Source organism: Somniosus microcephalus, chromosome 31 (assembly GCF_052327205.1).
Source record: "Somniosus microcephalus isolate GS21.2 chromosome 31, FLI_Smic_1.0, whole genome shotgun sequence".
Lineage (NCBI taxonomy): Eukaryota > Metazoa > Chordata > Chondrichthyes > Squaliformes > Somniosidae > Somniosus > Somniosus microcephalus.
In genome coordinates, this window is record NC_141017.1 from 34958313 (window position 1) to 35525055 (window position 566743).

Below are 566743 nucleotides of genomic sequence, written 5' to 3' on the forward strand. Positions count from 1 at the left end.
CCCTGGAGATAGCAGATGCTCTAAGGATCATCTTCCGGAACTCCATTGACTCGGGAACAGTACCCGTGGATTGGAGGGTAGCTAATGTTACCCCAATATTTAAAAAGGGGGGTAGAGAGAAAGCAGGGAATTATAGACCAGTAAGCCTTACATCGGTTGTGGGCAAAATGCTAGAGTCCATTATTAAGGATAAAATAGCGGAGCACTTGACAAATGGGGAAAGGATCGGACAGAGTCAACATGGATTTACAAAGGGTAAATCGTGTTTGACTAATCTGCTGGAATTTTTTGAGGAAGTAACTGGTAAAATAGATGGGGGAGAGCCAGTGGATGTGGTGTACCTTGACTTCCAGAAAGCCTTCGATAAGGTTCCACACAAAAGATTATCATGCAAAATTAAGGCTCATGGGATTGGGGGCAAAGTATTAACGTGGATAGAGAACTGGCTGGCGGATAGAAAACAGAGAGTTGGAATAAACGGCTCGTTTTCGGAGTGGCAGGCAGTGACCAGCGGGGTGCCGCAAGGATCTGTCCTGGGACCCCAGCTGTTCACAATATATATAAATGATCTGGATCAGGGAATTGGATGCAATATTTCCAAATTCGCTGACGACACTAAACTAGGAGGAGGGGTGGGCTCTGATGAGGATGTCAGGAGGCTACAGTGCGATTTGGACAGGTTGGGAGAATGGGCGGATACGTGGCAGATGCACTATAATGTGGATAAATGCGAGGTTATCCACTTTGGGGGTAAAAACAGGAGGGTAGATTATTATCTAAATGGCAATAGATTGGGAGATGGGGAAGTGCAGAGGGACCTGGGTGTTCTTGTGCACCAGTCACTGAAGGAGAGCATGCAGGTGCAACAGGCGATTAAGAAGGCAAATGGTATGTTGGCCTTCATATCAAGGGGGTTCGAGTATAGGAATAGGGATACCTTACTACAGCTGTACAAGGTGCTGGTGAGACCGCATCTGGAGTATTGTGTACAGTTTTGGTCGCCCCATCTGCGGAAGGATGTTCTTGCCATGGAAAGAGTGCAGCGGCGATTCACCAGGCTGATACCTGGAATGGCGGGAATGACCTACGAGGAGAGATTGAATAGTTTGGGCTTGTACTCACTGGAGTTTAGAAGATTGAGAGGGGATCTCATCGAAACATATAAAATTATGGCAGGCCTGGACAGGCTGAATTCAGAGAGAATGTTTCCAATGGCAGGGGAGCACAGAACCAGGGGCCACAGTCTAAAAATAGCGGGCAAATCATTTAAAACAGAGATGAGGAAGAATTTCTTCACTCAAAGAGTGGTGAGCCTGTGGAATTCCCTGCCACAGAGGGCTGTGAAGGCTAATTCAATAAATATTTTCAAGAGAGAATTGGATATATTTCTGAAGGCTAAGGGGATTAAGGGTTACGGAGAAAAGGCGGGGACGGGGTACTGAACTGGTAAGATCAGCTAAGATCTCAGAGGAAGATCAGCCATGATCTCATTGAATGGCGGAGCAGGCTCGAAGGGCCGAATGGCCTACTCCTGTTCCTATCTCTATGTTTCTATGTTTCTATCACTGAAACAGATGATCTGGTCATTTATCACATTGCTGTTTGTGGGAGCTTGCTGTGCGCAAATTAGCTGCCGCATTTCCTACATTACAACAGTAACTACACTTCAAAAAGTACTTCATTGGCTGTAAAGCGCATTGGGACGTCCTGAGGTTGTGAAAGGCGCTATAGAAATGCAAGTCTTTCTTTCCCAACACCTGGTCTTGGCATGTCCCACCAGATTTGGCTTTGGCTGTGTGAGGCCTGCACTTGATGAACCCAATGGTCCTAGTTCGGGCCTCGAGCAATATGAAATCCCCTTAAGAATGGACAGCTGGGTGAAGTATACATTCACCAACCCTTCAGGAATATCCAGGAGGCTCCAGGAATTAAAGATTAATCTCCTGGATACCTCCTGGTAACCCAGGAGAATAAATAATTTTTTTTTCTTTGAACACTTTCATTTATTCGTTATAAAAATATAGGTGGTGGGGGAGAAAAGGCTGTTTGACTGACAGCCAAGAAGCATCCAATCGGGTAATGAAGAATCTGGTCGCTTTCTGATTGCCCGTGGGAAGGCGAGAGGCCATGAGGATGGACGTGTCTGGCGACTAATGGCGGGAGTGTGGGGCGGGGCAGTCGGAGGTCATGTGATAACACCTCCTGGAATAGGTCCAACAAGAATTGGCGACTCAAGTGAAGCACTTCAACCGCGGAACAAAACTCCATTAAGGAGTCACGTAACAGCCTCTGTGGTAGCGTGCTTACCTCTGAGTCATGAAGATTGAGGGTTCAACCCAGCACCAGAGACTTCAAATCCAACCTGACACTCCCAGTGCAGTACTGAGGGAGCGCCACACTGTCGGAGGAGCAGTACTGAGGGAGCGCCACACTGTCGGAAGAGTAGTACTGAGGGAGCGCTGCACTGTCAGAGGGGCAGTACTGAGGGAGCACTGCACTGTCAGAGGGGCAGTACTGAGGGAGCGCCGCACTGTCGGAGGGGCAGTACTGAGGGAGCACTGCACTGTCGGAGGGGCAGTACTGAGGGAGCGCCACACTGTTGGAGGGGCAGTACTGAGGGAGTGCCGCACTGTCGGATGGGCAGTACTGAGGGAGCACTGCACTGTCAGAGGGGCAGTACTGAGGGAGCGCCGCACTGTCGGAGGGGCAGTACTGAGGGAGCACTGCACTGTCGGAGGAGCAGTACTGAGGGAGCACCACACTGTCGGAAGAGTAGTACTGAGGGAGTGCCGCACTGTCGGAGGAGCAGTACTGAGGGAGCGCCGCACTGTCGGAGGGGCAGTACTGAGGGAGCGCCGCACTGTCGGAGGGGCAGTACTGAGGGAGCGCAACACTGTCGAAGGGGCAGTACTGGGAGTGCTGCACTGTCGGAGGCGCCGTCTTTCCGGTGAGATGTTAAACCGAGGCCCCGTGTGCTCTCTCAGGTGGACGTAAAAGATCCCATGCCACTATTTCGAAGATTATTATCCCCGGTGTCCTGGCCAATATTTATCCCTCAACCAACATCACTGAAACAGATGATCTGGTCATTATCACATTGCTGTTTGTGGGAGCTTGCCGTGCGCAAATTGGATGCCGTGTTTCCTACATTACAACAGTGACTACACTTCAAAAAAAGTACTTCATTGGCTGTACAGCGCTTTGGGACATCCAGTGGTCGTGAAAGACGCTGGAGAAATGCATGGTCTTTCTTTTCTTCTTTATCCAGAGCTATCACATAAGACTCATTATTTATTTGTAAACTGTTACCTTTGGTGTATTGCAGCCTTAGGAGATTCTCCTAAATCTGTTATCGTATATTTAGTTGTTTGGGTGAATTAGCCTTCCACTCAACAATGAGGATCTCTCTCTCCCTCTCCCTCTCTCAAACCCAAGTATTCTTTGTACAATCTACATCTGAGGCTTGCTGTGCTATGAAATATTCATTGCAGCTTTGTGGCTTTTCACACTGAAAATAGGTTTCGTGATGTACAAAAAAAAAACTAGTTTGCACAAGGCTCCTCAGAACTCAAAAGGTTCAACAAGGTCAGAACGGTTTCTCTCCATAGATTTATATGCCCTGCACAAATTAGATTACACTAATGCACAGCAGCAGACAGATATCACGCAGATAGATACACTGGTTCCTGGGTGTGAAGAGAATCCTAATCCTTTCATTATTGGACTTTGCCGGCACAGTTTCCAAGGTACCATATGTACCTATAATATAGTCGCCACTGCTTAAAGGCAACTCCGGCTGACGTGTCTTTTGAGAAACGGCGTTGAATGGCGAGGCTCACGATACACGACCACGCCAGAGCGAAAGAGAGGATGAAGTGAATCGACGGGTTACATAGAGTAAAGAAGTCTTACTCCAATTATACAGGACCTTGGTGAGACCACGCCTGGAGTACGGTGTACAATTTTGGTCTCCTTCCCTAAGGAAGAATATACTTGCCATAGAAGGAGTGCAACGAAGGTTCACGAGACTGATTCCTGGGATGGCGGGACTGTCGTATGAGAACAAATTGAGTAAACTAGGCCTGTATTCTCTTGAATTCAGAAGAATGAGAGGGGATCTCATTGAAGCATACAAAATTATTACAGGGCTTGATAGAGTGGATGCTGGGAGAATGTTTCCCTTGGCTGGGGAGTCTGGAACCAGGGGCCACAGCCTCAGGATAAAGGGTAGGCCATTCAGGACTGAGATGAGAAGAAATTTCTTCACACAGAGGGTGGTGAACCTTTGGAATTCTCTACCCCAGAGGGCTGTGGAGGCTCAGTCATTGGGTATATTCAAAACAGAAGTCGATAGATTTCTGACTAGTAAGGGCATCAAGGGATATGGCGATAGGGCCGGTGAATGGAGTTGAGGCAGAAGATCAGCCATGATCTCATTGAATGGGGGAGCAGGCTCGACGGGCCGAATGGCCGACTCCTGCTCCTATTTCTTATGTTCTTATGTTCTTAATTTACAGCACAGAAACAGGCTATTCGGCCCAACTGGTCCGTGCCGGTGTTAATGCTCCACACGAGCCTCCTCCCACCCCTCTTCCTCTCAAAAGGTTCACGAGGTTGATTCCGGAGATGAAGGGGTTGTCTTATGAGGAAAGGTTGAGCAGGTTGGGCCTATACTCACTGGAGTTTAGAAGAATGAGAGGGGATCTTATTGAAACGTATAAGATTCTGAGGGGGTTGGACAGGGTGGATGCTGAGAGGATGTTTCCCCTCGTGGGGGAATCTAGAACTAGGGGGCTGGTGAATGGAGTTGAGGCAGAAGATCAGCATAGTTTCAGAATAAGGGGTCGCCCATTTAAAACGGAGATGAGGAGGAATTTCTTCTCAAAGGGTCGTGAATCTGTGGAATTCTCTTCCCCAGAGAGCTGTGGAGGCGGAGTCAGTGAATATATTTAAGGCTGAGATAGACAGATATTTGAGCTACAGGGGAGTCGAGGGTTATGGGGAGCGGGCGGGAAAGTGGAGTTGAGGCCAAGATCAGATCAGCCATGATCTTATTGAATGACGGAGCAGGCTCGAGGGGCCGAATGGCCTCCTCCTGCTCCTATTTCTTATGTTCCTATGTTCACCCCATCAGCGTAACCTTCTATTCCTTTCTCCCTCATGTGTTTATCCAGCTTCCCCTTAAATGCATCTCTTCTTCTTCTTAGGCAGTCCTTCGGAACCGAGGATGACTTGCTTCCACATTAAAAATGAGTTCGCAGGTGACTGATGAGTCCAATGCGGGACCTACAGTCTCTGTCACAGCTGGGGCAGATGGTGGTTGAAGGGGCGGTTGGGTGGGGTGCTTGGGTTGACGTGCGCTCCTTGCGCTGCCTGCGCTTGGCTTCCGCTTGCTCCCGGCGAAGAGACTCGAGGTGTTCGGCGCCTTCGGATGCTTCTCTTCCACTTTGTGCGGTCTTGGGCCAGGGATTCCCAGGTGTCGGTGGGGATGTTACACTTTTTCAAGGAGGCTTTGAGGGTGTCCTTGAAGCGTTTCCTCTGCCCACCTGGGGCTCTCTTGCCGTGCCGGAGCTCCAAATAGAGCGCTTGTTTTGGGAGTCTCGTATCGGGCATGCGGACAATGTGACCCGTCCATCGGAGCTGATTGAGCATGGTCAGAGCTTCGATGCTGGGGATGTTGGCCTGAGCAAGAACACTGACGTTGGTGCGCCTATCCTACCAATGGATTTGCAGGATCTTGCAGAGGCAGCGTTGGTGGTACCTCTCCAGTGCTTTGAGGTGCCTGCTGTACATGGTCCATGTCTCTGAGGCATACAGCAGGGCGGGTATCACTGCTGCCCTGTAGACCATGAGCTTAGTGCCGGGTTTGAGGTCCTGGTCTTCTAACACTCTCTTCCTCAGGCGACCGAAGGCTGCACTGGCACACTGAAGGCGGTGTTGGACTTCGTCGTCGACGTCTGCCCTTGTTGACAGTAGGCTCCTGAGGTATGGAAAGTGGTGCACGTTGTCCAAGGACTTGTCGTGGATTTTGATAATCGGGGGGGCAGTACTGTGTGGCGGGGGCAGGTTGGTAGAGGACCTTTGTCTTACGGATGTTTAGTGTAAGGCCCATGCTCTCGTATGATTCGGTGATACTATTTGCCTCAACCACTCCCTGTGGTAGCGAGTTCCACATTCTCGCCACTCTCTGGGTAAAGAAGTTTCTCCTGAATTCCATATTGGATTTATTAGTGACTATCTCAAATTGATGGCCCTAGTTCTGGTCTCCCCCACAAGTGGAAACATTTTCTCTACGTCTACCCTATCAAACCCCTTCATAGCTTTAACGACTTCTATCAGGTCACCCCTCAGCCTTCTCTTTTCTAGAGGAAAGAGCCCCCAGTCTGTTCAATCACTCCTGATAGTTATAACCTATAACTAGTCGTGATGAGGTGGCGACCAAGGCTGTAATTTAAAAGCCCGAAAACTATAGGGGGAAGGAAAGATGGAGGGCAGGTCTGGGCAAGCATGAGTGAGATAAATCTTGATTACAACACCATAGGGGATCAGGGGAGAAGCGAAGGTGCAGAGGACATATTTGGAGGATAGAAAGAGCAGAGGAGAGCTAAGAGAGTCGCTGGCCATTGTAGTATTAATAAAATAGATATGTGCTCCTGGTAAGCTGGCATCCACATGTCTGAGCTTATTCTGGTGGACACCTCCATTCATTGAGTATTTTCCTGTATATTCAGCCAAGGACCACTTACCTCAGTCATGAATCTTACCGGTTCCAGCACCAGCTCTGATCATTCAGTGATCCATAAAAGTTAAGGATATTAAGATTTTAAGTGGGGTAGAGAAGCAACTACTCGTCATTATAGATGGCATCACAAATAGTTTCGACCTTAAAAGAGGAAAGCGCAATCCTTGGCCCTGCATCGATGGGCATAAAATACAAAAGCAGGGAAGTAATGTTCAACTTGTATAAGGCGTTGGTGTAAGTAGTCGGCTCAGACCCCATGGATTTTTAACCCCTATTAGAAACTGGACAGGCTGCTTGGGGGGGGGGGGGGGTGGGGGGGGGGCGGGAGCAGTGAAAAACTACTCAAGCTGGAGATGACTCATTCGTGTGGAAATGAACTGTCCTTGGGAACAATGTCCCGAGAGGCCCACTCCCAAGTCTGGATTAACAAGGCTGACGACTTATTGTTCTAGTCAAGATGAACTCGTTAAGTTAATCGGCAGGAAGATCGAAAAGAGATCAAAAACCCTTCAAGAGATCGAAAACCATTCCCTCAGGTCATGTGTCCATTAATACCACAGGCTGCAGTTTGTGTATTGGAGGGGTATAAAAGAGAGCGGTTTGGATAGCTCACTCTGTCTCTCCTGCCCTCCACACAATGGAACATCAAGGGGAGCAGAGCCTTGCTCTTCCAACCGAGACGGACTTCGACTGAGGCTGGGACTCGCATGCCGCAAGGCTGGTACGGAACCAGGTAGCCGAGACGTACGGGAGGAAGCTGCAAGCAAGATCAAAAGGGGCAATCTGGGTGAGCATTGCCAAGCCTACACACCCACAAGATCACTTAGCTGTGTGAGGGGGTGCCTGTATGTTCCTACCAAACCAGAGGGGGTTTAGCGTTGGAAGGGTCCTGTGATAGTTTAGTTCGCGGGAGGGTGTTTTTCGGCCATGGTGAGTCAGGGTTGTACTGTTTTAAACCGTACTGTTGTGTTCGCACCGCTCGTACTGTATGCGAGTGGAGTGGGTTTTTGTCAACCTTAATAAACACTGTACGGGTGAGCCCGAAAACGCTGTCCGTGATCCAACCTGTCCTCAGTAATCCCTATCGTCCAGAACTTGTAGTAAGGGGGTTTGCGCGCTCGCTACGGGCGGGTCGAAACCACTTACAATAATTGGTGATTGCGGCAGGGCCCATAGGAAATTGGCCAACCGCAAAAAACAGTTACATTGGTTAGGTTGCAATTGGAGTAATACATAGAATCTCCAGCACAAAACAAGCCATTCGGCCCTACTGGTCTATGCCGGTGTTTATACTCCACCAGCCCCCTCCCAGTCTAATTGCACCTTCCCACCCTGCTCCCATGTCCTTCCATTCCCTTCTCCCTGATGTAGGCATCAAGCTTCCTCTTAAATGCATCAATGCGATCTGCTGCAACCATTCCATGTGGCGTTTCACATTCTCTGTGTAAATTATTTATTTGTTCCTCACTTTCTCCAGTGCTTCGATATCCTTGTTGTAGTGTGGAGACTAGAACTGCACACAGTACTCCAAGTATTGCCTGCAGCTTTGGACAGCCCAGTGCTATAAAAGCAACAGGACAGTGGTTGCAGTTACGAAAAGAGACTTGAGAAGTTGGGGTTTTCTCACTAAAGTTAAGAGGTGACCTGATGGAGATCTTCAAGAGTTCCGATGAGGTGAACAGTGAGCCATTGTTTCCGCTGATCAGCGAGTTGGTAACGAGAGGGAACAACTTGGTAAGTAATACTGAACCGCCCAAAATAGTGCGATTTAATACTTTATTCACGGCGCCTTTGCACCTGACGCCTGTGGTACTGGCTTGTGGTCAACACCATTTGCCGATATAGGCATCTACCCATTATAAGCGTGGACCGTGTAAGTAGTGGGCACAACACACCTAATTCTGCAATCTGTATTCCCACCGAGTAAAACTCCACAGCCAAAGTGTAGTCTCGAGGATTGGGAGCTTCTCTGTCCGTATCAGTCGCACTCTGAACACTGGGAAACTCAGCATAGTGTTAAGGATTGGTTTGCCTGTCTTGCTGATCAATTCTATGTACCTATATTTTGATGTGAAAGAGAGCGTCTGTCATAATTCAAAATTTTGCATAAAATCAACCAGGAAAATCTCCTTGAGGGTGTCTTAAATCAAGGCCCACAAACAGGTCAATGGCTATCTGTTTTAGTGAAGATGGTCGAGGGATAAATATTGGCCAGGTTACCAGGGAGAACGCTCCTGATCTTTGACGCCCACCTGAGAGGACAGACGGGGCCTCGGTTTAACGTCTTATCCAAAAGACGGAACCTCCGACAGTGCAGCAGTCCCTCAGTACTGCCCGTCCGACAGTACGGCGCTCCCTCAATACTGCCCCTCCGACAGTGCGGCGCTCCCTCAGTACTGCCCCTCCGACAGTACGGCACTCCCTCAGTACTGCCCCTCCGACAGTGCGGAGCTCCCTCAGTACTGCCCCTCCGACAGTACGGCACTCCCTCAGTACTGCCCCTCCGACAGTGCGGCACTCCCTCAGTACTGCCCCTCCGACAGTGCGGAGCTCCCTCAGTACTGCCCCTCCGACAGTGCGGTGCTCCCTCAGTACTGCCCCTCCTACAGTGCGGCACTCCCTCAGTACTGCCCCTCCGACAGTGCGGAGCTCCCTCAGTACTGTCCCTCCGACACTGCTGCGCTCCCTCAGTACTGCCCCTCCGACAGTGCGGTGCTCCCTCAGTACTGCCCCTCCTACAGTGCGGCACTCCCTCAGTACTGACCCTCCGACAGTGCGGCACTCCCTCAGTACTGTCCCTCCGACAGTGCGGAGCTCCCTCAGTACTGCCCCTCCGACAGTGCGGCGCTCCCTCAGTACTGCCCCTCCGACAGTGCGGCGCTCCCTCAGTACTGCCCCGTGACAGTGCGGCGCTCCCTCAGTACTGCCCCTCCGACAGCGCAGCGCTCCCTCAGTACTGCCCCTCCGACAGTGCAGCGCTCCCTCAGTACTGACCCTCCAACAGTGCAGCGCTCCCTCATAACTGCCCCTCCGACAGTGTGGCACTCCCTCAGTACTGCCCCTCCGACAGTGCAGCGCTCCCTTAGTACTGCCCCTCCGACAGTGCGGCGCTCCCTCAGTACTGCCCCTCCGACAGTGCGGCGCTCCCTCAGTACTGCCCCTCCGACAGTGCGGCGCTCCCTCAGTACTGCCCCTCCGACAGTGAGGCGCTCCCTCAGTACTGCCCCTCTCACAGTGCGGCGCTCCCTCAGTACTGCCCCTCCGACAGTGCGGCACCCCCTCAGTACTGCCCCTCTCACAGTGCGGCGCTCCCTCAGTACTGACCCTCCGACAGTGCGGTGCTCCCTCAGTACTGCCCCTCCGACAGTGCGGCACCCCCTCAGTACTGCCCCTCTCACAGTGCGGCGCTCCCTCAGTACAGCCCCTCCGACAGTGTGGCGCTCCCTCAGTACTGCCCCTCTGACAGTGCGGCACTCCCTCAGTACAGCCCCTCCGACAGTGCGGCGCTCCCTCAGTACTGCCCCTCTGACAGTGCGGCGCTCCCTCAGTACTGCCCCTCCGAAAGTGCGGCGCTCCCTCAGTATTGCCCCTCCGACAGTGTGGCGCTCCCTCAGTACTGCACTGTGAGTGTCAGCCTAGATTTTTGTGCTCAAGTCTCTGGATCTGGGACTTGAACCCACAACCTTCTGACTCAGAGGTGAGAAGTGGTCGCAACTGAGCCAGGGTCAACACTGAGCAATAGAGCCTCCGTGAGCCCTTGAACCTGTGCACAGAGGAAAGTCTGCATCGGTATATGTTGACTATATTAAGTAGGGAAGACAGAGAGCTTTAACGATGAGTGAATGGCAATCCCCAATTACAGTTGAGCCAGCAGATAAGGACAAGATGGGCTGAATGGCCTCCTTCTGGTGCTGTAACTTTCTGTGATTCTATGAGACAGTGTGCTACCCAAAAGGAACATCCAATTATTGGACTGAGCTAAAAATATTAATGTAAGAGCGCGAAGAGATAGGTTTATATGACTGCTAACCATTAGGAAAAGAAATTGAATTTCATTTCACACAATGAATGATTTTTAATCTAAGGAACGTTTCTGCCCAGAGTGAATTATTGGAATAGATCAAAGGAGCTATTCAATCAGCACTACTTGAAGGTGATGTGGGCTCTAGTTTAACATAGCCACTCATATTTTTCCATTATTAACTCTGGTGTTATTTATTCTCTTCAGTTGTATCTTGTTTATAATATTTCACAGTAACCATCTTCTGTTTGCAAATGGGATAAATAGATCTAGTTTTAGCATTCGCTGCAATCCTCCAACGCCCTTGAAGGTACAAGCGACCTTCTGGGAGTCTATCAGCTTGCACGGCCACCATCTCCTCACTCAATCAGGATAAGACGACTGCGCGACAGAACTTCCCATCCTGTCGAGAGGATGGTGCAGCTCCCCAGACCCTAGTGAGGCAGCGAGTGACAGGGCGTCGCCATTGGCAGTTTCATCCAGAGAGGGCGCTAAGATTAATAAAGGGTTTGATAGGGTAGATGTAGAGAAGATGTCTCCACTTGTGGGGGAGACCAGAACTAGGGGCCATGAATATAAGAGAGTCACTAATAAATCCAATAGGGAATTCAGGAGAAACTTCTTTACCCAGAGAGTGGTGAGAATGTGGAACTCGCTACCACAGGGAGTGGTTGAGGCGAATAGCACTGATGCATTTAAGGGGAAGCTGGATAAACACATGAGGGAGAAAGGAATGGAAGGCGATGTTGATAGGGTGAGATGAAGAGGGGCGGGAGGAGGCTCGTGTGGAGCACAAACACCGGCACGGACCAGTTGGGCCGAATGGCCTGTTTCTGTGCTGTAAATTCTATATTATTCTATGTAATAACTCACTATGCCAACAATAATTTGCATTTATATAGTGCCTTTATCATAGTAAAATGTCCCACTGCGCACTGGAGCATAATTAGACCCAAACAATTGACACTTAACCAAAGAAGGGGATATTAGGACAGGTGACCAAAGGCTTGGTCAAAGAGGTCGGTTTTAAGGAGCGTCTTAAAGGAGGAGAGAGAGGTGGAGAGGTTCAGGGAGGGAATTCCAGAGCTTGGGGCACGGCCGCCAATGGTGGAGCGGTTAAAATCGGGGGATGCGCAAGAGGGCAGAATTGGAGGAGCGTGGAGAACCTCGGAGAGCCGTAGGGCTGGAGGAAATCCGGAAAGCTGGTTGGAGGCCCACCAACGTTGCCGCTAAGCCGGGCCGGCCGCACCGCGGGCTGGAGGTCCCGCCCAAGGGCCGCTCACCGGGCTTTTGTACGGGAGAAGCCGGGCGTGCACGGCAACGGGCGGTGCAGTCCGGCGAAAGCCACTGCGCACCAAAAAAAATAAAACAAGAGGGGACATGGAGACCCACCCCACGCTCTGCAGTGAGCATCCAAGTAAGCTCAAACCTGAACGTGTTGAATGGCACCTCGGCACAACTGTGCAATGATGTGTAGCCGGACAGCGAAACGTTGCAGGGGCCTGGAGAGGCGGGCGGTAGAAATGTCTTTTAATATTGCATGTCTGACGTCTAACGCAGCCACTGAATATTTACAGCTCTCCTGCAGGAGATTTGGATCCAGATTTTCTGATTGCAAAAAAAAATTCAATATCTCACTTCCTCCCCCTCCCCCCAAGGGTATTCGTGCCTCACATCACACTCCTTCTCCGCTCTGCTGTTAAATTTATGAGCGCCAGAGAAAAGAGATTTAAATGGAAAGCAAAAAAATTTATCATCACCTCTAGCGAGCTGAGAGTGCTGGAACCTCACGAGCCTTTGCAGCACCGATGTCTATTCATCAGCTCAAACGCAATAAACATAACTGAAAGGGACACTTCCAGGAAATGCACTTTGCCAGACTCTCAACTTCCTCCAGCAAAGTTGTCACCAAGTACAGCTGCCAGCCGTCTACTGGAATAAGTGATGTCAAGAAAAGTGCCGGCTGCCTCCTGCCTCCTGTTCCCCCCCCCCTCCCCCCCGCCCACCGCGTCTATCCTGCAACAGGGAATCAACACATCAGTCAGAATGGTCAGGGAAGGTAGTTCTGAGGGGCTTCGTGTTAACGCCTCACTCGTGGGATTGCTCAATGTGTTTCTCCAGCGCCTTTCATGACCTCAGGACGTCCCAAAGCGCTCTACATCCAGTGACGTGCTTTTATGAATGTTGCAATGTAGGAAGCGCGGCAGCCAATTTGCGCACAGCAAGCTCTCACCAATAGCAACGGGCGAACATACAAACATAGAAGATAGGAGCAGGAGTAAGCCATTCAGCCCCTCGAGCCTGCTCCGCCATTTCATGAGATCATGGCTGATCATTCAAATTCAGTACCCTGTCCCTGCTTTCTCCCCATATCCCTTGATCCCTTTAGCCTTAAGAAATATATCTAATTCCTTCTTGAATATATTTAATGAATTGGCCTCCACTGCCTTCTGTGGTAGAGAATTCCATAGGTTCACCACTCTCTGGGTGAAGAAATTCCTCCTCATCTCAGTCCTAAATGGCTTACCCCTTATCCTTAGACTGTGACCCCTGGTTCTGGACTCCCCGACCATCGGGAACATCCTTCCTGCATCTAGTCTGTCTAGTCCTGTTAGAGTTTTATAAGTTTCAATGAGTTCCCCTCTCATTCTTCTAAACTCTAGCGAATATAAGCCTAATCGACCCAATCTCTCTTTATACATCATTCCTGCCATCCCAGGTATCAGTCTGGTGAATCTTCGCTGCACTCCCTCCATGGCAAGAACATCCTTCCTCAGATAAGGTGACCAACTGTTTTTAGTGAGGTTGGTCGTGGGATAAATATTGGCCCCAGGACACCGGGGAGAACTCTCCTGCTCTTTCTTCGAAATAGTGCCACGAGATCTTTTACGTCCACCTGAGAGAGCAGACGGGGCCTCGGTTTAACGTCTCATCCAAAAGACGGCACCTCAGACAGTGCAGCGCTCCCTCAGTACTGCACTGGGAGTGTCAGCCTAGATTGTGATCTCAAGTCTCTGGAGTGGGACTGTGAACCCACAACCTTCTGACTCAGAGGCGAGAGAGTGCTGCTCACTGAACCACCTAAAAACAGCAACAACAGGCCTCAGGCTTGAGGGGCCTACAGCTATGCTCGAGTCCGCTGCCATCTGGGCTTTCCTACCAAAAGAGGGGGGAAGGGGGAATTTTAAAAAGATTTTAAAAACTCGCCCCTTCATCTCCGGCCTCCCCACCGGCCACCCCCCCCCACCACTCCTTATTAGAGATAGTGGAGCTAGCTGCCAGAATGATGAGTGGGTCAGAGATTGTGAGTGTCCTGAAATTCTGCAGTTTCCAGAGTGTTATTGTTCCCAGTAGAGTTCAATTTATCTGCAGATAGATCTCAGAAGAGCCAATTTGTCAAAATAAAACCTCCTCATATATCAGGAGAGATTCATTCCTCCCAAAAGCACAAACACTCCCCTCTTACCCTTGATAGCAGGCAAGGCAACGTAATGCTCTGAGAGAGCCGATAATAAGCTTGCCAGAAGGCTTAGCATGTCAGTCCACTGTACTCCTGGCCTGCACAGAAAGACTCCAGGCTTCACCCCCCGCCCCCCTCGCGGTCTGCGCTGCGTTAGTTGACCTCATCGCGAGCAGCGGTCGGCGGCGCTACAATTGGATTCAGCTCGCCAGGCGTGCATACATTAAAAACCCCGCCAGCGTTGCCCGCGGCCCTGACGGTCACCTGGCGGCTCCTAGCCTCCGTGCGGAAAGGACCCGGTTCGGCCGCGATGCTGTCCGTGGTCAAAGAGCTAGCCGAAATCCGCTGCGTCGGCTCGCGCATGAATATCTGTTCCCTCTTCAAAAACATTCAATGAGGTTGGTCAAGCAAGATGTTCCCTTTTGAAATTCATTATTATATTTTTGGTTTCTAGATTAGGGACCGCCTCCCCTTGACATTCAACGGCATTACCATTGCCGAATCCCCCACCATCGCTATCCTGGGGGGTCACCATTGACCAGAAACTTAACTGGACCAGTCACATAAATACTGTGGCAACAAGAGCAGGTCAGAGGCTGGGAATTCTGCGGCGAGTGTCTCACTTCCTGACTCCCCAAAGCCTTCCCACCATCTACAAGGCACAAGTCAGGAGTGTGATGGAATACTCTCTACTTGCCTGGATGAGTGCAGCTCCAACAACAGTCAAGAAGCTCGACACCATCCAGGACAAAGCAGCCCGCTTGATTGGCACCCCATCCACCACCTTAAACTTTCACTCCCTCCACCACCGGCGCACCGTGGCTGCAGTGTGTACCATCTACAAGATGCACAGCAGCGACTCGCCAAGGCTTCTTCGGCAGCACCTCCCAAACCCGCGACCTCTTCCACCTAGAAGGACAAGGGCAGCAGGCGCATGGGAACACCACCACCTCCAAGTTCCCCTCCAAGTCACACACCATCCTGACTTGGAAGTATATTGGTCGATCCTTCATCGTCGCTGGGTCAAATTTCTGGAACTCCCTCCCTAACAGCACTGTGGGAGCACCTTCACCACACGGACTGCAGCGGTTCAAGAAGGCGGCTCACCACCACCTTCTCGAGGGCAACTAGGGATGGGCAATAAATGCCGGCCTTGCCAGCGACGCCCACATCCCGTGAATGAATAAAAAAAATGTCCATGATCTCCACAAACATTGGCGGCTGGCTGGAAATCTGAGCAAACACTTAGCTTGATTACAGTGAAATGATCCCAATACCAAATGTCCCGCAATAGTCAATCTGTTTGGATCCCTATGTGTGCCACACCATTCAAATCAATCACTTCAAATGTTAAATTGCCGTGCAGGAGACCCAGAATAAAATTCTGTCACTTCACCTCTGTTTCATCCCAAAGCGGTTGATGTGATGAAATAATCATTTGTATGGAAATGTTACAGACATGAATGTTTTTTAAAAAAAAGTCAAAGAATTATAGTTGAGCTAAATAGCTGTTTGTGTTAAATTAATGAAAACATTCAATTGATTCTGGGTAAGTAATTCGAGCCTCATTTTCATGGAGAAATCTCTACCTCATTGGCTGTAAAGCACTTTGGGACGTCCTGAGGTTGGAGCTGTGGGGAGAATTATCGCAAGGTTAGGTCTATTGCTGTGGCTCAGTGCTGGCATTCTAGTTGGAGTGTCAACCTAGAATTTGTGTTGAAGTCTCGCTGGAGTGGGGTTTGAACCCACAATCTTCTGACTCTAAGGCAAGCATACCATACATGTCAGCTGTGGCTCAGTGGGTAGCACGCTCGCCTCAGAGTCAGAAGGTTGCAGGGTCGAGTCCCACTCCAGAAACTTAAGCCCATACTCCAGGCTGACACTCCCAGTGCTGCACTGAGGGAGCACCGCACTGTCGGAGAGCAGTACTGAGGGAGCACCGCACTGTCGGAGGGGCAGTACTGAGGGAGCCTCGCACAGTCGGAGGGACAGTACTGAGGGAGCGCCGCACTGTCGGAGGGGCAGTACTGAGGGAGCACCGCACTGTCGGAGGGGCAGTACTGAGGGAGCGCCGCACTGTCGGAGGACAGTACTGAGGGAGCGCCGCACTGTCGGAGGGGCAGTACTGAAGGAGCACCGCACTGTCGGAGGGCAGTACTGAGGGAGCGCTGCACTGTCGGAGGGGCAGTACTGAGGGAGCGCCGCACTGTTGGAGGGGCAGTACTGAGGGAGCGCCGCACTGTCGGAGGGCAGTACTGAGGGAGCGCCGCACTGTCGGAGGGGCAGTACTGAGGGAGCACCGCACTGTCGGAGGGCAGTACTGAGGGAGCGCCGCACTGTCGGAGGGGCAGTACTGAGGGAGCACCGCGCTGTCGGAGGGCAGTACTGAGGGAGCGCCGCACTGTCGGAGGGGCAGTACTGAGGGAGCACCGCACTGTCGGAGGGCAGTACTGAGGGAGCACTGCACTGTCGGAGGGGCAGTACTGAGGGAGTGCTGCACTGTCGGAGGGGCAGTACTGAGGGAGCGCCGCACTGTCGGAGGGCAGTACTGAGGGAGCGCCGCACTGTCGGAGGGGCAGTACTGAGGGAGCACCACACTGTCGGAGGACAGTACTGAGGGAGCGCGGCACTGTCGGAGGGGCAGTACTGAGGGAGCACCGCACTGTCGGAGGGCAGTACTGAGGGAGCGCTGCACTGTCGGAGGGGCAGTACTGAGGGAGCGCCGCACTGTCGGAGGGACAGTACTGAGGGAGCGCCGCACTGTCAGAGGGGCAGTACTGAGGGAGCGCCGCACTGGCGGAGGGGCAGTACTGAGGGAGCGCCACACTGTCGGAGGGGCAGTACTGAGGGAGCACCGCACTGTCGGAGGACAGTACTGAGGGAGCGCCGCACTGTCGGAGGGGCAGTACTGAGGGAGCACCGCACTGTCGGAGGGCAGTACTGAGGGAGCGCTGCACTGTCGGAGGGGCAGTACTGAGGGAGCGCCGCACTGTCGGAGGGACAGTACTGAGGGAGCGCCGCACTGTCAGAGGGGCAGTACTGAGGGAGCGCCGCACTGGCGGAGGGGCAGTACTGAGGGAGCGCCGCACTGTCGGAGGGCAGTACTGAGGGAGCGCCGCACTGTCGGAGGGGCAGTACTGAGGGAGCACCGCACTGTCGGAGGGCAGTACTGAGGGAGCGCCGCACTGTCGGAGGGGCAGTACTGAGGGAGCACTGCACTGTCGGAGGGGCAGTACTGAGGGACTGCTGCACTGTCGGAGGGGCAGTACTGAGGGAGCACCGCACTGTCGGAGGGCAGTACTGAGGGAGCACCGCACTGTCGGAGGGCAGTACTGAGGGAGCGCCGCACTGTCGGAGGGGCAGTACTGAGGGAGCACCGCGCTGTCGGAGGGCAGTACTGAGGGAGCGCCGCACTGTCGGAGGGGCAGTACTGAGGGAGCACCGCACTGTCGGAGGGCAGTACTGAGGGAGCGCTGCACTGTCGGAGGGGCAGTACTGAGGGAGCGCTGCACTGTCGGAGGGGCAGTACTGAGGGAGCACCGCACTGTCGGAGGGCAGTACTGAGGGAGTGCCGCACTGTCGGAGGGGCAGTACTGAGGGAGCGCCGCACTGTCGGAGGGGCAGTGCTGAGGGAGAGCCGCACTGTCGGAGGGGCAGTGCTGAGGGAGAGCCGCACTGTCGGAGGGGCAGTGCTGAGGGAGTGCCGCACTGTCGGAGGGGCAGTGCTGAGGGAGAGCCGCACTGTCGGAGGGGCAGTGCTGAGGGAGAGCCGCACTGTCGGAGGGGCAGTGCTGAGGGAGTGCTGCACTGTCGGAGGGCAGTGCTGAGGGAGTGCCACACTGTCGGAAGGGCAGTACTGAGGGAGTGTTGCACTGTCGGAGGGCAGTGCTGAGGGAGTGCCGCACTGTCGGAGGGGCAGTACTGAGGGAGAGCCGCACTGTCGGAGGGGCAGTACTGAGGGAGAGCCGCACTGTTGGAGGGGCAGTACTGAGGGAGAGCCGTACTGAGGGAGTGCCGCACTGTCGGAGGGGCAGTACTTAGGGAGCACGGCACTGTCAGAGGGGCAGTACTGAGGGAGCGCGGCACTGTCGGAGGGACAGTACTGAGGGAGAGCCGCACTGTTGGAAGGACAATACTGAGGGAGCGCTGCACTGTCGGAGGGGCAGTACTGAGGGAGAGCCGTACTGAGGAAGCGCCGCACTGTCGAAGGGGCAGTACTGAGGAAGCGCCGCACTGTCGGAGCGCCGCACTGTCGGAGGGACAGTACTGAGGGAGCGCGGCACTGTCAGAGGGACAGTACTGAGTGAGCGCCGCACTGTCGGCGGGGCAGTAATGAGGGAGAGCCGCACTGTCGGAGGGGCAGTACTGAGGGAGTGCCGCACTGTTGAAGGGGCAGTACTAAGGGAGCGCCGCACTGTCGGAGGGGCAGTACTGAGGGAGCGCCGCACTGTCGGAGGGGCAGTACTGAGGGAGCGCCACACTGTCGGAGGGGTAGTACTGAGGGAGCGCCACACTGTCGGAGGGGCAGTACTGAGGGAGTGCTACACTGTCGGAGGGGCAGTACTGAGGGAGCGCCGCACTGTCGGAGGGGCAGTACTGAGGGAGCACTGCACTGTCGGAGGGGCAGTACTGAGGGAGCGCCGCACTGTCGGAGGGGCAGTACTGAGGGAGTGCTACACTGTCGGAGGGGCAGTACTGAGGGAGCGCCGCACTGTCGGAGGGGCAGTACTGAGGGAGCGCCGCACTGTCGGAGGGGCAGTACTGAGGGAGCACTGCACTGTCGGAGGGGTAGTACTGAGGGAGCGCCGCACTGTCGGAGGGGCAGTACTGAGGGAGTGCTACACTGTCGGAGGGGCAGTACTGAGGGAGCGCTGCACTGTCGGAGGGGCAGTACTGAGGTAGCACCGCACTGTCGGGGGGGCAGTACTGAGGGAGCGCCACACTGTCGGAGGGGCAGTACTGAGGGAGTGCTACACTGTCGGAGGGGCAGTACTGAGGGAGCGCCGCACTGTCGGAGGGGCAGTACTGAGGGAGCACCACACTGTCGGAGGGCAGTACTGAGGGAGCACTGCACTGTCGGAGGGGCAGTACTGAGGGAGTGCTGCACTGTCGGAGGGGCAGTACTGAGGGAGCGCCGCACTGTCGGAGGGCAGTACTGAGGGAGCGCCGCACTGTCGGAGGGGCAGTACTGAGGGAGCACCGCACTGTCGGAGGACAGTACTGAGGGAGCGCCGCACTGTCGGAGGGGCAGTACTGAGGGAGCACCGCACTGTCGGAGGGCAGTACTGAGGGAGCGCTGCACTGTCGGAGGGGCAGTACTGAGGGAGCGCCGCACTGTCGGAGGGACAGTACTGAGGGAGCGCCGCACTGTCAGAGGGGCAGTACTGAGGGAGTGCCACACTGGCGGAGGGGCAGTACTGAGGGAGCGCCGCACTGTCGGAGGGCAGTACTGAGGGAGCGCCGCACTGTCGGAGGGGCAGTACTGAGGGAGCACCGCACTGTCGGAGGGCAGTACTGAGGGAGCGCCGCAATGTCGGAGGGGCAGTACTGAGGGAGCACCGCGCTGTCGGAGGGCAGTACTGAGGGAGCGCCGCACTGTCGGAGGGCAGTACTGAGGGAGCACTGCACTGTCGGAGGGGCAGTACTGAGGGACTGCTGCACTGTCGGAGGGGCAGTACTGAGGGAGCACCGCACTGTCGGAGGGCAGTACTGAGGGAGCACCGCACTGTCGGAGGGCAGTACTGAGGGAGCGCCGCACTGTCGGAGGGGCAGTACTGAGGGAGCACCGCGCTGTCGGAGGGCAGTACTGAGGGAGCGCCGCACTGTCGGAGGGGCAGTACTGAGGGAGCACCGCACTGTCGGAGGGCAGTACTGAGGGAGCGCTGCACTGTCGGAGGGGCAGTACTGAGGGAGCGCTGCACTGTCGGAGGGGCAGTACTGAGGGAGCACCGCACTGTCGGAGGGCAGTACTGAGGGAGTGCCGCACTGTCGGAGGGGCAGTACTGAGGGAGCGCCGCACTGTCGGAGGGGCAGTGCTGAGGGAGAGCCGCACTGTCGGAGGGGCAGTGCTGAGGGAGAGCCGCACTGTCGGAGGGGCAGTGCTGAGGGAGTGCCGCACTGTCGGAGGGGCAGTGCTGAGGGAGAGCCGCACTGTCGGAGGGGCAGTGCTGAGGGAGAGCCGCACTGTCGGAGGGGCAGTGCTGAGGGAGTGTTGCACTGTCGGAGGGCAGTGCTGAGGGAGTGCCGCACTGTCGGAGGGGCAGTACTGAGGGAGAGCCGCACTGTCGGAGGGGCAGTACTGAGGGAGAGCCGCACTGTTGGAGGGGCAGTACTGAGGGAGAGCCGTACTGAGGGAGTGCCGCACTGTCGGAGGGGCAGTACTTAGGGAGCACGGCACTGTCAGAGGGGCAGTACTGAGGGAGCGCGGCACTGTCGGAGGGACAGTACTGAGGGAGAGCCGCACTGTTGGAAGGACAATACTGAGGGAGCGCTGCACTGTCGGAGGGGCAGTACTGAGGGAGAGCCGTACTGAGGAAGCGCCGCACTGTCAAAGGGGCAGTACTGAGGAAGCGCCGCACTGTCGGAGCGCCGCACTGTCGGAGGGACAGTACTGAGGGAGCGCGGCACTGTCGGCGGGGCAGTAATGAGGGAGAGCCGCACTGTCGGAGGGGCAGTACTGAGGGAGTGCCGCACTGTTGAAGGGGCAGTACTAAGGGAGCGCCGCACTTTCGGAGGGGCAGTACTGAGGGAGCGCCGCACTGTCGGAGGGGCAGTACTGAGGGAGCGCCACACTGTCGGAGGGGTAGTACTGAGGGAGCGCCACACTGTCGGAGGGGCAGTACTGAGGGAGTGCTACACTGTCGGAGGGGCAGTACTGAGGGAGTGCCGCACTGTCGGAGGGGCAGTACTGAGGGAGCACTGCACTGTCGGAGGGGCAGTACTGAGGGAGCGCCGCACTGTCGGAGGGGCAGTACTGAGGGAGTGCTACACTGTCGGAGGGGCAGTACTGAGGGAGCGCCGCACTGTCGGAGGGGCAGTACTGAGGGAGCGCCGCACTGTCGGAGGGGCAGTACTGAGGGAGCACTGCACTGTCGGAGGGGTAGTACTGAGGGAGCGCCGCACTGTCGGAGGGGCAGTACTGAGGGAGTGCTACACTGTCGGAGGGGCAGTACTGAGGGAGCGCTGCACTGTCGGAGGGGCAGTACTGAGGTAGCACCGCACTGTCGGGGGGGCAGTACTGAGGGAGCGCCACACTGTCGGAGGGGCAGTACTGAGGGAGCACCGCGCTGTCGGAGGGCAGTACTGACGGAGCGCCGCACTGTCGGAGGGGCAGTACTGAGGGAGCACCGCACTGTCGGAGGGCAGTACTGAGGGAGCACTGCACTGTCGGAGGGGCAGTACTGAGGGAGTGCTGCACTGTCGGAGGGGCAGTACTGAGGGAGCGCCGCACTGTCGGAGGGCAGTACTGAGGGAGCGCCGCACTGTCAGAGGGGCAGTACTGAGGGAGCACCGCACTGTCGGAGGACAGTACTGAGGGAGCGCTGCACTGTCGGAGGGGCAGTACTGAGGGAGCACCGCACTGTCGGAGGGCAGTACTGAGGGAGCGCTGCACTGTCGGAGGGGCAGTACTGAGGGAGCGCCGCACTGTCGGAGGGACAGTACTGAGGGAGCGCCGCACTGTCAGAGGGGCAGTACTGAGGGAGCGCCGCACTGGCGGAGGGGCAGTACTGAGGGAGCGCCGAACTGTCGGAGGGCAGTACTGAGGGAGCGCCGCACTGTCGGAGGGGCAGTACTGAGGGAGCACCGCACTGTCGGAGGGCAGTACTGAGGGAGCGCCGCACTGTCGGAGGGGCAGTACTGAGGGAGCACCGCGCTGTCGGAGGGCAGTACTGAGGGAGCGCCGCACTGTCGGAGGGCAGTACTGAGGGAGCACTGCACTGTCGGAGGGGCAGTACTGAGGGACTGCTGCACTGTCGGAGGGGCAGTACTGAGGGAGCACCGCACTGTCGGAGGGCAGTACTGAGGGAGCACCGCACTGTCGGAGGGCAGTACTGAGGGAGCGCCGCACTGTCGGAGGGGCAGTACTGAGGGAGCACCGCGCTGTCGGAGGGCAGTACTGAGGGAGCGCCGCACTGTCGGAGGGGCAGTACTGAGGGAGCACTGCACTGTCGGAGGGGCAGTACTGAGGGAGCGCCGCACTGTCGGAGGGGCAGTACTGAGGGAGTGCTACACTGTCGGAGGGGCAGTACTGAGGGTGCGCCGCACTGTCGGAGGGGCAGTACTGAGGGAGCGCCGCACTGTCGGAGGGGCAGTACTGAGGGAGCACTGCACTGTCGGAAGGGTAGTACTGAGGGAGCGCCGCACTGTCGGAGGGGCAGTACTGAGGGAGTGCTACACTGTCGGAGGGGCAGTACTGAGGGAGCGCTGCACTGTCGGAGGGGCAGTACTGAGGTAGCACCACACTGTCGGAGGGGCAGTACTGAGGGAGCGCCGCACTGTCGGAGGGGCAGTACTGAGGGAGTGCTACACTGTCGGAGGGGCAGTACTGAGGGAGCGCTGCACTGTCGGAGGGGCAGTACTGCGGGAGCACCGCACTATCGCGGGGGCGGGAGATTGATGTGCGTAAATTGGCTGCCACGTTTCACACATTACAACAGTGACTACACTTCAAAAGTACTTCATTGGCTGTGAAGCGTTTTGGGATATCCTGAGGTTGTGAAAGGCACTGGAGAAATGCAAGTCTGTCTGTCTTTCAGTACAGCAGAGGAACGCCGGCTGAGTAAAAAATGGCTGTGGTTCCTCACCTACCTACCGACTGAGACACTGCTGCCACCTTGTATATAAAGAATGGGATTCTGAGTTTGTTGAATGTTGAAGAGTGAAGATGTCTTCTCCCACATATTTGCAAAGCGTACCTTATGTAAATCTTTAACCTACCTCCAGTTCCGTGATACAGTGCCTGTGCGCAGGACACATTACGGCAGGAACAAGCCTGCGGGACACAACAGCTTTGTTTAATCCCTGAAGCGGTCATTATCGATCTGAAGTAGTTTTCAAAATTGGAAGCCAGCCGATAAATTCCTGGATCCCTCATTTATTTCCGCAATCAGAGCCGCAAATATCGATGAAGGTGAAGAGTAAATAAATAAGCCGAATCGATAGGTTTATCCTAATTTATTCAAAGTGTAGTTGATTGTGGTTACAGATTGATCTATCAAGAACATTGATTGTGGTATTTGTAATTGAGGGAAGCCAATACGTTGGGTGGTGAGTGAGGACTGCATGTTTGCAGCAGGACTATGTAAGGTTAAAGAGTTACTGACAGCAGCGGGGCTGATACACAGGCAGAGGACAAAAGAGAATGTCATGGGACAGAGCAAGAGCAACTCCTCACAACAGGAGAGGGGCTGGAGATAGGAGCTGGGCTGGAGTCAGAGAGAGAGATTGAAGGAGAGCGGCAGGCGGAGAGATGGAGAAAAAGGGGGAGAGAGGAAGAGTCTGAGGGGGAGGAAAGGGGGGGAGAGGGGAAAGTGGGCGGGGGGAAAGTGGGCGGGGGGAAAGTGGGAGGGGAGAGGAGAGGAAGGGGAAAGTGGGAGGGGTGGGGGAAAGTGGGAGGGGTGGGGGAAAGTGGGAGGGGTGGGGGAAAGTGGGAGGGGGAAGGGGAGGGGAGAGGAGAGGAAGGGGAAAGTGGGAGGGGTGGGGGAAAGTGGGAGGGGTGGGGGAAAAGAGGACGTGGGGAAGGGAGGGTAGGGGGAAATGGAGGGTGAGGGGGGAAGGAGGAAAGGGGTGGGGGGAAAGAGGAATGGGAGAGGGTGGGGAGGGGGGAGGAGGATTTTCCTCCGACTATCAGAGACCCACACCGATTGCAGGCCGAGGCGATAAATTGAAATGGTTGCCAAATGCAAAGATGGAAGATGATTGCCTCTCAGCCAGGTCGCCCAGTATCGAGTTGTTGTGATCTGGAACGCGCTGCCTGAAAGGGCGGTGGGAGCAGATTCAATAGTAACTTTCAAAAGGGAATTGCAGAAATACTTGATAAGAAAAAAAATGTTCAGGGCTGCGGGGAAAGAGCGGGGGGAGCGGGACTAATTGGAGAGCTCTACCAGAGAACCGGCACAGGCATGATGGGCCAAATGGCCTGCTTCGGTGCTGCCCCATTCTCTGATTCTATTAGTAGACAATCTGCTAATCCCTAACAGTCCTGCCGTGCCAATGGCCCACGATCGCCCATTCTTCACAGCGATTCACTTACCCAAGGAATTGATTATAATTCAAATTGCAAAGCAGAGCAGACAAAAGCGCCAACAGAAGAGGGATGGTGATAGGGATCAGCCTAGTTCAAGCTGTGTAAAGAAAGGGAGGCATGTTTATCAATGGACCATTTTTTCTGCCTGAATTATTCATTTCGGCAGAACCTGACCAGAAGTTTATCCCTCAGCCCAAATGCTATCGATCGTGATCCAGCGAGCAATTATTGCCATAATTGTACCGTGCTCCATTTTAATGGTGTACGGCATCTTTCATTTCCGAGAAGACAGTAATTATGCAACATAGAAATAACAGCACTGAATCAGAGCCCACGTCCAAAGATGTGCGGGTTAGGTTGATTGGCTATGATAAATTGACCCTTAGTGTTAGGGGGATTAAATACGTGGGGTTACGGGGATAGGGTGGGATGTGTGTTGGTGTAGGGGTTACAGGGATCGGGTGGGATATGTGTCGGTGCAGGCTCGATGGGCCGAAATGGCCTCTATCTGCACTGTGGGGTTTCTGTGATTCTGTGAAGAGCGGGGGGGTGGGGGGGAGTTCTCCCCGGTGTCCTGGGCTAATATTTATCCCTCAACCAACCCCACTAAAAAATACTAATACAAAAAGAAAATACTGCAAATGCTGGAAATCTGAAGCTCAACGTACGCTCAAGGAACAGCACCTCATCTTCCGATTAGGCACTTTACAGCCTTTCGGACTCAACATCGAGTTCAACAATTTCAGATCATAACCTCGGCCCCTATCATATATATATATATATATTTCCACCCTTTTTTTTGTTTGTGTCTTTTCTTCTCCCCTACATTGCAGCTGTCTTTCATTCTGCCAGCGCAATTCACACTTCATCTAGAGCCGTCCTTATCAAGTGTTTATCCAATTCCCTTTCGAACGTTACTATTGAATCTGCTCCGACTGCCCTTTCAGAGGGGATCTCATTGAAACTTGTAAAATTCTAACAGGACTAGACAGACTAGATGCAGGAAGGATGTTCCCGATGGCAGGGGAGTCCAGAACCAGGGGTCACAGTCTAAGGATAAGGGGTCGGCCATTTAGGACTGAGATGAGGAGGAATTTCTTCACCCAGAGGGTTGTGAACCTGTGGAATTCTCTACCCCAGAGGGCTGTGGATGCTGAGTCGTTGAGTATATTCAAGGCTGAGATCGATAGATTTTTGGACTCTAGGGGAATCGAGGGATATGGAGATCGGGCGGGAAAGTGGAGTTGAAGTCGAAGATCAGCCATGATCTTATTGAATGGCGGAGCAGGCTCGAGGGGCCGAATGGTCTACTCCTGCTCCTAATTCTTCTGTTCTCCTATTAACCTTCGCAGCTCCAGTGGAAGTAGTCCCAATACATCAAGTTTCTCATCGTAACTATAGATTCCCATCCCCGGTACCATCCTGGCGAATTTACACTAATGTCCTATTTAATAGGACACACGGTATTCTAACTATGAGCTAACCATGACCTGTACAGCCCTACCATTACTTACTTATAAAACCCAAAATGCTGTTGGCTTTTCTTAAAGCTTCATCCACCTGCATTCCTGGGTATATGAACCCGAAGTTTCTCTAACAATCCTGATGCAATTGAACAATCAATAAACACACACCAAATCCTTTTATTTCCACCCACCCCACCACCCCACTTCCCCACCACCTTTGTGAATGGACTTAACAAACCAAACAAAAGCTGCCATCAAGCTCACTGATCCGGTCGTTATGGGATTAAAGTTCTTAAAATGCAAGAGGCTTCGGGTTCAAATATCAGACCTTACAACGCGTTTGCTGCTTTCTGTTCCAATTATAAATGAATAAATGTCACTCTCCCCTCGCCTCAGACCTGGGAGCTTGGGTTAAGTAAGTAATGTGATTAATTTTCACTTTGTTTCCGTGTCAGATTTACAGAGACCGCTATTTCCCATTGGCAGGAGGTGTCGTCTTTTGGATGAGACATTAAACCGAGGACCCCATCCACTCTCTCGAGTGGATGTAACAGATCCCAAGGCACTATTTCGAAGAAGAGCAGGGGGAGTTCTCCCCGGTGTCCTGGGCCCAATATTTATCCATCAATCAACATCACTAAAACAGATGATCTGGTCATTATCACATTGCTGTGTTTGTGGGAGCTTGCTGTGCACAAATTGGCTGCCGCATTTCCCACATTACAACAGTGACGACATTTCAAAAAGTACTTCATTGGTTGGAAAGCGCTTTGAGAGGTCCGGTGCTCATGAAAGACGCTGGAGAAATGCAAGTCTTTCCTTTTTTTCTTTGAGTCAAAAGGTTGTGGTATGAAGTGCCCAGAGACTTGAGCACAAAATCTAGGCTGACACTCCCAGTGTAGTACTGAGGGAGCGCTGCACTGTCAGAGGGGCAGTACTGAGGGAGCGCTGCACTGTCGGAGGGGCAGTACTGAGGGAGCGCTGCACTGTCGGAGGGCCAGTACTGAGGGAGCGCTGCACTGTCGGAGGGGCAGTACTGAGGGAGCGCCGCACTGTCGGAGGGCCAGTTCTGAGGGAGCGCTGCACTGTCGGAGGGGCAGTACTGAGGGAGCGCCGCACTGTCGGAGGGGCAGTACTGAGGGAGCGCCGCACTGTCAGAGGGGCAGTACTGAGGGAGCGCCGCACTGTCGGAGGGGCAGTACTGAGGGAGCGCCGCACTGTCGGAGGGGCAGTACTGAGGGAGCGCCGCACTGTCGGGGGGGCAGTACTGAGGGAGCGCCGCACTGTCGGAGGGGCAATACTGAGGGAGCGCCGCACTGTCGGGGGGGCAGTACTGAGGGAGCGCCGCACTGTCGGGGGGCAGTACTGAGGGAGGTGCCGTCTTTCAGATGAGACATTAAACCGAGGCCCTGTCTGCTCTCTCAGGCGGACATAAAAGATCCCATGGCACTATTTCGAAGAAGAGCAGCGGAGTTCTCCCCGGTGTCCTGGCCACATTTATCCCTCAACCAACATCACTAAAAAACAGATGATCTGGTAATTTACTACATTGCTGTTTGTGGGAGCTTGCTGTGCGCAAGTTGGCTGCCGCGTTTCCTGCATTACAACAGCGACTACACTTCAACAAAAAAAGGACTTCTGTAAAGCGTTTTGGGACGTCCTGTGGCCATGAAAGGTGCTGGAGAAATGCAAATCTTTCTCTCGGTGCCAAAATTTTAAAAAAGCAAACTCTCTGCCAAGGCGTTTAAATATTCAAGCGTTAATCTCCTTGGTCTGTCGGAGTGCGCATTCTGTGCCGGAGCAGATTTCAGAATCTCATTAGGCAATGGGTACGATGCAGATGTCAATCGGAATCGAATGTGAAATTAGAGACAAATCGGTTGGCAGCCGGGTTTATTTTCGGGATAATTATAACGTTGCCCAGTAACAATGAGTTGAGCAGATTTGCTGGAGCCAGCGGGGGAGGAGTGTCCAGTGTGAGCTATTAGCATCCAATGACCCTGCAGTGCTTATCACCATCAATTACCAGCTAATCCACCGCGGCCTGGAGTATCTGCATGCCACTGATGTATTCACAACAGCTGCGTTTGTTAAAGATGGAGACAAAGGGAAGCGCTTCTCAATTTTGTTCAAACTAAAGGATATTACGCAGGTTGAGTAATATTCCGTTCTGCTCATCGGCGCATAAAAAAACCTTTGCTAAAGGATCAGGCGCTGCCGTGAGCAGGAGAATGCAAAGCATAAACTCATACTGGTGCTCATACGCTCTACTAATAGGCCCGGCTTATGCAGGCTTATCGTCACTGGTTGGTATTTAACCGATGTTAATGTACAATAAGGTCACGCAGTTTGCATCATTCCAATAACTAGTTCAGAGGATTAAAAAGCAAACTGACTCTGCTCAAATATTTCCCGCGACGCAGGATTGCGCTTCACAGCTGTTAGATCCGTGTATCTTGATGTTGTGTGTCCTTCAAACTTAGACAAGAGACTGCAGGGAACAATCAACAGGTGTTTACTGGATGAGGGTTACTCTAAAACTAATTGTGCAGATCCCTACTCAGGGTTTATATACAGGTGTGGTCACTGCCGGTACTACAGTATACAGGAGCTGTAAAAAGTAGTTCTCCCCTTAAAGGTACATACACTACAATTCCTCCCCTTTTAGATTAACAGTACCATAACATTCATTTAACAATTAAATATCAACTAATTACAATTAACACTTTTAACATGCAACATTAACTGAAAATAGTCCATTTATAAATTCAGTCTTCGGGGCGGCTTCCTGATCCTTTCTGGATAGCGCCTTTCCTGAGTGTCTTGCTCTTGGTGCGGAGGCGATTCTGGCCCCCTGTCGTCGGTTGGTTCATCAGCTTCCGATGCTACTGTTTCTGGGGTAGATGCTACCTGTATGTCGGGTTCATCACCAGGTACGCGAGACCTGGGGTTGACTCGTTCCTGTGACTCTAGGATCTGGTCAACATGGCGTCTCACAATGTTCTCCCCAACATCTACTGTGTACATTAGTGGCCCCTGCCGTGTGCATATCGTTCCTGGTTGCCATTTCTCTGTTCGGTAGTCGCGGGCCAAGACTGGTTGCCCTACATTGAAGCTCCTTGTCGGCTTCTCATTGATGTGCTGGAATTGCTTATTCTCAACATCTCTTCGTACATTTGGTCTGAGCAAATCCAGACAAGATCTCAACCTTCGGTTAAAGAACATCATGGCCGGGGTCTGGTTGGTGACTGCATGTGTCGCATTTCTGTAGGCTAACAGGAAATTGTCCACCTTATGCTGCAGTGGAATGTCGTCATCGCACATGGCCCTTACTGCTTTTTTAAAGGTTTGTACGAACCTCTCAGCCAATCCATTTGTGGCTGGATGATACGGGGCGGATGTGTAATGCCTTACCCCATTCCTTTTCATAAATTTCCGAAACTCTTCGGACACAAACTGTGGTCCGTTATCAGAGCAAATCTGCTCTGGCAAGCCGTTCCTGGCAAATATGGTCCGTAGGACTGCAATAGTTTTCTCCGTGGTGGTGGAGGACATTTTGATCACCTCAGGCCATTTCGAGTGCGCATCCACGGCTATTAAAAACATTGAGTCCATGAATGGACCAGCAAAATCAATATGCACCCGTTGCCATGGAGAGGAGGGCCACTCCCATGGGTGTAGAGGGGCATGTGGTGGTGCATTTTGGACCTTCTGGCATCCTGAGCAGCTCTTTGTCAGGTCCTCGATTTACTGATCGATCCCCGGCCACCACACATAAGCCCTAGCAAGGCTTTTCATTTTCACCCCTCCCAGATGGCCTTCGTGAAGCTCATTGAGCACTCTCTCCCTTAACTTGGGTGGAATTACCACTCGGGATCAACACATCAAGGTCCCCTGGCATACTGACAGCTGTTCTCTTCTGGATGAGAATGCTGGCAACAGTGAGTCGCCATGTGGTGGTCAACCTTTCACCGTCAAATCATATACCCGAGACAGTGTTGGGTCATTTCGGGTCTCCTTCTCCATATGCGCATTAGTTACTGGCAAGCGTTCAATTATAGTCGATAAAATATTTCGACAGGGTCCACTGCTGGTGCTTCCTCCGCAGTAGGCAGTGGCAGGCATTATAGCCCATCAGCGTTTCCATGCTGTTTCATGCCCTTATACTCGATTTCATATTGGTTCGCCCCTAGAAAAAGGGACCATCTTTGTAGCCGTTGCGCAGTCATCACCGGAACACCCTTCTTTGGATTAAAGATGGAGACAAGTGGTTGGTGGTCAGTCAGCAAGGTGAACTTCTGCCCGTGCAGATAGTGGTTGAACTTTTTCACTCCCCACACTAGGCTGAGGGCCTCCCTGTCAATCTGGGCGTAGTTACGCTCGGCTGAGGTTAGAGACCGAGACGCAAAGGCTACTGGCCTCTCCGAGCCGTCTGGGAATTTGTGCGACAGCACCGCTCCAATACCATAGGGTGATGCATCACACGCCAACCGAATTGGTAGTGCTGGGTTGAAATGAGCCAACACCTCTTTTGATGTGATCAATTCTTTGCACTTCTGGAAAGCTCGTTTACATTCGTCATTCCACTTCCATGGTACCCCCGTTTGCAGTAGGGTGTTCAGTGGGTGTAGTACTGTAGACAAATTCGGCAAGAACTTATGGTAGTAGTTCACCAGCCCGAGGAACGACCTCAGTTGTGACACATTTTCCGGTGCTGGAGCCTTGACTACTGCCTCAATCTTTTCAGGGGACTTATGTAACCCCTCTTCATCAATAACGTGGCCACAATACGAGATCTGCTTCTGGAAAAACTCGCATTTGTGGCGATTAGCTCGGAGCCCATATTCCTTCAATCTAGTGAGCACCTGCTCCAGGTTGGCGAGGTGATCACTGTCATTTTCGCCCGTGACCAGGATGTCGTCCAAATAACACTGGGTCCCTGGAATCCCTTGCAGGACTTGATCCATTGCCCTTTGCCAAATAGCCGGAGCTGATGCTACCCCGAACACCAGCCGGTTGTATTGGCAGAGACCTTTATGAGTGTTGATCGTGAGGTACTGTTTCGAGGCTTCTTCTACCTCCATTTGCAGGTACGCCTGGGCCAGATCAATCTTAGTGAAGCGTTTCCCTCCAGATAGCGAGGCAAAAATATCTTCAATCCGCGGAAGCGGATATTGTACCGTGTGAAGGACTGGGTTCACTGTCACCTTAAAGTCCCCACAGATGCGAACCTTCTTTGGTTCCCCAGGCGTATTACTCAATGACCTCTTCATTACAGGAACGATGGGTGTAGCCCACTCGCTCCAGTCCACTTTGGACAGTACTCCTGAACGTTCCAAACCTTCCAGCTCTACTTCGACGGCTGGGCGGATCGCATAAGGCACCGGTCTGGCCTTAAAAAACTTTGGGCTTGCATTTTCCTCTATTTTGATCGTCGCTGTTATGCCTTTTAGTGTTCCGAGTCCCTCCTGGAACACTTCTTGTGCATCAGTTAGCATTTTTGACAGTCGTCCAGGTGTGACGTCGTCATCCTTTTTGGCATCTACAGTCAGTGCTTGTATGGAATGCCAATCTAGCTGTATCTTCCGGATCCATTCACGTCCTAGTAGTGGTGGTCTTCCATCTGGCAATACATATAGGTCCATTTTTGGTGTTTCCTTGCCGTTATATATAACGTTCACCCTTATTTTTCCTTTGGGGTAGACTTTTTGCCCCATGTACGTCTTCAAGACAATCTCTGTATCTCTCAAGGGTATATGTGAGAATAGCCACTTGTAGTCCCTTCGGTTTATGACTGTTAGGGCTGATCCTGTGTCCAATTCCATTTTCACTTGGACTCCGGCTATCTTGAGCGTGACCCAGATAGTTTGGTGATCCTCTGTTTTGATCACATTATGTAGTTTCAGACAACCCAGCTCCTTGCTTCCGGAGTCTGTATCACTTTTCTGTTCATCTGAACTACTCTCCGTCACCTTATGTACCTTCTTGTACTTCTCCTGTGGAGATTTCTTGCTGCTGGTTTTCTTTCCCGACCTGCAGACTCTTGCTATGTGTCCTACTTTTCCACACTGTCTGCACACTTTGTCCTTGAACCAGCAATCATTATGGTCGTGTGTTGCTCTGCCGCAGCGATAGCACTTCACTGTTCCGTATGACATTTCATTTGTGCCATATTCTTGCGGTCTCCGTTGTATCTCTGCAGCGCCCCATGCGGCTGCTTCATGTGATATTGCAATGCTGAAAGCCTTGTCCAGCGTAAGATCCTTTTCTGATAGAAGCCGTTTCTGGGTTCCTTCACTTTGAAGCCCACACACAAACTTGTCCCTTAAAGTATCTGCTAGTCCCGTTCCAAACTGGCAGTGTTTCGATAGCTTGTGCAGTTCCGTTAAATACTCAGCATTACTTTCATCTTTATGCTGGTTCCTTTTGTGAAACTTAAATCTTTCTGCTATCAGCAGCGGTGTGGGGTTTAAGTGGTCCTGTAGGATTGACACTATGTTTTCAAAATCCTTTTCCACTGGCTTCTCTGGGGTTACCAGGTTTCGCAGTAAGCCATACGTTTTTGCACCCATGGAATTCAACAATACCAGCGCTTTCCTGTCATCTGGCACTTCATTCGCCTTGCAGTACACTTCTATGTGTTCGACATATGTCGCCCAATCTTCGACTTCATTGTCAAATGCTGTGACACTGCCACTCTTCGGCATCCCTGGGTGTGGTTAGACTGGCTCAAATTGGCATATCCCGCGCTCTCCCTTCTTCTCCGCTGTGGCTCAAAATGGCGTTCCCGCGCTTTCCTTTCTTCCCACGCTCTCCCTTCTTCTCCGCTGCGGCTCAAAATGGTGTCTCCCGCGCTCTCCCTTCTTCTCCGCTGCGGCTCAAATGGCGTCTCCCACGCTTTCCTTTCTTCCCTGCTGACGCTGCTCGGCCCTTGAACACCGGCTGCGCTCTGTGCGTTTTCCTGCACGCCTCTCTCTCTCGTTGACGCTGCTCAGCCCTTGAACACCGGCCACGCTCCGCTCTCTCTCGTTGACGCCGCTCGGTCTTGAACACCGGCTGTGCCCTGTGCGCTCTACCCTCTCTCTTCTCCTGTTGACGCTGCTCGGCCTTTTTCTGTGCCGTCGGTCGGCTCTAGCCACCGCTGTCCAGGAAGGGTCTGCGCCGTACCTGTTGCCAGCCTGTTTTGCTGGACCACCGTGACTGAAGAACCAAGCCCAGCTCTCAACAGCCTCCCCTGCGATGCTGAAGTCTCCGCTGGATGGTCGACGCCCGTACTTCTGGACTCGGCCTTCTTCTTTCACTGTTCTCCAGGAGCGAATCCCTGGCAGGTGATGCAGAGTTGCAGGTAGGTTTGAATCTTCTCGTCGCCAATGTTAGATCCGTGTATCTTGATGTTGTGTGTCCTTCAAACTTAGACAAGAGACTGCAGGGCACAATCAACAGGTGTTTACTGGATGAGGGTTACTCTAAAACTAACTATACAGATCCCTACTCAGGGTTTACATACGGGTGTGGTCACTGCCGGTACTACAGTATACAGGAGCTGTAAAAAGTAGTTCTCCCCTTAAAGGTACATACACTACAACAGCCAATGAAGCACTTTTTTTTGATGTGTAGTCACTGTTGTAATGTAGGAAAGGCAGCAGCCAATTTGCGCACATCAAGCTCCCACAAGCAGCAATGTGATAATAACCAGATCATCTGTTTATTAGCGATGTTAATTGAGGAATAAATATTGGCCAGGGTACCGGGGATAACTCCCCTTGCTCTTCTTCGAAATAGTGCCATGGGATCTTTTATGTACACCTGAGAGGGCAGACGGAGCCTCGGTTTAATGTCTCATCCGAAACACGGCACCTCCGACAGTGCGGCGCTCCCTCAGTACTGCCCCTCCGACAGTGCAGCGCTCCCTCAGTACTGCCCCTCCGACAGTGAAGCACTCCCTCAGTACTGCCCCTCCGACAGTGAAGCACTCCCTCAGTACTGCCCCTCCGACAGTGAAGCACTCCCTCAGTACTGCCCCTCCGACAGTGAAGCATTCCCTCAGTACTGCCCCTCCGACAGTGCAGAACTCCCTCAGTACTGCCCCTCCGACAGTGCGGCGCTCCCTCAGTACTGCCCCTCTGACAGTGCGGCGCTCCCTCAGTACTGCCCCTCCGACAGTGCGGCGCTCCCTCAGTACTGCCCCTCCAACAGTGCAGCGCTGCCTCAGTACTGCCCCTCCGACAGTGCGGCGCTCCCTCAGTACTGCCCCTCCGACAGTGCGGCGCTCCCTCAGTACTGCCCCTCCGACAGTGCGGCGCTCCCTCAGTACTGCCCCTCCGACAGTGAAGCACTCCCTCAGTACTGCCCCTCCGACAGTGAAGCACTCCCTCAGTACTGCCCCTCCGACAGTGAAGCATTCCCTCAGTACTGCCCCTCCGACAGTGCAGAACTCCCTCAGTACTGCCCCTCCGACAGTGCGGCGCTCCCTCAGTACTGCCCCTCCGACAGTGCGGCGCTCCCTCAGTACTGCCCCTCCAACAGTGCAGCGCTGCCTCAGTACTGCCCCTCCAACAGTGCGGCGCTCCCTCAGTACTGCCCCTCCGACAGTGCGGTGCTCCCTCAGTACTGCCTCTCCGACAGTGCGGCGCTCCCTCAGTACTGCCCCTCCGACAGTGAAGCACTCCTTCAGTACTGCCTATCCCACAGTGCGGCGCTCCCTCAGTACTGCCCCTCCGACAGTGCAGAACTCCCTCAGTACTGCCCCTCCGACAGTGTGGCGCTCCCTCAGCACTGCCCCTCCGACAGTGCGGCGCTCCCTCAGTACTGCCCATCCCACAGTGCAGCGCTCCCTCAGTACTGCCCCTCCGACAGTGCGGCGCTCCCTCAGTACTGCCCCTCCGACAGTGCGGCGCTCCCTCAGTACTGCCCCATCAACAGTGAAGCACTCCCTCAGTACTGCCCCTCCGACAGTGCGGCGCTCCCTCAGCACTGCCCCTCCGACAGTACGGCACTCCCTCAGTACTGCACTGGGAGTGTCAGCCTGGATTTTGTGCTCGAGTCCCTGGAGTGGGGTTGAACCCACAACTTTGTGGCTCAGAGGCGAGAGTGCGACCCACCGAGACAAGGCCGATACCAATCTATAATTTGCAATATACTTTTTGGTGAAGTACGTCAGTGATTAAAAGAAATGAAATGTTAGAAATCTGAAACAAAAACAGAACTATAGTCTATAAGCATGATGAAGGCTGTAACCCAATGTTAATCTATCTCCCTTTCTCAGATGTTGGCTCTTGCTGCGTATTTCCAGCACTATCTGTTTTTATTTGAGAGCTAGTCAGTGAAGCGGAATAGCTGATTGTCTATTATTATATACAATGCCAGCCTTAATCGCTCTCAGGTCAGGTATATTACGGGTTGCGTGCAGAATAAAGCTTCCCGTGCATAGATCAGCAATGAATCTTAACCCCAATCTCATTAAAAGCACGGTTTGACATGAGTTCAGTCAGACCTGGGTTCAAGATCACTAAACAGTTCGGAGCCTTATAAGCAGCAGGGCAAGTCAAAAAGGGAGCAAGATAGCGAGGGGAAGAAACGTGAGAGAGAGATAGAGATAGAGATGGGGTGGGGGGAGAGAAAGAGAGAGAGACACGCACACAGGGAGACAAAGATAAAACTAGAGATGAAGATACCCTAGTCGTGTACACATGTACACGTAGGATTAGGATTTGGTTTAATCTCATACGATTAGAGTTTTTGGTTTCTTTTTACTTAATGAAATGGTTAAAAGTTGTTCATTCCCAGGATGCTTTCGGGTTTGACGTGTCAGGGCACAACGTCGCCGGCGCTGTGCTTTCATTTGGCTAGAATGGCAGCTGTCGATCATTCAGCCGTTGCCATTTACACCTCCTCTAGACCCATCTTTTGTCTCTTAACTTGTCCCATTACCATCTCCTTTCGCCTCGCACCATCATCCCTTTTGTCTCTTAATCTCTCCTGCCTTCCAGCCTATCACAGACCTTCCCTTTTGTTCTTTCCTCCCTATTATGTCCATGTGTAATTGAGACACGGACTGCAGAAGTTGGTTATAGCAGGTGTTTACTGAGTGGAGACAAAACTGGAACTACTATGCAAAGTTACTGCACAGGCTTATATACAGGGGTGGTCACTACTTGTGCTGCAGTATACAGGGGCTGCAGAATATAGTTCCTTCTTCAAGGTACATACATTACAATTCCTCCCCTTTTAGCTAAACAGTACATAACATTCGATTAATAATTAAATAACATATTTACAATTACAGTTGCTAGATACATTAGCTGAAGTTAAGCAATTATAAGTTCAGTCTTTGAGGAGGCTTCCTGATTCTGCCTGGATAACGCCTCTTTGGGGTATCCGGTTCTTCTGGCAAAGTTGATTCGGGATCAACGTCGTTGTTTGGTTCGTCTGCTTCCAATATCACCGATTCTGAGGTAGATGCAATTGGTACTTTGGTTTCATCACCAGGTGTATCGGATCGTGGTGTGGAATTGACGTTTTCCAGTGACTCTAGAATCTGGTCAGCATGGCGTCTTACAATGCTCTCTCCAACGTCCACGGTATACATTAGAGGTCCTTGCCGTGTGCAGATCGTTCCTGGCTGCCATTTCTCTGTGCGGTAGTCCCGGGCCAAAACTGGTTGACCTATCTTGAAACTCCTGGTTGGCCTTTCATTCATATTCTGAAACTGCCTGTTCTCCACATCTCTTCTGATGTTTGGCTTAACCAAATCCAAGCGACATCTTAGTCTTCGATTGAAGAACATCATGGCTGGAGTTTGGTTGGTAACCACATGTGTCGCATTCTGGTAGGCAAACAAGAAGTTATCCACCTTGTGTTGTAGGGGTATATCTTCATTACACATTGCCTTGATAGCCTTCTTGAATGTTTGAGCGAACCTCTCAGCCAATCCATTGGTGGCTGGATGATATGGGGCGGATGTGTAATGCTTAACACCATTGTTCTTTAAGAACCTCCGGAACTCTTCAGACACAAACTGTGGTCCATTGTCAGAGCAAATCTGTTCAGGCAGCCCATTTCTGGCGAATATGGTTCGTAAGACTGTGATAGTTTTTTCGGTGGTGGTTGAGGACATTTTTATTACCTCTGGCCACTTTGAATGTGCATCCACCGCAATTAAAAACATCGAGTCCATAAATGGACCAGCAAAATCAATGTGCACCCTTTGCCATGGAGATGAGGGTCACTCCCATGGATGTAGAGGGGCTTGTGGTGGGGCGTTTTGGACCTTCTGGCATCCTGTACAGCTCTTGGTCATCTCTTCGATTTCTCTATCGATTCCCGGCCACCACACAAACGCTCTGGCTAAGTTCTTCATTTTTACCCCTCCCAGATGACCCTCATGAAGCTCATTGAGCACTCTATCCTTCAATTTGGTTGGAATTACTACTCTGGATCCACACATCAAGGTTCCTCTGCACACTGACAGCTGTTCTCTTCTCGGCGAGAATGCTGGCAGCAGTGGTTCGCCATGTGCTGGCCATCCCTTCACCGTTAAATCATAGACCCTGGAGAGTGTCGGGTCATTTCTTGTTTCCTTTTCTATGTTTGCATTCGTCACAGGTAGACATTCGACTATGGTCGAGTGGAATATCTCCACAGGATCCACTGCAGGTGCTTCTTCCACCGTCGGCAACGGTAGGCGCGACAATCCATCAGCATTCCCATGCTGTTTAGTTCCTTTGTACTCGATGTCATATTGGTGTGCCCCTAGGAAAAGGGACCACCTCTGTAGCCGTTGTGCTGTCATTATCGGGACGCCCTTCTGAGGGTTGAAAATGGAGACAAGAGGTTGATGATCAGTTAGTAGAGTAAATTTCTGACCATGCAGGTAGTGATTGAACTTCTTCACCCCCCACACCAGGCTGAGGGCCTCTCTGTCAATCTGGGCGTAGTTACGCTCGGCTGAAGTTAACGAGCATGACGCAAAAGCTATCGGCCTCTCTGAACCATCAAGGAGTTTATGTGACAGTACCGCTCCAATGCCGTAGGGAGACGCATCACATGCCAGTCTTATCGGTAGTGATGGATTGTAGTGAGCCAATACTTCTCTTGAAGTGATTAGGTCTTTACTCTTCTGAAAGGCCCGCTTACATTCATCACTCCATTTCCAAGCTACTCCAGTTTGTAGTAGGGCGTTCAGTGGGTGCAGAATTGTGGACAAATTCGGCAAAAACTTATGGTAGTAATTCACCAATCCTAGGAATGACCTCAGTTGCGACACATTTTCAGGCACTGGAGCCTTAACTACCGCTTGAATTTTGTCAGGGGACTTATGCAACCCCTCTTCATCAATCACGTGGCCACAATACGATATCTGTTTCTTTAAAAACTCGCACTTGGGGCGATTGGCTCATAGCCCGTGTTCTCTTAGTCTAGTGAGCACCTGCTCTAGGTTGGCAAGGTGTTCACTGTCATTTTCACCTGTCACTAGGATGTCGTCCAAGTAACACTGGGTCCCCGGAATCCCTTGCAGGACTTGTTCCATCGCTCTTTGCCATATCGCCGGAGCTGATGCTACTCCGAATACCAGTCGATTATACTGGTAAAGACCTTTGTGAGTGTTTATCGTGAGATACTTCCTAGAGGATTCTTCAACCTCCATCTGCAAATATGCTTGTGCTAGGTCAATTTTTGTAAAACGCTTCCCTCCAGATAGTGAGGCGAAAATATCTTCTATCCTCGGAAGAGGATACTGTACTGTGTGAAGGACTGGGTTCACCGTCACCTTGAAGTCCCCACAGATGCGAACCTTCCTTGGCTCCTCAGACTTATTGTTTAATGTTTTTTTCATGACAGGAACGATGGGTGTCGCCCACTCGCTCCAGTCTACCTTAGATAACACGCCTGCATTCTCCAGATTCTCCAGCTCTGCCTCGACAGCTGGGCGAATTGCATACGGTACCGGTCTTGCTTTGAAAAACTTGGGGATTGCATTCTCTTCTATTTTTATCGAGGCGGTTACGCCTTTAAGAGTTCCCAGTTCTTGATGAAATACCTCTTTAGCGTTAGGTAAGATTTCTGACAATCGTCCAGGTGTGACGTCGTCATCCTTTTTACCAGCCACAGTCAGTGCCTGAATGGAGTGCCAGTCTAAACTTATCCTTCTGATCCATTCACGTCCCAATAACGGTGGTCTACCATCTTGCTGTATGTACAGATACAATTTCTGTATTTCTTTGCCATTGTATTCGACAGGCACCCTTATTTTCCCTCTGGGGTATACTTTCTGCCCCGTATATGTCTTCAAGACAATGGATGTCTCTTTCAAGGGTATGTGTGAGAATAGCTGCTCGTAGTCTCATCGATTCATGACGGTCAGGGCTGATCCTGTATCCAATTCCATTTTGACTTGGGACCCTGCTATCGTGAGGGTGACCCAAATGGTTCGGTGATCCTCTTTCACGATTACGTTGTGAAGTTTGAGACAGCTTAGTCTCTTGTTCCCGGATTCACTATCGCTCTTCTGGTCTTTGGAACTACTGTCCGTCGTCTTTTGTACTTTCCTGTACTGTTCCTTAGTAGCCTTTTTGTTGTCGTTAGTCTTCTTTCCAGACCTGCAAACTCGTGCAATGTGTCCCATCTTTCCGCATTGCCTGCATATTTTGTCCTTGGACCAACAGTCCTTCTGGTCATGGGTTGTTCTGCCGCAGCGATAACATTTTTCAAATCCCCGTGTCATTTCATGGGTGCCGTATTCCTGTGGCTTTTGCTGTATTTCCGCAGCTCCCCTTGCTGCTGCTTCGTACGATACTGCCAAGCTGAAAGCCTTATCCAGCGTCAGCTCTTTCTCTGAGAGTAACCTCTTCTGGGTTCCTTCACTCAGGAGTCCACAGACAAATTGGTCCCGTAGAGTGTCTGTCAGTCCTGCTCTGAACTGACAGTGCTTTGATAGCTTGCGTAGTTCCGTGAGGTAATCAGCATTGCTCTCATCTTTATGCTGATTTCTCCTGTGGAATTTAAATCTTTCTGCTATCAGCAGCGGTGTAGGATTTAGGTGTTCCTGTAGGATATCAACAATTTCGTTAAAACTCTTCGCCATCGGTTTGGCTGGAGTGATCAGGTTCCGCAATAGGCCATACATTCTTGCGCCCATTAAGTTTAGTAGTACCGATGCCTTTTTCTCATCGGCTACTTCATTTGCCTTGCAATATACTTCGACTCTTTCCACATACGTGGTCCAGTCTTCTATTGCATTATCGAAGGCAGTGATATTGCCAGTCTTCGGCATCTTGGAAATCTAAGATGGTGCCTCCCGCGCTTTGCCTTCTTCCCCGATTTAACAAAATGGCGCCTCCCGTGCTTTGCCTTCTTCCCCGCTGGATTAAGATGGCGCCTCCCGTGCTTTCTGTCTTCCCCGCTGCTGCTCGCGCTGTTGCTGGCATTTTTATGCCTTGATGGCGACGCCCTATGGTCTTCGCGCACTTCCCCCCGCGCTGCTGCTAACGCCGCTCTCCGCGGTCCCCGTGGCAAACTGCAGCTCCTCGCGGCTTCCTGCGCTTCTAATTTCTTTTATTTTCCCGTCGTCAGAGCAAACCCTACGGGACACTTTCCTCCCTCTTCTCGGGTCTGTATGCTGCCCGGCTTCGTAGCACCGGCCACGCCCTGTGTGCTCCACCCTCTCTCTCTCTCTCTTCTTCCCGACAACACTGCTCGGCCCCGTTGAAAAGCCACCCGATCGAGCTCTAGCCCGCCGCAGCCCAGGAAGGATCAGTGTACTGCCTGCCACCAGCCCGATTAGCTGGAACACCATAGACAGGATAACCAAGCCCCGCTCTCGACAGCCTCTCCTGCAATCTTCAAATCCGATGAATCAGAGGCGGTTGCCCACGGTCGACGCTCGTTTCTGCTGTTTGTTTGTTTTTTTCTTTCGTTCCTTCTTCCTTCTGGCCTCGACCTCTGACAACTTCGCTTCAGGGATGGATTCCCGTGATGTGGTGCAGACTGTAGGTAAGTTCGGATCTGCTCGTCGCCAGTATTATGTCCGTCTGTAATTGAGAAACGGACTGCAGGAGCTGGTTATAACAGGTGTTTATTGAGTGGAGACAAAACTGGAACTACTATGCAAAGTTACTGCACAGGCTTATATACAGGGGTGGTCACTGCTGGTACTGAAGTATACAGGGGCTGCAGAATATAGTTCCTTCTGCAAAGTACATACACTACACTCCCCTCCCCACTATACCCTACCCCTGCACTTGCTTAAAAACCTGTTCCATCTCCAACTTTTTCCAGTTCTGACGAAGGGTCATCAACCTGAAACGTTAACTCTGTTTCTCTCTCCACAGATGCTGCCTGACCTGCTGAGTGTTTCCAGCATTTTCTGTTTTTATTTCAGATTTCCAGCATCCGCAGTATTTTGCTTTTGCACTGAGCTTTAATTGTTTGCTGAAACGAGAGGATGTGTAAGACTTGTGTCTCCTGACTTGTTTCATGGCCACATTGGGAAACATTGATTAGCCAAGGCAGTTTTGAGATAAGGAATGGAACAATGGAAGAAGAAGAAGAACAACAACAACAACAACAACTTGTATTTATATAGCGCCTTTAACGTAGCAAAACGTCCCAAGGCGCTGCACAGGAGTATTTTCAGACAAAAAATATGACACCGAGCCTCATAAGGATAAGTTAGGGCAGGTGCTTGGTCAAAGAGGTTGGTTTTAAGGAGCCTCTTAAAGGAGGGAAGAGAGGTAGCGAGGCGGAGAGGTTTAGGGAGGGAATTCCAGAGCTTAGGGCCCAGGCAACAGAAGGCACGGCCGCCAATGGTGGAGTGATTATAATCAGGGATGCTCAAGAGGGCAGAATTAGAGGAGCGCAGATATCTTGGGGCGGGGCGGGGCAGGGTTGTGAAGCTGAAAGAGATTACAGAGATAGGAATTAATTATCAACGACAGAGTTCGTGAGAGGCTGCAAAGATCTCAAGCTTTTCTTATCAAGTTGTGAGAGAGAGTTGGTTCGGTGTGGAACAACGAAGGTTAGGCTTCTACCCGGAGAAATTGGGGTAATACCATTTATTTCTCTTTATGTCTACTACTTAAAGATTCGGGTCCCCATGCGTGAGTACGCACGGGGTACTCACCCGTAGGCCCAATGGAAGTGCCGGTTTCCTGCATGCACTGCGCATGCGCGGGAAACCGAAACTTCCGTTCCCCTGAAAGAAGGGGTTCAGAGGTCGAACGCGTGCGCCGGAGAGGCAGCGCGTGCGCATCAAACTTACATTTTTTTTGCAGGTTTCTCCGGGAGGGCAAGTCTCCAGGAGCTACACATATAAAAAGCAGTCACAATGCCTGCTTTTAACAAGGTAAGTGGTGAATTAATTAAAATTAAAACATTTTTTCCACAGGTTTATTATTTTTAAATACTTTAAAGAAAGGTAAGTTTATTTTTAGCCCCGTTAGAAAATGTAATTAATTTTTTCAAAAATTTTAATTATTGTTTAAAATAGTTATTTTATATAATTTATAGTTATTTTAAAAATGTGATGTTTTTAAAAAAAATTATTTGAAGTTTTAGGGATTTTTGGGGCTTATAGTATTTATGGTTTTGACAGCTCTTCCTGTCAATTTTATGAATGGGCATTCCCTGCTACCATTGGTTCTCCGTGGCCCACGTGATCCCAGGGGACGCTTCGAACTAACTGCGCCCCTGGGATACGCAAACACTGCGCGCCGGCAGTTGGAGCAGGCCCAGGATCGGAATTCCACGCGGGCCCACAGCTCAACGGCCGGCGCGCTAGGTAAGTGCAGGTCGGAGGCTTGTACCCACGGGAAGCCACCGACCCGAATTTCTGGGCCAATGTGTGTATCTGGACTTGATCTAATACAATAACCATATTCTGGTGTCAGAACTGAGGAAGAAAACTAGAGCACCTCCACTGGCAGGAGGGTGTAACTACAGCGTGATCTGTTTACATAGGAAGTTTCATTATAAATGTGAATATAGAAATTTATAATAGGAATATAAAAATAAGGACTGAATGTATGACTTTACAAAAGAGACTGAATAATATTTACACTCCCTGGTCCAATTATCCCCCATCTTTTAACCGAATTGCCTCTGATTATCCATGCACAATGCCACAGAAGATTAGTATATAGATGATATCTCCATGAAACAGCCTACCAAACGGATTGATCTGCCATGGAATGTGAGATTAGAGCAACTTTGATCCATTCAAGTAAGCAAAGAACAAACCACCGGTTATACAGAGCTTTAGGGCATCTCAAAGGACTTCACTTCACAGCCAGAGAATCACTTTTGAAGTGTAGTCCCTGTTGTTTTTTAGGCAAATGCGATGGCTAATTGTCACTCAGCACGATCCCACAGAAAGCAATAAGCTGAACAACCGGTCAATCTATTTAGATGGAGTTGGTTAAGTGAGGAATGCTAATAGATTTTTGTTAACCAAAGATATTAAGGGATATGGGGAAAAGGCGGGTTACATGGAGTTAGGTTACAGGTCAGCCATGATCTCACTGAATGGCGGAGCAGGCTCGAGGGGCTGAATGGCCTCCTCCTGCTTCTATGTTCCGATGACCAGGATACCAGGAGAATTCCCCTCCTCTTCTCTGAAATAGTAATGTAGAATCTTTTGGGAACAGAGAAAGGAACATAAGGAAAGGAGGAGGCCATTCAGCCCCTCGAGCCTGTTCCACCATTCAATTAGATCACGGATGACCTGTATCTTAACTCCATCTACCCGACAGGGTTCCGTAACCCTTAATACCCTTGTCTAGCAAAATTCTATCAATCTCAGTTTTTAAATTTTCAATTGATCCCCAGCCTCACAGCTTTTTGGGGGAGAGAGTTCCAGATTTCCACCACCCTTTGTGTGAAGAAGTGCTTCCTGACATCACCCCTGAACGGCCTGGCTCTAATTTTAAGGTTCTGCCCCCTTGTTCTGGACTCCCCCCACCAGAGGAAATAGTTTCTCGCTCTGCCCGATCAACTCCTTTAATCATTTTAAACACTCAAGAAGCTCAACACAATCCAGGACAAAGCAGCCCACTTGATTGGCACCCCATCCACCGCTTTAAACATTCACTCCCTCCACCACCGGCGCACCGTGGCTGCAGTGTGTACCATCTACAAGATGCACTGCAGCAACTCGCCAAGGCTTCTTCGGCAGCACCTCCCAAACCCGCGACCGCTTCCACCTAGAAGGACAAGGGCAGCAGGCGCATGGGAGCACCTCCACCACCAAGTCACACACCATCCTGACTTGGAAATATATCGGCCGATCCTTCATCGTCATTGGGTCAAAATCCTGGAACTCCCTCCCTAACAGCACTGTGGGAGCACCTTCACCACACGGACTGCAGCGGTTCAAGAAAGCGGCTCACCACCACCTTCTCAAGGGCAATTAGGGATGGGCAATAAGTGCAGACCTTGCCAGCGATGCCCACATCCCATAAACGAATAATAAAAAAATTAGTTCACTGCTTAATCTTCTATACTCAAGGGGATACAAACCTAGTCTGTGCAACCTGTCCTCGTAATTTAACCCTTTCAGCCCCGGTCTCATTCAGGTGGATCTGTGCTGCACCCCCTCCAAGGCCAATCTATCCTTCCTGAGGTGCGGGGCCCAGAACTGAACCCTGTGACTCCGGGTCAAACCAGAGCTTTATACAACCATACGCTCCCTTGTTCCGGACTCCTCCGACCCGAGGAACTAGTCTCTCTCTCTACCCTATCAACTCCTTTAATCCTTTGAAACACCTCAATGAGATCACCCCTTAATCCACCTTAATCCCCTATTACCTCCACCCGCACAGACAGGCGGGTCCTCGGGTTTAAAAGCTCATCTAAAAGGCAACACCTCCAACTGTGCCACCCTCCCTCAGTACTGCACTGAAGTTGTAGCTTTTAAAAGCTCTTTATAATAATTTGTCCGTGACTACACAACCCACTCTGGGTACAGGTATATTGTGTATCAGTAAAACAGGTTTAAACATCCCATACAAAGAAGTAATACTTAACAAGGAGATATTCGTAGTCTGTTCGTCGAACCCCGGTATTCCTTCCGAGTGACTGCGGCGTGGTGTCTTTATTCTCTTGCTGTGTTCTGTTGACTGAAGCTTCTCATCCTCTGGTTTCATGCTGCTTTCAGTGTTCAATAGCTGTTCCTTTATACCTTTATTTTCCCTTCAAAATACATAGCAACTTGCAGCTGCTTGGGCTGTCTCACCACTCTGACCTTCACAAGTAAGGCCTATGATTCCCTCCCCTTTCCTTGTCAATCATCTTACGACCTCGCTAGTTCCGCTAAGCCTATTTCTGTGCATAACAAAATGCCCTTGTCTAAGAACTTCACTTTACAGAACATCCTTGAGGTGTTTTCTAAACAGTTTGTCTATTCTGCTGTTTCTAAAATGAAGGCTCCAACTCCAATCTCTTTTCCATAACATTACCGAACTCCATGTCCCCGACAGTCTCCGTATTTAGTTAGCACCACGTTCCATTACTTCAGTAATTTAAAAGGGAGGTTTTTAGTCAGATTGGCATCATTTTCCCATCCTGCTTTGGTCTCAGCCATTCTGCCATTTTATACAGGCTTTTTAGGTTTTTAGCATACAATTTCACATAGAACATAGAACATAGAAGATAGGAGCAGGAATCGGCCATTCGGCCCCTCGAGCCTGCTCCGCCATTCAATGAGATCATGGCTGATCATCCTAATTCAGTACCCTGTCCCTGCCTTCTCCCCATATCCCTTGATCCCTTTAGCCTTAAGAAATATATCTAACTCCTTCTTGAATATATTTAATGAATTGGCCTCAACTGCCTTCTGTGGTAGAGAATTCCACAGGTTCACCACTCTCTGGGTGAAGAACTTCCTCCTCATCTCTGTCCTAAATGGCTTACCCCTTATCCTTAGACTGTGACCCCTGGTTCTGGACTCCCCGACCATCAGGAACATCTTTCCTGCATCTAGTCTGTCTAGTCCTGTTAGAATTTTATAAGTTTCAATGAGATCCCCTCTCATTCTCCTAAACTCCAGCGAGTACAAGCCCAATCGACTCAATCTCTCCTCATACGTCATTCCTGCCATCCCAGGTATCAGTCTGGTGAATCTTCGCTGCACTCCCTTCACGGCAAGAACATCCTTCCTCAGATAACATATTATAGTTATGTAAAAATGGTTATGGAATCTTAATAATGTTTACTAAATCCTACAGGTACACTCTATCCTACAAAGTGTCAGCGCGGATCACGTACTGGAGCGAGCTTTGAACCCCCGACCTGCTGGCTGAGTGGCGGCAAGCCTGAAGCCAGGGGCAACCATCGGAATTTTCTTTACCAAAGGGGGAACAGAAACGTATTTTCACCAGCCAAGCGACAATGCTATTCCTGCTATTTGAACAATCCACATTCTTGTGGTTACCGGCAAGTAGATTAAAGAGGAAAAAAATGCCTTGGGTTTGAGTCAGATCCTGCTGTGTTTCCCTGCCCACTGGCATTAGAGAAGCAATAGTTCTATTGTGGGAGTGATAAATGGTTTCTTTATGTATTCACTAACAAGTCACCTGGGAGTCCCAGCAAACCATATGCGTTCGCTCTGTATCAGCATTTCACTGCTTTAGAAATTAATTCCAATGCGTGGGAGTTCAGCTACATTTCAACTCCCTCAAATTGCCTTTGATCATTTAATGAGCCATTGAAGTGGAAGGGGGGGGGGCGGAGTGGGGGGGGGGGTGGTGGGGGGAAGGAATGGAGTCGGAAAGTAATGTCTACTTGGCAGAAGTGTAGAGCTCACAACTGCCCCGAGTCCAGCCGTATCTCAATGTCACTCACACAACATTTTCTGTTGCCTGTTTTCCCCGCTGTTCCTGACGAGGGAGAGGCCCCTCCGAGTGTCACTCTTCCTGTATTTTCAGTCGGGGCCCAGTCGCACTGTGCTCTGAAGACTCACGCAGAGACCCGACTGGTTCAGAGAGCCTACCCATCCCTGGACCAACTCCCCATGTTGGCTTTATTGAGACTGGCTCCCATAGCCCAATAGCCCATTTTCATGAGTTTACAATTCTGTCAGATTCCACAGCAATGGGACGTCAATACAATGGAGTTCAGCTGAAGCAGGGAGACCCATGTATATCTCATCGATTGCAATCTCTAACGTGGCCACAAGGATAACTGGTGTGGGGAGCATCACAGAAATTCTCTTCTGAGACTGCGATCAGCAATTTATTGTACTGTAACTTCACTTACCCATTATGTATTTAATATAGTCCTGTTAAGTAACACTGCCTTTCAGATGTGGCATTAAACTAAGGCACCGTCTGCCCTCTCAGGGGTGGGCATAAAAGATGCAAGATAGACTTTGTCTTTCATATTTCAAATGGGTTTTGATCTGCCATAGAGTCTAGTTATCTTGTCTAAGAATCCTACATTGAGCCATCTCCCTGGATAATTTGTTCACATTTGATAGCAAAAATACAATACAGTAATCAGATTTCCTGATTTTTTTTTTCTTCCCAGTGCAAAGTCACGAGAGGTTCCCATGCCTTTCTCAACAGGCAATAATAACGACAACACGCATCGATACAGAACCTTTAACAGAACGAAACCCGGGACGTGTTACTGAGTTAAAGGCGCTATATTAAGGCAAGTTGTTGATGAAACATCCGGCGGCACCTACCAGGAACTCACCAGTTAAAGGATGTTGGCTGCAAATCTGAGCCCTGGCCCTTTGTGTCACAGTGTGCCTATTCCCCAAAACACTGGCTTCGCTGGAGCCTCCCCCGGTGACACTGAAAAGGGGCAAAAATTGGGTCACGCCCCCTTTGGGGCGAAAACTTCGCCAGTAGCGCCCCGAAAAAGTTAGCACCCCTGCGCCCGAAATTCAATGGTAGTGCCCCAAGCAGGAGGCGGGGCGCTACTGGAAGCGCTCCTCCTCCCAGGGAATATCGCAGCACTACGTGCTGCAGCGCCACCCACGTCGGCTGGTAGCGCCGCGGTACTGCAGGCCTCCCTCCCCTGATTAAAGGGGAGGGGCCTAGTGCAGCGCGACCCAGGGCCCAGCTGGGCCACCAGGGAGTGGGGTGCCGGTAAAAGAGCCAGGCACTCAAGGATGTTGCCCGATCGCGGCCGGCACCGGGGACAGCAGAGGGGGCAGGTGCTGGCAGGTGGCCAGCAAACAAAATGGCCGCCCGGCACCTCCCCTTTAAATATCGCCGCCCCGGCCGCACGTACGCCCTGCTGACCCTGTCGGACATAGCGGCCGGCGGTCAGTCAGGGGGCGCGAAACAAGTTTGCAGCCGGGGGCGTGAGTGGGGCTCTGAGCACGGCGATGACTTCATCGCCAAAGGCGCTACCGGCTACCGCCACCACTAACTCCCGCTGGATTTTGCGGGAAGCGTTAGCGGAGCCGCGCCCGGGCGCTAGTTGCTTTGCGCCCCGTTAGCACCGTCTTAGGCGCAAAGCAACTGAATTTTGCCCCCTTACACTCCCGTTAAGAAAGAAAGAACTTGGCTCAAGATATCCCAAAGTGCTTCATAAATAGTAAAAGCACGTTCTGAATTGCGGTCACGGCTCTTTTGTAGGCTAACGTGCAGCCGGTTCGTGCACAACAAGGTCCCACAAACAGCAAATGAGATAAATAACCATTATGGGACATTTTCAGTCCCTTCTCCATAAACCTGCCTCACTTGAGCGTGTGCCAGAGAGTGACTCAGTCACAGGGGGAATAAATAATTACAACTTTAATGCCAATTTTATTGGTGCGTTTACAATCCTGGGCTGTAATGTTTAATGGTGGTATTTTCAGTTTGTTGGCCTTTGCTCGGTTTCCATGTCTCGACTTTGAATTGCTACTCACTAACCCTTTGGAGAAGGGTTAGTGTGTAGCAAACAGTGCTGCCCCCCGATTATCAAAATCCATGACAAGGCCTTGGACAACGTGGACCACTTTTCATACCTCGGGAGCCTACTGTCAACAAGGGCAGACGTCGATGACGAAGTCCAACACCGCCTTCAGTGTGCCAGTGCAGCCTTCGGTCGCCTGAGGAAGAGAGTGTTTGAAGACCAGGACCTCAAACCTGGCACTAAGCTCATGGTCTACAGAGCAGCAGTGATAGCCGCCCTGCTGTATGCCTCAGAGACATGGACCATGTACAGCAGGCACCTCAAAGCACTGGAGAGGTACCACCAACGCTGCCTCCGCAAGATCCTGCAAATCCATTGGCAGAATAGGCGCACCAACGTCAGTGTTCTCGCTCAGGCCAACATCCCCAGCATCGAAGCTTTGACCACGCTCGATCAGCTCCGATGGACGGGTCACATTGTCCGCATGCCCGATACGAGACTCCCAAAACAAGCGCTCTACTCGGAGCTCCGGCACGGCAAGAGAGCCCCAGGTGGCCAGAGGAAACACTTCAAGGACACGCTCAAAGCCTCCTTGAAAAAGTGTAACATCCCCACCAACACCTGGGAATCCCTGGCCCAAGACCGCACAAAGTGGAGGAGAAGCATCCGGGAAGGCGCCGAACACCTCGAGCCTCTTCGCCGGGAGCAAGCGGAAGCCAAGCGCAAACGGCGGAAGGAGCGCACGTCAACCCAAGCACCCCACTCACCCACCCGCCCCCTCAACCACCGTTTGCCCCGCCTGTGACAGAGACTGTAGGTCCCGCATTGGACTCATCAGTCACCTGCGAACTCATTTTTAATGTGGAAGCAAGTCATCCTCGGTTCCGAGGGACTGCCTAAGAAGGAGAAGACTAACCCTTTGGAGAATGGACCCGGTGATTACATCAAATAACAAATACCATTCTTTCAAATTTCCTAACGGAACAGACTGTAAAAAGGCGAATCACCTTTATTGTTAACGGCCTAGAAATTGGGTCGGGGCGCAAAAGTGGCGCAAAAGTCGCCTGAGCGCAGGATTTAGCGCAGCGTTCGAGGCTTTAGCGATCGTCAGATATTCAGTTTCATTGCTCCTCGAGGGACACGGGGCGAGGCTCGAGGCGCTCCGCGTCCCTCTTAGGGCGCTGAAACTGAATATCGCAGCGCAACGTGCTGCAGCGCCACACGCTGCGGCATGGCACGCTGCGGTACTGCAGGCCTTCCTCCCACTGTTAAGGGGGAGGTGCCTGCAACAGCGCGATTCCCGCTCGCGAGTGCCGGCAAATGAGCCCGGCACCAAGGAGAAGTGCCGGGCTCTCGGGAAACAGCCGGCAATGCTGCGGGGGGGTGGGTAGGAGGCCGGGGACGGAGATGCTGGCAGGCGGCCGCCGAAAAAGGCAGCCGCCCCGCACTTCCACCTTAACTTGCGCTGCTGCCGGCACAGTAAGGCCCCGTGAACCGGGCGCGGGTAGCGAACGGCGCAACTGCGGCATTCGCTACCAAATATCGCGAACGGGGCGCAAATGGGGCGCTGCGCACACTGATGACGTCATCGGTGGCGGCGCAGTGCAAATGCCTAACGCCACCATTAGCGTCCCTGCTGAATATCGCGGGAGGCGCAGCCAGTGGCGCTACAGCCACTGACTGCCTCTTTAGGCGCTAACAGGTGGCGCTACTCACCCAATTTCTCCCCCAACTTGTTTTGAAATGCATCCTTGCGTTGAAAAAGTATCGGCGAGGGGAAAAAAAAATGACACACGGTTTGGGGGGGGGGGGGGCGGGAGAGGGAAATTCGACACTATATAGGGCGGGTTCACCAAACCCGCAATCAAGTCGGAGGCCACCTTCGAAGGGAGTGTGGAAACAGGGCTGCAATATTGTCACGGCGATTCTCCGACCTCTGCTGCATCCCAGTGCTGCTCCCCTGCTGGGGGCGGGGGGGTTGCGCGATCAGTGAATTTATGTGTAATGAACTTGTAGAAAGAGAAGTGACAATGCTTAATTGGCTGTAAAGCGCTTTGGGTCGTCCTGAGGTCGTGAAAGGTGCTACAGAAATGCAAGTTATTTGCTTCTTTGCCAATACCCATTGGGTGTGTAGAAGTTTGCCATTTGTTTTCCTTGAAGGTGTAGCATTATTTTATTGTAATTGTTATTCCCTGAAGGTAGCAGGCCAGATAGATAAGGTGGTTAAGAAGGCCTACGGGATACTTGCCTTTATTAGCCGAGGCGTAGAATATAAGAGCAGGGAGGTTATGCTTGAACTGTATAAAACACTAGTTAGGCCACAGCTAGAATACTGCGTGCAGTTCTGGTCACCACATTACAGGAAGGATGTGATCGCACTAGAGAGGGTACAGAGGAGATTTACGAGGGTGTTGCCGGGAGTGGGGAATTTTAGCTATGAGGAAAGATTGGAGAGGCTGGGGTTGTTTTCTTTGGAACAGAGGAGGCTGAGGGGAGATTTAATTGAGGTGTATAAAATTATTCGGGGCCTAGATAGAGTGGATAGGAAGGACCGATTTCCCTTAGCAGAGAGGTCAATAACCAGGGGGCATAGATTTAAAGTAATTGGTCAGAGGTTTAGAGGGGAGTTGAGAATTTTCTTCACCCAGAGGGTGGTGGGGGTCTGGAACTCACTGCCTGAAAGGGTGGTAGAGGCAGAAACCCTCACCACATTTAAAAAGTACTTGGATCTGCGCTTGAAGTGCCATAACCTGCAGGGCTACGGACCGAGAGCTGGAAAGTGGGATTAGGCTGGGATAGCTCTTTGTCGGCCGGCACAGACACGATGGGCCGAATGGTCACCTTCCGTGCCGTAAATTTCTATGATTCTAAATGATTATGAACAAATAATTTGGAACACTTAAACGTCTGGCTTGTGCCTGCGATCTCCTCCCTCCCTCTCCTGGAGGCTCTCACTGCGGTACAGTTGTATCTTCAGTCCTGGGGCCAATATTTATCCCTCAATCAACATCACTAGAAAACAGATTATCTGGCCATGATCACATTGCTGTTTGTGGGAGCTTGCTGTGCGCAAATTGGCTGCCACATTTCCTACATTACAACAGCGACTACACTTCTCAATGCTTTGGGGCATCCTGAGTTAGTTAGTTAGTTAGTTCTTTCTTTCTTTCTGTCTCTCTCTTTCTTTCTGTCTCTCTCTCTCTCTTTCTGTCTCTCTTTCTTTCTTTCTCTCTTTCTTTCTTTCTGTCTCTCTCTTTCTCTCTCTCTCGCTCGCCAGGGATAGGAATCTGCCGCGTTCCCATCTCATAATGACACCAACGACAGGCTTCTGTACAAAATGCCTGCCCTTAGGCCGCAACCGAGCCGCGCAGGAGGAAGGGGGAGCCGAGCAACCATGCCAGATAATCCCGTGTCATCCAATAATGTGAATGAAAGCATATCTCCTTTAGTGCTTCTTACTTAAAAAAATAGCACTGAGTTTCCCTGCAGTGATCAAATTAAAACCGCACAAAATCCTATTAAGAATGAACTTTGCTAACGCCGCTGGCTGATTGCTGTAGAGGGGGGGGCAGTTAAAGGTTGCTCGAGTCCTGGTGCCAGTTCTTGCGAGCAGATGTACTGTGAACACTGCCAGTGGTGAGTCTAATTGCAAAGCCTGATGATTGCCGCGATCTTGCAGTTATCAGCTCGAGCGCTTCGCTCCCGCTGTGGGCAGGATTGTACCGACGCTGGTTGCTGGAGAACACCTGTGCCTGTTTGGAGGCCAAAGCCATCCGATTGCTTCCTATGCTCGTTAAGGACACTAATCTAGTCTGCTGACAGGCAGCCGATGTAGAGAAGTCGTTTCCACTTGTGGGGAAGACCAGAACTCGGGGCCATCAATATAAGATAGTCACTAATAAATCCAATAGGGAATTCAGGAGAAACTTCTTCACCCAGAGAGTGGGGAGAATGTGGAACTCGCTACCACAGGGAGTGGTTGAGGTGAATAGTATAGATGCATTTAAGGGGAGGCTGGATAAACACATGAGAGGGAAAGGAATAGAGGGTTATGTTGATGGGGTGAGATGAAGAGGGGAGGGAGGAGGCTCGTGTGGAGCATAAACACAGGCATGGACCAGATGGGCCAACTGGCCTGTTTCTGTGCTGTACATTCTGTGTCATTCTACGTAAAGGCCAGAGGAAGGCAAGAATGTCATAATACAGAATCCTGAGTGGTACCTAATTAATGAGGTCGTAATTGGCCATTCTATGTTGCTGAGCACATGATGTCAGAACAACCCCAGCTTCGGATTGGCTTTGGACAGCTGCACTAATGACATCATCACAGAGTTCAAAATGGCGTTAAGCGTGCAAGAGGAATGTAATATTCTATATTTTTCCCCTTCCCTCCTCGTCTGGAAGTGGCGGCTGGTAGGGTGGGGTGGGGTGCGCGGCGGAGGGGGGGATGCTTCCATGGGCACTGACTGCCTTGAGGTATCTTGACCAAGTGGCCTTTTATCATGTTGCAGCCGAGATGGCAAGGACTCTGCCAGAACAGTGCGGCCTGCGCGATAGTGCGAGGCCCCCAGCCAGCCTGAGGCAGGTGTCCCTGCCGTCTGCAGGTTAAAATTGCAGCCGGTCAGATCAGGGCGGGAAGGGTGTGGGTTAGGCCCCACCACCCGTTCTATTTTAACTGCTTCCCCTCCCCCATGTGATGTCCACCAGGCCGCAGGTTGGGGTGGGGGTGGGGGGGGGGAAGTGGTGGGTTAGTTAAGATTCCCCCCTACATGCCAGCTGTGGCTCAGTGGGCAGCACCCTCGCCTCGGAGTCAGAAGGTTGTGGGTTCAAGTCCCACTCCAGGAACACAAAAATCTGGGCTGACACTCCCAGTGCAGTACTGAGGGAACGCCGCACTGTCGGAGGGGCAGTACTGAGGGAGTGCCGCAATGTCGGAGGGGCAGTACTGAGGGAGTGCTGCACTGTCGGAGGGGCAGTACTGAGGGAGCGCCGCACTGTTGGAGGGGCAGTGTTGAGGGAGCGCCACATTGTCGGAGGGGCAGTACTGAGGGAGTGCTGCACTGTCGGAGGGGTAGTGCTGAGGGAGCGCCACACTGTCGGAGGGGCAGTACTGAGGGAGCGCCGCACTGTCAGATGGGCAGTACTGAGGGAGTGCCGCACTGTTGAAGGTGCTGTCTTTCAGATGAGATGTTAAACCAGGGTCCCAACTGCCCTCTCGTAAAACATAGAAACATAGAAGATAGGAGCAGGAGTAGGCCATTCGGCCCCTCGAGCCTACTCCGCCATTCAATGAGATCATGGCTGATCATCCTAATTCAGTACCCTGTCCCTGCTTTCTCTCTATATCCCTTGATCCCTTTAGCCTTAAGAAATATATCTAACTCCTTCTTGAATATATTTAATGAATTGGCCTCCACTGCCTTCTGTGGTAGAGAATTCCACAGGTTCACCACTCTCTGGGTGAAGAAATTCCTCCTCATCTCTGTCCTAAATGGCTTACCCCTTATCCTTAGACTGTGACCCCTGGTTCTGGACTCCCCGACCATTGGGAACATCCTTCCTGCATCTAGTCTGTCTAGTCCTGTTAGAATTTTATAAGTTTCAATGAGATCCCCTCTCATTCTTCTAAACTCCAGCGAGTATAAGCCCAATCGACCCAATCTCTCCTCATACGTCATTCCTGCCATCCCAGATCACACAGCACTATTTCGAAGAAGAGCAGGGGGAGTTCTCCCCAGTGTCCTGGGCCAATATTTATCCCTCAACCAACATCACTGAAACAAAAAGAAATCTGAAATAAAAACAGAAAATGCTGGAAATACTCAGCAGGTCAGGCAGCACCTGTGAAGAGAGAAACAGAGTTAACGTTTCAGGTCGATGACCTTTCGTCAGAACTGGAAAAAAGCAGGAAATGGAACAGATTAAAAAGCAAGTTTGGGGGCTGGGAAAGGGGGGAGGGGATGAAAGAACAAAAGGGGAAGGTCTGTGATTGGATGGAAGGCTGGAGAGGTGAAGAGACATTAAGAGATATTCAAGGCGAGAGGAGATGGTAATGGGACAGGTAAAGAAACAAAGGATGGCTCTAGATGAGGTGTGAATGGCCCTGGCAGAGTGAAAGACAGCTGCCCTGTGGGAGAGAAGAAAAGAAAACACAAACAAACAAAAAAAGTGTGGAAACAAAATATATATGATAGGGGCCGAGGTTATGGTCTGAAATTGTTGAACTCGATGTTGAGTCCAGAAGGCTGTAAAGTGCCGAGTCGAAAGATGAGGCGCTGTTCCTCGAGCTGAAACAGATGATCTGGTCATTGCCACGTTGCTGTTGTGGGAGCTTGCTGTGCGCATCTTGGCTGCCACTTTTCCTGCATTACAACAATGACTACAAAAGCACTTTGGGATATCCTGAGGTTGTGAAAGGCGCTATATAGATGCAAGTTCTTCCTTTCTATTTATAGATTTGTACTGTGTAATTTGGGAAAATGCATTACCTGTCTTTTTTTTCCATTTTGGATAGATGTTCCCTTAGTCTGGTAGCTATATGTCCGAATCTGACTTTTGTGCAAAGTTATGGTTCTGCCCTCCCTCCGTCCGCCAACTTGTTACGAGTAGTGTTGACCTTGAGTTGGAGGGTGAACTGGCAGAAGCTCCTTGTTGTGTGCACGACCCTGGATTGATTGAGCACCAGCATGGCCCACCACGAGTGGGTGGCACCCTCACTGTTAGAGGCAAAGTCAAAACATTTAGGGCTGGATTTTGTCAATGGGGACGTGATGGAGGCGGGACTCCCACTTTTTGGGTTGTAGTCCCGCCTCCATCGATTTGTGGCCAATCCACGCGATTTTCCCTTGATTGACCTTGTTAAACCCGCCCAGTGGGCTCAGCAGGCCAATTAAGGGCCACCCGGCAACAGGTGACGTCACAGATTGACATTTCATGTGTCAAGAGCTTTTGACAGATGAAATATCAGCATTTGACAGCTCTTTGAAGCTGTCAAACACCGACAATCTGACTTCTAACTTGAGTCCTTCTCCACAGACTCAATTAGAGATCTCCCCGGAACAGAAAGCAGAGGCTGCAACTTTTGACAGCTCGCAGCCATTCTGCTTTCTGTGCCGGTGAGATGAGGGACTCCCGAGACCTGAAGGAAGGAAGCCTGCATTAGTAAGTAAAGGTAAGTAAAACTTATTTAAACACTTTACACACACCAAACACACTTACCTCTGCACTCATGCACCCATCACTCACCTGAACACTGGACATCTCGAACCCTCCAAGCCCTTCAGCCCGACGGTCCGCCTCGCTAACTTGGCGTGGTTTGGAGCCGTCGGGCAGCCCACACTTCAGGGCTAAAAATAGGGATTAGGCTAAAAACTACCTGTTAACAGGCAGTTAATTGGCACTGATCCCCTTCCCGCCTCGGGGAGGCGGGTCCCAGTGCGGGTCGAGTACCCGCCTCCTTTGAAACTGGCATGGAGGTGGGTTGGGGGCGGGATGGGTTCGTGCCCCCGATTTCTGGATTTTAAGCCCCCACACGCCTCCACGGCCCAATGAAAATCCTGCCCTTATTGTATTTTTCTATTCACTTGTTCATTTTCTCTAAAGACACTTTAATTACAGCTTTTGAGCTGACAGGTTACTGGGGTCCACAACACGGAGGGCTGATCTAATCAAAGGATTCGAAAGGGTCGATAAAGGGAAACTATTGCCTCTGTGGGAGAGACCAGAACAAGGCGACGTAATCGTAAAATTACAGCTGGACCGTTCCGGAGTGAAATCAAGAAGCAACTTTTCATACAAAGGGAGCTGGAACTCTGCATCTCTCTCCCCCCAAAAGGCTGTGGATGCTGGGGGTCAGTTGGAGCTTTCAAGGATGAGATCGCTAGATTTTTCGTTAGGTAAGGGCATCAAGGGATATGGCACAAAGGTGGGTAAATAGGGTTAAGATACAGAGCAGCCATGATTTAATTGTAAGAAGTCGCACAACGCCAGGTTATAGTCCGAGTCGTCGTTGGCTTGTTCTCTCTACACAGATGCGGCCGAACCTGCTGCGATTTCCAGCAAAAAAAATGCTTTTTGTCTGTTTTTTTGTTTTTCATACAGACCCCAGCATCTGCAACATTTGACCCCTTGTGACCCCAGCATCTGCAACATTTGACCCCTTGTGACCCCACCTCATTGTTCTTTGATGTAATGTTTTCCTGACTGACCTGTTTGGACACCATTCACACCTTTGATTGCTGTGATTATCTCTCTGCCGAGGTGTGATAAATGGCAGTTAGAAAGATCACCTGTAAACATCTGACATTATTCTCTGACTATATAAGCTGTGTCTTTATGCATCTCTCCACTTCACCTGACGAAGGAGCAGTGCTCTGAAAGCTTGTGACTTCAAATAAAGCTGTTGGACTATAACCTGGTGTTGTGCGACTTCTTACATTTGTCCACCCCAGTCCAACTCCGGCATCTCCACACCATGATCTAATTGAATGGCCGAACAGGCTCGAGGGGCTGGACGGTCTACTCCTGATCCAACTGGACCTAGTGTGTTGGCTGCCCCTGAGTGAATTACTCAGTCGGGTTGAGTTGATGACCAGGTAACCACCCACCTCCCCCCTGGGACCTTACTTCCACCGTGTATCCTATCTTCCGATCCCCTCAATTGGATCCTCTTCCCTGTAAATCATGGGGAGACTTATTCAGCTGGTCAAAGCAGAGAAGTACCATGCCACTTACAAAATAGACAGCAATAAAAATAACACTTGCAAATGGGAAATAGCGGTCTCTGTAAAACTGTCACGGATCTAATTGAATGGCCGAGCAGGCTCAAGGGGCTGAATGGCCTCTTCCTGTTCCTATATTTACAGGGTACCATCACCCCAGAGTGCCCCACCTATCACCTCATAGTGTCCATCCTATCACCCCAATAGAGAATCATAGAATAGTACAGCACAGAAGGAGGCTATTCGGCCCATTGAGTCTGCGCTGGCTCTTTCGAAGAGCGATCCAGTCAGTCCCACTACCCCGCTCTTTCCCCATATCCCTGCAATTTTTCACCTTCAAGTATTTATCCAATTCCCCTTTTGAAGGCTGCTATTGAATCTGTATCCAGCGCCCTATCAGGCAGCGCGTTCCAGATCCTAACCACTCGCTGCGTAAAAATGTTTTTCCTCATGTCGCCTCTGGTTCTTTTGCCAATCACCTTAAATCTGGGCCCTCTGGTTCTTGACCCTTCAGCCATTGGAAACAGTTTCTCTTTATTTACTCTATCTAAACTCTTCATGATTTTAAACGCCTCTATCAAATCTCCTCTTAGCCTTCCCTGCACTAAAGAGAACAACCCCAGCGTCTGCAGTCTATCCACGCAAGTGTAATCCCTCATCCCTGGAACCATCCTAGTAAATCTCTGTGCACCCTCTCCAAAGCCTTCACGTCCTTCCTAAAGTGTGGTGCCCAGAATGGTGCCCGTCTTATTACCCCATAGTGTCCAGCCCACCACCTACTACACGCCAGGAGCTCCTGAAATTCATAATTTCACTTCATTCACTGAGCGAGCTGTTTACTGCTCATTGAAGTGCAAAAATACTGCTGTGAACTTCAGAGGGTTAATACTGAATTACAACTTTCAAACTTCACCTAACGTGGAGAAACAGAGTGACTAAGTGTAAAAGTTGGTTGGGAGACTGTTTGTTTCCACCCCCCCCCCCTTCCCTGGGGCCTAGATTGCATTAAAGCCGACACAGATGTTTCGAAAAGCCTCTCCTTTTTTTACCTTCTCTCCTGTGGCCAATAAGAGTCTTGCCTCCTTAGTCAAATGAGCTTGGGCTGGTCTCAACACAGCCCATGATTTGGCATTAATTAGCACTAATTAGACAATTGCTTCTCCACAAAGCCATAAGGATGCCTCTGGTGTGAGCAACGGAAAATATCACACTTGCCCTTTAGATGGAGGCATCGGCGAGGCAGTGTGAACGGCGTCCAAAGGTCGGACTCTGTAAACGGGTCACCCGTTCCCTCATCCAAGCTGTGATCTGCCTTCCAATTGGTGAGCAAAACAATTCAACCTCCTCCTGGAAATAAAGGTAAAAAAATTGTCTTTTGTGAGCTTGCGTTATTGAATATCGCTCAACAGCCGCCCAGAGGTGAATGCTTTATTAAAAAGACGCTGGATTCAGGGATTCGACCTGGAGAGCAATACCGCAGCACTCCGAGGATTAATTAGACATCTGAATGTCTGCTAAACCGCCTATTCTTGGATTTAAAATAGCTAGACAGATTGCACTGAGTTGAGCATTTTCTCCGACCTATTGTTTGAACTCTTCACTCCCAGATAGACTTAAACTCCAACTAAAGCAGATGGCCAAATCAGTTAGCCTGACAATTTATTTCTGAGGTAATTCATCTCTGCTCCAGCTCCGAGAGTGTGTCTCAAATTTTCCCTCCCCGATTCCGCCTGCCTCTTCTTTGCCTCCCTTGCATCAACAGCTCAGCAGGCAGGTGGGAGATTGATGCGTAGTGGGCGGGGTTAATTGTGATCTTCTTCTCTTCTTCTTAGGCAGTTCCTCGGAACCGAGGATGACTTGCTTCCACACTAAAAATGAGTTCTCAGGTGACTGATGAGTCCAATGCGGGACCGGCAGTCTCTGTCACAGGTGGGGCAGACGGTGGTTGAAGGGGCGGGTGGGTGGGGTGCTTGGGTTGACGTGCGCTCCTTGCGCTGCCTGCGCTTGGCTTCTGCTTGCTCCCGGCAAAGAGACTCGAGGTGTTCGGCTCCTTCCCGGACGCTTCTCCTCCACTTTGTGCGGTCTTGGGCCAGGGATTCCCAGGTGTCGGTGGGGATGTTACACTTTTTTCAAGGAGGCTTTGAGGGTGTCCTTGAAGCGTTTCCTCTGTCCACCTGGGGCTCTCTTGTCGTGTCGGAGCTCCGAGTAGAGCGCTTGTTTTGGGAGTCTCGTATCGGGCATGCGGACAATGTGACCCGTCCATCGGAGCTGATCGAGCGTGGTCAAATCTTCGATGCTGGGGATGTTGGCCTGAGCGAGAACACTGACGTTGGTGCGCCTATCCTGCCAATGGATTTGCAGGATCTTTCAAAGGCAGCGTTGGTGGTACCTCTCCAGTGCTTTGAGGTGCCTGCTGTACATAGTCCATGTCTCTGAGGCATACAGGAGGGCGGGTATCACTGCTGCTCTGTAGACCATGAGCCTGGTGCCGGGTTTGAGGTCCTGGTCTTCAAACACTCTCTATTTGGGCCCTGACAGTTACAGTCCCCATTCTCCAGTGCTGCACAGCTTGAAGTCTCAGCAAATGCAACTCGGCCCCACAAAAGTTAGATAAGAAATATATTCCAACCAACCTGAAGGGTGAGGAAAATGCAATCAAACCGCAGGGCTGTGTGTGGCACCAGGTTGGTAAAAAAGAGCAACTTCTTAACCCTGACATTTAATCCATGTTCGTAAATTATTTCTCCGCCTTATTGTACTGGAGAGTGGGTGATAGATGATCTTATCGGACCTGGGATGAGCTAGAAGGCAGTAAATCGTGGAAATGTCACATCTGGAACTAGACTAAGGGTCGCAGTCAATCAAAGCACAAGTGGCCAAGATGGCAAGAGGCTCCCACGGATACGCTCGATGCCCAGAGAAATGGTGCGCCTGAAAAAAAATGGCCAAATCTGTCACCAAGGATAATTTGGCTCATAATTTCTGACAGGAGGCTTCCTGTGTGCAGATGCCTCCTATCAGAAAAAAAATCTACGAACTTACCTGAGGGCTCCTTGGACTTTGGGCAATGGTGTAAAGTGGATGATATCGGATCGCACGCCCTTTGGCTTTAATGGGAATGAAAATTGGGAGATGTGTAGCGGGTATCTGCATCGATAGCGCCTGCTTTACACTATCGCCCGATGTCAAAATGACCCCTGACATGAATCAGTCATTCATGAAAGAAAGACTTATGAAATAATACTGAGCGGCCTGCGGGTGGCACTGTCCAGGGAGAGTATAAATACTCGGGCACGGGCCCAGCTTGCGCAGGACACTGTTATCAGGAACTAGTGAAGGACACAACTAGACCTCCATGTTGTAAAACAGTTGATTAAAGCTTTGTTTAATGCTCAGACCAAGTGCCTAGTAGTTCTCTTACATCAGTACCCCCCCACTTGTTCCAAACCTTTGTGCCCAAGGAGCTAGGGCCTAGATAGAGAGGATAGGAAGGACCTATTTCCCTCAGCAGAGGGGGCAACAACCAGGGGGCACAGATTTAAAGTAATTGGTCGGAGGTTTAGAGGGGATTTGAGGGGAAATTTCTTCACCCAGAGGGTGGTGGGGGTCTGGAACTCACTGCCTGAAAGGGTGGTAGAGGGAGAAACCCTCATCACATTTAAAAAGTACTTGGATATGCGCTTGAAGTGCCGTAACCTACAGGGCTACGGACCAAGAGCTGGGAAGTGGGATTAGGCTTTTTGTCGGCCGGTGCGGACACGATGGGCCGAAATGGCCTCCTTCTGTGCCGTAAATTTCTATGATCCTTAAAGGTCCCTTGCAGTCAGAATCAGGGGAATTTATAATGGGGAACAAAGAAATGGCAGACCAATTAAATAAATACTTTGGTTCTGTCTTCACAAAGGAGGACACAAATAACCTCCCAGAGATGCCGGGGAACATAGGGTCTAATGAGAGGGAGGAACTGAAAGAAATCAGTATTTGTAGGGAAATGGTGTTAGGAAAATTGATGGGATTGAAGGCCGATAAATCCCCAGGGCCTGATAATCTACATCCTAGGGTACTTAAGGAAGTGGCCCTAGAAATAGTGGATGCATTGCTGGTCATCTTCCAACATTCGATAGACTTTGGAACAGTACCCATGGATTGGAGGCTAACTAATGTTACCCCACTGTTCAAAAAAGGTGGTAGCGAGAAAATGGGGAATTACAGACCGGTAAGCCTGACATCGCTAGTGGGGAAAATGCTAGAGCCCATTATAAAAGATGTAATAGCAGAGCACTTGGAAAACAGTGAACGGATCGGACAAAGTCAACATGGATTTACAAAAGGTAAATCGTGCTTGACTAATCTACTGGAATTTTTTGAGGATGTAACTGGTAAAATAGATAAGAGAGTACCAGTGGATGTGGTGTATTTGGACTTTCTGAAGGCTTTCGATAAGGTCCTGCATAAGAGATTAGCGTGTAAAGTTAAGGCACATGGGATTGGGGGCAAGGTATTGACTTGGATAGAGAACTGGTTGGCAGACAGAAAGCAAAGAGTTGGAATAAACGGGTCTTCTTCCGAAAGCCAGGCAGTGACTAGTGGGGTACCGCAGGGATCGATCCTAGGACCCCAGCTATTATATTAATGATCTGGACGAGGGAACTAGATGTAATATCTCCAAGTTTGCAGATGACACAAAGCTGGATGGGCGTGTGTGCTGTGAGGAGGATGCCGAGAAACTCCAGTATGATTTGGACAGGTTGGGTGATTGGGCAGAAGCATGTGAGATGCAATATAACGTGGATAAATGCGAGGTTATCCACTTTGGTGTCAAAAACAAGAAGGCAGATTATTATCTGAATGGCGATAGATTGGGAGAAGGGGAAGTGCAACGAGACCTGGGCGTCCTTGTGCACCAGTCACTGAAGGTAAGCATGCAGGTGCAGCAGGTGGTTAAGAAGGCAAATGGTATGTTGGCCTTCGTAGCGAGAGGATTTGAGTACAGGAACAAGGATGTCTTGCTACAGTTGTACAGGACCTTCGTGAGACCACGTCTTGAGTATTATGTGCAGTTTTGGTCGCCTTATCTGAGGAAGGATGTTCTTGCCATGGAAGGAGTGCAGCGAAGATTCACCAGGCTGATACCTGGGATGGCAGGAATGACGTATGAGGAGAGATTGGGTCGATTGGGCTTGTACTTGCTGGAGTTTAGAAGAATGAGAGGGGATCTCATTGAAACTTATAAAATTCTAACAGAACTAGACAGACTAGATGCAGGAAGGATGTTCCCGATGGTCGGGGCGTCCAGAACCAGGGGTCACAGTCTAAGGGTAAGGGGTAAGCCATTTAGGACAGAGATGAGGAGGAATTCCTTCACCCAGAGAGTGGTGAACCTGTGGAATTCTCTACCACAGAAGGCAGTAGAGGCCAATTCATTAAATATATTCAAGAAGGAGTTGGATATATTTCTTAAGGCTAAAGGGATCAAGGGATATGGGGAGAAAGCAGGGACAGGGTACTGAATTTGGATGATCAGCCATGATCGCATAGAATGGCGGAGCAGGCTCGAGGGGCCGAATGGCCTACTCCTGCTCCTATCTTCTATGTTTCTATGTCAGGAAAACCATCCATCTTTGGGGGCCGGTGGGGTGTGCGGGGGGTGGGGGGGAATTGCAGCCGAGCCCGATCCCAACCTTACCTGATGCCTCCACACAGATCCTTCACCGCGGGGGTCGCTGGATGGTGATGAGGAGCTGGGGGCGGGCGGGGGGGGGGTGGACTCGGGGATTGAATCTGGCCTGAATGGCCCAGTGCCACACTGGACAGACCAGTCACTACTAAGCTCTTTTTTATTAGGTTGGAGTTTCTCAAAGAGAAATTGTACAAATATGCCCGGTTGGCCCAATCAGTGATTCATCCCATCGGTGATTGCGTAACCTTAGTGACATGTATGTCTTGCGTGATATTTTGTCAAACAACAGCGCCCTGAAAGCACTTCTTCTGACTAACTGCATCCTTTTCAATGTTTAACTGCTAATGGGCTCCAGAGTAAAACTCAGAAGTTCAAATACCCTGTCTCCACACCGTAAATATAGTGGGAAGAATAAATGATGTTTGCTCGCCGTTGTCACGAGTTGAATATTAATGATCAAAGAAGAATAGGAGCATAATAACAGACACTCCAGCCTGGCTGATCTGTGTCTTAACTCTTTCTACCCGCCTTGGTTACGTAACCCTTAATAGCCTTGCCTAACAAAAATCTATCGCAGTTTTGAAATGTTCAATTGACCCCCCCCCCGCAGCCTCAACAGCTTTTGAATGTTCCAGATTTCCACTAACCCTTTGTGTGAAGAAGTGCTTCCTGACATCACCCCTGAACGGCCTGGCTCTGATTCTAAGGTGATGCCCCCTTGTTCTGGACTCCCCCCACCAGAGGAAATAGTTTCTCTCTCTCCACCCTATCAAATCTTTTAATCATTTTAAACACCTCAATCACATCATCCCTGAATCTTCTAAACTCGAGGGAATACAGGCCTAGTCAGGGGGACATGCCTGAGTATCAACCAATAGCATTGTCCGTTTATCTTTGGTCATTTTGATTGGGGATTAACCATTTTCTAATCTTTTTGGTAAATTTTGTGCTCATTAAAGTAAAAGATATTAGCGCTAAGCCCTGCAGCGTCAGCCGTGGCTCAGTGGGTAGCACTCCCGGTGCAGTACTGAGGGAGCGTCGCACTGTCGGAGGGGCAGTACTGAGGGAGCGCCGCACTGTCGGAGGGGCAGTACTGAGGGAGCGCCGCACTGTCGGAGGGGCAGTACTGAGGGAGCGCCGCACTGTCGGAGGGGCAGTACTGAGGGAGCGCCGCACTGTCGGAGGGGCAGTACTGAGAGAGTGCTGCACTGTCGGAGGGGCAGTACTGAGAGAGCACCGCACTGTCGGAGGGGCAGTACTGAGGGAACGCTGCACTGTCGGAGGTGCCATCTTTCGGATGAGATGTTAAACCGAGGCCCCGTTTGCTCTCTCAGGTGGACATAAAATATCCCACGGCCACTGTTTCAAAGAAGAGCAGGGGAGTTCTCCCCGGTGTCCTGGGGCCAATATTTATCCCTCCACCAACATCACTAAAACAGATGACCTGGTCATTATCACATTGCTGCTTGTGGGAGCTTGCTGTGCACAAATTGGCTACATTAGTACTGAGGGAGTGCCATAATTCGGTGAGATTTAAGGTGGTCATGGAAAAAGACAAAGACGGCCAGGAAATAAGGGTTCTAAATTGGGAGAAGGCCGATTTTAATATGATAAGGCAGGATCTGGCCAAAGTGGACTGGGAGCAGCTACTTATAGGAAAATCCACATCAAAACAGTGGGAGACTTTCAGAAGGGAAATAGAGTACAACGCCAACATGTTCCTGTAAAGGTCAAGGGTGGGACCAACAAGCAAAGGGAACCTTGGATGACAAGGGATATACAAAAATGCATTAGAAATAAAAGGGGGGCTTTTGTCAGTTACAAAAGACTAAAGACGGAAGAAGCCCTAGAGGAGTATAAAAAGTGCAGGGGCATACTTAAAAAAGAAATTAGGAGGGCGAGGAGGGGCCATGAAATAACACTGGCGAGCAAAATAAAGGAAAATCCTAAGATGTTTTATAAGTATATTAAGGGCAAGAGGATAACCAGGGAAAGGGTAGGGCCCATTAGGGACCAAAGTGGCAATCTGTGTGTAGAGCCAGATGATGTAGGCGAGGTTTTAAATGAGTTTTTTGCATCTGTGTTCACTATGGAGAAAGACGATGCATAGAAATCGGGCAAGGGGACTGTGACATACTTGAACATATTAGCATCGAGAGGGAGGAGGTGCTAGCGGTTTTAGCAGGCCAAAAAGTGGATAAATCCCCAGGCCCGGACGAGATGTATCCCAGGCTGCTGTGGGAGGCAAAGGAGGAGATTGCAGGGGCTCTGACACAAATTTTCAGAACCTCTCTGGCCACAGGGGATGTACCAGAGGACTGGAGAACAGCTAACGTAGTACCATTATTCAAGAAGGGTAGCAGGGATAAACCAGGGAATTACAGGCCAGTGAGCCTAACATCTGTGGTAGGGAAATTATTGGAAAAAATTCTGAGGGACAAAATTAGTCTCCACTTGGAGAGGCAAGGATTAATCGGGGATAGTCAGCATGGCTTTGTCAAGGGTAAATCATGTCTGACAAATCTGATTGAATTTTTCGAGGGGGTGACTAGGGGGGTGGATGAGGGAAATGCTGTGGATGTGGTTTACATGGACTTCAGTAAAGCTTTTGACAAAGTCCCGCATAGGAGACTGGTCAAGAAGGTAAGAGCCCATGGGATCCAGGGTGCCTTGGCGCGTTGGATCCTAAACTGGCTGAGTGGCAGGAGGCAGAGGGTGATGGTCGAAGGTTGCTTTTGTGACTGGAAGCCTGTGTCCAGTGGGGTACCTCAGGGATCGGTGCTGGGTCCCTTGTTGTTTGTGATCTACATAAATGATTTGGATGAGAATGTAAAAGGTATGATCAGTAAGTTCGCAGATGACACGAAAATTGGTGGGGTGGTAAATTGCGAGGAGGAAAGCCTCAGGCTACAGGACGATATAAACGGGTTGGTCAGATGGGCAGAAAAGTGGCAAATGGAATTTAACCCTGAAAAGTGCGAGGTGATGCATTTTGGACGGACAAATAAGGTAAGGGAATACACAATGAGTGGTAGGACCCTAGGAAGTACAGAGGGTCAGAGGGACCTTGGTGTACATGTACATAGATCCCTGAAGGCAGCGGAACAGGTAGATAAGGTAGTTAAAAAGGCATATGGGATACTTGCCTTCATTAGCCGAGGCATGGAATATAAGAGCAGGGAGGTTATGATGGAGCTGTACAAAACGCTGGTGAGGCCACAGCTGGAGTACTGTGTGCAGTTCTGGTCGCCTCACTATAGGAAGGATGTGATTGCTTTGGAGAGGGTGCAGAGAAGATTCACCAGGATGTTACCTGGGATGGAGCGCCTCAGCTATGAAGAGAGGCTGGACAGGCTGGGGTTGTTTTCCTTGGAGCAAAGAAGGCTGAGGGGGGACCTGATTGAGGTGTACAAAATGATGAGGGGCATAGATAGGGTAGATAAAGAGGAACTTTTCCCCTTAGTAGGGGGGTCAATAACAAGGGGGCATAGATTCAGGGTAAGGGGCAGGAGATTTAGAGGGGATTTGAGGAGGAACTTTTTCACCCAGAGGGTGGTTGGAATGTGGAACTCAATGCCTGAAAGGGTGGTAGAGGCAGGAACCCTCACAACATTCAAGAAGCATTTGGATGAGCACTTGAAATGCCATTGCATACAAGGCTATGGACCAAATGCTGGAAAATGGGATTAGACTGGACAGGGATGGATGGGCGGCGCGGACACGATGGGCCGAAGGGCCTCTTTCTGTGCTGTAAAACTCTATGACTCTATTAGAACAGTGACTACACTTCAGAAGTACTTCATTGGCTGTAAAGTGCTTTTGTGACGTCCGGTGGTGTAAGGTGCTGTATAGGAAGTTCCTTCTTCCTTAATACTTTCCATTTCAGACACCTGGTTTGGGAATCGGGTAACCGGGGGGGGGGCAGGGGGGAGGGGGAAAACAAAGGCAGGAGCTGATCCATCCAGCCCCACCCACTGGAGAGTGAGGCCCGGGTGATTTTAGGCCTGGGCCTCAATTAATGTCTACACCCTTGACTCCCGCTCGACGCCCGCGGAGATGAGGTGGAGGCTGCCGGGCAGGCAAGTGCAGTCGTGCAGTCGTGCAGGCCACCATTGGGGACCCAGAAAAATGGTCTCCCCAGGTGGGGGGGGGGGGGGATGAGGGGTAAGGGGGGGATCCAGGACCCGAGGGGCGGGTGTAAGGCCGGGGCAGAGCAGGCCCCAAGATTTCCTTGTTTGGCGTGGAGGAGGTGATGTAAGAAAGCTACTAGGCACTTGGTCTAAGCGTTAAACAAAGCTTTAATCAACTGCTTTACAACATGGAGGTCTAGCTGTGTCCTTCACTAGTTCCTGTTAAGAATGTCCTGCGCAAGCTGGGCCCGTGCCCGAGTATTTATACTCTCCCTGGACAGCGCCACCAGCAGGCCGCTCAGTTGATTCATGTCAGGAGGCCTCGTCGTACAAACCGCAGACACGGTGTTCTGTCGCGTCTCCAGAGCTGCACGTTACGTCCAGCTGATCGGCAGCTGGCCAAGATCCAGGGGGTTAACCTTCCCTGTCCTGCCCAAGAGTTGCTCCAAAGAAGAAATAACGAGAACCCCGAGAGCCTGAAAAGATTGGCCAGTTACAGGCGTCAGAACGTTCCTCATAAGTAACTGTGTAAATGGCAGAGTTTAATCCTTTGTAAGGAGCGGTTTGGGAAAGCATTAACCCCGAGTTAGTGGCAGAAAAATCCCACAGCAATAAATCAGCGTGTACCGTGTGGAGCTGTACTGGAAGCCAAGTCTCGGGCTGGATAGAGACCATCAATAATGCAAGTTACTGTACATACACAAGCAGCTACATTTATCACTTCCACTCTTACTGATTACAGTTAAAATGGAAAAGACGGCGTCAGGATATCGAGGTGTGCGGGTGCTCAGCTCACATAGAATCATGCCCAGCACAGAGGGAGGCCATTCGGCCCATTGAGCCTGTGTCAGCTCTTTGAGTCATAGTCATAGAGTTATACAGCACAGAAAGAGGCCCTTTGGCCCATCGTGTCTGCGCCGCCCATCAAGCCCTGTCTATTCTAATCCCATTTTCCAGCACTTGGTCCGTAGCCTGGTATGCTATGGTGTCTCAAGTGCTCATCTAAATGCTTCTTGAATGTTGTGAGGGTTCCTGCCTCTACCACCCTTTTAGGCAGTGAGTTCCAGATTCCAACCACCCTCTGGGTGAAAAAGTTTTTCCTCAAATTCCCTCTAAACCTCCTGCCCCTTACCTTGAAACTATGCCCCCTGGTTATTGACCCCTCTACTAAGGGGAAAAGTTCCTTTCTATCTACCCCATCTATGCCCCTCATAATTTTGTACACCTCAATCAGGTCCCCCCTCAGCCTTCTCTGCTCTAAGGAAAACAAACCCAGCCTGTCCAGTCTCTCTTCATAGCTGAAGCGCTCCAGCCCAGGTAACATCCTGGTGAATCTCCTCTGCACCCTCTCCAATGCAAACACATCCTTCCTGTAGTGTGACGACCAGAACTGCACATAGTATTCCAGCTGTGGCCTAACTAGCATTTTGTACAGCTCCATCATAACCTCCCTGCTCTTATATTCTATGCCTCGGCTAATGAATGCAAGTATCCCATATGCCTTTTTAACCACCTTATCTACCTGTCCTGCTGCCTTCAGGGATCTATGTACATGCACACCAAGGTCTCTCTGATCCTCTGTCCTTCCTAGGGTCCTACCATTCATTGTCTATTCCCTTGCCTTGTTAGTCCTCCCAAAATGCATCACCTCACACTTTTCAGGGTTAAATTCCATTTGCCACTGTTCTGCCCATCTGACCAACCCGTCTATATTGTCCTGTAGCCTGAGGCTTCCCTCCTCGCTATTTACCACTCCACCAATTTTCGTGTCATCTGCAAACTTACTGATCATACCTCCTACATTCATATCTAAATCATTAATGTAGACTACAAACAGCAAAGGACCCAGCACCGATCCCTGCGGTACACCACTGGGCACCGGCTTTGATAGAGCTGTCTGCTTGGTTCTAGCCCCTGGCTGGCGATTATACCCCTGATGACCTGGACTAGTCAGGTGCAATTAGATACAGAAAAATGCACCTCATTTGTCGGGCAACGCTTAACTATATCTGACCGACTCATAGAATCAGAGAATCATACAGCACAGAAAGAGGCCATTCGGCCCATCATGCCTGCGCCGGCTCTTTGAAAGAGCTCTCCAATTAGTCCCGCTCTTTCCCCATAGCCCCTGCAAATTTTTCCCTTTCAAGTATTTATCCAATGTAACCTTGGTTGATGGGAATCCACTCAATGAGAAATGGGAAACAGCCTTCTTACTTATCCACGTGTCTCCCCCAACCCATAGTCAACAGTTGCTCCAGCAACAGGCTCCATGGGGCTCTTAGTGGCCCATCTCCAGACGCATGTTCCAATGCACACCAGTACAATCAGTATTTTACGCTGGTTTATGCGTTTTCCTCTCATCAACAACAACAGCTTGCATTTATCTAGCGTCTTTAACATAGTAAAACATCCCAAGGCGTTTCACAGGAGCGATTATCAAACAAAATCTGACACTGATCCACATAAGGAGATATTAGGACAGGTGACGAAAAGCTTGGTCAAAGAGGTCGGTTTTAGGCAGCATCTTAAAGGAGGAGAGAGAGCGAGAGATAATCGGAGAGATTTACAGAGGGAATTCCAGAGCTCAGGGCCCAGGTAGCTGAAGGCATGGCCGCCAATGGTGGAGCGATGGAAATCGGGGATGCTCAAGAGGCCAGATTTGGAGGAGCACAGAGATCTCGGAGGGTGTAGGGCTGTAGAAGCTTACAGAGATAGGGAGGTGGCGAGGCCACGGAGGGATTTGGACACGAGGATGAAGAATTATAAAATCAAGGTGTTGCCAGCCTCGGAGCCAATGTCGGTCAGCGAGTGCTGAGGGGGGTGATGGGTGAACGGGACTTGGTGCGAGTTAGGACACGGAGCAGCAGAGTCTTGGATGAGCTGAAGTTTGCGGAGCTTTCTATTATATCTCTGCTGCCTTTCTGACGCCGTCTTTCAAACAGGGTGGAATGGTCTGGGCTGTGGGCATCTGTACAGCTGCTACCAACCTAGCTGTTCACCAAGCAACAGGAGCTCATGGTCTTGTGCTCTCGGTCGAATGTTCCGCCTCCCGGTCGAATATTCCATCTCCACCCAGCCGGCGGTGCAGTGTGCTCCCTCTAGTAGCCCCGGCAGAAACTGCAGCGACTCTCCCCTGGCCAATCCAGCAATCCAGTAACCTGCAACTAGTGCTAATGGGATCAACTTGACTGGATGTCAATTCCCCTTGAAAAATTCCATTTAGTTGAGAAAGCCGATAAGATGAGTGCCAATAATTCGGATTCTGCTGCAGGCAGCCGCAACATAACAAGCTACTTCACCTTGTCTGGGACAGTAGAACCAGAGGACACACAGCCTGCGCCTGAAGGGAAGGGATATTCAAAAACTGATAGGAATATCGCAAGAGGAGTAGGCCATTCAGCCCCTTGAGCCAGTTCCGCCATAGTGGCCCCGATTTTAACACCCTTCCCCCCTACTCCCCTTCGCCTAGCAGAAACCGGACAGGAGAGGGGCAGTTAAAATTAGGGGACAGAATTAGCCCCTCCGATCTCGCTGCCTTCCCGCCGTGCCCCGATGTCAACCTACCTGAGCAGGTGAGTGGGACACCTGCAGGAAGTAAGTGTGGTCCTGCTTGAAATTCGTAGATCAGGTCCGAGTACATCATTAGGCCCCGATCTACTAATTTAGTCGGAGGGCTGAGCGGGGGAGGGGGAGGGGGGGAGTCCTGGGCCAGAAGAGGTCCAGGCAGCTAGGTGTATTTTATTTAAGGTTCCCTTGTGGTCCAGGACAGGCAGGAGTGCGCCCCCGGGTCTCACAAGGAAGCCTTGGGCCTCACTTACCCCGGGCCTCACCTCCGCCCACCCCACCTCCCCCTGCCCCCCGCAGCTCTTTCCCCCGATCGCCTTCTCCTCTCGGCCGGTCCCACGGGACCCCAGCCACTGCCTCCCGCCTGCAATTTTCTGAGTCAGAAGGTTGTCTGTTCAAGACCCGCTCCAGACACTCGAGCACAAATATCTAGGCTGAAACTCCCAGTGCAGTACTGAGGGAGCGCCGCACTGTCGGAGGGGCAGTACTGAGGGAGCGCCGCACTGTCAGAGGGGCAGTACTGAGGGAGCGCCGCACTGTCAGAGGGGCAGTACTAAGGGAGCGCCGCACTGTCGGAGGGGCAGTACTGAGGGAGTGCCGCACTGTCGGAGGGGCAGTACTGAGGCAGCGCCGCACTGTCGGAGGGGTGGTACTGAGGGAGGGCTGAACTGTCGGAGGGGCAGTACTGAGGGAGCGCCGCTCTGTTGGAGGGGCAGTACTGAGGGAGCGCCGCACTGTCGGAGGGGCAGTACTGAGGCAGTGCCGCACTGTCGGAGGGGTGGTACTGAGGGAGGGCTGAACTGTCGGAGGGGCAGTACTGAGGGAGCGCCGCTCTGTTGGAGGGGCAGTACTGAGGGAGCGCCGCACTGTCGGAGGGGCAGTACTGAGGGAGCGCCGCACTGTCGGAGGGGCAGTACTGAGGGAGCGCTGCACTGTCGGAGGTGCCGTCTTTCGGATGAGACATTAAACTGAGGCCCCGTCTGCTCTCTCAGGTGGACGTAAAAGATCCCACAGCCACTATTTTGAAGAAGAGCAGGGGCGTTATCCATTGGTGTCCTGGGGCCAATATTTATCCCTCAACCAACATCACTAAAACAGATGACCTGGTCATTATCACACTGCTGTTTGTGGGAGCTTGCTGTGCGCAAATTGGCTGCCGCGTTTCCCACATTACAACAGTGACTACACTTCAAAAAGTACTTCATTGGCTGTAAAGCGCTTTGAGATGTCCTGAGGTTGTGAAAAGCGCTGGAGAAATACGAGCCATTCTTTTCTTTCCCCCCCTCCCCCCGAGAGGCCCCTTTATCACAATCAACTCCAAGCTGGGCAGCAAAACAGGGCCAAGGCTTTGCTTTCTGCGCCACTGATGAACACATAAACAATGGCAGCTCACACCGACAGTTGTGGCGTGGGAGGCGGGGAGCCAGAGGGAGGGGGAAGGGCCCGAGAACCCCACTGCGAAACGCAGCCGCACTCGACCCAAAGCACCTCCCTGGAAGGGGTGAATTTCATCAGCGGAAGATTTAAAAGGAATCCGTTTGAAAAGGCGGCACAGCAGCGAGCTGCAGCTTTAGCTCGGGACTGAGGTGACAGCAGGAAACCTCAGCCACTTCACAGTAACAGATTGTAGCTTTAAATCAGTTCCCCTTTAAAGTCAATGAAGTCCCAAATTCCCATGCTGGTGCCAAGATTTTCATTAAATGCTACTCAGTTCCTGAGATCTCATCTGTTATTGATTTTACTCTCACTGTTTCCTTCACACCAGTCGGAGATTGACTAATACGCAAAATATTATTGCGATGCTGCTCTTTTTACTCTTAATTAATCCGTGCTGCTCCATTTGTTTCCGTCAGACCTCATGTTGTTTTACCCTTGACTCGCAGGGTGAGCTGCGTTTACTCTTCTCGGCTCTTCCACATCAGGAGCAAGAAAGTCAGTGGATTACAGCCAGGGGGAAGATCTCGCGCCGCAGACTGGTCGATGTCGTAAGTGCCGACAGTAGCGGCTTGGGCAAAGGGAGCGCCAGGGTCCGTGCGCAGATCCATCGAGGCCAAGTCCAAAGAGGTAACAGTGGCATTTGTCGTACTGTGCCCATGGTTAGTCAAAGGCAGGGGCATTGGGGAGGGAGGGAAGTGTTTTGATTTCTTTTTGGGTTCAATAAAGACTCATTTCTGAAAGAGAATGTTGTTTAATCTAAAGTCTTGTTCAAGACTTTCTACAGCTTTTTACAGAACACACTATGCTGTGATGCAGCTAGAATCAAACTGAAAGTAAAACTCCTCTGAACTGCTTGTCTCTCACATGACCTCTGCTGGTCAGGCACAAGTAATCAAAAACACAGACAAATATGCTGTAAGGCATAAGTAATCAAACACAGACAAATATCATCACTATTTGCTGATATCCTTACATCTCCCTTTCTTAAAACAAAAGTATTTTACTTTTAACTAACAACATTTAATGAACTTACATCATCATTATCATGATCAAGGTTTTTTACCCTTGCTTTGTGTGTTCACATGAAATATGTCAATACACTAGAACTTGAAGAAAGAATAAGATAACATTACTTCCTTCTTTAACAATAGTCCTTAAATTTGCTCAATGAGTCTCTCAGGAGGCTTCACGTGTCTTGAGGATTTTCTGATTGATTGTCCTTGAATCTGAGTTGTTGCCTCAGATGATTGGTTCTCAGCTGTGTGATCAGGTTGTTCACCAGTATCAGTCTCTTGACCTGCTGTGGCTGGTCCCATGAGAAGATCTCGACGATTTCTTCTCAGAACAGCACCCTCATCTGTCTGAATGGTGTATGATCTTGGTTGAACTTCACTCAGGACAGTTCCCTTCTGAGTCCATGTGTTTGTTTTGTCTTTGAACCTTACTTGGTCACCAGTGTGGAGTTCAGGTAGGTTTTGTGTTCCTCTGTCATAGTAGTACTTTTGCTTTTCTTTCTGTTGCTCTTTGAACTTCCTCACTTTCTCCCCCTCTTGTTTTCAGGAGGTTCTCCGGGATGGGTAGGTTTGACCTTAGCCAACGTCCCATCAGGAGTTGGGCTGGTGACATACCACACTCGAGCGGCGTTGTGCGGTATACAAGCATGCTTTGGTAGAAGTCAGTTCCACTGTCTTTTGCCTTGTACATCAGTCTTTTCACTGTCTGGACCGATTTTTCCACTAGTCCATTGGACTGTGGATAGTGAGGACTTGACGTTGTGTGGACAAAGTCCCACTCTTTGGCAAAGTGTCGGAAATTTGCATTGTTAAACTGGGGTCCGTTGTCTGTGAAGACCTCGCTTGCCACGCCATGTCTGGAGAATATGGCTTTCATACTTCTTATCACAGCTTCTGCAGTGGTGGTGTACAGTCTACAAACCTTTGGATACAGGGAGTAATAGTCTGTGACGACAAGATAGTCCTTCCCTTGACATACGAATAGGTCAGCGCCTACCTTCTGGTAAGGTCTGTCTGGTGCTGGGTGTGGCTTTAGTGGTTCTACCGGATTGCTTGCTCGATATTTCAGGCATATTGTGCAGTTTGACACCTCATTTGTCACATCTTGGTTGATTCGTGGCCAGTACATCACCTCTCGTGCTCTTTTCTTACATTTTTCGATTCCCAGATGTCCTCCATGGATCTTTTTTAGCATCTCTCTTCTCAGACTCTTTGGGATAACTATTTTACTTCCTTTGTAGATGATGTCTTCGACCACTGATAGTTCCGCCCTGCAGTTCCAGTACTCTGCTATATCAGGTGAGCAGTCTTGCTTCATGTTGGGCCATCCATCCAAGATGCTTTTTCTCAGTCGTCTCATTGTTTCATCTTTGTTTGTCTCAGTCTTTATGAGCTCCATTTTTGCATCTGCTATGGGCAGTGCACTTGTGATCATGTCCACGTAGGCGTTCACTTTTTCATCCATTGTGGTGTTTGCGGGCTCACTTGGGTCAACAGCTCTGGACAACGTGTCTGCTGTATACATCAGCTTACCCGGTGTGTACGCAACATTCAGTTCATCATAGACTGTCTCTCTTTCACTTTCCACAACGAGGACTCTCTTTACCAGGTTCAGCCTCTCACAGGCTTTTAAACCTAGTATGGCTTGCACATCCTTTGGCACCACGATTAATGCTAGCGTGTGCTCTCTGTCCTTGTGTGTTACTTTGACAATGCATTTTCCTTTCACTGGTATATCAGTACCTGAGTATCCGGTCACTTTCACTTGTATTCCATATAACTTTGGTTTGGGTCTAATTCTCTTAAAATCGGTCTCTGATATCACATTAACTTGTGCTCCGGTATCCAATTTAAATGGAATGTGTATGTCGTTCACTTTTAGTGTCAACATCCAGTCTCTTTCTTCTCTTTTGTTTTCAGACACAACATCTACATAGAATTCCTCTATGTCGCTTGCATCTACAGCATGGACCTTGCTTTGTTGCAATTGGTTCTTGCAGCAACGGGCATAATGGTTGTTCTTGTTGCAACTATAGCAAGATTTACCAAAAGCTGGACACTTTCTTGGTGGGTGCTGTGTACCGCATCGACTACATGACTTCCGATTGTCCCTTTCATTTTCGTTTGCTGGCCACGTCTCTTTGGTAAACGGTTTGTATCCGTGCTTTCTCACTGCATCCACGTTGCAGCTACTGTCACTGAACAGCTCCTTTGCCTGCAACTTCACAGTCTCTGTAACCCTACACAATGCTATGGCTTTTCCCAGGTCTAGATCTTGCTCTCTTAGCAGCCTTTCCCTTAGATCATTATCTGGAATACCACACACCAGTCTGTCTTTTATCAGCGAGTCTGTGAGTCCCCCAAATTCACACGATTTGCTCCGGTTTCTCAGTTCAGTCACATACTGATCAATAGTCTCGCCGATTTTCTGTGCACATGTGAAAAATTTGTGCCTCTCAAAGGTCACGTTGCGTTTAGGTATGCAGTAGGCCTCAAACTGTTCCATTATTTTATCTAGCTTCATTTTGTCTCCATCAACGGCAAATATGAAATTATTATATACCTCCAGCGCTGCATCACCCACTACATGTAAAAACACAGACGATTTCTGTTTATCACTTTTATCGTCAGCTCCGATTGCTGATAAATACAACCCTACACGTTGTTTGAATCTCCTCCAATTTTCAGCCACATTACCGGTCAATTGAAGCGTCGCCGGTGGGTGTAAACCTTCCATTTTTTCACTTCGTTAGCTATTCTCTAATGGTAAGCAACGATGTTCTCTTCTGGCTTGCTAATATGTGGAGAGCTGATTTCGCTTACTTGCCACAATTGCTTTCACTGTCCCATCAAGTTGCTAACTTCAGATTTTTTCTCTTTCAGCCACTTCTGACATCATGTTTTGATTTCTTTTTGGGTTCAATAAAGACTCATTTCTGAAAGAGAATGTTGTTTAATCTAAAGTCTTGTTCAAGACTTTCTACAGCTTTTTACAGAACACACTATGCTGTGATGCAGCTAGAATCAAACTGAAAGTAAAACTCCTCTGGACTCTTTGTCTCTCACATGACCTCTGCTGGTCAGGCACAAGTAATCAAAAACACAGACAAATATGCTGTAAGGCATAAGTAATCAAACACAGACAAATATCATCACTATTTGCTGATATCCTTACAGGAAGGGATGGGAAGGATGGAAGGTAGGGAGGGAGGGAAGGGTGGGATGGAAGGAAAGAAAGGAAGGAAGAAAAGGAAGGAATGATAGGAAGGGAAGGGAGGAATGAACATAAGAACATAAGAAATAGGAGCAGGAGTTGGCCATACGGCCCCTCGAGCCTGCTCCGCCATTCAATAAGATCACGGCTGATCTTCTGCCTCAACTCCACTCTCCCGCCCGATCCCCATATCCCTTGATTCCCTTAATATTCAAAAATCTATCGATCTCTGTCTTGAATATACTCATCGACTAAGCCTCCACAGCCCTCTGGGGTAGAGAATTCCAAAGATTCACCACCCTCTGTGAAGAAATTTCTCCTCATCTCAATCCTAAATGGCCGACCCCTTATTCTGAGACTGTGACCCCTGGTTCTAGACTCCCCAGCCAGGGGAAACATCCTCCCTGCATCTACCGTCAAGCCCTGTCAGAATTTTTGTATGCTTGGAAGGGAGGAAGGAAAGGAAGCGAGGGAGGGAGAAAAGGACTTTCATTTATGTAGCACCATTCACATCTTCAGGACGTCCCAAAGTCCTTCACAGCCAACAAATTACTTTCGAAGTGCAGCCTATTTACAAAGCTGTGCGAGGAGAGGCTGAGGAAGCTTCTCCATTGTAGAAAAAGGAGATGGAGGTTTGGGATGAAAAGCATTCAAGCTTTGAAAATATTGAAGGGATCGAATGGCTGAGGGGAATTTCTTTGCTCCGTTGCACCAGAGAACCAGGGGCCATGATTTAAAGTTGAGGAAGCTTCAAGCTGAGAATCGTTTATCTACTTTACTCTCTCTCTCTCTCACGCACAGCGATTCAGTTAGCTCTCCGTATTTCCATTAATGTGTGACTTCAACCGCGACCCCCCTTCACCACTGTCCCATCATCTACCCATTATTTGTGATAACCAAATTTTCAATTCAGGTGCATATGTGTTAATACAAATGAGCGATCTATTGCATCTTGTTTCTATTGGCAGTTGGAGATCTATGTATCTTCATCGCTTTGACCTCAAATGGCCAATATAACCGTGACACTGAGTCAAAGGTTGCCACCCACCTCTGGATGGGTTTCATTCCTGGGCCTGCTGTAGGGCCTGAGCAGGTTCACACGAGATAGCACAAAAGAAGATAATAAGCCATTAGTACGATAGCAAAATACTGCGGATGCTGGAAATCCGAAACAACAACAGAAAATGCTGGAAAAACTCAGCAGGCCAGGCAGCATCCGTGGAGAGAGAAACGGAGTCAACGTTTCAGGTTGAAGACCCGTCGTCAGAACTGAGAAAAAAATGCAGGAAGAGGGATAGATTTTAAAGCAAGTGGGGGGCTGGGAAAAGGGGGAGGGGATGAAAGAACAAAAGGGAAGGTCAGAGATAGGATAGAAAGCAGGAGAGATTGAGAGACATTGAGAGATACTCGCTGTCCTATTTGACCCTGAGCTGAGCTTAGGACCGCAAATCCTCTTCATCACAAAGACCGCCTACTTCCACCTCCGTAACATTGCCTGTCCCCACCCTTGTCTCAGCTCATCTGCTGCTGAAACCCTCATCCATACCTTTGTCACCTCCAGACTCAACTATTCCAACGCTCTTTTGGCCGTCCTCCCATCCTCACCCATAACCCCTGTGCTCGCTGATCTACATTGACTTCCGGTCCGGCAACGCCTCAATTTTAAAATTCTCATCCTCGTGTCCAAATCCTTCTGTTCCTCTCTCCCTACCTCTCTAACCTCATCCAGCCCTACAACCCTCCAATTCTGGCCTCTTGCGCATCCCCGATTTTAATCGCCCCACCGTTGGCGGCCGTGCCTTCAGCTGCCGAGGAGCTCCCTAAAGCTCTCCGCCTCTCTACCTCTCGCTCCTCCTTTCAGACACGCCTTAAAACCTACTGACATGAATCTTGCCATTCATGTGGAAATGACTTATGAAATGATACTGGGCGGCCTGCTGGTGGCGCTGTCCAGGGAGAGTATAAATACTCGGGCACGGGCCCAGCTTGCTCAGGACATTCTTTAACAGGAACTAGTGAAGGACACAACTAGATCTCCATGTTGAAAAACAGTTGATTAAAACTTTGTTTAATATTCAGACCGAGTGCCTCGTAGTTTTCTTACGTCACGTACTGTTTCACCTGTCCTAATGTGTCATTTTTCTGCTCCTGGGAAGCGCCTTGGGACATTTTTCTACGTTAAAGGTTCTATACAATTGGCAGTTGTTGTTAATTATGAACTATAATGAATAATATCAAAGTATTATAAAATAGGGACAAATGTACCATATTAAAATGGGGACATGAATTACTTCGGCAAATGCTCGCTAACCTCATCAACTTGCCCTTGACTCCCCGGGTGCATGGCCACGCAAGATTAACCAGTGCAATTTAAAAGCTCCCAGGCAAGTCACTGGACCGCAAGCCAGGGCTATCTTCTGGAGATCGTTTCATACCGCTTTGGCCATAGTCTGTTCAGCAGTCATAAATCTGAAGTTATATTACTAGTTTTGCATCCATGCTGATCCAAGACCATTCTAAAGTGGGTACATGAACAGAGAGACCTGGGGGTATATGTGCACAAATCGTTGAAGGTGACCGGGCAGGTTGAGAAAGCGGTTAAAAAAGCTTATGGGATCCTGAGCTTCATAAATAGGGGCATAGAGTACAAAAGCAAGGAAGTTATGATGAACCTTTATAAAACACTGTTCCAACCTCAAATGGATTATTGTGTCCAATTCTGGGCACCGCACTGTAGGAAGGATGTGAAGGCTTTAGAGAGGGTGCAGAGATTTATTAGAATGGTTCCAGGGATGAGGGACTTCAGTTACATGGATAGACTGGAGAGGCTGGGGTTGTTCTCCTTAGAGCAGAGAAGGTTGAGAGGAGATTTGATGGAGGTGCTCAAAATCATGAGGGGCCTAGGCAGAATAGATAGAGAGAAACTGTTCCCATTGGCGGAAGGGTCGAGAACCAGAGGACACAGATTTAAGGCGATTGGCAAAAGAACCAAAGGCGACATGAGGACAAACTTGTTTATGCAGCGAGTGGTTAGGATCTGGAATGCACTGCCTGAGAGGGTGCTGGAGGCAGACTCAATCGTGGCTTTCAAAAGGGAATTGGATAAGCACCTGAAGGAAAAAAATTTGCAGGGCTACGGGGAAAGGGCGGGGGAGTGGGACTAGCTGAAGTGCTCTTGCAGAGAGCCGGCACAGGCTCGACGGGCCGAATGGCCTCCTTCTGTGCTGTAATAATTCTATGGATCTATGATTTCACATCAGTGCAAAATGGTAGGATAAGTGGCCCAGGAAGATGAACACAATCTAGCTGCGGCAAAATAAAGAATGTCCTTTTTCAAGAAGCAAAAAGTACTTTGTGCTCGCTAAGGTAATAGTGTTACAGTGATGATGTACTAAACTTGGCTGTGTGTAAATTTATGGCCACAGTGTAAAAGGCAGCGGCTGTTACTTTTACTCGCTAATAATTCATCAATGTGAGTGTCTTCGCCTGGCATTCAAAGTGAAACGAGAGGCCCCTCAACCGCCTGCTAATCCCCACTGCCAAATTAAGCCATTCTTCTTACAACAAATAAACTCGCAGCCGGAAAGATTTAGGTCAGAGTGTCTCAAACAGACCATCACAATTCTTCTTCATTATCTGGGGAGCCATCGATTCGTGGTAATGCACCTCATGGCACAGCCAGTCAGTCACTCAAACTGCCAGATGACTTATAAAAATTGCAAACAAATGGCGTGCTTTCGCAGCACAGTTAGTGGATTCTCATTAAACACTCAGGAACTACCTAAAGCCTCCTAAATTGACCCATTCCCAAGTGTCGCACATAATCCCCTTTCAGGGCCAAAAAACCCTGCGCGAGTTGAGCCTGGTAGTAAAAGCAAAAACACTTAGTGCTTGATAAATTGGTTCTAGCGATAAGAAGCAGAGTGTTCGGGGCGGGGGGGGTGTGGTTAACAGCATTGTACAGATATGAAAACTGAACAGTGGGATAAGTGAACGATTGGAAGGTGTTTGAGTTTGGTTGCTGCAGGCACGTGTTGAAAATGCATCGGACATGAAGAAAGAATACGGAGCGAAAGAAGGGCTTGCGTTTCGATAGGGCCTTTCGCGATCTCCGGATGTCCCGAAGCACTGTACAGCCAATGACGTGCTTGTTGAAGTGTAGTCACTGTTGTAATGTGGGAAACGCGGCAGCCAGATTGCGCACAGCAAGCTCCCACAAATAGCAATGTGATAATGACCGGATAATCTGATTTTTAGTGATGTTGGTTGAGGGATAAATATTAGCCCCAGGACACCTCTGCTCTTTTTCGAAATAGTGCGATGGGATCTTTCACATCCACCTGAGAGGCCAGACGGGGCCTTGGTTTAACGTCTCATCTGACAGACGGGTCACAGGACAGCTGGTGTGGTAAATGGAAAGACGTCACGCTCCGAGGGGTGAATTTTGAGGTTGGAGCTGAGGCAGGTTTTTCCAGGCAGAGTAGAGGGAGCTTTACCCTGCGTCTGAGGGGGATTGACAGGGTCGATGCTGAGAGATTGTTTCCCCTGGCTGGAGAGTCTAGAACGAGGGGGTCACAGTCTCAGGATAAGGGGTCGGCCATTTAGGACTGAGATGGGGAGGAATTTCTTCACTCAGAGGGTGGTGAAGCTTTGGAATTCTCTGCCCCAGAGGGCTGTGGATGCTGAGTCGTTGAGTATATTCAAGGCTGAGATCGATAGATTTTTGGACTCTAGGGGAATCAAGGGATATGGGGATCGGGCGGGAAAGTGGAGTTGAGGTCAAAGATCAGCCATGATCTTATTGAATGGCGAAACAGGCTCAAGGGGCCAAATGGCCGACTCTTGCTTTTAATTCTTATGTTCTTATAACCTGCTGTCATTATTTGTCCAAAATATTTCTATTCTCCTGCACTAACAAACTCACTGATAAAGGCAAAACTCATAGACACAAATAAATCCCCCTTCCTCCGGTGAGAAAGTAAAAGAATGAAAAGGATTAATTAGCTCTTCATTCCAAACAATAACTTGTCTGGAAAAAATATATTGCACTGTATCGCTCAATGACACAGTCAAACTTCAGAATTCAAAGACATCGATTCCGAATAACATTCTCTCTGTGACACCGTGAGTAACTTGTAGAACTGTTCTCAATCCACTCGACTGAGATACAGCGGATATGGAAAGAGAGAGAGAGAGAGAAACAGATAGAGAGAGCAAGAGAAAGAGAGAGAATGAGAGAAAGAGAGAAAAACAGATAGAGAGAGAAAGAGAAAGAGAGGGAGTGAGAGAAAGAGAGAAAAACAGATAGAGAGAGCAAGAGAAAGAGAGAGAGTGAGAGAGAAAAAAACAGATAAAGAGAGAGAGCAAGAGAAAGAGAGAAGGAGGCAGAGAGAAAGTGAGAGAGGGAGAGAAAAAGAGAGAATGAGAAAGAGACAATGAGAGAAAGAGAAAGAATGAGAAAGCGAGAGAGAAAAATTACAGAGAAAAAGAGAAACAGAAAGAGAAAGCGAGAGAGAAAGAGAGAAAGAAGGTAAAGAAGTTTCTCCTGATTTCCCTATTGGGTTTATTAGAGACTATCTTATATTGATGGCCCCTAGTTCTGGTCTTGCCCGCATGTGGAAACATCTTCTCTACGTCTCCCCTTTCATAATCTTAAAAACCTCCATCAGGTCACCCCTCAGTCTTCTCCTTTCTAGAGAAAAGAGCCTCAGCCTGTTCAATCGTTCATGATAGTTGTGCCCTCTCAGTTCTGGTATCATTCTAGTAAATCTTTTTTGCACCTTCTCCAGTGCCTCTATATCCTTTTCCTAAAATGGAGATCAGAACTGTTCACGGTACACCGTGTGGTTTAACCAAGGTTCTATACCAGTTTAACATAATTTCTCTGCTTTTCAATTCTATCCCTCTAGAAATAAACCCCAGTGCTTTGTCTGCTTTTTTTAATGGTCTTATTAACCTGGTCACTACTTTTGCCGATTTGTGTATCTGTACCCCAGATCCCTCTGTTCCTCTACCACATTCAGACACTTGTTTTCCAAGCAGTATGTGGCCTCCTTATTCTTCCTACCAAAATGAACCACCTCACATTTATTTATACTAAAGCTCATTTGCCAATTACACGCCCATTCTGCAAGTTTATTAATGTCTTCCTGTGAAGAGGCTTCAAGGGGATCTCGACAGGCTGTGAGTGGGCGAGATCATGGCAGATGGAATATAATGTGGATAAATGTGAAGTTATCCACTTTGGTAGAAAAAACAGAAAGGCAGAGTATTTCCTAGATTGGGGAATGCAGATGCTCAAAGGGACCTGGGTGTCCTTGTTGTATTGATTTCTTTGTGGGTTCAATGACGAGACATTTATGAAAGAGAATGTCTTTTAATCTAAAGTATGTTCAACTCTTTATAACAGCATTTACAGGAACATCATGCTAGTGATGCATCCAGAACGAAACTGAAACTAAACTGAACTGCCTTGCTTGTCTCGGTCACATGCCCTCTGCTGGTCAGGCACAAGCAATCAATACATGCAATCATGCTGGTAAGGCATCATAATCGAACAGGCAAATACCATCTCTATTTGCTGATATCATTACACTTGTACATGAGACACTGAAAGTGAATGTGCAGGTGCAGTAAGCCATTAGGAAGGCAAATGGTATGCTGGCCTTCATTACAAGAGGATTTGAGTACAGGAGTAAAGAAGTCTTACTCCAATTATATAGGGCCTTGGTGAGACCACACCTGGAGTACTGTGTACAATTTTGGTCTCCTTACCTAAGGAAGGATATACTTGCCATAGAGGGAGTGCAACGAAGGTTCACAAGATTGATTCCTGGGATGGCGGGACTGTCGTATGAGAAGAGATTGAGTAAACTAGGCCTGTATTCTCTTGAATTCAGAAGAATGAGAGGGGAATCTCATTGAAGCATACAAAATTATTGCAGGGCTTGATAGGGTGGATGCTGGGAGAATGTTTCCCTTGGCTGGGGCGTCTAGAACCAGGGGCCACAGCCTCAGGATAAAGGGTAGGACATTCAGGACTGAGATGAAAAGAAATTGCTTCACACAGAGGGTGGTGAATCTTTGGAATTCTCTACCCCAGAGGGCTGTGGAGGCTCAGTCATTGGGTATATTCAAAACAGAAGTCGATAGATTTCTGACTAGTGATGGCATCAAGGGGTATGGCGATAGGGCCGGTGAATGGAGTTGAAGCAGAAGATCAGCCATGATCTCATTGAATGGCGGAGCAGGCTCCTATTTCTTATGTTCTTATGTTCCTGTATTTTAGCGCAGTCCTCCTCTGTAATAACTATTCCCCCAATTTGGTGTCATCCACACATTTTGAAATTGTGCTTCCGATTCCTGAGTCCAAATCGCTTATGTGAATGGTGAACAGCAGAGGTCCCAGCACCGATCCTTGTGGAACACTGCTTCCCACCTTTGGCCAGTCCTTATCACTAGCAGAGAGAGGAGACCGTCGGCCGTGGCTCAGTGGGTAGCACTCTCGCCTCTGATCCAGAAGGTTGTGGGTTTAAATCCCACCCCATATAAATGCAAGTCTTTCTTTTTATGATTTTGGAGCTAGATTGAGGCTGAGCTCTCGGATGCACTAGTCCACTGGCAACCCAGTCCTCCATCTCCATTGTCTCAATCAAGCAGTTAACTTAATTTCTTACAACAACAACAACTAGTAAAATGTCCCAAGGCGCTTCACAGGAGTAATGTAAGGCAAAAAAATTGACACTGAGCCACATAAGGAGAAATTAGGGCAGATGACCACAAGTTCGGTCAAAGAGGTAGGTTTTAAGGAGCGTCTTAAAGGAGGAGAGAGAGGCGAACAGGTTTAGGGAGGGAATTCCAGAGCTTAGGGCCTAGGCAAAAGAAGGCACAGCTGCCAATGGTGGAGCGATTATAATCAGGGGTGCTCAAGAGAGCAGGTTTATAGACCTCCAAACAGTAAGGCGGAGGTTGGGGATGGCATTAAAAGAGAAATTAAAGAAGCGTGCAATAAGGGCACAGCAGTCATCATGGGTGACTTTAATCTACATATAGATTGGGCCAACCAAATGAGTAACAATACTGTGGAGGAGGAATTCCTGGAGTGTTTACGGGATGGTTTCCTGGACCAATATGTTGAGGAACCAACCAGAGATCAGGCCATCTTAGACTGGGTATTATGTAACGAGAAAGGATTAATTAGCAATCTTGTTGTACGAGGCCCCTTGGGTCGGAGCGATCATAATATGATCGAATTCTTCATTAAGATGGAGAATGAAGTAGTTGACTCGGAGACTAGGGTCCTCAATTTAAATAAAGGAAACTATGATGGTCTGAGGAGCGAGTTGGGTAGGATTGATTGGAGAATGGCACTCAAAGGGTTGACGGTGGATAGGCAATGGCAAACATTCAAAGACCGAATGGATGAGCTACAGAATTTGTTCATCCCAGTTTGGCATAAAAATAAAACAAAAAAGGTGACCCAACCGTGGCTAACAAGAGAAATTAGGGATAGCATAAGGTCCAAGGAGAGGGCATATAAATTGGCCAGAGAAAGCAATAATCCTGAGGATTGGGAGCAGTTTAGGATTCAACAAAGGAGGACAAAGGGATTAATTAAGAAAGGGAAAATAGAATATGAGAGTAAGCTTGCAGAGAACATAAAAACTGACTGTAAAAGCTTTTATAGATATGTGAAGAGAAAAAGATTGGTGAAGTCAAGCGTAGGTCCCTTGCAGTCAGAATCGGGGGAATTTATAATGGGGAACAAAGAAATGGCAGACCAACTAAATACATATTTTGGTTCTGTCGTCACAAAGGAGGACACAAATAACCTCCCAGAGATGCCGGGGAACATAGGGTCTGATGAAAGGGTGGAACTGAAATAAATCAGTATTTGTAGGGAAATGGTGTTAGGAAAATTGATGGGACTGAAGGCCGATAAATCCCCAGGGCCTGATAATCTACATCCCAGGGTACTTAAGGAAGTGGTCCTAGAAATAATAGATGCATTGCTGGTCATCTTCCAGAACTCGATAGACTCTGGAACGGTACCCATGGATTGGCGGGTAGCTAATGTTACCCCACTATTCAAAAAAGGTGGTAGAGAAAAGGCGGGGAATTATAGACCGGTAAGCTTGACATCGGTAGTGGGGAAAATGCTAGAGTCCATTATGAAAGATGTAATAGCAGAGCACTTGGAAAGCAGTGACTGGATCGGACAAAGTCAACATGGATCTACAAAAGGTAAATCATGCTTGACTAATCTACTGGAATTTTTTGAGGATGTAACTGGTAAAATAGATAAGGGAGAACCAGTGGATGTGGTGTATTTGGACTTTCAGAAGGCTTTTGATAAGGTCCCGCATAAGAGATTAGCGTGCAAAATTAAGGCACATGGGATTGGGGGCAAGGTATTGACTTGGATAGAGAACTGGTTGGCGGACAGAAAGCAAAGAGTTGGAATAAACGGGTCGTTTTCCGAGTGGCAGGCAGTGACTAGTGGGGTACCGCAAGGATCGGTCCTAGGACCCCAGCTGTTCACAATATATATTAATGATCTGGACGAGGGAATTGGATGTAATATCTCCAAATTTGCAGACGACACAAAGCTGGGTGGGAGGGTATGCTGTGAGGAGGATGTTGTGAAACTCCAGCACGATTTGGACAGGTTGGGTGATTGGGCAGAAACATGGCAAATGCATTATAATGTGGATAAATGTGAGGTTATCCACTTTGGTGGCAAAAACAGGAAGGCAGATTATTATTTGAATGGTAATAGATTGGGAGAAGGGGAAGTGCAAAGAGACCTGGGTGTTCTTGTACACCAGTCGCTGAAGGTAAGCATGCAGGTGCAGCAGGCGGTTAAGAAGGCAAATGGTATGTTGGCCTTCGTAGCAAGAGGGTTCGAGTACAAGAACAAGGATGTCTTGCTGCAGTTGTACAGGGCCTTGGTGAGACCACACCTTGAGTATTGTGTGCAGTTTTGGTCGCCTTACCTGAGGAAGGATGTTCTTGCCATGGAAGGAGTGCAGCGAAGATTCACCAGGCTGATACCTGGGATGGCAAGAATGACGTATGAGGAGAGATTGTGTCGATTGGGCTTATACTCACTGGAGTTTAGAAGATTGAGAGGGGATCTCATCGAAACCTATAAAATTCTGTCAGGCCTGGACAGACTAGATGCAGGAAGGATGTTTCTGATGGCCGGGGAGTCCAGAACCAGGGGTCATAGTCTAAGGATAAGGGGTAAGCCATTTAGGACTGAAATGAGGAGGAATTTCTTCACCCAGAGAGTGGTGAACCTGTGGAATTCTCTGCCACAGAGGGTGGTGGAGGCCAGTTCATTAAGTATATTCAAGAAAGAGTTGGATATATTTCTTAAGGCTAAAGGGATCAAGGGATATGGGGAGAAGGCAGGGACCGGGTACTGAATTTGGATGATCAGCCATGATCTCATTGAATGGCGGAGCAGGCTCGAAGGGCCGAATGACCTACTCCTGCTCCTATCTTCTATGTTTCTATGTTTCTATTAGAGGAGCGCAGATATCTCGGGGGGGGTGGGGGGTGTTGTGGGGCTGGAGGAGATTACAGAGATAGGGAGAGGGCGAGGCCATGGAGGGATTTGAAAACAAGGATGAGAATTTTGAAATCGAGGCGCTGCTTAACCGGGAGCCAATGTAGGTCAGCGAGCACAGGGGTGATGGGCGAACAGGACTTGGTGCGAGTTCGGACACGGGCAGCAGAGTTTTGGATGACCTCAAGTTTACGTAGGGTGAAATGTGGGAGGCCAGCCAGGAGTGTGTTGTAATAGTCAAGTCTAGAGGTAACAAAGGCATGGATGAGGGTTTCAGCAGCGGATGAGCTGAGGCAAGGGGCGGAGACGGGCGATGTTACGGAGGCAGAAATAGGCGGTCTTAGTTATGCCGCGGATATGTGGTCGGAAGCTCATTTCAGGGTCAAGTAGGGCACCAAGGTTGCCAACAGTGCGGCTCAGCCTCAGACAGACGAATTGGTGGTAAGATATTGTTCTGAATTCTCTCTGACTTTGTTATAAAGAAGTATAGAGAGAAATACCCACGCAGGAACAAAATTGGACCCAATCTTTCCAGGGAGAGCGAATGCTGACGCTCACAGTCACTGACTTATGCAATGCCCTTAGTGACAGTGACTTCAAGTGAATCCAAGGTGGACCGAGTTATTTTCAGAGTGAGCCCAGCGTGAAGCAGTTTCTACCAATCAAAGGCTCCCCACATTAGCCAGGCGAGAGGCTTAACTTCTGACTCCCCATCCAAAATGCAGTGAATGAGATAAATAGGTTAATTATAAACCACATCACAACTATTAACCTTTGTGACTTCGGCCACTTTAAGATTCATGAAGTGTTAAATAATTTAATTTATACATTCCATTTCAGTCATTATTAGCCCATTTCAAATTCTTTGACTTTCCCAGCTATTATCTTGCACATAAATCACCATTCCTTCACAGCAGATTTCTGAGCGTTTTTTTTTACAATTATTATTAAAAATAGCATCTGCATTTTATATCGAAAATTTCTCATAAAGTTTTCTTTTCCCCACGAGCTGTTGGTGTAAGCGGTTTTTGATCCTAGCCCAATTTTCTTTTTTTTATATTCATTGATGGAATGTGGGCATCACTGGCTAGGCCCGCATTTAGTGCCTATCCCTAATTGCCCTTGAGAAGATGGTGGTGAGCCACCTTCTTGAACCGCTGCAGTCCATATGGTGTAGGTACACCCACAATGCTGTTAGGAAGGGAGTTCCAGGATTTTGGCCCAGCGACAGAGAAGGAACGGTGATACAGGTCCAAGTCAGGATGGTGTGTGGCTTGGAGGGGAACTTGTAGGTGGTGATGTTCCCATGTGTCTGCTGCCCTTGTCCTTCTAAGTGGTAGAGGTCGCGGGTTTGGAAGGTGCTGCCGAAGAATCCTTGGCGAGTTGCTGCAGTGCATCTTGTAGATGGTACACACTGCAGCCACAGTGCGCCGGTGGTGGAGGGAGTGAATGTTGAAGGTGGCGGATGGAGTGCCAATCAAGCGGGCTGCTTTATCCTGAATGGTGTCGAGCTTCTTGAGTGTTGTTGGAGCTGCACTCATCCAGGCAAGTGGAGAGTATTCCATCACACTCCTGACTTGTGCCTTGTAGATGGTGGAAAGGCTTTGGGGAGTCAGGAGGTGAGACACTCGCCGCAGAATACCCAGCCTCTGGCCTGCTCTTGTAGCCACAGTATTTATATGGCTGGTCCAGTTCAGTTTCTGATCAATGGTAACCCCCAGGATGTTGATAGTGGGGGATTCAGCGATGGTAATGCCATTGAATGTCAAGGGGAGATGGTTAGAGTCTCGCTTGTTGCTAGACGGACAGTTCGAATCGCCCCCACCTTACGAAAGTTCTATACCCGGGAATTATTATTCAGAGTGTAAATGAAATAAGTCACGGACAGGAATGCTTCGGTGAAAAATCAAACTGATATTTATTTGGTCTAACATACACTGGCTTAAACATGCACTACTAAACGAAATCACTATCCCTGTGGAGAATAAAATCCAGGTTACAATCAATATACTTACAGTACAAAACTGGGGACTATAACAAGCAGTAATTCCCTTGTTGCTATGGTGGACTATAATTCCACCCCTGTCAACAAATTACCCAGTCGCATAAACCCCTTCGCCTGGCTGAACCAAACGAAGCTCCCACCCTCGGAATAGCCCAAAAACGTCACTTCTGAGGAAACGCTGAGCCCTTACAGCTCATGGGTTACCCGCTTGGGACACTCGAGACAATGCTTACCCCCACACGCGGTCGGTTTCAATTGCTCCGCTCGTCGGCTTCTCTGGTACTTCTTGTTAGTTCGATCTTGTAGGAGCAGGGAGCGAGAGAGAGAGAGAGAGAGAGAGAATGGTGGAAAAGAGTCTACCTTTATAATGGTCTGCCTGCCCCTATCTTTTCCTGCCAATCTTTGAAATCCTTTTGCTGCTGAGCACTCCGGTGCTTAATCAGTGATGAGTCATCCTCGGACCCATGCGTAGTCCGTGATTGGATTAATGGCCCTAAGTCTGGGACGTATCTTTGGTCTTTGTGTTGGGAAAAACTGGCTCCCCTTCGGCTGGGCAAAGCTAGTGGGTCCATTGTTCTGCTTCTCTTCTGAGATCGAGGTGAGAAGTGCTTTGCATATTAGAGCGGTTTTTCTAATCAAGTTCAATGGCCCCCCCCTTCCTTTTCCCAGGACTGTCGGGCGAACCCATGCATTCTGGATGACTGACAGTCCTTTTGTCACAGCCAACTGCCATGTATTCTCTGGAATTTTAACAACACCAGTCTTTCACGTATCTGCACAGGACGATCCCATAACAGGGGAAATACCCTCAGAAAAATCCCATAAAGTCCACAAAAATATTCTTGACTGAGTCCATTCTTCAGAGACTTTGCGATCTCTTCAGTTGGTTCAACGTGAAGAATGACACAGAACGTACAGGGCAGAAACAGGCCATTTGGCCCAACTGGCTTGTGCGCCACGTGAGCCTCCTTCATCTCACCCGATCAGTGTATCCCTCGATTCCTTTCTCCCTCATGTTCCTATCTAGCTTCCCCTTAAATGTGTCTCATTAATGCAAAACAGGGAAAATCTTCTGTAGTGGGCACCCTACTTTAGGAAGGATGTGAGGACTTTGGAGAGGGTATGGAAGAGATTCACTAGAATGGTTCCAGGGATGAGGGGTTACACTTGCGTGGATGGACCGGAGCAGCTGGGGCTGTTCTCCTTGGAGCAGAGAAGGCTAAGAGGAGATTTGATAGAGGCGTTCAAAATCATGAGGGGTTTAGATAGAGTAAATAAAGAGAAACTGTTCCCATTGGCTGAAGGGTCGAGAACCAGCGGACACAGACTTAAGGCGATTGGCAAAAGAACCAGAGGCGACATGAGGAAAACCTTTTTATTTTCGCAACGAGTGGTTAGGATTTGGAACGCGCTGCCTGATAGGGGGGTGGATACAGATTCAATCGTATCCTTCAAAAGGGAAATTGGATAAATACTTGAAGGCGAAGAAATTGCAGGGATATGGGGAAAGAGCGAGGGAGTGGGACTAATTGGATTGCTCTTCGAAAGACTCGATGGGCCGAATGGCCTCCTTCTGTGCTGTCCTATTCTACGATTCTGTATTATTTTTACTGAGGACCATTTCAATCCATTGGTTCTGGACTGGGTTTTCTTTCCCCTCAGGTAAACCCTGAACAATGGAGACAGCACATTGGTGCATTCAGACTCCTTTCTAAAGTTGGGCATGTTTACAGCTCCTCCTTCCTTTGCAAGCAAGTGACTCGAATGGAAAATTCTGCAAATGCACAGCTCTGAAAGGTTCTGAAAGAGATAGGCAGGTAAAGGATGCAGGTACAGACCCTTCACCTGAAACACTAACCCACCTTCTCTCTGTCACAAGCTGACAGTACTGCGGTGCGTTTGCTTTTGACCAATTTTCCATTTTTTATTCAAATCTCCCGCATTTCTGTTGGCAAAACAATCGGAAGTGAGGCTATTCATGCCGTGCCATGCCTAACATACCCAAATGCCTGAGCCTTGTGTTGTCATCGTACTGAGCTTGTAAATCCTGGAGCGAAAAGAAAGACTTGCATTTCTATAGCGCCTTTCACGACCTCAGGACATCCCAACGCGCTTTACAGCCAATGAAGTACTTTTTGAAGTGTAGTCACTGTTGTAATGGGGGGAACGCGGCAACCAATTTGTGCACAGCAAGCTCCCACAAACAGCAATGTGATAATGACCAGATAATCTGTTTTAGTGATGTTGATTGAGGGATAAATATTGGCCCGGGACACCGGGGAGAACTCCCCTGCTCTTCTTCAAATAGTGCCACGGGATCTTTTACATCTACTTGAGAGAGCAGATGGGGCCTCAGTTTAATGTCTCATTGGAAAGACGTCACCTCCGACAGTGCAGCACTCCCTCAGAACTGCCCCTCTGACAGTGCGGCGCTCCCTCAGTACTGCCCCTCCAACAGTGCGGCGCTCCCTCAGTACTGCCCCTCCGACAGTGCGGCGCTCCCTCAGTGCTGCCCCTCTGACAGTGCGGCGCTCCCTCAGTACTGCCCCTCCGACAATGCGGCGCTCCCTCAGTACTGCCCCTCCGACAGTGCGGCACTCCCTCAGTACTGCCCCTCCGACAGTGCGGCGCTCCCTCAGTACTGCCCCTCCGACAGTGCGGCGCTCCCTCAGTACTGCCCCTCCGACAGTGCGGCGCTCCCTCAGTACTGCCCCTCCGACACTGCGGCGCTCCCTCAGTACTGACCCTCCGACAGTGCGGCGCTCCCTCAGTACTGCCCCTCCGACAGTGCGGCGCTCCCTCAGTACTGCCCCTCCGACACTGCGGCGCTCCCTCAGTACTGACCCTCCGACAGTGCGGCGCTCCCTCAGTACTGCCCCTCCGACACTGCGGCGCTCCCTCAGTACTGACCCTCCGACAGTGCGGCGCTCCCTCAGTACTGACCCTCCGACAGTGCGGTGCTCCCTCAGTACTGACCCTCCAACAGTGCCAGCCTAGATTTTGTGCTCAAGTCTCTGGAGTGGGACTTGAACCCACAACCTTCCGACTCAGAGGCGAGGGTGCTGCCCACTGAGCCACGGCTGAAGAGAAAAGCCTAACTGGCAGTCACATAATCAAAGATGTCTGAAGGCAAAATAATTAACTGTATTACAGAATTCCATCTGCTCTTGTGTGCCTGAAGGTGTTTGCATTCCTCTTCCAATCAGCAACGAGAGGGAGTGCACACCAGCTATCCATCCTGACCGCTCGGAGAATTCCGTGGAGGCATTCCATTTCATCGATTGCACAAATACCCCAAACAGCCAATGGCTGAATCAAAGCTTTCAAAGTGATATTATTTTGTGAGTTTAAGCTCACACGGCCACTGCCTGGGTGAGTGACTGGAAACTATTCCTCAACAGCAACAACTGGCATTTATAAAGCTCTTTTAACATAGTAAAACGTCCCAAGGTGCTTATCAGGAGCGTTTATCAGACAAAATTTGACGCCGAGCCACATAAGGAGATATTAGGACAGGTGACCAAAAGCTCGGTCAAAGAGGTCGGTTTTAAGGAGCGTCTTAAAGGAGGAGAGAGAGGCGGAGAGGTTTAGGGAGGGAATTCCAGAGCTTAGGGCCCAGGCAGCTGAAGGCACGGCCGTCAATGGTGGAGCGATGGAAATCGGGGGATGCACAAGAGGCCACTATTGGGTCAACGCAGTTATCTCAGAGGGTTGTCGGGCTGCAGGAGGTTGCAGAGATGGGGAGGGGACGAGGGGGCCATGGAGGGATTTGAAAGCAGGGATGGGAATTATAAGTTCGAGGGGGTGCTGGATGGAATTTCAATTCCCACAACATGGCAAGGCTGCTGTCAGAGCAACTATTCCAGAGGTCGCAAGGCCAATGGCTCGACACTAATTCGGCGCGTGGTGGTGGGGGCTGTTATGATGCATTAGGGTGCGAGAAGGAAAAGGAAGGGAGGGGAGAAGGGCAGTGAAGAGGGGGAAACATAGAAACATAGAAGATAGGAGCAGGAGTCGGCCATTCGGCCCCTCGAGCCCGCTCTGCCATTTAATGAGATCATGGCTGATCATCCAAATTCAGTACTCGGTCCCTGCTTTCTCCCCATATCCCTTGATCCCTTTAGCCTTAAGAAATATATCTAACTCCTTCTTGAATATATTTAATGAATTGGCCTCAACTGCCTTCTGTGGTAGAGAATTCCACAGGTTCACCACTCTCTGGGTGAAGAAATTCCTCCTCATCTCTGTCCTAAATGGCTTACCCCTTATCCTTAGACTGTGACCCCTGGTTCTGGACTCCCCGGCCATCGGGAACATCCTTCCTGCATCTAGTCTGTCCAGTCCTGTTAGAATTTTATAAGGAACGGAAGGAATGGAATGCATGGAAAGAGAGCAGGACCTCTTTCTCTAAGAGCAGATGCAAGGCTTTACAAGCAGCAGGAAGCAGTCAGGTTCTTCACCTACTCTACTTCCTGGCGGTTGTAAGTAAAGCTGCTGCCTCCTGCTGGCAGTGAAGGGAAGTGCACATATTCAGCACGGGATAGCAAAAAGCAATGGCAACTGTTCTAAGTGGCACTGTTTAGCATCGGGATGTGTGATTTCAAATTGGAGCAGTTGAGAGACAAAGGTGCTGATATTGACGGGGATGGGGGTGAGGGGGGCAGCCCGGCAGCATGGGCACAACCCGGCAAGGCTTGGGACGTGGAGAACCCCCCGAAGATCTTAACAGAAGGGCCTTATTTAAATAATCTTCTGCAGACTACCTCCCGATGGCTGTCCAAATGGACAGCCTGGCGGACGGTCGGGAGCGTATAAGTACATAAGAAGTAGGTGCGGGTGTCGGTCATTCAGCCCCTCGAGCCTGCTCCGCCATTCAAGAAGATCACGGCTGATCTGATCTTGGCCTCAACTCCACTTTCCCTGCCCGCTCCCCACAACCCTTAGCTCCCTTACCATTCAAAAATCAGTCTAGCGCAAACGAGGGGCCAAAGGATGCAGACGGGGTCCCGCGGGGACGGTCCTCGGCAGTCAGTAGCGGCCGAAGACTCTGGGCCGCAATCGGGGCTGGGGGAGGCCGAAGGCTTCCTTGCGAGGCCTGGGGAGGGGGTGGTGGGTGGGTGGGGGGGGGGGAGCACTCCTGCTCCTCCTGGCCCACAGGGAGTGCTAGAATGGAGCAGATCTTGTACTTACCATGGGGCAGTCAGCACCACCTGGCTGGGATCTGGTGCTGGGAATCCCACCGCACAGGCCTCTCCCTCTCACGCACTGTTAAATTTAACCCGCGGCACCAACGCTGTCAACAGGCCGCGACTTTTGAATGTTAATTAGGCCCCCGCCTGCCTTCTTACAGGAGCCTCGACGATGGCCTGATTTGAGTTTTGTAAAACTTTAAGCGGGCGGGAATGGGGTCGGGTTGCTCAATCCCGATATTTTAAACACCACCACCTTCCCCCAACAGGTTAAAATCGAGACCAAATCCTCTTGCATAATACTGGGTGATGAGAGCAGGTGTTTGTAGAACACAATGAAGGAAATTCAGCACTTGTGATCTGCATCGCATCAAATTTTTTAGCACTGTCTCCATCCAGCACCAGAGAGAGGGAGATATTCTGAACAATACATTGCCTCTACACCCCATTCCTCTCCAAAATATACATTTTCCCTCTTACAGTAAAGCCCAAGAAAATTTCAGGTCCAATCTCTGGTCTTGACTAATCTACTGGAATTTTTTGAGGATGTAACTGGTAGAATAGATAAGGGAGAACCAGTGGATGTGGTGTATTTGGTCTTTCAGAAGGCTTTCGATAAGGTCCCGCATAAGAGATTAGCGTGTAAAGTTAAGGCACATGGGATTGGGGACAAGGTACTGACTTGGATAGAGAACTGGTTGGCAGGCAGGAAGCAAAGAGTTGGAATAAACGGGTCTTTTTCCGAGTGGCAGTCAGTGACTAGTGGGGTACTGCAGGGATCGGTCCTTGGACCCCAGCTATTCACAATATATATTAATGATCTAGACGAGGGAACTAGATGTAATATCTCCAAGTTTGCAGATGACACAAAGCTGGGTGGGCGTGTGTGCTATGAGGAGGATGCCGAGAAACTCCAGTATGATTTGGACAGGTTGGGTGATTGGGCAGATGCATGGCAGATGCAATATAACGTGGATAAATGCGAGGTTATCCACTTTGGTGGCAAAAACAGGAAGGCAGATTATTACCTGAAAGGCAATAGGTTGAGAGAAGGGGAAGTGCAACGAGACCTGGGTGTCCTTGTGCACCAGTCGCTGAAGGTAAGCATGCAGGTGCAGCAGGCGGTTAAGAAGGCAAATGGTATGTTGGCCATCGTAGCAAGACTGTTTGAGTACAGGAACAAGGATGTCTTGCTGCAGTTGTACAGGGCCTTGGTGAGACCGCACCTTGAGTACTGTGTGCAGTTTTGGTCACCTTATCTGAGGAAGGATGTTCTTGCCATGGAGGGAGTGCAGCGAAGATTCACCAGACTGATACCTGGGATGGCAGGAATGACATATGAGGAGAGATTGGGTCGATTGGGCTTATACTCGCTGGAGTTTAGAAGAATGAGAGGGGATCTCATTGAAACTTATAAAATTCTAACAGGACTGGACAGACTAGATGCAGGAAGGATGTTCCCGATGGTCGGGGAGTCCAGAACCACTGGTCACAGTCTAACGATAAGGGGTAGGCCATTTAGGACAGAGATGAGGAGGAATTTCTTCACCCAGAGAGTGGTGAACCTGTGGAATTCTCTACCACACAAGGCAGTTGAGGCCTATTCATTAAATATATTCAAGAAGGAGTTGGATATATTTCTTAGGGCTAAAGGGATCAAGGGATATGGGGAGAAGGCAGGGACCGGGTACTGAACTTGGATGATCAGCCATGACCTCATTGAATGGCGGAGCAGGCTCGAGGGGCTGAATGGCCTACTCCTGCTCCTATCTTCTATGTTTCTATGTTTCTTGTGTTGAATTATCTAGATGGGAGCAGTGGGGCGGGAAGAACCATAATTTACTTCAGCATCCCTGGGTTAGGGAGCGGCATCACCGTGCAGAACTCCCACACTCTCAGTTACTATCCAGTGTGTAAACATTAGGTGGGGGTGGGGGCAGGATTGAGTCTGACCGCAGTCCCTCCTTCCCTCCCTGCCCCCAACACCCCCGTGATGAAGTTAGCCGGCCGATACTTGCTGTTAGGGCTTACGCGTAAAGAATAGTCCATTGGGCAAAGGCGGGGAGGGATCGGGCCTGTGGAACCGTACTCCAGATAGGAACCAGTACCTTCAGGAGAGGAGAAAAGTAGAAATCCAGTCCATTAAAAGATAAAGTTTGTGCTGAGTAGCCTTTCAATTATAACTTCTTAAGGCTCCTATTTAGAGACAATTATTTCCAGGTAGTGTGTTTCATGGTACAATCACCAAGTCATACATTCCTATTAGGTTATAAAGCAAAACTGATGAACCAGCATGTCTAGATGAGCGCAGTTAGCAGAAGCTTATTGAATGTTTAAATCTACCAAAGTAAAACTCAATCACCGTCAAAATTTAAAATAAAATTCAGGGTTGTGTTTAAAACCCATAGTGCACAGTGAGCGCTATTACCTCCATCTATAAACTACACCTTCGGGCAAAAAATTCTTGAAGTTTTTGACTTTACATCAACTGTGCTGGAGAAAGTAGACTACTCCACTGATAACGTGACACTGAAAAACGATGTGGTCAACATCAGCACTGGTGTGCTCATTACTGAAGCTTCATAATGTGAGGGGCAGTAATGAGGCTCTCAGGGATAAGGATTTCATACGTAACAATCTCTTGACTTCAGCAGATCCACAGGGACGTGCTACAAGTTGTAATTGGTGATTTCATCCAAAGAAGAAAGGCTTTTCTATTTGTACTGGAAATGTCTTTGGATTCCAGCCCAGTTCTCATTAGAGGTGGATACAAGTAACCATCTGCCGCTTTGGTGCTATGTTGTATTCAACATTCATGGATCCAGGTAGTTTATAAGCTTAGGTATCTCAGGTAACTCAGGGTATTGCAGAGTATCTCGAGTATCTCGAGTATCTCGAGTATCTCGAGTATCTCAGAGTATCTCAGAGTATCTCAGAGTATCTCTGGGTGTCTCAGAGAATCTCAGGGTATCTAGGAGTATCTCAGTATCTCAGAGTATGTCTAGGTGTCTCTAGGTGTCTCTGGGTATCTCAGAGTATCTCAGAGTATCTAGATATCTCTGGGTATCTCAGAGAATCTCAGGGTATCTAGGAGTATCTCAGTATCTCAGAGTATCTCTAGGTGTCTCTAGGTGTCTCTGGGTATCTCTGTGTATCTCAGGGCATCTCAGAGTATCTCTGTGTATCTCAGGGTATCTCAGGTATCTCAGGTGCCTCAGAGTATCTCAGGTACCTCAGGTATCTCTGGGTATCTCTGGGTATCTCTGGGTACCTCGGGTATCTGAGGTTACCTCAGGTACCTCAGTTGCATTATGCGTCACAATGTCACTCCAAGGTGAAAGCCTTTTCTTAATTCATTCCTGTCTGTCTCACAGCTGGAGAGGGCAATATTATTATTTTATCGTTCCGCCATTCCCAAGCCTAGGCCTTCTCCCCAAGGAGCTCCTCTGGGACCGATTGAGAAATAATACAGAATGGCCTAGAAATTCATTATAGCCACTTTTGGGGCGGTAAAGTCGGGCGGCCGCTAAAGTTTGCGCCCGGCGCAAATTCGAGGCCACTTCGCCGATATTCATTAGCTTCGCCCTAAGAGTTTGCTCGAGCGCTAAAACTGGCGATGCACGGCTCTCTTTAGGCGCTAAGCCGGAGGTGCTGAGCGATACCGCCGAGGCCGGGCGCAGCGCAGGTGCGGCCATTTCTTGATTGACAGCAGACACCCTGGCGCCGGCCAGCTCTTAAGGGGGAAGGGTCGAGTTGGTCTGCTGCCACGCCCTGGACACTGCAGCCCTCCAGCTAGGCCTGAACACTGCTGCTGGACCCAAATAGCGCCTGAAAGGATGGAGAAGGCCCGTGAACGAGCGCAGCGCTTCTCAGAGCATGACCTGAGGGTGCTGGTTGGCGCTGTGGAGAAGAGACGCCATATTTTGTTTCCGGACAATGGGAAGAAGCCGGCGGCCCGCGTCTACCGGAAAGCCTGGAGGCATGTCGCCACCAGGGTGACATCCAACAGTGAGGTCCCCAGGAGCTCTGTACAATGCCGCAAAAAGTTAAATGACCTCGCCAGGATTGTCAGGGTGAGTACCCTTTCCAGTGTCCTCCTCATCCTTGCATGTGCACCTCACATTATGGGCAAAGGGACCTGAAAGCCCTAATGGCCAGCCCTCATGCAGCAGCTATGGGACAGTCATGAACATCAATTGCACATTGTGCACTTAACACATTGGCCAGGCTATTCGACCATGGGAGGCAGTGCACACAAGATCAGGGCTACACACTGGCCAGGCTATTCCACCATGGGAGGCAGTGCACACAAGATCAGGGCTACACACTGACCAGGCTATTCCACCATGGGAGGCAGTGCACACAAGATCAGGGCTACACACTGTACTTAGAGGCCGTCCTTTCTCTTGCAGGCCACGCTGGCCAATAATAAGAGGAGCCGGACTGAGACCAGGGGAGGCGGACCCCAGATCCAGCCGCTCACCGAGCTGCAACAGCGCGTGGAGCGCATCATGGGTGCCCGGGTGATTGGCCCCGTTGCATCTGGAGATGCCGACCCTGTTCTGGGCACCAATGGTAAGGACATCACCTTTTGGACCTCTCTCGTCCCACTTGCGCATCAGATCTACATCCTTTGCCACTGTCCGACCAATGCGCTGAATGCCACCACTCATGCATCCCTCGCTGATGCCCTCTCCTCACTCTAAAGCTACTCTTGTGCCTTCCTGCTTTCAGATGGTGAGGAGGAGGTCCCTGAAGTTGCCAGTGACAGCCCCTCAGAAGAGGAGGAGGAGGAGGAGCAAGAGGAAGGCGGCCCATCAGGGGAACCCTCAGCCGCGGCAAGCCATGCCAATGTAGGGGACACGTCTTCTCTGGAGGGGAGCCAGGGGGAAGTGTCGGAGGGGAGTGTAGCTCCTGGGACCAGCGGACTGCAGAAACGCAGGAGGGGGGTGGAAGCTCAGCGGCCTTCTCCCCAGACGGGGGAAGGGTCAGAGGGGAGTCCAATTGCTGGGCCCAGCGGCGTCCAGCAACGCAGGAAGGGTCGGCCAGCTCGGCGGCCTTCTCCCCAGAGGGAGAGTCCGGCCTCCAGTCCGGAGATGGTCAACGCCGAGGAGATGCGCCGCCTCGAGGACATGTCCGCGGACTCGGAGCGCCGGCACACGGAGCTCATGGGGGTAGTGGCACGGATGCCTGAGGCCATCGAGTCCCTGTCTCGGAGTGTGACCGAATTCGGGGCCTCACAGGCCACCAGTTTGGCGGAATTCGGGGCAGCTCAGGCAGCGACTGGCCAGGTGATCAGTGGTGCCGTGCAGTCACTGGCTGCTCTGATGCGGTCACAGAACAGGGCAACACGGGCACTCACTGCTGCCACACTCGCTGTGTCAGCCAGGCATCGCCAGGGCACCCGGCGTGCTGCAGCAGCACAGCAGTCTGTCCCTCGGCAGATTGCTGCGCATGCTGCAGTGCTGGCCCGGGCGAGTGCCAGTGTCTCAGGCGACCAGCGAGCGCCTGCCATCCGCCAGCTTGCCCCCATTCCTCCAGCCGCCACTGCCACTCCCCCAGTGGAGTTCCCACGAGCTGCTGCAGCGACTGATGCTGGCCAGCCACAGCTGCAGCATTCACCAGCCGGCCCCTCGACAGCCAGACCTCGTCTAGGCTGACCCCCAAGGGCATCTGCCGTCACGACATGTGCCCCTCAGGAGCCTTCCCCCAGCCTTGCAGCAGCCACTGGCCTCACTTTGAGGAGGAGCAGCAGGGCGTGCAGGGGCCGCCAAAGTTTGCAGAAGGCATCGCCCTCGCGGGCCACAAAGTAGAGGGTGTGTCCAAATGTTTTGTTTTTTGGAATGGGTGTTTTGTGAAGGCCGAGGATGAAGACCATTTTTGTTTACATCTTTTGTTAATCCTCCCCAGGTTGTGGGAGTGAGTCATGTGTGTGAGTGTTTTTTGGGGGTTTCTTGTGTTTTTGGTTTTCATGTGGGAAGGGCCCTGAGTTTGTACAATAAACTGAGGGCTTGCGGAGCGGCTGCAATCATGTTCTTTCATTGGCACAAGCCATTCCCTGACAGGGGGCCTAGAAGTGACGTTCAATAAGCCGCCGACGGGCGGCCCTTGGACCTTCTGCCTCCCTCCTGTGCTGGTACTCCTCCTCCTCCTCCTCCTCATGCTCCTCCTGCTCCTCCTCCTGAGGTGGTGGTCCAACGTGAGGTGGCAGTGCCTGAGTCCTGCGGATAGCCAGGTTGTGCAGCATGCAGCAAACGACGACGAATTGGGAGACTCGCTCCTGCGAATACTGGAGGGCTCCCCCGGAGTGATCCAGACAGCGGAACCGTTGCTTCAGGACGCCGATTGTTTGTTCGATGAGGTTCCTGGTCGCTTGATGGCTCTCGTTGTATGCCTCTTCAGCAGGGGTCATGGGCGCGCGGAGCGGGGTCATGAGCCAGGTACACAAAGGATAGCCTTTGTCCCCGATAAGCCATCCTCTTGGATGAGGCTGTGCCTGGAACATGTCAGCCACAGTTGTCTGTCGCAGGATAAAGGCATCGTGGCTGCTGCCTGGAAAGCGGGCATTGACAGCTAGGATGCGCTGCCTGTGGTCACACACCAGCTGTACATTGAGGGAATGGTAGCCCTTCCGGTTGCGGTAATCCTCGGCATGCTCCAGAGGTGCCCGCAAAGCCACATGCGTGCAGTCAATGGCGCCCTGCACCATGGGGAAGCCCGCTATTCTTGCAAAGCCCACTGCACGCTGCTGCTGCTTGTCCAGGGTCATGGGGAAGGAGATGAATTGATGTCTCCTTCTGAAAAGGGCTTCGGTCACCTGGCGGATGCAGCAATGCACGGCGAACTGGGAGATGTTAGCGATGTCCCCAGCAGCGGATTGGAAGGAGCCGGTGGCATAGAAGTTGAGAGCCACCGTCACCTTCACTGCCACCGACAGAGACGTCCTGCGCATCAGCTGTGGACGCAGATCTCTGTGAAGCAGCTGGCAGATGTCTGCAACCACCTCCCTTCTGAATCGCAGCCTCCTAACACACTGCGCGGCAGACATGTTGAGATAGGAGAACTGCTGGCGGTATACCCTGGGTGGGTAAGGCCTCACTTGGCGACACCTGTTGCCCCCACTGCGTCTAGCCAGGGCTGCCACTCTCTCACGGCGTCTGTAAGCCCTTCCGACATAAGGCTGAAACTCAGCGTTGGCACCCAATGCAGCCCCCATAATATGCTGGCAAACACTGAGATCTCAATGAAGGCAAAGATAATTGCAAAGCTCTGGCCTGAAGCCAAAAATACCTGTCCTAGTGTTGGGCCAAAGCAGTAAGCTCTCTTCCTTGGTCTCTCTCCAAAAATCCGTTGCACAAGAGTGAATGCTGCAAAATGGCTGCCCTTTATAGTGCAGGGTAAGTGCCCTTTAATTTGCGCTCCCCGCGGCCAGCCTCGGCTGTGTACCGTTCCACTCAACAGTCGTTAGGGCCGCCCGGCGCACAATGGGGCGGCGCGAGTGAAGTTCCGGTTCCGGGCGCACAAAGGGCGTTGCACGACGAAATGACGTCATGATCTGCGCGCACAGCTGAGCGCGCGCAAAGACTTTACGCCGGCGCTAAATGTCTACTGAAGTTGGGGCGAGGCGCAGATCGCGCTGCGCCCGGGCGCTAAGCGCCTAGCGCTCGAGATCTGCTCCTCCTAAGGCGCTAACGGCTGGCGCAGCCAACTGAATTTCTAGGCCAATGAGCTTGGGCCTATAGCATGAATGTGCCCGAGATTTAAAAATCAACAGGTTCAAGCATAGAGGCCACAAGATGGCTGGAGTGGTAAATTGAAATTGTAACACTGGTGCAGTGCACCTTGGGATGTATCCCTATGTTACAGGCGCCATATAAATGCAAGTCGTCACTGAAGTTATCAAAGAGCCGGCACAGGCACGATGGGCCGAATAGCCTCCTTCGGTGCTGCATCATTTTATGATTCTATTCTACAAGTCAATAAAACATAAAACCGGGCGGAGTGTAAGATGGGCTGCTGCGGGTGATTCGCTATTGTACTAAGAAAGAAAGACTTGCATTTCTACAGCACCTTTCATGACCTGAGGAAGGATGTTCTTGCCATGGAGGGAGTGCAGTGAAAATTCACCAGGCTGATACCTGGGATGGCAGGAATGATGGATGAGGAGAGACTGGGTCGATTGGACTTATATTCGCTGGAGTTTAGAAGAATGAGAAGGGATCTCATTGAAACTTATAAAATTCTAACAGGACTAGACAGACTAGATGCAGGCAGGATGTTCCCGATGGTCGGGGAGTCCAGAACCAGGGGTCACAGTCTAAGGATAAGGGGTAAGCCATTTAGGACAGAGATGAGGAGGAATTTCTTCACCCAGAGAGTGGTGAACCTGTGGAATTCTCTACCACAGAAGGCAGTAGAGGCCAATTCATTAAATATATTCAAGAAGGAGTTAGATATATTTCTTAAGGCTAAAGGGATCAAGGGATATGGGGCGAAAGCAGGGACCGGGTACTGAATTTGGATGATCAGCCATGATCTCATTGAATGGCGGAGCAGGCTCGAGGGGCCGAATGGCCTACTCCTGCTCCTATCTTCTATGTTTCGATGTTTCTAGGACGTCCCAAAGCGCTTTACAGCCAATGAAGTACTTTTGAAATGTCCAAGGCGAATTTCAACCCCCCAATCTATGCAATCCCCTTCAGTCTTACGTGTCCTCCAGGTTCTGGGCTTCTTTGCCTTATCCCATCTATTCTTTGCACCTTGAAGCACATAGCCTTCAGCCGCCGCACCACTCTGGGGAACTCCGCCTAAGCTCTTCCTCCTTGTTAACTCGAGCACTGTTGCTTCAGGAAGCACGAGGAAGCCTGCCTCTGATCACAGGAGGGATCACCTTCCCCTGGCTCGCTTTCCACCACCGCTCCAGAATGCCATTTCCGCTTCTGTGAAGCTTTTTTTGAGACGTCCTCCTGCGCTAAAGGCGCTCAATTAATACAAAATCAAAAAAAACAGAAAATGCTGGGCAACGCTCAGCCGCTCAGGAAGCATCTACAGAGAGAGAACGTTTCAGGTCGATGACTTTTCAATCAGAACAGCATCACCGACCTGAAACGTTAACTCTGTTTCTCTCTCTCCACAGATGCTGCCTGACCTGCTGAGTATCTCCAGCCTTTACTGCTTTTAATTCAGATTTCCAGCATCCGCAGTGTTGTGCTTTTGTCTCGGTTAATGTAAGTGGTCTCCGGGGGCCCAGGAAACAATACCTCGTTGAGCAGCCAAACTGGGCAAAAGAAAACCTAATACAAAAACACAATACAGTACTGCGGATGCTGGAAATCTGAAATAAAAACAGCAAATGCTGGAAACACTCAGCAGGTCAGGCAGCATCTGTGGAGAGAGAAACAGAGTTAATGTTTCAGGTCGATGACCCTTCGGCAGAACTGGAAAAAGCTGGAGATGGCAGGGGAGTCCAGAACCAGGGGTCACAGTCTAAGGATAAGGGGTAAGCCATTTAGGACCGAGATGAGGAGGAATTTCTTCACCCAGAGAGTGGTGAACCTGTGGAATTCTCTACCACACAAGGCAGTTGAGGCCAATTCATTAAATATATTCAAGAAGGAGTTGGATATATTTCTTGAGGCTAAAGGGATCAAGAGATATGGGGAGAAAGCAGGGACAGGGTACTGAATTTGGATGATCAGCCATGATCTCATTAAATGGCGGAGCAGGCTCGAGGGGCCGAATGGCCTACTCCTGCTCCTATCTTCTATGTTTCTATGTTTCCAGAACGACCCTACCCCTTTAATCTCACGAAATTAAAGAAAAATACCAAGCACCAGACGGCCACATTTATTTAAATCATTTAAACAGCCAAATCCCAGATGCAGTTCATTTAGAATTTAATCTTAGCATTGCTGTTTTTACAGCTGTCAGTCACTTCCTCTCAATTTTTAATTACCATTATTCCAGGAACTCATTTTACAGAGTTCATTTACATAAATATATTACATTTGAAAATGAGGCCACATTATCCTTTGAGATATGACTTGCGCATTTGACATAAAGCTATAAAGCGTAAGGGATGGGGGAAAATAATTCCACTGAACCTGGATTTATTCTATCTCAATGGTGGAAGATATTCAGTTGGTTAAACTTGAATTTTGTGGGTCATTAATTCTCCAACTCCTATGTGCCGCGGGGCAACTAGATTGGAACGATACAGTGGAGGCCTGAGTGGAGCAGGATGCTGTGTCCTTGAGGCTAGCGGTGTGACTGTCTACAGCGCAGCATTACAATGGAAGCATGATGCAGGCGAATGCCTAAGAAGATCTTTTACGGTGCAAGGACAACCAGGAAGCGATTTGATGGTGGTCAGCGAAAGAGATATAAAGGCTATCTCTACATCCTCCTCCAGCCCTCCGAGATCTCTGCGCTCCTCCAATTCTGGCCTCTTGCACATCCCAGATTTTAATCGCTCCACCATTGGCGGCCGTGCCTTCAGCTGTTCAGACCCCAAGATCTGGAATTCCCTCCCTAAACTACTTCGCTACCTCTCTCTCCTCCTTTAAGACGCTCCTTAAAACCTACCTCCTCACCTGCCCCAATATCTCCTTATGTGACTCAGGGTGAAATTTTCGCTCCTGTGAAGAGCCTTGGGATGTTTTACTACGTTAAAGGCGCTATATAAACATAGAAACATAGAAGATAGGAGCAGGAGTAGGCCATTCCGCCCCTCGAGCCTGCTCCGCCATTCAGTGAGATCATGGCTGATCATCCAAATTCAGTACCCAGTCCCTGCCTTCTCCCCATATCCCTTGATCCCTTTAGCCTTAAGAAATATATCTAACTCCTTCTTGAATATATTTAATGAATTGGCCTCTACTGCCCTCTGTGGTAGAGAATTCCACAGGTTCACCACTCTCTGGGTGAAGAAATTCCTCCTCATCTCAGTCCTAAATGGCTTACCCCTTATCCTTAGACTGTGACCCCTGGTTCTGGACTCCCCGCCATCAGGAACATCCTTCCTGCATCTAGTTTGTCTAGTCCTGTTAGAATTTTATAAGTTTCAATGAGATCCCCTCTCATTCTTCTAAACTCCAGCGAGTATAAGCCCAATCGACCTAAATGCAAGTTGTTGTGCAAATGACTGCAACGTTTACCAACACAATGGTGACTGCAACTTGCCGTGTAGGTGCTTCCGAGAGGCGATGATAAAGGTGCAATGTAAATACAAATCGAAACAGAAAATGATGGAAGCACAGAGGAGGTCGGTCAGCACTTGCAGATTAGAGCACCTCCTGTGACGCTGCTCAAGCTAAGTCGGGATTAGCTTACGTTTTCTAAAAAGAGAAAGGGGAGAAAATGTACGTTTAAAAAGCACTTGGATCTGCACTCGAAGTGCCGTAACTTACAAGGCTACGGACCAAGTGCTGGAAAGTGGGATTAGGCTGGATAGCTCTTTGTCGGCCGGCACGGACACGATGGGCCAAATGGCCTCCTTCTGTGTTGTAAATTTCTATGATTCCATGAAAAAAAGAGAGGAAAACAGAGTCCCAGAGAGACACAGAAAGTCAGACAGGTGGAGATAAGGAGAGACAGAAAAAGAGATTAGAGTTGAGACCACCCCTCTGTAAGGACCTTCACTTGGTGTTTGGTTTAGGAGTGCTCCCCACCCCCCGATTTTAACTCCAGGTGGATTCCCCGCTCAGGCCTGAGTTAAAATTACACTCGGGGCCTCAGTGATGTCATCGGGCCGCGACGTGCATGTGTAAAGAAGGACCCCGTTGGCTCCGGGCGGGTGTCCTTGATGCCTGCTCAGGAGAGCAGGTTCAAATCGCAGATACAACAGCAAAACACTGCGGAGGCTGGAAATCTGAAATAACAACAGAAAATGCTGGAACGACTCAGCAGGCCAGGCAGCATCCGTGGAAAGAGAAACAGAGTCAACGTTTCAGGTCTGGGACCCTTCGTCAAATCGCGATCCTGGCGGCTTTCGGACGGGTAAGAGCCAGGGGCGATTTTAACTGCCCGCCCACCAGGTTTCTGCTGAGCGAGTTGGGCTAAAATCGTCCCCCGATTGTGGATCACTGAAAGATAAAAGGATTTGTTGGACTAAAGCTACTCCCTTTGTCTTTCTGGAATGCTGTAAAACACTCTTAACGATGTTATTGGCAAACATATTCGTGAGCCTACGCCTGAGGTAAGCATATAGTTTAACAATGCTAAGGATGGGAGGTTGATGTAACAGTAATAGCTACATGCAGTGGCAATATTATTACGCGTTGCATTGCAGTATGTAGAGCCTGTCCTAATAGCTCTGATTGTGGCCTCAATGGGAACAGAGGCAGTCTGCAAGCTCCAGTATGAATGTACGTATTGACCAAGACATCAATGTTACAATCGACACTGACTCAGCCATACAAAATCTACCAGATCGCCATGCTTAAGAAATATTTTTGTAAAGCTAATTGCAATTCTAATTGGCAGCTAACTTTTCAACCACATTTGTACTAAGTGTCAGGCTGTGGCTCAGTGGGCAGCACACTCGCCTCTGAGTCAGAAGGTTGTGGGTTCAAGTCCCGCTCCAGAGACTGGAGCACATAAAGCTAGGTTGACACTCCCAGTGCAGTGCTGAGGGAGTGCCGCACTGTCAGAGGGGCAGTACTGAGGGAGTGCCGCACTGTCAGAGGGGCAGTGCTGAGGGAGTGCCGCACTGTCAGAGGGGCAGTACTGAGGGAGTGCCGCACTGTCAGAGGGGCAGTGCTGAGGGAGTGCCGCACTGTCAGAGGGGCAGTACTGAGGGAGCGCCGCACTGTCGGAGGGGCAGTACTGAGGGAGCGCCGCACTGTCAGAGGGGCAGTGCTGAGGGAGCCCCGCACTGTCGGAGGGGCAGTGCTGAGGGAGCGCCGCACTGTCGGAGGGGCAGTACTGAGGGAGCGCCGCACTGTCGGAAGGGCAGTACTGAGGGAGCGCCGCACTGTCGGAGGGGCAGTACTGAAGTAGTGCCACACTGTCGGAGGTGCCATCTTTCAGATGAGATGCCCTCTCAGCTGAATGTAAAAGATCCCATGGCCAATATTTCGAAGAAGAGCAGGGGAGTTCTCCCCAGTGTCCTGGGGCCAATATTTTTCCCTCAATCAACATCACTAAAAAACAGATTATCTGGTCATTATCACATTGCTGTTTGTGGGAGCTTGCTGTGTGCAAATTGGCTGCCGCGTTTCCCACATTGCAACAGTGACTACACTTCAAAAAGTACTTCATTGCTGTAAAGCGCTTTGGGACATCCTGAGGTTGTGAAAGGCGCTACAGAAATGCAAGTCTTTCGGTCTTTGTAATCCTTGCCTCATTTGTAGATTTTATCCCGACTTTTGCCTGATGACTTTTCACAAACTTAAGTCAAATTTATTTGCTGTTTGCTTTTGCTCCCTGTTTTAATCCTATCGAAAATAACTGAGTAATTGTCTCCTTCTCTGTAACTGTAACCTTAATCTAAATGTAGCCTAGAAGGACAAGAGCAGCAGGCACACGGGAACACCACCACCTCCAAGTTCCCCTCCAAGTCACACACACCGTCCTGACTTGGAAATATATCGGCTGTTCCTTCATCGTCGCTGGGTCAAAATCCTGGAACTCCCTCCCTAACAGCACTGTGGGAGCACCTTCACCACACGGACTGCAGTGGTTCAAGAAGGCGGCTCACCACCGCCTTCTCAAGGGGCAATTAGGGATGGGCAATAAATGCTGGCCTTGCCAGCGACGCCCACATCCCACGAATTAATAAAAAAATAAGTTGAGGCAAATAGCATAGGTGCATTTAAGGGGAACCAAGATAAACAGATGAAGGAGAAAGGAACAGAGGGTAATGCTGATTGGCTTAACTGAAACAGGGCAAGAGGAGGCTGGTGTGGAGCATAAACACCGGCATAGACCAGATGGGCCGAATGGCCTGTTTCTGTGCTGTAATTTCTATGTAACCCTTTGAAGATTGTGTAGATTTTCCCTTTTTACTTGTACAATATAAATGCAAAATTCTTTCTTTATCTAACAGTAGGAAACACACTCTGTGTGACTCATTCCCTCTCTCTTTCCTTCCTACTCCCTTCAAATTAACACTAACAAGACTCTGAAACTCGAGGCTGATGAGACGGCATTTAAAATGAATATTACTTATCGGCCAATTACATCCGTCCCACCCTGACCACCCAACCCCCATCTCCAGCCATTAGAGGCCCATTGTGATGGAGCTGAGTCACTCGGCAAGCAAATATCACACTGATTAAGCTCTCAAATTTTCCACAACCAATTTACTTTCATAATTAATCAGCGGCTATTTAAATCAGTTTGTGAATCACAGAGAATGAAAATGTAAAGCAAGCATTACTGAGCGTACGTTCGCAATAAATCTCATCCAAATGACTCTCATTTGCATCGCAAATCATTTGTTTTGAAATTGGAATATCTTCTCCGACTGACTAAAATGCTGAGGTTCGCTTTCCATATCCTCTCTGCTGTGAGGTGACTTCACAAACAGGAGCCCGGCAGCGTGAATATTCTGATCAATCCGAAGATATTTCAAGAAATGAAGCATTTCTTCATTAGATGGATCCCATAGCCTCTCCCTCACAAAGGCCGCCTACTTCCACCTCCGTGACATCGCACCGTCTCCGCCCCTGCCTCAGCCCGTCTGCTGCTGAAACCCTCATCCATGCCTTTGTGGCCTCCAGACTCGACCATTCCAACGCACTCCCTGGCCTTCCCCCCTTCCACCCTCATTGAAACTTATAAAATTCTAACAGGACTAGACAGACTAGATGCAGGAAGGATGTTCCCGATGGTCGGGGAGTCCAGAACCAGGGGTCACAGTCTAAGGATAAGGGGTAAGCCATTTATTGAAACATAGAAACATAGAAGATAGGAGCAGGAGTAGGCCATTCGAGCCTGCTCCGCCATTCAATGAGATCATGGCTGATCATCCAACTTCAGTACCCTGTCCCTGCCTTCTCCCCATATCCCTTGATCCCTTTAGCCTTAAGAAATATATCCAACTCTTTTTTGAATATATTTAATGAACTGGCCTCCACCGCCCTCTGTGGCAGAGAATTCCACAGGTTCACCACTCTCTGGGTGAAGAAATTCCTCCTCATTTCAGTCCTAAATGGCTTACCCCTTATCCTTAGACTATGACCCCTGGTTCTGGACTCCCCGGCCATTGATGTGCCTCAATAATTCTGAGACCCGATGTTAGCGAAACAAAATAAGGCTTTTATTAACTTAGAAAGTAACACGTAAGAGAGAGAGATATCTTCCTTCTGGAGACTGAGGCCAGACTGAGCTAGCTTACAAAAGGGGCCCAGGTATGGGCGGAGCCCTACACACAGCACATTCCAGCACATTCCAATAAACAATACAATGAGGACTGGGGGAAGGGAAATGACACTGAAACTGACCACAGTCACAGGCAGTGATGAATGGAATATTTCATCACAGCCATCATAAACATCCTTCCTGCATCTAGTCTGTCCAGGCCTGACAGAATTTTATAGGTTTCGATGGGATCCCCTCTCAATCTTCTAAACTCCAATGAGTATAAGCCCAATCGACACAATCTCTCCTCATACGTCATTCCTGCCATCCCAGGTATCAGCCTGGTGAATCTTCGCTGCACTCCTTCCATGGCAAGAACGTCCTTCCTCAGGTAAGGCGACCAAAACTGCACACAATACTCAAGGTGCGGTCTCACCAAGGCCCTGTACAACTGTAGCAAGACATCCTTGTTCCTGTACTCGAACCCTCTTGCTACGAAGGCCAACATACCATTTGCCTTCTTAACCACCTGCTGCACCTGCATGCTTACCTTCAGCGACTGGTGCACAAGAACACCCAGGTCTCTTTGCACTTCCCCTTCTCCCAATCTATTGCCATTCAAATAATAATCTGCCTTCCTGTTTTTGCCACCAAAGTGGATAACCTCACATTTATTCACATTATAGTGCATTTGCCATGTTTCTGCCCAATCACCCAATCTGTCCAAATCGTACTGGAGTTTCACGACATCCTCCTCACAGCATACCCTCCCACCCAGCTTTGTGTCGTCTGCAAATTTGGAGATATTACATCCAATTCCCTCGTCAAGATCATTAATATATATTGTGAACAGCTGGGGTCCTAGGACCGATCCTTGCGGTACCCCACTAGTCACTGCCTGCCACTCGGAAAACGACCCGTTTATTCCAACTCTTTGCTTTCTGTCCGCCAACCAGTTCTCTATCCAAGTCAATACCTTGCCCCCAATCCCATGTGCCTTAATTTTGCACGCTAATCTCTTATCGAAAGCCTTCTGAAAGTCCAAAGACAGAGATGAGGAGGAGTTTCTTCACCCAGAGAGTGGTGAACCTGTGGAATTCTCTACCACAGAAGGCAGTAGAGGCCAATTCATTAAATATATTCAAGAAGGAGTTGGATATATTTCTTAAGGCTAAAGGGATATGGGGAGAAGGCAGGGACAGGGTACTGAGTTTGGATGATCAGCCATGATCTCATTGAATGGCGGAGCAGGCTCGGGGGGCCGAATGGCCTACTCCTGCTCCTATCTTCTATGTTTCTATGAACTTCAGCTCATCCAAAACTCTGCTGCTCATTTTCTATCCCGCTGCGAGTCCCGTCCAACCCATCACCACTGGCGCCCAGCCCTCCATCTGGACTCATGCTCTCCTTTCAATGGACACTCGTTGCTCTTCAGAAATGAGCTAGTTAGGCCACAGCTGGAATATTGTGTGCAGTTCTGGTCGCCACACTATAGGAAGGATGTGATTGCATTGGAGAGGGTGCAGAGGAGATTCACCAGGATGTTACCTGGGCTGGAGCGATTCAGCTATGAAGAGAGACTGGACAGGCTGGGGTTGTTTTCCTTAGAGCAGAGAAGGCTGAGGGGGGACCTGATTGAGGTGTACAAAATTATGAGGGGCGTAGATAGGGTAGATAGAAAGGAACTTTTCCCCTTAGTAGAGGGGTCAATAACCAGGGGGCATAGTTTCAAGGTAAGGGGCAGGAGGTTTAGAGGGGATTTGAGGAAAAACTTTTTCACCCAGTGGGTGGCTGGAATCTGGAACTCGCTGCCTGAAAGGGTGGTAGAGGCAGGAACCCTCACAACATTCAAGAAGCATTTAGATGAGCACTTGAAACGCCATAGCATACAAGGCTACGGACCAAGTGCTGGAAAATGGGATTAGAATAGATGGGGCTTGATGGCCGGCGCGGACACGATGGGCTGAAGGGCCTCTTTCTGTGCTGTATAACTCTATGACTCTATGACTCTACGAATCTCCTGGCAGGGCCCTCTGGCCAGCTGGATCTCAGCCGCTTTCAATAATACTTGGTTACGTGCTGAACCTGACAGAATTAGCTCTGCCAGTCTAGAAATTACTGCCAGCATTAGCAGCTTCATTCCACTGTCCACTATTTTGAAAGACATGTCATCCCATTTACTCTAAATGGGTTGACACCTCCATTAACTCAGTAGAGAGGAACGCCTTTGCGAATTCATGAAGTGTTCATCAGCTAACGGTACTTTCTAGGCTCCTGTGTGCTCCCACAACAACAAGTTGTATTTATATAGTGCCTTTAATATAATAAAACGTCCCAAGGTGCTTAACAGCAAGGATTAGCAAACAAAAATTTGACACCGAGCCACATAAGGAGATCTTAGGGCAGATGACCAAAAGCTTGGTCAAAGAGGCAGGTTTTAAGGAGCGTCTTAAAGGAGGAGAGAGAGGTAGCGAGACAGAGAAACATAGAAGATAGGAGCAGGAGTAGGCCATTCGGCCCCTCAAGCCTGCTCCGCCATTCAATGAGATCATGGCTGATCATCCAAATTCAGTATCCTGTCCCTGCTTTCTCCCCAAATCCCTTGATCCCTTTAGCCTTAAGAAATATATCTAACTCCTTCTTGAATGTATTTAATGAATTGGCCTCCACTGCCTTCTGTGGTAGAGAATTCCACAGGTTCACCACTCTCTGGGTGAAGAAATTCCTCCTCATCTCAGTCCTAAATGGCTTACCCCTTATCCTTAGACTGTGACCCCTGGTTCTGGACTCCCCCGCCATCGGGAACATCCTTCCTGCATCTAGTCTGTCTAGTCCTGTTAGAATTTTATAAGTTTCAATGAGATCCCCTTTCATTCTTCTAAACTCTAGCGAATAAAAGCCGAATCGACTCAATCTCTCTGAGGGCCTCGTCAGCTGAAGGCACGGCCACCAACGGTGGAGCGATGGAAATCGGGGATGTGAGTTGGGAAAGGGGCAGCAGCATTTTGGATGAACTCAAGTTTATGGGGGACAATAAGTACATTTAGCTCTTTGCTGCAATGGCCGCTGGGCTGATGGGGCAGGTTCCTTGGGCAGCAAGGGTGCTGTAGCCCACAACAGAGGTCAGTGCCAAGCAAGGAGAGGGGGGGGGGGCGGTGGTGGGGGAGGGGGGGGTAATGTGCAGTTTCAGCACTATTTATTCCACTCTAACAAGGACTTAGGCAAATAATGAAGAGTTCGCTGATGATTGCAACCGGCAAAGCAGCCTCTGGAGAGAAGCTGAGTGGGAAGCAGATGTAACTCCAGTATCGCGCGATAGCAGCTGTCCAAGAAGCTCTCATGGGGAAACATTTGGGCTACCCGGCGCAGGCTACACGCCTGTCACAGAGCTGTCAACGGTGAAAAACAATCGGAGCTTGCTACTTGCATGCCACCTACTTGAGATGCTCCCTTGTGGCAAAAGACATGAACATATTTTAAAGTAGCGCGCTGCATCAATCACATAGGCTGCCGGGTATGGCCAAGAGGCTTCAACAGTCTTCTCTCCCTTAACCAGTTGATTTCTCTCTTCGTTTACTCGCTGTTGATTTCTGTTGTCTCCATCTCGCTTCACTGTCCCGCCGAGATCTGAGTGTGGTCACTGGAAAGACGCAGAAAGCAAAAAAATAGGCACATAGGAACAGGAGGAGGCCATTCAGCCCCTCGAGCCTGTTCCGCCATCCAATGAGATCATGGCTGATCTGTATCTTAACTCTATCTACCCGCCTTGGTTCCATATCCCTTAATATCCTTGTCTAATAAAAATCTATCTCAATTTTGACATTTCTTTTTGACCCCCGGCCTCAACAGCTTTTTGGGGGGGAGAGTTCCAGATTTCCACTAACCCTTTGTGTGAAGAAGTGCTTCCTGACATCACCCCTGAACGGCCTGGCTCTAATTTTAAGGTGATGCCCCCTTGTTCTGGACTTCCCCCACCAGAGGAAATAGTTTCTCTCTATCTACCCCATCGCGTGGGGCGAGGCCGTGGAGGAATTTGTAGGCGAGGACGAGGATTTTGAAATTCACAGGCAGAGTACGGGAGCATTGATACCGAATCGGGCTGGAATCGGCTCATCTGGATCGAGGGAGCTTTAGAATTATCCAGGTCAAAACCTCAAGGTGTCAGTCGTGGCTCAGTCGGCGGCACTCTCGCCTCTGACATCAGAAGGTCGTGCGTTCAAGTCCCACTTCACCAGACTCGAGCACAAAATCCAGGCTGACACTCCCAGTGCAGTACTGAGGGAGTGCCGCACTGTCGGAGGGGCAGTACTGAGGGAGTGCCGCACTGTCGGAGGGGCAGTACTGAGGGAGTGCCGCACTGTCGGAGGGGCGGTACTGAGGGAGCGCCGCACTGTCGGAGGGGCAGTACTGAGGGAGTGCCGCACTGTCGGAGGGGCAGTACTGAGGGAGCACCGCACTGTCAGAGGGGCAGTACTGAGGGAGTGCCGCACTGTCGGAGGGGCAGTACTGAGGGAGAGCTGCACTGTCGGAGGGGCAGTACTGAGGGAGCGCCGCACTGTCGGAGGGGCAGTACTGAGGGAGTGCCGCACTGTCGGAGGGGCAGTACTGAGGGAGTGCCGCACTGTCGGAGAGGCAATACTGAGGGTGCGCTGCACTGTCGGAGGGGCAGTACTGAGGGAGCGCCGCACTGTCGGAGGGGCAGTACTGAGGGAGCGCCGCACTGTCAGAGGGGCAGTACTGAGGGAGCGCCGCACTGTCTCAGGTGGATGTGAAAGATCCCACAGCACTATTCAAAGGAAGAGCAGTGGAGTCCTGGCCAATATTTATCCCTCAACCAACATCACTAAAACAGATTATCTGGTCATTATCACAGTGCTGTTTGTGGGAGAACACAAGAACATAAGAAATAGGAGCAGGAATAGGCCACTTGGCCCCTCGAGCCTGCTCCGCCATTCAATAAGATCATGGCTGATCTTGGGCTCATAGCCACTTCCCCGCCCGCTCCCCATAACCCTTCACTCCCTTATCTTGCAAAAATCTGTCTATCTCCACCTTAAATGTATTTAATGACCCAGCCTCCACGGCTCTCCGGGGCAGAGAATTCCACAGATTTACGACCCTCTGAGAGAAGAAATTCCTCCTCATCTCAGTTCTAAAAGGGCGACCCTTTATTCTGAAACTGTGCCCCCGCGTTCTAGATTCCCCCACGAGGGGGAAACATCCTCTCTGCATCTACCCTGTCGAGCCCCCTCAGAATCTTGTATGTTTCAATAAGATCCCCTCTCATTCTTCTAAATTCCAATGAGTATAGGCCCAACCTGCTCAACCTTTCCTCATAAGTCAACCCCCTCATCTCAGGAATCAACCCCCTCATCTCAGGAATCAACCCCCTCATCTCAGGAATCAACCGAGTGAATCGTCTCTGAACTGCCTTGCTGTGCACAAATTGGCTGCCGCGCTTCCCACATTACAACAGTGACTACACCTCAAAAAGTACTTCATTGGCTGTAAAGCGCTTTGGGACGTCCTGAGGTTGTGAAAGGCGCGATAGAAACTCAAGTCTTTCTTTATTTCCAAGGGTTACATTCCATCCTTAATCTAGACCCTGGAATCCAACTGAGCGCATTTCTACGGGGATGACAGAATCTCTCATTTATCATTGTACTCTCCAATTTTCTTTTTGTTCGGCTAAATTGCAGCCAATCAGACTGAGCTAATTGTTTAAAGCGAGGGTGGCCTGAAGCTCATGAATATTAATGCTGGGTGTTTCAAGCTGTTTGCTGTGTAACATCTGGGGAATGTTTTTTTTTCCCAAATCGATGAGTGCGTGTCTCTGAGGAGATGATTTACAAGCTGACAACCATCGCTCCTTAGTAACGGCGCTGTCGCTGTTAGGACATCTTTCGGTTGCATTGAGCTGGGTTGCGTGTTTAAATCTCTCAGAGGGTCGTGAGTCTTTGTAATTCTCTACCCCAGAGAGCGATGGAGGCGGAGTCATTGAATATATTCAGGGCGGAGGTTGACAGATATTTGAGCTACAGGGGAGTCAAGGGTTATGGGGAGCGGGCGGGAAAGTGTTGAGGTCGATGATCAGCCATGATATTTGGTTTAAATCACAGAGCCAACCCGGTGGTCTGCCGGGGTCCTGCCGCAGCCGAGGAGCAGGGGAGGGATCGCAGGAGGTAATCTAGGCGAGGAGACAAATCACCCGGCAAGGTGCAAGTGCAGTTTTGTCATCCTAACCCTGAGATGGTGGCGAGCTCCATTGCCACTTGCGCCTGTAGGATTACCCCGGAGTCTCCAGGAATTCAAAGATTCATCTCCTTGGACACCACTGGGAGCAACACCCCGGAGAAAAAATTCATTCAAAAAAATTGTGGTTTTTTTTCGTGTTTTCGTTCAAGACTTCCGTTTATTAGTAATAAAAATATTGGGAAAGTGCAGTCTCGAACCATCCAATCGGATAATGAAGAGTCAGTTCCCTTTCTAATCATTCAGGTACAGCAAGTCATTAGGAAGGCCAATGGAATGTTGGCCTTTATTGCAAGGGGAATGGAGTATAAAAGTAGGGAAGCCTTGCTTCGACTGTACAGGGCGTTGGTGAGACCACACCTGGAGTACTGCGTACAGTTTTGGTCTCCATATTTAAGGAAGGATATACTTGCATTGGAGGCAGTTCAGAGAAGGTTCACGAGGTTAATTCCCGAGATAAAGGGGTTGTCTTATGAAGAAAGGTTGAGCAGGTTGGGCCTATACTCATTGGAGTTTAGAAGAATGAGGGGTGATCTTATTGAAACATATAAGATTCTGAGGGGGCTTCACTGGGTAGATGCAGAGAGGATGTTTCCCCTTGTGGGGGAATCTAGAACGAGGGGGCATAGTTTCAGAATAAGGGGTCGGCCATTTAAAACGGAGATGAGGAGGAATTTCTTCTCTGAGGGTCGTGAATCTTTGGAATTCTCTTCCCCAGAGAGCTGTGGAGGCGGAGTCATTGAATATATTCAAGGCGGAGATAGACAGATATTTGAGCTACAGGTGAGCCAAGGGTTATGGGGAGAGAGCGGGAAAGTGAAGTTGAGGCCAAGATCAGATCAGCCATGATCTTATTGAATGGCGGAGCAGCCTCGAGGGGCCGAATGACCTACTCCTGCTCCTAGTTCTTATGTTCTTCTGTTCTTATTGGCTGTGGGAAGGTGGTGTGCCGTGAGGAGGGACGTGTCGGGCGACCCATGGTGGGGGTGTGGGGGGCGGGGAGGCGGGAGGCGGGAGGTCATGTGATGAAACCTCCAGAAATCAGTGTGGCCGACCCTATTTGTGACAGGGACATCCCAACACCCAAGCCCTGGCTATTCAGTTCTTTGTGGGCAAATATCATACTTGATGGTTTGTCCTATTCCATTTTCATTGGAAAGGTCTGTTCTTAGTGCTACTGCCTCATCAGTGGCTATATCCTGAACCAAAATGCCAAATGCGGCAACGCCTCAATTTTAAAATTCTCATCCTTGTGTTCAAATCTCTCCATGGCCTCGCCCCCTCCCTGTCTCTGCAACCTCCTCCAGCCCCACAACCCCCTGAGATCTCTGCGCTCCTCCAATTCAGACCTCCTGCGCATCCCCGATTCCCTTCGCCCCTCCATTGGCGGCCGTGCCTTCAACTGCCTGGGTCCTAAGCTCTGGAATTCTCTCCCTAAACCTCTCCGCCTCTCTCTCCTCCTTTAAGACGCTCCTTAAAACCAGCCTCTTTGACCAGACTTTTGGTCACCTGCCCTAATATCTCTTTATGTGGCTCGGTGTCAAATTTTGTTTGATAATCGCTCCTGTGAAGCACCTTGGGATGTTTTACTATGCTAAAGGCGCTATATAAATACAAGTCATTGTAGTGCCATCAGGCAATCTAAAATAAACTGCAAATTTTAAATTTGTGTATTCGCTTTAAAAAATTGCCTGCTGTTACCTTAATTTGCCAATTACTTCCTTTGATATTATTCACAATTAGCTTCAAGTAGGCTTTTTATACATGGCGATAACTCACTCACTAATAAACCAACTGTAGCAACAAGATTAGCAAAAGGTTAAGTTTCCCCCTCGCTTTATCACAATTACTATCATTATTATCTTATAGTACGTACCAGCCAAGAATTTCCTATTAATCAAATGCAAATGATTCCCTGATAAGCGCAGTCATGATGATGCAGTCATCAACCCTGGACTGGAGTGAAGATCGCTCATCAAAAACATCATAAGGTGGGTTTAGGTGAAGAAGGCTTTGAGGTGACAGCTCTGGCTCAGTGGGTACGTAAGAACATAAGAAATAGGAGCAGGAGTCGGCCATTCGGCCCCTCGAGCCTGCTCCGCCATTCAATAAGATCATGGCTGATCTTGGGCTCAAAGCCACTTCCCCGCCCGCTCCCCATAACTCTTCACTCCGTTATCTTGCAAAAATCTCTCTATCTCCACCTTAAATGTATTTAATGACCCAGCGTCCACGGCTCTATGGGGCAGAGAATTCCACAGATTTACGACCCTCTGAGAGAAGAAATTCCTCCTCATCTCAGTTTCAACTAGACAACCCCTTATTCTGAAACTATGCCCCTCAGCCCTCTCATCTTTGAGTCAAAAGATTGTGGGTTCAAGTCCCACTAAAGATATTCATAACCTCCTCCACCCCCTCCTTAGCATCTCATTGTTCCTTTAAGTAATTCCAGAGTTTTCTCCACCCCTACTTTAATCGGAAATCCCTTTCATGTGTTCAGCACTCTGCCAAGAACTTGCTGAATTTACCCTTTACTAGTTTGTACCTGTGTCCCGTCCCACTCTTGCAATCCAAAGCACTGTTCCAGATTTACCTTACGTATAAAATTCTGACAGGGCTAGACAGAATTGGATGCAGGGAGGATGTTTCCCCTGGCTGGGGGGGTCGAGAACGAGGGGTCACAGTCTCAGGATACGGGGTAGGTCATTTAGGACTGAGATGAGGAGGAATTTCTTCACTCAGAGGGTGGGGAACCTGTGGAATTCTCTACCACAGAAGGCTGTGGAGGCCAAGTCACTGAATATATTTAAGAAGGAGATAGATAGATTCCTAGACACAAAAGGCATCAAGTGGTATGGGGAGAGAGCGGGAATATGGTATTGAGATAGAGGGTCAGCCATGATCATATTGAATGGTGGAGCAGACTCGAAGGTCCGAAGGGCCTACTCCTGCTCCTATTTTTCTATGTTCTATGCTTCTATGTTTTCCATGGCCTTAACTATCTGATACACCTTTTCCCTAAGACCACCTCTCAGGCACCTCCTTTTCTGGCCCAAGTTTTTTTTGCCAATCTTTCCTCAGATAACTCAGAGCCTCGATATTAGGGATCAACATTCGAGCTTTCCTCTGCACTGCCTCCAGGGTTTGCATGTCGCCGGTGAGACTCAGCAAACGGAACTGGATGCAGTACTCAAAAGTCAGAGCACAGCGCTGCAAATCATGATTTCCTCAGACTTGTATTCCACTGTTGGGCTCAGTCGCGCAGCATTTTATTAGCTATATTGATCGCGGCTCTGATCAACCTTCTAATGTCCCACCAGTCTCGGAGTTGTCACGCTGTAATCCCATTGCGATTTATAAACCCATGCTCCCAGAGCCCCTTTTATCGTTCTTTATAATGAATCAGCTGCTATTCTGAATTATCTCTACGCCATTGGAAAGAACAAAAAATGATTGTAAGAAGGGAAACATTACAGCAGGCTGATGTGACAGCAGCAAGATAGCCTCAGTTGAATAATTACCCAATCGGCATGAAAATTGAATACATTTTCATATCAACGAGATGGGGATTGAATAGGAACGCTTTCATCATTTGGATCTAATTGCTGTAATTATATCACCCAAGAAATTAAAAAAAGTTCTAATTTTCTTTAACATAATCAGGATTGAATTACTGCGTGTAATTTCTACTTTCTCATATAAATGGATTACAGTTGGAATTTTTGCTGTACTTCAAGGCCGTAAATGGAATAATACATTAACTTTAGGAAAGATTAAGCAGTACTTTACACCTGTGAAATTAAAGCAGTCTATATATATATTAATTGTATTAGTTTGAAGACTGGAGTAATCCGGGATGTCAAACTCGACAGCCAAATTGGAAAGATTAAATGATCTCAGCTTCAATTTTTAAGAATTTATTTTCCTCTCATTTTCAAGTGTCAGCCAGTGGCTCAGTGGGTAGCACTCTCGCATCTGAGTCACAAGGTTGTGAGTTCGAGTCCCACTCCACAGGCTTGAGCACAAAAATCTAGGCTGACACTCCAGTGCAGTGCTGAGGGAGTGCTGCACTGTCGGAGGGGCGGTACTGAGGGAGCGCTGCACTGTCGGAGGGGCAGTACTGAGGGAGCGCTGCACTGTCGGAGGGGCAGTACTGAGGGAGCACTGCACTGTCGGAGGGGCAGTACTGAGGGAGTGCTGCACTGTCGGAGGGGCAGTATTGAGGGAGTGTTGCACTGAGGGGGTGCTGCACTGTCGGAGGGGCAGTACTGAGGGAGCGCTGCACTGTTGGAGGGGCAGTACTGAGGGAGCGCCGCACTATCGGAGGGGCAGTACTGAGGGAGCGCTGCACTGTCGGCGGATCAGTACTGAGGGAGCGCTGCACTGTCGGAGGGTCAGTACTGAGGGAGCGCTACACTGTCGGAGGGGCAGTACTGAGGGAGCGCCGCACTGTCGGAGGGGCAGTACTGAGGGAGCGCCGCACTATCGGAGGGGCAGTACTGAGGGAGTGCTGCACTGTCGGAGGGGCAGTACTGAGGGAGCACTGCACTGTCGGAGGGGCAGTACTGAGGGAGCGCCGCACTGTCGGAGGGGCAGTACTGAGGGAGCGCTGCACTGACGGAGGGGCAGTACTGAGGGAGTGTTGTACTGTCGGAGGGGCAGTACTGAGGGAGTGCTGCACTGTCGGAGGGGCAGTACTGAGGGAGCGCCACACTGTCGGAGGGGCAGTACTGAGTGAGTGCTGCACTGTTGGATGGGCAGTACTGAGAGAGCACCGCACTGTCAGAGGGGCAGTACTGAGGGAGCGCTTCACTGTCGGAGGTGCCGTCTTTCGGATGAGACGTTAAACCGAGGCTCCGTCTGCTCTCTCAGGTGGATGTAAAAGGTCCCACGGCCACTATTTTGTAGAAGAGCAGGGGAGTTCTCCCCGGTGTCCCGGGGCCAATATTTATCCCTCAATCAACATCACTTAAAAAAAACAGATTATCTGGTCATTATTGCATTGCTGCTTGTGGGAGCTTGCTGTGTTCAAATTGGCTGTCACGTTTCCTACATTACAACAGTGACTACCATCAAAACAGTACTTCATTGGCTGTAAAACGCTCTGGAACATCCGGTGGTCATGAAAGGCGCTGTAGAAATGCAAGTCTTTCGTTCTCTCCTCCTCTCCCGAAGGTGCTGACCGATTGCCATGATACAGGTTCCATTGGAGCCGGCCATTCTAAGTGGCCACTCTACATAGCTTCAACCATGGGGAGCGTCGGATGTGAGCACCCTTCTCTCCGCAGCAATGGGCATTGGAACAATGCCCGAGAGCAGGAACCCTGGCTGATTTCCGCCCCCCCCTCCTTCCCTTAGCCCAGGGGCACTGAAGCTATTGTAGCGACTTGCTGGTCTGGTTGAGGTCAGCAGAGACTGGGGGGTTCAAATCCGGGGACCTTTCTCAACCAGTTGGTGCACTTCTGCACTCAGCTGTCATAGAGTCATAGAGTCATAGAGTTATACAGCACAGAAAGAGGCCCTTCGGCCCATCGTGTCTGCGCCGTCCATCAAGCCCTGTCCAATCTAATCCCATTTTCCAGCATTTGGTCCATAGCCTTGTATGCAATGGCATTTCAAGTGCTCATCCAAATGCTTCTTGAATGTTGTGAGGGTTCCTTCCTCTACCACCCTTTTAGGCAGTGAGTTCCAGACTCCAACCACCCTCTGGGTGAAAAAGTTCCTCCTCAAATCCCCTCTAAACCTCCTGCCCTTACCTTGAATCTATGCCCCCTTGTTATTGACCCCCCTACTAAGGGGAAAAGTTCCTCTTTATCTACCCTATCTATGCCCCTCATCATTTTGTCAGGAGAGTTTGTGTCGTTGGACGACTTAATATTTTCCGACATCTCATCTGGAAACAGCAACATGTTCCTTATAAAAAATCTACATTGGATTAGACTGAATGGATTATGGGGCAAAGTGGTCAATTCTTATCTACAACTCAAAAGTAATATAGATCCAAGCGTAACATTCGCTGTCAAATCAATTGCATAGTATTCAACTTGACTTTAATACAGTGCAGAGAATGGAACTGAGCTAAGTTAACCTGGAAACTCCCTCCCAGGGCTCAGTCCCTGGGATGTGCTGAGCTTGCTGATCTGGGAGGGAGTGATGGCCTCTTAGTTAGGGAGGGGGGAAAAGGAATCAGCCGGGGTTCTCCGTCCGAATCGCAACCTGATGGTGCCCAATGTGCGGACATTGGGGGGAATTTTCCCAGCCCTGGGGAGGCGGGTATGGAGGCGGGACTGCCGGGAAAATGGCGGAAACTGGGAGCGGGTACCGAACCCGCTCCCAACCCGCCTCCGTGCCACCTTCCTGGGAGGCGGGTCCCCGAGACTCGCAGGGGCCCGTCTCCTTCAGGCGGGAAGGGTTTTAGAGCCAATTACCTGCCTGTTAATAGGTAGTTAACAGGCAGTTTTGAGGCCTTTCCCCATTTTACCCCTGCAAGTGCGGGCTTCCCGACAGCTGCGAACCTCGCCAGGGTCAGCGGGGCGAGCAGTGCATCTGCGGGGGTGAGAAGGATCAAAAAGTCCGCTGTAGGAGGTGCGTGATGGGTGCAAGTGTGGAGAGGTAAGTATGAGAGGTGAGTGTAAAGTGTTGAAAAAAGTTTCCTTAACCTTTGCCTCTTCCTGCAGGCTTCAACCCTTGGGGATCCGGAGGTGTCTCATCTCAACGGCAGAGATGACAGAATGGCTGCTGCATTCTGTTGAGGAGAGAGGTTTTGGTGAGCCTTCTGTGCAAGGGCTCACCTTAGAACAGAAATTGTCAGTATACGCTGACGTCATCTGTCACTGGTTTTTCCTTAATTGGCTGGTAAGGGTGTAGTGTATGTGCCTTTAAGAGCCCCATGTGTACTGTAATGCCGGTAATGGCCACTCGGGCTATATAAGCCTGTATATTGTGTTGTATCAGTTAGTTCCCCTCCAGACTTTGTTCAGTAAACACCTGTGAAACCAACTCCTGTCTTCAGTGTCTCTATTAACACACGGACACAACAGTGGCGACGAATTGGAAACGGACTTACCTGCAATTCGGCAGCACCTCAAGAACATCGATTCCTCTGGCGTCCAAAGTTGAAGAAAATCAAGAAAAAGAAAAAGCTGTGGTTTCACCAGCTAGCCAAGCTGGTGGCAGGTACTGCAATAATCCTTCCTGGGCATCGGGCTGGGGCTCCAGCAGCTGGCTCTGCAGCTAGGCCAAGCAGCGAAGGCGGAGGCAAGCAGTAACAGACGGGGAGGGAGCACTCGGGAGACGGCCGGCGCTGCAAGCAGGTCGGGGTTCAGACCTAGAGAGAGAGTCCGGTGGGAACGAGTCTCCAACTGTAAATAAATAAATAAAAAGAACGGAAACCCGCGGGAAACAGCGTTGTCATCGGCAGCAGCGGCGGGGAAGCGCGGGAAGCGCCATATCTTTTCTGCAGAAAAGAAAGAAAAGCGCGGGAAGCGCCATTTTTTTTCTAGGATGCCTAAGTCTGGCAATATTGATGCTTTTGATAACGAGATAGAGGATTGGACCACATATGTGGAAAGAGTGGAGGTATATTGCACCGCAAATGGAATAGAAAATGAAAAAAAAGCGTCAGTACTGCTAAATCTAATGGGCGCAAAGACATAAGGGCTGTTACGAAATTTAATCACTCCAGCCAAACCAAAGGACAAGAATTTTAAAGAAATTGTTGATACCCTACAGGAGCACTTAAACCCAACACTGCTGCTGATAGCGGAACGATTCAAATTCTTCAAGAGAAATCAACACAAGAATGAAAGTAACGCTGATTACCTCACCGAATTAAGAAAGCTATCAAAGCACTGCCAATTCGGGGCAGGACTAGCAGATTATCTTCGAGACAAATTCGTCTGCGGTCTCCTAAGTGAAAGAACACAGAAAAGGCTGCTTTCTGAAAAAGATTTAACACTGGACAAGGCTTTCAGTATGGCTGTATCATACGAAGCAGCCGCAAGAGGAGCTGCAGAGATACAACAAAAGACACAGGACTTCGGCACCCATGAAATGACACAGGGTTTCGAGAGATGTTATCGCTGCGGCAGATCCACCCATGACCAGAGGGACTGCTGGTTCAAGGACAAAGCATGCAGGCAATGCAGAAAGATTGGACACATTGCACGGGTATGCCAATCTGGACAAAAAAAATCCACGGACAGGAAAAAAAAATCAATAAAGAAAAGTACAGAAAGGTACAAATGATGACGGACAGTAGCTCCGAAGACCAGAAGAGCGATAGCGACTCCGAAAACAAGAGACTAAGCTGTCTCAAATTACATAATGTAATTGCCAAAGAAGATTACCAGACCATTTGGGTTACCCTCACGATAGCAGGGTCCCCAGTTAAAATGGAGCTAGATACAGGATCAGCTCTGACCGTCATAAATCGACGGGATTACGAGCGGCTATTTCCGCATATACCTTTAAAAGACACATCCATTATCTTGAAAACATATACGGGGCAGAAAGTATACCCCAAAGGAAAAATAAGGGTGCCTGTTGTATACAACGGCAAGGAAATACAAAAGTTGTATTTATACGTTCTACAAGATGGTGGTCCACCGCTGTTGGGACGTGAATGGATTAGGAAAATACGTTTAGAGTGGCACTCCATTCAGGCACTGACGGTGACCAGTAAGGAAGAAAACGATGATGACGTCATACCTGAACGATTAAAAGACATCTTGGCCAACGCCAAAGAAGTGTTTCAAGAGAAACTAGGAACCTTGAAAGGCATCACCGCCTCAATAAAAGTGGAAGATGCAGCAATTCCCAAGTTTTTTAAGGCAAGACCGGTGCCATACGCAATTCGTCCAGCAGTCGAGGCAGAGCTGGAGAATTTGGAAAAGGCAGGCGTATTATCCAAAATAGATTGGAGCGAGTGGGCAACACCCATCGTCCCAGTCATGAAGAAAGCATTGAATAATGATAAATCTGAAGAACAGAGAAAAATTCGCATCTGTGGAGACTTCAAGGTGACTGTAAACCCGGTCCTTCACACGGTACAGTATCCTCTTCCGGGGATAGAAGATATTTTCGCCTCACTATCCGGAGGGAAACGTTTCACCAAAATTGACTTGGCACAGGCATATCTACAGATGGAGGTTGAAGGGGCCTCTAAAAAGTATCTCACGATAAATACACACAAAGGTCTGTACCAGTACAATCGACTGGTTTTCGGAGTAGCATCCGCTCCAACTATCTGGCAAAGAGCTATGGAGCAAGTCCTCCAAGGGATTCCGGGGACTCAATGCTACCTAGACGACATCCTTGTAACAGGAGAAAACGACAACGAGCACCTTGCCAATTTGGAGCAGGTGCTCACTAGGCTGAGAGAACGGGGCCTACGAGCAAATCGCCCCAAGTGCGAATTTTTCCAAAATCAAATATCATATTGTGGCCACATAATTAATAAGGAAGGGTTGCATAAGTCACCTGAAAAAATTGAAGCAGTCATAAAAGCCCCAGCACCTGAAAATGTTTCACAATTAAGGTCGTTCCTGGGATTAATAAATTACTATCATAAATTTTTACTGAACTTATCAACTCTTCTGCACCCTCTTAATGAACTGCTACAAACAGGAGTAATTTGGAAATGGAGCGAAGACTGTAAACGTGCCTTCCATAAATGCAAAGACTTAATCACGTCCAAAGAAGTTTTGGCTCATTACAACCCATCACTGCCAATCAGACTGGCGTGCGCTGCATCCCCTTACGGCGTAGGAGCAGTATTATTGCATAAATTCCCTGATGGCTTGGAACAGCCGATAGCTTTTGCGTCACGCTCATTGAACTCAGCTGAGCGTAACTATGCCCAAATCGACAGGGAAGCACTCAGCCTGGTATGGGGAGTGAAGAAATTCAACCATTACCTACACGGACAAAAATTTACCTTGTTGACTGACCATCAACCCCTCATCTCCATATTCAACCCTAAAAAGGGTGTTCCCATTATGACAGCGCAAAGGCTACAGAGGTGGTCCCTTTTTCTAGGGGCACACCAATACAACATAGAATACAAAGGATCAAAACAACATGGGAATGCTGACGGGTTATCGCGCCTACCATTGCCAACGGTAGAAGAAGCACCTACCATAGACCCAGTGGAGATTTTCCACTCTACCATAGTCGAATGTCTACCAGTAACAAATTCTGCCATTGAAAGGGAAACTAGAAATGACCCGACTCTCTCACGAGTCTACGATTTAACAGTGAAGGGATGGCCAGCACATGGCGAACCACTGTTGCCAGCATTCTCGCAAAGAAGAGAACAGCTGTCAGTGTGCCGAGGAACCTTGATGTGTGGATCCAGAGTGGTGATTCCACCCAAACTCCAGGATAAAGTTCTAAAGGAGCTTCATGAGGGGCATTTGGGTGGAGTGAAAATGAAGAACCTAGCCAGGGCGTTTGTATGGTGGCCAGGTATCGATGGAGACATCGAAGAAATGACCAAGAGCTGCCTAGGATGCCAGAAGGTCCAAAACGCTCCACCCCAAGCCCCTCTACATCCATGGGAGTGGCCCTCATCTCCCTGGCAAAGGGTACACATCGACTTTGCTGGTCCATTTATGGACTCAATGTTCTTAATCGCGGTTGATGCACACTCCAAGTGGCTGGAGGTAATAAAGATGTCCTCCACCACCACGGAAAAAACCATCACAGTATTAAGGACCATATTTGCCAGGAATGGGCTGCCTGAACAGATCTGTTCTGATAATGGACCGCAATTTGTGTCCGAAGAATTCAGGAAGTTCTTAAAAAACAATGGGGTTAAGCACTACACGTCCGCCCCATACCATCCCGCCACCAATGGATTGGCTGAAAGGTTTGTCCAGACCTTCAAGAAGGCCATAAAGGCCATGGGTAATGAAGACATAAAACTTCAGCACAAGGTGGATAACTTCTTGTTCGCATACAGGAATGCAACACATATGGTTACAAACCAAACTCCCGCCATGATGTTCTTCAATAGAAGCCTAAGATGCCGGCTGGATTTGATCAAGCCAAACATCAGAAGGGACGTGGAGAACCGGCAATTTCAAGGCATGAATGAAAGGCCAACTAGAACCTTCCAGATAGGTCAACAAGTTTTGGCCCGGGACTACCGTACCGAGAAATGGCAGCCTGGAACTATCTGCACACGACTAGGACCGCTGATGTATACCGTGGACATCGGAGAAAGCATAATAAGGCGCCATGCTGACCAAATCATAGAGTCATCCGAAAAGGGACAACCTACACCACAACTCTATACGCCTAATGATGAAGTAGAGATACCCATATCTACCTCCGATCCGGTGATACTGGAACCCGATGAACCCGACACTGGCATTCAAGCCGAATCAGCCTTGCCAAAAGAACCTACTACACCACAAGAAACTACTACACCACCGAGGCGTTATCCGGACCGAGTCAGGAAGCCTCCAGAGAGACTGACTTATAATTAATTAACTGCAGCAATGTGTAGATTATTTTTCTTGTAACATGTAATTAATGATTACTTAAAATATTATGTACTTGTTGGCTAAAAGGGAAGGAATTGTAGTGTATGTGCCTTTAAGAGCCCCATGTGTACTGTAATGCCGGTAATGGCCACTCGGGCTATATAAGCCTGTATATTGTATTGTATCAGTTAGTTCCCCTCCGGACTTTGTTCAGTAAACACCTGTGAAACCAACTCCTGTCTTCAGTGTCTCTATTAACACACGGACACAACAAAGGGCGGGCTTAACAAGGTCAATCAAGGGAAAATAGTGTGGGTTGGTCAGACGTTGCTGGGGGCAGGACTGAAACCCGAAAACCAGCAGTCCTGCCCCCCAACGTGTCCCCCTTGACAAAATCCAGCCCAAGGGGAGAAGGTCAGGTCTGACTGCGATGCCGCACACAGTTAAATAGCCCACCTACTCTTACCGTCTGGGCTTACCTATGAAGAATGGCTGCTTGGGCAGGAAAAGGGGGGTGGTGGGGTGGGTAGTCGGCACTTACGGGAACAGTATCCCAGCATTGGGTTGCCAGCTCAGGTTGGTCATATTCCTGGAGCTTATTATCACATGACCTCCCACCTCCCTGGCCAATGTTCCTGCCATTGACCGGCCGACATATCCGTCCTCAGAGGGCACCACCTTCCCACGCCAATTGGAGAGCCAACAGATTTCTTGAAGCGCAATTGGATGATTCTTGACTGTCAGTCTTTTCTGTAAACCCATCCCCAATGTTTTTATAACTAATAAGCAAGAAAATGGAAAAAGAAAACACTTTTTCTTAAAGTCCCATTGATTTTTCTCTTGGTTTTGCGCGCAGGAGTTTCCTGGAGATTATTCCCCAGTTCCTGGAGACTCCAGGGCAAGCCTGGAGGATTGGCAAACCCTATCCCAGCATTAAGCAGCTTTTTTTGAAGCGAGCAGAGAAATTTGGAAGGTGGGGGTGGAGAGGGTGGAGGGGAGGAGGTAACGGTACTTGTCGTGATAATAATGGCGTGCGGCACATAATATTGGGCCAGAAATTCGGGTCCCCACGGGTGAGTACGCGCTGGGTACTCACGCGTAGGCCCAACGAAAGTGCCGGTTCCGTGCATGCACTGCGCATGCGCGGGAAACCGGAACTTCCGTTCCCTTAAAGGAAGAGGTTCACAGGTCAAACGCGTGCGCCGGAGAGGCAGCGCATACGCCTGGAACTTACGCTTTTTTCCCAGGTTTCTCCGGGAGGGTAAGTCTCCAGGAGTTACACATTTAAAAAGCAGTTGCAAGGCCTGTTTTTAACAAGGTAAGTGGTGAATTAAGTAAAATTAAAACATTTTTTCCACAGGTTTATTATTTTTAAATACTTTAAAGAAAGGTAAGTTTATTTTTAGCTCCGTTAAAAATTGTAATTAATTTTTTCAAAAATTTTAATTATTGTTTAAAATAGTTATTTTATGTAATTTATAGTTATTTTAAAAATGTGATTTAAAAAAAATGTATTTGAAGTTTTAGTGATGTTTTGGGGCCGATCTCTATTCATAGATTTGACAGGTCTTCCTGTCAAATCTATGAATGAAGCATTCCCTGCTACCATTGGCTCTCCATGGCCCACGTGATCCCAGGGGACGCTTCGAACTAACTGCGCCCCTGGGATACGCAAGCACTGCGCGCCGGCAGCTGGAGGAGGCCCAGGATCAGAATCCCACGCGGGCCCCACAGCACAACGGCCGGCGCGCTAGGTAAGTGCAGGTCGGGGGGCTTGCACCCGCGGGAAGCCTCCGACCCGAATTTCTGGCCTGAATCTCTGCAATCCAGTGAGCGTCCGCACGGCTCACGGGACTCTTAGCAAAGCACTTAGCTGAATTCACAAGGGGCAGGGTGTCACCTGTCCATGTTATCACGGTGCCTCCGTGTGCCTCTCTGATGTGACAAGTCCCTGTCAGCGGACAACTGAAGCAATATCGACCTGTGCCTTCTCTAAGCGAGGGCAGTGACAGCGCACAGCGCACCTGTCACAACTCACAGTGCCTGGAGAACACAACTGTCACCTCTCCCAATCTGGAGACGCTTATTACGGCAGCTAAGGTGTGTTTACAATTAAGCTGCTACCACACTCCAATTAAACATGCAGACAAAACCAGAGGCCGTGTACTCTATATAGAAAATCAGCATCTTCTGCCCCGATGTATACGCATATTCAGGCAAACTAGACTCGGGAGACACCTCTGCACACAGCAGGAGTTATTTCTCTGTAAGCATCGTTAACTCTCGTGGAAGTGCCCGTTTCTGGGTCTCATCAATCTTGAAGAATGACCCACGTTTGTATGGTTTTTTTTTGCTCTCAATTTATCACCTGCTTAAGGGCACCAACTCTTAATGGAGAATGATTCCATGGACACCACCCACTGATCTCCTGCCCAGTCAGCCGTCCTTCGTGTGGGAGCCCAGTGAGGCCATTTGACAGTGCAGAGCCTCCCATTGCAGTGGGAGAAAGAGTTAAAATGACATCGCTGGCAGTTTCACTGAATAATGTAAGAAAGACAGGTGCTAACATGAAAGACCACATCCATAAAGATGCAGTCAAGATAGCTGACCTTTGGAGAGATATAAAACAATTAAATGGAGACAGGATGTCCAGCATTTCAGCTGCCCGTAAGAACTTTATTACCTTGGTCACATTCCAAGGTACCTTTTACAGGAGACTTTGGTTTATCCGGAGGTTGTATGTCCGGAAACCTCGATCTACCGGCAGAAATCAGGAGCCGTTTTGTTAGGTTTTTTTTCTTCTCGTGGCTTTTTTTTCTTCTCGTGGCTTTTTTTTCAACAGTCAGGCTCTGGAAAGTCTCTCTGAAGCTGTTGCTAAGCTACAGAGACGCTTCCAAGGCACGGGCCGACTGTTTAGAAGCTGTTGCTAAGCAACAGTGTTTGCTGTCAGATACGGAGATGAAAACCTCCATATGCTTCAACATTAACGCTGGTATGTCCGGCAGTTTTGATAGATCGGCAACAGCTCGGTCCCGTCGGTGCCGGATATAACAAAGTCTCCTGTAATTAGCATTCAGCAGTTTGAGTGATTGATTGAAGAGGCAGCTTATACATGTTTATATTAAGATTCGTAACCAATCCGTGAAGGTGCATGCAGGCCAAGATCCAATCAGGTTGCAGGAATGAATTGTGCATGAGGTTGCCATGTGTATTTTAATGTATAAAAATATAGTGTTTGCTGTAACAATTTGGAGAAGTCTGGCTAAAGACAGAGCAGACTGTCTCCCCACTGGTGTAATAAAGACAACTTGGCTATCGATCTAAAACTTTGTGTCGAGTGTTGGTTTAAAATACTCCACACCACCATCAAGAGACCCATCCCATCTTTGTTCACGTTAACTTTCCAACAGGTGCCATTGGCTAATGAGCAGGGTCAGGGGTCAGGAACCATGGTTAATTTTAACCCACCCTGGCCCTGGTGCATTGAGGCTAACTGAAGCACCCCTTCTGTTGTCTCAGGTGAGATCAGCCATTTCAGCAAAGGTCCAGAACCCTAGTAGCGAGTTCCACATTCTCACCACTCTCTGGGTAAAGAAGTTTCTTCTGAATTCCCTATTGGATTTCTTGGTGACTATCTTATATTGACGGCCTCTAGTTATGCTCTTCCCCACAAGTGGAAACATTCTCTCTGTATCCACTCTATCAAAACCTTTCATAATTTTAAAGACCTCTATTAGGTCACCCCCTCAGCCTTCTCTTTTCAAGAGAAAAGAGACCCAGCCTGTTCATCCTTTCCTGATAGGTATACCCTCGCATTTCTGGGATCATCCTTGTAAATCTTTCTGGTCTTGAATCATTCAGATCTTCGCTGGGCTTTGCTTTTAGGAATGGAAATCTGAATGCTCGGTTAAGCTTGTGACTTGGATGAAGACCTGTGAAATTGGTTTCTTTTGGGTCAGTCAGCAGCCATCAGAAAGAGGGAAAAAACCCATGTGTGATTATTCTACACACCCATGGCTCCTTACTATGGATAGGCATCATCGCAAACTTTATCATCTTGATCTGATTTACTTGAATGTTCAAGAGTTGGCCTTGGCCTCGGAACAAAAACAAGCACACGTCCACTTGAGTAACAGGGAAAAATACTCCCAACTGCTCCTAGTTGGGTCGCAGTATGGCCCCGATTTTAACTCCCACCGGCTGCCGGAAACCAAGCGAGGGGGCAGTTAAAATGAGGAGTCACGCTCAATGTTCCCCCTAATTTTAAGTTTGGGGCGCGCGGTCCCTTTAACGGGCGGCGCGGGCCATTCAAAGTTTTCCGCATGGGCGAAATTTCACATCGGAAAAGCCGGTCCCAGTCCCAGGCTGTGCAGCCGCGCAGCTTGGAGGGAACGTTGGTCTCGCAACCCCTCTGATCCCGTTGCCTTCCTACTAAGTCCAGATCGTAACACTGCTTGGCATGAATCAGTCATTCATGAAAGAAAGACTTATGAAATAATACTGAACGACCTGCAGGTGGCGCTGTCCAGGGAGAGTATAAATACTCGGGCACGGGCCCAGCTTGCGCAGGACATTCTTAACAGGAACTAGTGAAGGACACAACTAGACCTCCATGTTGTAAAACAGTTGATTAAAGCTTTGTTTTAAAAAAAAAGCAAGAGCCGGAGCGGAGAACAGTTTAAAAAAGAGCGAGAGCCGGAGAGGGAACCCGGTTACCAGGACGCCAAGTGGGGCAGCCAGGGGTAATGTGCAGGCCAGGTGTGTGGAGGAGACATGCAGGCTACTAGAGTCACCAGCGCCATGGAAAGGATATTAAAGAGTCGCTGTCGGCCCAGTAGATGGCGTCCGTACCACGGCGGCTGAAGATTGTCGGGCAGGAGTGCGGGAAAGGCGGAGCGAGGCGAGAGCGGACCCGATTGTGATGGCGCCGATGAAGATGGCTGCCGTCCTTGCGGGCTCCGTGCGGACCAGGCAGCTAAGTGTCCTTTGCTGATTGGTGCGCTCGGCTCGTTAAGAAAAAAGCATTTCACTGACTGGATTTCAGTTGTTGTATTTGGTTATGTGACAAATAAAAATTGAAATTGAAATTGAAATTAAACCGAGGCCCTGTCTGCTCTCTCAGGTGAACGTAAAAGATCCCACGGGCACTATTTTGAAGAAGAGCAGGAGAGTTCTTCCTGGTGTCCTGGGCAAATATTTATCCCTCAACCAACATCACTAAAACAGATGATCTGGGTCATTACCACAATGCTGTTTGTGGGAGCTTGCTGTGCATAAATTGGCTGCCGCGTTTCCTACATTACAACAGTGACTCCACTTCAAAAAGTCCTTCATTGGCTGTGAATCGCTTTGGGACATCCTGAGGTCGCGAAAGGCGCTACAGAAATGCAAATAATTATCTTTTTTCTTTTACTCAATAGGACAATGCTTTATACATGCAAGAGGTTCAGTTCTTTGACCTTCCGAATACCAATTTCCAAAACAAAGTCGCTATACAAATGCAAGTTCTTTCTTTACGTGGTTGACTCTTAATGGCCAAGAGGCACTCGGTTGTACAAACACCTGCGGATGCTTTTAAAAATGGCCAGCACCATCTTCTCGGGGTAACTAGGGAGGCAATAAATACAGGCTTGCCAGTGTCGCCCACATTGACCTCAAAGCACATGAGAGGTACCACCAATGCTGCCTCCACAAGATCCTGCAAATCCATTGGCAGGATAGGCGCACCAACGTCAGTGTTCTTGCTCAGGCCAACATCCCCAGCATCGAAGCTTTGACCACGCTCAATCAGCTCCGATGGACAGGCCACATCGTCCGCATGCCCGATACGAGACTCCCAAAACAAGCGCTCTGCTCGGAGCTCCGACACGGCAAGAGAGCCTCAGGTGGGCAGAGGAAACGCTTCACGGACACCCTCAAAGCCTCCTTGAAAAAGTGCAACATCCCCCACTGACACCTGGGAATCCCTGGCCCAAGACCGCACAAAGTGGAGGAGAAGCATCCGGGAAGGCGCCGAACACCTCGAGTCTCTTCGCCAAGAGCAAGCGGAAGCCAAGCGCAGACAGCGCAAGGAGCGCACGTCAACCCAAGCACCCCACCCACCCGCCCCTTCAACCACCGTCTGCCCCACCTGTGACAGAGACTGTAGGTCCCGCATTGGATTCATCAGTCACCTGAGAACTCATTTTAAATGCGGAAGCAAGTCATCCTCGGTTCCCAGGGACTGCCTAAGAAGGAGAGTAATATAAAAAGTAAACAACCGAAGATTATCAGAGAATTCAGCGTCCCTTATGTGTAGAGGTCTGATTTGTTTTTTTATTGCATTTTTCATCTGATACATGCTGTTCCTTTTTCCTAATAAATAAGATTGAGATAAACAGCACAAAGTCCACATTTGATTGGCACTTGCGAATGCCAAGGACTTAAATGGTGGCATTACATTCTTGACATTTAAATCCCATTCTCAAATAGAATCTCTGAATATTCATGTGCTTCGGTTAATCAGCATTAGCACAGTGACGTCAACATTTTTTTTTAACTCCCGCTTCCCTCCAAACTGTTGTCTTAATTTTTTTTCCCCAAATTGCTAGCTGGTTTTGAAACGTCAGAAATAATGATTTAAATAAAATAAAGAGGCCCGGGAAAAATGGAGAGAAATAAAAGCAGAACACGTGGCGGGGGCGGGGGGGGGGATGGTGGGGAGGGGGGCGGTTTGGCGATTTATGTGGCACCATTTACGATTTCTATCTCGAAAAATAAAGTGTTTTGGATTCTGGTCCATTTCATTCGGAGAGATTCTCCTGCAAGGAAGACTTGACAACAACAGCGGCTGCAGGGTAAATGGTTTCATTTACCAATGCTGCCCTCTTATGGCAAGTTGCAGGAGAAACCACCACCAATGTGGAAAGATGGCAATTATTTGTTTTATTATTAAGAGGATTTAAAGGCTTCAGTGCTGGGAATCCAGAAATAAAAATAACATTGGTTGGTCAGCATCTAAGAGTGAAACGCGGCATCCAATTTCCACACTGCAAGTTCCGACAAACAGCAATGTGAAAATGACCAGAACATCTGTTTTTGTTATGCTGGTTGAGGGATAAATATTGGCCAGGACACCAGGGGTAACTCCCCTGCTCGTCTTCGAAATAGTGCTAAGGGATCTTTTACGTCCACCTGAGAGAGCAGACGGGCCTTGGTTTAATGTCTCATCCAAAAGACGGCACCTCCGACAGTGCAGCACTCCCTCAGTACTGCCCCTCCGACAGTGCGGCACTCCCTCAGTACTGCTCCTCCGACAGTGCAGCGCTCCCTCAGTACTGCCCCTCCGACAGTGCGGCGCTCCTTCAGTAGTGCCCCTCCGACAGTGCGGCGCTCCCTCAGTACTGCCCCTCCGACAGTGCGGCACTCCCTCAGTACTGCCACTCCGACAGTGCAGCGCTCCCTCAGTACTGCCCCTCCGACAGTGCGGCGCTCCCTCAGTACTGCCCCTCCGACAGTGCAGCACTCCCTCAGTACTGCACCTCTGACAGTGTGGCGCTCCCTTAGTACTGCCCCTGTGACAGTGCAGCACTCCCTCAGTACTGCTCCTCCGACAGTGCAGCACTCCCTCAGTACTGCCCCTCCGACACTGCAGCAGTCCCTCAGTACTACCCCGCTAACAGTGCAGTGCTCCCTCAGTACTGCCCCTCTGACAGTGTGGCGCTCCCTCAGTACTGCCCCTCCGACAGTGCAGTGCTCCCTCAGTACTGCCCCTCCGACAGTGCGGCGCTCCCTCAGGACTGCCCCTCCGACAGTGCGGCGCTCCCTCGGCGCTGCTCCTCCGACAGTGCAGCACTCCCTCAGTACTGCCCCTCCAACAGTGCGGCGCTCCCTCGGTGCTGTTCCTCTGACAGTGCAGCACTCCCTCAGTACTGCCCCTCCGACAGTGCAGTGTTCCCTCAGTACTGCCCCTCTGACAGCGCGGCACTCCCTCAGTACTACACCTCTGACAGTGTGGCGCTCCCCCAATACTGCCCCTCCGACAGTGCAGTGCTCCCTCAGTACTGCCCCTCCGACAGTGCGGCGCTCCCTCAGTACCGTCCCTCCGACAGTGCGGCGTTCCCTCAGTACTGCACCTCCGACCGTGCGGCGCTCCCTCAGTACTGCCCCTCCGACAGTGCGGCGCTCCCTCAGTACCGCCCCTCCGACAGTGCGGCGCTGCCTCAGTACCGCCCCTCCGACAGTGCGGCGCTCCCTCAGTACCGCCCCTCCGACAGTGCGGCGCTCCCTCACTACTGCCCCTCCAACAGTGCGGCGCTCCCTCAGTACTGCCCCTCCAACAGTGTAGCGCTCCCTCAGTACTGCCCCTCCGACAGTGCTCCCTCAGTCCTGCCCCTCCGACAGTGCGGCGCTCCCTCAGTACTGCCCCTCCGACAGCGCGGCGCTCCCTCAGTACCGCCCCTCCGACAGTGCGGCGCTCCCTCAGTACCGCCCCTCCGACAGTGCGGCGCTACTCACTACTGCCCCTCCGACAGTGCGGCGCTCCCTCAGTACTGCCCCTCCAACAGTGCAGCGCTCCCTCAGTACTGCCCCTCCGACAGCGCGGCGCTCCCTCGGTACCGCCCCTCCGACAGTGCGGCGCTCCCTCAGTACCGCCCCTCCGACAGTGCGGCGCTACTCACTACTGCCCCTCCGACAGTGCGGCGCTCCCTCAGTACTGCCCCTCCAACAGTGCAGCGCTCCCTCAGTACTGCCCCTCCGACAGTGCTCCCTCAATACTGCCCCTCCGACAGTGCGGCGCTCCCTCAGTACTGCCTCTGGCAGTGCGGCGCTCCCTCACTACTGCCCCTCCGACAGTGCGGCGCTCCCTCAGTACTGCCCCTCCGACAGTGCGGTGCTCCCTCAGTACCGCCCCTCTGACATTAGCCAACAACTACTCGGAATTAACTGGTACTGTTGGAGCAGTGAGGGGGGAATCTGTTTGATTTAACACCAACTTAAATAAAGGTAAATGAACAGGGGTATTTAATGGCAGCGTTTTAAACTGGTCGGTTGTTTGAAATAGTAATCAGGGTTGGGGAAATGTGGCAGGGTCTGGCATGGCAAGACTGTGGCAGGTGCATTAAGGATGCCTCCATTGCATTATGATAACAGGAGCATGCATAGCTCGGCATGCTTGCTACCCGTCTTTGGGATGAGACGTTAAACCGAAGCCCCGTCTGCTCTCTCAGGTGGACTATTTCGAAGAAGAGCAGGGGCGGTGGGGGGGGAGTTATCCCCGGTGTCCTGGGCCAATATTTATCCCTCAACCAACAGCACTGAAAAAAAAAGATTGCTGTTTGTGGGAGCTTGCTGTGCGCAAATTGGCTGCTGCGTTTTCTACATTATAACGGCGACTACGCTTCAAAAAGTACTTCATTGGCTTTGGGACGTCCTGAAGTCGTGAAAGGCGCTATAGAAATGCAAGGCCTTTCTGTTCTTTCTGCTGGGAGGTGAGGGCGACCATTCGGCCCGCCAGCTCATCCTGCTGTAGGCAACTACAATCGTGGCATCTAACTGCCTCTTGAATGACTCCACAGAGCTTTTGCCTGAACAGCGTGGTATTTATGCATCCTCCTCCTGATAGCCCAAGCTCCTGGCCCCCAACCCCTGCCACCACTTGCCTCTGTAAAATATCACTGCCCCTGATGCGCTATCAATTCCTCATAAAAGACAGAGAGAGTTAATTAATAGGCTTTTATTAGCAAAGAACAGAGCATGCCTCTCGTGGTTGCCTGGTATCCAAAAGGGCAGGGGGCTGCAGAGCAGTCACCTTTATACCCGGGCATGTGGGTTGAGCCAGGGGCGGAGTCAGCTGAGGCATGCATAGGCACAACAGTGTGCAACAACAACAACAAACAGTGGTTTACCACAGCCCCTATCTGTAAGAACAGTGGGGGAGGAATACTGACCACTTACTGAGAGACTGGTCACTTAGAACAACTACAAATAACAGATTGGTTTCCGAGCATTAGGTTGGAGTTAAACCCCCACCCCCCGCACCCCAAGATCAAACAATATTATTTGAGGAAGTGTGGGAGGTGGTGTAGTTGGAAGGAAAAATTCTGCATGGAGGATGGAAAACTTGGATACACACGGCGAGAGGGTAAAAATCCATCCTGCCTTCCGGGCAAGTGTTGCGAGCATTCCGTGTGCGCACAAACACCATCTGTTTATACAAGGAGCTTCGACACTCAGTCATACCAAGAGCTGATTACATTCATTGGCAGAGGGAAAAACACGTTTTCATGGGCTGACACATCTCAGGGTTAAGATGGTGTTAGTAATTCTGGCTCTGCACCTTTTCGCTACTGAAACTCTTCAATATGTGAATTACACCCCAATCTTGGTTTTACTCTGTAAATGTTAATGCTGAGGTTTTTGGTGGGTACCTTATTTAGAGAACATAAAATTTAAAATACTGAAAGGCGACGGTGCATTTCTATAGCGCCTTTCACGATGTCCCAAAGCGCTTTACAGCCAATGAAGCACTTTTTGAAGTGTAGTCACTGTTGTAATGTAGGAAAGGCAGCAGCCAATTTGAGCACAGCAAGCTCCCACAAACAGCAATGTGATAATGACCAGATCATCTGTTTTAGTGATGTTGATTGAGGGATAAATATTGGCCCCAGGACACTGGGAAAATTTCCCTGCTCTTCTTCGAATCGTACCATGGGATCTTTTGCCCACACCTGAGAATGCAGATGGGCTGTGTGCAATTTGACTACCGCGTTTCCTTGCATTACAACAGTGGCTGTATTTCAAAAGTACTTCATTGGCTGTGAAGCGTCCCAAGATTGTGAAAGGTGTTTTATAATTAGAGGGCAGGAGTATAATTACAATCTTCAACTGAAACAAGATGTGGAATAATTTCCCATCGAAGCCAGTTAATGCAACGTCAAGTAATTTCCTTAAAAAAGGAGCTGGTTAAATAATTATGAAGAGGATCAAAGATTACAATGGTGAAGTACAGGCATAGCTGGTTATGTACTCGATAGAATATTATGGATTCAAACATGGAGTTGTGGGAAAGATGGGCATGGATTTGGGAGGCGACAACACGTTCAACGACCTTGGAGAGTAAAGGGAGGTTGGAGATGGGGCAGTTGTTTTTTTATTTTTATTTATTCGTTCCTGGGATGTGGGCGTCGCTGGCAAGGCCAGCATTTATTGCCCATCCCTAGTTGCCCTTGAGAAGGTGGTGGTGAGCCGCCTTCTTGAACCGCTGCAGTCCGTGTGGTGAAGGTGCTCCCACAGTGCTGTTAGGGAGTGAGTTCCAGGATTTTGACCCAGCGACGATGAAGGATCGGCCGATATACTAAGTCAGGATGGTGTGTGACTTGGAGGGGAACTTGGAGATGGCGGTGTTCCCATGAGCCTCCTGCCCCTGTCCTTCTAGGTGGAAGAGGTCGCGGGTTTGGGAGGTGCTGCCGAAGAAGCCTTGGCAAGTTGCTGCAGTGCATCTTGTAGATGGTACGCACACTGCAGCCACGGTACGCCGGTGGTGGATGGGGTGCCAATCCAGCGGGCTGCTTTGTCCTGGATGGTGTCGAGCTTCTTGAGTGTTGTTGGAGCTGCACTCATCCAGACAAGTGGAGAGTATTCCATCACACTCCTGACTTGTGCCTTGTAGATGGAAAGGCTTTGGGGAGTCAGGAGGTGGAAAAAACTCGCTGCAGAATACCCAGCCTCTGACCTGCTCTTGTTACCACAGTATGTGTGTGGCTGGTCCAGTTAAGGTTCTGGTCAATGGTGACCCCCAGGATGTTGATGAACATAAGAAGCAGGAGTAGGCCAACTGGCCCCTCGAGCCTGCTCCGCCATTCCATAAGATCATGGCTGATCCAATCTTGGCCTCAACACCACTTTCCCGCTCTCTCCCCACACCCCTCGACTCCCTTGTAGTTCAAATGTCCGTCAATCTCCGCCTTGAATATATTCAATGACTCTGCCTCCACAGCTCTCTGGGGTAGAGAATTCCAAAGATTCACGACCCTCTGAGAGAAGAAATTCCTCCTCATCTCCGTCTTAAATGGGCGACCCCTTATTCTGAAACTATGCCCCCCAGTTCTAGATTCCCCCACGAGGGGAAACATCCTCTCAGCATCCACACCGTCAATCCCCCTCAGAATCTTATATGTTTCAATAAAATCTACCTCTGACCAAACTTTTAGTTGCCTGGTCTCTCCTTTGGTGGCTTGGTCAAATTTTGTTCGAAAACACTGCAGCGCCTCGGGACATTTTACTGTGTTAAAAGCGCTATATAAATACAAGCTGTTGTATGGTTGTATTATTGTAATGCCATTTCTAAAACCATGTCAAAACTCTGAACACCCACCCCCATAAAGGGAAATGCTCACATTGAATCTGAAAGTCACATAAAGTATTAATCTATGCTTTACCCCTCTTGCTGCCTGGGTGCGACTAGAACGCAAGTGGTCCCCAGATTTACCCTCTTTAGAACAGAAGGGCAAAAACCACCAAGCTCATCAGGTCATTACGGCAGCTCATAACTCTGCTCACTAACTGCTTTTTTTGTGCAATCATCTCCAGCACCCCATCAAAACGACCATTCTTCATAGAGCTTGAAAGCGCGCCTCAGTGGGTTAACTACGCTACGGAGGCGATCGCAGCCGAGCCCGATCCGGCCCTCGTGTAAAATCCACACTCGGGCACTTTTCACCGGGGGGGGGGGGGGGGGGGGGGGCCCCAGTGAACAGCAATCGAAAATGGGGAACCTTCATTTTTTCCCCCCTCCTCCCTTGCCCAGGGGATGTTGAAGCCAACTGTACAGCTCTTCCTGTTGCCCAGCTAAAACAAAGCACGGCACAGACCAAAGGAACAAACAACTGCTTCAAACAATAGAACGCACTCGGACGTGTTGTGTAGAATCTCTTTTAATATTTTGACTTAAAGGCAGACAAATATAACCTTACATTTCCCATAACCTCAGTTTCTTTTTGCACCTTCAGTGCACTTTGAACCGTTCAAAAGAAAAAAAAAACACAAGCCAACCAGCCTAAAATGTTCGTAGCAACAGAAAGGAACAAAGTTATTTAGCATTCTCTCTCTCTTACCAGTAGTTCTGATCCTGACAATTATTTGTTTCTAGCAGTACCTTGTGGAATGGTCAGTGGAAAAAATGCATTTCTATATAGAGCTACTGTCAAAGGCCACTAGAAATGGTCCCAAGACCAGCAGCGCTGCTGTGAGTCGAGAGTTCAGCAGCAAAAGATTAGGTGATCTAAAACATTCCCTACATGCTGAGGGCTTACGTATTTTAATGAATGAGGCGAAGGGCACTGCTGCAATTACACAACAATCTGTTTAATGGGCGCTACCTCCACCGTAAGAGATTGAAGAATTATACAACGAGCCAGTTTTTGTATTAGTGTAACACAGTAACTATGCCAAATGAAGATTTGAATGCTAATCTCTCCCCACGATTTCTGTGTGTTGGGAAAATAAACATTAATTTTGTCTTAATTAAGCCTGCGTTACTCCAATAAAATTCAAACGGTCTTTTTAAACACAATGTATAGCGGAAGCGCTACAACAGTGTAAAAGCAATACAGCTCAGCCTGACACTAACCTGCACACTGAATCGACACAGCTGGGTTGCTGTAAAGAGACAGCATTATTTTAAACATTCAGTTTCTATAATTATTAAGATCAGTTCTTTCCCTCTGTCCTGCGCGCCTGCAAGCGTGTTGGGACAATGGCTGGAGACAAAATTGTTAAATACCGGGGAGAACAAAGATATTAGGATGTGAAGTGGGCGAAGGTTTCCATGAGGGTCTTCAGTAGTGGCTGGGTGATTCACTTTGCAAAGACAAACCAAAGGAGGCACTTTAAGCAGTACGGAGGATGATATGAATACCAGAATCTGTAAATACTGGGTTACTCATCTCTCCAATTTTCAGCGAGTATGTGGCTTCTTCAAATGGCCTCTGCATTTGGCCTGTAACCCAAAGCAAAGAGGAAAAAAGGCAAAGATAAATGGATATTGTAACCCAAGATTACAGAAAATATTTGATTTTTTTTTTTTTTTAAACTCCACAAAGTCAGCAAGCTCTAAGATCTGCAGAAATGTTCTTACCAGTGCTAATAAGTACCACTGCTTCTCTCAAAGGCAGACAATATAAATAGAGAAGCTGGGTAACGGTATATATTCACAAGCATACGTTGTATACACAGTGCTCCCCCACACGATTCATTTCCTGATGTCAGGCAGACCAATACATTGAGCAGAGGTCAGGCACTTCCAGATAGCGAGTGCGTGGGTGGAGGACAAGAAAGTTCAAGATGATCTTAGCCATCTCGTACCAGCCTGGTAACTGCGTGTCATCTTTGCCTCAGGATGTGGCTTATCATGGGTTGACGGGAAAAATGAAATCAGAAAATCCTGTTCTAAACTGATTTACTAAAAAGGGACTTAAGCATTGGGCGAGACTGGGGGAAAACACTCGTCTTCACCTCTAGGATCTGGGGTACGAATGCAACCCATATTGAAATTCTCCTCTCGAATGGTTGTAAAGGTGATTGGGCAATCTCAATTTAGTTCCTTAGGGAAGGAACCCAAAGTACAAAGAACTGTGATTTAATTCAGCATTAATTGGCAATCTCACCTAGGCCAGCAGTATGGGTGGCGCGAGAAATAGAAGCATCACACTACTGCGGCTGCAGCGGGCCTCTCCGCTCAGCTCAGGGTCCAGTCACGTTACAGGAGCACTGCACAGGTAGGTTTATCCTGCACATAATTCCATTTTACACCCAGCTTGGGACTAACTGGTGCAAGAGTTGGTGCGGAGAGTGATCCATTCCCCATTTGATGGGACACAAAATTCACCAAAACCATTTCTTGGGAGTCAACAAAATGGCGAGATCCTGTCCTAGCTGCCGAGTCCAGATGAGAGAAACCACATCAACTTTAGTCCCAGACATGCGTTACAGTGCAACAACGTTAGCCAATTGCAACACAGGGATAATGGAGGGCGGGGCAGCAAAAGTATTAAATTCAATACAAATACTTCAATCACGTAGGAACTATTTGCATTTAAAATTGTCTTCATTCGTGAGATCTTTTTAATCAAACACCTACTTTGTTGAGACGCGAAGCCATGACACAAAAATATTACTCCAGTTCCCCAGTGGGTAAACGCGGCACCTGGTGTGGGAAGGGCAACACAGATAGAAAACGTCGGAGGTCCGAGCTGACTTCCGCCAGTACCAGAGCAGAGGTGCTACAACTGGCCGAGGGAGGGGTCAAAATATCCCAGGCTCATCACTTTCCATTAATTCCAGCTGGAACGTAAAATGATTGTTGGCCCTTGGGTGAAAATAGGATCAGGCAAAGCACAATGAGCTAGCACGCCGACACACTCACAATCTATGCTCAAACATGAATAATAGCCGTGTGGTGCTGGAGGAGCGCCAGCACTCATGGGGGTGGGGGGGAGGGAGGAGGAGGAGGAGAAAACTGGCAGAGAAATTTTAAGTTGTCACCCTGCATATCACCAGCAGAGGAGCAATGTAACCTTTCTACCATCCCGGTCAAGACCACCCCCTCCTCCCCTAATTTAAAGTCATCCGAACCCCACAATTCTCATTTCAGGACCGTTCAGAATATTGAGTTCCTGAATACATCTCCGAAAAAATGCTTTGTTGATACGAGATTTAAATTTACACTATCGTATCGTCATAGAATGAATCAAAGCAGTGCAATAAGCCTGGATCTATACTGGCATGTCTGCAGTGTGAACTAGCAAGTTATTTTTTGCCATGTGGACGCTTCACGCTGTTGCTAACGACCTTGTGCGAGGCATTATAAACAGGAGCAGCTTTAAAACCAGTCCAGCTGGTACTAAAACCAGTCCTATTTCGTGGTGGAATATTGAGAAAACTTTCCTTCACCCAACCAGTGCCTGTACCAAATGGCAACAGTAGACTCCTATAGGCGGTCATTTTCAAAACAACATTTTTGATCTCTTCCCCTCCGATTTAGCAATCTGTACAGCAAAAGGAGATTAAAAACCAATAATCGCCTCCAAAGTGGATGGCGACCAAAATAAAAAGCCAGATAACTGAAAATCAAAGGCAATGGTTTATCAAAATCATTTACAACAGCAGCAAGTACTCGGCCCAATGCAAGAATGGGAAAAAATGTCTGCTCCCAGCGAGGTCCGACTTCCCTCAACGTAACGCTGCAAAGGAGCTTAGGTGCCATCTGCTGGCAGGACTGGTTTTAGAAAAAATCATACACTGTGTCATACAATATACATTGATTAAAATCAGTCCACAAAGGGAACATCAGGAATACCGAGCTTTTTTTAAAAAAAAAAGTGACCACTTTAAACTAGCTAGCTGGTCACAAGCCATATCTAGAACTGTTAATACAAAACGGTTATATATTTGGTGCTTTTTTCCTTACGACCAAGGTGAGGGACGTCAATCCCGGGGACTAGAACGCTTTCTCTACTCCAAACCTGGGCCAGGTTCTACACCAGGTCTGGAAGCAGAGGTTAGAAACAGAATAAAGGTTTCCCCGACTCTGCCCCAACAATGTGCTTTGATCTTAACCGCCTAGGAGTCCCGTGTCCCCAACTGTTCCCCCCCCGAAGGTGTGCAGACACGCATCGATCGGGAGGTCCCGCGCAGGCCGCTCACCAGCTGTTGCCTCTGGAAAAGATACTGCGGCAGCAAATTTAAAGGGACGGCGCATGAAAAAACATTAGAGCGCGCACTGGTCTCCAACTGTGCCAGTGAACGTTTACCACACAGTTCCAATATTTGCAGATGGACACTGCCTATTTCGGATTCCTTAAGCGGTGAGCGGTTGTGTGTTGTGGTCCCTTGTTCACCAGGAACTGAATCGAGACTGTGCAGAAATTACTCTGCATTGCTTGTAGGTGGGACCGCTCCAAAGTACCATGTTATGGAGCAGACTTCCTACCTTTTAATTTATTTTTTAAAGGACGACCCAGTGCGGCTGCACACAGCAAACTGTGCCGTAAAGTGGAAAGGCAAGGAGCTGCAGCAGTTCCCCAGACAAGAAACAAGGGACAGAGAGAAACTGTGCCAGCCGTGTGCAACTTCCAGCATTCAGCTATCCAGCAGCAGTACCTGGGTTCTGGAAGCTGACCATTGGTTTCCACCCCAGCAACAAAATTATGCTCGACATGACAGGACCTAAAAGTAGTAAGATAATTGAGCGGGTGAAACAGTAAAACCTCCGTTTAAAAAAAAAAGAGCTTCTTTGCGTAATTGAGTCCTTTGAAAATTATATATATTTTTTAAACAAACAGATCTTTTGGAGCTATATAGAAGTATTATAAAAAGGACATTTTGTAGGGTCATTTGCACATTAAGGGATCTTCAAGCAGGTCAAGTGCACAATAGGGTCTGTATTATAACATTGCTGCACCGCATTAATGTACAACAATACTGCTAAGGAGTTGCGCTCTTTCCAGTTGTTCCCATAGGTGGCCTATCACTCACAACCAGGTAGTCTGGGGAGGGACTCTGAGCGCTGTGGGAGAGCACAGTGTGCGTGAAGGGGGGGTGGGGGAAGAGAGAGGAGGAAGTAAGTACAGGGCTGCGCTTAGAGCAGTTGAAAAACATAACTGGCTGCAGCCAAAACAAAACAACTTAACCACCCTATGGGTAAGGATGATTATTCATTTATCTGCTGTTCTGGGGCCATGCTGCGCGCAAAGTGGCCTCACATGTTTGCCTGCAACTGCACTTCAAAGATAAAATAATCCATTGGATGCGAAGCGTCCTGGGACATGTGAAAGGTACTACATAATGCAAGCTGGTTCATTTGTTCTTTACTTGAACGATGCAGGAGTTTCCATTTGCACGCTCCAGTGTAAGAGTCAGAACCTTGAGAGGGAAGAAAATCGAACAGAACATAAGAAACAAGGAACAGGAGTAGGCCATGCAACCCCTCGAGCCTGCTCCACCATTCAACATCGAGGCTGATCTTCGACCTCAACTCCACCATCCCCCGCCCGATCCCCGTATCCCTTGATTCACTTAAAAGTCCAAAAATCTAATAGGAACCTAAGAAATAGGAGCAGGAATAGGCAGGGGAAAAAAAAAAGTAATCCAACACATGTAGATTGAATAAGCTATTTATTCTTAAACAGTGCCACCTTGATCAAGACCAGAGAAGCCAGCCACACCAAAATTCTTTACAACGACTTTCTTACTTGGAAGAAAAGGCAGCAGATAGTTTGCTGTGAGTTCAGTGATACATGATGCAATCACATTACTGGTACTGGAAGCTGCAAAGGGTTTTGACCAATCAGCATAGGAGGCTGATGTTGCTAACCACGTGCAATCAAATTTGGAAAAGCCCCACTTGTATCACTGTTGACGTTACTGAATTGGAATCTGGTCTTATTGGATTATCACGCTCGTCGCACTGGCAGAATACAGAGCTCTTAACCCACTGATGTCTGGTCACTATTACACTAAAAAAAAAATCACACAGGCCAGTAAAATGAATGATAAATTGATCAGATCTTACCTTTGCCAAAATAGCCCAGGTCTCCCCCTTCTCTTGCTGAGCTGCAATCACTGTATTTGGATGCTAAGTTTTCAAATGATGCATCTCCAGATTTGATCATTTGGATATACTCTGAACAAAGATACAAGGTTAACAGAATAGGCTCACAAATGGTTCAACTTTTTTTGTGTGTATTCAGGCAAGACAATAGGCTTCTGAACCAGAATGAAGACACATTTAAAAAAAATTTTTTTTTTTTAATTCTCCACTTTTGACAAGCCAGCAGTCAATTAAATGTCACCTCTGGAGTAATTAAAGCGAGACAGAGAAATTAGTAAAAGTGAATTTTAACCAGAATACAACTTTTATTCCAAAGCATCACCGTCTCCACATGGCTGCATAATAAAAAAAACAATTGGTTGAATGACAGGAATATTAAAGCATATGGGAAGCAAGAAAGGGAGTGGGAGCGGACCAGGACGCTCATATGGACCAGCACAGACTTGATGGGTCAGACAGCCGGATTTCTGTCCTGAAACATTCAAGGTTTCTATCATTTCACCCTCAAAGAATTATGTCTAATAGTCAAACTAAATGTTAGCAGTGTAAATCGGTTAGTTCCATGTGGAGCACAGTTCACTTATACCCAAATCTAGACTGCACCAAATAAAAGTGCCAATTGAAAAGCAGTTCTGCCAGTTGTATTTAATCTGCTGTCTGCTGCATTGCAATCAATAGCCTTCTGTAGAGGTTTTGCCTCAAAATGTGCAACATAAAAGTAATATGAGAACTGAAAAGGTCAAAGCAGATGCTGAAATCTGACTGCAGAACCATGCGTTTCGTTATGATTAGTATTTCATTTTGAATCCCTAAATCTACTCTCAGGCTCTGGTATTGCTGTTTTTTTTTAAATTGAGATCCATGGTGCAGGACATCAAGAGTAGATTGAAAGGTAGTGTTTAGGTTACCCTATAAGCAGTACTAACACTAGTGAAGAGGTACGCGAAAACTTCAATGGGGAGACGTTTTTCATTGATTATTGACACTCACACATCCGTCCGCACGTTGCCACGCCCCCCAACACCTACCACACAATATAATAAAATCCTTCAAGTAGAAAGCATAAAGTCTGTACTCTGCAGCTCTTCCAGATAATATGATTGAGATCAACGACTTGGCATGTGTGGAATCGTACTACTTTATATCGCGTTTGTCCACTCACACACAGAAATATTTTTGTCACCTATGATCCAAGCACTAAATATTCAACTTTTATGAGCACATTAAAAGAAAAATCAATACAGGTAGACTACCCTTTATCCGAACTTCCGAAAACCGAAACCCTCTAAAAACCGAAGGTTTTTTCGTTCAGCGTAAGTCGTGCGCACGACATGACCAGAGTGGCGCACGACTTACGCTGAGCAGGGCAGAGGGTCACTGAGTTCCCTCCTGGGTAGGGGATTGCAGGCTGAGCCGGGCAGTGTGAAGGAGGTATACCGGGAGAGTGAACCCAACAATACAGTGGCCCGTCCGATAGCTGCAGCGGCCTGTCCGATATTCTTTTATCCCACCCCGACCCCCCCACCCTTTCGGATAAGGGATAGTGTATCCTTTTTCCGCACTTCCGAAAACCGAAATCCTCTGAAAACCGAAAGTGTTTTCGTTCAGCGTAAGTCGTGCGCACGACCCCGACCCCCGCTGACCCCCACCCCCGCCGACCCCCACCCCCGACCACCCCCACCCCCCGCCCCCCCCGCCGACCCTGACCCCCCGCCGACCCCAACCCCCCGGCCGACCCCGACCCCCCGCCGACAAATTTCCCAGTCTTATAAAATACCTTCCGAAATCCGAAATTTTCCGAAAACCGAAACACAGCTGGTCCCGAGGTTTTCGGATAAAGGATAGTCTACCTGTAGTTTACTCTCAAAATAAGCCATCGCCCAAGTGTCCTGAGCTATAATAACAGAAATGCTGGTAATATACTGGTCAATCAGCAATCGGAAAGAGAAAAGGCAAGTAATGATATTGCAGGCATGTACTAGAGGCAGTCCTTAGGTCTGATAAAAGAGACACACCAGAAATGTCATACCCTGTTAGCAATATTGAGACTAACCCGTGTATTTCCACCTTCCCTCCTTGTGCATGGCCCAGGTAAACCGGTGGGGAAGAAAATATACTCAAGAGCTCATACCCTGAACAAAAAGCCAGGACGAAACTGCTCGACGGGGATACACCTCTGCTCATCAGAGTGTGAACAAATCTGGTGCGTTTCAGGACAAAACTGCACATTTAATAGAACCTTTAATGTTGAATCAGTTCCGGAACAAAAAGTCTCCCCCGAAACATACAAAATCATATCAAATCTGGAGGAAAGCAAACTGCACCCCAATCAGCGGGACAATATGAATCACAGCAGATTTGAGCATTATACCAAAGTGGTGGGACATATAGTTGCACCTAATAGCAAGCTCCTCATCTCACTTGTACCACCATGGCGGGGGGGGGGGGGGGGGGGGGGGGGGTGGCTGAGCAAGCACCAAGTACTTCTCCAACAGGGGAGGGAAGAATATCAGAGGATTAATCACCCCATAGAGCTCGCACTCACCTCTCTGTGGCTGGCTACAGAGTAGCAGTGGCACATGCTTAGGGGCAGGCTCTCTCGGCCAGCTAGGGTTAGGGCATGGGGAGAGCTAAAGCGGAGAATACATTTTATTTAAATTAAGAAATGCACACCCCCTTAGTGCTGATATTACTACAAGAATCTTGTTTCCAATGTGCCGCACCATATAGGACTTCCCCTAACTAAATTAAAATCTGCTAAATTCCAAAATTGGTTTAATACCTCGAGCAACGGTCTCGTTTATAAAACATGATAAAAATAGTCCTGCTGAACCAAAGTGGAGGACCTACCTTTCTCGCTGGGCTCCTGTAGCAGTTTTGCATCACACTTCTTTAAAGCACTGCATTCTTCTGCATATCAAATGAACCACTTGGAAACAGAGGGTGTGATGTTCATTTTTTGAACTCACTTTTTCATGGTGTATTGCAAAGGAAGGTCTAAAGTTAATTTTCACTCACACTAAAGGCTTTTCTCAGTGGTTTAGATTGCAAAATAAAAAAAACCCTGACTGCAAACACTCATAGAACAAGACATGGCATTAAATAGGTTGATTCAGACATCAAAAGATGGCAAACACAAATCTATCTATAAGAAAAAAAAAAGTTATGTTCTCCTCTTCCCCACACCCCAAGACATCTTAACGAAGGATCAGCTGACAGTACGAGTGTGTGGAGGCTGTGCGCTTTTGGTGAGGTGTGCTTTGCCATCAGCTTACCGTTTAATGTTTCTAGTGCCTCCTCTTTGCTGCGCGTGATCTCCTCCTGTCTCCAGGAGGACGGACGGCGTGACTGGTTGTGCTTCACCAACAGGTGTGAACAGCGGACTTTGTCAGGCTCAACAGAATTGTAACTTCCGCCTGCTTTTGGCCGCTCCCATTGACTCCGATTAGTTGTATGATTGAAGAAGTAAATACGACCTACAAAAGAGACATTAACTGAAGTCAGAGTCATTAACGTACACGAACCCATCAGGACAGACACCTTGCAGAATCTCTCTCAACTCGTGCTAAGGTACAGTTCCATGTGCACCGGCAATCAGTGCATTTCAACCTCAGGATGTCCCAAAGCGCTCTACAGCCAATGAAGTACTTTTGAAGCAAAAATACACGAAGAAAATACTGCAGATGCTGGAAATCTGAAATAAAAACAGAAAATGCTGGAGATACTCAGCAGGTCAGGCAGCATCTGTGAAGAGAGAAACAGAGTTAACGTTTCAGGTCGATGACCTTTCATCAGAACTCAGTACTTTTGAAGTGTAGTCACTGGTGGAATGCAAGAAATGCAGCAGACAATTTGTGCACAGTAAGCTCCCACAAACAGCAATGACATTATGACCAGATAATTTTTTTTTTTTTTATAAAAAGAGATGTTGGCTAAGGGATAAATATTGGCCAGGACACCAGGGAGAACGCCCTTGCTGCTCTTCAAATAGTGCCATGGGATCAACATCCACCTGAGAGGGCAGACGGGGCCTCGGTTTAAAGTCTCATCCAAAAGACGGCGCCTCCGACAGTGCAGCACTCACTCAGTACTGCACTGGAGTGTCAGTGCGGATGTTGTGCTCAAGTCTCTGGAGTGGGACTTGAACCCACAACCTTAGTCTGATAGAAGAGTGTGTTACCACTGAACCAAGGCTGGCATACAAGAACAGGGAACCCCAACAGTGCATATTGGCAAAATGTTGTCTGGCCGAGCAGGCTCGAGGGGCCGAATGGCCTACTCCTGCTCCTATCTTCTATGTTTCTATGAACAGTATGGGGCACCTCAGCCGAGCTTAATTCCATCATTTGCCACAGGTATGGATGTACCTTAAGCAGGGTTAACTGGATAGTGAGCAGCCCAGGGCACAGAGACCATTTTTGTGGCATTCATCCTTCATCTCACCCATTACCTCACAAATGGACAATTAAAATATATTAAAAAACATACTTGAAACCAGACACTATATACTTTATTAAAAAAAACCTGCAGAAACAATGGAAATTTTAGGGATCAAAAGCACTTCATCAAAAATTGATGCATAGCCCAAGGTGTTGCAGCATTAGGTCATAGTGCTGGACTGCGAGATTGCCTCCGTGATTCATAGGATGTCCATGTTAGCATAAAATATCAGCCAAATATAATGGTTTGTTGTTGTTGACAACAATAGTGGTTCAAATTTTATATAGCTATGGTTTGCCACTGAATTTTGTTGCCTCTTTAAGCTGTTTTTGCCTTTGGTGTGCCCCTCGCGTGTAAACAGTGCAGCCAACTGTAAACTTAATCCTGGCAATCAACACGTGTGCAGACAGACGACCCCTATTTGACCAGTGTTCAAGCCCAAAGTGCTGCCATCTTGACATTAGCAAGAAGCGATTTAATTGTGATGGATCTCAGGACTCGTTAGTTTCAATTCATAAGAAATTCTGTACTAGATTCCTCTTATTCACAGTATCTAATAATTCAATTCCCCCCCCCACCCCACAGTAAAGTGCTTTGTGATGTTATCTATATTTATCAATTCCAATTATTGGATAATTCCATTTTCAGTGCAAAAAACAATTCTGAATCATCAGTAGACTGCAACGTTTTTTTTTTACCGGAACTTGTAGTAAGGCCCAAGCACTAAGATTTTTTAGAAGTATAGATCAAGACAGCTCTAATCTGAAATCTCCTTTGCCTTTCTATGCATTAGCCTGCAAGTGAAGCAAATACACGACTCGGTCTAAGATCTGAACCTAATTAAGTCAGGTATTGTTCGGCTAGGCTTTGCTTGTTGAAGTTGTTTACATGCCGAGACCTTTTTGTTTCTGGGCCATCACGGCAAGAAGCAATTCGAAGTGAGACAATTGGTTTTAACTGTGAAAGCTATCTTTTTGTCTCCCATTGTGTTAGATTGAACATCGAAAGAGAGCATATATATATTGGGTTGGTGCGCTTATGTTCTTCAGTTGCCTATTTTGCTGTACCACTCACTCTACAGGGACCCAATGAGATTCATTGCTCACAAAGCTTTCCATCGTGGACTCTTGTTCAAATGTCACTGAATGGAACTGCTGAGACTACTGTTTCGGAACAGATGGTGCAAAGTTAAACACTGTGTTGCGTTTCTCTGCGGATTTATTCTCGCTACTGCATCGTTTCTAAATCTTGCAATAAATTTGAATTAGGCAAGCGTGAACTGACGTAATAAAGACTCACTACGCACTTGCTTGTACATAAAGCAAGGCTTTAATCGACTTGTAACAAAACATGGAGGTCTAGTTAGTAGTCACTAGCTTCCTGTTTCCAGATTGTCTCTGGCCAAGGTGGGCCCACGCCCGAGTATTTATACTCCTCGGACGGCGCCCTCAGCTGGCTGTTCAGTAGTACTTCCTGAGTTACTTCTTGTAGAAGTTGCGATTTATGACATGAACAATACGACCTACCATGGTGATATTTTTCCACAGATTTGGAATGATCACGAGCATATCATCGCATTGCTTACCGTTTCCAGTGCATACTCTAACACTATAATGGCGAATTTCTCACCCTGTGTTACAGGAAGCCCATGGATGAGTCGGTCTGGACTGGATCTTAACCCATTGCACTACCCTGTCCTTCCAATTACTCAATTTCTTGCATGAAGTAAAAATGCGTTGAAGGGACAGAAATCTCATCCCACTTATCGCCTCAATGATTTTTTGCAGTTTTTAAGCTAGATTTACACCATTCCTGTCCTTTAATGAATGTGTGATGGCACTAGGTTTCCATTTGCTCAAAATGCACCAGACAACAAACTGGTACTAATGGGCACATCTGGCTAGGAGAGACAAGGTAAGAAAAGGTAAACAAAGTTGGGAAAACACAAGGGAGTGCAAGTTCACACAACAGAGGTCTAGATACTAACGAGCACAATGAAATAATTTCACCACACTCATTACCAGTACAATCTGTTGGCATAACCCAAGACAGTCTTAGAGGACAGATTATCAATACGTCTAATTTTCTTTGCCCAAGGTCATGCGCAAAACACACCATCAAACATGCACAGATTTCAAAGTCAGTCGTCACACAGTCCTCAGACAGGCTTGCAACAAAAAGCCCATTAATAAAGATCTTATAGCATCGATACAAAATATATACTTTGCATTACATCATGTCAAACAATTACATTTTTTGATATACTCGGCATTGTAAAGCTACTGGATCGCAGTTCTAGCTTCCAGGAAGCAATTTATGCGGCATTAAATAGGATATTCACACTATGAAGCTGGTTATATAACCTAACATGCTTGTCCTCAGAGGACTGTTCTAATGATTGTGGAGGATTCAAGTTATATTTAGAATATTTTCATGCATAACCCAGATTTACAGCCAATGCAACACTGTTATTGGTTATCCATGAAATTTAGCAGATCAGTGTGTGCACGTAGGACAAAGAAAGGGAGGGAGCACTTTCAACGTAAAGGATTCCCCCCATTAGTTTAGTTATTCACGCAATGCAATTTAAAATTATACTTCTGGGCAGAGCAAAAATCTGTTGCCAATAATCCTTTGGAAAGTTAACATTTCAATGTACTGCCCTAGCCCTGACTCAACAGCCGCGGTTTTGCCGGCACTCAGAGGGCGGGTCGGGAGTTAAAGTCCAAATGATTGACGGCGGGTTGCGAACCCGCTGCCGTCCCGCCTCCACGCAACTTTGCAAAGTGTCGGGTCCGCGAGTCCCGATCAGACCCGACACCAGACGGCGGGAGAGGCACTTAAGAGCTCGTTAAACTGCCTAGATGATCCCTTTTTTACTGGCTCTTCCCATTTTACAACATTTTCAGCGTGTTGCCCGTCGTGCGACAAACACGCCGGCTGATTGTGGCGGGTTCAGCAACTCGCTGAGTTGTTGACAGCAGCTCCAACAGCATAAAAGCAGACATGCAACATGGCTGACTTTCAGATCCCAGAACTTTGTGCTTTGAGGTTTTGGAACACATTTTGCAGGTCTTTTGAGCGTGAGTATTTAAACTGAGATCCATATGCACTGTGACCTTCTTGGAATACCCTCTGGCCACATTGACTGAGCGCTTATAACATCACTTCCTCAACCGAGATATATACCAGCGGGATGGGAACCATTTATACCCTCTCATCCTGGTCCTCCGAATCGAAGGAAGAGCAGCCTCTGAGGGAGCAGCGTCACCAGAAATCAGAGCACCCAGCTCCAGCGCAGATACGCACACCTCGGTGAGTCCTTCGCGACATATAGTGCTGTCATCTGGTGTATCACAGCTCACAAGTGAGCACCGGCAGATGGTGGAGACAGCGACAGCAGTGGAGAGCCCTTGTCAGAGGTCGCAGGATGCTCCTAGCTCTGCTCAGCTGCATGTAGATGCTGAGCCTCTGGGGCCATCCAGAGCGCGGGGCTGGAACTACAGGAACAAGTGCAGGAGTCTCTGACAGGGTCTGCATCCACAGTAACTGCGAGCGTGCAGAGAATGGAGGAGTCCATCTCAAACATGAGCAATGCCGTGATGCACGTAATGGCGAATGTAGGTGCCACAATGGAAAGGATGGCAACCTCCACGGAGGACATAAATCGCCAGACTCAAATGAGCATGGTGACTCTTCTAAATGGATGATCTGTTATAGATAGATGGGCATCTATTGAGGTACCACAGGTACATGGACTTCCCTATTATGAGGACCATCAGTACAGAGACGGGTCCTCATGGCCCCACTGATGTGCAGCAAGGTGCTCTCCAGCCACTTGCCAGCAGTGAAGTGCGAGTGACCCATGAGCTGGATGTTGGTGGGATCCTCTCCAAACGCTCACACTACCATGCCACTGCAGAGCCCTCGGTCAGAGCCCCAGATTCCTCACCCAACTGAAATGGCCGTCTCAGCCCCTGCACAGCCGCAGGAGGAGCAGACTGTTGCCGAGCCCTCCCAGGCTCCCAAACCCAGAGGACGCCCGCCAAAGGCGTCTAAGCAGGCACAGCATAGAAGTGAGAAAGGTGCCTCTACATCTGCTGAAGCCACGGGGAAGCACGCATAAAAGAAAGTTAACACACAGAATGATCTTCCTCCTGGACAGTGGGGAGGAGGGCTCTCACGGGTCCTGTAGGGGAGTAAAGGCATGAATTAGACATGTGATATTTAGGTAGCAAACACATCCTATTGTGCAGATGATCAGAAGTCAATCTGTATGAACATCAGATGTCATATCAGTCACTCATGAAATCGATGAGGGGGTTGCAAATCTATTCTGTCACTAGCTTGCTCTACTGCACCCGTCTCTCTGTCCCCCACTTCCAGCTCCTCTGCACCTCCGACGATGTCGAGAGCAGCCTCCTCAGCGTTTGTTAAAGTCGCCAGGGATGGTGGGCCTCCTCCGGTCCTCCCTCTCTTTGTGGGCTCTCTTTTCCTGCAATGAGGGACACAAGTGGAGTTTCAGCGAGATCGATGGAGTGAGTGTAAAGAATCCATAACAGAAGCTAAGAGGGAGACAAAGATAGAGTGAGGTGCCAAAACCAAGGTGCCTCCCTGTGCGTTGTTAGTTGTTGTCATTGCATAACAGTGAGAGCGAGTGTGAGGGGTGCATAGTAGGATGGTGGAGTGATTCTGTTGAAACGGATTTTTTTGGTCCTCAATCTGGTTCAGTACAAACACTGAGTCGAATACTGGTTTAGTTCAACAGTTGTTTTATTCTGTTGTCCCGGGAGACTTACTCTGATACAGCACCGTTCTGACTCCAGCAGAGTCTCGACAGGTTCCACCAGAGCAAGCAATCTTTCATACAGTGGGTCACATTATTATACTTTACTTTTGAAAAGACATTAACACATCGTACATTCTACACCAATCCCGAGCGAGGCACGTACACAGTTTAAAGTGATGTCCTGGCCTGGCAGTTTGAAATAAAGAAGTCACAGTTCACTGAATGGTTTATAATATAGAAAATATGCAGGTAATGGTTTCACGATCACCTAATCATTATGGTAATGCATGGTAATGTGTTTTCGGATCGCCTATTGTCAGTATACCCTTTGCACTCCACCCTACATTGTTCCACCAGCAAGGTGTGACATCGTGGGTGCCAGCCATATTAGCATTTTACTTCTTGCTGCCTTCAGTTTCTTGAATTAACATGATCATCTCTCACAATATGCAAGTGACTCAGCGATGTCGACATTGCACCACCATTTTAGGCTAACAGGGTCCTCCATTTTAGGTTGGCAGGGTCCTTGGCCATGCGGAGCGAGTTGTTACCTTATTTTTGCATTCTATATTCTCAATTCTGTACATAGAGAGAGTGATAGGTAAGGGTGCAAGGGATGTAAGGGTAAGTTGGGATGTGGAGGAGTAGGTTGACAATGCAGAGTGCTGGTGATGAGAAGGGATGGGAAGCAGATTGAAGGCAAGTGTGATGTTATACTCACTTTTGCTGAGCGTAGCAGATTATTGAACAGTTTTCGGCACTGCACCCAGGTGCGTGAGCACAACAACCTGGCGATCACCTCCTCAGCAATTTGCAGCCAGGCTGCCTTTGTCTGCTGAGGAGGCTTCCTCCGTCCATCGGGAGGAAACAGAACCTCCCTGCGGCCTCTTATCCCCTCCACAAGAGCATGGAAGGAGTCATCGTCAAATCGAGGAGCAGCCTTAGGTTTCAGGTCATGTTCCAAAGACCTGTCTTCAGGAGCAGCAGAAAGGAAATGAATTCCAAAGGCTACATGGGCCCCTTAAAAGCTCCTGAATCGAAGACGGCAGCAGAGGCGAGCAGCAGACCCGCACCGGGTAGCGCGCACGGTGGGCCCAGTTAAGTGAAAAAGAGTTATTTCGGAGCGGCTGAAACCAGCAGCGGGACCGGAACCCGCCGACCAGCCAACCCGACTCCTATGGCAAAATGGCGGCCAACGTTTCTGTGTACTGCCCTAGCGCCCTGACCTTGACAATTGGAGACACAGCCAAACTGCTCTCCAAGATGAAAGATGCCGGTGTGGCCAATGAAGCTACTGACTGACAGATGACCTGCTGGCAGCTCTCCAGTGACTGTCAGATATGAAATAAAAGGCTGTAAGAGAGGGATTCAAATTCAGAATTTTCCAACCAGGTAGCCGAGTTTCAAAATGTCTGGGTGAATAACTGAATTCACAATGCAGTCATGCAAGAGGCTTTAGCAAGGCCGTCCCCCCATTTATAGTTGATTATCGAGGGTGTTGGTCACAAAATCTTTTAATGATTTGAATTGCAAGGCCATCAATGCGCTGATGCGTTAATTCCTGTTCTTGCTCAGATTACAATTCTCTGACCCAGTTCTCACTGAAATGTATAAGGAACACCCTCTACCAACTCACCAAGCCTCAGATTCGGAGACACGATTCTTAAGTTATTTTCTTAATATAAAGCTAGTTTTAATATCAGTCTGCTAGAGCCAAGAAGCACAGCCAATAAAGCGCAAAGTTAACATGAATTCACAACTACATTACTTACCTCAGAAATAAATGTTACACAATGCAGGGGTATAGCCCCCTCTGGATGTTGTTGGGAGGAGGGCACTTCCTAACATCTCCCAGTTACAATTTACACAGGCCAAGTTTGTCTTTTTACCATCTCCAGCGCAAGGAGAACAGTTATTTCAAGAACTGTAAAATACCATTTAACAAACTCACCAATAACTCCCACATTCTTTTAATCTAAGATGGAGGTCACAAGGCAGCCTCATTAACCAACAGTGAAATATGGAGGTTTGGCAGTGTGATAGTGAGCCATGATAAATGTATTTAGTAAGGCAGTTTTATTAGTTATTAATTCTTAATTTCATGGATTGCAGGAGCATGGACACCTATCCTCATTTGGATCCTACACAGCAATGATAGATAAATAAGAGCAACAAGGAATGCATCCATCTCTCCCAGTGGCAGAGTTGGTAAAGTATGTAACAGCCGTACAGGTCAGTGAGATCCAGGTCTGATTCCTGGTCCGTGGAGTGAACTGATCTCAGGAGAGGCGCTAAATTCAGCTTCAAGGGTCCCAGGTTAGCGAGGCGGGGAAATCAGTTACTCTCACTCCGAATCGCTATGCAGCGACCCATGCTGGAATATGCACGTGTGCGAACATCAGATAAGAGCACGATTGGCTTAAGCGGTGGTGCCTCGCAGATAAACACCTCATACTACTCTGCAAATCACACTGTTGCAGGTAAGACTGCAGCAAAGATGCGTGGAACCGGTGCATCTATTCCCTTTAGGGGTGGATTAACAGGCCGCAAATGTCATTTACTTCAGCTTACAGCAAACCTGCATATAGAACAGCAACTCTTTTTGAGGGTGGGGCGAGGGAAAGCGAGTTGGAAAAGGAGATTTGGCCACAGTCAACAACATGGTGCTGCTGCAGCTTTAACAGAGTCACGTGAAATCACAAGTAAAGGTGCACAGAACCTTCCCACCCATCTCCTCCCTTCAGTGTCAGACAAAGCCAGTATTCCCAAGGGAGGGAGTGATTTTAATTTGCTCTGTGGGAGGGGAGGGGGGAATCAACTTGGTGACAACGACCTGCATCACCTCCACCACACACTGGGTGATGCACAGATCTTCATCTTACATGCAAGGCTTTGACCAGTATACATCTGACACTGTACATGACAATTTGTGAGTGGGTGTGTTGGAGGCAAGGAAGAGCATCTCCGGCATTAAAACGATTTGACTCTTTCCCTGTTGTCATAGCAACCTTGTAAGGCTTAATAAATATAAATAGAAAGCTAGGTTGGAAATCTGGGTGGAAAAAAAACAGAAAATGCAACAAAAACAACACCACAGGGCTGTCACCAGTAACAGAATTGGAGCAAAGGCGGAGATATTTAATTCAGATTAAAAAAATTTGAAGGGTTTTGATAAAGAAAGATTATTTCTGCTGGTGAGGAGAAAGGTTAGGAGAAATTTCTTTAGGCACAGGCATGCTGGAGCATCCACTTGAAGCTCAGGAGGATACCTGGTCTGTAGAGTGAACTGATCTCAGCCAATGTGACAGTAAGGGTTCTACATCCGGCCTCAAGGGCCCCAGGTTAGAGAGGGATGGAAATCAGTTATTCTCTCCTTATGGATATACTTGCCTTAAAGGGAGTGCAACGAAGGTTCACTAGACTTATTCCTGGGATGAGGGGATTGTCCTATGAGAGACTGAGTAGACGAGGCCTATATTCCCTAGAATTTAGAAGAATGGGACATGATCTCATTGAAACGTATAAAATTCTTAAGGGGCTTGACAGGGTAGATGCCGAGAGGCTATTTCCCCCTGGCTGGGGAGTCTAGAACCAGGGGTCACAGTCTCAGGATAAGGGGTCGGCCATTTAGGACTGAGATGAGTAGAAGTTTCTTCATTCGGAGGGCTGTGAATCTTCGGAATTCTCTACCCCAGAGGGCTGTGGAGGCTCAGTCGATGAGTATATTCAAGACTGATATGGAAGCGGAGTCATTGAATTGAATATATTCAAGGCTGAGACAGACAGATTTTTGAGCAACAGGGGAGTCGAGGGTTGTGGGGAACAGGCAGGAAGGTGGAGTTGAGGTCGAAGATCAGCCATGATCGTACTGAACGGCGGAGCAGGCTCGAGGGGCCGAATGGCCGACTCCTGCTCCTATTTCTTATGTGGGTCAGTGACAAATTTTGTTTGGAAACGCTCCTGTGAAGTGCCAGGAGACCTTTTACTACGTTAAAGGCATTAGATCAATGCAAGTTGTTTGGTTGTGGAATTAATTATGGAGTGCTCTAGCAAAGGGCTAGCACAGACACGATGGGCTGCATGGCCGCATCCTGTGCTCTAAACTGCCCTTTTCTCTTTCAAATGACAACTAGCCTCAGGAATTGTCTCTGGTAATAAAACCCATAAACCCACACACTATTATGGGCTGGGGGGGGGAGAATGGAAGAGAGGTGGTGGGGTGCCTCAAAGATTTATGGCACAGAAGGAGGCCATTCGGGTCATCGTGTCCGTGCCGGCCGACAAAGAGCGATCCAGCCTAATCCCACTTTCCAGCTCTTGGTCCGTAGCCCTGTAGGTTACGGCACTTCAAGTGCATATCCAAGTACTTTTTAAATGTGATGAGGGTTTCTGCCTCTACCACCCTTTCAGGCAGTGAGTTCCAGACCCCCACCGCCCTCTGGGTGAAAAAAGTTCTCCTCAACTCCCCTCTAATCCTTCTACCAATTACTTTAAATCTATGCCCCCTGGTTATTGGCCTCTCAGCTAAGGGAAATCGGTCCTTCCTATCCACTTTATCCAGGCCCCTCATAATTTTATACACCTCAATTAAATCTCCCCTCAGCCTCCTCAGTTCCAAAGAAAACAACCCCAGCCTATCCAATCTTTCCTCATCGCTAAACTTCTCCAGTCATGGCAACAGCCTTGTAAGTGCAGTGTCAGCTATGGCTCAGTGGGCAGCACTCTCGCCTGAGTCAGAAGGTTGTGGGTTTGAGTCCCATTCCAGAGGCTTGAGCACAAAATCTAGGCTGACATTCCAGTGCAGTACTGAGGGAGTGCTGCACTGTCGGAGGTGCTGCCTTTCGGATGAGATGTTAAACTAAGGCCCCGTCAGCTATCTCTGGTGGACGTAAAAGACCACATGGCACTATTTCAAGAAAGACTTGCATTTCTATAGAGCCTTTCACGACCACTGAATGTCCCAAAGTGCTTTACAGCCAATGAAATACTTTTGAAGATTAGTTGTAATGTAGGAAATGCCAATTTGTGCACAGCAAGCTCCCACAAACAGCAATGTGATAATGACCAGATAATCAGTTTCAGTGATGTTGGTTGATGGATAAATATTGGCCCCAGGACACCGGGGAGAACTCCCCCTGCTCTTCTTCGAAATAGTGCCATGGGATCTTTAACTCCCACCTGAGGGGACAGACGGGGGGTCTCGGTTTAACGTCTCATCCGAAAGACGGCACCTCCGACAGTGCAGCACTCCCTCAGTACCAGGGGGAGTTATTCCCGGTAGTCTGAGCCAATATTTACCACTAAAAAACAGATTATCTGGTCATTATCGCATTGCTGTTTGTGGGAGCTTGCTGTGCTCACATTGGTTGCTGCGTTTCCTACATTACAACAGTGACTACACTTTTGTCTGTAAACGCTTTGGGACATCCCGAGAGTGGTGAAAGGCACAACAGAAATGCAAGTTCTTTCTTTCTATCCAATTTTTCCTCATAACTAAAATTCTCCAACGTCCCAGTAAATCTCCTATGGAGCCTCTCTCCAGTGCGATCACATCCTTTCCTGCAACGTGGAGCCTGAGTTTTTTTTTAATTCGTTAATGGGATGTGGGAGTCGCTGGCAACGCTAGCATTTATTGGCCATCCCTAATTGCCCTGGAGAAGGTGGTGGTGAGCCAAGCGAGTGTCTCGCTGGGCCATTTTCAGAGAGGCAGTTAAGAGTCAACCACATTGCTGTGGGTCTGGAGTCACATACCGGCCAGACCGGGTAAGGGCAGCAGATTTCCGTCCCTAAAGGGCATTAGTGAACCAGATGGGTTTGTACAATAATCCGGTAGTTTCATGGTCACCATTACGGATTCTAGCTTTCCAGATTTATTTATTGAATTTAAATTCCCCAGCTGCCATGAACTCGTGCCTCCAGATGATTACTATTCCAGTAACATAACCGCTATGCTACCGTACCCAACCAGCTGGGCCATGGATGCCATGGTCTGGGTGCCTTTTTACTGTTCTTTAAATTGTTCGGTTCGATTTTAACAGCCTCAAAAAAATGAATCTCTATTACCGCCTCAGTTTCGGACACCCGGTGGCGTATTGTGGTCTCTGATAGAACATGCATTGTCGATAGCCCAGTCTCCGAGGGATACAATAACCAAAATTGTGTGGCGACGATCTTACTTTAGCGGCTCGGTGTAACCGAGTGGCCATTTCGGAGGGCGGTCGAGTCAACCACATTGCCGGTGAGTCTGGAATCACAACAACTTGTATTTATATGGCGCCTTTTAACAGGACTAGACGCAGGAAGGATGTTCCCGATGGCGGGGGAGTCCAGAACCAGGGGTAACAGTCTAAGGATAAGGGGTAAGCCATTCAGAACAGAGATGAGGAGGAATTTCTTCATCCAGAGTGGTGAACCTGTGGAATTCTCTACCACAGAAGGCAGTTGAGGCCAATTCATTAAATATATTCAAGGAGGAGTTGGATATATTTCTTAAGGCTAAAGGAATCAAGGGATATGGGGAGAAGGCAGGGACCGGGTACTGAATTTGGATGATCAGCCGTGATCACATTGAATGGCGGAGCGGGCTCGAGGGGCCGAATGGCCTACTCCTATCTTCTATGTTTCTATGTTAACGTAATAAACAACTGCAGCAAGACATCCTTGTTCCTGTACTCGAACCCTCTCGCTACGAAGGCCAACATACCATTTGCCTTCTTAACCGCCTGCTGCACCTGCATGCTTACCTTCAGCGACTAGTGCACAAGGACACCCAGGTCTCATTGCACTTGCACCTTGGGATAAAACATCGCTTCACAGGAGTGTTACAAGGCGGAGCGAGGCGAGAGCGGACCCTATTGTGATGGCGCCGATGAAGATGGCTGCCGGCCTTGCGGGCTCCATGCGTACCAGCAGCTAAGTGTCCTTTGCTGCTTGGTGCGCTCGGCTCGTTAAGAAAAAGCATTTCACTGACTGGATTTCACTTGTTGTATTTGGTTATGTGACAAATAAAATTGAAATTGAAATTGGAAAAAAAAGCCACACAAGGTGCAATTTAGGGCAGGTGACCAAAAGCTTGGTCATAACAAAAAAACAGGTTATAGTCCAACAGCTTTATTTGAAATCACAAGCTTTCGGAGCGCTGCTCCTTCGTCAGGTGAAGTGAAGAGATGCATATAGGCACAGCATATGCAGTCAGAGAACACTGCCAGATGATTACAGAAATCATCTGGCAGTGTTCTCTTGACTATATATGCTGTGCCTATATGCATCTCTCCACTTCACCTGATGAAGGAGCAGCGCTCCAAAAGCTTGTGATTTCAAATAAAGCTGTTGCACTATAACCTGGTGTTGTGCGACTTCTCACATTTGTCCACCCCAGTCCAACACCAGCATCTCCACATCATAACAAAAAAACAGATGATCTGGGGTCATTATCACATGGCTGCTTTTGTGGGAGCTTGCTGTGCGCAAATTTGGCGTTTTCCTACATTACAAGTGACTCCACAAATTATTTCAATGACTGTGAAGCGTTTTTGGGATGTCCTGAGGCGCTATAAAAATGCAAGTCTTGTCTTTTTTTTTCCCATACAGACGGGTTTTGAAATGGTTTCAGGGGCACCATTACTCGCAATTTTAATGTTTGTAATTCCAGATTTATTCAGCTAAATTGAATGGCGGGGATCATCAGTCCCATCTCCATGGATTGATTACCACCCGGGGTCCGAGGCCCTGCTTCACAGGCAAGGCCTCATCATTATTATTATGATTATTTTTTTTTCGTGGTAAAATTCAAATCAGAATTTATTTCTTATTTTATTGTATTTTTTTTTTTTTGAGTGATCATTATTCATTACCTGACTTTCGGCTCATGCGCTTCTCCCAGCCGGACGGTAAAGGCTCTTCCTCGGCCATGGCGCCGTCGACTGAAGCGCTCGGCCGCCGCCAGCCAGCGGACAACCTCCATCCCGCCCTCCCTCAGCATGCCGGCAGCCCCGCCTTTCTCCAGGCCCCATTGGTCAAGCCGCACGTCGGTCAAGGAAATCCGAACGTCGATTGGATGATCTGGACGTCGGTCATTTTCTAAGTCCCGCCCCCCCGCCGCAATGATTGGACAAGTCGCTCATTCGTAGATCCCGCCTCTCACTCTTTGCTCAGTGATTGGACGAGGTGAACGTCAGTCAGGTGCAGGTCCTCGGTTCCCGTCCCGTGATTGGACAAAACTCACGTCAGTTATTTTTCAGGTCCCGCCCCTCCACACTGATTGGACGAGACTGACGTCAGTCACTTGCAAGTGCCGCCTCTCCTCCCCCCCCCCCCCCCACAAAGCGCAATCTAACTTCGCGCCCGCAAATTGCCTGGCGACAAACCCCGCCTTCCAGGGAGAAATGCCGCAAAGCTATTGGTCAGCAGACACGTCAGTCACAATTCCGGTGCACCGATTGGTGCAGAGTGAAGCCGGTTTGTCACCGGGCAGCCAGAATTGATGCCTATTTTTATTGTTATTCAGGTTTGCTGATTCGTATATCATAAATTAAACCAGTTATATCAGTTTAAACAAAAAATACTGTGGATGCTCGAAATGAGAAAATTCAAAAAAGTGTTAATGCAACCCTTGCATTTTTTTTCTATCTTATTTTCACTTCTCTTCCATTCTGGTGATTCGTAATCGCACTTTCCTATCATCCTGATGCATGATTCTTTTGGGGAAACTTATATCATAATTATCTCAGCAATCGGAAGCGTTGCAATCGGTGTTTTAAAATATATATATTTTTTGGTTTAAAGAAACTGTTGCTCTGAATGGAGCTGTGAGCAAGTGGGCGGGCCGTGACTCGGTGCGTGGCGGTGATTGGTCGGCAGGGCGGACGTCAATCACGCGTTTCCCGGCGTCCGATTGGCTCAACCGGCGGCTCGTCTTGATTGGTGGGCTGGGCGGTGACCAGTGACGTCAATCGCGGAATCGCGGCGTTCCATTGGCTGAACTGGCTGTCAATCAGTAGAAGGGGGGCGGGAGCGGGGCCTAGTCGCTGTTGTCAGGGTGAAGCCAGCCTGAAGAGTGGGGTTAGAGGAGGTAAGTGGCTTCCTGCTAAACGACTGCATTCGCTCCCAGAGCAGGAGGGTTGTGTTCGCTGGGATTTAGAAGGTTAAGGGATGATGTGATCGAAGTTTTCAAGATATTAAAGTGAAAATATCGGATATAGGGCCCAGAAAGAGGCCATTCGGCCCAACCAGTCCATGCTCGAAATGAGAGGTTGAGGGATAAATATTGGCCCAGTTTATGCTCCACTCCAGCCTCCTCCCGTCTTTCCTCATCTAACTCTATCAGCATAACCCTCGATTCCCTTCTACCTCAGATGCTTGTCCAGCCTCCCCTTAAATGTATCTATACTATTCGCTTCAACCACTCCCTGTGGGAGCGACTTCCACATTCTCACCACTCTGGGTAAAGTAGTTCCTTCTGAATTCCCTATTGGATTTCTTAGTGACTATCTTATATTGACGGCCTCTAGTTTTGCTCTTTCCCCACAAGTGGAAACATTCTCTCTGTATCCACTCTATCAAAACCTTTCATAATTTTAAAGACCTCTATTAGGTCACCCCTCAGTCTTCTCTTTTCAAGAGAAAAAAGAGACCCAGCCTGTTCATCCTTTCCTGATATAGAAACATAGAAGATAGGAGCAGGAGTAGGCCATTCGGCCCCTCGAGCCTGCCCAGCCATTCAATGAGATCATGGCTGATCATCCAAACTCGGTACCCTGTCCCTGCTTTCTCCCCATATCCCTTGATCCCTTTAGCCTTAAGAAATATATCTAACTCCTTCTTGAATATATTTAATGAATTGGCCTCTACTGCCTTCTGTGGTAGAGAATTCCACAGGTTCACCACTCTCTGGGTGAAGAAATTCCTCCTCATCTCTGTCCTAAATGGCTTACCCCTTATCCTTAGACTGTGACCCCTGGTTCTGGACTCCCCCGCCATCGAGAACATCCTTCCTGCATCTAGTCTGTTTAGTCCTGATAGGTATACCCTCGCAGATGATGTGGGTTTAAGAAAGAAAAAAAGAAAAGATAAGCATTTCTCCAGCGCCTTTCACGACAACCAGACATCCCAAAGCATTTCACAGCCATTGAAGTACTTTTTGAAGTGTGGTCACTGTTGTAATGTAGGAAACGCAGCAGCCAATTTGCGCACAGCAAGCTCCCACAAACAGCAATGTGATAATGACCAGATCATCTGTTTTAGCGATGTTGATTGAGGGATAAATATTGGCCCAGGACACCGGGGAGAACTTCCCCCCCCCCTGCTCTTCTTCGAAATAGTGCCATGGGATCTGTTACATCCACCTGAGAGAGCAGACGGGGCCTCGGTTTAATGTCTCATCCGAAAGACGAGTGAGAAGAGACCCAGCCTGTTCATCCTTTCCTGATATGTATACCCTCGCATTTCTGGTATCATCCTTGTAAATCTTCTCTGCACCCTCTCCAGTGCCTCTATTTCCTTTTTATAATAAGGCAACCAGAATTGTACGCAGTACTCCAAGTGTGGTCTAACCAAGGTTTGATACAGGTTTAGCATAACTTCCCTTCTTTTCAATTCTGTACCTCTAGAAATAAACCCTAGTGCTTGGTTTGCTTTTTTATGGCTTTGCTAACCTGTGTTGCCACTTTTATTGATTTATGTATTTGTAGTCTGAGATTCTTTTGTTCCTCTACCCCACCTTGGCTCGCACCCACCAAGTGATAAGTGACCTCCCTATTCTTCCTACCAAAATGTAATACCTCACAGATAGGGTAGATGGAGAGAAACTATTTCTGCTGGTTGGGGATTCTAGGACTAGGGGGCAGAGTCTAAAAGTTAGAGCCAGGCCTTTCAGGAGTGAAATTAGGAAACACTTCTACACACAAAGGCTGGTAGAAGTTTGGAACTCTCTTCCTCAAACAGCAATTGATGCTGGGTCAGTTGCTAATTTTAAATCTGAGATTGATAGCTTTCTGTTAACCAAAGGTATTAAGGGATAGGGGCCAAAGGCGGGTGGATGGAATTAGGTCGCAGATCAGCCATGATCTCATTGAATGGCGGAACAGGCTCGAGGGGCTGAATGGCCTCCTCCTGTTCCTATGCACTGGGTCTTTTCATTTTAAAATTAAATATGAGGTAGATTTCTAATTTTCTAGAGTGTTCTCCACACCTTAGATACAGGTTCTTGTGGGTTTGGACACATTCCAGATAATTACAGGCCTTCTGGAGTATTCAGGGCCCTGGGTGGATTAATGAAAAAGACGTACATTTCTATAGCGCCTTTCACTACCTCAGGACTTCTCAGCACAGCAAGCTCCCACAAACACCACTGTGATAATGACTGGATAATCTGTTTGTGATGTTGATTGAGGGATAAATATTGGCTCAGAATACAGGGGAGAACTCCCCTGCTCTTCTTTGAAATAGTGCCGTGGAATCTTTTACGTCCACCCGAGAGAGCAGACGGAGCCCTCGGTTTAACGTCTCATCCGAAAGACGGCCCCTCCGACAGTGCAGCGCTCCCTCAGTACTGCCCCTCCGACAGTGCAGCACTCCCTCAGTACTGCCCCTCCGACAGTGCGGTGCTCCCTCAGTACTGCCCCTCCGACAGTGCGGCGCTCCCTCAGCACTGCCCCTCCGACAGTGCAGCACTCCCTCAGTACTGCCCCTCCGACAGTGCAGCGCTCCCTCAGTACTGCCCCTCCGACAGTGCGGTGCTCCCTCAGTACTGCCCCTCCGACAGTGCAGCACTCCCTCAGTACTGCCCCTCCGACAGTGCGGCGCTCCCTCAGTACTGCCCCTCCGACAGTGCAGCACTCCCTCAGTACTGCCCCTCCGACAGTGCGGCGCTCCCTCAGTACTGCCCCTCCGACAGTGCAGCACTCCCTCAGTACTGCCCCTCCGACAGTGCGGTGCTCCCTCAGTACTGCCCCTCCGACAGTGCGGCGCTCCCTCAGTACTGCCCCTCTGATAGTGCAGCGCTCCCTCAGTACTGCCCCTCCGACAGTGCAGCACTCCCTCAGTACTGCCCCTCCGACAGTGCAGCGCTCCCTCAGTACTGCCCCTCCGACAGTGCGGTGCTCCCTCAGTACTGCCCCTCCGACAGTGCGGCGCTCCCTCAGTACTGCCCCTCCGATAGTGCGGCGCTCCCTCAGTACTGCCCCTCCGACAGTGCAGCACTCCCTCAGTACTGCCCCTCCGACAGTGCGGTGCTCCCTCAGTACTGCCCCTCCGACAGTGCGGCGCTCCCTCAGTACTGCCCCTCTGATAGTGCAGCGCTCCCTCAGTACTACCCCTCCGACAGTGCGGCGCTCCCTCAGTACTACCCCTCCGACAGTGCAGCACTCCCTCAGTACTACCCCTCCGACAGTGCAGCACTCCCTCAGTACTGCCCCTCCGACAGTGCAGCACTCCCTCAGTACTGCCCCTCCGACAGTGCGGCGCTCCCTCAGTACTGCCCCTCTGATAGTGCAGCACTCCCTCAGTACTGCCCCTCCGACAGTGCAGCGCTCCCTCAGTACTGCCCCTCCGACAGTGCGGCGCTCCCTCAGTACTGCCCCTCTGATAGTGCAGCGCTCCCTCAGTACTGCCCCTCCGACAGTGCAGCACTCCCTCAGTACTGCACCGGGAGTGCCAGCTTGGATTACGTGCTCCAGTCTCTGGAGTGGGACTTGAACCCACAACCTTCTGACTCGGAGGCGAGGGTGTGGGCCACGAATGATGGGGTGAGCGGGGACACGTTGCGTCAGCGCGCTGCCTGAAAGGGTGCTGGAAACAGATTCAATAGTAACTTCCAAAAGGGAATTGGATAATTACTTGAAAGAGAATTTTGTTTTTTTGCAGGACTGTGGGGAAAGAGCAGAGGGATGGGACTGATTGGATAGCTTTACCAAAGAGCAGACACAATGGGCCAAATGGCCTCCTGTGCTCTTTTATTCTAAAGTCAGGGGTATCAGCTTGGCTCAGATGGTAGCTCAATTCACCAGGCCGGGGTTGATCATTATTAAAGAATGCAAGTTGTTGTTGCAACGCTCCAGTGCAGCATTGAAGGAGGGCTTCCACCTGCAGTGTCTATAGTTATTTTACTTTGATACTGGACGCTGTACTGCAAATGATAGCTTACTTAAATGTCACCACACTTGCCCATACTGTAAATTTGACTCGCTCTACTCGGAGCTCCGACACGGCAAGAGAGCCCCAGGTGGGCAGAGGAAACGCTCAAGGGCACCCTCAAAGCCTCCTTGAAAAAGTGCAACATCCCCACCGACACCTGGGAATCCCTGGCCCAAGACCGCACAAAGTGGAGGAGAAGCATCCGGGAAGGCGCCGAACACCTCAAGTCTCTTCGCCGGGAGCAAGCGGAAGCCAAGCGCAAACAGCGGAAGGAGCGCACATCAACCCAAGCACCCCACCCACCCGCCCCTTCAACCACCGTCTGCCCCACCTGTGACAGAGACTGTCGGTCCCGCATTGGACTCATCAGTCACCTGAGAACTCATTTTTAATGTGGAAGCAAGTCATCCTCGGTTCCGAGGGACTGCCTAAGAAGAAGAAATTTGACTGTTTATTCCCATTGGAGTACTGGAATTGGATACAGTTAAGATCAAAATAGAGGTTATTGTATATATTCTAATAGAATGATCCAACACAGGAGGAGGCCATTCGCTCCATCGTGCCTGTGCCGGCTCTTTGAAAGAGCTCTCCAGTTAGTCGCACTCCCCCCTGCTCTTTCCCCACAGCCCTGCACATTTTGCCCTTCAAGTATTTATCCAATTCCCTTTTGGAATTTATTATTGAATCTGCTCCCACTGCCCTTTCAGGCAGCACGTTCCAGATCATAACTTTTTAATAGTTCATATGGATATGGTATTTTTATTCCAGTAAGTTGCATTGTGAAGTTTTCTTTTAAATTAATCTTTTTTTCCCCTCTTTCTAGGAATTCATAAGAATGATTGAGATAATTTGCAATGATCGCTTAGGAAAGAAAGTTCGAGTGAAGTGCAAGTATCCTTTAAGATAGGTGGTGAAATATTACTGTCTTTTTAATTGGAATGCATCAGCCCTTCAGTGGTGGGGAAGTGAGCTCGGTGAGTGCTCGTCTGTTGGTACCCGCTCACCTGTTAGTTACAGGCCCTGTATCCATGCATACAATGAGTAGCACATGTTGGAGACGGAAAATATTGGGGTGTCTGAACTGCAGCTTGTGGGCAGTGTTACTTGTGTGTGACCTATGAGCCCTGGTAATCTGTCTCATTACTTGCTGATTTGGCCTGTTTGAATTTCTTGGTCCTGGATGTTTCAGAAAGGCTGTTCTTACCACTGTTGCCTCGTTGACGAGTACATTCTAAATCTGAACACTGTTAATTGTACTTAAGTGGTGGAAAGTAATTGAGTTGAGCTGCCCTACATCGGCTCCCGGTTAAGCAGCGCCTCGATTTCAAAATTCTCATCCTTTTCAAATCCCTCCATGGCCCTCGCCCCTCCCTATCTCTGTAATCTCCTTCAGCCCCACAACCCCCCCGAGATATCTGCGCTCCTCTAATTCTGCCCTCTTGAGCATCCCTGATTATAATCACTCCACCATTGGTGGCCGTGCCTTCTGTTGCCTGGGGCCCTAAACTCTGGAATTCCCTGCCTAAACCTCTCCACCTCTCTACCTCTCTTTCCTCCCTTAAGACGCTCCGTAAAACCTACCTCTTTGACCGAGCTTTTGGTCAGCTGCCCTAATTTATCCTTATGTGGCTCGCTGTCAAATTTTTATCTTGTAATACTCCTGTGCAGCGCCTTGGGAACGTTTTACTACGTTAAAGGTGCTACAGGAAACTCTTTTAACCGGCACCTAAATAACCGGAAATCTCTGCTAACCGGCAAAATTCAGGAGTAGGTTCAGGTAAGTTTTACTTCGTATTAGTGGCAGTTCCTGGATCTGTGGCTGTGTAACCGGGGTTTGTGCACTTGTTGCTAAGCAACAGGGACGCTTGGTCTGTGGCCGGAGTTCCTGCACATGTTGCTAAGCAACAGGGAAGCCTGGATTTGTTGCTGTGTACGGAGCTCTCGTACCTTTTAACTATACCTCTCTATAATCCGGACTTTTTGATAAACCGGCACCACGCAGGTCCCGTTGGTGCCGGATACCAAAGAGTTTCCTGTATATATAAATATACAAGTTGTTGTGTTAATGGTATGCAGGTGGTGGGAAGTAATTGGGGACTCTTGCTCTCACACATATTTGGGAGTCGGCTGGGGAAGGGTTGCAAGCTTCTCTTGTGGGTGCACAGTATGTCATATGTGTCTCTGAATAAAGCATTGTAAGCAAATTTAAAAAAAAAAAAAACAGATATCACTGGAAAAATACCAGACCCTCGCAGCATCATTCAGGCCACAGACGCATTTGTTTAGTTTACGTAGCCTTCCTTCTGCATCTGCTGACTCTTTAGGCCGTTCCAGAAACACACCTCTCTCGGGGGAGAAAAAGTATCTCCCTGCAGAAATGCGGCTTTTCTGTCCTACACGCCCGTGAATATGTGGCCAAAAGGGCCAAAAAGATTTTAAATGTTGCAGCAGCGGAAGAGTCCGTCCACTCTTAACAAACACCAAGATCTGTCGGTACCCGCAGCTTGAGGTGTCTACACGTGAGTAGAAACTTATGGCCCTTTTGAGGCTCCGCAGCGTGCGACTGAGCAAAAAGCCGAGAGGCTGCTGCCTCAAAGGAATGGAGGCCGCGACTGGAATGAGCATCTCGTCTGCCCCGACTGATTGTGAGGGGTGGGGGGGGGGGTTTCATGGAATAACCAACAAGATTAAGGCTGTACAATGACCTTCCAGGATGTGAGTCCACAATAAAAGGAACTGGTCGCCTTGTCACTAGATTTTCTGTGAATCACAATGGGGAGTATATGAAAATGTTAGAGCCTCGCTGTAGTTTTTTTTTTTCACTAGGCTTTCAGTAAATTATAATTGTGTTTTGATTGTTTGGGAGAAATGCATTAAAAGCCACAATCTTAAACAGTGCCCAACTTGAGAGCCCCTGTAACCCGCTCACCATAGGGTACTAGGATGTAGGTCAAAGGTGAGGGTTTAAGGGAGGTATGAAAGCAGGATAGGAAGATGGAGAGGCGGAGTAGTTCAGCGAGGGGAATTCCAGAACTTGGGGGTCCAGGCAGCTGAAGGCACGGCTTCGAATGGTGGGACGCAGAGGATGTGGGATGATCAGAGGAATGGCGAGTTATGTGGGGAGGGGAGGGGGTTGTAGGGTGGAGGGGGTTGTAGGGTTGAGGAGGTTATAGGGATAGGGAGAGACGAGGCCATGAAGGGATTGGGACACGAGGATGAGAATTTTAAACTTGAGGCATTGGAGGACTGGGGATCAAAGTAGGTCAGGCGGGGGTGATGAGTGAGTGGGTTAGGCTGCGGGCAGCAGCGTTTTTGAGAAGGACGGTGTGGTCCACCTTGTCGACAGCTGCAGCGAAGGCGAGGGGCTAATGCACCACAGAGACAGAGGAAGCAGCTTGCGCCTCTGGCTGGGGCCGTGTCATTGTTGCAGCAGGAATGGAAACCTGATTGGGGAGATTTGCACATGGGGTTGCGGGAAAGATGGGCACCATTTGAGGACTTAGTGAGGAAGGGGATGTGGAACATGGTGGATCTTTTTGAGGAGGGGGTAATGAGGGCTGTGTTAAAAGGAAGGGGAGCCATTTACAATGTCCAAGATAGTGTAATATATTGGGAATATGCTAAATAAACTCAAGTTCCAACAGTCAGTTACAACTAAGGAATGTGGGGTTTGTTTTTCCTTAACATTTCTTCCTTCTAGTCCTGATGATACCATAGAAGATCTGAAGAAGTTGATAGCTGCGCAGACTGGAACAAAATGGGACAAGCTCGTCTTAAAGAAATGGTTTGTTCTCTTGCGTAGCTCTTGGTGACACTAACTTCCTGAATTCTAATTAATTTTTTTTTTTTAATATACTAAATTGGGCAGATTTTTGTAGAATTTATCTTGCTGTAAAAAGAATCTCATTGCTTGTGTGTGGATTGTAACAGTTTTCAGCATTCGAGCCCTTCCCACGACGGAGTTGAAATGGCTGCATCGTCCTGTATTGGCCCCAAGTTGGATGACGAGCATTTACAGGAAACTTTCTCGTATCCGGCACTGACGGGACCAAGCTGGTGCCGTACCATCAAAACTGCCGTATTATTACCTGAGCCTGGATTATTACCTGAGCCACGAGCGAATTTGGCTAGGACAAATAAAATTAGAGAGTTAAATGCGTGGCTCAAAGACTGGTGTGGGAGAAATGGGTTTTGCTTCCTGGGACACTGGCACCAGTACTGGGGCAGGAGGGAGCTGTTCCGTTGGGACGGGCTTCACTTGGCCAGTGCTGGGACTAGAGTCCTGGCGGATCATATAACTAGGGCTGTAGAGAGGGCTTTAAACTAACTAGTGGGGGGGAGGTTCCTAGAGAGCAAATAATAAAAATGACAACAGAGAAGGTCATAGACTTAGGTAGCAGTGGGGAAATTAAAAACCAGAGCGTGTCAGGAAGGGGCAGAAGGTATGGAGTAAAAGGTAAAGTAATAAAAAGGGCAAAAGCAGGAACTAAGTGTCACAAAACATCTTTGAAAGTTCTCTATCTGAATGCACGTAGCATTCGTAACAAAATAGACGAGTTAATGGCACAAATAACTACATATGGGTATGATCTTGTGGCCATTACAGAAACATGGCTGCAGGGTGACAATGCCTGGGAATTAAACATACCAGGTTATTTAACGATCAGGAAGGACAGGCAGGAAGGAAGGGGAGGGTGGGGTGGCTATGTTAATAAAGGAAGGAATCACTGTAATACAGAGAAATGATATTGGGTCAGAAGATCAGGATAATGAAACAGTTTGGGTGGAGGTAAGGAATAATAAGGGGAAAAAAACACTAGTGGGCATAGTCTATAGGCCTCTGAACAGTGGCAACTCTGTTGGACGGAGTATCAATCAGGAAATAGTTGAGGCTTGTAATAAGGGAACATCTATAATTATGGGGGATTTTAACTATCATATTAATTGGACAAATCAAATTGGGCAGGGCTGCCTTGAGGATGAGTTCATTGAGTGTATTAGGGATGGGTTTCTTGAGCAGTATGTAACTGAACCGACCAGGGGGCAAGCACCCTTAGATCTGGTCCTGTGTAACGAGATGGGATTAATTAAAAATGTCCTAGTAAAGGATCCCCTTGGAATGAGTGACCATAACATGGTTGAATTCCATATTCAATTAGAGGGTGAGAAGGTTGGATCTCAAACAAGCGTGCTAAGCTTGAATAAAGGAGACTATGAAGGTATGAGAGCGGAATTGAGTAGAGTGGATTGGGAAAATAGATTAAAGGGTAAGACGATACATGATCAGTGGTGTACATTTAAGGAGTTATTTTACAACTTCCAAAAAAAATATATTCCACTGAGAAGAAAAGGGTGTAAAAGAAAAGACAGCCATCCGTGGCTAAGTAAAGAAATTAAGGATAGTATTCGACTAAAAGCAAGGGCATATAAGGTAGCCAAATCTAGTGGGAGGATAGAGGATTGGGAAAACTTTAAAAGACAGCAAAAAATAACAAAAAGATTGATTAAGAAAGGGAAGATAGATTATGAAAGTAAATTAGCAAAAAATATAAAAACAGATAGTAAGAGTTTTTATAGTTATATAAAAAGAAAAAGAGTGGCTAAAGTAAATGTTGGTCCCTTAGAGGATGAGACCGGGAAATTAATGGTGGGAAATATGGAGATGGCAAAAACACTGAATATTTTACATCAGTCTTTACAGTAGAAGACACTAAGAATATCCCAACACTGGACAAACAGGGGGCTAAAGGGGGGGAGGAGCTAAACACGGTCAAAATCACTAAGGAAGTGGTACTCGGTAAAATAATGGGACTCAAGGCGGATAAATCACCTGGACCTGATGGCTTACATCCTAGGGTCTTGAGGGAAGTGGCGGTAGGGATTGTGGATGCACTAGTAATAATTTTCCAAAACTCCCTGGACTCAGCAAAGGTCCCGGCAGACTGGAAAACTGCTAATGTAACACCCTTATTTAAAAAGGGCAGTAGACAGAAGGCTGGAAACTATAGACTGGTTAGCCTAACATCTGTGGTAGGTAAAATTTTGGAGTCCATTATTAAGGAGACAGTAACAGGACATTTGGATAATCATAATTTAATAGGACAAAGTCAGCATGGTTTTATGAAGGGGAAGTCATGTTTGACAAATTTGCTGGAGTTCTTTGAGGAAGTAACATATAGGGTGGATAAAGGGGAACCAGTGGACGTAATGTATTTAGACTTCCAAAAGGCATTTGACAAGGTGCCACACAAAAGATTATTGCTTAAGATAAAAAATCACAGGATTGGGGGTAATATTCTGGCATGGATAGAGGATTGGCTATCTAACAGAAGGCAGAGAGTTGGGATAAATGGTTCATTCTCAGACTGGCAATCAGTAACTAGTGGTGTTCCGCAGGGGTCGGTGCTGGGTCCCCAACTCTTTACAATCTATATTAACGATTTGGAGGAGGGGACCGAGTGTAACATATCAAAGTTTGCAGATGATACTAAGATGGGAGGAAAAGTAGTGAGTGAGGAGGACATTAAAAACCTGCAAGGGGACATAGACAGGCTAAGTAAGTGGGCAAAGATTTGGCAGATGGAATACAATACTGGAAAGTGTGAGGTTATGCACTTTGGCAGGAAAAATCGTAGAGCAAGTTATTATCTTAATGGCAAGAAACTGGAAAGTACTGAAGTACAAAGGGATCTGGGGGTCCTGGTGCACGAAACTCAAAAGGTTAGTATGCAGGTGCAGCAAGTGATTAAGAAGGCCAATGGAATGTTGGCTTTCATTGCTAGGGGGATAGAATATAAAAATAGGGAGGTATTGCTTCAGTTGTACAAGGTATTGGTGAGACCGCACCTGGAATACTGCGTACAGTTTTGGTGTCCATACTTAAGAAAGGACATACTTGCTCTCGAGTCAGTACAAAGAAGGTTCACTCGGTTAATCCCGGGGATGAGGGAATGGACGTATGAGGAGAGGTTGAGTCGATTGGGACTCTACTCATTGGAGTTCAGAAGAATGAGAGGCGATCTTATTGAAACATATAAGATTGTGAAGGGGTTGGATCGGGTGGATGCGGGGAAGATGTTCCTGATGATGGGTGAAACTAGAACTAGGGGGCACAGTCTTCGAATAAGGGGCTGCTCTTTCAAAACTGAGATGAGGAGGAACTACTTCACTCAGAGGGTGGTAGGTCCATGGAATATGCTGCCCCAAAAAGCTGTAGAAGCTACATCATTACATAAATTTAAAACAGAAATAGACAGTTTCCTAGAAGTAAAGGGAATTAAAGGTTACGGGGAGCGGGCAGGAATTTGGACATGAGTCTAGGTTCGGATCGGTCATGGCCCTGTGGGTAGTGGAGCGAGCCCAGGGGCCGTGTAGCCTGATCCTGCTCCTATTTCGTGTGTCTAATTCTGTTAGATTCAGGAGATGGTTCTGTGATAGTGGATTGGCGGTTAGGATCAGATCAGCCATGATCTTATTGAATGGCGGAGCAGGCTCGAGGGGCCGATTGGCCTACTCCTGCTCCTATTTCTTATGTTCTTATGAAACCAGCGCTAATGTTAAAACGTACGGAGCTTTTGAGCTCCGTGTGAATCAACAAACCCTGTTGCTTAGCAACAGCTTCAAAACAGTCGGCCGTAGCTTAAAAGCGTCTCTGTAGCTAAGCAACAGCTTCAGCTAGACCTTGCAGAGCCTGACTGGGGGGAAAAAAAAGCAACGAGATGTAAAAAAACTTATAGGAAATGACTCGTGAATTTTGCCGGTAGATGGAGCTTTCCGGACATTTAACCTCCGGTTAAACGAAAGTTTCCTGTATTTCAATTCTTCATTCTAATTTAACTTTTTCTAATTCTAGGTATACCATTTTCAAGAATCATGTTCAGTTGCAAGATTGTATCTTTTGTTGCTCTTGTGAATCTATACCAATGGTTTTCAACCTTTGCTGTACGTATTGGGGAGTGGGGGGGCCCGTTGCAAATATTGATGCCTCCCTGATCAGCGTTCCCTGTGTTTATAAAAATAAATAAATAAATAAATTCCGTGCGCGGGCCCTTTAACTGGCTCTCCTCAACCTTGAATTCTGCTGTTCCATCATGAGAACAAACAAACTTTTTCCCCCATAACTCGGTCTTTGCACAGGAGTGTGAGCAGGTACACGAGGACACTTTCATTTCCAGGATATGAAATGGAGCATGTACGGGGCCCCATTGCAAATATTAAAATATTTACACATGTCTGGTAACCCACCACCTCCCCGTCCTAATTTCCAAAAGAGTGTCTACTTCTCTGAGGAAAATGTTGCAGAAATTGAGGTGTTTTTTTTTAACAACAGAAATAACGTGCTATTAAGTCAAAAATACAGAAAATCTGATGACCTCGGGGGTCCCATGGAGGCCAAGGGCCCCAGTGTGAAAACCCATGATCTGCACACAACGTAGATCACTTTCGTTATGGGAGAGAAATCCCATTTTAACTTGAACAAGAGGAAGAGGATACAACAATACAACCTGGAGGTAGCCGGCAATGTAGCTGGCACTTGGGAATTTAACGAGCACTGGTAAAGGCTATGTGGCGCAGTGTATTGGCAAACTATCTTGTATCCACAATGCCGAGGGTGCTCTTGTTAGGCAGAACAGCACCAACTGGAAGGTAGCTTTTTTTTCCACCTCCTAGACATCATACTGTGTCCTTGTGTGCCTGCTCGCGCTCCTGTGCAAAGGCAGAGTTATTGGGGCGGGGGGCGGGGGGGGGGGGGGGGGAAGTTGGCTTGTTCTCATGGTGGAATAGTAAAGTTCAAGTTTGAGTGACATGGATGGGATAGAATCTTTTTTTTGGCTTAGTCCTCGGGTCTTGAGTACTCCCGCGATTTAGTGGGCTAGATGCAGAGTTTAAAATCTCCAAAAAAGTGACCTCCTTCCTCCCTCCCCTATATCAGAATAACATTTCTATTTCTCATACCAGCCATCTTATGGCCTCTTGAAGACTTATCAATTGCCATCAAATTGAGCACAAATTTGCTGGACTTGGCCTGCTAGGGACTTATCTATACTCACTCGCTTGGCTGTTCTAGCCAGCCAAGGGAAAGATCTTACCCCATCTGCCTTTGCTGCATTTTAGCCTAATCTCTGACAAGTGATCGTATCTTAACCTACGCCCCCCCCCCACTTAGATACATACATAACTGCCAAAACTATTTTATATATCTCGGGGGAATTGCAATTCGTGGTTATGCTACTTTACTAGTAATCCAGAATCCTGGACTAATAATCCAGAGAACGTGTTTTCAAACCCCACGTGGCAGTTTGAGTATTTGAATTCTGTTTTAAAATCTGGAAATAAAAACCTGGTGTCAGTAAAAGTGACCATGAAATTGTCAGATTGCCATTAATACCCGGTCGGTTCACTAATGTCCTTTTCAGGGAAGGAAACCTGCCGTCCTTACCCAGCCTGGCCTATAGGTGACTCCAGTCCCGAACATAGGAAAATTACAGGCAGGAAAAGGCCCGCTGGCCCCATCTAGCCCGTCCCATATAGTTGTGATGCCTTATGCATCATGATACGGGCACTCCCTACTCACCTGGAGCCACGTAATCTCCTGAGAGAGGTTAAAAAAAAAAGACGGGGCAAAAATTACACTCCGACCCCTTTAGATGATAGAAACTAGTCCAGGTTTTGTTTTGGTGTGTGGTGTCTTCCAGCGGCAGGAACTGGTGAGCGGCCTGCACGGGACCTCCCGAACGGTGCGTAGTCGCACACCTTAGCGGGGAAACATTAATTACAGGATACCTACCCCTCGCACGAGATGGCCCGTTCCCCAGCCAGCAGCAAGCCCAGCTCTCTCTTGAAGGAATATATTGAATCGGCATTCATCGCATGAGCCAGCAACCTGTTCCACAGGCCCACTGTGGGGGGGTGGTGGGGGGGGAAGAAGAACCGACCAACATCAAACCAGTTTTGCCATTGTATAATTTGTAAATATGACCCCTGCTCCTTAACTTGTTCAGTTGGGAAAGAAATGGTCCACATAAGCACAATCTAGTCCCTTCATTATTTTATAAACCTCGATTAAATCACCCGAGTCTATGCTTTTCTAAAGTATACAGAGCCAGCTCTATGAACCCTTTTTTTTGGGGTATCTGAGGTATTTCAATCTGGCAATCAATCTTGTGATCCTCCTCTGCACCCTTTCCAAAGTCTCGATGCCCCCACCATGTCAGAAAACCGAGTCAGGAGCCAGTATTCTAACTGCGGCCTAACCATGGTCTTGTCCAAGGACAAAGTAGTATGCTTTATCTTGCAGTGTGAACAGGGCCTCGATTCCCTGTTTGCTTCAGCTGCAGCCCCATGGCATCAGTCATGGCCTTTTAGAGAGTGCTGCTCTGTAACACCCAGATCTCTTTCACCACTGGCTTCAGTTCTGTTCCCTGAAGGGTGTATGGCTATATTTAGCTTTAGACATGCTCACATGCACGTTTCTAAGTTAAATATTATTTGCCAAACACTGGCTCATTCCCCCAACACATCGAGATGTTTGCAGGAAGTGAGCACCCTCTGCAGTCCTAACACTTGCACACAGTTTCCAATTGTCTGAAAACTAGTGCATCATTTCCCCAACTCCTACATAGAAACATAGAACAATAGGAGCAGGAGTCGGCCATTCAGCCCTTCGAGCCTGCTCCGCCATTCAATATGATCATGGCTGATCCTCTATCTCAATACCATATTCCCGCTCTCTCCCCATACCCCTTGACGCCTTTTGTGTCTAGGAATTTATCTATCTCCTTCTTAAATATATTCAGTGACTTGGCCTCCACAGCCTTCTGTGGTAGAGAATTCCACAGGTTCACCACCCTCTGAGTGAAGAAATTTCTCCTCATTTCAGTCCTAAACGTCCTACCCCGTATCCTGAGACTGTGACCCCTCGTTCTAGACACCCCCCAGCCAGGGGAAACATCCTCCCTGCATCCAGTCTGTCTAGCCCTGTCAGAATTTTATATGTTATATAGGTTAATAATGACTAGTAAATAGCAACAGTCCTAACAGCGATCCCTGTGGGACACCAATTGCTTAACCAATCCCCAAGCTGATCCCAATCCATTGACAACAACTTTTTGCCTTCAGGCATTCAGCCAGTTCTCAATCCACCGCGGAAGATCACCGCTAATTCCACAACGCTCCATCTTCTGGAGAAGCCTCTTGTGAGGTACCCTATCAAAAGCTTTCTGAAAGTCCAGGTCGGCTCTGTCTACTGGGTGACCCTCATCCACTAGCCTGGTGACCAATGTTCCCCTTCATTTTTTTTTGGGTGCGCGGCCCATTCAAAATACTGCGCACGTGCAGTTTTTCTTTTGAAAAGCCGGCAGCGCGGGAGGTCCAGAGCGCTGTGCAGCCGCACTGCTTAAAAGGAACATTGCTGGTGACTTCTTCAAAAAAAAAAAATTCAGTCAAATTCCTTTGTTTCAGATTTGCAGGGTTTTTTTTTTTGCCTCTTTGATTAAGAAAATGCCCCTATTTCCAGCTTGTACGCTGTGTAAAATGGCACTGATTGGAGTGATTCTTGTGGATGCCGTGTATATTGGGGTTGAACTGCGCAGCTTAATACAGTCTCTGCATCCTCGGTGTTTGTAAGCCTTAACCAGGCTGCTTTCAGATGAGATCCATGATGGGATGAACTTGGAGCTCTACTACCAATAAAGTATATTGCACCCCGAGGAGGATAAGCTTGTCAGCAACCATCTACCCAGTTCATGGAGAAAAAGGACTTGTGGCTTCACAATGAAGTTTTGTGTATGCTTTTGTGAAGAACACTGATGATTTTGTTTTTGTATGTCTTACATGTCCAGTGTTCCTCATTTTTTTTAAACTATATTTTGTATTTCAGCACAACTTTAATTTCTGGTTTCTTGTCCAGGTCCAATCTGAGGTTTTTAATTCCCAAAGTTTAATAGATGACTAAAGTGACTGTATGTATATGTTCTTCTGTGCTTTAACCAGCACCTTTCTCCTCCCTCCTGACCCCACATACACTGCTTCATTCAGCATGTTTTCAGGCTGAAAGCTGGGCCATTTATTGGCTTGTGCTTCCCACCAAGCTGAGGCCTACCATTACCACAACACTCTGCAGCCAGGTCACCTACAGGAAACTTTGTGCTATCCGGAGGTTGAATGTCCGGCAGCTTCGATCTAACGGCAGAAATCAGCAGCCGTTTTGGTTAGGTTTTTTTTTTCTTCTCCTAGCATTCTTTTCACAGGCAGGCTCTGGAAAGCGTCTTTGTAGCTTAGCAACAGCTTCAGAGACGCTTCCAAGCTACTGGGCCGAGTGTTTACAAGCTGTTGCTAAGCAACAGTCTTTGTTGTCAGATACGGAGATGAAAAGCTATCTGATAACATTGACGCTGGTCTATCCGGAAGTTTTGAGGCAACGGCAGCAGCTCGGTGCCGGATAGCACAAAGTTTCCTGTATTGATTAAACTCGCTGTATGAATCGCCAACACATACTGCATGGCGAAGAAAATAATAATTTGAAGGGATTGAGGCCCTCGTTGGGTTAGCGAGGAGCTGGACCTTGATAGTTGGTCGAGATTCCATCTTCAGCGTTCGGCTTAGCAGAGGTCGGAGACGAGCATTGCATTCAGTATTTTTTTTCCCCCGCACGCAGGTGCAAGAAACCCAATTAGCAGGCTGACGGTGGGAGAGAATGCTAACCCACCTTCAGAAAGTTGCTGTTCTGTGTAAAGTGGGCTATGTTAAAGAGAACCATGTTAAAATGTAGACTGAAATTGATTGAATAGAATTAAAATCTGGAGATTTGCTTCACCTTGTTTGTGTTTTTCATGGTGCAATTTTCTCCCCGCGTAACCTGTACTTTGGCTGGAATGGATTCCAGATCTGTGCATCGTGTTCATTAGCTGCACTGCCGGCTCCCTGGGACAGCCACTTTTTCCAGTTGACTCGGAATGCTAAAACAAAAGCTAAATATCTGAGTAATACGCCTTTTATTTCCAGCTAATGTACTGTACTGTTGGTTTTAAATGAATGAAAGCCACCCTGTTGAACTTGTGTCGGAAGCCAGTTCCACCTTCCACCCTGGCTGTTTAATCTGAGCAGAACGTTAACCCCCTACATCCAGCCCACTGCAAAGACCGCCCAAAGCTCCAGCTCCCTTCTACTGAGGCTGAAATCCTAACCCACTGCAGGCTCAATTTATGTGCACTGGTTCCCTGTTCCTTAGTATATATAAAATTCTCATGGCTTTTGTACCATTTAAAAAAAATTAGTTCATGGGATGCGGGCGTCGCTGGCAAGGCCAATATTTATGGCCCATCCCTCATTGCCCTTGAGAAGGTGGTGGTGAGCCGCCGCCTTGAACCGCTGTTAGGGAGGGAGTTCCAGGATTTTGACCCGGCGATGATGAAGGATCGGCCGATATATTTCCAAGTCAGAATGGTGTGTGACTTGGAGGGGGAACTTGGAGGTGGTGGTGTTCCCATGATGCAGAAGTTGTGTCATAGAAACATAGAAGATAGGAGCAGGAGTAGGCCATTCGGCCCTTTGAGCCTGCTCCACCATTCAATGAGATCATGGCTGATCATCCAAACTCAGTACCCGGTCCCTGCCTTCTCCCCATATCCCTTGATCCCTTTAGCCTTAAGAAATATATCCAACTCTTTTTTGAATATATTTAATGAACTGGCCTCCACTGCCCTCTGTGGCAGAGAATTCCACAGGTTCACCACTCTGGGTGAAGAAATTCCTCCTCATTTCAGTCCTAAATGGCTTACCCCTTATCCTTAGACTATGACCCCTGGTTCTGGACTCCCCGGCCATCATAAACATCCTTCCTGCATCTAGTCTGTCCAGGCCTGACAGAATTTTATAGGTTTCGATGAGATCCCCTCTCAATCTTCTAAACTCCAGTGAGTATAAGCCCAATCGACACAATCTCTCCTCATACGTCATTCCTGCCATCCCAGGTATCAGCCTGGTGAATCTTCGCTGCACTCCTTCCATAGCAAGAACGTCCTTCCTCAGGTAAGGCGACCAAAACTGCACACAATACTCAAGGTGCGGTCTCACCAAGGCCCTGTACAACTGTAGCAAGACATCCTTGTTCCTGTACTCGAACCCTCTTGCTACGAAGGCCAACATACCATTTGCCTTCTTAACCGCCTGCTGCACCTGCATGCTTACCTTCAGCGACTGGTGCACAAGAACACCCAGGTCTCTGCACTTCCCCTTCTCCCAATCCATTGCCATTCAAATAATCTTCCTTCCTGTTTTTGCCACCAAAGTGGATAACCTCACATTTATCCACATTACAGTGCATTTGCCATGTTTCTGCCCAATCACCCAATCTGTCCAAATCGTACTGGAGTTTCACAACCTCCTCCTCACAGCTTACCCTCCCACCCAGCTTTGTGTCGTCTGCAAATTTGGAGATATTACATCCAATTCCCTCGCCCAGATCATTAATATATATTGTGAACAGCTGGGGTCCTAGGACCGATCCTTGCGGTACCCCACTAGTCACTGCCTGCCACTCGGAAAACGACCCGTTTATTCCAACTCTTTGCTTTCTGTCCGCCAACCAGTTCTCTATCCAAGTCAATACCTTGCCCCCAATCCCATGTGCCTTAATTTTGCACGCTAATCTCTTATGTGGGACCTTATCGAAAGCCTTCTGAAATACACCACATCCCCACTGGTTCTCCCTTATCTATTTTACCAGTTACATCCTCAAAAAATTCCATTAGATTAGTCAAGCATGATTACCTTTTGTAAATCCATGTTGACTTTGTCCGATCCTGTCACTGCTTACCAAGTGCCCTGCTATTACATCTTTTATAATAGATTCTAGCATTTTCCCCACCAGCAATGTCAGGCTTACCGGTCTATAATTCCCCGCTTTTTCTCTACCACCTTTTTTGAATAGTGGGGTAACATTAGCTACCCTCCAATCCATGGGTACTGTTCCAGAGTCTATCGAGTTCTGGAAGATGACCAGCAAAGCATCTACTATTTCTAGGGCCACTTCCTTAAGTACCCTGGGATGTAGATTATCAGGCCCTGGGGATTTATTGGCCTTCAGTCCCATCAATTTTCCTAACACCATTTCCCTACAAATACTGATTTCTTTCAGTTCCACCCTTTCATCAGACCCTATGTTCCCCGGCATCTCTGGGAGGTTATTTGTGTCCTCCTTTGTGACGACAGAACCAAAGTATGAATTTAGTTGGTCTGCCATTTCTTTGTTTCCCATTATAAATTCCCCTGATTCTGACTGCAAGGGACCTACGCTTGACTTCACCAATCTTTTTCTCTTCACATATCTATAAAAGCTTTTACAGTCAGTTTTTATGTTCCCTGATAGCTTACTCTCATATTCTATTTTCCCTTTCTTAATTAATCCCTTTGTCCTCCTTTGTTGAATCCTAAACTGCTCCCAATCCTCAGGATTATTGCTTTTTCTGGCCAATTTATATGTCGTCTCCTTGGATCTTATGCTATCCCTATTTTCCCTTGTTAGCCACGGTTGAGTCACCTTTTTTGTTTTATTTTTATGCCAAACTGGGATAAACAAATTCTGCAGCTCATCCATTCGGTCTTTGAATGTTTGCCATTGCCTATCCACCGTCAACCCTTTGAGTGCCATTCCCCAATCAATCCTACCCAACTCGCTCCTCAAACCATCGTAGTTTCCTTTATTTAAATTGAGGACCCTAGTCTCTGAGTCAACTACTTCATTCTCCATCTTAATGAAGAATTCGATCATATTATGATCGCTCCGACCCAAGGGGCCTCGTACAACAAGATTGCTAATTAATCCTTTCTCGTTACATAATACCCAATCTAAGATGGCCTGATCGCTGGTTGGTTCCTCGACATATTGGTCCAGGAAACCATCCCGTAAACACTCCAGGAATTCCTCCTCCACAGTATTGTTACTAATTTGGTTGGCCCAATCTATATGTATTTTAAAGTCACCCATGATGACTGCTGTGCCCTTATTGCACGCTTCTTTAATTTCCCTTTTCATGCCATCCCCAACCTCCGCCTTACTGTTGGGAGGTCTATATACCACTCCCACTAATGTTTTTTTCCCCTTAGTATTTCTCAATTCTACCCATACAGATTCCACATCATCAGAGCTAATATCCTTCATTACAATTGTATTAATCCCTTCTTTAACCAGTAATGCTACCCCACCTCCCTTTCCTTTTTGCCTATCTTTCCTGAATATCGAATACCCCTGGATGTTGAGTTCCCAGTCTTGGCCATCCTTGAGCCACGTTCCCGTAATCCCAACCAAATCATATTCGTTTACCTCTATTTGCGCAGCCAATTCGTCCACCTTATTACAAATGCTCCTCGCATTAAGACACAAAGCCTTCAGGCTTGTTTTTTTAACGCTCTTAGACCTATTAGAATTATTATTTACTGTGGCCACGTTTGATTTAAACCGTTGATTTCTCTGACTGCCACTTTTGTTTTTCTCCTTCCTATCTTTTGCTTTTATCCCTGTTTCCCTTTCCTCTGTCTCCCTGCTCAGGTTCCCAACCCCCTGCCATTTTAGTTTACGGTGTCCGCTCCGTGAAGGTCATGGGTTCAAGCCCCATTTCAGAGACTTGAGCACTTAATTTCGGCTGGCATTAACTAAAAGATCTCATGGCACTATCTAAAGAAGAGCAGGGGAGTTCCACTGGTGTCCTAGCCAACACTTATTCCTTGACCTAAGCCACTCAAACATTATGTGATCATGTCAGGAGTTAGATATATTTCTTAAGGCTAAAGGGATCAAGGGATATGGGGAGAAGGCAGGGACAGGGTACTGAGTTTGGATGATCAGCCATGATCTCATTGAATGGCGGAGCGGGCTCGAGGGGCCGAATGGCCTACTCCTGCTCCTATCTTCTATGTTTCTATCTCATTATTGTTTGTGAGATCTTGCTGTGTGAAATTTGCCAGCCATATTTTCCTACATTACAACAGTGAATTAAGAGATGAAGTAAAGTGGGAGGAGACTTGTGTGGAGCATAAACACCGGCTTAGACCAACAGGGCCGAATGGCCTGTTTGCTGTAAAATTCTATGTAATTCAGTAATGGCTGTGTTATATAGAGTCTTCACATGTGTTTTTGGTTTTGAAAACTAGTGCACTTCCAATAAGATGTGTTGCTATAATAGCACTGTCTTGGCTCTAGGGTAATGGCTGGCACTGACAGTGTCCCACAACCCAATCCATGTTTCCGATATGCATTGCACCTCTCCCACCTTCCCATCTACTTAACTCATTTAAACCTCCTCCGCCAGTAGCCTCACACCATTGAGCAGATGCATAGTTGGTTGAAATGGGCTGCATCTTCAGGACCAGCGACTCCCTGTAATTCGTCCTTGACGCTTTCTTTACTGTATTGAAGGGTGTTCTCCTAATTAACTGCATTCTGGTAAAGCTGCGAGAACGAGATGTACCACGACCAATGAAATGTGTTACTGTCTGGGATGTATTGTTGCTTCTTTTGTTACATAGATGTCAAGCGACACAATCACCTTCCTCCTTGTATGTTCACTGTTTAGGAACCAGGAGCTGCTGTAGCGGCTTGTACGCGAATATATTTTCTCTGGGACAACAGCAACTTGTATTTGTGTAGCGCCTTTAACGTAGTAAAACTAACCAAGGCGCTGCGCAGGAGTATTTTAAGATAACAAATGTGACACCGATCCACATAAGGATAAATTAGGGCAGGTGACCAAAAGCTTGGTCGAAGAGGTCGGTTTTAAGGCGCGCCGTAAAGGAGGAGAGAGAGGCGGAGAGATTTAGGGAAGGAATTCCAGAGCTTAGGGCCCAGGCAGCTGAAGGCACAGCCGCCAATGGTGGAGCGATTAAAATCAGGGATGCGCAAGAGGCCAGAATTAGAGGAGCGTAGATATCTCGGGGTGGGGGGGGGAGTTGTGGGGCTGAAGGAGGGACAGCGAAACTGTTGGGGGGGCAGTGGGGGAGCAGCTGATTCCCTCTTCCCTCCACCCTCCTCCCCCATTCATCTGGGTGCAAATACTCAAGAGTGCCCTCACTCTGACCTGGTCTGAACCCACCTGTATTTGCAGATTCCGGCCATTATCCCAAGCCGGCTGCACCCAGGTGTAGGCCTGCTCCTTGGCAGCGCCTGGAAACGGGAGGGGAAACCCAGCTGTGGGGCCTTCTTGCTGTCCAAAAAACAGTAGCCAGAAGGCTTCCATCCCCGAAGATCTAAGGGGAGACCTTGGGGTGGGGCTGGAGATGATGTGGTAAATGAATCTATATCGTCAGTCCTTCGTGGTCTTGCCGCTTGCTCCTCTACCTCCAAGCATAGGCCTATTTTGTATGGACACCCTTTTAGGGGGAGTTGGGAGAGGAAAGAAAAGAAAGGCTTGCATTTCTATAGCACCTTACACGACCACCGGATGTCCCAAAGCGCTTTACAGCCAATGAAGTACTTTTTTTTTTGAAGTGGAGTCACTGTTGAAATGCGGCAGCCAATTTGCGCACAGCAAGCTCCCACAAACAGCAATGCGATAATGACCAGATCATTTTTTTTTATAGTGATGTTGGTTGAGGGATAAATATTGGCCCAGGACAGCGGGGAGAACTCCCCTGCTCTTCTTCAAAATAGTGGCCGTGGGATCTTTTACATCCACCTGAGAGAGCAGACGGGGCCTCGGTTTAACGTCTCATCCGAAAGACGCTGATGTATTTTCTCTGGGACCTCAAAACTGTTGGGGGGGCAGCTGAAATTGAGGTGGGATTACATGAACAGGTGCATGGGAACACCATTACCTCCAAGTTGCACGCCATCCTGACTTGGACATGCATCGCCATTCCTGAAATCGGAATCCTGGAACTCCCGACCTAACGGCATTGTAGGATCATTTTTACTAAGCATACGTAAGCGGTTCAAGAAGACAACCCACCGCCACCATCTTCTCAGGTCAACTAGGGCTGGGCAATAAAATGCCAGCCTTGCCCTCGGTGCCTACATTCTGAATTTAAAAATAGACATGCAATTCTTGATCTGAGAGTGCTTAATGCTGATATTAGGAGCCTGAAATGTGAAGTGCAGTTCACTTAAGCTGCTGGGTGGCCAGACAGGCATCCTGCTTCAAGATCTCCAGCAATACTGCCTTTCAGCCACGAGCAGGCTTCAGTTACCAGGAGGACTTCCTTGCCCAGTTTTTTTTCTCCCCTGTTGGGCAAATCACCGCCTCCACTCGGGAACTTTGCACGGGCAGAGCCTACATACATTCTGCCATTTAATGCTCAGAACTGCAATACATGTCCAAAGTCCAAAGATGTGCAGGTTAGGTTGATTTGGCTATGATAAATTGACCCTTAGTGTTAGGGGATCAAATACATGGGGTTACGGGGATAGGGTGGGATATGTGTCGGTGCAGGCTCGATGGGCCGAAATGGCCTCTATCTGCACTGTAGATTCTGTGATTCTGTGATGTCGCTGGCTGATTGGATTTCATTGAAGGAATCCTCATTCTCTACAGTGCCATTTTCGTTGCAGGGGGAAAAAAAGACCATTTTAACTCACCAATTTATAGTTGCAAATCAGGCACCCGCTCTCGGCAAGTAGGGTTGTAATTAAAAGGACACAGCCATGCTCTGTTGATGTTATACCAGGCCCTACTGCATTTTAACTCCAATACATGAATGCCCTGCCTAGTCTCAGACCCACCAGCAAAACCTAGTGGGATTGGTGACTTGAGGGCTCCTGAACAGTATAAGGAGGGCCCCAGCTGCAGCTCACTGGATCACAGGAGAGGCGATTTCCCCCAGATACTTTAGACGCTAAAGAGCCTCCAAGGTGGCCAAGATAGGGTCTTAAGCTTCATCGCCGGTTTTGTCCACGTTTAGCGCAAAATGCCATCTTGGTAAAGGAGTTGGAGCGCACGCTTTCAGGATATTATTAAAAATAATGAAGGGCCTCGGTTTCTCTCGGCTGGGAGGGAAACATCAATTCTGGATCACGAGCCGGCGACTCCTGCCAGGGAGTGTGCGTGTGGTTGGCAGCTGAGGACGCAGCCAGGCTCAGCTATGCTGGTGGCCCCCCATGGTAACAGCCTGTCTGCTCTCTCGCTCTCTGTCTAGGCTGGCAAAAATGGCCACTTGGCCGACATACCCAGAGGGCAGCTGGCACCTGTGGCACTGCACTCCAATAAAGTCGGGGGTGTGGGGAGAAGTTGGAGGGGGTGCGGGGGGTGGGTGGGGAGGGCACAATGAGTAGCTGAGGCAGGGTAATGGAATCGGAGACTAACTACTGGAACCTCGTCCCAACTTGGATAAGGCCACAATGCTCCCAGGCTGATGCGGAAAAAGGTTGTGCTTTTTTTAACTAGGATGGTTCATTCTTGTTCCCTAAGTATTTGAGGATGAGACCACTGTGGGATCATGTCTTGACCTATTCCATTAATTACTCTGTAAGGTGATTTAAATCAGACTGTACAAATGTCCATCAATATATGTATGTCGTAGGCTCGTAGAATCATGCAGTACAGAAAGAGGCCATTCGGCCCACCGTGCCTGTGCCGGCTCTTTGAAAGAGCTCTCCAATTAGTCCCACTCCCCCTGCTCTTTCACTGTAGCCCTGTAAATTTTTCCCCTTCAAGTATTTATCCAATTCCCTTTTGAAAGTTACTTCCTCCGCCCTTTCAGGCAGTGCTTTCCAGGTCACAACAAGATGTCTCAGAATTAGGGGTCGGCCATTTAGGCCCGAGATGAGGAGGAATTTCTTCACCCAAAGTGTTGTGAATTTTTGGAATTCTCTACCCCAGAGGATGCTCAGTCATTGAGTATATTCAAGACTCACGACACGCTGCAGCACGTCGGCCGGCAGCTCCATTTTGGGTAACTCGCAGTCCGGATGGGAGGAGGGGAGCCGGGCATGGCGGCCAGAGCAGGAGAAGCAGGCCACCACACATGGAGCCGGCAACAGTGAGGAGGAGGCCGCGGTGAAGAGGAGGACGGAGCGGCTGAGGGACATCGTGCTCCCACTGCCACGGGAAGCCATTGTATTGACTCTGAACGCGGCGCTGTATGTATAGCTGACGCGTCCCCACGGGGAACAAGCATTCCATTGTACTTGTTACATATGGCAAATAAATCTAATCTGAATCTGAATCTGATAGATTTTTGGATACTAAGGGAAACAAGGGATATGGGAATAGTGTGGGGAGAAGTAGGTGGAGTTGAGGTAGAAGATCAGCCATGATCTTATTGAATGGCGGAGCAGGCTCGAATGGCCTACTCCTGCTCCTATTTTTTATGTTCTAAGATGTATGCATTTCTTCATTAATCATTATTGAAAGGTGTTTGCAGAAGCCTTTCAGAATATAACAGCTTTTCTCTTCTTCCCGTCGTTAGGAATGCGAGCTTCGCAATAACAGAGGCAAACCACTGCAGCCCTGTGCCTGTAAGCCAAGGATGAAATTAACACGCAGTCCAACGCTTGGAAGTTTTATTAAAAGTTAAATGTCACATATGCGCACGGCCAACATGCCGAGGTTACAAAGGATGCTTTGCCGCAGGAAGATACACACATTACAGTCGGGTGAGTTGTAGTTCAACCCTTCTGAAGGCTGCCTTCTTAATCTTCCACCTGTCAGTGCAATAGTCTTGCTTTTAATCTTGGCTGAAAGGCTATCACATCACCTCCTCCATGGGCTCCACTCTTGGTTTTACATTAGATATTAGCACAACATAACAAGACTCAAAAAATCTCCACTGCACGACCTTGGGACATAACACAAACTATCTTATCTATTCACTTGTACAGAAAAGAATAAACATATAGATGTATCCACGAGAAGACTAAAACTCAAGACTTTTATATGACAGTTACAGCCTTACTTCTCTTCTTAGGCAGTCCCTGGGAACCGAGGATGACTTGCTTCCACATTAACAATGAGTTCTCAGGTGACTGATGAGTCCAATGCGGGACCGACAGTCTCTGTCACAGGTGGGGGCAGACGGTGGTTGACGGGGCGGGTGGGTGGGGTGCTCGGGTTGACGTGCGCTCCTTGCGCTGCCTGCGCTTGGCTTCCGCTTGCTCCCAGCGAAGAGACTCGAGGTGTTCGGCGCCTTCCCGAATGCTTCTCCTCCACTTTGTGCGGTCTTGGGCCAGGGATTCCCAGGTGTCGGTGGGGATGTTGCACTTTTTCAAGGAGGCTTTGAGGGTGTCCTTGAAGCGTTTCCTCTGCCCACCTGGGGCTCTCTTGCCGTGTCGGAGTTCCGAGTCGAGCGCTTGTTTTAGGAGTCTCGTATCGGGCATGCGGACGATACAGCCATACAGGTACTGCCTGCCCGCTACATTTGCAGGCTTTTTAATTCTAAGATTTAACTACAGAACTTAATATAAAATGGAACTTAATATGCAATTCTTCCGCGTAAAATGGATTTATTAACTATCGCTGAACTTCTGATCTCTAACACCGTTCCCCGTGACTCTATGACGTGCAGCGCTCCCTAGCTGAAAAAGTCAGCAGGCAGCCTGGTACCACATCGCCTTGCCTGCTTGCTCTCACCTGCCCAGTAGCTCAACTGAAATATGGGAGCAGGGGAGCCCACAAAAAAATATTGTTTTAATGGCGTCTGTGTGATTTGACATTTATGCTCAGGAAAGTCCAGACCTGCGTAACTCTTGTGCCTCCAGACAATTCTGAAATGCTGTTACATCCAATATATTGAGCAGCTAAAGTAGGGAAAGCCTGTGATGGAGTGAGAGGTTGGAGATGTGAGGTGGATTGCCATGTGTTAAAGAATCTGCAAAGGGACATAGACAGGCTAGGTGAGTGGGCAAACATTTGGCAGATGGAGTATAATGTGGGAAAGTGCGAGGTTATCCACTTTGGCAGGAAAAATAAAAAAGCAAATTATTATATAAATGGAGAGAGATTACAAAATGCTACAGTTCAGAGGGACCTGGGGGTCCTTGTGCATGAAACACAAAAAGTTAGTATGCAGGTACAGCAAGTAATCAAAAAAGCAAATGGAATGTTGGTCTTTATTTCAAGGGGGTTGGAGTATAAAAGTAGGGAAGTCCTGCTACAACTGTACAGGGCGTTGGTGAGACCACACCTGGAGTACTGCGTACAGTTTTGGTCTCCTTATTTAAGGAAGGATATACTTGCATTGGAGGCAGTTCAGAGACGATTCACTCGGTTGATTCCAGAGATGAGGGAGTTGACTTATGAGGAAAGGTTGAGTAGGCTGGGCCTATACTCATTGGAATTTAGAAGAATGAGAGGTGATCTTATTAAAACATATAAAATACTGAGGGGGCTCGACAAGGTTGATGCAGGGCGGATGTTTCCCCTCGTGGGGAAATCTAGAACTCGGGGGGCATAGTTTCAGAATAAAGGTGTGATGAAATATTCCATTCATCACTGCCTGTGACTGTGGTTGGTTTCAGGTTTCAGTTCCCTTACCTCAGTTCCGTCTCCTCACCATTGTATTGTATATTGTAATGTATTGTGTGTAGGGCTCCGCCCATACCTGGCCCCTATGTAAGCAAGCTCAGTCTGGCCTCATATCCAGTACTGCAGACCTCCAGATGGAAGATACCTCTCTCCACTGCGTGTTACCTTCTAAGTTAATAAAAGCCTTGTTTTGTTTCGCTAACATCGAGTCTCGGAATTATTGAGACACATCAAAAGGGTCGCCCTTTTAGAACTGAGATGAGGAGGAATTTCTTCCCTCAGAGGGTCGTAAATCTGTGGAATTCTCTGCCCCAGAGAGCTGTGGAGGCTGGGTCATTAAATACATTTAAGGTGGAGATAGACAGATGTTTGCAAGATAAAAGAGTGAAGGGTTATGGAGAGCGGGCGGGGAAGTGGCTTTGAGCCCAAGATCAGCCATGATCTTATTGAATGGCGGAGCAGGCTCGAGGGCCCAAGTGGCCTATTCCTGCTCCTATTTCTTATGTTCTTATGTGTTCTGTAATGGAGCGACAGGTTGTGTTGGTAATGTAGGAAATGATGTAAATATTTCTAGCATCTCATACAACTACAGGAGCTGTGCGAGAGTTTAACCTCCTGTATAAATGCTGTACAACCCCCATTTCCCCATAGGACAACCTGCCCACAATTCCTGTACACAATGTGTTCATTATAACTGAAAATTGTCTTTTATCTTTTAGTTAATTTACGGTGTTATTGGAAGTATTTTAATTTTCTGGCCTTGTAAATGCACTGGACCACCAGGCCGGTTTCAACTACATTTCTTGAGTAAGTAGTTTAAAGACTCAAGATGAGCAAAGCAGACCTATTGTTCCCCTGCTACCGTTATCTGACCATCTCCTGGTGCTGGTAACTCTGGCGGGTCTTGACCCTCCGACCCTGATACTCCTGCCTCACACAGTTGTTGGAGACTAGGACTGCTGACCCCCACGCTCTCTCCGAGCACTGTTGCTGGTGATTCCGTGGCCTGCACCGATTCGGTCAGATTGGACTCTTGTTCTTCTGTGCTTTGCATTGTTTCGGCCGCTTGCACATCCTGACCGAGTCCTGCATCGTTTGTGGGCAGTTGTTCATCAACATCTTCTCTCGCCAGTTCTTCCGTTGCATTGTCTCCCACGCTAACTGGAATTTCAGTTGTTCTTTCTGCTGAGGATGGGTCCTGATCTTCCTCTGAAACTCCTAGATATTCTGTAACATTTCCCAAACATGGCAGAGCGTGCGCTAGTGGAATATCTACCAGTATGTCTTCAGAACCCTTGGCAGATGTTTCTCGGATTTTTTCAACACTTTTGGGTTGGATTTCTAAATCGGCCTCGACATTTCCCACTGATGTTTGCAAACCAGTCTCGGGTGTTTCTGCCGTTGCTTCTGGTCCAGCTTCAGCATCTGCTGGTGGTTCTTGATCATGACACACGTGTGCTTCAGCCACTCCTCCTTCTGTTTCCTTAAACAACGTGTCACCTTCACTTGATTTACCATTGCTGTGGCTCGCAGTGGTGATAGCCATCATTGAGCCGTTACCAGTAACTGTGTGTGCAGATAACTCCATCTGCCCTGCCGTGCATTCAGTTTCTGTGCTGCATTCTTCTGGCTTGTCATCATCGCTCACACTGACAGGAGTCTCAATTGTGTTATCAGAGTCTTCCTTGAAGTCAGGTTCAGCTACCAGAGTATCGGCCACGCCCTCGGAACCAGTTTGAATCTCCTCTGTATTTACTGAGCCTTCAGTCTTTTCTTCATCAACTGCACGTTGGGCCTGGGAATCTTTAGGTTCTTGAATACTTTCTCCTATTGTGCCTTCTAAAGCAGCACAAAGTCCAATGTCTTTCACTGCTGTGACTTCTCCAATCTCCTCTGTGCAGTCCTTGCCTTCTGATTCTCGTAATTGATTTTGATCGACTGCCACAGATTCATTTTTATTTTCATTGGACTGTTCTTCAGCACATGGGTTTCGATCTGATAGTTCTGCTTTCGGTTCGACATCCGTGCTGTCCACCGCTTCTAGGAGGCTTTCTTCAAGTGCCGTTGCAGTCGCCATTGAGATATTTTGTTCAGAGTCCTCATTTTCATTTCTTGTTTCAAGATCCAACTCTTCTTCACCTGCAATCTGAGCACCTTCATTTCCTGCAGCCAATTGTTCTTCACCAGTAATCTCTTCTTCTTGTTGCATCTCCTCAAGCATCGTTTCTTCAATTGCTTCATTCTTCTCAAATGTATCTTCCCTTATTGTGAGGTCTACAGCTTCCTCTTTATTTGGGGCCTCTTGATTTTCACGCTCAGGAGCAGATATTTCAATTGAATGCTCTTCAGGTGCCTGGGTGGTCATTTCCTTGTCGTCTTCGACCCCTGCCATGTCTTCCTTGAGATCCTGGGGAGCCAAGATTATAAATCGTTTGCAAGTGATCAGATTTCTAAATCTTTGCAAATGTAGTCTTTTCTGTCTTTCAAGCTTTGCAACGTACCGAGCCTTGGCACTTTTGAGCAGAACGCGGTCTTTGTTGAAGCTTTATATCTCCTTATGTGGCTCGGTGTCAGACTTGTTGATCACGCTCCTGTGAAGCACCTTGGGAGGTTTTACTACATCAGAGGCGCTATATGAATGCAAGTTGTTGTTCTTTAGGGAACTTTCTGCTTAAATACAAACAAGAGCAATTAAGACGATTATATTCAAAGAAACAAACTACTTGTTCAGAAATGCACGTAATACATCACCACCTTGAAGCTCAGACTATCCATGAGTCCGTTTAATGAAATGTGCTTTTTGTATTGTTTCACGTCAGATTTCCAATCTTCCTCCCCTTCCTTTTCCGTGTGAGTTCTCACAGCATCACAATTACAGGGGGGCCAATCAACTCCCAGTGGCATTTTCTGACTGTCTCGGGGTGCAATTGTCCTACAAGAGCTTAGCGTGGGTGTGAACCAGTTTCTGCTTCACTGCCCTGCTAAACATGTGCAAGCAGTAAATCTGGATTTGTGGCTTGCCCTGGTTCCTGAGCTGAGTCTCGCCCCCGCTCCGATCCATTGCCAGCTCAGGCCTCGATTCCGGGTTTAGGCTGCATTTATATTATTGGTAATAACATCTGAAAATGCTGGAAAAACTCAGCAGGCCAGGCAACATCCGTGGATAGAAAATAGAGTCAACGTTTCGGGTCAAACCCTTTGTCAAGACTGGAAAAGCACAGGAAATGAAATAGATTAAAAGGCCGGGCTGGGAAAGAACAAAAGAGAAGTGAAGAGACATTAAGAGGTATTCAAAACGAGACGTGATGGTGATAGGACTAGTGGAGACAAAAGACGGCTCTAGATTAGGTGTGAAATGCGCTGGCAGAATGGGAGACAGCTGCCATGTGGGAGAGAGAAAAAGGGGGGGGGGAAAGGGCCAAAACAAAGGTGTGGATAAAAATAAGTAAAAATGTAATAGGGGCCGAGGTTATGATCTGAAATTGTTGAACTCGATATTGAGTCCAGAAGGCTGTAAAGTGTCTAATCGGAAGATGAGGTGCTGTTCCTCGAGTTTACGTTGAGCTTCCGTGGAACAATGCAAGAGCCCGAGTATGGTGAGGTCTGAGTGGGAATGGGGCGGTGAATTAAAATGACAGGCGACCGGAAGCTTGGGGTCATCCTTACATTATTGATACCACATCTGTATGCAGCTGTTGACCTGCAGTTGTAAAGTAAACTCAGCCTTAGCTGTTGGTAACACAAAACTATTAATTTCAGAAAGGGCTGGTTGCCTACAACATGATGAGTTTTAATAAAAGGATCTCAGGAATGGTCAAAGCTACATGCAATGTTGGATAATCTAGAGTGAGAAAAGAATTTGACAAAACAAACCAAATTCATGAGCTCTGTTTAATTGTATTCAGTGTATTGAACATCACTGACTTAACTCTGATCTAGAAGTGGATCTGAAAGTAAAGTCCTGTAAATTAATAGTTGTAAATTAATAATTGTTAAAAAGTGTTTGCAAAAAATAAATGATTTGTTTTTTGCTTAATTAGGCATGAAAACACTTTATAATCTGGAGTGAAATTCTCCTTTAACCAAAGTAGGAGAATGTCCTTTTTTTTTTTTTGCAAGTGCTAACAAAATCACAGCAATAAATAGATTTGAAACGTACAGGTCCTGAGAAAGTGATTTTAACAGTTTATCCATTACTGCGCAATTACTCATCGAAAGCAATTCATTGTGTGAAATGCTTTAAGATATGATGAGGGGCTATATCATGGAAATCGTACAGCACAGAAGGAGGCCATTCGGCCCATCGTGCCTGTGCCGGCTCTTTGAACGAGCTCTCCAATTAGTCCCACTGCCCCCTGCTCTTTTCCCCGTAGCCCTGTAAAATTTTCCCTTTCAAATATTTCTCCGATTCCCTTTTGAAAGTTACTGTCGAATCTGCTTCCACCTTTCAGGCAGTGCGTTCCAGTATTTTGAATATTACTTTGGCTATTTCACTGTGATAAAAATGCTCGTCCCCTTTTGATTAGCGCCGGCATTTGATCTCAAAAGTCACAAATAAGCCATTAAAAAAAGATACTGATTACCTGTGAGTATTTGCTGAAAGTTTGAAAGAACTATTCCACTTGGGGGAGAATTATTCTTCACTTAACTTCTGACTCTGGAGCATTGATAGACGTAGGGACGGCGCTGATGCACTTACAGGCACCGAATGCTGCTGAGTGTACCAGGGCACTTCTGGAGAAAAATCGTCGACACGTCAGTCATCGTAGCGTAGCTGAGGTCCTCGAAGGAGCGTCGGGGATTGTCTGACGGTTGTTTGCAGTGTAGCGCAGGAAACAGCATGGAACCAGTGCAGAATGACAGGGCAAATCTAAAGAGGCTGCTGTGAGATTAGTGCTGCTGTCTGGCAGAGGGGTCTATTTGAGCCAGCTGCAAGCTTTCACAGCATGTCAATAAGTAGAAATGAAAAGGTTCTTTCAGCGCTTCACTAACAAGGAGCCAGTAGCAATCGCTCAACTGGTTTAGGCTAATCAAGTGTTGACTAAGCTAGAGGTGGTGCATTCTGGCAGAAGGAACAGGGAAAGGCAATAGACACTTAATGGCACAGTTTTAAAGAGTGTGCAGGGACAGAGGGACCTGAGAGTTAATGTTCATAGGTCCCTGAAGGTGGCAGGACATATTGAGAGAGTGGTTAGCAAAGCATATGGGATCTTGGGTTTCATAAATAGAGGTATTGAGTACAAAAGTAGAGACGTTAGGCTGAACCTTTATAAAGCGCGGGTTAGGCCACAACTGGAGTATTACGACCAGTTCAGGTCACCACACTTTAGGAAGGATGTGAAGGCCCTTGAGAGGGTGCAGAGGAGATTTACCAGAATGGTTCCGGGGATGGGGGAATCTTAGCTACAAGGACAGGTTGGAGAAGCTGGATTTGTTTTCATTAGAGCAAAGGAGGTTGAGGGGTGATTTGATAGAGGTGTACAAGATTATGACGGGTTTGGATAGGCTAGACGGGGAAAGGCTGTTCCCACTAGTTGATGGTACAAGGACTAGGGGACACAGATTTAAGGTTTTGGGCAAGAGATACAGGGGGGATGTGAGGAAAAATATTTTTATGCAGCGAGTGGTGAGGACCTGGAACTCGCTGCTGACGGAAGTGGTGGAAGCGGAGACACTCAATGTTTTCAAGGGGAGACTGGAGAGGCACTTGAGGGAAATAAACCTGCAGGGCTACGGGGATAGAGCGGGGGAATGGGACTGACTGGATTGCTCTACAGAGAGCCGGCACGGACTCGATGGGCTGAATGGCCTCCTTCTGCGCCTTAAATTTCTATAATTCTAATAAAATATTGTGTCACTTGAACATGATGTCCTCGGATGCCATATTCATCATGCTGTTTTATTCATTTTTTTTTATTTGTTCACGGGATCTGGGCATCGCTGGCATTTATTGCCCGTCCCTAGTTGCCCTTGAGAAGGTGGTGGTGAGCCACCTTCTTGAACCGCCGCAGTCCGTGTGGTGAAGGTGCTCCTACAGTGCTGTTGGGGAGGGAGTTCCAGGACTTTGGCCCAGCGACAATGAAGGATCGGCCGATATATTTCCAAGTCAGGATGGTGTGTGACTTGGAGGGGAACTTGGAGGCGGTGGTGTTCCCAGGCGCCTGCTGCCCTCGTCCTTCTAGGTGGTAGAGGTCGTGGGTTTGGGAGGCGCTGCCGAAGTAGCCTCCACACTAAGGCAGTGGTCTCCCGTAACGCACCTTCATTATCCTGCTAGGGTCAGCAGCTCTCCCCATTACCCCCCTCCCAATTGGCCCGATTATGTCATCAGCACTCGCTGCTTAATGAAATATATTCAAAATAAATTGTCGGACTAAACACGGCTATTAAAGCGAGTGATGGTTCTTTTTGACTTGCATTTCTTAAATGGGGCACTACCTTTCCTTTGAAATTTGAGCTCCAGGTGGCTATCAACCTGGCTTGCAGACTGCACACACGATAATTCTGGCATCGAAGCAACTAGGTGGATCAAAGCGAGGATTCTTGACGGGTATGGACGCCTTCAAAAACAAGTTGACGTCGGCTGAAACAACGGGGGGTGAATTTCCCCATGGGTTCTCCAGCACATCTGCCGTAACCGTGATGGAAGAACCCCAGGAAAACAACAGAAACACCGGCCGAGGATTACCCCCTGTGGAAATTCACTCGCCCGCACCCAACCAATTTTGGGTAAAGTCTGAACGTAAGAACATGAGAAATAGGAGCAGGAATAGGCCACTTGGCCCCTCGAGCCTGCTCCGCCATTCAATAAGATCATGGCTGACCTTGGGCTCAAAGCCACTTCCCCGCCCGCTCCCCATAACCCTTCACTCCCTTATCTTGCAAAAATCTGTCAATCTCCACCTTAAATGTATTTAATGACCCAGCCTCCACGGCTCTCTGGGGCAGAGAATTCCACAAATTTACGACCCTCTGAGAGAAGAAATTCCTCCTCATCTCAGTTCTAAAAGGGCGACCCTTTATTCTGAAACTATGCCCTCGAGTTCTAGATTTCCCCACGAGGGGAAACATCCTCTCTGCACCTACCTTGTCGAGCCCCCTCAGTATTTTATATGTCTGGTGACTGATCCGGATGTCAACTGATCAGATAATAAACCTGTGCTCCAAGTAAAGCATCCTACAAACTTATTTTTCCCCTTCCCTGTGTTAAAACCAAGCCCCATTGCACTGGCCCCTACTCTCATCGGACTCCTGCTTTCCCAGGACATCAAAACTGTGGAGCTCTCTCTCACGTCCCTCGGACGTCAATCTTCAAAACCCTAACTTGGCATCATATAATCACAACTTCTTGATTTATACCATATTCTCTCAACTCTTTTCAAACTTGGTGGTAGCTTGCTCCTTTGCTTCACAACACTAAATGCATTTCTTTTTAAAATAAAAGACGTTTCAGTATATTTTAAGCGGGTTTGTTTGTTGGAATTGTGCTCGCAAACAAATGTATGTATTTTAGGGAACAGGGTGATGAGAAGGCTCGACCCTACATTTTAAAAATAGTAAATAAACAAATTGTTGTACTTTTAAAGTTCTCACTGCTGTTTCCAGGGTTTTCTATCATCGTTGCCAGCAAATTTATTTACAGTGCCAGCTTTTCCGAATGATTATTCTGTAATCATCTCGCGCTTCTCACATGCTCCCGATGTTAAAAGTTATGGATTTCAAAGTAGAACTCTGAGGCTGCTTTTTAAAACACAGATTCTTTCCAAAGGTTCATGCGAGATCAATATTCTTTCGCTGAAACGACTGAAGCTGTGTCTCGGGGTGTGTGTTTGATGTCTGCTAGGTAAACAAGCCGGACTTGGCTCAGACCTAGAAGACTGCCAGGAGGTTTCAGAAGGAGACAATGTTATTATATATATATGAAAAAGCGAAGGAAAGGTATTCCTGATTTTAAAATGAATGCTACTGCCTACACTCTGAAGCACAGTCTTAAAATAACCAGAAGTTATGAGGGTGTCTTGGCAAATTGAGCCTTTCACTCGCAGCTGGAAGGCCATGATTTCTGTCCCATGGCGAGGCTACAATCGGAGCATTGTGAGGAGTTCTGGCCATATTCCTTCAAAACAACATCGATGTTTCAGAGGAGAGTCAGAGAAGAGAAAGATAATTCTGGAATTCGAAATTGCTAGATTATCAGAAAAAGCCGATGAAATTGGACAGCAAAAGATTGAGAAGGGACATAATACGAGTCTACATATTTCTATTGTCAGCTCGCTTAAATCATCCCAAACATTAAAAAAAAATTATTCATTCATTGTCAGCCTTGGGTGTCACTGGCAAGACCACATTGATTAGATAATTAAGAGTCAATCACGTTGGTATGGGATAACATAAGAACAAAGGAAATAGGAGCAGGAGGAGGCCATTTGGCCCCTCGAGCCTGCTCCGCCATTCAATAAGATCATGTCTGATCTTCTACCTTAACTCCACTTTCCTGCACTATCCCCATATCCCTTGATTCACTTAATATTCAAAACTCTATCGATCTCTGTCTTGAATATACTCAATGACTGAGCCTCCACAGCCCTCTGGGGTAGAGAATTACAAAGATTCACCACCCTCTGAGTGAAGAAATTTCTCCTCATCTCAGTCCTAAATGGCCGACCCCTTATTCAGAGACTGTGACCCCCGGTTCTAGACTCCCCAGCCAGGGGAAACATCCTCCCTGCATCTACCCTGTAAGAATTTTGAATGTTTCAATGAGATCACCTCTCATTCTTCTAAACTCCAGAGAATATAGGCCTAGTCTACTCAATCTCTCCTCATAGGACAATCCCCTCATCCCAGGAACCAGTCTGGTGAACCTTCATTGCACTCCCTCTATGGCAAGTATATCCTTCCTTAGGTAAGGAGACCAAAACTGTACACAATACTCCAGGTGTGGTCTCACCGGGGCCCTATATAATTGCAGTAAGATGTCTTTACTCTTGTACTCAAATCCTCTTGTAATAAAGGCCAATATACCATTTACTTTCCTAATTGCTTGCTGCACCTGCGTGTTAACTTTCAGTGATTCGTGTACAAGGACACCCAGGTCCCTCTGAACACCAACATTTCCCAATGTCTCACCATTTAAAAAATACTCTGCTTTTCTATTTTTGCTACCAAAGTGGATAACTTCACATTTCTCCACATTATATTCCATTTGCCATGTTCTTGCCCACTCACTTAGCCTGTCTATATCCCCTTGAAGCCTGCTTCCATCCTCCTCACAAATTACATTCCTGCCCAGCTTTGTATCATCAGCAAACTTGGATATATTACATTTGGTCCCCTCATCCAAATCATTGATGTAGATTGTGAATAGCTGAGGCCCAAGCACTGATCCTTGCGGTACCCCACTAGTTACAGCCTGCCAACCCGAAAATGACCCCTTTATTCCTACTCTGTTTTCTGTCCGTTAACCATGCTGGTATATTACCCCCAATCCCAAGAGCCCTAATTTTGTTTAATAACCCCTTGTGTGGCACCTTATCGAATGCCTTACTGACTGTAAAAGCTTTTATAGATATGTGAAGAGAAAAAGATTGGTGAAGTCAAGCGTAGGTCCCTTGCAGTCAGAATCGGGGGAATTTATAATGGGGAACAAAGAAATGGCAGACCAACTAAATACATATTTTGGTTCCGTCTTCACAAAGGAGGACACAAATAACCTCCCAGAGATGCCGGGGAACATAGGGTCTGATGAAAGGGTGGAACTGAAAGAAACCAGTATTTGTAGGGAAATGGTGTTCGGAAAATTGATGGGACTGAAGGCCGATAAATCCCCAGGGCCTGATAATCTACATCCCAGGGTACTTAAGGAAGTGGCCCTAGAAATAGCAGATGCATTGCTGGCCATCTTCCAGAACTCGATAGACTCTGGAACGGTACCCATGGATTGGCGGGTAGCTAATGTTACCCCACTATTTAAAAAAGGTGGTAGAGAAAAGGCGGGGAATTATAGACCGGTAAGCTTGATATCGGTAGTGGGGAAAATGCTAGAGTCCATTATAAAAGATGTAATAGCAGAGCACTTGGAAAGCAGTGACTGGATCGGACAAAGTCAACATGGATTTACAAAAGGTAAATCATGCTTGACTAATCTACTGGAATTTTTTGAGGATGTAACTGGTAAAATAGATAAGGGAGAACCAGTGGATGTGGTGTATTTGGACTTTCAGAAGGCTTTCGATAAGGTCCCGCATAAGAGATTATCGTGCAAAATTAAGGCACATGGAATTGGGGGCAAGGTATTGACTTGGATAGAGAACTGGTTGGCGGACAGAAAGCAAAGAGTTGGAATAAACGGGTCATTTTCCGAGTGGCAGGCAGTGACTAGTGGGGTACCGCAAGGATCGGTCCTAGGACCCCAGCTGTTCACAATATATATTAATGATCTGGACGAGGGAATTGGATGTAATATCTCCAAATTTGCAGACGACACAAAGCTGGGGGGGAGGGTATGCTGTGAGGAGGATGTCGTGAAACTCCAGCACGATTTGGACAGGTTGGGTGATTGGGCAGAAATATGGCAAATGCACTATAATGTGGATAAATGTGAGGTTATCCACTTTGGTGGCAAAAATATGAAGGCAGATTATTATTTGAATGGTAATAGATTGGGAGAAGGGGAAGTGCAAAGAGACCTGGGTGTTCTTGTACACCAGTCGCTGAAGGTAAGCATGCAGGTGCAGCAGGCGGTTAAGAAGGCAAATGGTATGTTGGCCTTCGTAGCAAGAGGGTTCAAGTACAGGAACAAGGATGTCTTGCTGCAGTTGTACAGGGCCTTGGTGAGACCACACCTTGAGTATTGTGTGCAGTTTTGGTCGCCTTACCTGAGGAAGGACGTTCTTGCCATGGAAGGAGTGCAGCAAAGATTCACCAGGCTGATACCTGGGATGGCAGGAATGACGTATGAGGAGAGATTGTGTCGATTGGGCTTATACTCACTCGAGTTTAGAAGATTGAGAGGGGATCTCATCGAAACCTATAAAATTCTGTCAGGCCTGGACAGACTAGATGCCGGAAGGATGTTTCTGGTGGTCGGGGAGCCCAGAACCAGGGGTCACAGTCTAAGGATAAGGGGTAAGCCATTTAGGACTGAAATGAGGAGGAATTTCTTCACCCAGAGAGTGGTGAACCTGTGGAATTCTCTGCCACAGAGGGCAGTGGAGGCCAGTTCATGAATTATATTCAAGAAGGAGTTGGATATATTTCTTAAGGCTAAAGGGATCAAGGAGTATGGGGAGAAGGCAGGGACAGGGTACTGAATTTGGATGATCAGCCATGATCTCATTGAATGGCGGAGCAGGCTCAAGGGGCTGAATGGCCTACTCCTGCTCCTATCTTCTATGTATCTATGCCTTCTGAAAATCCAAATACACCACATCCACTGGTTCGCCCGTATCTATTCTGCTAGTTACAACCTCAAAAATCTCTTAACGGATTTGTCAAACACAATTTCCCTTTCATAAATCTGTGTTGACTCTGCACAGATCCTATTATTATTTTCTAGGTGCCCTGTTAGCACATCCTTAATAATAGATTCTCGCATTTTGCCTACTACTGATGTCAGGCTAACTGGTCTGTAGTTCCCCGTAATTGTAGTGTATGTGCCTTTAAGAGCCCCCTGTGTACTGTAATGCCGGTAATGGCCACTCGGGCTATATAAGCCTGTATATTGTGTTGTATCAGTTAGTTCCCCTCCAGACTTTGTTCAGTAAACACCTGTGAAACCAACTCCTGTCTTCAGTGTCTCTATTAACACACGGACACAACAGTGGCGACGAATTGGAAACGGACTTACCTGCAATTCGGCAGCACCTCAAGGACATCGATTCCTCTGGCGTCCAAAGTCGAAGAAAAGCAAGAAAAAGAAAAAGCTGTGGTTTCACCAGCTAGTCGAGCTGGTGGCAGGTACTGCAATAATCCTTCCTGGGCGTCGGGCTGGGGCTCCAGCGGCTGGCTCTGCAGCCAGGCCAAGCAGCGAAGGCGGAGGCAAGCAGTAACAGACGGGAAGAGAGCACTCGGGAGACGGCCGGCGCTGCAAGCAGGTCGGCGTTCAGACCTAGCAGAGAGAGTCCGGCGGGAACGAGTCTCCACCTGTAAATAAATAAATAAAAAGAAGGGAAACCCACGGAAAACAGCATTGTCATTGGCAGCAGCGGCGGGGAAGCGCGGGAAGCACCATATCTTTTCTGCAGAAAAGAAAGAAAAGCGCGGGAAGCGCCATTTTTTTTCCAGGATGCCTAAGTCTGGCAATATTGATGCTTTTGATAACGATATAGAGGATTGGACCACATATGTGGAAAGAGTGGAGGTATATTGCACCGCAAATGGAATAGAAAATGAAAGAAAAGCGTCAGTACTTCTAAATCTAATGGGCGCAAAGACATACGGGCTGTTACGAAACTTAATCACTCCAGCCAAACCAAAGGACAAGAATTTTAAAGAAATTGTTGATACCCTACAGGAGCACTTAAACCCAACGCCGCTGCTGATAGCGGAACAATTCAAATTCTTCAAGAGGAATCAACACAAGAATGAAAGTAATGCTGATTACCTCACCGAATTAAGAAAGCTATCAAAACACTGCCAATTCGGGGCAGGACTAGCAGATTATCTTCGAGACAAATTCGTCTGCGGTCTCCTAAGTGAAGGAACACAGAAAAGGCTGCTTTCTGAGAAAGATTTAACACTGGACAAGGCTTTCAGTATGGCTGTATCATACGAAGCAGCCGCAAGAGGAGCTGCAGAGATACAACAAAAGACGCAGGACTTCGGCACCCATGAAATGACACAGGGTTTCGAGAGATGTTATCGCTGCGGCAGATCCACCCATGACCAGAGGGACTGCTGGTTCAAGGACAAAGCATGCAGGCAATGCGGAAAGATTGGACACATTGCACGGGTATGCCGATCTGGACATAAAAAATCCACGGACAGGAAAAGAAAAATCAATAAAGAAAAGTACAGAAAGGTACAAATGATGACGGACAGTAGCTCCGAAGACCAGAAGAGCGATAGCGACTCCGAAAACAAGAGACTAAGCTGTCTCAAATTACATAATGTAATTGCCAAAGAAGATTACCAGACCATTTGGGTTACCCTCACGATAGCAGGGTCCCCAGTTAAAATGGAGCTAGATACAGGATCAGCTCTGACCGTCATAAATCGACGGGATTACGAGCGGCTATTTCCGCATATACCTTTAAGAGACACATCCATTATCTTGAAAACATATACGGGGCAGAAAGTATACCCCAAAGGAAAAATAAGGGTGCCTGTTGTATACAACGGCAAGGAAATACAAAAGTTGTATTTATACGTTCTACAAGATGGTGGTCCACCGCTGTTGGGACGTGAATGGATCAGGAAAATACGTTTAGACTGGCACTCCATTCAGGCACTGACGGTGACCAGTAAGAAAAAAAACGATGATGACGTCATACCTGAGCGATTAAAAGACATCTTGGCCAACGCCAAAGAAGTGTTTCAAGAGAAACTAGGAACCTTGAAAGGCACCACCGCCTCAATAAAAGTGGAAGATGCGGCAATTCCCAAGTTTTTTAAGGCAAGACCGGTGCCATACGCAATTCATCCAGCAGTCGAGGCAGAGCTGCAGAATTTGGAAAAGGCAGGCGTATTATCCAAAATAGATTGGAGCGAGTGGGCAACACCCATCGTCCCAGTCATGAAGAAAACGTTGAATAATGATAAATCTGAAGAACAGAGAAAAATTCGCATCAGTGGAGACTTCAAGGTGACTGTAAACCCGGTCCTTCACACGGTACAGTATCCTCTTCCGAGGATAGAAGATATTTTCGCCTCACTATCCGGAGGGAAACGTTTCACCAAAATTGACTTGGCACAGGCATATCTACAGATGGAGGTTGAAGAGGCCTCTAAAAAGTATCTCACAATAAATACACACAAAGGTCTGTACCAGTACAATCGACTAGTTTTCGGAGTAGCATCCGCTCCAGCTATCTGGCAAAGAGCTATGGAGCAAGTCCTCCAAGGGATTCCGGGAACTCAATGCTACCTAGAGGACATCCTTGTAACAGGAGAAAACGACAACGAGCACCTTGCCAATTTGGAGCAGGTGCTCACTAGGCTGAGAGAACGGGGCCTACGAGCAAATCGCCCCAAGTGTGAATTTTTCCAGAATCAAATATCATATTGTGGCCACATAATTAATAAGGAAGGGTTGCATAAGTCACCTGAAAAAATTGAAGCGGTCATAAAAGCCCCAGCACCTGAAAATGTTTCCCAATTAAGGTCGTTCCTGGGATTAATAAATTACTATCATAAATTTTTACCGAACTTATCAACTCTTCTGAACTGCTACAAACAGGAGTAATTTGGAAATGGAGCGAAGACTGTAAACGTGCCTTCCATAAATGCAAAGACTTAATCACGTCCAAAGAAGTTTTGGCTCATTACAACCCATCACTGCCAATCAGACTGGTGTGCGATACATCCCCTTACGGCGTAGGAGCAGTATTGTCGCATAAATTCCCTGATGGCTCGGAACGGCCGATAGCTTTTGCGTCACGCTCATTGAACTCAGCTGAGCGTAACTATGCCCAAATCGACAGGGAAGCACTCAGCCTGGTATGGGGAGTGAAGAAATTCAACCATTACCTACACGGACAAAAATTTACCTTGTTGACTGACCATCAACCCCTCATCTCCATATTCAACCCTAAAAAGGGTGTTCCCATTATGACAGCGCAAAGGCTACAGAGGTGGTCCCTTTTTCTAGGGGCACACCAATATAACATAGAATACAAAGGATCAAAACAGCATGGGAATGCTGACGGTTTATCACGCCTACCGTTGCCAACGGTAGAAGAAGCACCTACCGTAGACCCAGTGGAGCTTTTCCACTCTACCATAGTCGAATGTCTACCAGTAACAAATTCTGCCATTGAAAGGGAAACTAGAAATGACCCGACTCTCTCACGAGTCTACGATTTAACAGTGAAGGGATGGCCAGCACATGGCGAACCACTGTTGCCAGCATTCTCGCAAAGAAGAGAACAGCTGTCAGTGTGCCGAGGAACCTTGATGTGTGGATCCAGAGTGGTGATTCCGCCCAAACTCCAGGATAAAGTTCTAAAGGAGCTTCACGAGGGGCATCTGGGTGGAGTGAAAATGAAGAACCTAGCCAGGGCGTTTGTATGGTGGCCAGGTATCGATGGAGACATCGAAGAAATGACCAAGAGCTGCCTAGGATGCCAGAAGGTCCAAAACGCTCCACCCCAAGCCCCTCTACATCCATGGGAGTGGCCCTCATCTCCCTGGCAAAGGGTACACATCGACTTTGCTGGTCCATTTATGGACTGAATGTTCTTAATCGCGGTTGATGCACACTCCAAGTGGCCGGAGGTCATAAAGATGTCCTCCACCACCACGGAAAAAACCATCACAGTATTAAGGACCATATTTGCCAGGAATGGGCTGCCTGAACAGATCTGTTCTGATAATGGACCGCAATTTGTGTCTGAAGAATTCAGGAAGTTCTTAAAAAAACAATGGGGTTAAGCACTACACGTCCGCCCCATACCATCCCGCCACCAATGGATTGGCTGAAAGGTTTGTCCAGACCTTCAAGAAGGCCATAAAGGCCATGGGTAATGAAGACATAAAACTTCAGCATAAGGTGGATAACTTCTTGTTTGCATACAGGAATGCAACACATATGGTTACAAACGAAACTCCCGCCATGATGTTCTTCAATAGAAGCCTAAGATGCCGGCTGGATTTGATCAAGCCAAACATCAGAAGGGACGTGGAGAACCGGCAATTTCAAGGCATGAATGAAAGGCCAACTAGAACCTTCCAGATAGGTCAACAAGTTTTGGCCCGGGACTACCGTACCGAGAAATGGCAGCCTGGAACTATCTGCACACGACTAGGACCGCTGATGTATACCGTGCACATCGGAGAAAGCATAATAAGGCGCCATGCTGACCAAATCATAGAGTCATCCGAAAAGGGACAACCTACACCACAACTCTATATGCCTAATGATGAAGTAGAGATACCCATAGTATCTACCTCCGATCCGGTGATACTGGAACCCGATGAACCCGACACTGGCATTCAAGCCGAATCAGCCTTGCCAAATGAACCTACTACACCACCAGAAACTACTACACCACCGAGGCGTTATCCGGACCGAGTCAGGAAGCCTCCAGAGAGACTGACTTATAATTGATTAACTGCAGCAATGTGTAGATTATTTTTCTTGTAACATGTAATTAATGATTACTTAAAATATTATGTACTGGTTGGCTAAAAGGGGAGGAATTGTAGTGTATGTGCCTTTAAGAGCCCCCTGTGTACTGTAATGCCGGTAATGGCCACTCGGGCTATATAAGCCTGTATATTGTGTTGTATCAGTTAATTCCCCTCCAGACTTTGTTCAGTAAACACCTGTGAAACCAACTCCTGTCTTCAGTGTCTCTATTAACACATGGATACAACAGTTTTCTCTCTCCCTCCTTTCTTAAATAGTAGGGTTACATTTACTACCTTCCAATCCGCGGGAACCGTTCCAGAAACTGTGGAATTTTGGAAAATGACAACCAATGCATCCACTATCTCTATAGCCACCTCTTTCAAAACCCTAGAATGTAGGCCATCAGGTCCAGGGGATTTATTGGCTTTCAGTCCCATTAATTTCTCCAGTACTATTTTTTTACTAATACTAATTTCTTTCAGTTCCTCATTCTCGCTAGAGCCTTGGTTCTCCACTATTTCCAGGATGTTTTTTGTGTCTTCTTCCGTGAAGACAGACACAAAGTATTTATTTAATTTCTCTGCCATTTCCTTATTCCCCATTATAAATTCTCCTGTCTCAGCCTGTAAGGGACCCACATTTACTTTTGCTAATCTTTCCCTTTTTACATACCTATAGAAGCTTTTACAGTCTGTTTTTATGTCTCTCACTCATTTACTCTCATTCTATTTTCTCTTTCTTTATCAATTTCTTGGTCCTCCTTTGCTGAATTCTAAAATCCTCCCAATCCTCAGGCTTACTATTTTTGGCAAAATTATAAGCCTCTTCCTTTGATCTAATACTATCTTTAACTTTTCTTGTTAGCCATGTTTGGATCACTTTTCCTGTGGGGTTTTTGTGCCTTAAAGGAATGTATATTTGTTGTAATTTATGTATTAATTCTTTAAATGCTAGCCATTGCTTGTCCATTGCCATACCTTTTAATGTAGTTTCCCAATTTACCTTAACCAACTCACCCCTCATACCTACGTAGTTTGCTTTGTTTAGATTTAAGACCCTAGTTTTGGATTTAACTAAATCACTTTCAAACTGAATATAACATTCTATCATATTATGGTCACTCTTCCCTAAAGGCCCCTTTACTACAAGGTTATTAATTAACCCTTTCTCATTGCACAATACTAGATCTAATATAGCCTGTTCCCTAGTTGGTTCCTCAACATACTGATCTAGAAAACTATCTTGCATACATTCCATGAATTTGTCCTCCACACTATTACTGCAAATTTGGTTTGCCCAGTCTATATGTAGATTAAAGTCCCCCATGATTACTGTATTACCCTTGTTACATGTGCCTCTAGTTTCCTGATTTATACTCTGCCCTACATTACAACTACTGTTTGGGGGCCTATAAACAACTCCCACCAATGTTTTCTGCCCCTTGCCGTTTCTTAGCTCCACCCAAACTAATTCTACTTCTTGATTTTCGGAGCTAAGATCCTTTCTCTTTACTGTCTTTATCCCATCCTTTATTCTCAGGGCTACCCCTCCTCCTTTTCCATTTTGCCTACCTCTTCTAAAAGTTAAGTATCCTGGAATATTTAGTTCCCAACTTTGGCCACTTTGCAACCACGTCTCCTTTATGGCTATTAGATCAAAGGTGTTAATTTCTATCTGTGCTATTAATTCATCTATTTTGTTGCGAATGCTTTGCGCATTCAGATATACAGGAGACTTTGGTTTATCCGGAAGTTGTATGTCCGGAAACCTCGATCTACCGGCAGAAATCAGGAGCCGTTTTGTTAGGTTTTTTTTCTTCTCGTGGCTTTTTTTTCCAACAGTCAGGCTCTGGAAAGTCTCTCTGAAGCTGTTGCTAAGCTACAGAGACGCTTCCAAGGTACGGGCCGACTGTTTAGAAGCTGTTGCTAAGCAACAGTGTTTGTTGTCAGATACGGAGATGAAAACCTCCGTATGCTTCAATATTAACGCTGGTCTGTCCGGCAGTTTTGATAGATCGGCAACAGCTCGGTCCCGTCGGTGCCGGATATCGCCAAGTTTCCTGTAGTGCCTTTAGCTTGGACTTATTTCTATTGGTGTCACATACCGGTCAGACCGGGTAAGGATGGCAGATTTCCTTCCCTAAAGGACTTTAGTGAACCGGTTGGGTTCTTATAACAATTCGATAGCTTCATGGTCACTTTTACTGAGACCAGCCTTTTTTTTTGGTTTCCAGATTTTTTTTTTAACTGAATTGAAATTCTCAGATTGCCACGGCGGGACTTGAACTCACGTTCACTTGATCATTAATCCAAACCTCTGGATCACTCGTCCAGTAACATATCTACAGAACAAACCCATAGTAACCTTACCCCCGGGACGTCGGTACCACGACGGCTGAAGATTGTCAGGCAGGAGTGCGGGAAAGGCGGAGCGAGGCGAGAGCGGACCCTATTGTGATGGCGCCGATGAAGATGGCTGCCGTCCTTGCGGGCTCCGTGCGTACCAGGCAGCCAAGTGTCCTTTGCTGCTTGGTGCGCTCGGCTCGTTAAGAAAAAAGCATTTCACTGACTGGATTTCACTTGTTGTATTTGGTTATGTGACAAATAAAATTAAAATAGAAAAAAAAAATAGAAAATAATGCCTTATAGTAGTCTAGGTACACCATGGCATAGGGTTTCCCATGGTCCATTTGTGATGTCACATCCTCATAATAGTCAAGGAAGAACACTGCCTTCTGAATCCCGATGGCTGCTTTAAGTTTACTCCTAATAAGTTATCCTTGACTCACTCATAACGACAAGTCTCATCCCTTGTCAATGGTATGTTAGCCTTTATTACAAAGGGATTGGAGTATGAGTACAGAAGTCTTACTGCAATTATATAGGGCCCTGGTGAGGCCACACCTGGAGTATTGTGTACAGTTTTGGTCTCCTTACCTAAGGAAGGATATACTTGCCTTAGAGGGAGTGCAATGAAGGTTCACCAGACTGGTTCCTGTATCTCAATACCATATTCCCGCTCTCTCCCCATACCCCTTGATGCCTTTTGTGTCTAGAAATCTATCGATCTCCTTCTTAAATATATTCAGTGACTTGACCTCCACAGCCTTCTGTGGTAAAGAATTCCACAGGTTCACCACCCTCTGAGTGAAGAAATTTCTCCTCATCTCAGTCCTTAATGTCCTACCCCATATCCTGAGACTGTGACCCCTTGTTCTAGACCACCCCCCCCAGCCAGGGGAAATATTCTCCCTGCATCCAGTCTGTCTAGCCCTGTCAGAATTTTATACGTTTCAAAACGTCAGAAAACATAGCCTTGGTTTAAATCGCCTAATATCCACAGCAGTGATAATGTGGAAGAAGGTTATGGCTTTGCTGTGGTTGGTAATGACCACAATGGCTCATCAAGTGATGCTTTTCATTTAGTGCTGCACTTTGGCATATTGGTTGGAGATTGTACTCAGTTCATGCTTGTTATTTTTGAGTTGAAGTCTTGTTGAGACTAGCTTTTTGTACTAATGAAAGAATTTCTTATAAAGAGGGGACTGGGGAAAAGCACTCGTCATATATTTTTGCATTCCATATGACTCGACAGACAAGAAGTTTATTATAAAAATAGCACAAAAGGGGCAGCTGATTCTTAGCTGACCAGTTACTGTAATATTTCTCAGTAAAGTTATTGCCGTTGTTTCCGCTCTTTAGGATCTGCGCCATGTGTTCAAATAGTGATGAGCAGACACTTGCCGCACACCCAGAGCTCACGGGTAGCCCAACTCATGGGGTCAAGCCCAATCTAATTCAGCTTTCTTCCATCCTTGCTTTCTGTCGCATCAAAACATAAACTTGCACCACCACCTCCAAGTTCCCCTCCAGGTCACACCAAATCCTGACTTGGAAATATATCGGCCGATCCTTCATCATCGCTGGGTCAAAATCCTGGAACTCCCTCCCTAACAGCACTGTGGGAGCACCTTCACCACACGGACTGCAGCAGTTCAAGAAGGCAGCTCACCACCACCTTCTCCAGGGCAATTAGGGATGGGCAATAAATGCTGGCCTTGCCAGCGATGCCCACATCCCAGGAATGAATTTTTTAAAAATCATACTTCCTGTCGCACTATCCCACTCTACTTTGTTGACAACACTCCATGGTTACAGAGCATACTAGTAAGCAACTCCATGGGAGAGCTGCTTTAATATAAAATAATTCACTAGGACATGGAATATTACTGGGAAATCATGCCTATTAAACTGCACAAATCTCAAGCAGCAAAAACAATGTTTTATTGTCTTGCAAGCAATGAAACTTCAGCACCAAATCCTGCTCACCCATCGCCCCTGTCCATTCTGACTACATTGGCTTCGTTCCCCCAATTTTAAATTCCCATCCTCGTGTTCGAATCCCTTCATGGCCTTGCCCCTCCCGATCTCTGTAGCCTCCTCCAGTCCTTCAATTCTCCCTCGCCTCCTTTCGTTCCCCTGACTGGCCTCTTGTGCAAGCCCCTCCCTTCACCCCACCGACGGCTGCCGTGACTTTATCCACCTACCCCGCACTCTGGAATTCCCTCCGTCTCTCTCTCTCTTCCTTTACGGCCCTCCTGAAATCCCAGCTCTGATCAAATCCCCTCCTAATATCTGCTCCTTTGGCTCGGAGTCTGTTTTTGCCTGATTACGTCGCTATGCAGTGCCTTTGAATGATTCTCTATGTTGATCGCCTTATCTGAGGAAGGATGTTCTTGCCATGGAGGGAGTGCAGTGAAGATTCACCAGACTGATACCTGGGATGGCAGGAATGATGTATGAGGAGAGATTGGGTCGATTGGGCTTGTACTCGCTGGAGTTTAGAAGAATGAGAGGGGATCTCATTGAAACTTATAAAATTCTAACAGGACTAGACAGACTAGATGCAGGAAGGATGTTCCTGATGGCAGGGGTGTCCAGAACCAGGGGTCACAGTCTAAGGATAAGGGGTAAGCCATTTAGGACAGAGATGAGGAGGAATTTCTTCACCCAGAGAGTGGTGAACCTGTGGAATTCTCTACCGCAGAAGGCAGTTGAGGGCAATTCATTAAATATATTCAAGAAGGAGTTAGATATATTTCTTAAGGCTAAAGGGATCAAGGGATATGGGGAGAAAGCAGAGACATGGTACTCAATTTGGATGATCAGCCATGATCTCATTAAATGGCAGAGCAGGCTTGAGGGGCCGAATGGCCTACTCCTGCTCCTATCTTCTGTTTCTATGAGACGCTGTTTAAATGCAAGCTGTCGTCGTTGTTTACACTGCATCTGTAAGGTTGGCCGTCCATCACGAATGACGAAATACTGCGATGCGCGGAGGTTTAGGAAGGGAATTCCAGAGGTCACCTTCGTCCAAATGGCTGGTCTTCATGGCTAAGCTCAGACAGCGAGGTCATTGGTCTATGCAACTGTGAAGAGGGGACCGAACAGCTGAGTGACATCCTGTGCTCACCTGATGGGGCCCACAAGCACAATTCTGAGGAGCGATCACAGTGAAATTCAGCAAAAAACAGGGCACCCCGGCTAGTTTCCCCCTCCATTAGCCAGGAGTGCTGAGGCCAGTTGTAGTAGTTCTACTTTGGTCTCCTTACCTAAGGAAGGATTCCCTTGCCATAGAGGGAGTGCAACAAAGGTTCACTAGAATGGTTCCTGGGATGGGAGGATTGTCCTATGAGGAGAGATTGAGTAAACTAGGCCTATATTCTCTAGAGTTTAGAAGAATGAGAGGTGATCTCATTGAAACATATAAAATTCTTACAGGGCTTGACAGGGTAGATGCTGGGAGGATGTTCCCCCTGGCTGGGGAGTCTAGAACCAGGTGTCACAGTCTCAGAATAAAGGGTCGGCCATTTAGGACTGAGATGAGGAGAAATTTCTTCACTCAGAGGGTGGTGAATCTTTGGAATTCTCTGCCCCAGAGGGCTGTGGAGGCTCAGTCGTTGAGTATATTCAAAACAGAGAGCGATAGATTTTTGGACTCTAGGGGAATCAGGGATATGGGGATAGTGCAGGAAGGTGGAGTTGAGGTTGAAGATCAGCCATGATCTTATTGAATGGCGGAGCAGGCTCAAGGGGCCGAATGGCCGACTCCTGCTCCTATTTCTTATGTTCCTGCATCCCTACCTCTGCTCCCGCTGAGATCAGCCTTTCCAGCTAACAGCACAAAGCAGAGATATGTGTAGAGCTTCTCTGAGCTTCTTAGTACTGAGCAGTTTAATCAGCATGATCTTCAAACAGAAACTGTAGGTTCAAATATTGAAACCCAGGGCTGGCTGAAAGCTCCCAGCACACTAATGATGACTCATGTTACCTTGGTTACAGAAGTTGATGGAGTACATTTCTTCTTAATGAAAGCTCCTGACGACAACTTCATTAACATATTGAAGTGGTTTGGTGTGACAAATTGCGGGCTCCCTGCCATATATAGAGCTGAGGGTTGTTTGCAAGGACTGAGGCTTATAATAGAGGGGACTTTGAACCTGTCAATCGAAGCTGTAGTCAAAATCGGGCTTCAGAGCTGAAAGCTACCGCCACAGCCAACGATTGGGTTTTAGGTATAAGGTCGGCCCGATTTTAACTCCAGGTGGATTCCCCTGCTCAGGCCTGAGTTAAAATTACAGTTGGGTCACAATGATGTCATCGGGCCGCAACATGCCTATGTAAAGAAGGACCCCTGTTGGCTCCGGGCGGGTGTCCTTTCTGCCTGCTCAGGAGAGCAGGTTCAAATCGCAGATGTTGCCATCCTGGCGGCTTTCGGACGGGTAAGAGCCAGCGAGATTTTAACTGCCCGCCCGCCAGGTCACTCATCAAACAGCAAACAGAGTCTATTTACACATGAACTACAGCACAGTCTCCAAACTCATCACTGAAACTACAGCAAATGGAGTCTGCCGAGTACAACAGGATTATTTCTCCAGCAAAATGCAATGAGTGGAGGACAATTAATTATGTATGTAAAATCAATCCCTGTTGCTTACAGAAGCCCTGCAGTGGGTAGTCAAAGCTGCCCAATGCATTACCGGCACCCGGCTACCGACCATAGAGCACATATACCAGAAACGCTGTTTACGGAGGTCACGGTCCATCATCAAAGACCCTACCCACCCCAGCCACAGTCTGTTCACCCTCCTGCCATCTGGGAGACGCTACAGATGCATTCGCACCCGTACGACCAGATTTAGGAACAGCTTCTTTCCCAGGGCTGTCATCCTACTGAACTCCACAAATAAACTCTAAAGCCTGCACATCTGCCAATGCACTTTATTATGGTTATGTTTATGTAATGTATTACAAGCCAAATGTATGTTGAATGTTTAAATGTCTTCATCTAAATGTACACTCTCAGGAGCCGCAAGCCTACATTTCGTTGTACTGAACTTGTGCACTAACAATGACAATAAAAGTTGATTTGATTTGATTTGAAGTCGACGGGGGAAATTATCCAATCCTCTCCATTCTGGCCGGAACTTGTGGCCTCACTACATACAGTCACGAGAAAATGTCACACTGATGCAGTAATGGGTGGTGTTGAGGTTGGGACTGAGGCGCATTGCACAGCAAGTTTTACTCTGCGCACAACCATATTCTACTTACCTTGGGAGTGACTGATACCAAAACCGGGTCCCTGAAATAGAAATTATTCCACTTCACATTGCCAACTTCACATCCCCCTACCTTAATGAGTACCAAATTCGCAGAAAGAAGTCAATAAGCCTGAACCTCTATTTTAAGAACCTGGTGGTCCTTATCCTTGGCCAGTGACTCATTCAGTGACTCTGCGCAGAGGTCAGCCGAGGACAAATCGGGCTTGGGTGTGATGCCACACGAGATTTATTAGCCCATCCAGCCTCCCACATGAAGAAATGGATGGTGGGCAGACATCACCCGTGGAAATGTACTACATAGGAACATAGGAACAGGAGGAGTCCATTTAGCACCTCGCGCCTGTTCCGCCATTCACTGAGATCATGGCTGATCTACGACCTAACTCCATCCACCCGCCTTTCCCCCATATCCCTTAATACCTTTGGTTAACAAAAGGCTATCAATCTCCGATTTAAAATTAACAATTGATCCAGCATCAATTGCTGTTTGCGGAAGAGAGTTCCAAACGTCTACCACCCTTTGTGTGTAGAAGTGTTTCCTAATTTCACTCCTGAAAGGTCTGGCTCTAATTTTTTGACTATGCCCCCTAGTCCTAGAATCCCTAACCAGTGGAAATAGTTTCTCTCTCTCTACCCTATCTGTTCCCCTTAATATCCTGAAAACTTCGATCAGATCACCCCTTAACCTTCTAAATTCTAGGGAATACAATCTCGCCTCGTAATTTAACCCTTGGAGTCCGGGTATCATTACGCTGCACTCCCTCCAAGGCCAATATATCCTTCCTAAGGTGCGATGCCCAGAACTGCTCACAGTGCTCCAGGTGTGGTTTAACCAGGGCTTTGTACAGCTGCAACATAACTTCTACCCCCTTGTATTCTACTGCAGGAAAGGGAGATAAGCTACATAAAAAGAAGAAAATATTGCAACATGAACCATTGAAATTCTGGATCTTTTCAGCGAAATTGAGAGAACCGCCCGAAAAAAACTCAGTGCCTTCTCACAGAACAGTGAACTGCGGAGACTTCTGGCCAAACCGCCCAGCGAAGGACTGTTTGTCCTTTAGGCCGTTGAACACAGGGCTTAAAGTTACAGTCTGGCACAAGAGCAACAGCACCCCCAAAAAAACATTTAAAGGCAAGGGTTTCGTTCTTATTAAAGAGGCAATACCTTGCAACATGACAGAGCAGTACAGACCGGAAGATTGCAGGTTTCACCCCTGCGCTACGATGAGTGAGTTGACCTCCGCTGCGGTGATTAGCAGAGAAGCCCCACTCTTTGATGTCAGCACCAGGAATGGGTGAATATCCTCCCTGCACACTCCCAGATGAACCTTTAAATGCAATGTGGCCAAGGCTGCTTTATATACCCCCATCCATGACGTCATTGGACCGGCACCATTTTAACAGGGCCAGGAAACGTGCAGGCCTGCCTTAAGGATATACTTGCCATAGAGGGAGAGCAGCGAAGGTTCACCAGACTGATTCCTGGGATGGCAGGACTGTCGTACGAGGAGAGATTGGGTCGACTAGGCCTGCATGCACTAGAGTTTAGAAGAATGAGAGGGGATCTCATTGAAATGTATAAAATTGTGACAGGGCTAGACAGACTGGGTGCAGGGAGGATGTTTCCCCTGGCTGGGGAGTCTAGAACAAGGGGTCACAGTCTCAGGATACGGGGTAGGACATTTAGGACTGAGATGAGGAGAAACTTCTTCACTCAGAGGGTGGTGAACCTGTGGAATTCTCTACCACAGAAGGCTGTGGAGGCCAAGTCACTGAATATATTTAAGAAGGAGATAGATAGATTTCTAGACACAAAAGGCATCAAGGGGTATGTGGAGAGAGCGGGAATATGGTATTGAGATAGAGGATCAGCCATGATCATATTGAATGGCGGAGCAGGCTCGAAGGGCCGAATGGCCGACTCCTGCTCCTATTTTTCTATGTTTCTATGTTAATAGGCGCTATTAAGGGAAAGTCGCTCTGAGGAGGGGGATGATAAGAAGAACGCCGTTCTGACTCGCCCAGGTAATGAAAATTCTGGCCATTGTCTTTGGCTCCCATAATTTCCTGCTCTCCGCACCCGTCCATAGTTAAACCTGAAGCTACGCAAATGAGCAAAGTTCGGAAAACAGGAACAATTTGAAACTATCTAAAATCTTCCAATTACTGTAGTCTTTTGAGTCTGTACTGCGCCCATATTTTAAAGGGGGTGCAAGAACAGAGAGACCTGGGGGCTGTTTGTGCACAGATCTTTGAAGGTGACAGGATAGGTTAACAAAGCAGTTACTAAAGCCTGGGCTTTATAACTAGAGGCACAGGGTGCAAAAAGCCAGCTGGAGTATTGTGTCCAAATCTGGGCACCACACTTTAGGAAGGACGCGAAGACTTCGGAGAGGGTAACAGGAGAGATTTTCTAAAATGGTCCCGGGGGATGAGGGAATACAGTTACGTGGCTAGACTAGAGAAACTGGGGTTGTTCTCCTTGGAGCAAAGAAGGCTGAGAGGGTATTTGCTGGAGGTGTTTAGAATCATGAAGGGTTTAGATAGAGTAAATAAAGAGAAACTGTTTTCAATGGCTGATGGGTCGCTATTTAAGGTGATTGGTAAAAGAACCTGAGGAAAAACATTTTTAGGAAAGTCTGGTTAGGATTTGGAATGCGCTGCCTGATAGGGCGGTGGATACAGATTCAATAGTAGCCTTCAAAAGGGAATTCGACAAATACTTGAAGGAGAAACAATTACAGGGATATGGGGAAAGAGCAGGGGGGTGGGACTAACGGGATCGCTCTTCGAAAGAGCTGGCGCAGACTCGATGGGCCGAATGGCCTCCTTCTGTGCTGTCCGATTCTATGAAATCAACCAGGATATCTGATCCTTCCGCAATTTGCGGCTCAGCGGAGGATGGGAATCGATGTTCCGTTGCGCCGTCAAACAGTCCACTGATGGCCCCGGCTCACGCCGCAAGGTCAACGGTTTGGGCAAAGTGCAAAGGGGGAGCAACCCCCTGCGAGTGCGGGACAGTCTCCAAAATAGGACTCGCCGCCTTCAAAGAGAGGAACAGAGGGGAGAAAATTGGCGGGCATTACCCACTTAATAAGGCCCGCACCCCTCCCATTTGATTGTTTTTGGACATCCCTTCCAACCTTAGAGAAAGAGCGAGACTCCGCTAATACATCACCATGATTTATAGGACCTCCCGATGGTCAGTGGTCGAGTGAAGCCCATGGGAAATTAGCACTATGTTGCTTTTGGCAAAACACTTTTAAAGAATGGGGCCAGAAGCATTTAAAGGGACAGTGTCATTCTTGGGAGTTTTTTTTTGGTTCCAACTTCTCTCGCGATGGTCCCGCAGTTCTTGTCACCCACAGTCAGGGACTGGCCCCTTTCTATGTCCGCGCCCACCCCCGCCCCTTAGAGAGCTATTTAATGAAGAGGCTACTTTTGAATGCCAACATCCCCAGCATCGAAGCTTTGACCACGCTCAATCAGCTCCGATGGACGGGTCACATTGTCCGCATGTCCGATACGAGACTCCCCAAAACAAGCGCTCTACCCGGAGCTCCGACACGGCAAGAGAGCCCCAGGTGGGAAGCGGAAACGCTTCAAGGACACCCTCAAAGCCTCCTTGGAAAAAGTGTAACATCCCCACCGACACCTGGGAATCCCTGGCCCAAGACCGCACAAAGTGGAGGAGAAGCATCCGGGAAGGCGCTGAACACCTCGAGTCTCTTCGCCGGGAGCAAGCGGAAGCCAAGCGCAAACAGCGGAAGGAGCACACGTCAACCCAAGCACCCCACCCACCCGCCCCTTCAACCACCGTCTGCCCCACCTGTGACAGAGACTGTAGGTCCCGCTTTGGACTCATCAGTCACCTGAGAACTCATTTTTAGTGTGGAAGCAAGTCATCCTCGGTTCCGAGGGACTGCCTAAGAAGAAGAAGTAGTCACTGCTGTAATGTAGGAAAGGCAGCAGCCAATTTGCGCACAGCAAGCTCCCACAAGCAGCAATGAGGTGATGAGCAGATAATCTGTTTTCGTGATGTTGGTTGAGGGATAAATATTGACTATTGGCCACCATTGATCTGCAATGTTCCCTTTAAGGTGTGCGACCGCAAGGCGCTCCGGGCGGGTCCCGCCAAGCAGGCGAGCCGGCTTTTAAATTGAGAAAGTGACGCAAACGCGGACTTTTTGAACGTTAAAGGGACCACACAGCCCCAGGACAAAATCACGGGGAACATTATTGGTATGTAAGGTAGGGGTTGTAAACTGTCAAAACTGCTAAATGTGAAGTTGGTTGCAGCTCAATAAATGGAGTTGTGATTGATTTCCCATGCGAGGTCGGATTTTATCGAACCCAACGCTCGTCTGAGAACATTACAACCGAGGGACAAGCAGTTTCCCTTTAATTCAAAGTGTGAGTTATTAAAGTAGGTCCCAGGTTGAATAGTCAAACTTAAATCGATCAAGAGAAAGTGTCCGAGGATTAACTGTCTGTCAGTGAGAGAGACATGTTGACGTTGGGTTTTATTCCTCCCCACACTACCTGGGAGAAATCCTGCCTCTCACCGTTGACCTGACCCACTCCCTGCTCATCTCACCTGTTCCTCCGACTCTCGGTTTTCAATATTCCCAAGTTTTTGAGAGAATGCTTCGCAGCCATCCCGTTTAGCTCTGGTTCCCCGATGAGTATGAGTCAAGGGCCATCTCCCTGGCAACGCTGCTGTTTCTTAGTTACTGCAAAGGCAGAAGGAGAGCCAAGAGGCTGAGGCAGATCAAGATTGGAAAGTGGCAAATGTGACACCATTGTTCAAGAAAGGGTGTAAGGACAATCCCAGTAACTACAGGCCGGTCAGTTTAACATCAGTGGTGGGTAAAGTTATAGAAACAATAATCAAGGGAAAAAATTAACGGGCACTTGGAGAGATTTAAGCTAATTAAGGAGAGCCAACACGGATTTGTAAAAGGCAGAAATAACAACAGAAAATGCTGGAAAAACTCAGCAGGCCAGGCAACATCCGTGGAGAGAAATTAGAGTCAAAGTTTCGGGTCAAAACCCTTTGTCAAGACTAAAGAGGCACAGGGAATGAAATAGATTAAGAGGCCAGGCTGGGAGAGGACAAAAGAGAAGAGACATTAAGAGGTATAAACTGAAAGTAATGAAGATGAACAAGGTTGAAGAGCCAAATGGAGACCCCGTCGAAGAGAAGAGCAGAACTTCTTCAAGGTAGGCATTCCTAGAAGAGGTGCGGCAGTGAACCAAACACTAGAACGATAGCAAAATACTGCAGATGCTGGAAATCCGAAATAACAACAGAAAATGCTGGAAAAACTCAGCAGGCCAGGCAACATCCGTGGAGAGAAATTAGAGGCAACGTTTTGGGTCAAAACCCTTTGTCAAGACTAAAGAGGCACAGGGAATGAAATAGATTAAGAGGCCAGGCTGGTAAAAGGCAGATTGTGTTTGACTAATCTAATTGAATTTTTCGATGAAGTAACAGGGAAGATTGATGACGGGAATGCAATGGATGTTGTCTATATGGATTTGCGGAAGGCGCTTGACAGAGTACCACATAGAAGGCTGGTTAACGAAATTGAGGCAGCGAGTGGTGAGGACCTGGAACTCGCTGCCGACGGAAGTGGTGGAAGTGGAGACACTCAATGTTTTCAAGGGGAGACTGGATGGGCACTTGAGGGAAATAAACTTGCAGGGCTACGGGGATAGAGCGGGGGAATGGGACTGACTGGATTGCTCTACAGAGAGCCGGCACGGACTCGATGGGCCGAACGGCCTCTTTCTGTGCCGTTATGACTCGATAAGAGGGGGCATTAGTGAATGAAACGTGTGCAGTGTGGGCTCCTTGTCGTCGCCTCCCCTCCTGACTCAGGATTTAACATCTCAAGCCTATTTCTTTTCTGTAGCTGTTTAAAGAAAGTTTATATAGCGGCTTTCAAGACCACAGGACATCCCAAAGTGCTAATGTAAAGGGCACGTTCACCACATGGACTGCAGCGGTTCAAGAAGGCGGCTCACCACCACCTTCTCGAGGGCAATTAGGGATGGGCAATAAATGCCAGCCTTGCCAGCGATGCCCACATGCCGCGAATGAATAAATGAAAAAAGAAATGATGTGTAGCGACTGTTTCAGGAGCCTTGTATCTCGCAGGCCTTGCCTCCCAGCACAGACTCTGCCATCAGTGACGCGGCCTCCAATCGTCCCGTCACAACCTTCCGGCACGCCCTTCCCCAAGCCGTGCTCGCCCCGCTTTCAGAAGCCTCCCCAAAGCCAGCCTCATTAACCGTGCCTTTGGCTACTTACCCTGAGTAGCCTCCCACACTCCTGCTGGGTGTCTGTTGGGCTGCAGTGAAGGTGCTGCACTAACACAAGTTCTTGCTGTGGTCCTGTTTGAGCTGACTCTCTCTTCAAGGGGTAGAAATTGGTTATGTGTTGCACCTGTTTTTTCAGGCGTAAAACGGGCACACTGCAGATCGGAGGGGCAGTACTGAGGGAGCGCTGCATTGTCAGAGGGGCAGTACTGAGGGATCACCGCACTGTCGGAGGGGCAGTACTGAGGGAGCGCTGCATTGTCAGAGGGGCAGTACTGAGGGATCACCGCACTGTCGGAGGGGCAGTACGGAGGGAGCGCCGTACTGTTGGAGGGGCAGTACTGAGGGAGCGCTGCACTGTTGGAGGGACAGTACTGAGGGATCGCCGCACTGTCGGAGGGGCAGTACTGAGGGATCGCCGCACTGTCGGAGGGGCAGTACTGAGGGAGCACCGCACTGTCGGAGGGGCAGTACTGAGGGAGCGCCGCACTGTCAGAGGGGCATTACTGAGGGAGTGCCGCACTGTCGGAGGGGCATTACTGAGGGAGCGCTGCACTGTCGGAGGGGCAGTACTGAGGGAGCGCCGCGCCGCACTGGCGGAGGGGCAGTACTGAGGGAGCGCCGCGCCGCACTGTCGGAGGGGCAGTACTGAGGGAGCGCCGCGCCGCACTGTCGGAGGGGCAGTACTGAGGGAGCGCCGCGCCGCACTGTCAGAGGGGCAGTACTGAGGGAGCACCGCGCCGCACTGTCGGAGGGGCAGTACTGAGGGAGTGCCGCACTGTCGGAGGGTCAGTACTGAGGGAGCGCCGCACTGTCGGAGGGACAGTACTCAGGGAGCGCCGCACTGTCGGAGGGGCAGTACTGAGGGAGCGCCGCACTGTCGGAGGTGCCGTCTTTTGGACGAGACATTAAACCGAGGCCCCGTCTGCTCCTCTCAGGTGGATGTAAAAGATCCCACGGCCACTATTGGAAGAAGAGCAGGGGAGTTATCCCCGGTGTCCTGGGGCCAATATTTATCCCTCATTCAACATCACTAAAAACAGATTATCTGGGTCATTATCACATTGCTGTTTGTGGGAGCTTGCTGTGCACAAATTGGCTGCCGCGTTTCCTACATTACAACAGTGACTACACTTCAAAAAGTACTTCATTGGCTGTAAAGCGCTTTGAGACGTCCTGAGGTTGTGAAAGGCGCTGGAGAAACGTGAGTCTTCATCTTTTTCTTTTACCCGAAATACTTCACACATACAAGTTCAGTTCGTTGACCTTCCAAACAAAGACACTGACAAAGTGTTCTTGAGGACGTTTTTATACTGTATTAATAAATACAGAAAGATTGAAATGTTCTTGTCTAGATAAAGAACGCAAACAATAGTGGAATGCTTATGGTCTGTGACTAGAGGGATATGCCTTTAGGATATTACAGATCCTAATTTTTATCTATAGCTTCACAAAGGGACTGTAGAATTCAGAAGGTTAATACTTGAGATTACTAGGACACCACAAGGCTCTGGATGTGGAGAACCGCACAGAAGTAGCATCTGTCCAGAAGTAGAATCTTCTTGGCTGGAGTCCTCCAAGAATGCCCACGAGAGGAAGGAGGCTCAATAGCAGTAATCCGAATAATCTTCCTCCACATAGTTGGCTGGGAATAAACCGACCTGAAAAATATCCAGAGAGCAGGCAATGTTACAGACGGGCCACGTGTACCCACCAACTCACAAACTATCAGCAGGGACTGCAGCGGTTCAAGATGGCAGCCCAGCCACCCCCACCTTCCGAAGGGGCAACTCTGGGATGTTCTCATATCTTTGGAATTCTCTACTACAAAGGGCTGTGGATGATGAGTCTTTGAGCATATTCAAGGCCGAGATCGATAGATTTTTGGACTCTAGGGGAATCAAGGGATATGGCGATCGGGCCGGTGAATGGAGTTGAGGTCGATGATCAGTCATGATCTCATTGAATGGCGGAGCAGGCTCGAGTGGCCGTATGGCCGACTCCTGCTCCTATTTCTTATGTTATTATGGACAATAAGTGCTTCCCAGCGACGCCCACATCACGAGAATGATATAAAGAACCCCAGCTTGGTCTTTCACCGCTCCCCCCCCACCCACCCCAAGCTGTTCCAAGTAGGGCTGCTCAGATTGTGTGACAATTGAGGTTTGACAGCATGATGAGGGATGGGATGTGACATCACTGACTCTCAAAGGGGTGGCATCACCATGACGTCCCACCAACTGTCTCCATTTGTGCCATCCTATAATTAATATTCTATTAATTGAGTTTTCAGTGTCAGCCCTGGCTCAGTGGGCAGTGCTCTCGTCTCTGAGTCAGAACGTTGGGGGTTCAAGTCCCCACTCCAGAGACTCGAGCACAAAAATCTAGGCCGACGCTCCTAGTGCAGTACTGAGGGAGCGCCGCACTGTCGGAGGGGCAGTACTGAGGGAACGCTGCACTGTCGGAGGGGCAGTACTGAGGGAGCGCCGCACTGTTGGAGGGACAGTACTGAGGGAGCGCTGCACGGTCGGAGGGAGCAGTACTGAGGGAGCGCCACACTGTTGGAGGGACAGTACTGAGGGAGCACCGCACTGTCGGAGGGGCAGTACTGAGGGAGCGCTGCACGGTCGGAGGGAGCAGTACTGAGGGAGCGCCACACTGTTGGAGGGGCAGTACTGAGGGAGTGCCGCACTGTTGGAGGGACAGTACTGAGGGAGCGCCGCACTGTCGGAAGGGCAGTACTGAGGGAGCGCCGCACCGTCGGAGGGGCAGTACTGAGGGAGCGCTGCACTGTCGGAGGGGCAGTACTGAGGGAGCGCTGCACTGTCGGAGGGGCAGTACTGAGGGAGTGCTGCACTGTCGGAAGGGCAGTACTGAGGGAGCACCGCACCGTCAGAGGGGCAGTACTGAGGGAGCGCCGCACTGTCGGAGGGGCAGTGCTGAGGGAGTGCCGCACTGTCGGAGGGGCAGTACTGAGGGAGTGCCGCACTGTCGGAGGGGCAGTACTGAGGGAGTGCCGCACTGTCGGAGGGGCAGTACTGAGGGAGCGCCGCACTGTCGGAGGGGCAGTGCTGAGGGAGTGCCGCACTGTCGGAGGGGCAGTACTGAGGGAGTGCCGCACTGTCGGAGGGGCAGTACTGAGGGAGTGCCGCACTGTCGGAGGGGCAGTACTGAGGGAGTGCCGCACTGTCGGAGGGGCAGTACTGAGGGAGCGCTGCACTGTCGGAGGGGCAGTACTGAGGGAATGCTGCACTGTCGGAGGGGCAGTACTGAGGGAGTGCTGCACTGTCGGAGGGGCAGTACTGAGGGAGTGCCGCACTATCAGAGGGGCAGTACTGAGGGAGCGCTGCACTGTCAGAGGGGCAGTACTGAGGGAATGCTGCACTGTCAGAGGTGCCGTCTTTCAGATGAGACGTTAAACCGAGGCCCCGTTTGCTCTCTCAGGTGGACGTAAAAGATCCCACGGCCAGTATTTCAAAGAAGAGCAGGGAAGTTCTCCCCGGTGTCCTGGCCAATATTTATCCCTCAATCATCTGGTCATGATCTCATTGTCATTTGTGGGAGCTTGCTGTGCGCAAATTTTCTACATTACAACAGTGACCACATTTCACAAGTGCTTTTGGACGTCCCGAGGTCGTGAAAGGCTTTATATCTAAATTCAAGTTCTTTCTGTTATGGAACATGTACAAACGGGGTTGTTTTAAGCTTTGGAATTATCGAATGCGTGGCCGGCGAGGGTCAACTGCGGATACAGCGCGGAAGGAAAAGGGGGAAAAATAATTAAAGGTGGAAGGCGCGAGTTTTCCGCACGCACCTTGCCGTATACTTCTCCTTTCCACCAGCCGGCCGACGCTTTCTTGTTAATGATTTTAACTACGTCTCCTTCTTTCAAGCTCAGCTCCGAGCGGTCCCTGGCTGAGAAGTCGTACCTGGCCTTCGCTGTCCCGTAGCACTTCAAACTCGTCCCTGACAAATTCAAAACGAGAAAGGAAGAATCACCAGCTGGCGGTAACTGTACCTTTGTGATTCCCCCCTCCCCCCCTCTGTTGCAGAGCGACTCTGCGGCACCACTTTGTGCTCATTTCTCCCTTTGGGTCGCTAGCTCTGATTGGACCTATTCCTGGAGGAGTCGACTCACGACCTCCCGTCTCCAACCGCTCCGCCCCCGCAGGGAGGTTATGATGGAGCTGTACAAAACGCTAGTTAGGCCACAGCTGGAGTACTGTGTGCAGTTCTGGTTGCCACACTATAGAAAGGATGTGATTGATTTGGAGAGGGTGCGGAGGAGATTCACCAGGATGTTACCTGGGCTGGAGCGCTTCAGCTATGAAGGCAGACTGGACAGGCTGGGGTTGTTTTCCTTAGAGCAGAGAAGGCTGAGGGGGGACCTGATTGAGGTGTACAAAATTATGAGGGGCATAGATAGGGTAGATAGAAAGGAACTTTTCCCCTTAGTAGAGGGGTCAATAACAAGGGGGCATAGTTTCAAGGTAAGGGGCAGGAGGTTTAGAGGGGATTTGAGGAAAAACTTTTTCACCCAGAGGGTGGTTGGAACCTGGAACTCACTGCCTGAAAGGGTGGTAGAGGCAGGAACCCTCACAACATTCAAGAAGCATTTAGATGAGCACTTGAAAGGCCATAGCATACAAGGCTACGGACCAAGTGCTGGTAAATGGGATTAGAATAGACAGGACTTGATGGCTGGCGTGGACACGATGGGCTGAAGGGCCTCTTTCTGTGCTGTATAACTCTATGACTCTATGACTCCTGCCATTGGTCGCCCAACATGTCCATCATAATGGCCAATCCCACGGCCAATCGGAAAGCAAACAGACTCTTCATCCCCCTTGATTGGATGATTCTGGACTGTCAGTCAAACAGCCTTTTCTCCCCATCACTAATAATTTTTAAATTAATAAACAAAAGTGTTCAAAGAAATTTATAAGAAAAACTATTTTTTTATTGCCCCTGTGATTTTTCTCCTGGGTGTTGCTCCCCGCAGTGTCCCGGAGATTAATCTTCAATTCCTGGAGACTCCAGGTCAATCCTGGAGGGTTGGCCACCCCTATTTCTCCCCTTCTTTTCCGAAAGCAGTGACTCCTGCTACGGAGGGCCTCCGGTATCTCACCAAGAGGTATTTCTTCACAGGCGAGCCTTGACAGCGACTGTCGGTGGGGTCGCCGTGTCAAGTCCAACCCTGTTCATCACCCAATAGCCACGCCTGTACAATCCCAGCAATTGGGATGGGAGCAGGGGAAGGGGTTGCTAGATGGTGACCAGGAGCAGGGATTGTGACTGATATTTTTCATCGTTTCCATGGAAACACTCAGGACAATTATAGGCCTCCTCCCACCCCACTGATGCCCTAACACAGATGAGGGATGAAAGCTGAACTCTCCTGATATGTATGGCGTGGTACCACATCATGTGGTATAGTTACTCTCTGAGCCATTGAGGCAGCTGATTGTTTTAGTGTCAATCTAATAACTTTTACCAGCTTTTTATTTCCAGATTTTTTTTTTTTTTTTTTAAACTGAATTCAATTTCTTAAACTGCCAAGGTGGGATTTGAATTCACATTATCTGGATTATTAGTCCATTAACATAACCACTAACGTGCCCACAAAACTTGTCTTCTATTTTACGTTAAATAGGTTAACGCCGCTTGGCTCAGCGGGCAGCACTCTCGACTTAGTCAGGAGGTTGTGTGTTCAAATCCCACTCCAGAGACTTGAGCACAAAAATCTAGGCTGACACTCCCAGTGCAGTGCCGAGGGAGTGCCGCACTGTCGGAGGGGCAGTACTGAGGGAGTGCTGCACTGTCGGAGGGGCAGTACTGAGGGAGCGCCGCACTGTCGGAGGGGCAGTACTGAAGGAGTGCTGCACTGTCGGAGGGGCAGTACCGAAGGAGCGCTGCACTGTCGGAGGGGCAGTACTGAGGGAGTGCCGCACTGTCGGAGGGGCAGTACTGAAGGAGCGCTGCACTGTCGGAGGGGCAGTACTGAAGGAGTGCTGCACTGTCGGAGGGGCAGTACTGAGGGAGTGCCGCACTGTCGGAGGGGCAGTACTGAAGGAGTGCCGCACTGTCGGAGGGGCAGTACTGTGGGAGTGCCGCACTGTCGGAGCGGCAGTACTGTGGGAGCGCTGCACTGTCGGAGCGGCAGTACTGTGAGCGCCGCACTGTCGGAGGGGCCATCTTTTGGATGAGACGTTAAACCGAGGCCCCCGTCTGCTCTCTCAGGTGAACGCAAAGGATCCCGCGCTGCTATTTTGAAGAAGAGCAGGGGAGTTCTCCCTGGTGTCCTGGGGCCAATATTTATCCCTCAATCAACATCACTAAAACAGATTATCTGGTCATTATCACATTGCTGTTTGTGGGAGCTTGCTGTGTGCAAATTGGCTGCCGCGTTTCCTACATTACAACAGTGACTCCACCTCAAAAAGTACTTCATTGGCTGTAAAGTACTTTGGGACGTCCTGAAAGGCGCTGTAGAAATGCAAGTCTTACTTTATTAAATAGTGAACAAAGGAATTTCATCTGAGTGATTTACACAGTGAAACTCCTCATTGCTATTAGTTAATTTTGAACTATGCATAATTTGGTGCTTTGGGCAATGGTGACTGGGCACATGGTTAACAATGAATGGAAATCTATCTAAAGTGCAGCAGGCTGTACCCTAGAGAAGTGAACGAGATCGCAGACGAGATGGGAACACAAAGTCCCCAGTTCTTGCATCTCCTTGTTAACTCACCTGAAAGTCTAGAAACCACTCTGATCTCCGGTTCTTTAAAAGGATTTTGCAAAGTTGTGTCCATTGTTTTAAAGCATTCCTTTAGGGAATTATGTTGGTAAAAGTCCACCAAATCCTGCAGTGAAACAAATACTTGTTTTAACTTTGTTTGGTGCAGATGATTTTTTGTGTGAAATAACTGACTATTTCAACAGTGGGACCATTACATAACCGGTTGATTAACACAACCGACATAAAGTAATGCAGTGACCTGAGAGTTAACAGTTTGGTCTCCTTACCTAAGGAAGGATATACAGGAAACTCTTTTTTATCCGGCACCGACAGGACCGGCGTGGTGCCGGTTTATCAAAAAGTCCGGATTACAGAGAGTTATATTAAAAGGTACGAGAGCTCCGTACACAGCAACAAATCCAGGCTTCCCTGTTGCTTAGCAACAGCTGCAAGAACCCCAGCCACAGACCAAGCGTCCCTGTTGCTTAGCAACAAGTGCAGGAACCCCCGTTTACACAGCCAAGAATCAAGAAACGGCCACTAATATGAAGAAAAACTTAACTGAACCGACTCCTGAATTTTGCCGGTTAACCGAGATTTCCGGTTGTTTGGGTGCCGGTAAATCGAGAGTTTCCTGTACTTGCCTTAGAGGGAGTGCAACAAAGGTTCACCAGACTGGTTCCTGGGATGAGAGGATTGTCCAATGAGGAGACATTGCGTAGACGAGGCCTATGTTCCTTAGAGTTTAGAAGAATGCGGGGCGATCTCATTGAAACATACAAAATTCTTACCGGGCTTGACAGGGTAGATGCAGGGAGGTTGTTTCCCCCTGGCTGGGGACTCTTGATCCAGGGGTCACAGTCTCAGAATAAGGGGTCGGCCATTTAAGACTGAGATGAGGAGAAATTTCTTCACTCAGAGGGTGGTGAATCTTTGGAATTCTCTACCCAGAGGGCTGTGGAGGCTCAGTCGTTGAGTATATTCAAGACAGAGATCGATAGATTTTTGGGCACTCAGGGAATCAAGGGATATGGGGATAGGGTGGGAGACATAGAAACATAGAAGATAGGAGCAGGAGTCGACCATTCGGCCCCTCGAGCGGATCGTCCAAATTCAGTACCCTGTCCCTGCTTTCTCCCCATATCCCTTGATCCCTTTAGCCTTAAGAAATATATCTAACTCCTTCTTGAGTATATTTAATGAATTGGCCTCCACTGCCTTCTGTGGTAGAGAATTCCCCAGGTTCACCATTCTCTGGGTGAAGAAATTCCTCCTCATCTCTGTCCTAAATGGCTTACCCCTTATCTTTAGACTGTGACCCCTGGTGCTGGACTCCCCCGCCATCGGGAACATCCTTCCTGCATCTAGTCTGTCCAGTCCTGTTAGAATTTTATAAGTTTCAATGAGTTCCCCTCTCATTCTTCTAAACTCCAGCGACTACAAGCCCAATCGACCCAATCTCTGCTCATACGTCATTGCTGCCATCCCAGGTATCAGCCTGGTGAATCTTCGCTGCACTCCTTCCATGGCAAGAACATCCTTCCTCAGATAAGGCGACCAAAACTGCACACAATACTCCAGATGTGGTCTCACCAAGGCCCTGTACAGCTGCAGCAAGACATCCTTGTTCCTGTACTCAAACCCTCTCGCTACGAAGGCCAACATACCATTTGCCTTCTTAACCGCCTGCTGCACCTGCATGCTTACTTTCAGCGTCTGGTGCACAAGGACGCCCAGGTCTCGTTGCACTTCTCCTTCTCCCAATCTATTGCCATTCAGATAATAATCTGCCTTCCTGTTTTTGACACCAAAGTGGATAACCTCGCATTTATCCACGTTATATTGCATCTCACATGCTTCTGCCCAATCACCCAACCTGTCCAAATCATACTGGAGTTTCTCAGTATCCTCCTCACAGCACACACGCCCACCCAGCTTTGTGTCGTCTGCAAACTTGGAGATATTACATCTAGTTCCCTCATCCAGATCATTAATATATATTGTGAATAGCTGGGGTCCAAGGACCGATCCCTGCGGTACCCCACTAGTCACTGCCTGCCACTCGGAAAAAGAGCCGTTCATTCCAACTCTTTGCTTTCTGTCTGCCAACCAGTTCTCTATCCAAGTCAATACCTTGCCCCCAATCCCATGTGCGTTAATTTTACACGCTAATTTCTTATGCGAGACCTTATCGAAAGCCGTTTGAAAATCCAAATTCACCACATCCACTGGTTCTCCCTTATCTATTTTACCAGTTACATCTTCAAAAAATTCCAGTAGATTAGTCAAGCACGATTTACCTTTTGTAAATCCATGTTGACTTTGTCCAATCCGGTCACTTTTTTCCAAGTGCTCTGCTATTACATCCTTGATAATGGACTCTAGCATTTTCCCCATGACCGATGTCAGGCTTACCGGTCTGTAATTCCCCGTTTTCTCTCTACCACCCTTTTTGAAGAGTGGGGTAACATTAGCTACCCGCCAATCCCTGGGTACTGTTCCAGAGTCTATCGAATTTTGGAAGATGACTTGCAATGCATCTACTATTTCTAGGGCCACTTCCTTAAGTACCCTAGGATGTAGATTATCAGGCCCTGGGGATTTATCGGCCCTCAATCCCATCAATTTCCCTAACACCATTTCCCTACAAATACTGATTTCTATCAGTTCCTCCCTGTCATTAGACCCTATGTTCCCCGACATCTTTGGGAGGTTATTTGTGTCCTCCTTTGTGAAGACAGAACCAAAGTATGTATTTAATTGGTCTGCCATTTCTTTGTTCCCCATGATAAATTCCCGTGATTCTGACTGCAAGGGACCTACGTTTGACTTCACCAATCTTTTTCTCTTCACATATCTATAAAAGCTTTTGCAGTCAGTTTTTATGTTCCCTACAAGCTTACTCTCATACTCTATTTTCCCCCTCTTAATTAATCCCTTTGTCTTCCTTTGTTGAATCCTAAACTGCTCCCAATCTTCAGGTTTACTGCTTTTTTTGGCCAATTTATATGTCCTCTCCTTGGATCTTATGCTATCCCTAATTTCCCTTGTTAGCCACGGTTGAGTCACCTTTTTTGTTTTATTTTTATGCCAAATTGGGATGAACAAATTCTGTAGTTCATCCATGCGATCTTTGAATGTTTGCTATTGCCCATCCACCGTCAACCCTTTGAGTGTCATTCCCCAATCAATCCTACCCAACTCGCACCTCATACCATCGTAGTCCCCTTTATTTAAATTCAGGACTCTAGTCTCTGAGTCAACTATTTCACTCTCCATCTTAATGAAGAATTCTATCACATTATGATCGCTCTGACCCAAGGGGCCTCGCACAACAAGATTGCTAATTAATCCTTTCTCATTACATAATACCCAGTCTAAGATGGCCTGATCTCTACTTGGTTCCTCGACATATTGGTCCAGGTGGAGTTGAGGTAGAAGATCAGCCATGAACAGCAGAGGGCGAAAGCTTTGCAAGTGACAAAAACAAAACAAAATCAGAAAGGAGCTGTAGACGCCAATGAATCAAGACTCAAATCGTAGAATCCTACAGCACAGAAGGAGGCCATTTGGCCCATCGCGCCTGTGCCGGCTCTTTGAAAGAGCTCTCCAATTAGTCCCGTAGCCCTTTCCCCATGGCAATATTCCAGAGTTTCCCCATAGTCTTTCCCCATAGCCCTACAAATGATTCCTTTTCAAGTATATATCCAATTCCCTTTTGAAAATGACTATTGAATCTTCTTCCTCCACCCTTTCAGGCAGCGCATTCCAGATCACAAGAACTCACTTCTCCTCATCTACCCCTTGGTTCCTTTGGCAATTATTTTACATCTGTGTCCTCTGGCTACCGACCCTCCTGCCACTGAAAACAGCTTGTCCCTACCTACTCTATCAAAACTCTTCATAATTTTAAATCTCCCTATAACCGTCTCCACTCTAAGGAGACCAACCCCAGCTTCTCCAGTCTCTCCACATAACTGAAGTCGCTCATCCCTGGTATCGTTCGGGTAAATCTCCTCTGCCCCCCTCTCCAAGACCTTGACATTCTTCTCCGAGGCCTTGACATCCTTCTCCAAGGGTCTTGTCATCCTTCTCCAAGGGTCTTGACATCCTTCGCCAAGGGTCTTGACATCCTTCGCCAAGGGTCTTGACATCCTTCACCAAGGGTCTTGACATCCTTCGCCAAGGGCCTTGACATCCTTCTCCAAGGGTCTTGACATCCTTCGCCAAGGGCCTTGACATCCTTCTCCAAGGGTCTTGACATCCTTCTCCAAGGGTCTTGACATCCTTCTCCAAGGGTCTTGACATCCTTCTCCAAGGGTCTTGACATCCTTCTCCAAGGGTCTTGACATCCTTCTCCGAGGTCTTGACATCCTTCTCCGAGGTCTTGACATCCTTCTCCGAGGTCTTGACATCCTTATCCGAGGCCTTGACATCCTTCTCCGAGGCCTTGATCCTTCTCCGAGGCCTTGATCCTTCTCCGAGGCCGTGACATCCCTCTCCATGGCCTTGACATCCTTCTCCAAGGCCTTGACATCCTTCTCCGAGGTCTTGACATCCTTCTCCGAGGTCTTGACATCCTTCTCCGAGGTCTTGACATCCTTCTCTGAGGCCTTGATCCTTCTCCGAGGCCTTGATCCTTCTCCGAGGCCTTGATCCTTCTCCGAGGCCTTGACATCGTTCTCCGAGGCCTTGACATCCTTCTCCAAGGCCTTGATCCTTCTCCGAGGCCTTGACATCCTTTTCCAAGGTCTTGACATCCTTCTCCAAGGCCTTGATACATGTGTTAAAGTCAGTGGTTGCCAGAACAGGCCTAGGGTAGAAGCCATCACAAATTGCGTTATAAAGCTAGGAAACAGTGTTAAAAGCTCTGGATCACCATGGCAGTGATCTCTTACGGCGGTGGGCGGGAGACAACTCTGCTACTGGTTAAAGTATAAAAGCTAGTCTGGTCATGGTACCGGCACTGGTGTAAAGCTGCCACGATTTGAAGGTCCAGCATATACTCACCAGTAGTGATTTGAAGGCCCTCTTCTCCGTCACGCGAAATAAACTATCTGCCGTTGTCACCTTGATGTGCTTTACTTCTACATTGAACCTGTCACAAAACACCGTGAAATATTAACGCTCCGAAACCTGTTGTCCAAAAGATCTCACAGAACATCTTCTTAATTCTGAGAAATCGTGCTTTGCAATGATAGCATCAGAATCTTTGGTAAATTTGATGCTTTTTTAACAGCTGAATTAATAATTTTACAATAACTGGGTGAACAGGCCCTTTGAAATAGGATTAAAAAATTCATTATTTGTTTGCGAATATCTCAAAGTGTAACTTTACCCCAAAGAAGTCTGATAAATGGAATAATCAATATTCCAGAGTTTCAGCCGTGGCTCAGTGGGCAGCACACTCGCCTCGGAGCTGGGAGGTTGTGGGTTCAAGTCTCACTCCAGAGACTTGAGCACAAACATCTAGGCTGACACTCCCAGTGCTGCACTGAGGGAGTGCCGCACTGTCGGAGGGTCAGTACTGAGGGAGTGCCGCACTGTCAGAGGGGCAGTACTGAGGGAGCGCCGCACTGTCGGAGGGTCAGTACTGAGGGAGCGCCGCACTGTCGGAGGGTCAGTACTGAGGGAGCGCCGCACTGTCGGAGGGTCAGTACTGAGGGAGCGCCGCACTGTCGGAGGGTCAGTACTGAGGAAGCGCCGCACTGTCGGAGGGTCAGTACTGAGGGAGCGCCGCACTGTCGGAGGGTCAGTACTGAGGAAGCGCCGCACTGTCGGAGGGTCAGTACTGAGGGAGCGCCGCACTGTCGGAGGGTCAGTACTGAGGGAGCGCCGCACTGTCGGAGGGTCAGTACTGAGGGAGCGCCGCACTGTCGGAGGGTCAGTACTGAGGGAGCGCCGCACTGTCGGAGGGTCAGTACTGAGGGAGCGCCGCACTGTCGGAGGGTCAGTACTGAGGGAGCGCCGCACTGTCGGAGGGTCAGTACTGAGGGAGCGCCGCACTGTCGGAGGGTCAGTACTGAGGGAGCGCCGCACTGTCGGAGGGTCAGTACTGAGGGAGCGCCGCACTGTCGGAGGGTCAGTACTGAGGGAGCGCCGCACTGTCGGAGGGTCAGTACTGAGGGAGCGCCGCACTGTCGGAGGGTCAGTACTGAGGGAGCGCCGCACTGTCGGAGGGTCAGTACTGAGGGAGCGCCGCACTGTCGGAGGGTCAGTACTGAGGGAGCGCCGCACTGTCGGAGGGTCAGTACTGAGGGAGCGCCGCACTGTCGGAGGGGCAGTACTGAGAGAGCGCCGCACTGTCGGAGGGGCAGTACTGAGGGAGCGCTGCACTGTCGGAGGGGCAGTACTGAGAGAGCGCCGCACTGTCGGAGGGGCAGTACTGAGGGAGCGCCGCACTGTCGGAGGGGCAGTACTGAGAGAGCGCCGCACTGTCGGAGGGGCAGTACTGAGAGAGCGCTGCACTGTCGGAGAGGCTGTTTGTGGAGCTTGCAGTGTGCAAATTGGCTACCATGTTTTCTACATTACAACAGTGACTACACTCCAAAAAGACACTTCATTGGCTGTGAAGCGTTTTGGGACATCCCAAGATCATAAAAGGCGCTGTAGAAATAAAAGTTCTTTCTATCTTTCTCTTCCCCCACGCCACTTCCCTCGAAGTTTCCTCTTCCCAAGCACCATGTTCTCAGTTAGTAAAATGGATATTTAGCTGAATTTTATCCACATCAATAATACACTAGTCCCAGATATAAATACATACACACTGCCATAAGTCTCATCTCTCCCTCACACACAGATGTGCGTGCACGCACTGTACGGGTTAATCCTGTCACACTCACTGTACGGGTGAAGCTCGTCACATGCACCGTACGGGTGAACCTCGTCACACGCACTGTACGGGTGAAGCTCGTCACATGCACCGTACGGGTGAACCTCGTCACACGCACTGTACGGGTGAACCTCGTCACACAAACTGTACAGGTGAAGCTCGTCACATGCACCGTACGGGTGAACCTCGTCACACGCACTGTACGGGTGAACCTCGTCACACACACTGTACGGGTGAACCTCGTCACACGCACTGTACGGGTGAACCTCGTCACACGCACTGTACGGGTGAACCTCGTCACACGCACTGTACTGGTGAACCTCGTCACACGCACTGTACGAGTGAACCTCGTCACACACACTGTACGGGTGAACCTCGTCTACACACTGTACGGGTGAACCTCGTCACACACACTGTACGGGTGAATCTCGTCACACACACTGTACAGGTGAAGCTCGTCACATGCACCGTACGGGTGAACCTCGTCACACGCACTGTACGGGTGAACCTCGTCACACGCACTGTACTGGTGAACCTCGTCACACGCACTGTACGAGTGAACCTCGTCACACACACTGTACGGGTGAACCTCGTCTACACACTGTACGGGTGAATCCTCGTCACACACACTGTACGGGTGAACCTCGTCACACGCACTGTACGGGTGAACCTCGTCACACGCACTGTACAGGTGAATCCTCGTCACACACACTGTACGGGTGAACCTCGTCACACGCACTGTACGGGTGAATCCTCGTCACACACACTGTACGGGTGAACCTCGTCACACGCACTGTACGAGTGAACCTCGTCACACACACTGTACGGGTGAACCTCGTCACACGCACTGTACGGGTGAACCTCGTCTACACACTGTACGGGTGAACCTCGTCACACGCACTGTACGGGTGAACCTCGTCACGCACACTGTACGGGTGAACCTCGTCACATGCACTGTACGGGTGAATCCTGTCAAACGCACTGTACGGGTGAACCTCGTCACACGCACTGTACGGGTGAACCTCGTCACACGCACTGTACGGGTGAACCTCGTCACACGCACTGTACGGGTGAATCCTGTCAAACGCACTGTACGGGTGAACCTCGTCACACGCACTGTACGGGTGAATCCTGTCAAACGCACTGTACGGGTGAACCTCGTCACACGCACTGTACGGGTGAACCTCGTCACACGCACTGTACGGGTGAACCTCGTCACACGCACTGTACCGGTGAATCCTCGTCACACGCACTGTACGGGTGAATCCTGTCACACGCACTGTACGGGTGAACCTCGTCACACACACTGTACGGGTGAACCTCGTCACACACACTGTACGGGTGAACCTCGTCACACGCACTGTACGGGTGAACCTCGTCACACTCACTGTACGGGTGAAGCTCGTCACATGCACCGTACGGGTGAACCTCGTCACACGCACTGTACGGGTGAAGCTCGTCACATGCACCGTACGGGTGAACCTCGTCACACGCACTGTACGGGTGAACCTCGTCACACAAACTGTACAGGTGAAGCTCGTCACATGCACCGTACGGGTGAACCTCGTCACACGCACTGTACGGGTGAACCTCGTCACACGCACTGTACGGGTGAACCTCGTCACACACACTGTACGGGTGAACCTCGTCACACGCACTGTACGGGTGAACCTCGTCACACGCACTGTACGGGTGAACCTCGTCACACGCACTGTACTGGTGAACCTCGTCACACGCACTGTACGAGTGAACCTCGTCACACACACTGTACGGGTGAACCTCGTCTACACACTGTACGGGTGAACCTCGTCACACACACTGTACGGGTGAATCTCGTCACACACACTGTACAGGTGAAGCTCGTCACATGCACCGTACGGGTGAACCTCGTCACACGCACTGTACGGGTGAACCTCGTCACACGCACTGTACTGGTGAACCTCGTCACACGCACTGTACGAGTGAACCTCGTCACACACACTGTACGGGTGAACCTCGTCTACACACTGTACGGGTGAATCCTCGTCACACACACTGTACGGGTGAACCTCGTCACACGCACTGTACGGGTGAACCTCGTCACACGCACTGTACAGGTGAATCCTCGTCACACACACTGTACGGGTGAACCTCGTCACACGCACTGTACGGGTGAATCCTCGTCACACACACTGTACGGGTGAACCTCGTCACACGCACTGTACGAGTGAACCTCGTCACACACACTGTACGGGTGAACCTCGTCACACGCACTGTACGGGTGAACCTCGTCTACACACTGTACGGGTGAACCTCGTCACACGCACTGTACGGGTGAACCTCGTCACGCACACTGTACGGGTGAACCTCGTCACATGCACTGTACGGGTGAATCCTGTCAAACGCACTGTACGGGTGAACCTCGTCACACGCACTGTACGGGTGAACCTCGTCACACGCACTGTACGGGTGAACCTCGTCACACGCACTGTACGGGTGAATCCTGTCAAACGCACTGTACGGGTGAACCTCGTCACACGCACTGTACGGGTGAATCCTGTCAAACGCACTGTACGGGTGAACCTCGTCACACGCACTGTACGGGTGAACCTCGTCACACGCACTGTACGGGTGAACCTCGTCACACGCACTGTACCGGTGAATCCTCGTCACACGCACTGTACGGGTGAATCCTGTCACACGCACTGTACGGGTGAACCTCGTCACACACACTGTACGGGTGAACCTCGTCACACACACTGTACGGGTGAACCTCGTCACACGCACTGTACGGGTGAACCTCGTCACACTCACTGTACGGGTGAATCCTCGTCACACGCACTGTACGGGTGAACCTCGTCACACACACTGTACGGGTGAACCTCGTCACACGCACTGTACGGGTGAACCTCGTCACACGCACTGTACGGGTGAACCTCGTCACACACACTGTACGGGTGAACCTCGTCACACGCACTGTACGGGTGAACCTCGTCACACACACTGTACGGGTGAACCTCGTCACACGCACTGTACGGGTGAACCTCGTCACGCGCACTGTACGGGTGAACCTCGTCACGCACACTGTACGGGTGAACCTCGTCACACACACTGTACGGGTGAACCTCGTCACACGCACTGTACGGGTGAATCCTCGTCACACGAACTGTACGGGTGAACCTGGTCACACGCACTGTACGGGTGAATCCTGTCACACACACTGTACGGGTGAACCTCGTCACACACACTGTACGGGTGAACCTCGTCACACACACTGTACGGGTGAAGCTCGTCACACACACTGTACGGGTGAAGCTCGTCACACACACTGTACGGGTGAACCTCGTCACACGCACTGTACGGGTGAACCTCGTCACACAAACTGTACAGGTGAAGCTCGTCACATGCACCGTACGGGTGAACCTCGTCACACGCACTGTACGGGTGAACCTCGTCACACGCACTGTACTGGTGAACCTCGTCACACGCACTGTACGAGTGAACCTCGTCACACACACTGTACGGGTGAACCTCGTCTACACACTGTACGGGTGAACCTCGTCACACACACTGTACGGGTGAATCTCGTCACACACACTGTACAGGTGAAGCTCGTCACATGCACCGTACGGGTGAACCTCGTCACACGCACTGTACGGGTGAACCTCGTCACACGCACTGTACTGGTGAACCTCGTCACACGCACTGTACGAGTGAACCTCGTCACACACACTGTACGGGTGAACCTCGTCTACACACTGTACGGGTGAACCTCGTCACACACACTGTACGGGTGAATCCTCGTCACACACACTGTACGGGTGAACCTCGTCACACGCACTGTACGGGTGAACCTCGTCACACGCACTGTACGGGTGAATCCTCGTCACACACACTGTACGGGTGAACCTCGTCACACGCACTGTACGGGTGAATCCTCGTCACACACACTGTACGGGTGAACCTCGTCACACGCACTGTACGAGTGAACCTCGTCACACACACTGTACGGGTGAACCTCGTCACACGCACTGTACGGGTGAACCTCGTCTACACACTGTACGGGTGAACCTCGTCACACGCACTGTACGGGTGAACCTCGTCACGCACACTGTACGGGTGAACCTCGTCACATGCACTGTACGGGTGAATCCTGTCAAACGCACTGTACGGGTGAACCTCGTCACACGCACTGTACGGGTGAACCTCGTCACACGCACTGTACGGGTGAACCTCGTCACACGCACTGTACGGGTGAATCCTGTCAAACGCACTGTACGGGTGAACCTCGTCACACGCACTGTACGGGTGAATCCTGTCAAACGCACTGTACGGGTGAACCTCGTCACACGCACTGTACGGGTGAACCTCGTCACACGCACTGTACGGGTGAACCTCGTCACACGCACTGTACCGGTGAATCCTCGTCACACGCACTGTACGGGTGAATCCTGTCACACGCACTGTACGGGTGAACCTCGTCACACACACTGTACGGGTGAACCTCGTCACACACACTGTACGGGTGAACCTCGTCACACGCACTGTACGGGTGAACCTCGTCACACTCACTGTACGGGTGAATCCTCGTCACACGCACTGTACGGGTGAACCTCGTCACACACACTGTACGGGTGAACCTCGTCACACGCACTGTACGGGTGAACCTCGTCACACGCACTGTACGGGTGAACCTCGTCACACACACTGTACGGGTGAACCTCGTCACACGCACTGTACGGGTGAACCTCGTCACACACACTGTACGGGTGAACCTCGTCACACGCACTGTACGGGTGAACCTCGTCACGCGCACTGTACGGGTGAACCTCGTCACGCACACTGTACGGGTGAACCTCGTCACACACACTGTACGGGTGAACCTCGTCACACGCACTGTACGGGTGAATCCTCGTCACACGAACTGTACGGGTGAACCTGGTCACACGCACTGTACGGGTGAATCCTGTCACACACACTGTACGGGTGAACCTCGTCACACACACTGTACGGGTGAACCTCGTCACACACACTGTACGGGTGAAGCTCGTCACACACACTGTACGGGTGAAGCTCGTCACACACACTGTACGGGTGAACCTCGTCACACGCACTGTACGGGTGAAGCTCGTCACACACACTGTACGGGTGAAGCTCGTCACACACACTGTACGGGTGAACCTCGTCACACACACTGTACGGGTGAATCCTGTCACACATACTGTACGGGTGAACCTCGTCACACTCACTGTACGGGTGACCCTCGTCACACGCACTGTACGGGTGAATCCTGTCACACATACTGTACGGGTGAACCTCGTCACACGCACTGTACGGGTGAACCTCGTCACACGCACTGTACGGGTGAACCTGGTCACACTCACTGTACGGGTGAACCTCGTCACACACACTGTACCGGTGAATCCTGTCACACACACTGTACGGGTGAATCCTGTCACACACACTGTACGGGTGAATCCTGTCACACACACACTGTACGGGTGAATCCTGTCACACACACTGTACGGGTGAACCTCGTCACACTCACTGTACGGGTGACCCTCGTCACACACACTGTACGGGTGAACCTCGTCACACTCACTGTACGGGTGAACCTCGTCACACACACTGTACGGGTGAATCCTGTCACACACAGTGTACGGGTGAACCTCGTCACACACAGTGTACGGGTGAACCTCGTCACACACACTGTACGGGTGAACCTCGTCACACACACTGTACGGGTGAACCTCGTCACACACACTGTACAGGTGAATCCTGTCACACACACTGTACGGGTGAACCTCGTGGCACAGAGTGTATGGGTGAACCTCGTCACACACACTGTACGGGTGAACCTCGTCACACTCACTGTACGGGTGAACCTCGTCACACACACTGTACGGGTGAACCTCGTCACACACACTGTACGGGTGAATCCTCGTCACTCACACTGTACGGGTGAACCTCGTCACACGCACTGTACGGGTGAATCCCGTCACACGCACTGTACGGGTGAACCTCGTCCCACGCACTGTACGGGTGAACATCGTCACACGCACTGTACGGGTGGACCTCGTCACACGCACTGTACTGGTGAACCTCGTCACACGCACTGTACGGGTGAACCTCGTGACACGCACTGTACGGGTGAACCTCGTCACACACACTGTACGGGTGAACCTCGTCACACACACTGTACGGGTGAACCTCGTCACACACACTGTACGGGTGAATCCTGTCACACACACTGTACGGGTGAACCTCGTCACGCACACTGTACGGGTGAACCTCGTCACGCGCACTGTACGGGTGAATCCTGTCACACGCACTGTACGGGTGAACCTCGTCACACACACTGTACGGGTGAACCTCGTCACACTCACTGTACGGGTGAACCTCGTCACACTCACTGTATGGGTGAACCTCGTCACACACACTGTACGGGTGAATCCTCGTCACACACACTGTACGGGTGAACCTCGTCACACACACTGTATTGGTGAATCCTGTCACACGCACTGTACGGGTGAACCTCGTCACACACACTGTACGGGTGAACCTTGTCACATGCACTGTACGGGTGAACCTCGTCACACGCACTGTACGGGTGAACCTCATCACACGCACTGTACGGGTGAACCTCGTCACTCACACTGTACGGGTGAACCTCGTCACACGAACTGTACGGGTGAACCTCATCACACGCACTGTACGGGTGAACCTCGTCACACACACTGTATGGGTGAACCTCGTCACACACACTGTACGGGTGAACCTCGTCACACACACTGTACGGGTGAACCTCGTCACACGCACTGTACGGGTGAACCTCGTCACACACACTGTACGGGTGAACCTCCTCACACACACTGTACGGGTGAACCTCGTCACACACACTGTACGGGTGAATCCTGTCACACGCACTGTACGGGTGAACCTCGTCACACACACTGTACGGGTGAAACTCGTCACACGCACTGTACGGGTGAATCCTGTCACACACACTGTATGGGTGAACCTCGTCACACGCACTGTATGGGTGAATCCTGTCACACACACTGTACGGGTGAACCTCGTCACATGCACTGTACGGGTGAATCCTGTCACACACACTGTACGGGTGAAGCTCGTCACACACACTGTACGGGTGAACCTCGTCACACGCACTGTATGGGTGAATCCTGTCACACATACTGTACGGGTGAACCTCGTCACACGCACTGTACGGGTGAACCTGGTCACACTCACTGTACGGGTGAACCTCGTCACACACACTGTACCGGTGAATCCTGTCACACACACTGTACGGGTGAATCCTGTCACACAAACTGTACGGGTGAATCCTGTCACACACACTGTACGGGTGAATCCTGTCACACACACTGTACGGGTGAACCGCGTCACACTCACTGTACGGGTGACCCTCGTCACACACACTGTACGGGTGAACCTCGTCACACTCACTGTACGGGTGAACCTCGTCACACACACTGTACGGGTGAATCCTGTCACACACAGTGTACGGGTGAACCTCGTCACACACAGTGTACGGGTGAACCTCGTCACACACACTGTACGGGTGAACCTCGTCACACACACTGTACGGGTGAACCTCGTCACACGCACTGTACGAGTGAACCTCGTCACACACACTGTACGGGTGAACCTCGTCACACTCACTGTGCGGGTGAACCTCGTCACACACACTGTACGGGTGAATCCTGTCACACACACTGTACGGGTGAACCTCGTCACACACACTGTACGGGCGAACCTCGTCACACACACTGTACGGCTGAACCTCGTCACACACACTGTACGGGTGAATCCTGTCACACACACTGTACGGGTGAACCTCGTGGCACAGAGTGTATGGGTGAACCTCATCACACACACTGTCCGGGTGAACCTCGTCACACTCACTGTACGGGTGAACCTCGTCACACACACTGTACGGGTGAACCTCGTCACACACACTGTACGGGTGAACCTCGTCACACACACTGTACGGGTGAATCCTGTCACACACACTGTACGGGTGAACCTCGTCACGCACACTGTACGGGTGAACCTCGTCACGCGCACTGTACGGGTGAATCCTGTCACACGCACTGTACGGGTGAACCTCGTCACACACACTGTACGGGTGAACCTCGTCACACTCACTGTACGGGTGAACCTCGTCACACTCACTGTATGGGTGAACCTCGTCACACACACTGTACGGGTGAATCCTCGTCACACACACTGTACGGGTGAACCTCGTCACACACACTGTATTGGTGAATCCTGTCACACGCACTGTACGGGTGAACCTCGTCACACACACTGTACGGGTGAACCTTGTCACATGCACTGTACGGGTGAACCTCGTCACACGCACTGTACGGGTGAACCTCATCACACGCACTGTACGGGTGAACCTCGTCACTCACACTGTACGGGTGAACCTCGTCACACGAACTGTACGGGTGAACCTCATCACACGCACTGTACGGGTGAACCTCGTCACACACACTGTATGGGTGAACCTCGTCACACACACTGTACGGGTGAACCTCGTCACACACACTGTACGGGTGAACCTCGTCACACGCACTGTACGGGTGAACCTCGTCACACACACTGTACGGGTGAACCTCCTCACACACACTGTACGGGTGAACCTCGTCACACACACTGTACGGGTGAATCCTGTCACACGCACTGTACGGGTGAACCTCGTCACACACACTGTACGGGTGAAACTCGTCACACGCACTGTACGGGTGAATCCTGTCACACACACTGTATGGGTGAACCTCGTCACACGCACTGTATGGGTGAATCCTGTCACACACACTGTACGGGTGAACCTCGTCACATGCACTGTACGGGTGAATCCTGTCACACACACTGTACGGGTGAAGCTCGTCACACACACTGTACGGGTGAACCTCGTCACACGCACTGTATGGGTGAATCCTGTCACACATACTGTACGGGTGAACCTCGTCACACGCACTGTACGGGTGAACCTGGTCACACTCACTGTACGGGTGAACCTCGTCACACACACTGTACCGGTGAATCCTGTCACACACACTGTACGGGTGAATCCTGTCACACAAACTGTACGGGTGAATCCTGTCACACACACTGTACGGGTGAATCCTGTCACACACACTGTACGGGTGAACCGCGTCACACTCACTGTACGGGTGACCCTCGTCACACACACTGTACGGGTGAACCTCGTCACACTCACTGTACGGGTGAACCTCGTCACACACACTGTACGGGTGAATCCTGTCACACACAGTGTACGGGTGAACCTCGTCACACACAGTGTACGGGTGAACCTCGTCACACACACTGTACGGGTGAACCTCGTCACACACACTGTACGGGTGAACCTCGTCACACGCACTGTACGAGTGAACCTCGTCACACACACTGTACGGGTGAACCTCGTCACACTCACTGTGCGGGTGAACCTCGTCACACACACTGTACGGGTGAATCCTGTCACACACACTGTACGGGTGAACCTCGTCACACACACTGTACGGGCGAACCTCGTCACACACACTGTACGGCTGAACCTCGTCACACACACTGTACGGGTGAATCCTGTCACACACACTGTACGGGTGAACCTCGTGGCACAGAGTGTATGGGTGAACCTCATCACACACACTGTCCGGGTGAACCTCGTCACACTCACTGTACGGGTGAACCTCGTCACACACACTGTACGGGTGAACCTCGTCACACACACTGTACGGGTGAATCCTCGTCACTCACACTGTACGGGTGAACCTGGTCACACTCACTGTACGGGTGAACCTCGTCACACACACTGTACCGGTGAATCCTGTCACACACACTGTACGGGTGAATCCTGTCACACACACTGTACGGGTAAATCCTGTCACACACACTGTACGGGTGAATCCTGTCACACACACTGTACGGGTGAACCTCGTCACACTCACTGTACGGGTGACCCTCGTCACACACACTGTACGGGTGAACCTCGTCACACTCACTGTATGGGTGAACCTCGTCACACACACTGTACGGGTGAATCCTGTCACACACAGTGTATGGGTGAACCTCGTCACACACAGTGTACGGGTGAACCTCGTCACACACACTGTACAGGTGAACCTCGTCACACACACTGTACGGGTGAACCTCGTCACACACACTGTACGGGTGAATCCTGTCACACACACTGTACGGGTGAACCTCGTGGCACAGAGTGTATGGGTGAACCTCGTCACACACACTGTATGGGTGAACCTTGTCACACTCACTGTACGGGTGAACCTCATCACACACACTGTACGGGTGAACCTCGTCACACACACTGTACGGGTGAATCCTCGTCACTCACACTGTACGGGTGAACCTCGTCACACGCACTGTACGGGTGAATCATGTCACACGCACTGTACGGGTGAACCTCGTCCCACGCACTGTACGGGTGAACCTCGTCACACGCACTGTACGGGTGAACCTCGTCCCACGCACTGTACGGGTGAACCTCGTCCCACGCACTGTACGGGTGAACCTCGTCCCACGCACTGTACGGGTGAACCTCGTCACACGCACTGTACGGGTGAACCTCGTCACACGCACTGTACGGGTGAACCTCGTCACACGCACTGTACGGCTGAACCTCGTCACACGCACTGTACTGGTGAACCTCGTCACACGCACTGTACGGGTGAACCTCGTGACACGCACTGTACGGGTGAACCTCGTCACACACACTGTACGGGTGAACCTCGTCACACACACTGTACGGGTGAACCTCGTCACACACACTGTACGGGTGAATCCTGTCACACACACTGTACGGGTGAACCTCGTCATGCTCACTGTACGGGTGAACCTCGTCACACGCACTGTACGGGTGAATCCTGTCACACACACTGTATGGGTGAACCTCGTCACGCACACTGTACGGGTGAACCTCGTCACGCGCACTGTACGGGTGAACCTCGTCACGCGCACTGTACGGGTGAATCCTGTCACACGCACTGTACGGGTGAACCTCGTCACACGCACTGTACGGGTGAACCTCGTCACATGCACTGTACGGGTGAATCCTGTCACACGCACTGTACGGGTGAACCTCGTCACACACACTGTACGGGTGAACCTCGTCACACTCACTGTACGGGTGAACCTCGTCACACGCACTGTACGGGTGAACCTCGTCACACTCACTGTACGGGTGAACCTCGTCACATGCACCGTACGGGTGAACCTCGTCACACACACTGTACGGGTGAACCTCGTCACACTCACTGTACGGGTGAACCTCGTCACACTCACTGTACGGGTGAACCTCGTCACACGCACTGTACGGGTGAACCTCGTCACACACACTGTACGGGTGAACCTCGTCCCACGCACTGTACGGGTGAACCTCGTCCCACGCACTGTACGGGTGAACCTCGTCCCACGCACTGTACGGGTGAACCTCGTCACACGCACTGTACGGGTGAACCTCGTCACACGCACTGTACGGGTGAACCTCGTCACACGCACTGTACGGCTGAACCTCGTCACACGCACTGTACTGGTGAACCTCGTCACACGCACTGTACGGGTGAACCTCGTGACACGCACTGTACGGGTGAACCTCGTCACACACACTGTACGGGTGAACCTCGTCACACACACTGTACGGGTGAACCTCGTCACACACACTGTACGGGTGAATCCTGTCACACACACTGTACGGGTGAACCTCGTCATGCTCACTGTACGGGTGAACCTCGTCACACGCACTGTACGGGTGAATCCTGTCACACACACTGTATGGGTGAACCTCGTCACGCACACTGTACGGGTGAACCTCGTCACGCGCACTGTACGGGTGAACCTCGTCACGCGCACTGTACGGGTGAATCCTGTCACACGCACTGTACGGGTGAACCTCGTCACACGCACTGTACGGGTGAACCTCGTCACATGCACTGTACGGGTGAATCCTGTCACACGCACTGTACGGGTGAACCTCGTCACACACACTGTACGGGTGAACCTCGTCACACTCACTGTACGGGTGAACCTCGTCACACTCACTGTATGGGTGAACCTCGTCACACACACTGTATTGGTGAATCCTGTCACACGCACTGTACGGGTGAACCTCGTCACACACACTGTACGGGTGAACCTTGTCACATGCACTGTACGGGTGAACCTCGTCACACGCACTGTACGGGTGAACCTCATCACACGCACTGTACGGGTGAACCTCGTCACACGCACTGTACGGGTGAATCCTCGTCACACGAACTGTACGGGTGAACCTCATCACACACACTGTACGGGTGAACCTCGTCACACGCACTGTACGGGTGAACCTCATCACACACACTGTACGGGTGAACCTCGTCACACACACTGTACGGGTGAATCCTCGTCACACGAACTGTACGGGTGAACCTCATCACACACACTGTACGGGTGAACCTCGTCACACGCACTGTACGGGTGAACCTCGTCACTCACACTGTACGGGTGAACCTCGTCACACGCACTGTACGGGTGAACCTCGTCACACACACTTTACGGGTGAACCTCGTCACACACACTGTATGGGTGAACCTCCTCACACACACTGTACGGGTGAACCTCCTCACACACACTGTACGGGTGAACCTGGTCACACGCACTGTACAGGTGAATCCTGTCACACGCACTGTACGGGTGAACCTCGTCACACACACTGTACGGGTGAAACTCGTCACACGCACTGTACGGGTGAATCCTGTCACACACACTGTACGGGTGAACCTCGTCACACGCACTGTACGGGTGAATCCTGTCACACACACTGTACGGGCGAACCTCGTCACACGCACTGTACGGGCGAATCCTGTCACACACACTGTACGGGTGAACCTCGTCACACACACTGTACGGGTGAATCTCGTCACACACACTGTACGGGTGAATCCTGTCACACACACTGTACGGGTGAATCCTGTCACATCACTGTACGGGTGAATCTTTTCACAAACACTGTACACTACAACTACCTTCACAGGCTTAGCAGAAAAGGAATGAAGATGGAGATTATATATATGCGGCCATGCACTGCGCTAATTGTCCCTCCTTACTTGATGCTGATGGCGTATTCCCCAGCGTCCTTCACTCGCTGCCTCACGAGGTAGGTGCCATCCGAACGACTGCTGAGAATGGTCTCCGCCTGACCACGTTCCATCGGCCCAGCGTACCTGCGAGAGAGAAATCACAAGGTTACTTCGGGACAAACTCTGTGCTTCCTCGAAGTCAGCAGCAAATGCCTCAGTTTGTGTAACAATGCAATTTATCCTGTGCCAAATTATACAGCGCTGGCCTGAGGGAACATCCAAAAGTATTTTTATTGGGAGAAAAATATGTTCACAGTGAAAGTATTTTATACTATTGTGCTTACCAGGGGCAGGTGGAATAGTCGACTTGAAGTGCCTGGAAGATACAAAGTACATTGAAACCATATTAAATATCGACTATTTTAATTTAACGGCTTCTACCCAAGTAGTTTTCTGACTTTTCTGTGTAGGGGAAATATAGACACACCCCTGGAGACATCCTGCAGATTCTGGCACACTCCCTTGGGATCATCTGCATATTGGGTTTTTTTCATTCATGGGATCTGGGCGTCGCTGGCAAGGCCCAGCATTTATTGCCCATCCCTAGTTGCCCTTGAGAAGGTGGTGGTGAGCCGCCTTCTTGAACCGCTGCAGTCCGTGAGGTGAAGGTACTCCCACAGTGCTGTTAGGTAGGGAGTTCCAGGATTTTGACCCAGCGACGATGAAGGATCGGCCGATATACTTCCAAGTCAGGATGGTGTGTGACTTGGAGAGGAACTTGGAGGTGGTGGTGTTCACATGCGCCTGCTGCCCTCGTCCTTCTAGGTGGAAGAGGTCGCGGGTTTGGGGAGGTGCTGCCGAAGGAGCCTTGGCGAGTTGCTGCAGTGCATCTTGTAGATGGTACACACTGCAGCCACGGTACGCCGGCGGTGGAGGGAGTGAATGTTTAAGGTGGTGGATGGGGTGCCAATCAAGCGGGCTGCTTTGTCCTGGATGGTGTCGAGCTTCTTGAGTGTTGTTGGAGGTGCACTCATCCAGGCAAGTGGAGAGTATTCCATCACACTCCTGACTTGTGCCTTGTAGATGGTGGAAAGGCTTTGGGGAGTCAGGAGGTGAGGCACTCGCCCCAGAATACCCAGCCTCTGACCTGCTGGGGGTGGGGGAGGGAGGCGGTAGCCATACTGTCAGAGTTGCTATGGCAACACTGGCACTCGCTGATAGTAAGAGGAGATTGTATTTGCATGTTGTATTTTTAAACTTCTCAAGCCCGTGAGAAAGTAGTTTTGTTCCACTGTTATCATATGTACATGCAGTAAATTTGTGTACAATAGGAGTGCGAGATAAGGCTCTATTGCACGCTCTTTGCATGAAGCACACCATTCTGTGACTGACCAGATGTCGTGGGCTGGAATTTTCACTCAGGAGGGATTACAGCAAGAGAATGAAAAACAAGAAAGACTTGCATTTATATAGCGCCTTTCACAACCACCAGATGTCTCAAAGCGCTTTACTTTTGAAGTGTAGTCACTGTTGTAATGTGGGAAACGCAGCAGCCAATTTGCGCACAGCAAGCTCCCACAAACAGATAATGACCAGATAATCCGTTTTTGTTATGTTGGTTGAGGAAGAAATATTGCCCAGGACACCGGGAGAACTCCCCCTGCTCTTCTTCAAAATAGTGCAATTGGATATTTTACGTCCACCTGAGAGAGTAGACGAGGCCTCGGTTTAACGTCTCATCTGAAAGACGGCACCTCCGACAGTGCAGCACTCGACTGAAGTGTCAGTCTTAGATTTTTGTACTCAAGTCTCTGGAGTGGGACTTGAACCCACAACCTTCTGACTCAGAGGCGAGAGAGCGCCACCCACTGAGCCACAGCTGACACTGCAATGGGGCCAAGATAGCGTAGTATGGCCCACTATCAGGCTCCTGCCCCGAGCAAAATCTCCCGCCACACATAGAAACATAGAAGATAGGAGCAGGAGTAGGCCATTTGGCCCCTCGAGCCTGCTCCGCCATTCAATGAGATCATGGCTAATCGTCCAAATTCAGTACCCTGTCCCTGCCTTCTCCCCATATCCCTTGATCCCTTTAGCCTTAAGAAATATATCTAACTCCTTCTTGAATATATTTAATGAATTGGCCTCAACTGCCTTCTGTGGTAGAGAATTCCACAGGTTCACCACTCTCTGGGTGAAGAAATTCCTCCTCATCTCTGTCCTAAATGGCTTACCCCTTATCCTTAGACTGTGACCCCTGGTTCTGGACTCCCCAACCATCGGGAACATCCTTCCAGCATCTAGTCTGTCTAGTCCTGTTAGAATTTTATAAGTTTCGATGAGATCCCCTCTCAATCTTCTAAACTCCAGCGAGTATAAGCCCAATCGACCCAATCTCTCCTCATACGTCATTCCTGCCATCCCAGGTATCAGCCTGGTGGATCCCCCCCCTGTCCCTGCCAATACCGCTGCCTCTTGCCCATCCAGCACTTATAAATGTCAGCGGAATGGGTGTGGGGCCTAGTCCATCTCTCTGCCTGGTGTAAGGCACTGATGTCTGTAAATGGAAGGCGGGCATTTCCCCTGGCTGGGGAGTCCAGAACTAGAGGCTGAGGCCCAGAAACAGGAGCCCTAGAATGAATTGGTCAATAATTTCCTTTAAATTAGTGAGCTCCCTCAGAGAAGCCACGGAATGACCGATAACGCCAGATGGAAGATTACCACACTGGTGCAGGAAGAGATGCCGCTCTACTAAAGTTGACGTTGAGGCCCTCAGTCAGTCCCTCTGGTAATCTAGAATGACACGGCAGAGGAGGAGGCCATTTGGCCCATCGTGCCTGTGCCGGCATGGCTTAGATTGGGAACTCTTGGCCACACCCTAACACTCGAAAACCCCGGCAGTTCAGCACTCTACCCCAGTGTGGCCTCCCCAATCAAACAGTATATGTAGAGAATAAGGATCTGGTGCACAAGTCAAGTTTTCTTTACTTACACATACAAAGGGTTTTACTTTAGTGCAGGGGAACCAGCCAATGTCATTCGTGGATGTGTTTCTTCCCTGAAGCCATTAAAAGAAAAACACACATTAGATATCTTTACCTTTTATGTTAACTCACCACTATTTGATAGTCAAACAACACTGTGGGTGACAACAAAGAGCAGGAACCTTGGCCATCAGTAATGTCCTCTCCCAGGTATCTAACTTACTTGAATCACAACTGTAGACAAGACCTGATGGCTTATATGTCATCCCAGATAAGAAAGAAAGACTTGCATTTCTACAGCGCCCTTCACGACCACCGGACGTCCCAAAGCGCTTCACAGCCAATGAAGTACTTTTGGTGTTTAGTCACTGTTGTAACGTGGGAAACGCGGCAGCCAATTTGCGCACAGCAAGCTCCCACAAACAGCAATGTGAAAATGACCAGGTCATCTGTTTTTGTTATGTTGTTTGAGGGAGAACTATTGGCCAGCACACAGGGGAGAACTCCCCTGCTCTGCTTTGAAATAGTGGCCGTGGGATCTTTTACGCCCATCTGAAGGGGGGCAGACGGGGCCTCGGTTGAACGTCTCATCCGAAAGACGGCGCCTCCAACAGTGCAGCACTTCCTCAGCTCAGCACTGCACTGGAGTGTCAGCCTGGATTTTTGTGCTCAAGTCCCTGGAGTGGGGACTTGAACCCACGATCTTCTGACTCAGAGGCGAGTGTGTTACCCACTGAGCCACAGCTGACACTCGTCAACTTCCAATGTTGCACCCAAATTTCCTAATCGCCCGCTGCACGGTACACAGCACCGGAGATGTCTCCCTTCAGTATTGGGCTCCAGAAATTCCGTGTTGAATTGCGAATTGGTCCATTTTCCTGCTGAATGCTTCAACGGAGCTGGCATCAGCGATCATGACGGGAGCCCATTCCTCACTTCAACGGCTCCAAGCTAAGCTCAAGTGAATACATGCAGTGAGGATAGGGTGGTTTCTGGTCTGAGCTCTGGTCTTTACCGGAGGTAGCTTATCTCATTCAGGCCAGTAGTCGGGCGCCACAACTGGCCTTGGTGCTAGGGTTGGGAATGTTAGCCAGGGTAGCTGTTTCTGATTAAGTATCGCCTGCTCAAAGTGCAATAAAAACATAGCTGCTTGATGATCTAATGGGCACCAACACTAACTGATGTAGGAGTAAAAGATATACAATCATATCGCACGGAAGGAGGACATTCAGCCCATCATGCCTGTGCCGGCTCTTTGAAAATGAGCAAGAATGTTAAAACAGCAACAATAAGAAAAGCCACTGTAGCACCAGGGCGACGTTGCTCACCTCCCACCACTGCTGTTCCACCTCGGCTTTGGTGAGTTCAATTATATCTCCTAAAACCAGCTTTAGAGCCGGACCGAAGGCCACAGGCGGAGGGGGCATCCCATAATAGTCTTGGTAAACTTCCGTTTTGGGCAAACCTGAAAGAGAACAAGGAAGGGAGATTGTCAATTACCTTCTCCCCAATCCTCCTCCTCCCCCCATTCTCCATCAATGTCCCGCTCTCCTTGCTGATCAAAGCAAAGGATGGCCATGCGCCAGCTCTCCAATTACATCTAATCCAATCTAGGCCAGATATCGCAGGGCTGATTGCTATTCCAGTGTACAAAGTGTGAGAACTTTAAGGTATTCAGTTATAATATTATTTATTAAGTACTGAACAAGGTGCTTACCTGTTTTGAGCGGTCGGTTTGGGGGATTTCTGTGACTTTTACTCTGCTGAACAAAATATTTTGTTTGTTAAGAAGTGACAAGTCTAACTTTATTTGTAATACAGAGCGGGTTTATGGATCCCTTCATCAGTATCACATCATTTATTTCCAGCATCCGCAGTATTTTGCCTTTTCTACTTATGGCCCCTAGTTTTGGACACCTTCACAAGTGGAAAGATCGTCTCTGCCTATCCTGTTGAACCCCTTCATAATTTTAGACCTCTATTAGGTCACCCCTCAGCCTTCCCTTTTCAAAAGAAAGAGCCTATTTACTGGGGCTCTCTCCCAATTCCCCCATTTACTGGGGCTCTCTCCCAATTCCCCCATTTACTGGGGCTCTCTCCCAATTCCCCCATTTACTGGGGCTCTCTCCCAATTCCCCCATTTACTGGGGCTCTCTCCCGATTCCTCCATTTACTGGTGCTCTCTCTCCCAATTCCCCCATTTACTGGGGCTCTCTCCCGATTCCCCCATTTACTGGTGCTCTCTCCCGATTCCCCCATTTACTGGGGCTCTCTCCCAATTCCCCCATTTACTGGTGCTCTCTCCCGATTCCCCCATTTACTGGTGCTCTCTCCCAATTCCCCCATTTACTGGTGCTCTCTCTCCCAATTCCCCCATTTACTGGGGCTCTCTCCCGATTCCCCCATTTACTGGTGCTCTCTCCCGATTCCCCCATTTACTGGGGCTCTCTCCCAATTCCCCCATTTACTGGGGCTCTCCCCCAATTCCCCCATTTACTGGTGCTCTCTCCCAATTCCCCCATTTACTGGTGCTCTCTCCCGATTCCCCCATTTACTGGTGCTCTCTCCCGATTCCCCCATTTACTGGGGCTCTCCCCCAATTCCCCCATTTACTGGTGCTCTCTCCCAATTCCCCCATTTACTGGTGCTCTCTCCCGATTCCCCCATTTACTGGTGCTCTCTCCCGATTCCCCCATTTACTGGTGCTCTCCCCCGATTCCCCCATTTACTGGTGCTCTCCCCCGATTCCCCCATTTACTGGTGCTCTCCCCCGATTCCCCCATTTACTGGGGCTCTCTCCCGATTCCCCCATTTACTGGGGCTCCTCCCGATTCCCCCATTTACTGGGGCTCTCTCCCGATTCCCCCATTTACCGGGGCTCTCTCCCGATTCCCCCATTTACTGGGGCTCTCTCCCGATTCCCCCATTTACTGGGGCTCTCTCCCGATTCCCCCATTTACTGGTGCTCTCTCCCGATTCCCCCATTTACTGGTGCTCTCTCCCGATTCCCCCATTTACTGGTGCTCTCTCCCAATTCCCCCATTTACTGGTGCTCTCTCCCAATTCCCCCATTTACTGGTGCTCTCTCCCGATTCCCCCATTTACTGGTGCTCTCTCCCGATTCCCCCATTCACTGGTGCTCTCTCCCGATTCCCCCATTTACTGGTGCTCTCTCCCGATTCCCCCATTCACTGGTGCTCTCTCCCGATTCCCCCATTCACTGGTGCTCTCTCCCGATTCCCCCATTTACTGGTGCTCTCTCTCCCAATTCCCCCATTCACTGGGGCTCTCTCCCAATTCCCCCATTTACTGGTGCTCTCTCCCGATTCCCCCATTTACTGGTGCTATCTCCCCCGATTCCCCCATTTACTGGTGCTCTCTCCCGATTCCCCCATTTACTGGTGCTCTCTCCCCCGATTCCCCCATTTACTGGTGCTCTCTCCCGATTCCCCCATTTACTGGTGCTCTCCCCCGATTCCCCCATTTACTGGTGCTCTCTCCCGATTCCCCCATTTACTGGTGCTCTCTCCCGATTCCCCCATTTACTGGTGCTCTCTCCCAATTCCCCCATTTACTGGTGCTCTCCCCCAATTCCCCCATTTACTGGGCTCTCCCCCAATTCCCCCATTTACTGGTGCTCTCTCCCGATTCCCCCATTTACTGGTGCTCTCTCTCCCAATTCCCCCATTTACTGGTGCTCTCTCCCGATTCCCCCATTTACTGGTGCTCTCTCTCCCAATTCCCCCATTTACTGGTGCTCTCTCCCGATTCCCCCATTCACTGGTGCTCTCTCCCGATTCCCCCATTTACTGGTGCTCTCTCCCGATTCCCCCATTCACTGGTGCTCTCTCCCGATTCCCCCATTCACTGGTGCTCTCTCCCGATTCCCCCATTTACTGGTGCTCTCTCTCCCAATTCCCCCATTCACTGGGGCTCTCTCCCAATTCCCCCATTTACTGGTGCTCTCTCCCAATTCCCCCATTTACTGCTGCTATCTCCCCCGATTCCCCCATTTACTGGTGCTCTCTCCCGATTCCCCCATTTACTGGTGCTCTCTCCCCCGATTCCCCCATTTACTGGTGCTCTCTCCCGATTCCCCCATTTACTGGTGCTCTCCCCCGATTCCCCCATTTACTGGTGCTCTCTCCCGATTCCCCCATTTACTGGTGCTCTCTCCCGATTCCCCCATTTACTGGTGCTCTCTCCCAATTCCCCCATTTACTGGTGCTCTCCCCCAATTCCCCCATTTACTGGGCTCTCCCCCAATTCCCCCATTTACTGGTGCTCTCTCCCGATTCCCCCATTTACTGGTGCTCTCTCTCCCAATTCCCCCATTTACTGGTGCTCTCTCCCGATTCCCCCATTTACTGGTGCTCTCTCTCCCAATTCCCCCATTTACTGGGGCTCTCTCCCGATTCCCCCATTTACTGGTGCTCTCTCTCCCAATTCCCCCATTTACTGGTGCTCTCTCCCAATTCCCCCATTTACTGGTGCTCTCTCCCGATTCCCCCATTTACTGGTGCTCTCTCCCGATTCCCCCATTTACTGGTGCTGTCTCCCGATTCCCCCATTTACTGGTGCTCTCTCCCGATTCCCCCATTTACTGGTGCTCTCTCCCGATTCCCCCATTTACTGGGGCTCCTCCCGATTCCCCCATTTACTGGGGCTCTCTCCCGATTCCCCCATTTACTGGGGCTCTCTCCCGATTCCCCCATTTACTGGGGCTCCTCCCGATTCCCCCATTTACTGGGGCTCTCTCCCGATTCCCCCATTTACCGGGGCTCTCTCCCGATTCCCCCATTTACTGGGGCTCTCTCCCGATTCCCCCATTTACTGGGGCTCTCTCCCGATTCCCCCATTTACTGGTGCTCTCTCCCGATTCCCCCATTTACTGGTGCTCTCTCCCGATTCCCCCATTTACTGGGGCTCTCTCCCGATTCCCCCATTTACTGGTGCTCTCTCCCGATTCCCCCATTTACTGGTGCTCTCTCCCAATTCCTCCATTTACTGGTGCTCTCTCCCGATTCCCCCATTTACTGGTGCTCTCCCCCAATTCCCCCATTTACTGGTGCTCTCTCCCAATTCCCCCATTTACTGGTGCTCTCTCCCGATTCCCCCATTCACTGGTGCTCTCTCCCGATTCCCCCATTCACTGGTGCTCTCTCCCGATTCCCCCATTTACTGGTGCTCTCTCCCGATTCCCCCATTCACTGGTGCTCTCTCCCGATTCCCCCATTCACTGGTGCTCTCTCCCAATTCCCCCATTTACTGGTGCTCTCTCCCGATTCCCCCATTTACTGGTGCTCTCTCTCCCAATTCCCCCATTCACTGGGGCTCTCTCCCAATTCCCCCATTCACTGGGGCACTCTCCCAATTCCCCCATTCACTGGGGCTCTCTCCCGATTCCCCCATTTACTGGTGCTACCTCCCCCGATTCCCCCATTTACTGGTGCTCTCTCCCGATTCCCCCATTTACTGGTGCTCTCTCCCCCGATTCCCCCATTTACTGGTGCTCTCTCCCGATTCCCCCATTTACTGGTGCTCTCCCCCGATTCCCCCATTTACTGGTGCTCTCTCCCGATTCCCCCATTTACTGGTGCTCTCTCCCAATTCCCCCATTTACTGGTGCTCTCCCCCAATTCCCCCATTTACTGGGCTCTCCCCCAATTCCCCCATTTACTGGTGCTCTCTCCCGATTCCCCCATTTACTGGTGCTCTCTCTCCCAATTCCCCCATTTACTGGTGCTCTCTCCCGATTCCCCCATTTACTGGTGCTCTCTCTCCCAATTCCCCCATTTACTGGTGCTCTCTCCCGATTCCCCCATTCACTGGTGCTCTCTCCCGATTCCCCCATTTACTGGTGCTCTCTCCCGATTCCCCCATTCACTGGTGCTCTCTCCCGATTCCCCCATTCACTGGTGCTCTCTCCCGATTCCCCCATTTACTGGTGCTCTCTCTCCCAATTCCCCCATTCACTGGGGCTCTCTCCCAATTCCCCCATTTACTGGTGCTCTCTCCCGATTCCCCCATTTACTGCTGCTATCTCCCCCGATTCCCCCATTTACTGGTGCTCTCTCCCGATTCCCCCATTTACTGGTGCTCTCTCCCCCGATTCCCCCATTTACTGGTGCTCTCTCCCGATTCCCCCATTTACTGGTGCTCTCCCCCGATTCCCTCATTTACTGGTGCTCTCTCCCGATTCCCCCATTTACTGGTGCTCTCTCCCGATTCCCCCATTTACTGGTGCTCTCTCCCAATTCCCCCATTTACTGGTGCTCTCCCCCAATTCCCCCATTTACTGGGCTCTCCCCCAATTCCCCCATTTACTGGTGCTCTCTCCCGATTCCCCCATTTACTGGTGCTCTCTCTCCCAATTCCCCCATTTACTGGTGCTCTCTCCCGATTCCCCCATTTACTGGTGCTCTCTCTCCCAATTCCCCCATTTACTGGGGCTCTCTCCCGATTCCCCCATTTACTGGTGCTCTCTCTCCCAATTCCCCCATTTACTGGTGCTCTCTCCCAATTCCCCCATTTACTGGTGCTCTCTCCCGATTCCCCCATTTACTGGTGCTCTCTCCCGATTCCCCCATTTACTGGTGCTGTCTCCCGATTCCCCCATTTACTGGTGCTCTCTCCCGATTCCCCCATTTACTGGTGCTCTCTCCCGATTCCCCCATTTACTGGTGCTCTCCCCCGATTCCCCCATTTACTGGTGCTCTCTCCCGATTCCCCCATTTACTGGTGCTCTCTCCCAATTCTCCCATTTACTGGTGCTCTCTCCCGATTCCCCCATTTACTGGTGCTCTCTCCCGATTCCCCCATTTACTGGTGCTCTCTCCCGATTCCCCCATTTACTGGTGCTCTCTCCCGATTCCCCCATTTACTGGTGCTCTCTCCCGATTCCCCCACTTACTGGTGCTCTCTCCCGATTCCCCCATTTACTGGTGCTCTCTCCCGATTCCCCCATTTACTGGTGCTCTCTCCCGATTCCCCCATTTACTGGTGCTCTCCCCCGATTCCCCCATTTACTGGTGCTCTCTCCCGATTCCCCCATTTACTGGTGTTCTCTCCCGATTCCCCCATTTACTGGTGTTCTCTCCCGATTCCCCCATTTACTGGTGCTCTCTCCCGATTCCCCCATTTACTGGTGCTCTCTCCCGATTCCCCCATTTACTGGTGCTCTCTCCCGATTCCCCCATTTACTGGTGCTCTCTCCCGATTCCCCCATTTACTGGTGCTCTCTCTCCCGATTCCCCCATTTACTGGTGCTCCCTCCCGATTCCCCCATTTACTGGTGCTCTCTCCCGATTCCCCCATTTACTGGTGCTCTCTCCCGATTCCCCCATTTACTGGTGCTCTCTCCCGATTCCCCCATTTACTGGTGCTCTCTCTCCCGATTCCCCCATTTACTGGTGCTCCCTCCCGATTCCCCCATTTACTGGTGCTCTCTCCCGATTCCCCCATTTACTGGTGCTCTCTCCCGATTCCCCCATTTACTGGTGCTCTCTCCCGATTCCCCCATTTACTGGTGCTCTCTCCCGATTCCCCCATTTACTGGTGCTCTCTCCCGATTCCCCCATTTACTGGTGCTCTCTCCCGATTCCCCCATTTACTGGTGCTCTCTGCCGATTCCCCCATTTACTGGTGCTCTCTCCCGATTCCCCCATTTACTGGTGCTCTCTCCCGATTCCCCCATTTACTGGTGCTCTCTCCCGATTCCCCCATTTACTGGTGCTCTCTGCCGATTCCCCCATTTACTGGTGCTCTCTCCCGATTCCCCCATTTACTGGTGCTCTCTCCCGATTCCCCCATTTACTGGTGCTCTCTCCCGATTCCCCCATTTACTGGTGCTCTCTCTCCCGATTCCCCCATTTACTGGTGCTCTCTCTCCCGATTCCCCCATTTACTGGTGCTCTCCCAATTCCCCCATTTACTGGTGCTCTCTCCCGATTCCCCCATTTACTGGGGCTCTCTCCCGATTCCCCCATTTACTGGTGCTCTCTCCCGATTCCCCCATTTACTGGTGCTCTCTCCCGATTCCCCCATTTACTGGTGCTCTCTCCCGATTCCCCCATTTACTGGTGCTCTCTCTCCCGATTCCCCCATTTACTGGTGCTCTCTCCCGATTCCCCCATTTACTGGTGCTCTCTCCCCCAATTCCCCCATTTACTGGTGCTCTCTCCCGATTCCCCCATTTACTGGTGCTCTCTCTCCCGATTCCCCCATTTACTGGGCTCTCTCCCAATTCCCCCATTTACTGGGCTCTCTCCCGATTCCCCCATTTACTGGTGCTCTCTCCCGATTCCCCCATTTACTGGTGCTCTCTCTCCCGATTCCCCCATTTACTGGTGCTCTCTCCCGATTCCCCCATTTACTGGTGCTCTCTCCCCCTATTCCCCCATTCACTGGTGCTCTCTCCCGATTCCCCCATTTACTGGTGCTCTCTCCCCCTATTCCCCCATTCACTGGTGCTCTCTCCCGATTCCCCCATTTACTGGTGCTCTCTCCCGATTCCCCCATTTACTGGTGCTCTCTCCCGATTCCCCCATTTACTGGTGCTCTCTCCCCCTATTCCCCCATTCACTGGTGCTCTCTCCCGATTCCCCCATTTACTGGTGCTCTCTCCCGATTCCCCCATTTACTGGTGCTCTCTCCCGATTCCCCCATTTACTGGTGCTCTCTCCCGATTCCCCCATTTACTGGTGCTCTCCCCCGATTCCCCCAGTTACTGGTGCTCTCCCCCGATTCCCCCATTTAGTGGTGCTCTCTCCCAATTCCCCCATTTACTGGTGCTCTCTCCCGATTCCCCCATTTACTGGTGCTCTCTCCCGATTCCCCCATTTACTGGTGCTCTCTCCCGATTCCCCCATTTACTGGTGCTTTCTCCCGATTCCCCCATTTACTGGTGCTCTCTCCCGATTCCCCCATTTACTGGTGCTCTCTCCCGATTCCCCCATTTACTGGTGCTCTCCCCCGATTCCCCCATTTACTGGTGCTCTCTCCCGATTCCCCCATTTACTGGTGCTCTCTCCCGATTCCCCCATTTACTGGTGCTCTCTCCCGATTCCCCCATTTACTGGGGCTCTCTCCCGATTCCCCCATTTACTGGTGCTCTCTCCCGATTCCCCCATTTACTGGTGCTCTCTCCTGATTCCCCCATTTACTGGTGCTCTCTCCCGATTCCCTCATTTACTGGGGCTCTCTCCCAATTCCCCCATTCACTGGGGCTCTCTCCCAATTCCCCCATTCACTGGGGCTCTCTCCCGATTCCCTCATTTACTGGTGCTCTCTCCCGATTCCCCCATTTACTGGGGCTCTCTCCCGATTCCCCCATTTACTGGTGCTCTCTCCCAATTCCCCCATTTACTGGTGCTCTCTCCCAATTCCCCCATTTACTGGGGCTCTCTCCCGATTCCCCCATTTACTGGTGCTCTCTCCCAATTCCCCCATTCACTGGTGCTCTCTCCCGATTCCCTCATTTACTGGGGCTCTCTCCCGATTCCCCCATTTACTGGTGCTCTCTCCCAATTCCCCCATTCACTGGTGCTCTCTCCCAATTCCCCCATTTACTGGTGCTCTCTCCCAATTCCCCCATTCACTGGTGCTCTCCCCCGATTCCCCCATTTACTGGTGCTCTCTCCTGATTCCCCCATTCACTGGTGCTCTCTCCCGATTCCCCCATTCACTGGTGCTCTCTCCTAATTCCCCAATTTACTGGTGCTCTCTCCCGATTCCCTCATTTACTGGTGCTCTCTCCCAATTCCCCCATTCACTGGTGCTCTCTCCTAATTCCCCAATTTACTGGTGCTCTCTCCAAAATGGCCAGATAATCTTTTTTATTTCGCCAGGTTTTTGAGGAAAGTTTTATGATAAAAGGCATAATGCAGTTTTAGAAGCAGCAAAGAGACAGGTCAGAAATTCAGAATTACCTTGGTCAAAGTCGATGATCCACTGTCTGTAAATAAATAACATGAAGAAGATTTAAAACAGGAATTTCTTCGTCACACTAAGGGTAGTGGAACAGGGTGACAACCTTTCGTACCAGGTTTCGGCCAGCGAGCGTCTCACAAACAGCAATGTGATAAATACCAGGTAATCGTCTTTTAGTGATGTTGATTGAGGGATAAATATAGGCCAGGAGAACGGGGAGAACGTCCCTGCTCTTCTTCAAAATAGCATTGACGTAATAAAACTCACTACGCACTTGGTTTGAGCATAAAGCAAGGCTTTAATCAACTTGTTTCAGAACATGGAGGTCTAGTTGTACTTCACTAGTTCCTTGTCTTACAAAATGTCCCTGTCAAGCTGGGGCCCATGCCCGAGTATTTATACTCCTTGGACAGCGCCACCAGCTGGCCGTCCAGTGTTACTTCACGAGTAGTTTCTTGATGATGATGAGAATTATAACAAGCATCGTGGGATCTTTCACATCTCCCCGAGAGGGCAGACGGAGCCTCGGTTTAACATCTAACCCGAAAGACGGCACCTCCGGCAGTGCAGCACTCCCCCAGCACTGCACTGGGAGCGTCAGCCTAGATTTTTGTGCTCAAGTCTCTGGAGCGGGACTTGAACCCACAACCTTCTGACTCAGAGGCGAGAGAGCTGCCCACTGGGCCACGACTGACACCAGATGATGAAAGAACAGTGGGCACCCACCCAGTCTGCAAGCCTGGCCATATTAATGGACTGCTTGCTGACTCTCCATCGGCACATTCATTATCGCAGATCACGGAATGGCTCATAGAAACATAGACGATAGGAGCAGGAGTAGGCCATTCGGCCCCTCGAGCCTGCTCCGCCATTCAATGAGATCATGGCTGATCATCCAAATTCAGTACCCTGTCCCTGCTTTCTCCCCATATCCCTTGATCCCCTTAGCCTTAAGAAATATATCTAACTCCTTCTTGAATATATTTAATGAATTGGCCTCAACTGCCTTCTGTGGTAGAGAATTCCACAGGTTCACCACTCTCTGGGTGAAGAAATTCCTCCTCATCTCAGTCCTAAATGGCTCCAAGGGCATATAGACCGGCTCCACCCTCCAACTCTCTACAGGTGAGCTTATCTGCCCAGGTGTGTGCCAGTGTCTGGATAGGCGAGTCTTACCTTGCTTGCCACATGGAGGTACCCTTCCTAAACATTCCTTGTGCGCTGCAGACTTGCATTTGTTGCAGCGATAGCCTTGGAAGAAGGTGCCCCTGTTGAGCGACAGAAAAGAAAGACGGGAGTGATTTTGGGGGCAGGTGTTACGTTAAACTTGTACAGAACGTTGGTTGGACCGCACAGAGATTACAGTGAACAGTTCTGGTCTCCACATTATAAAAAGGACACTGCAGAAGGTGCAAAAAAGATTACCTGGGACGATACCACAACTGAGAGGTGATACCTATCGGGAGAGATTGAACAGGCTGGGGCTCTCTTCTCTAGAAAGGAGAAGGCTGAAGGGGTGGCCTGATGGAGGTCTTCAAGATTCTGAACGAGTTTGCTAGGATTGACGTAGAGAAGATGTTTCTGCTTGCAGATGAGACCAGAGCTAGGGGCCATCAATATAAGACAGCCACTGATAAATCCAATCGGGAATTCAGGAGAAACTCCCTTACCCGAAGAGCGGTGAGGATGTGGAACTCGCTACCACAGGGAGTGGTTGAGGTGAATAGCACAGATACATTTAAGGAGAAGCCAAATAAACACATGAGGGAGAAAGGAATAGGAGGATATGCTGATAGGGTGAGATGAAGAGGGTGGGAGGAGGCTGGTGTGGAGCAGAAACACCGGCACGGACCAGTTGGGCCGAATGGCCTGTTTCTGTGCTGTAAATACTGTGTAACAGGAATAACAACAGAAGACGCTGGAAAAACTCAGCAGGTCAGGCAACATCCGTGGAGAGAGAAACAGAGTTAACGTTTCAGGTCGAAGACCCTTCGTCAGAACTGAGAAAAAAAGCAGGAAATGAAACGGATTAAAAAGCAAGTTTGGGGGCTGGGAAATGGGGGAGGGGATGAAAGAACAAAAGGGAAGGTCTGGGAGCGGTGAAGAGACATTAAGAGATATTCAAGGCGAGACGAGATGGTTTTGTTTGCTTTTTAATCTGTTTCATTTCCTGCTTTTTTCTCAGTTCTGATGAAGGGTCTTCAACCTGAAACATTGACTCTATTTCTCTCTCCACGGATGTTGCCTGGCCTGCTGAGTTTTTCCAGCATTTTCTGTTGTTATTTCGGATTTCCAGCCTCCGCAGTATTTTGCTATCGTACTATATAACAGGTGTAGGGCAGGTCATTTCTGCTGGCAAGCAGGAAATGAGGCCTCTGGCGCGGGACACTGATCTCTCTTTTTCCGCAAGCCTTCAATTTTATTTAGAAATTAATTTAAAATAAAAAAACATTTCTAGCAGTAAGTACTAGTAGTTACATTAAGTTCCTGCAGGTGGCGAGACTGAGCCACACTTTCTCACCATTGTCCCACGCCACAGCTCCGGAAAATCAGGCTCAATCCACAAGTTGGGTGATTCGAACCCGCAGCCTCAATGGCATTTACACAGTGGTGATATTATAAAGGTTTTTTGTTTCCGCGATTGTGTTAGAAACATTTACACCCTGCGACTACGGGTATGCGCGTATTTTAGGAATTTGCCACAAGGCACCAAAAAAAACCAGCTCGCTTTCTTAAAGAGAAAAAACACCCCCCCCCCCCCCCGCTGTGTTGACGTATTTTTTGCAAAATGCACACAATGATCATCGCTTCCGTTCTATCGCTTGCAAGCCACGCAACCCAGTGCCACTTTCTGTGGTGCATTCGGTAGTGAATTGAATCGGTGTATAGGGAGGCAACAGAACAAGCCAGCCCAGAAGTTAGAAATTAAAATCGAAATTGAATCACAGAATCGTAGAAATTCACGGCATAGGAGGAGGCCATTCGGCCCATCGTGTCCGTGCCGGCCGACAAAGAGCTATCCCAGTCTAATCCCACTTTCCAGCTCTCGGTCAGTAGCCCTGTAGGTTACGGCACTTCAAGCCCTGTTCCTGGGACTAGGGACGGGGTCACTGGCAAGGCTTGGAAACTAAGCTAGAGCTAGGCCTGGTTAGTACCCTGGAGGGGTGACCATCAGGGTAAGACCAAGGTGCAGAAGGTCACGGAAAGAGCCCCGAGGAGGGGCGGTTGGTGAGAAGGTCACGGAAGGAGCCCCGGGAGGGGCGGCTGGTGAGCAGGCCCGGGCGTTGGGCTGAAAATTGTCGGACAGGAGGAATGGTGGAAATGGAATGGCGGCGTGCACAGACGCAACGGCTTTGCTTCTCCCAGGACGGTGCTATTTACGTTTAATGTTAATGTTATTTGTACTGGACTCATGGGAGCTTGCAAGATCACATTTCGTTGTTCATGTACTTGTGCATTGTACAATGACAATAAAGTTGAATTATTATTATTACTATAAGTACTTTTTAAATGCGATGAGGGTCTCTGCCTCTACCACCCTTTCAGGCAGTGAGTTCCAGACCCCCACCACCCTCTGGGTGAAAAAAGTTCTCCTCAACTCCCCTCTAATCCTTCTACCTCCCCTGCTACAACAAGTCTCAGCCTTTCGAAACCCCAGGGCCGCGTGAGGAGAAAATACAGCGCCTGATCACTGCCCAGACACTCCTACTGAGGTGATGCCTCATAGGTGAAGAGCCACAGTCGAAGAAGGAGCGTGCGGGCCAGATAGCCGCAGATCCACCGCGAATCCCAGCACCAGTCAGGAGGAAGGTAGGCGTGAAAGGTCTGCGCTCCCACGAGGAGAACAAGGAGGAAGGTTGAACTGGGGCAGCTCCGAGTGACTTGCCCCCTCACCGCGGCGGTGGGAGGCGATATAGCATGTGTTGCCAAGGACCAGGAACTGTACCTGAGCAGCATCTGGCAGGCCTTGCACGTTGTAGACTCGTCAAATGAGTGCATCTGGAAATCGTGGCTATTCGTGCTTCCGTTCTCTGGGAAGATGTTCGACCTAAAAGACAATTCACAATTAGGAGGGAAACTCAAAGCTGTACTGAATGCCTTCCGATTCTAGAGAGGAGACAGCAAGTGAAAGGCTCATCTCTCTCTCTCTCTCTCCCTCATCTGGTACTATTTCACTTAGCACCGTGTCACCTCCCATGGGTGTATAGAATCTTACAGCACAGGAGGAGGCCATTCGGCCCATCGTGCCCATGCCGGCTCTTTGAACGAGCTCTCCAATTAGTCCCACTGCCCTGCTCTTCCCCCATAGCTCTCCCCATTTTTCCTTTTCAAGTATTTATCCAATTCTCTTTTGAAGGTTACTGTTGAATCTGCTTCCACCGCCCTTTCAGGCAGCGCATTCCAGATCACAGCAACACGCTGCGTAAAATAAATTCTCCTCATCTCCCCTGTGCCCTCGAACTATCGACCCATCTGCCAGTGGAAATAATTTCTCCCTGTCTCCTCTAATACCACATAATTTTGAGCACCTCCACTAAATCTCCCCTTAACCTTTTCTGCTCTAAGGAGAACAATCCCAGCTTCTCCAGTCTCTCCACATAATTGAAGTCCCTCATCCCTGGTACCATTCTAGTCAATCTCCTCTGCACCCTCTCCAAGTCCTGTGAAAGCTCTGGAATTCCCTCCCTAAACCTCCCCACCTCGCTCTTCCTTTCAAACGCTGCTTAAAACCTCCCTCTTCGACCAAGCTTTGAAGAAACACCCATGGCTTGCTTCGCTGTACCAACATCCTGTGTAACATTAGGAACAGGAGGAGGCCATTCAGCCCGTTCCGCCATTCAGTGAGATCATTGCTGCTCTGTATCTTAACTCCATTTACCCGCCTTTGCTCCTTGATACCCTTACCCAACAACATTCTATCAATCTCAGCTTTGAAAGCTCCTGTTAACCCTCAGCATCCACAGACTCTTGGGAGAAGAGTTCCATATTTCTGCTCCCTTTTGTTCTCCTGAATGGCCGAGCTCTAATTTTAAAATCATCTTGTGGCGACACGCCACTACTGGACATAATCCGCTCACAGCGGCACGGACAGTTTAAGCAGACGCCCCCAGCCGGGGGCCCTTTCCTCCAGCACTTGTTTCCCGCAGGGACAGGCTGCCAGGAGCACTTCCTGTCTGGGGAGTATTTAAGTGGTTGCGCGGGCTTTTCCAGTTCCTCTTTGCCATGAGGTTGATTAAAGCAGTTGTGTTTCACTAACTCTGGTCTCGACTCCCACGCTTGCCACGGTATCTCAACACTGGTGACCCCGACGCTCAGGACGAATCCTAAGCTAGCATGGCGGATACAAACGCAGTCACGGTTAAACTACCGGACTTTTGGGAGAACCTGGCTGAAGCCTGGTTTGTTCAAGCCGAGTCCAGATTCTGGCTGAAACACATTACAGTCGACGCCACGAAGTACGACTACCTCGTCGCCTCTCTCACCTACGCCACAGTCCCCAAGGTTTGGGCAGCGCTGCAGGAGCCACCACTGGAAGGCAAGTACGAACATCTGAAGGCTGCGCTCCTTAAAAAATTTCAAACGTCCTCTTACCAGCGCAACTGCCAACTCCTCGACCTCCCCGGCCTTGGTGACGCTTCACCGTCGGATCTGCTTTCCCACATGCTGTCCCTCTCGGATGACAAAAACACCGGTGCCCTCTTTCGCACGCTTTTCATTCGGCAGCTCCCCGCCAGCATCTGCCCGCTCATTGTGGAATCTGGCTCTACGGACCTGAATGAGATAGCCGAAAAGGCCGACCGGCTGCTCTCTGCGCAGTCCGCTCGCGACGTCGCACCCGACCTCAAGGCAACGACCACACGGTCTTCCCGGCCCACTAGGCCCGACCGCCCTACCACTCCGGGTCACTGCTACTACCACACCCGTTTTGGCACTAGGGCCCAACGCTGCACGCCACCGTGCACTTTCAAACCTCCCCCCGCACCGGCCCCCACGATGGCCGCGGGGCAAAAGGGGCCTCTACTGTATGTCACCGACGACAGCACCAACCGCCGATTTCTGTGCGACACAGGGGCCCAGCACAGCATCACCACCGCCTCTGCCCTCGAAATCCAACGCAGCGCACGGGGTATCACGCTGGCCGCAGCCAATGGCTCTGACATCCGCACATATGGCACCCGCATGGTCACGCTCGACTTCGCAGGCCGCCGCTACCGCTGGGAGTTCCTCACAGCCAGGGTCCTCTGCCCACTCATCGGCACCGACTTCCTACGTGCCCACGGCCTCCTTGTCGACATTCCGAGGCACCGCCTCGTCGACATCAACACTATGGCCCCCATCCCTGGCGCATTTACCCCGGCCCGTTCGGCCGGCCTGACGACCTACTGCCTCGCCAGAGCCACGGACGACTACTCGGCACTTCTAGCCGAGTTTCCCGCCCTCACTAACCCGACCTTTTCGGCCAAAGCCGCCAAACATGGTGTGGAGCACTATGTCCCCACCACCGGCCCCCCCAGTTTCTGCCCACGCCCGCAGACTCAACCCGGCCAAGCTGGAAATCGCGCGGGCCGAGTTTACCAACATGGAACAACTCGGCACCATCCGCCGCTCCAGCAGCCCTTGGGCCTCGCCCCTCCACATCGCCCCCAAGCCCGGCGGAGGCTGGCGCCCTTGCGGGGACTACCGCCGCCTCAACGACGCCACCACCCCCGATCGATACCCGGTGCCACACATCCAGGACTTCTCGGCCCGACTGGCCGGACGAACCGTCTTTTCCAAAGTCGACCTGGTGCGCGGTTACCACCAAGTCCCCGTACACCCCGCGGACATCCCCAAAACGGCCGTCATCACCCCATTCGGCTTGTTCGAGTTTCTGAGGATGCCCTTCGGCCTCAAGAATGCAGGCCAGGCTTTCCAGCGCCTTATGGACTCAGTCCTCCGGGACCTGAACTTCCTATTCGTCTATCTAGACGACATTCTCGTGGCCAGCTCCTCCCAACAGGAACACCTCGAACACATTCGCATCCTGTTCGGGCGCCTAGCCCAACACGGGCTCATCCTCAGCCCGGCGAAGTGCCAATTCGGCCTAACCGAGATCGATTTTCTCGGTCACCACATCACCCCTGCTGGGGCCGTCCCCCTGCCCAACAAGGTGCAGGCCGTCCAGCAATTTCCCCGCCCCAAAACCATCAAGGGCCTCCAGGAGTTCCTCGGGATGGTGAACTTCTACAACAGGTTCATCCCCAGCGCTGCAGCCCTCATGAAGCCCCTATACGACTCCCTCCGAGGTAAATCCGGCAAGATGGCCGTAGCCTGGACCACTGACACGTCAGCCGCCTTCGACGCCACCAAAAACGCGCTCGCCGACGCTACCCTGCTCGCGCACCCGAGGGCCGATGCCCGGGTCGCGCTCACCACCGACGCCTCCGACCACGCGGTCAGAGCCGTGTTCGAGCAGTGGGTCAATGGCGCGTGGCAGCCACTTGCCTTCTACAGCCGCCAACTGCGCCCCCCGGAGGTCAAATACTCTACTTTCGACCGCGAGCTTCTCGCGCTCCACCTATCGGTCCGCCATTTCAGGTTCCTCCTGGAGGGCCGCCCCTTCACCGCGTACGTGGACCACAAGCCGCTCACATACGCGATGGCTAAGCACACCGAACCCTGGTCCGCTAGGCAGCAACGCCAGCTCACGGCCGTGTCCGAGTTTACTACGGACATCCAGCACGTCTCCGGTAGAGACAACGTTGTCGCCGACTGCCTTTCCCGTCCCGCCATCTGCGCGAATCACCTCGCGGTCGACTATGCGCAACTAGCAGCGGCCCAGCTCACGGACCCAGACCTCCTCTCGGCGGCTACCAGCCTGCCAGGGCTACGCCTAGCCAAGGTCGCGCACGGGCCCGAAGCCACGGCAGTCACTTGCGACGTCTCACTCGGCCAACCCAGGCCGGTCGTCCCTGCAACCTGGCGCTGCCGCATCTTCGACGCGCTACACGCGCTCTCCCATCCGGGTGCCCGCGCATCCGTCAAACTCCTCTCCCAGCGTTTCGTCTGGCGCGGCCTCAGCAAAGATGTTCGGACTTGGGCCACCTCCTGCCTCGCCTGCCAACGGGCTAAGGTACAGCTACACACAAAAGCACCCCTGGGAGACTTCGAGGTACCCAGCCGCCGCTTCGACCACGTACACGTCGACATCATCGGTCCTCTGCCGCCATCGCAAGGCCAAACTTATCTCCTCACGATGGTCGACCGCTACACACGCTGGCCTGAGGCAGTGCCGCTGCCCTCCACCACCACAGCCGACATCGCCAGGGCGTTCGTTAACACCTGGGTCGCAAGGTTCGGCGTACCAGCCGACATAACCTCCGACAGAGGCGCCCAGTTCACCTCCGAACTCTGGACGGCCACAGCACGCAACCTCGGGGTGACGCTCCACCGAACTACGGCGTACCACCCGCAGGCCAATGGGCCGTGTGAACGCTTCCACAGGTCACTCAAGGCCTCACTCCGCGCCGGCCTGCAGGACAGTACCTGGACTGACCGCCTACCGTGGGTGCTACTAGGCCTACGCACCGCTGTCAAGGAAGACCTCCAGTCCTCGGCAGCGGAGTTAGTCTACGGACAACCGCTGCGCGTCCCAGGCAAACTCCCGGAGGCTACCACGCCTTGGTCGGCTGAACAGCAGCGGCTCAACTCTTTCTCTTCCGCTCAACAGTTCGCCCCACTTCCGGTCAACCGACACGGCGAACTCGCACCTCACGTCCCGCCAAACTTACAGCAGGCACGCTTCGTCTTCGTGTGGCACGACGCGCACCGCGGACCCCTGCGACCCCCGTACGACGGACCGTACGAGGTACTACAAACCAGGGACAAGGTCTTCAAGCTGCGACTCGGCGACAGGGTTGACACAGTCTCCATCGACCGGCTCAAACCAGCACACACAGAACCAGGGGAACAGGTCCCCGTGGCCCAACCTCCAACTAGAGGCCGTCCCGCCAGCAAGCCAGCACAGCCGGCGGCGAACCGCCCGGCCCCACCAACTAGACCGGCGTCCACTCAGAGCCGCTCCGGCAGAACCATTAGACCACCGTCACGACTCGTCCACTCCTCCTAAGCAGATTCTGGGGGGAGCTCTGTGGCGACACGCCACTACTGGACATAATCCGCTCACGGCGGCACAGACAGTTTAAGCAGACGCCCCCAGCCGGGGGCCCTTTCCTCCAGCAACTTGTTTCCCGCAGGGACAGGCTGCCGGGAGCACTTCCTGTCTGGGGAGTACTTAAGTGGCTGCGCGGGCTTTTCCTGTTCCTCTTTGCCATGAGGTTGATTAAAGCAGTTGTGTTTCACTAACTCTGGTCTCGACTCCCACGTTTGCCGCGGTATCTCAACAATCTCCCCTTATTCTTAATTCTCCCACAAGGGCAATTAGTTTCTCCGTATCTACCTTATCGAATCCTTTTAAAAGATAAACACCTCGATCAGATCACCCCCCAACCTGTAATACTCAAGCAACCTGTCTTCATAATTTAACCCTCCAATTCCTGGTACCCTTCTAGTGAACATAAGAACAAGAATTAGGAGCAGGAGGAGGCCATACAGCCCCTCGAGTCTGCTCCACTATTCAATAAGATCATGGCTGATCTTCTACCTCAACTCCACTTTCCCGCCCGACCCCCACATCCCTTGATTCCCCTAGAGTCCAAAAATCAATCGATCTCAGCCTTGAATATACTCAACAACTGAGCCCCCACAGCCCTCTGAGGTAGAAAATTCCAAAGATTCATCACCCTCCGAGTGAAGAAATTCCTCCTCATCTCAGTCCTAAAATGGCCGACCCCTTATCCTGAGATGGTGACTCCCCTAGCTCTAGAACTAGGTCTGCCCTGCACCCTCTTCCAAGGCCATTATCTCCTTTCTGAGGCGCGGTGCCCAGAACCAAGCGCAGTTACCCCAGAAGGGGATCGACCAAGGCTCAACTTCCTTCCCTTTGTATTCCTGCCCGCTTGGCCTGATTTTTGGCACGGTTATTGAGATGTTGCATGGCAGTCAGTGACCACCAGTCCCTACAACACATCGGACGTGTCGCAGTGCTCCAAGAGGGAGGTGTTGCCACGTCTCTCGTGCCACTCGTCATCCTTGACGGTAAACTTACAAAGCCATTTCAAACTGCTCCAGCCATTTTTTTTTCAGCTCTCTGGTCTTGAAGAAGAGCTCGTAGCCATGTTGTCCATGTCCCTCGATTAGGAGGAACATGTGGCTCCACTAGGAAGAAGCAGAAAAAACAGAGAATATTAGCAATGCTCACAGTTATAGAGAGCCCCATCACATCAAAACGTCGCGAAACACTTTATGCAATGAATTGTTTCAAAGTGTATTGACTGACATTATGTAGGCAAATTAGGTGGCCATAGTCTCTGTCCAGAGTGTAATGAGATTAATGACCAGCTAATCTTTACTTTTTGGTGGTATTGGATGAGGGAGGACTGTTGGCCAGGATGATAGGAGAACTCCCTGTCCTTCTTCGAAATAGGAGCAGGAGGAGGCTATACGGCCCTCGGGCCTGCTCCGCCATTCAATATCATGGCTGACCTTCGACCTCAACCCCACTTTCCCGCCCGATCCCCATATCCCTCAATTCCCTTAGTTTTCAAAAAATCCATTGATCTCAGTCTTGACTTTATTCATTCAATGACTTGAGCATCTGCAGCCCTCTGGAGGTAGAGAATTCCGATGAAATTTCTCCTCATCTCAGTCCTAATTGGCCAACCCCCTTATCCTGGTACCTCCAACAATGCAGCAGTCCATCAATTGTGAGCCTAGACTGTGGGACCCCAGCCTGGGGACTGGAACCCCTACACTGGAAAGCCCCAAACCCACCTTGGTCCAAGGATCTAATTCTAATCTGCATTGAGCTATTTTGCACACCAAAACATCTTATTCCGATTTGTCCCTTACTCATATTCTTCTTTCCTCCTCTCCTGAAGGTGCTGATTCCTACATGGGTGTGGCTCCCACGAGATATCGGGACGTCCTCCAAGTGGCCATTCTTCACGTCGGAGCCGAGACGATGAACGGCGGTAGGCTATTCGACCAATCACAGCAGAGCCTCCTCTTTGTCCGCTGTCCACCAACAGATTTCCCAGCAGGGGGGAGGGGGTGCAATCAAGCACGATAACTCTGATTGATTTATCGTCTCCCCCCCTGGCCTGTGGTCACTGAGGACTCCTATAATGCCCTGCTACCGCCCTGGCCACAATCAGCTAACTCATCAAAGAAAAGCAGGGAGAGAGCACAAGGGAATTTCCAGTCCTGTCCCACACTGGGGGAGGACATCAACTACCAGCGGTGCTCAACGGGTTTTTGCTTATTTTTTATTCCCCGCAGAGTTTTGCCATCATTTTTTTTGATCACCACTAAGTGCCACCCATAAGGTCACCACGCTGTCCAGTGCCATAGGACAGGAAGAACATTGGCGCTAGTCCAGGGTTACAGCGGGAGGGGCGTAAGGTCAGTGGACAGGAAGAGCGCAGTTTCCCCGAGGATTCACACGCCGCACCTTTTTGGTTTCTTTGCCTCCCATTGGGTCGTCCTTTATCTGGTAATAGGGCAGGTCGATTATTTCCTTCATTTCATAGTTCTCTCCTCTGCGTTTACAGATAACAACAGCTTTATCGAACAAGAATACATATCTGCTTGCAAAAGAAACAAAGTACCAGTTAGTGGCTGTACAGCACGGACTGCCGAAGCAGACCTCGCAACGTATGATTAGTAATATTAGTATAGTTAATGCCTAGACTGCGGTGACATGAATCAGTCATTCATGAAAAAATACTGAGCGGCCTGCGGGTGGCGCTGTCCAGGGAGAGTATAAATACTCGGGCACGGGCCCAGCTTGCGCAGGACATTCTTAACAGGAACTAGTGAAGGACACAACTAGACCTCCATGTTGTAAAACAGTTGATTAAAGCTTTGTTTAACGCTTAGACCAAGTGCCTAGTAGTTTTCTTACATCATGCGGTACATTACAATGCAAGAAAGAATGGAATGAAACAAAAGGCCATTTGGCCTATTTAGCTTCCCCTCCTTCCATATGCCTGTGACACCTTCCTTCATTTACGTTGTTTTTTGTTGTTGCTGTATCAAGGAACATAGGAACAGGAGGAGGCCATTCAGCCCCTCGAGCCTGTTACCATAGGAACAGGAGGAGGCCCATTCAGCCCCTTGAGCCTGTTACCATAGGAACAGGAGGAGGCCATTCAGCCCCTCGAGCCTGTTACCATAGGAACAGGAGGAGGCCCATTCAGCCCCTCGAGCCTGTTACCATAGGAACAGGAGGAGGCCCATTCAGCCCCTCGAGCCTGTTACAATAGGAACAGGAGGAGGCCCATTCAGCCCCCTCGAGCCTGGTACCATAGGCACAGGAGGAGGCCCATTCAGCCCTCTCGAGCCTGTTACCATAGGAACAGGAGGAGGCCCATTCAGCCCCTTCGAGCCTGGTACCATAGGCACAGGAGGAGGCCCATTCAGCCCCTCGAGCCTGTTACCATAGGAACAGGAGGAGGCCCATTCAGCCCCCTCGAGCCTGGTACCATAGGAACAGGAGGAGGCCCATTCAGCCCCCTCGAGCCTGGTACCATAGGCACAGGAGGAGGCCCATTCAGCCCCTCGAGCCTGTTACCATAGGAACAGGAGGAGGCGCATTCAGCCCCCTCGAGCCTGTTACCATAGGAACAGGAGAAGTCCCATTCAGCCCCTCGAGCCTGTTCCGCCATTCAGTTAGATCATGGCCGATCTGTATCTTAACTCCATCTACCTGCCTTGGTTCCATAACCCTTAACAACCTTACCTAGTATAAATCTATCGCTCTCAGTCTTGAACTTTTCAATTGACCCCCCTCCCCCAAGCCTCAACAGCTTTTTGGGGGAGAGAGTTCCAGATTTCCACTAACCTTTGTGTGAAGAAGTGCTTCCTGACATCACCCCTGAACGGCCTGGCTCTAATTTTAAGGTGATGCCCCTTTGTTCTGGACTCTCCCCACCAGAGGAAATAGTTTCTCTCTATCCACCCGATCAATACCTTTAATCATCTTAAACACCTCAGTTAGATCACCCCTTAATCTTCTACACTCCAGGGAATACAAGCCCAGTCTGAGCAACCTGTCCTCATAATTTAACCCTTTTTAGCCTCCTACCCATTCAACCTCCTGAGAAAAAGTCTGACTGATCCCCAAAGTTAATTAAGCAAAACTCCACATTCATCCTCACAACTCCATTATTCAGTCTTGGTTCATGCACTGTGTCCCGTGGAAAATGTGATCAGTTCGCGTCTGTCCCATTCTCAAACAGATGTTTATCCAGCTCCTTCTCAAAAAGGAGTTACTTCATTCTGATGTATCTATGAAAAGTTCCTGGAGTCCTGCCCGGCAAGATTCGCTACCAGACTGGTGGGCGGGCGCAGGAATTTGGCGGCAGAAGGCCGCAGTAACGGTCCCGGCAGTGACTGACAGGCCGTACTGTGACCGACAGGTGGTACTGTGACCGACAGGTGGTACTGTGACTGACAGGCCGTACTGTGACCGACAGGCCGGACTGTGACCGACAGGCCGCACTGTGACCGACAGGCCGCACTGTGACCGACAGGCCGCACTGTGACCGACAGGCCGCACTGTGACCGACAGGCCGCACTGTGACCGACAGGCCGTACTGTGACCAACAGGCCGTACTGTGACTGACAGGCCGTACTGTGACTGACAGGCCGTACTGTGACTGGCAGGCCGTACTGTGACTGGCAGGTTGTACTGTGACTGACAGGCTGTACTGTGACTGACAGACCGTACTGTGACTGACAGGCCGCACTGTGACTGACAGGCCGCACTGTGACCGACAGGCCGTACTGTGACCGACTGGCCGTACTGTGACCGACAGGCCGTATTGACAAGCCGTACTGTGACTGACAGGCCGTACTGTGACTGACAGGCCGCACTGTGACTGACAGGCCGCACTGTGACTGACAGGCCGTACTGTGACTGACAGGCCGTACTGTGACTGACAGGCCGTACTGTGACTGACAGGCCGTACTGTGACTGACAGGCCGCACTGTGACTGACAGGCCGCACTGTGACCGACAGGCCGTACTGTGACCGACAGGCCGTACTGACAAGCCGTACTGTGACTGACAGGCCGTACTGTGACTGACAGGCCGCACTGTGACTGACAGGCCGTACAAGTGACTGACAGGCCGTACTGTGACTGACAGGCCGTACTGTGACTGACAGGCCGCACTGTGACCGACAGGCCGTACAAGTGACTGACAGGCCGTACTGTGACTGACAGGCCGTACTGTGACTGACAGGCCGTACTGTGACTGACAGGCCGTACTGTGACTGACAGGCCGTACTGTGACTGACAGGCCGTACAAGTGACTGACAGGCCGTACTGTGACCGACAGGCCGCACTGTGACCGACAGGCCGTACTGTGACCGACAGGCCGCACTGACAAGCCGTACTGTGACTGACAGGCCGTACTGTGACTGACAGGCTGCACTGTGACTGACAGGCCGTACACAGGACTGACAGGCCGTACTGTGACTGACAGGCCGTACTGTGACTGACAGGCCGCACTGTGGCCGACAGGCCGTACAAGTGACTGACAGGCCGTACTGTGACTGACAGGCCGTACTGTGACTGACAGGCCGTACTGTGACTGACAGGCCGTACTGTGACTGACAGGCCGTACTGTGACTGACAGGCCGTACAAGTGACTGACAGGCCGTACTGTGACTGACAGACCGTACTGTGACCGACAGGCCGTACTGTGACCGACAGGCCGTACTGTGACCGACAGACCGTACTGTGACCGACAGGCTGTACTGTGACCGACAGGTGGTACTGTGACTGACAGGCCGTACTGTGACTGACAGGCCGTACTGTGACCGACAGGCCGTACTGTGACTGACAGGCCGTACTGTGACCGACAGGCCGTACTGTGACTGACAGACCGTACTGTGACCGACAGGCTGTACTGTGACTGACACGTGGTACTGTGACTGACAGGCCGTACTGTGACTGACAGGCCGTACTGTGACTGACAGGCCGCACTGTGACTGACAGGCCGCACTGTGACTGACAGGCCGTACTGTGACTGACAGGCCGTACTGTGACTGACAGGCCGTACTGTGACTGACAGGCCGTACTGTGACTGACAGGCTGTACTGTGACTGACAGGCCGTACAAGTGACTGACAGGCCGTACTGTGACTGACAGACCGTACTGTGACCGACAGGCCGTACTGTGACCGACAGGCCGTACTGTGACCGACAGACCGTACTGTGACCGACAGGCTGTACTGTGACCGACAGGTGGTACTGTGACTGACAGGCCGTACTGTGACTGACAGGCCGTACTGTGACCGACAGGCCATACTGTGACTGACAGGCCGTACTGTGACCGACAGGCCGTACTGTGACTGACAGACCGTACTGTGACCGACAGGCTGTACTGTGACTGACACGTGGTACTGTGACTGACAGGCCGTACTGTGACTGACAGGCCGTACTGTGACTGACAGGCCGCACTGTGACTGACAGGCCGCACTGTGACTGACAGGCCGTACTGTGACTGACAGGCCGTACTGTGACTGACAGGCCGCACTGTGACTGACAGGCCGTACTGTGACTGACAGGCCGTACTGTGACCGACAGGCCGTACTGTGACTGACAGGCCGTACTGTGACCGACAAGCCGTACTGACAAGCCGTACTGTGACTGACAGGCCGTACTGTGACTGACAGGCCGCACTGTGACTGACAGGCCGCACTGTGACTGACAGGCCGTACAAGTGACTGACAGACCGTACTGTGACTGACAGGCCGTACTGTGACTGACAGGCCGTACTGTGACTGACAGGCGGTACTGTGACTAACAGACCCTACTGTGACTGACAGGCCGTACTGTGAATGACAGGCCGTACTGTGACCGACAGACCGTACTGTGACCGACAGGCTGTACTGTGACCGACAGGCGGTACTGTGACCGACAGGCCGTACTGTGACCGACAGGCCGTACTGTGACCGACAGGCCGCACTGTGACCGACAGGCCGTACTGTGACCGACAGGCCGCACTGTGACCGACAGGCCGCACTGTGACTGACAGGCCGCACTGTGACTGACAGGCCGTACAAGTGACTGACAGACCGTACTGTGACTGACAGGCCGTACTGTGACTGACAGGCCGTACTGTGACTGACAGGCGGTACTGTGACTAACAGACCCTACTGTGACTGACAGGCCGTACTGTGAATGACAGGCCGTACTGTGACCGACAGACCGTACTGTGACCGACAGGCTGTACTGTGACCGACAGGCGGTACTGTGACCGACAGGCCGTACTGTGACTGACAGGCCGTACTGTGACCGACAGGCCGCACTGTGACCGACAGGCCGCACTGTGACCGACAGGCCGTACTGTGACCGACAGGCCGCACTGTGACTGACAGGCCGCACTGTGACTGACAGGCCGCACTGTGACTGACAGGCCGCACTGTGACTGACAGGCCGCACTGTGACTGACAGGCCGTACTGTGACTGACAGGCCGTACTGTGACTGACAGGCCGCACTGTGACTGACAGGCCATACTGTGACTGACAGGCCGTACTGTGACTGACAGGTTGTACTGTGACTGACAGGCTGTACTGTGACTGACAGACGGTAGTGTGACTGACAGGCCGCACTGTGACTGACAGGCCTTACTGTGACCGACAGGCCGTACTGTGACCGACAGGCCGTACTGTGACCGACAAGCCGTACTGACAAGCCGTACTGTGACTGACAGGCCGTACTGTGACTGACAGGCCGCACTGTGACTGACAGGCCGCACTGTGACTGACAGGCGGTACTGTGACTGACAGACCCTACTGTGACCGACAGGCTGTACTGTGATCGACAGGTGGTACTGTGACTGACAGGCCGTACTGTGACTGACAGGCCGTACTGTGACCGACAGGCGGTACTGTGACTGACAGACCCTACTGTGACTGACAGGTTGTACTGTGACTGACAGGCTGTACTGTGACTGACAGACCGTACTGTGACTGACAGGCCGCACTGTGACTGACAGGCCGCACTGTGACCGACAGGCCGTACTGTGACCGACAGGCCGTACTGTGACCGACAGGCCGTACTGACAAGCCGTACTCTGACTGACAGACCGTACTGTGACTGACAGGCCGCACTGTGACTGACAGGCCGCACTGTGACCGACAGGCCGTACTGTGACCGACAGGCCGTACTGTGACCGACAGGCCGTACTGACAAGCCGTACCATGACTGACAGGCCGTACTGTGACTGACAGGCCGCACTGAGACTGACAGGCCACACTGTGACTGACAGGCCGTACTGTGACTGACAGGCCGTACTGTGACTGACAGGCCGTACTGTGACTGACAGGCCGTACTGTGACTGACAGGTTGTACTGTGACTGACAGGTGTAGGTGCGGAGAACGACTTGCATTTACCTGTCCTGTTTGGAGCGTTTGTCCACAGTCGTTAAGCGTAGCTCTCCATCTATCTTGGGTCGCCCATAGCTAGCCAAAGACTGGTTCTAGGACGTAACAAAATGGTTAGTACTGAATGAGAGACTCTGATGCCTCATTTAGACAGAATGTAATTTCTGCTCAAGTGAGAAACATAGAAACATAGAAGATAGGAGCAGGAGTCGGCCATTCGGCCCCTCGAGCCTGCTCCGCCATTCAATGAGATCATGGCTGATCATCCAAATCCAGTACCCTGTCCCTGCCTTCTCCCCATATCCCTTGATCCCTTTAGCCTTAAGAAATATATCTAACTCCTTCTTGAATATATTTAATGAATTGGCCTCTACTGCCTTCTGTGGTAGAGAATTCCACAGGTTTGCCACTCTCTGGGTGAAGAAATTCCTCCTCATCTCAGTCCTAAATGGCTTACCCCTTATCCTTAGACTGTGACCCCTGGTTCTGGACTCCCCGGCCATCGGGAACATCCTTCCTGCATCTAGTCTGTCTAGTCCTGTCAGAGATATCTCCATTATAATCTAGCCGATGGCCCTGCTCTCTAGCTCAGGGCTAATGATCCCAATTGCACAGTGAACTGTTCCACTCCCGAACTAGGGCCTGCTGCTTCCAATTACAGAACCCCTAGCGTTACCCCGAGTAAGATCTGCAAATTCGATACAGACCTGGTGATTGAGCCTTATCTGTATTAGCCAGTAAATATTTCCACCTGTCACTTTATCAAGAGCTCCCCTTCGCCCTCCGCACAATGCTGTGCAGGGACAATGCATGTTGACTCATTTTTGTAATTGAACAATTGGTTTGCTAGATTATGCAACAAGATGGGAGATGGCTGTTTGGGAAGCTCAGATATGGGGTCGAACCCAGTGACCATCTTGGTCTGGTGACTCAATGCCACAGTGGCCAGTGGATTCAAGCACTAAGCCATATGGGGAACCCAAGTCTGTCAGAGAAACCATATAGAATCATCCAGCACAGAAAGATGAATGAGAGGTGATCTTATTGAAACATGTAAGATACCGAGGGGGCTCGACAAGGTAGATGCAGAGAGGATGTTTCCCCTCGTGGGGAAGTCACAGAATAAATGGTGGCCCTTTTAGAACTGAGATGAGGAGGAATTTCTTCTCTCAGAGGGTCGTAAATCTGTGGAATTCTCTGCCCCAGAGAGCTGTGGAGGCTGGGTCATTAAATACATTTATGGTGGAGATAGACAGATTTTTACAAGATAAGGGAGTGAAGGGTTATGGGGAGCGGGCGGGGAAGTGGCTTTGAGCCCAAGATCAGATCAGCCATGATCTTATTGAATGGCGGAGCAGGCTCGAGGGGCCAAGTGGCCTATTCCTGCTCCTATTTCTTCTGTTTTAAAGAGGCCATTCAGGCCACAGTGCCTGGGCGGGCTGTTTTGAAAGAGCTCTCCAACTAGTCCCACTCTCTCCGCCCCCCCTGCTCTTTCCCCAGAGCCCTGCACTTTTTTCACTGCACAGATTGGTGATGAAGGTACATTGGCCATCCTTTGCTCCCATTGCTGGTCTAGCGTCTGTATCGATTTGTATGTGGGTTCAATGACGACACATTCATGAAAGAGAATGACTTATTATCTAAAGTATGTTCAACTCAGTTAACAGCTAAACAGGAGACACCATCTTAGAGAGCCATCTAAAAACAAAACTAAAACAAAACTCTCTCTCTCTCACATGACCTCTGCTGGTCAGGCATAAATAATCAAACAGGCAAATACCATCACTATTTGCTGATATCATTACATCTCCCTTTCTTAAAACAAAAGTATTTTACTTTTATCTAACAACATGTTTTCTTTGTATTACTCTGCATTTTAACTGTAACACTTAATGAACTTACATTGTCATTATCATTATCAAGGTTTTTTAACCTTGCTTTGTGTGTTCACATGAAATATGTCAATACACTAGAACTTGAAGAAAGAATAAGATAACATTACTTCCTTCTATAACAAGAGTCCTTAAATTTGCTCAATGAGTCTCTCAGGAGGCTTCACGTGTCTTGAGGATTTTCTGATTGATTGTCCTTGAATCTGAGTTGTTGCCTCCGATGATGGTTTCTCAGCTGTGTGATCAGGTTGTTCAACAGTATCAGTCTTTTGACTTGCTGTGGCTGGTCCCATGAGAAGATCTCGACGATTTCTTCGCAGAACAGCACCCTCATCTGTCTGAATGGTGTATGATCTTGGTTGGACTTCACTCAGGACAGTTCCCTTCTGAGTCCATATGTTTGTTTTGTCTTTGAACCTTACTTGGTCACCAGTGTGGAGTTCAGGTAGGTTTTGTGTTCCTCTGTCATAGTAGTACTTTTGCTTTTCTTTCTGTTGTTCTTTGAACTTCCTCACTTTCTCCCCCTCTTTTGTTTTCAGGAGGTTCTCCGGGATGGGTAGGTTTGACCTTAGCAGACGTCCCATCAGGAGTTGGGCTGGTGACATACCACACTCGAGCGGCGTTGTGCGGTATACAAGCATGCTTTGGTAGAAGTCAGTTCCACTGTCTTTTGCCTTGTACATCAGTCTTTTCACTGTCTGGACCGATTTTTCCACTAGTCCATTGGACTGTGGAAAGTGAGGACTTGACGTTGTGTGGACAAAGTCCCACTCTTTGGCAAAGTGTCGGAAACTTGCATTGTAAAACTGGGGTCCGTTGTCTGTGAAGACCTCGCTTGCCACGCCATGTCTGGAGAATATGGCTTTCATACATGTTATCACAGCATCTGCAGTGGTGGCGTACAGTCTACAAACCTCTGGATACAGGGAGTAATAGTCTGTGACTACAAGATAGTCCTTCCCTTGACATACGAATAGGTCAGCGCCTACCTTCTGGTAAGGTCTGTCTGGCGCTGGGTGTGGCTTTAGTGGTTCTACCGGATTGCTTGCTCGATATTTCAGGCATATTGTGCAGTTTGACTCCTCATTTGTCACATCTTGGTTGATTTGTGGCTAGTACATCACCTCTCGTGCTCTTTTCTTACACTTTTCGATTCCCAGATGTCCTCCCTGGATCCTTTTTAGCATCTCTTTTCTCAGACTCTTTGGGATAACTATTTTACTTCCTTTGTAGATGATGTCTTCGACCAGTGATAGTTCTACCCTGCAGTTCCAGTACTCTGCCATGTCAGGTGAGCAGTCTTGCTTCATGTTGGGCCATCCATCCAAGATGCTTTTCCTCAGTCGTCTCATTGTTTCATCTTTGTTTGTCTCAGTCTTTATGAGCTCCATTTTTGCATCTGCTATGGGCAGTGCACTTGTGATCATGTCCATGTAGGCGTTCACTTTTTCATCCATTTTGGTGTTTGCAGGCTCACTTGAGTCAACAGCTCTCTGCTGTATACATCAGCTTACCCGGTGTGTACGCATCATTCAGTGTATAGCGTTGCAGCCTGATCATCATTCTTTGTATTCTAAGCGGACAGCTATTTAGTGGCTTTTGGAACAATGCAATCAAGGGCTTATGGTCAGTCTCTACACTGATTGCTTGTCCTGCCACAAACTGGTGAAATCTTTCACAGGCGTATGTGATGCTGAGCAACTCCTTTTCTATTTGAGCATATCGCGTCTCCGCGTCTGTCATTGAGCGCGATGCATATGCAATAGGTTGCCAGTAGTCATATTTTTGCAGAAGAACGGCACCGAGCCCACTCTGTGATGCATCTGATGATATCTTGATGGGTCTCGCTGGGTCATAAAACCTCAGAACTGGTTCCTCTATGAGCAGTTTCTTTAGATCGCTCCATGACTTCTCATGCTCATGATTCCATTCCCATTCTATGTTCTTTTCAGTTAGTCTTCTCAGTGGCGCCATCTTTTCTGAGAGGTTGGATATGAATTTACCCATGTAGTTGATCATTCCATTAAACCTCTGCATGTCCTTTTTGCATTGTGGCTTTGGCATATTCTCAATGGCGGACACCTTTCTGGGATCTGGTCTGATGCCCTCACTGCTAAGGACATCTCCCACGAATGTCAGTTCTGTCACCCCGAGCTGGCATTTCTCTCTATTCAGCTTCAGGTTTGTTTTCCTTGTTGCTTCCAGCACTTTTTTCAGTCTCTCGTCATGCTCAGTTCTCGTGGTTCCCCATACTATGATGTCATCCATTGATGTATCAACTCCCTCCAGGTGCTCATAGATCATATGGATAGTTTTGTGATACACTTCAGGAGCTGAGGCAATGCCAAATGGTAATCTTAGGAATCTGTATCTGCCAAATGGACTGTTGAATGTGCACAGTCTTGAGCTTGCCTCGTCCAGTTTCATCTGCCAAAATCCTGATGATGCATCTAACTTGCTGAAATACTTTGCATTTGCAAACTGTGACATGATTTCCTCACGTGTAGGAAGCTTGAAGTGCTCTCTCTTTATTGCTCTGTTTAGATCTCTTGGATCCAGGCAAATTCTGAGCTTTCCATTCTTTTTGTCCACAACGACGAGGGAACTCACCCACTCAGTTGGCTCATCTATCTTCTGAATCATGTTCAGGCTTTCCATCCTGTCCAACTCTGCCTTCAGTTGCTTTTGAAGAGCAAACGGAACTTTTCTGCATGGATGTATGACCATTGGCATACTTTTATCTACTCTGATCGTGTGTTCTCCTGGAAGGCAGCCTAGACCCTTAAATAGGTTGTTGTACTCTTTCATGAGTTCATCATAGACTGTCTCTCCTTCGCTTTCCACAACGAGGACTCTCTTTACCAGGTTGAGTCTCTCACAGGCTATTAAACCTAGTATGGCCTGCACATCCTTTGGCACCACGATTAATGCTAGCGTGTGCTCTCTGTCCTTGTGTGTTACTTTGACAATGCATTTTCCTTTCACTGGTATATCAGTACCTGAGTATCCTGTCACTTTCACTTTTATTCCATGTATCTTTGGTCTGGGTCTAATTTTCTTAAAATCAGTCTCTGATATCACATTAACTTGTGCTCCAGTATCCAATTTAAATGGAATGTGTATGTCATTCACTTTTAGTGTCGACATCCAGTCTCTTTTTTCTTTTTTGTTTTCAGACACAACATTCACATAGAACTCCTCTATCTCGCTTTCATCTACTGAATGGACCTTGCTTTGTTGCGCTTGGTTCTTGCAGCAACGGGCATAATGGTTGTTTTTGTTGCAACTATTGCATGTTTTACCATATGCTGGACACTTTTTTGGTGGATGCTGTGTACCGCATCGACTACATGACTTTCGATTGCCCCTTTCATTTTTGTTCGCTGGCCACACCTCTTTTTTCACATTGGCGCTCTTTTTGTTAAACGGTTTGTGTCCGTTCTTTCTCACTGCATCCACGTTGCAGCTACTGTCACTGAACAGCTCCTTTGCCTGCGACTTCACAGTCTCTGTAGCCCTACACAGTGCTATGGCTTTTCCCAGGTCTAGATTTTGCTCTCTTAGCAGTCTTTCCCTTAGACCATTATCTGGAATACCACACACCAGTCTGTCTTTTATCAGCGAGTCTGTCAGTCCCCCAAATTCACATGTTTTGCTTCGGTTTCTCAGTTCAGTCACATACTGATCAATAGTCTCTCCCGTTTTCTGTACACATGTGAAAAATCTGTGCCTCTCAAACGTCACGTTACCTTTAGGTATGCAGTAGGCCTCAAACTGTTCCATTATTTTATCCAGCTTCATTTTGTCTCCATCAGCAGCGAATGTGAAGTTATTATACACCTCCAGCACTTCATCACCCATGACATGTAAGAACACTGACGCTTTCATTTTATCACTTTTCTCGTCAGCTCCGATTGCCGCTAAATACAACTCCAAACGTTGTTTGAATCTCCTCCAATTTTCAGCCACATTACCTGTCAACTGAAGCTTCGCTGGTGGGTGTAAACCTTCCATTTTTCACTTCGTTAGCTATTCTCCAATGGTAAGTAACGATGTTCTCTTTTGGCTTGCTAATATGTGGAGAGCTGATTTAACTTCAGATTTTTCCTCTTCATCTCTTTCAATCACTTCTGACACCAGGTATCGATTTGTATGTGGGTTCAATGATGACACATTCATGAAAGAGAATGACTTTTTATCTAAAGTATGTTCAACTCAGTTAACAGCTAAACAGGAGACACCATCTTAGAGATCCATCTAAAAGCAAAACTAAAACTAAACTCTCTCTCTCTCACATGCCCTCTGCTGGTCAGGCATAAATAATCAAACAGGCAAATACCATCACTATTTGCTGATATCATTACAGCGTCAACAGGAATCCGCGTCGCAGAATCTGCTCCGGCATTCCCTTCAACAAACACCTCCACGATGGAAGTGTGCGATCGGTGGAGTTACCCAACAGCCCTCTCGCTCTGTTAAACCTCAGACAACAACTGGCTAAACACGATCAGACACCTCATGCAGTTCAGCCGACCCCGTGACTCACCAAATTCTCTATTGATAACTGGAAGCTTGTGATCTGTTTGAGAGTTTCACTATCTCTTTTCACTTCATTCACACATTGGGCCAAGTCCTAAAGAAAAAGGAAACAATTGAGATAAATATAACCACCACGCTGCCCAAAATTGCCCTGGCAACGCCGGGCACCCCCTGCTAGTTAGGAATAAAGATGCAAGGCAACTTGCACTTACTCTCATGGAATCCAAAGCCATTCGTAAGTTGTCCTTGTCTCTTGGGTCAACAGTGTACTTAACTAATTCCTGTAGGAACACATCAGTGAGACATTAGGAATAACAACAGAAAATGTTGGAAATACTCAGCAGGCCAGGCAGCATCCGCGGAGAGAGAAACAGAGTTAACGTTTCAGGTCTGGGACCCTTCATCAGAACTGGAAAAAGCTGGAGATGTAACAGATATTAAGCAGGTGCAGAGACGGGGTGGGGGGGGGGGTTTAGGAGGGGAGGAAGGAATTGAATGAATTGACTGTGCTTATGTAAGAGGCAGGAAAGATAAAGGCCTAGAAATTCAGTTAGGGGCGCCCAGCTCGCCTGGGCGCCGGAATTACCGCTGCGCGCGGAGCCACTTGCACCAGCGGGATATTCAGTTTCAGCGCCCCAAGTGGAAGCCGGCCGCTAAACAAGGGTTTCGGCGCCCCGCTTGAGGCGCTGAAACTGAATATCGGCGTGCAAAGTGCCGCAGTGCCACCCGCTGCGGCACGGCAGCCTGCGGTACTGCAGGCCTTCCTCTCAGTCTTAAGGGGGAGGTGCCTGCAACAGTGCGATCCCCGCTCGCGAGTGCCGGCAAATGAGCCCGGCACCAAGGAGAAGTGCCGGGCTCTCTGGAAACAGCCGGCAATGCCGCAGGGGGGTGGTGAAGGAGGCCGGGGATGGAGGTGCGGGCAGGCGGCCGCCGAAAAAGCGGCCGGCCGCACCTCCACCTTAACTCGCCCCAGTACCGGCACAGGTAGGCCCCGTGTACCGGTCGCTGTTTGCGGCCGGCGCGGGGGAGGCGGCAGCAACCAAATATGGCCAGCGGGGCGATAGCGGGGCGCTGCACACACCGATTACGTCATCGGTGGCGGCGCAGCGCTACTGGCTAACGCCGCCATTAGCGCCCCGCTAAATATCGCGGTAGGTTTGCACAGTGGCGCAAAAGCCCTCTTTGGGCGCAAACTGGTGGCGCAGGCCACTGAATTTCTAGGCCAAAATGTTGCAAATGGGAATGGCAAAATCATACAGCATGAAAAATAGGGGCAGGGATTATTATCTGAAATTGTTGAACTCAATGTTGAGTCCGGCAGACTGTAAAGTGCCTAATCGAAAGGAGGTGCTGTTCCTCGAGCTTACGTTGAGCTTCATTGGAATAATGTAATAGACCAAGGACAGAGAGATCAGAGTGGGAGTGAAGCGGAGAATTAAAGTGACAGGCGACCGGAAGCTCAGGGTCACCCTTACGGACTGAACGGAGGTGTTCCGCAAAGCGGTCGCCCAATCTGCGTTTGGTCTCCCCAATGTAGAGTGAGACATTAGGGCCTGATCATTAACATATGGATGTTAATGTGTCTCCTCCAAGTCACACACACCAGCCCAACTTGGACATATATCGGCCGTTCCTTCATCGTCGCTGGGTCAAAATCCTGGAACTCCCTCCCTAACAGCACTGTGGGAGCACCTTCACCACACGGACTGCAGCGGTTCAAGAAGGCGGCTCACCGTCACCTTCTCAAGGGCAACTAGGGATGGGCAATAAATGTCAGACTTGCTCGCGATGCCCAATTCCCAAGAATTAATTTTTTTTAAACGTTCCTCTTTCCCCTCCCTGAAGATATTGACCCATGTTGGGGTATGGGCACTATCAGCAGTGTCATCTGTGGCTCAGTGGGTAGCACACTTGCCTCTGAGTCAGAAGGTTGTGGATTCAAGTCCCACTCCAGGGACTTGAGCACATATAGCTAGGTTGACACTCCAGTGCAGTGCTGAGGGAGCGCTGCACTGTCGGAGGTGCCGTCTTTCAGATGAGACGTTAAACCGAGGCCCCGTCTGCTCTGTCAGGTGGATGTGAAAGATCCCATGGCACTATTTTTCGAAGAAGAGCAGGGGAGTTATCCCTGGTGTCCTGGCCAATACTTATCCCTCAACCAACATAACAAAAACTAATTTTGTGGGAGTTTGCTGTGCGCAAATTGACTGCTGCGTTTCCCACATTACAACAGTGACTCCACTTCAAAAGTACTTCATTGGCTGTAAAGCGCTTTGGGACGTCCGGTGGTCGTGAAAGGCGCTGTAGAAATGCAAGTCTTTCTTTATGGTTCTAGATATAATAGGGGCTCACCAGTGCATTGTCCAAGTGATCATTCTTCATCCATGAACCTAGGGACAGTGAGTGTTGGCAGGCTACTGCTCTGCAAGGAGCACCGCAAGTCTCTTACGTGTCCACACAGGTGCATCTTTCAGTAAAAAATCAGGAGTAGGAAGCCTGGCTGAGTTCTCTCTCTCTCTAGCCCAGAGGCACTGATCAGAATTGCTACAACCCTAGCACCACACTGGTTTAGATCAGCACCGAGTGGAGATTGAACCTGGGACATTCCTGGTGTCTTTTGACTTCAATGGTAAAGAAAATTGGGCACGGTGGAAACTGTCTGCTGATTCGCTATGAGCCCGTTTCACACTACTGGCAAAGACCAATTTTACCCCCTTGAGATTTACAGAGAGCCAACAAGTGTTGAAGGGAGGTGAGACTGATTACTAGCCAGAACTGTAAACCTCTGCGGTCAATAATTGCGATGGGAAATATTTCCACAATGGTCAGCGACTGAGATGGGAAATATTTCCACAATGGTCAGTGACTGAGATGGGAAATATTTCCACAATGGTCAATGACTGAGATGGGAATTATTTCCACATTGGTCAGTGACTGAGGTGGGAAATATTTCCACAATGGTCAGTGACTGAGGTGGGAAATATTTCCACATTGGTCAATGACTGAGATGGGAAATATTTCCACAATGGTCAGTGACTGAGATGGGAAATATTTCCACATTGGTCAGTGACTGAGGTGGGAAATATTTCCACATTGGTCAGTGACTGAGATGGGAATTATTTCCACAATGGTCAGTGACTGAGGTGGGAATTATTTCCACAATGGTCAGTGACTGAGGTGGGAAATATTTCCACATTGGTCAGTGACTGAGATGGGAAATATTTCCACATTGGTCAGTGACTGAGGTGGGAAATATTTCCACATTGGTCAGTGACTGAGATGGGAAATATTTCCACATTGGTCAGTGACTGAGATGGGAAATATTTCCACAATGGTCAGTGACTGAGGTGGGAAATATTTCCACATTGGTCAGTGACTGAGATGGGAATTATTTCCACAATGGTCAGTGACTGAGGTGGGAAATATTTCCACAATGGTCAGTGACTGAGGTGGGAAATATTTCCACATTGGTCAGTGACTGAGATGGGAAATATTTCCACAATGGTCAGTGACTGAGATGGGAATTATTTCCACAATGGTCAGTGACTGAGATGGGAATTATTTCCACATTGGTCAGTGACTGAGGTGGGAAATATTTCCACATTGGTCAGTGACTGAGATGGGAAATATTTCCACATTGGTCAGTGACTGAGATGGGAAATATTTCCACATTGGTCAGTGACTGAGGTGGGAAATATTTCCACATTGGTCAGTGACTGAGATGGGAATTATTTCCACAATGGTCAGTGACTGAGATGGGAATTATTTCCACATTGGTCAGTGACTGAGGTGGGAATTATTTCCACATTGGTCAGTGACTGAGATGGGAATTATTTCCACAATGGTCAGTGACGGAGGTGGGAATTATTTCCACATTGGTCAGTGACTGAGATGGGAATTATTTCCACAATGGTCAGTGACTGAGATGGGAATTATTTCCACAATGGTCAGTGACTGAGATGGGAATTATTTCCACATTGGTCAGTGACTGAGATGGGAATTATTTCCACATTGGTCAGTGACTGAGGTGGGAATTATTCCCACAATGGTCAGTGACTGAGATGGGAAATATTTCCACAATGGTCAGTGACTGAGATGGGAATTATTTCCACAATGGTCAATGACTGAGATGGGAATTATTTCCACAATGGTCAGTGACTGAGGTGGGAATTATTTCCACATTGGTCAGTGACTGAGATGGGAATTATTTCCACAATGGTCAGTGACTGAGGTGGGAATTATTTCCACATTGGTCAGTGACTGAGGTGGGAATTATTTCCACAATGGTCAGTGACTGAGGTGGGAATTATTTCCACATTGGTCAGTGACTGAGGTGGGAATTATTTCCACAATGGTCAGTGACTGAGGTGGGAAATATTTCCACAATGGTCAGTGACTGAGATGGGAAATATTTCCACATTGGTCAGTGACTGAGATGGGAATTATTTCCACATTGGTCAGTGACTGAGGTGGGAATTATTTCCACAATGGTCAGTGACTGAGGTGGGAATTATTTCCACATTGGTCAGTGACTGAGATGGGAATTATTTCCACAATGGTCAGTGACTGAGATGGGAATTATTTCCACAATGGTCAGTGACTGAGGTGGGAATTATTTCCACAATGGTCAGTGACTGAGATGGGAATTATTTCCACAATGGTCAGTGACTGAGGTGGGAATTATTTCCACATTGGTCAGTGACTGAGATGGGAATTATTTCCACAATGGTCAGTGACTGAGGTGGGAATTATTTCCACATTGGTCAGTGACTGAGGTGGGAAATATTTCCACAATGGTCAGTGACTGAGGTGGGAAATATTTCCACAATGGTCAGTGACTGAGGTGGGAAATATTTCCACATTGGTCAGTGACTGAGGTGGGAAATATTTCCACATTGGTCAGTGACTGAGGTGGGAATTATTTCCACATTGGTCAGTGACTGAGGTGGGAAATATTTCCACAATGGTCAGTGACTGAGGTGGGAAATATTTCCACATTGGTCAGTGACTGAGATGGGAATTATTTCCACATTGGTCAGTGACTGAGGTGGGAAATATTTCCACATTGGTCAGTGACTGAGGTGGGAAATATTTCCACAATGGTCAGTGACTGAGATGGGAATTATTTCCAATGTTTCTAGTTCGGATCCCTGCCAATCTCTACCTGCAGCAGAAGGTGATACTTGAGGACCCTCTGCATGGGCACCATCAAGAGATCTCGGAGGGTGAATCTTCCATTGTTTGCTCTGTTGGAGCATTCCTGAAAAAAAGAGAACACACAGTAATTAGACTCGGCAGCCTAAAAGGACCGCTACACTTTCTTTTTGCTGATTGAATAAGAGTGTACGGTGGTTGTATGGAAATATTTTATAAAGGGAGTCTAATCATTGAGATACATTCTCTTACAGAGAAAAGACTCACCAATGGGACCCCGTCTTACAGAGCATTCTCACCAATGGGATCCCTTCTTACAGAATACAGTCTCACCAATGGGATCCCTTCTTACAGAGGACAAACTCACCAATGGGACCCCACCCGTCCCATGAAAAATTAATTTAACTATTTTACAATTTTACTCTCCAATAAAGACCTCCTCAGAATTTCACTGTGCCCTCATTTAAATGCACATGGTGCCTCCCTCCAGCACAATTTGTGCCACGCACTGAGGCCGGGATCTCCTTGGCAAGAGCAGACAGATGCTGGTGGGACTTCTTAAAGTGGCACCTGCACTTCCTGTTGGTGGCCAAGTTTGCAACTGGCCGCTCTGCGCGGTGTTCCGTGCTGCAATGAGGGAGGAGATGGCTGCCATCCAGGGCGGCGGGGAGAGCGGCCTATCTCAGGCACAGCGTTTCGAACGGCGGGGCTCAGGAGTAAAGTTGAAACCAGACAAATGAAAGCCAAATAAACATCTAGGGGGAAAAATTCAGTATCGCCCCGTTTGGGGCGCTGTTATCGGCCGTGCGCAAAGTTTAGCGCCTGCCGCTAATTATCGCCTCCGACTGCAAACTTGGCTTTTATCGCCCCTGGAGGTGATTGGAGCGCTAAATCAGGCGCTTCACACCTGTCTTAAGGCGCAAAGGCCGAGGAGCGAGGCGCTACCTCAGAGCGCTGGCGAAGAAAGGAAGAACAAATCAAAATAAACCTGCAAAGTGCTGCTCAGTACTCAAAACTCCTTCACACAGCGTTGAATCTCTCCAGAAGTCTCTCTCTCTCTCTCTCTCTCTCAGAATGCGTGGTGCAAAAATGTCACCGACAAAAAAAGGGCAGGAAGCGGTCGCCTTTAAATAGCGCTCCCCCAGTCCCTTTCTGACTGCAAAACGCTCCCCTCAACCTGTCGTTGCTAGCGGCAGGTGGTAAGGCAGGGGGCGCCACTCAATATCCGGTCCGGGGCGCTACCGGGGCGTTGCGCACTCGCCTGACGCCACGATCTGCCGGCGCAGGAGATCGTGACGGTAGTGTTTAGCGCCACCGCAAAATGTCTAGTTAATTTCGCGAGCGGCGCAAACATCGCCGCGCCCGGGCGCTAGTTGCTTTGTGCCCCATTAGCGCCCTCTTAAGGCGCTAACGGGAGGTGCAAAGAACTGAATTTTTCACCCCTAGTTCAAAGAAACAAGCAATGGTACAAGCCAGGAAAGGTTTATTAATAATAAAAAAAAAGAGAACAATCTCCTTCCAAGTTACGGTTGGACAGCTTTAGAACTAATTCTGGTTGCTGTGCGCTAGCAGGAGTTCACCTTGCTCCAACTGTTAAAGGTGCTCAACATGTTGGAACTACTACCCACAAGCCCCCGAGTTACGTCTGCTGGAATTCGGAGACCAGGAAATTCTGGAAAGGGTCAGACAGCGGCCGAAACAGAGAGGTGCTTTTGGGGATAAGTAGCATGGATGCAGCACAGCCACTTCAGAAGGTTCCTACCTCCAACTTCATCCGAATATCTTCCCTTGTGCTGGCGATCTTGTCCAGGTGTTTTGTGGCTGCCTCCACCTGGCTACAGTACCTCCCGTACAGCAGCAACCTTCGGGGAAACAAAAGACAAAGGACGGTTTTTAATGAGCCCTAAGGCCCAGGAACGCCCTGGTCACTGCCAATCAACGGCCATTTCACTTCCCAAATGGCCACTGTCGGAGCTCGAAGGCGGGGACAGCACCTGAACAAAAGAGCCACCAGCTGCTAAAGTGATTTCAACCATTGCTTAAAGGGGCTCTGTTGGTCAAGGGATTCCAATTGTTCTGTAAATTGATTCTGCGAAGACTTCTTCATACAAAGGGAAGTTTGGAACTCTCTGCCCCGTAAAGCTGTCGAGGCTGGGGGTCAATTGAAAATGTCAAAACTGAGATTGATAGATTTTCATTAGGCAAGGGCATTAAGGGTCACAGAACCAAGGCGGATAAATGGAGTCAAGATACAGATCAGCCACAATCTCATTGAATGGTGGAACAGGCTCGAGGGGCTGAATGACCTCCTCCTGTTCCTATGTTCACCATTTATTGATATAAACCTACACATACATTTGAACCAGATGCCCCCAGGCTGGTTTTTAATCTGTAATTAGGTTTGCAAAGCTGGTTTTCTTTATAAGACAGAAACCCCACTTAGCTGCACTATCGAAGATGAGATCTGCTATGATCTTTTTGAACTAGTCTCAAAGATCACAAGGTAAGCACAGATGAGGAAGACTATTTGGCCCAATGTTACTCATCCATTCAAACCAAACCTACAGTCCCACCAGCGCAACTGCCTCTTAATGGTCCAGGGGGTTTTGCCTACACCGCCCTGCCCTGTAAATCCATTCCAAGCGCTGATCGCTCTTTGTGTGAAGACCTTCCTGATCTGGTGTTAAATTCGACCTCCTTGTCCGACTGTCTAGGTTTAAAAAAGAAAGACTTGCATTTCTAAGTTCGCAGATGACACGAAAATTGGTGGAGTGGTAAATTGCGAGGAGGAAAGCCTCAGGCTACAGGACGATATAAACAGGTTGGTCAGATGGGCGGAAAAGTGGCAAATGGAATTTAACCCTGAAAAGTGCGAGGTGATGCATTTTGGACGGACAAATAAGGCAAGGGAATACACAATGAGTGGTAGGACCCTAGGAAGTACAGAGGGTCAGAGGGACCTTGGTGTACATGTACATAGATCCCTGAAGGCAGCGGAACAGGTGGATAAGGTGGTTAAAAAGGCATATGGGATACTTGCCTTCATTAGCCGAGGCATAGAATATAAGAGCAGGGAGGTTATGATGGAGCTGTACAAAACGCTGGTGAGGCCACAGCTGGAATACTGTGTGCAGTTCTGGTCGCCTCACTATAGGAAGGATGTGATTGCCTTGGAGAGGGTGCAGAGAAGATTCACCAGGATGTTACCTGGGATGGAGCGCCTCAGCTATGAAGAAAGACTAAACAGGCTGGGGTTGTTTTCCTTGGAGCAAAGAAGGCTGAGGGGGGGACCTGATTGAGGTGTACAAAATGATGAGGGGCATAGATAGGGTAGATAAAGAGGAACTTTTCCCCTTAGTAGAGGGGTCAATAACAAGGGGGCATAGATTCAAGGTAAGGGGCAGGAGGTTTAGAGGGGATTTGAGGAGGAACTTTTTCACCCAGAGGGTGGTTGGAATGTGGAACTCAATGCCTGAAAGGGTGGTAGAGGCAGGAACCCTCACAACATTCAAGAAGCATTTGGATGAGCACTTGAAATGCCATTGCATACAAGGCTATGGACCAAATGCTGGAAAATGGGATTAGACTGGACAGGGATGGATGGGCGGCGCAGACACGATGGGCCGAAGGGCCTCTTTCTGTGCTGTAAAACTCTATGACTCTATGACTCTACAGCGCCTTTCACGACCTCAGGATGTCCCAAAGCGCTTTACAGCCAATGAAGTGCTTTTTGAAGTGTAGTCGCTGTTGTAATATAGGAAACGCAGCAGCCAATTTGCGCACAGCGAGCTCCCACAAACAGCAATGTGATAATGACCCAGATCATCTGTTTTTAGGTGTTGGTTGAGAGATAAATATTGACCCAGGACACCGGGGAGAACTCCCCTGTTTTTCTTCAAAATGGCGCCATGGGATCCTTTATGTCTGGATTAATCTTTCCTATGTTTATTATCTTATTTACTTCTACCAGGTCCCCTCCAAGCCACCTCCACTGAAGACTGAAGAGCCCAAGTTCTCCAGCTCTTCCTCATGACTTAGACCCTGTAAGATTCTAGTAACCATAATAAAACCGCTGCTACCGTTTGGAGATCAAAGTTCCGAACGAATTGTGAAATGGTTATGGGATACTAGGAAGTCAGCATGGTCCTTTGTTTGTGAAGACACAAAATGGCAGAAGTCAGCAGGGGGTCCTTTGCCTGGTGGTCAGCACGGTCCTTTGTTTGTGAAGACACAAAATGGCGGAAGTCAGCAGGGGGTCTTTTGCCCGGTGGTCAGCACGGTCCTTTGTTTGTGAGGCCGCATGGACAGGAAGTCCTGCCCCCACAACACCTCACAGGAAAATGAACATGTCATGCGGAAGGAACTCCAATCAGGGAAGGTTTGGAGTGAAACTGACCTATCAGAGGGAGGCAGACAGAGATATACGAGGGAGGCCGGCAGAAAGGCCTTATAAAGAGATAACCCAGTGGCAGGAAATTCAGAACAAAGAAAGGAGAACGGAAGAACGGAAGAACAAAGAAAGCTGGGCAGTCTACCTTTCGACTTACAACTTTTCCTGGACCGATCACCCAGAGATAAAGGAGTATGTATAAAAGTCAGACATAGAGCTTAGATCTTGTTAAAGGGTTCTTTTATGTACGGTTGACTTGGGATAAGTTGCTGGGGAGATACTTTTATGTACGGGTAAATTGGAAGCATATTGATTGCAAGGGAATGCTTCGATGTACACTTGAATTTTGAACTGTAGTGTGAATAAAGACCAATTTTGTTGATCGCATACTTATCTGTCATTGTTGCGCTTATTCGTAATTCTCAAAGTCCGAACAGTAGTAAGAGAAAGGCTTACAGACCCTTCTCTGCATTGACTCCAGATATAGTCATTCATGACATAGACTATTATCTTGGAATTGAATCTGCTCGGTTTCAGTTTCTCTTGACTCTTTCAATGGGGGCACCTGTCCTTGTATTCTAAGAATCGGTAACTGCTTATTTTATATTCAGGCATGTTGCTTCTTCACAGTAATTGTGAGATCATAGAATCTTACAGCACAGAAGGAGGCCATTCGGCCCATCGTGCCTGTGCCAGCTCTTTGAAAGAGCTCTCCAATTAGTCCCGCTCCCCCTGCTCTTTCCCCACAGCCCTGCAAATTTCTCCTTTTCAAGTATTTATCCAATTCCCTTTTGAAGGTTACTATTGAATCTGCTTCCACCGCCCTTTCAGGCAGCGCGTTCCAGATCACAACAACTCACTGCGTAAAAAAAATCTCCTCCTCTGTTTTATTTGTCAATTCTTCTCCTTGACCTTTCCACTGATGGGTAATGCCTGAGCATTTTGCCAATGATTTGCATCCTCCTATTATATGTTAAGTTATTAACTCTCCCTTCTGCTAATTCCCTCCCCTGTGGTGCGTTTGGTATTTACTTGCCCAGTGTACTGAGCCATGTAGACTGGCACGATAGCAAAATACTGCGGATGTTGGAAATCCGAAATAACAACAGAAAATGCTGGAAAAACTCAGCAGGTCAGGCAACATCCGTGGACAGAAATTTGAGTTGACGTTTCGGGTCGAACCCTTCTTCAAAACTGGAAAGAAAAGATAGATTGGAGGCAGAGCTGCGATCGGACAAAAGAATAAAAGAAACAAAAGAAGTAAAAAAGAGACAATAAAAGGTGTTAGAAGCTGGACGAGATGGTAATAGGCTGAGATTGGGTGTAAAGTGTACTGGCAGGGCAAGGGATAGCTGCCAGGTGTGAGAGCGAAACAAAAGGAAAGGTGGGGGGGGCGGGGGAAAGGAGTGGAAAAATTACAAGAAAAAATGAAATAGGGGCCGAGGTTATGATCTGAAATTGTTGAACTCGATATTGAGTCCAGAAGGCTGCAGAGTGCCTAATCGGAAGATGAGGTGCTGTTCCTCGAGTTTACGTTGAGCTTCCGTGGAACAATACAAGAGGCCAAGGACGGTGAGGTCCGAGTGGGAATGGAGCGGTGAATTAAAATGACAGGCGACCGGAAGCGCGGGGTCACCCTTACGGACTGAACGGAGGTGTTCCGCAAAGCGGTCACCCAATCTGCGTTTGGTCTCCCCAATGTAGAGGAGACCGCATCGTGAGCAGCGAATACAGTATACTAGATTGCAAGAAGTACAAGTAAATCGCTGTTTCACCTGGAAGGGGTGTTTGGGGCCCTGGACAGTGGGAAGGGGGGAGGTATAGGGGCAGGTGTTACATCTCCTCCGCTTGCACGGGAAGGTGCCAGGCAAAGGGGAAGGGCTGTTTGGGGTGATAGAGGAGTGGACTAGGGTGTCTCGGAGGGAGCGGTCCCTGCGGAATGCTGAAAGGGGAGGGGAGGGGAAGATACGTTTGGTGGTGGGATCACGTTGGAGGTGGCGGAAATGCCGGAGGATGATCCGTTGAATGTGGAGGCTGGTGGGGTGAAAGGTGAGGACAAGGGGAACCCTATCGTGGTTCCGGGAGGGACCATGTAGACTGGCCTTTGCCGCACTAGCTGTTCTAAGTTTCCCTGTATTAAGGGAGGGGAGAAAAAGCACATCATACGAAACAACAAGCTGACTGACAACAATAAAAGCTTCCTGTGGAAAGAACCAATGAATGGATCTCAATATAGCGAGGCAGCCACACACTCACCTTTTCTTGTAGTTGTTGAAGATTTCGTAGAGGTTCTGGGCACTGTGGATTTTGATAGATTTTTGGATTTCTTCTAGTAAACCTTTGTGCACATTCAGTAGTTCCTGTGGAGGCAACACAGGTGTAAAGCAACGGGACTGCAGTGCGCTGGCTGCGCGTGTAACCTCCGATAGATGTACGGGGAATACCAGAGAGCAGGGAACAGGGAGACAAAGGCAGCTTGCCCTTGATGTCCTGATAGGTGCAGGCAGTAGATGAGGCTCTCGGCCGACAGTGTGAACTCGGAAAACCAGCCCAGCGTTGATCCGCCTTTAGGACTTTAGTTCCAGTCCAGCCCAGGCCAATGGAATGAAGTCTTCTCCATCTGCTATGAAGCTCCCAAGGCTGTTCTTGTGGAGGGAACTCGTTACTGCTTTCCCCCCTCCTGCAATGGACACCTTGCCTTTGCTTTTTCTCTTCTCCCTCCACCCCCAACCCCGATGGACCCCGATGGTGAGATCGCGATGCTTGCCAATGGGGATGAACGCGCCTCCTAAACTCCTTGATACAACCCATGAGTTCAGGCTGGTCCTCGGCCATGTGGGTCACTGCTTCATATATATGGTCAAATTGGTCTGGGCCTGTAGCACGAAATGAGCTCATAGCCATTCAGCAACACGTTTTACCCCGCGTTCTCCTTTCCACTGAAGCGCAGTGTGAAGTGGGCTGCCAGTTCACTGTGACCCTGTTGGCATTGAGCGATTTCACCCCCCCCCCCAACCACTTTAATGCATTTTCCTTTTGGCTGAATCAGTGTGTGGACCATCAAAAGGCAAATCTCTAATAGAAACAGCTTTGATTCATTATTTTAATTTGGTGAATTGTGTACTCATTTAGGCTAAGGGATAGGAAGCACTGGGGCATGGAAGACTTTTTCATTTCAAGCAGCCAGTGTCAACACCAAGCTCTCCCAAGTCACGTATTGCACTGTTAGATGCAGAGTAAAGCTGCCATCACTCTGCCCCACTAATGCGCCTCGGAGAGCACCCCCTATTGCACCTCTCCCATTCCCGCAACACCCATATCGTCAATAGTACGATAGCAAAATACTGCAGATGCTGGAAATCCGAAATAACAACAGAAAATGCCGGAAAAACTCAGCAGGCCAGGCAACATCCGTGGAGAGAAACTAGAGTCAACGTTTCGGGTCAAACCCTCTGTCAAGACTCTTGACAGAGGGTTTTGACCCGAAACGTTGTCTCTATTTTCTCTCCACAGATGTTGCCTGGCCTGCTGAGTTTTTCCAGCATTTTCTGTTGTTATTTCCCATATCGTCAATGTTCGGAGGCTGTTCTGTGCTGTTGCAGGCAAAGGTTTGAGAGGAGACTGCCCAAACTCATTTCCAGACGAGCCCTCACAGTGCCGCAGATGGAGAAGATTTTCATCCCACCCAGTCTGGACAGGTTTGAACCCAGGCCTCAGAAAAGGCCCGTGTCTAATCCACTGCACCATCCAGTCCCACCCTAGTCAAGATCAGAGGTTGAATCATCTTAAGAACATATCTTGGTGGAATCTCCAACCATCTGGATCAGGAGTAGCACTAGCAGGGGTGTGGAAGCCGATTGTCTGCCCATTATCTCAACCTGGAATATGGTAAATAGATTCAGAACATAAGAACATAAGGAGTAGGAGCAGGAGTAGGCCATACGGCCCCTCGGGCCTGCTCCACCATTCAATAGGATCATGGCTGATCCGAACTTAGACCCACGTCCACTTCCCTGCCCTCTCCCCGTAATCCCTTATCAGCTAGGAAACTGTCTATCTCTGTTTTAAATTTATTTAATGTCGCAGCTTCCACAACTCTCTGAGGTAGCAAATTCCATAGATTTACTACCCTCTGAGTGAAGAAGTTTCTCCTCATCTCAGTTTTGAAAGGGCAGCCCCTTATTCTAAGATTATGCCCCCTAGTTCTAGTCTCACCCATCAGTGGAAACATCCTCACCGCATCCACCCGATCAAGCCCCCTCACAATCTTATATGTTTCGATAAGATCGCCTCTCATTCTTCTGAATTCCAATGAGTAGAGGCCCAACCTACTCAACCTTTCCTTATACGTCAACCCCCTCATCTCCGGAATCAACCGAGTGAACCTTCTCTGAACTGCCTCGAGAGCAAGTATATCTTTTCTTAAATATGGAAACCAAAACTGTACGCAGTATTCCAGGTGTGGCCTCACCAGTACCCTGTATAACTGCAGCAAGATTAAAATAAAGATCGAATCAATAATGATCAACTCTGGGCAATGAGGGACTTACCTCAATGTTGAGGAATATGTTCTCTACGTCATGGGTACTGAGAAATCGAAGCAATGGTTTGAAAAAATGCTGTAAAACAGAAACAGAGCGACATGAATCAGTCATTCATGAAAGAAAGACTTATGAAATAATACTGAGTGGCCTGCGGATGGCGCTGTCCAGGGAGAGTATAAATACTTGGGCACAGGCCCAGCTTGCGCAGGACATTCTCAACAGGAACTAGTGAAGGTCACAACTAGACCTTGTGGTAAACCACTGTTTGTATTCCACTGTGTACATGCCTGGACATGCCTCGGCTGACTCCTCCCACAAGTCCTAGTATAAAGGTGACTGCTCCCCAGCCCTTTGTATTCTGGACCGGTCGACCACTCGAGGCAGACCTTCATTCTTTTGTTAATAAAAGCCTTTAGTTACTCTCTTAACTCTCAGTCTTTTATGAGTAATTGATAGCGCATCAGACCTCCATGTTGTAAAACAGTTGATTAAAGCTTTGTTTAACGCTTAGACCAAGTGCCTAGTCGTTTTCTTACGTCAGAGATCAGTGACCACCATTGCACCAATGTTCTCATTGATCAGAAGAAAAATCTATACAGTTCATTAAGGGCCACGATTCTAAGCAGTGGCTGGCTTGAGGGTCAAGCTCTGGAACACTGCGTCACGGTGGTCTCCTGTTCCTCCCCACCTGTCGTCCATCATCAAATATCCTCCCTCTCCATGGGCAGTGCCTGGCCTCTGCTTGGCACCCACACCTGAGGTTGGTGTTGGTGGGAGGGGGGAGGGACGGGGGGGGAGGTGTAAGTGGGTGGGTTAAAACCCTACTGCCCCTCATCCCTTGGTGACCCCAGTGCACCCCCTCCACGGTATCCGAAATAACAACAGAAAACGCTGGAGAAACTCAGTAGGCCAGGCAACATCCGTGGAGAGAGAAACAGAGTCAACGCTTCAGGTCAAAACCCTTCATCAGAACTGAGAAAAAGAAAGGCAGGAAATGAAACAGATTAAAAGGCCAGTTTGGGGGCTGGGAAATGGGGGAGGGGATGAAAGAACAAAAGGGAAGGTCAGTGAGAGGTGAAGAGACATTAAGAGATATTCAAGGTGAGACGAGATGGTAATAGGACAGGTAAAGAAACAAACAATGGCTCTAGATGAAGTGTGAAATGCGCTGGCAGGATGAGAGACAGCTGCCATGTGGGAGAGAGAAAAAGGAAAAGTCACAAACCAAAGGTGTGGATAAAAAATATATAAAAATATGATAGGGGCCGAGGTTATGATCTGAAATTGTTGAACTCGATATTGAGTCCGGAAGGCTGTAAAGTGCCTAATCGGAAGATGAGGTGCTGTTCCTCGCGCTTACGCTGAGCTTCCGTGGAACAATGCAAGAGGCTGCGGATGGTGAGGTCCGAGTGGGAATGGAGCGGTGAATTGAAATGACAGGCGACCGGAAGCTCGGGGTTATCCTTACGGACTGAATGGAGGTGTTCCGCAAACGATGGTATCCATGGTATCAACTGAATGGCATTGGAAGAAACTGACACAGCCAGGGCCATGTGCGCAGGGTCCCCGGCCCTGATCATACCTGATGTATGGATTCTAATGTCTCAGTGTACTTCTCCTCTGTCTGTCGGATCTCCTGAAGGCAGCAATTCCGTTTGTCAACGTCAGTCATTTTCTGTGGCTGAAATACAGATCCCGATTAAACGTGGCGATGATACAAGGGCACATTTTTAACAATACTCCCCTGCCCCAAAACCCTGTTTAAAAAACGGAATCCCCAACCCTCATTCTGCCTCCCATACTCAACAATTCTCCCTGGTACCTGGGGCATCAGGTTGGTTTGGGGGTCGCCATTGAACGTCCCTGGGGACCGGCTGCAGCAAGGGTTGTTTTCGGCTCATCTCTGCCTCAGCGCACAAAGGCCATGGCATAATCGGCACTGGGGTTGGTTTGATGGCTTTGATCTGGAGTCCATTCAGTGCCAAGTGCAACTTTTCAACAGCCCCTGAGAGAGCCAGAAAAGCGCAGTGCAAAGCGGCACTAAAATCGGACTTGTACAGGAGCAAGGATGTCTTGCTGCAGTTGTACAGGGCCTTGGTGAGACCACACCTTGAGTATTGTGTGCAGTTGTGGTCGCCTTATCTGAGGAAGGATGTTCTTGCCATGGAGGGAGTGCAGCGGAGATTCACCAGACTGATACCTGGGATGGCAGGAATGCCGTATGAGGAGAGATTGGGTCGATTAGGCTTATACTCGCTGGAGTTTAGAAGAATGAGAGGGGATCTCATTGAAACTTATAAAATTCTAACAGGACTAGACAGACTAGATGCAGGAAGGTTGTTCCCGATGGCGGGGGAGTCCAGAACCAGAGCTCACAGTCTAAAGATAAGGGGTAAGCCATTTAGGACTGAGATGAGGAGGAATTTCTTCACCCAGAGAGTGGTGAACCTGTGGAATTCTCTACCACAGAAGGCAGTTGAGGCCAATTCATTAAATATATTCAAGAAGGAGTTAGATATATTTCTTAAGGCTAAAGGGATCAAGGGATATGGGGAGAAAGCAGGGACAGGATACTGAATTTGGATGATCAGCCATGATCTCATTGAATGGCGGAGCAGGCTCAAGGGGCCGAATGGCCTACTCCTGCTCCTATCTTCTATGTTTCTATGTTTCTATGTACACAGGTACGAGAGTGGTGTCCAGGAAATACCTCGGGACTTCTAATGGTCAAGTCAGTGGGATTCCGTACACGCTCCGCCCCAGAGCGGGAACAATTGAGTTTGCACCAGCCTCCGCACAGTGACTTCGCTATTTTAACCTGACTGTCACTGGGTGGCATTTCTACACAGGGGTAATTCACCCAGCGTTGTTCTCAAGCGCCTCAAATCATCCCCTGGGGGCAGAGCCGGTAGCCGGGGAGCAGGTTGCCTTTCCGGCTCTCTTGGCTGAGAATTGGCATGCGTTGGAGAGGATAGCACCAAAAATGGAGCCAGGGTTCCAGCTCCCAATTGCCATCTTCTGGGAAGTGCACATTGTCGGCCTTAGGTCAAGGGCAGGACATGCAATGCCTTGTGCGCTCGATTATCCGACCCAACAGTCACCGTCCATATGAGGAAAATGCTTTGGGCGATTTCAGGAGAAAGGGATGAGAGAGAATTGGCGGTGCCAATGTTGTCAGTATGGATCTCATACCGGTGCCATCACAACCTCAGTCCTCATCAGGTCTTCATAGATTTCACCCCCCTCATCGTCTTCATTTTCCACGCAATCGTAAAGGTCGTCATCTTCCTCCCCTGTATCGCTGTTGAGACAAAGATTACGGGATAAGGTTCCGAGAGTGGCAGCCGCAGTGAACCAACTTCATTCGTGATCCATCTCAACATCTAACCATACCGCAGCAAGTAAAGATGGACCATGGACTGGTGTTGTGAGAGTATTGGCTATTTAAACCAGATACAAAGGATAGGCAGATCAGTTGATGGATGGGACATTCAAGTCAAATCTGTCTGTAGGCCTGCCTGCTTTCAATCCTCCCCCCACCACCCCTCCCTCCCCGATACAGTACGGGTATGCAGAGGAAACTCCTTCCTTCCTTCCTCATTGATTTCAGCTAGTCCCTGAGACCTTGTGTTAATTGAAGTAATTGGGGAGTAAGTCACTTGAGAGAGAGGTGCTTGTCAGAGGGTGTCCTTGGTTGTATTTGAAATTGCCGTATTTGGTAAATACACAATCACCCCAATACCACCAGTCATCAAAAGATGAGAATCAGATTTGGTGATGTTTGTGTTGTATGCAGAATGAGAAAGGTCCAGTAAGCCCAGATGTGCTTGCCCCCATCCTCTTGCCGATTTCAATCCTTCCCCCAACACAGGCCAGTAGACACAACTGATCATGAAGCAATCCACATAAAGTGACAGGCCTTGTCTACTTCCTCCCGCTCTAGCAAGTAAAGAGATAAAAATAATGGCCCTGAGGTTCAGTGAGGGTTCTGCTGGTCTCGATATAACTCCAGACACTTACTGAAGGTTTTGCTGGTCTCGATATAACTCCAGACACTTACCGAGGGTTCTGCTGGTCTCGATATAACTCCAGACACTAACCAAGGGTTCTGCTGGTCTCGATATAACTCCAGACACTTACCGAGAGTTCTGCTGGTCTCGATATAACTCCAGCCACTTACTGAAGGTTTTGCTGGTCTCGATATAACTCCAGCCACTTACCAAGGGTTCTGCTGGTCTGATATAACTCCAGCCACTTACTGAAGGTTCTGCTGGTCTCGATAAACTCCAGCCACTTACCGAAAGTTCTGCTGGTGTGATATAACTCCAGCCACTTACTGAAGGTTCTGCTGGTCTCGATATAACTCCAGCCACTTACCGAGAGTTCTGCTGGTGTGATATAAGGGTTCTACTGGTCTCCCGCTGGAGTTAGGGAACGAGACCCGTAGCATCCTGCTGTGGAACTTCAGGACCAGTGTGTTGTTTCTTCCCGCTCCGACATCCTATCTGCCCACTTGAGAGGACAGACAGGTAATCTGTCAATACTGCTTCTCTAGGAAGCCAGTTCACAATGCCCCCTTCCTCCAATGTTACCCTCCTTCCAGTGAGCCAGTGCCACAGCCTCTGTGTGGTAGGCTACAACCCCCTCGGTGTGATGGCCTACAGCCATGGTGTGGTGGGACTGGGACACAACCCATTTCTACCAGGACACAGCCTCTGTGTGTCAGGTTACAATGCACCCGACTGAATCAACCAGCCATGGTTTACACACAGGTCAACAACACAAACTTGTACAGCGCCTTTAACATAGTAAAACGTCCCAAGGCGCTTCACAGGAGCGATTATCGAACAGAATTTGACACCGAGCCATGAAAGGAGATATTAGGGCAGGTGACCAAAAGCTTGGTCAAAGAGGTAGGTTTTAAGGAGCATCTTAATGGAGAGAGAGAGGCGGAGAGGTTTAGGGAGGGAATTCCAGAGCTTAGGGCCCAGGCAGCTGAAGGCACGGCCGCCAATGGTGGAGCGATGAAAATCGGGGATGCTCAAGAGGCCAGAATTGGTGGAGCACAGATATCTCGGAGGATTGTAGGGCTGGAGGAAGTTACAGAGATAGGGAGGGTGCGAGTCCATGGAAGGATTTGAAAACAAGGATGAGAATCGAGGTGTTGCCGGACCGGGAGCCAATGTAGGTCAGCGAGCACAGGGGGTGATGGGTGAACGGGACTGGGTGTGAGTTAGGACACGGGGCAGTGAGCACAGGGGGTGATGGGTGAATGGGACTGGGTGTGAGTTAGGACACGGGGCAGCGAGCAGAGGGGGTGATGGGTGAACGGGGACTTGGTGCGAGTTCGGACACGGGGCAGCGAGCACAGGGGGTGATGGGTGAACGGGACTGGGTGTGAGTTAGGACACGGGGCAGCGAGCACAGGGGGTGATGGGTGAACGGGACTTGGTGCGAGTTCGGACACAGGGCAGCGAGCACAGGGGGTGATGGGCGAACGGGGCTTGGTGCAAGTTAGGACACGGGGCAGTGAGCACAGGGGGTGATGGGTGAACGGGACTGGGTGCGAGTTAGGACACGGGACAGCGAGCACAGGGGGTGATGGGTGAACGGGACTGGGTGCGAGTTAGGACACGGGGCAGTGAGCACAGGGGGTGATGGGTGAACGGGACTGGGTGCGAGTTAGGACACGGGGCAGTGAGCACAGGGGGTGATGGGTGAACGGGACTTGGTGCGAGTTCGGACACGGGGCGGCAGGAGTTTCGGATGTGCTCAAGTTTACGAAGGGTGCGAGGTCAGAGAGATCAACCAGTCTGTAACTTACTCAATGACATCGGAAAGCCCGCTGTAGATCTCATCATCGGCCAAGCTGTCTTCTGTGGGAAAAGAGCTGGAAAAAAATATATTTTGTTCACTTCTTTCATATCACTAGTATTACAGCCAATTTTCTCTACAAATAATACAAAGTCACCGGAACACCTCTTTTGGGTGATGGGAACCAAAGCAATTAAAGAGACACAGGACGAAGGGGAGAGCAGGGCAGTGGGATTCATTGCTGTTCAAGTAAAGAGCCGGCGGTGAATGGTTCGAAGGGAAATAAAACTTCAGGACCACCCTGGACCTGCTCAAGCTGCTGCAGTTTGCCCATGTGCAGTCGTACTAAAATCTTTGCTAAAAAGAGAAATGATTTGCTTTGCTTCTCGTGACTTCGCCAGGGGCCGGTGGGGGCGAGCGTCGGGGGTGAAGCTGCATGAAGGCAGTGGCTGCTGTAACCGTCTCACCCCAGGTACAGTGGAGCGCCGGTGGGCCTCACCCTGTAGTGGCCACACTTCTCCCCCACCCTTATTAGATAAAACAGAGTGACCACTGCCGACGGACCGGTAGCGGCCCTGAAGTATTTGGCGCCTGAAGCTAAACTTTCGTAGGCCGCCAGAAGCCCCAATTCAACTTTTAATTTTTAATTTTCTTCTCCTGGCCCGGCTGAGTTCGGCGGCAGCGATCTCTTTCCCCCACCCCCCTTCCCCTCCCCTCCTTTCTCCCTCACCAATCTGTGGGAAGTCCGGCGAGAACAACCAAACAAATAAAAAACACCGGATCGGCGCGTGCTTCATTTCGACTTCATTTCGTCGGCAGCAATGGCGGCCTTTAAAATGAACACCTTGCAGTCCACACGTGAGGTAGTTTTGACAGCAGCTGTTTGAACCGATTGTCCTCTCCATGAAGGCCCCCAACCCCCTCCCTGGCTCTCAGCTAGGGGGCGTGGGTGACCAACTCTCCAGGATTACCCCTGGAGACTCCAGGAATTGAAGATTAATCTCCAGGACACTGCGGCAAGAGAAATCACAGGGGCAATTCAAAAAAATGTTCAAAAAAAATCTTTGAACACTTCTGTTTATCAGTTATAAAAATATTGAACATGACTGGGGAGGGGGGAGGGCTTTCGACTGACAGTTAAGATCCATCCAATCAGGTAATGAAGAGTCTGTTCGCTTTCCAATTGGCCGTGGGAAGGCGAGGACGGACGTGTTGGGCGACCAATGGCGGGAGTGCGGGTGGGTGGGGGCAGGAGGTCATGTGATGGCACCTCCAGGAATATGTCCACCCAGCGATGGCAACAGCCACCCTCATCAGTGCCTGTGGAAGCTTTCAAGCGGCTGCTGCAATCCCCGTATAGACCAGGGGGAGGGGGCAGGCAGGAGCAGCTTGGTGTGAACCACGAACCTTTGCTGCCTCCACCATCAGCTACATGCTTTTATACAGCAGGCAGCAGGTACGTGAAGATCACCGGCTTTCGACAGCGTCTTTCACGATCTCAGGACGTCCCAAAGAAAATTGGCAACCAATGAATATGAGTTTTGAAGTGTGGTCACTGTTGTCATGTAGGGCAACGTGACAGGCAATTTGCGCACAGCAAGCTCCCACAAACAGCAATGAAGTAAATGTCCGATTAAACTGTTTTAGTGATGTTGTTTGGGGGATAAATATTCTGCAGGGCACTGGGAGAACTCCCCTCCCCTGCTCCTCTTAGGATAGTGCCGTGGGGTCTTTAACACCCACCTGAACAGGGAGACAGGGCCACATCTCTGGGAAAGAAGGATGTGGGTTAATCCCACTCCAGAGACACGAGCACACAATTGAGGCTGAATCTCCAGTGCAGTACTGAGGGAGCGCCGCGCTGTCGGAGGTGCCGTCTTTCGGATGAGACGTTAAACCGAGGCTACCTCTGCCCTCTCGGGTGGACGTAAAAGATCTCGTGGCACTATTTTGAAGAAGAGCGGGGGGGAGTTCTCCCCGGTGTCCTGGGGCCAATATTTATCCCTCAATCAACATCACAAAAACAGATTATCTGCTCATTATCACATTGCTGTTTGTGGGAGCTTGCTGTGCACAAATTGGCTGCCGCGTTTCCCACATTACAACAGTGACTACACTTCAAAAAGTACTTCATTGGCTGTAAAGCGCTCTGGAACATCCTGAGGTCATGAAAGCCGCTGGAGAAATTCTTTTACCAGAAACAGCAGTGGAAGCAGAATCCATTGTAAAAGGGAAGTGGACAAATAATTGAAAAAAATACAGAGAATTACAGAGAATTTACAGCCCAGAAACAGGCCATTCGACCCAACTGGTCCATGCCGGTGTTTATGCTCCACAAACATAAATAAATGAATGTGGGGTATCGGATGGCTCTTTCATCGAGCTGGTATGGGCACGATGGGCTAAGAGGTCACCTTCAATGCTGTAAATATCTAGGATTCTATAAGCACGGTGGCATAGTGGTTAGCACTGTTGCCTCACAGCGCCAGAGACCCGGGTTCGAATCCGGCCTCGGGCGACTGTCTGCACTGTGGGGTTTCTGTGATTCTATAACTCGCGTGACAAACACTATAAAGCCTCACTCATGAAGAATGACCACCTTGGACAACAACAACAACAACAACTTGTATTTATATGGCGCTTGTAACGTAGTAAAACGTCCCAAGGCGCTTCACAGGAGCGTTATAAGACAAACAATTTGACACCGAGCCACATAAGGATAAATTAGGGCAGGTGACCAAAAGCTTGGTCAAAGAGGTCGGTTTTAAGGAGCGTCTTAAAGGAGGAGAGAGAGGTAGAGAGGTAGAGAGGTTTAGGGAGGGAATTCCAGAGCTTAGGGCCCCAGGCAATAGAAGACTCGGCCGCCAATGGTGGAGCGATTATAATCAGGGGTGCTCAAGAGGGCAGAATTAGAGGAGCGCAGATATCTCGGGGGGGTTGTGGGGCTGGAGGAGATTACAGAGATAGGGAGGGGCGAGGCCCATGGAGGGATTTGAAAACAAGGATGGGAATTTTGAAATCGAGGCGTTGCTTAACCGAGAGCCAATGTAGGTCAGCGAGCACAGGGGTGATGGGTGAGCGGAACTTGGTGCGAGTTAGGACACGGGCAGCCGAGTTTTGGATGACCTCAAGTTTACGTAGGACAAGGTATCTCCAGAACCATGCCTCAGCAGCATGTCCGTTCCTTCAGGAAGGGGATTGAGATTAATCAGGTGCTGGCGATGCGGTGCGCGTAACAGAGCGGTTCTACTTACCAGATCCCTTTCCTTTGCGCTGTGGAAGTGTATGATAAAAAGGACAGAGTCTCAATGACCTGAAACAGAATGAAAGACATAAATGAGTTGCTTTGAGCTGCAATCTACACGGAGGATGTGGTACAAGATATTAATGAGTGATCCTGACCAACTTAACCATGGGACCACAAAATCATGAGGTGATTGTGCCTCGTTAGGTTACAAGAGACTCTGCGGCCAAATACCACAGGTCGGGAGATAAGATGAAAAGGGGCAAAGACTGGTAATATACAACAGGTCAGTCAGCGCCTGAAAGGGAAAAGACACATTCATGCACAGAAATACTTTAAAGTTACAACACGGAAACAGGCCATTCGGCCCAACCAGTCCCTGTTGGCATTTACCCTCCTCGTACAGGTACCCGGGAGTGAGTAACAGGCTGGAATCGGTTCGGGGGGTTTATATATAGAATAATAACAGATACCCGGGAGTGAGTTACAGGCTGGAATCTAATCGAGGGGTTCGGGGGGTTTATATATAGAATAACAGATACCCGGGAGTGAGTTACAGGCTGGAATCTAATCGAGGGGTACGGGGGGTTTATATATAGAATAACAGATACCCGGGAGTGAGTTACAGGCTGGAATCTAATCGAGGGGTTCGGGGGGGGTTTATATATAGAATAACAGATGCCCGGGAGTGAGTTACAGGCTGGAATCTAATCGGGGGGTTCGGGGGTTTATATATAGAATAACAGATACCAGGGAGTGAGTTACAGGCTGGAATCTAATCGAGGGGTTCGAGGGGTTTATATATAGAATCAGATACCCGGGAGTGAGTTACAGGCTGGAATCTAATCGAGGGGTTCAGGGGGTTTATATATAGAATAACAGATACCAGGGAGTGGGTTACAGGCTGGAATCTAATCGAGGGGTTCGGGGGGGTTTATATATAGAATAACAGATACCCGAGCGTGAGTTACAGGCTGGGATCTAATCGAGGGGTTCAGGGGGTTTATATATAGAATAACAGATACCAGGGAGTGAGTTACAGGCTGGAATCTAATCGAGGGGTTCGGGGGGTTTATATATAGAATAACAGATACCCGGGAGTGAGTTACAGGCTGGAATCTAATCGAGGGGTTCGGGGGGGGTTTATATATAGAATAACAGATGCCCGGGAGTGAGTTACAGGCTGGAATCTAATCGGGGGGTTCGGGGGTTTATATATAGAATAACAGATACCAGGGAGTGAGTTACAGGCTGGAATCTAATCGAGGGGTTCGGGGGGTTTATATATAGAATAACAGATACCCAGGAGTGAGTTACAGGCTGGAATCTAATCGAGGGGTTCGGGGGGTTTATATATAGAATAACAGATACCCGGGAGTGAGTTACAGGCTGGAATCTAATCAAGGGGTTCGGGGGGGTTTATATATAGAATAACAGATACCCGGGAGTGAGTTACAGGCTGGAATCTAATCGAGGGGTTCGGGGGGTTTATATATAGAATAACAGATACCCGGGAGTGAGTTACAGGCTGGAATCTAATCGAGGGGTTCGGGGGGTTTATATATAGAATAACAGATACCCAGGAGTGAGTTACAGGCTGGAATCTAATCGAGGGGTTCGAGGGGTTTATATATAGAATCAGATACCCGGGAGTGAGTTACAGGCTGGAATCTAATCGAGGGGTTCAGGGGGTTTATATATAGAATAACAGATACCCGGGAGTGGGTTACAGGCTGGAATCTAATCGAGGGGTTCGGGGGGGTTTATATATAGAATAACAGATACCCAGGAGTGAGTTACAGGCTGGAATCTAATCGAGGGGTTCGGGGGGTTTTATATATAGAATAACAGATACCCGGGAGTGAGTTACAGGCTGGAATCTAATCGAGGGGTTCGGGGGGTTTATATATAGAATAACAGATACCCGGGAGTGAGTTACAGGCTGGAATCTAATCGAGGGGTTCGAGGGGGTTTATATATAGAATAACAGATACCCGGGAGTGAGTTACAGGCTGGAATCTAATCGAGGGGTTCGAGGGGTTTATATATAGAATAACAGATACCCGGGAGTGAGTTACAGGCTGGAATCTAATCGAGGGGTTCGGGGGGGTTTATATATAGAATAACAGATACCCGGGAGTGAGTTACAGGCTGGAATCTAATCGAGGGGTTCGGGGGTTTATATATAGAATAACAGATACCCAGGAGTGAGTTACAGGCTGGAATCTAATCGAGGGGTTCGGGGGGGTTTATATATAGAATAACAGATACCCGGGAGTGAGTTACAGGCTGGAATCTAATCGAATGGTTCAGGGGGTTTATATATAGAATAACAGATACCCGGGAGTGAGTTACAGGCTGGAATCTAATCGAGGGGTTCGAGGCGTTTATATATAGAATAACAGATACCCGGGAGTGAGTTACAGGCTGGAATCTAATCGAGGGGTTCGGGGGGTTTATATATAGAATAACAGATACCCGGGAGTGAGTTACAGGCTGGAATCTAATCGAGGGGTTCGAGGGGTTTATATATAGAATAACAGATACCCGGGAGTGAGTTACAGGCTGGAATCTAATCGAGGGGTTCGGGGAATAGTTGATGGTGACACTGGTGCCTAAAATGGGAGATGTCCCATTCTCAACCAGTAATGTCGCTCAACTTGATGAGTACAAAATTCACCGAGTAAAAATAACAAAGTCAAGGCTGAGGCCAAACCACAGAAAGCTTCCCTTCTTGTGACATATCTGACAAGCAGAAAGGCAGTAATAATTACTCCACAGTTTGACTCGCGGCCAAAATCCGTTCAAAACACTTCCTTGTTTCTCAAACCCTGGCTGTCAGCACAGTTAATGAGTCGATGACTGGCACCAAAAAAGGCAGCTAACCCGGAATCTTATCAGCAAATTCAACATGCGTTCCACACTCTCCACCGCAAACCCCTTCCCCCCACCCCTCGCCAAATGAGCGGGGTGATTTTGGAAGCCTCTTCTCCCAGCATGGTGCCTGATTGAAACTTATAAAATTCTGACAGGACTGGACAGACTAGATGCAGGAAGGATGTTTCCGATGGCGGGGGAGTCTAGAACCAGGGGTCACAGTCTAAAGATAAGGGGTAAGCCATTTAGGACAGAGATGAGGAGGAATTTCTTCACCCAGAGAGTGGTGAACCTGTGGAATTCTCTACCAGAGAAGGCAGTGGAGGCCAATTCATTAAATATATTCAAGAAGGAGTTAGATATATTTCTTAAGGCTAAGGGGATCAAGGTATATGGGGAGAAGGCAGGGACCGGGTACTGAATTTGGATGATCAGCCATGATCGCATTGAATGGCAGAGCAGGCTCGAGGGGCCGAATGGCCTACTCCTGCTCCTATCTTCTATGTTTCTCTGTTTCTATGATCATTGGTGAGCATGGGTTAGAAAACCAATGCTGTTTGTTGTAGCCCTAGCTCTGCTGCCTCACTTAATAATAATAATAATAATAATAATAATTCAACTTTATTGTCATTGCACAAGTACATGAACAACGAAATGTGATCTTGCAAGCTCCCATGACTGGGAGAAGCAAAGCCGCTGCGTCGGTGCGCGCCGCCATTCCATTTCCACCATTCCTCCTGTCCGACAATCTTCAGCCCACCGCCCGGGCCTGCTCACCAGCCGCTCCTCCCGTGGCTCCTTCCGTGACCTAACCAGGCGCCCCACCTATTGCGTTTGTCCATTTATTTAAACCAACCTTTTAATCACCACCCCACCCCTTCTCCATGTCACGCTTCACTGTGGAATCTGGACCATCGATCGGCTCCCCCAGGCCATGAAACGCCAGGAATTACAACCTGTGGTCATGGAGGGCGGGAGATAACCATCTCCTGCACAAGACCCCTCTGCCGAATGCGGAATATCACAGTTTTCCAAGTGGATAATAGAAACATAGAAACATAGAAGATAGGGGCAGGAGTCGGCCATTCAGCCCCTTGAGCCTGCTCCGCCATTCAATGAGATCATGGCTGATCATCCAAATTCAGTACCCTGTCCCTGCTTTCTCCCCATATCCCTTGATCCCTTTAGCCTTAAGAAATATATCTAACTCCTTCTTGATTATATTTAATGAACTGGCCTCCATTGCCTTCTGTGGTAGAGAATTCCCCAGGTTCACCACTCTCTGGGTGAAGAAATTCCTCCACATTTCTGTCCTAAATGGCCTACCCCTTATCCTTAGGCTGTGACCCCTGGTTCTGGACTCCCCCGCCATCGGGAACATCCTTCCTGCATCTAGTCTGTCCAGTCCTGTCAGAATTTTATAAGCTTCAATGAGACCATAGAATGGGGTTCAAGCCCTGAAATGGTTTCAGAGATAGCACAAATTTCTCTGGTCAACATGTGTAGCCACATGGGTAAATATCACTACACTCCCCAGCCACGTGTCTAATAACAGCACCAACTCAACCAACTGGAGCTGGTTAGGTTGCTGAGGGGCCTGTCTGGCATCTGACAACATAAACAAGAGCAATCACTTTTCATCTGTAAATTCTATTGACAAGCTTTTTATTTTAATTCATTCTCGGGATCTGGGCGACGCTGGCAAGGCCAGCATTTATTGCCCATCCCTAGTTGCCCTGGAGAAGGCGGTGCTGAACCTCCTTCTTGAACCACTGCAGTCCGTGTGGTGAAGGTGCTCCCACAGTGCTGTTAGGGAGGGAGTTCCAGGATTTTCACCCAGCGACGATGAAGGAACGGCCGATATATCTCCAAGTCAGGATGGTGTGTGACTTGGAGGGGAACTTGGAGGTGGTGGTGTTCCCATGCGCCTGCTGCCCTTGTCCTTCTAGGTGGAAGAGGTCGCGGGTTTGGGAGGTGCTGCCGAAGAAGCCTTGATGAGTTGCTGCAGTGCATCCTGTAGATGGTGCACACACTGCAGCTTAATCCACTAGTTTCTGAATTAGTCAACAAGGATCTGTTGGGTTCCATGACCATCGAGCTGATTGCAAGACCACCTTCCCCGAATCTGCTGGTCAGTCATTGCGTTCAGATGACTACCTGCTTCTGACGTAACCAGTTGGAAACACCACATTTGGTGAAGGGGATGAGCTACGCAAAGCACTGTAACCATTTTATGAGAAGTCTTACGCAGCTAAAAAAAAAAGTTATTTTTAATCTTACTGCGTTATTTTTATTCTTTATTTGCACAATTTTTGCAGGCTCTTCCGCTGCTGACCCAGTGCCGAGTGGGGAGTTATTAAAATATGAACAAATTGCACACTACAGCGGTAGCCTCTGATTTGCCATTGTGGTGTTTTATGCCCCCCCGGACCCCCCCCCACCCCCGAAAAAGAATCCCTTGGGTGGCGTTGGAGTTTGCGGAGGGGTCCGGGGGGGACGGCACCTCGCTGGCATGGAGGCGGCCGGTTACTAGTGCTACTTCGGGGGGCATCTGCAGCGCAAGTCCTCCCGTGCCGATTGTCCGGGTCCAATCGCCTTGGTGGGGAGTGGAGCTCCAAAGCCAGGTCTCCACCCCATAAAAACTTACCCCTAGCACCCCCCACCCCCGCAGGAGGCCAAATGTGAACGATGGTTGTTGGACAGGGAGACAGGGACTAGTCTCTGAGTCAGAAGGTTGTGGGCTCAAGCCCCACTCCAGAGACTTGAGCACAAAATCTAGGCTGACACTCCCAGTGCAGTACTGAGGGAGTGCCGCACTGTCGGAGGGGCAGTACTGAGGGAGCGCCGCACTGTCGGAGGGGCAGTACTGAGGGAGTGCCGCACTGTCGGAGGGGCAGTACTGAGGGAGCGCCGCACTGTCGGAGGGGCAGTACTGAGGGAGCACCGCACTGTCGGAGGGGCAGTACTGAGGGAGCGCCGCACTGTCGGAGGGGCAGTACTGAGGGAGCGTCGCACTATCGGAGGGGCAGTACTGAGGGAGCGCCGCACTGTTGGAGGGGCAATACTGAGGGAGTGCTGCACTGTCGGAGGGGCAGTACTGAGGGAGCGCCGCACTGTTGGAGGGGCAATACTGAGGGAGTGCTGCACTGTCGGAGGGGCAGTACTGAGGGAGTGCCGCACTGTCGGAGGGGCAGTACTGAGGGAGCGCCACACTGTTGGAGGGGCAGTACTGAGGGAGCGCCACACTGTCGGAGGGGCAGTACTGAGGGAGCGCCGCACTGTCGGAGGGGCAGTACTGAGGGAGCACCGCACTGTCGGAGGGGCAGTACTGAGGGAGCGCCGCACTGTCGGAGGGACAGTACTGTGGGAGCGCCACACTGTTGGATGGGCAGTACCGAGGGAGTGCTGCACTGTTGGAGGCGCCGTCTTTCGGATGAGACGTTAAACCGAGGCCTCGTCTGCTCTCTCAGGTGGACATAAAAGATCCCACGGCCACTATTTCGAGGAAGAGTAGGGAAGCTGGCCAATATTTATCCCTCAACCAACATCACTAAAACAGGTGACCTGCTCATTTATTGCATTGCTGTGTGCGGGACCTTGCTGTGTGCAAATTGGCTGCCGCGATTCCTACATTACAACAGTGACTCCACTTCAAAAGTACTTCATTGGCTGTAAAGCGCTTTGAGGCGTCCGGTGGTCGTGAAAGGCGCTGTAGAGATGCAAGTCTTTCTTTCTGTGGTCACCAGTGATGGGAAGGACCTCAGGGGAAACAGTCATTGGTGCCTGCTTGCAGCCAGTCTGATGGCCACAAGGAACTTGCTAAGTTTTCTTTTTGTAGCTTTGGTTTAAGTGTTTATAATTATTTTTACATTTCTGGGAGTTTTTTTTTTGCAAAAGTTTGCTGAAAGTATTTTTAAACAGATTTAAGAATTTTTAAAAATTATTTGTAATTGGTTTTTAAAGGGCTTTTTAAAATCATTATTTGAAGTTTTGAGGTTGCGGACTGGTCCTCAGAAATCAATGGGTTCTCGGGTCGGTCTTCCCCCAACCCCTACCCCCAACCCACTTCCTTTGTTAAGAGAATGAAGAGGAGGAGGAGGTCTATGGGGAAAGAGCTGGGTGACTGGGACTCCATGGAGAGCTCTTGCAAAGCGCCAACCCAGGCACGACGGGCTGAAGGGCCTCCTTCTGTGCTGTATCAATTCAATCAATTCAATTTTATTTGCCATATGTAACCAGTACAAGTACAATTACAATGGAATGCTCACTCCCCGTTGGGACACGTCAGCTATTTTTACAGCGCCGTGTTCAGAAAGTCAATGCAATGGCTTCCAGTGGCAGTAGGAGCACGATGTCCCTCAGCCGCTCCGTCCTCCTCGTCACCGCGGCCTCCTCCTCACTGTTGCCGGCTCCAAGTGGTGGCCTGCTTCTCCCGCTCACGATCTGACCTCTGGCCGCCACGCCCGGCTCCCCTCCTCCCAATCGGACTGCGAGCTTCCCGCCATGGAGCTGCCGGCCGACGTGCTGCAGCGGGTCGTCGTGGCTGCTGCTCGTTACGCTGCGCTGCCTCCGCCCGACTCGCCGAACACATCATCGGGATGTGAATGCTCCGGTTAGAGTTTAGTCTTTTTCAGTTTTTCTTCAAATAGCTTTAAATTACAATAAACAGGAACAGCAGCGTCTGTTATTGACTCTCTCTTTCATTTCTTCTCAATTTCTCTATTTCACCGCCCGCTCGGTGGCGGAGGGCTGCTTGGCGTCCTTCTCGGACATGTCCACATTCAGGGCGGTGCATCGTGCAGGCGAGCGGCAATGGCTGTGCGACAGGCAAAGAAATCAAATCGATTCTATACATCCACAGGAGCGGACGCAGTGTCAAGCAGCACAATACCAGAGGAGAGGCGAGAGAGAACGAGGAGAAGTGAGCGTTTCGCCAGAGATCCCCCGGCTCGCTGGGACCCGGGCCTCCCTGCGCGCGTACCCGGTCAGGCCACTTCACCGTGACCCCCTCGGCAGTGCACGAGACGGCAGCACTTCCCTCCCGCGGCAGTAACTGGGCCTTGCCAGCTGCCAGACCACGGCTCGTAAAGGGGGACCTTCAGCTGACCCGGGTCTGAGGCCAGTGCCGTCACGGTGCTTCCACTCGGCCACCTGCTGACAACGGAACCCGTCTGATTTTCCTTCCGTTTAAATGATCCGCCCCTTGTCCAATTTTCCTCTCAGCTCTCTGCCCAGACAACAACTTGTATTTATATAGCGCCTTTAACGTAGTAAAACATCCCAAGGTGCTTCACAGGAGTATTTTAAGACAAAGAAAATTGACACCGATCCACTTAAGGATAAATTAGGGCAGGTGACCAAAGGCTTGGTCAAAGAGGTAGGTTTTAGGGAGCGTCTTAAAGGAGGAAAGAGAGGCGGAGAGGTTTAGGGAGAGAATTCCAGAGATTAGGGCCCAGGCAGCAGAAGGCACGGCCGCCAATGGTGGAGCGATTATAATCAGGGATGCTCAAGAGGGCAGAATTAGAGGAGCGCAGATATCTTGGGGGGGTTTGGGCTGGAGGAGATTACAGCGAGACAAGGTTTAATGCCCAGTTGGTAAAGGTGAAAATCTACCCCACCGTCTCTGCCAATACTTACGTCAGCTACTAACCGTGTCCTATAGCAAATAGAATGTGGCTGTATCATTGAATAACAGCACCTTACAGCGCAGAAGGAGGCCATTCGGCCCATCATGCCTGTGCCAGCTCTTTGAAAGAGCTGTTCAATTTAGTCCCACACCCCAGCAAATTAGTCCTCTTCAAGTACAGGTCCAATGGCCTTTTGAAAGTTCCCGTGGAATCTAATTCCACCGCCCTTTCAGGCAGTGCATTCCAGATCGTAACAATCCTCCTCAATATCTCCTCCTTTCCCCTTTAGCTCTTTTGGCAATTATTTTAAATCTATGACCTCTGGTTATTGGCCCACAAGGAAACGGTTTCTCCCTACTCACTCTATCAAAACCCCATGTAATTTTGAATGCCTCCATCAAATCTCCCCTTAACCTTCTCTGCCCTAAGGCGAACAATCCCAGCTTCTCACCACGTGACTGAAGTCCCTCAGATTTGGTATCTTCCTGGTAAACCTCTGTACCCTCTCCAAGGCCTTGACATCCTTCCTAAAGTGCGGTGCCCCAAATTGTACGCATGGGTCGTCTCCTCAAAGATTGCCTTTCAGAAACGGAATCTCAACAAACTAACATCACAGTAATCAAAGGGCTAGTTGCCTAGGAGTAGAGCCTTCTGCCAGAGACACTCACAACTAGATTGCTTTTAGCAATGATGAACCAAAGGTTTCTCTCACTGCACCTGTCAGTGATATGGTGATACTTTGAACTTGGCTCAGTTGGTAGCACTCTCGCCTCTAAGTCAGAAGGTCATGGGTTCGCACCACACTCCCGAGACCTGAGCGACAAACCTAGGTTGACACTTCGATGCACTACTGAGGGAGGTGTCAGTTTTCAGATCGAGACGTTAGAACGGGGATCCAACTGCCTGCTCAAATGGATGTAAAAGATCCCACGACACTATTCGAAGAAGAGCACGGGGGAATTCCCCCTCGGTGTCCTGGGCAACACTTATCCCTCAACCAACACCACTAAAAACAGATTATCTGGTCATTTATCTCCTTGCTGTTTGACATGAATCTTGTCATTCATGTGGAAATGACACTGGGAGACCTGCTGGTGGCGCTGTCCAGGGAGAGTATAAATACTCGGGCACGGGCCCAGCTTGCTCAGGACATTCTTTAACAGGAACTAGTGAAGGACACAACTAGATCTCCATGTTGAAAAACAGTTGATTAGAGCCTTGTTTAATACTTAGACTAAGTGCCTAGTAGTTTTCTTACGGCACTGTTTATGGGATCCTGCTTTTTGAAAATTGGCTACTGTGTTTGCCGACATTACAACACTTCAAAAAGTACTTCATTGGCTGCAAAGTACTTTGGGGCATCCTGAAAGGTGCGGTATAAACGCAAATCCTTTCCATTCCTTAATGTCGATTCTGTGACGCGACAGCAATGCTAGGGAAGGAAGTGGAAACGCATCACACATGGGGCATTAAGGGACACTCTGCTGAGACTGCGACTGAGGCACATTGAGGGGGTGCCCAATCGTGTCCTACCTGGCACTGACTTGGGAAACGGTTCCATTCTAAGGTACTAATAGTCCCTCAGACTGATGGGAGCAAATCTACCAAAGAAAAGTTAAATCAAAACGAGTTCCAACTGAAATGATTGTGGAATCATAAAAACATAGAAGATAGGAGCAGGAGTAGGCCATTCGGCCCCTCGAGCCTGCTCCGCCATTCAATGTGATCATGGCTGATCATCCAAATTCAGTACCCTGTCCCTGCTTTCTCCCTGTGATAAAAATAATAACTTCCGGGAAGTTATGTCATCACTTCCTGTGAACTGTGAACTGTGAACTATGAACTATGAACTGTGTACATACCTCACTTCCTGTCATGTGTCACTTCCTGTTGGACTGGTATAAATACTGGTCTGTTCAGTATTGTAAGAGGCTTCTACCAGAGGCATGGTAAAGACCTCTCTTGTATATAGTGTGTTTATAAGTTACTTAAAGCTTACTTTAAAGTTACTTGATGGTAAGCCTCCTTTTTCTTACATCAATTTAAGTAACTTAGTATTTACACTCACGAATACTAGACCTTCGGACAAACTCGGAATTAAGGATCCAGGGAACCACCCATCATGGAGAAAATCCTTAGACCTATTCGTCTGGACTTGGACCCGAATGCACCAGCAGCTGGCAGGGTATGGAAGCATTGGTACCGTACTTTTGAGAATTTTCTGGATGAATGTGAAGCGGATGCTCCTGCTAGATTGAAGATACTTATCAATTATGTGACCCCAAAAGTGTTCGAATATGTTGATGAATGGGATAATTACGATGAGGTGATTCGGGCACTTAAGAAACTGTATGCCAAGACCCCAAATGAGGTCTATGCTAGACATCTACTGGCCACAGCCCGACAAGGGCCAGGGGAATCAATTGACGAATTCCTGCAAGAACTTCGCAGGCTCAGCGTAGATTGTAACTTTCAGGCAGCCTCAGCTGAGCTGTACCGCCAAGAAATGATTCGTGATGCTTTCATCTGCGGGATTGCCTCTCCATTTATACGCCAGCGTCTACTAGAAAGTAAAACACTTGAGCTACAAAAAGCTTTTGACCTAGCTTGTTCACTGGATTTGGCAAAGAGAAATGCAGACCTCTATCAGCTGCCCAGATCTCGATCTGCTGCTGTAGCTGCAACCAGACAATTCAAGCGGTCTCAGGTGAACCCTATCATGGGGGAATCTAATTCTGATAATTCTGATGAAGAAGAGGAGGACGACCCCACTTTAGCAGCCTCTTGGCAATCTAGGAAGGAATGCTTCTTTTGTGGAGATGCTTTTCACCCTAGGAAAACCTGCCCTGCTCGCAATGCAATCTGCAGTTATTGCGGGAAAAAAGGACACTTTGCTAAAGTTTGCCTATCAAGGGCCTCTACGAGGGCCAATCCAGCTAAGGCCTACCGAACTGCCCCAATTAGGGCCTATCAAGATGCTCCAGCTAGGACCTATCAAGCTTCCTCTCGAGCTCTCTCCCGAAGAAGCACACCGAGAGTTTTAGCCACTCTCTGTGCAACGACACCAATTACAGCTGCTTGCCCACAGAACCTGTCTCATGCTGCCACAAAAATTTCAATTAAAGGGCATACCTTAGATGCCTTAATTGACTCAGGAAGTACTGATAGTTTCATTAAGGAACAGATTGTTGCGAAATTGAAACTACATGTCTTCCCATCGGACCAGGCAATTGCGATGGCCCAGTCATCACTCAATACCAGAATCTCCGGCTTTTGTGTTGTTGATATGACACTTCATGGTCGTATGTATCCCTCCACCCGACTTTCGGTGCTCAAGGACTTATGTAGTGATCTCCTCTTAGGACTGGACTTCCAAAAACAGCATAAGAAACTCACCATTGAGTTTGGTGGATCCAAACCCGGACTTACTATTTCTAATATACCGTCTAAATTACCATTTTGTGCATTATCAGCAGCTTCACTTGATGAACCCTCATTATTTGCCAGTATTCCGCCTCAATGCCAACCGATAATAACGAAATCGCGGCGCTTTAATCAGGAAGACCAATCTTTTATTGCGGCTGAAATCTCTCGACTTCTAGCAGAGGATATCATTGAACCATGTTCGTCGCCCTGGCGGGCTCAAGTCGTCATTGTCAAGAACCCTCTAAAACCTCACAAACAGCGACTATGCATCGATTATTCACAAACCATCAATCAATATACCGACTTGGACGCCTACCCATTGCCACGCATTGATGATATGGTTAATAAACTGGCCGAATACAAAGTGTTCTCAACTTACGATTTAAAAAGTGCCTATCATCAGTTACCCTTGAAGGTCTCAGATAAGCAGTACACAGCCTTTGAGGCTAATGGACGGCTGTACCAATTTCGTCGCCTCCCATTCGGGGTTACTAATGGAGTGGCTGTCTTTCAACGGGCAATGGATGGCCTGGTTAAGCAGGAAAACCTAAGGGACACTTTTCCCTATCTTGATAACATTACCATTGCAGGTCACGATCAACAGGAACACGACTCCAACCTCCAAAAATTTCGGGATGCCCTCCATCGCCGTAATTTGACCCTGAATGAATCCAAATCTGTTGAGTCGCAACCGACCATCAACATCCTTGGCTACTGCGTAGGCAATGGTATCATTAAGCCAGACCCAGAAAGACTTCGCCCGCTCCAAGAGCTCCCGTCACCTAAGAATCCGGCTTCTTTACGTCGGGCTCTCGGTCTGTTTGCATACTACGCTAAATGGATTCCTCATTTTTCGGACAAAATCCAACCCTTGCTGCATGCTAGATCATTTCCACTGGGAACAGCGGCTGTTGCAGCCTTTAACCTTCTCAAAAAACAGTTGGAGAAAGCGGCTCTTCACTCCATTGATGAGAATCTCCCTTTCGTGGTTGAATGTGATGCCTCGGAGGTGGCGATCTCGGCTACTCTGAATCAGGAAGGTCGTCCTGTAGCATTTATGTCCAGGACCTTACAAGGTGCCGAGCTACATTATCCTCCGGTTGAGAAAGAAGCCACAGCCATCATAGAGGCAGTACGGAAGTGGAACCATTTTCTAGCTCGCCAGCACTTTACATTGATCACGGACCAACGATCAGTCGCCTTCATGCTCGATAATCGAAAACGAACCAAAATTAAGAATAATAAAATACAACTTTGGAGGATGGAACTGGCCTCTTTTGGTTATACCATTCTCTATCGGCCTGGCAAGGAGAATGTGGCCCCGGACACCCTCACACGGGCATTCTGCTCCACTATGTCATCCTCCACCCTCATGGATGTCCACAATGGTTTGTGCCATCCTGGCGTTACGCGCATGCTACATTTCGTACGATCACGGAATCTCCCTTTTTCCACTGGAGATGTAAAGAAAATATGCTCAGAATGCCGGCTTTGTGCGGAATTAAAACCTCAGTTCTTCCGCCCCTCAGATGGTATACTCATACATGCAACCCAACCGATGCAACGACTTAGCATCGATTTTAAGGGCCCAGTGCCCTCTTCAACTCGGAACACATATTTGCTCGCCATGATCGACGAATATTCACGTTTTCCGTTTGCCTTCCCCTGCTCCAATATGCTGGCGTCCACAGTAATCTGCTGCCTTGAGCAGGTATTTTCTCTCTGTGGCATGCCGGCTTATATTCACTCAGATCGGGGTCCATCCTTTATGTCGAGGGAACTCAAGGACTACCTCTCAGAACGGGGAATTGCTACAAGCAAAACAACACCATACCATCCCATCGGAAATGGGCAGGTAGAGAGGTATAACGGTATCATCTGGAATTCCGTACGTCTCGCTTTAAGATCTCGGGGCCTACCAGACCAGCAATGGGAAACAGTGCTTCCGGATGCATTGCACTCTATACGGTCCCTGCTTTCTACAGCCACAAATACTACACCTCATGAGCGGTTCTTTGGATTCCAGCGTCGCTCATCTCATGGGACATCACTCCCGTCATGGCTAACTACTCCTGGACCTGTATTACTCCGAAGATACGTTCGGACGTCTAAAAATGACCCTCTTGTAGACGAGGTCGAACTAACCGATGCCAACCCCACCTATGCAAACATACGATATTCCGACGGCCGAGAATCTACCGTATCATTACGGGATCTGGCTCCCTGCCCACCAGGACCTAGTGGGACATCGGGTGATGGCATTTCACCAGGAAACTCTTGGGACCTATCGGGTACCCCTCTCCAGGATCCTGATCGGACACCAACTAGCTTGGTGCCGGTAGAACCCCGTGCTCAAGGTTGCGACCCTCCCAGTACCACGCATGAAAGTACTGGTCTGCCACAGACCAGCTCTGCACCTCCCTCTGAACAGAGGCAGTCTGACTTTGAACCTATTGGGGCTCGTACTCGAAGCCATGATCTCCCCGACCCTTCACAGGGCAATCCAGGCCACACGGACTCTGGCCAATGGCCAACCGCATGTAAGCGGACCAGCGACCCTCTACGACGGGAATCCAAACGGGTGCGACTCTTCCTTGTTCGGCGGCTGCGGACCAAAAGGTAGACCACAGCCTCCTAAACCTGCAGGAGGGAAGAATGTGATAAAAATAATAACTTCCGGGAAGTTATGTCATCACTTCCTGTGAACTGTGAACTGTGAACTATGAACTATGAACTGTGTACATACCTCACTTCCTGTCATGTGTCACTTCCTGTTGGACTGGTATAAATACTGGTCTGTTCAGTATTGTAAGAGGCTTCTACCAGAGGCATGGTAAAGACCTCTCTTGTATATAGTGTGTTTATAAGTTACTTAAAGCTTACTTTAAAGTTACTTGATGGTAAGCCTCCTTTTTCTTACATCACTCCCCATACCCCGTGATCCCTTTAGCCTTAAGAAATATATCCAACTCCTTCTTGAATACATTTAATAAGTTGGCCTCAACTGCCTTCTGTGGTAGAGAATTCCACAGGTTCACCACTCTCTGGGTGAAGAAATTCCTCCTCATTTCTGTCCTAAATGGCTTACCCCTTATCCTTAGACTGTGACCCCTGGTTCTGGACTCCCCGACCATCAGGAACATCCTTCCTGCATCTAGTCTGTCCAGTCCTGTCAGAATTTTATAAGTTTCAATGAGATCCCCTCTCATTCTTCTAAACTCCAGCGAGTACAAGCCCAATCATCCCAATCTCTCCTCATATGTCATTCCTGCCATCCCAGGTATCAGCCTGGTGAATCTTCGCTGAACTCCTTCCATGGCAAGAACATCCTTCCTCAGATAAGGCGACCAAAACTGCACACAATACTCAAGATGTGGTCTCATCAAGGCCCTGTACAACTGCAGCAAGACATCCTTGTTCCTGTACTCAAACCCTCTCGCTATGAAGGCCAACATAGCATTTGCCTTCTTAACCGTCTGCTGCACCTGCATGCTTACCTTCAGCGACTAGTGCACAAGGACGCCCAGGTCTCGTTGCACTTCCCCTTCTCCCAATCTATTGCCATTCAGATAATAATCTGCCTTCCTGTTTTTGCCACCAAAGTGGATAACCTCACATTTATCCACGTTATATTGCATCTGCCATGCTTCTGCCCAATCACCCAACCTGTCCAAATCATCCTGGAGTTTCTCGGCATCCTCCTCACAGCACACACGCCCACCCAGCTTTGTGTCGTCTGCAAATTTGAAGATATTACATCTAGTTCCCTTGTCAAGATCATTAACATATATTGTGAATAGCTGGGGTCCAAGGACCGATCCCTGCGGTACCCCAATAGTCACTGCCTGCCACTCGGAAATAGACCCGTTTATTCCAACTCTTTGCTTTCTGTCTGCCAACCAGTTCTCTATCCAAGTCAATACCTTGCCCCCAATCCCATGTGCCTTAACTTTACACGCTAATCTCTTATGCGGGACCTTATCAAAAGCCTTCTGAAAGTCCAAATACACCACATCCACCGGTTCTCCCTTATCTATTTTACCAGTTACATCCTCAAAAAATTCCTGTAGATTAGTCAAGCACGATTTACCTTTTGTAAATCCATGTTGACTTTGTCCGATCCTGTCACTGTTTTCCAAGTGCTCTGCTATTACATCTTTTATAATGGACTCTAGCATTTTCCCCACTACCGATGTCAGGCTTACCGGTCTGTAATTCCCCGTTTTCTCTCGACCACGTTTTTTGAATAGTGGGGTAACATTAGCTACCCTCCAATCCATGGGTACTGACATAATAAAGACTCACTACGCACTTGGTTGAACATAAAGCAAGGCTTTAATCGACTTGTAACAAAACATGGAGGTCTAGTTAGTAGTCACTAGCTTCCTGTCTCTGGCCAAGTTGAGCCCACGCCCGCGTATTTATACTCCTCGGACGGCACCCTCAGCTGGTCATCCAGTAGTACTTCCTGAGTTGCTTCTTGTAGAAGTTGCAATTTATGACAGGTACTGTTCCAGATTCCATCGAATGTTGGAAGATGATCAGCAATGCATCTACTATTTCTAGGGCAACTTCCTTAAGTACCCTAGGATGTAGATTATCAGGCCCTGGGGATTTATATGCCTTCAATCCCATCAATTTCCCTAACACCATTTCCCTACAAATACTGATTTCTTTCAGTTCCTCCCTTTCATCAAACCCTATGTTTCCCGACATCTCTGGGAGGTTATTTGTGTCCTCCTTTGTGAAGACAGAATCAAAATATATATTTAATTGGTCTGCCAATTTCTTTGTTCCCCATTTAAATTCCCCTGATTCTGACTGCAGGGAACCTACGCTTGACTTCACCAATCTTTTTCTCTTCACATATCTATAATCTGTGGGTGTTGCCATATTGTATACAAATCCGATGAACTGAGAACCCAACAGTGCAGCGAAATGGATAGGGCACTAAGCCTGTCCAATCAGCTCCATCATCATCCTGTTAGTTCCGATCCAACTAATTTACATCCTTTTCCTATTCAACAACAATTTACATTTATATAGCGTCTTTAACATAGTAAAATGCCCCAGGATGCTTGACAGGAGAGTTATCAAACAAAACTTGACACTGAGCCACATAAGCAGGTATAAGGGCAGGTGACCAAAAAGCTTGTTCAAAGAGGTAGGTTCTAAGGAGCGTCTTAAAGGAGGAGAGAGAGGTGTCCAGAGTTTAGGGCCCAGGCATCTGAAGGCACGGCCGCCAATGGTGGAGCAATGAAAATCAGAGGTGCTCAAGAGGCCAGAGTTAGAGGAGCGCAGAGATCTCGGAGGGGTTGTGGGGCTGGAGGAGGTTACAGAGATAGGGAGGGGGGCGAGGCCACGGAGGGATTTGAAAACAAGGATCAGAATTTTTAAATCGAGGCGTTACCGGACTGGTGGCCAGTGTAGGTCAACGAGCACTGGGGTTTGGTGCCAGTGTAGGTCAACGAGCACTGGGGTTTGGTGCAAGTTAGAATGTGCTTTTTCCTTATATCTCAAATCAGTAGCGTGAGTACATTGAGAAATAGTTGACTTGATAAAATTTTACAGCCAGTTCATAAAAAAAGAACTTGCATTCATTTAGCCTCTTTCATGACATCAGGACATCCCAAACCTCTTCACGGCAATGAATCACCTTTGTTGTGTAGTCACTGTTAACATAAGAACATAAGAAATAGGAGCAGGAATAGGCCATTTGGCCCCTCGAGCCTGCTCCGCCATTCAATAAGATCATGGCTGATCTTGGGCTCAAAGCCACTTCCCTGCCCGCTCCCCATAACCCTTCACTCCCTTATCTTGCAAAAATCTGTCTATCGCCACCTTAAATGTATTTAATGACCCAGCCTCCACGGCTCTCTGGGGCAGAGAATTCCACAGATTTACGACCCTCTGAGAGAAGAAATTCCTCCTCATCTCAGTTCTAAAAGGGCGACCCTTTATTCTGAAAATATGCCCCCGAGTTCTAGATTTCCCCACGAGGGGAAACATCCTCTCTGCATCTACCTTGTCGAGCCCCCTCAGTATCTTACATGTTTCAATAAGATCATGAACAGTGTTGTTCCATTACAATCAACCTCATCTGAAGCCCGCATCGCCTTGTGGAAAGACCGGCTCGCCAGTCTTGAACAACCCCCAGCGATGGAAATTTTACCTGATGAAAGCCTTCCCCCAGGAGCTAATTGCAACTGGGCAACCTGGAAGTGCCTTAACAGACTTAGGACCGGTGTAGGTTGCTCAAAGGTGTCACTAAGCAAATGGGAATATTCAACCAGCCCGACAACTTGTGAATGTGGAACTGAGGCACAGACTATGCAACATCTCCTGCAATGCCCATCGTTAGAGGAACCCTGCACTGTTGCAGATCTTGCTGAAATACAACAACAAGGCGCAAAAATGTGTCCAGTTCTGGCTGGGCTATGTATAGACTGTCCGTGGACACGATAAGAAGAAGACCTCTCATTCTTCTAAATTCCAATGAGTATAGGCCCAACCTGATTTTGTAGACAAACATGGTAACCAATTAGAACATTGCAAGGTCTCACAAAGAGCAAACGGGATAAATGACCAATTAATCTGTTTTGGTGGTGGTGGTTGAGGTATGAATGTCGGTCAGAATTCCAGAATAACTCCACTGCTCTTCTTCAAACCGCACCACGGGATCTTTTACATCCACCTCAACCGGCAGACGTCTGCTTCGCGTCTCATCTGCAGGCCGGCACCTCCGACAGCGCAGCACTGAAGTGTCGGCTTGGATGGTGCGCTTAAGCCCTTCAGTGGGGCTTGAACCCAGAATCCTCCGGCACATTACAACATTGACTAGACTTCAAAAAGTACTTGGTTGGCAGTGAAGCATTTTGGGACGTCCGGTGGTCATGAAAGGCGCTACATGAATGCAAGTCTTTCTTTTGCTCCCAGCCAAGCTGACACTGAAATGATTTCACACCCCCTGTGATTGTATCTTCTTCTTAGGCAGTCCCTCGGAACCGAGGATGATTTGCTTCCACATTAAAAATGAGTTCTCAGGTGACTGATGAGTCCAATGTGGGACCTACAGTCTCTGTCACTGGTGGGGCAGACGGTGGTTGAAGGGGCGGGTGGGTGGGGTGCTTGTGTTGACGTGCGCTCCTTGCGCTGCCTGCGCTTGGCTTCCGCTTGCTCCCGGCGAAGAGACTCGAGGTGTTCGGCGCCTTCCCAGATGCTTCTCCTCCACTTTGTGCGGTCTTGGGCCAGGGATTCCCAGGTGTCGGTGGGGATATTACACTTTTTCAAGGAGGCTTTGAGGGTGTCCTTGAAGCGTTTCCTCTGCCCACCTGGGGCTCTCTTGCCATGTCGGAGCTCCGAGTAGAGCGCTTGTTTTGGGAGCTCGAACTCCCTCACATTGCTAATGCAGAGCATTGTTTGGATAAAAGCAAACTTGTGTGGAGTTGGGGCTGGGGGTGGTGTTTCCATTGCATTTTGGGCAGCATGCATATCAAAGAAGCAGTTTAACACCTCCTCGTTATAAAATGCTTTTTGTGTGGTTTCCCAACACACAATGTTATAACGCAGATCAAATTGGGTGTGCGTAAGTTTCAACAACAACGGGACTCTTTGACATCGGACAATCTCTCCTTTGTCCCAAAGGGCGTTTTCAGTTTATCGCAATTACAATCTGAACAACGCTAACCCAACTCAGCCCTCACCTCATGCAAAAACTGACCGAACTCTCTCCAGTGGAATATTCTAGAATAAAGGGACTACACAGTTGGATCCTGAATATTAAAAGTTGTGGCGAGGGGTGGGGGGTGGGGAGAGGCTGCACAGAGGGCCATTAGATCCCCGTGGACTGTTACTGTATAATCAACGGGGCCAGAGTAAAAATGACAAAGACTTGCATTTCTATGGCGCCTTTCACGACCACCAGACGTCCCAAAGCGCTTTACAGCCAATGAAGTACTTTTTGAAGTGGAGTCACTGTTGTAATGTGGGAAATGCGGCAGCCAATTTCACACAGCAAGCTCCCACAAACAGCGATGTGATAATGGCCAGAGAATCTGTTTTTGTTCTGTGGATTGAGAGATAACTATTGGCCAGGACACCGGGGAGAACTCCCCCTGCTCTTCTTCGAAATAGTGCCATGGGATCTTTTATATCCACCTGAGAGAGCAGGCGGGGCCTCGGTTTAATGTCTCATCTGAAAGACAACAACTCCAACAGTGCGGTGCTCCCTCAATACTGCCCCTCCGACAGTGCAGTGCTCCCTCAGTACTGCCCCTCCGACACTGCGGCGCTCCCTCAGTACTGCCCCTCCGACAGTGCGGCGCTCCCTCAGTACTGCCCCTCCGACGGTGCGGCGCTCCCTCAGTACTGCCCCTGCGACAGTGCGGCGCTCCCTCAGTACTGCCCCTCCGACGGTGCGGCGCTCCCTCAGTACTGCCCCTCCGACAGTGCGGCGCTCCCTCAGTACTGCCCCTCCGACGGTGCGGCGCTCCCTCAGTACTGCCCCTCCAACAGTGCGGCGCTCCCTCAGTACTGCCCCTCCGACAGTGCGGCACTCCGTCAGTACTGCCCCTCCGACCATGCGGCGCTCCCTCAGTACTGCCCCTCCGACAGTGCGGCGCTACCTCAGTACTGCCCCTCCGACAGTGCGGCACTCCCTCAGTACTGCCGCTCCGACAGTGCCGCGCTCCCGCAGTACTGCCCCTCCGACAGTGCGGCGATCCCTCAATACTGCCCCTCCGACAGTGCGGCGCTCCCTCAGTACTGCCCCTCCGACAGTGCAGCGCTCCCTCATACTGCCCCTCCGACAGTGCAGCGCTCCCTCAGTACTGCCCCTCCGACAGTGCGGCGATCCCTCAATACTGCCCCTCCGACAGTGCAGCGCTCCCTCAGTACTGTCCCTCCGACAGTGCAGCGCTCCCTCATACTGCCCCTCCGACAGTGCGGCGCTCCCTCAGTACTACCCCTCCGACAGTGCGGCGCTCCCTCAGTACTGCCCCTCCGACAGTGCGGCACTCCCTCAGTACTGCCGCTCCGACAGTGCGGCGCTCCCTCAATACTGCCCCTCTGACAGTGCGGCGCTCCCTCAGTACTGCCCCTCCGACAGTGCAGCGCTCCCTCAGTACTGTCCCTCCGATAGTGCAGCGCTCCCTCATACTGCCCCTCCGACAGTGCAGCGCTCCCTCAGTACTGCCCCTCCGACAGTGCGGCGCTCCCTCAGTACTGCCCCTCCGACAGTGCAGCGTCCCTCAGTACTGCCCCTCTGACAGTGCGGCGCTCCCTCAGTACTGCCCCTCCACTGGGAGTGTCAGCCTAGATTTTTGTGCTCAAGTCTCTGGAGTGGGACTTAAACCCACAATCTTCTGACTCAGAGGCGAGTGTGCTGCCCACTGAGCCACAGCTGACACATGGCATGAGTAGGCTGTGGTACTCGCTAAATGTCGTGTGTTTATTAAAAGAACTAGGAAAGATTGGAGGGGGGGAGAGCAGGAGAACAAATTGGAGACTGTAGCTCAAACCTGGGTATTAATTATTCTGTATGTGAACTATCTCGATTAGATTGCATCCTGTAATTCACTCCTCATGTTAGACTGTCTGTATTCCTTGATTTGATGGTGGCCTATAACTCACTCCTGCTATCAATTATGCTCTATATTAACCATGCAAACTCCTCAATTAGATTCTTGCCTGTAATTCACCCCTGACTATCCATTAGTCCACACATCAATCATCTGAATCCCTAAAGTAGATTCCAGCCTGCAACTCACTCCTCCAGGCATCCGTTGCTCAGTAAATAAATTCAGGACTGGTGTTAAGAACATAAGAAATAGGAGCAGGAGTCGGCCATTCGGCCCCTCGAGCCTGCTCCGCCATTCAATAAGATCATGGCTGATCTTCGACCTCAACTCCACTTTCCTGCACTATCCCCATATCCCTTGATTTCCTTAATATTCAAAAATCTATCGATCTCTGTCTTGAATATACTCAATAACTGAGCCTCCACAGCCCTCTGGGGCAGAGATTTCCAAAGATTCACCAACCTCTGAGTGAAGAAATTTCTCCTCATCTCAGTCCTAAATGACCGACCCCTTATTCTGAGACTGTGACCCCTGGTTCTAGACTCCCCAGCCAGAGGGAAACATCCTCCCTGCATCTACCCTGTCAAGCCCTGTTAGAATTTAGGACTGTGCAACCCATCCAATTGCAAGTGGCGCCCAAGTGAATCCAGTGATAAGTTTAAGGATTGAGATAAATTGATTACATTTATATTGAAAAAGACTCGTGTTCCTCCAGCGCCTTTCACCACCTCAGGAAGTCCCAAAGCGCTTTACCGCCAATGAAGTACTTTTTGAAGTGTGGTCACTGTTGTAATGTAGGAAACACAGCAGCCAATTTGCGCACAGCAAGCTCCCACAAACAGCAATGTGATAATGACCCAGATCATCTGTTTCTATTGATGTTGGTTGAGGGATAAATGTTGGCCCAGGACACCGGATTGAGGGGCACAGGGCCCCCGCTAAGCAAACGCCGCTCTTGTATATATCACCTGATTCACTTCCAGATTGGAACCCACACCCAGCGATCCATTATTCCATCTATAAATTACCTGGACTGCTCAACTGGATTGCAGCCTGCAATTCAATCCCACTTGTCTATTTAATTATTCTCTAAGCAGATTCACATTGCTATCCCTCGCCTTATGTACATAGTATATGAGAAGCGTCGCTTTATTTGTGGTATATAAAATATTAAACAAATATATAATTTTATACATGGTGCTTTATGTGCCCATCGCACCAGTGATGGAGCTACTTTTCAACAAGGGTGTCCTGAGTTTCATGACGTCATCTTCAACCATAATAACTACACAGTGTAATAATGCACCTAAAAGGACCTCCATTATTATTGATTTTGGTAAAACGAAATGTGGGCTTATTAAGGTAAGGGCTGTCAATGCTGATTGGAATGATTTCCACCTTCGGCACATTATGTAGCTTCAAGAATGCCCAGGTCAGGTGCAGCACAGCTCAGACACAGTTAAGAACTGGTCGCCGTATTATAAAAAATGATACCGAGGCGCTGGAGAAGGTGCAAAAAACGATTCACAAGGATGATACCAGAAATGCGAGGGTATACATATCAGGAAAGGAGGAACAGGCTGGGTCTCTTTTCTCTTGAAAAGAGAAGGCTAAGGGGTGACCTAATAGAGGTCTTTAAAATTATGAAAGGTTTTGATAGAGGGGATACAGAAAGAATGTTTCCACTTGTGGGGAAGAGCAAAGCTAGAGGCCGTCAATATAAGATAGTCACCAAGAAATCCAATAGGGAATTCAGAAGAAACTTCTTTACCCAGAGAGTGGTGAGAATGTGGAACTCGCTCCCACAGGGAGTGGTTGAAGCGAATAGTATCGATGCATTTAAGGGGAGGCTGGACAAGCATCTGAGGGAGAAGGGAATCGAGGGTTATGCTGATAGAGTTAGATGAGGAAAGACGGGAGGAGGCTCGAGTGGAGCATAAACACCGGCATGGACTGGTTGGGCCGAATGGCCTGTTTCTGTGCCGTATATCCGGTGTAATTCCTTCTACTCTGTGCTGTTAATGTCCCTTAATGCGAACCTTGGAAAATAAAATTGCCAAACCTCCAGGATTGGCCTGGAGTCTCCAGGAATTGAAGATTAATCTCTGGGACACTGCGGCGAGCAACACCCGGGAGTAAAATCACAGGGGTGTTAAAAAACGGTGTATTTTTTTTCATTTTCTTTGAATATTTCTGCTTATTAGTCATTAAAACATTGGAGATGGGGAGAAAAGGCTGTTTGACCAGGCGGGTGGAATGGAGGTGGGAGGTCATGTGATGAACCCTCCAGGAATACGTCCAGCGAGAGTTGGCAACGCCTATTGGAAGAGCATCTTAAAGTGTGGATCTTCCTGCTCTGGCCCTGCCATGCTTGCCGTGTGTGGTCAGCAGGTACGGTAAGCTGAGCGCAATTTGTACCAAGTTATGGGCAGTTTCCTGCTGGAGGGAGTGGAGAAACTCGGCCGAGAGCCTGCCAAAACGCCTTTCACTCAGGGCCCTCACAGCGGCCAGAGGCTGGGCACTTGCGGTCCGTTAGCCTTGGACTGTTGAATGCAGCAGACCAAAGACGAGAAGAAAGGGCTCGCATTTCTCCAGCGCCTTTCGCCACCTCAGGACGTCCCAAAGGGCTTCACCGCCAATGGAGAACTCTTTGAAGTGCGGTCACTGTTATAATGTAGGGGAACGCAGCAGCCAATGTTCACAGAAATGGATACCGAGCGATCTGCCGTAAAGGTTCACATGACGTCACACAAGGACGTCAAGCTCGAAACGAGGACATTAGAAGAAGGGAAGTCAGGTGAGTTTCTGCTGTTTCTGTCTCTCTTCCCTTTGCTCTCAAATTTTCCCAGGGTTTATCGAATTTCCCAGCTACTGTTTTAGATTTTAAGTATGATGAAGTGTCCACCCTTGGAACATTAACCTGTCTTTTCTCGTTCCAGGTGCTGATTGAGCCGTTGGGTATTTCCAGCCTCTTCTGCAGCTTTATTTGCATTTGGGTTCAAGATACAATTGGATGGGTTCCTGGGGACAGAAGGGATTGAAGGATGAGCTGAAAAGGCAGGTAGGTTGGGTAGAGCTATGGAAATGGGACAAGCTTGACTACCTTCTTCTGATCTTAAACCTTCTCAAAACGTGTGTACTTTTGTAGCCACGTGTATAAATTCGCAAGATTTTTAACAATTAATTCTGGTGACGTGGGCGTCGCTGGCAAGGCCGGCATTTATTGCCCATCCCTAATTGCCCCTTGAGAAGGTGGTGGTGAGCCGTCTTCTTGAACCGCTGCAGTCCGTGTGGCGAAGGTGCTCCCACAGTGCTGTTAGGGAGGGTGTGCCAGGATTTTGACCCAGCGACGATGAAGGAACGGCCGATATATTTCCAAATCAGGATGATGTGTGACTGAGAGGGGAACTTGGAGGTGGTGGTGTTCCCATGCGCCTGCTGCCCTTGTCCTTCTAGGTGGTGGAGGTCACAGGTTTGGGAGGTGCTGCCGAAGAAGCCTTGGCGAGTTGCTGCAGTGCATCTTGTAGATGGTACACACACCGCAGCTGAATCCACTAGTTTCTCAATTCATTGACAAGGGTTGATGGGTTCTGACATGAATCAGTCATTCATGAAAGAAAGACTTATAAAATAATACTGAGCGGCCTGCGGGTGGCGCTGTCCAGGGAGAGTATAAATACTCGGGCACAGGCCCAGCTTGCGCAGGACATTCTTAACAGGAACTAGTGAAGGACACAACTAGACCTCCATGTTGTAAAACAGTTGATTAAAGCTTTGTTTAATGCTTAGACCAAGTGCCTAGTAGTTTTCTTACGTCAGGTTCCATGACCTTCTAGCTGGTTGCAAGATCGCCTTCCCCTGCTCTGCTGGCCAGTCACTGCGTTCAGATGAGGAGAAACTGAGATGAGGAGAAACTTCTTTACTCAGAAGGTAGTAAATCTATGAAATTTGCTACCCCAGAGAGCTGTGGAAGCTGCAACATTAAATAGATTTAAAACGGAGATAGACAGTTTCCTAGCAGATAAGGGAATTAGGGGTTACGGGGAGAGGGCAGGGAAGTGGACGTGAGTCTAGGTTCGGAGCAGCCATGATCCTATTGAATGGCGGAGCAGGCCTGAGGGGCCATATGGCCTACTCCTGCTCCTACTTCTTATGTTCTTATGCATCTAACATACTCCTGGTTTGCCCCAGGGACGATGAAGGAATGGCCGATATATGTCCACGTCAGGATGGCGTGTGTGACGTGGAGGGGAACTTGGAGGCGGTGGTGGTCCCATGGGCCCGCTGCCCCTTGTCCTCCCAGGTGGTGTAAGCTAAACCTGCCTCAAATTGCAAACCGAAAACCTAACGTTCCTTTAAAATACATCTCACCGTGGAATCTGCTGCAAAGCAACATAAAGCAGACGAGCCCTCACAAAGCAGCAAGGCTGGAGGTAAGTCTCTCAGAAGTCGGTGTGATTTTATTTGCCAACTAAGGACTCCCAATGTGCGACCCCTTCTGTTGGCGCACTGCCCTCCTCCCCTCCCCGCAAGAAACAGCGAATTACAGATGGATAAAAAGTATTTTGTTAAAGGAAATATTGCGAAACTTTCTTCCGGGAAGCAGCGCCCTACCTAATATGGTCATAGCCGAGTCCCTTGTCACAAGGCCAGAAATGGCACGTGGGTCTCCGAGTCTCAAGTTGATCCACCAGTCTTGCCACAAGGTAGCCGGATATTGTCTGAGGCCTTTGCTATTTACATATTCCTAAATCAGGCATGCAAGGTCTTGCAATGCACAGCGATGCAATGCAAACAACTGCCGGCTGTGCTTTTAGTGCAAGGATTCTGCTCGCAGGAGCTAACATTATCTGCTTTGATCTGCACGCCCTCCGCAACAGAAACCTCAACATACAATTTGCACCGGGCCTTCTCGCAGGGTGCAGCGCTTCCAGTGCTGGCTCTCTCCAATCCACACTTACCAGTCCCGATCTCCGTTATTTCCTCAAATGAAAAAACTCCGTCTTATCGCTTCTCTCAGAAACACCTCAAAATACCACACACACACACGCACGCAATGAATTTCCTTGCCATCCAGTGACTGTTGCTGCACACGTTAACGTGCAGCCATTTTTTGCACGGCTGTGTTCCACCAACAACGAGCTGGTGCTGATAAGAGCATAAGAATTAGGAGCAGGAGTCGGCCCAACGGCCCCTCGAGCCTGCTCCGCCATTCAATAAGATCATGGCTGATCTTCGACCTCAACTCCACTTTCCCGCCCGATCCCCATATCCCTTGATTCCCTTAATATTCAAAAATCTATCGATCTCTGCCTTAAATATACTCAACGACTGAGCCTCCACAGCCCTCTGGGGTAGAGAATTCCAAAGATTCACCACCCTCTGAGTGAAGAAATTTTCCTCATCTCAGTTCTAAATGGCCGACCCCTTATTCTGAGACTGTGACCCCTGGTTCTAGACTCTCCAGCCAGGGAAACATCCTCCCTGCATCTACCCTGTCAAGCACAGTAAGAATTTTGTATGTTTCAATGAGATCACCTCTCATTCTTCTAAACTCTAGAGAATATAGGCCTAGTCTACGCAATCTCTCCTCATAGGACAATCCCCCCATCCCAGGAATCAGTCTGGTGAACCTTCGTTGCACTCCCTCTATGGCAAGTATATTCTTCCTTAGGTGATAGCTGAGAGAGGAGTGTTGGCCAGGAGACCAGGAGAACTCCCTCCTCATCTTCCAGTAGTGCCATAGGATCATTAGCGTCCTTCCTTAGTGTCAGCCGTGGCTCAGTGGGACGTGCCTCTGTCTCTGAGTTGGAAGGTTGTGGGATCAAGTCTCCACTCCAGAGACTTGAGCACAAAAAGCTAGGCTGACACTCCCAGTGCAGTACTGAGGGAGCGCCGCACTGTCGGAGGGACAGTACTGAGGGAGCGCCGCACTGTCGGAGGGGCAGTACCGAGGGAGTGCGTCACTGTCGGAGGGACAGTACTGAGGGAGTGCTGCACTGTCGGAGGGGCAGTACTGAGGGAGCGCTGCACTGTTGGAGGGACAGTACTGAGGGAGTGCTGCACTGTCGGAGGGGCAGTACTGAGGGAGCGCCGCACTGTCGGAGGGACAGTACTGAGGGAGTGCTGCACTGTCGGAGGGGCAGTACTGAGGGAGCGCCGCACTGTCGGAGGGGCAGTACTGAGGGAGCGCCGTACTGTCGGAGGGGCAGTACTGAGGGAGCGCTGCATTGTCGGAGGGGCAGTACTGAGAGAGCGCCACACTGTCGGAGGGGCAGTACTGAGGGAGCGCCGCACTGTCGGAGGGGCAGTACTGAGGGAGCGCCGCACTGTCGGAGGGGCAGTACTGAGGGAGCGCCGCACTGTTGGAGGGACAGTAATGAGGGGGCGCCGCACTGTCGGAGGGGCAGTACTGAGGGAGCGCCGCACTGTCGGAGGGGCAGTACTGAGGGAGCGCCGCACTGTCGGAGGGGCAGTACGGAGGGAGCGCCGCACTGTCGGAGGGGCAGTACTGAGGGAGCGCCGCACTGTCGGAGGGGCAGTACGGAGGGAGCGCCGCACTGTCGGAGGGGCAGTACTGAGGGAGCGCCGCACTGTCGGAGGTGCCGTCTTTCAGACGTGGCGTTAAACCGAGGCCCCGTCCGCCCTCTCAGGAGGACGTAAAAGATCCCATGGCATTGTTTCGAAGAAGAGCAGGGGGGAGTTCTCCCCGGTGTTCTGGCCAATATTTATCCCACAATCCAGATCACAAAAGAAACCGGATAATCTGGTCATTATCTGATTGCCGTTTGTGGCCATTTCCCACATTACAACAGTGACTACACTTCAAAAATACTTCATTGGCTGCAAAGTTCTCCTGAACATCCTGAGGGCGTGAAAGGCACTACAGAAATGCAAGTCTTTCTTTCTTTTCTGAACCAGTAGGACAGCCAGATGGGGGCCTTGGTCGCAGATCTTATTTGAAGGACGGCACATCCGACAAAGCAGCACTCCCTCAGCCCTGCGCTACCTTATGTGCTCCCGGCCTGGAGTGAGCGTTGGACCTAAAAACCCTCTGACAGAAAGGCAAAAGACTGCTCCCAATGGAGCCAAACCAGCACGTGTACTGGAGCGCAAACTAGGGAACGGTAACTAGTAGCTCCACCAATGGTTCAATTGGTAATAGAAACATAGACGATAGGAGCAGGAGTCGGCCATTCGGCCCCTCGAGCCTGCTCCGCCATTCAATGAGATCATGGCTGATCATTCAAACTCAGTACCCTGTTCCTGCTTTCTCCCCATATCCCTTGATCCCTTTAGCCTTAAGAAATATATCTAACTCCTTCTTGAATATATTTAATTAATTGGACTCAACTGCCTTGTGTGGTAGAGAATTCCACAGGTTCACCACTCTGGGTGAAGAAATTCCTCCTCATCTCAGTCCTAAATGGCTTACCCCTTATCCTTAGACTGTGACCCCTGGTTCTGGACTCCCCGACCATCGGGAACATCCTTCCTGCATCTAGTCTGTCTAGTCCTGTTAGAATTTTATAAGTTTCAATGCGAGCCCCTCTCATTCTTCTAAACTCTAGCGAATATAAGCCTAATTGACTCGATCTCTCCTCATATGTCATTCCTGCCATCCCAGGTATCAGTCTGGTGAATCTTCGCTGCACTCCCTCCATGGCAAGAACATCCTTCCTCAGATAAGGCGACCAAAACTGCACACAATACTCAAAATGTGATCTCACCAAGGCCCTGTACAACTGCAGCAAGACATCCTTGTTCCTGTACTCGAACCCTCTCGCTACGAAGGCCAACATACCATTTGCTTTCTTAACCATCTGCTGCACCTCGTTGCACTTCCCCTTTTCCCAATCTGTTGCCGTTCAGATAATAATCTGCCTTTCTGTTTTTGACACCAAAGTGGATAACCTCACATTTATCCACATTATACTACATTATACTGTAATTTCAGTAACCAGTATGGAACTGAGACAAGGTAAACCAGACTGGATCACTGGGCTTGTGATGAATTAAATTATCGCAGCTGCGATGCCAGTGGAGATGTTTTAATTGCCCTCAGTGCCTCTTGTTTACAAAGGGAAAACAAATCAAACAAAGATTCCTGTCCCTTATCGACGGCCAGTGACTCCCGATGGGAAGTCCATGTTTGTGGATATTGGCTGCAGACAGGATGGGGATCGGTTGCCATACCCATACTGGATTAATAGCCCAATGCTACTCACCCTCTAGGCTCACGTGTGAAGAATGGATATGGGGCAGCGTACTGAGAGGTAATCGGTACCGACATGTGAGGAGAGGAGGGGAGACAATTTGATCAGAGAGTGGCCTTTCAGTTTCTGTATCTTTCGAGCCTGAGGGAGTGCTGCACTGCCGGAGGTGCCGTCTTTCAGATGAGACGTTAAACCGAGGCCACGTCTGCTCTCTCAGGTGGACGTAAAAGATCACACGGCCACTATTTTGAAGAAGAGCAGGGGAGAGTTCTCCCTGATGTCCCGGGGCCAATATTTATCCCTTAATCACTAAAACAGATGATCTGGTCATTATCATATTGCTGTTTGTGGGAGCTTGCTGTGCGCAAATTGGCTGCCGTGTTTCCCACATTACAACAGTGACTACACTTCAAAAAGTACTTCATTGGCTGTAAAGTGCTTTGGAACATCCAGTGGTCGTGAAAGGCGCTATAGAAATGCAAGTCTTTTCTTGTCTCCGAGTTGAAAACCATGCTCCTTTATACATCAATATATTTTCCCTACATCAAAGGTACATGTCACAGATAAGACCTCATGACGTATCGATTCCCAAATCCTTTGAAGACAGACTATTCATGTAAGCGGTTGTAGTTGTTGACTTTAAAGCTACTTCCCCTAAACAAGACCTCCCAACCAAACAGTTTTCAACATCTTTGAAGAACAGGCTTTATCAACCGCTCTCTTTCTTGACGAATAAAAATAATACCTGATACTAAGTACTTGAGCCAGACCATGGCCTCTCTCTCCACATCCCATCACTCACCCCTCACTAAATGCTGGTTTTAGCCCATCCCATATCCTTGGCACGTCTATCGCATGAGGCACTGTGTGAAGGCATTAGTGCTGGTTACTAGTTCCATTTTACTTTTCCTTCCCGACACTAACTCTGCTTTCTTACTGTTAATGGAATGAAAATGGGCGTGAAGGCCAACTGAGAAGTTGATGTCTTTCGGATGAGACGTCAAACCGAGTCTGCTCTCTCAGGTGGACATAAAAGAACCTGTGGAATTCTCTACCACAGAAGGCAGCTGAGGCCAATTCATTAAATATATTCAAGAAGGAGTTGGATATATTTCTTAAGGCTAAAGGGCTCAAGGGATATGGGGAAAAAGCAGGGACAGGGTACTGAATTTGGATGATCAGCCATGATCGCATTGAATGGCGGAGCAGGCTCGAGGGGCCGAATGGCCTACTCCTGCTCCTATCTTCTATGTTTCTATCCCGCGGCCACTATTTCGAAGAAGCGCAGGGAGGAGTTCTCCCCGATGTCCTGGGGCCAACATTTATCCCTCAATCAACATCACAAAAAAAACAGATTAACCGGTCACTGTCCACATTGCTGTTTGTGGGAGCTTGCTGTGCGTACATTGGTTGCCGCGTTTCCTACATTACAACAGTGACTACACTTCAAGAAGTACTTCAATGGCTGTGAAGCGCTCTGGGACATCCTGAGGCCGTGAAAGCCGCTGTAGAAATTCTTTTACCAGAAACAGCAGTGGAAGCAGAATCCATTATAAAAGGGAAGTGGACAAATAATTGAAAAAAATACAGAGAATTACAGAGAATTTACAGCCCAGAAACAGGCCATTCGACCCAACTGGTCCGTGCCGGTGTTTATGCTCCACAAACATAAATAAAAGAATGTGGGGTATCGGATGGCTCTTTCATCGAGCTGGTATGGGCACGATGGGCTAAGAGGTCACCTTCAATGCTGTAAATATCTCTGATTCTATAACTCGCGTGACAAACACTGTAAAGCCTCACTCATGAAGAATGACCACCTTGGACAACAACAACAACAACTTGTGTTTATATAGCGGCGGTAACGTAGTGAAACATCCCAAGGCGATGCACAGGAGCGTTATCAGGCACATTGGCTTCCTAACTCATAACAGTTCAAAAGTACTTCATTTGCTGGGAAGCGCTTTGGGACATGCTTGGTCACCTTATCTGAGGAAGGATGTTCTTGCCATGGAAGGAGTTCAGCGAAGATTCACCAGGCTGATACCTGGGATGGCAGGAATGACGTACGAGGAGAGATTGGGTCGATTAGGCTTATATTCGATAGAGTTTAGAATAATGAGAGGGGATCTCATTGAAACTTATAAAATTCTAATAGGACTAGACAGACTAGATGCAGGAAGGATGTTCCCGATGGTCGGGGAGTCCAGAACCAGGGGTCACAGTCTAAGGATAAGGGGTAAGCCATTTAGGACAGAGATGAGGAGGAATTTCTTCACCCAGAGAGTGGTGAACCTGTGGAATTCTCTACCACAGAAGGCAGTGGAGGCCAATTCATTAAATATATTCAAGAAGGAGTTGGATATGTTTCTTAAGGCTAAAGAGATCAAGGGATATGGGGAGAAAGCAGGGACCGGGTACTGAATTTGGATGATCAGCCATGATCGCATTGAATGGCAGAGCAGGCTCGAGGGGCCGAATGGTCTACTCCTGCTCCTATCTTCTATGTTTCTATGTGAAAGACGCTATAGACATGCAAGTCTTTCTTTGCAAGGGGAGCAATTTATACGCAGTGTGCGCTATAGTCTGGATATTACCATTGTTTCCCCCTTCAACTTTCAGGTAGAACTTTGTTATGAGTGTGGGCTGAATCCCTACATCAGGAGTGTTGGTTCAACACTGTGCGAGGGCAGACTGGCCTCCGGGCTGCATTGCCATTGGCTCCAGGGCTACGGCCGCTGGGTGACGGTAAAGGGCGCGGGGCAGGAAAACACAACCTCAGCTTAAACAGGAAGAGGGTTTCAAATGCAGTAACAGGAAGCCTTTCTATTGGTCCGTCTAGACTCTGCAGCATGCTCAAGAGCAAAGCTTTTCTTTCAGACTTAACCGGTCGGTTGGAGGTCTGAAGGCCACAGACAGGATCGGAGTCTGCGCAGCAACATCCTGGGTGTCCCACTCTGAAAGAACTTGCATCTCTACAGCGCCTTTCACGAGCTCAACATGTCCCAAAGCGCTTTACAGCCAATGAAGTACTTTTGAAATAGCCAAATAAAGAATGAAGGAACTTGCATTTATATAGCACCTTTCAATATCTTGGGCTACCTACATTACAACAGTGGTAGCCCATATAAGGTAATAATGTGTTTGTAACATGATTTCTTCATTGAACTACAGAATAAAATATTCAACAGAAGGACCCAAGAAAGTTTGGACTGAGAAATGGCCATTTCTCATAGACTAACATGTCTTGAGCACATAATCTAGGCTGACACTCCAGTGCAGTACTGAGGGAGCGCTGCACTGTCAGAGGGGCAGTACTGAGGGAGTGCCGCACTGTCGGAGGGGCAGTACTGAGGGAGTGCCGCACTGTCAGAGGGGCAGTACTGAGGGAGCGCCGCACTGTCGGAGGGGCAGTACTGAGGGAGTGCCGCACTGTCGGAGGGGCAGTACTGAGGGAGCGCCGCACTGTCGGAGGGGCAGTACTGAGGGAGTGCCACACTGTCGGAGGGTCAGTACTGAGGGAGCGCCACACTGTCGGAGGGGCAGTACTGAGGGAGTGCTGCACTGTCGGAGGGGCAGTACTGAGGGAGCGCCGCACTGTCGGAGGGGCAGTACTGAGGGAGTGCCGCACTGTCGGAGGAGCAGTACTGAGGGAGCGCTGCACTGTCAGAGGGGCAGTACTGAGGGAGTGCCACACTGTCGGAGGGTCAGTACTGAGGGAGCGCCACACTGTCGGAGGGGCAGTACTGAGGGAGTGCTGCACTGTCGGAGGGGCAGTACTGAGGGAGTGCCGCACTGTCAGAGGGGCAGTACTGAGGGAGTGCTGCACTGTCGGAGGGGCAGCACTGAGGGAGTGCCGCACTGCCGGAGGGGCAGTACTGAGGGAGCACTGCACTGTCGGAGGGGCAGTACTGAGGGAGTGCCGCATTGTCAGAGGGCCAGTACTGAGGGAGTGCCGCACTGCCGGAGGGGCAGTACTGAGGGAGCACTGCACTGTCGGAGGGGCAGTACTGAGGGAGTGCCGCACTGTCAGAGGGCCAGTACTGAGGGAGTGCTGCACTGTCGGAGGTGCTGTCTTTCAGATGAGACGTTAAACCGAGGCCCATTCTGCCCTCTCAGGTGGACGTAAATGATCCGATGGCCACTATTTCGAAGAAAAGCGGGGGAGTTATCCCCGGTGTCCTGTCCAATATTTCTCCCTCAACCAACACAACAAAAACAGATGATCTGGCCATTATCACGTCGCTGTTTGTGGGAGCTTGCTGTACAAAAATTGTCTGCCGTGTTTCCTACATTACAACAGTGACTACACTTCAAAAAGTACTTCATTGGCTGTAAAGCACTTTGGGATGTCCAGTGGTCGTGAAAGGCGCTATAGAAGTGCAAGTCTTTATTTTCTTTCTTCTTTCTTACACGGGTGCATCTGTGTAACTGGCAATCTCTGCTTTTAAAATAAAGACCGCAGTTATGAGAAGTGACCTGGCTTCATTGCAAAACAGCAAGGGTGCAGGAAGAGAAGTATGAGAAATGTTACCATGGCAACTGGCGCGGTGGTGGGTGAGTTGAAGGCAGTAGTAACCAAAACTGAAGACTGGTAACTGGAAATCAAATGGTCACAAGTCTGACTGGTTAACCACAGTTAGCGACTTCGCTGTAGCCCCTTTCGAATCATTCCTGCTCCAAACCAAAAGCTGCCTCTTTCAGTTTTGCTGAAACCAGTTACTGTACTATTCATTCCCGATATAACACAGGGCATCAGGTGAATCAGCAGGCAATATGAATTTAGCAACTTTTGAATTAACGCAGAGTCGATGATACACGATTTATTCCCATCTGGAGTTGCATGGTCCCCGTGTCTTAGGGTCAGTGCCTATATATTGCAGCAGACTAGATTGGGCCGATACTCTCTGGAGTTTAGAAGAATGAGAGGTGATCTCATTGAAACATATAAGATTCTGAGGGGGATTGACAGGGTAGATGCTGAGAGGTTGTTTCCCCCTGGCTGGAGTGTCTAGAACTAGGGGGCATAGTCTCAGGATAAGGGGTCGGCCATTTAAGACTGAGATGAGTAGGAATTTCTTCACTCAGAGGGTTGCGAATCTTTGGAATTCTCTGCATCAAAGGGCTGTGAATGCTGAGTCGTTGAGTATATTCAAGGCTGAGATCGATAGATTTTTGGACTCTAGGGGAATCAAGGGATATGGGGATCGGGCGGGAAAGTGGAGTTGAAGTCGATGATCAGCCAAGATCTTATTGAATGGCGGAGCAGGCCCGAGGGGCCATACGGCCGACTCCTGCTCCTATTGCTTATGTTCTTCTTGTGTTCTTATGTAAACTTGAGGTCATCCAAAACTCCTGCTGCCTATGTCCTAACTCGCACCAAGTCCCATTCGCCCATCACCCCCTGTGCTCACTGCCCCGTGTCCTAACTCGCACCCAGTCCCGTTCACCCATCACCCCCGTGCTCACTGCCCGTGTCCTAACTCACACCCAGTCCCGTTCACCCATCACCCCTGTGCTCGCTGACCTACATTGGCTCCCGGTCCAGCAACGCCCCGATTTCAAAATTCTCATCCTTGTTTTCAAATCCCTCCATGGCCTCGCCCCTTCCTATCTCTGTAATCTCCTCCAACCCCACAACCTCCCCACAGCCCCCATCCGCCAAGATCTCTGCGTTCTTCCAATCCTGGCTTCTTGCCAATCCCCGATTTTAATCGCTCCACCATTGGCGGCCGTGCCTTCAGCTGCCTGGGCCCTAAGCTCCGGAATTCCCTCCCTAAACTCCTCTGCCTCTCTCTCCTCCTTTAAGACGCTCCTTAAAACCTACAGGCTAGAAGTTTGGTATTGTCCCAGTTGGGGCGCTAAATTTTAAAAAGTTGCAGAGTTAGCGCCAGGCGCTAATGCTTCTGACCATTAATGTAACCAAGGGTAGGACTTCCAAATGTTAGCAGAATGAAACTGACAAATTTTTAGGTGGCAGAACACTCCTGAAAGTTACAAACGTTGATCTCACTGAAAGCGGCACTTGCGCTGTGTGAAACCGAACAGGCAGCATTGATTGGTGACTAAAATGAAAGCGGATGTTGATCGCTTTAAATACTGCTCCTCCAGCGGCCCTCCGACTGCATCGCGCCTTCTCTTCCCGCTGTTGTTTAGGCCTGGCGCTACGGCGGTGGGGGGGGCGGCGGCGGGTCGGGGGGGGGGGGAATGTCAAACTTTTCATCTGGGCCGTTAACGGGGGCGTTCAAAAGTCAGTGAGGTCACGATCTGGGAGCCGCTAAAGGCCGAGGCGGTAACAGTTAGCGGCAGCGCTAAATCCCGGGTGAATCTCACGTGCGCCGTTGGATTTGCCGCGCCCTGCCGCAAACACCTTAGTGCCCCCCCCTTCCCCCACGGGAGACGCTAACATGCGGAATTTCTCCCCCTACCTCTTTGACCAAACTATTGGCCACCTGCCCCAATATCTCCCTACATGGCTTGGTTTCAAAATGTGTTTGATAATCACTCCTGTGAAGTGCCTCGGCGTGCGTTACTACATTAATAGGGCTCTATAAATACAAGCTGGTGTTGCTGCTGTTACATAAACAGTGATCCACTATCATCGGTTCTATAAGGCTCTTACATGTTTGTGTCAGCTTTTGTGTAACACGCATCAGGTAAAAGCTAATGATTAATTCCCCTCTGGTGTGCCCTCAGCTCTCTGTGTGTCTCGCACACTGTGCGGCTCATCCGTGTCTCCGTGTCGGGCAGTAGGAATGTGTCAAACTCTGTTCTGAGGTGATGCATTCTGGAAGAAGACAGGGCCTATCAGCCAGTAGGGCCTGAAATTGCTCCAATATTTATCCCTCAACCAATATCACTGAAAAACAGATTCTCTGGGTCATGGTCACGTTGCTGTTTGTGGGAGCTTGCTGTGCGCAAATTGGCTGCCGCGTTTCCCACATTACAACGGTGACTACACTTCAAAAAGTACTTCATTGGCTGTAAAGCGCTTTGGACGTCCGGTGGCGCTGTAAAAGTACAAGACTTTCTTATTCTCTTTTTCCTTTTTAACCCTTAATTTTCTCCTGGGTTAGAAACATAGAAAAATAGGAGCAGGAATAGGCTCTTCAATTCTGCTCCACCATTCAATATGATCATGGCTGATCCGCTATCTCAATACCATATTCCCACTCTCTCCCCATACCCCTTGATGCCTTTTGTGTCTAGAAATCTATCTATCTCCTTCTTAAATATATTGGCCTAGAAATTCGGTTGTGGGTTCGCCAGGGCTTTAGCGCCGGAAATTTAGCGCCGGCGCTAAGTCCCCCTGCGCGCACCAAAAATTCAGTAGCGCCGCGCCCAAACGGCTGCCGGCGCTACTAGAGGGTGTCAGCGCCTCGAAATGGGCGCTGAGTGCCGCATTGCGGCGCAATTCCGGCGCTGCGGCACCCGATGCGGTGCGGCAGGCTGGGGAAGTGCAGGCCTCCTCCTTCAGTTGAGGAGCTGCCTGCACCCGCCCGCTGGCCGTTCAAATGTTCAGAAAAATGAGCCCGGCACCTCGGACAAGTGCCGGGCTTGCAGGCCAGACGCATCTGTTCCGCGGGGGGTGGTGGAGGAGTCCGGGGAGGGAGGTGCGGGCAGGCGGCCGGCGGGAAAGCGGCCGGCCGCCGCGCGACCTTAATGCGCCGGCGCTAACTCCTGCAAGACTCGGTTGCCAAAGTCTTAGTTGCAGCTGCCACGGGCGAGGCGGCCGCAACTCAATTTCGGCGCTGGGGCCCGTCACCACGGCAACCAGGACGCTGCGCACACCGATGACGTCATCGGTGCCGGCGCAGCGCAACCGGTGTAACGCCGACGGAAGGGCCCCACTGAATTTGCCAACTGGCCATAACTCCGGCGCTAGGCCCTCCAGCGCCCCAAATGGGGCGCTAAGCCTACTGAATTTCTAGGCCATTCGGTGACTTGGCCTCTACAGCCTTCTGTGGTAGAGAATTCCACAGGTTCACCACCCTCTGAGTGAAGAAATTTCTCCTCATCTCAGTCCTAAATGACCTACCCCGTATCCTGAGACTGTGACCCCTCGTTCTAGACCCCCCAGCCAGGGGAAACATCCTCCCTGCATCCAGCCTGTCTAGCCCTGTCAGAATTTTATACATTTCAATGAGATCCCCTCTCATTCTTCTAAACTCGAGTGAATACAGGCCTAGTCGACCCAATCTCTCCTCATACGACAGTCCTGCCATCCCAGGAATCAGTCTGGTGAACCTTCGCTGCACTCCCTCTATGGCAAGTATATCCTTTCTTAGGTAAGGAGACCAAAACTGCACACAGTACTCCAGGTGTGGTCTCACCAAGGCCCTGTATAACTGTAGTAAGACATCCTTGCTCCTGTACTCAAATCCTCTTGCAATGAAGGCCAACATACCATTTGCCTTCCTAACTGCTTGCTGCACCTGCATGTTTGCTTTCAGTGACTGGTGTACAAGGACACCCAGGTCCCTCTGTACATCAGCATTTCCCAAACTATCACCATTTAAATAATACTCTGCCTTTCTGTTTTTCCTACCGAAGTGGATAACTTCACATTTATCCACGTTATACTGCATCTGCCATGTATTTGCCCACTCACTCAACTTGTCTAAATCACCTTGAAGCCTCTTGCATCCTCCTCACAACTCACAATCCCACCTAGTTTCGTGTTGTCAGCAGACTTGGAAATATTACATTTAGTTCCCTCATCCAAATCATTGATATATATTGTGACTAGCTGGGGCCCAAGCACTGATCCCTGCGGTACCCCACTAGGCACCGCCTGCCACCCTGAAAAAGACCCATTTATTCCTACTCTGTTTCCTGTCTGTTAACCAATTTTCAATCCATGCCAGTATATTACCTCCAATCCCATGTGCTTTAATTTTGCACACTAACCTCTTATGTGGGACTTTAATCAAAGGCCTTCTGAAAATCCAAATACACCACATCCACTGGTTCGCACTTATCTATTCTACCAGTTACATCCTCAAAAAACTCCAGTAGGTTTGTCAAACATGATTTCCCTTTCATAAATCCATGTTGACTTTGTCTAATCCCGTTGATATTTTCTAAGTATCCTGTTATCACATCCTTTATAATAGACTCTAGCATTTTCCCTACTACTGATGTTAGGCTAACCGGTCTGTAGTTCCGTTTTCTCTCTCCCTCCTTTTTTAAATAGTGGGGTTACATTTGCCATCCTCCAATTTGCAGGAACTGTTCCATAATCTATAGAATTTTGGAAGATGACAACCAATGCATCCACTATTTTCATGGCTACCTCTTTTAGTACTCTGAGATGCAGATTACTGTATCAGGCCATGGGGATTTATCAGCTTTCAGTCCCATTAATTTCTCCAGCACTATCTTTTTATTAATACTAATTCTAATTTCCTTTAATTCCTCCTTCTCACTAGACCCTTGGTTCCCTAGCATTTCTGGGAAGTTATTTGTGTTCTCTTCCGTGAAGACAGAACCAAAGTATTTGTTTAATTGCTCAGCCATTTCCTTGTTCCCCATTATAAATTCTCCCGTTTCTGACTGTAAGTGACCTACATTTGTCTTTTTCTTTTTACATACTTGTAGAAGCTTTTACAGTCCGCTTTTATGTTCCTTGAAATTTTACTCTCATACTCTATATTTCCCCCCTTAATCAATCTCTTGGTCCTTTTTTGCTGAACTCTAAACTGCCCCCAATCCTCAGGCTTGCTACTTTTTCTGACAACTTTATATGACTCCTCTTTGGATTGTGGTGCCGCTAAATTCACGTGTGTTCAGTCCAGTATCCTGGACTGTGAAGCTGAAATGAAATGGTAAGATGTAAACCTGGCACCATCGCAGTGCGTAGAATCAGTCAGATTGGCCTGGTAGTCAGTGAAGCAGTATGTGGTTTTTTTTGTACAAAGAGCATGTTGAGCTATGAACTGCAGGGGGAAAGCCTTGATAACTTGTCCTACATGTACCAAAGTGAGAGGTATTTCCCTCGGCCTTGAGCCACAGTGAGAAGAGCGAGCGTGTGTGAGGTTAGGTCAGATGTAGCTGCGGTTAAAGAAGCCTGACCAAAGGCATCGCGGTTGGAGTCAATAAGGTCAATGCTGAGTATGTGCTCCTGAGATGTGGTCAGTACGCAATAAATGCACACATGATTCCGCCGAGTTTTACATCACGTCAAACAGATGCCTTTACTCTTACTTTTTCCCTACCATTTCTCCTCAGCCATCACCTGACGTCCACCAGAGAAACCATTTTCAAAGAGTGCACCGTCTCACTAAGATCGCAGGGAGAGCCTGCTGTTCTATGGATAGCTGCCTGAACCATCAAAGGAGGCAAACTGGGCCTGGATTTAACGCCTCATCCGAGGGACGGCTCCCCCAACAATGCGGCACTCCCTCAGTAATGCACTTGGACTGTCGGACTGGATTATGTCCTGAATGTAGTGTATGTACCCGTCTACCTTTAAGGGAACTATTGAATGTAACCGTTCACCTTTAAGAGAACTACTTTAGGTGTGGCACTATTTGTTTGGCTTCTGTATACTGTAATACCGATAGTGACCACACCAGTATATAAGTGTTGTGGCAGGATTGCTGGGGCAGATTTGCCCGGACCTTCGAATAGTAAAGACCTGTTTGTTTGTTACTTCTGAAGTCTGTGTATTTATTAACTGCACAACCCACAGACTTTACAGTGGCGACGAGTCCGATCGTACCCTGCGGCAAGATTACCAAAGCAAGAAGAGCGTCGAAGAGAGGCAACCGCCCTCGTCGTGCTGCTGGAAGAAAACATGAGGCTGCAGCAGGAGAGAGGTGGAAGACTTTAGCAACAAAAGCTTCCATTAGCAACAGGCACTGACTACCCTTCTACCACGGTGCGGAGTGAGCCGATCAGCAGGGAACGAGGCGGCCGAAGAGACTGTGAGTAGGGGAAGGTGTAGAAGTATCCGGAGGATAAGGGCAGAGCACTCGACCTCGGTCGAGGGGGAGCTGTGCCGGCCAAAAGTCGGGTCCAATGGCGTCGGGTGACAGCCGGACCGCGATCGGCGGGAAAAATCCGGGCAGCGACCGCAGCCACGAAGCGCTGAGCCTGCGAGTAGGCGCGGGAAGAGAAACCCAGCCGCAGCCGGGGAGGGAAACACCGGTCTGCGAGAGGGCTGGGGAGGCGAACGGGAACCGTGCAGGTGAGAGCTGGGTGCGGAGAGAGAGACTGCGAGGAGCCAGTCCAGCGGCTGAGCTGTTCTCCACCAACGGGGTACTCAGAGCCGGCAAAACCGAACGTGCGGGAGTGGGTGAGAGACACAGCCGAAAACGGGGTGAGAGACTGCGCGAGAGCCAGTCCAGCGGCTGAACTGTTCTCCACCAACGGGGTACCCAGGGCCGGTAGCACCGAACGTACGGGTGAGAGAGCGACAGAGCCGGGGACGGAGAGAGAGACTGCGCGAGAGCCAGTCCAGCGGCTGAACTGTCCTCCGTTAACGGGGTGTACCCAGCGCCGGTAGAGCCGTGCGGGCGGGAGGAAAAGACATAGCCGAGTAAGGGGAGCTGTGCGGAAGCCAGCCAGCGGCTGAACCTGTCCGCTGTGGGGGAAGCGTACCCCTTCCACCGGGAAGAAACGCGGGAAGCCGCCATTAGGCGGAGAAGACGCCAGAAGCGGGAAACCGCCATTGAAGTGGGCGGGACGAAAAAGGAAGAGCGGGAAACCGCCATTTTCGCGGGAAAACCGCCATCTTAGAAACAAACAAATAAATAAGAATACTTAAAGAAATACTGGTGCTGCTCCCAAGGGAAGAAAAATGCCTAAGCGAGGGAATATTAACGACTTTCATTCTGAAATAGAAGACTGGGCCACGTACGTGGAACGCATCGAGATCTATTGTGAAGCCAACAAAATAGAGGAAGACGACAAGGCGATAACATTGTTAAACTCGATGGGCGCAAAGACATACGGGCTCGTGAAGGATTTACTAGCACCAGCTAAACCGGCGGATCAGTCTTTCGAAGAGATTGTGGTTGTTCTGAAGGACCACTTGAACCCCACACCGTTGATGTTGGCTGAACGATTCAAATTCTATGCAAGAACGCAACGGAAAGACGAAAACAACGCAGAATACTTGGTCGAACTGCGTAGGCTAGCGAAATACTGCCAGTTCGGAGGGAATCTGACAGAGGCACTGCGAGACAAGTTCGTAGGCGGATTGTCCAAGGAAGGGACGCAAAAGCGCCTACTAGAAGAGAACGACCTTACACTTGACAGGGCTGTCCTTATAGCCGCATCACACGAAGCCGCAGCGAAAGGAACGGCGGAAATGCAACTAAAGGCGGCGGCGCTCGGGGTGGACCAAATTACCTCGAGTACAACAAAATGCTATCGTTGTGGGAAGACAACACACGACCAGAATCAATGCTGGTTTAAGAACCAAGAATGTAGGAAATGTGGCAAACTGGGTCACATCGCTAAGGTATGCCGGTCAGGGAAGAAGACCAACAACCAAAGGAAGCCATCACAAGAAAAGTACAACAAGGTATACAAGGGGGCTGAGAAGAGTTCAGACGAACAGAATCCAGACTCAGATCCAAACGGCCAGGAGCTGGGTAGTCTGAGTATCCACCATGTGAGTAAGGAAGCTGACCTACAAACTATCTGGGTCATGCTAAAAATAGCTGGAGTCCAAGTGAAAATGGAGTTGGACACTGGATCAGCTGTATCAGTCATAAATCGAGGGGATTACCACCGGCTATTCTCACACATACCCTTAAGAGATACCAAGTTCGCATTGCAGACATACACGGGGCATAAAGTATACCCCATGGGAAAAATAAGAGTCAAGGTGAGAGATAGGGGTAAAGAACACCCAAGAATGAACTTGTATGTACTACATGAGGGAGGACCACCACTTCTAGGACGGGAGTGGATCAAGAAAATAGACATGGAATGGCACTACCAACAAGCAATGACGAGTGAGGACTCGGTGCAGACAAGCAGCTCAGACTCTGAGCCGGAAGACGATAAGTCCAGCCCACGTATGAAAAACAAGGTTAACATGAACTCACTGACTAAGGTTGGAAAAACGATGGCGTGCATAAAGACAGAGAATTCTGAGTCTGTTCAAGTCACAGACATATGCATTACGGAGGAACACCGAGCTCGAACTCAACGTTATTTCAAAGTACGACAACAATTCGAACAATTAAGTTACCGTCTCGTACAGGAGATGAAAACAATGAAAAAGTTCTATGACACCGAATGGGAGAGTCTGGAAAGACAACAGAACCTGCTGGCTCAAGCAGAGAGCGACCATAGAGCCATCGTGACCAATTACCGATCACACCTCCCTTATGATGTTCAGGAGTTAGAATATTTGCATGATCTAGAGATACAGCATAAAGGCAAACCACGCTACACTGAGGATTTTGTTCTGCAATTGGAGACGGAGCTAGTGCAGGCAAGGTTAAGAGAAGCTGAATCGCAGTGTGCACTTAAAGAGATGCAGAAAAAAATCTTGGACATGGAAAAGAGAAACGCTTCTTTACCTGATGTGAATAATGTGGCCATGTTGCAAGAGGAGCTTATCACTCAGTTAAATGAAAATAAAGGGAAAATGACTGAGATAGACTGCAAGAATAAAGAAGATTTGATGGCAGTGAGACTTCAAGAGGCAGATAGCATAGCAGCCTTGGCTGAACTCCAACAGGAAATTGCGAAAGAAGCAAATGAAGAGGAATCTTCAGGAAGCCGGGATTTTATTCCAATTCTTCTCTACGACTCCTTACAAGCAGAGTGTGAGAAGTGGAAAGAACAGTATGAACAGGCCCAGGCTACAATTCTGGAGGGGATTAACTCGGCAACCTCCGAAAAGCTAGTTTCAGTAGAAGCATATGAACAACTAAAGGTTGAACATGAGCAAGAAGTCCAAAGGCTGCAGGAAATTCTTGATGAGCTCAAGGCCAAGACAGACTCATCGGTAGAAGTTCCATCCATAGATGAGAATTTAGCGGTGAAAGACATGGCAGAACATGAAAGACAAGATGTCCAAGAACTCATAAAAATATTGGAGGAGACCAAAGACAAATATGAGGCGGCAATGACCGAGGTTCAACGACTTGAAGAGCAGAGTCAACTGGGAATCCTTTCAGTGGAAGGGAAGGAAACTGTAAGAAACACAGAGACTGTAAGAATGGGCTCTGAACATGAGCTTGGGAGCATCAAGGCGCAACTTCTTCGAGCGCTTGAAACCAAAGTACAAGAGGAAAGGAAGGTGAAAGCATTGGAGGGAAAGGTGAATGAAATGGTGAAGACTCTGATCCACAGAGTCCCCGCGGAAGAGTTAACGGTCAGCCAACTCCTTCACATGCTGAGAGACAAGACTCCACAATGGGAACACGAGCTTCAATCTGCAAAGGGAAGGAATTCGGAGCTCCCAAAAGTTACAGAAATAACTGAGGTGGCAACACAGATTTTGTGTTACAGTTTACTCTATGAAGAGTTCGTTGAATCATGTCAATGTGAACAGAAGAATGTTGAAACAGCTGCTTCAGTAGAAGGATTAAATAGCCTGATACCGCAATCCCCGGTGGAAGGGAAGGTATTGAACTCACAAATGAGGTCAGTAGTGAAGGAATGGCAGACAACCCAGGAAGAGCGGGATGAATATGAATGCATGAAGAAGTCTTTTCAAGAAAGATGTCTAGGGAAGGAACCACCGTCAGCTAACGTCCAGACGGGTGAGGAAGAAGAAGAAGGCTCTCTCGCTGGCCTAACTCAGGACGAACCCGAATATTACCATGACCTGTTGAGTGACACTGAATATTACGAGGATGTGGTCTGCCCAGCTTGTGATGAAAACTCCCAAAGTGCTGAAATCCGGAGGAAGCACTTAAGGTCTAAGGAACATAGAGAGTTGGTGGCGCTACAGCTGGCAGCCGAGAAAGGAGCTCCGAGAGTTTCAAAAAGGCAGAAAAGAAAAAGAAGAAGCTGAAGATAATAACTGTCTAAAATATTAGCACTTCTACCATCTCAGGCGGAACACTACGAAAGGAGCTAAATTAGTTGAAAAACTGGAAAATGTCAAGACAGCCAGTTGGTTGTAAAAGTCCGCACTGCTGGTTCAACAGGACGAAAGTTCAAGCTGTTATGTCAAGAAAAAGGCTATGGAGGAGTCACGCTAGCCAGGTGAACCGGCTACACCAAAGAAATGTTGTTCGGAACGAGTCAAGATCAGAGACTGAATCTATGAACTGTTTCCGCAGAGACTGAACCTGTGAACTGTTCCCACCGAGATTATCTCTGTAAATTGTTTTATATGACATTGACTCCACCGAGATTATATCTGTAATTGTTTATAGGAAGTTGAAGATATGTATGTTTAACGGAGACTCTGTAAGTAATAAGCTAAAAAGGGAGGATTGTAGTGTATGTACCCGTCTACCTTTAAGGGAACTATTGAATGTAACCGTTCACCTTTAAGAGAACTACTTTAGGTGTGGCACTATTTGTTTGGCTTCTGTATACTGTAATACCGATAGTGACCACACCAGTATATAAGTGTTGTGGCAGGATTGCTGGGGCAGATTCGCCCGGACCTTCGAATAGTAAAGACCTGTTTTGTTTGTTACTTCTGAAGTCTGTGTATTTATTAACTGCACAACCCACAGACTTTACACTGAAGTGGGGCTTGAACCCACAACCTTTACTGCTTCAAGTTCAAGAGTGCTACCAACAGAGCCAGCTTGATATTAGGAAGGATAGGAACAGGAGGAGGCCATTCAGCTCCACAAGCCTGTTACCATAGGCACAGGAGGAGGCCCATTCATCCCCTCGAGCCTGTTACCATAGGAACAGGAGGAGGCCATTCAGCTCCACAAGCCTGTTACCATAGGCACAGGAGGAGGCCCATTCATCCCCTCGAGCCTGTTACCATAGGAACAGGAGGAGGCCATTCAGCTACACAAGCCTGTTACCATAGGCACAGGAGGAGGCCCATTCAACCCCTCGAGCCTGTTACCATAGGAACAGGAGCAGGCCCATTCATCCCCTCGAGCTTGTTACCATAGAAACAGGAGGAGGCCATTCAGCCCCTCGAGCCTGTTACCATAGGAACAGGAGGAGGCCATTCAGCCCCTCGAGCCTGTTACCATAGAAACAGGAGGAGGCCATTCAGCTCCACAAGCCTGTTACCATAGGAACAGGAGGAGGCCATTCAGCCCCTCAAGCCTGTTACCATAGGAACAGGAGGAGGCCCATTCAGCCCCTCAAGCCTGTTACCATAGGAACAGGAGGAGGCCATTCAGCCCCTCGAGCCTGTTACCATAAGAACAGGAGGAGGCCCATTCATCCCCTCGAGCCTGTTACCATAGGAACAGGAGGAGGCCCATTCAGCCCCTCAAGCCTGTTACTATAGGAACAGGCGGAGGCCATTCAGCTCCACAAGCCTGTTCCACCATTCAATTCGATCATGGCTGATCTGTATCTGAACTCCAATTACCCGCCTTGGTTCCATTCCCCTTAATATCCTCGCCGAACAAAAACTCCCTTTTGAATATTGAGCTGCACTTTTCGACAGGAGCTAACATGGAGATGTACACGGGCCATACAGTGGTAGCTGGAAATGAATTGTCTGTTGTTTGTTTGCATTTACAGGCACTGGCACTGTGCTGGTATCAGGTGCATCTGCCCTTGTTGAATTTGTCTCTTCCTAGCCCAGTTGTAAATCCCAATTCCCACCCGGGAATGAACTGCACACAGACTCGGGGAGTGACCTGGTCTGTACGGGTCAGTACAGCACTGGACAATACGCTTCTCCTTCATGCTTTGGATTAAAAGCTTTACGATTGTATCCAACCGATCGGTAGACAACAAAGAGAGAAAGGTCCTATGGCAAGCACAAAGGTTCCCTGATTTGGACTGGGCTGCATGGAGGAAGTCTCCCTCAGTACTGCCCCTCCGACAGCGCGGCGCTCCCTCAGCACTGCCCCTCCGACAGTGCGGCGCTCCCTCAGTACTGCCCCTCCGACAGTCCGGCACTCCCTCAGTACTGCCCCTCTGACAGTGCGGCGCTCCCTCAGTACTGCCCCTCCGACAGTCCGGCACTCCCTCAGTACTGCCCCTCCGACAGTGCGGCACTCCCTCAGTACTGCCCCTCCGACAGTGCGGTGCTCCCTCGGTACTGCCCCTACGACAGTGCGGTGCTCCCTCAGTACTGCCCCTCCGACAGTGTGGCGCTCCCTCAGTACTGCCCCTCCGACAGTGCAGCGCTCCCTCAGTACTGCCCCTCCGACAGTGCGGCACTCCCTCAGTGCTGCCCCTCCGACAGTGCAGCGCTCCCTCAGCACTGCCCCTCCGACAGTGCGGCGCTCCCTCAGTACTGCCCCTCCGACAGTGCGGCACTCCCTCAGTACTGCACTGGGAGTGTCGGCCTGGATTTTTGTGCTCCAGTCTCTGGAGTGGGGCTTGAACCCACAACCTTCTGACGTGAGAGGCAAGTGTGCTACCCACTGAGCCACAGCTGACAGTTAGGAAGGGTTTCAGCTGGTGCGCGAGCTGGAACTTTAGATTCCGATAGGAAGGAGTCCAGATGGTGTGTGAAATCGGACATTTGCCAGTAGCTTTTCTTGTTCGAAGAGGATCCAGAATAGATTAATCAGCAGTTATTCCAAAATGTATCCACAGGGACCACTAAAACTTTTGCCAACACAAAGGTAGTCAGCAAAAGGTCTGCTGTGTGTAAACTCGGGTGAGAATGATCCATTCTTTATAATTAAAACTGCATTCAAACTGGTTAGTTCTGTGAAAATAGGGCCCTTGACTGACACAAACGGCTTTCAAAGAGGAAGGACCATATTAGGCATGGACTGCAGTCCCTCAACCTGCACCTTGCGTTGTTGCAACCCTCCTTCAGTAGTTCAAAGGTTACTGCGCTGCACAGGAACACCACAATAAAGCAGCCTCGTATGCTCCTCCGATCCATTTCCCGTCACAAAAAACCACCAAACAGGCAGTAAAAGTTACACGCTTCACACATGCACTGTCGCTGCATCCTGCCAGAGCCTGCCGAGCCAAAATAAAACAACCCCACTCATCAGCTCAAAAAAAAGCAACGGGCTTTAGAGCTCGTGGAAGGAAAACAGGCCATGCCAACTCCCATACCAGCCCTGGCGAAGGGGCTTGACCGTAAGCGCACTCGATTCGGGTCAAAGTGGAGAACTGCTTGACACAGAAAACTTGTTCAGTCATTGGGAACTCAAGACGGAAGCGTGTTGCAACATTTCTTCCAAGGCTTTACATTGCCGCGTTAGCTGTCCCGCGCATAGCACTCCCAATGTGACTGGGGGACCGTCTATGATTGTACAATGCTCTGGTCCACTCCTACTTGGAGTACTGTGCACGGTTTCTGCCCCTAAAGAAAGAAAGACTTGGAATTCATATAGCGCCATTCACAACCACCGGACGTCTCAATGCACTTCACAGCCAATGAAGTACTTTTGAAGTGGAGTCTCTGTTACAATGTGGGAAACGTAGCAGACAAATTGCACACAGCAAGCTCCCACAAACAGCGATGTGATAAATGACCAGATAATCTGTTTTTGTTATGTTGGTTGAGGGAAAAATATTGGCCCCAGGACACCGGGGAGAACTCCCCTACAACATAAAGGTACCAGAGTAGAGCAGCAACATTGCCGCCACTCCACCCCCCACCACCCCCCCCCCACACCCGCCATATTTGAGGGATAAACATAGAAACATAGAAGATAGGAGCAGGAGTAGGCCATTCAGCCCCTCGAGCCTGCTCCACCATTCAATGAGATCATGGCTGATCATCCAAATTCAGTACCCTGTCCCTGCTTTCTCCCCATATCCCTTAATCCCTTTAGCCTTAAGAAATATATCTAACTCCTTCTTGAATATATTTAATGAATTGGCCTCAACTGCCTTCTGTGGTAGAGAATTCCACAGGTTCACCACTCTCTGGGTGAAGAAATTCCTCCTCAACTCAGTCCTAAATGGCTTACCCCTTATCTTTAGACTGTGACCCCTGGTTCTGGACTCCCCCGCCATCAGGAACATCCTTCCTGCATCTAGTCTGTCTAGTCCTGTTAGAATTTTATAAGTTTCAATGAGATCCCCTCTCATTCTTCTAAACTCTAGCAAGTATAAGCCCAATCGACCCAATCTCTCCTCATACGTCATTCCTGCCATCCCAGGTATCAGTCTGGTGAATCTTCGCTGCACTCCCTCCATGATAAGAACATCCTTTCTCAGATAAGGTGACCAAAACTGTGCACAATACTCGAGATGTGGTCTCACCAAGGCCCTGTACAACTGCAGCAAGACATCTTTGCTCCTGTACTCGAATCCTCTCGCTATGAAGGCCAACATACCATTTGCCTTCCTAACCACCTGCTATGAGGTTTTAAAAAAAAATTGTCTCTAGGAAATGGGTGATGCTGATAAGTCCACGTTGATTGCCTGTTCCCAGGTGTCCTGATAAGGTGAGGGTGGGTCACTTCAGAGGGGATTAAGAGACAACTGATTTGTGTGACCCTGGAGTCACATGTAAGCCAGACAGGGTAGGGCTGACAGACTCCCTTCCCTGTAGGATATTAATGAACCAGTTGGGTTTGAGTGCACAAACTTCCCGACATATTGAATTCAATTTCCCAACTTGCCTTGTGTTGAACCCACCACGCCTGGGTCGCTCGTCCAATACCAAAACATTGACACTACATGCCCACGATTAGATCAACTAGGACTCTTGAACCTCAGGAAGACACGTCCCACAGGGCACCTTATAGAGTAGGCAAGACACTTAAAAAGACAAAGAAACGAAACACAGAACAGTCTTTTGATACGCCAAGGTAGCAGGGCAAGAGTTAAAGTTTGTAAAGGGCAACTAGAAGGAGATTTTTTTAATTCATCCTCAGGATTTGACATTGCTGGCAAGGTCAGCATTTATTGCCCATCCCTAGTTGCCCTCGAGAAGGTGGTGGTGAGCCGCCTTCTTGAACCGCTGACATGAATCAACTGAGCGGCCTGCGGGTGGCGCTGTCCAGGGAGAGTATAAATACTCGGGCACGGGCCCAGTTTGCGCAGGACATTCTTTAACAGGAACTAGTGAAGGACACAACTAGACCTCCATGTTGTAAAACAGTTGATTAAAGCTTTGTTTAACGCTTAGACCAAGTGCCTAGTAGCTTTCTTACGTCAACCGCTGCAGTCCGTGTGATGAAGGTGCTCCCACAGTGCTATTAGGGAGGGAGTTCCAGGATTTTGACCCAGCGACGATGAAGGAACGGCCGATATAAGTCCAAGTCGGGATGGGGTGTGACTTGGAGGGGAACTCGGAGGTGGGGGCGGTGTTCCCGTGCGCCTGCTGCCCTTGGCCTTCTAGCTGTTAGAGGCCAGGAGTTACCAGGAACTACTTCTTTACACTGGTAATGAACAGCTGGCACAGATTCCAAGGAAGGGTGGCTGAGGCCAGGATAGAGGGCTCACTTAACAAAACAGCTCGATGCTGCGAAGGGAAAATGGTAGGGTTGGTCTTCTGGAAGGAAGAGATTAACTGGACCAAAGAGGCTCCTTTATCCGAGCTTACTTTGTGATGAGGAAAAATTAGAGAGGCTTGCGAGTCTGGAAAGAGGGTGGGAACTTCATCAAAGCTCAGAAACATTAAATGAGACAGATCAGACAAAGCCACATTATTGCCGTGTTACCATGTACATTGGAATAGCTGCAGTGTGGCGAAGGACAGGAGGATTTCATTATTTTTGCTGCGGAGAATAAAAAGGCATTCAAGCCACTAAGCATGACACAAATTAAACCCTGAGTCCTCCCCCACTTGCACTGAGATGTTGCAACGCAATGTAAAAGGGGAAACATGAGACAGTACCAGTTTGGCGCCAGCACACACAATAATCTTATGGAAATCTGCCAGCACATTTTAGAGGTTTTCGTTGACCCGGCTCATTTTCTCCGGTGAAGTTATTGACTCTTTGCTCGGTTATATTTTCTACCCTTCCTCCCTCACCCAAGAGGCCACCTGCCAGCCTAGACAATGTGGCCTCTGTCCGCAGCCTCTTGCATTGTTCCACAGAAGCTCAGCGTAAGCTCGAGGAACAGCACCTCATCTTCCGATTAGGCACTTTGCAGCCTTCCGGACTCAATATCGAGTTCAACAATTTCAGATCACAACCTCGGCCCCTATTACATTTTTATATATTTTTTATCCACACCTTTGGTTTGTGCCTTTTCCTTTTTCTCTCTCCCACATGGCAGCTGTCTCTTACTCTGCCAGCGCATTTCACACTTCATCTAGAGCCGTCCTTTGTCTCTTTACCTGTCCTATTACCATCTCGTCTCGCCTTGAATATCTCTTAATGTCTCTTCACCTCTCACTGACCTTCCCTTTGTTCTTTCATCCCCTCCCCCATTTCCCAGCCCCCAAACTTGCCTTTTAATCTGTTTCATTTCCTGCTTTTTTCTCAGTTCTGAAGAAGGGTCTTCGACCTGAAACATTGACTCTGTTTCTCTCTCCATGGATGTTGCCTGGCCTGCTGAGTTTTTCCAGCGTTTTCTGTTGTTATTTCGGATTTCCAGCATCCGCAGTATTTTGCTATCGTAATATGTTTTGGCAGGTTATTTGGCTGCCGGAGGCGTCACAGCTAAGCGTGATCCCCCTCCTCGCCTCTAGTCCGTACCTGGGCGTGGATTGCTAGGCGGTGGAGAACTGGGAATGGTTGGCTGATTCTTCCCTGCACAGGGCTGGGGCACCGAGGCTGATTGTCATTGGGGGAGATGTACAACGGGAGGCTGATTCAATATCGTCCATTTCACACTATCGCCCAAAGTCAAAGTTACCCCCGTGGAGTGTAAATTGGGTGCCCGGAGATGTCAAGACCCCGTGAAACCATGTTGTTGGTGGCTGCGTGATGTCACTGCGTCAGCGCGGCTCTCAGGAGGACCCGCAATGGAAGGAACATACCCAAGCATGAATCACTTACGTTAGGAGAGATGGGGTAAAATAATAACACACTTGGAGTGGAAAGGAGAGGGTAGTGGGTTCAAGTCCCACTCCAGAGACTTGAGCACAAATATCCAGGCTGACACTTCAGTGCAGTACTGAGGGAGCGCCGGACTGTCAGAGGTGCAGTACTGAGGGAGCGCCGGACTATCGGAGGGGCAGTACTGAGGGAGCGCTGCACTGTCGGAGGGGCAGTACTGAGGGAGCGCCGGACTGTCAGAGGGGCAGTACTGAGGGAGCGCTGTACTGTCGGAGGGGCAGTACTGAGGGAGCACTGTACTGTCAGAGGGGCAGTACTGAGGGAGCGCTGTACTGTCAGAGGGGCAGTACTGAGGGAGCGCTGTACTGTCAGAGGGGCAGTACTGAGGGAGCGCTGCACTGTCGGAGGGGCAGTACTGAGGGAGCGCTGTACTGTCAGAGGGGCAGTACTGAGGGAGCGCTGCACTGTCGGAGGGGCAGTACTGAGGGAGCGCTGTACTGTCGGAGGGGCAGTACTGAGGGAGCGCTGTACTGTCGGAGGGGCAGTACTGAGGGAGCGCCGTACTGTCGGAGGGGCAGTACTGAGGGAGCGCCGCACTGTCGGAGGGGCAGTACTGAGGGAGGGCCGCACTGTCAGAGGGGCAGTACTGAGGGAGGGCCGCACTGTCAGAGGGGCAGTACTGAGGGAGGGCCGCACTGTCAGAGGGGCAGTACTGAGGGAGCGCCACACAGTCGGAGGGGCAGTACTGAGGGAGCGCTGCACTGTCGGAGGGGCAGTACTGAGGGAGCGCCACACAGTCGGAGGGGCAGTACTGAGGGAGCGCTGTACTGTCGGAGGGGCAGTACTGAGGGAGCGCTGCACTGTCGGAGGGGCAGTACTGAGGGAGCGCCACACAGTCGGAGGGGCAGTACTGAGGGAGCGCTGTACTGTCGGAGGGGCAGTACTGAGGGAGCGCTGCACTGTCGGAGGGGCAGTACTGAGGGAGCGCCGCACTGTCGGAGGGGCAGTACTGAGGGAGCGCCGCACTGTCAGAGGGGCAGTACTGAGGGAGCGCTGCACTGTCGGAGGGGCAGTACTGAGGGAGCGCCGCACTGTCGGAGGGGCAGTACTGAGGGAGCGCTGCACTGTCGGAGGGGCAGTACTGAGGGAGCGCTGCACTGTCAGAGGCGCTGTCTTTTGGCTGAGATGTTAAACCGAGACCTTCTGTTGCCAGCCCTAAGCTCTGGAATTCCCTGCCTAATCCTCTCTGCCTCTCTTTCCTCCTTTTAGACGCTCCCTAAAAACTACCTCTTTGACCAAACTTTTGGTCACCTGCCTTAATTTATCCTTATGTGGCTCGGTGTCAAATTTTTTTGTCCTTACAATACTCCTGTGCAGCGCCTTGGGGCGCTTTACTACGTTAAAGGCGCTATATAAATACTAAGGCCTAGAAATTCAGTGGCCTGCGCCACCAGTTTGCGCCCAAAGAGGGCTTTTGCGCCACTGTGCAAACCTACCGCGATATTTAGCGGGGCGCTAATGGCGGCATTAGCCATTAGCGCTGCGCCGCCGCCGATGACGTCATCGGTGTGCGCAGCGCCCCGCTATCGCCCCGCTGGCCATATTTGGTTGCAGCCGCCTCGCCTGCGCCGGCCGCAAACAGCGACCGGTACACGGGGCCTTCCTGTGCCGGTACTGAGGCGAGTTAAGGTGGAGGTGCGGCCGGCTGCTTTTTCGGCGGCTGCCTGCCCGCACCTCCTTCCCCAGCCTCCTACACCACCCCCCCCGCGGCATTGCCAGCTGTTTCCAGAGAGCCCGGCACTTCTCCTTGGTGCCGGGCTCATTTGCCGGCACTCGCGAGCGGGGATCGCGCTGTTGCAGGCACCTCCCCCTTAAGACTGAGAGGAAGGCCTGCAGTACCGCAGGCTGCCGTGCCGCAGCGGGTGGCACTGCAGCACTTAACACGCCGATATTCAGTTTCAGCGCCCCAAGCGGGGCGCCGAAACCCTTGTTTAGCGGCCGGCTTCCACTTGGGGCGCTGAAACTGAATTTCCCGCTGGCGCTAGTGGCTCCGCGCGCAGCGGTAATTCCGGCACCCAGGCGAGCTGGGCGCCCCTAACTGAATTTTTAGCTCTTGCTGTTGTTGTTGTTGAGGCCCCGTCTGCTCTCTCAGGTTGACGTTAAAGATCCCACGGAACATATCGAAGAGGAGTAGGGGGTGTTCGCCCCGGTGTCCTGGGGCCAATATTTATCCCTCAACCAACATCACTAAAACAGATTATCTGGGTCATTATCACATTGCTGCTTGTGGGAGCTTGCTGTGCGCAAATTGGCTGCCGCGTTTCCTACATTACAACAGTGACTACACTTCACAAAGTAGTTCCTTGGCTGTAAAATGCTTTGGGACGTCCTGAGGTTGTGAAAGGCGCTGGAGAAATGCAAGTCTTTCTTTCTTTTACATTATTCCACCCTGAGTAGTCCGCAGGTGACATCTACCATAACCCAGGCAGCCACGTTTTGCCACTAAGGTACTATTTGGACTATCCAAGCATCCATTTGTGAAACGCCTCTATAAAATGATACCACTCCTCCAACACTTATCCCAGGTGCTCCCTCCAAATAGATGGCTCATAATTACCACCATTAATTCCGATAATCAAACTGACAACCACACTAGTTCACCCCTTTCTGATTATTCAGTGGAATTCTCCATTTACTGTATAAACATATGTTCACAAAGGAAAATTTGACATGCGCTAAAAACAAGGGGATTTAAAAATTAATTCGATTTCCATGGCAGGTTTTAATTTGCCAACCAAACCAGGCACTGAGCGCGAGATTCCAGTTGGTAAGGCCGATGCTGTACCTTCGCAAAATCTCGGACGTCAAACAGATCGAAGGCTTCGAAGAGTTCACTCTTCTTCATACTGAACTTCTCACAGCACGCGTTTAGAAAGGTCCGAATGTTCTTCAGGCAGAGGAACTGCAAAGCAAGAAGCAACACACAAAAGACCATCAATTAACTGAAAATCTATCATAATGTTAACAATCTTGCAGAAGGCAAGCAAATCCTGTCTACAAATCTTACTTCCTGTTGTCACAACTTGTGCGTCACACCTTTTGAGTTGACAGAGAGACAGACAGACAGAAAGACACAGAGAGAGAGACAGAAAGACACAGACAGACAGACAGACAGACACAGACAGAGAGACAGAAAGAAACAGACAGACAGACAGGCAGAAAGACACAGACAGACAGACAGACAGAAAGACACAGACAGACAGAAAGACACAGATAGACAGACAGACAGAAACAGACAGACAGAAAGACACAGACAGATAGAAAGACACAGACAGACAGACAGAAAGACACAGACAGACAGACAGAAAGACAGAGACAGACAGAAAGACACAGACAGACAGAAAAACACAGACAGACAGAAAGACACAGAGAGACAGACAGGAAGAGAGAATGTTAGACAGACAGAGAGACACAGAGAGACACAGACAGACAGACAGACAGAAAGACACAGTCAGACAGAAAGAAAGATAGACAGACAGAAAGGCACAGAGAGACAGACAGACAGAAAGATACAGACAAACAGACAGAAAGACACAGAGCGACAGACAGACAGAAAGACACAGACAGACAGACAAAAGGACACAGACAGATAGAAAGACACAGAGACACAGACAGACAGAAAGACACAGACAGACAGACAGACACCGAGAGACAGACAGACAGAAAAGATCTTGCATTCACATAGTGCCTTTCACAATTTCAGTGCCTGTCCCAATACTCTTTACAGCCGACCACTAACGGTAATGAGATAATGACCAGATAATTTCTTTAATGACGTTGTTTGATGAGGCTCCTGTGAACCGCACTGGGTGTTTTACTATGGTTAAAGGTGCTATATCAATACAAGGTGCTGTTGTTGTTGGACACTACACTGCCTAGAAAACGATTCTAAGGATTGATCATTTTTCCTGTGAGGAAGTGATTCTTGCTATCAGTCCCAAACTTGCCTTTTGCCGGTTTGTGCCCATTTCCTCTTTCTTTCGGATTAGTGCTCCAGATCCCTCTCAGTGCCTCCCTTTCAAGGCTCACCACCACCTTCTCGAGGGCAATCAGGGGATGGGCAATAAATGCCAGCCTTGCCAGCGACGCCCACATCCCGTGAACGAATAAAAAAAAGGCTGAAGAGATTGTGTTTTTCCCGAGTTTTCCTCATCGCACAGCCCGCTGAATCTAGGGAGACGGTTTTTCCCGACTGCTAGTGCCTGGGTGAAGGACCATCGCCCACCATCGCCCATTGGGAAATCGCCGGCGCGGTGCCCGCGGTTTCCTATGGCCGGTAAACCTCGGGCGGAGTGCCCACCATTTTCCCGGCACGGGTGGCGAGTGGGCGAGTTTGGGCGCAGTCGGAACGTCGGCCCTTAAGGAGAGAGCCTCGGAATCATCAGGGGAAGAGCCATTGATCCCAACTGAAAAGCAGACACCATTGTGAAAGCAAAGGGTTGGTAGGAGGATAGTAATAACAGGAAAAAGGCCTGGAGGAACTGAGAAGCTGAATTACTGAATCTATTCAAATCTCAAACAAACACTAATGAGAAGCTGGGTGTTCAGAGCAGAGAGAGGGAATGAATGAATGGCCATTAATTGGGTTTTGAGACCAGCCATGTTAGACTGAATAGTCTTTTCCTGCCCTGTAATCTCCTGTGTTGATTGAGGGAGGAAGGTTGGATACAGCTTCCAGATCTTTCCAGGGGGAGGGGAACCCACTCTTCAGACTGACCTTCCGACATCATCAACAACCTGTATTTATATAGCGCCTTTAACGTAGTAAAACGTCCCAAGGCGCTGCACAGGAGCGATTATCAGACAAAATTTGACACCGAGCACGGTGGCATAGTGGTTAGCACTGTTGCCTCACAGCGCCAGGGACCCAGGTTCGAATCCGACCTCGGGTGACTGTCTGTGTGGAGTTTGCACATTCTCCGCGTGTTTGCGTGGGTTTTCTCCGGGTGCTCCGGTTTCCTCCCACAGTCCAAAAATGTGCGGGTTAGGTTGATTGGCTATGATAAATTGACCCTTAGCGTTAGGGGGATTAAATACGTGGGGTTACGGGGATAGGGTGGGATATGTGTTGGTGTAGGGGTTACAGGGATCAGGTGGGATATGTGTGTCGGTGCAGGCTCGATGGGCCGAAATGGCCTCTATCTGCACTGTGGGGTTTCTGTGATTTCTGTGATAAGTAAATATTAGGACTGGTGACCAAAAGCTTGGTCAAACAGGTAGGTTTTAAGGAGCGACCTAAAGAAGGAGATGTAGCGAGGCGGAGAGGTTTAGGGAGGGAATTCCAGAGCTTAGGGCCCAGTCAGCTGAAAGCACGGCCACCAATGGTGGAGCGATTATAATCAGGGATGCTCAGGAGGCCAGAATTGGAGGAGCGCAGAGATCTCGGGGGGTTGTGGGGCTGAAGGAGTTTACAGAGATAGGGAGGGGGCGAGGGCCGCGGAGGGATTTGAAAACAAAGGCTAGAAATTTTAAAATCGAGGCATTGCCGGAACATTCAAGACTGACTATCAAGGCAGGCTCAATAGTGGCGGGGTCACGCACCACTGTCATGCACAGCAGTGAATGGCGGATTTTCCTCCCGTTGATTTGAAGGGTAGGAGAGTCACGGAGGTTCTGTTACTTGCGTGCGATCCTCCACATCGGGTTTTCCTCGCCGCGCTGCGCCCCGACTGTGATGAGCACGCAAGCGCTAAAGGGATAGAGTCAGCCCTGTCGGCTGTTACAGCGAAGGATCAGGCCATTCGACCCATCGGAGGCAATTCTAACCTAACCCGCCCATCAGGGAACTGACGGGACCGGGCGCAGCACTGGTTTTGCACCCTGCCTGATTTTACCCTACATTGAAGTCAACAGAGTAATATTGGGCGGGGCATAAAACCGGCGTTCCACCCGATCCCATGGGATCCCCCCACCCCGCACCGCCTCACCCACCCCAGCGAGCTGGGTCAAAATTGCCTCCATCCCGTCTGTGCAGTGTTTTCTCACCATGACTCACCGAGTCTAATGAACCCCACTGTCCTACTCGCTCACAATTACGTCCAATCTTTATTTTCCCCAGTAACGATCTGCTTTCCTTTTAAATGTATCTCTGAACTAGTAGTGGGAGATGATGTCCTGTCCTGGTCTTGGTAACACAGGGAAAGTCCAGAAGCCAGATAATAAAAGGAAATGGGAGTGCCCTCTCTGTTGTTCCAGTTATCACGCTTGCCTTGCTCGTTAATCCTGGCAACTGTGTGCAACAAACATTGAAACAGTCACCGAAAGAAATGAGAGAAGTGTTGCTCTAACATGATGGGGTAGATCTCGGCTCTGTGTGATAGTGTAACATGGACGAATCGGCAGCCCGTTCTACATCTCTCCAATGTTCCCTCTCATTTTTTTTTTGGTGCGCGGTCCCTTTAAATTTGCTGCTCGGCTTTTTTTCCAGCAGGTGAGCGGCCAGCGCGGGATCTCCCGGTCGATGTGCGGTCACACACCCGCGTACCTTAGGGGGAGCGTTGCTTCTCTCCCCGATTTTTATTTCCGTTGATTTCAATGATGCAGAGCGAGGGAGGGAAAAACAGAGCGATGGAGGGGGAAAGAGAGCGAAGGAGGGGGAAACAGAGCGAGGGAGGGGGAAACAGAGCGAGGGAGGGGGAAACAGAGCGAGGGAGGGAAAAACAGAGCGATGGAGGGGGAAAGAGAGCGAAGGAGGGGGAAACAGAGCGAGGGAGGGGGAAACAGAGCGAGGGAGGGGGAAACAGAGCAAGGGAGAGGGAAACAGAGCGAGAGAGGGGGAAACAGAGCGAGGGAGGGGGAAACAGAGCGAGGGAGGGGGAAACAGAGCGAGGGAGGGAGAAACAGAGCGAGGGAGGGGGAAACAGAGCGAGAGAGGGGGAAACAGAGCGAGGGAGGGAGAAACAGAGCGAGGGAGGGAGAAACAGAGAGAGGGAGGGGGAAACAGAGCGAGGGAGGGAGAAACAGAGCGAGGGAGGGGGAAACAGAGAGAGGGAGGGGGAAACAGAGCGAGGGAGGGGGAAACAGAGCGAGGGAGGGGGAAACAGAATGAGGTAGGGATAAAGAGAGCGAGGGAGGGGGAAACAGAGCGAGGTAGGGGGAAACAGAGCGAGGGAGGGGGAAACAGAGCGAGGGAGGGGGAAACAGAGCGAGGGAGAGGGAAACAGAGCGAGGGAGGGGGAAACAGAGCGAGGGAGGGGGAAACAGAGCGAGAGAGGGGGAAACAGAGCGAGGGAGGGGGAAACAGAGCGAGAGAGAGGGAAACAGAGCGAGGGAGGGGGAAACAGAGCGAGGGAGGGGGAAACAGAGCGAGGGAGGGGGAAACAGAGCGAGGGAGGGGGAAACAGAGCAAGGGAGGGGGAAACAGAGAGAGGGAGGGGGAAACAGAGCGAGGGAGGGAAACAGAGCGAGGGAGGGAAACAGAGCGAGGGAGGGGGAAACAGAGCGAGGGAGGGGGAAACAGAGCGAGGGAGGGGGAAGCAGAGCGAGGGAGGGGGAAACAGAGCGAGGGAGAGGGAAACAGAGCGAGGGAGGGGGAAACAGAGCGAGGGAGGGAGAAACAGAGAGAGGGAGGGGGAAACAGAGCGAGGGAGGGAGAAATAGAGCGAGGGAGGGGGAAACAGAGTGAGGGAGGGGAAACAGAGCGAGGGAGGGGGAAAGAGAGCGAGGGAGGGGGAAACAGAGCGAGGGAGGGGGAAACAGAGCGAGGGAGGGGGAAACAGAGAGAGGGAGGGGGAAACAGAGAGAGGGAGGGAGAAACAGAGCGAGGGAGAGGGAAACAGAGCGAGGGAGGGAGAAATAGAGCGAGGGAGGGGGAAACAGAGCGAGGGAGGGGAAACAGAGCGAGGGAGGGGGAAAGAGAGCGAGGGAGGGGGAAACAGAGCGAGGGAGGGGGAAACAGAGCGAGGGAGGGGGTAACAGAGAGAGGGAGGGGGAAACAGAGCGAGGGAGGGGGAAACAGAGAGAGGGAGGGGAAACAGAGCGAGGGAGGGGGAAACAGAGCGAGGGAGGGGAAACAGAAAGAGGGAGGGGGAAATAGAGCGAGGGAGGGGGAAACAGAGCGAGGGAGGGGAAAACAGAGCGAGGGAGGGGGAAACAGAGAGAGGGAGGGGGAAACAGAGAGAGGGAGGGGGAAACAGAGCGAGGGAGGGGGAAACAGAGAGAGGGAGGGGGAAACAGAGCGAGGGAGCGGGAAACAGAGAGAAGAAGGGGGAAACAGAGCGAGGGAGGGGGAAACAGAGCGAGGGAGGGGAAACAGAGCGAGGGAGGGGGAAAGAGAGAGAGGGAGGGGGAAACAGAGCGAGGGAGGGGGAAACAGAGCAAGGGAGGGGGAAACAGAGCGAGGGAGGGGGAAACAGAGCGAGGGAGGGGGAAACAGAGCGCGTGAGGGGGAAACAGAGCGAGGGAGGGGGAAACAGAGAGAGGGAGGGGGAATCAGAGCGAGGGAGAGCGAAACAGAAAGAGGGAGGGGGAAAACAGAGCGAGGGAGGGGGAAACAGAGAGAGGGAGGGGGAAACAGAGCGAGGGAGGGGGAAAACAGAGCGAGGGAGGGGGAAACAGAATGAGAGAGGGGGAAACAGAGAGAGGGAGGGGGAAACAGAGCGAGGGAGGGGGAAACAGAGCGAGGGAGGGGGAAACAGAGCGAGGGAGCGGGAAACAGAGCGAGTGAGGGGGAAACAGAGAGAGGGAGGGGGAAACAGAGCGAGGGAGGGGGAAACAGAGCGAGGGAGGGGGGAACAGAGCGAGGGAGGGGGAAACAGAGTGAGGGAGGGGGAAACAGAGAGAGGGAGGGGGAAACAGAGCGAGGGAGGGGGAAACAGAGAGAGGGAGGGGGAAACAGAGCGAGGGAGGGGGAAAACAGAGCGAGGGAGGGGGAAAACAGAGCGAGGGAGGGGGAAACAGAGCGAGGGAGGGGGAAACAGAATGAGAGAGGGGGAAACAGAGAGAGGGAGGGGGAAACAGAGCGAGGAGGGGGAAACAGAGCGAGGGAGGGGGAAACAGAGCGAGGGAGCGGGAAACAGAGCGAGGGAGGGAGAAAGAGAGCGAGGGAGGGGGAAACAGAGCGAGGGAGGGGGAAACAGAGCGAGGGAGGGGAAACAGAGCGAGGGAGGGGGAAACAGAGAGAGGGAGGGGGATACAGAGCGAGGGAGGGGGAAACAGAGAGAGGGAGGGGGAAACAGAGCGAGGGAGGGGAAACAGAGCGAGGGAGGGGAAAACAGAGCGAGGGAGGGGGAAACAGAGCGAGGGAGCGGGAAACAGAGCGAGGGAGGGAGAAAGAGAGCGAGGGAGAGGGAAACAGAGCGAGGGAGGGGGAAACAGAGCGAGGGAGGGAAAACAGAGCGAGGGAGGGGGAAACAGAGAGAGGGAGGGGGAAACAGAGCGAGGGAGAGGAAACAGAGCGAGGGAGGGGGAAACAGAGCGAGGGAGGGGGAAACAGAGAGAGGGAGGGGGAAACAGAGCGAGGGAGGGAAACAGAGCGAGGGAGGGAAACAGAGCGAGGGAGGGGGAAATAGAGCGAGGGAGAGGGAAGCAGAGCGAGGGAGGGGGAAACAGAGCGAGGGAGGGGGAAACAGAGCGAGGGAGAGGGAAACAGAGCGAGGGAGGGAAACAGAGCAAGGGAGGGGGAAACAGAGCGAGGGAGGGGGAAACAGAACGAGGGAGGGAAACAGAGCGAGGGAGGGGGAAAGAGAGCGAGGGAGGGGGAAACAGAGCGAGGGAGGGGGAAACAGAGCGAGGGAGGGAGAAATAGAGCGAGGGAGAGGGAAACAGAGCGAGGGAGGGGGAAACAGAGCGAGGGAGGGGGAAACAGAGCGAGGGAGGGTGAAACAGAGCGAGGGAGGGAGAAATAGAGCGAGGGAGAGGGAAACAGAGCAAGGGAGGGGGAAATAGAGCGAGGGAGGGAGAAACAGAGCGAGGGAGGGGGAAACAGAGAGAGAGAGGGGGAAACAGAGCGAGGGAGGGGGAAACAGAGAGAGGGAGGGGGAAACAGAGCGAGAGAGGGGGAAACAGAGCGAGAGAGGGGGAAACAGAGCGAGGGAGGGGGAAACAGAGAGAGGGAGGGGGAAACAGAGAGAGGGAGGGGGAAACAGAGAGAGGGAGGGGGAAATAGAGCGACGGAGGGGGAAACAGAGAAAGGGAGGGGGAAACAGAGCGAGGGAGGGGGAAACAGAGCGAGGGAGGGAGAAATAGAGCGAGGGAGGGGGAAATAGAGCGAGGGAGGGAGAAATAGAGTGAGGGAGGGGGAAACAGAGCGAGGGAGGGAGAAATAGAGCGAGGGAGGGGGAAACAGAGCGAGGGAGAGGGAAACAGAGCGAGAGAGGGGGAAACAGAGTGAGGGAGGGGGAAACAGAGCGAGGGAGGGGGAAACAGAGCGAGGGAGGGGGAAACGGAGCGAGGGAGGGGGAAACAGAGCGAGGGAGGGGGAAACAGAACGAGGGAGGGGGAAACAGAGCGAGGGAGGAGGAAACAGAGCAAGGGAGGGGGAGCAGAGCGAGTGAGGGGGTAACAGAGCGAGGGAGGGGGAAACAGAGCGAGGGAGGGGGAAACAGAGCGAGGGAGGCGGAAACAGAGCGAGGGAGGGAAACAGAGCGAGGGAGGGGGAAACAGAACGAGGGAGGGAAACAGAGCGAGGGAGGGGGAAACAGAGCGAGGGAGGGGGAAACAGAGCGAGGGAGGGGGAAATTGAGCGAGGGAGGGAGAAATAGAGCGAGGGAGAGGGAAACAGAGCGAGGGAGGGGGAAACAGAGCGAGGGAGGGTGAAACAGAGCGAGGGAGGGAGAAATAGAGCGAGGGAGAGGGAAACAGAGCAAGGGAGGGGGAAATAGAGCGAGGGAGGGAGAAACAGAGCGAGGGAGGGGGTAACAGAGAGAGAGAGGGGGAAACTGAGCGAGGGAGGGGGAAACAGAGAGAGGGAGGGGGAAACAGAGCGAGAGAGGGGGAAACAGAGAGAGGGAGGGGGAAACAGAGAGAGGGAGGGGGAAACAGAGAGAGGGAGGGGGAAATAGAGCGAGGGAGGGGGAAACAGAGAGAGGGAGGGGGAAATAGAGCGAGGGAGGGTGAAACAGAGCGAGGGAGAGGGAAACAGAGCGAGAGAGGGGGAAACAGAGCGAGGGAGGGGGAAACAGAGCGAGGGAGGGGGAAACAGAGCGAGGGAGGGGGAAACAGAGCGAGGGAGGGGGAAACAACATGGGTAGGAGAGAGAAAACAGCGAGGGAGCAAGAGTGCGAGAGGAAAATCGCAGCGGAGCGGGGGGAGACAGGCCCTGGGCAAAGCAATGGAGTGAAGCAGCGATGGGACGTTGGGTGAAACATTCTGAGTGTATAAAGCTGACAGTCTGTCTAAGCTTCAGGAAACAAGAGCAGAGCAGGAAGGCCAAGCACGGGTGGCTGCTTCTGACAAAGAGCGGAGCGGAAAATGAAACAAACTGCCCTCTATATTGTAGAACCAGCTCGCCCAGACGTACTGACAATGGCATGCCGGGTCGGTGCTCAGTGCATAGCCTGAGTGGGCGGTTCACAGCGCCAGTGCTGTGGCAGTGCCAATGGTTTATGCCGGGGTTGCGGATCCACCAGTGATATCTCGTTCCAGCGGGAGCATCAGACACACCCTGATTATAGCATCATTGTGTCAGCGGCTGCTCACTGCATTGCAAAGTACAGCATCAGTGTGGGGGGCGAACACCCCCGTCATGTTGCTGTTAATCAGTCGCTTAAATCTATGCAAATCCCAGCGAGGAAGGAGTTTGAGAAGGGCTTTGTTGAATAGCCTGTATGTACTTGGGGATTGACTGTAAAACTGTTGACAGTACGTGTTGTAAATAACGGCCAGTTAACCTGTTTTTAGTAACATTGGTTGAGGGATTGGCCCAGGACACCGGGGAGAACGCCCCTGCTCTTCTTCAAAATAGAGCCATGGGATCTTTTACATCCACCTGAGAGAGCAGACGGGGCCTCAGTTTAATGTCTCATCCGAAAGACGGCACCTCCGACACTGCAGCGCTCCCTCAGTACTGCCCCTCCGACAGTGCGGCGCTCCCTCAGTACAGCCCCTCCAACAGTGCGGCGCTCCCTCAGTACTGCCCCTCCGACAGTGCGGTGCTCCCTCAGTACTGCCCCTCCGACAGTGCAGCACTCCCTCAGCGCTGCCCCTCCGACAGTGCGGCGCTCCCTCAGTACTGCCCCTCCGACAGTGCGGCGCTCCCTCAGTACTGCCCCTCTGACAGTGCGGCGCTCCCTCAGTACTGCCCCTCCGACAGTGCGGCGCTCCCTCAGTACTGCCCCTCTGACAGTGCGGCGCTCCATCAGTACTGCCCCTCCGACAGTGCGGCGCTCCCTCAGTACTGCCCCTCCGACAGTGCGGCGCTCCCTCAGTACTGCCCCTCCGACAGTGCAGCGCTCCCTCAGTACTGCCCCTCCGACAGTGCAGCGCTCCCTCAGTACTGCTCCTCCGACAGTGCAGCGCTCCCTCAGTACTGCCCCTCCGACAATGCGGCGCTCCCTCAGTACTGCCCCTCCGACAGTGCGGCGCTCCCTCAGTACTGCCCCTCCGACAGTGCGGCGCTCCCTCAGTACCGCCCCTCCGACAGTGCGGCGCTCCTTCAGCACTGCACTGGGAGTGTCGGCCTAGTCTCTGGAGTGGGACTTGAACCCAGAACGTCAGAGGCGAGAGTACAACCCACCGAGCCACAGCTGATATTACAACAGTAGTTACACTTCATTGGCTGTAATGCGCTTTGGGACATCCTGAGGCCGTGAAAGGCGCTATAGAAATGCAAGTCCTTTATTTGAATAGTCAGCTAGCAGTAAAACATCCCAGGAGCGATTATCAGATAAAATTTGACATGAGCCACATAAAGAGATATTCGGACAGGCGACCAAAAGCTTGGTCAAAGAGGTAGGTTTTAAGAAGTGTATTAAAGGAGGAGAGAGAGGCGGAGAGGTTTAGGGAGGGAATTCCAGAGCTTTGGGCCTCGGCAGCTGAAGGCACGGCCGCCAATGCCGGAGCAATGAATGCGCAAGAGGCCAGGATTGGAGGAGCGCGGAGATCTCGGAGGGCTGTAGGGTTTAATCATTCGAAGAACAGATTATCCAGTCTAAAATCAGATGGGCGCTAACCCTACTGGGCCAGTCTTAGTCAGGATCCCTGACCGAGAGAGACACACAGTCATAACTCAATCCTAAATAGTGTTAAGCACACAGTTTCAGAGACCTGGGTTGACGAGACAGGAAGTGAGGCTGACACCATTTAAAACAGCCAGTGACATTATCACATGGAGCAAAAAGGTCACACTGTGGTCACTGGGCCTATGAAAAGACACAGGGGAAGGGCTATTTGAATCAATTGAAAGAAGGACAATGACCTTTGATCATTGCGAATTGGGGGATTTTTTGAAGAACATGCCTCGTACACCAATTGGAGAAACACAGCTCTTTCTTAAAGCGGTGGGAGCTCCACAGCGGCAGTACAGTGATCTGTCGTGTTCAGCTCAGGAAACTGAAGCCTTGCCACAGCTAAAGGTTGTAGTGGTTTCAGATCTACAGACTGCACAGCCTCGCTGTGTGTGCGGGGGCCTGTTGCTGAACGTGCTCATCCCAGCCCCTCGCCGAGACACGAGCTGCCCGCCTCCTGTGTGCCGGATGGGAGGGAGCCACCCTCCGTGGTGCGGCCTATGTCTGCGCAAACCCGCCCCGAGCCCATGCGGTTCCCCTCAGGCCCAGAACTCCGCTCTCTGCTGGTGCCGCGCAGAGGACAGTGTAAAAAAAAAAGCAGAGACCTTATGGTTGGCTTCACCTCTGGGCGAGTGTGTAAAAATGGCCAATATCTAAATAGCTGCCCATTCCGTTGACGTCAACGGGCAAACACGGGGAGGAGGGTCAATAATGGACGGTCAATTCAAGATCGCCCATTGTACACCAAGTTAGAATTACCCTCCCCCCTCATTTCGATGTTTCTTTTGGATTCTCACATTAATAATCGTCAGTCGTGGCTCAGTGGGCAGCACTCTGGTCTCTGAGTCAGAAGGTTGTGGGTTCAAGACCTCACTCCAGAGACTTGAGGCTGACACTCCAATGCAGTGCCGTGGGACCGCTGCACTGTCGGAGGGGCAGTACTGAGGGAGTGTCGCACTGTCGGAGGGGCAGTACTGAGGGAGTGCCGCACTGTCGGAGGGGCAGTACTGAGGGAGTGTCGCACTGTCGGAGGGGCAGTACTGAGGGAGTGCTGCACTGTCGGAGGGGCAGTACTGAGGGAGCGCTGCACTGTCGGAGGGGCAGTACTGAGGGAGCGCCGCACTGTCGGAGGGGCAGTACTGAGGGAGCGCCGCACTGTCGGAGGGGCAGTACTGAGGGAGTGTCGCACCATCGGAGGGGCAGTACTGAGGGAGCGCCGCACTGTCGGAGGGGCAGTACTGAGGGAGTGTCGCACTGTCGGAGGGGCAGTACTGAGGGAGTGCCGCACTGTCGGAGGGGCAGTACTGAGGGAGTGTCGCACTGTCGGAGGGGCAGTACTGAGGGAGTGCTGCACTGTCGGAGGGGCAGTACTGAGGGAGCGCCGCACTGTCGGAGGGGCAGTACTGAGGGAGCGCCGCACTGTCGGAGGGGCAGTACTGAGGGAGCGCTGCACTGTCGGAGGGGCAGTACTGAGGGAGTGTCGCACCGTCGGAGGGGCAGTACTGAGGGAGCGCCGCACTGTCGGAGGGGCAGTACTGAGGGAGTGTCGCACTGTCGGAGGGGCAGTACTGAGGGAGCGCTGCACTGTTGGAGGGGCAGTACTGAGGGAGCGCCGCACTGTCGGAGGGGCAGTACTGAGGGAGTGCCGCACTGTCGGAGGGGCAGTACTGAGGGAGCGCTGCACTGTCGGAGGGGCAGTACTGAGGGAGCGCCGCACTGTCGGAGGGTCAGAGCATCACCACCCCTCCCCCACCCCCGGCAGCCAGCTAGGTTGTCACTATACCCTGTGCTGTTTGAACACAAGAAATAGGAGCAGGAGTCGGCCATTCGGCCCCTCAAGCCTGCTCCGCCATTCAATAAGATCATGGCTGATCTTCGACCTCAACTCCACTTTCCCGCCTGATCCCCATAACCCTCGACTCCCCTGTTTTTCAAAAATCTGTCTATCTCCGCCTTGAATATATTCACTGACTCTGCCTCCACAGCTCTCTGGGAGAGAATTCCAAAGATTCACGACCCTCTGAGAGAAGAAATTCCTCCGGTGCCAGTGACAGTCGAGAACTAGGGGGGTCGCAGTCTCAGAATAAGGACCGAGATGAGGAGAAATTTCTTCACTCAAGAGGTTGTGAATCTTTGGAATCCTCTACCCCCAGAGAGCTGCGGGTGCTTCAAGACTGAGATCGATAGATGTTTGGACTCTAAGGGGAATCAAGGGATATGGAGATCGGGCAGGGAAAGTGTTGAGGTCGAAGATCAGACGTGATTTTATTGAATGACGGAGCAGGCTCGAGGGGCCGAATGGCCTACTCCTGCTCCTAATTCTTATGTTCTTAAAGGCACCGGCTCCAATGGCCACCTGTTTTCCTTCAGTGTGGCTGTCCGGGGGTGGGGGAGAACAGGGGAGCGGGGTGAGCGGTGGTGATGCTCAGGAAATTCCCGAACTCAATGGCACTTTACCATCAAAGGCACACCCTACTTTAATTGCCCGTGGATGTGTAAAACCCTTCCACCCGATGTACTGCGGCGAATAACGAGGGTCCGCTTTGTGCGTAGTGAAATCCGTGTAGGAAATGAATAGGCCAGTTCTCGGCGCATCAAATGTTTATCTGGTAGTTGGTTATGTCAGGTAGCTGGTTTTATTATTAACTAACTTTTGCAGACTGCCCTTAGACCTGTGGCATTTTAAACTAAAGGGAGCTTGTTGGCAATATCAGGTGATGTTACCTCGGTCATACTGGCAGACCACAGCTCCGGAAGAATAAAGGAACCAGGTTATCGTCTGTCTTTTTTTGTTACAACAACAACAACCTGCATTTATATAGCGCCTTTGACGTAGTAAAACGTCCCAAGGCAGCTTCACAGGAGCGAATATCAAACAGAATTTGACACCGAGCCATATTAGGAGATATTAGAACAGGTGACCAAAAACTGGGTCAAAGAGGTCGGTTTTAAGGAGCGTCTTAAAGGAGGAGAGAGAGGCGGAGAGAGGTTTAGAGAGAGAATTCTGGAGCTTAGGGCCCAGGCAGCTGAAGGCACGGCCGTCAATTAAAATGGAACGATTAAAATCAGGGGATGCGCAAGAGGCCAGAATTGGAGGAGCGCAGATATCTCGGAGGGTCATTGGGATCTGCTGTGCATTTCCCCAATGGCTGGATATCTGCATCACTGACCCATAAAGTCGGTCTGCGCATGTGGGTGGGCAGAAAGGGTCCTTGCCTCAGTAAGTGGCACTCTTGATTCTGAGTCAGAGAGGACTTGCGCCTGTAATCCTGGCTGACACTCCCGGCGCAGTACCGAGGGAGGGGCTGCACCGTCAGCAGAGCCGTCTTTTTGCACTTTTCTTCAATACCACAAGTTAGCTTTGGGGCAGGATATTATTGTTTAAAGAGTCAGTATAGGTGTAGAGCTGCCAACCCTCCAGGATTGGCCTGGAGTCTCCAGGACTTGAAGATTAATCTCCGGGACACCGCGGCGAGCGAAAAAACCCCAGAGAAAAATCACAAGATGTGCGGGTTAGGTTGATTGGCTATGATAAATTGACCCTTAGTGTTAGGGGGATTAAATACGTGGGGTTACGGGGATAGGGTGGGATATGTGTTGGTGTAGGGGTTACGGGGATCGGGTGGGATATGTGTCGGTGCAGGCTCGATGGGCCGAAATGGCCTCTATCTGCACTGTGGGGTTTCTGTGATTTCTGTGAAGAGGCGTTACAAAAAAAATATAGTGTGTATTTTCCATTTTTTTTTAACACATTCGTTTGATTGGGGTCAAGATTCGTCCAATCGGGTGACAAAGAGTCTGTTCACTTTCCAATTGGCCGCGGGGAAGGCGGGTCGCCACGAGATGGACGTGTCGGGCGACCAATGGCGGCAGCGCGGGGGCGGGGCCGTCGGAGGCAGCAGGTCATGTGATTAAACCTCCAGGAATACGGCCGGCCAGAGTTGGCGACCCAACGTTGACGGGATCCCCAGGTCCGAGAGACCTCCAATGGCCTGGGCGAATTCAGGAGTCTGGCAATGTAGGCCAGGGTCGACCAGGTCTGTATTCACTAGAGTTTAGAAGAATGAGAGGGGATCTCATTGAAAGGTATAAAATTCTGACAGGGCTAGACAGACTGGATGCAGGGAGGATGTTTCCCCTGGCTGGGGGGGGTCGAGAACGAGGGGTCACAGTCTCAGGATACGGGGTAGAACATTTAGGACTGAGATGAGGAGGAATTTCTTCACTCAGAGGGTGGTGAACCTGTGGAATTCTCTACCACAGAAGGTTGTGGAGGCCAAGTCACTGAATATATTTAAGAAGGAGATAGATAGATTTCTAGACACAAAAGGCATCAAGGGGTATGTGGCGAGAGCGGGAATATGGTATTGAGATAGAGGATCAGCCATGATCGTGTTGAATGGCGGAGCAGGCTCGAAGGGCCGAATGGCCTACTCCTGCTCCTATTGTTCTATGTTTCTAATGTAGGAGGAGCCGAACTATGATCAGCCGTGACACAATCATTGGGTGGGTGAGGAGTGGTAGGGTGAGGGGATATGTGGGTCTTCATCTCAAACAACCACCTCCTCATCTTCTCCCTCACATTCTCAGATTCAGTAATCTAGATGCACTAGAATTCAATTGTTATTTTTCTGGGGCTGCTTTCATTTAACACAGTAACTGTGAACTTCCATCGGCCGCTACTGAAATATAATATTACTAAATATTATTCAAGGCACAGCTAGGGGCAGGAGAAAAAATAAACGGAAGCAGGTTGTGTCGAAACATCTCACGGCTGCACATGTGAGCGATGGGAGCGAGGCACTGGGCAAAGGGATGCGATGAGAAATCTCTCTGACGTTACTGTGACAGATTGAAACATGAATAATTGCTTCTTAAACCTTCACAGCACCTAAAGGAGATCAAACCTTCTCCATGGGGAAAGTCCCTGGTGAGGCACAGGTCGAAGCAAGTTCCGAGCACACTTTAGCAGTGACGAGCGCACAAGGCAATGGGGAAATGGAGCTCCACTGAAACATTGCTCAATTTGGCTCAGCGCTATCCCTTCTACTTAAGTGCCACCTTGGCGGCGCTCTCGCCTCCGAGTCAGGAGGTCGTGGGTTCAGCTCCCACTCCAGAGGCTTGAGCACGAAAATCTAGGCCGACACTCCCAGTGCAGTGCATGGGAATGGTAGCATAGTGGTGATGTCACATAGAAACATAGAAGATAGGAGCAGGAGTCGGCCATTCGGCCCCTCGAGCCTGCTCCGCCATTTAACGAGATCATGGCTGATCATCCAAATTCAGTACCCTGTCCCTGCCTTCTCCCCATATCCCTTGATCCCTTTAGCCTCAAGAAATATATCCAACTCTTTCTTGAATATATTTAATGAACTGGCCTCCACCGCCCTCTGTGGCAGAGAATTCCACAGGTTCACCACTCTCTGGGTGAAGAAGTTCCTCCTCATTTCAGTCCTAAATGGCTTACCCCTTATCCTTAGACTATGACCCCTGGTTCTGGACTCCCCGGCCATCAGAAACATCCTTCCTGCATCTAGTCTGTCTAGTCCTGACAGAATTTTATAGGTTTCGGTGAGATCCCCTCTCAATCTTCTAAACTCCAGTGAGTATAAGCCCAATCGACACAATCTCTCCTCATACGTCATTCCTGCCATCCCAGGTATCAGCCTGGTGAATCTTCGCTGCACTCCTTCCATGGCAAGAACGTCCTTCCTCAGGTAAGGCGACCAAAACTGCACACAGTCTCTGCACAAGCTCCGGTCTCACCAAGGCCCTGTACAACTGTAGCAAGACATCCTTGTTCCTGTACTCGAACCCTCTTGCTACGAAGGCCAACATACCATTTGCCTTCTTAACCGCCTGCTGCACCTGCATGCTTACCTTCAGCGACTGGTGCACAAGAACACCCAGGTCTTGTTGCACTTCCCCTTCTCCCAATCTATTGCCATTCAAATAATAATCTGCCTTCCTGTTTTTGCCACCAAAGTGGATAATCTCACATTTATCCACATTATAGTGCATTTGCCATGTTTCTGCCCAATCACCCAACCTGTCCAAATCGTACTGGAGTTTCACGACACTGGACTAGTAATCCAGAAGCCTGGACTAATGATCCATGAGACGTGAGTTCAAATCCCACCACAGGCAGCTGGGAAATTTAAATTCAGTATGGAATAAAAAGCTAGTGTCAGTAATGGTGACCATGAAACTACCGGATTGTCATAAAAACTCCATCTGGTTCACTAATGTCCTTTAGGTGAAGGAAATCTGCTGCCCTTATCCGGTCTGGCCGATACGTGACTCCAGACCCACAGCAATGTGGTTGACTCTTAACTGTCCTCAGAAATGGCCCAGCAAGACACTCAGTTGTAGCAAACCGCTACGAAACATAATAAGAATGAAACTGAACCATCGACCTCGGCACCGGCTACGGACACGGCAATGGCACACCCAGCCTAGTTGACCCTGCATAGTCCTCCTCACTAACAGCTGGGGACTTGTGCCAAAATTGGGACAGCTGTCCCACAGACTAGTCAAGCACCAGCTTGACATAATCATACCTTTCAGCCAATGTCCTGAAGTTCCATGGCTGCAGGTCAAGCACGGGCAAGGAAACCTCCTGCTGATTACCGCCTACCGCCCTCCCTCAGCTGATGAATCCGTACTCCTCCATGTTGAACACCACTTGGAAGAAGCACTGAGAGTAGCAAGGGCACAGAATGTACTCTGGGTGGGGGACTTCAATGTCCATCACCAAGAGTGGCTCGGTAGCACCACTACTGACTGAGCTGGCCGAGTCCTGAAGGATATAGCTGCCAGTCTGGGCCTGTGACAGGTGGTGAGAGAACCAACATGAGGGAAAAACCTACTTGACCTCGTCCTCACCAATCTACCCGTCGCAGATGCATCTGTCCATGACAGTATTGGTAGCAGTGACCACCGCACAGTCACAGTCATTGTGGAGACGAAGTCCCGTCTTCACACTGAGGACACCCTCCATTGTGTTGTGTGGCACTACCGCCGTGCTAAATGGGATAGATTCAGAACAGATCTAGCAGCTCAAAACTGGGCATCCATGAGGCACTGTGGGCCATCAGCAGCAGCAGCAGAATTGTATTCCACCACAATCTGTAACCTCATGGCCCGGCATATCCCTCACTCTACCATTACCATCAAGCCAGGGGATCAACCCTGGATCAATAACGAGTGCAGAAGAGCATGCCAGGAGCAGTACCAGGCGTACCTAAAAATGAGATGCCAACCTGGGGAAGCTGCAACACAGGACTACATGCATGTTAAAAAGCGGAAGCAGCATGCTATAGACAGGGCTCAGCGATCCCACAATCAACAGATCAGATCAAAGCTCTGCAGTCCTGCCACATCCAGTCATGAATGGTGGTGGACCATTAAACAACTAACAGGAAAAGGAGGCTCCATGAATATCCTCATCCTCAATGATGGTGGAGCCGAGCACGTGAGTGCAAAAGACAAGGCTGAAGCGTTTGCAACCATCTTCAGCCAGAAGTGCCAAGTGGATGATCCATATCGGCCTACTCCTGAGGTCCCCACCATCACAGAAGCCAGTCTTCAGCCAATTCAATTCATATCATGTGATATCAAGAAACGGCTGTGTGCACTGAATACAGCAAAGACTATGGGCCCCGACAACATCCCAGCTATTGTGCTGAAGACTTGTGCTCCAGAACTAGCCGCGCCTCTAGCCAAACATTCAACGGCATTACCATCGCCGAATCCCCCACCATCAACATCCTGGGGGTCGCCATTGACCAGGAACTTAACTGGACCAGCCACATAAATACTGTGGCAACAAGAGCAGGTCAGAGGCTGGGTATTCTGCGGCGAGTGTCTCACCTCCTGACTCCCCAAAGCCTTTCCACCATCTACAAGGCACAAGTAAGGAGTGTGATGGAATACTCTCCACTTGCCTGGATGAGTGCAGTTCCAACAACACTCAAGAAGCTCGACACCATCCAGGACAAAGCAGCCTGCTTGATTGGCAACCCATCCACCACCTTAAACATTCACTCCCTCCACCACCGGCGCACCGTGGCTGCAGTGTGTACCATCTACAAGATGCACTGCAGCAAATCAGCCAAGGCTTCTTCGACAGCACCTCCCAAACCCGCGACCTCTACCACCTCTAGAAGGACAAGGGCAGCAGGCGCATGGGAACACCACCACCTCCAGGTTCCCCTCCAAGTTAAACACCATCCTGACGTAGAAATATATGACCGATCGTTCATTGTCGCTGGGTCAAAATCCTGGAACTCCCTCCCTAACAGCACTGTGAGAGTACCTTCACCACACGGACTGCAGCAGTTCAAGAAGGCAGCTCACCACCACCTTCTCAAGGGCAATTAGGGATGGGCAATAAATGCTGGCCTTGCCAGCAACGCCCACATCTCATAAAAACGAATATAAAAAAAGTACTGAGGGAGCGCCACACTGTTGGAGGGGCAGTACTGAGGGAGCGCCGCACTGTCGGAGGGGCAGTGCTGAGGGAGCGCCGCACTGTCGGAGGGGCAGTACTGAGGGAGCGCCGCACTGTCGGAGGGGCAGTACTGAGGGAGCGCTGCACTGTCGGAGGGGCAGTACTGAGGGAGCGCCGCACTGTCGGAGGGGCAGTACTGAGGGAGCGCCGCACTGTCGGAGGGGCAGTACTGAGGGAGCGCCGCACTGTCGGAGGGGCAGTACTGAGGGAGCGCTGCACAGTCAGAGAGGCAGTACTGAGGGAGCGCCGCACTGTTGGAGGGGCAGTACTGACGGAGCGCTGCACTGTTGGAGGGGCAGTCCTGAGGGAGCGCTGCACTGTTGGAGGTGCCGTCTTTCGGATGAGACGTTAAACCGAGGCCCCGTCTGCTCTCCCAGGTGGACGTAAAAGATCCCGTGGCACTATTTCGAAGAAGAGCAGGGAAGTTATCCCCAGTGTCCTGGAGCCAATATTTATCCCTCAACCAACATCAATAAAAAACAGATGACCTGGTCATTATCACACTGCTGTTTCTGGGAGCTTGCTGTGCACAAAATTGGCTGCCGCGTTTCCTACATTACAACAGTGACTACACTTCAAAAAGACTACTTCATTGGCTGTAAAGCGCTTTGGGACGTCCTGAGGCCATGAAAGGCGCTGGAGAAATGCAAGTCTTTCTTTCCAGTAATTTCTTCTTGTTGGATCTTGTCGTAAAGCACCGACTGACGTTGGAAGGAGCTAAGTCGGGGTCAGCGTTGCTGCGACTAGAATGGAACTGGTTTTCAGCCAGTGTGACCTCTGCAGCAGGAACATAGCGAGTGAAAACATAAGCGGTTCGAGATTAACTGTTGCAATTCAACAACTGCTGCGGCCTTTGGGGTAGCGTCAGGAGAGCGTCTCATTGCCCTACACACAGCCACCCTCCGGTTAGGGTTGCAACCATCCTGGAGTCTCCAGGAATTGACGATTAATCTCCAGCAAGCAACACCCGGGAGAAAAATCATGGGAGCATTAAAAACAAAATTGTGGTTTTTTTTCCCATGTTCTTTGAACAAGTTCATTTATTGGTTAGAAAAATATTGGAGATGATGGGGCGGGTTGGGGGGGGCGGGGGGGGGTGTTGAAGGCTGTTTGAACATGATGAATTCAAACGACCTTCCCTCCATCATAAGGTCAGAAGTGGGGATGTTCGCTGATGATTGCACACTGTTCAGCACCATTCGAAACTCGTCAGATACTGACGCAGTCCGTGTCCATATGCAGCAAGACCTGGACAACATTCAGACTTGGGCTGACAAGTGGCAAGTAACATTCGCACCACACAAGTGCCAGGCAATGACCATCTCCAACAAGTGAGACTCTAACCATCTCCCCTTGACATTCAATGGCATTACCATCGCTGAATCCCCCACTATCAACATCCTGGGGGTTACCATTGATCAGAAGCTGAACTGGACCAGCCATATAAATACTGTGGCTACAAGAGCAGGTCAGAGGCTGGGTATTCTGCAGCGAGTGTCTCACCTCCTGACTCCCCAAAGCCTTTCCACCATCTACAAGGCACAAGTCAGGAGTGTGATGGAATACTCTCCACTTGCCTGGATGAGTGCAGCTCCAACAACACTCAAGAAGCTCGACACCATTCAGGATAAAGCAGCCCGCTTGATTGGCACTCCATCCACCACCTTCAACATTCACTCCCTCCACCACCGGCGCACTGTGGCTGCAGTGTGTACCATCTATAAGATGCACTGCAGCAACTCGCCAAAGCTCCTTCAACAGCACCTTCCAAACCCGCGACCTCTACCACTTAGAAGGACAAGGGCAGCAGACGCATGGGAACATCACCACCTACAAGTTCCCCTCCAAGCCACACACCATCCTGACTTGGACCTGTATCGCCGTTCCTTCACTGTCGCTGGGCCAAAATCCTGGAACTCCCTTCCTAACAGCATTGTGGGTGTACCTACACCATATGGACTGCAGCGGTTCAAGAAGACGGCTCACCACCATCTTCTCAAGGGCAATTAGGGATGGGCACTAAATGCAGGCCTAGCCAGCGACGCCCACATCCCATCAATGAATTTTAAAAAAAGAGTCTGCTCCCTTTCCAATTGGCCGTGGGAAGACCGTTCGGTAGGGATGTTCCAGGATTTTGTAAAAATCGGCAATTTTTTTCATGCCGGCCACCGCGCCTTTAAGTTGCACCCCACGCGCGACATGGCCCCACTGCTCGCAACCCCTGCGGCAGCCGGTAACGTGGCCCTGGCGCTGCTGCGGGGGCACGAGGTGGGAGTTTTTCTCCCGGGGCGGGGCGGGGGGGTGCAGCGCCCGGAGATGACGTAATGATCTCCGAGTGCAGAAGTTCGGGGCGCTACCCGGTAACGCCGCCACTAACCTCCCGCGGGGAACTTCGCGGGAGGGCGCCTCGGGGTAGGGGGGATGGGAAAAGCCACATGCGCCCCATCAGACCCCCCTCCCACCTGAGGCGCTAACGGTGAGAATTTCGCCCCATAGCGTCAGCCGTGGGGATCACTCTCAGCATAAAGCATGGAGCACGATGCAAAGTATTTCGTTCAAATTCCCCGCCCCTCACCCCATCCCGTGGAACACACCGACAATTTTGCCTCTGCAACATTTGGATTTCCTGCCACTAGCCTCTCATGTACTTGTGTGTTGTTATTTTCCCCAGCATGAGCTGACTTGCAGGCAAAGCCACAGTCACTGTGTAACTATGTCATTTACACATCACAGGCCGGACATCAGGAGGCTCTTTGAGTCACCCGCTACGTTTGAAGCTCGTTTCCCACATTGACCGCTGTCATCAGGCCCTAGGCTATATCTTGCAGGTGCCTGGAGAAAATTCTACAAAACCCTGCACATATTGCCGTTGATTGAGGAAGCTCTTCAGAAAGAGGAAGTGTAACGGAATTGTTCGGCCGATGCAGCTGAACGACTGGCGGGCTCGAATTAAAGAAGTTTGGGCTGGATTTAAAAGGAACAGCATTTAAAGACGAGTTAGTTTAATTGCTGAGGACTTGCAAACTGTTTTCTAAAACAGGGTACATTGCCAGGCCCATTGTCATGTGTGTTTCAATATCATTACGGTACTTGCATTTAGTGTCAGCCGAGGCTCTGTGGGCAGCGCCCTCGCCACTGAGTCAGAAGGTTGTGGGCTCGTAGTCCCGCTCCGGAGACCTCCAGAATGGTAGAGAGAGAGAAACTATTTCCTCTGGTGTGGGGGGAGTCCCAACAAGGGGGAATAACCTTAACATTAGAGCCAGGCCGTTCAGGGGTGATGTCAGGAAGCACTTCTTCACACCAAGGGGTAATGGAAATCGCGAACTCTCTCCCCCTAAAAGCTGCTGAGGCTGGGGGGGGTCAATAGAAAATCTCCAGACTAGATTGATAGATTTTCGTTAGTTAAGGCTATTAAGGGATGGATGTTAAGTTACGGCTCGGCCATGATCTAATTGACTGGCGGAACAGGCTCGAGGGGCTGAATGGCCTCCTCCTGTTCTTATGTTCCATCCTTCCTCTGCTGCCCATATCCGAACTCGTACCAAGTCCCGTTCACCCACATTGGGTCCCGGTTTGGCAACGCCTCGATGTAAAAATTCTCATCTTTGCATTCAAATCCCTCCATGGCCTCATCCCCTTCCCTATCTCTGTAACCTCCTCTAACCCTACAAGTTCTCTGCACTCCTCCAATTCCTGCGCTTCCCCCCATTCCTACTAAAGGCGCTATCTGAATGCAAGTTGATGTTGTTGTTAAGTAGGGTACTGTAATGAGCCAGGGAGGAAGAGCGTAGGACTGCAGGCTTCCCTGGCCAGAGCGTCTGGGAGACCCACCGTTCCCAAGGGCAGGATGTGGGTAACCTGAGGCATGATGTGTGATGAGTGTAGCATGCTTGGAGGGACCGATGACTTTGGACCTCTGGTTCACAAAGCTCTCCACCACTGGAGGCTTCGATTTTGTCATTTATAGCTCTGTTGTAGACTAATTACATATCGAATTACATCGAATTTACAGCACAGAAACAGGCCATTCGGCCCAACAGTTCTATGCCGGCGTTTATGCTCCACACGAGCCTCCTCTCACCCCTCTTCATCTCACCCTAGCATCATATCCTTCTAGTCCTTTCTCCCTCATGTGTTTATCTAGCTTCCCCTTGAATGCTATTCGCCTCAACCACTCCCTGTGGCAGCGAGATCCACATTCTCCCTGCTCTGTGGGTAAAGGGGTTTCTCCTGAATTCCCGATTGGGTTTATTAGTGACTATCTCCTATTGATGGCCCCTAGTTCTGGTCTCCCCCACAATTGCAAACATCCATTCTAGGTCTACCCTATTGAACCCTTTCATAATTTTAAAACCTCTATCAGGTCACCTCTTGACTTTCTCTTTTTCTAGAGAAAAGAGCCCCCGCCTGTTCAGTCTTTCCTGATATTTATAACCTCTCAGTTCTGGTATCATCCTTCTAAATCTTTTTTGCAACTTCTCCAGTGCCTTGATATCCTTTATGTTTTTTTAAAATTCGTTCCTGGGATGTGGGCGTCACTGGCAAGGCCGGCATTTATTGCCCGTCCCTAGTTGCCATTGAGAAGGTGGTGGTGAGCCACCTTCTTGAACCGCTGCAGTCCGTGTGGTGAAGGTGCTCCCACAGTGCTGTTAGGGAGGGAGTTCCAGGATTCTGACCCAGCGGCGATGAAGGAACGGCTGACATATTTCCAAGTCAGGATGGTGTGTGACTTGGAGGGGAACTTGGAGGTGATGGTGTTCCCATGCGCCTGCTGCCCTTGTCCTTCTAGGTGGAGGAGGTCGCGGGTTTGGGAGGTGCTGCTGAAGAAGCCTTGGCGAGCTGCTGCAGTGTATCTTGTAGATGGTACACACTGCAGCCACGGTGCGCCGGTGGTGGAGGGAGTGAATGTTTAAGGTGGTGGATGGGGTGCCAATCAAGCAGGCTGCTTTGTCCTGGGTGGTGTCGAGCTTCTTGAGTGTTGTTGGAGCTGCACTCATCCAGGCAAGTGGAGAGTATCCCATCACATGTAATATGGAGACCAGAACTGTTCTCAGTACTCTTAGTGTGGTCTAGCCAAGGTTTTATATAAGTTGAACATAACTTCTCTGCTTTTCAATTCTATTCCTTTATAATTGAAAGAGTTTGATGACTATCTTTAGTCAGCAACTCAATTATCATTGTACCGTGCAACTACCAGGATGGTAGAAGCACGGTGGCATAGTGGTTAGCACTGTTGCCTCACAGCGCCAGGGACCCGGGTTCGAATCCGGCCTCGGGTGACTGTCTGTGTGGAGTTTGCACATTCTCCCCGTGTTTGCGTGGGTTTCCTCCGGGTGCTCCGGTTTCCTCCCACAGTCCAAAGATGTGCGGGTTAGGTTGATTGGCTATGATAAATTGACCCTTAGCGTTAGGGGGATTAAATACGTGGGGTTACGGGGATAGGGTGGGATATGTGTCGGTGCAGGCTCGATGGGCCGAAATGGCCTCTATCTGCACTGTGGGGTTTCTGTGATTTCTGTGAAGGCGAACTAGATGGGCCTCGGCCTTTTTTCACCTAGTAATTCCTATGTTCCGGTTGTCACAGGCAGGTTAAGGCCCGGCCATTAAAATGCAGCCCTGGTCAGCTGTGCTCCAGCCGTGTCTTCGAGAGATGATCGGTCACAATGCAAGGAGCTGCGGCGGCTCATTATCAGTAACTCGCCCAGAGTGAGTCACCGGCCAGCAGAAAAGCTCAGGCCCCAGAGCTGTGGTTTGACAGCTAAGCATGAGTTAGATCTTAACAAGTTCCCACGGCACGTGGGAGGAGGGGGTTTGGCTGGGGCCGTGGGGCGGGGGATGTGCGGCGGGCGGGGGTTGTCTGCTACCACACAGGAAGTCGCTCTCCTTGCAGACAGTAGCAGAGATAAAACGTGCGCCAAACGAGACAATGGTGGAGTTGCAGCAAGGATTACATTGCAGACTTGTTTCTTCATTCTGATGTACCAAGACACCTCATAGTTTGGCGAGAGAGCACCTGCACTTTGGCTCCCCCCACCCCACCCCAGTCTCTCTGGAATGAGATGGTTCATGCCTCACGGTCCTCAGTTCCTCACACAGGCGGCCATTCCCCATGTGCTAACTTACGCGGTCATTATTGGCGCCCGTCACAATTGAGCACGGCCCTGGCGGCAATTGACAATCCACACGCCTTCCAGTAGGGAACACGGGAAAAAAGAACTTGCATTTCTCCAGCGCCTTTCACCACCTCAGGACATCCACAAAGCACTTTACAACCAATGAAGCACTTTTGAAGTGGAGTCGCTGTTTGTAATGTAGGAAACGCAGCAGCCAATTTGCGCACAGCAAGCTCCCACAAACAACAATGTGATAATGACCCAGATCATCTGTTTACAGTGAAGGATAGATATCGGCCAGGACACCCTTGCTCTTCTTCGTAAGAGTGCCACAGGATCTTTTATGTCCATTTGAAAGAGCAGATGGGGCCTCGGTTTAAGCATCTCATCCGACAGTGCAGTACTCGCTCAGTGTTAGTCTAGGTTTTTGTGCTCAAGTATCTGGAGTGGGACTTGAACCCACAACCTTCTGACTCGGAGGCCAGAGTGCTACCCACTGAGCCACAGGCTGACAATACAAGTGGCAGACACCACACAGGAAGAGAAAGCTTGCTTGATTTTCCCCAGCTTTCCCTTTCAGGTCCTATTTTGGACTTGGCTGCAACTGATGCTCAGAGGAATTAAGAACTGAATGAAAAAAAAGTCTTCCCCCCCAGGAAATTACCGTTAAGAGTGTGACATCCCCATTCATTCATTCTTGCTAAGTCACTATCAAACCTAAGTCCATCCAAATCTTCATCACTGCTCCCAAATCTGGAGTGGCTCCTCTAGTTCCTCCCTTGATCTCCTAGGTAGGATACAAGAGGCACCTAATGGGAATTTCTTCTCTCATCTCCAACTTCCACCATCTTACGTTCCATGGTCAACTTTCAAGACCAACTGTTTTACCATTAGTGCTGTAGTCATTGTTTCTCCGATGCTACAGAGTTGTCTGTGTTGAAATCGAGAGTCATTACAACATCTCCTACTCCAGCTTACAACAACAACAACTTGCATTTATATACAGGGGCCTAGAAATTCGGTGGGCTGCACCACCAGTTAGCGCCTAAAGAGGGCACTCAGTAGCTTTAGCGCCACTGACCACACCTCCCGCGAAATTTAGCGGGGCGCTAATGGCGGCGTTAGCCTGTAGCGCTGCGCCGCCACCGATGATGTCGTCGGTGTGCGCAGCTCCTCCCTACCGCCCCGATTGCGATATTTGGTCGCGCCCGCCTCTGTAACGCCGGTCGCAAATTGCGCCCGATTCATGGGGCCTACCTGTGGCGGTAGTGGCGCAAATTAAGGTGGAGGTGCGGGGCGGCCATTTTTTTCTGTGTCCGCCTGCCAGCACCTCCGCCCCCCCGGCCTCCTGATCCCCCCCCCCCGGGCAGTGCCGAATGTGTCCCGAGAGCCCTGCACTTCTCCTCGGTGCCTGGCTCTTTTGCCGGCACTCGCGATCGGTCATCGCGCTGGTGCAGGCCCCTCCCCCTTAAGAAGGGGAGGAAGGCCTGCAGTACTGCAGCGCGCCGTGCTGCGGCATGTGGCGCTGCGGCACGTTGCGCTGCGATATTCAGTTTCAGCGCCCCAAGAGGGATGCGGGCGCCTCGAGCAGCGCCCCGCGTCCCTCTTGGGGCGCTCAAAAAGAATTTCCGGCGGGCGCAAGCGGCTCCGTTCGCAGCGGTAATTCTGGCGCCCAGGCGAGCTTGGCGCCCCGTTTGGGGCCCCACTGAATTTCTAGGCCAGAGGCTTTAACCTAGCAAATCATCCCAAGGCGCTTCACAGGAGCGACTATCAAACAAAATTTGACACTGAGCCACATAAGGAGATATTAGGACACATCTTGGTCAAAGAGGTAGGTTTTAAGGAGTGTCTTAAAGGGGGAGGGAGAGGTAGAGAGGCGGAGAGGTTTAGGCAGGAAATTCCAGAGCTTAGGGCCCAGGCAGCTGAAGGCACGGCTACCAATGGTGGTGCAATGAAAATCGGGGATGCTCAAGAGGCCAGAATTGGAGACACATCCCAGGCCTTCTCACCTCTCTACTTCCTCCCTCCCAGGTTTTACTTGAAGCCAAGCTTTTTCTACAGGCTTCTAAAACCTGACCACCATCTTGTCTTCTCTCCTAGCACTTTACAATCCTGATGATGCTCTGCCTTTTGCCCCTCACAGGAACAGGAGGAGGCCTTTCAGCCCCTCGAGCCTGCTCCCCCATTCAATTCGATCACGGCCGATCGTGTAGGTTTCTCAATTTTTAAAAAAATAACACGGTCTCTCGTGCGAGTAAGAGGTATGGTTGCTGGTGGAATATGCACAGGTTCCTCAATCGTGGCACAGAATAAGCTGCTTCTCTCTGTTCTGTATTGTAGCTGCTCTGCGCGTTTCACTTTCAGTTCACAGCTGAACTTCTGTAATCGGAGGGTAACCACTGCCGAAGGGACAATATATACAAGTGTAGGTCGGGGGCTTGCACCCGCGGGAAGCCCCCGACCCGAATTCCTGGGGCGATTAGTTTAGGGATTCTAAAACCTGACCATCACTTCTTGACTCATCTCGCTTGCGAGATTCTGAAAGAAACACTTGCATTTCTATAGCGCCTTTCATGACCACCAGACATTCCAAAGCGCTTTAATGAAGTACTTTTTGAAGTGTGGTCACTGACGTAAGAAAACTACTAGGCACTTGGTCTAAGCATTAAACAAAGCTTTAATCAACTGTTTTTCAACATGGAGGTCTAGTTGTGTCCTTCACTAGTTCCTGTTAAAGAATGTCCTGAGCAAGCTGGGCCCGTGCCCGAGTATTTATACTCTCCCTGGACAGCGCCACCAGCAGGTCGCCCAGTATTATTTCATAAGTCAATTCCACATGAATGACAAGATTCATGTCAGTGACTTTTTTAATTTGGAATCGTGGCAGCCAATTTGTGCACAGCAAGCTCCCACCAACAGCAATGTGATAATGGCCAGATAATCTGTTTTTAGTGATGTTGATTGAGCGATAAATATTGGCCCCAGGACACCGGGGAGAACTCGCCTGCTCTTCTTCCAAATAGTGCCATGGAATCTTTTACGTCCGCCTGAGAGGGCAGACAGGGCCTCGGTTTAACGTCTCATCCGAAAGATGGCACCTCCAACAGTGCAACACTCCCTCAGTACTGCTCCTCCGACAGGGCAGCACTCCCTCAGTACTGCCCCTCCGACAGTGCAACACTCCCTCAGTACTGCCCCTCCGACAGTGCAACACTCCCTCAGTACTGCCCCTCCGGCAGTGCGGCACTCCCTCAGTACTGCCCCACCGACAGTGCGGCGCTCCCTCAGTACTGCCCCTCCGACAGTGCGGCGCTCCCTCAGTACTGCCCCTCCGACAGTGCGGCGCTCCCTCAGTACTGCCCCTCCGACAGTGCGGCGCTCCCTCAGTACTGCCCCTCCGACAGTGCGGCATTCCCTCAGTACTGCCCCTCCGACAGTGCGGCGCTCCCTCAGTACTGCCCCTCCGACAGTGCGGTGCTCCCTCAGTACAGCCCCTCCGACAGTGCTGCACTCCCTCAGTACTGCCCCTCCGACAGTGCAGCACTCCCTCAGTACTACCCCTCCGACAGTGCTGCCCTCCCTCAGTACTGCCCCTCCGACAGTGCGGCGCTCCCTCAGTACAGCCCCTCCGACAGTGCTGCACTCCCTCAGTACTGCCCCTCCGACAGTGCGGCGCTCCCTCAGTACTGCCCCTCCGACAGTGCGGCGCTCCCTCAGTACTGCCCCTCCAACAGTGCGGCGCTCCCTCAGCACTGCCCCTCCGAAATTGCGGCACTCCCTCAGCACTGCCCCTCCGACAGTGCGGCGCTCCCTCAGTACTGCACTGGGAGTGTCAGCCTAGATTTTTGTGCTCAAGTCCCTGGAGTGGGACTTGAACCCACAACCTGCGGGCACAGAGGCGAGGGTGCTGCCCACTGAGCCACGGCCGACATCATCACTGCACAATGCCACTGTCCACATGGTGTAGAAGTGGGGGGTCCTTTGCATATTGTACACATATTACACGCGTATCATGTATGACATTGTACACCATTGATACAAGAAACATAGATCCTTAGCGTGTTACTTCCATGACTGTAGCAATCTGCAGTGCTTTGCAAATCAATATTCCTTGATCTGTGACCAGGGGGGAATGTTCCGTTTAACCATCCTGTATCATATCCTCCACCTATAGAAATTCTGGAGCAGTGGAAACACATTCAAATGATAGTGTTGATGTTCATTCGCTGCCATGGAATTGTGCATTACAAAACCAGATAATACGAACGTAAGAAATAGGAGCAGGAGTCGGCCATTCGGCCCCTCGAGCCTGCTCCGCCATTCAATAAGATCATGGCTGATCTTCGACCTCAACTCCACTTTCCCGCCCGATCCCCATAGAGTTCCTAGAGTCCAAAAATCTCTCTCTCTCAATATACTCAATAACTCAGCATCCACAGCCCACTGGGGTTGAGAATTCCAAAGATTCACAACCCTCTGAGTGAAGAAATTCCTCCTCATCTCAGCCTTAAATGGCCGACCCCTTATCCTGAGACTGTGACCCCTAGTTCTAGACTCTCCAGCCAGGGGAAACAATCGCTCAGCATCTACCCTGTCAATCCCCCTCAGAATCTTATATGTTTCAATACTGAGGTGTGAATTGCAGGCCAGTATTGTCACACAGCATCAGAAGTACGATGCAGCTCCTTCAGTGCGATTGAGTTAGGACTAGATGTGGTGAGACACCATCGTTGACACTACTGTCCCTCCCTGCATCCTCATTGTGCTGAATTTACAACAGGTTGCACCATCTCTCGCTCAAACCCATTCCAAACTGTGGAACTCCGCATCTCCCAGTCTCCCTACAGTCTACAGCTTTTCAATCTTAACTCACCACTTGATCCAGCTCATCTTAACCATCTGCTCTTATTAACCGTCCTGCAATTTTGGCCGCTGACCCTTCTTGAGGGGCGAAGCCCTGTGTTTTAACGAGGTGCGTGGGCCTAGAAACTCCTCTCAGTACAGAGGCGCAAAACGGGGGGCATCAGATCGGCCGCCCATTATACGCAGCGCCTGATCTTCAGTTCTGTTGACCGCACTGCCGCCCGACTCGAATTTCTAGCCCAGAGTCCTATGTTCTGATACGTTACCCTATACTCTAATAAGGTACATTGCCCTGTGCTCTAATGAGGTGCATTTCTGACTAGTAAGGGCATCAAGTGATATGGCGATAGGGCCGGTGAATGGAGTTGAGGCAGAAGATCAGCCATGATCTCATTGAATGGCGGAGCAGGCTCGAAGAGCCGAATGGCCTACTCCTGCTCCTATTTCTTATGTTCTTATTACCCTGTGTTTTAATGGTACAGAGCCCTGTGTTTTTTTTAATTTGTTTATGGGATGTGGACATCACTGGCGAGGCCCAGCATTTATTGCCCATCCTTAGTTGCCCTTGAGAAGGTGGTGATGAGCCGCCTTCTTGAACCGCTGCAGTCCGTGTGGTGAAGGTACTCCCACAGTGCTGTTAGGGAGGGAGTTCCAGGATTTTAACCCAGCGACGATGAAGGATCGGCCGATATATTTCTAAGTCAGGATGGTGTGCGACTTATAGGGGAACTTGGAGGTGGTGGTGCTCCCATGCGCCTGCTGCCCTTGTCCTTCTAGGTGGAAGAGGTCGCGGGTTTGGGAGGTGCTGCCGAAGAAGCCTTGGCGAGTTGCTGCAGTGCATCTTGTAGATGGTACACACTGCAGCCACGGTACGCCGGTGGTGGAGGGAGTGAATGTTTAAGGTGGTGGATGGGGTGCCAATCAAGCGGGCTGCTTTGCCCTGGATGATGTCGAGCTTCTTGAGTGTTGTTGGAGCTGCACTCATCCAGGCAAGTGGAGAGTATTCCATCACACTCCTGACTTGTGCCTTGTAGGTGGTGGAAAGGCTTTGGGGAGTCAGGAGGTGAGATGAGATACAGAGTCCTGTTCTTTGATGTACCTGTTACACAACTCGACTGTGAGGAAGTAATATATTGTTTTGCAAGTAGAACAATGAGGATTTATTAAATATATTAAGATATCGTCGGTTTGGCCCAGAGGTTTATGCTGTAGTCGCTATTGGCCATTCGTTAAGCTGCCAGAGGGAGATTCTGACACAAAATGTTCGCTCCCTGGCTGTTTCTAAGATGCAGTAACTGAGAGAAACTGAGAGGCTCAGATGAATGTCCAGGTATCGCTCCTGTGTCTTGACAATTTCCTGCCCTCCCGTGATGACTGTCTGCTGGAGCAATCCAGACTAACCTTGCCCTCTCTCCACAGCTAGAAAGATTTATCCAATTTTCCCTTTGAACAAGGAATGCGCTCCACCTCTCCTCACTCTCCTGGTGACAATTTTAAATTGATGACGCACTGTCACTACCTCCTGAACCAGAGGGAAATACTCCTTCCCCGTTTTCTCAATCTGTAATTTTAATAAACCTCCATTAAATCTCCTCTTAGCCTGCTCTGCTCCATTGGAAACAGCCCCAGTATCTCGAGTCTCTCCTCATGATAGCTTCCCATCCCTGACACCCTCCTGGTGAAAGTCCATCTGCAATCGAGTGCCATGGTGTGCGCAGTCCCGTCAACTCAGCGTGCAATCAACCCTTCCTTTCTCTCGGAGGCAAATCATTTGGAAGCCGTAACTGTTATAGGATGGGGAGGGGGCATCATTAACGCAAACCCTTGCTCCAGTCAGTGCGCCTTATCAGATGAATAATAAGAAGATGATAAGGTTTAGCTCACTAAATTCTCCCGCCCAGCCACCCCCGCCTCCCCCCCCTCCCCCCGCCCCCAACACAACTCCATTTTTTTCTCAAGTCCAACCGTGAGTTCTGGCAAAGGTCTGGAGGGTGAAGGCACTTGTCTAATCCTGACTAAGGCACACAGATCAGAAGGTCCGAGCTTCAATCCCCAGTCTACCAAAACCCTGCTGCCCCGCGTCCTAACTCGCACCAAGTCCCGTTCACCCATCACCCCCAGTGCTCACTGCCCCGTGTCCTAACTCACACCCAGTCCCGTTCACCCATCGCCCCCTGTGCTCACTGCCCTGTGTCCTAACTCGCACCCAGTCCCCGTTCACCCATCACCCCCTGTGCTCACTGCCCGTGTCCTAACTCGCACCAAGTCCCGTTCACCCATCACCCCCAGTGCTCACTGCCCCGTGTCCTAACTCACACCCAGTCCCGTTCACCCATCACCCCCTGTGCTCGCTGCCCCGTGTCCTAACTCGCACCAAGTCCCGTTCACCCATCACCCCCCGTGCTCGCTGACCTACATTGGCTCCCGGTCCGGCAACGCCTCGATTTCAAAATTTTCATCCTTGTTTTCAAATCCCTCCATGGTCTCCTCACCCCTCCCTATCTCTGTAACCTCCTCCAGCCCTACAACCCTCCCGAGATCTCTGCGCTCCTCCAATTCTGGCCTCTTGCGCATCCCCGGTTTTAATCGCTCCACCATTGGCGGCCGTGCCTTCAGCTGCCTGGGCCCTAAGCTCTGGAATTCCCTCCCTAAAACTCTCCGCCTCGCTCTCCTCCTTTAAGACTCTCTTTAAAACCGACCTCTTTGACCAAGCTTTTGGTCACCTGTCCTAATATCTCCTTATGTGGCTCGGTGTCAAATTCTGTTTGATAATCGCTCCTGTGAAGCGCCTTGGGACATTTTACTACATTAAAGGCGCTATATAAATGCAAGTTGTTACTGTCTGTGGTCTCAGTCAGGCAGTGGCTGGGGGGGGCGGTGGGGGCAGGGGGTGCGGGGTGGCTATGATTGGTCTCAGACCGCCCCCCCCCCAGTCTAGGAAGATTGAAAACCCCTAATCGGCCAGATTTCCTGCTTCTGATTGTTGCCCGGGAAGCGAGCGCGTGTGAGACCAGGACAGCGCACGCTCGTGATTCCCACTGCAGTGGAATAGCCCACTGCCGCACGCTGTCTGGGCTCGTGCATGGGCTCTGGCCAGTTTGAGGAGGTAGTTAGGACTTTGGGGAGTGGCGGGGGGGTGGGGGAGAAAAGGGGAGAAAATCAGGCAAAACAGACTTTGGACAAGCGTGACGATGGATTAAGGGGCTGAACTGAGATACAGGACCATTCACACCTCACCTGAATTGCACTGCACGGGACAGATATGGGACAGACAGTCTGTCTATGCACAGGGAATGTCACTTTTGAATGGACCATCATCATTATAGATGTCCCTTGGTGTTTTTTATTTGCAGCCCATTGTCACCCCGTCCCCGTCCCATTCAGACTAAGATGTTGACTCCAGTCGGGGTAAATCTCCTCAGTCGCACATCGCTCACCATTGCCTTACCCAACTAGCCAGTCTACATGCAGGAGCCCAGCAGTTCTAAACAGAGGGGAGTGGGCCAACTATCAGACATGTGGACTATCAACAGAGGTCAGGCGATGGGATCCTACGTGGTCTTTCCATGCCCAGCCCAATGGCACTGAGGGCAATTGGAGAACTCCGAACACCATCCCAGCTTATGATCAGGTGGTGCTAAAAGGGTTAAGTTATGAGGGCAGTATAGCCTGGTCTTGTATTCCCTCGAGTATAGAAGATTAAGGCGTAATACAATTGAGGTGTTTAAGATGATTAAAGGATTTGATAGGGTGGATAGAAAGAAACTATTTCCTCTTGTGGGGGGAGTCCAGAACAAGGGGGCATAGCCTTAAAATTAGAGCCAGGCTGTTCAGGGGTGATGTCAGGAAGCACTTCTTCACACAAAGGGTGGTGGAAATCTGGAACTCTCTCCCCCAAAAAGCTGTTGAGGTTGGGGGTCAATTGAAAATGTCAAAACTGAGATTGATAGATTTTTGTTAAGCAAGGGTGTTAAAGGTTATGGAACCAAGGCGGGTAGTTAAGATACAGATCAGGCGTGATCTGATTGAATGGCGGAACAGACTCGAGGGGCTGAATGGTCTCCTCCTGCTCCTATGATCAGCTATCTCAGCACAGACCAGGGACTGAAATTGGGACGGCGCTACTCATTGAGACCAACTCTCTGAGCCACTCGGGCGGGTGGGGTCTGGCAGAGGGCTTTAATGTCTATCTCACTGATGGACACTGTCCCTTACACAATATTCCCCAGGCTGAGCACGGCTACAGAGATCATGGGAGAAGCCGTAGAAATGTTTGAACTCACCTGAGACATCTGGGGTCTGAGATTGATCTCCTTGAGGTTGATCGAGTGTGGTCGGAGGTTGTTGAGAAGCTGGCAGAGGAGAACGCCGTCTCGTAGCGCCCAGGCCAAGTCACAGACCTGAGCATTCTCCCAGGTCACTCGGTGATTCGGGGGCAGCACTTTACAGTCGATCAGCCAGTTGGCACACTGTCTCCAAAGCTCCATCTCCCAACAGAGTCCAGCAATCCGCCACAGAGAGATTTAAAAAATAATGAAAATGGCAAAATTAAATTGAAAACAGAGGAAAGCTGCCACCTGTTCACTGCATTTCCCCTCTTGACTGCTTCCTCCAGATAGCAGCGTCTTTCCAAACCACTAGCTCCTTCCTCTTTCAAGTTGTTAATAAAAGGCTCACTTACAGAACTGTAAAGCACCCTGGGGGGCGTAGTCTACACAACAAAGGCGGGACTGCAACTCCCAGAGAGCTGTGCAACAAACTCGGATGATTCATTTCATTTGAAGTCACTTCAGGCAAACTATTTACATCGAGGGAGGCGGTTCCTGTTTCCTTTGAAGCTTGCTCATGTATTTTAGCTTCCCAGCACCGTGCAATTTATTTCTCCCTCCCTCCCTCCCACAGCACTAAAGGGGTGCGTGGTCCCTTTAACGGGTCGCGCGGCCAAATCAAATTTCCACCCGCGCGCGCGTGCGTTTTTTTTTCCTATCGCGCGGCCGGCAAGTGGCAGGCGGCCGCGCAGCTTGACGGGGAACATTGGTCCCAAATAACATCCTCTGTGGCTGTGGTAGGGTCGCCACTTGCCAACCCTCCAGGGTTGCCCTGGAGTCTCCTGGAATTGAAGGTTAATCTCCGCGGAGGACACGGTGGCGAGCAACGCCCCGGGAGAGATATGGTAGGGGCCTTGAGAAATTGTGGGTTTATAAAAAAATATTCGAGATGGGAAAAAGGCTGGGGGGTTGGAGGCAGGAGGTCGTGTGATGATACCTCCAGAAATATGCCCAATCAGTGTTGGCAACCCAAGACTGCGACCGTGGAGCACAATCCCTCCTCGCCCTCACTGCAGCCTTTGACACGGCTTGGCCACGCCACCTTCCGCCCTATTCAGGCTCAGTGGGACTGCCCATGCCTGCTTCCGCTCTCACCCATCAGATCGTAGTCAGGGCACCTCCGGCAATGGCTTCTCTTCCCACCCCAGCACTGTCGCCTCCCGAGCTCCCCCACCCCCCAACCCCTCGCACCCTCAAGTATCTCGCTCTCTCCCCCGTCCCCCTTTCTCATTCTATATGCTGCCCATTGGCTGGCAATGAAGAGATGAAAACCAGTTGGGGTTTTACGTAGCTTCACGGCCCCCCGGCTGGGGAGTCTAGAACCAGGGGTCACAGTCTCAGAATAAGGGGTCGATCATTTAGGACTGAGATGAGGAGGAATTTCTTCACTCAGAGGGTGGTGAATCTTTGGAATTCTCGACCCCAGAGGGCTGTGGAGGCTCAGTCGATGAGTATATTCAAGACAGAGATCGATAGATTTTTGGATATTGAGGGAATCAAGGAATATGGGATCGGGTGGGAAAGTGGAGTTGAGGTAGAAGATCAGCCATGATCTTATTGAATGGCGGAGCAGGCTCGAGGGGCCGAATGGCCCACTCCTGCTCCTAATTCTTATGTTTTTAACTGATCCTATTCTTTATTTGAAACTTAATTCAAATTCTCAAATTGCCATGATTTGATCTCAAATTCCCCGGATTATTAGCAATGCTCCATCTAATTATTTTTTGGGCACGCGGCCCCTTTAAGGGGCTGCATTCAAATTTCCGCTCATGCGCAATTTTTCCATTTAAGTGGCGGTGAGCCGGCCTGCGCGGGACCTCCAGACCGCTGCGTGTCTGCGCAGCGTAACGGGGGACATTGGCTGTTAGTCCAGGCCTCTGGATTGTGGAATCTGGTCGCTACAGCACCGTACTCTGTGAATGGATTGTGGAATCTGGTCGCTACAGCACCATACTCTGTGAATGGATTGTGGAATCTGGTCGCTACAGCACCATACTCTGTGAATGGATTGTGGAATCTGGTCGCTGCAGCACCGTACTCTGTGAATGGATTGTGTACTATGCTGCCCCCTCGTGGCAGACAGAGGAACATCGACATCAAAGTGTGACCAGCAATTGTACTTCCCAACTTTAGCTTCCTTTAAAGAGGCAGCGTTTTTTCATTCATTTTGTCTCTGATTAAAATGGATATTATTGCTTTACAAATAGTAATTTGGAAGTAATCTATGTTACAAAACCCAGGCTGGCGCTCCCAGTGCAGTACCGAGGGAGTGCCGCACTGTCGGAGGAGCCGGCTTTCGGATGAGACTTTAAACAGAGTCTGCTCTCTCAGGTGGGCGTCAAAGATCCCGCGGCCACTATTTTGAAGAAGAGCAGGGGGGAGTTCTCCCCGGTGTCCTGTGGCCAATATCTATCCCTCAACCAACAGCACCAAAAACAGATGATCTGTTCATTTATCACATTGCTGTTTGTGGGAGCTTGCTGTGCGCAAATTGGCTGCCCCAATATCTCCTTACATGGCTTGGTTTCAAAATGTGTTTGATAATCGCTCCTGTGAAGTGCCTCGGCGTGCGTTACTACATTAATAGGGCTCTATAAATACAAGCTGGTGTTGCTGCTGTTACCCAAACAGTGATCCACTATCATCCGGTTCTATAAGGCTCGTACATGTTTGTGTCAGCTTTTGTGTAACACGCATCAGGTAAAAGCTAATGATTAATTCCCCTCTGGTGTGCCCTCAGCTCTCTGTGTGTCTCGCACACTGTGCGGCTCATCCGTGTCTCCGTGTTGGGCAGTAGGAATGTGTCAAACTCTGTTCTGAGGTGATGCATTCTGGAAGAAGACAGGGCCTATCAGCCAGTAGGGACTGAACTTGCTCCAATATTTATCCCTCAACCAATATCACTGAAAAACAGATTCTCTGGGTCATGGTCACGTTGCTGTTTGCGGGAGCTTGCTGTGCGCAAATTGGCTGCCGCGTTTCCCACATTACAACAGTGACTACACTTCAAAAAGTACTTCATTGGCTGTAAAGCGCTTTGGGACGTCCTGAGGCTGTGAAAGGCGCTGGAGAAATGCAAGTCTTTATTTTTGGAGTAGGTCTGGCCTTCCTCCAACCTTCCTGGTCCCGCCTCCCTGTAGGTCAGCTGGAGTGAGGGATGCTATGGCGAGCCTGTACTTGCCCCGTGGGCAGGAGGGAGTGCTGCTCTACAGTGTCTTCAAACCAAACTCCTTTTTTTTTGTATTGGGCAGGTTGAGGACTGACACTAAACAACACCCGTCTCGGTTTGTAGAGCTGCCCCACAACATTGTGCACAATACAGTTAAAGCTCATCGCTACAGGCTCTGGTTGTTGGAGCAACACAGATGACAGGGCGATATGACAGACGTGTGCAGAAGCATCAACAACAACTTGCATTTATATAGCGCCTTTAATGTTAGTAAAATGTCCCAAGAAGCTTCACAGGAGCGATTATCAAACAAAATTTGACACCGGCCCACATAAGGAGATATTAGGGAAAGGTAACCAAAAGCTGGGTCAAAGAGGCAGGTTTTAAGGAGCGTCTTAAAGGAGGAGGGAGAGGTAGTGAGGCGGAGAGGTTTAGGGAGGGAATTCCAGAGCTTAGGGCCCAGGCAGCTGAAGGCACGGCCGCCAACGAAGGGGCGAAGGAAATCGGGCGATGCGCAAGAGGCCAGAGTTGTAGAAGCGGCAGAGATCTCGGAGGGTTGAGGGCAATGCTCCCCCTAAGGTGCACGTGCGCGCGGTCGCGCATCGGTCGGGAGCTCCCGCGCAGGCCGCCCACACGCTCACAGGCGGGAAGAGATATCGCACTTGTGCGGCCGCACCGCAAAAGGGATCTACAGGCACGGGGGGGGAAAAAAATGAGAGGGAGCACTGGTTGTCGGGCTGGTGGAGGTGACAGAGATAGGAAGGGGTGAGGACATCTTGTGGTAGCATTGCAACACTGATATGGAATGTAGCTAATCTCTCGAGCCAGTTGCTGCTCCTAACTTCACTGCTTTTAGGCCATAGACATGGCTGACATCACGCCTAGTTGGAGGCCAAGTCAAGTCTTGCCTCTGCGTTTGATTTCTAGTGACGTAAGGAAACTACTAGGCACTTGGTCAGAGTATTAAACAAGGCTTTAATCGACTGTTTCACAACATGGAAGTCTAGTTATCCTTCACTAGTTCCTGTTTACAAAATGTCCTGAGCAAGCTGGGTGCATGCCCGAGTATTCATACTCTCCCTGGACAGTGCCACCAGCAGGCCGCCCAGTATATTTCATAAGTCATTTCTACATGAATGGCACGATTTATGTCACCTAGTAAATGAGGGTTTTCTCAACATTACTGAAGAAAACTCTTCATCTTGACTTGACCCATTGCGCTTCCTGTCAAGAATACGTTTGCCAGCGTTCTCCGATGGTCTTTCTCTCATCGGGCATGTCAACACCAACCCTTGGTGCTGCCCATCAATGGTCCATAAGTAGATGCAGGCTGTATCTTCCCCACAGGCCTACAGACAACGCACGAGCCCACCCTTGCCCTGGCAAATATAGACGGACACAGACAGGCTTTGATGGCACCTGTGGTACCGGTGCCAGCCCTTGCCGGTGGCTCAGAGCCTCCTGGACAGAGACATGGTTATGAAGTTCTCCAGGTGCTGATCCCATTAGTATCTGTGCACCTTGGTGGTGCCATTTGCCATTGACAAGGGGAGGTGGAGGTGGGGAGGGGCACAGAGGTGACAGTTGTCAGGCACGCTGAGGGGGACGGTGAGTGTAATCCATCTCTTTCCCCTCCTGCTGAAACGAGGCGGGTTACAGTTTATTTTTTGGAGGCGGGAGTCAATGACCTCCATGAGCCTCCAAACTGTTCTACCAATGTAATTCAGTCTAGTCTTTTCATCGCTTTTTTCAAATCGCTCCATGGACTTTCCCCCCCCCCCCACCCAATCTCTGTGACCTCCTTCAGCCCTAAGTAATGCATTTGGGGAGGGCTAACAAGGCAAGAGAATACACAATAAATGGTAGGATTCTGAGAAGTGCAGAGGATCAGAGGGACCTTGGAGTGCATGTCCACAGATCCCTGAAAGTAGCAGGACAGGTAGATAAGGCGGTTAAGAAGGCATACGGGGCACTTTCCTTTATTAGCCGAGGCATAGAATATAAGAGCAGGGAGGTTATGCTTCAACTGTATAAAACACTAGTTAGGCCACAGCTAGAATACTGCGTGCAGTTCTGGTCACCACATTACACGAAGGATGTGATTGCACTAGAGAGGGTGCAGAGGAGATTTACGAGGATGTTGCCTGGGCTGGGGAACTTTATCTATGAGGAAAGATTGTTTAGGCTGGGGTTGTTTTCTTTGGAACAGAGGAGGCCGAGGGGAGATTTAATTGAGGTGTATAAAATTATGAGGGGCCTAGATAGAGTGGATAGGAAGGACCGATTTCCCGTAGCAGAGAGGTCAATAACCAGGGGGCACAGATTTAAAGTAATTGGTCGGAGGATTAGAGGGGAGTTGAGGAGAACTTTCTTCACCCAGAGGGTGGTGGGGGTCTGGAACTCACTGCCTGAAAGGGTGGTAGAGGCAGAAACCCTCATCACATTTAAAAAGTACTTGGATATGCACTTGAAGTGCCGTAACCTACAGGGCTACGGACCAAGAGCTGGAAAGTGGGATTAGGCTGGAGAGCTCTTTGTCGGCCGGCACAGACACGATGGGCCGAATGGCCTCCTTCTGTGCTGTAACTTTCTATGATTCTATGAACCCTCCAAAATCTCTGCGCTCCTCCACTTCTGGCCTCTAGTGCATCCCTGATTATAATCGCTCCACCAGTGACGGCCGTGCCTTCAGCTGCCTGGGCCCTAAGCTCTGGAATTCCCTCCCTAAACCTCTCCGCCTCTCTCTCCTCCATTAAGACACTCTTTAGAACACACCTCTTTGGCCAAGATTTTCGTGACCTGTCCTAATATCTTCTTTGGCTTGGTGTCAATTTTTTTATCTGCTAATCGTTCCTGTGAAGCACCTTGGGACGTTTTACTACGTTAAAGGCGCTATACAAACACAAGTTGTTGTTGAGTCCTCCTTAAATCCCAACAGAGTATTTCACGTTTCCTGTGATTAACAACTTTCTAACTTTGTTTTTTTTTTAAAGTGTGAAGCGCTAAATAATAAAATCCCTGTGGGTGCAGCAGGAAGAGGATGTGTTGTGCGTGTAAAATGCTGACATTTGGCGGCTCAATTTTGCCCAGTGCCCATAACACGGCCGAGGCGATTGCACAACTATTACTGCGACTGTCCCCCTTCCGACTAAATCTGCGCTACTGGTTGCAAAGTACGGACACCCCTCGAGGTGGCATTGCAGAGCAGACCCCCCACGGTGCCCCTTGTGCCCGGCTTTCAGGATTACGAGCGAGCAAGATGATTTCTTCACTGTGGCGATGGTCTCGGAAACAAAGGGGACACGGGTTAAAAATTAACAGGTTCTGTTATAAATCTCATCATCATCAAGAAACTACTCATGAAATAACGCTGGACGGCCAGCTGGTGGCGCCGTCCATGGAATATAAATACTTGGGCGTGGGCCCAGCTTGCTCAGGGACATTTTGTAAGACAAGGAACTAGTGAAGTACAACTAGACCTCCATGTTCTGAAACAAGTTGATTAAAGCCTTGCTTTATACTCAAACCAAGTGTGTAGTGAGTTTTATTACGTCAGGTTCGAAGTCAGAAGGGAAGTCGGCCAGCCTGCAGGTTATACAGTTGTCGAATGAGTTACTAGGCAAGGTGATTAAGGCAGATGGTAGAAATGGGGTCAAGAGACACTGGCCCAGATTTAGTGGTGGTAACTGTAAGCATTCGACGTCATTTCTCCTCATGAAAGTGACAGTAATTCTGGAGTCAGCACCTGCGCTGATAATTGCGGAAATCCAGTAGTTGCTTTTTTTATTAAAGCTTGTTTACAATATTTCAGCTTCTACCTTAATCCTGTGTGTGTGTGTGTGTGTGTGTGTCGCAAGCTTTTATTTCGCTCGCTGTATAATTTATAAAATCTGTGCATTTTACTTCCTGGTTTGCTGTTTGTGAGCATTCTTCAATGCGATTGGCTGCTCAGCCTGCTTGACGGCATCACGGTTGCTGGTACGCTGGAGATTCGCTTGGTTTGGCGCTGGATTCAAATTAACATCGCAAGAGGTGACATTCGCGTCACAGGGATCACTGGATCTTCGTGGGCGGTTTTCTCCGAGGCCGGTGGCGAGCGCCGTCGCTTTGCCGCTGACCCCCAAATTCCGGGCCAATAATATGTCGTGCCTTTTGTGCAGTAAGTGTCCCAAGGCAGCCTCACTTCCCCTTTCAGCATTCCGAAGGGAACGCTCCCTCCGCGACACCCTAGTCCACTCCTCTATCACCCCAACACCCCTTCGCCCGGCACCTTCCCATGCAAGCGCAGGAGATGCAACACCTGCCCTTATACCTCCCCCTATACCTCCCCCCTTCCCACTGTCCAGGGCCCCAAACACCCCTTCCAGGTGAAACAGCGATTTACTTGTACTTCTTGCAATTTAATATACTGTATTCACTGCTCACGATGCGGTCTCCTCTACATTGGGGAGACCAAACACAGATTGGGTGACCGCTTTGCAGAACACCTCTGTTCAGTCCGTATGGGTGACCCCGAGCTTCCAGTCGCCTGTCACTTTAATTCTCCGCTCCACTCCCGCTCTGATCCCTCTGTCCTCGGCCTATTACATTGTTCCAACAAAACTCAACGTAAGCTCGAGGAACAGAACCTCATCTTTCGATGAGGCACTTTACAGCCTTCCGGACTCAACATCGAGTTCAACAATTTCAGATCATAACCTTTGCCCCTATCTCTTTTTTCCATTTTTTTTCTCTCTCTCACATGACAGCTGTCGATGATTCTGCCATCGCCATTTACACCTCCTCTAGACCCATCTTTTCTTTCTTAACTTGTCCCATTACCATCTCCTTTTGCCTCGCACCATCATCCCTTTTGTCTTTTAATCTCTCCTGCCTTCCATCCTATCACAGACCTTCCCTTTTGTTCTTTCCTCCCCTCCCCCCTCTCCCTGCCCCCGCACTTGCTTAAAAACCTGTTCCATCTCCAGCTTTTTCCAGTTCTGACGAAGGGTCATCGACCTGAAACGTTAACTCTGTTTCTCTCTCCGCAGATGCTGCCTGACCTGCTGAGTGTTTCCAGCATTTTCTGTTTTTATCTCAAAGAGGGGAGCTGGATATTCAATAGTGCAAGAATTGGAGGATTCGACCGAACGCATGGTCAGAAAGCGGAAGCTTTTAAAGGAAGTGTTGCATTTCTATAGCACCTTTCACACCCCCAGGACGTCCCAAAGCGCTTTACAGCCAAAGAAGTACTTTTTGAGTGTAGTCAATGTTGCAATGTGGGAAACGCGGCCGCCAGTTTGCGCACAGCAAGATCCCACAAACAGCAATGTGATAATAACCAGATAATCTGTTTTAGTCATGTTGATTGAGGGATAAATGTTGGCCCCAGGACACCGGGGAGAACTCCTCTGCTCTTCTTCCAACAGTGCCCTGGGATCTTTCGCATCAACCTGAGAGGATAGACGGGGCCTCGATTTAACGTCGCAACCAAACGACAGCACCGCCGACAGTGCAGCCTGCTCGCACCAACGTATCTCTGAAGTGGAAGCCAAACTCACTCCTGACCTTCTCACTCAGAGTCAAGAGTGCTGTCCCACCCGAGCCGCGGCTGACACAGTCGGGCAGGTCTAGGCTCGCGCTTGAAGAATGGCCACTCGGGTAGGGCGTCACTGTGCAAAAATGCCCCTGCAGGAGTCAGCGAACTTCAGGAGAGCAAGAAGAGGAAAGTAGAAAACCTTCCAGAAAGTAATCACAGTCACAAGACAAAACAGCCTCATAAATAGCACGAGTGTGGCCTTTTTGACATCTCCACCTCGGTTGTTGAAGCTGCTAAGTGATCGTCTGTATCTGTCTAACGTACAGCTCTGGATGGCGGCCCGTGGACAACATCATAAATTGTGTGGTGGGGCGAAGGCTGCACAGTCATCCTGGACTTCATGAATAGAGGCTTAGGGCTGGATTTTGTCAATGGGGACGTGATGGAGGCGGGACTCCCACTTTTTGGGTTGTAGTCCCGCCTCCATCGATTTGTGGCCAACCCACGCGATTTTCCAATTAAGGGACACCCGGTTACTGGTGACGTCACAGATTGACATTTCATCTGTCAAGACCTTTTGACAGATGAAATATCAGCGTTTGACAGCTCTGTGAAGCTGTCAAACACTGACAATCTGATTTCTAATGTGAGTCCTTCTACTCAGACTCAGTTAGAAATCTCTCCAGAACAGAACTTAGAATGCTGCAACTTTTGACAGCTCGCGGCCATTCTGCTTTCTGTGCTGGTGAGATGAGGGACTCCCGAGACCTGAAGGAAGGAAGCCTGCATTAGTAAGTAAAGGTAAGTAAAACTTATTTAAACACTTTACACACACCAAACACACTTACCTCTGCACTCATGCACCCATCACTCACCTGAACACCGGACACCTCGAACCCTCCAAGCCGTTCAGCCCGACGGTCCGCCTCGCTAACTTGGTGTGGTTTGGAGCTGTCGGGCAGCCCACACTTCAGGGCCAAAAATAGGGATTAGGCTAAAAACTGTCTGTTAATAGGCAGTTAATTGGCACTAATCCCCTTCCCGCCTCGGGGAGGCGGCTCCCAGCACAGGTCGGGTACCCGCCTCCTGGGAAAGAGGCATGGGGGTGGGTTGGGGGCGGGAAGGGATCGTGCCCCCCGATTCTGCAATTTTCCCCCCACTCCCGCCTCCAAACCCGCCTCCACGGGGCTTGGAAATTCAAGCCCATCGAGTACAAAAGCAAGGAAGTTATGATGAACCTTTATAAAACACTGGTTTGGCCCCAACTGGAGTATTGTGTCCAATTCTGGGCACCGCACTTTAGGAAGGACGTGAAGGCCTTAGTGAGGGTGCAGAAAAGATTTACGAGAATGGTTCCAGGGATGAGGGACTTCAGTTACCCGGGTAGACTGGAGAAGCTGGGGTTGTTCTCCTTAAAGCAGAGAAGGTTGAGAGGAGATTTGATAGAGGTGTTCAAAATCATGAGGGGTCTGGACAGAGTAGATAGAGAGAAACTGTTCCCATTGGCGGAAGGGTCGAGAACCAGAGGACACAGATTTAAAGTGATTGGCAAAAGAACCAAAGGCGACAAATGAAAACCAAAATTTACGCAGCGAGTGGTGAGGATCTGGAATGCACTGCCTGAGAGGGTGGCGGAGGCAGACTCAATCACGGCTTTCAAAAGGGAATTGGATAAGCACCTGAAGGAAAAACTTTGCAGGGCTACGGGGAAAGGGCAGGGGAGCGAGACTAGCTGAAGTGCTCTTGCAGAGAGCCGGCACGGGCTCGACGGGCCGAATGGCCTCCTTCCGTGCTGTAACCATTCTATGATTCTAGTTCATTCACCTATAGACAAACAGTGAGTCAGCACCTCAGCAACATTTCAAATCACTTGCACGCACAGGGTGTAAGGCTAGAATTCTGCACAGTCACTTCCAGTTCATTCACCGATGGCCCAACCGTAAGTCAGCACTTCAGCAACATTACAAATCATGTGCACTCGAAGAGACGGCTAGGATTCTGCACAGTCACTTTTAGTCAGCACCCAAGGGAGGTTTCCACCCCCCACCCCACCCCCCGCCCCTCTACGTCCCCCACTGACTGTGCCAGCCTAATACAAAGCTCTGGATGTTGACACACTGATAAGCATTGCAAATCGCTTGCATTTTCAGTTCATTCACTGATTGCCCAACAGTGAGTCAGCGCCTCAGGGAGGTCCCCACCCTCTACATCTCTAATTGGCTGCTGACTTCAGTCCTTCGACCGCAATGCTGTCTTATGATTGGCTCTGCCCTTTTATTTATCAATGCTTGGGTGTATCCTAGCGAAGTCACAGGGCAGAAATCCCCTGTTTATATGTTATTGAAGTCAGCCAAGTACTTCTGTAGCTGTGTTAATCTTTCAAGAACTCGGTGGAAGCAAAACTACAGTCACGGTTAAGAACTTGGCGTTTTAGTTTTGGTGTGCAGCTTGATACTTTTTAACAGGACATCCTGGCAACCGAAATGAACGACTTGGGGCCCCGGAGATTTGATCTCGACGCGGTAAAGACGATCAGCGTGCATACCGGTAACGTGGTGAGGTGGCGCAGCTCAGCGCGGAGATGTCCGGTGTCACCAGATCAAGAGGTAGTGTGTTATCTGCGGTCACTGTAACGTGGAACCCGTTAGACCCGGTATTCTGGAGGGATAAGATCAAATGGGCCGAGGGTCCTTCTTATTCCAAACCAGTCTATTTTACGTAAAATGCACAGCACAGAAACAGGCCATTCGGCCCAACTGGTCCGTGCCGGTGTTTATGCTCCACACCCGCCTCCTCCCACCCTTCTATATCTTACCCTATCAGCATAGCCTTCCATTCCATTCCCCCTCATGTGTTTATCTAGCTTCCCCTTAAATGCATCTTTGCTATTCACCTCAACCACTCCCTGTGGAATTCTCTACCACAGCAGGCTGTGGAGGCCAAGTCACTGAACATATTTAAGAAGGAGATAGATAGATTTCTAGACGCAAAAGGCATCAAGGGGTATGGGGAGAGAGCAGGAATATGGTATTGAGATAGAGGATCAGCCATGATCATATTGAATGGCGGAGCAGGCTCGAAGGGCCGAATGGCCGACTCCTGCTCCTATTGTTCTATGTTTCTATGTAGCGAGTAGGGATGTCTTGTGAGCATGTAGCATAGTGGTTATATTACTGAACGAGTATATCTATGGGAGACCAATTAAACCATAGCTTTTGATGCTACTAAGAGGTGGAGGGATGACTGTGCGGAGTGGCGGAATGGGGGTGAGGCTGTTTATGTTTTAGTCATGACTTTGTTCCTGTTGCTGCACAATGGAATGATCACGATGTAAATGTTTTTAAAATTGAATAAATCCCATAAAAAATGTTTGAAAGAATTAGCGGACGAGTAATCCAGAGGCCTGGACGAAACATCCGGAGAGCGTGAGTCAAAATCCCAACACGGCAGCTTGAGAATTGGAATTCTGTTTTTTAAACAAATCTGGAAATAAAAAGCTGATCTCAGTAAAAGTGACCATGAAGCTGTCGGATTGTTGTAAAGACCCAACTGGTTCACTAAAGTCCCTTAGGGGAGGAAACCTGCCGTCCTTACTCGACTCTTAATTGCCCTCTGCCCAGTGTCAGCAGTGGCTCAGTGGGTAGCACTCTCATCTCGGAGTCAGAGGTTGTGGGCCTCCAGAGACTTGAGCACAATAAATCCTGGCTGACACTCCCAGTGCGGTACTGAGGGAGTGCTGCACTGTCAGAGGGGCAGTACTGAGGGAGCGCCGCACTGTCGGAGGGGCAGTACTGAGGGAGCGCTGCATTGTCGGAGGGGCAGTACTGAGGGAGTGCCGCACTGTCGGAGGGGCAGTACTGAGGGAGCGTCGCACTGTCAGAGGGGCAGTACTGAGGGAGTGCTGCATTGTCGGAGGGGCAGTACTGAGGGAGTGCCGCACTGTCGGAGGGGCAGTACTGAGAGATCACCACACTGTCGGAGGGGCAGTACTGAGGGAGCGCTGCACTGTCGGAGGGGCAGTACTGAGGGAGTGCTGCACTGTCGGAGGGGCAGTACTGAGGGAGTGCCGCACTGTCGGAGGGGCAGTACTGAGAGATCGCCACACTGTCGGAGGGGCAGTACTGAGGGAGCGCTGCACTGTCGGAGGGGCAGTACTGAGGGAGCACCGCACTGTCAGAGGGGCAGTACTGAGGGAGCGCTGCACTGTCGGAGGGGCAGTACCGAGGGAGCGCTGCACTGTCGGAGGGGCAGTACTGAGGGAGTGCTGCACTGTCGGAGGGGCAGTACCGAGGGAGCTCTGCACTGTCGGAGGGGCAGTACTGAGGGAGTGCCGCACTGTCGGAGGGGCAGTACTGAGGGAGCGCCGCACTGTCAGAGGGGCAGTACTGAGGGAGTGCTGCACTGTCGGAGGGGCAGTACTGAGGGAGTGCCGCACTGTCGGAGGGGCAGTACTGAGAGATCGCCACACTGTCGGAGGGGCAGTACTGAGGGAGCGCTGCACTGTCGGAGGGGCAGTACTGAGGGAGTGCTGCACTGTCGGAGGGGCAGTACTGAGAGATCGCCACACTGTCGGAGGGGCAGTACTGAGGGAGCGCTGCACTGTCGGAGGGGCAGTACTGAGGGAGCACCGCACTGTCAGAGGGGCAGTACTGAGGAAGCGCTGCACTGTCGGAGGGGCAGTACCAAGGGAGCACTGCACTGTCGGAGGGGCAGTACTGAGGGAGTGCTGCACTGTCGGAGGGGCAGTACCGAGGGAGCTCTGCACTGTCGGAGGGGCAGTGCTGAGGGAGCGCTGCACTGTCGGAGGGGCAGTACTGAGGGAGCGCCACACTGTCGGAGGGGCAGTACTGAGGGAGTGCTGCACTGTCGGAGGGGCAGTACTGAGGGAGTGCCGCACTGTCGGAGGGGCAGTACTGAGGGAGCGCTGCACTGTCGGAGGGGCAGTACTGAGGGAGTGCTGCACTGTCGGAGGGGCAGTACCGAGGGAGCTCTGCACTGTCGGAGGGGCAGTACTGAGGGAGCGCTGCACTGTCGGAGGGGCAGTACTGAGGGAGCGTCGCGCTGTCGTTGGGGCAGTACTGAGGGAGCGCTGCACTGTCGGAGGGGCAGTACTGAGGGAGCGCCGCACTGTCGGAGGGGCAGTACTGAGGGAGCGCCGCACTGTCAGAGGGGCAGTACTGAGGGAGCGCCTCATTGTCGGAGGTGCAGTACCGAGGGAGCGCTGCACTGTCAGAGGGTCAGTACTGAGGGAGCGCCGCGCTGTCGTTGGGGCAGTACTGAGGGAGTGCTGCACTGTCGGAGGGGCAGTACTGAGGGAGCGCCGCACTGTCGGAGGGGCAGTACTGAGGGAGCGCCACACTGTCGGAGGGGCAGTACTGAGGGAGTGCTGCACTGTCGGAGGGGCAGTACTGAGGGAGCGCCGCACTGTCGGAGGGGCAGTACTGAGGGAGCGCCGCACTGTCGGAGGGGCAGTACTGAGGGAGCGCCGCACTGTCAGAGGGGCAGTACTGAGGGAGCGCCTCATTGTCGGAGGTGCAGTACCGAGGGAGCGCTGCACTGTCGGAGGGTCAGTACTGAGGGAGCGCCGCGCTGTCGTTGGGGCAGTACTGAGGGAGTGCTGCACTGTCGGAGGGGCAGTACTGAGGGAGCGCCGCACTGTCGGAGGGGCAGTACTGAGGGAGCGCCACACTGTCGGAGGGGCAGTACTGAGGGAGTGCTGCACTGTCGGAGGAGCAGTACTGAGGGAGCGCTGCACTGTCGGAGGGGCAGTACTGAGGGAGTGCCGCACTGTCGGACGGGCAGTACTGAGGGAGCGCCGCACTGTCGGAGGGGCCGTCTTTCGGATGAGGTGTTAAACCAAGGCCCCTTCTGCTCCCTCAGGTGGACGTATAAGATCCCAATGCACTATTTTGAAGAAGAGCAGGGGAGTTCTCCCCGGTGTCCTGGGCCAATATTTATCCCTCAAACAACATCACTAAAAATCAGATGATCCGGTCATTATCGCATTGCTGTTTGTGGGAGCTTGCTGTGCACAAATTGGCTGCCGCGTTTCCTACATTATAACAGTGACCACACTTCAAAAAAAGTACTTCATTGGCTGTAAAGTGCTTTGGGACGTCCTGAGGTTGTGAAAGGCGCTATAGAAATGCAAGTCTTTCTTTTTTCTAAAGTGGCCTAGCAAGCCACTCCGTTGTATCGGACGAGTAATAAATGCCGACTTTGCCAGCGACACCCAAATCCTGAGAATGAAAAAAAAAAATTTGGAGGAAGATTGTTGGGAAAGCATTGGGAATGTCAGTCAGGGCCTTGGACCGTTACCAAGGAGCATAAGCATAAGAGCATAAGAAGTAGGAGCAGGAGTAGGCCATACGGCCCCTCGGGCCTGCTCCGCCATTCAATAGGATCATGGCTGATCCGAACCTAGACTCACGTCCACTTCCCTGCCCTCTCCCTGTAACCCCTAATTCCCTTATCTGCTAGGAAACTGTCTATCTCCATTTTAAATTTATTTAATGTTGCAGCTTCCACAGCTCTCTGGGGTAGCAAATTCCATAGATTTACTACCCTCTGAGTGAAGAAGTTTCTCCTCATCTCAGTTTTGAAAGCGCAGCCCCTTATTCTTAGATTATGCCCCCTAGTTCTAGTCTCACCCATCAGTGGAAATATCCTCCCCGCATCCACCCGATCAAGCCCCCTCACAATCTTATATGTTTCAATAAGATCGCCTCTCATTCTTCTGAACTCCAATGAGTAGAGTCCCAACCTACTCAACCTTTCCTCATACGTCAACCCCCTCATCTCCGGAATCAACCGAGTGAACCTTCTCTGAACCGCCTTGAGAGCAAGTATATCTTTTTTTAAATATGGAAACCAAAACTGCACGCAGTATTCCAGGTGTGGCCTCACCAATACCCTGTATAACTGCAGCAAGACTTCCCTGTTTTTATACTCCATCCCCCTTGCAATAAAAGCCAAGATTCCATTGGCCTTCCTGATCACCTGCTGCACCTGCATACTAACTTTTTGTGTTTCATGCACCAGGACCCCCAGATCCCTTTGTACTGTAGCACTTTGCAGTTTCTCTCCATTTAGATAATAACCTGCTCTTTGATTTTTTCTGCCAAAGTGCATAACCTCACACTTTCCAACATTATATTGCATCTGCCAAATCTCTGCCCACTCACTTAGCCTGTCTATGTCCTTTTGCAGGTTTTTTATGTCCTCCTCACTCATTGCTTTCCCTCCCATCTTTGTATCGTCGGCAAACTTTGATATGTTGCACTCGGTCCCTTCCTCCAAATCGTTAATATAGATTGTAAAGAGTTGGGGTCCCAGCACTGACCCCTGCGGAACACCACTAGTTACTGATTGCCAGCCCGAGAATGAACCATTTATCCCAACTCTTTGTTTTCTGTTAGATAGCCAATCTTCCACCCATGCCAGTATATTACCCCCAATCCCGTGATTTCTTATCTTGATCAGTAATCTTTTGTGTGGAACCTTGTCAAATGCCTTTTGGAAGTCCAAATACACTACATCCACTGGTTTCCCTTTATCCACCCTGTATGTTACATCCTCAAAGAATTCGAGCAAATTTGTCAAACATGACTTTCCCTTCATAAAACCATGCTGACTCTGTCCTATTAAATTATGTTTATCCAAATGCTCTGTTACTGTTTCCTTAATAATGGACTCCCAACATTTTGCCAACCACAGATGTTAGGCTAACTGGTCTATAGTTTCCAGCTTTTTGTCTACTTCCCTTCTTAAATAAGGGTGTTACATTAGCAGTTTTCCAATCTGCTGGGACCTTTCCTGAGTCCAGGGAGTTCTGGAAAATAATCAACAATGCATCCACAATCCCTACCGCCACTTCTCTCAAGACCGTAGGATGTAGGCCATCAGGTCCGGGGGATTTATCCGCCTTAAGTCCCATTATTTTACTGAGTACCATCTCCTTAGTGATTTTAATCGTCCTTAGCTCCTCCCCCCCCCCCCCATTGCCCCCTGTTTGTCCAGTGTTGGGATATTTTTAGTATCCTCCACTGTAAAGACTGATACAAAATATTTGTTCAGCGTCTTTGCCATCTCCATGTTCCCCACCACTAGTTTCCCGGTCCCATCCTCTAAGGGACCAATGTTCACTTTAGCCACCCTTTTTCTTTTTATATAGCTGTAGAAACTCTTGCTATCTGTTTTTATATTTTTTGCTAGTTTACTTTCATAATCTATCTTCCCTTTCTTAAATAATCTTTTAGTTATTGTTTGCTGGCTTTTAAATGCTTCCCAATCTTCTATCCTCCCACTAGATTTGGCTACTTTATATGCCCTTGTTTTCAGTCGGATACTATCCTTTATTACTTTACTAAGCCACGGATGGCTGTCTTTTCTTTTACTCCCCTTTTTCCTCAGTGGAATATATTTATCTTGAAAGATGTGAAATATCTCCTTGAATGTAGACCACTGCTCTTGTACCGTCTTACACTTTAATCTGTTTTCCCAGTCCACTTTAGTCAATTCTACTCTCATACCTTCATAGTCTCCTTTATTTAAGCTCAGTACACTGGTTTGAGATCCAACTCTCTCACCCTCAAACTGAATTTGGAATTCAACCATATTATGGTCACTCATTCCAAGGGGATCCTTTACTAGGGCATTTTTTATTCATCCTGTTTCATTACACAGGACCAGATCTAAGATTGCCTGCCCCCTGGTTGGTTCAGTTACATACTGCTCAAGGAACCCGTCCCTAATACACTCTATGAACTCTTCCTCAAGGCTGCCATGCCCAATTTGATTAGTCCAGTCAATATGAAAGTTAAAATCCCCCATGATTATAGCTGTTCCCTTATTACAAGCCCCAACTATTTCCTGATTTATTATCCGACCAACAGAGTTGCAACTGTTAGGAGGCCTATAGACTACGCCCACTAGTGACTTTTTCCCCTGCTTATTCCTTATCTCCACCCAAACTATTTCACTATCCTGATCCTTTGACCCAATATCATTTCTGACTATTGCAGTGATTCCATCCTTGATTAACATAGCAACCCCACCTCCCTTTCCTTCCTGTCTGTCCTTCCTAATTGTCAAATACCCTTGTATGTTTAGTTCCCAGTCATGATTATCTTGCAGCCATGTTTCCGTAATGGCCACCAGATCATACCCATGTGTAGTTATTTGTACCGTCAACTCGTCAATTTTGTTACGAATGCTGCGTGCATTCAGATAAAGAACTTTCAAATATGTTTTCTGACAATTTATTCCTGCTTTTACCCCTTTTACTACTTTACCTTTATCATTATACATTCTGTCCCTTCCTGACACACTCTGGTTTTTAATTCCCCCACTGCTACCTTGCTCTATTGCCTTCTCCGCTGTCATTTTTATTTTTCGCTCTCTTAAAACCTCCCCCCCACTAATTAGTTTAAAGCCCTCTCTACAGCCCTAGTTATTCGATTCGCCAGGACTCTAGTCCCAGCACTGGCCAAGTGAAGTCTGTCCCAACGGAACAGCTCTCTCCTGTCCCAGTACTGATACCAGTGTCCCAGGAAGCAAAACCCATTTATTAATAATAATAATAATAATAAATCAACTTTATTGTCATTGTTAGTGCACAAGTGCAGTACAATGAAATGTAGGCTTGCGGCTCCCGAGAGTGTACATTTAGATTAAGACATTTAAACATTCAACATTCATTTGGCTTGTAATACATAAACATAAACATAATAAAGTGCATTGGCAGATGTGCAGGCTTTAGAGTTTATTTGTGGAGTTCAGTAGGATGACAGCCCTGGGGAAGAAGCTGTTCCTAAATCTGGTCGTTCGGGTGCGAATGCATCTGTAGCGTCTCCCAGATGGCAGGAGGGCGAACAGACTGTGGCTGGGGTGGGTAGGGTCTTTGATGATGGTCCGTGACCTCCGTAAACATCGTTTCTGGTATATGTGCTCTATGGTCGGTAGCCATACCCACACCAGGCTTTGAGCCACATATTTAACTCTCTAATTTTATTTACCCTAGCCAAATTTGCACGTGGCTCAGGTAGTAATCCAGAGATTATTACCCTTGTGGTTCTGCTTTTTAATTTGACCCCTAGCTGCTCAAACTCCCCCAGCAGAACCTCCTTCCTTGTCCTATCTATGTCGTTGGTACCAACATGGACCACGACAACTGGATCCTCCCCTTCCCACTCCAAGTTTCTCTCCAGCCCAGAGGAGATGTCCTTAACCCTGGCACCGGGCAGACAACACAGCCTTCGGGACTCTCGCTCTTGGCTGCAAAGAACTCTATCTATCCCCCTAACAATACTATCCCCTACCACTACAACATTTTTTTTATCTCCCCCCACTTGAATGGCCCCCGTGCTCCACAGTGCTGTGGCCGGGTTGTTCATCCTCCCCGCAGTCCCCGTTCCCATCCTCACAGGGAGTAAGAGCCTCAAACCTGTTGGACAAGAGCAAGGGCTGCGGCTCCTCCAACACTACCTCCTGGATCCCCGTACCTGCCTCACTTCTAGTCACACCATCCTGACCCTGGCCACGGACTACATCTGAATTAATTAATCTAATTGGTGTGACTACCTCCTGATACACAGAGTCCAGGTAACTCTCCCCCTCCCTGATGTGTCTCAGTGTTTGAAGCTCGGACTCCAGCTCTTCAATACGGAGCCGGAATTCCTCGAGCAGCCAACACTTACTGCAAATGTGATCACTGTGAGCATCAATGGTGTCCACCAGCTCCCACATATTGCAGCAGCAACACATCACCTGTTCTCCCATTCTATGTAATTAATTAAATTTATTAATATTATTCTTAAATACACTCTGCCCCGATTCTAGAAACCACAGAGTTTAAGCTTCAAAAGAGAGAAATACTCACAAACCAATCACTTACCCGCTTTCTGGTGACGTCACACTTCGATTACTTTTTACCTCTCTCCTTCCCTCTGCGGTCCGAGACTGGAGACTGGTACGCCTTACCTGGGTCTCTGAAGCTTTTTCAAGCTTCCCGCTCGCGCCTCCCGCCGACACCCGCGGTCTGAGGCCTTACCTGGGTCTCTGAAGCTTTTTCAAGCTTCCTGCTCGCGCCTCCCGCCGACACCCGCGGTCTGAGGCCTTACCTGGGTCTCTGAAGCTTTTTCAAGCTTCCCGCTCGCGCCTCCCGCCGACACCCGCGGTCTGAGGCCTTACCTGGGTCTCTGAAGCTTTTTCAAGCTTCCCGCTCGCGCCTCCCGCCGACACCCGCGGTCTGAGGCCTTACCTGGGTCTCTGACGCTTTTTCAAGCTTCCCGCTCGCGCCTCCCGCCGACACCTGCGGTCTGAGGCCTTACCTGGGTCTCTGAAGCTTTTTCAAGCTTCCCGCTCGCGCCTCCCGCCGACACCCGCGGTCTGAGGCCTTACCTGGGTCTCTGAAGCTTTTTCAAGCTTCCTGCTCACGTCTCCTCAGCCATACATTTTGGGCCTGTTGTCCCACAAATGGTGAGTGTCTGATCTCTCAGCTGTGTGGGTGAGGGCTGACTGGCCCTGTTCGCACCTACTGACAGCCAAGCCTGTTGGCAAAGCTGGCCTCCCGATAGAGAAGTGAAAGAAGGAGCCTTAAAGTAGAGCAAAGGTTCAGCCGGGTAAAACCCGCCGAACATGTTGGGGCCTCAGGCACCAGCGTGAATACTCAATACATGTTGGGAGAACCAGAGCACGGAGCTGAAGACCTCCAAAGATTCAAACTTAACAAGAGAAAGGCAGATGGCTGGAGTTTAGAGCAGTGGTTCTGATATCTAGCACGCTTGCTCAACTACAGGGGTCAGAGTTAGGGCTGCAATTAAGCAGTCCATGCCCGCATGCAACAAGACCTGGACGACGTTCAGGCTTAGGCTGATAAGTGGCAGGTAACATTCGCACCATACAAGTGCCAGGCAATGACTATCTCATACAAAAGCGAGAGTCACCTCCCCTTGACATTCAACGGCATTACCATCGCCAAATCCCCACCATCAACATCCTGGGGGCACCATTGACCAGAAACTTAACTGGACCAGCCACATAAATACTGTGGCAACAAGAGCAGGTCAGAGGCTGGGTATTCTGTGGCGAGTGTCTCACCTCCTGACTCCCCAAAGCCTTTCCACCATCTACAATGCACAAGTCAGGAGTGTGATGGAATACTCTCCACTTGCCTGGATGAGTGCAGTTCCAACAACACTCAAGAAGCTCGACACCATCCAGGACAAAGCAGCCCGCTTGATCGGCACCCCATCCACCACCTTAAACATTCACTCCCTCCACCACCAGCGCACCGTGGCTGCAGTGTGTACCATCTACAAGATGCACTGCAGCAACTCACCAAGGCTCCTTCGGCAGCACCTCCCAAACCCGTGACCTCTACCACCTAGAAGGACAAGGGCAGCAGGCGCATGGGAACACCACCACCTCCAAGTTCCCCTCCAAGTCACACACCATCCTGACTTGGAAATATATCGGCCGTTCCTTCATCGTCGCTGGGTCAAAATCCTGGAACTCCCTCCCTAACAGCACTGTGGGAGCACCTTCACCACACGGGCTGCAGCGGTTCAAGAAGACGGCTCACCACCACCTTCTCAAGGGCAATCAGGGATGGGCAATAAATGCTGGCCTTGCCAGCGACACCCACATCGCTTAAACGAATAAAAAAAAAACCTGAAGCCCCAAATCTCTGACCCACACTCACCTGGAGCATGGTTCCTCACTTGGGGTGGGGATCTGTAAATTTACCCCATAGTGTTTACGTGTGTGTATAGTACATGTGCAGACGTAGTCCCTGTGTAAATGTCATCTATATGCGTATCGTTCATCTGTGCACATTAAAACACTGAAATAGAATATTGGCCGTTAGTTTATTAGATGGACAATTGACATATACTGGGTGGAACCAAGATTTGCAGAATGGGGACAGGAAGCACAATATCATCATGGGCACGTGTGCCTCACCCATCTCGCCTGTCTTGTTGTTATCGATCGCAGCTCTGGAATTCCCTCCCTAAACCTTTCCATCTCTCTCTCTCTCCTCCTTTAAGACGCTCCTTAAAACTGACCTCCTTGACAGAGCTTTTGGTCCCCCTGTCCTAATATTTCCTTGTGCGGCTCGGTGTCGAATTCCGTCTGATAAACGCTCCTGTGAAGCGCCGCGGGGAACGTTCAAAGGCGCTGTATAAATACAAGTTGTTGCTGTTGTTGTTACTCTGACCTACTTCCCCCAGCTGATTGACGAACTGTCACCTTTTATGCGATAGGGGCCCATTGAAATTAAACCCATCTGGTTTCTTTTTAGATTCTGGATTGCATCAAGGCGGCTTTGGTTGAGTGGGGTTCAAAGTTCAACCCCGATCAGGCTGAGGTGAAGGTACGTCTGTTTCCTGGGTCGTTCCGCTGCTCAATCTCTTCTCAGTCCGGCACCAAACCCTTTCCTGATCATTTCGCCGCTATGTCCTTGACTGCTTTCCTTGTGCATTTGTTTTCTTCTCGAAAACGCACCAAGAAACACAAACCGTGAACCGCGACACTTAATCTGCTTGCGGTGTCAGTGGAGCCGCGCCCGTAACTCATGCCGCCATTTCAGATCCTGGAAGCGCACGGCAGCCATTTTGAAATCGGTCCGGCTCTGTCTGAAAACCGGCGGAACTCCGAACCCTGCTGATACAGGGAGCCTGCTCCTGTTCTTGCTGGGAATTCATACACCGCTTCCCTGCATAATACTGGAATTCCCAGTCAGCCCTGTAAGGATGCCCATTTAAAAAATATTTTGTGCTCATCAAGGTGAGGGACATTAACTTGGGAAATGGAACCCTTCTATTTTGGGGAACCCAGTCACCGAATCAAACACTCCCAGATCAGCATCAGTTATGGGTAGGTGCAGCATGGGTAGATGCAGTTTGTGGGGCCGTCTAGTTGGGAGTACCTGTTCCTGGTCATAGCATTTTGCTGTGACTCTAATCTCCAATAATGGGTGGGAGGGAAGGCTGAAGGTGGGAGTTCCACGATTTTCCCACTGAAACACTTGGATCTCTTTACTAATTAGGCCGCTATTCCGTTTAACATTCGTTGGATTATGAACATTGTTTATTTTTTTCTTTCCCCTGACTATTTCTGCCAGGGATTACCCGAGCACCTGGTTTGCAATCTTATTCAGGATACCGAGAGGATTGGGCCTAACGAGAGAGAGGACATCAAACTAACGGGTAGGTGCTGTTATGTTCATTAATAAATAGACATTCTTATTATGAACACAGCTAGCTTTTGCTAGACACTTTTATTGAGCACATATGGACTTGTACAGCATCTTGTAGAGGCTTCCATCTTGACTGCTGCCTTGTGGGTAGCCTAGCCTCATGGGTAATGTAGTCTTAAAATATATATATAGCTGGGTAGTGTAGTCTTATACATACAGCTATATACGGCTCTACGGCTCCACCTAGTGTCCACTATAGAATGACATGCTATTGATCACTACATCCCCCTTTCTTTGAGGTTTAACAAAATCAATATCAATCAACTTTCAAGAAAACAATAAAGATAATATCAGTAACACTTTTGTTAGTGCTCTATAAACATAAAGGCCTAGAAATTCAGTGGGCCTTGCGCCCACTTAGCGCCTAAAGAGGTCTTTTGCGCCGGCAGGGTGGTAGCGCGGAAATTGAGTGCAGCGGTATTGGCGGCGGTAGCCGTTAGCGCTGCGCCGGGACCGATGACGTCATCGGTGTGCGCGGTGGCCCGTAACGCCCCAAAACCGCGCCGATCCCCATATTTATTTGCGCCCGCCTCCTCCGAAGCGGGCGCAAACAGCGAACAGAAAACGGGGCCATCCTGCTGCCATAGTGGGGCGCTTTAAAGCTGAAGGTGCGGCCGGCCGCTTTTCCGGCGGCCGCCTGCCCGCACCTCCTTCCCCGGCCTCCTCCACCGCCCCCCCCCCCGCGGCATTGCCGGCTGGTTTCCGTGGAGCCCGGCACTTCTCCGTTGTGCCGGGCTCTTTTGCCGGCACTCGCGATCGGGGCTCCGGCCGTTGCAGGCACCTCCCCCTTAAGAGAAGGAGGAGGCCTGCAGTACCGCAGCCTGCCGCACCACATCGGGTGACGCTGCGGCAACTAGCGCGCCGATATTCAGTTGCAGTGCCCCAAACGGAGGCGGGCACACCCTGGTATAGCGCCCGCTTCCGAATTGGGGCGCAGAAGACGAATATACAGCGTGCGCTAATGCCTCCCCGCCCAGCGCTAACTTTTGGGCGCGAGCAAGCTGCCCGCGTCCAAGTGAATTTCTAGGCCACACATTTTCAAAACAGTCAACACATTTTCAAAGCTTTACATTGTACTCAAAGATTAAGTCTATCAGGCTTTTTTACTTCACGTGTGGATCTTCTCAACACGGGTAAGTCTGATGTGTTTTCATGAGATTGTTCTGGCGGTGAATGACAAGATGCAGTTGCGGCATTGTCATCAATCTGCTCTTGTATAGATCGAGGTCTCCTTGCGATCTTTGCTTGGAGAGAGTTTCAGTGTTTCCTTCACTCTTCATGCCATAACTCTCAATGTAGTCAATGCACTCTCGAAAAACTGCTGGCAGCTGGATCCCATCATACAGCATAGTCTTCTCAGCAGCCTCGGCTAATGGAACACCAAAGATTGGCCTGAGGAAAGAAGGAGTATCCACCGGAACTGCTTCCTGCTCTGGTGCAGGCTTCTTCTTTTTCTTTTTCTCTTTCCACTGTTTAACAACATCTGCTGCGGTTATATCTTTGGACTTTTTCTCCTTGTGCTTTTCCTCTTTGTGCTTTTCTTCCTTTGGCTTCTCTTTGACCTTAAAGTCTTTTTCTTTCTTCTTGGAGAAACTAGGCTTTTTGAAGACATGGATACCCTTTGGCCTTTTCATCCTTGATGGGCTCTCTGCTTCATCACCTGAGTCATCTGGTCTGCTTATGGCACAGTTTATACGGTAGACTCTCTTGACCAGTTCTAAGTCTTCACAAGCTTTGTCACCTAGTATCGAATCAAGTCTTTCAGCCACAACAGAAAACATGAGATGATGCACTTTGTCTTTGACTGTCACTTTAAGTCTGCATACACCTAAGCTATCTATTTTCTGTCCATTATAGCTCTTCAGTAGTACTGACTTTTTCTGTATTTTGGGCTTTTCTTTCATATTGTTAATGTCACTCATACTGATTAAGTTTGCTTTTGCCCCAGTGTCTAGTTTCAAGGTAACTAATGCTCCATTTACCTGCAGTGGGATCATCCATTTGTCCACTTTTACTGCATTGACTTTATGTTCAGCATTGTCCATTTCTGAGGGCTGCACATTTTCTGTATCTTTTTTGATATCGTCACATGACACCATTCCTACAAAAAATGTCTCACTTAAATCAGTGTCCTCAATTACATTAACTCGTTGCCCTTTCTTAGTTTTTACTTTTGAAAAGCATTGTTTGGCAAAGTGATTCTTTCCATTACACTTTGTGCACATTTTCCAAACGCTGGGCATTGTCTTAACTGGTGTTTGTAACCACAGCGTTTACAATTAAAATTTTCATCCTCCGATTGCTTTTCATTTCTGTTCTGCCCATGTTTCTTCCCCTTATAGGACACAGCACCGACAGCAGCATTATCACTCATTACAATCGCATCATTATTGATTTCACTGAAAGTCTTCGCGTGCTTTCGAGCTAGCTCGCTGGCTTGGCATATTTTCACCGCATTTTCCAAATTTAGTTCGGTTTCTCTCAACAGACGTTCCCTGACTTTTTTATCATGAATACCAAACACAATCTGGTCACGAATCATGGATGCTTTGAGCTCAGAGAAATTACATGTCTGTGCGTTCAGTTTCAGATCAGTTATAAAGCTATCAAAAGTCTCATTTTGTTGCTGTGTCCGAGAACGGAAGATGTATCTTTCATACATCTCATTCTTTTTGGGAGAACAATGTGCATCAAATTTCTGTAGCACATCGTCTAATTTGTCTCTGTTCTCCGCTGGATTAAATACAAATGTATTAAATACCTCTATCGCCTGTGGGCCTGCAACCGTAAGCAGCAACGCTATCTTCCTTGCATCTGGCTTCGTACCGAATCCGATGGCAGCAATGTAGAGTTCGAATTGTTGTTTAAAAATCCGCCAATTGTAGTCAACATTTCCCTCGAGATTCAAACGCTCTGGTGGCTTCAAATTCTCCATGTCGCTTTTCACAATTTTCAGCAGATCTTCACCACCCTGGTACCATCTTATGTTCATTAATAAATAGACATTCTTATTATGAACACAGCTAGCTTTTGCTAGACACTTTTATTGAGCACATGTGGACTTGTACAGCATCTTGTAGAGGCTTCCATCTTGACTGCTGCCTTGTGGGTAGCCTAGCCTCATGGGTAATGTAGTCTTAATATATATATAGCTGGGTAGTGTAGTCTTATACATACAGCTATATACAGCTCTACGGCTCCACCTAGTGTCCACTATAGAATGACATGCTATTGATCACTACAGGTGCAACCAGTGAACATTAGAACATAAGAAATAGGAGCAGGAGTGGGCCGTTCTAAAAGCAGGTACCTGTCGCCCATCAGTAGCTGCAGTGTAACTAGGGCACAAATGTCTGCTCCCTCGATAGGTATGTGTGCTTGAACGGCCAAGCCCAGCAGCTTAATTACTGGTTACATAAGAACGTAAGAAATAGGAGCAGGAGTCGGCCATTCGGCCCCTCGAGCCTGCTCCGCCATTCAATAAGATCATGGCTGATCTTCTACCTCAACTCCACTTTCCCGCCCGATCTCCATATCCCTCGGTTCCCTTAATATTCAAAAATATTAGGGACAGGGAGAGCACGGTTAAACTGCCCTAATTAAAAGAATTTGCCACCATTGTATGTTTTGTTTATTCATTTAGGCTGAATTTATAATGCAAGGAGTTATTATTCAACAGCAACAACTTGTATTTATACAGCGCCTTTAACGGAGTAAAACATCCCAAAGCACTTCACAGGAGCAATTATCAAACAAAATTTGACACCGAGCCACATAAGGGGATATTAGGGCAGGTCAAGCTTGGTCAAAGAGGGTGGTTTTAAGGAGCGTCTTAAAGGAGGAGAGAGAGGTGGAGAGGTTTAGGGAGGGAATTCCAGAGCTCGGGGCCCAGGCAGCTGAAGGCACGGCCGCCAGTGGTGGAGCAATGAAAATTGGGGGATGCTCAAGAGGCCAGAATTGGAGGAGCGCAGAGATCTCGGGGATGGTTGTAGGGCTGGAGGAGGTTACAGAGATAGGAAGATCTGTTTTTATTGATACTTTCGTCTTCCTGACCTTCTGTTCTTCTCTCCCACAGCCAAACTGTTCATCTGCAGATTTGAAGCTTCGTTGGTCAAGGAGGCTGTAGCGAGAGGTATGTGGGGTCAACTCAAACTGTTCAATGGGCAGAACCACAAGGGAGTAAATTACTTCTCATTCGCTATTTTATAGACAGGGGGGGCCTCAGTGCCATGGAAATTGCCACTGAGTTTATTCTACAGGAAACTCTTTTTTATCCGGCACCGACAGGACCGGCGTGGTGCCGGTTGATCAAAAAGTCCGGATTACAGAGAGGTATAGTTACTAAGGTATGAGAGCCCCGTACATGGCCACAGGTGCAGGAACCCTGGTTACACGGCCACAGATCCAGGAACCCTGGTTACACGGCCACTAATATATAGTAAAACTTACCTGAACCTACTCCTGAATTTTGCCGGTTAAGAGAGATTTTCGGATGCCGGTTAAAAGAGAGTTTCTATTGAGATTGAGGTGTCCTCCAGCAGGTGGGCAGACGTGCCTCAGAATATGCATCCTCACATTGCAGGATTTAGTTGAGATTAATCCAGAAATTGGCTTTGAAGGGCTGCAGAGATCTTGGGGCCCTGCTTATAGAGAATTCAAGGTCAAGGCAATGTTTGTTCAAGCCTCACTTCAGACTTGAGCGCATAATCTTGGCTACCACTCCAGTGCAGTACTGAGGGAGACCGGAAGGCCCCCTTCTGTGCAGTACTATTCTATGGTTCTATGATAAAGCTCCTCCTGTACCATCAGTCTTAGGTAATTACCCACGGGTTTTGTCTTGTACAATGGCTGGTGGGCAACTACCCATAGAGCTCCTCCTGTACCATCAATGATCATCTTTGGAATTCTCTACCCTGGAGAATCATAGAAAAATAGGAGCAGGAGTCGGCCATTCAGCCCTTCGAGCCTGCTCTGGCATTCAATACGATCCTGGCTGATCCTCTATCTCAATACCATATTCCCGCTCTCTCCCCATACCCCTTGATGCCTTTTGTGTCTAGAAATCTATCTATCTCCTTCTTAAATATATTAAGTGACTTGGCCTCCACAGCCTTCTGTGGTAGAGAATTCCACAGGTTCGCCACCCTCTGAGTGAATAAATTTCTCCTCATCTCAGTCCTAAATGTCCTACCCCGTATCCTGAGACTGTGACCCCTCGTTCTAGACCCCCAGGAGGGCTGTGGAGGCTCAGTCATTGGGTACATTCAAGACAGAGATTGATAGATTTTTGAATATTAAGGGAATCAAGGGATATGGGGATAGTGCAGGAAAGTGGAGTTGAGGTAGAAGATCAGCCATGATCTTATTGAATGGCAGAGCAGGCTCGAGGGGCCGAATGGCCTCCTCCTGCCCCTATTTCTTATGATGGGTATTCAATCATAGAGCTCCCTCCTCTATCATCAGTGAGTGATTGATCTGTAAACTTCCTCATGCACATCTATGATGGACACTTACCTGTATCGTTCGTCCCGTACATTCACCAATGTGTCATTACCCATAGAGTTCGGCCCTATACCATTATACCGAGGTTGGACAACCACACACCCAGCCGATCTGGCATTCAGTATGTGTGTAGCATTGGAATAAATGATATGTTTCCTCCTTTCAATCGCAGCCTGTTTGGAGCTCGGGATAACTCAGCTGGATTCTGTAATCCTCGCAGCTCCCCCACTGCTAGAAGGAAAACATCGGACTCTGGAGGAGCTGAAGGCTTATTGGAAGGAGCTGGAGATACTGGTCCAAGATCAGAAGATCGTATCAATAGGAGTTTCAGATTTGGACCAGAAAGAACTGGAGGCCCTTTGCCAACAGGCACAGGTGTGTTTTCCCCATCTTCTATTTTGCTTTATTCGTTTATGTGATCTGGGCGTCGCAGGCAAGGCCCAGCATTTATTGCCCATCCCTAGTTGCCCTCGAGAAGGTGGTGGTGAGCCGCCTTCTTGAACCGCTGCAGTCCGTGTGGTGAAGGTGCTCCCACAGTGCTGTTAGGGAGTGAGTTCCAGGGTTTTGACCCAGCGACGATGAAGGAATGGCCAATATATTTCCAAGTCAGGATGGTGTGTGACTTGGAGGGGAACTTGGAGGTGGTGGTGTTCCCATGCCCCTGCTGCCCTTGTCCTTCTAGGTGGAAGAGGTCGCGGGTTTGGGAGGTGCTGCCGAAGAAGCCTTGGCGAGTTGCTGCAGTGCATCTTGTAGATGGTACACACTGCAGCCATGGTGCGCCGGTGGTGGAGGGAGTGAATGTTTAAGGTGGTGGATGGGGTGCCAATCCAGCGGGTTGCTTTGTCCTGGATGGTGTCGAGCTTCTTGAGTGTTGTTGGAGCTGCACTCATCCAGGCAAGTGGAGAGTATTCCATCACACTCCTGACTTGTGCCTTGTAGATGGTGGAAAGGCTTTGGGGAGTCAGAAGGTCAGAAACTCGCCAAAGAATATTTTCTCCTCTTCTCCTGAAGTCATGTTCCCTTGTTGTGTATTGCGGGTCTCTAGTTCCTTACCCAGGTGGATGTATTCCATCACACACGGGCCTGTCCTGTCCCTACCCAATGTCCACATGCGTACAATTTTCAGGGGTGACTTTTCCATTCCCAACAGTCGGGCTACATCCTACAGACGTTGTCAGCCGTGGCTCACTGAGCAGCACCCTCGCATCTGAGTCAGAAGGTTGTGGGTTCAAGTCCGACTCCAGAGACTTGAGCACAAAAATCTAGGCTGACACCCCCAGTGCAGTGCTGGGGGAGTGCTGCACTGTCGGAGGGGCAGTACTGAGGGAGTGCTGCACTGTCGGAGGGGCAGTACTGAGGGAGTGCCGCACTGTCGGAGGGGCAGTACTGAGGGAGCGCTGCACTGTCGGAGGGGCAGTACTGAGGGAGTGCCGCACTGTCGGAGGGGCAGTACTGAGGGAGCGCTGCACTGTCGGAGGGGCAGTACTGAGGGAGTGCTGCACTGTCGGAGGGGCAGTACTGAGGGAGTGCCGCACTGTCGGAGGGGCAGTACTGAGGGAGCGCTGCACTGTCGGAGGGGCAGTACTGAGGGAGTGCTGCACTGTCGGAGGGGCAGTACTGAGGGAGTGCTGCACTGTCGGAGGTGCCGTCTTTCAGTTGAGATGTTAAACTGAGGTCCCGTCTGCTCTCTCAGATGTAAAAGATCCCATGGCCACTATTTAGACGAAGAGCAGGGGAGTTCTCCCCGGTGTCCTGGGGCCAATATTTATCCCTCAACCAACATCACCAAAAACAGATTATCTGGGTCGTTATCAAATTGCTGTTTGTGGGAGCTTGCTGTGCACAAATTGGCTGCCACGTTTCCTAGATTAAACAGTAGGAGTACAAATCAGGAGCTGAGCTGTACAGACCCTGGAGACTCCAACCTCAATCCCTGACCAGAGTAAGCTGATTTTCAGGTGGGGCACCAATGGAGATACTTCATTGCCAACACACGTTTAAAATCAACCAGGGTTTGTGCTCCTGATTACTGCAAACCCGTGTGGGCGGACATTGGATTTGGTCGGGACTGGGACTCGATATGATGCCCCTGCCGTTGAACAGCCCAGCAGTGCTCACTCTCTTGACTCACACGTGAAGAGTGGCCGCTTGGACCAGGTACCGAAGGGTTGAAGTCGGAGGTGGAATTGAATCCAGCTTCAGTCGCTGCCTTCAGGACAGGGCGGGAGGAAGATTGGGGAGGTGGCACAAATCAACGGGGGGGGGGGGAAAAAAGCAAACACGACCTGAATCTAAGAGTCGCCGGCTGCCTATATTGTTCTAACCAAGGTTCCCGTCTCCGCAGGTCCGGCCGAGCAGTAACCAGGTGAACCTGGCCTCTTGCTGTGTAATACCACCTGACCTCAGCGCCTTCGCTAATGAGAACAACATTCAGCTGCTGACCCATAATGATCCCGCAGGTAAGGTCTCATTTACCGTTCCTTTGGATCAAACTTTCCTACCTTCCACGTTCAAGTAAATTGGCAATCGTCTTCTGGTTTGCTGGATTTGGTGATTTGCCATTAGGGGTGCAAATATCCGGTCAGTTTGGCGCAGTTGGTCGCACGTTTGACCGTCTGTCGGATGGTCATGGGTTCAAGTCCCTCTCCACAAACTGAGGGTGAGGGCACCTAACCTGGGCCAGATACTTCAGTGCTGAGGGAGTGGTGAAGTATCGGAGATGCTGCCTCTTAGACGAGGTGTTAAACTGGTCCTGGATTTTTTTTTTATTCGTTCCTGGGATGTGGGCGTCGCTGGCAAAGCCAGCATTTATTGCCCATCCCTAATTGCCCCTTGAGAAGGTGGTGGTGAGCCACCTTCTTGAACCGCTGCAGTCCGTGTGGTGAAGGTGCTCCCACAGTGCTGTTAGGGAGGGAGTTCCGAGATTTTGACCCAGCGACGATGAAGGATCGGCCGATATACTTCCAAGTCAGGATGGTGTGTGACTTGGAGGGGAACTTGGAGGTGGTGGTGTTCCCATGCGCCTGCTGCCCTTGTCCTTCTAGGTGGAAGAGGTCACGGGTTTGGGAGGTGCTGCCGAAGAAGCCTTGGCGAGTTGCTGAGGTGCATCTTGTAGATGGTACACACTGCAGCCACGGTGCGCCGGTGGTGGAGGGAGTGAATGTTTAAGTTGGCTGTAGAAAATCCTCTGGTCTGATTCAAAGAAGCCCCCAGGCGGGTTGTTCCGACCAACCTTCCTCCCTCAGCCAACACCACCAAAAGCAGATTAACTGGGCCGTTCATCAGCCTGAGGTTGGAGTTTTCCACCTTTCTGCTTTCCCTGCGCCACTGCAGTGCCACCCGGACTAGGGCCGCCGACCCGGCTTGGACCTATTCCTGGAGGTGTCATCACATGACCTCCGGCCTCCAGCCACCCCGCCCCCTGCACTCCCGCCATTGGCCGCCCAGCTTGTCCATCCTCGTGGTGCCCCGCCTGTCCCACGGCCAATTGGAAAAAGCGAATAGGCCCTTTGTTTCCCCAATTGGACGATTCTCGACTGTCGGTCAAACACCATTTTTTTTCCCCGTCTCCAATATTTTTATAACTAATAAAACAAAAGTGTTTTTTAAAAGCACAACTTTTTAAATGCTTTTTCTCCCGGGTGTTGCTCGCAGAGATTAACCTTCAATTCCTGGAGACTCCAGGATAACCCTGGAGGTTGGCAGCCATAACCATTGGAAATTCCCATCGTAACTGATTACTCGGGGCATTCTTAATGTTGACGTAAAAAAGCGTGACCAAAAATTCGCAAAAACAGGAAGTGAAGCTCGGGAACAGGAAATGCTGTAGACGGCAGATTTTTTGTAAATGCAACCGTAGATTTATTGAGCTCTTCTTCTCCGTGTCCAGATATCCTCCCAGTAGGATCTTTCCAGGAAGCCCTCAGTGACAGTCTGCAGGACCCTCGTGCCCGTGAGTGGGCACCACGGTGGATCCTTCGATACTCAGCAATCATTAAGCACAGAGGAATCATCAAGTCGAAAGGTTACATGGTCCGCGCAGAGAGACAAGCGGCGTGACATTGCCGAGGCTTCCTCAAGCTACAACTATTCCAGCTGGATTTGTTTCTGCTGCCTAGTTCTGACTCACCTGAGCTCAGACGGTCTTTTTATTATTCGTTCGCAGGATGTGGCGAGGCCAGCATTTATTGCCCATCCCTGATTGCCCCTTGAGAAGGTGGCGGTGAGCCGCCTTCTTGAACCGCTGCAGTCCGTAAGACCATAAGAAATAGGGGCAGGAATAGGCCACTTGGCCCCTCGAGCCTGCTCCGCCATTCAATAAGATCATGGCTGATCTTGGGCTCAAAGCCACTTCCCAGCCCGCTCCCCATAACCCTTCACTCCCTTATCTTACAAAAATCTGTCTATCTCCACCTTAGATGTATTTAATGACCCAGCCTCCACAGCTCTCTGGGGCAGAGAATTCCACAGATTTACGACCCTCTGAGAGAAGAAATTCCTCCTCATCTCCGTTCTAAAAGGGCCACCCTTTATTCCGTGTGGTGAAGGAGCTCCTTCAGGACAGGAAGATTTAAAACTATGGTCAGGGTGGGTCCTGAAACTGGGCATTAATGGCTGGTTGGGCTTTTGTACCTTGTTCCTAATGTCCTTCTGTGACCACGTAGAGTTACAAAAATGTCATGTGACTTGTTTAACACAAGAACACATGCAGCAGTTAATAAGTCTCGTCAGCGCGGCCCTAACTCACCAACAACTTGGCAGTCTCACTCAGCGGCTACAGGTTGGCTGGTGCGGGATAATAAAAGGAAGATCGTGCATTTCTATAGCGCCTTTCACGACCTCAGGACGACCCCACAGTGCTTCCCAGCTGATGTAGTACTTTCGAGATATAGTCACTGTTGTAATATCGGAAACGCGGCAGCCAATTTACACACAGCAAGCTCCCACAAGCGGCAATGTGATAGCACCCAGATAAACTGCTTCTCAGTAATGTTGGTTGAGGGATAAAAGTTAACCAGGGCACTGCGGGAACGCTCTTCAAAAAAAAAATGTCATTGGATCTTTTACCACGGCCTCGCCCCTCCCTATCTCTGTAATCTCCTCCAGCCCCACAACCCTCTGAGATATCTGGGCTCCTCTAATTCTGTCCTCTTGAGCATCCCTGATTATAATCGCTCAACCTTTGGCAGCCGTGCCTTCTGTTGCCTAGGCCCTAAGCTCTGGAATTCCCTGCCTAAACCTCTCCACCTCTCTACCTCGCTCTCCTCCTTTAAGACGCTCCTTAAAACCTACCTCTTTGGCCAAGCTTTTGGTCACCTGCCCTAATTTCTCCTTATGTGGATCGGTGATGACATGAATCAGTCATTCATGAAAGAAAGACTTCTGAAATGATACTGAGCGGCCTGCGGGTGGCGCTGTCCAGGGAGAGTATAAATACTCGGGCACGGGCCCAGCTTGCGCAGAACATTCTTAACAGGAACTAGTGAAGGACACAACTAGACCTCCATGTTGTAAAACAGTTTATTAAAGCTTTGTTTAATGCTTAGACCAAGTGCCTAGTAGTTTTCTTACGGCAGGTGTCAAACTACGGGGAGTAAGCATTGTACTTGTACTCGTTACATATGGCAAATAAAATTGAAATGAATTGATTTTTTGTCTTATAATACTCCCGTGCAATGCCTTGGGACGTTTTACTACATTAAAGGTGCTATATAAATGCAAGTTGTTGTCATTGTTGTTGTTGTTGTCCACCTGAGACAGCTGATGGGACCTCAGTTTAGCATCTTGCTCTAAGAGGCAGCACCTCCAATACTACAGCTTCCCCTCGGTACTGCACTGAAGTAACAAGCTAGATTATATGGCTCACCACCACCTTCTCGAGGGCAACTGGTGATGGGGAATAAATGGCGGCCTTGCCAGCGACTCACACCATCCTGAGAATGAATAAATAAAAAGAAGCCTGGTCTGCCTTTCTTTGCCATATCTTCTTGTCCACAGATGAGACCACACCTTGAGTATTGTGTGCAGTTTTGGTCACCTTATCTGAGGAAGGATGTTCGTGCCATGGAGGGAGTGCAGCGAAGATTCACCAGACTGATACCTGGGATGGCAGGAATGACGTATGAGGAGAGATTGGGTCAATTGGGCTTATATTCGCTAGAGTTTAGAAGAATGAGAGGGGATCTCATTGAAACTTATAAAATTCTAACAGGACTAGACAGACTAGATGCAGGAAGGATGTTCCCGATGGCGGGGGAGTCCAGAACCAGGGGTCACAGTCTAAGGATAAGGGGTAAGCCATTTAGGACAGAGATGAGGAGGAATTTCTTCACCCAGAGAGTGGTGAACCTGTGGAATTCTCTACCACACAAGGCAGTTGAGGCCAATTCATTAAATATATTCAAGAAGGAGTTGGATATATTTCTTAAGACTAAAGCGATCAAGGGTTATGGGGAGAAGGCAGGGACCGGGTACTGAAATTGGCTGATCAGTCATGATCGCATTGAATGGCGGAGCAGGCTTGAGGGGCCGAATGGCCTACTCCTGCTCCTATCTTCTATGTTTCTTTGTTTCTATGTCTGCCTTGTGTGATGTGACAATCGCTGCGGGTGTTTCCGCCCCGGGACCTCCCTAAGTGCCGTGGAAATGGCTGTAACTATGGTGGAGTGTCAGGGTGCCAAACGCAATCTCTTCCGTGATGAACTTTGCGTCAAGGCAGCTAGAAGCAAGAGGGCCATGCAGCGCTCCATCACCAGGTGATTGGAGAAGCCACCAAGAAATGGAAGTGAGATGCAAATAACCAAAGGAGCGAACGTGGCCTGTGACCCTTCACGCGAGAGTTTGTCCCATGAACACTCCCTGAAGCCTGCCTGAGCCCCGAGTTGTCGTCGGTTCGAGTGTCTCTAATTCAGGTCCCAAGTCCAGACGCTGGCACTAAATTGTCTCTTTCTCATCCAAAACAATTAAACGAAAAACATGAAACTTTAATAGGCCCAGAATGTTTTTGCTAATTTTCTTTTCAGATCAGTTGTGGTTTAATGATAAGTTCATTCCTGGCGCAGTGTGTGAGAGATGCGCATAGATAAAATCTACTGTATCTCCTGTACGCTCCTTATCTCCACGGAAGCGAAGAGGCGACATGCAAAATATCCTCAACATCTCTATTGTAAAGCTCTTCACTCCAGCCGGTAACAAGCTTTGCTGATTGTTGCCATTTGCTTCTCCCAACTCCTTCAGCCTGGCAAAGGCTTTGCGTAGGCCTCAGAGGGAGCGATGTCGGCCGGAATGGTGCCGGCGCTCAGAGTGCGGGTTTGGAGGCGGGTCCGCTGTCAAAATAGCAAAGATTGACAGCGGGTAAAATGCTGGAGTCCATCATTAAGGATGAAATAGCGGAGCACTTAGCAAATGGGGACAGGATAGGACAGAGTCAACATGGATTTACAAAGGGTAAATCGTGCTTGACTAATCTATTGGAATTTTTTGAGGGAGTAACTGGTAGAATAGATGGGGGAGAGCCAGTAGATGTGGTGTACCTGGACTTCCAAAAGGCCTTCGATAAGGTCCCACATAAAAGATTAGCATGGAAAATTGAGGCTCATGGGATAAAGGGGAAAGTTTTGGCGTGGATAGGGAACTGGCTGTCAGATAGAAAACAGAGAGTTGGAATAAACGGCTCATTTTCTGAATGGCAGGCAGTAACAAGTGGGGTACCACAGGGATCTGTCCTGGGCCCCCAGCTGTTCACAATTTACATTAATGACCTGGATCAGGGAGTCGGATGCAGCATTTCCAAATTTGCAGACGACACTAAACTAGGAGGGGGGGTGGGCTCAGAGGAAGAGACCAGGAAGCTCCAGAGCGATTTGGACAGACTGGGCGATTGGGCGGATAAATGGCAGATGCACTATAATGTGGACAAGTGCGAAGTTATCCACCTTGGGTGCAGGAACGGGAGGGCAAATTATTATTTAAATGGCAATAGATTGGGAGAGGGGGAAGTACAGAGAGACCTGGGTGTTCTTGTACACCAGTCACTGAAGGCGAGCATGCAGGTGCAACAGGCGGTCAAGAAGGCAAACGGTATGCTGGCCTTCATAGCAAAAGGGTTAGAATACAGGAACAGGGATACCTTGCTGCAGCTGTACAGGGCACTGGTGAGACCACACCTCGAGTACTGTGTACAGTTTTGGTCGCCTCATCTGAGGAAGGATGTTCTTGCCATGGAGGGGGTGCAGCGGCGATTCACCAGGCTGATACCAGGAATGGCGGGAATGACCTATGAGGAGAGACTATGTAGTTTAGGGATGTACACACTGGAGTTTAGAAGATTGAGAGGGGACCTCATAGAAGTGTATAAAATTCTGACAGGTCTAGACAGACTGGATGCAGAAGGAATGTTTCCCTTGGCGGGTGAGAACAGAACTAGAGGACATAATTTAAGGATAAGGGCTAAACCATTTAGGACAGAGATGAGGGGGAATTTCTTCACTCAGAGAGTGGTGAACCTGTGGAACTCATTGCCACAGAGGGCAGTGTACGCCAGCTCATTAAATATATTTAAGAGGGAATTAGATATATTTCTACGGGCAAAAGGGGTTAAGGGTTACGGAGAGAAGGCGGGGACGGGATACTGAATTAAAGGATCAGCCATGATCTCATCGAATGGCGGAGCAGGCACGAAGGGCCGAATGGCCTACTCCTGCTCCTATCTTCTATGTATCTATGTAACCCGCCTCCACGCGAGTCTCCCAGGTGTCGGGTCTATCAGCGGAGAACTGACCCGACACCAAGCGGCGGGGGAGACAGTTGAGCTCATGAAAGGGCTTGTTAACAGCCAATTTAATGGTATTTTGAAGCTTCCTTCCAATTTTACATGCTCCCCCATAGGTTACCCGCTGCTCGGGGATCACGCCAGCTCACCCTGGCGTGAGTTGGATCTGCTCTGATGTTTCTGATAAGCTGACAGCTGCAGAAGTGGTGTCAAGGATGCCATGTTGCAGATGGTCAGTTTCAGAGTGCAGAAACTGTTGGTTACTGCATGTGTAAGACATAGAGAGATTGCTTTAGCTTGCAAGTGTTTAGAGGTAACTGTATGTCCAGTGCCACCTCATTGGAACAACCTCTCTCACCATTGACAGATCGCTTCTGTCTTCTCACCTGCAGCTGCCATCTATTCCAGCAACATCAGTGCCCTTGAAACAATCACACCTTGGTCCTCTGAATCCTTCCACGATCAGCCCCAACAGCAACATCACCAACAACATCACCAACCTTCGCCGCCATCACCTGATGCTGCAAAGGACACCTGACAACATTGCTGCCCGGGAGGCCAGCGATGGCATCACCATGGCCAGATTTACTTCACTTGACGCTGTAAACCCTGGCTGCCACATGAAGCGTCAGGTTGACACCATCCCACACCAGCGCCGTAAAGCACCCCTTTAATGTCCAAGCCATTCCTTTCACACTCATCACTATAGCGAGGGGAGGGAGGGGTGGGTGGGTGGGGTAAGCTATGTCTCAACATTCACTAGAACTCAGTAAGACATTTCTTAAGGTGCGCACAGATCTGTCCAATAAGGTGAGGTGTTGAAAATATAGATTTCACAACACATTACCAGAAACTTCACATGGACATTGGCTAAACCTCTCAAGTACCTACCCTTGTGTGTTGTTAGTTGGTATGCTTGCAGTAGGATGAGGGTGAGTGTGAGGGGTGGCTAGTGAAATGGGGAAGTGATAATGTAGATAGCGAGGGCTGGGTGGAGGTGCAAGGTAAGTTGGTGTGAGTAAGGATGTGCAGGAGTAGGGTAGGGAAGGCAGAGTGATGGTGATGTGATGGGTGGCACAGCAGGGTGAGTTTGAGTGTGGCTTTGCAGTAACGTTTCGTGATCCACTGAGATCATTGAAATGTTTGCGCCACTGCAGCCTGGTCCTCCTGACGACATCCCTGCTTTTGCCCTCCTGTGCAATGTGCAACCAGGCTGCGTTGGTCTCCTGGGGAGGTCTCATCCAATCTTGGAAGGGAAGAGAACCTCCCTGCGTGCTGTGACTCCCTCCATAAGGATATGGAGGGAGTCATTGGAGAGCCTGGGTGCAAGCGTTCACCTCTGTGCCGTGCTTGTCAATGTTTGCTGCACCTCAATGCTGTAGAACACTGACAGCACAACTGTCAAACTCCATGTGGCTGTGGTCCCTTGAAGGAAACCAATTGATGATGCATCATCAAATGACGTCATCAGACCCGCTTCCTGTTAATTGGCCGGGAAGCCCGCAGGGCGAGGCTTAACAAGACCAATCAAGGGAAAATCCCTTTGACAGGGCGGCTGCAGCCAGGATCGTGACTGAAACCCGGAAATCAGGTCTCCCATCCCCATCCCAACACCGCTGAGAAAATACAGCCCATCGACTTGGTAAGGGGTGGAATTATGGCCGGAGTTCCCACTGTGTGGCCCCCCCATCGTGCCGAGTTTGGAGACAGAACCGCTAACATGAAATCTGCTCTCCATGGCTCGCTTGGCTGATGATGAACATTTCTGAAAGCCTCGATAACTTTATTAACAGCACTCCAATGTGACCTGCACATGTAACGCCATTCCTTCATTATTGCTGGGCCAGATACCTGGGAGACAACCTACCCCAACTCCCTTGTGGGAGCATCAGCACCACGAGACGCAGCAGCGGTTCAGGGGGAGGGCCCATCAGCAGGGCTTACCAAGCCTCGGGTGAAGATCAATCTCCGGGACAGCGCCGCGAGTAAATCCCGGGAGAAAAATCACAGGGGAAAAAAATAAAAAGCGTTCGTTTTTTTTCCCATTTTCTTTGAAGGTTTTTGTTTATTGGTTATGAAAATTTGGGGGATTGGGGAAAAAGGCGGTTTGAGTGGTTGGAGGCGGGAGATCATGAGATGAAAGCTCCAGGAATCCGTCCACTCAGGGTTGGCGACCCAACCACCAGCACGTTGTATGGGGAGCGAGGGATGGGCAATGAATGTGGCCTTGTATAGTGTGTGTGTTGGGGAGTTGGGAAGCAACGACTGCGCCAGCGGGGCTTGTGGTGTAAACAGAAGAGTCTGTTTGAAATAAAAGTTTTCCTCAGTCAAGTGTCAGCTGTGGCTCAGTGAGGAGCTCACTCGCCTCTGAGTCACAAGGTCGTGGGTTCAGGTCTCTGCTCCTGGGAATTGAGCACATCAAAAAAGCTAGGCTCCCTAGTGCTGAGAGAGTGCCGCACTGTCAGAAGGGCAGTACTGAGGGAGTGCCGCACTGTCGGAGGGGCAGTACTGAGGGAGTGCCGCACTGTCGGAGGGGCAGTACTGAGGGAGTGCCACACTGTCGGAGGGGCAGTACTGAGGGAGCGCCGCACTGTCGGAGGGGCAGTACTGAGGGAGCGCTGCACTGTCGGAGGGGCAGTACTGAGGGAGCGCCGCACTGTCGGAGGGGCAGTACTGAGGGAGCGCTGCACTGTCGGAGGGGCAGTACTGAGGGAGCGCCGCACTGTCGGAGGGGCAGTACTGAGAGAGTGCTGCACTGTCGGAGGGGCAGTACTGAGGGAGCGCCGCACTGTCGGAGGGGCAGTACTGAGGGAGTGCCGCACTGTCGGAGGGGCAGTACTGAGGGAGTGCCGCACTGTCGGAGGGGCAGTACTGAGAGAGTGCCGCACTGTCGGAGGGGCAGTACTGAGGGAGTGCCACACTGTCGGAGGGGCAGTACTGAGGGAGTGCTGCACTGTCGGAGGGGCAGTACTGAGGGAGCGCCGCACTGTCGGAGGGGCAGTACTGAGAGAGTGCTGCACTGTCGGAGGGGCAGTACTGAGGGAGCGCCGCACTGTCGGAGGGGCAGTACTGAGGGAGTGCCACACTGTCGGAGGGGCAGTACTGAGGGAGTGCCACGCTGTCGGAGGGGCAGTACTGAGAGAGTGCTGCACTGTCGGAGGGGCAGTACTGAGGGAGTGCCGCACTGTCGGAGGGGCAGTACTGAGGGAGTGCCACACTGTTGGAGGGGCAGTACTGAGGGAATGCCGCACTGTTGGAGGGGCAGTACTGAGGGAGCACCGAGCTGTCAGAGGGTCAGTACTGAGGCACCGCTGCACTGTTGGAGGGGCAGTACTGAGGGAGTGCTGCACTGGCAGAGGGTCAGTACTATTGGAGCGCTGCACTGTCGGAGGGGCAGTACTGAGAGAGCGCCGTAGGGGCAGTACTGAGGGAGCGCCGCACTGTCAGAGGGGCAGTATTGAGGGAGCTCCGCACTGTCGGAGGGGCAGTACTGAGGGAGCGCTGCACTGTCGGCGGGGCAGTACTGAGGGAGTGCTGCATTGTTGGAGGGGCAGTACTGAGGGAGCGCCGCACTGTCAGAGGAGCAGTACTGAGGGAGTGCTGCATTGTTGGAGGGGCAGTACAGAGGGAGCGTCGCACTGTCGGAGGTGCCGTCTTTCGGATGAGACGTTAAACCGAGGCCCCGTCTGCTCTCTCAGGTGGATGTAACAGATCCCATTGCACTATTTTGAAGAAGAGCAGGGGAGGTGCCCTGGGGCCAATATTTATCCCTAAACCAACATAACAAAAACAGATTATCACATTGCTGTTTGTGGGAGCTTGCTGTGCGCAAATTGGCAGCTGCGTTTCCCACATTACATCAGTGACTCCAATTCAAAAAGTACTTCGTTGACTGTAAAGTGCTTTGGGACGTCTGTCCAGTGGTCATAGAGTCATCGAGTCATAGAGTTATACAGCACAGAAAGAGGCCCTTCGGCCCATCGTGTCTGCGCCGTCCATCAAGCCCTGTCCAATCTAATCCCATTTTCCAGCATTTGGTCCATAGCCTTGTATGCAATGGCATTTCAAGTGCTCATCCAAATGCTTCTTGAATGTTATGAGGGTTCCTGCCTCTACCGCCCTTTCAGGCAGTGAACTCCAGACTCCAACCACCCTCTGGGTGAAAAAGTTCCTCCTCAAATCCCCTCTAAACCTCCTGCCCCTTACCTTGAATCTATGCCCCCTTGTTATTGACCCCCCTACTAAGGGGAAAAGTTCCTCTTTATCTACCCTATCTATGCCCCTCATCATTTTGTACACCTCAATCAGGTCCCCCCTCAGCCTTCTTTGCTCCAAGGAAAACAACCCCAGCCTGTTTAGTCTTTCTTCATAGCTGAGGCGCTCCATCCCAGGTAACACCCTGGTGAATCTTCTCTGCACCCTCTCCAAAGCAATCACATCCTTCCTATAGTGAGGCGACCAGAACTGCACACAGTACTCCAGCTGTGGCCTTACCAGCGTTTTGTACAGCTCCATCATAACCTCCCTGCTCTTATATTCTATGCCTCGGCTAATGAAGGCAAGTATCCCATATGCCTTTTTAACCACCTTATCTACCTGTTCCGCTGCCTTCAGGGATCTATGTACATGTACACCAAGGTCCCTCTGACCCTCTGTACTTCCTAGGGTCCTACCACTCATTGTGTATTCCCTTGCCTTATTTGTCCGTCCAAAATGCATCACCTCGCACTTTTCAGGGTTAAATTCCATTTGCCACTTTTCCGCCCATCTGACCAACCCGTTTATATCGTCCTGTAGCCTGAGGCTTTCCTCCTCACAATTTACCACCCCACCAATTTTCGTGTCGTCTGCGAACTTACTGATCATACCTTTTACATTCTCATCCAAATCATTTATGTAGATCACAAATAGCAAGGGACCCAGCACCGATCCCTGAGGTACCCCACTGGACACAGGCTTCCAGTCACAAAAGCAACCTTCGACCATCACCCTCTGCCTCCTGCCACTCAGCCAGTTTAGGATCCAACGTGCCAAGGCACCCTGGATCCCATGGGCTCTTACCTTCTTGACCAGTCTCCTATGCAGGACTTTGTCAAAAGCCTTACTGAAGTCCATGTATACCACATCCACAGCATTTCCCTCATCCACACACCTAGTCACCCCCTCGAAAAATTCAATCAGATTGGTCAGACATGATTTACCCTTGACAAAGCTATGCTGACTATCCCCGATTAATCCTTGCCTCTCCAAGTGGAGACTAATTTTGTCCCTCAGAATTTTTTCCAATAATTTCCCTACCACAGATGTTAGGCTCACTGGCCTGTAATTCCCTGGTTTATCCCTGCTACCCTTCTTGAATAATGGTACTACGTTAGCTGTTCTCCAGTCCTCTGGTACATCCCCTGTGGCCAGAGAGGTTCTGAAAATTTGTGTCAGAGCCCCTGCAATCTCCTCCTTTGCCTCACACAGCAGCCTGGGATACATCTCGTCCGGGCCTGGGGATTTATCCACTTTTTGGCCTGCTAAAACCGCTAGTACCTCCTCCCTCTCGATGCTAATATGTTCAAGTATATCACAGTCGTGGAAGGCGCTATAGAAATGCAAGTCTTTTTTCAATCATTTAATGAATTAAGCATAAAAATACAGGAGGCTTCCAATATATTTTGTTGTTGAGCCCCACCTCCCTCCTCATTACACACAATTACATTTTTAATACTGTTCAGATTAGGTAACAATGATTAGGTAACAATGACCGGAAAGCCCTGCAGCGGGTAGTCAAAACTGCCCAACGCATTACCGGCACCCGGCTACCGACCATAGAGCACATATACCAGAAACGCTGTTTACGGAGGTCACGGTCCATCATCAAAGACCCTACCCACCCCAGCCACAGTCTGTTCGCCCTCCTGCCATCTGGGAGACGCTACAGATGCATTCGCACCCGTACGACCAGATTTAGGAACAGCTTCTTTCCCAGGGCTGTCATCCTACTGAACTCCACAAATAAACTCTAAAGCCTGCACATCTGCCAATGCACTTTATTATGGTTATGTTTATGTTAATGTATTACAAGCCAAATGTATGTTGAATGTTTAAATGTCTTAATCTAAATGTACACTCTCGGGAGCCGCAAGCCTACATTTCGTTGTACTGCACTTGTGCACTAACAATGACAATAAAAGTTGATTTGATTGATTTGATTTGATTTACTGGTCCCTCTGAAAGGACCCGTTACCCTTTCCTGTCCATTCCCCAGATCCTACTTCCTCCAGTAGCCCGTTCTTCACACCAGGAATATTCACCACATCAATAACCTCAGCTAAAAAAAAAAATCAATTTAAACACATTCTCAGAGTACAAGTGAGGAAGAACAGAATCTACAGCACAGATAATCATCGTAAAACAACCAGAAATGTCCACATGCTCAACAACAGTGTTGTGTGCGTCAAGATAGATACAGTTGAGAGAGGCCATTTGGCCCACCCTAGTTCAGCCACTGGGGGGTCGAGAACGAGGGGTCACAGTCTCAGGTTACGGGGTAGGACATTTAGGACTGAGATGAGGAGAAATTTCTTCACTCAGAGGGTGGTGAACCTGTGGAATTCTCTACCACAGAAGGCTGTGGAGGCCAAGTCACTGAATATATTTAAGAAGGAGATAGATAGATTTCTAGATGCAAAAGGCATCAAGGGGTATGGGGAGAGAGCGGGAATATGGTATTGAGATAGAGGATCAGCCATGATCATAGTGAATGGCGGAGCAGGCTCGAAGGGCCCAATGGCCAACTCCTGCTCCTATTTTTCTATGTTTCTAAAAGGCTTACCCACCCTCCATCACAACAACTTGCATTTAACGTAGTCAAACGTCCCAAGTCGCGCTTTACAGGAGCGATTATCAAACAAAAATTGACACCGAGCCACATGCAGAGATATTACGACAAGTGACTAAAATGCTTGGTCAAAGAGGTCGGTTTTAAGGAGCATCTTAAAGGAGGAGAGAGAGGCGGAGAGGTTTAGGGAGGGAATTCCAGAGCTTGGGGCCCAGGCAGCTGTTGCTTGAGCCTCAGGTTTTGTCTCCAACACTGAGCAGAGACCATTCCAAGTGTTGATCACTCTTGGCACAAAGTCACCCTAAATTTTCCTTTTCACCAGTTTTAAGCTACGGCCCCTTGTTACATAGAAACAGGAGCAGGCCATTCAGCCCCTCTAGCCTGTACCGCCATTCAATTAGATAGGGCTGGATTTTACTGGCCCTCAGGAGGCGGGTCTGGAGGCGGGACTGCTGGGAAAATCAAAAAGAATGGGAGCGGGTCCCGACCCCGCTCCCAACCCGCCTCCAACCAATCTCCCCGAGAGTTGGGTACCCGATTTGCGCAGGGACCCAACTCCTAGCGTCGGGAAGAGGATTATAGCCACGGGTAGTTAACAGGCAGTTAAGAAGATTTTTCCCATTTTGAGACTTTTGCTCCAGGCTTCCCGACGTCGGTGAACCCCACCAGGGTAAGTGAGGCGTGCTGTGGGTCTGTTGTAATGTTTGTGTATAGCTGACAGCTGCAGGAGTGGTGTAAAGGATGCAATGGTACACTGGTGAGTATCAGAGGTAAGGAGATGTTGAGAAAGTCATTTTTAATGTGTTTAGATTTTTCTGTAGGTGACAAGCTTTGAAGTGTTTGTGTGCCTCACCTCATTGGGAGGAGTCACAGATCACTTCTGTACCCTCATCTGCAGCTGTCATCTGTTTTATCGTAAGGAGAGAGTCACTGGAGAGCCTGGGTGCAAGGGCTCACCTTTGTACAGTGATTGTCAGTTTTTGACAGCACCTCAATGCTGTCAAACACTGTCAGATCATCTGTCAAAAATAAAAGGTTCATGTCACTTTAAGAAAGCCGGCAGATGAAGCGTCATCAACTGAAGTCATCTGACACCGGCTTTCCCTTAATTGTCCGACAGTCCCGCAGGGCCAATCAGGGGAAAATAGCGTCTGTGTGTCGGACATCGCTGGGGGCGGGACTAGAGCCCGGAAGGCAGCAGTCCCGCCCCCAACTCGTCTCAGCAGGTAAAATCCAGCCCATCGTGTCTGATCTGTTCTCCTTAGAGCAAAAAAGGTTAAGGGGGGATTCAATCGAGGTCTTCAAAATCATGAAGGGTTTTGATCGAGTAGGTCGGGAGAAACTGTTTCCAATGGCAGGAGTGTCGGTAACCAGAGGACACAGATTTAAGATAATTGGCAAAAGAACCAGAGGGGAGATGAGGAGAATTTTGTTACGCAGCGAGTTGTTGTGATCTGGAACGCGCTGCCTGAAAGGGCGGTGGAAGCAGATTCAATAGTAACTTTCAAAAGGGAATTGGATAAATACTTGAAAAGGGAAAATTCACAGGGCTCTGGGGAAAGAGCAGGGGGGAGTGGGACTAATTGGAGAGCTCTTTCAAAGAGCCGGCACAGGCACGGTGGGCCAAATGGCCTCCTCCTGTGTGCTCTATGATTCTATAAATAGGGTTTGGTTTTTACATTTTCCAACTTTTTTCCCCTTTTATCCCATCTTCCCCTGAAGGCGCTGGGCTCGTGCGGCGATATGATTCTACAGGGGCGAGCGGCTCTTCGATACCCTGCCCAGAATGGCCATTCCCCACGTGTGAGCTCAGACGGTGAGTGCAGGGCGGCTATTTGGCCATGGGTGCCATCACAGCATAGCTTGATCCTTTCCTCACCAGTCGTTGGCAGCTGCACGCTTGCCAGGGCTGTCAGAGGGGCGGGGGGGAGGAGAGCCGGTTATCAACAAGGAGCAGATGTCCTGGCTGATCTTCTTTTCCTTTCTCTGAGTCAGGAGATACTGAGGGCAATTAAAGTCCCTCCCTGCGCCTAGACTGAGATGCCAATTCAGCACAGACCAGTGATGAAGCCGGGACCTTATAAGTGGCATTTAAAAAAATGGTTGAGTCGCATGTTTTGTTTTGGAATATATTTGATTTCAATCGTTAACATCTTCGACCCCCACCTTCACCTCCCTCCCCACAGTGTGGATGGGTGACATTTCAGGAAGATGGACTTGAGTTATACTGCTCTGAATGGAGACGAAAATCCCTGTGCACAATCCATGCTTGCAAGAGCTATTGCAGTGGAGTTTCAGCAAATCGAACTGGAACATAGCAGATAGGAGCAGGAGTAGGCCATTCGGCCCCTTGAGCCTGTTCCGCCATTCAATGCGATCATGGCTGATCATCCAAATTCAGTACCTGGTCCCTGCCTTCTCCCCATACCCCTTGATCCCCTTAGCCTTAAGGAATATATCCAACTCCTTCTTGAATATAATAGAAACATAGAACCCCCCACCCATGACCTGCGCCACTCCTCTCTCCCCCCACTCCTCCCCCACCATCCTATTCCAGATCTGGACTCTGCAAAAATAGCGAGGAATCCAAGCTAAAAAATATGTATTCCCTCCTCGGTTGGGTCTCAAGTGAAGACTGTTACAACGTGGGGGAGAGGTTTTAAAAGAGGTTCATTGACGACCTCTTACACTCCCTTTCACCTGTTGGGCGGAATCCCCCTTTTTATTGGGCGGGGGTTTTGTTGGGCTTGGCTGAGCATAGGTCAAGTGTGGGCAAGCCACTGGCTTGTTTATCTCTGTACAGAAAGTTAATTGGAATCGCAAGCCTTGGATGGAAGGAGTTGCCAAACAGACTGAGCGTCGGCTGGAAGATTAACACTCTCGGGTCCGTATCCTCTCCTTCAATCAGTCAGTGGGTTCCGTAGCTTGACAAATGTGGGCCTTCACTTCATTTAATATGCTAACTAAATATTCCAGCAACGTCATCTGGCAGATCCACTTGTAATTTTGTGTACACGACACGTTAATCCAGCTTCCATTGGGTGGTTGGTAACCGCATGCTGATGTCCCAGGATCACGGAAGGCTAGGAACCTAGAAGCAAAATCAACAGACCCTATTTAAATGTATGTTTCAACAACATTGATGTCATTCTCTCACCTTGCCCTGCTGTCCTGGCCAATATTTTTCCCTCTCATTTGCTGTTTATGGGACCTTGCTGTGTACAAATTACATAGAATTACACAGAATATACAGCACAGAAACCGACCATTCAGCCCAACTAGACTGTGAAAGAAACGCTCACATTTATGCAGCTCCTTTGATGGCCACCAGACGTCTCAAAGCGCTTTACAGCCAATTAAGTAATTTTTGTTGAAGTGTAGTCACTGTTGTAATGTGGGAAACGCGGTAGCCAATTTGCGCACAGCAAGCTCCCACAAACAGCAATGTGATAATGACCAGATAATCTGTTTTTGTTATGTTTGTTGAGGGATAAACATTGGCCAGGACACCGGGGAGAACTCCCCCTGCTCTTCTTCGAAATAGTGCCATGGGATCTTTTACATCCACCCAAGAGAGAAGACGGGGCCTCGGTTTAATGTCTCATCTGAAAGACGGCACCTCCAACAGTGCAGCACTCCCTCAGTACTGCCCCTCCGACAGTGCGGCGCTCCCTCAGTACTGCCCCTCCGACAGTGCGACGCTCCCTCAGTATTGTCCCTCCGACACTGCTGCGCTCCCTCAGTACTGACCCTCTGACAGTGCAGCGCTTCCCTCAGTACTGACCCTCTGACAGTGCAGCGCGCCCTCAGTACTGCCCCTCCGACCGTGCGGCGCTCCCTCAGTACTGCCCCTCTGACAGTGTGACGCTCCCTCAGTACTACCCCTCCGACAGTGCTGCACTCCCTCAGTACTGCCCCTCCGACAGTGCAGCGCTCCCACAGTACTGCCCCTCCGACAGTGCAGCGCTCACTCAGTACTGACCCTCCGACAGTGCGGCACTTCCTCAGTACTGCTCCACCGACAGTGCAGTGCTCCCTCAGTACTGCCCCTCCGACAGTGCCGCGCTCCCTCAGCACTGCACTGGGAGTGTCAGCCTGGATTTTTGTGCTCGAGTCTCTGGAGTGGGACTTGACCCCACAAACCATCCGACTCACTGGTGAGTGTGCTGCCCACTGAGCCACTGAGCCAAGCAGAATGATACATTACCTTGGTGCGGTGTTAGCGGTAGTGCCATTGACCAGTGTTGCCTTGCGTTGATCTCCAGTCCAATGCCTCGTGTTATTAATTCTCTTCTCAATGAAAGCCTGTTCATGGAATAAGTGCAGGGTTACTATCTAAAGCAGGGCTAGGCTGGTCCACTGAAGAGTAAAGGGTTGGATTTCTGCTGGGCGATTCTCCCACTCCTACGCCATAACGTCAACGCAAGATCTGTGGAAACTCCAGGCCTGAGTAACAACATGAGTGCAGTGGGTGACATGAATCTTATCATTCATGGGAAATGATTTATGAAATGATACTGGGCCGCCTGCTGGTGGCGCTGTCCAGGGAGAGTATAAATACTCGGGCACGGGCCCAGCGTGTGCAGGACATTCTTTAACAGGAACTAGTGAAGGACACAAATACACAACAGAAAATGCTGGAAAAACTCAGCAGGCCAGGCAACATCCGTGGAGAGAGAAAATAGAGTCGATGTTTCGGGTGAAAACCCTTTTTCAAGATTAAAGAAGCACAGGGAATGAAATAGATTAAGAGGCCGGGCTGGGAGAGAACAAAAGAGAAATGAAGAGACATTAAGAGGTATTCAAAACGAGATGAGATGGTGATAGGACTAGTGGAGACAAAAGACGGCTCTAGATTAGGTGTGAAATGCGCTGGCAGAATGGGAGACAGCTGCCATGTGGGAGAGAGCAAAAAAAAGAAAGGGGGGGGGTGGGGGAAAGGCCAAAACAAAGGTGTGGATAAAAAATATAAGTAAAAATGTAATAGGGGCCGAGGTTATGATCTGAAATTGTTGAACTCGATATTGAGTCCGGAAGGCTGTAAAGTGCCTAATCGGAAGACACAACTAGATCTCCATGTTGGAAAACAGTTGATTAAAGCTTTGTTTAACACTCAGACCGAGTGCCTCGTAGTTTCCTTACATCAGTGGGTTTCCCCCCCACCCCCCCCCGGGATTTCCACTGAACGCACAGCGGACAAATGGAAGAATCCCCATCCTGAAATCTAAGAGCAGCCAATATTCTGCTTAAATCTAATTGGTTTTAACATATTTTAACAAATAATCCTGTCACTTTTTGCGATGGCCTCATTGGCCCACCGCGAATCGTAGCTGTGTCTTAAGAACAACGTGCCTCAGATTGTGTCGCTCTGCTGACCCAACAAAAGGAAGTGCCTGCATTAAACTTTATATTCTTCAACAAAAAAAAAGGCTTATCGTTCGACATTGGTTGTATTTTCACCTTCGAGACCGGGTTCAAATCTAGTCCAGACTGGTGAAACGGAATCCCCCGCTATCTGTCCCGTTGCAAAGTTCTCTTATGATTCACCAGAATGATATTTGTGCTAAAAGGGTTCAATTATGAGGACAGGTTGCCTAGAATGGGCCTGTATGTCCTTGAATATCGGAGATTAAGGGGTGAACTAACTGAGATGATTAAAGGAGTTGACAGGGTAGATAGAGAGAGAAACTATTTCCTCTGGTGTGGGGAGTCCAGAACAAGGGGGCATCACCTTAAAATTATAGCCAGGCCGTTCAGGGGTGAAGGCATCAAGGGGTATGGGGAGAGAGCGGGAATATGGTATTGAGATAGAGGATCAGCCATGATCACATTGAATGGCAGAGCAGGCTCGAAGGGCCGAATGGCCGACTCCTGCTCCTATTTTTCTGTTTCTATGTAAGGAAGCACTTCTTCACGCTAAGGGCAGTGGAAATCTGGAACTCTCTCCCCCAAAAAAGCGGCCGAGGCTGGGGGCTCAATTGAAAATGTCAAAACTGTGATCGATCGATTTTTGTTAGGCAAGGTTATTGAGGGTAACGGTACCAAGGTGGGTGGATGGGAGTTAAGATACAGATCAATCGTGATCTGATTGGATGGCGGAACAGGCTCGAGGGGCTGAATGGCCTCCTCCTGTTCCTATGTTCCTAATACAGCTTGAAATGATCCAGTCCCAACTGGGCATATGCACAAAGCACAGCGCTAAACCCTAATTCAGCACTAACTGGCACTGTCCATCCAAGAAGCCATTGGTTGGCCAGAGTGGGAACTGCAAAATATTAAGCCAATGCAGTGTGATATACGCTTCCAAGATTGGGACTGAGAGATATTGTTGAAGACTAGAAGGAGTTAAAGTACATTGAAGAACATAAGAATTAGGAGCAAGAGTAGGGCTTATGGCCTCTCGAGCCTGCTCTGCCAATCAATAAGATCATGGCTGATCATCGACCTCAACTCCACTTTCTCGCCCGATCCCCATATCCCTGGATTCCCCAAGAGTCCAAAAATCTACCGATCTCAGCCTTGAAGAGTCTTGCAAAGTGCACTCAACAAAATCCCGTCATGACGGTTCATCAGCAGAGTTGTGGAATGGACTGCTCCACACTCCCTCCGGTGGGGACATTAGCTATTGTAAAGGCTGCAGTGGCTGGATTTCCTAAACCTACTGCGTTACGTATTTCCCATCTCCTGTGAAAGTGCATCGCCATTTCAAATATGTACCATTAACAGGGCACTGTGGCGTGGTCGTACCTGCTCCTTCGCGTTGCTGATCACTGCAAGATGAAACCCTTCCGATCGACACGATTCATTTGCCTTGTGCCAGTCAGAGTAAGTCGATGAAAAGTAGTAGTACTTTCCATCAACGCAGTGCTCGTTTTCAGGACACTGTGCATCAAAGTTTCCTGGGGGAAAAACACAAGGAATCAGAAGGTTTTTTCAACGCGTGATTGGTTTGTAGTGTACAACTGGATAATAAAATTTTAGAAACTGTACATTATGAGTTATTGCATATCACTTGAAGCTAATATTAATGGACAACTTTAAGTGTTTTGTATTCACATCTCAGATATAATCAACACTGATAAATGTGAGGTATTACATTTTGGTAGGAAGAATAGGGAGGTCACTTATCACTTGGAGGGTGCGAGTCTAGGTGGGGTAGAGGAACAAAGGGATCTCGGAGTACAAATACACAAATCACTAAAAGTTGTGACACAAGTTAACAAGGCCATAAAAAATGCAAACCAAGCACTAGGGTTTATTTCTAGAAGGATAGAATTGAAAAGTAGGAAAGTTATGCTAAACTCGTATCGAACCTTGGTTAGACCACACTTGGAGTACTGCGTACAATTCTGGTCGCCATATTATAAAAAGGATATAGAGGCACTGGAGAGGGTGCAGAGAAGATTTACAAGGATGGTACCAGAAATGCGAGGGTATACATATCAGGAAAGGATGAACAGGCTGGGTCTCTTTTCTCCTGGAACAAAGAAGGCTGAGGGGTGACCTAATAGAGGTCTTTAAAATTATGAAAGGTTTTGATAGAGTGGATACAGAGAGAGTGTTTCCACTTGTGGAGAAGAGCAAAACTAGAGGCCTTCAATATAAGATAGTCACCAAGAAATCCAATGGGGAATTCAGGAGAAACTTCTTTACCCAGAGAGTGGTGAGAATGTGGAACGCGCTACCACAGGGAGTGGGTGAAGCGAATAGTATCGATACATTTAAAAGGGAGGCTGGACAAGTACATGAGGGAGAAGGGAATAGAGGGTTACGCTAATAGAGTTAGATGAGGAAAGACGGGAGGAGGCTCGAGTGGAGCATAAACGCCGGCATGGACTGGAATAACAACAGAAAATGCTGGAAAAACTCAGCAGGCCAGGCAACATCCGTGGAGAGAGAAATTAGAGTCAACGTTTCGGGTCCCAGCCTGGCCTCTTAATCTATTTCATTCCCTGTGCCTCTTTAGTCTTGATAAAGGGTTTTGACCCGAAATGTCGACTCTATTTTCTCTCCACGGATGTTGCCTGGCCTGCTGAGTTTTTCCAGCATTTTCTGTTGTTATTCCGGCATGGACTGGTTGGGCCGAATGGCCTGTTTCTGTGTAATAATCAGAGAAGCAAATGGTTTATGTACAGTTGAATGGATCAAGTGTGACTTCTCTGAGGATATTTTTGCCAAAAATTCACAACCAAATTCATCAATAGCAGCAACCAAAAAGAAAGACTTGCATTTCTATAGCGCCCTTTACCACCTCAGGGTGTCCCAAAGCTCGTTACAGCCAATTTTTTTGAAGTGTGGTCACTGTTGTAATGTAGGAAACGCGGCAGCCAATTTGCGCACAGCAAGCTCCCACAAACAGCAGTGTGATAATGACCCAGATAATCGATGGATATATTGGCCTTGGAGGGAGTGCAGCGTGGATTTACCAGAATGATACCCGGACTCCAAGGGTTAAGTTATGAGGAGAGATTACACAAATTAGGGTTGTATTCCCTAGAATTTAGAAGGTTAAGGGGTGATCTGATCGAAGTTTAAGATATTAAGGGGAACAGATAGGGTAGACAGAGAGAAACTATTTCCGCTGGTTGGGGAGTCTAGGACTAGGGGGCATAGTCTAAAAATTAGAGCCAGACCTTTCAGGAGTGAAATTAGGAAACACTTCAACACACAAAGGGTGGTAGAAGTTTGGAACTCTCTTCCGCAAACGGCAATTGATGCTGGGTCAATTGTTAATTTTAAATCTGTGATTGATAGCTTTCTGTTAACCAAAGGTGTTAAGGGATATGGGCCAAAGGAGGGTGGATGGAGTTAGGTCGCAGATCAGCCATGATCTCATTGAATGGTGGAACAGGCTCGAGGGGTTGAATGATCTAACTGTTCCTGTGTTCCTAATCTGTTTTAATGATGTTGGTTGAGGGATAATTATAGGTCAGGGTAAACGGGTCCGCACTGGTTCACTAATGTCCTTTAGGTGAAGGAAATCTGCTGTCCTTACCCGGTCTGGCCTATATATGACTCCAGGCCCACAGCAATGTGGTTAACTCTTAACTGCCCTCTGAAATGGCCCAGCGAGACACTCAGTTGTACCAAACCGCTGCAACAAACCACTGTGGGAGAACCTTCACCACACAGACTGCAGCGGTTCAAGAAGGCGGCTCACCACCACCTTCTCAAGGGCCACTAGGGATGGGCAATAAATGCTGGCCTTGCCAGCGACGCCCACATCCCGAGAACCAATAAATAAAAGAAAATACACCTGCGATGTTAACCTCCTCTCTTTCTCTCTCCACAGATGCTGCCTGACCTGTTGAGCGTTCCAGCAATTTTGTTTCATCACCAGTAGCTCTCTGTACTGTTGAGAGACCAAAGGCCCCAGTGCAGAACATTGCCAGGGTTGGAAAGAGTGATAGGGAAGATAAGGTGAATCAGGCAGTACTGATTAAGGGACTCCAAGCCTGAAGATGGTGGAACAACTTAGCAGAGGGGTCAAAACTAGGGGGCACAAATTTAAAGTAATTGGTGGAAGGTTTAGAGGGGATTTGAGGGGAAATTTATTCACCCAGAGGGTTGTGGGGGTCTGGAACTCACTGCCTGAAAGGGTGGTAGAGACAGAAACCCTCATCGCATTTAAAAAGTACTTGGATGTGCACTTGGGATGCTCTAACCTGCAGGGCTACGGACCAAGAGCTGGGAAGTGGGATTAGGCTGGAGAGCTCTTTGTTGGCCGGCGCGGACACGATGGGCCGAAATGGCCTCCTTCCGTGCTGTAACTTTCCATGACTCTATGATTCTATGAAGGGAATGACTGCAGAGGGCAAAGAGTTCCTCAGTTCTGTGATAACACAATAAGGTACAAGAAGTAACAGTGATGGGGCAGCAGGTTTTACCCTCCCTATTCCGCCTTTTAATTTTGTGTGTAAGGTAGGTAAAGTAATGATTAAAGTAGCTGATGACTCGCATGTGAAGAATGGAAAGGTATTGAAGGTGTCGGCCGTGGCTCAGTGGGCAGCACTCTCGCCTCTGAGTCAGAAGGTCGTGGGTTCAAGCCTCGCTCCAGAGACCTGGGCACAAAATCTAGGCTGCCATTTCAAAGGGAGTCTTAGTCACAGAGTCATCGAGTTATACAGCACAGAAAGAGGCCCTTCGGTCCATCATGTCCGCGCCGGCCATCAAGCCCTGTCTATTCTAATACCATTTTCCAGCACTTGTTCCGTAGCCTTGTATGCTATGGCCTTTCAAGTGCTCATCCAAATGTTTCTTGAATGTTGTGAGGGTTCCTGCCTCTACCACCCTTTCAGGCAGTGAGTTCCAGATTCCAACCACCCACAGCGACTACGCTTCAAAAAAAAATTACTTCATTGGCTGTAAAGCACTTTGGGACGTCCGCTGGTCATAATATACCTGTCTCTTTGAGAGTCTTCCACAGATATAAGTCAATAAAATTGGGCAGAGTGTAAAGTGCGCGCCTGACCCAAACCCACTGTGTTCCCTCTGATGGGGTTCGGTTAAAATCCGGGCTACACCGTTCTTCACTCTTTAGTGATGCTTGAGGGATAACTATTGACCAGGACACCGGGGATAACTCCCCTGCTCTTCTTCGAAATAGTGCCACAGGATCCTTTACATCCACCTGAGAGAGCAGACGGGGCCTCGGTTTAACATTTCATCCGAGCGATGGCACCTACTTCACTCCTTCACTCTTGGTTGGGGCAGTTGGTAGGGTCAGTCATTCCCTATCAGGAGTTTTTCCTCAAATCCCCTCTAAACTTCCTGCCCCTTACCTTGAAACTATGCCCCCTGGTTATTGACCCCTCTACTAAGGGGAAAAGTTCCTTTCCATCTACCCTATCTATGCCCCTCATAATTTTGTATAACCTCAATCAGGTCCCCCCTCAGCCTTCTCTGCTCTAAGGAAAACAACCCCAGCCTTTCAGGTGAGATCCTGTCTACCCTCTCTGGTGGGCGTGAAGGACCCCCCCCGGCTGTACCTGAAGAGCAGGGGAGCTCTCCCGGTGTCCTGCTGAGCATTTGTTCACTCAACCGACACCACCAAAAAGAGAACATTTGCTCATTTATCTCATTGCTGTTTGTTGGGCCTTGCTGTTTGCAAATTGGCTGCCGTGTTTCCTTATGTTCCAAATCAGATTGCGCTTAAAATGCTTCGGGATGTCCCGAGGTCATGGATGGTGTCTATAGAATTGCAAGATCTTCCTCTTCATCCAACTGACAGTATCGCTCTACCTCAGGACTGCACTGGAGTGTCAGCCCAGATGGTCCCCTTCAACCCTAATCTGGGGCTTCAATCCACAACCTTCTGCCTCAACTGAGCTAGACTAGAACCTGCTGTCATTTTGGGCTTCCCTTCCCCACTGGGTGCAGGCCAAGTAGAGATGGCGTTGTGTCTGGCGGGATTATTAGTAAGGCTGGTCAGGCTCTTTGATCCTTTCGGCTACCGCCGACGTCAAGTGCTGACTCAATGAGTTGCCTCCTTCTCCCTCTGCCCCAGCCCGAGTGTCCTGATAGGGAATGACTAACCCTACCAACTGCCCCAACCAAGAGTGAAGAACGGTGTAGCCCGGATTTTAACTGAACCGCACCAGAGGGAACACAGTGGGTTTGGGTCAGGTGCTCACTTTACACACTGCCCAATTTTATTGACTTATATCTGTGGAAGATTCCCAAAGAGACAAGTATATTACGACCACCGGACGTCCCAAAGCACTTTACAGCCAATTAAGTACTTTTTTTTTTGAAGTGTAGTAACTGCTGTAATGTAGGAAAAAGCAGCTGCCAATTTACACACAGCAAGCTCCCACAAACAGCAATGTAAAAATGGCCAGATAATCTTTAGTGATGCTTGAGGGATAACTATTGACCATGACACTGGAGATAACTCCCCTGCTCTTCTTCAAAATAGTGCCATGGGATCTTTTACGTCCACCCGAGAGAGCAGACGGGGCCTCGGTTTAACGTCTCATCCGAGCGATGGCACTTCCGACAGTGCGGCACTCCCTCAGTAATGCCCCTCCGACAGTGCAGCACTCCCTCAGTACTGCCCCTCCGACAGTGCAGCGCTCCCTCAGTACTGCCCCTCCGACAGTGCAGCGCTCCCTCAGTACTGCCCCTCCGACAGTGCAGCGCTCCCTCAGTACTGCCCCTCCGACAGTGCAGCGCTCCCTCAGTACTGCCCCTCCGACAGTGCAGCGCTCCCTCAGTACTGCCCCTCCGACAGTGCAGCACTCACTCAGTACTGACCTTTAAGGGTATGCACGGCCCATTCACAATACCATGCCTGTGCGCATTTTCCTATTTCGAAGCCAGTCAGCCGACTGCGAGGGAGCTGTAGAGCGCAGCACCGCCACACAGCTCAAAGGGAGCATTGGTCACTGTTGTAATGTATGAAATGAGGCAGACAATTTCAGCACAAACAGCAATGAGATAACGATCAGATAATCTGTTCCGTTGAGCAAGGGATAAATATTGGCCAAGACACCGGGGAGAACTCTCCTGCTCTTCTTCAAATATGCCATGGGATCTTTTATGTCCAACTGAGAGAGCAGACGGGGCCTCAGTTTAACGTCTCATCCGAAAGACGGCACCTCCGACAGTGCGGCGCTCCCTCAGTACTGCCCCTCCGACAGTGCGGCGCTCCCTCAGTACTGCCCCTCCGACAGTGCTGCGCTCCCTCAGTACTGCCCCTCCGACAGTGCGGCGCTCCCTCAGTACTGCCCCTCCGACAGTGCGGCGCTCCCTCAGTACTGCCCCTCCGACAGTGCAGCGCTCCCTCAATACTGCCACTCCGACAGTGCAGCACTCCCTCAGTACTGCACTGGGAGTGTCAGCCTAGATTTTGTGCTCAAATCTCTGGAGTGGGACTATGAACACACAACCTTCTGACTCAGAGGTGAGGCTGCCACCCACTGATCCACAGCTGAAATTTGTAAAGAACGTCATTCGCAAGGAATACAGGATAGAATCCTAGGCTACTCACCACTGAAGTTCAGTTGCTTAACAATATTACTTATTTCTTCCACTTTTTTACAATTTGCAGAATCTGGAAGGAATAAACAGATTAGAGGATATTATTCTCACACAAACATTCTCTCAATTCCCTCAATCATTCATTAAGTCCCAGCAGAGCTGAAGCCAATAAGGACCTTAATTAAAAAAACACTGAGTAAGAGAGCCAATAGAGGGTTGGAATCCAAGTCTCGGTTGCCATGTTTACATTCCAGACATAGGGTAAAAAGTAAAGAAAGAGCTTGCATTACATACAGCACCTTTCACCACCTCAGGACGTCCCAAAGTGCTTTATAGCCAATGTTATAGCCAATGAAGTTCTATTGAAGTGTAGTCACTGTCAATGGTCCCTTTAATTTTTCTTGGGGTGTGTGGCCCCTTTAAGGGTCTGCGCAGCCCATTCACAATACCGTACCTGCGCGCATTTTCCTATTTCGAAGCCAGTGAGCCAACTGCGAGGGAGCTGTAGAGCGCAGCACCGCCAAGCAGCTCAAAGAGAGCATTGGTCACAGTTGAAATGTGTGAAATGAGGCAGACAATTTCAGCACAAACAGCAATGAGATAACGATCAGATAATCTGTTCCGTTGATCAAGGGATAAATATTGGCCAAGATTCCAGGGAGAACTCCCCTGCTCTTCTTCAAATACGCCAGGGGATCTTTTACGTCCAACTGAGAGAGCAGATGGGGCCTCCGTTTAAAGTCTCATCCGAAAGACGGCACCTCCGACAGTGCAGCACTCCCTCAGTACTGCCCCTCCGACAGTGCGCCACTCCCTCAGTACTGCCCCTGTGACAGTGCGGCACTCCCTCAGTACTGCCCCTGTGACAGGGCAGCGCTCCCTCAGTACTGCCCATCCGACAGTGCGGCGCTCCCTCAGTACTGCTCCTCCGACAGTGCGGCGCTCCCTCAGTACTGCCCCTCCGAAAGTGCGGCACTCCCACAGTATTGCCCCTCGGACGGTGCGGCGCTCCCTCAGTACTGCCCCTCCGACAGTGCGGCGCTCCCTCAGTACTGCCCCTCCGACAGTGCGGCGCTCCCTCAGTACTGCCCCTCCGACAGTGCGGCGCTCCCTCAGTACTGCCCCTCCGACAGTGTGGCGCTCCCTCAGTACTGCCCCTCCGACAGTGCGGCACTCCTTCAGTGCTACACTGGGAGTGTCAGCCTAGATTTTTGTGGGATTTGAACCACACAATCTGGCTCAGGGGCGAGAGTGCAACCCACTGAGCCGGTGGAAGGGAGGGAGTGATAGGTTCGGGAGTGGGAATATCACCACGGGAATGACTTACCGCTTTGTTTCATTGCTGAAGATGCCTCTGTTGGTGCCGGTGTTTTGGGATTAACTTCTGATACTGTTGAAACAAAAAGGCGATTCCAAATTATTTCCAGAAGGAAAAGCGTAGCAATAATTTTCACAAATGAAATAGGTTGACAGGCAGATGAAGGCTATTGATCATCAACAACAACAACAACTTTTATTTATATAGCGCCTTTAATGTAGTAAAACGTCCCAAGGTGCTTCACAGGAGTATTATAAGACAAAAATTTGACACCGAGCCACATGAGATATTAGGGCAGGTGACCAAAAGCTTGGTCACAGAGGTGGGTTTTAAGGAGCATCTTAAAGGAGGAGAGAGAGGTGGAGAGGTTTAGCGAGGGAATTCTGGAGCTTAGGGCCCAGGCAGCTGAAGGCACGGCCACCAATGGTTGAGTGATTATAATCAGGGATGCTCAAGAGGGCAGAATTAGAGGAGCGCAGATATCTCGGGGGGTTGTGGGGCTGGAGGAGGTTACAGAGATAGGGAGGGGCGAGGCCATGGAGGGATTTGAAATGGGCGAACGGGACTTGGTGCGAGTTAGAACACGGGCAGCCGAATAAGGACCTCAATTAAAGAAACGCTGAGTAAGAGAGCCAATAGAGGGTTGGAATCCAAGTCTAGGTTGCCATGTTTACATTCCAGACATAGGGTAAAAAGTAAAGAAAGAATTTGCATTACATACAGCACCTTTCACCACCTCAGGACGTCCCAAAGCGCTTTATAGCCAATGTTATAGCCAATGAAGTTCTATTGAAGTGTAGTCACTGTCAGTTGTCCCTTTAATTTTTCTTGGGCTGCACGGCTCCTTTAAGGGTCTGCGTGGCCCATTCACAATACCGTGCCTGCGCGCATTTTCCTATTTCGAAGCCGGTGAGCCGGCAGCGAGGGAGCTGTAGAGCGCAGCACCACCACGCAGCTCAAAGGGAGCATTGGTCACTGTTGTAATGTATGAAATGAGGCAGACAATTTCAGCACAAACAGCAATGAGGTAACGATCAGATAATCTGTTCCGTTGATCAAGGGATCAATATTGGCCAAGATTCCAGGGAGAACTCCCCTGCTCTTCTTCAAATACACCATGGGATCTTTTATATCCAACTGAGAGAGCAGACGATGCCTCGGTTTAACATCTCATCTGAAAGACAGCCCCTCCAACAGTGCAGCGCTCCCTCAGTGCTGCCCCTCCAACAGTGCGATGTTCCCTCAGTACTGCCCCTCCGACAGTGCAGCGCTCCCTCAGTACTGCCCCTCCAACAGTGCGACGTTCCCTCAGTACTGCCCCTCCGACAGTGCGGCGCTCCCTCAGTACTGCCCCTCCGACAGTGCAGCGCTCCCTCAGTACTGCCCCTCCAACAGTGCGACGTTCCCTCAGTACTGCCCCTCCGACAGTGCGGCATTCCCTCAGTACTGCCCCTGTGACAGTGCGACATTCCCTCAGTACTGCCCCTCCGACAGTGCGGCATTCCCTCAGTACTGCCCCTCCGACAGTGTAGCGTTCCCTCAGTACTGCCCCTCCGACAGTGCGGCGCTCCCTCAGTACTGCCCCTCCGACAGTGCGGCGCTCCCTCAGTACTGCCCCTCCGACAGTGCAGGGCTCCCTCAGTACTGCCCCTCTGACAGTGCGGCGCTCCCTTAGTACTGCCCCTCCGACAGTGCGGCGCTCCCTCAGTACTGCCCCTCCGACAGTGCGGCGCTCCCTCAGTACTGCCCCTCCGACAGTGCGGCGCTCCCTCAGTACTGCCCCTCCGACAGTGCGGCACTCCCTCAGTACCACACTTGAAGTGTCAGCCTAGATTTTTGTGGGACTTGAACCATACAATCTGACTCGGGGGCGAGAGTGCGACCCACTGAGCCGGTGGAAGGGAGGGAGTGATAGGTTCGGGAGTGGGAATATCACCACGGGAATGACTTACCACTTTGTTTGATTGCTGAAGATGCCTCTGTTGGTACCGGTGTGTTGGGATTAACGTCTGATGCTGTTGAAACAAGAAGGCGATTCCAAATTATTTCCAGAAGGGAAAGCGTGGCTATAAATAACGCAAATGAAATAGGTTGACAGGCAGATGAAGGCCATCTATCATCAACAACAACAACAACTTGTATTTATATAGCGCCTTTAACGTAGTAAAATGTCACAAGGCGCTGCACAGGTGCATTGTAAGACAAAAATTTGACACCGAGCCACATAGGGATAAATTAGGGCAGGTGACCAAAAGCTTGGTCAAAGAGGTTGGTTTTAAGGAGCGTCTTAAAGGAGGAAAGAGAGGCAGAGAGGTTTATGGAGGGAATTCCGGAGCTTTAAGCCTAGGCAACAGAAGGCACGGCCGCCAATGGTGGAGCGATTATAATCAGGGATGCTCAAGTGGGCATAATTAGAGGAGCGCAGATATCTCGGGGGGGGTTGTGAGGCTGAAGAAGATTACAGAGATAGGGAGGGGCAAGGCCGTGGAGGGATTTAAAAACAAGGATGAGAATTTTGAAATCGTGACGTTGCCGGACCGGGAGTACAGGGGGTGATGGGATAACGGGACTTGGTGCGAGTTAGGACACGGGCAGCCGAGTTTTGGATGACCTCAAGTATACGGAGGGTAGAATGTAGGCAGTTAAATTGAATTCCTCAAATAATAAAAAAACATTAAATGTCAAAAATCTAAACATGCTGAGAGATTCACACTTAGAATTCCAGTGGGCTCCAAATTGTGAGCAGATGCATCACATCAAGTGTGAAGAATCAAAAGTTCCAGGGTTGTTTTGCACAGAAAATAATTCCCAAGTGTTCATCCTCTTTATAAATCACTGCTGCTTCTAACTGGGCTTTTCCGGGCTGGAATGATGGGCAGACCGGAAGCCTTAGGTTACGATAAGTGTGAGCGTGCTGGTTAGTTCCCTCAGTAACCCCTAGATGGCACCTTCACTTGTTTTTTTCCTTTTGCTAATTGTTACTAGTTTCTCCTGTGTTTATTACTTAACTGCCTTTCATCAGGTTTATTGGTTTCACCTGTTTTTGCTTGTATTTAAGTTCTGTGGTTTCTTCCCTCTGTGCTCAGTCTTGACAAGCCGTTTGCCTAGTGGTAGCTTGTCTTGAGCTCCTATGTTTGTAACTGTTGACCTGTGTGATTCTAGTAAAGTACTTTTATTTAAGACTGCATACCTGCTTCTCGCCTCATCTGTCTGCACTTGGGTCCAGAACCAGCCTCGCCCTGACAGCAAGACTGCCCAGCTGGTTGTCCAGCATGTCTTCCGCCTCCATGGCTTGCCCCTGGATGTCGTCTCTGACCGTGGTCCCCAGTTCTCATCCAGGTTCTGGAAGGCTTTTTGTTCCCTCCTGGGCACTTCCGTCAGTCTCTCCTCTGGGTTCCACCCACAGTCTAACGGCCAGACTGAGAGAACCAACCAAGATCTGGAGAGGGTGCTAAGAAGCTTTGTGTCCTCCCAGCCTTCCACCTGAAGCAAGTATCTGGTCTGGGCGGAGTACGTGCACAATACCCTTCAGAGCTCCTCCACTGGCCTCTCACCTTTCTAATGTCAATATGGCTTCCAACCGCCACTCTTCCCTGAACAGGAGAGGGAGGTAGGAGTCCCGGCTGCCCAGGGGTTCGTCCAACACTGCCGCCGTACCTGGAGGAGGGTCCGATCCGCCTTGCAGCTCGCTTCTTCTCGGCAGAAAGTGCAGGCTGACCGACACCATCGCCAAGCTCCTCGGTTCCGGACCGGACAGAAGGTCTGGCTGTCTACCCGGAATCTTTCGCTCCATGTGGAGCCCCGCAAGTTGGCTCCCGGGTTCATCGGACCTTTTAGGATTTTGGAAAAAGTAAACCCTGTGGCCTACCGGCTCCTCCTTCCTCGGTCGATGAAGATACATCCCACGGTTCATGTCTCTCACCTCAAGCCGGTACTTACCAGTCCCTTGGTTCCTGCTTCCAGCCCTCCCCCCCCGCCCTGCATGATTGACGGTCAGCATGCCTACACTGTCCGTCGCCTCCTTGATAGTCGCCGGGTTAGGAGGAGCATTCAATACCTGGTCGACTGGGAGGGTTATGGTCCTGAAGAGCGTTCCTGGGTTCCAGCCCGGGACATTTTGGATCCTGAACTCATCAGGGATTTTTGCCATCGCCACCCTGATCATCCAGGAGGAATGTCAGGAGCCGTTCCTAGGGGAGGGGGTCCTGTGAGGGTGCCAGTTAGTTCCCTCAGTAACCCCTAGATGGCACCTTCGCTTGTTGTTTTCCCTTTGCTAATTGTTACTAGTTTCTCCTGTGTTTATTACTTAACTGCATTTCATCTGGTTTATTGGTTTCACCTGTTTTTGCTTGTACTTAAGTTCTGTGGTTTCTACCCTCTGTGCTCAGTCTTGACAAGCCGTTTGCCTAGTGGTAGCTTGTCTTGGGCTCCTATGTTTGTAACTGTTTACCTGTGTGATTCTACGAAAGTACTTTTATTTAAGACTGCATACCTGCTTCTCGCCTCGTCTGTCTGCACTTGGGTCCAGAGCCAGCCTCGCCCTGACAGACAAGCCCCTGTCCCGCATTTGTCCAAAACGTCCCACAGAGGCCATTTATCCCCTTGAGTCTGCTCCGCCATTCAATGAGATCAGTGCTTATACTCAAACACCTTTCAAGGTGGAGGAGGTGAGGTGATCGTGGAGGGGAGCAGGGACAGAACGTGACCTGAAACCCTGGTGCCCAGAACTGGTCTCCTTCCTATTATCTGTTGAGACCAACCTGGCCACAAACACAACTTTTCAGTAGCAATATGTCGTAGAATTTACAAAGAAGGTGTTCGGCTCCTGGTTTCCACGTGATGAATGCAGCGTCAGAGCCAGCCCGTTGGGAGGGAGGCACCATGAAACGGAGACAGGGACCTCCTTAGAGAGACGGAGAGGGAACAGAGGCTGAGGGAGAGCAGGTCTGTCCTCACTCCCCGCTTGACCAGAGAATGGCGGAGAGCTTGGGGAGACTTAACCAAAAAAAACCGCAACTTACAGAAATGATTTCAGTAACTTACTTGTGTCTTGAATCTTGGTCGGTGCGGTCGGTTCTTTGGTCGGCTCCTGCTTCATTTCTGTGCCTAACGCTGAGACTGAAAGACAGATTGAAATGACCGCTGTCATCAAAAAAACAGCAGCTGAACGTCAAAAACAGAAGAATTTTGGGGGAGAAGTTCGGTGGGTTAGCGCCTCCTGTTAAGGCCCCGGGAGGGGGCGATAACGAGGCGCTAATGACTTGCCGCCCGGGTACGGCGAGATGAGCGACTCCCACTAACTTGGCCAACAGGTTTGCGCCAGTGCTAAAACCTTGCGCCTCCATCTCCTGCGCCCGGAGACGGTGACATCATGGGTGTGCGCATCGCCCCGGCAGCGCCCCGGACCCGAACTTCGGCTCCGTCCCATTGCAGCACCACCGGGCGACGACAGCGACAGCTGCAGGAGGCGTTGTTCGGGAGGCCGGGCGCTTCGGGGGGTCGGGGGGGAGGGCGGGAGTTCAAGGGGAGGTTGCTGAGGTAAGGAGCAAAATTTCTAAAAAAAATTTTGAGCAATTTCTTCCAATTCTCCTGGGCCGCGATCGATCGGCCCGGCGCTCTGCTGGAGAGCGCGGGGCTGGTCAGGCCGAAATGCGGCCGCCGTCAGGGAACCAGCTCACTGGTCCCAGTGCAGAGCCTCCAGCGACGGCCCCTTCGCTTTAAGGGAGGGAAGGAGCCTCGGATCACGGCAGCGCTGCACCACTCCCGCCCCGGCCAGCGTCCTGTAGCGAAACTCCAATGTCGTGAAAGCTGGAAATCATTAGTGCCTGGCGCTATGTTTCCCAGCTTTCAAAAGTTACCACTCCCCCCCAAAACGGGGCGATAATGAATTTCTCCCCCTTTAAGTCAACCATTTTCAGGAAGAGTGACGAAAAAAATGTTTAGGATTTATCAGCTTTTATTTCGGATGCAATCATCACTCACACCTCACTCCTTATTTTATTGATCAACCTTGACAATTCTCCAAAGGCAGTCAAAGGAATCGCCGCGGTTTATAACATGTTTACACCATCTCTCATTTCAAAAAAAAAAACCCCACTTGGAACCAGTATTGAAGGAAATAAACTTTCACGTCAGACCCCAGTCAAGGAAGCCTCAGAATATTTCTTCTGAGGGAAGATGAAACTTTGTGCAGGTTGCATTTCAGCAGCTTCTTTGGTATTTGTCATTTTTACTTATTCATTCGTGAGATGTGTGCATCGCTGGCAAGGCCGGCATTTATTGCCCGTCCCTAGTTGCCCTCGAGAAGGTGGTGGTGAGCCGCCTTCTTGAACCGCTGCAGTCCGTGTGGTGAAGGTGCTCCCACGGTGCTGTTAGGGAGGGAGTTCCAGGATTTTGACCCAGCGACGATGAAGGATCGGCCGATATACTTCCAAGTTAGGATGGTGTGTGAGTTGGAGGGGAACTTGGAGGTGGTGGTGTTCCCATGCGCCTGCTGCCCTTGTCCTTCTAGGCGGAAGAGGTCGCGGGTTTGGGAGGTGCTGCCGAAGAAGAAAAACTTCTTTGGAGACAAGCAGCAAATAAACAAATCTGTGCAGCTGGAACTCTCAGAAACCAACAGCTCAATTTTAACGTTTTTCTACCTCAAAGGTTGTACACAACAGACAATGGGAGCTAGCAAGATCTGATTGGTGCCAGTCCCACTGCCCAACATACCTCATCTGACTAGAGATATCAGTCCCACCCTCCGGCGATCTGACTGGTTAATCCGGACAACCTCCAACACCAGTGGGAGATGGTGGATTTTCTTGTCCAACTCTGACACCTAGGTTGAAACACTGCCTGCTTAAAAAACTAATAGTTGCATGGTTTATAACTGAAGTGGAACCCTTCAGTAAAATTACATCCTATTCTTGCACCTTGCCATCTATAATTCCAAATGGTCAAATTAAGCGAATTAATCTTGAAGTGTATAATGAATATTGAAAGAGATTGTGAGTCACCTTTATCATTGCTACTGTTCACTTTCGCATCTCTGTCTTTCTGTCTGAGATTTAATGCTGAAAGGTGACATGAGTTTACACATTGTTATCCTCTGTGAACATACTACTGTACATGGATTTGCATCTTAGTGCCAGGGCTGAGGGAGTGCTGCACTGCCAGAGGTGCCGTGTTCCAGGTGAGACGTTAAACCGAGGCCCCGTCTGCCCTCTCAGGTAGGGGTAAAAGGACCCGCGGCCACTATTCGAAAAAGAGCAGGGGAGCCCTCCCCGGGTGTACTGGCCAAACATTTATCCTTAAACCAATACCACTAAAAAACAAACATTTATCTCATCGCTGTTTCTGGGCTCCTGCTGTGCACCAATTGGTTGCCGCGTTTCCTCCATTCGGTGTCGGAGCCAGTCCATTGAGAGGGAGGCACCATGAAACGGAGACAGAGACCTCCTTAGAGAGACGGAGAGGGAACAGAGGCTGAGGGAGAGAAGGTCTGTCCTCCCTCCCCGCTTGGCCAGAGCTTGGGGAGACTTAACCAAAAACACAACTTACAGAAATGATTTCAATCACTTACTGTTAACTTGATTGGTGGACAGTTGGGACAGCTCCTGTTTCAATGCTGCTCTGAACGCTGAGACTGAAAGACAGATCGAAATGACCTCCGTCATCAAATAAACAGCAGCTGAACGTCAAAAACAAAAGACTTTGAGGCAACCATTTTCTTACACTGTGACCAGCCGTATTTTTAAGGTGTTTCAGCCTTTATTTCACTGTATGTTGTGGAGAGATAGATTACTCTGTACTTCTACCGATGGAATTAAATGTCTTGTGGGACTTTGGAAAGTCTCCATGGAATGTGGAAAGCTCTTTTTATCGTAATTTAATAAATTCTGAATGAATCCACTTTGTATTGCGAAAGAAAAGCTATGATTTCTAGACAACTATGTTAGGTAAACCATGGTGATTGGCTCAAATAATACATGAACTAGATTGATTCCTGGGATGAGAGGGTTGTCCTATGAGGAGAGATTGTGTAGAATGGGCCGATACTCTCTGGAGTTTAGAAGAATGAGAGGTGATCTCATTGAAACATACAAGATTCTGAGGGGGATTGACAGGGTAGATGCTGAGAGGTTGTTTCCCCCTGGCTGGAGAGTCTAGAACTAGGGGTCACAGTCTCAGGATAAGGGGTCGGCCATTTAAGACTGAGATGAGGAGGAATTTCATCACTCAGAGGGTTGTGAATCTTTGGAATTCTCTGCCCCAGAGGGCTGTGGATGTTCAGTCGTTGAGTATATTCAAGGCTGAGATCAATAGATTTTTGGACTCTAGGGGAATCAAGGGATATGGAGATTGGGCGGGAAAGTGGAGTTGAGGTCGATGATCAGCCATGATCTTATTAAATGGCGGAGCAGGCTCGAGCGACCGTATGCCCTACTCCTGCACTTATTTCTTATGTTCTTAACTAAAAAATGACCAATCAAAACCCATCCCCATTCACTAAATAATTGAGATAAAGCTACAGTCAATAATGATCAAAAGCCAACTGAAGGGGTTTGATAGGGTAGACGTAGAGAAGATGTTTCTACTTGTGGGGGAGACCAGAACTAGGGGCCATAAATATAAGATAGTCACTGAGAACACGGACAGCAGCGGTTCAAGGAGGCGGCTCACCACCACCTTCTCAAGGGCAAGTAGGGATGGGCAATAAATGATGGCCTTGCCAGCGACGCCCACATCCCAGGAATGAATTTAAAAAATGTTTCCACTTGTGGGAGGGACCAGAGCTAGAGGCCATCAATATAAGACAGTCACTAATAAATCCAATAGGGAATTCAGGAGAAACTTCTTTACCCAGAGAGTGGTGAGAATGTGGAACTCGCTGCCACAGGGAGTGGTCGAGGTGAATAGCACAGATGGAATTTAAGGCGAAGCTCAATTAAACGCATGAGGGCGAAAGGAATAGAAGGTTATGTTGCTAGGGTGGGAGGGAGGCACCATGAAACGGAAACAGAGACCTCCTTAGAGAGACGGAGAGGGAACAGAGGCTGAGGGAGAGAAGGTCTGTCCTCACACCCCGCTTGGCCAGAGAATGGTGGAGAGCTTGGGAAGACTTAACCAAAAAAACACAACTTACAGAAATGATTTCAATCACTTACTGTTAACTTGGTTGGTGGACAGTTTGGACAGCTCCTGTTTCATTTCTGCTCTGAACGCTGAGACTGAAAGACAGATCGAAATGACAACCGTCATCAAATAAACAGCAGCTGAATGTCAAAAACAAAAGACTTTGAGGCAACCATTTTCTTAAACTGTGACCAGCCGTATTTTTAAGGTGTTTCAGCCTTTATTTCACTGTATGTTGTGGAGAGATAGATTACACTGTACTTCTACCGATGGAATTAAATGTCTTGTGGGACTTTGGAAAGTCTCCATGGAACGTGAAAAGCTCTTCGTATTGTAACTTAATAAATTCTGAATGAATCCACTTTGTATTGCGAAAGAAAAGCTATGATTTCTAGACAACTATGTTAGGTAAACCATGGTGATTGGCTCAAATAATACATGAGCTAGATTGATTCCTGGGATGAGAGGGTTGTCCTATGAGGAGAGATTGAGTAGATTGGGCCGATACTCTCTGGAGTTTAGAAGAATGAGAGGTGATCTCATTGAAACATACAAGATTCTGAGGGGGATTGACAGGGTAGATGCTGAGAGATTGTTTCCCCTGGCTGGAGAGTCTAGAACTAGGGGGCATAGTCTCAGGATAAGGGGTCGGCCATTTAAGACTGAGATGAGGAGGAATTTCTTCACTCAGAGGGTGGTGAATCTTTGGAATTCTCTGCCCCAGAGGGCTGTGAATGCTCAGTCGTTGAGTATATTCAAGGCTGAGATCGATAGATTTTTGGACTCTAGGGGAATCAAGGGATATGGAGATCGGGCGGGAAAGTGGAGTTGAGGTCGATGATCAGCCATGATCTTATTGAATGGCGGAGCAGGCTTGAGGGGCCGAATGGCCGACTCCTGCTCTTATTTCATATGTTCTTATGTTCTTAACTAAAAGATGACCAATCAAAAACCATCCCCATTCACTAAATAATTGAGATAAAGCTACAGTCAATAATGATCAATGACCAGCTGAAGGGGTTTGATAGGGTAGACGTAGAGAAGATGTTTCTACTTGTGGGGGAGACCAGAACTAGGGGCCATCAATATAAGATAGTCACTCAGAACACTGACTGCAGCGGTTCAAGGAGGCGGCTCACCACCACCTTCTCAAGGGCAAGTAGGGATGGGCAATAAATGATGGCCTTGCCAGCGACGCCCACATCCGAGTAATGAATTTAAAAAATGTTTCCACTTGTGGGAGGGACCAGAACTGGAGGCCATCAATATAAGACAGTCACTAATAAATCCAATAGGATATTCAGGAGAGACTTCTTTACCCAGAGAGTGGTGAGAATGTGGAACTCGCTGCCACAGGGAGTGGTCGAGGTGAATAGCACAGATGGTATTTAAGGCGAAGCTCAATTAAACACATGAGGGCGAAAGGAATAGAAGGTTATGTTGCTAGGGTGGGAGGGAGGCACCATGAAACGGAAACAGAGACCTCCTTAGAGAGACGGAGAGGGAACAGAGGCTGAGGGAGAGAAGGTCTGTCCTCACTCCCCACTTGGCCAGAGAATGGTGGAGAGCTAGGGAAGACTTAACCAAAAAAACACAACTTACAGAAATGATTTCAATCACTTACTGTTAACTTGATTGGTGGACAGTTTGGACAGCTCCTGTTTCATTTCTGCTCTGAACGCTGAGACTGAAAGACAGATCGAAATGACAACCGTCATCAAATAAACAGCAGCTGAATGTCAAAAACAAAAGACTTTGAGGCAACCATTTTCTTAAACTGTGACCAGCCGTATTTTTAAGGCGTTTCAGCCTTTATTTCACTGTATGTTGTAGAGAGATAGATTACTCTGTACTTCTACCGATGGAATTAAATGTCTTGTGGGACTTTGGAAAGTCTCCATGGAATGTGGAAAGCTCTTCGTATTGTAACTTAATAAATTCTGAATGAATCCACTTTGTATTGCTAAAGAAAAGCTATGATTTCTAGACAACTATGTCAGGTAAACCATGATGATTGGCTCAAATAATACATGAACTAGATTGATTCCTGGGATGAGAGGGTTGTCCCATGAAGAGAGATGGAGTAGATTGGGCCGATACTCTCTGGAGTTTAGAAGAATGAGGTGATCTCATTGAAACATACAAGATTCTGGGGGGATTGACAGGGTAAATGCTGAGAGATTGTTTCCCCCTGGCTGGAGAGTCCAGAACTAGGGGGTGTTGTGTATGTACCTTTAAGAGAATAACTGGTCTCAGACTGCAGTACCGGCAGTGACCACTCCTGTATAAAAGGCGCTAGAGAGCCTCTGTTGGTTCGTTTCGTTTATGCCTTTCACCAGTAAAGACTTGTTTGTTTCTCTCCTGCTAGTCCGTGTCTCAATCATTCACGGACTTAACACTGGCGACGAGTTAGAAACGAACTTACCTGCAACTCAGCAGCAGCTCCGACGACGTGTTGAAGGTCGGAGCCAGAAGAAAGAAAAAAAAAGAAAAAAGAAAAAAAAATAGGCCATTGAAACTCGAGAAACGGGCGTCGACCGTCAATCATCGATTTCAAAACTTGCAGGAGAGACTGTCCAGAGCCAGGCTGGGTTCCTCGGTCCGTGGTTTCCCAGCTAATCGGGCTGGTGGCAGGTAGTGCTCTGATCCTTCCTGGGCTGCAACGGGGCCGGGCAGCGAGTCGGGAAGCAAGGAGAGAGAGAGAGGGTGGAGCATACAGGGCGCGGGCGGTGTTTCGAAGCTGGGCAGCGTTCGGACCTCAGAAGAGGGAGGGAAGTGTCCCAGAGGGTCCGCTCCACAACGGGAAGATAATAAAAGAAAACGAATTAATATTTAACGCGCAGGAAACCGTGGAAAGCAGCGCTAACAACAACGGGGAAGAAGGAAAAGCGCGGGAGGCGCCATTTTGTTAAATCGGAGAAGAAGGCAAAGCGCGGGAGGCGCCATTTTAGATTTGCAAGATGCCGAAGACTGGCTGTATCACTGCTTTTGATAATACATTAGAGGACTGGACCACGTATGTGGAAAGAGTCGAGGTATATTTCGAGGCAAATGAAATAGCGGAGGGGAAAAAGGCATCAATATTGCTAAAAGTAATGGGCGCTAGAACGTACGGCCTATTGCGGGATCTGATTACTCCAGCCAAACCGAAGGCAAAGAGTTTTAACGAAATTGTTGCTGTTCTACAGGAGCACTTAAACCCTGCACCGCTGTTGATAGCAGAAAGATTTAAATTCCACAGGAGAACTCAGCACAAAGATGAGAGCAATGCTGAGTATCTTACGGAACTACGCAAGCTATCAAAGCACTGCCAGTTCGGAGCAGGACTGGCAGATACCCTACGGGACAAATTTGTCTGTGGACTCCTGAGTGAAGGAACACAGAAGAAGTTACTCGCAGAAAAAGAGCTGACGCTAGATAAGGCTTTCAGCGTGGCAGTATCGTATGAAGCAGCAGCCAGGGGAGCTGCAGAAATTCAACAAAAACCACAGGAATACGGCACCCACGAAATGACACGGGGATTTGCAAAATGTTATAGCTGCAGCAGAACTAACCATGACCAGAAGGACTGCTGGTCCAAAGACAAAATATGCAGACAATGCGGGAAGATTGGACACATTGCACGAGTTTGTAGGTCTGGGAAGAAGACTAGCGACAACAAAAAGGCTACTAAGGAACCGTACAAGAAAGTACAAAAGATGAGCGATAGTGAATCCGAGAACAGGAGATTAAGCTGTCTCAAACTTCACAATGTAATCGCAAAAGAGGATCACCGAACCATTTGGGTCACCCTCACGATAGCAGGGTCCCAAGTTAAAATGGAATTGGATACAGGATCAGCGCTAACCGTCATGAATCGACGAGACTATGAGCGGCTATTTTCACACATACCCTTGAGAGAGACATCCATCGTCTTGACGACGTATACGGGGCAAAAAGTATACCCCAGAGGAAAAATAAGGGTGCCTGTCGAATACAATGGCAAGAAAATACGGAAATTGTATCTCTACATACTGCCAAATGGTGGACCACCGTTATTGGGACGGGAATGGATCAGGAAGATAAACTTAGATTGGCATTCCATTCATGCAATGACGGTGGACGGTAAAAAAGATTTAGACGTCACTCCTGGACGATTGTCAACAATCTTAGCTAACGCCAAAGAGGTATTTCAACAAGAACTGGGCACGCTTAAAGGCGTAACCGCCTCGTTAAAAATAGAAGAGAATGCAGTTCCCAAGTTTTTCAAAGCGAGACCGGTACCATATGCAATTCGTCCAGCCATCGAGGCAGAGCTGGAGAATCTGGAGAAGGCGGGCGTGTTGTCTAAGGTCGACTGGAGTGAGTGGGCGACACCCATCGTTCCTGTCATGAAGAAAACGTTAAGCAATAAGTCCGGAGAGCCAAGGAAGATTCGCATCTGTGGGGATTTCAAGGTGACGGTGAACCCTGTCCTTCACACAGTACAATATCCTCTTCCAAGGATAGAAGACATCTTCGTCTCACTGTCTGGAGGGAAGCGTTTTACAAAAATCGACCTAGCACAAGCATATTTGCAGATGGAGGTTGAAGAGTCCTCTAGGAAGTATCTCACGATAAACACTCACAAAGGTCTTTACCAGTATCATCGATTGGTATTCGGAGTAGCATCGGCTCCGGCGATATGGCAAAGAGCGATGGAACAAGTCCTGCAAGGGATTCCGGGGACTCAGTGTTACTTGGACGACATCCTTGTAACAGGTGAAGATGACAGTGAACACCTTAACAACCTAGAACAGGTGCTCACTAGACTATGGGAACATGGGCTGCGAGCCAACCGCCCCAAGTGCGAATTTTTTAAGAAACAGATATCGTATTGTGGCCACGTGATTGATGAAGAGGGGTTACATGAGTCCCCTGACAAAATTGAAGCAGTTGTTAAGGCCCCAGCGCCTGAAAATGTGTCGCAACTGAGGTCATTCCTCGGGTTGGTGAATTACTATCATAAGTTTTTGCCGAATTTGTCGACAATTCTGCATCCACTGAACGCCCTGCTACGAACGGGGGTAGCATGGAAATGGAGCGATGATTGTAAACGTGCTTTTCAGAAGAGTAAGGACTTAATCACTTCGAAGGAAGTATTGGCTCACTACAACCCAGCACTGCCAATCAGGCTGGCGTGTGATGCGTCTCCCTACGGCATTGGGGCGGTACTGTCACATAAATTCCTTGATGGTTTGGAGAGGCCGATAGCTTTTGCGTCACGCTCGTTAACTTCTGCCGAGCGTAACTATGCCCAGATTGACAGAGAGGCCCTCAGCCTAGTGTGGGGGGTGAAGAAGTTCAATCACTATCTGCACGGTCAAAAATTTACTCTACTAACCGATCATCAACCTCTTGTCTCCATTTTCAACCCTCAGAAGGGCGTACCGATAATGACAGCGCAACGGCTGCAGAGGTGGTCCCTTTTCCCAGGGGCACACCAATATGACATCGAGTACAAAGGAACTAAACCGCATGGGAATGCTGATGGATTGTCACGCCTACCGTTGCCGACGGTGGAAGAAGAAGACCTTGCAGTGGATCCAATGGAGTTATTCCACTCGACCATAGTCGAATGTCTCCCTGTGACGAATGCAAACATAGAAAAGGAAACACGGAATGACCCAACACTATCACGGGTCTATGATTTAACGGTGAAGGGATGGCCAGCACATGGCGAACCACTGCTGCCAGCATTCTCGCCGAGAAGAGAACAGCTGTCAGTGTGCAGAGGAACCTTGATGTGTGGATCCAGAGTAGTAATTCCACCTAAGTTGACGGATAGAGTGCTCAATGAGCTTCATGAGGGTCATCTGGGTGGGGTAAAAATGAAGAACTTAGCCAGAGCGTTTGTGTGGTGGCCGGGAATCGATAGAGAAATCAAAGAGATGACCAAGAGCTGTGCTGGATGCCAGAAGGTCCAAAACGCCCCACCACAAGCTCCTCTGCATCCATGGGAGTGGCCCTCATCTCCATGGCAAAGGGTGCACATTGATTTTGCTGGTCCCTTCATGGACTTGATGTTTTTAATTGCGGTGGATGCACATTCAAAGTGGCCAGAGGTAATAAAAATGTCCTCAACCACCACGGAAAAAACTATCGCAGTTTTACGAACCATATTCGCCAGGAATGGGCTGCCTGAACAGATTTGCTCTGACAATGGACCACAGTTTGTGTCTGAAGAGTTCCGGAGGTTCTTAAAGAACAATGGTGTTAAGCATTACACATCTGCCCCATATCATCCAGCCACTAATGGATTGGCCGAGAGGTTTGTCCAAACATTCAAGAAGGCTATCAAGGCAATGTGTAATGAAGATATACCCCTACAACACAAGGTGGACAACTTCTTGTTTGCCTACCAGAATGCGACACATGCGGTTACCAACCAAACTCCAGCCATGATGTTCTTCAATCGAAGACTACGATGCCGCTTGGATTTGGCTAAGCCAAACGTCCGAAGAGATGTGGAGAACAGGCAGTTTCAGAATATGAATGAAAGGCCGACCAGGAGTTTTAAGATAGGTCAACCAGTTTTGGCCCGGGACTACCGCACTGAGAAATGGCAGCCAGGAACGATTTGTACACGACAAGGACCTCTCATGTATACCGTGGACGTTGGGGAGAGCATTGTAAGACGCCATGCTGACCAGATTCTAGAGTCACTGGAAAACGTCAACTCCACACCACGATCTGATACACCTGGTAATGAAATCGACGTTCCAATTGCAGCTACCGCAGAACCGGTAATATTGGAAGCAGATGAAACAAACAACGACATTGATTCTGACTCAACATTGCCAGAAGAACCTGATACTCCAAAGAGGCGTTATCCAGACAGAATCAGGAAGCCTCCTCAAAGACTGAGCTTATAATTGCTTAAACTTAACCAATGTATCTAGCAACAGTAATTGTGATTGTAATTCGCTATCATTAGTTGTTAAATGAATGTTATGTACTGTTTATCTAAAAGGGGAGGAATTGTTGTGTATGTACCTTTAAGAGAATAACTGGTCTCAGACTGCAGTACTGGCAGTGACCACCCCTGTATAAAAGGCGCTAGAGAGCCTCTGTTGGTTAGTTTCGTTTATGCCTTTCACCAGTAAAGACTTGTTTGTTTCTCTCCTGCTAGTCCGTGTCTCAATCATTCACGGACTTAACAGGGGGCATAGTCTCAGGATAAGGGGTCGGCCATTTAAGACTGAGATGAGGAGGAATTTCTTCACTCAGAGGGTTGTGAATCTTTGGAATTCTCTACCCTAGAGGGCTGTGAATGCTCAGTCTTTGAGTATATTCAAGGCTGAGATCGATAGATTGTTGGACTCTAGGGGAATCAAGGGATATGGAGATCGGGCAGGAAAGTGGAGATGAGGTCGAAGATCAGCCATGATCTTACTGAATGGCAAAGCAGGCTCGAGGGGCCGTATGCCCTACTCCTGCACTTATTTCTTATGTTCTTAACTAAAAGATGACCAATCAAAACCCATCCCCATTCACTAAATAACTGAGATAAAGCTACAGTCAACAATGATCAATGACCAGCTGAAGGGGTTTGATAGGGTAGACGTAGAGAAGATGTTTCCACTTGTGGGGGAGACCAGAACTAGGGGCCATCAATATAAGATAGTCACTCAGAACACTGACTGCAGCGGTTCAAGAAGGCGGCTCACCACCACCTTCTCAAGGGCAAGTAGGGATGGGCAATAAATGATGGCCTTGCCAGCGACGCCCACATCCGAGTAATGAATTTGAAAAATGTTTCCACTTGTGGAAGAGACCAGAACTAGGGGCCATCAATATAAGACAGTCACTAATAAATCCAATAGGGAATTCAGGAGAAACTTCTTTACCCAGAGAGTGGTGAGAATGTGGAACTCGCTGCCACAGGGAGTGGTCGAGGTGAATAGCACAGATGGTATTTAAGGCGAAGCTCAATTAAACACATGAAGGCGAAAGGAATAGAAGGTTATGTTGCTAGGGTGGGAGGGAGGCACCATGAAACGGAGACAGAGACCTCCTTAGAGAGACGGAGAGGGAACAGAGGCTGAGGGAGAGAAGGTCTGTCCTCACTCCCCACTTGGCCAGAGAATGGTGGAGAGCTTGGGAAGACTTAACCAAAAAAACACAACTTACAGAAATGATTTCAATCACTTACTGTTAACTTGGTTGGTGGACAGTTTGGACAGCTCCTGTTTCATTTCTGCTCTGAACGCTGAGACTGAAAGACAGATCGAAATGACAACCGTCATCAAATAAACAGCAGCTGAACGTCAAAAACAAAAGACTTTGAGGCAACCATTTTCTTAAACTGTGACCAGCCGTATTTTTAAGGTGTTTCAGCCTTTATTTCACTGTATGTTGTAGAGAGATAGATTACACTGTACTTCTACCGATGGAATTAAATGTCTTGTGGGACTTTGGAAAGTCTCCATGGAATGTGGAAAGCTCTTCGTATTGTAACTTAATAAATTCTGAATGAATCCATTTTGTATTGCGAAAGAAAAGCTATGATTTCTAGACAACTATGTTAGGTAAACCATGGTGATTGGCTCAAATAATACATGAACTAGATTGATTCCTGGGATGAGAGGGTTGTCCTATGAGGAGAGATTGAGTAGAATGGGCCGATACTCTCTGGAGTTTAGGAGAATGAGAGGTGATCTCATTGAAACATACAAGATTCTGAGGGGGATTGACAGGGTAGATGCTGAGAGGTTGTTTCCCCTGGCTGGAGTGTCTAGAACTAGGGGGCATAGTCTCAGGATAAGGGGTCGGCCATTTAACACGGAGATGAGGAGGAATTTCTTCACTCAGAGGGTGGTGAATCTTTGGAATTCTCTGCCCCAGAGGGCTGTGGGGGCTCAGTCGTTGAGTATATTCAAGGCCGAGATCAATAGATTTTTGGACTCTAGCAGATTCAAGGGATATGGAGATCGGGCAGGAAAGTGGAGTTGTGGTCACCTACTCCTGCTCTTATTTCTTATGTTCTTATGTTCTTAATAAAAGATGACCAATCAAAAACCATCCCCGTCCACTAAATAATTGAGATAAAGCTACAGTCAACAATGATCAATGACCAACTGAAGGGGTTTGATAGGGTAGACGTAGAGAAGATGTTTCCACTTGTGGGGGAGACCAGAACTAGAGGGCCATCAATATAAGATAGTCACTGAGAACACTGACTGCAGCGGTTCAAGAAGGCGGCTCACCACCACCTTCTCAGGGGCAAGTAGGGATGGGCAATAAATGCTGGCCTTGCCAGCGACGCCCACATCCCAGGAATGAATTTTTAAAATGTTTCCACTTGTGGGAGGGACCAGAACTAGAGGCCATCAATATAAGATACTCACTAATAAATCCAATTGGGAATTCAGGAGAAACTTCTTCACCCAGAGAGTGGTGAGAATGTGGAACTCGCTGCCACAGGGAGTGGTCAAGGTGAATAGCATAGATGGTATTTAAGGGGAAGATCGATAGACACATGAGGGGGAAAGGAAAAGAAGGTTATGTTGATAGGGTGAGATGAAGTAGAGTGGGAGGAGGCTCGTGTGGAGCATAAACACCGGCACGGACTAGCTGGGCTGAATAGCCTTTTTCTGTGCTGTACATTTGAGGAAAATTGATACAAAAACTATGTCATTTGGGTGGGATTCCTTCATTCTTCCAATCACCACCCGCCCCCCCACCCCTGCCCACAATCACTCTCTGAAGACACTGATTACGCTGGGATAGGGTTCTTAGGGACCCAGATCAACCTTCAGTTCCTTGCACCAGTGCCTAAACATCACGTGTGAGCCAAGACACTGAATGGCAGCAAACTGTTTGACCATGGAGGGAATCACTCCATTATCACTTAGAAACATAGAAACATAGAAAAAATAGGAGCAGGAGTCGGCCATTCGGCCCTTCGAGCCTGCTCCGCCATTCAATATGATCATGGCTGATCCTCTATCTCAATACCATATTCCCGCTCTCTCCCCAGACCCCTTGATGCCTTTTGTGTCTAGAAATCTATCTATCTCCTTCTTAAATATATTCAGTGACTTGGCCTCCACAGCCTTCTGTGGTAGAGAATTCCACAGGTTCGCCACCCTCTGAGTGAAGAGATTTCTCCTCATCTCAGTCCTAAATGTCCTACCCCGTATCCTGAGACTGTGACCCCTCGTTCTAGACCCCCCCAGCCAGGGGAAACATCCTCCCTGCATCCAGTCTGTCTAGCCCTGTCAGAATTTTATACGTTTCAATGAGATCCCCTTGCATTCTTCTAAACTCTAGTGAATACAGGCCTAGTCGACCCAATCTCTCCTCATATGACAGTCCTGCCACCCCAGGAATCAGTCTGGTGAACCTTCGCTGCACTCCCTCTATGGCAAGTATATCTTTTCTTAGGTAAGGAGACCAAAACTGCACACAGTACTCCAGGTGTGGTCTCACCAAGGCCCTGTATAACTGTAGTAAGACATCCTTGCTCCTGTACTCAAACCCTCTTGCAATGAAGGCCAACATACCATTTGCCTTCCTAACTGCTTGCTGCACCTGCATGTTTGCTTTCAGTGACTGGTGTACAAGGACGCCCAGGTCCCTTTGTACATCAACATTTTCCAATCTATCACCATTTAAATAATACTCTACCTTTCTGTTTTGCCACCGAAGTGGATAACCTCACATTTATCCACGTTATACTGCATCTGCCATGTATTTGCCCACTCACTCAACTTGTCTAAATTGCCTTGAAGCCTCTTTGCATCCTCCTCACAACTCACAATCCCACCTAGTTTTGTGTTGTCAGCAAACTTGGAAATATTACATTTGGTTCCCTCATCCAAATCATTGATATATATTGTGAATAGCTGGGGCCCAAGCACTGATCCCTGCGGTACCCCACTAGTCACCACCTGCCAACCCGAAAAAGACCTATTTATTCCTACTCTCTGTTTCCTGTCTGTTAATCAATTTTCAAATCCATGCCAGTATATTACCCCCAATCTCATTTGCTTTAATTTTGCACACTAACTTCTTATGTGGGACTTTATCAAAGGCCTTCTGAAAATCCAAATACACCACATCCACTGGTTCTCCCTTATCTATTCTACCAGTTACATCCTCAAAAAACTCCAGTAGGTTTGTCAAGCACGATTTCCCTTTCATAAATCCATGTTGACTTTGTCTAATCCTGTTGATATTTTCTAAGTGTCCTGTTATCACATCCTTTATAATAGACTCTAGCATTTTCCCTACTACTGATGTTAGGCTAACCGGTCTGTAGTTCCCCGTTTTCTCTCTCCCTCCTTTTTTACTTGACATCCACGTTCTCCATCAGGTGTCCCTGGATTGTAGGACCTCTGACTAATTCTACCCCACAAGAGTTGCGAATGGCACGAACCAACCAGCAAGAACCTATTGTAGAACCCGCCCAATTTTCATTCCGCTGTTCTGGTGTGCCAGTCAGAGGCAGTTCCTGTCTAGTTAGTATGAAGAATGGGATACTTGCCTTCATTAGCCAAGGCATAGAATATAAGAGCAGGGAGGTTATGATGGAGCTGTACAAAACGCTAGTTAGGCCACAGCTGGAATACTGTGTGCAGTTCTGGTCACTACACTATAGGAAGGATGTGATTGCATTGGAGAGGGTGCAGAGGAGATTCACCAGGATGTTACCTGGGCTGGAGCGTTTCAGCTATGAAGAGAGACTGGACAGGTTAGGGTTGTTTTCCTTAGAGCAGAGAAGGCTGAGGGGGGACCTGACTGAAGTGTACAAAATTATGAGGGGCATAGATAGGGTAGATAGAAAGGAACTTTACCCCTTAGTAGAGGGGTCAATAACCAGGGGGCATAGTTTCAAGGTAAGGGCAGGAGGTTTAGAGGGGATTTGAGGAAAAGCTTTTTCACCCAGAGGGTGGTTGGAATCCGGAACTCACTGCCTGAAAGGGTGGTAGAGGCAGGAACCCTCACAACATTCAAGAAGCATTTAGGTGAGCACTTGAAACGCCATAGCATACAAGGCTACGGACCAAGTGCTGGAAAATGGGATTAGGAGAGACAGGGCTTGATGGCCGGCGCGGACACGATGGGCCCAAGGGCCTCCTTCTGTGCTGTATAACTCTATGACTCTAAGTACTTACCATTTGAGAGGACAGTCATGAACAGAACCAGCATCACGAGGAAAGTGACTCCTAGAATCAGAAAGAAGACACACGCTTTTCCATACAAAATGGACCATCTCCCACATGTAAGCTCTCCTCTGCAACCTAAAAGAAAGAAAAGTCAGATGAACGGTTTATCTGTAGCTCCAGAAAGATTAGGGGGTAACTCCACAATCCACACTCCTGACAGGGAGCCCCAATCCCTGGGAGCGCGGATTGGAGAGTAGGGCTTCTAGGCCTCGCTCTGACCAGTGCTCCCAGTCAGTTCAGCTCTCCGCTGGGGAGAGGGTGTAGGAGCCCAGAATTACCCCTGCTGGGATAGAGTTTCCGCTTCGGGCGCAGTCGGGAAATTGCACCAAAATTGCCCTTGAAATTGCGCTAGTTAGGTCCATTGAAATTCATTTGCATAATCACAAACATAAAATCTTCCTTGAACCAGCGCAATCAGTTCAGTTCAGTTCCATTTGCAACTCCTCAGATAATGAAGCAGTCCATGCCCACATGCAGCAAGACCTGGACGACATTCAGTTTTGGGCTGATAAGTGGCAGGTAACATTCGTGTCACACAAGTGCCAGGCAATGACTATCTCCAACAAGAGAGAATCTAACCACCTTCCCATGACACTCAATGGCATTACCATCGCCGAATCCCCCACCATCAACATCCTGGGGGTCACCATCGACCAGAAACTTAACTGGACCAGCCACATAAATACTGTGGTAACAAGAGCAGGTCAGAGGCTGGGTATTCTGCGGCGAGTGTCTCACCTCCTGACTCCCCAAAGCCTTTCCACCATCTACAATGCACAAGTCAGGAGTGTGATGGAATACTCTCCACTTGCCTGGATGAGTGCAGCTCCAACAACACTCAAGAAGCTCAACGCCACCCAGGACAAAGCAGCCCGCTTGATTGGCACCTCATCCACCACCTTAAACATTCACTCCCTCCACCACCGGCGCACCGTGGCTGCAGTGTGTACCATCTACAAGATGCACTGCAGCAACTCGCCAAGGCTTCTTCAGCAGCACCTCCCAAACCCGCGACCGCTTCCACCTAGAAGGACAAGGGCAGCAGGCGCATGGGAACACCACCACCTCCAAGTTCCCCTCCAAGTCACACACCATCCTGACTTGGAAATATATCGTCCGTTCCTTCATCGTCACTGGGTCAAAATCCTGGAACTCTCTCCCTAACAGCACTGTGGGAGCACCTTCACCACACGGACTGCAGCGGTTCAAGAAGGCGGCTCACCACCACCTTCTCGAGGGCAACTAGGGATGGGCAATAAATGGAATGAATGAATAAAAATTAAAAATCGGGCAGTGTCATAGAATGCAATTGTTCCTTTTATTTGCTTTCCATTAAAATGTATTCTTTGTTGTGTTTAAGAGCGGTAACCTGGTGCAGTTTTATTGATGGCGCTGAAGATGGGTTTATTACCAAAAATAAGCATTTTTCATAAGTGTACTGTCCTCCACCTGTGAGTAATCTGAGATAAAATCACTAAAAATGACTTAAAAAGAATCATTTATTGGTGTAGATTAGTCAGTTTCTTAGTAAATTAAATATTTTTTGATGTGAAAATAGTTTTAAAACGTGCCGAGTAGTGCCCGTGCGCCTGAGAAAACGTGCGCACTTTGATGATCCTACCCGAACCAGCGCAGTCGGTGGAATCTCGCAATTTCGGCCTGGGGGGGAGGGGCGTGGCTAGTTTTGTGGGCGGGGCCTGATCCAGGGATATTGAAACAAAAAGAAAATACTGCAGATGCTGGAAATCTGAAATAAAAACAGAAAATGGCGGAGATACTCAGCAGGTCAGGCAGCGTCTGTGAAGAGAGAAACAGAGATAACCTGAAACAGTCGATGACCTGAAACGTTAACTCTGTTTCTCTCTTCACAGATGCTGCCTGACCTGCTGAGTATCTCCATCCATTTTCTGTTTTTATTCCGGGGATATTGAATCCTGAACCAGCGTGAAAGATCGCGGAAAACACGATGGTTTCAGCCGTAATTCACCTATGTCGTCCACTCCCCTGATCATTTTTAGCGCTAGCTCAGCCGATACCGCCAGATTGCATTGGAATCTGGCCGCAAAATTAGCGGAACCACCTCCACGCACCCCCCCCCCCCCACCAGACCACATTGTGTTCAGAGGTGATCATGAAAGCGTTTTTGTCAAACCCGGTGTTGTTTGTTGACACGCACCACCAGGTCTCCTGAGAGGACCTAGCTGAAGGACCATAGGGCAGGATTCCAGCAAGGTTGGACGGTGCAGGCGAAAAGAACAAGGTAAATCGGGGACGTAGCGTTTAGGCCGTGCTAAGCTTGGATTTTAAAAGCTGGAAGACTGCAGGGAGAAAGGACAGACTGAGGGAGGAAGGAGTTCCGCATTGTTCAGGTTTTTGCCAAAGAACGGGTTAGAGTCGGAGGCTGGGGTAAGCCTTGATGTCAACACGGTAGGAATGCTGGTCGGAGGAAGGGTGAGGAGGACATTCCAGTTGGAGCTAGTGAGGGGGACGAGAGGGAGGTTCACAGGAGCAATGAACATGCTGGTCCTGAATATCCACGGAGGTTCTCTCGATCTCCTGCTGTAACGTTACCCCCACGAGATAATGTAAATGGCTATTTTTTTCTCCTTTGACTCCATTTCTCCGTGACTGAACTTGTGCCAACATCCTACTGGAGAACTCCCGTGAAAATTCCAAGTGAGTAATACCTGGCTTACTATAAATGCAGCCATCCTACCCTCTAATTATTGCTCGTCTTTTGTGCAAGGACATTAGACCTTCGTTGGTGCTAGCGCCTAAGAAAACGAATGCAATTTGAAGAGCATTCCCGAACCAGCGCAATGGGCAAAATCTCGCAATTTCAATCTGGGGGCGTGGCTAGTTTTGTGGGCGGGGCATATAGAATCTTTAACCAGCGTAAAAGATCGCAGAAAACGTGGGGGGATTGTGGAATTACCCCCCAGTGCCATGATGTCCTTTACGTCCACCTGAGAGGGCAGACCATGGGTGCAGCCATCCTACCCTCTAGGTATTGGCCATCTTGCATAGAAACATAGAAGATAGGAGCAGGAGTAGGCCATTCGGCCCCTCGAGCCTGCTCCGCCATTCAACGAGATCATGGCTGATCATCCAAATTCAGTACCCTGTCCCTGCTTTCTCCCCATATCCCTTGATCCCCTTAGCCTTAAGAAATATATCTAACTCCTTCTTGAATATATTTAATGAATTGGCCTCAACTGTCTTCTGTAGTAGAGAATTCCACAGGTTCACCACTCTCTGGGTGAAGAAATTCCTTCTTATCTCAGTCCTAAATGGCTTACCCCTTATCCTTAGACTGTGACCCCTGGTTACATGCAGTGTCATTGTACCATTGTTGGGGTGCACCCAGTGTCATGTAATCCTTCCGTAAGTAGTGACGTAATAAAGACTCACTACGCACTTGCTTGTACATAAAGCAAGGCTTTAATCGACTTGTAACAAAACATGGAGGTCTAGTTAGTAGTCACTAGCTTCCTGTTTCCAGACTGTCTCTGGCCAAGGTGGGCCCACGCCCGAGTATTTATACTCCTCGGGCGGCGCCCACAGCTGGCCGTTCAGTAGTACTTCTTGTAGAAGTACTCCCGGTGTCAAATTCCTCGCATTGGGTGTCGTTGCTTACCCTGTAGTCTCGTGCCTTATAGCCGGGTCATTGGGATTAATACTTGGCACCAGACCTGGATGAGGAGCTGCACCTCATCTCTCCAGTATCACTCCATGGTTTTTCTTTTACTCAGTGGAGCACCTCCTGGGCTCTTGGGGTTGTGGAGACACATCAGGTTGGGTGGTTCTCCTTCCCCACTGACTGATGGGCGGAATCTGACTGCCCGTTTGGCCGTCAGGACCCTGACGTTCTTGAGTTTCCAAATGGTCTGCTCGTTTGCCTAACACCTTCAGGGTCTTACACTCTTGGTTAAGCAAGCATGACCTTGGGTCATTTGGAACTACGACCAGCAATCAATCACTCAACATACAAAAGGTCAATGTCTCCATGTTCTTTACATGTTCTTTACATGTTCTATGCAAAGTTTCCCTCAGTTTCTTGTATTTATACCTCTATGTGGTAGGTGGTAAGTCATACAACAACAACAACAATTTGTATTTATATAGCGCCTTTAATGTAGTAAAACATCCCAAGGCGCTTCACAGGATTGACACCGATCCACATAAGGAGAAATTAGGGCAGATGACCAAAAGCTTGATAAAAGAGGTAGGTTTTAAGGAGCGTCTTAAAGGAGGAGAGAGAGGTAGAGAGGTTTAGGGAGGGAATTCCAGAGCTTAGGGCCCAGGCAATAGAAGGCACGGCCGCCAATGGTGGAGCGATTATAATCAGGGATGCTCAAGAGGGCAGAATTAGAGGAGCGCAGATATCTCGGGGGGGCGGGGTGGGGGGAGGTTGTGGGGCTTGAGGAGATTACAGAGATAGGGAGGGGCGAGGGCCATGGAGGGATTTGAAAACAAGGACGAGAATTTTGAAATCGAGGCGCTGCTTAACCGGGAGCCAATGTAGGTCAGCGAGCACAGGGGGTGATGGGCGAACAGGACTTGGTGCGAGTTAGGACACGGGCAGCCGAGTATTGGATGACCTCAAGTTTACGTAGGGTGGAATGTGGGAGGCCGGCCAGGAGTGCGTTGGAATAGTCAAGTCTGGAGGTAACAAAGGCATGGATGAGGGTTTCAGCAGCGGATTAACTGAGGCCGGGGCAGATGAAGAACGGTATGTTTTACAGCTTTGTAGTGCGTACTATTCATCGGATTGACACGAGAAGAAGCCACAAGTACTTTGCCGCTGAGAAGGGTGCATGTTGTTCCTGCCCAGACCTCAGATGCGATTAAACCGGCACGTACTTTAGATGTACAGGAACAGATAGTGAGACACACACATGAGCTGCGCAGTATCAGATGGGAGTATAATGCCTCTGGTTAATCAGCGTACTGCCAAGACCTCTTCGGCAGCACCTCCCAAACCCGCGACCTCTACCACCTCTAGAAGGACAAGGGCAGCAGGCGCATGGAAACACCACCGCCTCCAAGTTCCCCTCCAAGTCACACATCAACCTGACTTGGAAATATATCGGCCGTTCCTTCATCGTCGCTGGGTCAAAATCCTGGAACTCCCTCCCTAACAGCACTGTGGGAGCACCTTCACTGCACGGACTGCAACGGTTCAAGAAGGTGGCTCACCACCACCTTCTCAAGGGCAACTAGGGATGGGCAATAAATGCTGGGCCTTGCCAGCGACGCCCACATCCCGAGAATGAACCACAAAAAACTTGAATAGTGTATGCAGAATCCTAGAATATTAAAGAAAGGCTTGCATTTCTATAGCGCCTTTCATAACCAACAGACGTCCCAAAGCGCTTTACAGACAATGAAGTACTTTTTTTGAAGTGTAGTCACTGTTGTAATGTAGGAAACGCGGCAGCCAATTTGCGCACAGCAAGCTCCCACAAACAGCAATGTGATGAATGACAAGATAATCTGTTTTTGTTATGTTAGTTGAGGGATAAATATTGGCCCCAGGACATCGGGGAGAACTCCCCCTGCTCTTCTTCAAAATAGTGCCGTGGGATCTTTTACATTGACCTGAGACAGCACCTCCAACAGTGCAGCATTCCCTCAGCACTGCACTGGAGTGTCAACCTAGATTTTTGTGGTCAGGTCCCATGAGAGTGGGACTTGAACCCTCAACCTTCTGACCCATAGGCGAGAGAGCGACCCACTGAGCCACAGCAGACACATTACAGCGTAGAAACTGTGTTAAACTATCTACTCATTAGGGAAGGAAATCTGCCGCCCTTACCCGGTCTGGCCGGTATGTGACTCCAGACCCACAGCAATGTGGTTGACTCTTAACTGTCCCTCTGAAATGGCCCAGCAAGACACTGATGGGCAATAAATGCCTGCCTTGCCAGTGATGCCCACATCCCGTGGACAGATTTTAAAAAAAAAATGTTTTTAAACGGTTCAACTGTATCCATTGGTTGAGGGGTCTAGATCGAGGGGACATAGGATTAAAATGTAAGCGATTTAGGAAAGAGAGCAGGAGAATTGTTTTTACACAGAGGGTTGCGGGGCTCTGCACCGCACTACCGGAGTTAGTGATTGGCGCAGAGACCTAGTCAGAATAGGTTAGGTACTTAGTCGAAAGAAAGGGGAATAAAGGGATAAAGGGAGCATGGGATTAGGATTATTGCTCATGTGGAAGACAAACACCAGTAAGGGCTGGTTGGACCGAACGGCCTGTTTCTGTCCTGTAACATCTGTATAATATGTGACAATAAAGAAGTGGTATGTAACAAGGTTAGCACCTGGTGATTTAAACAGTCTGAACATGTTTGACGTTTTTGGGGGTGAATTTGAGGGGGTTGTTTTTTATTATTCGTTCCTGGGATGTGGACGTTGCTGGCAAGGCCAGCATTTATTGTCCATCTCTAGTTGCCCCTTGAGAAGGTGGTGGTGAGCCGCCTTCTTGAACCGCTGCAGTCCGTGTGGAGAAGGTGCTCCCACAGTGCTGTTAGGGAGGGAGTTCCAGGATTTTGACCCAGCGACGATGAAGGAACAGCCTATATATTTCCAAATCAGGTTGATGTGTGACTTGGAGGGGAACTTGGAGGTGGTGGTGTTCCCATGCGCCTGCTGCCCTTGTCCTCCTAGGCAGTAGAGGTCACGGGTTTGGGAGGTGCTGCCGAAGCCTCCCGTTCGACCACTGCTACTTCTGCGGAAACCCTGGGGTAATGGGGTAAAGGTCACTTACCCCTTTGTTCCCGGGGTTTCTGTGCCAAATGGACGGCCGGAGTAGGACAACTCCCGCCCCTCCCCCCCTCCCACAGCCTCCCAATCCCCCCGACTCCCACCCACCATCACACCAACCCCCCCGGCCCAGAAATTCACCCACTGATGATTTGAACTAGACGAATATCGCGTGGTTTCTCTAACGGGTGGGCAAGATGCCCAAGCTGTGGTCGAAAATGACCACCCCCAACCCCCCCCTTTGTCTTATTCTATTGTGAATGGAAAACTTGGTAAAGCAGCTTGTAAATTCGGAACTCAAAACCCAGTTTTTGTCTCTTTAAATCAATCCCTTCCGAGCGAAGGCACGTAGATTGAAGTTCCCGTGATGTAAATATGGCTCAGTTTGAATTTATAAATCGTGCCGTGATTCAAAATAAGGAATTGAATCTAACGAATCATTCTGATGGAAGTTCCCAGCAGAAATATCAGCCCATCTAACTCTCTCTCTCTCTTTCAGATCGCAAGTGACCGAGTGTGAATTCCAGCAATTTCACCATTTCCAGATTTCTTAGTTATTTTTGAGCTTTTTACAAAGTTTGCGCTGATCTCGACACGTTAGCTTCTGCTTTTCATTGGGTGGATCTACAGTGAGTTAAACGTTGGATAAAATTATATTTCTTTTCTTTATACCACATAGAAGTTTTAACAATGGTGCCGGTACCAGTCCTTCAGCGGGAATAAGCGAATGTTGATTAGTTTATCAAATTTAATAAGATAGAATCAGAGAAATTTACGGCACAGAAGGAGGCCATTCGGCCCATCATGTCCGTGCCGGCCGACAAAGAGCTCTCCAGCCTAATCCCACTTTCCAGTTCTCGGTCCGTAGCCCTGTAGGTTACGGCACTTCAAGCGCCGATCCAAGTACTTTTTAAATGTGATGATTTCTGTTTTGAATATACTCAACGACTGAGCCTCCACAGCCCTCTGGGGCGGAGAATTCCAAAGATTCACCTCCCTCTGAGTGAAGAAATTCCTCCTCATCTCAGTCCTAAATGGCCGACACTTTATCCTGAACCCTTAGTTCTAGTTGCCTTGACCACCCCGTCAGGCAGTGAGTTCCAGACCCCCACCACCCTCTGGGTGAAGAATGTTCTCCTCAACTCCCCTCTAATCCTTCTACCAATGACTTTAAATCTGTGGCCCCCTGGTTATTGGCCAAAATAGTGATTTATTTTGCTTCGGGTGTCGACCCCTAAGTTGTTTGGGGTAGACTTTCACCTTCAGCGCCAGACAGTAATCTGGTGGGGAAATCACCGCCCTTTACACGACCTCCCTCTGACCTCCATTCCTTTGAAATTATGGGATGAAAAACGAGCGAGGTTAACAACCCCCCTCAGCTTGTCCTTCTAACATTTTCATATCACTGAGAAGCAGTTCAAAAACAAACTCCACCAGGGAAAGGCCATTCAGCAGGAGCCAGCCCTTTGCAATGATTCCCATTGTTTTTTTATTTACCCAAGTGTTAACTGTCTTAATTAAATAGCTTTTACTCAATTACCTTCTTTGTGCTAAATATTAATAAAATACCTCAGTGAGGAATAACCAGACCACTGGTGATATTTCAAATATCATTCATTTAAGTACTTAAGAACATAAGAAATAGGAGCAGAAGTCGGCCATTTGGCCCCTCGAGCCTGCTCCGCCATTTAATAAGATCATGGCTGATCGTCAACCTCAACTCCACTTCCCGCCCGATCCCCATATCCCTCGATTCCCTTAGTATCCAAAAATCTATCGATCTCAGCCTTGAATATACTCAACGACTGAGCCTCCACAGCCCTCTGGGGCGGAGAATTCCAAAGATTCACCACCCTCTGAGTGAAGAAATTCCTCCTCATCTCAGTCCTAAATGGCCGACCCCTTATTCTGAGACTGTGACCCCCTGGTTCTAGACTCTCCAGCCAGGGGAAACATCCTCCCTGCATCTACCCTGTCAAGCCCTGTAAGAATTTTTTATGTTTCAATGCGATCACCTCTCATTCTTCTAAACTCCAGAGAATATAGGCCTCGTCTACTCAAACAATTTAAAAACATTCAAGTATTCCCATGACCCTCAGCAAATATTCTTTCAACAACTTATTCGAAGGAGTGATCTTCGTCTAAGCAACAGGCAGAAATAGTCGTTATATAAATGATAGCGAAGTCAAACCGCGATATGTCAGTGGGCTCAGTCAAGAGCAATCTCGCCCCATTTGCGAATCCCGCACTCTTTCAGTCCAAGGGGGTTATATTAGGAAACGAGGAGGCAAGTCATCTTTCAAACCATCTCTCTTTTCCCCTTCATTGTCCATAAACAACGGAGAAAAGAAACTCGGATCATCTGAAGGTGGAACGGGGAGTCCACAGGAATGTTCAGCATCTCAGTATCTGAAGAAAATTCTTCAAAGTGAGACAGACTGCTACAACTGTAAATACAAGTATCATTACAATTACCGTATTTATGTTAATGATATTTATATGTCTTTTTAGTGACATAAGCAGAGAAGGTTAAGGGGAGTTTTAATCAAGGTCTTCAAAATGATAGAGTGGACAGGGAGAGACTGTTTCCTTGGCAGGAGGGTCGGTAACCAGAGGACACAGATTAACATAACTGGCAAAAGATCCAGGGGGGAGATGAGGAGAATTTTCTTTATGCAGCGAGTTGTTGTGATCTGGAACGCGCTGCCTGAAAGGGCGGTGGAAGCAGATTCAATAGTAATGGTTCATACAGCACAGAAGGAGGCCATTCGGCCCATCGTGCCTGTGCCGGCTCTTTGAAAGAGCTCTCCAATTAGTCCCACTCCCCCCTGCTCTTTCCCCACAGTCCTGCAAATTTTTCCCTTTCAAGTATTTATCCAATTCCCTTTTGAAAGTCACTATTGAATCTGCTTCCACCGCCCTTTCAGGCAGCGCGTTCCAGATCACAACAACTCGCTGCGTAAAAAAAAATTCTCCTCATTCCCCCCTCTGGTTCTTTTGCCAATTATCTTAAATCTGTGTCCTCTGATTACCGACCCGCCTGCCAGTGGAAACCGTGTCTCCTTATCTGCGCCTTCAAAACCCCATCAGAAATTTGAACACCTCGATTAAATCTAATGGGGCCTCTGATCGCCGCAGTCAGGCGGCTCGCTGTAAAACGAACGCGTCCCTGGACCGTTTGTGAGCCGCCCTTTACCTCGTCTCCCTTGGCGCTCCCGCTCCTGCTCGTGGCGCGAGTGGGCGCAGAAGTTGCTGTAGATGGTTGCATCCTCCCTGCTCCCGCGGAGATCCTGGGAGTTGCTGTAAGTGGGCTCGTGGGGCATGGATCCAGACACGGACTGCCTCCGGGTGCGTCCAGTCGAAAGAACCGTGGAAAAAAAAAATATTCAGTTGTCACCAAGAAGCCAGAAGTGAAGTTGATCTGGGGTTTTTTTAAGAACAGGTGGGCTGGGTATTTTGGCTTTAGCGTCACATTTTACTCTGAACGCACTTGTATTCTAAGATAGGTTCAGTGGGGGCTGATGCTATCTCCTGCACTTCCTGTGAGTTGCTTATCTCAATAATGTACCAAGAAAAAAAGATGGCACTGCTATCAAAAATGATTGCGTCTTGTCTCTGCTTTACATCTGCCTAACCATTTCCTATTTTATTTCCATTCCTTAACGTGGAGGGGGGTGGCGGCGGTGGCGGGGTCGGGGGGGCAGATGTTGATGCTCGGGAACTTGTTTCAGCATCAGGTGTGCTTCCAGATGGAGCAGGTTGTGAGTTCGATGCAGAGCAGAGCTCCCAGTACCCTGCCCTAGCAACACACTTGGGCTCAACGGCAGAGTTGCATCACTAACTGTAGGAGGGGGGCTGACCTTTAGCAGCAGGGGACCTGACCTTTAGCAGCAGGGTATCTGACCTTTAGCACCCGTGCGCCATCATTAGTGAGGGAGCCACGGATGACTACGTGGCTTTGGAGCCAAGCAGAATCAGGCTTAATCCGCATATCCAACTCTCAATCAACCTGGTGCTTTTTGGAGACCTTGGACTATAACATTTCCACCTATAGAATCATCGATGGCCAGAATTTTCCGGGGTGTCAGGTGGCGGGTCGGGTAGGAAAGTGTTTTTTTTTTGCCAGCGGGTTGGGAACCCGCCGCAAAGCACCTTTCCCAATGTCGGGTCTGTCAGCGCTGAGCAGACCCGACAGGCAGTGGCGGGGGACTCAATTAAACTCATTATAATCTACTTACCAGACCCTTAACAGACTTTTTTAACTTACTTTTTAACTTTAACTTCATGACCATGGGAACCACGCTGTTCGGTAACCACGCCTGTCAATCTGAGGCGGGAGTTCAGTGGCCATTGCTCCAGCTGATTCCTTGGCAGCTTCAAATGTACAGTAAAAGCTCCCACCTGACAGACATATCTTCCTTCAGCCACAAGCTGTTCCTCAATGGATTCACCATGCCGCAAGTCTTTCCATGAGTCTCCATCCACTCTCACCTCATTACCTCTCTCACCATTGACAGATCGCTTCTGTCATCTCTACTTCACCTACCATCTATTCCATCAGCATGGGTGCCCTTTATACTCTCTCACCTTGGTCCTCAGAATCCCACCACAATCAGCCCAACACCAGCAGCACCAACAACAACACCAACCTTCTCCGCAATCACACTGATGCTGCACAGGACAGAGGGCATCAACACCCAACCACATTGCTGCCCAGGAGGCCAGGGATGGCCTCACTATGGCCAGATTTACTTCACTTGACGCTGTACACCCTGGCTGCCACATGATGTGCCAGGTTGGCACCACCCCACACCAACACCATAAAGCATCTCTACAATGCCCAAGCCATTCCTTTCACACTCATCACCATTGCGGGGGGTACTGTTATGTCTCACCATTCACTGCAACTCACTAAGCCACTTCCAAATGTGCACACAAATCTGTCCAAGATCGTAAAATGCTGAAAATAAAGATTTCAATGTATGGCAGCACACTAACAGAAACATTACATAAATATTGGATAAAACACCCAAGTGCCTTGTGTGTTGTTAGTTGGTATGATTGGACTAGGTTGAGGGTGAGTGTGAGGGCTGGCTAGTGAGATGGGGAAGTGATAATATAGATAGAGAGAGATGGGTGGAGGTGCAAGGCAAGTTGTTGTGAGTAAGTATGTGCAGGAGTAGGGTAGGGAAGGCAGAGTGATGGGGATGTGATAAGAGGCACAGCAGATTGAGGTTGAGTGCGGTTTTGTACTAACATTTCGTGATCTCATGAGATAGTTGAAACGTTTGCGCCACTGCACCCAGGTCCCCCTGAACACATCCCTTCTGGTGCCCTCCTGTGCAATGTGCAACCAGGCTGTTTTGGTCTCCTGGGGAGCTCTCTTCTGCCCATGGGAAGGGAAGAGGACCTCCCTGCGTGCTGTGACTCCCTCCATAAGCATATGGAGGGAGTCATTGGAGAACCTGGGTGCAGCCCTCTGCCTCTGTGCAGTCATTGTCAGTGTTTGCGGCACTCCAATGCTGTAGAACTCTGAGGGGGGGAAAATTGGGTTACTTCCAGTAAATTTCAACCACTCAATTTCCGGCGCGGGGTCACTAATTTTTCCGGGATGCTAAACGTAGTGCCCCGGTGAAGCTAGCGGCGCTATTCAATTTTTAGCCCCGACAGCACAAATGTCAAAAGAAAGTTGGCCATGGTCCCTTTAAGGAAGCCAGCTGATGATGGGTCATGAATGACATCACCAGACCCGCTTCCTCTAATTGGCCTGGGAAACGCGCTGGGTGGGCTTAACAAGCCCTTTCAACGGAAAATCATTTTAGACAGCGGGATGGAGCCAGCAGCAGGGCCGCGATCCGCCATCAACATCGCCCGCCCCGGACCCGCTGAGGTAGGGGAAACCCCGGCCAAAGAATCTTACAGAAGGAGACCATTCGGTCCATCGTGCCTGTGCCGGCTCTTTGAAAGAGCTCTCCAATTAGTCCCATTCCCCCCGTCCCCCTTGCTCTTTCCCCACAGCCCTGCAAATTTTTCCTTTTCAAGTATTTATCCAATTCCCTTCTGAAAGTTACTGTTGAATCTGCTTCCACCGCCCTTTCAGGCAGCGCATTCCAGATCACAACAACTCGCTGCGTAAAAGAAATTCTCCTCATCTCCCCTCTGGTTCTTTTGCCAATCACCTTAAATCTGTGTCTTTTGGTTACTGACCCTCCTGCCACTGGAAACAGTTTCTCTAGTTTGACTAGACACCTCTATTAAATCTCCTCTTAACCATCTCTGCTCTAAGGACAACAATCCCATCTCCTTCACATCTCTGTCTCTCTCATTTAATTCCTTCTTTCCCTCCCTGCTACGTTACCTCTCTTCTCTCTGAATACTTTCCCCTTCATTCTTCGGTTATGAATCTCTGCTTGAATCGCTTTATCAAGCCTATAGCACGCTGGTCAAAGTTACCAACGATACCTTTATCTCTCCTCGTCCTTCTGGAGCTCTTTAACCTTTGAGTATGGATAGCCATCTCATCCTCCTCCAACGTCTCTCGTTTTGCGGTCCGGCCATCAGACTTTCACGCTCCCCAACTTAGCCGTCCAATGTCTTGTGCCACCGGGGGCGTCCTCCAAGGTTCCATCCACACCAGGGTCCCACAGGGATCTGCTGCTCTGTACCAACGAGCGAGGTGAAGGCACCGAGGTCAAAGTGTCCGCCAGTTCAGAGGAGATGCAAAGAGATGCGCGGGAGCAAGGACCCCAGATGCAGCCAGATCTACACATGATGGGGGAAAGAGCCTGTATCTGTAATATACATAAATGAAGTGTTATGCACTTGGGCAGATAGAACTCCCGGCATGTTTACACCTTCTGGGGTGCGTGCTGGAGGCTGCATAGCGTGAGAAGGACCTTGCATTGAAGGTCCATGCCCAGTGCCATGTGGCACACAGATGGCAGCTCTTGCGTGGCGCGGGCAACACCAGGTCTGGTCAACAGCCGTCCAAATTTAATAACAGTCACCTTGGAGCCAATGTATCTGACAGAGGGGACAGGGACAGTCTACCGAACACAAGGAGGCACAAGAAGTAATAAGAGAGACTCGCATTTCTCCAGCACCTTTCACCACCTCAGGGCGTCCCGAAGCGCTTTACAGCCAATGAAGTTCTTTGTCAAGTGTAGTCACTGTTGCAATGTAGGAAACATGCACAGCAAGATCCCACAAACAGCAACGTGATAATGGCCAGATCACCTGTTTTAGTGATGTTTGCTGAGTGGTAAGCATTGGCCAGGACACCGGGGGAGAACTAAAATGCCTTTTAATAATACTTCAGGAAAGCTCAGAGATTCAAAGAACTCCTTCTGTAATTTTACAGGTCATTTACATTTTCTTTTTAATCAAAAAGAAGTGAAATGGAGAGAATTGCTGACTGTGGTACTATTCTCCCCAAAACCCCACCTCACTCCTCCTCCCCACCGCCCCGCCCCTCCTCCCCACCCTCCCCCTCCACCCCACCCCCACCCCCACCTCCTCCCCATCCCCACCTCCCCCACCGCCCCACTCCTCCTTCTCTCCCCCTCCACTCCCACAGCCCTCCCTCCCCCACCGCCCCACCCCCACCTCCCCCCCCACCCCTCACCACCCCACCCCCCTCCTCTCCTACTCCCATTTCACCCCCACCCCACCTCTCCACTCCCCCGCCCCCCTACTTTCCCCCTACACCCCATCCCACCCCTCCATTCCCCCCCAACCCACCCCTCCACTCCTCCTCCCTTCTCCTCTCCCCCCTACACCCCATCCCACCCCTCCACTCCCCCCCACCTGCCCCAACCCTCCATCCCCCCTCCTCTCCCCCCGCACCCCTCCACTCCCCCACCCCTCCATTCCCCCTCCCCCCCACCCCACTCCTCCTCCCCACCGCCCCACCCCCACCTCCCCCCCACCCCTCACCACCCCAACCCCCTCCTCTCCTACTCCCCTCTCACCCCCGCCCCATCCCTCCATTCCCCCTCCCCCCCACCCCACCCCTCCACTACCTTCCACCCACCCCACCCCTCCACTCCCCCCCACCCGCCCCACCCCTCCATTTCCCCTCCCTCCCGCCCCACCCCTCCACTACCTCCCACCCACCCCACCCCTCCACTCCCCCCCCATCCACCCCACCCCTCCACTCCCCCCACCACCCAACCCTCCTCAAAACTCTTGAGGGTGAAATTTTATTGCAGCTAGGTCAAAACTGAGATTGATAGATTTTTGTTGGGTGAGGGTATTAAGGGTTACAGAACCAAGGCGGGTAAATGGAGTTAAGATACAGATCAGCCATGATCTCATTGAATGGCGGAACAGGCTCAAGAGGCTGAATGGCCTCCTCCTGTTCCTACGCTCCTCCATAAGTTCAGCAAAAACGTCCCCACTCTATAACCCCCTCACCTTTTCCACTCAGGATGATGACCCATCACCTCATGGCTAAAAGAGAGAGACAGAGACAGGAGTTGTAACGGAGAGAGGGAACAATTAGAGGGTCAGATGGGTTGGATGATGACCTTCAGCTTGTATCCGAGCCAGTCATGTGAGGGACGTGTTAATGTGGTCTTGCCAGATACAGGAAGACATTTCCTCCTGAAACTCATCTGTGTTTGGACCCCCTGGAATCCATGCAGCTTTTCAGACGATGAGTAAAGGTGTGCACCAGATTTAGCCTCAACCCTGATTTTTTGGCAATTTCCGAGATGCAGTGCCAAGACTCATATATGTTGTTTCTTCAGCCTAATCGATTACATCTACTGAGGAAACTTTGCAGAGTCAAAGGTTCACTGTACAATCAACATTTTTTAATTAATTTTTTAAATAGTTTCAGACAGACCAAAGGTTAAAATGGTAAAATACATGGGATCAAAATGTGCTTGGTCGCCCTCACAAGATGGTGGCTACACCGTCATCCCCTCACAAGATGGTGGCCACACGTCATCACCTCACAAGATGGTGGCCACGTCAGGTAACCTTCACAAGATGGTGGCCACATGTCATCACCTCACAAGATGGTGGCCACGTCATCACCTCACAAGATGGTGGCCACACGTCATCACCTCACAAGATGGTGGCCACGCGTCATCACCTCACAAGATGGTGGCCACGTCATCACCTCACAAGATGGTGGCCACACGTCATCACCTCACAAGATGGTGGCCACACCTCATCACCTCACAAGATGGTGGCCACGTCAGGTAACCTTCACAAGATGGTGTTTCGCCTCTACGGACTGTCTGCTTACACCAACCTTTACCGCACAACTCTCTAAATCTCCAGAAAAAATGTCAAGTAGAGAATAAATATTCAACTGAATGAATAGCTGGGAATCGATTTTTTAACCTAATCTCAATTTGTATAAACTGGTGAAAATAACATCTTTCTGTACCTCCTCTTGAGTGCCTGCAATGCCTGCTGTAATAGAACTAACATCTAGATCCCCAAATAGCTCAGCACCTCCTGTTTATCATCGTCCGCCTCTGCTCCTGCCTCAGCCCATCCGCTGTTGAAACCCTCATACGTTGCCTTCGTTACCTCCAGACTCGACTATTCCGACGCTCTCCTAGATGGCCTCCCACTTTCCACCCTCTGTAAACTTGAGCTCATCCAAATCTCAGCTGCCCCGTGTCCTAACTCGCACCGAGTCCCCTTCACCTATCATCCCCCCCGCTGTGCTCGCTGACCTCCACTGGCTCCCGGTCCGGCAACACCTTGATTTTAAAATTCTCATCCTTGTGTTTGATCCCTCCATGGCCCTCGCCCTCGCCCCCCCCCCCCCCTCCCTATCTCTGTAACCTTCTCCAGCCCTACAACCCTCCGAGATCTCTGCGCTCCTCCAATTCTGGCCTCTGGTGCTGCCCCGATTTCCTTCGCCCTACCATTGGCGGCCGTGCCTTCAGCTGCCTGGGCCCTAGGCTCTGGAATTGCCTCCCTAAACCTCTCTACCTCTCTCTCCTCCTTTAAGACGCTCCTTAAAACCGACCACTTTGACCCACCTGTCCTAATATCTTATTCTGTGGCTCGGTGTCAAATTTTTTGTCTGATAATCGCTCCTGTGAAGCGCCTTGGAACATTTTACTATGTTAAAGGCGCTATATAAATGCACGTTGCTATTGTGTGTTCCCTACTCAAGGGAATGCAAGTCTGGTCTATGCAAACTGTCCTTAAAACGTATCACAAAATGAACAATGTAGACTATCGCTTGTCGTATCATTTTAGAGCAGAGATCAAACACAGAACCTTCCCTAGCGAAATAGGATGCTTTTAGTTCTACAATATTTTGACATTTTTACCACATGTAAAACTCACAATATTATACAAAAATACAGAAATATTACATTGATGCTGTTTATATCTTTTTTTCCAAAATGTCATCCCCTCCCAGTTCCCCCGCCAAGCCGCACACGCCATCTTGGCTTGGACACATATCGACATTCCTTTATTGTTGCTGGGTCAATAACAGGGATATCCTTAGCTAACAGCGCTGTGGGAATACCTTCACCGCACGGGCTGCAGCGGTTCAAGATGGCGGCTCACCACCGCCTTCTCAAGGGCAACTAGGGACAGGCAATAAATGCCAAGCCTCGCCGGCAACGCCCATGTCCTGAGAACGAATATCTTTTTGAACTCTCTCTTTGCAGCAAGATCCAGGGCATCAATTGCACCCTAATTCTTATTTCAATATAAGGCCGTCACTGGGTGACTGAGGGTGGGGAGGTTGACCAAAAACACCAATTCTGAAGCGAGTGGAGTGACTTGTATATGGGCGTGCTTTAAAATCGAACCGTTGAAATATGCTAGAAATATTGTAATCCAATTAATTTGATTGCAGATCGGGTGAGATGAAATAGGGGGTGGGAGGAGGCTGGTGTCGTGAATCTTACCATTCGTGAAGAAATGACTCATGAAATAACACTGGGCGGCCAGCTGGTGGCGCCGTCCAAGGAGTATAAATACTCGGGCGTGGGCCCAGCTTGCTCAGGACGTTTTTGTAACCAGGAACTAGTAATGAAACTAGAATCTCATGGTTGTGAAACAGTTGATTAAAGCTTTGTTTTATAATCAAATCAAGTGCTCAGTGAGTTTGCTTACATCAGCTGGTGTGGAGCATAAACACCAGCACGGACCGGTTGGGCCGAATGGCCTGTTTCTGGGCTGTACGTTTGATGCAATTCGAAGTATTTGTTGAATCCCACGACCACCAAATCTGGTCCCCGTTCTCAACCTGCTGCCAGTGATCGGCCGGCACACTGCCAACACTCCCAACGCTACATGACACGGGGTCGGAGTGGGTGGGGGTGGGGGAGGGGGGTGGGCAGCATGCTAACCTACCCGATCCCAAAGCTTAAGCCAATGCTGCTGAGAAACCCAGTGGACAACGGGACGCTGACCAGCCACAGAAGTAGATCCAAACAGTCGCTGCGACCAGCCCCCTAAGGAAGCTGATAGACTTTATTCAAGGCTCTCCCCCCTCAGGCACAGTGAACGATAATATACCATGAAAAGAACACATGAATATGTAGCCAGATGTTGTAAACCAATGAAGAATTACAAAAATATATCATTTTTTTTAAAGAAATTTCTAATGCCATTTTTATGGGGCAAACAAACCCCACAATCTCAAAAGGGGCGAAGACGTTCTTAGCAACTGCCGTTCTCTACTTGGCCATTTTCCACAATTGGCAGCTTGGTGGGACTGGGTGGCGCCTTGGAACAGGATGGAGCCTCGGAGTTGGGACCGGATGGAGCCTCGGGATTGGGATCGGATGCAGCCTCGGCTACGGCGCTGGGTGGAGCGATGTGGCTGCCGCTTGCTGGGTGGCAGTTGTCCCTCAGCACTTTGAGGGAGCTCAGCAACTTCTTGTGTTCTTCTTCCACTGAAAAGAGGCGACTTTCCTGCATCAAAACACAGGAGGCATCTGGGTTACAGCCATGGGTCTCTGCCCCATCTTTACCCGACATAAGCTATACACGTTTAGGGAATGAACCAATATTTTTTAAGCACCCAAAAGACCCGTACTGATTTCCCTATCGTCTTCTGCCTTCCTTCAGAATCAAGCATTGAAGCAGTATTGTGTCTGTTGTTGCATATCCATAACCAGTCATATAGAATAGGATCATAGAATGATACAGCACAGAAGGAGGCCATTCGGCCCACCGTGCCTGTGCCGGCTCTTTGGTAGAGCTCTCCAATTAGTCCCACTCCCATGCCATAAGACATAAGAAATAAGAGCAGGAGTAGGCTTTATGGTCCCTCGAGCCTGCTCCGCCATTCAATAAGATCATGGCTGATCTTTGACCTCAACTCCGCCTGATCTCCATATCCCTCGATTCCCCTAGAGTCCAAAAATCTGTCGATCTCAGCCTTGAATATACTGAACGACTGAGCCTCCACAGCCCTCTGGGGCAGAGAATTCCAAAGATTCACAACCCTCTGAGTGAAGAAATTCCTCCTCATCTCAGTCCTAAATGGTCGACCCCTTATCCTGAGACTATGCCCCCTAGTTCTAGACTCTCCAGCCAGGGGAAACAATCTCTCAGCATCTACCCTGTCAATCCCCCTCAGAATCTTGTATGTTTCAATGAGATCACCTCTCATTCTTCTAAACTCCAGAGAGTATAGGCCCATTCTAATCAATCTCTCATATTCTGATGAAGGGTCCCAGACCTGAAACGTTAACTGTTTCTCTCTCCATGGATGCTGCCTGGCCTGCTGAGTGTTTCCAGCATTTTCTGTTGTTATTTCAGATTTCCAGCATCCGCAGTATTTTGCTATTCTAATCAATCTCTCCTTGTGTCTGTTGATGCGTGTAGAATAGGATCATAGAATCTTACAGCACAGAAGGAGGCCATTCAGTCCATCGTGCCTGCGCCGGCTCTTTGAAAGAGCTCTCCAATTAGTCCCACACACCCCCTGTTCTTTCCCCATAGCCCTTCCCAGTAGAGGAAGGGGGAGTAGAGATATTGGATAGGATATAAATAGATAGAAAGGAGGTGCTAAACATGTTGGCATCACTCAAAGTTAACAAGTCACTCGGTCCAGATGAGATGCATCCTAGGTTGCTGAGGGAAGCTAGTGTGGAGAAAGCAGAAGCTCTGACCACAATCTTTCAATCCTCCTTGCATATGAGAATGGTGCCAGAGGACTGGAGGATTGCAAATGTTACACCCCTATTCAAAAAAGGGGAGCAGGATAAACTTGGTAGCTAACGTCAGTGGAGGCAAGACTCCTAGAAACCATTGTCCAGGGCAAGATCAATTCTCACCTGGAGAAGCATAAGGGACAGCCAGCATGGATTTGTTAAAGGCAAACCATGTCTGACTAATCACATTGAGTTCTTTGATGAAGTAACAGAGAGGGTTGATGAGGGTAGTGCAGTAGATGTTGTATATGTGGACTTTTTAAAAGGCATTTGATAAAGTATCACATAACAGACTTATTCAGAAAATAGAAGCACATGGTATTAAAGTAACTTGGGTACGTAATTGGCTAAGGGATAGGAGGTAGAGAAGAGTGGTGAACGGATGTTTTTCTGACTGGAGGGAAGTATGCAGTAGGGTCCCCCAGGGGGTCAGTATTTGGACCATTGCCTTTCTCGTTATATATAAGTGACCTGGACTTGGGTAAAGGGGGTACAATTTCCAAATTTGTGAATGATACAAAAACTTGGCAGCATAGTAAATAGTGAGCAGGATAGTAGCGGACTTCAGAAGGACAGAGACAGACCGGTGCAATGGGCAGAGACACGGCAGATGCAATTTAATGCAGATCAGTGTGAAGTGATGCACTTTGAGAGAAACAACATGGAGAGGCAGTGTAATCTCAATGGTACAAAAGCAAAATACTGCGGATGCTGGAAATCTGAAATAAAAACAGAAAAATGCTGGAAACACTCAGCAGGTCAGGCAGCATCTGTGGAGAGAAAAAATGTAGCGAGAGAGAGAGAGAGGCGGCACCGCCGGCAGTGCAGCACTCCCCCAGTACTGCCCTGAAGAGTCCGCCTAGATTAGGCGCTCAAGTCCTAGAGCCGAGCTTGAACCCACAACCTTCTGACTCAGAGTGTGAGGGCTATCACTGAGCTAAGTCCACGCTCGAAATTAGCAATCGAAAAGGTGCTATTTTGATGGGGTTGCAAGAACAGAGGGACCTGGGGGGGCGTATTCACAAATCTTTGAAGGTGGCAGGGCACGTTCATGAGGTGGATAAGAAAGCATATGGGATACTTGGCTTTGTAAATAGGGGCATTGAATACAGAAACAAGAAAGTCATGCTAAACCTTTACAAATCACTGGTTAAATCTTAACTGTGTGGCAAAGCCACCAACAGACTCCTGTATAAATGTATAACTGCCTTTAACAGAGTGCTACAGCACCTATATTTGTTTACTGTATGTAAATAGCCGTTCTGGATAAGCCCCAGAATCAGCGCGATGACGTCATCACGTTGGTCACGTGACGCCCCGAACGGCGGGAAACGTGATGAAGTCATGACGTCAGAGAGTGGGAGGTTCCCAACTCAGACCTCGTGAAACCAGCACCAGAAAAGACCTGTTGATTATTTCTCCTGCATGTAATTGTTTGTTCTCCAGTTTCTATTAAACTTCGTTTTATTATCGGACTGACTCGACCTCAGTGCTTCAGTTAGGGATCTGACGATTCCTACAACTGGAGTATTGCGTACAATTCGGGGCACCACACTTTAGGAAGGATGTCAAGGCCCTGGAGAGGGTGCAGAGGAGGTTTACCAGGATGATATTAGGGATCAGGGCCTTCAGCTATCTGGTGAGATTGGAGAAGCTGGGGTTGTTCTCCTTTGAGCAGAGAAGGTTAAGGGGAAATTTAATAGAGGCGTTCAAAATTATGAGGGGTTTCGATAGAGTGAGCAGGGAGAAACTGTTTCCACTGGCAAGAGGGTCGGTAACCAGAGGTCATAGATCTAAAATACTTGGTGAAAGAGCTAGAGGGGAAATGAGGAGAAACGTTTTCACACAGAGGGTTGTTAAGATCTGGAACGTACTATCTGAAAGGGTGGAATCAGATTCCACAGGAACTTTCAAAAAGGCAATTGGACATGTACTTTCGGAAGAGGACTAAGTTTTAGGGTTATGGGGAAAAAGTTGGGAGTGGGAATAATTGGAGAGCTCTTTCAAAGAGCTGGCACAGGCACAACGGGCCGAATGGCCTCCTCCCGTGCTGTAGGATTTTACGGTTCTATTAATAAGAAGCTGACAAAGAGCGGCCAGTGACACATCTACTTACCAAACGCTCAATCTTCTGCAGGGTCCGGCCGGCTGCTTGTAATTTTTCCACGTCCTTCTTCCTTTCCTCTTCAATTGTTTCCAGTCTGTAAAAGGAGGGAACATTTCAACGAGCGGTCAGGCTGCGGTGCGGTTTAGCCCAAGCGCGGCAGGTCAATGGACCTGCTGGAACAAGGCGACCGTCGAGAGCAAGAGCGGCAGAAATAAAGGCGGCGGAGTAATCCGAGGGGCAGAGTGCGGAGGGTGGCAGTATAATGAGGTTGGTAGATTCAGTCATCGCCCCGAACATTTGCGTTAATTGTTCACCTCTCTACTGGACCGAGTCTATCGGGTGTGGAAACATAGAAACATAGAAGATAGGAGCAGGAGTCGGCCATTCGGCCCCTCGAGCCTGCGCCGCCATTTAATGAGATCATGGCTGATCATCCAAACTCAGTACCCTATCCTTGCTTTCTCCCCATATCCCTTGATCCCTTTAGCCTTAAAAAATATATCTAACTCCTTCTTGATTATATTTAATGAACTGGCCTCCATTGCCTTCTGTGGTAGAGAATTCCACAGGTTCACCACTCTCTGGGTGAAGAAATTCCTCCTCATCTCTGTCCTAAATGGCTTACCCCTTATCCTTAGACTGTGACCCCTGGTTCTGAACTCCCCGACCATCGGGAACATCCTTCCTGCATCTAGTCTGTCCAGTCCTGTCAGAATTTTATAAGCTTCAATGAGATCATAGAATGGGGTTCAAGCCCTGAAAAGGTTTCAGAGATAGCACAAATTTCTCTGGTCAACATGTGTAGCCACATGGGTAAATATCACTGCACTCCCCAGCCACGTGTTTAATAACAGCACCAACTCAACCAACTGGAGCTGGTTCTGGACTCCCCCGCCATCAGGAACATCCTTCAGCAGTAGCAAAAAAAACCCCATCCCGTCTTGTCAAATAGAACTTGCATTTCTATAGCGCCTTTCGCAGGATGTGCCAACAAGCTTCTCAGCCCATGAGGGTGCTTTATGAATTTCAGTCGTGGCTGTTACGTAGGCAACCACTGTGCGCACAGCGAGATCCCACAAGTTGCGGCGCGGTAAGTAACCAGTTCATCTGCTTTTTTGGGGGCTGTTGGAGGTGAGATAAACGTTGGCCGGGAGAACTCCGCATGCTCTTTGTTGAAGAGTGCCACGGGATCTTTTACACCCACCTGAAAAAGGGGCAGGCGGCACCCCCGGCAGTGCAGCACCCCGCCCCCCCCCCCGCAGGACTGCCCTGAAGAGTCCGCCTAGATTAGGCGCTCAAGTCCTAGAGCCGGGCTTGAACACACAACCTTCTGACTCAGAGGGTGAGGTGAGGTACCACCACCGAGCTAAGCCGACACTCGAAATAAGCAATATATCCTTCAATAAATTACTTCAATATTATGGTATCCTCACGTTGTGGAGTATTTTAAACCAACACTCGACACAAGGTTTACAGATCGATAGTCAAATCGTCTTTATTACACCGGTGGGGGGGCGATCTCTACTGGTGCGCCAGGAGACTTCTCCAAATTGTTACAGCAAGCACTACATTTTTATACATTAAAATACACAAGGCAGCCTCGTGCACAATTCATTCCTGAAACCTGATTGGATCTTGGCCCGGATGCTCCTTTACGGATTGGTTACATATCCTAAGGTAAACATGTGTAAGCTGCTTCCTCAATCATTCACTCAAACTGCTGAATGCTGATTAAAAGGTAACTTGGAATGCGACCCAGTTAATAAAGTTCTTAAGGGCAGTTGAAATGCTGGACACCCTGTCTCCACATAATTGTTTTTAGCCTTCAAGGGTCAGCTATCTTGACCGCCTCTTTATGGATGTGGCCTTTCATGTTAGCCCCTGTCTTTCTTACACCATTCAGTGAAACTGCCAGCGATGTCAGCTTAACTCTTTCCCCACTTCACCTCATGTCCACCTAGATAGGTGTCATAGCATCATGGAATCTTATAGCACAGGAGGAGGCCGTTCGGCCCATCGTGCCTATTTCTGGCTCTTCGAAAGAGCTCTCCAATTAGTCCCACTCCCCTGCTCTTTCCCCATAGTCCTGTAGTACTCATAACACAGCCCAAGGGGCCGCTTGCTGTGCAATTCACTCGTGCCTGTGGCTCTTGTTGCTCCATGTGTCTCTGAGGTTGCAGGCTATTTGAATGCGAGGTGTTACTGGAGCACATTGGTGCTATTTACCACCTCCTACTCTGCACAACAGTGAGGCGATCCCAACATTCACACTACGGTGGATCTTAGAATGCAAGCCGTCACATAAGGCTGCAGCAATCCTGAGAGAGACCCTCAATCGTGCCACAGCTTGAGACAGTGGCCCTCAACCAGATGTTACCAAAGCTAACTTAGGCGGATACCCCTTGGTTAGTCTTATTATTGGAGCAATACGTTCTCACCTGCTAGCAAGCCTCTTTATCTGCTTGTCCTTTTCCTCCAGTTGTTTTTTCTGCTTCTCCTCGTCCTCTTGCAGCATTCGCTGAACATGTTCGTTTATGCAATTTTTAAACTCCTTCAGCTCCTGGTTGATTGTCTGCATGCTTTCCTGTAGACTGGAGATGTCTTGTTCATGCTGTGTAGGGCGGGGGGTGGGGGGGAGGGAGGAGGAGTTGAGTGAAGCCAGGGAGATGTTACTCGTTTCTTCACATGAAATGAACGCTTAGATATTCTAGGCTGGCTAAAAAAAAATTCTACAAGAACGCTGTTATAAATCTCATCATTCATCAAGAAACTACTCGTGAAATAACGCTGGACGGCCAGCTGGTGGCGCCGTCCAAGGAGTATAAATACACGGGCGTGGGCCCCAGCTTTCCAGGGGCATTTTGTAAGACAAGGAACTAGTGAAGTACAACTAGGCCTCCATGTTCTGAAACAAGTTGATTAAAGCCTTGCTTTATACTCAAACCAAGTGCGTAGTGAGTTTTATTACGTCAAGCGCTTCCCCCCTACACGGCAGTCGCAGTGTGGAACTGAGCCAAGAACAGGGAGGTCCCAACTTCCTCCCACGTCAGCTCAGACAGCTAACTGCACCGTGCGACACTGAGGACGCCACAATTGGCACAACGGTCCTGGGCCAGTTGCCCACTCCAGATTGGCATCAGGTACCCCTGCCGGTAAAAATGGATGTGCATGGATGTCGGGCGAGCAGAGGCTAGGGATGGACTGGGGCGCCACTCCCCTGGTCGAACGACCCGGTGGCACTCACTTCCTGAGCTCTCGTGTGAAGAATGGACACTTGGGTGAGGAATCAAGGGGGCAACCAGCACTCCTGGAACTATACCCCAGCGCACTCAGGAGAGAAAGAAAGACTTGAATTTATATAGTGCCTTTCACAACCCCAGGACGCCTCCAAAGTGCTTTACTTTGATCAGCTCCAAGGAGTTTACAATTTAGGTTATTCACATTGAAGGAAAATATCCATAAGGTATGTAGTTGGTCCAAATCAGAGGCTGGAGTGTACGCTGCTTACCTTCTCAAAAGGTTTGAAGTCCTGTCTTCCTGGCTCGGTCTGAGGGGACCACTCCCCACCTTCAGAGTTGCGATCCCACGGGACTTGGGACTTGCGGAATGAGTCAACCGGCATTAGGCGTGGGTTGTGGCCCTGTCACAGAAAGAGCAAAGTCAGATACGTGCACTGAAAGTAATTCTTCCGAACTGCGCAGAGATCTCATCAAAACAAAATTCATGGGCAAGGGTGGGTGGGTGGGTGGGGGGGGGAGCAAACAGCGTGATGTTAACTGGGACAGCCAATGGGGGCGCTACGATTTGCCTCAGCCAATTGGGTGCTATGATTTGCTTCAGCCAATGGGGAAACAGTTAGCCAGTGTCCCCATTCCTGATTGGCATTCAGAAGTTTCTCCTGAAGTCCTTATTGGATTTATTAGTGACTATCTTATATTTATAATCCCTAGTCTTGGACTCCCTCACAGATGGAAACATCTACCCTATCAAACCCCTTCATAATTTTAAAAACCTCGATCAGGTCACCCCTCAGCCTCCTCTTTTTTTTAGAGAAAAACACCCCAGCCTGTACATTCTTTCCTGATGGTTGTACCCTCTCGGTTCTGGTGTCATCCTTGTAAATCTTTGTTGCGCCTTCCCTTGAGCTTTTATATCCTTGTTATAATATGGAGACCTGAGCTGTGCACAGTAACTCCAAGTGTGGCCTATCCAAGGTTCAATACAGGTTTAACATAACTTCTCTGCTTTTGAGTTCCCTTTCTCCAGGAATGACCACCACCCCCCCCCCACCAACCCCCCCCCCCCACCCCCGCCCCCATGCTTGGCTTCCAATGGGCTTCGGCCGAAGGGTCCCTATCTCAAATGTTAACCCATCTTTTTAGATGCTTCAGTGGGGAAAGAGTTAAACTGACATCACTGGCAGTTTCACTGAATGGTGTAATAAAGACAACAATCTAATAGGCCTTTGCAGTAGTAAGCTTTTCCTGAGTTGCTGAACTGGCAGTTGAGATAACCTAAGAATGACATGGTGATTTTGCAGTGGTGTTAGAATGATTAACGATGGCAAACTGTATAACATGGAAACAATTGCAAATAGCCAGACATGGAACCATAAGAGGCCTAGAGGATGTAAGGTCTGTTCTGGCAGAAAAGTAAAACAATGAGTTGGAAGTAAAGAGGCCTAGAGAGGCAGGAAAGGAGGACAATGAGTCAGAAGTACAATGTTGGTGAGACCCCATCTGGCATAAATAAAGGTCATAGGTGCAACAACAGCTTGCGGTGATATCGGATATATAATTTTCCGGTAATAAAGGCGGTACTTTAATGTAACGCGGCATTGGCAACTAATCAGTGAAGATGCTCACGGGGCGAAACCCAATCAAATTGTTAAGATGGATCGTGCACGAGGCTAATTATGTACCAAATTTTTGTATAAAAGACTGCTTAAATTTTGTATCATTGGCGAGAAGTCTGGCTAAGACAGAGCAGACCGTCTCCCCACCGGTGGAATAAAGACAACTTGACTATCGATCTGAAAACCTTGTGTCGAGTGTTGGTTTGAAATACTCCACAACAATGCTTAAGGGTCTGCTGCATATTTCCTGCCTTTTCTGTGTTAATGCGAGCAATTCTGACATCGACAAGCACGTAGGAGCATTGAGACAAAGTGTGCTGAGGGAGGACACAGTTACCTGCATTCTCAGACGAGGGTTGCCATGTGTGCGGATGTGGGGCGACTTTAATGACTGGGTAACAGAGACGGGCGTTTTTTTTAGGGTACTGTAAGGTCTGTCTGGCAGGTTTGGGAGGGTGTCTTCATCGCCTCTCTCTGAAACAGGTTCCCAGGCTGACTGCTTCTGAGCGATGTTGGGCTTCTTCCGCGCCGGCACACTCTGGGTGCGTTTCACCGCTGTCGTGCTCTTGCTTGTAATCCCGCCAGACTTCAAGTTCTGCTCTTCCGCTGTGCACCTCTGCAAGCTCAGCAGCGACGCAGTGACGTGATTGACGTTTTTGGGCGCCACGTAGCTCGGCTTGTCTTCCCGGCTGTAGGGGCTGAAAGAGAAGGCGTCCCATGTGAGTATTGTATTTGGTAGTGGGGGGCCATGCAATGCGGCAGCACTTTCTTTGGAACCCCCCAACCCACCAAGGTGGGGTGTTTACAGAATGGAAGAGCATGTGGGGGTAGGGGGTGGCGGATTTTTTTGGTCCTGTACTTCCCCACACTGTGAGCTTCAGGCTCAGTCATGGTGTCATACCTAGTGCCTGTCCACGGGTCTGAAAGGGAAACCTTCGATGAGCTAGTCAACTCAACACTCAACCACACCGTCCTCTTTGGCAGGGGTCTGGGAATCAGGTCATCCGGAGGGGACAATGGACTCTGCAACTTCTTCAACTCTTCAATCCTCATCTCTATAAAGTCTGTCCAAGACTACGACATGGCTGCCATATCTGGGGGGGGGGTGTGTCTAGCTTCCCTTTTATCTCTCAGGATAAGGGGTCGGCCATTTAAGACTGAGAGGAGGAGGAATTTCTTCACTCGGAGGGTTGTGAATCTTTGGAATTCTCTGCCCCAAAGGGCTGTGGATGCGGAGTCGTTGAGTATATTCAAGGCTGAGACAGATAGATTTTTGGACCCTAGTGGAATCAAGGGATATGGAGATCGGGCGGGAAAGTGGAGTTGAGGTCGAAGATCAGCCATGATCTTATTGAATGGCGGAGCAGGCTCGAGGGGCCGAATGGCCGACTCCTGCTCCTAATTTTTATGTTCTTATGATACAAACCAATGCTCTTGTCTGATTGGTTATCCCTGTACTCTCCAACCTTCATCCCAACCTTCCTTTGTCTATTTTCTTGCTATTTTACTCTGGTGGCCTGTCGCTCTGAATTTTCTCCTCTTCACCCTCCTAAGCTCCAAAGACGTCACCCTACATCCTTCTATTTTCTTCACTGTCACTACATTGAAATCAGGGCGGCTCCTCGCCTCCTACAATCGACACACTTTTAAAGCTCAGGATCAGCACCACTGAACCATTATACCATCAATTCAGGGGGAATACTGCTGCTCATCCCTCTTGTAATGTCACCATCTTGGGAAAACTCTTCCTTTGATCATTTTATTGACGTCCCCGTTTCTCAAGATCAACCATTGGCTGAGAGAACTGCTCCAGAATTTTTTGTTCCGATTCACCTCCTCATTTCCTCTTTACGCCAGATCACCTTTGTAGGAAAAACCCGGACCATCTCATAGAACCATAGAAATTTACGGCACAGAAGGAGGCCATTCGGCCCATCGTGTCTGTGCCGGCCGACAAAGAGCTCTCCACCCTAATCCCACTTTCCAGCTCTTGGTCCGTAGCCCTGTAGGTTATGGCACTTCAAGCGCATAGCCAAGTACTTTTTAAATGTGATGAGGGTTTCTGCCTCTACCACCCTTTCAGGCAGTGAGTTCCAGACCCCCACCACCCTCTGGGTGAGAACATTTCTCCTCAACTCCCCTCTAATCCTTCGACCAATTACTTTAAATCTGTGCCCCCTGGTTATCAACCCCTCTGCTAAGGGAAATATGTCCTTCCTATCCACTCTATCTCAGTCCCTCATAATTTTATACACCTCAATTAACTCACACTTCAGCCTCCTCTGTTCCAAAGAAAACAACCCCAGACTATCCAATCTTTCCACAATATTTTGTAAGGAATACTCTTCCCAAATCACCAGGGGGTGCGTGAACACTGTTCCTTTACCTCTCTAGCCCCAAAATCTCACCTCCTGACTCCCCAAAGCCTTGCCACCAGCTACAAGGCACAAGTCAGGAGTGTGATGGAATACGCTCCACTTGCCTGGATGAGTGCAGCTCCAACAACACTCAAGAAGCTCGACACCATCCAGGACAAAGCAGCCCGTTTGATTGGCACCCCATCCACCACCTTAAACATTCACTCCCTCCACCACCGGCGCACCGTGGCTGCAGTGTGTACCATCTACAAGATGCACTGCAGCAACTCGCCAAGGCTTCTTTGGCAGCACCTCCCAAACCCGCGACCTCTTCCACCCAGAAGGACAAGGGCAGCAGGTGCAGGAACGCCACCACCTCCAAGTTCCCCTCCAAGTCACACACCATCCTGACTTGGAAATATATCGGCCGTTCCTTCATCATCGCTGGGTCAAAATCCTGGAACTCCCTCCCTAACAGCACTGTGGGAGCACCTTCACCACACGGACTGCAGCGGTTCAAGAAGGCGGCTCACCACCACCTTCTCAAGGGGCGACGAGGGATGGGCAATAAATGCTGGCCTTGCCAGCGACGCCCGCATCCTATAAACACATTTTTTAAAAAGTCAGCAATTCATCCATTCATGGACAATCGATGTGTAGGGACGTTTCAGTCTTACCTTAAGTCCTGGTGATGTATCAGTGGTACATTTGGGTTTTTCAGGGAATGGGTGATACCATTCAGAATGGCGGGAAGAGGTCGCAGCCTGGCTAGTTCTTGCTGTTCTTTGCAGGACGTGGCGATGACAACAGTAGCAGGGTCAGGATTGTCGGAGGGTGCATTGAAAATAGGCAGAAAAAGGAAAAAGGCATTAGCGACATGGGGCATGAATGTAAAGTTACACAATTTTAAAAGCGAATTTACTGCTCATCAAGTTGAAGGAGGTTATGCCGAGGGGGGGCGGGGGGAGGACTAGGGTAAGATTTTTCACCTATTGTCCTCTTATCCATCCTTTGCCCTACCATTGGCGGCCGTGCCTTCAGCCGTCTGGGCTCTAAGCTCCGGAATTCCCTCCCTAAACCTCTCTGCCTCTCTCTCCTCCTTTAAGATGCTTCCCAAAACCTACCACTTTGACCAAGCTTTTGCTCACCCGTCCTAATGTCTCCTTCTTCGGCTCGGTGTCGATTTTTGTCTGCTTACGCTCCGGTGAAGCGCCTTGGGACGTGTTACGACCTTAAAGGCGCTGTATAAATGCAAGTTGTTGTTGTTGAACGGACAAAAATCTAGTCCCATTGCGCTCCGATGTCCGTATACCAAAGCCAGTTGCAAAGTAAAGCTCCCTCCACACTGCCCCAGCAATAAGGGCTAAAGGGATCAAGGGATATGGGAAGAAAGCAGGGACAGGGTGTCATAAATCACAGCTTCTACATGGAAGTACTACTGAACGGCCAGCTGAGGGCGCCGCCCAAGGAGTATAAATACTCAGGCGTGGGCCCACCTTGGCCAGAGACAGTCTAGAAACAGGAAGCTAGTGACTACTAACTAGACCTCCATGTTTTGTTACAAGTCGATTAAAACCTTGCTTTATGTACAACCAAGTGCGTAGTGAGTCTTTATTACGTCACAGGGTACTGAATTTGGATGATCAGCCATGATCGCATTGAATGGCGGAGCAGGCTCGAGGGGCCGAATGGCCTACTCCCGCTCCTATCTTCTATGTTTCTATGTAATATACAGCAATGCCAATCTCCACAGAGAACCGAGGTGACATTCCCAGTCCAGCCATCCTCTCTGAGAATGCCAACTCAAACTCAGATGAGCAGCAGTTTTTGCGTTGCAGACCCATTCCTAGTAGGAACTATTCCATCTCATTTCTTGAAGGACGCTGATGACGGCCAGAGGGCGAATACCTACACCGTTGGTCCTGATAGACACCCCGAGTAAGATTGCTGGTTCGGGAACCTTTGAGTAGAGGAAGCTGCAAGACGTCAACCTCAACTACTCAATCCCAGTGGGGGAAAAAAGCAACAAACACAACATGTTGGTGGGGTGGGGCGACCATACCTGCTCCAACCGAGAGACGACGTCGCAGAGGAGAGAGTGCAGGATGGACAGTTCCAGCCCAAGGTCGATGCAGCCTTCAAACCCTGAGCTGTTCATGTTGGGCTCCGGATTGGAAATGTTTGTCAGGAAGACTTTCATGTTGTCCCAGTTTGACGCCAGGAAGTTGTCCATGAAGGTCATGTAGCCCTCCTTGTCCTCGAACCTGCAGGATGCACGGATGTCAGAAGGAATGGAAATGACTGAGGGTTCAGGAATGTCCATGCAAGACCATGAATAATGCGTAGGGAAGGTGTTATAAATCTCATCATTCATCAAGAAACTACTCGTGAAATAACGCTGGACGGCCAGCTGGTGGCGCCGTCCAAGGAGTATAAATACTCGGGCGTGGGCCCCAGCTTGCCAGGGACATTTTGTAAGACAAGGGGCTAGTGAAGTACAACTAGACCTCCATGTTCTGAAACAAGTTGATTAAAGCCTTGCTTTATGCTCAAACCAAGTGCGTAGTGAGTTTTATTACGTCATAAGGTAGATGCCACACCTATGGGGAGAGCTTCACTTAGCTGAGGAACAAATGATGCTCCACACAGACCCCTATTCAGCTGTAAAGCATACTGCGGAACCTCATCATCAAAAACTCTTACTTTACCAACTTTCCCAATGAGTAGTGTAGCTCAAACCCTGATAAAATCGACCTTCATTGAGAATCACTTCAAACAAGCACATTACTTTCACTTCAATAGCTTCTCATCGTGTCAAAACAGCTCAACGCACTTCACATAATGCATTAGTTTTTGGTCTGAAGTGACTGTTGTTATGAGGACAATTTCACAGGCATTCTGCACGGCCACACCCCACAAACAGCAAGGAGATGAACGACTCAGGTAATTTGTTTTCTTGCTGGTGTCGGTTGAGGGAGGAATGTTGGCCAGGGCCTACGAATAGGTCCATGAGACTCGAGAACATAATCCAAGCTGACACCACAGTGCAGTACTGAGGGAGCGCCGCACTGTCGGAGGGGCAGTACTGAGGGAGCGCCGCACTGTCGGAGGGTCAGTACTGACGGAGCGCTGCACTGTTGGAGGGGTAGTACTGAGGGAGTGCTGCACTGTCTGAGGGGCAGTACTGAGGGAGTGCTGCACTGTCGGAGGGGCAGTACTGAGGGAGTGCCGCACTGTCAGAGGGGCAGTACTGAGGGAGTGCTGCACTGTCGGAGGGGCAGTACTGAGGGAGCGCCGCACTGTCGGAGGGGCAGTACTGAGGGAGCGCCGTACTGTCGGAGGGGCAGTACTGAGGGAGCGCCGCACTGTCGGAGGGGCAGTACTGAGGGAGCGCCGCACTGTCGGAGGGGCAGTACTGAGGGAGCGCCGCACTGTCGGAGGGGCAGTACTGAGGGAGCGCCGCACTGTCGGAGGTGCAGTACTGAGGGAGCGCCGCACTGTCGGAGGGGCAGTACTGAGGGAGCGCCGAGCTGTCGGAGGGGCCGTACTGAGGGAGCGCCGCACTGTCGGAGGTGCCGTCCATCGGATGAAACGTTAAACCGAGGTCCCGTCTGCTCTCTCAGGTGGCCATAAAAGATCCCGTGGCACTATCTCGAAGATGATCAGGGGAGTTATCCCCGGTGTCCTGGGGCCAATATAGCCCCATCACCGCCAAGTTCCCCTCCAAGTCACACACCATCCTGACTTGGAAATATATCGGCCGATCCTTCATCGTCGCTGGGTCAAAATCCTGGAACTCGCTCCCTAACAGCACTGTGGGAGCACCTTCACCACACGGACTGCAGCGGTTCAAGAAGGCGGCTCACCACCACCTTCTCCAGGGGCAACTAGGGATGGGCAATAAATGCCGGCCTTGCCAGCGACGCCCAGATCCCGTGAATGAATATATTTTTAAAAAATCACTCAACCAGCATCGCTAAAACAGATTATCCGGTCATCATCACATTGCTGTTTGTGGGAGCTTGCTGTGCGCAAATTGGCTGCCGCATTTCCTACATTACAACAGTGACTACACTTCAAAAAAAGTACTTCATTGGCTGTAAAATGCTTTGGGACGTCCTGAGGTTGTGAGAGGTGCTGTAGAAATGCCAGTTTTCCCTTTTCCTTCGATCTTGCACGGTTTCAGATGTTGGTACTAAACACGCGCCAGGTAAAGTGATGTACGTACGTGGTAAAGTTGGCCAAGTTCTGAATGACTTTGGCGATAAGCGTGAGGGTCCGTGCCGCGCTGTCGTTGGGGTATTCCTGGGTCAGGTTGAAGAGGCTGGGCGACATTATGGCCGGGCAGAGAAACCGCAGAAACAGCGAGGCACAGATCATCCGCTCCCCGATCTCCGCCTTCCCCCGATTGAAGCATTGCTGCTGCCAGGCTGCGAATATCTCCCTCAGCTCGCCCGGGAACACACTATATAAAAAAAAACAGAGCAGGAAGGTTTGAAAAGCTTCAGGTGACGAGACCTGGGACCCGCACTGGTCTGTACAAACTGTTGATGCTGATGTCGTGAAATGTTGGTGTTCAGAGGGACCTGGGTGTCCTTGTACACAGAAAGTTAGCATGCCGGTACGGCAAGCAATTAGGAAAGCAAATGGTATCTTTGTCTTCATTACAAACGGATTGAAGTATAAGACTAGGGAATAACAGAAAATGCTGGAAACACTCAGCAGGCCAGGCATCATCAGTGGAGAGAGAAACAGAGTTAACGTTTCAGGTCTGGGACCCTTCGTCAGAACTGGAAAAAGTTAGAGATGTAACAGGGTTTAAGCAGGTGCGGGGGCAGGGAAAGGGGGAGGGGAGGAAGGAACAAAAGGGACGGTCTGTGCTTGGGTGGAAGGCAGGAGTGTTTAAATGTTGTAAATGGGAATGGCAGAATCATCAACAGCTGCAGCCTGAAAAAATAGGGGCCGAGGTTATAGTCTGAAATTGTTGAACTCGATCTTGAGTCCAGAAGGCTGTAAAGTGCCTAATCGAAAGATGAGGTGTTGTTCCTCGAGCTTACGTTGAGCTTCATTGGAACAGTGTAAGAGGACAGAGAGGTCAGAGTGGGAGTGGAGCGGAGAATTAAAGTAACGGGCGACCGGAAGCTACTGTATAAGATGAGGGAAAACTTACTACAGTTGTTTAGGGCCCTGGTGAGTCCACACCTGGAGTATTGCGTACAGTTTTGGTCTCCTTCCCTAAGGAGGGATATACTTGCCATAGAGGGAGTGCAACGAAGGTTCACCAGACTGATTCCTGGGATGGGGGGATTGTCCTATGAGGAGAGATTGAGTAGACTAGGCCTATATTCTCTAGAGTTTAGAAGAATGAGAGGTGATCTCATTGAAACATATAAAATTCTTACAGGGCTTGACAGGGTAGATGCTGGGAGGATGTTCCCCCTGGCTGGGGAGTCTAGAACCAGGGGTCACAGTCTGAGGATAAGGGGTCGGCCATTTAGGACTGAGATGAGGAGGAATTTCTTCACTCAGAGGGTGGTGAATCTTTGGAATTCTCTACCCCAGAGGGCTGTGGAGGCTCAGTCGTTGAGTATATTCAAGACAGAGATCAATAGATTTTTGAATATTAAGGGAATCGAGGAATATGGGGATAGTTCAGGAAGGTGGAGTTGAGGTAGAAGATCAGCCATGATCTCAATGAATGGCGGAGCAGGCTCGAGGGGCCGAATGGCCGACTCCTGCTCCTATTTCTTATGTTCCTACTTACTCACCAATGGGACTCTGTGATCTGCCTAAATGCCTCTTCGCAGCTTGCCCTCATATTGTCTTGATTCTGCGACACATCATTGGCCGAACACTTGTTGGGGTCAACTTCGTAATTTTCTTCAGGATTGTAGAGTTTTGTCACAAAGTCTCCTGTAAATGACATTGGGGGAGGTTAAGCATCGGCAGCAGTTCAGCGCCTGCTGTCGACCACCCGCATTGACGTTCTCGCATCGAGGTGGGAAATGTCAGGGAAATATATCATTTTCAAATGTCTTTCTTCCCTATTTTCAAAATCCCCCCACTCCATGTTCTGACCCCCCAGTGAGAACATCGGCAGCAGGCCATCGAAGCCAAGCCAGTGTCATTCTGTAACTGCCCACTAGATGGTGCAGGTGAGAATTACACCGGATATAGGGCCCAGAAACAGGCCATTCGGCCCAACCAGCCCATGCTGGCGTTTATGCTCCACTCGAGCCTCCTCCCGTCTTTCCTCATCTAACTCTATCAGCGTAACCCTCTATTCCCTTCTCCCTCAGATGCTTGTCTACTCTCCCCTTAAATGCATCTATACTATTCACTTCAACCACTCCCTGTGGTAGCGAGTTCCACATTCTCACCACTCTCTGGGTAAAGAAGTTTCTTCTGAATTCCCTATTGGATTTCTTGGTGACTATCTTATATTGATGGCCTCTAGTTTTGCTCTTCCCCACAAGTGGAAACATTCTCTCTGTATCCACTCTATCAAAACCTTTCATAACTTTAAAGACCTCTATGAGGTCACCCCTCAGCCTTTTTTCAAGAGAAAAGAGACCCAGCCTGTTCACCCTTTCCTGATATGTATACCCTCGCATTTCTGGTATCATCCTTGTAAATCTTCTCTGCACCCTCTCCAGTGCCTCTATATCCTTTTTATAATATGGTGACCAGAACTGTACGCAGTGCTCTAAGTGTGGTCTAACCAAGGTTCGATACAGGTTTAGCATAACTTCCCACACATAAAAGAAAGACTTGCATTTCTATAGCGCCTTTCACAATGTCCCAAAGCACTTTACAGCCAATGAAGTACTTTTTGAAGTGTGGTCACTGTTGTAATGTAGGAAACACAGCAGCCAATTTGCGCACAGCAAGCTCCCACAAACAGCAATGTGATAATGACCAGATCATGTTTTAGTGATAAATATTGGCCCAGGACACTGGGGAGAACTCTCCTGCTCTTCTTCGAAATAGTGGCCATGGGATCTTTCACGTCCATCTGAGCGGAGCAGATGGGGCCTCGGTTTAACGTCTCATCTGAAAGACGGCACCTCCGACAGTGCAGCATTCTCTCAGTACTGCCCCTCCGACAGTGCGGCGCTCCCTCAGTACTGCCCCTCTGACAGTGCGGCACTCCCTCAGTACTGCCCCTCCGACAGTGCAGCACTCCCTCAGTACTGCCCCTCTGACAGTGCAGCACTCCCTCAGTACTGCCCCTCCGACAGTGCGGCACTCCCTCAGTACTGCCCCTCCGACAGTGCGGCACTCCCTCAGTACTGCCCCTCCGACAGTGCGGCACTCCCTCAGTACTGCCCCTCCGACAGTGCGGCACTCCCTCAGTACTGCCCCACTGACAGTGCAGCACTCCCTCAGTACTGCCCCTCCGACAGTGCGGCACTCCCTCAGTACTGCCCCTCCGACAGTGCAGCACTCCCTCAGTACTGCCCCTCTGACAGTGCAGCACTCCCTCAGTACTGCCCCTCCGACAGTGCGGTGCTCCCTCAGTACTGCCCCTCTGACAGTGCGGCGTTCCCTCAGTACTGCCCCTCCGACAGTGCAGCACTCCCTCAGTACTGCCCCTCTGAAAGTGCAGCACTCCCTCAGTACTGCCCCTCCGACAGTGCAGCACTCCCTCAGTACTGCCCCTCTGACGGTGCGGCGCTCCCTCAGTACTGCCCCTCCGACAGTGCAGCGCTCCCTCAGCACTGCCCCTCCGACAGAGCGGCGCTCCCTCAGTACTGCCCCTCCGACAGTGCGGCGCTCCCTCAGTACTGCCCCTCCGACAGTGTGGCACTCCCTCAGTACTGCCCCTCCAACAGTGCGGCGCTCCCTCAGTACTGCCCCTCCGACAGTGTGGCACTCCCTCAGTACTGCCCCTCCGACAGTGCGGCACTCCCTCAGTACTGCCCCTCCGACAGTGCGGCACTCCCTCAGTACTGCCCCTCCGACAGTGCAGCACTCCCTCAGTACTGCCCCTCTGACGGTGCGGCGCTCCCTCAGTACTGCCCCTCCGACAGTGCAGCGCTCCCTCAGCACTGCCCCTCCGACAGTGCGGCGCTCCCTCAGTACTGCCCCTCCGACAGTGTGGCACTCCCTCAGTACTGCCCCTCCGACAGTGCGGCGCTCCCTCAGTACTGCCCCTCCGACAGTGTGGCACTCCCTCAGTACTGCCCCTCCGACAGTGCGGCACTCCCTCAGTACTGCCCCTCCGACAGTGCGGCACTCCCTCAGTACTGCCCCTCCGACAGTGCGGCGCTCCCTCAGCACTGCACTGGGAGTGCCAGCCTAGCTTTATGTGCTCAAGTCTTTGGAGTGGGCCTTGAACCCACAACCTTCTGACTCACAGGAGAGAGTACGACCCACTGAGCCACAGCTGACAGCTGATTTTTCCTGCCTCTCTGTCCAGTCTTTACTCATCTTAAAATTCGAGCCAGGCCATTTAGGAGTGAAACCAGGAAGCATTTCTTCACACAAAGGGCAGTGGACACCAACAACCCTCTCCCCCAAAAGGCTAAGAATGCTGGGGATCAATTGAAATTCTCAAGACTGAGGGCGATAGACTTTTGTTGGGTAAGGGTATCAACAGAAGTGGAGCTATGGGCGGTTGATGGAATTAAGAGACAGATCAGCCATGATCTAATTGAATGGTGGAATAGGCTCGAGGGGCTGAATGGCCTCCTCCTGTTCCTAAATTCTTTCTTCCTTCTAAAGTCAATGGGAGCTTTGTCAGAACAGGAGCCTCTGTGCCTGCTGGCCCATTGAATGCCACAAGGCCTGTGGACTCCCAGATGGAGGGTGGGAAAGTGGCTGTGGGATTTGTGGGTCGCGCTCTGGAAGTGGGGCTCTCCCAGCTAGGGGGGGTCGCCACCCCTCCAGGATTGTCCTGGAGTCTCCAGGAATTGAAGATTAATCTCCGGGACACTGCGGCGAGTAAAATCCCCGGGGCATTAAAAAAATGGTGATTTTTCTTTGAACATTTTAGTTTATTCATTATAAAAATGTTGGCAACTGGGGGGTGGGTGGGGGAGGCTGTTTGACCGACAGTCAAGAGTAATCCAGTATGATTTGGACAGGTTGGGTGTGTGATGGCTAATAAAACCCAGACATCGACCATTATGGGTTACTGCACGGTACAGGGTGATTGGGCAGAAGCATGGCAGATGCAATATAACGTGGATAAATGCGAGGTTATCCACTTTGGTGGCAAAAACAGGAAGGCAGATTATTATCTGAACGGCAATAGATTGGGAGAAGGGGGAAGTGCAACAAGACCTGGGTGTCCTTGTGCACCAGTCGCTGAAGGTAAGCATGCAGGTGCAGCAGGCGGTTAAGAAGGCAAATGGTATGTTGGCCTTCGTAGCGAGAGGGTTCGAGTACAGGAACAAGGATGTCTTGCTGCAGTTGTACAGGACCTTGGTGAGACCACACCTTGAGTATTGTGTGCAGTTTTGGTCGCCTTATCTGAGGAAGGATGTTCTTGCCATGGAGAGAGTGCAGCGAAGATTCATCAGGCTGATACCTGGGATGGCAGGAATGACGTATGAGGAGAGATTGGGTCGATTGGGCTTGTACTCGCTGGAGTTTAGAAGAATGAGAGGGGATCTCATCGAAACTTATAAAATTCTAACAGGACTAGACAGACTAGATGCTGGAAGGATGTTCCCGATGGCGGGGGAGTCCAGAACCAGGGGTCACAGTCTAAGGATAAGGGGTAGGCCATTTAGGACAGAGATGAGGAGGAATTTCTTCATCCAGAGAGTGGTGAACCTGTGGAATTCTCTACCACAGAAGGCAGTTGAGGCCAATTCATTAAATATATTCAAGAAGGAGTTAGATATATTTCTTAAGGCTAAAGGGATCAAGGGATATGGGGAGAAGGCAGGGACAGGGTACTGAATTTGGATGATCAGCCATGATCTCATTGAATGGCGGAGCAGGCTCAAGGGGCCGAATGGCCTACTCCTGCTCCTATCTTCTATGTTTCTATGTTTCTATCCGATTGGGTGACAAAGAGTCTGTTCCCTTTCCGATTGGCCGTGGGAAGGCCGTGCTCTCGGAGGATGGACCAATGGTGGAACGGTGGGGGGGCGGGGCGGTTTGTGGCAGCAGGTCATGTGATGGAAGCTCCAGGAATATTGTCCAGCCAGAGTTGGCAGCCCTGGTCCCAAATGAGGTGACGGTCGCGCCCTCCATTGTTCTTACCAAGAGTCTCTACCAGGTACTGCTGTCCGACCAGCTTCATGAATTCATCAATCGCCTTGGTGGTCAAGGTGTTTTCTCTGAAGAGCACCGAGTGTTTCTCCTCACAGCGATCGACCTCCGCGATCCCCAAGTCAATCAGGCAGTCCTACAGTTCATGGGAAGGACAGAAGAGAAGAGCTTTATCCACGGAAGCATTTGAGAAAGAACTCCAAATAGATTCAATGCAGCTACTCTAGCCTACGTTAAGGTGCTAGGTTCCTAGGATGACTAGGCGGCTATGGCAGCATCGAGCGTGACACTAAGAAAAAAGAATGACTCGCGCCTTTCACGACCACCAGACGTTCCAAAGCGCTTTACGGCCAATGAAGTACTTTGGAAGTGTAGTAAAGTGGGAAAAGCCTACAGACCAGGTCCCAGTTCAATCCCCATCCTCTGCTGAGATACCTGCTCCAGTTGGGACACCTCTGTTGGCTTCAGGGAGGAAAGAAACTCCACAGTTCCTTCTCCCGGGCACCATCCAGTCATGTGCTCTGGCTATCCAGTGAGGGCTCAGCTTTGAAGCCCGTCCCTCACTGTCCAATAGCCTGCTTACCCTCCCAATCTCAGCTCACATGTCTGCAATGACCGCTTGGACCCGCGCCAGTGCACTGCGGAGCTGTACCCCCCAGCGGAGTCGCCATGTTGGGCAGAGGAACAAAAGGAGAAACAACGAGAGCAACTTGCATTTATATAGCGCCTTTAATGTAGGAAATGCTTCAATGTGAAGGCTTTCAAAATCTAAGCTTTGTGACTCCTAGCCACTTACTTTTTGACTTCTTTTCCACCTTGGTGGAACCCTCAACTACGGACCATCGTCTGGGGTTCCGGGTGAAACCTTTGTCCAGCTGTTCCTCCCAAGGAATACCTAGTTTCCAACTAACCCTAGAATAAGATCAATGGGAGTGAGGAACCTGGCGACACGGCAAGTCAGCGAGCTGTCACCTCACCTCTCGGCCTTGGGTTCAAGTCCGGTTCTGACTGTTTCTGAGAGGGCGATACATGAAATGAGTTTGGCCAAAATCCCCTCTAAACCTCCTGCCCCTTACCTTGAATCTATGCCCCCTTGTTATTGACCCCTCTACTAAGGGGTAAAGTTCCTTTCTATCTACCCTATCTATGCCCCTCATAATTTTGTACACCTCAATCAGGTCCCCCCCTCAGCCTTCTCTGCTCTAAGGAAAACAACCCCAGCCTGTCCAATCTCTCTTCATAGCTGAAGCGCTCCAGCCCAGGTAACATCCTGGTGAATCTCCTCTGCACCCTCTCCAATGCAATCACATCCTTCCTATAGTGTGGTGACCAGAACTGCACACAGTATTCCAGCTGTGGCCTAACCAGGCTCTCCAATTAGTCCCATTCCCCCTGCTCTTTCCCCGTAGCCCTGCAAATTTTTCCCCATCAAGTATTTATCCAATTCTCCTTTTGAAAGTTACTATTGAATCTGCTTCCACTGCCCTTTCAGGCAGTGCATTCCAGATCACAACAACTCGCTGCGTAAAAGAAGATTTCTCCTCATCTCCCCCCTGGTTCTTAAGCCAGAGATATACGCCCATGTATTAAAATGGGGTCTTCCGAGGGTGCACTTAACTTAACATTGTGGAGAGAGCTTTAACCGGTCATCTGGCCCATCCTACCTGGCCAGCATAGGGCAAAAAAAAATCCCAATACGGGTTAGAGGCAGCTGAGGACCGCACACATGAGGCAAGTACAGGAAACTGTTTTTTATCCGGCACCGACGGGACCGGCGTGGTGCCGGTTGATCAAAACGTCCGGATTACAGAGAGGTATACTTACCAAGGTATGAGAGCCCCGTACACGGCCACAGATCTAGGAGTCCCTGTTGCATGGCAACAGGTGCAGGAACCCCGGTTACACAGCCACAGATCCAGGAACGGCCACTAATATGAAGTAAAACTTACCTGAACCTACTCCTGAATTTTGCCGGTTAAGAGAGATTTCCGGTTATTTAGGTGCCGGTAAAAAGAGAGTTTCCTGTAGATCCAATTTACATGGTGCAGTTACACCAAGATACCCCAACTAGCCGCCCGTCTGGTCTGCCCAAAGCGCGACAGGGCCTAAGGAGAGTTACAGCGCGACCTGCTCTACCTTGGCTTTCCCGACACACTGCAGCACATGGACCAACGCACAGGCCACCTCCTCCTTATCCTTCACTTTCAGGGCTGGCTCCAGCACGGTGCACAGGGTCGTGTAGTTGCAGATGAGGTACTCTGCAAACTCCTTGTAGTGTATCATCGGCAAGACCTTGACGTTCTGGTAACGCAGGTTGACCCGTATCGCTGGCATCGCCACTTTGCCCTTTGTTAGGGGATGGGTGTTGATGGTGTGCCACTTCTCCACATATTGACGTCCCGTGGCCTCGGCGAGAGGGATGGTGACGGAGCCAAGGGCACTCATCTCTTTCCTCTTCTTATCTTCATCCCTGAAGAGATGTAAAGTGACCTCTTTGGTGGGGGGCAGGTTGTTGAACTCGAAGTGCTCGCCCCAGAAGAGCTCCTCGGTGTTGACCTTGCTGGTTGTGCGAGCGTAGACGTAGCCGTCAAGGTGCAGCTCGCAGAAGTACTTCTTCCTGGGGGTCAGGTCCTTGACTTCATTCACCCAAAGGCTCAGCATGTTCTCCACCCTCTCACAGTTATCCTGCAAAGCAAAGGAACGGAGATACATGAAAGAAAGAAGGACAAACTTGCATTTCTATAGCGCCTTTCAGCACCTCAGGACGTCCCAAAGTGCTTTCCAGCCAATGAAGTACTTTTTGAAGTGTAGTCACTGTTGTAATGTAGCAGCCAAATTGCGCACAGCAAGCTCCCATAAACAGCAATGTGATAATGACCAGATCATCTGTTTTAGTGATGTTGGTTGAGGGATAAATATTGGCCCCAGGACACCAGGGAGAACTCCCCTGCTCTTCTTCGAAATAGTGCCCCTAGGATCTTTTACGTCCACCTGAGAGAGAGCAGACGGGGCCTCGGTTTAACATCTCATCCAACGAAGAATGTCATAGAATAAACAGGCCATTCGGCCCAACTGGTCTGTGCCGGTATTTGTGCTCCACTCGAGCCTCCTCCCTCCCCTCTTCATCTAATCCCATCAACATAACCTTCTATTCCTTTCGCCCTCATGTACTTAATGTACTTTGCCCTGTACTCTATGTCTGGAGATTAGGCCTTCCTGGGTCATGGGTCAGAACTGAGCTCTGCTGAATGTTTCCCACCCAAAAGTCCTTGCCCTTGTTCTCTTCAGAACCTAGCAGACACGCTCTGTATTTCCTGCGTCTTTTGTTTTTTGGGTAAATAACAGAATTACAGGGAACTTTCGATTTACCGGCACCTAAATAACCGGAAATCTCGGTTAACCGGCAAAATTCAGGAGTAGGTTCAGGTAACTTTTATTACTTGCCTTCCTCCATTTGTTGCTGTGCACGGGTGTGGCTGCAGCTGTTGCTAAGCTACAGAGACGCTTGCAACTTGTGGCCATTGTTCTGAACCTGTTGCTAAGCAACAGGGTTTGTTGCTTTATACGGAGCTCTCAGCTCCGTATCTTTTACTATAGCGTTCGGTTATCCGGAATTTTTGATGAACCGGCACCACGTCGGTCCCGTCCGTGCCAGATGAAAAAAAGTTTCCTGTACAGAGAATTTTACAGCACAGAAACAGGCCATTCAATCCGACTGGTCCGTGCCGGTGTTTCTGCTCCACACGAGCCTCCTCCCAACACTCTTCATCTCACCCCATCACCATGTCTTTCTATTCCTTTCTCCCTCATCTATGCATCTACTCCTCCTCAACCACTCCCTGTGGTAGCGAGTTCCACATTCTCACCACTCTCTGGGTAAAGAAGTTTCTCCTGAATTCCCTATTGGATTTATTAGTGACTATCTTATATTGATGGCCCCTAGTTTTGGACTCCCCCACAAGCGGAAACGTCTTCTCACCAATGAAAAAGGCAAACAGTAGCATCTCATTACAGCAGCACACAAAATGAATTGCTATAGGTCTTTAGAATTTGGTTCGTCCATTTTACATTGTGGAGTGCCAAGTACATAAGGGATAATAGACGACTCAGAGATATGGGAAAGCAATTAAACGAAGCAGTTCTGCCGGCGTCGTCCGAGTCTAAACGATTAGTGGCAGTCAAATCTCAAAAATTACGAACATAAATCAAGGAGCAAGAGGCCATTCAGCCCATCGAACCCATTCCTTCCTCAAAGCGCCTAAATACACTGTGCTACACCCAACGTTCCCGCTAAGGTGCGCGAGCGCGCGGCCGCGCAGTGATCTGAACGTCCCGCGCGGGCCACTCACCGGCTTTTGCACCGTAAACACCGCGCAGGCACAGAAATTTAAAGGGACTGCACATTAAAAGGAACAGGCCGTGCAGAAACAAAGTGCAGCTCACGGGGAACACTGCCTACGCCCTTTCCCTGCTAGTCTAAAGCAGGCTGAAACCCGATTATTTTGAGCTAGCACACAGAGAGAAATTTGGTACAAGTGTGTTTTTTTTTAATTTGTTCCTGGGATGTGGGCGTCGCTGGCGAGGCCCAGCATTTATTGCCCATCCTTAATTGCCCTTGAGAAGGTGGTGGTGAGCCGCCTTCTTGAACCGCTGCAGTCCGTGTGGTGAAGGTGCTCCCACAGTGCTGTTAGGGAGGGAGTTCCAGGATTTTGACCCAGCGACGATGAAGGAACGGCCGATATATTTCCAAGTCAGGATGGTGTGTGACTGGGAGGGGAACTTGGAGGTGGTGGTCTTCCCATGCGCCTGCTGCCCTTGTCCTTCTAGGTGGTAGAGGTCGCGGGTTTGGGAGGGGCTGCCGAAGTGGCCTTGGCTATATATAATAAGCACTCGTGTGGCAATAGTGGAGGTTGTACCTTCACCCTTACGTCCAGAAAGCTTAGCTCTGTCCTTTGCTTCTCCTACCTTGTTGGGCTGGACTGTTCGAAGAAGATTCTCGATCCATTTGTCTCTCTCTGCAGTGGACGTGCAGCCGAAGCAGCGACTTCCTCGAGAGTTAATAACCTGAAATACAAGGAGGAAGTGCATCTGAGCGAGTGCAGAACGTGAGGCGATAATCAGGCCCCGGTTTCAACTCCAGGTGGATTCCCCGCTCAGGCCCGAGTTAAAATTACACATCTCATTGAAACTTATAAAATTCTAACAGGACTAGACAGACTAGATGCAGGAAGGATGTTCCCGATGGCGGGGGAGTCCAGAACCAGGGGTCACAGTCTAAGGATAAGGGGTAAGCCATTTAGGACTGAGATGAGGAGGAATTTCTTCACCCAGAGAGTGGTGAACCTGTGGAATTCTCTACCACACAAGGCAGTTGAGGCCAATTCATTAAATATATTCAAGAAGGAGTTAGATATATTTCTTAATGCTAAAGGGAACAAGGGGTATGGGGAGAAAGCAGGGACAGGGTACTGAATTTGGATGATCAGCCATGATCGCATTGAATGGCGGAGCAGGCTCGAGGGGCCGAATGGCCTACTCCTGCTCCTATCTTCTATGTATCTATGTTTCTATGTCTCAGTGATGTCACCGGGCCACGACGTGTGGGTGTAAAGAAGGACCCCCGTTGGCTCCGGGCAGGTGTCTTTGCTGCCTGCTCAGGAGAGCAGGTTCAAATCGCAGATGTTGCGATCATGGTGGCTTTCGGACGGGCAAGAGCCAGGGGCGATTTTAACTGCCCACCCGCCAGGTTTCTGCCGAGCGAGCAGGGTTAAAATCGACCCCCGATGAGTCTGTCTGAGAGTCCAGCTGTGCGGTGGCGGGGGGATAGGGCTCCATGTGAAATAGACTTCATTCACAATAACAAATAATCAGCTCAACTTCAAACTGCACCGGGAGAAAACCCCTCAGGCGGGTCCTTCCAGACCACTCTCCCTGCCCGTTTCTTCAGACTAGCTCATGGAATGATGGTGAGATCGGTGCTGCTGTCGAGGTTCCTGCGCCTTCGAAATGGAACTGAACTTCTATTTGACAACATTCCCTTTTAGACATAGTTTGGGCTTCATTTGTACGGCGGCAAGATGCACATTTTTACTGGTTTGTTTGTGTATAAATGTTTGTGTATTTGTGTAGGTATTATGTGTTGGGCAATGCATGCTTTTGTGTGTGTTCATGTGTAATGTATGCAGTGTGTGAGTTTGTGCATTTACACTATCCACCATCAAACGCTGCACCGCCCCTTTAAGGTGCTGCAGGCCTTACCAGATTTCACATCCTCCCAAACGGCGAGCTTCCTGCAGATAGCACGGAATTGCATTTATATTAGGACCTGCCATGGAAATGGCCCAATGCCCACCCACCCCCTCCCGCCCCTTCCCGCCCCCTCCCACCCACTGCCCACCCACCCACTGCCCACCCACTGCCCGCCCACTGCCTGCCCACTGCCCACCCACTGGCCACCCACTGCCCACCCACCCACTGCCCACCCACTGCCCACCCACTGCCCACCTCCTCCCTCCCCTTCCCGCCCCCTCCCGCCAATTGCCCACCAACTGCCCACCCGCTCTCACCCACTGCCCACCCACTGCCCGCCCACTGCCCGCCCACCCACTGCTCACCCACTGCCCGCCCACCCACTGCTCGCCCATTGCCCACCCACCCACTGCCCGCCCACTGCCCACCCACCCACTGCCCACCCTCCCCCTCCCACCCGCTGCCCGCCCACTGCCCGCCCACCCACTGCCCGCCCACTGCCCACCCACTGCCCACCCACTGCCCACCCACTGCCCATCCACTGCCCGCCCACTGCCCGCCCACTGCCCACCCACTGCCCGCCCGATCTACGCCACACACGAATATCCGTCCCATTACCTCGAAGCAGTATCGCTCTCCCAGAATGCTGCTGTGCAGTGGCCTGACGATGACATTGGTCTCATTCGCCAAGTCAAGTATTTCTATTGGGTTCAAAGACGGTGTCAAGGACTCGTAGGAGACAGCGTCACTTAACTTCTGAATACTGACGCACCTAGGTCACAACAGAGAGAAGCGAGTTAGAATCGGAAAGAATCTGAGAGTAGACGATTCATTGACCTTCCATCAATTTAATGATCATTTTGCAAACGTGTTGGGAAGCAAAGACCATGGGCCAGAATTTGTGCTGGAGTGGGATATTGCACGACGTGCCCTGTTAGTTTAGACTATTTCCTGCACCCTTCAGCTCAAAATGTTTCTTTTGCCCTGTCTCTTGCCGGGAGCGCGAGCTGATAACGGCGCGCTGAGGGCACCGGGGCATCTGGGACCTCGGTGAACGGCAGGACCAACAGTCTATCTCCCTAACCAATGAGATTGAAGGATTGAGAAATAAACAGAGGAACGACAGAGAGGAAATCGGGTGAATTAGAGTCAAACCAGGTACAGAAAGAGAAATAGAGGGAGGGAAAGAAAGATTGGATTAAGAGAGAGAGAGAGAAAAGAGACAGAGAGAAAAAGTAAGAAAAAAAATTAAATTTAAAGTTTTAAAAATCTCTAATTACAATTTACTACCTGTTGGAATGAGACTCCACAGTTTAAATTGTTCCCTTTCTGGGCAGGAGCGTTTGAGTGGCATTGCAGGAACATAAATCTCCTCATTACAAAGGTACTTAGGCTGTTAGGTTCCAGCCCTAACTTTCTGCGGCGAGTTTAATGCGCGACGGCAGCAACTTCCTGAAACTCGCGGGGAGGTTGAGGGCGAGCTGCCGTTTCCGCGAGGCTGATGACGGAGCGGCGCAAATCGTCCAGCGACTCGTGGCGATTCGCCACTCACCGGGGTGACTCTCCCTCGCCACAAGTTGCGGGACGGTTCGCTCATTGATAACGGCGAGCGCCGTTAAACCCGCCACGATTTTGCCAGCAAAGTCATCGCTGTAGTCATAGAATTATACAGCACAGAAAGAGTCCCTTCGGCCCATCGTGTCCGCGCCGGCCATCAAGCCCTGTCTATTCTAATCCCATTTTCCAGCACTTGGTCCGTAGCCTTGTATGCTATGGCGTTTCAAGTGCTCATCTAAATGCTTCTTGAATGTTGTGAGGGTTCCTGCCTCTACCACCCTTTCAGGCGGCGAGTTCCAGATTCCAACCACCCTCTGGGTGAAAAAGGTTTTCCTCAAATCCCCTCTAAACCTGGTTATTGACCCCTCTACTAAGGGGAAAAGTTCCTTTCTATCTACCCTATCTATGCCCCTCATAATTTTATACACCTCAATCAGGTCCCCCCTCAGCCTTCTCTGCTTTAAGGAAAACAACCCCAGCCTGTCCAGTCTCTCTTCATAGCTGAAGCGTTCCAGCCCAGGTAACATCCTGGTGAATCTCCTCTGCACCCTCTCCAATGCAATCACATCCTTCCTATAGTGTGGCGACCAGAACTGCACACAGTATTCCAGCTGTGGCCTAACCAGCGTTTTGTACAGCTCCATCATAACCTCCCTGCTCTTATATTCTATGCCTCGGCTAATAAAGGCAAGTATTCCATATGCCTTTTTAACCACCTTATCTAACTGTCCTGCTGCCTTCAGGGATCTATGTACATGCACACCAAGGTCCCTCTGATCCTCTGTCCTTCCTACGGTCCTACCATTCATTGTCTATTCCCTCGCCTTGTTAGTCCTCCCAAATTGCATCACCTCACACTTTTCAGGGTTAAATTGAAATACTTTATGAATGAGGTGTAAATTTCTGACTGTGCGCCCGACAGTGTTTTCACTGAAGTGGAATGAATTTCTGAGGTTCGAAGGCTGTCGGACACCGCCGTGGTCCCGACCAGATACTATACCAATCAGCGGTGCCGCGACGCCCATGACCTGCCCATACCGCTGCTCAGTAAAATCAGGGGGTCACACTCCCGAATTTCCGATGCATGCTGCCTTCACCTGGTCAGGATAGTGAAGTTGGAAAATTACATCTTATCGAGTTTGTGCTTAAAACTGTCTCCATTACACTAGTGGCTAAATCAACAATAGCCGTAATGTTAGGGAACAATGCAGTGAGGGTTGACGAAAGGTTTTGATGCACAATGCCTCTAGTTACAGCTGTATGTGCTATGATGATGCCAATATGACAATGAGGGGCACGGAATGTCGGAGGGTGTTACAGGGTCGAAGCTGACATGATTTTGCCAGTTCCTGGTGAGTTTCAGCCGTGGCTCAGTGGGTAGCGCACTCATCTCTGAGTCAGAAGGTTGTGGGTTCAAGTCCCACTCCAGAGACTTGAGCACAGAAATCTAGGCTGACACTCCCAGCGCAGTACTGAGGGAGTGCTGCACTGTCGGAGGTGCCTTCTTTCGGATGAGATGTTAAACCGTGGTCCCATAGAGTCATAATGACACAGAAGGAGGCCATTCGGCCCATCGAGTCGGTGCCGGCTCTCTGTGTGGAGCAATCCAGTCAGTCCCATTCCCCCGCTGTAGCCCTGTAAGTTTATTTCCCTCAAATGCCTATCCAGTCTCCCCTTGAAAACATTGACTTCCGCCGGCAGCGAGTTCCAGGTCCTCGCCGCTCGCTGCATAAAAAAGTTTTCCCTCACATCCCCCCTGTAGCTTTTGCCCAAAACCTTAAATCTGTGTCCCCTAGTCCTTGTACCATCAACTAGTGGGAACAGTCTTTCCCCGTCTAGCCTATCCAAACCCGTCACAATCTTGTACACCTCTATCAAATCAGCTCTCTGGTGGACGTAAAAGATCCCACGGCACCATTTTGAAGAAGAGCAGGGGAGTTCTCCCCGGTGTCCTGGGCCAATATTTATCCCTCAATCAACATCACTAAAACAGATGATCTGGTCACTATAAGAACATAAGAATTAGGAGCAGGAGTAGACCATTCGGCCCCTCGAGCCTGCTCCGCCATTCAATAAGATCATGGCTGATCTTCGACCTCAACTCCACTTTCCCACCCGATCCCCAAATCCCTTGATTCCCCTAGAGTTCAAAAATCTATCGATCTCATTGCTGTTTGTGGGAGCTTGCTGTGCGCAAATTGGCTGCAACAGTGACGGTACTTCATTGGCTGTAAAGCGCTTTGGGACGTCCTGTGGATATTTTCTTTAATGCCAATAGTTTTGTCCCATTTATTCCTGTAGAATAAGCTCTTCAGAACTTGGCGTTGAAGTCCCTGGTTAATGTAGTGGAAAGGGAAGTGTCTCGGCCTCGAGCCCATGCTACACCTGACATGGGAGTGTTTGCTGGTGATGCTAGCCACACAATACCTCATTGTTCAGGACCCCTCGAGAAATACTGGGCTACCTGGAGCTTTTTTCGTTTGGAGACTGCGCTGTTTCTGGTTGGCTCCGTCTCTTCCACTTCAATCTTTTGATGATCAGGCTCTAGAAGAGGAGTGAGAGAATTAATATTGTGGAGCAGGACCGTGCCCCACTATCAGAGGCAGTGACGCTTTCGCAGCTCTTCAAACCTCACAATTGGAGGCGAAGTGGTGAATATTTTGCAGCCTACTGATAGAGTGTAGGCTCAAACTTGGAACCCTTGGAGAGAGAGGGAAAGAGAAAAAGAGAGGGCGAGAGAGAGAGGGAGGGAAGGAGGGAGAGAGAAAGAGAGGGAGAAAGAGAGAAAGAGAGAGAGGGAGAAAGGGAGAGAGGGAGAGAGAAAGGGAGAGGGGGAGAGGAAGGGAGGGAGAAAGAGAGAAAGAGAGGGCGAGAGATGGAGAAGGATGGTGAAAGAAAGAAAGAAAGAAAGGGGGAGAAAGAGAATGGGAGTGAGAAGGAGAAAATAAGAGCAGGAGAAAGAGGGAGAAAGATAGATAGAGAGAGCGAGAGAAAGAAAGAAAGAGAGAGAGAAAGAAAGCGATATTTGCCGGGGGTCCCGGGGATTGTGTCGATATTTACAGGTCTCTCCCTCACAAACATAGAAACATAGAAACATAGAAGATAGGAGCAGGAATAGGCCATTCGGCCCCTCGAGCCTGCTCCGCCATTCAATGAGATCATGGCTGATCATCCAAATTCAGTACCCTGTCCCTGCCTTCTCCCCATATCCCTTGATCCCTTTAGCCTTAAGAAATATATCCAACTCCTTCTTGAATATATTTAATGAATTGGCCTCCACTGCCTTCTGTGGTAGAGAATTCCATAGGTTCACCACTCTCTGGGTGAAGAAATTCCTCCTCATCTCAGTCCTAAATGGCTTACCCCTTATCCTTAGACTGTGACCCCTGGTTCTGGACTCCCCGACCATCGGGAACATCCTTCCTGCATCTAGTCTGTCTAGTCCTGTTAGAATTTTATAAGTTTCAATGAGATCCCCTCTCATTCTTCTAAACTCCAGTGAGTACAAGCCCAATCGACCCAATCTCTCCTCATACGTCATTCCTGCCATCCCAGGTATCAGTCTGGTGAATCTTCGCTGCACTCCTTCCATGGCAAGAACATCCTTCCTCAGATAAGGCAACCAAAACTGCACACAATACTCAAGGTGTGGTCTCACCAAGGCCCTGTGCAGCGGCAGCAAGACATTCTTGTTCCTGTACTCGAACCCTCTCGCTATGAAGGCCAACATACCATTTGCCTTCTTAACCACCTGCCGCACCTGCATGCTTACCTTCAGCGACTGGTGCACAAGGACACCCAGGTCTCCCAAAGGAGTTTTTGGTCTTGCGAGGGGAGTTCAAGATTCCTTCGAACAGTGGTAAACACTCACCCTGGATTAGTCCGAGGTATTTATTTTCTTCTTTGGCTCGATTATATTTTTAACTGGTCCCATTTGTAGAAACACTCTGCACATACCCGCATTCACCAAGTTGGGCTGGTAATAGTGAAGGAGGCGCAGTGGGTTATGGGGTCCCCTTGTAACACACTTCACATTGGTGTGTGTCCATTCTTGCTGTCTGCCGATTGGCTGCTGCTGATGTATTGTACTTTCCACTGAAGTCCATTACTCAAACAACCAATCAAACAGGAAGTGTAGCAATGGCTTCCTGAACAGGCAGTAGGTCTTGGCCTAACAACAACACTTGGTAACCCACAAAAAAACTTCTCATTGTGTCAGATCCGTTTTACAGTAATGGCTACATCATTTTTTAAAATTCAATCATGGGATGTGGACGTCGCTGGCAAGGCCAGCATTTATTGCCCGTCCCTAATTGCCCTCGAGAAGGTGGTGGTGAGCTGCCTTCTTGAACCGTTGCAGTCCGTGTGATGAAGGTGCTCACACAGTGCTGTTAGGGAGGGAGTTCCAGGATTTTGACCCAGTGACGATGAAGGATCGGCCGATATATTTCCAAGTCAGGATGGTGTGTGACTTGGAGGGGAACTTGGAGGTGGTGGTGTTCCCATGCGCCGCTGCCCCTTGTCCTTCTAGGTGGAAGAGGTCACGGGTTTGGGAGGTGCTGCCGAAGAAGCCTTGGCGAGTTGCTGCAGTGCATCATAGGGTATGTCTCTCCGGGTGTGTTAGGGTGTCTCTCAGGGTGTGTTAGGGTGTCTCTCAGAGTGTGTTAGGGTGTCTCCCAGGATGTGTTAGGATATATCTCCCAGGCCAAGCAGAAAAGCTAAGCCTGTGTTGCGGAGATTTCAGCCACACTAGTAGAAGAGATGGTGGCTGCTTTGGTGAACTTCAAACATTTGGTCTGATTTTACATTTTTTTTAACGGAAAGCATTGGGGAAAAAATGGCACACCAACGATGTGGGACTTCAGTCATGTGGTGAGACTGGAGAAGTTGGGATTGTTCTCCATAGAGTAGATACGGTTAAGGGATGATTTAATAGAAGTGTTCAAAATTATAAGGGGTTTTGATAGAATAAATAGGGAGAAACTGTTTCCAGTGGCAGGAGGGTCGGTAACCAGAGGACACAGATTTAAGATAATTGATAAAAGAACCAGAGGAGGAGATGAGGAGAATTTGTTTTACGCAGTGAGTTGTTGTGATCTGGAACGCGCTGCCTGAAAGGGCGGTGGAAACAGATTCAATAGTAACTTTCAAAAGGGAATTGGATAAATACTTGAAAAGGAAAAATTTATAGGGCTATGGGGAAAGAGCAGGGGGAGTGGGACTAATTGGAGAGCTCGTTCAAAGAGCCGGCACAGGCACGATGGGCCGAATGGCCTCCTTCTGTGCTGTATTATTCTATGGTGAGGGTAAACAGCCAAAATAGGCACCAAAAATCAACACAAAGCAAACTTAGAACAGGGAAAACTTCCATTGTACGGATAGCGCCATGTGTGGAATGGCTAACAACCACGGTGATTATTTACCTTCACGTTGTTCACTGGGCCCTCGCTGGTGCCTCCGCTCCACTCCATTTTTCTCACGGTAGAGGGGCTCTGTTTACCAGGTGCTGGCTCTGAGGAAACAGAAAGGTTCAGTGAAGACCTGCTGTAATCACCTTGCCTAGTCTTATCTGCTATTGTGCTCCATGTAGCATGATGCTCCCCAGAGACCCTAAACCACAAACCAAGTCCCGTTCACCCCACCCCCACCCCTGTGCTCGCTGACCTACATTGGCTCCCGGTCTTGCAACACCTCGATTATTAAAGATTTCTCATCCTTGTTTTCAAATCCCCTCCATGGTCTCTGTTGAGTCTGTGTGTCCCAGTTATGCTTAGGATCAATCACTGGACACAGACAACAAGAATAACTTTTAACAGGTCTTTACTATTCGGAGGTCAGGGCTGAACTGCCCAGCAGATCCCTACACAACACTTATATACCGGTGTGGTCACCACCGGTATTACAGTATACAGCAGCCAAGAGAAAGTAGTACATCTCTTAAGGTAGTTCTCTTAAGGTGGAACAGGTTACATACACCACAGTCTCCTCTTCTCCCTCTCTCTGTAACCTCCTCCAGCCCTACCACCCTCCCTCTCTCTGTAACCTCCTCCAGCCCCACAACCCTCCCTCTCTCTGTAACCTCCTCCAGCCCTACAACCCTCCCTATCTCTGTAACCACCTCCAACCCCTACAACCCTCCCTCTCTCTGTAACCTCCTTCAGCCCCTACAACCCTCCCTCTCTCTGTAACCTCCTCCAGCCCCTACCACCCTCCCTCTCTCTGTAACCTCCTCCAGCCCCTACCACCCTCCCTCTCTCTGTAACCTCCTCCAGCCCTACCACCCTCCCTATCTCTGTAACCTCCTCCAGCCCCTACAACCCTCCCTCTCTCTGTAACCTCCTCCAGCCTCTACAACCCTCCCTCTCTCTGTAACCTCCTCCAGCCCCTACCACCCTCCCTCTCTCTGTAACCTCCTCCAGCCCCTACCACCCTCCCTCTCTCTGTAACCTCCTCCAGCCCCACAACCTTCCCTCTCTCTGTAACCTCCTCCAGCCCTACAACCCTCCCTATCTCTGTAACCACCTCCAACCCCTACAACCCTCCCTCTCTCTGTAACCTCCTCCAGCCCCTACAACCCTCCCTCTCTCTGTAACCTCCTCCAGCCCCTACCACCCTCCCTCTCTCTGTAACCTCCTCCAGCCCCTACCACCCTCCCTCTCTCTGTAACCTCCTCCAGCCCTACCACCCTCCCTCTCTCTGTAACCTCCTCCAGCCCCACAACCCTCCCTCTCTCTGTAACCTCCTCCAGCCCTACAACCCTCCCTATCTCTGTAACCACCTCCAACCCCTACAACCCTCCCTCTCTCTGTAACCTCCTTCAGCCCCTACAACCCTCCCTCTCTCTGTAACCTCCTCCAGCCGCTACCACCCTCCCTCTCTCTGTAACCTCCTCCAGCCCCTACCACCCTCCCTCTCTCTGTAACCTCCTCCAGCCCTACCACCCTCCCTATCTCTGTAACCTCCTCCAGCCCCTACAACCCTCCCTCTCTCTGTAACCTCCTCCAGCCTCTACAACCCTCCCTCTCTCTGTAACCTCCTCCAGCCCCTACCACCCTCCCTCTCTCTGTAACCTCCTCCAGCCCCTACCACCCTCCCTCTCTCTGTAACCTCCTCCAGCCCCACAACCTTCCCTCTCTCTGTAACCTCCTCCAGCCCTACAACCCTCCCTATCTCTGTAACCACCTCCAACCCCTACAACCCTCCCTCTCTCTGTAACCTCCTCCAGCCCCTACAACCCTCCCTCTCTCTGTAACCTCCTCCAGCCCCTACCACCCTCCCTCTCTCTGTAACCTCCTCCAGCCCCTACCACCCTCCCTCTCTCTGTAACCTCCTCCAGCCCTACCACCCTCCCTCTCTCTGTAACCTCCTCCAGCCCCACAACCCTCCCTCTCTCTGTAACCTCCTCCAGCCCTACAACCCTCCCTATCTCTGTAACCACCTCCAACCCCTACCACCCTTCCTCTCTCTGTAACCTCCTCCAGCCCCACAAGCCTCCCTCTCTCTGTAACCTCCTCCAGCCCTACCACCCTCCCTATCTCTGTAACCTCCTCCAGCCCCACAACCCTCCCTCTCTCTGTAACCTCCTCCAGCCCCTACCACCCTCCCTCTCTCTGTAACCTCCTCCAGCCCCTACAACCCTCCCTCTCTCTGTAACCTCCTCCAGCCCCTACCACCCTCCCTCTCTCTGTAACCTCCTCCAGCCCCACCACCCTCCGGGATCTCTGCGCTGCTCCAATTCTGACCTCTTGCGCATCCTGGATTTTCCTTGCTCCACCACTGGTGACCGTGCCTTCAGCTGTGACAGAGGGGCCCCTCCCCGAAGCATTCCCCTGCCTTTTCTCTATTTCAGATGCTGACGGACCTGCATTGTTTTCATTTCAGGCGTTCCGACATTTGCACTCGTTTCCCCCTGTCGCTGGTTTACTTCTCAATACTTTAATCGTCTTGCAAGTAACCCTCGGCACCATTCTCACTTCACACTTCAACAACCTGTATTTATACAGCGCCGTTAATGTAGTAAAACGTCCCAAGGTGCTTCACAGGAGCGATTATCAAACAAAATTTGACACCGAGCCACATAAGGAGATATTAGAACAGATGACCAGGGAATTCCAGTGCTTCGGGCCAGCTGAAGACACAGCCGCCAATGGTAAAACGATTAAAATTAGGGATGTGCAAGAGGTCAGAATTGGAGGAGCGCAGAGATCTCGGGTGATTGTAGGGCTGGAGGAGGATCCAGGAATGAGAGACTTGAAAAACTAGAGCTGGATTCTGGAGCAGGAAAGTTAAAGGGAGATCTAACAAAGGTATTCAAAATTTCTGAGAGGGTTAGATAGGGTGAAAGATTGTGTTCTCTGGTCTCTGCATCAATAACAATGGCGAATAAATGTTTTACAGAAAGGGTTAATAGTGTAAGGAATCTATCACCACTTGGGACTATTGAAGCCGCAGGAGTGAATTAGATAAACACTTGAAGAAAAATATATATTTTTATTCATTCTCAAGATCTGGGTGTCGCTGGTAAGGCCGGCATTTATTGCCCATCCCTTGAGAAGGTGGTGGTTGTATTGATTTCTTTGTGGGTTCAATGATGAGACATTTATGAAAGAGAATGAGTTTTAATCTAAAGTCTGTTCAACTCTTTATACAGCATTCAGGAGACACCATTATGCTAGTGATGCATCTAGAACGAAACTGAAACTAAACTAACTGCCTTGCTTCTCTCGGTCACATGCCCTCTGCTGGTCAGGCACAAGCAATCAATACATACAAACATGCTATTAAGGCATCATAATCGAACAGGCAAATACCATCTCTATTTGCTGATATCATTACATCTCCTTTTCTTAAAACAAAAGTATTTTACTTTTAACTAACAACATGTTTTCTTTGTATTAATCTGCATTTTAACTGTAACACTTAATGAACTTACATTATCATTATCATGATCAAGGTTTTTTAACCTTGCTTTGTGTGTTCACATGAAATACGTCAATACACTAGAACTTGAAGAAAGAATAAGATAACATTACTTCCTTCTATAACAATAGTCCTTAAATTTGCTCAATGAGTCTCTCAGGAGGCTTCACGTGTCTTGAGGATTTTCTGATTGATTGTCCTTGAATCTGATTTGTTGCCTCAGATGATTGTTTCTCAGCTGTGTGATCAGGTTGTTCAACAGTATCAGTCTCTTGACCTGCTGTGGCTGGTCCCATGAGAAGATCTCGACGATTTCTTCTCAGAACAGCACCCTCATCTGTCTGAATGGTGTATGATCTTGGTTGAACTTCACTCAGGACAGTTCCCTTCTGAGTCCATGTGTTTATTTTGCCTTTCAACCTGACTTGGTCACCAGTGTGGAGTTCAGGTAGGTTTTGTGTTCCTCTGTCAACGTAATACTTTTGCTTTTCTTTCTGTTGCTCTTTGAACTTCCTCACTTTCTCCCCCTCTTTTGTTTTCAGGAGGTTCTCTGGGATGGGTAGGTTTGACCTTAGCCGACGTCCCATCAGGAGTTGGGCTGGTGACATACCACACTCGAGCGGCGTTGTGCGGTATACAAGCATGCTCTGGTAGAAGTCAGTTCCACTGTCTTTTGCCTTGTACATCAGTCTTTTCACTGTCTGGACCGATTTTTCCACTAGACCATTGGACTGTGGAAAGTGAGGACCTGACGCTGTGTGGACAAAGTCCCACTCTTTGGCAAAGTGTCGGAAACTTGCATTGTAAAACTGGGGTCCGTTGTCTGTGAAGACCTCGCTTGCCACGCCATGTCTGGAGAATATGGCTTTCATACATGTTATCACAGCATCTGCAGTGGTGGTGTACAGTCTACAAACCTCTGGATACAGGGAGTAATAGTCTGTGACTACAAGATAGTCCTTCCCTTGACATACGAATAGGTCAGCGCCTACCTTCTGGTAAGGTCTGTCTGGCGCTGGGTGTGGCTTTAGTGGTTCTACCGGATTGCTTGCTCGATATTTCAGGCATATTGTGCAGTTTGACACCTCATTTGTCACATCTTGGTTGATTCGTGGCCAGTACATCACCTCTCGTGCTCTTTTCTTACACTTTTCGATTCCCAGATGTCCTCCATGGATCTTTTTTAACATCTCTTTTCTCAGACTCTTTGGGATAACTATTTTACTTCCTTTGTAGATGATGTCTTCGACCACTGATAGTTCCGCCCTGCAGTTCCAGTACTCTGCCATGTCAGGTGAGCAGTCTTGCTTCATGTTGGGCCATCCATCCAAGATGCTTTTCCTCAGTCGTCTCATTGTTTCATCTTTGTTTGTCTCAGTCTTTATGAGCTCCATTTTTGCATCTGCTATGGGCAGTGCACTTGTGATCATGTCCACGTAGGCGTTCACTTTTTCATCCATTGTGGTGTTTGCGGGCTCACTTGGGTCAACAGCTCTGGACAGCGTGTCTGCTGTATACATCAGCTTACCCGGTGTGCACGCAACATTCAGTGTATAGCGTTGCAGCCTGATCATCATTCTTTGTATTCTAAGCGGACAGCTATTTAGTGGCTTTTGGAACAATGCAATCAAGGGCTTATGGTCAGTCTCTACACTGATTGCTTGTCCTGCCGCAAACTGGTGAAATCTTTCACAGGCGTATGTGATGCTGAGCAGCTCCTTTTCTATTTGAGCATATCGCGTCTCCGCGTCTGTCATTGAGCGCGATGCATATGCAATAGGTTGCCAGTAGTCATATTTTTGCAGAAGAACGGCACCGAGCCCACTCTGTGATGCATCTGATGATATCTTGATGGGTCTCGCTGGGTCATAAAACCTCAGAACTGGTTCCTCTGTGAGCAGTTTCTTTAGATCGCTCCATGACTTCTCATGTTCATGATTCCATTCCCATTCTATGTTCTTTTCAGTTAGTCTTCTCAGTGGCGCCATCTTTTCTGAGAGGTTGGATATGAATTTACCCATGTAGTTGATCATTCCATTAAACCTCTGCACGTCCTTTTTGCATTGTGGCCTTGGCATATTCTCAATGGCGGACACCTTTCTGGGATCTGGTCTGATGCCCTCACTGCTAAGGATATCTCCCACGAATGTCAGTTCTGTCACCCCGAGCTGGCATTTCTCTCTATTCAGCTTCAGGTTTGTTTTCCTTGTTGCTTCCAGCACTTTTTTCAGTCTCTCGTCATGCTCAGTTCTCGTGGTTCCCCATACTATGATGTCATCCATTGATGTATCAACTCCCTCCAGGTGCTCATAGATCATATGGATTGTTTTGTGATACACTTCAGGAGCTGAGGCAATGCCAAATGGTAACCTTAGGAATCTGTATCTGCCAAATGGACTGTTGAACGTGCACAGTCTTGAACTTGCTTCGTCCAGCTTCATCTGCCAAAATCCTGATGATGCATCTAACTTGCTGAAATATTTTGCATTTGCAAACTGTGCCATGATTTCCTCACGTGTAGGAAGCTTGAAGTGCTCTCTCTTTATTGCTCTGTTTAGATCTCTTGGATCCAGGCAAATTCTGAGCTTTCCATTCTTTTTGTCCACTATGACGAGGGAACTCACCCACTCAGTTGGCTCATCTATCTTCTGAATCACGTTCAGGCTTTCCATCCTGTCCAACTCTGCCTTCAGTTGCTTTTGAAGAGCAAACGGAACTTTTCTGCATGGATGTATGACCGGTGTCATACTTTTATCTACTCTGATCGTGTGTTCTCCTGGAATGCAGCCGAGACCCTTAAATAGGTCTTTGTACTCTTTCATGAGTTCATCATAGACTGTCTCTCCTTTGCTTTCCACAACGAGGACTCTCTTTACCAGGTTCAGTCTCTCACAGGCTTTTAAACCTAGTATGGCTTGCACATCCTTTGGCACCACGATTAATGCTAGCATGTGCTCTCTGTCCTTGTGTGTTACTTTGACAATGCATCTTCCTTCCACTGGTATTTCAGTACCTGAGTATCCTGTCACTTTCACTTTGATTCCATGTATCTTTGGTCTGGGTCTAATTTTCTTAAAATCAGTCTCTGATATCACATTAACTTGTGCTCCAGTATCCAATTTAAATGGAATGTGTATGTCATTCACTTTTAGTGTCAACATCCAGTCTCTTTCTTTTTTGTTTTCAGACACAACATCTACATAGAACTCCTCTATCTCGCTTTCATCTACTGCATGGACCTTGCTTTGTTGCATTTGGTTATTACAGCAACGGGCATAATGGTTGTTCTTGTTGCAACTATTGCATGTTTTACCATATGCTGGACACTTTCTTGGTGGATGCTGTGTACCGCATCGACTACATGTCTTTCGATTGTCCCTTTCATTTTTGTTCGCTGGCCACGCCTCTTTTTTCACATTGGCGCTCTTTTTGTTAAACGGTTTGTGTCCGTTCATTCTCACTGCATCCACATTGCAGCTATTGTCACTGAACAGCTCCTTTGCCTGCAACTTCACAGTCTCTGTAGCCCTACACAGTGCTATGGCTTTTCCCAGGTCTAGATCTTGCTCTCTTAGCAGTCTTTCCCTTAGACCATTATTCGGAATACCACACACCAGTCTGTCTTTTATCAGCGAGTCTGTCAGTCCCCCAAATTCACACGATTTGCTTCTGTTTCTCAGTTCAGTCACATACTGATCAATAGTCTCACCCGTTTTCTGTACACATGTGAAAAATCTGTGCCTCTCAAACGTCACGTTACGTTTAGGTATGCAGTAGGCCTCAAACCGTTCCATTATTTTATCTAGTTTCATTTTGTCTCCATCAACAGCGAATGTGAAGTTATTATACACCTCCAGCGCTTCATCACCCACGACATGTAAGAACAGTGACGATTTCTTATTATCACTTTTCTCGTCAGCTCCGATTGCTGATAAATACAACCCCACACGTTGTTTGAATCTCCTCCAATTTTCAGCCACATTACCTGTCAACTGAAGCATCGCCGGTGGGTGTAAACCTTCCATTTTTCACTTCGTTAGCTATTCTCTAATGGTAAGCAACGATGTTCTCTTTTGGCTTGCTAATATGTGGAGAGCTGATTTCACTTTCGATTTTTCCTCTTCATCTCTTTCAGCCACTTCTGACACCATGTATTGATTTCTTTGTGGGTTCAATGATGAGACATTTATGAAAGAGAATGAATTTTAATCTAAAGTCTGTTCAACTCTTTATACAGCATTCAGGAGACACCATTATGCTAGTGATGCATCTAGAACGAAACTGAAACTAAACTAACTGCCTTGCTTCTCTCGGTCACATGCCCTCTGCTGGTCAGGCACAAGCAATCAATACATACAAACATGCTATTAAGGCATCATAATCGAACAGGCAAATACCATCTCTATTTGCTGATATCATTACAGTGGTGAGCTGCCTTCTTGAACCGCTGCAGTCTGTGTGGTGAAGGTGCTCCCACAGTGCTGTTAGGGAGGGAGTTCCAGGATTTTGACCCAGCGATGATGAAGGAACGGCCAATATATTTCCAAGTCAGGATGGTGTGTGCCTTGGAGGGGAACTTGGAGGTGGTGGTGTTCCCATGTGTCTGCTGCCCTTGTCCTTCTAGGCGGTAGAGGTCACGGGTTTGGGAGGTGCTGTTGAAGAAGCCTTGGCGAGTTGCTGCAGTGCATCATAGGGTATGCCTCCCAGAGTGTGTTAGGGTGTCTCCCAGGGTTGTGGAGGTCGCGGGTTTGGGAGGCGATGCCAAAGAACGGATACCGGGGGAGGACATAGAAATGGGGATTATTCTGGAGAGCGTTGAGGCTAGAGCCAGCACAGACGCTGCTCAATGGATCAAAATGGTGAGCTCCTTCTGTGCTGAAATTTCTATAAAAGCAAACTTCTGCGAAAGTGGAAGTCTGGGACTCCCCATGTAATAGGAAGTGCGCAGCGCACCTAAACAATGCAGAGGCTCATGTCACCAACTTAACCAACAGGACGCAACTCCAGTGTGACGCAACCTCGTGCTATTTTCTGCTAAGTGATGAGTTTAGAAGAATGAGAGGAAACGTATAAAATTCTGACAGGGCTAGACAGACTGGATGCAGGGAGGATGTTTCCCCTGGCTGGGGGGTGTCTAGAACAAGGGCTCACAGTCTCAGGATACGGGGTAGGACATTTAGGACTGAGATGAGGAGAAATTTCTTCACTCAGAGGGTGGTGAACCTGTGGAATTCTCTACCACAGAAGGCTGTGGAGGTCAAGTCACTGAATATATTTAAGATGGAGATAGATAGATTGCTAGACACAAAAGGCATCAAGGGGTATGGGGAGAGAGCGGGAATATGGTATTGAGATAGAGGATCAGCCATGATCACCTTGAATGGCGGAGCAGGCTCGAAGCGCCGAATGGCCGACTCCTGCTCCTATTTTCCTATGTTTCTATGTTTCTATGATCAGAGCCCAGTACACGTTGCGTCGGTCAGCGGACTTTAAATGCACAAGGTCAGGCAACATTGCGACTGAAGCAGGTGGCTATTAGATGCCCTGTTAAACAATTGTTCCTGGGTAATCCCGAATCCGGAGTGCGATTTCTGACCACAGTCCGGCTAAACGCGACCCTGGTTTTGGTCTTCACTGCAATTCAATAAACTTACTGAAGTAATATATCACGTGAAGTAAAATTATTACACACCAATTGCACCATCCTGACCAGATCTATACATGGTTCATTGTCTATAACTGCTTCAAGTTCTTAACTTACTGATAGGCACTGGCGAAGAACAACACAAATTCAAGTATGATAGCAAAATACTGCAGATGCTGGAAATCCGAAATAACAACAGAAAATGCTTGAAAAACTCAGCAGGTCAGGCAACATCCGTGGAGAGAAATTTGAGTTGACGTTTCGGGTCGTAACACTTTTTGAAAAAGGGTTTCGACCCGAAACGTCAACTCAAATTTCTCTCCACGGATGTTGCCTGACCTGCTGAGTTTTTCCAGCATTTTCTGTTGTTAACACAAATTCATTTCATTTGGGGCCAGTATTCCATCAGTCTGGGTTGGAGTTGAAGTCAGGTTTCAGTATTGAATATCACCAGTATAGCTCACTCACGTGTCAACTGTGGCTCGGTTGACAGCACACTCACCTCTGAGTTAGAGGATTGTGGGTTCAAGTCCCACTGCAGAGACTTGAGCAAAACATTCCAGGCTGACACTCCCAGTGCAGTACTGATGGAGCGCTGCACTGTCGGAGGGGCAGTACTGAGGGAGTGCTGCACTGTTGGAGGGGCAGTACTGATGGAGCGCTGCACTGTCGGAGGGGCAGTACTGATGGAGCGCCGCGCTGTCGGAGGGGCAGTACTGAGGGAGCGCCGCACTGTCAGAGGGGCAGTACTGAGGGAGTGCTGCACTGTTGGAGGGGCAGTACTGAGGGAGTGCTGCACTGCTGGAGGGGCAGTACTGAGGGAGCGCTGCACTGTTGGAGGGGCAGTACTGAGGGAGCGCTGCACTGTTGGAGGGGCAGTACTGAGGGAGTGCCGCACTGTCGGAGGGGCAGTACTGAGGGAGCGCCGCAGTGTCGGAGGGGCAGTACTGAGGGAGTACTGCACTGTGGGGGGGTGGCACTGAGGGGCGGTACTGTCGGAGGGGCAGTACTGAGGGAGCGCCGCACTGTCGAAGGGGCAGTACTGAGTGAGTGCTACACTGCCTGAGGTGTCGTCTTTCAGAGGACATGCTAAACCGAGGTCCCGTCTGCTCTGCTGTGACACTATTTCGAAGAAGAGCAGGAGAGTTCTCCCCGGTGTCCTGGCCAATATTTATCCCTCAATCAACATCACAAAAACAGATTATCTGGTCATTATCCCATTGCTGTTTGTGGGAGCTTGCTGTGCGCAAATTGGCTGCCACATTTCCTACATTACAACAGTGACCACACTTCATTGGTCGTAAAGCACTTTGGGATGTCCTGAGGTGGTGAAAGGTGCTATAGACATGTGAGCCTTTCTTTCTTACTACTTCTTGTGCCTCCTTGTGTTCGGTAGACTGTCCCTGTCTCCTCTGTGAGATACATTGGCTCCAAGGTGACTGTTATTAAATTTGGATGGCTGTTGACTGTTAGATCCGTGTATCTTAATGTTGTGTCCTTCAATAATCAGACAACAGACTGCAGGGAACGATTCAAGAGGTGTTTACTGAATGAGGGTTACACTAGAACTAACTCTACAGATCACTACTCAGGGTTTATATACAGGTGTGGTCACTGCCGGTACTACAGTATACAGGAGCTGTAAAAAGTAGTTCTCCCCTTAAAGGTACATACATTACATTGACCAGACCTTGTGTTGACCTGCTCCCCACAAAAGCTGTGTATTGTGTGCCACAAGGGACCCTTCCGAGATTGAGAGTTATTGCACTGAGTGTGAGATGTGGCTGCTGCTTCCTGTTCTCGGTAAACTGCAGGGTTGATTAGTGGGGAAGAAAAAAATATGTTTTTCAATGCTCATCTGTGCTTGATAAACTCTGGAAGAATTACTTTATATAATAAATTTTAAAAAGCTTGAAATTGCTCCTTCCTTCCAACTAGAGACCGCGTCCAGGGCCAACAGTAGGTTTTATACTGGGACTAACGGGCTGGTGAATTTGCCTCCTTCTGTGGCGAGTTTAGTGGCCAATCAATGTGCAAATTCAGCAATAACGGGGAGGTTGAGAGCGAGATGCAGTTTGTGCGAGGAAAACGGCGGAGGGGCGTAAATCGACCTGTAAGTTCTGGAGATCCGCAACTCACGGCATATCCCTTAATCCACTCAAACCTGCTGGTGGGTTTGTACTGTGGACTCCTCGCTATTTCTCTAGCAAGATTCGGCCCATTGTTACTGTACTGAGATCAGACTGTATCGGATACGGTAGCATAGTGGTTATGTCACTGGACTAGTAATCCAGACTTTAATAATCCAGAGACATGAGTTTAAATCCCACCAGGGTAGCTGGGGAATTTACATCTCAGTTAATAAATAAATCTGGAATTAAAAAGCTGGTGAACCTACTGGATTGTAGTAAAAATCCATCTGGTTCACTGATGTTCTTTAGGGAAGGAAATCTGCTGCCCCTGGCCGGTATGTGACTCCAGCCCCACAGCAATGTGGTTGGGTCTTAACTACCCGCCGCCCCCTTTAGGGCAATAAATGCTGGCCTTGCCAGCGACGCCCACATCCTGTGAACGAAGGAGGGGAGAAAAAAACCTAGGTTCATAACTGGGGACAGGGTTCACTGATAACCTCTGTGGCAGTTCAATATTACACACCATGCATGTTCCAGCAGATGACATGAGGTGGTTGTCTCTGTGACTGGTGGGGGTGGAGGGAACACACTGCAAGTGTTGGTACAGTATTGGGAGCCAGCCCTCCCCCCGGATCTAAAGAGAGACACACATTCTGAGGGAGCCTCGTTTCATCTTCTGAAAGGCAGTGAATCTTTGTGCCCATGGGGACGGCTTAATATTGAGAATCTGTACCTGCTCCTATCCGCCCACGCCCCCTCCCCCCACCGGTGGTTTTCTGCCCATTCCTTTTAGTGGGTGGAAAATCATGGTGGGTGGACTCCCGAATTCTTGATGTGCATGTGTAGCTCTATGCCAGGGGCAGTGAAGATGAGAATTAACATTAGCTACCCAAAGGAAAATGGATACTGAAGGACACACCAGCCTACAGCAGCAGAAATTGGGTCTAGTAAGTCAATAAGTACAGAAAAGTGTAAATCTGATGGTCCTAGGTTCAACGGTTGAAATGATCGCAGAATGATACAGCACAGGAGGAGGCCATTCGGCCCATCGTGCCTGTGCCGGCTCTTTGAAAGAGCTCTCCAATTAGTCCCACTCCCCCCTGCTCTTTCCCCACAGTCCTGCACATTTTTCCTTTACAAGTATTTATCCAATTCCCTTTTATAAAGATACTATTGAATCTGCTTCCGCCACCCTTTCAGGCAGCGCGTTCCAGATCACAACAACATAATAGTACGTAATTGGACCTTTGGTGGAACTAGAGGAAGGTTACAGCAGCAGATGAGCAAAAGGTCCAACATGATATCAGTAAGAAAAATGGGCCCATTATTCTAGAAGGTGGATGTTGAATTCTTACTAGGGTTGGATGAAGAGGGGCGGGAGGGGGCTGGTGTGGAGCATAAACACCGGCATGGACCTGTTGGGTTGAACGGCCTGTTTCTGTGCTGTAGACTCGATGTAAAAGAAAGACTTGTGTTTCTCCAGCGTCTTTCACAACCTCAGGACGTCCCAAAGCGCTTCACAGCCAATGAATTACATTTTGGCGTGTAGTCACTGTTGTAACGTAGGAGACACAGCAGCCAATTTGCGCACAGCAAGCTCCCACAAAAGTGACAATGACCCGATATTCTGTTTTATTTAGTGATGTTGATTAAGGGACAATTATTGGCCAGGACACCGGGGAGAACTCCCCTGCTCTTCTTCGAATTGGTACCGCGGGATCTTTTACATCCACCTGAGAGAGCATTTAACGGGAAGCTGGATAAACGCATGAGGGAGAAAGGATTAGAAGGTTATGGTGATAGGGATGAGGTGAAGAGGGGCGGGAGGAGGCTGGTGTGGAGCATAAACACCGGCACGGACCAGTTGGGCCGAATGGCCTGTTTCTGTGCTGTAAATACTTAGTAATACTTTGTGACTTTTGTAGCAATCAATAGGTAAATGCATCCTGTCCCAGTCCAGACATAACTCCGCACTCAGTAGTGTAACTTATCAAAGATTCCACCAGTTCTTAAAAAAATGCATCAGCGTCTTTATCAGAGACTGTTGCATCTCAATGCTGAGGTGGAGCCTGTCACTTCCTGCAGATAGCATCGCTGAGATGCAACTTAAAAAGTCCTGATAGGGAAACGCGGGGAGGAAATGGTAGGTGAGCGGGTGAGAGACTGAATTGCCAGTAAGTATCAAAATGGGGGGGAAGTACCAGCTTCAGCTACGATCACACATTGAGCGATCAAAACACTTGGGACATTCTTGCGCCATTACCATTGATTCACACTATTGGTTACAGAATCTTCCTCGTCAGAGGTATCAGCTGTGGCTCAGTGGGTAACACCTGCACCTCCGAGTCTGATGGTTCATGGGTTCAAGTCCCACTCCAAAGACTTGAGCACAAAAATCTAGGCTGACACTCCCAGTGCAGTGCTGAGGGAGCGCCGCACTGTCGGAGGGGCAGTACTGAGGGAGCGCCGCACTGTCGGAGAGGCAGCACTGAGGGAGTGCCGCACTGTTGGAGGGGCAGTACTGAGGGAGTGCCGCACTGTCGGAGAGGCAGCACTGAGGGAGTGCCGCACTGTCGGAGGGGCGATACTGAGGGAGTGCCACACTGTCGGAGGGGCAGTACTGAGGGAGTGCTGCACTGTCAGAGGGGTAGTACTGAGGGAGTGCTGCACTGTCGGAGGGGCAGTACTGAGGGAGCGCTGCACTGTCGGAGGGGTTGTACTGAGGGAGAGCCGCACTGTCGGAGGGGCAGTACTGAGGGAGCACTGCACTGTCGGAGGGGCAGCACTGCGGGCGTGCTGCACTGTCGGAGGGTCAGTACTGAGGGAGTGCTGCACTGTCGGAGGTGCTGTCTTTCGGATAAGACGTTAAACCGAGGCCCCGTCTGCTCTCTCAGGTGGATGGAAAAGATCCCACGGCACTATTTCAAAGAAGAGCAGGGGAGTTTTCCCCGGTGTCCTGGCCAATATTTATCCCTCAATCAACATCACTAAAACAGATTAACTGGTCATTATCACATTGCTGTTTGTGGGAGCTTGCTGTGCGCAAGGTGGGTGTTTCCAGTGGGGTTCCGCAGGGCTCAGTACTAGGTCCCTTGCTTTTTGTGATATATATCAATGATTTGGACTTGAATGTAGGAAGTATGATTAAGAAGTTTGCAGATGATACAAAAATTGGCCGTGTGGTTGATAATGAAGAAGGAAGCTGTAGACTGCAGGAAGATATCAATGGACTGGTCAGGTGGGCAGAACAGTGGCAAATGGAATTCAATCCAGAGAAGTGTGAGGTAATGCATTTGGGGAGGGCTAACAAGGAAAGGGAATACACACTAAATGGTAGGACACTGAGAAGTGTAGAAGATCAGAGGGACCTTGGAGCGCATGTCCACAGATCCCTGAAGGTAGCAGGACAGGTAGATAAGGTGGTTAAGAAGGCATATGGGATACTTGCCTTTATTAGCCCAGGCATAGAATATAAGAGCAGGGAGGTTATGCTTGAACTGTATAAAACACTAGTTAGGCCACAGCTAGAATACTGCGTGCAGTTCTGGTCACCACATTACAGGAAGGATGTGATTGCACTAGAGAGGGTGCAGGGGAGATTTACGAGGATGTTGCCAGGACTGGAGAATTTTAGCGATGAGGGAAGATTAGATAGGCTGGGTTTGTTTTCTTTGGAACAGAGGAGGCTGAGGGGAGATTTAATTGAGGTGTATAAAATTATTCGGGGCCTAGATAGAGTGGATAGGAAGGACCTATTTCCCTTAGCAGAGAGGTCAATAACCAGGGGGCATAGATTTAAAGTAATTGGTAGAAAGATTAGAGGGGAGTTGAGGAGAACTTTTTTCACCCAGAGGGTGGTGGGGTCTGGAACTCACTGCCTGAAAGGGTGGTAGAGGCAGAAACCCTCATCACATTTAAAAAGTACTTGGATATGCGCTTGAAGTGCCGTAACCTGCAGGGCTACGGACCAAGTGCTGGAAAGTGGGTTAGCGTGGAGAGCTCTTTGTCGGCCAGCATGGACACAATGGGCTGAATGGCCTCCTTCTTTGCTGTAAATTTCTATGAGCACCTGGACCCCTTCACCTGCTTAGAGTAAAGAAGCCCAGCTCTCTGATCGTGGTGAACCGGTGGAACCAAGACAACGGGGGTCTGCGATTCCACCATTGGGAGAAGGGAGTCGGTTTCAGTTGTGTAAATGCACAGAGCTTGTTTAGCCCTCTCATCCCAGGAATCAGTTTAGTGAACCTTCGTTGCACCGCCTCTAAGGCAAGTGTATCCTTCCTTAGATAAGGAGACCAAAACTGTGCACAATGCTCCAGGTGTGGTCTCACCAAAGCACTGTATAAAAGTCAGGCTGCCTATCGTGAAAGCACTAGTCCCGGCCAGAATGGAGATGATTGGGTAATTCCCCCGTCAATCACGCCTAGAGACAGCACTGCGGTAAGTGACTGGGATCGATTTTACGCACATCATCTGTATTGTGTAACTATCCTCCTCTCACTGCATCTTGCTGGAGAAATAATCCTGCTTTTATCGGGAGACTTTGCTGTAGTTTCGGTCATGAGCTCCGTTTGCTGCAGTTTGTGGAGACTCTGTGTAAATAGACTCTGTTTGTTGTTTGCTGAGTAAATAGACTCTGTTTGTTGTTTGCTGAGTAAATAGACTCTGTATGTTGTTTGCTGAGTAAATAGACTCTGTTTGTTGTTTGCTGAGTAAATAGACTCTGTATGTTGTTTGCTGAGTAAATAGACTCTGTTTGCTGTGAGCCCTGCCCTAAGTCCCGCCCCGCACGCCTCTAACTCATTGGCTGACACAGTGGTGTCAATACCCACTTCGTATCAGTGAGGCCCAGAACACCTATGGAGATATTGTCCCCAGTTTGAAAATAAAAGTGGAGGAGCTGCACCACAGATATCACTTTCTAGATGTCCATGCACAAATCTAAAAGTACCTTTAATCCCACGCACTCCAGCTCCGTCTCGCACTCTCTTTCTCAGACACACTCCCTTCATTTCTCTGTTGATGCTGCCTGCGTCATAAACAGGACATGTCTGCAGATCTAAATTTTAACAAAGCCCAAGGCTGGGAGCTTAAAGACGCACATTGCTCATGAGCGATGTGGCAACAGCTAAGCTTGTTTGTGATAAGATGTTCAATATGAAATATGGATTCCAGTTCGTCGTCGCTGCACAAGAAGAGAATTCAGCAAAAAATACTAAATGTTAACGTTCGATCATTTATCAGTGGAACCCAAGCGCGCCTGATTCCAGGTTAGCTCAAGATTCTCTCCAGCCATTAGCAGATCGCAGGGGTTCGGCAGCAGTAAAGGACATTGTGTACAAACCCTTCTCACTGAGGCCTGATGGTTACTCCAAGTAAGAGGTGCAAAGGAGGTTCTAACCTCAAACCCGACAAAAGAAGAGCTGACAAAGCAAGATTACAAAGAAAGAACCAGCGTCTTTCACAACTTCAGGACGTCTCAAAGTGCATTACAGCCAATGAAGTGCTTTTTGAAGTGTAGTCACTGTTGTAATGTAGGAAACGCAGCAGCCTATTTGCAAACAGCAATGTGATAATGACCCAGATAATCTGTTTTAGTGATGTTGGTTAAGGGATAAATATTGGCCCAGGACACCGGGGAGAACTCTCCTGCTCTTCTTTGAGATATTTTACGTCCACCTGTAAGGGTAGACGGGTCCTGGTTTTAACATCTCATCCAAAAGATGGCACCTCCGACAGTGCAGCGCTCCCTCAGTACTGCCCCTCCGACAGTGCAGCGCTCCCTCAGTACTGCCCCTCTGACAGTGCCGCGATCCCTCACTACTGACCCTCCGACAGTGCGGCGCTCCCTCAGTACTGCCCCTCCGACAGTGCGGTACTCGCTCAGTACTGCCCATCCGACAGTGCAGCACTCCCTCAGTACTGCTCCTCCGATAGTGCGGCACTCCCTCAGTACTGCTCCACTGACAGTGCAACACTCCCTCAGTGCTGCCTCTCCGACAGTGCGGCGGTCCCTCAGTACTGACACACCGACAGTGTGGCACTCCCTCAGTACTGCCCCACCGACAGTGCAGCACTCCCTCAGTACTGCCCCTCTGACAGTGCGGCACTCCCTCAGTACTGCCCCTCCGACAGTGCAGCGCTCCCTCAGTACTGCCCCCTGACAGTGCAGCGCTCCCTCAGTACTGCCCCTCCGACAGTGCGGCATTCCCTCAGTATTGCCCCTCCGACAGTGCGGCGCTCCCTCAGTGCTGCCCCTCCGACAGTGCAGCACTCCCTCAGTACTGCCCCTCCGACAGTGCAGTACTCCCTCAGTACTACCCCTCCGACAGTGCCGCTATCCCTCAGTACTGACCCTCCGACAGTGCAGCACTCCCTCAGTACTGCCCCTCCGACAGTGCGGCGCTCCCTCAGTACTGCCCCTCCGACAGTGCGGCGCTCCCTCAGTACTGCCCCTCCGACAGTGCAGCACTCCCTCAGTACTGCCCCCTGACAGTGCAGCGCTCCCTCAGTACTGCCCCTCCGACAGTGCGGCATTCCCTCAGTATTGCCCCTCCGACAGTGCAGCGCTCCCTCAGTACTGCCCCTCCGACAGTGCAGCACTCCCTCAGTACTGCCCCTCCGACAGTGCAGTACTCCCTCAGTACTACCCCTCCGACAGTGCCGCTATCCCTCAGTACTGACCCTCCGACAGTGCAGCACTCCCTCAGTACTGCCCCTCCGACAGTGCGGCGCTCCCTCAGTACTGCCCCTCCGACAGTGCGGCGCTCCCTCAGTACTGTCCCTCTGACAGTGCGGCGCTCCCTCAGTACTGCCCCTCCGACAGTGCGGCGCTCCCTCAGTACTGTCCCTCTGACAGTGCGGCACTCCCTCAGTACTGCCCCACCGACAGTGCGGCGCTACCTCAGTACTGCCCCTCCGACAGTGCGGCGCTCCCTCAGTACTGCCCCACCGACAGTGCGGCGCTCCCTCAGTACTGCACTGGGAGTGTCAGCCTAGATCTTTGTACTCAAGTCTCGGAAGTCTTTCTTCCTTTAACCTGCCACAGATTTATAAATATGACTGAAAAATATTAGGGAATGCAGAAACCCAATGCTAAATTCACCATCTTTCTTTGACACTAAAATATTAAACTTTCTAAAACATCCACCATCTTCCTCAGACAGAACAAAGCTGTTTGGATCCGTTTTAGTCCACAGCTTCACACCTGTTAATCAGAACCTCTACAGAAGGAAATTAATGGTGTCCCATTTATCAGGATCTCCCATTAAGCAAAACCTATGGAAATCAATCGGCTCCTGTGAAAACCTCCCTGTAAAATATTTCCACTTATTAAAAGTGTCCCCATTAACAGGCATCATTTGTGTCTTATGAAGCTGCCGAACTATACACAATCACGGTGGACCTTGAAAGCTATATTTGAGTAATCGGGACTGTTTATTCCAGCGGATGGTGATGGTTTTATTGTACCTGCTTCAACAAATACAGTTTTCTTTCTGGATTGCATGGGGGCAAACTTAAGTTACAGACTTGAGCGGAAAAATAAACTTTTTAAAAATGGTTTTTCTTTTCTATTAAGCGTCAGCGTCCGAAAGCAGTAAACACCCGAGGACGGATCGATCCTTTAAAAGGCTGAACTATGATGTGAGTCAGCGGTGACGAGTCATCACTCACCTTGCTTTGCCCCACAGACTAACCATCGCTTCAACGCCATCCTGATCTGCAGCTGTCGCGATTTTGCCCCGGGGGCTCAACGTTACGCTCTGAACGCCTGGCGTCTTCAGGCTGGCGCTGTCTCTGCCGTCTGAAGGAAGCTTTCCCAACCCCGTTCCTGTTTTATTTTTTTATTTTTTTGCCAGAGCCGGTGGGCTCCTCTCGAAGATCAGTCTCTCTGAAGCTGCTCGCAAGGGCTCTGACTCTACCCTGCAAGACGCTGCCTCTCACATCAGAGAGCGCTGTGTCAGTTGGTTTGTAACTGACACCCAACCCCGCCGGTCACGTGACCATGTCAGTCTGATTCAGAGGAAATATTCAGCCCCGGACCTTTGCCGTGTTTCTACCTTCATTACTTCCTGTTCTTGGCAGAAACATGTCTCGCAGACAGTAAAAAATTTCCCTGATTCACAACGAGATTGTTTTTTGCTTCTTAGATGTAACGACAAGCTTTGCAATCATTTTCCCAGTCAGCGGGACCACCGAATTCAGCAGCAACTGTAGAATCTTACAGGAGGAGGCCATTGTGTTTGTGTTTGGGTCTCGCTGTGCCTCACAACATTGCCCAGCTGAGGAGGAGCGCATGTGGTCAGATATGCTGGTCCTACCAAGGCTTCTCAAGTTGGCTGTTATGAGAAGAGCTCTAGACGAGCCCTGAGGGGATTGTCCGTCATTCCGAGGAGGTACCTCAGCAGAGTCCTTTCCTACAACAGCTTGGCTGAGGCTTAGAGCGCAGTGTGTGGAGAACCCCAGGCAAGAACCTCCGTTCTACCACTTCGTGGCTCAGTACTTCGAGTAACTGCACTGCCGCCAGTATAAAGGTTTCATAAACTGCATTTCGCCCCGACCAGTGATAACTCAGTAGGCTACAAAGAGCCTGGATGTGTAAAAGCAATTCACTTGCAACATTTTGTAGTGTAAAAAAACATGTTTAATGGATCTTTTATTACTGTTACTGATTAATGTTAAGAAAAAATAAAATAGGCCTCAGCTAGAATACTGCGTGCAGTTCTGGTCACCACATTACAGGAAGGATGTGATTACACTAGAGAGGGTGCAGAGGAGATTTACGAGGATGTTGCCTGGGCTGGGGAATTTCAGCGATGAGGAAAGATTGGAGAGGCTGGGGTTGTTTTCTTTGGAACAGAGGAGGCTGAGGGGAGATTTAATTGAGGTGTATAAAATTATGAGGGGCCTAGATAGAGTGGATAGGAAGGACCGATTTCCCTTAGCAGCGAGGTCAATAACCAGGGGCACAGATTTAAAGTAATTGGTAGAAGGATTAGAGGGGAGTTGAGGAGAATATTCTTCACCCAGAGGGTGGTGGGGGTCTGGAACTCACTGCCTGAAAGGGTGGTAGAGGCAGAGACCCTCATCACATTTAAAAAGTACTTGGATATGCGCTTGAAGCGCCGTAACCTACAGGGCTACGGACCGAGAGCTGGAAAGTGTGGAATTAGGGCTGGGTAGCTCTTTGTCGGCCGGCGCGGACACGATGGGCCGAATGGCCTCCTTCTGTGCCGTAAATGTCTATGATTTTATGATTCGGCCCATCGTGCCTCTGCTGGCTCTTTGAAAGAGCTCTCCAATGGCAAACATTCAAAGATCGCATGGATGAGCTACAGAATTTGTTCATCTCAGTTTGGCATAAAAATAAAACAAAAAAGGTGACTCAACCGTGGCTAACAAGGGAAATTAGGGATAACATAAGATCCAAGGAGAGGACATATAAATTGGCCAGAAAAAGCAGTAAACCTGAGGATTGGGAGCAGTTTAGGATTCAACAAAGGAGGATAAAGGGATTAATTAAGAGGGGGAAAATAGAGTATGAGAGTAAGCTTGCAGGGAACATAAAAACTGACTGTAAAAGCTTTTATAGATATGTGAAGAGAAAAAGATTGGTGAAGTCAAGTGTAGGTCCCTTGCAGTCAGAATCAGGGGAATTTATAATGGGGAATAAAGAAATGGCAGACCAATTAAATACATACTTTGGTTCTGTCTTCACAAAGGAGGACACAAATAACCTCCCAAAGATGTTGGGAAACATAGGGTCTAATGAAAGGGAGGAACTGATAGAAATCAGTATTTGTAGGGAAATAGTGTTCGGGAAATTGATGGGATTGAGGGCCGATAAATCCCCAGGGCCTGATAATCTACATCCTAGGGTACTTAAAGAAGTGGCCCTAGAAATAGTAGATACGTTGCTGGTCATCTTCCAAAATTCGATAGACTCTGGAACAGTACCCATGGATTGGCGGGTAGCTAATGTTACCCCACTGTTCAAAAAGGGTGGTAGAGAGAAAACGGGGAATTATAGACCGGTAAGTCTGACATCGGTAGTAGGGAAAATGCTAGAGTCCATTATAAAGGATGTAATAGCAGAACACTTGGAAAAAAGAGACCGGATCGGACAAAGTCAACATGGATTTACAAAAGGTAAATCGTGCTTGACTAATCTACTGGAAATTTTTGAGGATGTAACTGGTAAAATAGATAAGGGAGAACCAGTGGATGTGGTGCATTTGGATTTTCAAAAGGCTTTCGATAAGGTCCCGCATAAGAGATTAGCGTGTAAAATTAAGGCACATGGGATTGGGGGCAAGGTATTGACTTGGATAGAGAACTGGTTGGCAGACAGAAAGCAAAGAGTTGGAATAAACGGGTCTTTTTCCGAGTGGCAGGCAGTGACTAGTGGGGTACCGCAGGGATCGATCCTTGGACCCCAGCTATTCACAATATATATTAATGATCTGGACGAGGGAACTAGATGTAATATCTCCAAGTTTGCAGATGACACAAAGCTGGGTGGGTGTGTGTGCTGTGAGGAGGATGCTGAGAAACTCCAGGATGATTTGGACAGGTTGGGTGATTGGGCAAAAGCATGGCAGATGCAATATAACGTGGATAAATGTGAGGTTATCCACTTTGGTGGCAAAAACAGGAAGGCAGATTATTATCTGAATGGCAATAGATTGGGAGAAGGGGGAGTGCAACGAGACCTGGGCGTCCTTGTGCACCAGTCGCTTAAAGTAAGCATGCAGGTGCAGCAGGCGGTTAAGAAGGCAAATGGTATGTTGGCCTTCGTAGCGAGAGGGTTTGAGTACAGGAACAAGGATGTCTTGCTGCAGTTGTACAGGGCCTTGATGAGACCACATCTTGAGTATTGTGTGCAGTTTTGGTCGCCTTATCTGAGGAAGGATGTTCTTGCCATGGAAGGAGTGCAGCGAAGATTCACCAGGCTAATACCTGGGATGGCAGGAATGACATATGAGGAGAGATTGGGTCGATTGGGCTTGTACTCGCTGGAGTTTAGAAGAATGAGAGGGGATCTCATCGAAACTTATAAAATTCTAACAGGACTAGACAGACTAGATGCTGGAAGGATGTTCCCGATGGTCGGGGAGTCCAGAACCAGGGGACACAGTCTAAAGATAAGGGGTAAGCCATTTAGGACAGAGATGAGGAGGAATTTCTTCACCCAGAGAGTGGTGAACCTGTGGAATTCTATACCAAAGAAGGCAGTAGAGACCAATTCATTAAATATATTCAAGAAGGAGTTGGATATATTTCTTAAGGCTAAAGGGATCAAGGGATATGGGCAGAAGGCAGGGACAGGGTACTGAATTTGGATTAACAACAGAAAATGCTGGAAAAACTCAGCAGGTCAGGCAACATCCGTGGAGAGAAATTTGAGTTGACGTTTCGGGTTGGACCCTTCTTCAAAACTGGAAAGAAAAGAAACTAGATCGGAGGCAGGGCTGCGATCGGACAAAAGAATAAAAGAAACAAAAGAAGTAAAAGAGATTAGAAGCTAGACGAGATGGTAATAGGCTGGGATTAGGTGTAAAGTGTGCCGGCAGGGCAAAAGATAGCTGCCAGGTGTGAGAGAGAAACAAAAGGAAAGGGGGGGGGGGGAAAAGGAGTGGAACAATTACAAGAGAAAATGAAATGGGGGCCGAGCTTATGATCTGAAATTGTTGAACTCGAGTTCAACAATTTCAGATCATAAGCTCGGCCCCCATTTCATTTTCTCTTGTAATTGTTCCACTCCTTTCCCCCCCCCCCCCTTTCCTTTTGTTTCTCTCTCACACCTGGCAGCTATCTTTTGCCCTGCCAGCACACTTTACACCTAATCCCAGCCTATTACCATCTCGTCTAGCTTCTAATCTCTTTTACTTCTTTTGTTTCTTTTATTCTTTTGTCCGATCGCAGCCCTGCCTCCGATCTAGTTTCTTTTCTTTCCAGTTTTGAAGAAGGGTCCAACCTGAAACGTCAACTCAAATTTCTCTCCACGGATGTTGCCTGACCTGCTGAGTTTTTCCAGCATTTTCTGTTGTTATTTCGGATTTCCAACATCTGCAGTATTTTGCTATCGTACTGAATTTGGATGATCAGCCATGATCTTATTGAATGGCGGAGCAGGCTCGAGGGGCCGAATGGCCTACTCCTGCTCCTATCTTCTGTGTTTCTATGTTTCTATGTCCCACAGCCCCCTGCTCTTTCCCCACAGCCCTGCAATTTCTCCTTTTCAAGTATTTATCCAATTCCCTTTTGAAAGTTACTATTGAATCTGCTTCCACCGCCCTTCCAGGCAGCGCATTCCAGATCACAACAAGTCGCTGCGTAATAAAAAAATTCTCATCTCCTCCCTGGATCTTTTGCCAATTATCTGAAATCTGTGTCCTCTGGTTACCGACCCTCCTGCTACTGGGAATAGTTTCTCCTTATTTACTCTATCAAAACCCTTCATGATTTTGAACGCCTCTATTAAATCTCCCCTTAACCTGCTCTGCTCTAAGGAGAACAATCCCAGCTTCCCCAGTCTCTCCACGTAACTGAAGCCTGGCTGATTTCACCTCTCCCTCACTATACCGAGGCCACTGTAGAGCCCTAACTGCTGCCTTGGAGTCAACTAATTCGGTGTACAGCAGGAGTAGAGGAACAGAGAGACCTTGGAGTGCATGTCCACAGATCCCTGAAGGTAGCAGGACAGGTAGATAAGGTGGTTAAGAAGGCATACGGAATACTTGCCTTTATTAGCCGAGGCAGGAGGGTTATGCTTGAACTGTATAAAACACTAGTTAGGCCACAGCTAGAATACTGTGTGCAGTTCTGGTCACCACATTACAGGAAGGATGTGATTGCACTAGAGAGGGCGCAGAGGAGATTTACGAGGATGTTGCCTGGGCTGGGGAATTTTAGCTATGAGGAAGATTGGATAGGCTGGGGTTGTTTTCTTTGGAACAGAGGAGGCTGAGGGGAGATTTAATTGAGGTGTATAAAATTATGAGGGGCCTAGATAGAGTGGATAGGAAGGACCTATTTCCCTTAGCAGAGAGGTCAATAACCAGGGGACAGAGATTTAAAGTCATTGGTCGGAGGATTAGAGGGGAGTTGAGGAGAATATTCTTCACCCAGAGGGTGGTGGGGGTCTGGAACTCACTGCCTGAAAGGGTGGTAGAGGCAGAAACCCTCATCGCATTTAAAAAGTACTTGGATATGCACATGAAGTGCCGTAACCTACAGGGCTGGGACCAAGAGCTGGAAAGTGTGGAATTAGGGCTGGAGAGCTCTTTGTCGGCCGGCGCGGACACGATGGGCCGAATGGCCTCCTTCTGTGCCGTAAATGTCTATGATTTTATGATTCGGCCCATCGTGCCTCTGCTGGCTCTTTGAAAGAGCTCTCCAATGGCAAACATTCAAAGATCGCATGGATGAGCTACAGAATTTGTTCATCTCAGTTTGGCATAAAAATAAAACAAAAAAGGTGACTCAACTGTGGCTAACAAGGGAAATTAGGGATAACATAAGATCCAAGGAGAGGACATATAAATTGGCCAGAAAAAGCAGTAAACCTGAGGATTGGGAGCAGTTTAGGATTCAACAAAGGAGGATAAAGGGATTAATTAAGAGGGGGAAAATAGAGTATGAGAGTAAGCTTGCAGGGAACATAAAAACTGACTGTAAAAGCTTTTATAGATATGTGAAGAGAAAAAGATTGGTGAAGTCAAGTGTAGGTCCCTTGCAGTCAGAATCAGGGGAATTTATAATGGGGAATAAAGAAATGGCAGACCAATTAAATACATACTTTGGTTCTGTCTTCACAAAGGAGGACACAAATAACCTCCCAAAGATGTTGGGAAACATAGGGTCTAATGAAAGGGAGGAACTGATAGAAATCAGTATTTGTAGGGAAATAGTGTTAGGGAAATTGATGGGATTGAGGGCCGATAAATCCCCAGGGCCTGATAATCTACATCCTAGGGTACTTAAAGAAGTGGCCCTAGAAATAGTAGATACATTGCTGGTCATCTTCCAAAATTCGATAGACTCTGGAACAGTACCCATGGATTGGCGGGTAGCTAATGTTACCCCACTGTTCAAAAAGGGTGGTAGAGAGAAAACGGGGAATTATAGACCGGTAAGTCTGACATCGGTAGTAGGGAAAATGCTAGAGTCCATTATAAAGGATGTAATAGCAGAACACTTGGAAAAAAGAGACCGGATCGGACAAAGTCAACATGGATTTACAAAAGGTAAATCGTGCTTGACTAATCTACTGGAATTTTTTGAGGATGTAACTGGTAAAATAGATAAGGGAGAACCAGTGGATGTGGTGCATTTGGATTTTCAAAAGGCTTTCGATAAGGTCCCGCATAAGAGATTAGCGTGTAAAATTAAGGCACATGGGATTGGGGGCAAGGTATTGACTTGGATAGAGAACTGGTTGGCAGACAGAAAGCAAAGAGTTGGAATAAACGGGTCTTTTTCCGAGTGGCAGGCAGTGACTAGTGGGGTACCGCAGGGATCGATCCTTGGACCCCAGCTATTCACAATATATATTAATGATCTGGACGAGGGAACTAGATGTAATATCTCCAAGTTTGCAGATGACACAAAGCTGGGTGGGTGTGTGTGCTGTGAGGAGGATGCTGAGAAACTCCAGGATGATTTGGACAGGTTGGGTGATTGGGCAAAAGCATGGCAGATGCAATATAACGTGGATAAATGTGAGGTTATCCACTTTGGTGGCAAAAACAGGAAGGCAGATTATTATCTGAATGGCAATAGATTGGGAGAAGGGGGAGTGCAACGAGACCTGGGCGTCCTTGTGCACCAGTCGCTTAAAGTAAGCATGCAGGTGCAGCAGGCGGTTAAGAAGGCAAATGGTATGTTGGCCTTCGTAGCGAGAGGGTTTGAGTACAGGAACAAGGATGTCTTGCTGCAGTTGTACAGGGCCTTGATGAGACCACATCTTGAGTATTGTGTGCAGTTTTGGTCGCCTTATCTGAGGAAGGATGTTCTTGCCATGGAAGGAGTGCAGCGAAGATTCACCAGGCTAATACCTGGGATGGCAGGAATGACATATGAGGAGAGATTGGGTCGATTGGGCTTGTACTCGCTGGAGTTTAGAAGAATGAGAGGGGATCTCATCGAAACTTATAAAATTCTAACAGGACTAGACAGACTAGATGCTGGAAGGATGTTCCCGATGGTCGGGGAGTCCAGAACCAGGGGACACAGTCTAAAGATAAGGGGTAAGCCATTTAGGACAGAGATGAGGAGGAATTTCTTCACCCAGAGAGTGGTGAACCTGTGGAATTCTATACCAAAGAAGGCAGTAGAGACCAATTCATTAAATATATTCAAGAAGGAGTTGGATATATTTCTTAAGGCTAAAGGGATCAAGGGATATGGGCAGAAGGCAGGGACAGGGTACTGAATTTGGATTAACAACAGAAAATGCTGGAAAAACTCAGCAGGTCAGGCAACATCCGTGGAGAGAAATTTGAGTTGACGTTTCGGGTTGGACCCTTCTTCAAAACTGGAAAGAAAAGAAACTAGATCGGAGGCAGGGCTGCGATCGGACAAAAGAATAAAAGAAACAAAAGAAGTAAAAGAGATTAGAAGCTAGACGAGATGGTAATAGGCTGGGATTAGGTGTAAAGTGTGCTGGCAGGGCAAAAGATAGCTGCCAGGTGTGAGAGAGAAACAAAAGGAAAGGGGGGGGGGGGGAAAAGGAGTGGAACAATTACAAGAGAAAATGAAATGGGGGCCGAGCTTATGATCTGAAATTGTTGAACTCGAGTTCAACAATTTCAGATCATAAGCTCGGCCCCCATTTCATTTTCTCTTGTAATTGTTCCACTCCTTTCCCCCCCCCCCCCCCCCCTTTCCTTTTGTTTCTCTCTCACACCTGGCAGCTATCTTTTGCCCTGCCAGCACACTTTACACCTAATCCCAGCCTATTACCATCTCGTCTAGCTTCTAATCTCTTTTACTTCTTTTGTTTCTTTTATTCTTTTGTCCGATCGCAGCCCTGCCTCCGATCTAGTTTCTTTTCTTTCCAGTTTTGAAGAAGGGTCCAACCCGAAACGTCAACTCAAATTTCTCTCCACGGATGTTGCCTGACCTGCTGAGTTTTTCCAGCATTTTCTGTTGTTATTTCGGATTTCCAACATCTGCAGTATTTTGCTATCGTACTGAATTTGGATGATCAGCCATGATCTTATTGAATGGCGGAGCAGGCTCGAGGGGCCGAATGGCCTACTCCTGCTCCTATCTTCTGTGTTTCTATGTTTCTATGTCCCACAGCCCCCTGCTCTTTCCCCACAGCCCTGCAATTTCTCCTTTTCAAGTATTTATCCAATTCCCTTTTGAAAGTTACTATTGAATCTGCTTCCACCGCCCTTCCAGGCAGCGCATTCCAGATCACAACAAGTCGCTGTGTAATAAAAAAATTCTCATCTCCTCCCTGGATCTTTTGCCAATTATCTGAAATCTGTGTCCTCTGGTTACCGACCCTCCTGCTACTGGGAATAGTTTCTCCTTATTTACTCTATCAAAACCCTTCATGATTTTGAACGCCTCTATTAAATCTCCCCTTAACCTGCTCTGCTCTAAGGAGAACAATCCCAGCTTCCCCAGTCTCTCCACGTAACTGAAGCCTGGCTGATTTCACCTCTCCCTCACTATACCGAGGCCACTGTAGAGCCCTAACTGCTGCCTTGGAGTCAACTAATTCGGTGTACAGCAGGAGTAGAGGAACAGAGAGACCTTGGAGTGCATGTCCACAGATCCCTGAAGGTAGCAGGACAGGTAGATAAGGTGGTTAAGAAGGCATACGGAATACTTGCCTTTATTAGCTGAGGCAGGAGGGTTATGCTTGAACTGTATAAAACACTAGTTAGGCCACAGCTAGAATACTGTGTGCAGTTCTGGTCACCACATTACAGGAAGGATGTGATTGCACTAGAGAGGGCGCAGAGGAGATTTACGAGGATGTTGCCTGGGCTGGGGAATTTTAGCTATGAGGAAGATTGGATAGGCTGGGGTTGTTTTCTTTGGAACAGAGGAGGCTGAGGGGAGATTTAATTGAGGTGTATAAAATTATGAGGGGCCTAGATAGAGTGGATAGGAAGGACCTATTTCCCTTAGCAGAGTGGTCAATAACCAGGGGACAGAGATTTAAAGTCATTGGTCGGAGGATTAGAGGGGAGTTGAGGAGAATATTCTTCACCCAGAGGGTGGTGGGGGTCTGGAACTCACTGCCTGAAAGGGTGGTAGAGGCAGAAACCCTCATCGCATTTAAAAAGTACTTGGATATGCACATGAAGTGCCGTAACCTACAGGGCTGGGACCAAGAGCTGGAAAGTGTGGAATTAGGGCTGGAGAGCTCTTTGTCGGCCGGCGCGGACACGATGGGCCGAATGGCCTCCTTCTGTGCCGTAAATGTCTATGATTTTATGATTCGGCCCATCGTGCCTCTGCTGGCTCTTTGAAAGAGCTCTCCAATGGCAAACATTCAAAGATCGCATGGATGAGCTACAGAATTTGTTCATCTCAGTTTGGCATAAAAATAAAACAAAAAAGGTGACTCAACTGTGGCTAACAAGGGAAATTAGGGATAACATAAGATCCAAGGAGAGGACATATAAATTGGCCAGAAAAAGCAGTAAACCTGAGGATTGGGAGCAGTTTAGGATTCAACAAAGGAGGATAAAGGGATTAATTAAGAGGGGGAAAATAGAGTATGAGAGTAAGCTTGCAGGGAACATAAAAACTGACTGTAAAAGCTTTTATAGATATGTGAAGAGAAAAAGATTGGTGAAGTCAAGTGTAGGTCCCTTGCAGTCAGAATCAGGGGAATTTATAATGGGGAATAAAGAAATGGCAGACCAATTAAATACATACTTTGGTTCTGTCTTCACAAAGGAGGACACAAATAACCTCCCAAAGATGTTGGGAAACATAGGGTCTAATGAAAGGGAGGAACTGATAGAAATCAGTATTTGTAGGGAAATAGTGTTAGGGAAATTGATGGGATTGAGGGCCGATAAATCCCCAGGGCCTGATAATCTACATCCTAGGGTACTTAAAGAAGTGGCCCTAGAAATAGTAGATACATTGCTGGTCATCTTCCAAAATTCGATAGACTCTGGAACAGTACCCATGGATTGGCGGGTAGCTAATGTTACCCCACTGTTCAAAAAGGGTGGTAGAGAGAAAACGGGGAATTATAGACCGGTAAGTCTGACATCGGTAGTAGGGAAAATGCTAGAGTCCATTATAAAGGATGTAATAGCAGAACACTTGGAAAAAAGAGACCGGATCGGACAAAGTCAACATGGATTTACAAAAGGTAAATCATGCTTGACTAATCTACTGGAATTTTTTGAGGATGTAACTGGTAAAATAGATAAGGGAGAACCAGTGGATGTGGTGCATTTGGATTTTCAAAAGGCTTTCGATAAGGTCCCGCATAAGAGATTAGCGTGTAAAATTAAGGCACATGGGATTGGGGGCAAGGTATTGACTTGGATAGAGAACTGGTTGGCAGACAGAAAGCAAAGAGTTGGAATAAACGGGTCTTTTTCCGAGTGGCAGGCAGTGACTAGTGGGGTACCGCAGGGATCGATCCTTGGACCCCAGCTATTCACAATATATATTAATGATCTGGACGAGGGAACTAGATGTAATATCTCCAAGTTTGCAGATGACACAAAGCTGGGTGGGTGTGTGTGCTGTGAGGAGGATGCTGAGAAACTCCAGGATGATTTGGACAGGTTGGGTGATTGGGCAAAAGCATGGCAGATGCAATATAACGTGGATAAATGTGAGGTTATCCACTTTGGTGGCAAAAACAGGAAGGCAGATTATTATCTGAATGGCAATAGATTGGGAGAAGGGGGAGTGCAACGAGACCTGGGCATCCTTGTGCACCAGTCGCTTAAAGTAAGCATGCAGGTGCAGCAGGCGGTTAAGAAGGCAAATGGTATGTTGGCCTTCGTAGCGAGAGGGTTTGAGTACAGGAACAAGGATGTCTTGCTGCAGTTGTACAGGGCCTTGATGAGACCACATCTTGAGTATTGTGTGCAGTTTTGGTCGCCTTATCTGAGGAAGGATGTTCTTGCCATGGAAGGAGTGCAGCGAAGATTCACCAGGCTAATACCTGGGATGGCAGGAATGACATATGAGGAGAGATTGGGTCGATTGGGCTTGTACTCGCTGGAGTTTAGAAGAATGAGAGGGGATCTCATCGAAACTTATAAAATTCTAACAGGACTAGACAGACTAGATGCTGGAAGAATGTTCCCGATGGTCGGGGAGTCCAGAACCAGGGGACACAGTCTAAAGATAAGGGGTAAGCCATTTAGGACAGAGATGAGGAGGAATTTCTTCACCCAGAGAGTGGTGAACCTGTGGAATTCTATACCAAAGAAGGCAGTAGAGACCAATTCATTAAATATATTCAAGAAGGAGTTGGATATATTTCTTAAGGCTAAAGGGATCAAGGGATATGGGCAGAAGGCAGGGACAGGGTACTGAATTTGGATTAACAACAGAAAATGCTGGAAAAACTCAGCAGGTCAGGCAACATCCGTGGAGAGAAATTTGAGTTGACGTTTCGGGTTGGACCCTTCTTCAAAACTGGAAAGAAAAGAAACTAGATCGGAGGCAGGGCTGCGATCGGACAAAAGAATAAAAGAAACAAAAGAAGTAAAAGAGATTAGAAGCTAGACGAGATGGTAATAGGCTGGGATTAGGTGTAAAGTGTGCTGGCAGGGCAAAAGATAGCTGCCAGGTGTGAGGGAGAAACAAAAGGAAACTCGAGTTCAACAATTTCAGATCATAAGCTCGGCCCCCATTTCATTTTCTCTTGTAATTGTTCCACTCCTTTCCCCCCCCCCCCTTTCCTTTTGTTTCTCTCTCACACCTGGCAGCTATCTTTTGCCCTGCCAGCACACTTTACACCTAATCCCAGCCTATTACCATCTCGTCTAGCTTCTAATCTCTTTTACTTCTTTTGTTTCTTTTATTCTTTTGTCCGATCGCAGCCCTGCCTCCGATCTAGTTTCTTTTCTTTCCAGTTTTGAAGAAGGGTCCAACCCGAAACGTCAACTCAAATTTCTCTCCACGGATGTTGCCTGACCTGCTGAGTTTTTCCAGCATTTTCTGTTGTTATTTCGGATTTCCAACATCTGCAGTATTTTGCTATCGTACTGAATTTGGATGATCAGCCATGATCTTATTGAATGGCGGAGCAGGCTCGAGGGGCCGAATGGCCTACTCCTGCTCCTATCTTCTGTGTTTCTATGTTTCTATGTCCCACAGCCCCCTGCTCTTTCCCCACAGCCCTGCAATTTCTCCTTTTCAAGTATTTATCCAATTCCCTTTTGAAAGTTACTATTGAATCTGCTTCCACCGCCCTTCCAGGCAGCGCATTCCAGATCACAACAAGTCGCTGTGTAATAAAAAAATTCTCATCTCCTCCCTGGATCTTTTGCCAATTATCTGAAATCTGTGTCCTCTGGTTACCGACCCTCCTGCTACTGGGAATAGTTTCTCCTTATTTACTCTATCAAAACCCTTCATGATTTTGAACGCCTCTATTAAATCTCCCCTTAACCTGCTCTGCTCTAAGGAGAACAATCCCAGCTTCCCCAGTCTCTCCACGTAACTGAAGCCTGGCTGATTTCACCTCTCCCTCACTATACCGAGGCCACTGTAGAGCCCTAACTGCTGCCTTGGAGTCAACTAATTCGGTGTACAGCAGGAGTAGAGGAACAGAGAGACCTTGGAGTGCATGTCCACAGATCCCTGAAGGTAGCAGGACAGGTAGATAAGGTGGTTAAGAAGGCATACGGAATACTTGCCTTTATTAGCCGAGGCAGGAGGGTTATGCTTGAACTGTATAAAACACTAGTTAGGCCACAGCTAGAATACTGTGTGCAGTTCTGGTCACCACATTACAGGAAGGATGTGATTGCACTAGAGAGGGCGCAGAGGAGATTTACGAGGATGTTGCCTGGGCTGGGGAATTTTAGCTATGAGGAAGATTGGATAGGCTGGGGTTGTTTTCTTTGGAACAGAGGAGGCTGAGGGGAGATTTAATTGAGGTGTATAAAATTATGAGGGGCCTAGATAGAGTGGATAGGAAGGACCTATTTCCCTTAGCAGAGAGGTCAATAACCAGGGGACAGAGATTTAAAGTCATTGGTCGGAGGATTAGAGGGGAGTTGAGGAGAATATTCTTCACCCAGAGGGTGGTGGGGGTCTGGAACTCACTGCCTGAAAGGGTGGTAGAGGCAGAAACCCTCATCGCATTTAAAAAGTACTTGGATATGCACATGAAGTGCCGTAACCTACAGGGCTGGGACCAAGAGCTGGAAAGTGTGGAATTAGGGCTGGAGAGCTCTTTGTCGGCCGGCGCGGACACGATGGGCCGAATGGCCTCCTTCTGTGCCGTAAATGTCTATGATTTTATGATTCGGCCCATCGTGCCTCTGCTGGCTCTTTGAAAGAGCTCTCCAATGGCAAACATTCAAAGATCGCATGGATGAGCTACAGAATTTGTTCATCTCAGTTTGGCATAAAAATAAAACAAAAAAGGTGACTCAACTGTGGCTAACAAGGGAAATTAGGGATAACATAAGATCCAAGGAGAGGACATATAAATTGGCCAGAAAAAGCAGTAAACCTGAGGATTGGGAGCAGTTTAGGATTCAACAAAGGAGGATAAAGGGATTAATTAAGAGGGGGAAAATAGAGTATGAGAGTAAGCTTGCAGGGAACATAAAAACTGACTGTAAAAGCTTTTATAGATATGTGAAGAGAAAAAGATTGGTGAAGTCAAGTGTAGGTCCCTTGCAGTCAGAATCAGGGGAATTTATAATGGGGAATAAAGAAATGGCAGACCAATTAAATACATACTTTGGTTCTGTCTTCACAAAGGAGGACACAAATAACCTCCCAAAGATGTTGGGAAACATAGGGTCTAATGAAAGGGAGGAACTGATAGAAATCAGTATTTGTAGGGAAATAGTGTTAGGGAAATTGATGGGATTGAGGGCCGATAAATCCCCAGGGCCTGATAATCTACATCCTAGGGTACTTAAAGAAGTGGCCCTAGAAATAGTAGATACATTGCTGGTCATCTTCCAAAATTCGATAGACTCTGGAACAGTACCCATGGATTGGCGGGTAGCTAATGTTACCCCACTGTTCAAAAAGGGTGGTAGAGAGAAAACGGGGAATTATAGACCGGTAAGTCTGACATCGGTAGTAGGGAAAATGCTAGAGTCCATTATAAAGGATGTAATAGCAGAACACTTGGAAAAAAGAGACCGGATCGGACAAAGTCAACATGGATTTACAAAAGGTAAATCGTGCTTGACTAATCTACTGGAATTTTTTGAGGATGTAACTGGTAAAATAGATAAGGGAGAACCAGTGGATGTGGTGCATTTGGATTTTCAAAAGGCTTTCGATAAGGTCCCGCATAAGAGATTAGCGTGTAAAATTAAGGCACATGGGATTGGGGGCAAGGTATTGACTTGGATAGAGAACTGGTTGGCAGACAGAAAGCAAAGAGTTGGAATAAACGGGTCTTTTTCCGAGTGGCAGGCAGTGACTAGTGGGGTACCGCAGGGATCGATCCTTGGACCCCAGCTATTCACAATATATATTAATGATCTGGACGAGGGAACTAGATGTAATATCTCCAAGTTTGCAGATGACACAAAGCTGGGTGGGTGTGTGTGCTGTGAGGAGGATGCTGAGAAACTCCAGGATGATTTGGACAGGTTGGGTGATTGGGCAAAAGCATGGCAGATGCAATATAACGTGGATAAATGTGAGGTTATCCACTTTGGTGGCAAAAACAGGAAGGCAGATTATTATCTGAATGGCAATAGATTGGGAGAAGGGGGAGTGCAACGAGACCTGGGCGTCCTTGTGCACCAGTCGCTTAAAGTAAGCATGCAGGTGCAGCAGGCGGTTAAGAAGGCAAATGGTATGTTGGCCTTCGTAGCGAGAGGGTTTGAGTACAGGAACAAGGATGTCTTGCTGCAGTTGTACAGGGCCTTGATGAGACCACATCTTGAGTATTGTGTGCAGTTTTGGTCGCCTTATCTGAGGAAGGATGTTCTTGCCATGGAAGGAGTGCAGCGAAGATTCACCAGGCTAATACCTGGGATGGCAGGAATGACATATGAGGAGAGATTGGGTCGATTGGGCTTGTACTCGCTGGAGTTTAGAAGAATGAGAGGGGATCTCATCGAAACTTATAAAATTCTAACAGGACTAGACAGACTAGATGCTGGAAGGATGTTCCCGATGGTCGGGGAGTCCAGAACCAGGGGACACAGTCTAAAGATAAGGGGTAAGCCATTTAGGACAGAGATGAGGAGGAATTTCTTCACCCAGAGAGTGGTGAACCTGTGGAATTCTATACCAAAGAAGGCAGTAGAGACCAATTCATTAAATATATTCAAGAAGGAGTTGGATATATTTCTTAAGGCTAAAGGGATCAAGGGATATGGGCAGAAGGCAGGGACAGGGTACTGAATTTGGATTAACAACAGAAAATGCTGGAAAAACTCAGCAGGTCAGGCAACATCCGTGGAGAGAAATTTGAGTTGACGTTTCGGGTTGGACCCTTCTTCAAAACTGGAAAGAAAAGAAACTAGATCGGAGGCAGGGCTGCGATCGGACAAAAGAATAAAAGAAACAAAAGAAGTAAAAGAGATTAGAAGCTAGACGAGATGGTAATAGGCTGGGATTAGGTGTAAAGTGTGCTGGCAGGGCAAAAGATAGCTGCCAGGTGTGAGGGAGAAACAAAAGGAAACTCGAGTTCAACAATTTCAGATCATAAGCTCGGCCCCCATTTCATTTTCTCTTGTAATTGTTCCACTCCTTTCCCCCCCCCCCCCTTTCCTTTTGTTTCTCCCTCACACCTGGCAGCTATCTTTTGCCCTGCCAGCACACTTTACACCTAATCCCAGCCTATTACCATCTCGTCTAGCTTCTAATCTCTTTTACTTCTTTTGTTTCTTTTATTCTTTTGTCCGATCGCAGCCCTGCCTCCGATCTAGTTTCTTTTCTTTCCAGTTTTGAAGAAGGGTCCAACCCGAAACGTCAACTCAAATTTCTCTCCACGGATGTTGCCTGACCTGCTGAGTTTTTCCAGCATTTTCTGTTGTTATTTCGGATTTCCAACATCTGCAGTATTTTGCTATCGTACTGAATTTGGATGATCAGCCATGATCTTATTGAATGGCGGAGCAGGCTCGAGGGGCCGAATGGCCTACTCCTGCTCCTATCTTCTGTGTTTCTATGTTTCTATGTCCCACAGCCCCCTGCTCTTTCCCCACAGCCCTGCAATTTCTCCTTTTCAAGTATTTATCCAATTCCCTTTTGAAAGTTACTATTGAATCTGCTTCCACCGCCCTTCCAGGCAGCGCATTCCAGATCACAACAAGTCGCTGCGTAATAAAAAAATTCTCATCTCCTCCCTGGATCTTTTGCCAATTATCTGAAATCTGTGTCCTCTGGTTACCGACCCTCCTGCTACTGGGAATAGTTTCTCCTTATTTACTCTATCAAAACCCTTCATGATTTTGAACGCCTCTATTAAATCTCCCCTTAACCTGCTCTGCTCTAAGGAGAACAATCCCAGCTTCCCCAGTCTCTCCACGTAACTGAAGCCTGGCTGATTTCACCTCTCCCTCACTATACCGAGGCCACTGTAGAGCCCTAACTGCTGCCTTGGAGTCAACTAATTCGGTGTACAGCAGGAGTAGAGGAACAGAGAGACCTTGGAGTGCATGTCCACAGATCCCTGAAGGTAGCAGGACAGGTAGATAAGGTGGTTAAGAAGGCATACGGAATACTTGCCTTTATTAGCCGAGGCAGGAGGGTTATGCTTGAACTGTATAAAACACTAGTTAGGCCACAGCTAGAATACTGCGTGCAGTTCTGGTCACCACATTACAGGAAGGATGTGATTGCACTAGAGAGGGCGCAGAGGAGATTTACGAGGATGTTGCCTGGGCTGGGGAATTTTAGCTATGAGGAAAGATTGGATCGGCTGGGGTTGTTTTCTTTTGAACAGAGGAGGCTGAGGGGAGATTTAATTGAGGTGTATAAAATTATGAGGGGCCTAGATAGAGTGGATAGGAAGGACCTATTTCCCTTAGCAGAGAGGTCAATAACCAGGGGACAGAGATTTAAAGTCATTGGTCGGAGGATTAGAGGGGAGTTGAGGAGAACTTTTTTCACCCAGAGGGTGGTGGGGGTCTGGAACTCACTGCCTGAAAGGGTGGTAGAGGCAGAAACCCTCATCACATTGAAAAAGTACTTGGATACGCACTTGGAGTGCCGTAACCTGCAGGGCTACGGACCAAGAGCTGGAAAGTGGGATCAGACACGATGGGCCAAATGGCCTCCTTCTGTGCCGTAAATTTCTACGATTCTGACTCGAGCTTAGGTAGTTCCTGGTCCGTATAACCACAGCACACAGTATACCTACTAACTGAGACATGGGGATAAGCTGCACAAACACAGCCAACACTGAAACCCATCGTAATGTCACCTGGATGGCGTGTCATGGGGCTTGGGCATTAGATTAACTACATTTTTGTATCCATTGGGGGAGTTCGGTCCACACAACGAGTTATGCAAGTGGCAAAAAGATAGAAGGAGCTGTCGACAGGATTCC

General features: G+C 49.4%; 7 protein-coding genes and 1 long non-coding RNA gene across 13 annotated transcripts in view; 2 read left to right on the forward strand and 6 right to left on the reverse strand.

Moving 5' to 3' along the window:
* Positions 1-140248: 140248 nt before the first annotated feature.
* pin1 (peptidylprolyl cis/trans isomerase, NIMA-interacting 1) lies at positions 140249-163152 on the reverse strand. The gene is made up of 4 exons (XM_085971766.1): positions 163024-163152; positions 149217-149417; positions 145903-146013; positions 140249-141330 (listed from the first exon to the last, which is right to left on the reverse strand). The coding sequence occupies exons 1-4, from the start codon at positions 163079-163081 to the stop codon at positions 141221-141223; spliced, it is 480 nt and encodes a 159-aa protein (XP_085827892.1). The 5' UTR covers positions 163082-163152; the 3' UTR covers positions 140249-141220.
* Positions 163153-164135: 983 nt separating this feature from the next.
* Positions 164136-181114, forward strand: ubl5 (ubiquitin like protein 5). The gene is made up of 5 exons (XM_085971767.1): positions 164136-164240; positions 169125-169192; positions 172002-172085; positions 176154-176191; positions 179949-181114. Exons 2-5 carry the CDS (start codon positions 169137-169139, stop codon positions 179990-179992), a joined length of 222 nt encoding a protein of 73 aa, XP_085827893.1. The 5' UTR covers positions 164136-164240; positions 169125-169136; the 3' UTR covers positions 179993-181114.
* An 8663-nt stretch (positions 181115-189777) lies between these two features.
* LOC147097728 (uncharacterized) lies at positions 189778-220346 on the reverse strand. Of its 3 annotated transcripts, XM_085971770.1 has the most exons (3): positions 196335-196614; positions 194253-194418; positions 189778-194158 (listed from the first exon to the last, which is right to left on the reverse strand). In XM_085971770.1, the coding sequence occupies exon 3, from the start codon at positions 194141-194143 to the stop codon at positions 192596-192598; it is 1548 nt and encodes a 515-aa protein (XP_085827896.1). In that variant the 5' UTR covers positions 194144-194158; positions 194253-194418; positions 196335-196614; the 3' UTR covers positions 189778-192595. The 3 variants fall into 3 exon arrangements, with proteins under 3 accessions (XP_085827896.1, XP_085827895.1, XP_085827894.1); XM_085971769.1 differs by lacking the exon at positions 196335-196614 and adding an exon at positions 220264-220346 and having other exon boundaries at positions 189778-194418; XM_085971768.1 differs by having other exon boundaries at positions 189778-194421.
* A 2943-nt stretch (positions 220347-223289) lies between these two features.
* On the reverse strand, positions 223290-397735 carry vav1 (vav guanine nucleotide exchange factor 1). 3 transcript variants are annotated; one of them, XM_085971773.1, is made up of 27 exons: positions 397358-397735; positions 363209-363325; positions 308646-308704; positions 305402-305467; positions 302770-302878; positions 301160-301258; positions 299584-299652; positions 297290-297393; positions 292406-292505; positions 290654-290749; positions 285702-285770; positions 285497-285583; positions 279068-279153; positions 273112-273244; positions 271708-271817; positions 265507-265608; positions 262737-262828; positions 261560-261585; positions 253348-253393; positions 252959-253095; positions 251645-251704; positions 248991-249022; positions 248674-248790; positions 233743-233830; positions 228742-228856; positions 225805-225956; positions 223290-223651 (listed from the first exon to the last, which is right to left on the reverse strand). In XM_085971773.1, the coding sequence occupies exons 1-27, from the start codon at positions 397559-397561 to the stop codon at positions 223595-223597; spliced, it is 2532 nt and encodes an 843-aa protein (XP_085827899.1). In that variant the 5' UTR covers positions 397562-397735; the 3' UTR covers positions 223290-223594. The 3 variants fall into 3 exon arrangements, with proteins under 3 accessions (XP_085827899.1, XP_085827898.1, XP_085827897.1); XM_085971772.1 differs by having other exon boundaries at positions 251639-251704; positions 253348-253390; positions 397358-397734; XM_085971771.1 differs by having other exon boundaries at positions 251639-251704; positions 397358-397734.
* Positions 397736-408414: 10679 nt separating this feature from the next.
* LOC147097730 (glutamate--cysteine ligase regulatory subunit-like) lies at positions 408415-431591 on the forward strand. Its single transcript, XM_085971774.1, has 7 exons — positions 408415-408695; positions 419393-419464; positions 420215-420299; positions 424425-424481; positions 426024-426226; positions 428196-428310; positions 429741-431591. The coding sequence occupies exons 1-7, from the start codon at positions 408573-408575 to the stop codon at positions 429908-429910; spliced, it is 825 nt and encodes a 274-aa protein (XP_085827900.1). The 5' UTR covers positions 408415-408572; the 3' UTR covers positions 429911-431591.
* A 12417-nt stretch (positions 431592-444008) lies between these two features.
* Positions 444009-487201, reverse strand: LOC147097731 (uncharacterized). Its single transcript, XM_085971427.1, has 9 exons — positions 487025-487201; positions 477010-477135; positions 473043-473105; positions 466494-466556; positions 460793-460867; positions 454442-454504; positions 448198-448349; positions 445658-445755; positions 444009-444541 (listed from the first exon to the last, which is right to left on the reverse strand). The coding sequence occupies exons 1-9, from the start codon at positions 487149-487151 to the stop codon at positions 444355-444357; spliced, it is 954 nt and encodes a 317-aa protein (XP_085827553.1). The 5' UTR covers positions 487152-487201; the 3' UTR covers positions 444009-444354.
* On the reverse strand, positions 461700-464966 carry LOC147097732 (uncharacterized). The gene is made up of 3 exons (XR_015074332.1): positions 464902-464966; positions 463317-463379; positions 461700-462288 (listed from the first exon to the last, which is right to left on the reverse strand). It is a non-coding gene; the product is annotated as an uncharacterized LOC147097732 (long non-coding RNA).
* A 5421-nt stretch (positions 487202-492622) lies between the features above and the next one.
* The window catches only part of LOC147097733 (ras GTPase-activating protein nGAP-like), a 108913-nt gene continuing 34792 nt past the window's right edge, over positions 492623-566743 (reverse strand). Inside the window, exons 1-16 of one of the 2 annotated variants that reach the window (XM_085971777.1) lie at positions 548704-549030; positions 529758-529846; positions 526799-526878; positions 523396-523549; positions 521494-521592; positions 518665-519213; positions 516520-516664; positions 512070-512214; positions 510530-510766; positions 508364-508565; positions 506979-507079; positions 504282-504642; positions 502598-502729; positions 501528-501700; positions 499099-499183; positions 492623-495735 (exon numbers count right to left, since the gene is read on the reverse strand). In XM_085971777.1, the coding sequence (XP_085827903.1) occupies positions 495481-495735; positions 499099-499183; positions 501528-501700; positions 502598-502729; positions 504282-504642; positions 506979-507079; positions 508364-508565; positions 510530-510766; positions 512070-512214; positions 516520-516664; positions 518665-519213; positions 521494-521592; positions 523396-523549; positions 526799-526878; positions 529758-529846; positions 548704-548743 (2847 nt within the window). In that variant the 5' untranslated portion in view covers positions 548744-549030 and the 3' untranslated portion in view covers positions 492623-495480. Of the gene's footprint in view, positions 495736-499098; positions 499184-501527; positions 501701-502597; positions 502730-504281; positions 504643-506978; positions 507080-508363; positions 508566-510529; positions 510767-512069; positions 512215-516519; positions 516665-518664; positions 519214-521493; positions 521593-523395; positions 523550-526798; positions 526879-529757; positions 529847-548703; positions 549031-566743 lie in introns of those variants that run through there. The other variant, XM_085971775.1, reaches the window with a different exon arrangement.

Excerpts from the sequence above, each read along its gene's own strand:
- pin1 (XM_085971766.1), bottom strand. The coding sequence starts at position 163,081 with ATGGCCGAGGAAGAGCCTTTACCGTCCGGCTGGGAGAAGCGCATGAGC. Across the intron at positions 149,418-163,023 it reads GCGCATGAGCCGAAAGTCAG|GTCGTATTTACTTCTTCAAT; the intron begins GTAATGAATAAT and ends TCTCTTTTGTAG. Across the intron at positions 146,014-149,216 it reads GGCACTAGAAACATTAAACG|AGTATATCCAAATGATCAAA; the intron begins GTAAGCTGATGG and ends ATCTTTGTTCAG.
- ubl5 (XM_085971767.1), top strand. The coding sequence starts at position 169,137 with ATGATTGAGATAATTTGCAATGATCGCTTAGGAAAGAAAGTTCGAGTG. Across the intron at positions 169,193-172,001 it reads AAAGTTCGAGTGAAGTGCAA|TCCTGATGATACCATAGAAG; the intron begins GTATCCTTTAAG and ends TCTTCCTTCTAG. Across the intron at positions 172,086-176,153 it reads AAGCTCGTCTTAAAGAAATG|GTATACCATTTTCAAGAATC; the intron begins GTTTGTTCTCTT and ends TTCTAATTCTAG.
- LOC147097728 (XM_085971769.1), bottom strand. The coding sequence starts at position 194,143 with ATGGCAGGGGTCGAAGACGACAAGGAAATGACCACCCAGGCACCTGAA.
- vav1 (XM_085971771.1), bottom strand. The coding sequence starts at position 397,561 with ATGGAGCTTTGGAGACAGTGTGCCAACTGGCTGATCGACTGTAAAGTG. Across the intron at positions 265,609-271,707 it reads GAGCAGTTTGAAATGGCTTT|GTCGAACATCTTCCCAGAGA; the intron begins GTAAGTTTACCG and ends ATTGTCTTTTAG. Across the intron at positions 261,586-262,736 it reads ACCTCCATGTGGCAAGCAAG|ACAGTGGATCATCGACTTTG; the intron begins GTAAGACTCGCC and ends ATTTATTTACAG.
- LOC147097730 (XM_085971774.1), top strand. The coding sequence starts at position 408,573 with ATGAACGACTTGGGGCCCCGGAGATTTGATCTCGACGCGGTAAAGACG. Across the intron at positions 426,227-428,195 it reads CCCTTTGCCAACAGGCACAG|GTCCGGCCGAGCAGTAACCA; the intron begins GTGTGTTTTCCC and ends CCGTCTCCGCAG. Across the intron at positions 428,311-429,740 it reads GACCCATAATGATCCCGCAG|ATATCCTCCCAGTAGGATCT; the intron begins GTAAGGTCTCAT and ends CTCCGTGTCCAG.
- LOC147097731 (XM_085971427.1), bottom strand. The coding sequence starts at position 487,151 with ATGCCCCACGAGCCCACTTACAGCAACTCCCAGGATCTCCGCGGGAGC. Across the intron at positions 473,106-477,009 it reads CATGACTGTCCTCTCAAATG|TCTCAGCGTTCAGAGCAGAA; the intron begins GTAAGTACTTAG and ends TCTGTCTTTCAG. Across the intron at positions 460,868-466,493 it reads GTCCACCAATCAAGTTAACA|TCTCAGCGTTAGGCACAGAA; the intron begins GTAAGTGATTGA and ends TCTGTCTTTCAG.